The sequence below is a fragment of the Dicentrarchus labrax genome, unplaced genomic scaffold (genome assembly GCF_905237075.1).
Source record: "Dicentrarchus labrax unplaced genomic scaffold, dlabrax2021, whole genome shotgun sequence".
Lineage (NCBI taxonomy): Eukaryota > Metazoa > Chordata > Actinopteri > Moronidae > Dicentrarchus > Dicentrarchus labrax.
Genome location: NW_026136702.1, coordinates 6,258,230 through 6,747,081, shown reverse-complemented (window position 1 = coordinate 6,747,081; position 488,852 = coordinate 6,258,230). Strand labels below are relative to the sequence as shown.

Genomic DNA, 488,852 nt, shown 5'->3' with positions numbered 1-488,852 from the left:
ATCCAAGTGCTGTCTGTTCTGCTCAAAGCAAACAGAAGGAAGCGAAGAGTATTCGCTCATTATTCCTCTGGTCTTTAGCCCATCCTCGGAACCTTAACCCAGACAGGGACTATTTCCATGTAATTGGCGCGGATGTTGCCATTTAGTATTTTTGATATGGCCCAGCTTTCTGAATGGAAAGAACAGGGTGCAGAGTGTACCTCACTACAGGCGGCAAATTACTCCTCAGAACTCCACTAACACCCCTGTGCTGCGCAGAGCTGCCGTAAAGGCAAAACAATTTGTCCAACATGAATAGGCTCCCTGGAGACTGTCTTAAGTGTTAAATGACCTGGGTGAACCCAATACTAATCCGCGGATGGGAGTTATTCAGGCTTGGATGGCTAACACTTATACCCTCTGCGCAGCCATTTGAAGACTGTTTATGCAAATTCAAGGTGATCTGATTTTTCTCATGGCTTAGTTTACTGTCTCTCTCGGCTCCCAGGAGACTCCTGCAGTCACTCCAATCGCTCTAACTCCCCGCCTGCACAGACAGGTCCGTGTGAGTGGGCATTAATGTAATGTAATACATGTGTTTCACATGATTAAATGTCTTGAGTGACAGTTTAAAAAACTTTCAGGGGTTTATTGACATTTTAAAAACCCCAATGAAAATGTCAAACTAACAGAACCAACATCAGACTGTTCAGCGTGCAAGTCCAAAGACTATTTTAACTATGCATATACTGTGTATTTTGTGCCGACACACAGAAAAAGTTTTGTCACATTCGCGTGCAGAGCAATCAGACTTGAGCCCTAAGGCTATAAGAAAATATTAAAAAAATACTTTTTGCCCTAATGGCAGTATTAAAGATTCTTTGAGAAGGAACCTGTGTATTGCCTTGTGTGTAGAGAACTATTGTTTATACAGTAGGGGGCAGCAGTGAGCCATGGGTTGTATATCAGGTTTGATTTCCTACTTTTCCCTTCTCCCTCTCTCTTTTCTCATAAACAGGATTGTGGTCTGCCCTCCAGACATCTGCTTGGTTGTAAAGGGAATGAATAAATAAAAACAAAGGCCTATGAATGACGCTCCAAGAATTTATGTTCCATGCAAACATATATTCTGTTTCAATATTATAATCCTTATTGGTACATTTATTGTTTGTGTCAGCGTTTATGTTTAAGTGCATCCTGTGTTGTTGTGTTATGTCTTTGTGAAATGAAAAGGGGACGAACGAGAGGCCTCAGGAGAGTAAGGATGGAGTGAAGTTAGGAAAGAAAGTATAGCGTGTCAGCCAGTCACTGTACAATACAGGGAACAGATCATTAATTAATGGTGCCGAGAGTGTGAAGTGAATCGATTCGCCCCTGAGCACGCCACGCACTAACACTCCCATCAAACAGGCAAGGTGGGGGGTAGCTAAGAGTGGTGGGGGGGAATCCACACTCCCCTTGTCAGTTCACCTCCGTTTTAATCACTTCTAATTGTTTCCAATGGCACACAGTAAATATCCAACAGGAAGAATGCAGTACACTCATACCCCCTGGTTCTTCTCATCAGGTCCCTTTCTGTCTTTCACGCTGTGTTTTTTTTGGTGTTATTTGGTCGATTCATTCCCTCCCTTAGTGAGTGCTGGATGCCTTGATTAAAGTAGTTGTTTCATAAGTGGCTTTTTTGTTATGCTTCTGTTTTTGTGTGTTCACTGAGCCTGTGTTATCAGTACACATGGAGGAGTGTGTGTGTTCCTGTCAGGGGGTGACAGCTGGCTCTCTCTGCCCCCTGTCACAAAGAGACTGTGACTGCTGGAGTGTGACCAGCCTCTCCTCTCGCCCGCCTTACACCCCCAGCCCCCCTCTTCCACCCCTGCAGCCTGGCCTGCCCTGCTACTTTGCTTGTGGCCCTTTCTCTCTTTAGATCCGCACTGCATATGGGTCTGGTCAGCCATGGAAACCTGCTCAGCCCAATTAGAAGCAGCCGCCAGCTGGGCTTCCCCTCCATTCTTCCATCCCTCCTCTCTGGCCCTGCCACGTCCCCCTCTGTTCCTCTCCAGTGGCTTCACGCTCCAGCATCCCACAATCAGAGCCTCTCTCACGCCCATAATCATGCCAAGCTGATGGGCACACTGTCCCTGGCGCTCGGATGGAAGCAACGATTTGTGACTCGTCTCCACACCGCGGACACCATGCACGTACATCTATGCTATTGCATCTACACATACCAAGACAGACAGACGCACATGCACGCTGTGGCGAGGGGTCCACAGTCTCCCCTGCCAGATGCTGTGTTTTGTCTCTGGCCTCACCAGCTGGTTTGGACCAAATGGTTGGAGAAAATAAAGCAGTATGTTATTGAGTTCATATCTCAGTGGCTGGACTATAGTGAGCGCAGCTCTGCTTAACTCTCAGCCCCTCAAAGCACATTCTGGCTTTATAGACAAGGTGGCTGGAGGACCTAGGTATCATTCAAAAAATCTGGAGCAATCAGTAACTATGGAATGGAGTATTCACTTTTTCAAAATGGACTTTTTTTGTATTATTGAATGGTTCCGTATTCTGGCTTCATATTCGCTCACTTAGTATTCAATTTTGCCCATGGTGATATGATATGGAAAAATCTTCCAGTAAATAATACCAGCCTAAAGTCATTTCACAAGTTTTAGAGATTCTTTTCAGAAAAATAAGTGATTTGAGTTTTTTTTCTTTCTTTAATCCCTTTTAGTTGATTCCTGCCTTCTCACCTGCAGTTCAGGGACTAGGGGTTTTTATATAAAGCAAAACTGAGAATCACTCATGAGAATTTCCATATAATATGAAAAAGCACTCAAATAAAATGTCAAACCTTGCTCCAGGAGTTTGACTAAAGTCATTACCGCTCGGGCGAAACCAAATTATTATCAGAAAAAGAGAGAGACTACAGTTGTGACAGATAATCATTCTCAAGGTAAATGCGCTTTGGATAAATAATCAAACATAAGACTGGTTATGTCAGTAGGACAGGTCATACACAGACACACACAACAACCATATTAATTTCTCTTGGACCAGCACATTACTTTTAAACCTCTATATAGCAGTTTGTCTAACTCGTTTCAATCACAAAAAGTGTGGATCCACCACTGTACTATTAAGGATTCTAAATTGCACGGGCTTTGTAAAGGTTACTACTCAAAGTGGTTTCACTCTTCTGCCTTCTCTGCTGTCTTCCTCCATATTTCACTTTGTGGTCATCAATCACTGATGTAGGCCTGATTGCACATGAAGTGGCTGGATCCCATTTTGAGGTGTGACAGGGGCCTATTTTGTGATGGTGGCAGTGATGGCTGCGTGTCAGAGCTCGTGACAGGATGCTCTCCGCCCCGTCTCCTGAGGTTTGGGAGTTTGAGGGGCCACCGGCCCCTTTTGTCCTCCTTTTGTAGATGGTCTCCGACACAGCTTGTTTTAGGCAGAGGCAAAGGCAGTAATTGATTTCTCTCTCCTCTCTGATTCTGCCTCTGGCTCTCAGGCGCTGGCTGCATCTCTCCTCCGAGAAACAGATGAATAAAAAGACAGAGCGTGAAGTTTATGGCCAACAGTCACAGCGCTGACAGATGGTCAAACCTCAGGCACGTTATCAGGGCCTGATAGAAGTCCGGAATGTGGTGGTTAGCTTCTGAATTGGCTTCTGAAAGGATCGGTCATATATATTAGAGCAGAGAGTACTGAGCCGTGAAGAACTGGAGCGATGGGAGATATTGAGGCGCACAGACGCTGAAGGTGAGAAGGACCTAAGCTCAGATCTGACAGGCTACATTAATAGATTGGTGAACTGATAGATGCACAGTGGAATGGTGCCATGAATAAACTGATTGAGCCCCAGAAATTGAATTTTCATTCCTTTTGCTACAGCCAGTGAGAAAAGTTGTTGCAGTGACGTGTTTTGAGATTCATCTTGAGTTTATGTCACAGAAATTAATTTTTGAATTTACTGTGAACCAACAGTATTATCGCTGACCAATCTAATTATTATAAGCTCAACTAAAGAAAGTTGAGTCTTCATAATATCAAAAGAATCAACAGAGCATTCATCATAATTGTGACCTTGTGTCTTCCTGTCAGCAAGACTGACTTAATCAATTGCAGAAGTTGTCAGCTGTGACAAGAGACGTTTAGCCTGGAGACAAGAGGGGATGGGTGGCATGGACTGTCTGCAGACGCTCTAGCCTCTCTCCATTAATGTCAGTGTCTGTTCCAATTCAGGCAGCTTGCCTCAGACATGCTCCAAAACTTTGTTTGCCAAGTTTGTTTAATCTCTGTTCTTTTTTTTCTCACTGCACACAGGAATAAATGAGCCAATTAACAGTGAATGAGAAAATCTCCCTGTATGTTGCAGTATGAGGTGTTTTGTGAGTTGCATCTTGCCGGGAAGCTGTGGCGTTCTGTGACAGGAAAGCCTAAAAAGTGGTGTTTGGTGTCATTTTAATCATCTCCATCAGCTCGTTTGAATTGTTAACACCTCGCTGCCAGGCTTAGCCAAATTGACAATGATGCTAAATGAGTCATATTTATCAATGGAGTTCATACAGCTATGCATCATCTAAGTAAATCAACACAGATTTTATGCATTCTGAGCTGTCATAGTAAACAATGACTGAAAATCCTCTGTTTTAATGAATTGTGAGGAATATATTGTGAGCTATTCAGCTTAATGAGAATAAAGGGTAAAAAGAGGACAAAAGGACTGAGGATAGTGAAATGACAGGGACACTGACGAATCTCCTTCCATGTTGTCCTTTACCTTCCACTTGCCCTGCAGTAGTTCGCAGAGATGACAAGGGTGTCTATCTCTAACCATCCACACTTCTTCACCGAATGATTGGTTGCGAAATGGCACATTTAAATTGCATGCTGTGTTGAAGTGATTTTCCATCCTACCTTGATGCCTATTTTGTTATGGAAATTCATCATACATTAACATAACCAGCAGGAGTTCGGAACAGAAAATAATGAATCCTGGTGGGAAGGAGCCGCACTCTCCACCCTTATCTGTGAATTAATAAATACACATGCAGTATGACCATAAGGGACACACCATGTACACTTTAACAAATGCTTACCACCCTTTCTGACCATTTCTCATTATTAACCTAAGGCTTTCTCTAGTGAGAAATAAACGTAATGGCACCTGTGTAATATGGAAAGGTGGTTTGCAGGGTTTTGAAAGGAGCAGGTGCCCTTACAACCTGATGGTCTGATATCTCTGTACCTTTCCCAACAGGCAAATCAGCATAGTTAATACAATTGTTATAAGACCTTCGCCCAGCAGCTCCATTACCAGGATCAGTTGGATGATCATGACCACACTACCTCACCTGTGAAATGTGAAATATGTGTAGTCCTCCATTACAGCTCTGCTTGCTTTTTTTTTTTATCTTCCGCCGTAAAATATTTTATTATTGAATCAACTCATCATAACCTTTCATACATTTTCTCAGCAAATGGGCCGAGCTAAATTGGACACAGTGGTTGGGATGGCCCATTCACCTTTCTCTGTTCAGTGGCGAGACTCACCTCACCTGATTCTGGATGCACACAGGTCCTCGCTTACTCCCGCTTGTTGCTACAGCAACAGTTCTCAGAAGCACCAGAGGACCCCAAAGGCTCCGTCAGCGCTGACAGGCGAGATGCTGAAATGCAAAAGCAATCAAGCTTATCTGTTTTTCTCGTAAAGATGTGATCTCAAATTTGTTTGGGAAAATAATCAAGGAAATGTCATTCTTCACAGCATTGTCAACAATCAACAACAACCTACCAGTAGATTTCTTACGACACAACACGCAGGGATCTGGGTTGAATTTCAGCACGTTTGTCCCTGTAAGTTTTTTGGCAACTTTTTTTTGGCAACAGTTATTAGTGACAGTGGCCAAGAAGTTGCCTAGAGTGGTTAGGGTATTCACACAGGCAGAGGCTGCTGCCAGGATTAATTTGAATAGCTCTTAAGACAGTGAGTCATTTTGTTGATTAGTGCAGTGAGTTTGTCTATCTGCAACAAAATGCATAATATTAACACTGTGAACATGCATTCAGTCAAACTGCTCATCATATTTTCACTCTTTTGGACAAACTAATTCCACATAGCCGCTCTGCAGAGAATTGTGCATCACCAGGTTTTAATAAGAATCCTTACAACAGTTTAATGCAGTATATACGGTATGCTGATGATTCTGTAAAAACAAATTTAATTCAAAATGCTCCAGATTCACTTTCATGGAAAACAGGAAAATATGAGCCATTCCCAGGAGTTTCCTGGCAAATTCTAGAAATGTGGCAAATAGTTTTTTTCTTTTAAAACATGTGACAGCTGAGAAACAGTAAGGAGAATATGGTGTTCCCAATTGATTGGCATTACATTTCCATAATAAAGAAAACTGAAATCCTAGGCACAACAGCACATTCTGTATGTGCTGCAAGACTCAAATGACTAAACGACTAGAGATGTGTAAATGTTCGCTTTGTATTTAGCTTAGTTTTCTGGCAGCACACAGAAACATTCAATAGTAAATAATGTTGTTTGATTCAGGTCTGGAGTCTTGTTGTTAACTGATTCTGGGAGTTGCAAAGCAGGTATAGATTTGGTAGCCCAGTGTTGAACTGTCACTGTGAATTATGTAACTGCAGTATCAACAGTGAACAGTGGAAAAAGGCCTGTATTTATGATATGTTTATTCTTCAGGAAGGAAGGAAGGAAGGAAGGACGGAAGGTCAAACTCCCCAACAGATTAAGATGTTTAGATGTTTATTCAAGTCCTTGAAGTTCACAGAGACCCAGTAGCCAAGCAAAGCCTTTCATAGTGAATAAAATGATACTTGCATACCTTGAACTTTTGCTCTGTAGTCAAAGGTGAAGCCCTCACTGCACTCCGTTATGGACTGAGTGGATGAGGAGTGGTGTTGATAGTGTCTTTGATAGACATGAGCATGTTTAAGTGCATACAAATATGTAAGAGAGGCAGAGATGAGTGGTTAAGAGATTTTTTTACTAAAATTCAGGTGTTAGCCAGCTAGTGTGGTTTGCTTGTGCCGCACGTGGTTCGATTAGCCAGCACATCCTGGTATCCTGGTTGACAGTGTAAAACTACATATTTTCAGTTTGTGTAGAAAAAGGGTAGAGCTTGATGACAAAGTGCAAAAGGAGGCATTAAAAGAGTTCCTCTCTTTGATAGGTAATTAATAAACTTGCTAATGAACCTTTTCTCGAGTTGTAACTTACCCAACTGTTGGCATTTCTTTCAACAATATTTCATTGTTGTGAGGGGGTCAGAGAGCCACTAGTGGGGAAGTATACTGTTTAATTTTACTGATCTAATTAAAATAGTACTTAGCTCTATGTGTTACTATGTTGAAACCAATGATTTTACAAAAACATATTTCATATCTTTTCTTTAACTATTTGAATATATAAAAGACATCTGCCATTTATTAAAAAAGTCTCCTACTGATTTTTTTTATAAAAATTGAAAAGCATTTTTACATTGGACCCCAGCTCCCCTACTGCTCTGCTAGTTTTCTATCCTGTTCAGGATTTGCACATAAGTGCACTCACATCAGATTGCTGGGGTGAAAAGCAGCAGGGCTCCAGGAAAAAACCCTGCACTCCCCCCAGCTTGACTTCTAAGTTCTTGATCTTTGAATGCATTGCTGCTTCATTTTCAGAATCTCTGGAAACCAACATCCAGGTGACATTTTGCTTTAATGAGTTAGACAACATCAGCGTTAACCAAACAACTCAAAAAGTTACAGCTAAATAAGGCTAATGCATTTATTAATGTCCAATTTAATCACTGAGCATTTTAGAGCCGTTGCTTTTCATTTTCTTTCATTAGCCTTTCTGTGTGGGTTTTCTTCCTGTTGGAAAAACGGAAACAGAACATTTTTAATGACTTCTGAAGTAAATTCATTAACAAGGGGAGCAATACGTTGAATCCTCATTCTTTTCCCTCCTGCACTCAGTTTGTTAGCGTTCTATAAAGAGATGCAATCATTTAAATAACTTGTTTTAATTTATCTCTCCCAAAAAGGGGATTTTGCACACAAGCACACTGCATGCATTTATTTAGATGTAATCCAAATGGAGGCTTGTTCACCAGCATAAAAACTTTGACCTAGTGGATAATGGGGACAATTCAGAGCTAATGTTGCCAATTTAACTGAGGTTTATCAACACATATTGTTGATAGGTCTCCAATTAAATTAAATACAGGACCTTATATTGGTCCCGGCTGCTCTTTATCAGTCTTGGTGTTAAGCAGTTCAACCCATAAAGCAGCAAAATAAGTTTACTGCTACACAGCCACTGCACACACATTAGTTTCATAACCCATTGAAATTTCTTATTTTACACTGAAGCAAGCTGTGTTTTGTTCTGCACACAGCAGTGAAATGAATTCAGGTGTGGATGTTACTCTTGTGAATTATCACTAAGTTGTTATTCTGGGCAAGGTGATGGGGAAAAAGCAACAGAACTGCTGCCCTGAACCCTAATTTACTGCTCAGTGATTAAAAAATAGCAGAAAATGATTTAAAAAAAGCAGACTTTCACCTGGAATGGATAACTTCATACTGAATGTTAACACTAAACAGTTTCAGCCAGGCCTTATCTGTACTCTAGCTACAATAACAGCGAGAATCTTCCCTATTACCTGAATAAGCACATTATCAAGTTGATAATTAGAGCAACAACAGAGAGCGAGAGAGATAGAATTAGTTTATTAATCCTCGTTCTCTTCTGTTCTCTTGTCATGAGGGGCCATCAGCATGAGACAAACGTGCTTTTTTAGTCAGACAACAAATGTAATCTGCATAACCGTCTTGTGCTGGTGGAGTTTAATCGACGTATTCTCACTTGTTCAAAGCAAACTAGCAATGCTGCGAGTCAATTTCCTTTCAACATTTCAGTGGCTCTCGCTGCCTTTGAAGACAGGCATCCATAATGAATGGCGTCAATTTTCATCCCAATTAGAGTGTTTATCTCGGCTTAGTTCACCTATAGTGTTGCCTTTGCCTCTTGTGGGGGCGATGAATTTTCATGAAGGACAAACACTGTACTTCAGATAAAAACAGCTTATCTAGTGCTGGGATTTAAAGCTTTAGAGCTGGAATTATTTCCTTCCAATTTGTTTGTGCTGTGTTAACAGCCAGTGTGGCGCCGGGTCGCTGCAGTGTGGCGGGAGGGTGGAAGAAAATGGGAGGAGTTGGCATCAGGAGAGTAGTGGGAAAGCTGAATAAAGGAGAGAGAACATGGTAATGCGTGTTTGTATAAGAAGAGGTCCGCAGAGCTTTCATCTGGAAAATGGAATAAACGGAGCCCATCACATCATATCAGCCCACAGCCGTTTGATAAGACCTGTCAGATAGGAACTGACAAAAACATGGCAACTTCACAGGTCAATCAGCACTACTGTCACATGCATAAATACTCTATCATGCGTTCACGGTTTATTTGAATGTGTAGACACAGATACAGTGCTGGTGAGATGTTTTTTGCAGTGCTGTTAACGATGTCAGTGAACAATTTCAGCCTCACAACTCTGATGTAAGACAGAAATCCAACATTATTAGGTGTAAACTAGGACGGCAGGCTGTTTTAGTGGAATACGGGGTTTGTTATTTTAGCCCTGAAGTGTTTTGTATGCCAAGGAGCTGGTGTGTAGCATCAGGCCTGTGTGATGAAGCCGTTTCCCTTGACATTACCTACTGCTGAAGTTCAGGGAACCCTCCGCTATGACATGCAACATTTAAATGAAGTCATTAAAATTTAAACCGTCTCCGTTCCAGGGACAATCACTCCTGACATCCGCTTGCCGTGCGACAAGTTAATGGAACGTAAACATGGTAGCTGCTAAAGCAATGTGAAACTTGTTTTTCATTGGCTTTTCACAGTAACAGATGAGAAACCTGTTGTTGATGCTTTTTTGCCATTATGTTATCCAAAAATATATTTTTCTTTTTGAAACAATAATAAACAACTCTCTTGAATGTTTAAAACACCATGTTACCGTATTTGATTGACCCTTCTCTGAAGAAAAAGCAGGATACTTGTTGCTATTTTTCCTGCATTGTGATGAACAGGAAAATGTTCAGAATTGTTTTTCTTTCTTTTGTTTGTGTTGGACTGAATTTGTAGTGTTATGAAATAGCCTTATGGTTAAGACACAAAACATATAACCACAACTGGTCATAATATTAATTTTGACAGAAACCGCAACCCAATTTCAATATTCGAATCCGTATCAAATTGCACGCTACATCAAAAAAGTATGAAATAACACTTAAGTTTATGGCCCTAGAGCAGGCTCAGACAAAAGCTTGTGAGTAGAAATTGTAACTCTGGCATCTTAAAAGTGAAGGCAGGAACACACATTACGAGTACATAACAAATATAATTTGGGAGTGACTGTCGAGAAATAAAAGCATACAGTGAGTGGTACACTCTAATCGTGTTCCTCTAACAGGAATCAGGATTTTGATATCACACGTACAAGCACAAGAAATAATTCTATAAAAATAGCTGGCCGAAAATGTTAGCAAACGGTAAACTAGTGCAATGTGAGAGTAGCCGTTTGTGTTCGGTATAGGAACATGCTAGTTTGTGTCCTTATGGTTGTTCTGTAGTTGCAACGAGGCTGGAATCACAGCCTACATACATATTGTTGACTTAGCCAGATGCATAAAAGTCTGTGTTTATTTAGATGTAGAAATCTGTGTATGTATGTTCCCTGTTTTGTGTGTACACAGTCTTTTCCATCAGATTTGTGAAACCTCACCTATGTCTGTTCCCAGGTGTTTTTCCCCCTCATACATCTCAATCATCCTGAAATTGTGCGCACCTGCACAAGCCTTCTGACCATTCCCATGATTTACTATAAATGGCTTGAAACACACCCCCAATTGCCTGATTTGCAGATGAAGCATCAGCATTTAGATACGTTTTGAGGAGAAATGACGGAAGCATCAAAAAGCAAATGAAGAAGAAGAAGAAGCGCAATTTTACGGAATATGAACTGGAGGTAATGGTGGATCAAATTGACAAAAGAAAACGTTTGATATTTGGATCCTAAGCTCTGGCATGAACAATAGAATGAAGCAAGGTGGATGGCAGGAGGTAACGGAGGGCAGTGAATGCTGTTGGTTTCAGGCCTCGGACACTGAAGGAGATTGAAAAATACTTCTCTAAATACTTGTTCTCGCCTAAATTGCGCAATAGCAATATCTTCCAGCATCGTTCATTGTATAATTTGGCACACCGATTACACACAGCTACAGCTTTAATGGCTAATTGTTTAAATATGTACAGTAGTTTTGTAACATATGACAGTCCAACTCATGAAGGGTGAGCTTAAGAATTATAAACACCTAAAGCTTTGCCAGCTCTGATTTGAAAAGTTGCTAAAATAACATTTTGTTTATAGATAAGAGATGTAATTGATGGAGAAGTTCTGCTCTAGAGAACTGCTGAGTCTGATAACAAACTCCTCGTGAGGTCTCTGGCCATTAGTGAGTTTCTCAGAAGGAGGGAGGGCTCTGGGGTGAGAGGGTCAGCCAGATAACTCTCCTCATTTGAAACGGGAGAGAGCCTGAGGACCAGAGAGGCAGCGAGAAAGAGATCACAGGAATAGACTAATTGTTTCTGTCCCAGAGACACGACTGATCGCTCTGTTACAGTTGTTCAATTTTACACGTATGAACTGTGGGGAAACTGCACCGGCTGCATGTAGAATGAAATAAAATATAAGCTATATATTGTAACGAAACTGGACTTGACAGAATCATAAGATCACGTGAGAATAGATCTTGTGAGGCTTAAAAGGTAGAGGTCTGTAAGCCTGTTGGAACCAGACTGAATCTATCTGAACTGGGCTCGGGACATTTTTTTTTTTTTATTGACTGGGCTTAGGTCTCCTTTCATTGTGCCCATAGTATGCATCAGAGAGAGCTTAATTGGTGTTGGGCTCAGGTGGAAAATTTGCCAACTTCATCATGCCAGGGCCGGACCGGGGCTAGAGTTTTTTGGCCATGCAGGGTTCTACTTCAAGCCATGTGCTTTTGCCAGAACCACAGTGGTTTGGACCAACTAGCATCCTTTGAGGAACTTCTGGCAGTTATGGGCAGCGTTTAACACTGGGCGTGTGAGAAAAATGACTGTGAATAGACTGCTCAAAAACAACAATGGTGGTTGTTAAAGAGATTAGCATAGATGCTGCTACCATCAGTTATATCAGCACTAGCAAGTATTTATTGAAAGAATAGGAAAGATCTGCACTGAATGCTTCTCTCAATGGAAAATATGCTTTCGTTCTTCGATAAGAGTTTGACTTGACTTTGGTTGCAGTTCACTCTTAATAAACAGATGGTTCATCCAATCACCTGCCAAGTACTAAAGTTCCTTCCCTTTTCCAAACATCTTCCAGTGACTTCCCAGATGGTTCTGTGTCACAAACCATCGGGCACAGCCAGGGAAACTACTGTCAAGACAGAGGAAAAAACAAGACTCATGACAAGGTACATTAAAAGATGAGACATGGCTTCCACCTTAATCTTTATTAGTTGTTTCTGTTATAGTTTAGCAAAGCAAACATCAAAGTATGAAGGCATCATTTCATAGGACTGTAATTCATCTGATCCTTAGTATGGCACCACTGAAAGTAATTAATGAATCATACCAACATTTAAAAATAAACCAAAACCTTTTTTTTTTTTTTTTTTTTTTTTTAAATGAACTGAGGAGAAAACAAGAACGATTAACAACAGGTATTAGCCATTACATGATGTACTCAAAATTACAAATCATCTGCAAGCAATGCACAACCAAGAATTCATACTTTGACCACCTCCTTAGGTCTGTGATTGTGATTTTGTAGTTTGATATGAAATAAGGCAGATTCCTTCAATACAATTAGAGACAATCTGGTAAGGAGATGAAAGCGGAAGCGAAGAGGACTGTAATTCCTGTTGGTGAAATTCAAAGCAATTTTCTGGCATGCACTGGAAACAGCAAAGAAAAACGGGGGGAAAGAACTAATTGATTTGTTAAAAGACACTCACATCCTCTTTAGTGTGCATGGGCATTGATGATCAGTTTCCAGGTATTACGAGTTGAGCTGCAGTTACAGCAGTGGCGGAGATCAGACACAATCAGCGATGTTCATAGATAAAAGGCTGGGGAGTGACACACCGCCCTACTAACTGTGGTGTAAATCAAGGTATTTGCTGATTTGACTAAACAATGGCGCTCGAGCTGCAGAGGTGTGTGAGGAGGCATGGCAGGTGTCAGTGTGTTGCACTCCGAAGAGGCCTACAAATGCAGGGTGTTGTCAGGTAAGTCCACAGTTGAATGTCATCATGACTGTGGCGGCGGTATTTGAGTTGTTAGAACAGAAAGGATGGCAGATGTTAAGCATCACCCAGCCTGGAGTGTCAACATGTAGGAGTTGTGGCTGTTGTCCTCTGACAGCTTCACCACGCTCTCACAGTGGGTATAGATCAAATAAAGAGAGTTGAACCTGGTTTATCTCATCGCACCCAGCTGACTAAATGATGTATGACTCTAACACACAGTGAGGTATGGCTCATCTTTTCTGGTTGATATGTTCAAGTCCTATAGTAAGGTTTTGTACATACATACATTTACATACAGTACATACATACTTCAGGGATGAGTAGTTTCTTAACAAAGAGGGAAAAGGCTAAATAAAGTTGGGTATGTGAGCATCTTGTGAGTTACTGGTTGTCCTGGGCCAGTGTCAGAGCCCATACTGACATGGGCCAGTCTGACACCAGTGTGGTTGGCTTCGCACAGTTTGCTGGCTGTCAGATGAGGTTGATTGTCCGTCCCTCAGCTGGTCATTCTTTCTTCTCAACAGTGTCTGGATGGAAAACAAATTCACAGTCTGAATTGTTTGCATGGCTGAATTACTGCTTCTCACATTTGGTACTAAACACTGTGCCTTTTTAACATTACTGTTTACTGCTGGTTCTCATGCTGTATATTTATCTGAATTCAGCAGAGGAGACTGGAGAAATTATAACTGCACGCTATAAGATGAAAGAGCTGAAGGAAACAAAAACGATAAGTTCATCAGCAGAAACAATTAACCAATCATCAAAATAGTTGTGGATTCATTTTAAGTTTAAGTTTTCAAGCTAAACTGCAAAATATTCTCTAGTTCCAGCTTCTCAATCGTGAGGATTTGCTGCTTTTATTAGTCGTATGTATTGGTATACTGAATATCTTTGGGCATAAGGGCAAATGTTTTGACTCCACCCTCCACCTTGGGATTTTGGAAAGTTTGATGTCCATTTTGTCTGATATTTTACATAAATTGTTAGTTGTAGTCCTAGAAAACAATTAATGACCTTGCTATTCTCAGAGCATTGGTAAAATGTAGTTTATCCTAATGTTGGCTTTAGAGAAAACCCATTAAAATCAAAAGGGATTTGTTCTCATTGAGGACATGAATATGGTCAAGATACTTCATAGCAATCTGTAAATAGACTAGGAAATATGTAATGTTGTCCTTTTCTGCCTGCATTGGTTCTAGTGCAGAAGTGGAAATATTTGTGTGATGCTGGCAACAGCAACAACATTCAGGGGGGTCGCTAACGGTATCAGCATTCATCCCTCTGAAGACAATGAATATCTACTGCAGATTTCATGAAACTCCAGTGATTGGTTTTCAGGATACTTTGTTATTGACAGTTATTGATAGGGGTACCAAAGGTCAGGGGGGTCACCCAAGATCATTAGGAGACATTCTCTGGGGACAAGGGATATCTTTGATAAATTTCATGCCTATTAGTCTATTGAGTTGATAATTGGTCCAAAGCAAGATATCTTGCTCTGGCAGTCTGTAGTCACTGCCCAGTGTCACATGTTTTGATAATGTACTAATTTTAACTGCACACTATGTGCTACCCAGTTCCCTTATACACCAGCCGACCCTGATCCACACACTTGTTCGACAATGAGCTTTTTCTTCTCTGGCGCTTTGTCTGGCATTGTTTAAGCTCTATCCTTTCTACACCAACCCGTTTGTCTCTGCCAAGTTATTTCATATGCTGCTAGCCTGTCCTATTTATTCAACCCTGACAATCTGTTCACAACAGTTGCTTAATGAATTTTTTCTACCTGGAAAGTGCTCGATGCCCAAATCTGAATCCCATTCTTTGGCTCAACAACTCTATAGAGCCACACACAGAACAAATGCGGACACAGAAATTCACAGCACTCTTCGCAGATGTCTACATTCAAATTACATTTATTACCCTAAATCTCAATGGGGACCCGAGAATAACAACAGTGTGGTATCCTTATCAAATATGATTTATTGGCATGATTATTGCCCCTACAGTCTGTGTTGGCTGCATGTTAAAATAATATGCACTGCACACTTGATTTATTAAATGTCTGATAGTGGAGTTTGCAGGTAATTCATCATACTCAATCTCCAAAGACGTGCTGACACGTTTATACCTAAATATCAGGGTCATAGCTGCAAACCTGAAATGTGTAGAAAGGATTTGCAAATGCATTTGGCCCTGGAGGAGCACATACAAACTGCCTGCCCCTACAGAGAAGAGGAGATGGAGACAGACGGGAGGAGACAAGGAGGGTGAGGCTGGGTAACACTCGGCTGCACAGAGCTGAGGATTCTCCGAAAGAAGCGAATTTTAATTCAGCAGCTGTGGCCACTAATAAGAATCCGCTTATAAATAGAGACGTGTGCGAGATAAGGATGCGCCAGTAAGCCAGTGTGAGTGCTTCTCTCACGCTCTTACCTTTGGACTGAATGCTGTCGGTTAGAATTGAATCAGGTTCTTCGGAGCTCTTGACAAGATCTTTCATCTCTTCTAGACAAGAGTAGGGGAGAGAAATGAAAAGAATAGAGAGGCAAAGAGAGGAGAAGTATGAGGAGAGGCTATGATAACCAAGCAATCTGTTGCCCCTCATCCTGTGCAGAAAAGCATCCATTTCACCGTAACAATCTCTCTGCCCTGCCAAGCTTGTGAATCAAGCTGACTGAGTTCATACATACATTGTAGCTAAAACTTTTCCGACAGCAGGACTTAACTGGATGTGAAAATCCCCAGTTACATATCGTAGTGTTATTTAAACCTCAACAAAATTCTAAATTACAGCACCGACTTCTGATGCAGGCTGGAGCTCCTGCTGAACTTGAATTGCATACAAGATGTAATGGGAATGCTAATATTCACTGTGATATTTTATGAATGCAGGCAGGTATGTTGACAGAAATATCCACCCATGTGTAGCAGGGAAGCAAGAAATGGAGGAAGGGGTGTGGGCAGCAGACAGCAGGGAGGTTTCTGTTAAGTGGCAGGATGTCAGTGATGCGTCACAGTGTCCAGAGTGGGTAGTTCATGGGGAAAAACATGATCTTTACTCACCTCCATTGCTGGTGCCAGTGTTGTTGATCGCAGAGACATCTGTAATGTGAAGCACACGAAAGGTATATACATGTTACTCATCTTTAATGTCAATTCATGCATGCAGATGCAGTTAATAAGAGGGTTAGGCATTAGTAGAAGTAGTCATTTGGGCAAGATTATTCTGCTCAGAAAAAGTAGATCATCTGCAAACCAGTCCAGGAATATAAGAGCAACTTCACACTCGTGGCCTCACATTTACATTTGTCCTGATGTTTAAAAATCTCTCATGCCTGGAAATTCAGTGCCTTCCTAAAGAGTTATACTTGAAAAACTACTAAAACAAATGCGAGAAGGGAGAGAGATGCATGCAAAATTAATTACTGACTGCCATCCCTGTAAGGCAACCAGAGACCCTCCCCTCCTTACCCTCTCCCCCTCTATCCTCCCTGTTACATCTGTAGTCACAAAACTCCTTCTTCGTCACTCCCTTAGCAAACCTTGCCGCTTCCCCCTTTGCAACAACAATCATCCAAACAAAGCACACCATAAAAATAACCGCTCTCCCCAGGCAGACCGGCGGTGATGTAGACAAATACAAGTGCTGAGATAGAAGAGTGTGTAGAATCCAAAGTGGTTTCAGTGTTCTGTATGTTTACACTAACAAGTCTGCTGTCAAGGTCATTTAATCCCCAGTTTAACAGAAACACAGGTTCCTTAGTTGTAATTGCAGGTTTGGCTACACGGTGAAGCACGTAGACAGCTTGGGCACTACCTTTGCTTTGGATTTAGACCTGTAGGCTGCCATCTATTAAGAACATGCATTACACTGTTTCTCCAACATAAAAATGATTTAATCTGTTGCAACATTTTGGAATAAAATTCTCCTCTCTGATACACCACTGGGACTCGAGGACTGTTTGAAAGCAGGAAGGATGAAGCATTTTTTTTATTTTTTGATCTGAGGCGTGGAACTGTCCAGGGGGTGAAATAACATTATGTTCTTTCACACAAAACTCTTTAAACGATAATTCTGGTTATTTACAACTTCAATCTTATATCCGTAGTTGTAGCAGATTTACCACCGGATTCACACACTCTCTGTAATGGAATAAATTGAAACATGTACACACACATTGTAACATGTGCTCGTGAGCCGTATGTCGTCAGTAGTGATGAATAATAAATAAATTATGCATACACATGAAAGATATGCCACGCATTAACACTTTTCCATACGATCACTTTACGGATATTAAAGCTGATGGCAGGACATGTGGAACGTGCCTGATGTTGCGACTCGTGTTGGAACAGAGCCTCCATCATGTCTGCCTTTTTATACGAGCTAGTGTAGCATGCCTGTGTGCAGCAGCAGGAGCTCACTGAAGCACTGGCCTCATTCCAGATGCTCTTTTCTTCTCCTCTCTTAGGTAATGACAACACTGTCTGGGTTCTAGTCGGGTAGCATCATCTTCCTCTCATATACAAGACTGATCAAGACGAAGCAAAAAAGCTCAGAATTTCAATTGATTGCGGCAGCAGTCTCCCCTGCCTGCCTGCCTGCAGCTCGGAGGGAACACCAACGCCGGTCTGTCTTGCTCTCTAATTCGACTCCTGTGTGCTGACAGTAGAGGGGCTATCATTTAGTGAGTGTGTGTGGTAAACACATAAACAAGATGGGGGGAGAGAGAGAAAAACGGGCCTCTGTCAAGGTTCTGGTGAAGGAGAGGCACAGTCCACAGAGGGCTGATAAGGAAAAGAGAAAAACCGTAGACTGAATTGACTTCCTGGGCAGGAAACTAGACAGCTTACACCAGTGGTTCTTAAAGCTGGGATCGGGGACCCTGAGGGGTGTGTCCCATCCTACAATTTGGTATGTTAATTACCAGTATGCATGGTAGCAAAATTTGTATACTCTTGAGAAAGAAGGCATAAATTACTTTGGGGGTCTAAAACATAACGTTTCTGTATCTCCTGGCCTACGCAAAAACATGCATTATATTTCTCCATGAAGATAGGCAACCTCAACAAAGGTGCCTGGTGATGAGGCATAAAAAGGTAATGTAATCTGAATTTTCTCACATATTAGAGCTGTAATTGGTTCATCTTTTAGTTATTATGATGTAATAAATGTTTTATGACTATGATTAGTTTACAATTGAAGACAGGTCACGTAGGAGATCAAAAACATTTAAAACATTTGCCATACTTTAACTTTTCTTGTCACTTCAGCCTTTCAGAGGTTCAGAGAAAACCCCTCTGTAGCTCAAGAGGGAAGATGAGAATGTGCGTGTGCTCACATCTGCACACATAAGAAAAGGGAGAGGAAGGAAGAGAGTTGGGCATAAGTCACCCCCGTATGCAGACAAGCAGAAAATTACATCCCCCCACCTTGCATTCATTTATTAGACAAGAGGTAGTTAGCGTTTTGTTGGTCAGCATTAGTGTACTGCACCACAGTATTCAACCATGATAGGAATCGCGTTTGAACTGGACATCAAATGCAAGTTAGGGTTTTAAAGCATCATATAACTGAATGAAATAGATATTTGATTAGTTGTAGCCTTTGTATGATACATTTTCTCATTATTTCGCACCATCCTCAAAGAGTGTTTGTCACGATCAGCTACAGTTCTGCTTCCACACCACTTTTAATGTTCTTGTCATTCTAGCTCAGTCAGCCCACAGGGGAGGCAGTCCCAGTGGGTCACCTACACGGCAGCATGGGAACCATCTCTGCCTAATGTTCCAGACAGGAGCCTTGGGCAGAACAGGAGGTTCTGTTCGTCCCTCAGCCACAGGAAATCTCGCTGTCTTTTATTCAACGCTCTTTTCTTGAGCAGTGAAAGAATAAAAATCAATGGAGGTGTGGAAGTGTCTGTGCCCTACAGTGTTCAGTTCCCCAGGAGCATTTCTTCTATTCATTTGATCCCCAGACCGTGGCGTGGCAGGCTGGTCTGCTGTGTCTGAACAGGTCCTGGAGCTTTGATCCCCACCAGCTCACACAGGTGTCCAGCTGCTCCCACTCAAACAATGGACATGATGACCCATCACAATCTCAGTCTGAAAGCTACTGAAAACCATTGAGACCATTCTTTTACTTCCCGGTAGTCTCTTAGTATGCCCAAATTAAACACACCACAATTGAAAAACATTTACTGACTGAATCACTTTTACTGATTGCATAAAGTATTTCTATTTTGCTTGACTTGATCAAATATCTGGTAAAGGTCTTTGGTTTCTGCGGCTTATATGAAGCAGGCGAGCAGGCGGAGGGCTGATGCTTGCTCAATAGCATTTCATCTTGAGAGAGCAAGATAGGAAAATGTCAAGGTCAATACCAGTATCTATTCAGGAGCTCCCATTCCTTTCAGGAGATGAGAGCAGAATTAATTTCAGTATGTAAACTGGGTGGTCTATGAGGGGCTTGGGCCTCGTCTGCATTGGACCATGTATATTAAACAAGTATCAAAGAGCCCCTCATTGAACTTTGCATGGGCTAATAGCTTTGGGCCTGATATGTCTACTGCAAAGATAATTAAAGACATCTCTCTGCTCAAGCAAAACAAGAGTGGGTGGACCTCAACAAGTGCCTAACCAAAAGAACTAATGAGCTGGTAAATGTGGAAAGCAGCCCATTTTCATATGTTAATGTTAAGTTTGTAATGCAAGCTTGTAGAAATAGCTGCATGAGCTGCCACTCTCAAAACAGGGGGAAAAAAGGGATTTTGTTGGGGGGGGGGTCAGCGTTTGATAGCCGGAGTTTTCTTTGCTATGAGATGGAACACTGTCTGACAATCTGAGCCAATTAAAGAGTGCTGAGCTGTGACCTGCAGGCTAGGGAGACGAAAACAAGCCTGCTCAATAAACACTGTGACCGCCCCTCTCTACTGCTATCCTCCCGAAAAGCCAAGAGTCTTCATTAATATTCCGCCTTTCTTCTCCCTAAGAAAAGGCCGTGGGGTTGTGGACACTAAGTAGCATTGTGCTCCCCTGCGGGGGTTTGGGTAACCTTGCAGTAGTGGCCTTGGTGGGGAGGCTCCACGTTGGGTCAGGGTGCTCTCAACCGACTGAAAAGGCCCGAGCTCATTACACAGGCCTGGGCCATGCTTGACAAGATGAGAAAACACGGAGTGCTCTGAATGACTGAAAAGAGAACAGGACACCATCTGCTTTGGGGTTAAGCTACGACTCAGAGAAAGTGAAGATGATTAGAAGGCTGAGAGAGATGGCAAGAGAAAAGAGGAGGCACAGTTGACAACATATGTTGCAAAAACTGAAGGGAAAATGACCAGTGGCAAAACCTTTGATAAGACACAGCAAGGGTTGAAAGGAACAGGAAAGTCAGTAAAAATGTTGTCTCCACTGGCGATGTCTCTCACTCTTGATCTGTCTTTTTACTCTTTTTCTATTCCCCACTTTGTCCAAGGTAGTGTGAGACAGTCTCAGTGCTCTGTCAGAGGACAAAAGAACTGAGATATCCTGAGATGAAAGGAGTAAGTGAATAACTGATTAAGCGAAGAAGTGAGAGAGGGAGACAACACAAAAATAGACATGGAAGGGAAAAAATGCAAAAGAGGCCTCCCCCCTGTGTGACCTACATACCTGCTAAACCTGCTGTCAGTGGTGGCCTGCTCCTCTCTCATCACTCGCTGAATTACTTTACATAATCTTTAGACTCTCCCTGCGCTGCTAGCGGGCTGGCTGCAGGGAGCTGCTCACCCCTGTCTTCAATGCCTATTGTGGTTCTCTATATCAAGGCACAGACAGACAGTCTTGCAGGGGACAGGTAAATCTGACACGAGGTAACGTGGCTAACCCCTGCGATACATTAAAATGGGACATGCCAGGGAGGGCGCAGGAGCAGCATGTTTAGAGGAAGGCCTGGATGTTTGTGTGTCACGGCTCAGGCCAGCTGACTGATTTGCAGTTATGAAGACATGCCTCCTCTGGTCAGCTCAAGGTTTTCCAAAGGAGATCATGGATCTCACTCGTCAATATAATCAAAGCACTTGTCTAGACTGCAGTGAAAACCAGGAGCCCTGGTAGAGCAGCTGTCTATCACTGAAAGGTCAGCAAGAGAGCAGCTTGATTGGTAGACCTCAGCAGAAGTACCACGTAAATGTGTCAGCTGCGTAGTTGGGGTCTAATAGAGACATAATTATAGCAAATGAAGATGTTGCATCAGATATTACTGTTGTGACAATTTTCTACATGCTTTTACTTCACTGCCGGTTGCTGTTTTTTGATGACTTATTCAAATGTATCACTTCATAATGATAGCATAATCACAGCATGACATAATGTACTGAATTGTATCATACTTAGGACTGCAATTAACTGTTCTGCTCTTTCTCTCTCTCCCCTGCCTTTCCTGTCTAGGTGTACTGTCCTAACAGTTGCAGCTCTATTGATACGTTGTATTGTATATCATCATACCCTGTGTGTACTCTGAGTGAACCTGGAGAGATAAGAGAAACAGCTCAATATCTGAAAAATACTAGTGAATTAAGCGCACCGTGACATTTGCAATCCAAAGGGTTAAAGACTTAAAATCCCACCTGTCATGGTTGAGTCTCGAAGTCCATTGTTGTCAGTGTCTCACTTGGGGTTTTCTACTGTTTTCTAACTTAAGTAGCTCTGCCATCAAATCTTCCTCGCTGCCTCCAGGAGACAGGCAACCCATACAGAGATCACTCATCACTCAAACAGTGTCTTTACGTGCATGTGTGTGTTTTTAAAGGATGTGTGTTCCAGACTTTTCAACCACACATTTGTTGCATCTCCGCTGGATGACAAATTCTCTCTCTGCTCAGAGTTGATTCATTTGCCATTTTTGTGAAGCAAACAGAGGGGTGGAGACAGGATAAGAGAGCTGATCAAAAGAGGAGCTTCAAAGGAGGACAGAAAAAGTGTGTCCCTCGCAGCCTGTTAGATGAGGCCCCCTCTCTTTGAAGCTGGCTTCTGGGCCAGAGGTGACCAACATAATGGACATTGTGCACATTGTTGGTCTATTCTCCATCTCCAGCTAAATGACCAGAGTCCTGCATTCCTCATCAATAGGAATATACTATATAATGATGGAGGGTGGTGTGGTGCTGAGGAATGATGGCAAAGAACAGACACCACTCAGACTCCAAGGAATCAACAGAATGAGAGAAAAGTATTCAAAATTATTTTATAAAGTGAAACTTATTCAGATTGAAATCATTGGAAAACAAGCTCAATTTGATATCCAGTGACCTAAAATTAACGAAGCAAGTCAAAACAAGGAGTCAAATGGAGTTTAAGAATGAGGAGCAAAGCCAAATGGAATTCAACAATAAAAGCTGCATTAATAGGGATAAAGATAAAACTGTGGGTAGTCTCCTCACAGCACTCACACACAATGCCTCAGCAGGGCTGTGATTGGTGTAGCTGCTGTTCCTGGACTTTCACAGTCACTGTGAGAAGCTATAAAACACAAGCATAGCCTAATGTCTTCAGCCAGTGGCAGCTTACTCCCTGAGGAGCCACTCAGTGTTGCAGTATACAATGTTATGCCAAAAGTTAATTGTGTGCTGACAACTCTTAGCCACAGGAAAGACGGCACTGCTCTCCAGAATTAGATTTACATCACCAGTATCCCATTGTTCACAAAAGACCAAGACAAAAGGGCACAAAACAACCAATTAAGCAAAGCTTCAAATCCTTTTTGCTATTGCACTACGAAGAAACATAAATGCAAAGCGCACTTCAGCAACAACAAATTCTGAGAAGAATATAACAATGAATTCAGGAATAAATTATTCAAGCTGCTAAAAAGAGGAAGGAAAACTCTCTTTTGATTTGCAATGGATTACTCAGAAATTCCACCCTTTGTACTTGATTCTTTAAAATAAAAGAGCGACCACACAGGGTCACTATGTTGTGATTGTTTTGTGTGGACCTTCATATTGCCAATGGCAAGTCTGCTGGATTTCAGAGGAGCCATTTGTGTCAGCTTGTTGTTCTGTTACACTCAAGCTGCACCACTGGGGAGTAAAATACACAGAAATCAATAACATCCCTCAAATAACACTTGCAAACAAGAGAACAAAACCAATTCTCATGACAGTTTTTAGAAGGGTATTTGCTGCGCCTCCATTTTTATGCATTTTGTTATTGTTTGTGGATCTTACAAGTGAGAGAGGTGGGTACATGAAGTACATGTGGTTTTTTTGGGCACCATATGGCACTTGTGGATGCAGCTGGGCTTTCTGCTCGGAGCCTCATATACAGTGAGCTGCGAGCAATTGTGGCAGAGTCACAGCGCTAAATAAAGCAGTCACAGTCATCTATACTTAACACATCCTGGCCACCACAGGCAAAAAAAACATTTGGAGACAGAAAGTCATGAAATCAAGACAATAAAGTAACCATAAAGGAGTGAAAAGTTGTGGATAATGAGGATGAACTGAAGTTTACTTGAGTTGCTGTGATGTTTTTTTTAAAACAACACAACAGATCTAAGGAGAGAAAAGGAAACAAAGCAAAATCAAAGGAGAGATGAGCAGTGGGAATGTCAGCTCCAACAGCCTCTGGGCTGACGTAACGGTGCCTTGTCTCTCTGCTGTGCTGAAACTGAGATTGTTGCAATGGCCTGCTGGGTCTCTTTCTCTACATCTCTCCCACAGGATTCCTCCTGCCTGGCTTTAGTATGCCATTATAGTCCGTCTCCTACTCGCCCATCTTGTCTGCACCCTGCCACACTCAGGTAGAGACCACCCCTCTAAAGTATTCTGTGTATAGCTTCCATAGCCAAGGAGCTGCTTTCATCCCACAGTGAGCCTCGAGCAGAGGCCAGCGTTATCAAAGGCAGAAAAATATAAGGAACATTGATATATTCAGGTTCAGCCTTTTTCGATTGCGAGGTTGTCTGTGCTTTATATTCAGGCATATATTCAAGAGCAGAATTATACAGGAGCAGCACTGTCTTTTGGACACATTAAAAAAGGCTGTCGATAATAAGTACTTACTAAACTGACTGGCAGTTTAATAGGACTTTACTTTCCCCAAAATAGTCTTGCACAGAACCTTATTCAGGTTTGTGTTGGTGCATCTGCATTACATGCAAATGTTTTACGGGGTGAAATTTGCTCAAAGTTTGATTGGAAAAGAAGTATGAGCTTCTGTTTACTCAGTGCCATTGAATCTGTGCCGCCATTAAATCTTACCTTTGGAGCTAAGACAATAGCTATCGACTCCTGTAGGAGAATCACACTGCATGAAGGAAAAACAATTTCTGTTCACAACTCAGATTTATTTATTCCTAGCTTTAGGCAAAGACCGTCTTATTTTAATTTATGGGTGTTCTGTGAGCTTACTGAAGCGGGTGCCCACTCTCACAAGTCACCAGAACAAGGCTTACTGGATGGATATTTCAAACACAATAACAATATAGCCTCCATTTCCATTTTAAAGTATGTTATGAATATTCATAAATAAAGGCTGCCTGGATTCTGATTCAATTTGGGGGGGGTGCTTTATAACATCCCAAATATTAGACTGAGAATCTCATTGCCTGTGCAGGGAGATATCTAATACATATGATTCATATAGTGGAGAATACAGCCTGATTTAAAATACAAAATCTCTCCTCTGTCTACTTCCTTACATATTTGTACTCCATACAGACATTCTAGGGAGCTAAACAAAATCCCCAGAATACAATATGCGTTACATATTGTTTGGATCTTATAGCTCTTGTATGATTATAACATTGCATTAAACTGTCATTTGTAAAGCTAAGAACATCAACACAAAACGCTTAAACACAACTGCATATTAATATGAACAGCCCTGCAATGTAAACAACAGATGGCATGGTAATATGAACTGATAAGACATCAGCAAATGACCTATGAAGTATCCTACATCCTTATTGAATATAAGGGAATGTGTGTAGACTGAACGCATTATTACATTAACAAGTTATAATGATGACGGGAGTGAGAATGACTAAAACACAAAGCTGTTTTCTTTAGCTTTGTATTATTTAGTGTGACTGAGCTGGGACTGAGATGCTTAGCTGTGATACACACTTCCATATGTGCAATATTGAGCTATGTGAGAACAACAGGGTGTCAACAGACATTGCAGACAACTGTTAGCACGTGAATATAAATGTGCAGAGACAAAGAAAGGAATTTAACAATGCTGTAGCGACATTATCTGCAATGTGGGATCTAATATTTACAGTTTTACCTGTTCATTATGACGTTAATAAGACAAACCTCCTGCTATAGTAATATTCAGGGGACTAGAAAGTATCCCACTGGTCGTTTTGAAATCAAATGCATCCACAGCCATAGATGCAGTGTACCCAGTCAGATGTCAGCTACAGAGCTGTAGATACTGCTCAGAGGCCTATGAATCAGGGTACACGACGGAACAATTGACCTAACAACAAATTAGAAAGCATTACTCTAACAGCTTTCACTGTAGGATCAAAGAGGAAAGACTGCAAGAGGCAGCAGATTTCTTCTTTCTAAATTACTTTTCCTTGCTCTCGTGTTTAAGAGCATCAGATTTATCTCTAGTTTTGGCAACTGTTAGCAAGTTGGCAATGATGGCTCATTTCTAAAATGGTCATGTCTGGGTTGACTCTCTCACCTTGACAAAGCTTGGAAAATATTTCAGTTTATCAGAGATTAATTATTAAATAAGATAGGTGTATCCTCACGGAGAAATTGTAAATGTAAATAAGGCTGCTGGGATATTTGTCAATTTGATTAGTAATATTTTGCCCAAATGCATGAATTTGTTTCAGAAATGGCCACAGAGCTTAAAAATCTTCTATCTTGCCTACAATCAGAGTGAGCTCTGCTCCTGTTTCTGTCAAAACATCAGCCAACTGTGTTTGTGAGAAGGATGAATACAAAACATATATCACCATTTCTATTATTGTGCTCTCAAATTACTGCTTGATTGTGAATATAAGACACTGGCAAAAGCACACTGACATTCAAACTCCCAAGAAGGTGTATGTATGTGTGCGCGTAGCAACCTCATATTCAGCTGTCCTCAAATTGTTTGATTCATTACTCATTCCTCCCATCATTATGAGCCATTTATTACTCCTTTCAATGAAGCAGATTTAACCTCTATGGCCACGAGCGCGTAGCCTGATTACAGTTATTATTTTTAATAAAGGGTATTGGCTCGGGAATCATTTGGTCTTGTCCTGTGAATAGCTGGTTATGCATGGATAAGCTGGGCTGTGTCGGCCTGCGTGAGATTCAATATCCGAGACAGTTTGGGTCTGCACTCTGTCCAAGGCCCTGCTCCTCTGTACAAAATGCAATCTGCCTGCAATCAGGAATGACACCACTGTTTACTGCTTGACAGTGCCACCACACAGCCCATGGTAACCAAAGACAGTGACAGACACTGGCAGGGCTCAGGCAAGACACAATCAACAGGCTGGAGTGAAGCTTTCCAATGATGGAAAGCCTGTAGTGTTTGTAGGACGTATTCCAATGGCTTTTCAGGGAGGATGGAGAAGGCCATCTAAAATAGATCTATCTGGAATGTTCACTCTCACCCTAAATTAATTGAATGTCAGTCAAAGGGAAAGTGAAATGGAGGTGAGAGAGTGACTCAGACCTTTGTGTTAGTGCAGTGGTGGGAGAGAGGTGGCTGGGGTTCACAAATCTAACCCTCGACTTCTCCAGAGAATTCCCTTAATCAGTAACAATGTTAGCCTGCGTTAGTCAGTCAGTCAGTCAGTCAGTCAGAGAAAAATGGGGAATAAATAAAGATAGATTATCCCATGTGGTCAATGAAAAAACATACGCAGAAGGTAGAGGCGTGGCTGGCCTTATCAAGGAGCTCAACTGCAGTGGCTGCATGCAAATAAAGGCTAAATATATGGCAACCTGGCTAGAACAGAGAGAGATGAGAAAGTAAGTAAAGAGCTGTGCGGTGCAATTTAATTTAAAGTATAACACTTTAAAAGTGGGATTTATTTAAGTACAGCCTTTTCCTTGGTCTGAAATATTGCGAATTATTTCGATGTGTATGTCTGTCTCTCAATATTTTTAAACTTCTCTACCGTGTCTGTGGCACTCAGCATCGAGCCAATTTGTTCCTACTGAAAACCGTTATAAAAATCTTTAAAAACAGGTCACACAAATATAGAAGAAGAAAAGAAATTTCCCAAAACATCAGGGAACTTTAGCTCTTAACAAACATTACTCAAAACAGGAGTAAATAGTGTATTTGTTAGGAACCATTTTCAGATGCAGATTGACACACATTTGGTGCTCTAATGAGTATTTACAGCAGCAGAGTGTGTGTGTGGAATTGACTCTAAACAAACTACAGTGCCTGTTTTCATGTTTTCTAGCTGCTGTGCAAATAAGATGCATTAACTCACTATATTTTGATTGGAGGAAAATCATAGCTACACTGACCTATGGGTTAAAAGGTATAACTTCTTAAACAGCAGTACAGTTTTATGTGTGACACCCAGCTGTGATGTAGTGTAGTACTGTAGAGCCACACATACATCACTGCTACACACAGCGAGGGAAAAGCACGTTGTTACCATTAGCTGTCAGGGCAAGAGGTCTGGATTCAGTTACTCTTTAACAACCAAGACAATAATCGGTAGTTTAAGCTGACACTGGTCATCTATATGATGTTAAAATGACCAGCTTACAGTCGAAATCCACCCGTGAAAGAATAATGCCTATTCTATATAGCTTTTTAGTCAGTATTCATTTTTTAATCTGCTTTGATTGGCTGTTCTCAGCACCTCCATCATAGCTTTCAGGAATGTGTTATTCCACCTGAGGCTCTCTGCAATGCCTAGTACTTGCTGTACAAAGTGATGTTACATGAGTGATACAGCAGATTTCAGATAGGCTGAGATTGATTCTGGGGGAAAACTAGTTCGACAAACAGCAGACAACAAAAGCAACGCTGACCATACTAATTCAATACACAAGTACACAAATACACCATACTGGATGAGAACATCACATTGATAGAAAGTCAGTCAGTCAGGCTTTCAATCAGGTCAAATCAAATCATATCAAATCCAAGCAAATCGGATCTTACCTTCCATTTCCACAGAGGACTTTGCTGTGTCGTCATCTTCTGTCTTCGCCGCAGGCTTCTCTTCCTCTGCTTGAAAAAGGAAACAAAGTTATTATGGTTTGTTACAGTAGACATTAATACGACCTCAGCATCTTTGTAGACAGGTGATTGCACCCACGTGTCTGCAGAAAGAAGTTTGAGCTGTCATATCTTCAAACAGATCAGCTTTGTTTATGTGCGTACTGTATGTGTTAATAATATGGTGTCTTTAGAGAGTGGACGTGCTGCTGAGTCTCTGCTATAGAATATTCTATGTCTATACAGTATGTAATACTGCACACAATCTGAGCCCTAGCTCCTCTTCGCTTGGTTTTGCTTATTCTGTGCTGAGAGAAACATTTACATAGATTCAAACACCGTCAGGAAGAAATAAAAAAAAACACACTCGAGTGTGGAACACCCTTATTGTACATTTTCAGTGTTCCATCTCCCAACCATGTAATTTTAGACTGCTGCTAAACCAAAAATGTAAACATCTGTGTTTTCCATTTTGTTATGCTGTCATTATGTCAGCCATCAGGGTTTCATACATTGAACTGACTTATTCATATCTCTTTGCCTCAGTGCCCTGTGGACATTTTGCTGCGTACAGCTATAAAACAAAATTACTATAAGGAAATCAGACAATCACCTCAACCTTTTTCAGTTTGGTATAAGTATTTGTGACTGACAACTTGTGTACCTCAAAGTTTTTGATGTAAAAGAATAAAAACAAACGCTTGTACCCCTTAAGTACATACCTTTGTCTTCATCTTTATCTTTATCATTGTCTATGCCTTTGTCTTCATCTTTGTCGTTGCCCTTGTCGATGCCCATATCCTCATCTTTCTCTTGGTTTTCATCTTCATCCTTAACCTTTTCTTGATTCGGCTCCTCACTTCCTGGATTTTCATCTGGAATCACACAAACAATGAAATATAAAAAGAAGTATGTTTTGAAGGACTAATTCAGGCATAGGGAGTCAAAGCCTTCATGTTAAATCCTGGAACACACAGCAGAAAACAAGCTCATACGTCGTTATTGCTGACAGAAATCTCTCTGAAACATTTACACTTCAACAGGTTGCTCTTTCCAGTTAGAAAGACGCGGGCGGAGGTTGACAGGAAAGAAATAAAAACACATTTTTGAAGAAAAAGTGGTTGCTTTAGGCTACATAAGCTAGTTTAAATGTAGATTTGTAAAAGAGTTGATTTACAGTACTTGTGTTCAGGACATAAAGCTTCAGTCCCTAGATTGCTAGTGTCTGCTATGTCCAGTATCAGTAGGTAAAAAACTAAATGTGTGTGTTTAGTGTAAGAATAATACAAAGCTAAATGTGGTAAAGTACTTGTGGTAAATAAACATGCTAATAAAGGCCTGTGCACAAAGGTTATATTTTAGACCACATAATTGAACAACATATTGATCTGTGGTCTCTGAATACACACACACACACAAGCACATTTACAAGAGTGATGCAACCGCTGCATTTTTGGCTGAATTATCCAGGAGGTGTTGTTTTAAACTATATATCGTTACTCCTCCTAGCTCCTACCTCTCTGTTTGTGTCTCATGAGAAAGTAATTACATATCTCAGGTCCTGGATTGAGTCCCAGGGCTGAATTTGCTATAACTCTCTCATAGAATATCTACACAATTCATGTTCAGAGAGGCTCTATCTGTCAAATCTTTGTCAATGGGATGGGATTTGAATAAAACAAAAACAGAAGAGAGGCGAGGCGCTGCTCGCTGCCAGTATGCAAATGCACAATCTTAATTATATACCAGCAGCACAGAGGATATTTGGAGAAAGAGAAATGGTTCTAGCTCAAAGTTAATGGCTGCCCCTTTGTAACACACACACACACACACACACACACACACACACACACACACACACACACACACACACACACACACACACACCCTCAATTCACTTACGGCTCTTGCTGTCAGTACAACAAAACACATCAGAGTTTCGGGGTCTGTTCATTCTGCCTGTACAGATGCATTTAGAGCTTTGTATACTAGTTATTCCTCTGCTGCTAACAAGACTGATCAGGTTGGATCTTTAATCAAACAGAGCTGGAGTGAAAACCAGAGCAATGAGCTGCATGTTGGTCAGCTCGTACAATTCCCATCTCCTCCTAGATATAGGTGTCAGATAAGATGTACACTCCTTCTTGCACTCTGACAACAACATGTAATTACAACCCTGTACATGTTGGATCCTTGACTTGTAACTGTACTATACCTTGGTTTTGACTCGCCATCTCCACATCTTCAGTTCCCGCAGCACCTACAAACAGAAGACGGATTCAAAAGGGTGGAAAACATTTGAGTTCAGTGCTACAGCCTGGAGTTGAATTGACTTGGCTTTCGATATCACCTCAAACAGCCTTTTCATTCCATCTCTTTGCGTAGCTTTGTCTTTGTACTGCAGTATGAGAGCAATGGAACCACAAAGACATGCATAAATTAAGTGACAAAAAAGAAGGGAAAAAGAATGTCACTTCTAAAGCCATACATAATTGAGGGATTCCTTTGTTCCAAGCTTCTGTGATAAGAGAACTTTTTTTGTTCGAGTGGTGGCACACAGGATGGAAAGACTGAATTGGAGCGAATAGAAAATTCAGTTTTTGATGACAAATGACATCAAGAAGCACTGGTAGAGCCGAGGGGCTCAGAACATGTGTTAATGGTCCGTAGAGCTACATTACCATTGTCACCCTCTTCTTCATCACCTGTTTCCTCTTTACCTGAAAAGAGAGGGAAAGGAATCATCAGCCAAACACATGCATCAGTGGGAATAATGTCAGTCGTTCATTTCGAAAAACAAAGCTACCAGTCATGCTAATGATCACAAACTGTTCATCTCTGGACAAAGGATTCATCTTGTGAGAGCTGGCATCCCATTTTAAAATGGCAACTTCCTGTCTAGCTCCTGTTTTTACATAGAGGGTTGATATGGGGTTTTTTTTGTATTATGTTCTAGGTTATTGGTAAGGAAACTTACCAATAACAATTTTGAGCATTGGGTTCTCTTATTTGACTTTGCACTGCCTCTTGTCTTCCAAATCAATGCACATTGCTCTAAGCAATCAGTATTATGTACAGTTGTGAGGTTTATACTACCTGGTTTAAATGTATGTTTTTATGTTTGCAGCTTTATTACCCAGTTTAAAACATTAGTTTGAGGAGCAATCAAATGTAATAAGGTACATTACTTTGATTAAGTCATTAGACAGACATTTTTCTAACAGGGTAACTAGTAATCTGTAACCTATTACATTTAAAAAATAACCTTCTCATTACTGCACATTAGGTACTTATAGAACCAGACTAAGAGTCTACAGCATTGCTAGCTTCTCTGAGAGGTTGTAATTATGTAGAGTGATACATATATATATATACACATATATAGATACTATGAAACACGATACTAAACACGATACTAAGTGTGTTTAATTTCAGGTTTCATATTTCCAGAGAGATCCAGGAAAAAAAACCTATTGGAGGGGAGGCTTCTGCTTACATATATCACTGGAGAATGATCATCATGCACTCTACATCATGCTGTAAATATAGACCTCAAATTTAGTGTCATGAGAGCATCCACCCACCTACTCTACATAGCCATAGGCAAACTTTTATATGCACAATAGGTAGATTTTAGCAGTGTCACAAAATATCTTTAATCCCTGAATCATATCTGTCACCCCCACCCTCCTTACCCCTTTTCTCGCTCTCACACATTCTCATGCACACACAGACACACACATAAACCAATGACATTTGGGACAAATTGAGTAAATGAAAGCCATGACACCAATAAGAGAACATGCTCTACAATGGCTATTGTGCAGCTTCTATAATTGCTTTTTTAACAAGCTGTAGAGAGAAACCATTTTTTCATATCTATGCAATTTTGCCCTGCACTCAGAACAATAAAAATGCCAGCCTCTATTAAATGGGGAAAAGGCCAGTTCTACCAGTGCTGCATGTTTGTCTCAAGTGCCTCTGTCCATCACGCAGAATGCTGGTGACACACAGTAGATGGCAATACTTTCTATTAATCATGACTGGCATTTTGAGATGGAGCCACAGACAGAGGGCTGAAAAGAATACTTCACTGGGAAAAGCAGGTTAAGACGAATGCTTCGCTGGCCATGAGGTCACCCTAAACCTTTCTTCTGCATTTGAAGATTATGCATGGCAGCTGTATCTGTCTAAAGTGATCCCAAACAACAATATATCAGATACGACAAAAGGCTGAATGTAATTTCCTCCCTGTTATTTGATCATTCGTATTTGGCTTATTGAATGGAACAGTATTCAATTTGTGATAAAGGATGCTAAGGGACTGATTGTGGATGTGGATAAACACACACACACACACACACACACACACACACACACACACACACACACAAACTAGACAACAAAAGATTCTATGTAGGGCAGATGTGATTTATAATGGCTCCAAGTTCAGTTCAATTACAACACTGTCTCTCCACAAAGTAAAAACCCAACCAGCACCTCCATCAGACTGCTCACTCATGTGCTCTAAACAGCAGGTGGCAGCATTGTCACAGCTTTCCTGCCCAATACTCGCTGTGCTAAACTGTCTTCACTATGAATCAGGGTCTGACATACTTCACACAGAAAGGCTCTAGCCAAAGTCCACACCTTAAGACTTTTAGAGTCAATACTCTCATGAATTCCACTTTCAGAAATATAGTGACTTAGGGGCAATTTCAGGCACTCTCCTGCACTTGTGTTGAATGAGCAACAACGAAGTACTGTTGTTGTTTTTTTTACAATAAAATGTCACTCACACCCACACACACACACACAAATTATTTATTTATGTCAACATCAGATTCAGGGGTACAGTATCACAAGGACATGAACAATTCAGATGCTGATATGCAACCTTCCCTGTGTGTCCTAGTTGCATGACCGTTAACATCAACTACAGACTGTATTTTCTAGGAAGTAAAAGCAGCATCTCATATTCAGGAATAAACAGAAATGTGAAGAGTTAACGCTCGATCTCCTTCCCCATCCCTGTCTGTTATTGCTTCCATTAAAGCCAACTGGAGCAAAGGGCAAAAAAGACTTAAAGAAAAAAAAAAAAAAAAAGGGGAGGGTTTAAAAAATGTATGAGACATGTGTAAAGGCAAAGGGCTCCGAGATGACCAACAGTCATGCAAATCACAATCCTTCAAAGACCTTTTTGCATGTGTGTGTGTGTGTCTGCAAGCGATAGTTGACGGGGTGCCACGGTGTAAAAGATGGCATCCCATGGAGAGGCTTACAGTCCGTCCACACATCGTGTTATTAATCTGCGTGTCCATCCGTGCTCGGTGCCATCTCTCACCATCTCCCCCTCTCTACTTCGGGTCTTTCCCAGAATACTCAAGCATGCCAGGCAAACAGACCCAGCCAGGCATTGATTTCTCGCTCAATGTTCACATTTTACTCTGCCCTGTGACATCCACTAATCTCACTAATACCAATCTGATATCAAATAATAGACACTGTGGGGCTACTTGCCAAGTCAGGTGTGCTTTAGAGAGGCTATACTCTGCCCTGGACCTCTGTGCCAGCCTTCGCCTCAGTCTCTCATCCCACCCTTTTCCCACTCTGTCTCTTTTTTCTTTCTATAGCTCGCAGCATCTGCACGCTGTTTCATGTGGATTACATCACGACAAAGCTCATCTCAAACACACACACACACACACACACACACACACACACACACACACACACACACACACACACACACACACACACACACACACACACACACACACACACACACACACACACCAAGTTAATCTGTGACCCTTTTTTGCAAATACACTTCAGGGGTTATTTGTAGTCGACGAGGGATCGTGTGTTGGTTTTCTTTTGAAGAAGAGTTGAAATACTGCTTATCAAATCTGAATAGCTCCCCTGTTGTTTTGGTGTTAAAGTAAATATAATTAGTTATAATTATTTTTTTATTATGTATTATTTACATGGCACTTAATCATTCAAAAGTCTTATGAAAGTAGGACATTCAATAGAAATCTATGAGACATTAAGTGCTTGGAAATGATCACAAGAAACATGATAAGAGATAATAATTGTGAATTCCCATTCCCGAAAACCATCATGCACAGTAACATGCAATATAATGTGAGATGTGTTTTGATGTTGTCTGATGGTTAGTTGTACCACTGGTCATGTGCTACTTTTCACAGTTGGATGTTTGTGTTTATTGTTTGCTTTTCTTCCTTCACTCCACCGAGGCTAAAAAAGCATTTTTAGCGTGTGGTGACAAAACAACTGTAAATGTAGCATTTTTTGTGTGTGTGGGACAGAGCAGCCCTATAATTACCTCCAGTCCACTAACCAGTGTATTTATCATGGAAAAACAGTGGAGAAAGCCTTAATGTTTTCTCTTCATCAGTGCCGTGGCTAAAAGCCCCTCATGTCTGACCCATGGACTGGGGAGAGTATACCTCCCCGAGGAGTGTGATGGATGTGATGGATCACACTGAGAAATATTGACAGACACACTCTACCAACTGTGCTGCAGAGTGTAATTTATTCTAAAAAGTGTTCCACATATTGACTAAACCAAATAGGTGACCTGCTTTGCTGGTTCTATAGACAAGATGGTGAAATATAGTGTGTTACTGTTGAATGAAGATCTCACACAGGTGTACAGAGGTGGTATGAGACTCTCGAGCATCTTATAATGTCTGTCTCACACAGCTGACAGTCGGTTTTTGCAGCTCGCATTTCTTCTGCTTTTTGCTACCTTGACATCTGAGCGTTTCCTATGATTAATCCTTCCTATGTGCTACATCGGACCAGACCTAACCTTTACAGTGCAGGCAGTACAAAATCATTTCATTCCCTTCCTGTGAGAGAGGTTGTCTCAAGGACTGAGTGTTCCCATGCTAGAAAGCTGTGCCAAGGCCTTTTGTGAATGGATTAGTTACTATTAAGCTGCCGGGCCTGATAAATTAGGATTTATAAAGATTATTACAAAATACTTATGCCCTCCTAATGCTGGTGATTGAATTTGTGAATCGTATTGAATTACTGCTGTGGATTATGGAAAGGTATGTTAGGCGAGAAGAAATGACTTATTGTGTTTTGTTTAACACGGAACGTATTGACGCCCTTGAAGTGTCTGTGCTATCTAGTCCAGCCTCTCACAATCAGCGAGAGGAACCGTTTCCCCAAAGAAAACAACCATGTCTGCTATCTTCAAAATTTCCCTGCAACCTTAAGGCTTGAAGACAAATGGATGGTGTACGATTTTAATTGCCTACTAACACCCTCCAGTGTAAGAATCTAATTATCTTTGGTCCATCGTATCGGAGAAGCCTATAACTGTTTCAATATTACACATCCAAAGGGGCTGAAACTGCAGAATAGCCAGATAATGGCTTCTTAAACAAGTTTGCCTCTAAGAAAACATTCTTTTAAAACAGACCAAGCTTCATCTTGTATTCATTTCCCCAAAGAGGAACTTGGCACTACGAAGCAAGAGATTACTGACCAAGAACACACTCCATTACTTCATGCACACAAAACAAATTATTATATAAACACATATCAATACACAGTGTTTCCTCTACCAGTAATATTACTTGGCATGTCCAAAACATGCAGTCATCATTAAGAAAATTGGAATAAAAACACACTTGCATGCAAACACACAGACACACACACAGACACACACACACACACACACACACACACACACACACACACACACACAGCCAAAAATAGGCATACCTCTGTTGCTGTCTTCACTCTCTTCCTTGGTTGTGGATTTCATCGATGGTGGTGTTTTATCTGCAAATAAACAAGAATAAATAGTGATTTACAGATGTGGGAGTGACACATCATTATCCCCCTAACACCATCAGGATGCGAAGTGCGTGACGCCTTGTCAATTTGAACTGTAGATGAGAGACGGTGTGAGTAAAGATTGCTTTTGTCAAGCCAAACTCATCGTAGCAGTGATTATTCTAACTTGGCCATTCTGTCTTGGCTGACCACGCTACAAGAGCCTGTGAGAGAACTCAATGGCTCTTACACTCTTTTGTTTTATACCTGCCTGACAAAAAAATGACTCCTGTGGGAGAGCGGGGAAGAATGTGAGGCTTTGAGACCAACTCTGGTGCACAGTCTGGGACAAAAGCACCATTCCATGTGAGAATGGCAGTCATTCGAACCTTTGAATAGGCTCCAGCCTGCACTGATTCAAACTCTGGCTGATGGAGCAGAATAAAAGGCCAGTCCTTGGCACAGACACAGAGGCCCATCAAACAAGGCCAAACTGGACCGGGGCAGGGCTGGCATGATAATACAACAGAGCTAGGAATTATCAGGGGTTATTTCGGTTGGCTTGATATGGTCTGGTGCTATGTTATTATACAGTATGCAGCGTAAAATAGCTGGTGAGGAACATGACAGAAAACAACGTAGCCGCTCAGGCGCTAACAATAGGACAAACTCTCAAATGCAGTCCTCTCAGCCAAGTCTTTATGATTTAGCCATTGCGTGCACACTGTTTCACTCTGGAATATCACATTTTACAGTGCACTTATAAAACAGCCCTTTTATGTTCACCCAAAATGGAATCTCATTGAAAACACAGATGCGTGTAATTGGCAAATCATGGGGGTGACTTTGGGAGGAAAAACATTTTGATAGCACCCTGGGTTCTACATCTGAACACTTCCTTCAACAGACAGTAAAACTAACATTGTTCTTTGCTTAGTTGGTTGCATGTGTACTATGACGTCTTCGAGGGACAAGGCAGTCCAACCAGGCCAGCCCCTCATACTCGTAAAGAAAACTTGCCATCAGGTGTTTTCTAAGACCTACTGTTCGTTGGAGAAAACTGCTGGAGGCAGTACATTTCATCAAACGATTCATAAAAATGAATGTTTTTGTCATTCAACTGCTGCTAAACGCAACTGTATCTATTGTTCCTGCTATTCAAACAATATACACACTTCGTGAGGCTTTCTGTTCATGCCATTGCTTATTCAGGACATCAGTGCACAGACAAATGTCAATAGTTTATCCTGATAAGCAGTATCTGGGAGTTTCAGGCTGTGTGCCAAGATGGTGCTGTGATAAAAGCATTATGCACTGACAGTTGTGTTTGTGCTATTGCCTGGCGCACACTGCGGAGGGATGTTGCTTTGCTGTTCCTTTGTCACTCGCTTTAGGTGGTCTAAAGGCATTGTGCCCGTATAAGCCGGATGAAGAGAATGGTGTTGGGAATTAGCTGTGGTTATAAGCTCTTGTAATGTAATGTACCTGACATGAAGTATTTTTAACTGCAATGTGTCAGGCCCGGGATTCAACTTGTCACCAAATGAATAAACATTCAATTTCATCTGCTGCATAAAACCTAGCAAATCACTGTCACGAGTTGAAGCTACGCCACTCACTCAGCCTCTGTGTGCTTTAATGGAGGTGTTAAGGTGAAAAGGCAACCATGAAATATTCTGTCACTCACCTCCCTTCAGCTGCTCCTCTGTAACCTCCATGTCATTGTCTGGCAGAGGGGGAAAAAGGCAGCGTGTCAAACCATGTTATTTTATAATGTACGATACAGCGAGTCATCACAACTTGTCTCCTTGATTGTAATGTTAGTGCACAGTGTTTTGATGCCATACTGCTGTGTACTGTATCTGCTTACCATTACCAGTCAAGTATTTCTTCAGCATGAATTGAAATATGATATTTTGGTATGAAAAGAAAAACATCTCCCATTTATATGTCCAAAAGCTGGCTGTTGAAATCTTACCAACAACCCTACACGGCCTCCTTCAATTCCCCCACCAGACGGCCTTGGATCTAGTGAGTTATTACACCAAATGACTGGGTATGTGGGTGTGTGTTTGGGGGGACACATTCATGAGACATTCTTTTTCAATTAAATCTATACTGGTAGCCTCAGCATAAATGACACAAAACCTCCCATTTCCTCAAATTACAAGGACTGCAGGCTTGGGTGGACAAGTGCGCCTAAAAAAAAAAAAAAAAGCCTTTGATTTTCTCTTCTTTTCTCTGTACTTCTATTGTGTGAGGCAGACTGAGTGAACTAGGGGTGTTTCTGGGTGGATGAGTTGAGTTGCATGGTGGGAGATGAGAAGGAGGCTTTGGATGCTGCTTCAGGAGGGACTGCGGAGTGAGAGACGAGGGGAGAGGAACTGTGGATGCCTGCTCACGGCTCCCATCATACAAACACACACTCTCTCACACACACTCTCTCACACACACTCTCTCTCTCTCTCACACACACACACACACACACACACACACACACACACACACACACACACACACACACACACACACACACACACACACACACACACACACACACACACAGAGTGTGCCTCAAGATGCTTTGAGTCTATATATAGTTTGTATAGCTTGGCTTTAAATGTGAGCGGCTCTTATGAATGGATTACGCAGTATGTGTGAGGGCACACGTATGACTATATATATTCGTGTATGGCTGTGCATGAGTCTGAGCAATGATTGCGCGGTGGTTAACAAGCAAATGCAAGTGTTAGCTTTGATGAAAGGCTGTTGTCATCTGCTCTGTAGAAGTGTAACCATCAGAGCTCCCAGTGGATCTGGCGACAGACTTTTCTTTTGTATAACACTGAATCTAAGGGTACAGTGCATTAATCTAACCCTGCTTGGGGAAACAAAGGAAGGCCCACTGATACAGTATAACAATAGTGCAAGACTGGAAACAAGGGGTGTCTCAGCGACTGCCACATGCTATAACATTATTATCTCTGCTCAGCACTGCTGTCAACACAAGAAATGTATCTGACTTATACTAGAATAAGACTATATGACACTTTTATTGCTTTCTCTCTTTCTTTCCAGGGGTAAATGCAACACAATCGCACAGATAGAGCCACTCAAGTGATTCTTAGTAAATGGCTGGCTTGATCTTTGAATGAACAATTATGATATGAAACAGATGAGATAGTATCAACTGTTCAATAGTTTGACATTTGGGGAAATATGCTCATTTGCTTTCTTTCTGATGGTTATACGAAAGGATCAATGCCACTCTCATTTCTGTACACTAAATATGAAACTAGAGCCAGTAGCTAGTTAGTTTGGCTCTGTCCAAAGGTAAAAGGTATAAAAAAAAAATAAATAAATAAATCAACCTTCCAGTAGCTCAAAAGCTCACTAATTAGCATGGCATATGACCTTGCTTCTCAACTGGTTGTCTGGCAACCTCAGTGATGACAGAACTACAGGAAGTGACACCTCGTAAAAATACAACTTGTTTTTATACTTCGGTTTATGTAGCTTGGAGGACCGGGGCAGTGTTGGTATGTACACCGATAGCACAGGCTTGCTATATCTTGTGTTGTTGCACTTAATGGATGTTAATGTAGCTGTGTTAGCAAAGTTGTCGACTTGCTAGTCAACAATGTAATGCAATGTAATCATAAAAAATGCTCGTGTACATTTACAACATTTACAACAGTGGTGTATGTGAATTGCAATCCAGAACTGAAGGGGTGCCAAATCACATAAAAACCCCAACAATTCTTGCATGAATGTTGCTTTAAAGATTTTAACTGAATTCTATTTCAGCCAAGCAACTTCTAAACCTCTAAATGACACAGTAATAACCATGTCTAACCAATACTGTACATGCAGATAAGCAGGTAGTCAGGACATGCATTTTTACATTTTAGACATGTCTGTGATTTATGCACAAACATGAGAACATTTTAACATATGATGAGCTAAACTGAATCCTCATATCTGCCAAAGATGACTCGGAGACTCTGAGCCACTGCGCTCTCTGGAAATCACATCACTAACACACCATGGTCTCCTCATTTCCCTGCCCCAAGGGATAGCCTTGTGAAACCAACACAGACTTCATTTTCACCCATCACAGGGTTCCTGTAGCCCTTCATATCCTCTGTCCACAAATTACATGTGTGTGATAGAAGTTTGTGCATACCACAGCTTTACTTCTTCTAGAGCAATGGGGGGTTGAGGGGATGCTTATGGACATTTGGGTGGTAGGTGCGTGGGTTCTGTGGTTGGGAGTATGGAGTATATTAAGAGCCATGTAAATAAATGTCAATTGGAAAGTCAGTGAAACAGTTGGAGAGAGAATGCAGCCGCCCCTGCAGATCTGTGGGCTGTGTTAATATTGTCAGCACTGTGGCTGATTGAGGAGAAGAAGAGATGGAGCCCAGCTTGTGGGCAGCCACCCGGATCATATTAGTGGCGGAGTGTACCCAGAATCAATTTCAACATGCTTTTACTCTCTACAACCACAGCTGCCTGACTGCTTCCATGCTCGCAAATAGTACGTGCCAAAGCAAGCATGTGGTCAATCACAGTCTATGAACCAATCTGAATACTTAATAGAATCATGTCATATTATTAATTGCATTGATAATGCTCTGTATAATAATAAATTAATTGTTGTACTTTATATTTTTATAAAAATACAACCATGATCCTTTCTGGTTGCTGTTTCTAGAGGTGTGTGGATTTCTTCAAACAATGCAAACACTGATGATCCTGTTAACCAGATAGCGAGACACAGTACCTTTGAGATGTGTTGGCCTACGGTTTATGGCTTTTCAAAGTAATGAATAGGTCATTATATCACTGGTTATGAGTTCAGTTGGGGAGGTGTGTAATGGATGGTGAATGGTACTACAGAGGCAAAAGCTTTTACGTGTAGTTGCTGTGTGTATTATCTTGTTTGTCTATTTGCATATTTCAGTATTTGTGTGTTTGAGAGGACTCTTTTACAAAACACATGACTCTAAACAACTGAAGTGCTCCTTGAGCTGGTGGTACATAAAAAGACCTTTGTCTGTTTGTGAGAACTCATCAGTATTATTCATAAAACAGCAGCTCCTCTGGCGTGTCTGTTGAACACCAGGCACATACCACTACAAAGAAAAGTCATTTGTCCTAATGTTTCACTGTGATGTCAATATTCTAATACTCAATACTCGACTAAGTGCAACTTCCTGTTTCACATGTATGCGTTTGTGTGTCCTGGCCGATGGGCCTTTATGCATGTGCGCACGAGTATTCTTGTCAGCAAAGGCTATTTTTCAGTTTCCTCCTTCTGCAGAGATGTAACCATATTTTGGCTCTCCCACAGTGACAGCTTGTGGGAATGCACATTGTAATAAAGCAATTTCCTGTATGCAAATGTCCTGTTTACACGTTCCTGCTCCAGTCATTGTCACTAGACAGATTGCTTGAATATGAGGAAAGCAGCTATACGATGAAAAATGAGTATAGTAAGACTTCAATAAAAAAATCTATTGTGCCTAGTCTCAGCTCTAGATATGCTTGAAAGTGATGTCACTGAGTTTCACACGACCACACACACACACTTATATACAAATTACAGAAAGATCAAGGCCACCATACACAACAGCTTCATAACTGCCTCCTGATAGAGGAGGCGGTGGAGAAGCTCCTCCTTGATATAATGAGGAAGAATAATAGAAAGTGGAGGGATGACGTATTGGGCAAGTAGCATGGGAACAAGGAGAAGTGTAAGTGAGAATTAGTGAGGAAGATAGGGAGAAAGAACAGGGAGGGTCGATGTGACTGAGGGTTATTGAAAGCAAGAGGATGTTGCAGGAGACAGAACAGTCTCAGGCCTCTGCGTGATGCATTCAGTGTTGCTGCAAGATCTACCTGACTGTCTGTCTCTAGCAGTGAGGATGATGGGATGTTCTGAAAGCGCTCGAGCACACCTGCAGAGCTAATTCACAGCCTCTGATTCACGACTGCCATTCTGCGCAGGCTAAATGTAAGTCTTTTCACACTACGGGGTTATGCATTCCCTACATGGTGCAATCATACCAATCAGCATTTCTTTCTTTAAAGCACACTCATCAACTAGTGTTAAACACATCTACATGGTGAAGCCTGGCTGGGAAAAAACATTTAAATTCATTCCCTTCCACGAGTGTCTAGTCTACAGTCACAGCACCAGTAATTACGTTATCTTTGAATTCCTCCATGTGAAACATCTTAAAAGAGCTGTTGTTTTCATAGAGAGCATGGTAAAAGCTTTGAACAAACACCATGGGTTTAAAGATTGGAGCAGGTGTAGGCGAGCGTGGTGTAAAAAAATAAATAAAAAACTGTCTGCCTCACTCAAGACAATGACCCTGAGTGGGAATGTCACACTTATTTATCCACCTGGTCTATAATGGAATTAGTATCGTCTCTAGCCCACACATGCACAAAGAGCAGTGATAAAGGTGGCTCTGACCCCAGACGTCAAAGGGGATATGACAGGCAAGACACAGTGATGAGGAAAAGCACTTGGCCTGGCATCTTGGTGTGTGCTGTGGTAGTGTTTCATTGAACACAAGACTGACCTCTGCCTCCCTCATTAGCAACTCATTGCATGATGATAAATAATCGTTTTGAAAGAGTTATCTTCTAATAATGTAGCTCCCAAAACTTTTCTGATTACACTTTGTGACACGCTCAGAGCCTGTTGTTTAGTTTCCCCTCTGTTCCTAGTCATGGAGAGATACAGGGCATTTATCCACTGACAGCACTTGTAAATGGTGAGAGTGATAACTGGAGAACAACAGCACCAGATTCTCATCTCAGAGCACTAATATGATGAGACGGGTGCTGGGTGCATGGGGGCAGGCAATATAATTAAGGTCTCTCCCTAGAATGTAATCTTTCAGGGAAGAGCCTGGGCGGGGAGCAGGACAGATGACGGGAGCGCAGGGGGAACAAAACACTCTCCATCTGGGAGCAGCGAGATGAAGGCCTGAGAGCCGGTACTCCGTTGGGGAGGGAAAAGTGAGGTAAAAGGGAGGTAATGCTAGGCTGGTGAAGGCAGCCAGCCTCTTTCAGCTCCCTAGCTATTAAACTCAATCCTCCGTGGAGCCCCCATCAGAGCTGGTGACTGCTCCTGGCCCCCGAAAAAAGATGATGGCGTGAAAGGGGGGAGGGAATTGAAAGAGAGAGAAAGAGAAAAGAGAGTGGGAGCAGAAGATAATGGATGTTTGTTTATTTCACATACAGAATTGAGTAGCAGTAACCAAGGACGATCAGTGGTTGCTATGCATCCCTGAATTTTTTAGTTCTTGCGGGAGACATTCGCTGCCTAGGACCGTTATTACAGTCGATCAAATCTGACATTAAAGTCTCATCAGAATATCAACAATTATGTAAAACATCAGCTTGCTAGTTCACTGATAAGAAGTGTAACTATTCCAATCCTATTAAGGCAATCCATAGAGAACCTGACACTTATTTTACCAACTGTCAGCATAAATTTTCACTGTTAATCACCTAAATGGTCGCACGGGTGCACTGAATTTATTTAAATTTGAAGGTGTCACCCAAGCCTGACAGATCCCTACACTATTGCTTCCAGGAACAAGATATCTCTTGCTGCAGATGTGTCCTAGGATAAACAAGGTAGCAATACTGCTTAGGTCTATACAGATGCTCAGTTAGGTAGGTGATGACACATATTACACAAAATCTTCAAAAGGAGATCTTGAAAAAACACAGCATACTAATCATTCATTTATCCGTGACGTAGTTCAATTCACAACAGTAATGGGTAGCAGATGAAATGTAATGATATAGTATTAACGATATGCAGTCTAGCCAATTGGAAGTAAACACACATACCTTGGAAAATGACAGACATTTTCTTCTTGTAGATGGCAAAGTCGTTCTCAAGGAAGACACAGAAAATGACCCGTGTAATCTGCACAGAAAGAAAAAGAGACAGAAGAGCAATAAGTGTACAAGCTTATTGCAAAAAACAAAAGCTACTCTTGTGAGTTATATGACAGGAAAACTAACTGGACAATTATAGAGCTGATGATAGTGTGCATCAGCAGGAGACAATCACAGCCATTCAGAAATGTAATTAGTTACCCTCACAATCAAGACCACCCAAACTAGACCCTCTGTGACAGCTTTTAGAGAATATTACAGCACATTACATCAGAATAAGCATTATTGAATGGGCGCATTGGTTAGAGCAGAGGAATACGCCTCAGTATCACACAACGTGAAATGACACAAAATTGCAACATTAAAGCTGAGCAATGGAGAATACTTTCACCCAAAGTGAATATTACAAGAGAAAATGGCAAATAAATTATTTTGCTCTTCTACTAAGGATCATGAAGGCATAATTAAATATTGACAAGAAAAACAACTTGGAATAAGTGCATCTGATATTGAAACCTTGAACAAATGTCATGAAAAGACAATTTGTGAAATTGAAAACCTTTGAAAGAAAACAAGAAATTATTATTGTAATTATTAGATTGAGGTTTACAAAATGCGTAAAAGACAAAAAACACCATCAGCCAATTGTCTTTATTTTTCTTTCCCTGGATTTTTTTGTTATAGCTGTGCAGTAGTGTAACAGTAAGTTATGTCAATGACAACTTTAGAACGGTAAGTGGTTGACACTGAACAACAACTGCAATATGTTATATGCTGATCACAGACAGACTCAGGGGTGAGAGACGATTCACTTCTTTAAAGCGTTAAAAAAGAAATCTATGTGTTGCATACAATGGCTGCTAAGATAAGTCTAGTCTGTTTGTGAAAAAAGGTCTAACAAAGGTGAAATCAGTGATATTTCAGGAGCTCTTCGCACAACATAACCTTAATAGCTCAGTGGGTGTTGATGATCAATGCCGGTCGCTCCTCTGTTTCCTCACTGCCTATTGAGATTTTAAACTTTCTAATCAATCGATGACCTGACTTTCTGTATTTTCTCCTGATGCTCCCTTAGGCAGGATGGGGAGTTTTAGAATGACATATTATTACATATTAATTACCTTAGAGCATATTTGAGTTATTTTACTTTTATTTGTTGACTCAGTAGAATCAGTATAAGCATTTTGTTCTTCGCCCTCTGGGAAAATAAATCCTGAATTCTTGAATGATTTTGGCCCTAATGCAGAAGAGGATGATAAAGTTGACAAATTTAACAAATCACTCAGATAGCATTAATGAAACCATGATTTTCTTTAATTCTGTGTTTTTCACACTGTCAACAGCGGGCCTACTTTTGGTTTATAAACGGAGATAAACAGGCCATGTACACTTCCCATACTGAGATAATGTGCCTAAAAAAAGTCAAACATGGAGCTGTTGAAAGATATTGCAAAGAAAGAGGTCACTTCTTTCACTTTCACTCTTCTCCAGTGGAGCCTTAGATGTGCAAGCATCAGTCACAGTCACAGAGAGGCATTACACACCACGGCAGCAGATAATCGCGTGACTGAATAATGGCAATTTTACACAACAGCCATAATGGCGGCTATCCACCTCCTATCCTCCTCCATGCAGGATAGCAATGTTATGGGGGAATAAAGGCAGCTTGCCAGCTTTAGCCCCATTCCTGACCCTGCCCAACACAAGGATCCGATTCAAAGAGGCACCCTTCTGGTGCTCATACAGACATATATCTATTAATAGTTTATGATCTGTGCTTTGGAGTAAATGTTAGGAGCTGCATCCAGGATGGTAACATTTTATTTTGCTAGATGTCTTGGGGGGGCTTTGTTCATAAAATGTAGACTCACTCTCTCAACCCCTCAACCCCGACAGAAAATGAAAGAAAGCTTTAAGTCTCCTTTGAAGTCATGGTCTCGCTGACAAACAGATTGTGCAAAAAGTGATAATGCGCCAAGATAGTGCATACCACTGGGTGCTGGAAGGCCACAGGACAGCAGCTCCCCAGGAATTTCCATTACTCTTTTATGGAGCTCCATTCTAAAACTGACTGCCCACTGTGAAACAGGATGAATCATGAATTCATGCATTGAAACACACAGAAATGCCTGCGTGTGCACATGCGGACACACACTCCTACACACACACACCCCTACACACCTACACACCTACCCCACACACACACACACACACACACACACAGACACACAGACACCAGTGATGCTGATTACATTTCTCCTATGCTGTGTTTGATGTGATAAAAGAGAGTTAACTGACAGCTTGTGCTAAAACAAAACCAAACAAAACGGAAAATAAATCTTAGTATCCATGTCATGTAGACTCTTCTCTCTGGCTCCCTCTCCCTTTCTGTCAATCTCTTTGTGTAGTTTCTGTTACAGCATGTCCACATTCTGCAGAAAGCTTGGGCAAGTTCTTTTATACTTCAGATCAGAAACACATCATATGGTCTTTGACAGATATCAGCCAAACCAGGATGCCAAATAAAAAACAGAAATGGCAGTGTAGAACATTGACATTCTGTCTGTGTCCAAACAAACACTGTTTGGCCAAGGCTTCTTAAAAGTATAAAATAAATCAAACACAACAGAGAAGGTGATCTGTGACTTTTTCTTTGTAAAAGTAAATTCCACCAGTCTGTACTTTAAACTGCTTGTTCTTTCAAAGTCAACCCAGAGACGGCTTATCTCCTGCATGCACACATACACTACTGAATAGTCATAGAAGCCATGAATAGTTGGAGAGCATTTTCATGAATAGTAGCTTTAACCAAAACCACATGCGCCAGTTTCTAATCATATACACTTTAAATTACACAATTTGCTATCACATGGATTACGTGGACACATAAAATCACAATCTTTCACGCCTACTTTATATATTGATGTCTTTTTGCATGATACACAAAGTGGCATTACACTTCATGACTGTAACTATATGTAAAAGGTGGAACATAAAACATCATAAATTGGTACCACAGGAAAATAGCCCCCAAACAAAACATACTCATTTGGCTAATTGGGATGAAAAAGAGCCTAATTTAAATGACCACTGCGGAGCAGGAGATCTTACTAATTGTGAGGTCTGTAAATACTTGTCAAATACTATTGCAATATAATTGGTTAATGCATATATATGCAACACCAGTAAAAATTACACCACTTTCACAGCAATATAACAGACACATGTATTAAGTGTAACCCTGTATCATTGTATTTGGGAATGTAGTAAAATAATGGATTTTTGGAAAGAAGTAAAACAAGTGTTGGACAGAATCACTTCTGTAGAGGTCCCTCTTGATCCTAAGATTTACATTTTGAGCTTGTACCCTTCAAACTTCAAACAAAGGAAGAAGTAATATACACTCACAGATATGTGTATCCTGCAAACAGCTTCTTGGTGTTTATTGGAAGAAAACAAATAGGCCAAGTATCATAGAATGGGTTATGAAATGGCATCATGCATGGTATTAGAGAAGATAACTTACATATTGAGAACTAGACAAAATGTGTTCGAGGAAACCTGGGAACTCTTTATTTAATTCCTCAGAAGTGCAAGCGTTAGAGGTACCCTAACAAAAGGAAACCTTCTACATGAAAAAGCATAATCTCTGGTACAAGAATGGCAATGAGACTACTAGTGTGTACATATATATATATATATATTTTTTTTTATGTATGTATTTTATGTATATTTATTTTGGTACTGGTACTTTGTTTTGTTTGTTATACATTTTCGTCGGTTTTATGTCCTGAAAAAAATAAGTTACTAAATACTCCATTTTAGATTTTGGAGACGAGGCCCAATATTTTGGTCTGGGGCTGTGAGGTGTGTGTATGTATGTATGTATGTATGTATGTGTGTGTGTGTGTGTGTGTGTGTGTGTGTGTCTCTGTATGTGTGTGTCTGTGTGTGTGTGTGTGTGTGTGTTGGCATTCATCACGTCCTGGGGACAACAAACTGTTTACACAGTCACGTCATGGGGACCTCTAACAGTATGGGGACGAAAAATGAGGTCCCCTAAAGGGAAACTCTTTTAAATGAATGCAGGAGTCTATCTGAAGGTGCCTGTGTGGTTTTTAGCTTTGGCCCATTGGGCATGTTTTCCAGTTAGTGTGTGTGTGTGAACGGGGCATGCTTGCGCCCCCTTACTGTATGAGCTGGTAAGGCACTCACCGTTCCACACACACAGATCTTCCAAATATGGTATGTTACCGCCCACTTCCTGGTCCCCATTAAGAAGGATTTTAGGAGCAAACACAATTTTCGGTGTTTAAAGGGAGCATCGCAAAGGCTCTTCAATTAAAGATGTTTGTCACATAAAAAGAGGAACTACAACACCACAAGGTAAGCAATATTATCTTATTTACTTACTTGCTATAATCATTATTTGTATAGATGACCATTTTAAACCACTAATGAGGTTAATTAGTGTTAATTAGTTAGTAGGATAGCAAGTTAGCTTTAATTAGCAACAGAAGGCTAGTGTAACTAGCAAATTTACAATGTTTTACTAACAATGTTTTTAGCTTTCCCTGAAAGCTACTGTTAGTTGTTACATGATGGATGGATTCTGTGCATTTCTAGGAGTTTATACCAACTAAAAAAAGTGAAATATTTTTCAGTGTGTAACAGAGAAATTTAAAATACATTTCCAGGTAATGAATTTAGTAATATATAGAGGTGTAACTTAATCCTAGGTATATATAGGTGAGATATATTATAGAAAAATTGTAAAGAGATGTTTTGATGATTTAAAGCAAGCTGTCCATGTTAAGAGAAAGTGCATCTGGACAGGTATTTTTGGGACCTGAGCTTGACAAGGCTGCAATTTGATGTTTGTATCTTTAAAGTGACTAGTGAAGTGATTCCACATGCCTCCTCTACATAAATGGGTCCTGATTGATTTTACTACCAGAAAAAAGTAAACTTAGCTTACTTATAATTATTAATATTATTTTATTATTAAAAATGAATAATTTAGAATAGGGCATGGCAAGAAGGGAAGGCATCTGACACTGAGCCGACAGGAAAGGGCGAGTATGGGGAAAAAAGTTATAGATCTAAGCCTCTGAACACCCACACAGTTTTTTCAGTTTATCTTGCTGATTATTAGTCTTCTTGGGACTGTATGGGTGTGTATACTGTGATTGATTGACATCTTCCTGAGTCTTCTGTCAGCTTTGTTACACCTGTTAGGGCAGGACAAAATATACCTTCACCATTCGTATTGGAGATTTAGATTTGTGACCTCATGGAGTTTCATCAAAGCTTAAGCCCACCCTAAACCTGAGCAGAGGTCTAATCAGCCATAATAACTGAAAACACCTGTGTGGATGTTCACTTAGAGCCTCTAATTGTATTGTAATAGAACTAAAGCCAAAGCTGTCTCATTAAACATTTCTCTGCAGTTTTAAATGCCACCAAGGTCAGTCCTCTTAAGGATGCCCTTCAGCATGTTCACTTCATATACATATTGAAAATGATTTTGAGACATTTAATTGCAAAACTTCAGGATGCATTAGATAAGCTTAGGTCAATAAAGCTGCCATCAAATGCACTAATAATTGGCAATTGTGTTTTTAGGACATATTGCTACAGACTAATTAACATTCGTAATGTCCTGTTTTTTTTGAAAATGTATTACTTTGTCTTACAGGACGTGGTGTATTTGCCCTATCTTCATTCTTCAAAGGAGATTTTGTACTGGAATACAGAGGAGACATGATAGATGATGCAGAATCTCAATGGAGAAGGTGCATTTATCACTCATCATGTGTTGCATTCATGCTTCATTCAAGTGGAGAGGGAGAACATGGTGGTAAGATTTTACATTACACCTAAACTATACTCCTTATGCTAAACCATAATAATCTCCTTACACTTAGCTCATAGTTAAAATGAAGGCACTGATTGTGTTGTATACAGTTGAAACCAGAAGTTTACATACACTATAAAAAGACGCATACGCTTTTTTTTCTCACTGTCGGACATGAAATCAGACAATCACTTTTCCTGTTTTAGGTCTGTTAGGATTACCAAAATTATTTCTATCTGCTAAATGCCAGAATAATGAGAGAAGGATTTTTTTAGACAATTTTTTATTACTTTCTTCAAAGTCAGAAGTTTACATACACTAAGAATACTATGCCTTTAAACAATTTGGGAAAGCCCAGATGATGATGTCATGTCTTTGGAAGCTTCTGATAGGTTTATTGACAACATTTGAGTTAATTAGAGACACACCTGTGGATGTATTTTAAGGCACACCTGAAACACACTGCTTCTTTGTGTAATATCATGGGAAAGTCAAAAGAAATCAGCCAAGATATCAGGAAGAGAATTGTGGACTTGCACAAGTCTGGTTCATCCTTGGGTGTAATTTCCAGATGCCTGAAGGTGCCATGTTCATCTGTTCAAACAATTATACGCAAGTATAAACACCATGGGAATGTCCAGCCATCATACCGCTCAGGAGACGGGTTCTGTGTCCCAGAGTTGAACGTGCTTTGGTCCGAAATGTGTATATCAACCAACAGATGATGCTGCCATCCCTCTATTTCACAGTTGGGATGGTGTTCTCAGGCTTGCAAGCTTCTCCCTTTTTCCTCCAAACTTAACGATGGTCATTATGGCCAAACAGTTTGATTTTAGTTTCGTCAGACCACAGGACATGTCTCCAAAAACTAAGGTCTTTGTCCCTGTGTGCATTTGCAAACTGTAATCTGGCTTTCCTATGTGTCTTTTGGAGTAATGGCTTCTTCCTGACAGAGTGACCTTTCAGCCCATGTCGGTACAGTACTAGTTTCACTGTGGATAAAGACACACTCTTACCAGCTTCAGCCAGCATCTTCACAAGGTCTTTTGCTTTTGTTCTTGGGTTGATATGCACATTTCGGACCAAAGCACGTTCAACTCTGGGACACAGAACCCGTCTCCTTCCTGAGTGGTATGATGGCTAGACACTGCCATGGTGTTTATACTTGCGTATAATTATTTGAACAGATGAACGTGGCACCTTCAGGCATCTGGAAATTGCACCCAAGGATGAACCAGACTTGTGCAAGTCCACAATTCTCTTCCTGATATCTTGGCTGATTTCTTTAGACTTTCCCATGATGTTACACAAAGAAGCAGTGCGTTTCAGGTGTGCCTTACAATACATCCACAGGTGTGTGTCTCTAATTAACTCAAATGTTGTCATTGTTGAAGCTTCCAAAGACATGACATCATCATCTGGGCTTTCCCAAATTGTTTAAAGGCATAATAATCTTAGTGTATGTAAACTTCTGACTTTGAAGAAAGTAATAAAAAAATCCTTCTCTCATTATTCTGGCATTTAGCAAATAGAAATAATTTTGGTAATCCTAACGGACCTAAAACAGGAAAAGTGATTGTCTAATTTCATGTCAGACAGTGAGGGAAAAAAAGCATATGTGTCTTTTTATACAGTGTATGTAAACTTCTGGTTTCAACTGTACATATGTTATGATGGTAATCTATTGTGAATCAGAAGTCCCTTGCAGTTTTATGTAATGCATCTAGAAAGCTGATGGTAATGGGATATTCAGGACAGATTTTAATGGTTGATGGAGGAGGAGGAAATATTGAATTTGATGATTTTGTCGTTGAAGTTTCGTGCCTGTTGGCTTGAACTTAACTTTAGAAATTTGACATTAAGAACATACATTAGTGTAATTAAATATTATGCAGTGATAACATCGGACTTAAACTTGTTTTTCATATTTTGAAATGTTTGCAGATGACCATGAATGCAGCTGATGCTGTCATTCCTGTGGAAAGCTCCCACCATGCTGTCTTGTTAGAGACGCAGATGACTGAAACTTTGAGTCCATGAGACACTAATCAACAGGTACATTCATGTTTAGCACTTAAACTTTACTTCTAGAATATTTCTAACTCACCGTTTGTTGCTTTTTATGCCCTTTAAGCAGGTAAATAAGCTGTTTTTTTAAATGCATCTAGAAACATAATGGTAATAGGATATTCAGGACAGATTTTAATGTTCATAGGGATGTTACTTTTGATTAAATATCACTCTATTCTGGGACATTCACGACGTCCCCATAGCACATCTTACATCAGTGTATGAATAGAAGCTGTGTGTTAAGTATCTGACAACCTAGAGACTTGGTCTAGCATTGGTCCCCATAAGGAACCACGACATGGTGTGTGATATGTCCCCACTAAGCTTGTTTATTCAATATGTGTGAAAACAGGCAGAGGTTGATGGAGGAGGAGGGAATATTGAATTTGATGATTTTGTCGTTGAAGTTTCGTGCCTGTTGGCTTGAATTTAACTTTAGAAATTTGTCATTAAGAACATGCATTAGTGTAACTAAATATTATGCAGTGATAACATCAGACTTAAACTTGTTTTTCATATTTTGAAATGTTTGCAGATGACCATGAATGCAGCTGATGCTGTCATTCCTGTGGAAAGCTCCCACCATGCTGTCTTGTTAGAGACGCAGATGACTGAAACTTTGAGTCCATGAGACACTAATCAACAGGTACATTCATGTTTAGCACTTAAACTTTACTCCTAGAATATTTCTAACTCACCGTTTGTTGCTTTTTATGCCCTTTAAGCAGGTAAATAAGCTGTTTTTTTAAATGCATCTAGAAACATAATGGTAATAGGATATTCAGGACAGATTTTAATGTTCATAGGGATGTTACTTTTGATTAAATATCACTCTATTCTGGGACATTCACGACGTCCCCATAGCACATCTTACATCAGTGTATGAATAGAAACTGTGTGTTAAGTATCTGACAACCTAGAGACTTGGTCTAGCATTGGTCCCCATAAGGAACCACGACATGGTGTGTGATATGTCCCCACTAAGCTTGTTTATTCAATATGTGTGAAAACAGGCAGAGGTTGATGGAGGAGGAGGGAATATTGAATTTGATGATTTTGTCGTTGAAGTTTCGTGCCTGTTGGCTTGAATTTAACTTTAGAAATTTGTCATTAAGAACATGCATTAGTGTAACTAAATATTATGCAGTGATAACATCAGACTTAAACTTGTTTTTCATATTTTGAAATGTTTGCAGATGACCATGAATGCAGCTGATGCTGTCATTCCTGTGGAAAGCTCCCACCATGCTGTCTTGTTAGAGACGCAGATGACTGAAACTTTGAGTCCATGAGACACTAATCAACAGGTACATTCATGTTTAGCACTTAAACTTTACTCCTAGAATATTTCTAACTCACCGTTTGTTGCTTTTTATGCCCTTTAAGCAGGTAAATAAGCTGTTTTTTTAAATGCATCTAGAAACATAATGGTAATAGGATATTCAGGACAGATTTTAATGTTCATAGGGATGTTACTTTTGATTAAATATCACTCTATTCTGGGACATTCACGACGTCCCCATAGCACATCTTACATCAGTGTATGAATAGAAACTGTGTGTTAAGTATCTGACAACCTAGAGACTTGGTCTAGCATTGGTCCCCATAAGGAACCACGACATGGTGTGTGATATGTCCCCACTAAGCTTGTTTATTCAATATGTGTGAAAACAGGCAGAGGTTGATGGAGGAGGAGGGAATATTGAATTTGATGATTTTGTCGTTGAAGTTTCGTGCCTGTTGGCTTGAATTTAACTTTAGAAATTTGTCATTAAGAACATGCATTAGTGTAACTAAATATTATGCAGTGATAACATCAGACTTAAACTTGTTTTTCATATTTTGAAATGTTTGCAGATGACCATGAATGCAGCTGATGCTGTCATTCCTGTGGAAAGCTCCCAGCATGCTGTCTTGTTAGAGACGCAGATGACTGAAACTTTGAGTCCATGAGACACTAATCAACAGGTACATTCATGTTTAGCACTTAAACTTTACTCCTAGAATATTTCTAACTCACCGTTTGTTGCTTTTTATGCCCTTTAAGCAGGTAAATAAGCTGTTTTTTTAAATGCATCTAGAAACATAATGGTAATAGGATATTCAGGACAGATTTTAATGTTCATAGGGATGTTACTTTTGATAAAATATCACTCTATTCTGGGACATTCACGACGTCCCCATAGCACATCTTACATCATTGTATGAATAGAAACTGTGTGTTAAGTATCTGACAACCTAGAGACTTGGTCTAGCATTGGTCCCCATAAGGAACCATGACATGGTGTGTGATATGTCCCCACTAAGCTTGTTTATTCAATATGTGTGAAAACAGGCAGAGGTTGATGGAGGAGGAGGGAATATTGAATTTGATGATTTTGTCGTTGAAGTTTCGTGCCTGCTTGAATTTAACATTAGAAATTTGTCATTAAGAACATGCAGTAGTGTAAATAAATACTAAGCAGCGATTACATCAAATTGAACACTTGTTTTTCATATTTATGTTTACAATTACAATATTTTAGATGTAGTTATATTTTAAGGCTGTCTTTCAAACGTAAAAAAAAGTCAATGTTTTGCCTAAACTTACAAATCGCAAATGTTGTAAATTTGATTTGTCCTAATTATTCAGATTCATTTTCAAGGTATATTTTTGTGACAGCACAAACGGTGTGTTTGCAGACAAAGGAATATTATCTATGTTCAGAAGTATAAACATTCACCAAGTCAGACTTCAGTTTCAAAATATTTTCTTGTGTTTAGACTTTTGCTGTTTTTAGGACCATTTGTTAACATCACTACTCCAAATATTTAAGTGTGTGAGAAAAGTATGATATAACATTTGCAATTAAGTGGTTGATTAACACTGTAGGAATTTTAAACAATTTTAATTGTATTGTCATAATATAGTACACTGGGATTGTGTTCAGTTCCAAGGATATATGTCTAAGTAACTTCTTTTTTGTCCTTAGATGAAAGGCACAGATGTTGAAGATTCAAATGAAGTATCCGACTCTATACAAGTTTGTATTGTTGCTTTCAGTTTTGTCTTGAGAGAACGCAAATGAGCAGGACTCAATAAAAAGTTTAAATGTATAATTTAAATGAGAGTTTGACTTCTTGAACTAAGGAAATTATTTTTTACTATGAAGTAATGCAGCAAACAACACAGACAAACGTGAATACTAGTTTTAGGGTTGTTGAGTATTCTGTGACTGAGAAATACAATATTCCACAGTTTCTGGGTAGTTGACTGTGGTTAAAAATAAGAACCATGTGAGACGTAAACGAAGAAAAACCCTTACAGTGAAATTAAGGTTGAAAAGTTTGATGGGTGAGACAACAATTTAGTAATTCACTACTAAATTCTTGGTACTTAAGTGACCCCTGATATCAAGATTAAGTTAGAACAATGTCTCTAGTATAAATGATATGTAAATCATTTGATTCCCATTTTATTTGTATAACAAATTGTATGTTTACCCTGTTTTCGCTATAAATAAAAACTAAAAAAGTATATTGGTTCTGGAATAAATAATGTTATTGTGTTATGTACAGTACTTTTGTGCAGTTTGGTTTACAATGTGGAATTGTGATTCACAACAGTATCCAACCCTACTTAAGACTCCTCTTATATTACCACAAACCACGAGCACAGTAGTTCTTAAAGCTTAAAATACACATTTTCTTTAGTGAAAATATCCTAATGACACACTTTCTGCATTAATTTTGGTGCTGCTAAAGTAGATTATATCATTTGCATTATTGTGGTTTAATTCTAGTATTTGGTCTGATGCCTGTGGATAGCAGCTTGATAACTTTATGAAAAATCTATTATTAAAGACATAACCTGGTTGGTAGAGGACAGCTCCATTGCAGCTTCATAGCAGTTTACAGTACGAAGGAATCACAAAGTGGTTATATTATGCACTGCCATTGTTGTAGTGAACCTTGTGATCAAAAGAAGACAGGTAAAATGCAATAATCTGAGGATTATATCACTTAAGCTTGTTGTTTTACCATGGTCCCCATTAATCAATTGGAAATCTGTGTAAATTATGCAAATTATATTTAAATGAGGTCCCCCACAAACATGTTTACTGGATTTTACATAGGTCCCCAGTTAGCATGATGAAAACCTTACTTCATCAATTCAGATATTTGAAGTCGTGTATGAGCTAACCAACCAATGGTGAGTGTGCCTGATTTTTTTCATACCTCTAGAACCTCTAGAAAGGGTGGTCCCCGCAAGTGATGATCAGAAATTTGGTCCCCATTGCAAATGGTAACCAGTAGTGTGTGTGTGTGTGTGTGTGTGTGTGTGTGTGTGTGTGTGTGTGTGTGTGTGTGTGTGTGTGTGTGTGTGTGTGTGTGTGTGTGTGTGTGTGTTGAGCGTGCACCCTGCAGCCGCCAAGGTTGAAAAAGTTAATGGAAGACTAATTAGAAAGCTGGGATCACGGCATGCTAGCCTGCCTAGTCATTACTCATCCCTCGATTGGAGGGCCTTTGCCAAAAGGTGAGCACAATATGATTGGGTCCCCTGGTTGCATATGGGAGGGATGGTCGTCTTGACAGAAATGTATTCTGCACAGTTAAGTGTGAGGCTGTTTAGTTGGCTTGACCTGTCGCTCTTTGAGCTGTACTTAGTGAAGACCCAGGCAACACGGGAAAAAACTAAGAATTCAATGGACTCTTGTGACAATAACAGTGCATGTATAAACAGCTTTCTGCAAACAATCCTTTAATTAAGTACAAATCAAAGTGATATTTTGAAATATTTTCAATTCATTATTTTAACCGTGATGAAAATGTGAAAACTTAAAAAAGATGAGCCACTTAGCTGAGTTCCAACAGTTCAGCGAGGGCATGCTTTGTTTTCTATTACACCATAAATACATGAATTTATAGTGCAGACATTACTTGGCAATGCTAATGCTGTTCTGTAAAATACTGAAAGTTAAAGGTTAAAGATCTAATTTCAATTATTTCATTTAAACCCTCTGCAGAACACTTCATTCATCTAGCCTAATCAATTCAAAACCAATGCTAGTTGTAATTGAGTTCTGAATATATGATAAGATGAGACTAATTAAAATGATAATGCCATGGGTGCAACCTACGCGTTTGTAACTCATTTGCATGGCACATGAAATGCAGAGAAACAAGATTTTGAAGTGGCTAGCTCTGTCAGTTTGTGGCAGACGCATCTGCCTCAGTGTTAATGAGTAGCATGAAACAATATGACAGTGTCTCTGGTTTTATGAAATAGTGTATGTGATTTTTAAATTGTGTGTATCTGTGGATAATCATTCTGGTGCAGGGCTCGCCAGGTGCCCCAGACTCTTACTGGCTGGCTAACAGATGAGCTGTCATAGCTGGCCACCCATGCCCATAATTACATTGGGGGCACTGCCAGCAGAATCTGACGTGCAGGCACAACGCACGCACTTTTGCTACTTGCATTTCCTTCTTGATTCTGTCACAAACAATAATAGGGAAAGGTTGCCCTAGCATGTCTACTCCAGCTGGAGCCCGAACCCATGGGAGATCTGTGTCTATGTGTCCTGTGCTGCCTCGTTACCGAGGCACCGGCACATGCAGGATCCTGAACGGTTGCATCCAGATGGACAACAGCGACAGGAGACTGATATACAGTATTAACACTGGCTGAAATAATTCATTAATTTGCTTTATTTGCTTATGTTCAAGGTCGTAGTGAGTAAACACCAGCATGCACTGGAAGGGAATCCGGGCAGGTCACCAATCCATCATAGTGGCTGGGTACACAGAACTATATTTATATCATACACTCTCACATAAACAGTAGATACATATTGTGTTTGTTTTCTTTATGATTTATTCATCACTGACATGACATATGAGTGTTGTATGTGTGATCATACACTGATACTACATGCCATTGTTCGAGACAGATTGAATAATTCCAGTGAATTATTTCTGAGCCAGAAATATCTCTCCATAAAATACAGCCTTGTAGCTGCATCATCAAAGCCATAATCAGCGAGCGCTCGTCTCCTTTGTTGTCAGCAGCGCTGGATTGGATAGAGGGTTCACTTTGAGGCAGGTGGACCATATCCAGGCCTTATTACTGATGTAATTACATACACCTGCGTCCCCCTCACCACTAGCACACAGAGCTTGTAGCTTGAAAAAGCATAGAAAAACTCAGCCTCTGTCTGACAGGCATCTATAGACAGAGCTGTGTTAACATTCAAATACACATAAACACTCCTGGATCCTTCAAGATCACGACAGCATAACTACTCAGTCCACGTTGCTGCTTAAAATATGCTGATCTCTGAGACATCTCTGCTGTCCACTCCCTTTACCGAGCGGCAGGGATTATGTTGGTGGCAGGGCTGACAGCAGCAGCCAGGCACTGGCACTGGCTACTCGGGTGAAGCTGTGAGCAGCTCCTCCATTTGACTTTGATTGACCCTGTCTGCCGAGGGAGCTTCAGCTCCACCAGCAGCAGGCTTGTGAATTATCATTTCAAAAGAAGTGCCCAGAAAAGGTTATCCCTTTGAACAAAACGCCTCCATCCATACATCAAAGGAGAAGCCTGACATTGGGCTTTGAGAAGGCATGGTTACGACCAAAGCCTGGAAGAAAGTGCTGAGCTCAAACTCTTACTTTCCAAAGCCGGTCGACATTAGATCCCCACTATATCATGATAAGGCCAATAGGATAGTCAATGGAGTCAGCTTAATATTGCTAAACAGACGACAGATTTTGGTAAATGTTTTTGTACACAATTATGCATGAGTGCTCAGCACAGTGTGACTAAATAGAAGTGATAACATTCTGGTAAGCTGCCTGGTTATTTCATCAGTGTAAAACATCACCATGCTGCTTCTAAGGCCGTATGCAGTAGAGAATATAAAACATTTTGACAGGAAAATGCTGTCTTGCTAGATTTGGAAAAATCCATGAGATAATATATCAGCAATTTGTATGTTAATTCAACAAATGCTGTGTGTGCCTCACATTTTTTACACATTAGAGCTGAACAAATAGTTCCTACTGTATTATTCAGGCTTCATTGCTGCATGGCACTGTAGACAAAAATTGGAGTACAGCATGCTTGAGGCATCTAGCATTTTAGCTCACATTTTCAAAAATTGTTCTCTCAAAGTAAAAGAGACAGCATTTGACTTTCACAGGCTTTGAGCCGTTCCTGCCAGCTCCCGCTGCCAGCAGCAGAAGCACTGTGCTATCTGATTTAAAAAAAAATAAAAAAAATAGACAGACACGATTTCAGCAGGAAAAACTCACATTCATCCCTAGTATTTCTTTTTCTATTATTTTCATATTTAATCTTTCTGAAAGAGGAGGGCAGGCTTTATGGATTTTAAATTCTCCAGTAAATTTTGCCATTAAGAACACCAAACACAGCAGCTGAAAATATTCTAAGGTGGATGATTTACCTCTGCAAGCTTGTTCCACTGGAATAAAGGGAAATGTCAATAACCTCCCAGAGGAACAGTAACTGACATCACCTAACTGCAGCTAAATGTTTAATAGTACGTAACCAATGACAGTAATGAAAATCCTTGTAAGTACATTAGAAGAAGTAAAATATCAGTACCGCCAGTACCTCTAGAGATTTGAAGTCCAGAATACTACAGCATCTTTGTGGCATGTGACCAATGGTGCAATAGACTCCACTGACAAATTTGTCAATTAATATGGATGGTCGAATAATTATAATGATGGAATACTTGTGCTGAGCCTATAGGGAATAGTTTGAGTGTGAAGGATTGGGTGATTTTCTAATCATAAAGATGAGAGGTAGTGCAGCTGCAGACGAGGTCAGAGGGGAATGGTGAAGGAAGGACTAATATGAGGGCTGTATCTATGATCCATGGCTGCATTGGTAATGATCTGACCTCTGGACAGCCGATGGCCTACAACAACCTCCGCTGATGAGGCAGAGTAGGTGTGTGTATGTATGTGTAGGTGGAGGGAGGTTTCCTGTGATAACTTGTTAAAATCTATCAGGAATGTGTGAGGTCCAAACTTTGTTTTGGGCTTAAAAACAGAAATATAGTATTTTCCTTTCCTGCTCAGAGTCAGATAAACTAATTGATGCATTTCTTATGTTTTTATGAGTATTTTAAAGCCATGCTGAATGCTATGCTTAATTAACTCATCTTTCAACAGATCAGTTCATGGATGTCTGTAGAACAACAAGAAAATCCTCTAAAAAGTCCAGAATTAGAAGACCTCAGTTTGTTGGGTATGTACTGGTGTGTTTCCCTACCTTTAAACTTGCTTTATGAATAAATAGATTGTCAAGTACCTGAGCTATGCCTTTGTCAGCTTGTACTCATGGTTTGGATGTGTGTCCTTTTCCATATTGCTGAAATGAAAACTTGAAATTAAAGTAATATGGCAAGACATTGCTCCACAGTGCTGTTAGTAGTAAAAAACGTCAACAGGCACATACATACTACAAATAGGAAACAAAGCACAGTTTCTCAGGAACTGAAGTCTAGAAACTTAAATGTATTGTGTATCTCAAAAATAAATTCTAATCCTATGTGCCATTGCCCCATGACGTTTTCTGCTTGCTAGGATCTCGCAATCTTCCTCCGCACAAATTCATCCCTCCTGTTGAGCTCCTTTAAAGCATCTGCTGGCCTTTGACACCTTTGCTGTCCCCCTGATTCTCATATTGACCACCAATAGGCAGTATTACATGTCAAGTTGAAGGATTGGTGCTTTGTGCGGATGTGTCAGGCTCTGTTTCTGCTCATCTGCTCTCCAGGATCATGCCGGGGTTATCCTGCTTGGTTGTCAAATCCACTAATATTTTCATTTTTCCTGTTTCTATTTAGTCAATACCTGCTCTGTCTCTGGGAGGACGCCAATAAGAGCGAACTCAGCCCTCTCTGACAGAGGCTGGTGTGTGCAGCCAGGTATAGACATCCTCTAAACCTTTTACACCCAGCTAATGTTGATGAAGTCATTACACAGTGTGTTTCTTGTCTGATGAGAACAGTTTTCACACAAGGGCAAACCCTTTTGGGTCCAGCAGGAGAGATTGTATAGGGAAAACACTGTCAGATAAATGAAATCCACTGATGTGCACTAAGGAAAATAAAACAATACAAATGTCTCTTTTCTATTTCTTAGACAAATCATTTTTGATGTTTCCCTCTAGTGTATGCAGGATTTGGAGCAGTCAATGTGTGTCTCTGTGTACTTGTCTGGCACATCGGGCTTCTTCTTTTCAGCTGCATGTTTGCCCTGTCTGGGCCTGACTGGTTCTGAGGGGGTTTCCTGGGAGGAAATATGTGGTGTGATCCAGCCAGGTCCTCTCCAGTTTGAGTATTACACAAAAGCTGCCAGACGAATGGGAATCCAATCACAGCTCCCCATGGCAAAATTGCCTGAACTGCATACAAGCCGGATCTGGAGAGGCACAGGAGAGGCACCAGTGACCTGTAATTTATCTAACAAACATGTCTGGGTTTCTTCTTCAAAAACGCATGAGCTACAGTACAGCCGCAAGCACCCCTATGTGTTCATATTAATGATGCTCTCCAGCGTTGTAAAGCTGTCGGTACTTGAATATGATAATGCAAATGAGTGAGGGAGTGTGTGGGCAGTGCTATCCCCGCGCTATACGGAAATGCTAATAACTTTGCCGGTTCTCTGAGGTTTAACCCACATGTGGTGTTTTTTTCTTTTCCTGTGGAGGTTAATGCCATAAGGTCAGGAGGAACACTCATTAGAAAGTACTCTGCTTCTCATACACTTTCTTTTACCCTTTGTTACTTTTATAACAGAGCCCATACAAGATGCCAGCACAACGTTCGGGCAGATATATTCATAGTTTTTCCTTTTCTTTCTGCTCATCCACCATAAGAGCTGCCACTGAACCCTTGAAGTAAAGGTTCATTAACGTCTTTTTTGCTTTCAAATCCAAAAAGTGACACAATCAGCTGAGCAGTAGTACTCATTATCCCAAGTTTAGAGATGGACTTATTTTTACAATTTGCCACCCATATAGATACACACTCAAACTCTAAATCCTCTTATTATATTACTAAAACCATCCTGTGAGAACACAAATTGTTTTTGGAGGTTTTAAGTGTCTACAGGCATCTTACAATGAAATAATAATAAAAAGGATAAAGAAGTACCCGCAAAAAAAGTGTAAGTGAACATGTGTTACAATGAGAAGGTGATCCTTTTCACATTACCATACCACAATATCCACTGTGAGGTTATGGCAGATTTACACACTGCTGAATAGAACACAGGATGAGTGTAATGGCAGGAAATAAAAAACAGAAAAACTGATCCTGAGAGCGATACCATATGGTTGTGTGGGCGACATCAAACAGGGATGTAAGCCTCAAAGCAGAGGTGCTGTTTGACATAACTTACAAAGTGGAATGAAGATCCGATCTGGACTTTGTCAGATGTGTCTGGCAAATTTACAGCCTCTCGTTCAATGTGAATTGTAGAGAGTGTTCGGGCTATTTATTCACAGTGACAGCATGGCAGAAGGTAAAATGCTTTCTAAGGGGCTAGTGGATTAGGATTACCAAGAAAGTAGAGAAAACAGTTAAACATTACAAGACACATAAATCATTAATACAAAGAGACAGCATAGCAGAATATTTGCTGGAAACTATTCGTGTTACAGTATCACTACTCAGTTATAATGAAAAGCAGGAAAACAATATAAAAACAATGTCACAAGCCAAACTAGAGAGGCACAGATGTTGACTTTGTAACTGGGATGTAAATAAAATACAGTACCCAAATCAGAGCCTTCGAATGCCGTGATTAAGATAAAATTGTCTGGTTTTGATTTCCTCTGTGTTGCTGTCACTGGCAGCAGCAGACTGATAGGAGGTGCCTGAAGGTGTTTGCTCTGGAGATGGGAGGCTGATTAGATATTGTACATGTAAGTGGCTCACAAGGTTTATAGCAGGTTAATCAACTAAAGGAGAGTTAAACCACAGAGATTTGTGTAAATGAGTGTCACCCACTGTACCTGTACCTGACAAACAGCTGTGTAATAGTAGCTCTAGTCACTCAAAGGCGGAGTTAGAGGGTGTTATACAATCGGGACACAATGCTTACCTTTACAGCTGGCCTTAACACGCACATCTCACATCTGGATATCTAGACTCCATTTATAGTACATTTGAAATAAAAATTCTATTCCAGTATAAACACCAAAATCTATCTTTCCCTTAACAAAACATAGATATCTGAAGGCAGTTTTTCACTGGTAATATTCATTACTTATGTACTTTGCTTCTTCCCTATCTGCGTGTATCTCTTATGATGTCTGCACGACCTTCACTAAAAAATTCCTCCTGCTTGATTTACATGTGAAAACATAATTGTGTTTAGATATGTGCTATTAAATGTAATTTGGAGATTCTTGTTATTTTTAGCTAGGTGTTAATGTAACCAAATATGTCACTGGCAGCCTCTAGATCAACCTTCATCTCATTCACAATCGGATTTGCTGCGTCTTTGCTCTATCAAAAAATAATCTGATTACCCTTTTTGGTGTTGATGCCAGGTGTAATGAGGATCAAAAATCGTGTATGGGGAAGATCAGAAAATCAGGATTAAGATTTGTAGTGGGAGGAAGAAGACTTCTAATTAACTAAGCCCTGCTATGTGAGCCGTTTTGTTATATGCTGAGGGAAGACCAGATTGCTGTCAAGATGAATTCCTAACTAGTTATAAAAGAAGACTATTGAAATCAAAAAAACGTTTGGTTTGTTGGAACAAATGGGAACAAAACACCTGACTGAACTTCATGTAAAGAAAGTCTCTTAGAAATAATCTACCTACTAAATCTGTGTAAAGCCAATAAAGGCAAGATTTTGTCATCATATATATATATATATATAGTATAGTCTAGCAAAGTAACATCAGTGAATCGGAAGGGGGAGAATGCCAATTCTTTCTAGTCTCCCTGATTTGCATGATTTCTCTCAGAGAGACTGTAATATATCTATATTAGTGTCAGCGTTCTTATGCATATTTGCCGTGCTGCACCTTAAGTAGGGCCACATGCTACTAACCCACAGGCCACTCAAAAACAAGGAGGGATCCTGATGAAGGTGTTAGAGGCTTTTGACGCTAGAGACACTTTTTAGTCTGACTGATCGGAGAGCTCATAAAGAGTGGAGTGTTACTAAAATAGGCAGCACTGTGCTTTTCAAACGCTAAACCAAAAAAAAAACATTCAAAAGATCCCCTATGAGTAACAATAAAATTGGTAAAGTGGGTCTTATTAGCATGATTAGTGGAAGAAAGCTCTGTGCTCAACTCTTGAATATGAATCAAACCGTTTCACTTGTTGGCAGATCAAATAAAATCATCTGCATGAACCACAGTAAAGCAAGGTGCTTTTATCGGAAGGAAACCAGCTGTAGAGCAGAAGATGGTTTATTTCTATGCAGCAACCACATTAGCTCAGGGTGCTGAGGTAGTCTGTGTCACGCATGATGGACGGTCATACCACACAGCTCCACAGATTAATGTTTCCCAGCCTCCGAACTCTCCTCCAGCTTTCTCCAACTATCCCAAGGAAGTCTCCAATCAATAAAGTATCTGTTTCGGTCTAGCTGTCGCTTAGGAAATCAATGACCTCCCCATTTCTAGCCCTGTTTTCCACGCTCTCTCTTGTAAGCTTCCTTAAACCTGACTGGAACCAAAGCAAGACTTAGTTATCTCCCAGCCTCGTACCTCTGTGACTATGGGTGACACTTTGTTAATGCGACAACTGTGTAACAGGGGGCACCGAGTGCTGCTGTAATTAATAATGCTAATCCAACATCACTTTATATGTGCACTTAGAAAAAGACAAACAGGGATAAGTAGGGGAAGAAAACACACTGCAGAAAGGATATGATGAATGAGCAGGCTCACTAAGTGACTAATACCAGGGGATAAGAGACAGTATTTCCCCCCTGTTGTTAATACTTTAATAAACAAGGACATCCACTATTTTGAAAGTAATATATCCAGTCTAGGTACTAATTAATGTTCCTGATAAATACAGACCGTTAAAGATGTGTCAAGGGACTAATTAGATCAGTAGAAGAAGAGTCGCTAAGCATGCAGTGGTATCACATGGGACTGTGGAGTAAAGAGAGGGAGCACCCACTCTGTCACGAGGCAGAGACCCAGTCGTCTCAGTCTTAAGGAAATCCTTCCTGCTCCATCGAGAGGAAACCATGGGCTAATATAATACCTCAAGATCCATAAGTAACAACCAATGGCAACGTAATGAAATGTGATTTGTTTTTACATGGCAAACGGCCACTGAAAACAGCATCTGAGCTGCAAAGAAGAGCGGGGACGGGGTCTTTAAGGGAGTGAAGAAAAACATCAGGGTGGCGTGTTGAGACAGACCAGCCCCCAGTAAGCCTGTCTTAACCACACCTCTAACCAGGCCCAGGTGGACACTCTCCCTCTCTCCTCACGGCCAGATCCTTGAAGTGGGTCAACCCAGCATCAGAGAGGGAACTCTCAAGGTGATACAGAATTGAATGCAATCGAGAAAGATGCTATGTAACACACCACTGGCAAACTAAAGTGAATCTTTTAAGTCTTAACATACTCAATGAAGCCATCTCTCCAAGAGGAGAGGAGGAACATGGAGGAATAAAGCCCACAGTGACCTTGTAACCTCTGGAAGCGCACTCCTATATTGCTATTCTGCATGCCTGTGCTTTGACCTTTTCAAATCCCTCTTTAAAGGTTGCGTGTTCTTGTGTCTGTGGGCTGCGCAGGCTCTGCAGGAGCAGCCGGCTGAGTGAGCGCACCTTGCCTCTCCGCAGAGTGACCTACAAAGCTATTGTATTAAAAGAACCGTATTTATCACCCCTCTCCACAGCAGTCTGTTCTACCTGCTGCACGGAGAACATAACCCTTCCTCAAACTCAAGTGCTCTTCCACTCAGCACTTTGAAAAGCTTTTTAGGCACGATTGGTTAGAGGGATCTCTGCAAAGGAAGCCGAGCACTTGGCTCCTTTGAGAGGTGAAAATGGTATTCAGGAGCCACTGAAAGTTTAATCAGTCTGTGATATGTCTGTGCTGGGCCGTTTGAAACAGGGTGGAGCTAGTATGGGCCAAGACGGGTCACTGATTACAATGGGGCTGTGTCAATTTTTTTAACCGTCACTGTTAATTATATGTGCATTTGTAAGTATTTCTAACATTCATGAATGAATTTGAACTTAAATAATACCATTTCTAAAATCTACTTTTGACAGATTCCTGTTATTAAGACAAAATACATACAAAAATCGTGTAATCTGGTAAAAATGACAGCTTCTTACTATAGAGGTAATTATCTTAAATCCTACATTAAATAAATATTGACAGATGGCTAACAGTAAAGATGTTGCTTAAGCCAGAAGGAAGGCCTGAAAAGGGTCTACACTAGGAGCATGGCCTTTCACCTTAAGTTTTGCTGTGAACAAATATCATTTTCTGCCTATTTTGGATTCATTCACCTTCAGTGTCCATGTTCTACCCATCTCCCTTCAAAATGAGTAGCACTTTCATATAAGTAAATAGAACGGTTTATAAATAGAATGGAAAATAATTTGTGTTTCCAAGCTACAGTTGACCACAGAAGAGGCCAAATCATATCAGGCAGCTCTGATTTAGCAACAAAACAAACCAATTAGATGGAAACACTCTGTGACCAAGAGTAAAGAAGCCCAAGGCAAACAGAGCCACAAGTTCCTCATAATTCCACCAATAATCTAATTAAGATACTTACTGGAACCATGGCAAGCTAATGAGAGGGCTGTAACACATTTCTACTCTAAACACTGTAGCACTTTATCTTGCTGGGAAAATGGAATTATTTCCACAAATGCATCTCAAGTCTGATATCCTTTTTCTCCTGGAATGGTTTTGTTTTGCCTGCCCTATCTCATCTGCTCATCTCCACTCCAATCTTATTGTTAATTCTAAGACAGGGAAAGTGCAATTCCATTTTAATGATTAAAAATAGAGGTTTCTAGAAAACGTAAGTGGGTTAAATAAACAGTGGAACTCCGACGGGCATAAAATGACAGCAGCACAGTTCTTTATCAGATATTTATAGCTCAGAGTAACAGTGGTGTGCTGTGATATGTCTTTCTCCACAGGGATGTGGCTGTGGCTCTGTTCTGACATACAGTGTGTCAGTGTCCTACTGTCTTTGCGACCTAAACATACAGAAGCACATGTTGACAATAGTGCACACACAGCGGTAACATGCTGTCCTGTGTCCTGTGACTAAATCTTTAATTCATGTGTCTGAGGGTGTTGATATAGTGGTGTAAGATGGTTGGGTGGGGTTAGGAGCATTTACAAAATTGAGGCAGATGGCAGGATGTGAGAATTCAAAATAGAGATCTCCCTTCCTGCTTTGCGGTGCCCGCAGGTCGATGAGGTCAACAGCCAGCTTTGCTGTCGCAGCCCATGCTGCGCACACAGGAAGAGAGAGGGTCACTCTTTTATCACCAAGACATATTGAAAAAGCAGCTGAGAAAAGATCACAGCAGCACAGGGGGAACACAGACCCGAGAGGTATATCTCTTCTGCTTTCACTTACTCAGATAAGGCACTGAGCCTGACAGCACTTTCATTTCTGCCACTTGCTTATTTCATATGATTGAGCTTTAATGGGTTTTTGTGGATAACATCCTTTTGTTTTTCCACTGTATTTTTTCTAATTAAGATTCAGTATGACATGTTGAAGTCCTCTTGTTTTGTAGCACCAGTCTGAGGCAAAATGAAACTGAGCTTTTGTGAACAGGAGGGTAACCATCAGGAAGGAATTTAGTTTCTCGTTGATCTTTAAAACTACAAACACAAAGTCTCACTTCTCCTGTGCTGCTCAGCAGAGATTCAACAATCCTTGTTTTTCTTAGAATATTTGCTGTGAAGAATTAAAACACCTATAAAACCCACAAAGTTGACAAAGAAGTGGGTGAGGTGATACTTGTAAATCCAAAAGGAAAAGGATGAAAGTAACCCCTGCCATGTTATATACAGTCGGCACTGTGGGGGGCTGGTGTGTAATTATTAAGAGAGAAACAAACTTGACTGTCATTACTATGAAAATACATTACCACTGAAGCAGAATCAATTGTCACTACCTAGAATGATAACACAGATTTACATTTTTTTTCACTGAAATTCATCTTTCCTAGGTCGTATGCTATAATTGGCACAGTTTAGTAATCAGTGGCAACTGTATGAATATGAATGAATGAAGCTGCGTTGGATATACTATATTTCAAATCTCAGGCACATCTATCTTTCAGCACGCCCCAATTAAATTTGACATTCTGTATGAGGCAGCATTGAGCAGTCAGTGGTGTGTGTTTATGAATATGTATTCGTTTTACCGTGTCAATTAGGCATTGGATAAACGTCCATGATATGCTTTTCACAAGCTTAAGTGTAGTCAAACTAATTCTAATTAGCTGGTTTATATGAGAGGCTCATATTAAGAGTAAAGAGCTGTGGATGTCCCATCGGCACAAGGCTGCAAGCCCATATGTGAGACTGTGTGTGTTTTGTAGGAATAATAAATCGTCTCACATGTTTTACACTTCAGAGTCGTTCAGCTTGGGCGCTTAGTGGAATTGCTTGCCAACATTCGCAAGAAAAAAAATATCACACATCTGCAAGACATTTCCAAAGTCGATGGCTGATGTGCTTTGGAAAGTGTCATTAAAACATCCCAGGTTATGGCCTGTTATAAAAATGCCCAGCTATTCAGGTGTCAGGAGACGTTTACTGGACACCCAGAGGCTTTGGGAGGAAAAAGAGGATTTAGAAGTTTCATGAAAAGACAAGAAAACGTGCATGAAAACCTCTTCACCTAAAACTGCGGGAAAGCTTCCAGATTGAGTATTAAGGTTCAACTTCCATCTGTGTGATGGACAGACGAGTACTTAGCAGACAATTATAATCCGTTAAAAGCTAATAAAAGCACCATCTTGCTGTTTCAGCAGGAGAACCAGGCTCGGCTGATGCTGGCTCCTTCCTTTTGATTGGCTGTCTGCTGATGAGAGGTAGACATCCTATCTACAGCCCCAGTCATCACAACAAATTTAGGCTTAGGGGGTCAGAGGGCAGATCTGGAATAATATCAATCACACACCTACTGTGAACCCTACACAGGTTAATTTGGTAACTAATTTATCTGAGATGGGCTCGTATCTGCCTCCTATCCGTTTATATGCCTTTTTGGATTCAGCACAAGTCTTTATTGCTCTGTTGAAAAGAGAGCAACTCCCATGTGCCTGCTTCAACGACTCACTGCAGTAGGCATGAGATCAAAATGGGGCTACTTTTTGATGTATCTGAGAAAAAAATACTAATAAGCTGAACATCCCTCAATAAGCAGAGCCCATGAAAATAAAACTCTCTGTCAGTGCCAGTCTGAATTTGGGTATGTGCCACTGCAGGACAACCTGAGGTGTCACCGCTTTCATCTACTTGGACCCAAGTACATCAGGGAACTCATTAGTATGACAGTCTTTCAAACCAAATCCTCAGCATCCCAGTTATCCAGTAAGGGAAACATCTGCATGATACCCTTCCCTCCAGCATCACCCTTGCCCCACCCAACAACCCAGGTTATTAGGTTAATTGGTATCCATGACACTCTAATCACCTGTGCAAGTGATGTCTGATGTAATGAACTGATTTATTGACCTAAGTGGTGTGTTTTGTAATATCCTGCTCTTTGTATAATGTAAGTAAGCAGCTATAAATCAAATATATGTCGGTATATTTCAAAAGATGTCAAAAAGACAGTTTTCACTAAAAAATGATTTTTTCTTCGATCAAGGCATGTGGCTCTTAAGCTTTAAGCTTTTAGCACAGACACGTTGAGGATGCACTGGGAGCAAAGCTATAAAACACCATGAATAACGCTGAAAGGTAAATGGAAATGAGACATCTTATCGCTATTCTCCAGTGAGGGAGGTAGGGAGAGGGCTACAATGAGTCAAGGGTTCAAGATGCATTTAGAGCATGCCAAATGCAAGTTTATTTTATTATCAGTTTTCGTCTGAAGCTATATAAACCTGTCACAAATGTTGTGCCTTTATCTCTAACTGTTTGGATATACATGTGAGCCCAGAGGATGAAAATATTTATTCTCTTGCTAGCAAATGGATAATGGTTTGTACCCTTGAGCCAATGAGCTTTCAGGAGGAGTACAAAGACACAGATTGGAGATGAATCAATACTGATGATAACATGAGCTGGATACAGTGAATAAGGCTGGGCTTGGGCTTTGTGACCTGTCACATTCAGACATAAACCAGTGACTCCAAAGATTAAGGGGAAATTCTGGCTCTGCCTCTGTTCTAGGGCCTGTAACTGAAATGTTTTAGTTGTCTTATAGATCCCTCCTGTATGCCACGAATCACGAGCCAGTTCCTTGAGAGATGGCCGCGAGCAACGGTCCTTAGAAGTGGATTGTGGAGGAAACCTGATGTAAATATGTGCAGCTGGCAGCTCATGTGGTTTTGTTCATTCAGCTCAGCTCACGAGTCTTGCGCTGAGAGGTACAGTATGGATTTCTATGAAAATAACCTTGCGTTACAGTTTTTTAAAACTCAGTTTGAAAGTTAACCTCTTGCAAAGTGCAGTCACCAGCTGAAAAACATTTAAATAAGTGCTCTCTGTATGAACTCTCATAAGGGCTCCTCGACAAAATGAAGTGACTAAGAACGGTGCAGGGTGTCACCGCATAAGACTTGAATAATTACAACCTATGTTTGGTTTCTGAATGTAGCAGTTAATCCAGTGTGACGGGTCGCACTATATTTGACACTCTAGACTACTTGAAAACTTTGATTGAAATTCTCTACATCACTCTGAATCTTCCAACATTTATAAATACTGTACAGGGCGAGTACAAAATACCGCTGCTGCAATAGAAAAGAATAAACAGCTTTCTTCATGGAAGCTGAATCCATGGTCTCTCCAGGTTAAAGCAACTGTGCCAATTTAAAAATAACAAATACAGACACTGAGCCTACAGGGACCCAAAGCTTTTACTGTAACTCCAACAGCCATAGCAGGGATATCACACAGTTGATATATACTTCCAAATAAGATATGAGACATGGCTTCTCTTGTGTGTTACCTCATAACCTTTCAATTATATATCCTGATAACATTTCGACTTTTATTGTCAGATTTGATGTGATAAATGTCACATAAACTGCAATGAACATAATGCAGTCGCTCAGGCTCTGCTGCAACAACAGAACATCCTGACAAGATTGGATGGTGCCAGAACACAAGTTAACTGAAGCCCTGCTACATGCAGTTTTACAATCCACAGTTTAAATCCATATATTTTTAATGACCACATCACTGTTTCTCTGAACATAAATTATGCATAGGGCAAATGCTATCTAGTTCACACTACTTTGACTCTTTGAATGCCTGTTTTCCATCAGTTTCCAGTCTGGGATAGTCGAAGCAGAGATGAATTCTAATGAATAAGACACACTTACATCCAGGCTATTCCATCCACTTTATACTTTTGAAATTACATTAACCTTTTTAGACACAATTTTCAGAGGATTTTAAAGGCGGCTAAGTATTGCATCACTAATTGACTGCTTAGTAGAGTAAATGTGGTGGAAAATGACAAGATTATTAGATACACAGTGAGAATGTAATAGAGTGCCAAAGAAAGGGCTCGCTGATAACACCTTTCAGAAATGCCAACAAATAACATGAACGGTGCACTGGAAAAGCCTTCTGAAGGGAAAAAACAAACTTACCCTAACATATGCTCACACGCATTCAGACAGGGCCAAAGTCATAAATCCACACCCACACAAGGTAGGTCACATTTTGCATGAAAATGTGAACAAAGATGGCAATCTCGATGGTTCAGCTACAAGCACACTCACACAGACCGTTAATGTTGCCCCTACCATAAACATGTTAAATTCAATAAAGGCTTGATACTATTTTAATAACAGGAAAGGCTTGTGGCTTAAATAACTTTGTTTTTCTTCCACGGAGCTCCCCTATATCACATTTCTCAATTTCAGGCTTTTTCTAATATCCCCCATCCCCTGCAGGAACACTTGTATGTTTCAGTCAGTGTTCAGGAGGCTGCATGGGTTCACTCCTCTAACTCTTACCACATGTGCACTGACTGGGGCCGCACTGCACGCCAGATAAAGCCTCGGAAAACACAGCCACGCTTATCTCTCCATTCAATTCTCCCAATTATTACTAAATAAAAGATCAATCCAAAAAGTATTACTGACAAGCTGTATGACAGGCTTGACACAACACACTCTCACAACTTTAAAGCAAAATCTAAATCAATTTAGATCAAGTATTGATAAGAATTGGGCTAGGGAAAAAAAAGAGGTGACTGATATACAGAGGGCATAAGAAAGTATCACAGTAGATGATGAACAGGGGATGTTTTTCATCTTCTGACACAAAGAAATCTATGAAAGTATGCTGTGCCGCGTGACTGCCGTCAGACAGGAAGATCTAAACACTGCATATAAATTCTTTATAGAGAAATTAATTATTTTTCTCTATGGGATCTGGGTGTGCTAGATAACCACACATTCATTTCTATACTTAACTATTATCATTATTTACTATAAATTCTCATTTGTGAAATTTAGCGGCCATGTTCTGATTTACAGACTCTTTTGCAAATGTATACTTTATTCTCATTAAATCCAGCCACACTTCCTCTGATAGAATATTACTGAAGCTACCCAAATATTACACAATAAAACAACGAGGAATGAGTGTAATTACAACTGCTCACAGCTCCAGCCTTAATGTTTTACATGGTGCACTGCACAAAAACACAACGCTTATTACACAGTGCTAACACTGCTGCAAATGCAGATTGGCTTGAACATATAAAGATGCACTAATTCTGAAATGGGCCATGAAATACACAGGACTGTAGATTATTGCTGGTCACACAGAGAAGCTAATCAGCCTGCCAAATGAATGATGAGGAGAGCTGAAGAGAGGACTCTCTCTCGCTCTCCCCATTATCCGGAGGCGTGCAGAGAGGCTACCTGGTGTGAACACACAGACTTCATGCCTGTGCAGTGGGCAGTAGCTCACGCTGGGCGTCCCGCACACATCAGATAATTGCTAGAGCACCGCCATGTGAAGCATCAGGCCAAGGGGACGACATGCAGAGAAAAACACACAACTTCAGCAGATGGTTTGTCTGATGAACAACAGAGACGGAGAGGTAGAAAGAATCGAGAGCATCCTGAAAATATAAGGAAAGCGACAGAGTCAGAGAGAGGAAGAGCAAATGTGTGTATTTCTGTCTCCGCATCTGCACACATCCTGACTGACACACAATATGACAAAAGTGGAAAGATCTAACGCTGACTGACAGCAGATTCGTTCATTATCACACAACATTGGTTTCTATCAGTATTTCCTAACAATCCCAGGTGTCAGAAAATCAAAAGGCAGTTGAGCAGCCATGCAGAGAGAAGAAAATCAAATATGTCACAGTAATAACAAAACACCATATATTGGGCTTTTGACGACACAATAAACAAGCACACTGAGCAGACGAGTGTAGACACTGCAACAATAGCAAAAAAGGATATCATTATAGCCCTTCAGTCGCTTTATTCCACAGTATGGGTCAGAAGAAACAAGCTAACAGAGCTGAATCAATGTGACAGGGTTAATGACTGTTTCTCTCTTCTAAACTCCGGCTGTGGAGCAGCTGGGCCTCAGGGACCCCAGGTGACAGTTAGACTTTCTGTCATATCCGCCCAGTCACACTCCATTTCTTCACCTCACTTCACCACCATGATTCCATGACGCTTCCTCCCCTGACACCACCACTCAACCACAGCGCAGGGGCTCCTCACCTGTAGGCCTCGCAGGACCTCTGCTTGTTTAAATCAAAACAGGTTGATTATTTACACCCACATTACTTTGTTAATGGAGAGACAATCAGGCTCAGGTAAGATAGCACACACAATTTTTTGGTTTGTTTAATCCTAATTATGTACCAGATGGGCGACGACTGACACACAGCACGATCATAAAAAAAGCTCAGAGAAACTTTTGACTCATAATTCATGTGTGTATTTGAAAGATAATTGAGTATGCGTCTTTGTGATTCACACATTATCAGTCACATCCTGTGGTTAAGCTGGTCTCCCTACAGGTTCAGATAAATGATAAAAACACTGTATTATTTGACCCTAGTAAGAAAAGGGTAACCACAATATGTAGCACAAAAATGTACATTTTATTTTTCATTCATATTGAAAATATGCACACTGTAATGGTTATTGTACATTTGTGGTTTGTTCTTATATTTTACTCATATTCTAGTTATTATTGCATATTAGCCTTTTAGCACATCTTCTTTATCATGCCACCCCTGCATTTCACTGCATATCTTGAATTATGCCAAAGAAATTGCTGAGTCTCATAAGTTATCATAGTCTTTGAATATATCATGTGTCCGGATTACCAGCCTCGACAGCGTGTGGATGGTATCGTTTTCACCTTGTGAGGCTGTGTGTGCGTGTGTGTGCGCGTCATCATGACAAATTCTGGTCCTGGAGACACCTACTACAGTGGGAACTATCACAGAGACCATTTCCAGTACTTTGGCAGGTGTTTATATGTCTCTCTCTATCGTCTGGCTGGCTGGCTGTGGACGGCTTTTGTCAACACAATAGCGTCACAACCACGCAGGATGCAGTCACAAAACTGTAAAGCTGTGTAGTTGAGATCAAAATGAAAGCCAAGTTTGAAGATGGTGTGGTACTGAGCACTGACTACTGAGTACTCATGGTTCAGAACATTTACATGTTGATGGACATAGAAATGTAATGGACACCTATCAAGAATTATCTGTGTCCATAGCTGGAAAGAAATGTTCAAATTCATCCTACAATATTTAGGCCTCAAATACAAATGTTTAACTAAGAGCAAATGTGACTCGTAATGTCATTATTAATCCATAATTAGCAAATTTTCTGTCAGCATTTTTTAAATTCAAGTTATCTTGTTTTGAAATAAAAAAATTAATACTGTCCAATAAAAACTGTCACTGTGCTCGTGATTATACAACCATGATGAGGTTCAGAAAGCCAAAGACTATAATGCTGTGTCCATGAGTGTATGTGTGTCTGTGTGTGCGTCTATGTAGTTCAGGAGCTCTTGATGTATGTGTATGGTTGTGCGTGACATGGGGGAACAGAGTGTAAGTAGGTTAGTGTGTGAATCAACTTCATGTGTGTTTGACCACACTTTGGAAAAGTTGCTGATTTAGTGCAAAAGGCCATCTGTGCCATTTTCCCTGACCTTCATGGGGCTGTGACTGTGACAGCGAGCAATTCCCTCTCTGTAGAATGGCTGTTTTTATATATGTGTGTGTGTGTGTGTGTGTGTGTGTGTGTGTGTGTGTGTGTGTGTGTGTGTGTGTGTGTGTGTGTGTGTGTGTGTGTGTGTGATTGTGTGTATATATTTCTGAGTATGTGAAAGACACAGCATCAAAACACTTTTTTTTAAGGCTTTGAGTGTAGACACTTCACAATATGTTTCATTGTAGATTGTTTGATTTTCAATTTGTCTGTGAGCTTTAGTCCACATTGTACAAGAGGCCAAATTCAACAGCCACCACAAATAAAGTGACTATATCAAGAAAATTACTGTTGAATTGAACAAGGCTCATCTGAGTGTGTTTTCCCTCCACTAGGCAATTGTCTAGTGTCCCCTCACAGTGAGGGTGACCCCCTGATTTACTCCTTTTTGCCCTGGTCACAGCACTTTGTCAATACAGCGTCCACCATTCAGGAACACATCAACACCCAAGGACAGTCCACAGGCCTGGCTGGTGAGCCTGAACAAAATCCAAACAAATAACCTTCCCCGCTGCCACAGATTTACAACCCTCTGACAGGACTGCCCGCCAGAGGACGACAACAACACAGCACAACAGGGATGAATCATCCCTACCTTTTCCTTCTCACCTTTGAATCGTTGGAGTGGTGATGAGAGCATTGTGCTTTAACAGAGCTGGAGCTAGAAAAGATCAGCCTGATGTCGCTGGATTTTCCTCACAAATTGGTATTGAATACCTGTCATTTTATTCGATTTACTATCCTGATACTGAGCTGCAATCAGCACTGTAGGAGAGGATAAACATGAGACTATCCAGAGTGACTCTTGCAGATTTGACCAAGTTGCCCCACTTTCTACCACATGCTCCTCAGAGCTTACCCTGCCTGAGGAGCCTCTTTCTTTTCTCCCCTTCCCTTCTGAGGGTGAGGGGAGTGCCAACAACTAGTATGGGTTGTCCAGGGGGTTGCGGGCAGACTGGTTCCCAGCTGGGGTGCTACTGCTGCTGAAGGGGCTGTCATCACTGCCATGTCGCCCAGGGCACCGCAGCAGGACCGAGTTGCTGGTCCCTTGATCTCTGTGGTAAAAGCTCATCTGTAACTGTGCTGAGGCTGAACCACTAACATGGAGGCAGGCCAGAGAAGGGTTTATCTCTGACATTAGCCAGTAGAAATAATAAATAAATAATAAGAATAAGAATATTTAAGCACACCTGGCTCATGCCCTGTATTACTTTTTCCAGTATATTGCCTTAAACAAGTGCCTACAGCATTGCTTGTTTATTCCAAGTCAGCTTACAGTGTCAACTGGTATATAATGCTGTAAACGGTTAAGGAAGCAAAATGTTATGAAGATTTGCATTCTATTAGGATTGAAAAACAACTAAATAACCATTCAGACTAACTGACAACACTTAACAACACAGCCATGCTCTGTGCTCACTAGAATTATTAGGTTTGAACTAGAGACACTGTTTGCTTGTTAATGTCTTGTAGCTGTGGAGGTTGGAGAATTACTGCTCTGGGTCAGCTCTGATGATACTGAAATACTGTTACATAACAGACCCCAGTTAAAAGCTTACTCTCTTCATTGTTTGTAATATTTCTAGAACAAACTCCAAACAACAGTCATGCATTATGTTTTTGCAGTTAAACTAGGCCTGTTTTATACTGTGTTTGTACAGTATTTAGCAGTTGAGATTGAGATTACAAAGAATTAAATAGTCAAGAAACACGTACTTTAGAGATTTACTGTCTCTAGAGATCCCTTCCCTTTTTCTCTGTAAGTAAAGCTCTTCCTACTCTCCAGACTCAGGAATCAGAGACTAAAATTCCTCCAATGACATTTTCTGGTCAAGGTTGTTCAGCATACTTTACATTTTACCATGGCTATTTGAGCCAGGAAAAGCATCTCAATGCATTGGGTTTGCCTGTCACCAACAAACAAAGCATTTTGGTGGATATGTTGGCAGTTATGATTTCCTGTCTACCTAGATGGAAAAGGATAAATAACTGTATCCTGTCGGCTACAGCAGATGAGACTCATCTACTCTATATCAGTCTTGCTGTAGCTAAAAGGAGGGCAGTGAAAGATGTCATCTGTCACTCTATCTCTGATATTGCCGTGATTAAGCAGTTCTTGTGGCTCTGATACAGTTATCAGCAGTAATGCTGGAAGCTGACTGAACAGACTCTCCAGCTCAGGGAGGAATGTACTGGCTGATGGAGTGGCTCAGCTCCCAAGGCAGTTGAATTGACATTACATTAACACTCTGTGCCAAGGCAGAGAGCGGCAGAGAGGAAAACAACAACAGTGCGAAAATGTAACGCTTTGGTCAAGTCACACTGTGCAAAAGGCAAACTTTCGGAATAAAATGACATTCACGGGGAAAAAGCATTTACTGTGATGAAAGCGGGAGATGATATTTTAAATCACATTTGTCACTCTTGACATTCAACTCAATGCCTGCCTTTTATATGCATTCCATTTTGCCCAATTTAACCATTAAATGAAGTGAAGGTGGAATGAAAATATGGCTGGCTTTTTGTCAAAGCAGTTGTAAAATGACATCATTGTGAAGACATGCCTACAAGCATGTTCTGTTCACATTCAAAGAGAAGTGACTGGTAAACCAGTGCATAATATGGTGAGTAGCACAGAGATGCAGTAATGTAGTATATGCTGTATTCTAAACAAGATTTACCATACACCATGTTTGGCAGGAAAACAGGATTGCAAATCCAATTCATCAGTCAGTCAAATTATATAGTTCATTGTCACATTCACCTTAAAATTATTTTTTTTTTTCATCAGTGTTGTACAAATACTGCATTTACAACTACCATTGTGGCACAACTATACGCACTACCAAAACTGTTGCAACAAACACTATCACACATTTTGTTGCATATGTATGAAATTGTTATGAAATGGAAACTTATATTGCCAGCTTTTGTCTTTGTTGTAGACTCATATTTTTATGTGACCTTGTATTTCAAGTTGTGAATCCAATTGCTTGCGTTTTATTTCTCACTAAGCCTGTTTCTCATTAACTGCATCTTATTCTTTTTTGATTTTAGATGTAAACAAAAGATCCATGACAAAAGAAAAATCATTTTTTGGATACCAGGTCTATTATTTTCTTGGCATCCATTATGCTTAAGTAAACTGTGTATAGCATGCTAGTTCTTCATTTCTACATTCAATAACAATATGGTTGTGAGGCCGTTTTGGGTGAAGCACCAAGGCCAGATGAGATAAGAAGGGTGCACAGGGACTGGAGTGCTAGGAGAAAGCTTTTTACCAATCAGTTCATTTGTTGAGAGATTTGTGTAGTCTGTATAATCCCAGGTTGTTGTCCAGGTGTATTATATGTACTGTGTAAACTAACAGCATTCAGGTATAACATCACTCTGCACTCTGGACTGGAGACAGTACGAGTAACAGTAAAGGACAGGACAAGAGCAGGCCTGCAGGTCCTGCCGTCATGGTAGCCATCTTCTCTTTATCTCAGTCTCACCTGTGTCCTGGACAATTTAATCCATCCAGCTCCTTGTGGCTTTCCAGAGTGACATTCGATTAGTGGCCCAATTAGAAACAGCATTGCTTCAAGGCCTCTTTTTTTCACCCTTGTGTCAGGCTGAGAGACCAAGATGTAGTTTGAGGAGGTTCACAGCTAGTGAAAAGGTAACAAGTAACCATGATTCCAGTGCCTGGTTTATAAAGTAAATTCATTTTACATACATGAACAAAAACATGCTCCAGTGTTTTTTGGGGGTGAGGGAGATTTGCTTTTAAAAACATATTATCATATGCATTAGTCCATTACTAGATTCCTTGTGATGCTGACTATCGCGCACAAAAACCTCATGGGTAAGCTAACAAACGCATTGCAACAACATCGACTTCTGTATTGAGGAAGTGGAACAGATAGAGACAGACATAGGAATGACCTTGGTCAGCTCTTAATGTTCCATCTACATACACAACCATAGACATTATGGGATGTTTCACACCAAACACTAGTTCAAAAGAATCGCTGGTAAATGAGTCATTAGCAGCTGTTGTTAAGTCCTTGGAGAGTCTATCTATACACAGATGCTGCTGCTATAACACAAAGAAAAAGCTGATGCCACAATATTGATGAAAGACATGTTTGCCTTAACCCATTTCCTCTGATAGTTGTATAGATTTTCTTCAAAGAGGGGTTAATGCTTATGTTGGCTGGACCCCTACCTTTTAACAATGTAATTAGTGAGGCAAAGGTAGCAACAAATCACTTTCATTTGAGTTAATTGATTTCTAGTTGTTGTAATTATGACCATCAATTGTGAGTTACATCAAGGAGGGTACTCCACCCTGGCTCCAGTTTTAATATAGTCACGCTAAGTGGGTAAGCATTATGGTGGAAAAGGGACCAACCCAAGATGTCTCTCACATGTTCACCCCCGAGTGGTTCAGTTTCTCACCAAATTTGCAGGGATGTGATTTGGCATATGTTCCTGCTATGGCCAGGCATGTGAACAGGTGGAGCAGAGGATGGTGTGAATGGCTAGATACACAGCAAGGTAGAGTCAGCGCCTTCTGTCACAATCTTGGGACTAACTCAGGTCTGATCCACCCCAGGGCCACCACTGCCTTCTGGGTCATATTGATGAGAAGCTGGGATTGGTTAATCACACAGCTTTCACTGACAGCTTGAGCTCCATCGACTCTTTCTTCTGTCGCAGCTTTGTCTTTGAGGTGAAGAAAAGCTGAGCACTGAGGGCTGCTAATTTCATGCTAATGCAGTGATTCAATTGGAAAAGACAGACTGGTTGATGCCAACACAGTGCCTTTCCCATGACTTTTGGAAGAAAGATTTAATTGTAATGTGATGAAACAATTGCCCTCTGCGGTTAGCGTCACTTCTGATATTAAATAGACCCTAAATGAGCAGGTAGAAATCACTTCTTATGAAGAGGGAAAATAGAAATTAAAGCAGTGCTTTAGGGCAGGATTCACCCATGAGTATTCCTCTCCAGCCAGCATTTCAGTCACATGGTGTAGGACCTGTAAAATGCAGGGGAATTGATCTTTTCCTTTCATGGGCAACAGTATCTGTCTCTAATTGTCTACCAGAGCAGAAAAGGCCTTGGTGGAGGCTCTGCGTGGGGAGCCCCCCTGTGCACTGTGGGAGAGCACCTTGGGCCCTCATAGAGTGACAGGAGCTAACACACACTTATGCAGTATGCTCTGAATAATGCAAATCATGTCAGCCCTCACAGAACTCTACCTAACAAGACTCTGGTGGTTTCACACAGCATCATCTGTAACAGTGACAAATCCCAGCGTGATGCAAATTAAAACAGTGTATGAGATTATTTTCACTATAGTGTACCACCTCCATGGAATCATCAACCAATAATTTAGCTTAACAGAAACAGCTCCGAGCTCCTGTGCTGATAGATGCTTGGTGGGACGCCTGTTAATAGGATTTTTGGTCTAGTAGCAAACATTACTGCTCATTTTGATTCTGACACAAATAAGTTACATCCTGATTTGAATTTACAGACACACTCACACAAAAGCATTTCATACATTTTTAGGCCCAGTCCCAGAATCCCAGCGGCAGGACCAGAGCAACGTCTCTGGTCTTGGTCACTACTGAGGTCTGAGCCCCCAGGCCTCATTCATCACAGCTGCTTCTGTCTGGAGCTCTGGATCATAGCAGTGCTTTTTTCTGCAGACTCTGCATTTTAAGTTGCCCACGAGGAGGGGAGGCGATGATGGACGCACCAGTCAGGGCAACTGCGGCAAACACACTGCGAGTCATCCACTCAGGGTGAGTCTCCCTGACAGCACCACTCTGACACAGAAACTCTGACGAACACATAGTGCCCATCTGGCTGTAGTCAGCGTCACAGAGAGCAGTGCCAGAGGGGCCAGTCACACTGCTATCCCGAGACTGATATATGTGCACTACTGGTATTGTTCCTGCTAGAGAAAAGATTGGCTTGGCAAAAGACTGTCAAATAAATATCGAGGTGTAATTCCATCTCGTACAGCTACCTTTAAAAGAACTCCTTGCCATAAATTCTTTGCAGGGGCAGATATGTCCAAGAATATCCCATTATACTCCTGAATGTGAGGCTACCTTGTCCCTAAACCATACACACTGGTTGTGGGTGATAGGTAAACATAACAAGATGATGTATTGTGTTGGACAGTAATTCTAGTTCCTCGCTATCTCCCCTGGGGCAAATGGGAAGTCTCAGCCTCACTGCTGTGACTCACCCAAGGCCATTTTAACACCTCGACACCTTGGCCTGATGAGACAAACCATGCATGATAATTACGTGTGACTCAACAAGCTGCAGGGACACTGTTAAGTAAGCACGGCCCTTCTGCATGCATGTTGGTGCATCTATGTTGACGTGTCTGTCATCACTCAATTCCCATTTGGCTGGCCACTGACTTCTTTGACCCCTGAAATAGGCATAGCAATGACAAACTGGGTGGCACTGGTATTAATAAAGTATAAAAAAAGGCAGCGTTTGAATCAAATTATTAGTCTAATGCATTAGATGTGATCACACAGGCTCTTCAGTGATGAGGAAATCATCTCCCATAAGACTCCACACTGATAATTACAATAACATTAACCTTTGCCTTGTTAATTTAGGGCCTCATAGCAATTCATCTCAGGTCAGAGACCTCTTAGAACATTTCTTCACACTAGTTTTGCAGGGTGGTGAATAAACTGATGTAGTGTAGACAGAAATCAAGCTGTAACAAGCACACAGTGTTTCTTTAAAATGAATAAATGAAGAGCGTTGTATTTGCTGCCTGCTGGAGCGTATATTCTTGTTACCGTGTCAACTGCGGATGAGTGCACGTGCCTGTGTCATAACCCCGACTGTGGCCCAAAAATGGGACACGCAAAAGCAGACAAAAAAGTTATTTATTGTAGTAAAGAAAATAAAGTGAGTGGTTAATGTGGCTCTGTGTCTATAATGTAGTGTAAAGTATTGTGAAGTAAAAAATTTAACAAAAGCCAAGCAAAAGCAACAGGGGCTGCAAGCACTGGCAGGGAAGAGAAAGCGCTGTGGCTGTCCATTACAATCAGCTCCTCTAGCATCTTAAAGACAACATAGCTAAATACAGTAACTGACGCAGCTCTCTCTCTCTCTCTCTCTCTCTCTCTCTCTCTCTCTCTCTCTCTCTCTCTCTCTCTCTCTCTCCCCCCCTCTCTCTCTCTCTCTCTCTCTCTCTCTCCCCCCCCTCTCTCTCTCTCTCTCTCTCTCTCTCTCTCTCTCTCTCTCTCTCTCTCTCTCTCTCACACACACACCGAAGCAGACTAGGCAGGGGTCTTGACTGAGGACAGGTTTCAAACCAACACTATAATTAGAATACCACAATGGCAAGGAAAATTACTCATTAATCCATTCATGTCTCACACTTAATGACTGACTTTTCTGCACTCATGTTGTGCTGTTTGGATGCTTCTAATGATGTGTGCATTGTGAGCAGACAGAACTTGATATGAGGGCCACACACACACACACACACACACACACACACACACACACACACACACACACACACACACACACACACACACACACACACACACACCTACCTACACGCACAAACTGCCTCCTGCACCTTCTCTCCTGCCACATACTCAATCTCAAATGTGCTGCAATAACAGGTACCAAAAATTAATATGGATACAGCAGACAGTAAACACTTGATAAGGCAGACACACAAATAAAAATAGAAGAGATGCCCGCACACATTCACCCCCACACTAGGGAAGATACAGATCACACAATAAACTCTCATATTCAGGTAACACAGCGACTATATTGGACTGTGAACACTGGAGAGGTCTCAATGGTTCCAGGTTTCTGTTCCCTAGACTACATTATTAGACCAGGAGCAGGAAAATCAATTACTTTTCTCCAAATTACAAGATTAGTTTTTGCATAAAAATATGAAACTATCAAATTAAAGTTTTAAAATATCATAAGTATCCTCCTAACTTTTCTATGTGAATGCTGTACGGTCTGCATAGTTAAATACTGCTTTAAACGTCAATATATTGGTCGCTTCTTAAGGTGTAATGTAACTTAAAAGGCACATGCTCTCGTGAGAAAAATGCACTGAAATGGAGCTGGTGTTTCAAGGCTGGCACATAAAGCATGGTGCAAGTGTCTTAATATCCATTAGGCAAGCTGAAAATCCTCGGTGTGCAACGGTGGGAAAAAGATGCACTTGTCAAAATAATCAATCACATTTGGGATTGACATAACTGCATGATTTGGCACGGTGGGTTATTACTTGCCAATCACACTTGGCTGCTCGGTGGGTTCTGCTCATTCTTCAGTGCACAGCACAATCTTAAATCTCTGAACCAATGATATGAGCTCAGGCACATACACAGGCAAGTTCATTTTGTGTCTTCTAAGAAACCAAAATCATCTTCACGTCTGTTCATACATGCACCTGCTGTATTTGAGCCCTTACATATTAGTATTTAAAAGATGGCTGAAGCTGATATTGCAGCTCCTTTTGCTTTTTTTCCAGTGACAGTTTAAAAGCTTTAAGTATTTAAGTATTTATTTTAAAGTATTGTTTAGGTTGGTAATTGTGCATTTAAGTCTCTTCAATTTGTTATATGTTACAATTGACAAATTTAATCCACAACTTTTTGTCAATACAGTTCAACTTGGGTTGATGAGGTAAAATCACTGTCATTACCGGAAGAAGGAAAGGTACAAAAACACACTTAACACTAATAATATTTACCATTATGGTGATGTGGGATGATGAACAGGTAAATCCCTAGAAACACCTAGAAAATTACTGACAGAATGTTTAAATGAACACCACTTAGCATGGAAATGGTGAAGAAAAATAGAACATTAGCATAAAAAAGTGATCACATTAACATTTGCAATTTACATTAAGTCTTAATCAGCACTATGATTGTTTGATCTCTTGACAATAAGGTAAAATGGGCTTTGAGTGCACGTGTGTGTATGTAGGCATGTGTATGTTTTGTTACTTCGTATTTGCAACAAAAATTAAAAAATTATACATCCTTGGAAGGTAAGACTTGATATGCATATAGCACAATATGCCCTCTGACTTTCCCTGATTTGCATCTAGATAGCTTTAATTATGAATAAAAGTCAAGTTACCCGATTGGATGGGATAGTGGAGAATCGATTGGGAAGCGTGAATAATGACAAAAGGCACAGCACCACGTCTTATCACAGTTCGAAAACCATATCAATTTCAATATGTGACACAGCAAATAACCACTCTGTTGCAGCACATGCTGGAACACTGTATGCACCATTTTTTTTAAACATATGCAGCAATTTAATGCCCTTGTCGAATGCAGATGATCAGGGATAATTTCTAAATCTAAAAATAAATTCTCCGATGTAATGTGGTGGCAAGTCATTTTACTCAAGAGGAAAAGAGGTGTTCATGTGGAACAGTGACTATGAGTTGGCACTATACCTTAGAAAGTGAGAAGAAAAAAATCTGGGTTACTCCTTAGACCTATCCACTCACTTTTGAGTGACTTAAAATGTTTTTTAATGCATTTTTGCAAACAAGAACAAGTTTTGTTGCCCTGGAATGTAAATTTAGTAATTAAACATACATTTTTAAGTTCCTTGTTGCTGCAGAACATATTAAACTATCACTACAAAGTATTGTAGTTCACTGGGCGTGGCTTTATGACGTCACACCTGCGACATGGTTTGGCTCCGTCCTCCACGTGTCTTCAAATCCCACCGAGAGAGTTTCGGAAGCGGAGCGTATTCAGAACGTTGGCCTTTTTCCTTGATATTAGTGCTTCTATTATGGGTAAGTAGGATACGTAGTGAAAGGGTTTCTCTGTTTTTAACTGTGTTTATTGTTGTTATTTTATGCTTTTTTCATGTAGCATGAAATTCGATCCGGAGTCTGCACTGGGTAATTTATTTTGAAAATTGATCAGATTCTCTATGCTGTTTCTGTCTCTGACTTCCTGCCAGTGCAATCTGCTCTGTGCTGCTTGACGCAGGTGGGTTGCGGCTTCTGTCAAAAATAGACCAGCCGCGTATTCTCCGTAGAGCAGAGCAGAGAGACGCTTCTGGGACACACTGCGGTGCTTCTGGTGGAATCACAAGAATTGTCTAGAACGGGTGTGTTCAGTTCAGGGATGTGGTGCAGCCGGAGTGCGCCACGGCCGAAAAATAAACAGGAAGTGAATCACAATTTCTCTTGACAGCCATGGCCAGAATTTCTTAATTACAAGCATATTGATTGATTGATTGATCAGCTATTCATAGTTTAGTTTATTAACTTAAAATAAAATGGAACAAGGTACTTGTCCACTACTTAATTTTGGTCTAGTTCAGTTTACACTCATACCAAAAGTAAACACACACACACACACACACACACACACACACACACACACACACACACACAAACACAAAATTAAAGGCAGCTTTAGTAGAAGAGCAGCCATAAATGAATATGTTATAAGGGCTGCATAGTGTGCACACATGCATATACACACTTGGTTATTAAAATAGCTGCAGAAAGTTCATGAGGTGAGAGCACTTGCTTTGAGTCATCCCACAGACTGCTTTATCTTTTCCTGTGTGACCTGAATAAAACACAGCCTTTATTTTCATAAAACACTCCTTAATTACTGAGCCCTGAATCCAAAAAAGAGCGGCTGTGTGTCCTAGCTTGTGCTGGCAAGACAGTGTGCATCATCTCAAGCCTTTTGAAGTTTGCTGTACTTATCTATTAAAATCAGAGGAGGGAATCAAACATGTTGAATGCACATCCAAACCACAACATGCAACAAAGAAAATTCACACACACACACAGGCTGTCTGCGGAGACAGGAGTATGAATAAAACAAAGATTGTATTTAGCTTTTCACTGCAGGCAGTAAGGCTGAAGTGTGCTGACCGACCCTGCAGCACAGAGCTCAAGATCAGAACAGGAGATCAGACCGTGCACAGAGGTGGGGAAGCAGAAAATGACTAGTACAGTAAACAGACAGAGGGTGGAGTCTTTGATGTCATCACTAAACATAAAACCCAAAATTGAGCACTTTGTAACCATATAAACAAATTGCCTACATCATCAACATTTACAATACAGTACTCATTTGAGTTCATAAATCAAACACTTTCTCTTGACAAATAGCAACAGCAGCTACTCTTTTCCATTTCTGTCCATCAGACCTGTTATTTACCTCTGGTCTGTTCATGTTGGACACACTAAACTATGGTTATACAGTTAGAAGCAGGCTAGCACTTAAGACTAAGTTTAGATGGACTTCACAACAGTTATGTCTTATTCACTCATAGAAATGATTAACCAATCCCTCTCTGACAATCTTTCAGTAACAACATTATAATGACTGACGCCATGCCTACTCTCACAGTCAGAGAAACTCTTTAGAGTTTTCCTAGCAGAGTATTTATGTTTCTGTCCTGGCTGCAGGCTTTTTGACCTCCCAAAAACCACATTGGGCATTTTGTGAGCAATTTTTGTCCGTGTCTAACTGGGCTGTAGCATCATCACGAGGGCCTGATTGTACTTTGATTGTTTCCAGCCCACTTCATGAGCGTATGGAGTGCCTGCCAGTCCTGGTGGACTGAATCAGGACATAATGGGTTCATTAAAAATCGCCAAGACTGCTGGCATTGGGAGGAATGATTAGTGAGATAAGCAGGGGATATGAGCTTAATGGAACAAGAGGTGGCTCACCAAGATTAAAAGCCTTTTCCACATCGCTGCCATTTTCCCTCCAATTCAGCAAATCACTTAATTGAAATTCTTTTAATTTTCTTTTTAATTTTCTTCTCAAACCCCTCCTGGAATTGCAACCCCAAGATGAATGGTAGACTGAGGTATGACTGAGAGACGAATTCAGTGTGTCATCTTAGAGCCATTTTTGACACGGTTATTAGTGGACTTTGTTAAAAAAAAAAAAAAGAAAAAATGTTTTGCCTGAAATATTACACTTTGATACTTAAATCAGGCAATACTTAATGGATCTACAAAATAGAATCATACCTTGTGACTGTAAAATACTCTGATGCAGCAAATTAAAGACAAATGTCCCATGCTGATCCGGAGAACCAAATTAACTACTAAATTCAAGGGGCCCAGACTGAAACATTAGTCCCCACTTATTGCAGACTCAAAATAAGCCATAAAATCTCTATATTAAACATGTCAAGAACCTGCTAAGAGCCAGATTTCATGGTGACAGAAACACGGAAATTGGAGGTTGGCTGCTGCCAGTCAAATATGAGTGTGAGGGCTTTGTAGTGTGATACCCTGTCAAGTGCTGTGCAGTCTCTGTGGTTTGTAGCATGGGCCTTCAGAGAAGCTGCACAGAGGATGAGAGACATAAATAAGTCTACTCTGTCAGAAGAAACCACAAAGCTGTCAGATGATGCAATCCTCTTAGGCCTACAATACAAGGCCCAGCATGCACCCAGAAAAAAATGATTATTTGTATGACTCCAAATGACGCTACGCTAGCTTGAACCAATTTAGAATCGACTCCTATTGCAAATGGAGATAGATAAAAGACATATAATGTAATGCAGGGGTATTCTGCTATACATTACATAAACCATAAACAAGCAGAGGCGCACAAACAGGCAAATACACACGCATGCACTGTGCGTGCAGGCGCAGGTCATACTTAACATACTTAACCTCGAAAGATGTCTTTGTTAGCTACATTGAGAAATCATCTCCCTGCTAAAGCCAGACCTTGAGCTGCCACTGAGCACTCTGTCAGCAGCATGTTTAGACAATGGCACGTCTGAAGCCTCAGTGATGATGTGACAGGCTGAACTTGGTTATGGTCCAACCCCTGGCTGGTTGATGAAGGGAGAGAGGATGAATGGGGTCTTATCAGGTTGTGTTGAGAGAACTGAAATGGCAAAAAAGCTCAAAGCCTTCCAAAGATCTCTCCCAATCTGTCTGTCAGATGAGGATAAAAAGTGCCTATGTTGAAGCTACGCAGTGCTCATACTTTAATGTCATTCAGTTTGCCTTGACAGCGGCAGACAAAAAGTGGGTAATTATTTTGCATTGTACTTCTTTAAACAAGGGTTGTGTAAATTGTTTCTCTACAGTCTGGAGCCAGTGTTACGTAAACAGCTTGCAATGAAAACATCTGAGGATACTAGACGCAAAGAGGATGTGTCACAGACGGAGAGAAGAACTCTTAAAAACAGTGTTTGGAGAGTGAAGCTCAAGTGTACTCTGTGTATTCTGAAGGTCATGGCTCAGACAGTCTGTCTGTCATCATTACATCCCTTCTTGTTTTATGGTATACAGGACAGCATTTCAGACCAAGAGCTTGGCTGTGAGCGTGAGAGCCTAGCTGACAGCATATTTAATAATTGTTATGCTTTGAACTACAGCTCAGGCTGCATTCAGTCTCCCTGCCAGAAGCCAGACTAAACTAAAGCTCATGAAGTATTTCGCAAGTTTGCATTAAGAAGGCATTAGACCACGATGCTCACAATCAACAGCGCAGGTGTTGACAAGGATCTTCACTACATTGGGCATATGGCAGATTACACTTCTCTACATTGATATCACTCTATGATAACTCCTGGTATTACTGTATCAGCATAGCAGCTTGACAATAGGTTTTTACCTGCTGTCTATGGGTACAACAGCCACTAATGAATTAATCATTTCAATTCTCAGTATCAGTATGATTATCAGTATATCCAAGATAACTCATTATCCCATTTGGCAGTCCATTTATTTTAACCGCCTTTGTTCGTCATGATGAACCTGCTTTATCTAAAGCTTGTTATTCTCGTCCTGCAGTGCAGCACAATCAGTCCAACAATTTACAGCAAAACAATGATCACAGAGTATGTAATTTTCTACCTTACCCCTCTGACTACTCTTCAAAAATGGTGTAAAGAGGTATTATTTATAGTCATGATCATAATTAAACATAAAATCACAATGCACAGTAGATACAAAGTGTCTTCTGGAACTCTGATGGGATGTATCTAAATGAATACACATTCAAGCATCATTAAAAGCTTCCCCAATGCAATTAATAGAATATATTTTCTTCAAAGACTGCCATTTTCACAAAGGTTGTGATTTCTAATATTTAAAATGCCTTTTTATTCTCTTTAATGCAGCTGAGGGGAATTAATCTCATTTACATTTCATTTTTTGTGACACAGTTGGATAAAAAAATATGTGCCATCTTGCATTACTTGAATTTCCCTCGGGATAAATAAAGTATCTATCTATCTATCTATCTATCTATCTATCTATCTATCTATCTATCTATCTATCTATCTATCGCCCCTGACAATAAGGAAAATTCATTCGACATTCAACTAACAACATACATTTTCCGGGTTTTGCAAGTAAGGATAAACTCTGAAAACTCTAGCATGAAAGTGCTGAAAACTCCCATAGCTAGACAGACATGTGAGATAATCAATAGTTCCCATTGGAGAACGAATGTCTGCAATATAACCTCATTCTTTGAGAAAATCCTGTCTGCTCAGTTTGAGGTTTGCCCTCTTCAGATGAGAAAGCAGAATTACTGTGCATCAAAGGCAGAAAATCGTACCAGATTTGCCAGAATTCTTTGGCTCTGTATTCTTCAGATTAGATTTGATGTCCATCAAAGCTTTTATGAAAAACTCTATCTGTGGTGTTCACATTACACAGTGAGAGTGCTTTTTATCCCATAACTGTGAATAAATCTAATCTGATGACTTCATGAAGGGGTACATTTTCATTTCAGAACTCAGGAGAGACTGTTAACAGTGATTAAAAAATAAGCACAAATCCCATTGATTTGCTTCAGTTGAGAAAACAAGCTGGTAACGGACGTCAGCTTTAAAGATTGTCCAAGCTTAAAAAGGGATATTTTCTGTCTTCATTGTGTAGTTTCTGCAAGCCACAGCCTCTGATAAGTACACAGTTTTTATACACTTTACTCAAACCACACTCCACTCAGGCCAACCTTTTGCTTAGCCAAGACGAAGTCACAAAAGCAGAAGACAAGTAAAACTTGATAGCAACACTGCTTTAGCTATGCTGGTTGAGCAGGGACAGACTCTTGTGTACTGTCAAAGTTCAGCACATTAATAGTAATTCAGTGCTCCAGGCGAGGAGAACACAGGAGCATACTAGGGACCACTCTACTGGACGACGGCTTCTTAACAGCCTCTACTGAATAAAAAAATAGGAAACACAGAGAATACAGAGGGATAGGAGAGGCTGGGTGTGTCAAATGCTCTCTTTAATATGTCTGGGGTAAGGAGGAAGAAACCTTTGTCAGCCTATTAAATGAGAAAGAGTAATTTAGGCAGTTACAGATCGAAGAACCTTGAGGCCTGCACTGCAGTCTGCCTGTAATGAGAAAGCAGGTAAGTGTACAGGATTTATGTAGACTTGTTTATCGATTTGAAATTGAAATACGGTTTATTACCCCATTCAGATATTTCACACTGAAATATAGGCTTAAAAATAAATAGGTAACATAGGTAGGGCTCACGGTTCCTTAGAAAAAATGAAGGGAGCAGCTCCACACTCTTCAATACATTACTGACATAGTAATGCCCAAATTCGGTTAGGGTTCACACTGATTAAGGTCCAGAGAGGGAAACCCAGCAATATGGAATCCACCAGTGCAAACAACTGAAATAAACAGCATTACAGAGGAGCAGAGAGGCAATATCAGAGATTGCCCTGAGAGAGTGTAATGGAAAAGGACTTGTTCTGTCACAGCCTCTCATGGTGATAGAATGCCACATGCTCCCTTCTGACAGTGTGATATTGGCTTGGCACGAGCTTGATGAATGTATCAGCCATAAGTCAGACAAACCCCTGCCCTTCCTGGAACAGCACCTTCTAAGATGTTTATGCCGGGGTATAGAGACAGACATTGTGTAATAGGAATGGGACCATTGTCTGAAATAGGTTTATGGAAAGCGGGCGGGCCCAATTCCAATGCCAGCTATTATTTCAAATGGAATGTTATTACTCTTTGAGGTTAGATGCATTGCTGCTTGGAAAATAAGACGGGCATTTGGCTGGGGTGACTTTGCAGAACCCCTCGAGAGAATAGTTCATAACTTCCTGGTGCCTGGTCGTGGCAGAAGGTGAAGGGAAAGAGAGAAGGAGAGGATGGACAATGAGTGGATGAGAGGATGAGTGGTGACCTTTCCCCTGGGCAGGTGATGACCCATCCCAGACCACCTGGCTTCCTGCCAGGGTCAAGCAATTAATGCTGCCCTCCTTTGATTACTTCAGACAGCCTGGGGATACAGCAGGCCAGCAGATAGTGTCCGGTCCAGGAATGTTGCACAAGCCAAAGAGGAGACAGCTCTGACGAAGGTTCAAGCTTGGGTCACATTGTTAACATACACAGCCGCTATAAACATCAGAAAAAGTAAGCTGCTTTGCTTAATTATTTTTGCATTTGCATACTAATGCGGCGTAAACACACTCGGTTGTCTCTAGGCTTTGTCATTCCCGCCTACAGCTTCACCAACCTGAGCTCTGTACAGTTAATATTACAATTCACAAAGATGAAAAGGGTCGAAAAACTTTTCATCCAGCAGGTGATAGCATGAGTCAGGCTGTAAGGACGTGGCTTTCTTTTCTTCATTGACTAAGAAGACACAAGGTTAGACAAAGAGAATAGTGAGTAGAAGTGTTATACACTAAAGTGTCTGCTATCCAAATTCTAGCCTTACAGCCTTCACACAGCGAGTGCCTCCTGTTTTATCCATCACCCTCCTCTACCACGTAGTTGACCTCAGTGCCCATCCTTATCTCCCAAGCCCTGTTGAGTTACAACATGTACCAATCCTACTGCGGTAGCCTTGCTGGCTGTGTCCCACAGAGACAGACGCCCTTGTCAATCAGCACTGTGAAGATCATTCGTCAGTAAAGGTAACAGTCGAACAATGACATAATTTAAAGGCTTGCTAGACATAGGGGAGAAAAGGCGATGGCTGCAAAAAGAATCTTGCTTATATCTGGCCATAATCATACCTGGTAATGACACACACTGGCCCACCGCTTTAAACATCTCTTTTTCTACAGCTCAACAGAAAGCTCAATTCAAAAAGGCAAACTGCATGGGGGATTAGCTCTTCAGAACTCAGCATGACTTGAACTGAACCACCGCTTCAACCTTTAACACAACTTTGAAGAGCATTTACACCCTTTTATGGTTCACCGAATCAATTGAGCATCAGTTGAAATATGAGCATCTTCATTTCATCTTGAATAGCTTTCAGTATACTGCTGGTTTGTACAAAGACAATGTTTGATAGCTTATGAATAGAATTTCAAGGGAAAGGCAAGACGTCACTAAGAGCATACGTACGATTTTTGTGTGTTGGTAATTCTGGCTACTTTTTTAAATCCATGCAGAAATAAAAACTGACAGGGACATGTGCGACATGACATATGCAAACACTAGAGCCTCTTTCACCCATCTAACTGTGGCAACCCTTACTTCTGAATACAACCTTGGGCAAAAAAAATGCCCTGATCAAGTAATTTATGCTTCGAAATAAAACATTGACTTTCAAATGCACCACCGCCTGAAGCCAGGCTTTGAGGCTGATTTGATCCCCCTTTGAGATGGTGAGAGATACGGCCCATTCCCCCTAATCACATGCCAGAGACCGTGCAATCACACAGCAACAGCTAAAGTAATCACCGCGGTGGTCTCCACCCCTCCTCCCTGAACCGAGCCTCAACCCTTCAGCATCGGTAGCACTGGAAAGTCCTGCATATGTGCTCCACATACAGAAACAGACACACTCTAGCCTGTAGCCAAATATTCACACTGTAAGCAAGTTTGTTGATGGGGTGGCTGATAATGACCAACTGTGAATGGTGCAAGAAGCTGCCACTGCATGAGTACTGACCTCATGCAGCTACAAATATTTGAACAGGAAGGTCAAGCATTTTGTTGCTGCTTAGGTAATGATACAGTACATTGCTCTGTACAGTATGCTGCCCAAATGGTGGATGCAACCAATCTTGTGTTTTATTTTTTAAACATTTCCTCCTGTTACTTTTTGTCAAATTAAACTTCTAGATAATTAAAATGCTAGGACTTCTACCTCTCATTCCTTTTGCCCGTGCCAGACAGAACTTTTGTTTGTGGGAAGTAAAACACTGGCCAGGAGAAGACAAGAAGAAATAATGAGAATCTGATGACTGTAAAAAGTTACCTTGCAGCAAACTATTTAATTAACAAGCTTGACCATTTTTTTTTTTGTGGTCACTTAGCTGTACATTAAATGAACAGGTCATTTGGTAATTATGTTGTTCGCTTACGGAATGAATGCAAGGTAAACACTTGTGTCTTCCCATAATTTGCATATTAAGAACTTGCCCTGCTAAAGGCCATAGCCTTTTCAGGGCTTTACAGTTGCCCAATAAAATGTAACTACTCTATGTACCAACATTTGCAGTTTACTGTAACTTCTTAAATTTCAAGTTGTATAACTGTATACACTAACTCCACAAACCACTGTATACACTTTTCTTTAGCTGTACCTTTCAATACACAGTTCATTACACAGGCAACGCTAACCAAGGTTATTTGTGTGTCACTGACTTTATGGCTTAATATCAGCACAGTGAGAGGACATGAGTGGTCATAATGTTTCATCCACTATCTGTTTCTGCAGGACATAGATAGACAATATAATTAATGGCTGTAATGACCATTCTCGTGTCAATACAGCAGAGCTTTTGTGTGTGTGTGTTGTTTGAACTTGCGGCAGTCTTAAAGTTAGCTTACCGGGTCATGTACCATACTTACAAGAGCATACAGTAAACACACACATACATACACACATACACACACAACACCTCCACAGTAAAGGTCTCCATGCTTCAGCATGGGGTACTGCAGTGTAAAATTGTGTTCAAATGGAGTGAATGAGCTAGTTGGAGTTTGATGAGTCTCCTGTCCTCTTCTGAACCAATAGCTCGACCCACTCTTGCGTTATCACGGTGTGCCAGCCTACCGCTATCTGTGCTACACTAAATCAATTAGCATGTCATTAAGATAGCTTGTTCCAGCACAGTAAGCATGGAGGTGGGACTACAGTATCTGCAAGAACGGAGAGAGCTGAACTCAGAGGGCATCATATCTCAGTGTTCATGTGTTAGAGTGAAGTGGGCTGTATTTATTGGTGGACTGGAGTACAAGAACAAGATATCAGTCCCGAAGAACTAAACATAAGATCTTTCTCACCACAAAACAAAGCAGTTTTACTTTGTCTCAAACAAGAAACAATGATCTGTATTACCCATATAGAGAAATTATGCATACCTGATATTTTTTATAGTGCTTGTTACTTTTTAGTTGGCTCTCTAATCCTTAATAACAGCCATAGTGATTACAATGAAAGCTTTATTTCAGTACTCTAAACTTGTTATCACAAACAGCTTTTCAATTATTTACTTATTTCTGAGAGGGAGAGATAGATGTAAGTTTTATTTATTCCTTCACTAATTCTTGTCATTGTAAGTAGGGACAGAGCATTACCAGAATATTCAATTCAGACTAAAAGTCACCTTATATCAGAGAATAAGGTGATCACTCTGCAATTACCAGGAGTCAAGCAACACCTTGGTCTTTGGACAAGATAGAGAGATGATAGGCTTAATCCCCATTCGTGCAGAGAGGATTTCTCTCTGAAGGCAAGGGCTCAATCAAAGCATTCAGATAAACACTGAAAATACTGTAGCATTTGCTGCTCATGATAAACTTTTTTTTTTTATCTTTGACAGCACGAGCGCTTAATCAAAACTGCTTTTCCCTCTGCAGATAACAAAGTGTGAAAAGTAAAACATTTAAGGAATAACTTTCACTAGTGTCAATTCAGAAATTGGATCCATATCATCTTAAATCTATTTAAACACTAAAACTAGTAGTATTTAACGACACCAACCTGAGGTCAGGGGAATCAAAGAGCACACATCATATTATCCAGAGTGAGCCAGATAATAAAATCCTCAGATCATAAAAGCCATAAAATCCCCATTCTACTGCCTTGGGCCAAATGGCTGCCACTAATGTATTAGACTACATGGCATGCATTAACGCTGGTGCCAGAAAAGTAATTCTCTGACAGAGAAAACTAATAAGGCATTCACACACTCTCTCTAAAGGATTTCTATAGCCAAATCTCCAAGTGTTTGACAGAGAGACTGAAGAGAGAATACAGCTCTTTCAGGTCGAAATGTGCGTTTCCATCCACACGAGACAGTACAGTATGTGGATGCAGAGTCGAGTGTTTAGTCATGCTCTCAGCTCCTGATCAGGCCATATCTCCCTGATGCTCTCAGTCACAGCAAACGATTCAAAGAGGCTAGACACTGACTTCAAAAGCCCAGTGCTGGCTTTGAACACCATGCCAGTTGCACAAACCATCAGCGGCACATCAGCATCCTCGAGGCATGCGCTGAACAAATTTCTGCCTCTCTCGGCTGCAGATGCGACACTTGGCAAAGTCTTTTCACTGGATACTACACAATAAAAGCACCATGAAGGGGTAATGCAGCAACAGAGAGCTAAAGTACCGCCCCACTTAGTGTTAGCTTCTGTTCCAGTAGCTTTCAGTTCTCAAAGTGAAGGGCTTCTTTTTATCAACCAGGCTGAAGTTACTGAGGTTTTCAGTCCATACTCTAATCTAAATGGGTCTACTACTGTGTGTAACATTTACAAATTTTTTAGACAAAGATAAACCACTGACTTTTGTGAGATTTTTCTTTATTTTATTGAACCTTGACAAAACAGGAAGGGAAAAGGAAATATATAAATGTACATTAGAAAAACAGTAGCACTACTAATAATAAACTAATTTAAAAGGAAGGAAGAAGCTTCAATAGACTGAACAACAGGCAGAGTTACATGATTTATCTCTAAAACATATATGTTCACTGTTAGTCCCTCAAAGTGAAATAATAAGTTAATTAATCAACTATTCTGATAACAGATTAATCCCTTTTATTTTTTCTCGCTTCTCAAATGTGAATATCTTTCTGTTTTTCTTTGTCTTGTTTTTTGGGGGGACTTTTGCCTATATTGACGGACAGCTCAAGACAGACAAGGAAGGGGGGAGAGTTAGAGGATGACATGCAGCAAAGGGCAATAGGTAAAACTGCAGCTGCAGCAAGGACTCAGCCTTGTGCATGGGGTGCCAGTTTTGCCAAGAACATACACTAGATGAAATAGTTTCTACTGATCCTTTCACTATGCAACATCCCTCAGTCTGAAAATCAGTCTTTGGGCCTTCTCAGTGCCCATGTAGTCCAAGTTCTGGTCCCAGATTTTGTAAAAATAAGACAGCTCTGTCCTTGAGAGCTGGGGAAAATGCCTCAATTGAAAAAGTATGAATAGCTTGTTACATTTTGCAGCCATTGATTCAAGTAAAGTGTTTAAGTTGCAATACAATCGAAATATGCAGTAAATCAAATACATTTATAATAAAGTTGAATCAAGCACAAGTCTTAGGCCCCAGCTGATAGGAGGATTTATATATTATGTCTAAATATATAAAATAAGATAAATATATAAATGTTAGAACCTCAGACCTCAGATATGAAGACATGAGGGCTGTTTGCGTACATACTAACAAAATACCAAAATAACTTTTATTTTGGTTATAATCAGGAGGTGCTCAACTACTTAGACTAGAAGAAAACATTTTAACATGCATTATCATGTTACATCCTTTTAGAAATACTCTTGAAAGAAACCTTCTAAAGAAAATACACTGTCTGGATGAGGCTAATGGAACAGAAGCTAGCTTGAAAAAGGAATGAGACTGTTCTCTTTGTACTCTCTGAGGTAATTCATCATCATTTTAACCACCATGTATGGTGGATGACAAACAAGCGTGGGGAGCACAAACATATGTGGTTTGTCTGCTTTCCATGCCTGTTAAATAAAGCTGGCCATAATACTCAAAAATGTAATTCACATTTTCTAAAAGGTGAACAGCACAATATAGCCTATGATAACGGCAACCATCCATCTTATTCAGCTGAATGACAATGAATGCCACAGTATTGTCATGTTATAGCTCCATCTGCCAAAATCCAGACAGCCTCCTAAACTGATATCCATTCACACAGAAAAACACAATCATACAAAACATACACCATACTGTATTAATCCCTAATAGGCACTTGACATTTGTCACAAATCACTGTTAAGTCTCCAGCCCTGGCTTGAAATGGAATTTATTATCAGGTGTCTTAAATGACAAATGCTACTAAGGTAAACAGATCATTCACAGAAAAGGGGAAAGGGATGTAAACACTTGTTTTGGGAGCGTCATCGGCACAGTGCAGTGCTTCATACGAAAGCCCAAGCCGGAGTGATGTTGAAAGGTGAAATCTCTACACATCAATTTTGTCCTGAGCAGCACAGCGCAGCAGAGCTTATTACAGACTACCGATCTGTCTCAAGTGTTCAGACTGTGTCAGTAATGCTGGGCTGCTGGGCCCTTGAAAAGCTTCATTAAAAAGCTTGGCCATCCAGAGCACATCCGTGGCAGCCAAATAAAGTGTCAGACCACATTTTTCATCTGCAGATTAAACCTATGTAAGCCTGAATTAAACCAAATTAGATCTGAAAATGAGAAATAAACCAAAGCCAGATGAGTGGAGGGGTGTGTGTGCTGAGAGCAGGAGGAAACTGCTCCAATACCATATGGAGAACTGCTTGTGTTGGGTTGTCACTGCCTCTTCGTCTGCAACCCCTTATGCATTTTTGAAGAGATTAGAGCCTTCTGGTCTGTTGTTTACACATACCCACATATTCTATTTCATTTATTCGTGTGGATACAGGGAAGTAGAGGCTGACCTCCCTTATTCTTTCATCTATTGTGATCTAAAGGATCCTTCCTGCACTCAAGTCTCTCTAGATTAAAGGATCTGCTCTTCCTGACCACGGCAAGGCTGTTTATTCTCCCACAATGGAAGTCTAGGTGCTTTTAAGAGTGAATTTCACGCTGGCATTGGGGCCTTTTGTGCGCTGGTGAGTGCATCAGGGCTACAGTGTGCTGGCCTGGGAGATAAACTCACTGCTAATCAATCACAGAGTGTCTTTTTTTTTTATTCTGTCCACTCCCCCCCCGACACACACACACACACACACACACACACACACACAAACACACACACACACACACACACACACACACACACACACACACACACACACACACACACACACACACACACACACACACACAGGATGCACACAACTTCCTTTGCTATTTGATGTAGTGTCCTCAGACCCTCTAGTGTGCACATTTCAATCAGTGGACAATTACAGTCCAGTTGCTGTTGTGTGCCACCAAGATTCACATGTATCTCAACTGGATAACCAGTGGTGGAAGAAGTACTCGTTTCTTTTACTGAAATAAACGTAGCAATGCCACAGTGTATAAATACTCTGTCCTTCATTCCTACTACTGCTTAAGTAAAAGTTCAGACCATCAAATATATATTTAATTACCAACAGTAAAAGTACTCATTATGCAGAATGGCCTGTTTCAGAATAATGCATTATGGGCCTGGTGGGTTGCCTCAGCTGGTGAATTAGAACTGGTGCAACCAGAGGAAGCCAAGAGTTTAATTAAAACATATATGTACTGATGCATTCATGTATACATCACTTTAATGTGGCAGCTGGTAAAGGTAGGGCTCATTTTAATTACGTTATATACTGATGAGTAGCTAGTGAATTTTGCCCTGGGGATCAATAAAGTCTAACCTATATTAATGCATCATGGTTATTTGATTGCTTAATTGATTATGTATTGTTAATCTGAATGTGCAGAGTAAGGAGTTATCAAATAAATGTGGTGGAGTATAAAGCCTGTGTTTGCCTGAAATGTAGAAAGTAGCAGGAAATGAAAATACTCAAGTAAAGTACTGTATTGGTATTGGTAAATTAGTTAATTTCCACTACTACTGTGGGTAACACACATGCACACACATAAACAGTTAGACATACTATCAAGTCAGAGTGTGTCTGTCCGTGGAGGGGGTTGTGGTGATGGGCTGTGGCCTGTACTCAGCCACCCCAGTGTGTAAGATCCTCAGCCAGCCCATTGTACTGAAATTTAGGCACAATAGTGCAGTATCTTCCCCAAAGCAGAGCCCTTATCATGGCCCTGAAATGACTCGTCTCTGTGGACGCCCACAACACAGGATCCTCAGGGCCGTGTGCACAGAGCTGGAGGTGAGCGAGCCGAGCAATCTAGTCCTATTGTTCCACGCATGATAAACTGGGATTCAAACCCTTCATTCATGCTCCATCTCTGGAAAGCTGTGTGCAATCTTTGATATGAGCTACTGTAGCAATGCTGCACTTTCGTGAGCCTTTTGATGGTATAGCACGCAACATCTCATCATGTTGTGGCTGCCTTTGAGGAGAAATTGAGAAAATGAATAAAACAACAATGTGTACAACAACCTGCGTGATACTGCCAAGTACATTCAAGGCTTTTATTCACAATGTATTTCTTGACTGTGGGCTCTATATAAGACGTGCGGTAAACAACTGTCAGCTTATCATTTTCTTATGAGTTGACACAAAGCTTGAAACAGAATGATGTCAGTTATCAATCAGACTGACACTGGGTGTGTTAATCTAGTAAATGCTGTAGTGATAAATTTCATTTCTAAGTATATCAAACAAAGCAGGGGGCATTCATATTTAATGCGCAACAAACTGCTAACACAGCTAACAGGAATGACATCCTTCAGGCATTATGAAATTTCATTTATTCAGACATTTAATTAAATTCTGCTTATATTCTCTATAGTAAAAAATAAGCTTGCATAATTATTTGAAAAAAGGTTGTATATGTATTCTTTTTAAAAATCTGCTTTGGGAGGCAGCCAGACTAAACACCAAGTAATCATAAATGAATTGAAATGGGAGGGAAGACCTCCTGCCCCAGTGCATGTTGTTTCTGTGGTTTGATTGGAAGACTTTCCAATGTAAGGGAAAATCTGCTGTGCTTCTGGGTAAAATGTATCACTTTATTCTCTCTGATCTCGTTAAAAGCTTACTCACTCTTGGTCTAGTTAGAGTTGAGGAACCACGGCTTGTGCTCGTGGAGCTTTGCCAAACACTGTTTAGGGAAGCCTCCATAGACATCTACACCCTCTCTTCATGAATTGTAATATTTTCCACTTGATCTACCCACACCAGAGATAGATATCAGTCAATGCATCACAAAATTGTCCATGTTATGTGCAATAGTGAAGCCTCCATACGGCATGTAGCAACCTGGATGTGGGACAACACAACCACAAAAGTCAGCTTTGCACATTGGCTCGTTATTTACAGTCAGCAATAAGCTATATAAAACCTTATTTACGCCAGAGTGTTGATGGATTCCCCAAGTACATGTTACAGCAATCATCAGGCAGAGAAGAAGTGCCGCAAACATAGCACATTAACTGCAAAGTAATCTGGCAGCTCGGAATCATTTGGCTGCCTGTTCACAACATCCATAACACCAGCTGAGGGATGTTGTAGCACATCAAGCTGTGAGCTTTATAAAACACCTCAATCCACAGTGACAGATATAAACAGTACCACAGTAAACAGAGATGACCCCCGAAGGTTACATCACTCACTGACTCACAAACTGATAAATATTCTGTACAGCCTCCTGACAACTGGACACAATTCTATCATCATGTACTTTTAATGAAAACATATCAAGGTGATAAATATAATTTTTAATTCACATCACATAAAATAACATGCTGTGTGCAAGTAACTCATAAATGTGTGTATTTAAATTAAATGTATATAAAAATTTAATTTGGCCACTTAACAACATGGAGTTTGACCTGGTTATATATATATGGAGGTATTGGGTCAAGCACAAGAAATACATACTTTTAACAGCTTCAGAGTAAAACTCGATAATCAGTTCCAATCTGACGTCAAGGCCAAACAGAAATAAACTTGTAACCTAGCAAATCAGTATTCTTTTCCCTCGCTGTCTGGATAATAAGACATTAATGTGGCTTCTCTGTGGTGAAAATCTTTGCAGTAGCACACAGCTCAATCATCAGAAAAAGTGGCTTTGAAATTAAGATGTCTACATCCATTTTAGTTTCCCACAGGGAAGATGGATATATTATGTATCTTTGTGATGGTCAATTCAAATGATGACAATATTTGCTTCTCATCAATAACTAAAATTGAAGATGATCACCTGTTTGTCAAATTATACAATTCCTTGTGCTTTCAACATGACTGTGTTTATGTATGTTTTCTACTAAATAATTGTACTGGTATGATGGATCAGATCATGAATGACTGAGTATTTGAGTCTTCTGTCCATGAAAGGAATACTTATAAGATATATGATACAAAAATAAAAAATTCAGATGATTTCATCTGGTGTGTTTATGTTTTTCTGGGTTTAATAGCTCTCCCCAGCATAGACCAATTAAAAAGTCAACAGACCATTTAAGCCCTGATTAGTCTCAGACTGGCTTTTAATTTGATATGCATGTAGACCACAAACTAAAGGGCTGATCAAGCGAGGAAGGTGGATAAGATGTCTGTCTGATACAGAGACACATGACAATTAGTGATCTGTGTTTTTGCGTTGGTCTAATCATCTCAATTCACAGTAAATCAACAAAAGCATGAAATATAAAGTGCCGGCACACTTCAGATTGACAGCTATTTTTTAAATATGCATTACCCTGGCATGTCCTACCTTATCAGGATTCTCTTCGATCCAGTTCTTTACTGTATTCAGAGCAATTTCAGCTGCAGGCTCATTGGGAAAGCCTAAAGGAGAGAAAAAAAGCAGTGTCAATACCAGTTGTATCCAGCATGCAGTTGCATGAGGGATACAAAAACAGACAGGCGAACAGACAGACAAACCGATATCTCCACAGGTAACAGCATTTCTCCTAAATCAATGGAAAGCAGCACAAGCTGCTTGTCTCTGGTAGATGAGACCAGCTGTCTGATAAACTGCTGTAGACGTGTGTTACCAGATGCACAGTGATGGGAAAACACATACACTTACAGACATATTTCGGGGGTACAAAGTATAAGTAAAAACTACATATGCATCTGTAATCACACCACAATTGCCACCTCAAGTAGAGCTGATCAGTGTTTTGTCTTTATGCGTGACTTTACATTTAGATGTGTGATCATTAACACCACCCTATTTTATGTTTGCCAGAAAAAACATGTAGAAAAACCTTTGTGGCTAAGAAGCAATTCGGCTAATTACAATATTTATCACAACAGTTGTGCACGCTCAGGAATCCTAAAACTGTGTTAACACAGTGTATTAATTGCAAACACACAGATTGCAATTTTATTATTTTTTAAAAAGGCCAGCTAAGGAAAAACTCTGCCGGATGCTGATCTCAAGATCATTTGCTGCCATTGTAAAGAACTTCCCAAGACCCAACACACACAGAGTCAGCTATTGACTACAAAGGCCCTTGGGCTAGCCTTGCAACAGCTGAAGAGTATATATGCCATTACTAAATGCGCACAACTACTCAGTCACAGAGTAGTGTTCCTGTTGTCTTCATTTCAAAGTAATTATATTTGAGTTTGGTCTTCTGTGCCTTTCACAAAACTTGATTAAAACTTTTCAATCTAAAGCCTTTGTACAAATCCAAGAGCTGGTCTGAGGTTTCCTGTCACAGCCTTAACACTGTATGCCCAATGCAAAGTTAAGACCAAAAGCCAACAAACAAACCATTTTGTCACACAATTTAAAACTAGACACTCTTCCATATTATAACCCCTCACCTCCATAGGGGACCACAGGTTGCAGCAGACACTGTCTTCTTCTAACAACAGAGGTCAAGACCTCAATTTCAAACCACATCAACTGATACAAGGGCCATGCCACAGTTGTAACCTGTTGGTTATTGCATGGGTCACATTCTCAAATATTTTTCTTTTCCGGGGTCATTGTCACAACTATAACATTCTGTGACCTATGAAACAGGCTTACAAGTACTGCAGCAACCTCTACCCTTTAAGTCGGATGTAAAGAAAAATGAAAAGCCACAAAGATCCAGCCTTATATTTCCTGATTTCTCTCATCTTTCACTCGGACCACCTGGTGTCAAAGCCTCTCAATAACTACTCTGTAAATGCTGTAAATCAACTGCCTTGACAGCAGAGATATACTGTATGTAGTATCCCCACCACTCTCACCTTTCTGACTACTGTAGATGTCTCTCTTTCTTTCTGTTTTTCTTCTCCTCCCCCTTCTCAACCTGGCTGACGAGAGTGGCTGAGAGAAGAGGGGCTGAAGTGCTGCTGACCCTTAGTTGAGTCTGTGTTCAAGTCCTTGGTGGAGATGTGAGCTGCATACCGACCAACAGTGACAGCCAGGCTGCTACTATGGCTCTGTTAGGCACTGTCTGCAGACAGTGCATGGCCCCGTTCACAGCTCCTGCCCTTCCGAAGCTGCCCCCAGAGCTGTGTGCTCAGAACCTAATCCAGCATGCCAAATCAGTTTGCAGGTCACCCAACTGTCTCCCAAATACACTTAACCTTTTCACTGATATCACTTTGTCTGGTGATGCTTCCTTTTTGAAATCTGTTTCCACACATATGCAGGTGTACTGACACTCCAACTCACACATCAAGTAACATAGGCAAACAGATGTGAGGAAGACGAGAAAGCTGAGGAAAATAGATCCACGGAGATAGGACCAGCTGTTTAGGAAGAGCACACACAACGGGAGAGGTGTCAGAGAAGTAGGCATATATTAAAAAAATGAAATAAATCAGTAAATAACTATAAGAAGTATGGAGCCACTTTTTCGTTCTCACTATGTCACCTCAAGAGAGATGAAGATTTAATTTAAAGCTGAAAACAGGTCTTAATCATAATATTGGGACATTGTGGTCATTCGTGGTCACCATCAGTGGGTGGATGGCAAAGAGTACATTTAATCTATTCAGTGTGGAGTTTCTACAAATGCTCTATTGATTTGAGAGCTATATGTATTAATCATAGCAGAGCTGAAAAGGAAAGAAAGAGAGGTGAAAAGAGGTGAGCTATAGGACCAGTGAAAAAGATAACAGGAAAGCAGAATGATGTAAACAAACATTAGAAAAAAGATGACAGAAGGAGAGTGAAATGGAAGGCTGGAAAAAGGGGTCATCGCAGCTGGGGGCAGCCCGTCAGAAGAAGTCCACTCGGCAGCAACATCAACGGCCCAAGGTCAACAGCAGCAGTTCGAGTGTATCGGCAGCTCTCTCTCATCATCCGTCTCCTTCACAGTATTTACTACCTTTACCTCTCCTCACCTAAACTCTCTTTGCCTCTTTGTCCCTGTCAGCTTGGCCAAGTATGCTTATATGCTGAAAATCAGATGGCCTCAATCATCACTTTCGTCACCTCTCTTGGCCATGGGAGTCATTGTGGGTAGTACAGTTGACAAAATCCACTTACAGGTGTTAAAAATGGAGTTCAGAAAAGGATTGAGTGAGCCGACGCTTTTATATGCTCAAGTGCACACAAAATGAAAAAGTTCAGTGTTTTACTTTTACACCATCTCCACTCAACACCTCCTTCTCATTCTCTTTTGCTCCATTTGCTGTGTGGAGGGTTCAGTGAAAGCTAATCTGTCAGGAGGTGGAGAGCTGGCGTCAGGCGCAGTGATGGTGGGCCCTCCAGGGTCCCTGCGCTGCTTGGTTCGGCTCGTCTCTCTCCTATGCTGGGAATATGGCCGGCTCAGGGAGATTTGTCTTAGTGAGGCGCACTGATGGGATATGTGCAGCGCAGCGCCGCTGATGAGGACTCAGGTGGTGCAGTGTTATTTCTGCTGAAGGCTCCTCTACTTCATCACCAAGCAGAGCACAGCATCCAGCCAGACAGGGGGAGAGAGACTATGGCACGTGCCATGTGAACAAAGAGTTACGGTGGCACAGTGCACTTACATAACATTTGCATAATACATCCAGTGATGTTGACGGTTAATGGTAGTTATGGGTTCAGTGACCACAACAAATTTGGACCAGAGAGAATGAAGTTAGATAATCACTGAATCTGACCTGAGAAGACTGCAGGGCAGGTCTTTTAAGTTAGTGGTCTTCCAACCATTTCATCTCTTTGACTAATGTTAAGCAACAATTAAAAAGAATGATCAAACTATATGAGAAAGATGACTTGGTTAAATTTCCTTTTAAATGAAAGGTACATTTTCATCCATGTCTCCACGTCAGCCCAGTGTGCTACGCCGAAGGGGAAGATTCATCTTAAAACAGAATTCAAATATTTTATTCCTATGATCTTCAGCATGTAGGACCTTTGTTAACATGAAGAAAAAGAGAGCCCACTCTTATCTCTGATGCAACCAAAAGACAGAGTCTCTGGCCCCTCTCTTAGGCATATGTAAAACACCTTTATGAACACTTCTACAGGACCCTGGGTGACTTCTGAGAATTATGGTTTTATGTATTTTATACAAAAAAAACCCAGATGAAAGCCACTGCTTTGGATGTTAAAGCTCAAAAATACATTTAGTGATTCAGTTCATAATGAAACAGCTCTCAGTTTACATCACAGACAACTCAGTCTTGACTCTGAAAGTTGGAAAGAAAAGTTCATGTTCAAAAATATCCACTGAACTGGAACATAAGGGAAATAATATAAATGTGCACTCTGCCTTAGGGGGAATTTTTGCTTTAAGAACAAGCAAGCCATTGCTCTCTCTTTTGCCAGCATGGCAAGTCTTTCATATCCTAAATTTACAGAGTTAACTTTCACAAGAAACTTGTGTAGCTAAGGTGTTTTTCTCTGGTGAGAAGGAGTGAGAAGTAGCTGCATCACCTGGTAAAGCAGATAGAGGTGAATCAACAAGTTGAACACATGTCTGTGCTATGATACAATCCCATTATTTATTTGCAAATATATGGGTAGGCTGGAGGCACATACTGCAGACCACACCAGTTTTGTTTTTCCTGAGTGAGCTTATAATGTAACAAGGATACCACAACCCGCTGTTATTTTAGGGCTTTATAATTTCTAGTGTTGCTTTTTTCTGAGAACATACTGATTTTTTGTAAGGCTATGTGGCCTAGGTTTGATAAACACATGCTGACTGAATTCTTAAAAAATACAAAGTACAGCTTTTCTTCCCTTGAGGGAAGAATTGTATTGTTGGTCCCACTCTGCTTTACCTCAGTGGTAGCTGGTCAAGTTCACGTCTCAACACTCAACATTCATTTTGATGAGCTGTCTACCTTGAAGCATCATACAGCCTGAGGCTGAGGTACCTGGCACTCGGAAATTCACCACAGGTGTTGAAATGGTGGTAAACATAGGAAAGCTGGTACATAAAAAAACCCCAACAACAACAATAACACAAAATACCAATGTGTATCTGTTTGTGAAAAGTCTTTAAAAAGGTGCTATATGCAAGAATTGGCCACCTGTCGAACTCATAAACCAAACAAATAGAGGGCGGCCTTCAGCAGGGTGAATGCTAACTGCTGCTAACTGTAACAGCCAGTAGCTAGTTAGCTTAGTTAGCCACGGACAACCGGACTGGACTCAGCGGCTTAACAGTGAACATGGCCTGACCGGGACCAAACACAGCCTCTGAGACTGAAGGAGACCAGATTGAAGACAGGGGAAAACAGTGCCGAGGAGATTTACAGTGGCTCTGAGCAGGACTCTGACTGTGGGGATGACGAAGACACAGCGGGTTTCAGGAGGGGACCAGAGAGTGGTGAAGTGGGAAAAGAGCGAGAGGGAGGATTAAGTCAGCGCTGTCGCTTAAAAACATAGTTTTTAAATATTTCTATAAAGAAATGTTTAGCATTTTTCTATCTAAAAAATAAAATAGGGCACAGAGAATCTGACTTCTGCCTCTAAAGACCCCTGTTACAACAGCCAGGATGGGTGGAATCAGCACAAGATAATACAAAGTAGATTAGCTGATTGTGGTTTGGGAGCGGGAGGAAATCATTAAGTGCAGCACAGTTGAGGGCTGCTCTAGTTGAGGGCAGTAGTCCTGTGTGTTCATCTGGAAAGGGAGGGGAGGAAGAGGGTTGTCACCCCATCAGGGCCCAGAGGAGAGGTGAGGTGACCCGGGGTGGAGGACAGAGTACCGCCCCAGGACTCTAGACGCCAAAGCGTGGGTGTCAAATGGCCCGGAGCTCCTCTCTACACTAACACTGGGACACGGCAGGGCTGTGACCATGACCGACTTTGCAGCCCACAGAAGGAGACAGAGACAAAGAGGGATGGGAGGGTGCTGTGTGAGGAAGACAGGCAGAAAAAGAGGTAGGAAGAAAGAGAGCAGCCTCCGTGGCACAACAGATGATGACCTTCCTTGGATACATTCCATATAGGTGATGCCATGCTTTGTCCTACATGCTAAAATTAACAACTGACATTTCACTTTTTAAAAACATTCTGAAGAGTGTATGATATGTAAAAGTTTAATGCTCAACCAAGTTTCTCAAAGGCCTAAATCTATTGTCCTGTGGGTAGGAAGTATTTTTACATTCGGCTTATCATCCATGAAAACGGTAGAGCAAGGCTAGTGTTGAGTACAATGCACACTGTGTGACTCAGTTAAATGAACTACGAAGCTCCTGTTCCCTCTGAGCACACACTCTGCTACCCACTGATACAGCACGTTGCTCCTATGTACCTTGAAATTCCCAACCCAGCTGGGCTAAGCTCCCTGTAGTAAACCCTGGGTTTTAAGAGAAGGGGGAACTCACCCAGGCCATCTCTGGCAAGCTAGCAGCAAGCCATCACTGCCGAGAGATAAGGTGCCATGAATGTCTCCTACCTTCCTAATCCTAGGCAGGGATGAAGAGAGTCAGAGCATGATGCTGGCGAGAGGAAAAAATTCTTAGCTGCTTGACACCTTTGATCTGGACAGTACAGTAGAATGGCAGCATGGACATACCAGTAGAGCTTGGGTGGATTACATCCGCATATCTCCCACAGCCACCAGTCAGAGCTAAAACTCCTCTGTCAACAATCCTCAGATCAGTCACAGAGACAGATGAGCCGAAGGTGGAGGGTGAGTAGTAAACAGGAACATATTTGTGAATAGAAGTGGGTCTCTGTTTTGATAGGGTTATAAATGCATGTGTGCGATGGCATCTGTCAGGTTAGAAGTAGACTTAATGTTCATGTCCTTGCTTTCGCATTGTGCCAGTGAGCCCTCCGCTAAGATTGATCTTAGCAGACGCCTCCTAAACTGTACGGCTCATTACAAGGCTGTAAGAAAGTGCTCTTTCAGTGCCAGCTAAGATGCGATCTCTACAAGGCTAAATTGTCCACAATGCATCTTAAAATGGGATTTTTATGTATGTGCTTTGCTTGAGCAAGTACCCCTGCTTCTGCGCGAGCATGGATACGCGTGTCTATGTGTAAGAAAGAAAGGACTACAAGAGACACGAGAATGTATCAGAGGGAAGACAGGAGAGAAAGGGATACAAAAACAGAAATGACCTCTCTAAGTCTAGGTAGTTGGACTCTTGGCACTGATCTTGTGAGACATTGAGAGGTGTCTCCTCCTTGGAAGGAATAATCCATTTAAACCCGGGTCGCACGGCTGTGATTGATGCACAAACAGGAGCAGCACTTAATAACCTCTATCATGCTGGGTGACCTCGTGGCCCACGGTGGGCACCAGTTTGTTTATGGGTGGTACCTCCGACACACTATCCGTGCAGAAATTCTGTTGTGGCTAATGGGCCGGACTGAGGGATTGGACTGTCAGCGCAGTGTGAGCCCTCATTTTTCTTTCCAAGCGTCTAAGGTACCCCCTGCGCACCCCTGCTACACCCAACCTCCCTGTTCTGCCATCATCTGTCAATGGTGACTGAGTCTCCTGGAATATGGAGGCGTGAAAGAGAGTGTCAATTAGCATTAGCTTTCCTGACAAATCTGTTTTTCTCACCACAAAGGCCTTGGATAACTTGTTCCTGATTCCTCTCTGTCACAATGTTGGAGGCACGGGATTTGTTTTTCTACTACAATTCAAGCGTGAAAATGGGTCAAGCACATGTGCATGAGTTTAGTAACTGGGTGCATGACTGTGTACACATATATAAAACTATGGCTATATCTATGTTTATTCTACAGAGACAGAGAGATAGAAAAAGACACACACGGCAAGACAGACAGAGAGAAAGAGGGAGATTGGGAAGATGGGCCTTTCACACTAAAAAGCTTTTGTTTACATTGCTGAAATGGAAGTTGACCTTAAAGGTTATCTTAAATGTACAGAAAATGTCAAAACGCCTGACAAGAGAGCAGGGCCTCTTTCAGAACATGGCAGTTCTCAGGGGGCACAGGGAGGAGTCTTAAAGAATAACATCACAGCACTGTACTATACTATACTCTAGTTCCTTTAAAAGTCCCTCCTCTATTTGCCCTCTGCTGTGTGAAGATCTTCAGTCTTAATCAGCTGCATTGTTCTATGGAGATACAGTTATGGGAAGCACTAAGCTGTTTATTTATTGAATAGGTTGTTTAATTCCCCCCCTGCCCGGCATGTTTGGCTCTGCCCAGCCTACCCCTTTGATGTGAGCGGCTGCTGGCGGAGTGCTATGGTGGGCTCCTACTGGCAATGCAGCACTTGGAATCACAGTGAAGAGCAATAAGCAGTGCCCTCGACAGCAGTGTACAGTACAGTGACCCTCTCCCTCCAGCATGCATTTTGGCCTGACTTTGTGTCACTACAATAAAGCTGTTTTACTCCAAAATGCCACTTATCCATTTTGAATATAGACCTATATGTATCAATTTACTGACATTCTTTATTTGATTTATTTCATTCAACCTGTAAAAGTGTCCTCACTGTCACAAACTCAAATGTACTTTTATGCTTTAAAAGCAATAATTTTGTACTGTCCATCATTTCAATTAATTTACTGAGGATTAGCCACAGCTGTTAAGTCACTAACGAGTCAGACACTAATGAGTCAGACACTAACAGGTTTACGGAGGATTTGTAGCAATTATTAAGGCACAAACGACTAACATAAAGCACGTTCAGATTAATGCTGAATGTGCTGTAGTAATGTCCTATGCAAGACAGGAAAAAAGAAGAACAAGGAGAAGAGGGAATGATTTTACAGAAATCACTGCTGAACTTATCATCACTGGCTATAACATTTGCAGTACAATAACCAGCAAGAGAAAGAAAAAGTGTGGGGGTTTGGGGAAGGGAAAAGAAATTACAACTTTAGCCTTTTTTTTTAATCATTAACACTTCAGTAATAACCACTTTGAGATGCGTGCATAGACAGGTGGCAGAAAACAGACATTATTGCAGAGAGAGGTGGTGAGAAGAAATGATGAGGAGCTGTTGTGCAGTAAACTGCGAATCGCAGAATGATGGGTGGAAAATGTTCAATATCCCAAGAGGGAAGAGCTGTATGCAGCAAGATATAATTATGAACACCTAGTGATTTATAAGCACCAAGGCTCTCTTTACACATACTAACAAGTGTATGCTAGGCTGTATATCAGAAAGCTTGACCACTTAACTACAACTATCACGTACCCAACCACATGCATGAGAGTTTAACTGTGCAGACTGGGCATTTATGTATAGACCTGCAGCTGTATGGTTTTTAGTTGTTTTTTTTTTAAATCCAGTGGGTGATTATCAGCTTCATCTCTAATCGCAATGAAATCAGAACAGATCAGCACAGAGGCTTTTTTTGTTAGAAACTGGTGAGGAAAGAAAATAACTTGTTTAAGGGAAACTACTCCGTTACTGTAGCACAGTTTGTCAGGCCCTATAATCAGTATTTCAGTGTGCAACTTTGTGACAGCTGCCAGTTAGTCAGAATACAGGGTTGATAAGGAGGAGGAGTGATGGCTTCGGAGGGAAATTGCATGACTTTATTATGACATTTTAGAGGAAAAACAGATGTAAAGTAGTGAGTAATTGGCATGTGTGCAAAGAGGTGTTTTGTGGTGTTTTACTGTGGGTGATAAATTACTGTACTTCTTAAATTCTGTATACACAGTTACAAATGAGTAAAACTTACACCTATATACATAATAGGCATCTAATAGTGTGAATTTTCACACCAGACATGTGGCATATCTAATTTCATTAAGTTTTAAGTGCTTCTATGTTCTTAACTCAGTCACATTATAAGTGATATTAATCAATAACCACTTTTTTTATCTGAAAGGGGAAGAGCACTGCATTTTTTGTTTATTGGTTTCTTTAACCAATATATTATGCTTGGCAACAGAACAGTTGTTTTGCACCCTAAGGACGACACATCCTTCAGCAGGATATTTTCTGAATGCATGATATTTGTAAAAAAAAATCTCATAAAAATCACTGATGGCTGACGCTTCACTTGCATTTTTCAGTTCAAGTGCAAAAGTCTGCATATACAGTTAAACAGCACAGCGTTCTTAATTAGCAGCAGTGCATTCAAGTAACTCAACTGTGGCTGTGCTCATTTACACCATCCGTGTTTGAAAGTACCTTGCTAAATTGAAAACATGTGGTGATGCAAAAATTTTGCAGCCATGACAATTTGCAGGAGCTTTGGTAAATTAAATTGTAAGTATTATGTTTTTTAAAAAGGTTGTCAAATTTGTTTTGAACAAAACCTCAACACAATTACACAAATGTAGGATATCACAAAATATTATGTCTGATGGCATCTGAATATAATTAGGGCCTTGTTAATTGTTTGTCTTCAGAACAGCTTCAACCCTTCTTGGTTTTCTCTCCGGACATGTTTTTAGAGGTAGATCACACCATTCTTTCTCAAGGAAAGCTTCCAGCTCTTTTAGTGATACGGAGATGTACAGGTAACCCATTAAGGATTAATGTTGAGTTCTGGTGACTAGAGAGGCCATGGACAGTTTGCAAGTTCACTTTGGCGTTTAAACTCATTTGTTTTTACATTGGTCCCAGAAGCATTATCATCCTTGAGCATGTCTATGGGAACCTTTTTCTCAATCTCTCCCTTTCCTTGGCTGTTATTTGATCATAAAGAGTGATCACAGCACCAAACAAACCTCACAAGATGACTGCCCAAATAAGTACAGATTGCAGTTACTGGCTCATATTGGCCTTTAAACAATGGCAAAAGCACTAGCACAAAATAGGTCTTGGTAATTTGAAATGATTCAAGTTTACCAGAGTTGTGACTGCTTTTATAGAACCGCATTGCTGCGGACTTGTTGTTAGTGACAGCAAATGTAAATTAGCATGTTAATTAATCCTTACATATTTGGCACCCACTGGGATTATTAGAGCCTTTGTGCCAATTCAATGGCTGGCATACACAATATGTCAGAATAGTGAGAAAATTATTATTTCTTCTCAGCAGAAGGAATGTACTATTCTACAATATATAAACTCCAGTAGTTTCTCTACATCTTACATCTTTTGCCATCATAACTTCAAAGCCTGTTTACATCAAAAAGTTTGGCATGTTTCCAATGCAACTTTGTTTAAGTCTAATGAGCTCTTTGCCAGTGGTGCCTTGCTGCATATCAGGCCTGGTCCCATGAGGGAACACAGGCACTGCAAAGGGTCTACATTTTGCTCACCTTATGTGTCTTTGTGCAACATGGTGTAAGGTGAACTTGTTGGTATGTTTCGACATAGTGTATTCTTCTTCAAAGACAAAGCTTTATATAGTTATACAGTATTCATATAGTATTTGCATAATGAGAGTGTTCATGTGTGCAGACGGAGATGAGTACAGATAAAATATTTATGTAAAGCAAAAAATAAAAGTCAATTAAACAAAATAAGAGAGATTAAGCTTACCATAGATGCCTGTGGAGATACATGGGAAGGCCTGTACAGAAAAAGACAAGAGAAAGAGAAATAAAAGTCAAAACACGTTCACATAAATGGGGACAAAAGAACAGTTACTTTTATCAATCTCATTAAACACTAAATAAACTACAACTGAGGTAAAATCTTTTCCCACCCAAGATATTGAAATCATAGTAAAACAAACTGTATGTACTTTTTATTTTCTATTTAACAAGGTATGATAAAAACTACAGCAGCAGAATTAAATAGTAAATATTGCACGATTACATCATCCGCATTAAACTGTAGCCATTGTAAGACGCCTACTGTTTACCTTTGTGTTTGTTGTTTACCTCTACTGCTTCACTTGTTCATTCCCAAGAGGAGCAATTTACAGTAGCATTTGCCCAAATCTCCGCAATACTAATGCTAAACCACACTCCAGCTCCCATGCACAAACACACACACACACACACACTTATACAGTATACTTTTCTTTTCCAAAAAAACAAATCAAATTTATTGTATTCACATACACAGTTTATATTAAATGGATTATCACGATCACCCTGCTGTGCTATAAAGGCAATATTCTATGACGTACTGTTGCACCAATGATCGTGACAGCCTATTAGTACTCAATGGCCATACTTAATGTCCATAACAGATTTAGTTTGCATATGTTGCTTGAGGGAACAGTGAATCAGACTCATGTGAATTCATAGGTACACACACAGCTTGCTGCTTAATAATCTTCAGCACATGAATATCCAAATGAGGTCGATTGATCCTGACTGTCGCCTACAGCCAAAACTTACACATAGCCCCTCTTCCACAGATGTTTATGGCACTAAACTTTGAGCCTATTGATACATGTCTTTAATTTAATGCATTTAGAGAGCTGGATAGATTAGGCAGATTTAATTCTGTGTAAACTTGAAGAAAACATCACAGCAAGAGGCTTTTCAGTCCATTTGATCGAATTAATGAGAAAACTAAAAACAAAATCATAGTCATTGTTGTCACATTCTGATCAATAGGAGGAATCAATAATATCCCACCAACCACTTAAGTGTAGGGACAAAACAAAACAGACATGCAGAGAATCAGAATATGTATTATGAATATTTTCATAAGCTAAAGAGCAAAAACGTGCATATATTTATGGCTGTCTTTTCCAAAAAGATTATAAAAAGTAACCACCTTGTAATAGTTCTTGCTTTGTAGCACTTTGCAGCAGACATATTATTCAAGCATGGCTTTATAGCTGAAAATAGTTTCATTATTCTTTACTTCTGTGAGCAAATATATTATGATACATAGGCCTCGCTGTAAGCTTCCCTATTTCACATTCATCTTTTTAAGTATATTAATAAACAGTAAAGAGAAAGGATTTTTTCAAAGGTCCCATTTGTCCTCAAAAGCAGCTGAATACGTGCTTTAGTTCCTGCATTCATCAAAAGGCGTGGCCACAACATTAATATAATAAGATGACAAATAGAGAAAAAAAGGAAAACATTTCCACTAGCAGCTCACAACTGGATGAATTTAGAACAACAAAACTCTACAGAGATTCATCAAAGAAAAACACCCATGTGTCAAATTCTCCCAGTGCCAAAACCCAACAGTTTGTTTTGCCACACTGACCCTGTCAAGTTGTATTTAGAAACACGCTGTTGCTCTCAGCCGTGCCAAGATCACTTCATTTTAGAACTAAAAACTCAGTTAATAGATCTGAAAGATAGAAAATACACGTCTCCTTGTATGATGATTATACAAACAAGTAGTCAGGGTTTTAATCTTGTGAGTCTTCTCAACTAAAAGAAGACATACACATAATTCATATATTGATATAATTGATAAAAAATACTCAATGAAGCATCACAACGTGTGACTCCTGCTTTGAAATGCAATAGTCCGTTTGTCCTTGCTTTAAGCCAGGAGGAATGAGTCTCTGTTTGTATTCTTATTTACCAGTTTTCAGGTTCCGCCTGTCAAGGTGAATCTTTCTTCTGTGGGATGATTTAAATCTTTTACCGAATCGTTGACCTTTCCAGATGACTGTCTGGGTCTGACACAAACCACAGATGATGAAGCGTGGAAAAGCATGGCCATTTTTAGTCCTGTGCCAAACTCTGCCCACGGCACACACTGAGGCATATTGAGATTGAGAACACCCGAATGGTCAAATATCCAACGCGAGACGGAACCAAAGAGAAATAATAACTATGCACAAATTTGGTTGTCAGATTTAAACAAATCTGTATTTGAAAACCCCAAAAGATGTACAAACAACTGCACAACAAATGAAATGTGCTTCCTATAGGTGTACTTATAATCTGTATACTCATTGGCAACATCTTGGCATTTAGACCGGTGAAAATCTCAATACTTTTAGCCACTCTCTAAATGATGCCAGTTTTACATTTGGCACCAGTCAATATGAACAGGAATTGAGATTTACTTCAGGAGGAGGAATCTATTTGAAGCTGTGTAATAATAAGGAAGAAGTAAAATGAATTTAATCTTCAGACAAGACGAGCATTATTTCCTGTCAATGCTTCCAGCCAGTGTCTGCTGCCGAACTGATCCTGAGCCAGAAGCCTTGTTATCCTCTCTCAGCTGAAAGGCCGAGATGTCAGTCTCTTCAACTTGAACTTCTGCTCCGACTGCAACTAAACTTTAACACATCACAGGCTGTGGCAAAGACATACTATCAGCATAATCAATTAAAATCTTTTTTATTAGTTCCCTGGGTGATCCATTAAAGCGTATTGATCCTTGTGGCGTGAAAATGCATTGGGTAATCACTTAACGGGACGTTGTAAAGATCTGACACCGTTGTGGCACGTGCAGACGTCACTTACTTGTTTAAAGGACTGTTATAGAAAAAAGTGAAGAGAAGTATATATCCAATAAAACTGTAAAGCCTGGAGAGCATTTTGGCAGGTGCATCTCCTTTTCATCCATAAATCTGCCACACAACCAGCAATAAATTAGATTAAGGTGTCCGCAGATTATAAATATTACTGATAATCAATATCTGTAAATGCCAACATGCTCAATATGGTTCATAAGCTTCAAGTTTTGTTAAAACCATTAAAAGCTTTAGCTGTTAAATAAAACTTTTAATGGAAATGTAAGAAAGGGAAGAACATCAGTACCTGTTTACTGCAGAAGTTCCTGCTTTAGTAATGCAATTATCTACATTTAAGTGGATGAGTGGTGATGGTCAGTCCTAAAGGAACTGTTCATTATCAAATAGCTTTAGACAGAAAACAAATGGTTCCTAGTGTCTTACAATTTGTAAGAACAGCATGTAAGCCGAGAATACTACAGCTCAATGCAATAAACAGCGAGATTTCTAAAAGCAGCCACAGCGTGCAGCACCACAAGCGTATCAAAGCATAGCCTATTTTTCTTATTCTTTCCCATCAACACTGGGCCACCGTAGAAGCTATTTTGATAGTTGTTAGCTGTACATCTGCTTACACTGTATAAGGTCCAGTGTTAATTAGGACAGTCAGTGGTATATAAGCAGTCATGACCTATGATTCCTGGTTTAGGTTATTATTTCTATCTCTGGCTGCTCATTAGAAGTGAGTCAGCATGTTCGCCTGCACCCTGGCATGAGGCTGTGCCTGACATGTTGGCTTGTTGCTGATTTTCTTTGCTTAGGGAGTGTTCAGAAATTGGTCACCAGGGAAATTATTCTGTTGCTGGGGCTCCTCCCTAATCTATCACATCACTTTAAAGTGGAGCACCTTTCCTCTCAGCATCTCTGCACACTTATTCAGCTCACAGTGTATTAAGAACAGCACAAAGTGGCTACAGTGATTATTGTTGGAAGAACTATACTTGTGTTAAATGAATGTTAATTATTATTCACATGCCCTTACTGCAATATTTACAAAAGGCATTTAAGTTTTTTTAAACTGACGTAACCACAGCTTATTAAAACAATGATTCATTGACTTCAAAGTGTGACTAGAGTTTTGCAAAGACAGTACTCATAAAACTAAGTCACTGTTATTCCACTGAGAGCATGATTGCCTGCAGCTTTCAGTCATTTGTTAAGCAGCAGGAAATGACACAGTAAAGATGGCTCAACCTGTGGCAAAATGCGGCTACCCTGCTGTAGCTGTCACCTTCCCATGCTGCAGGCACTGCAGAGTAGCCATGAGCCGACAGGTAAAGGTAAGAATACCATGCACGGGCACTGTGTCTGCAGGATCCTGCCCGGGGAGCACCTCGTCTCGGCTGGCTGAGTAAATAGCATTGGACCCAGGGTGCTGCCCCCGTAGCTTGAAGCCTCCTAGCCTGTTTGCAGATGGAAGCTATGCTTATAAATCACAGCAGCAAGGGGAGACCTTGTGCAAATGCGACCACAAGTATGTTATTATTCACCACTGTTGCCACAGTGTGGGCTTACATCAGAGTATCAGAACATGAATCCAAGAGAATCCTCTTTGTTGACTGCTGTAATTCTTTAAGCATGTAGGTCATGCCTGGTCTGAATCAGCTACCTGCTGCTGCTGGGAAGAGCATGCCACGGTTACAGATCAGGATATTCAAATATGACACATTAACACCCTTTTATTCTGCATAATACCACACTCCATATTCTAATGTTAGCGCTGATTGTTTGAGTGTCATTATGCTAAATGGAGGATGGAGAAATGCAGAGGGTGAGAAACCTGGAACCTAATGGCCCGAGTCCCACCGCCCGTTTTTATATCTGCCGTGATCAAGTGTAACTATTATCACAATAATATCTGAGTGTCCATTAAGGACTCAGCATCACTGGCTATGTTTACACGCAGGGAGTAGTGTACTGGCCATGATACTCTGGAAAACAGCTTATTAAGGATAAGCTGTTTGCATGCACCGTTGCTATCTTGTGATGGAGAATCTGTGTTGTTGTTATGAATAAACCAGAACAGAACATTCCTGTTCTTCTCTAGGGTCCTGCCAGCAATAAAACATGAAAATATGCCACCACCACGTAAATCCTTTGCCTAAGCAGCAGTAGGTAAAGTCTGATAAAGAGGAAAGAAATGACAATCCAGACTACAGAAATCCTAAATAGTGCTTACCACAATGGTTTTGTTGACATCAACACGTATCTATCGTGCTGTGCAAGTCTGTGGCAGCAATAAAAACAAACAGTAAAAGATTTAATATTGAAATATGCCAGCTATCTTAACCTGGTCTTTTATAACAGTGTGAGGTTCATTGGGTTATTCGAATCCAAACATGAAGTTAAAAACAAGATTACTTAAGTTCTCCGTGCATGTTAACAAACCTTGCAATATATTGGTAATGTACACAGTTTGATAAATAATAAGCATTTGATGGATGTGTTAAGATAGTGTAGTGTATAGTGTTTTTTTACTGGTTCAGTGCTCCCTCTGTCCTTCCTATTTTCCACTTTGTGTTACAGTATAATTTTACAAACTACAACTTATTTGGTCAAACAATCTGTATGACTCAGACATGAGGACGTTGTGTATCAACAGCTCAAAAAGCTTACAAGAGCGCTCTTAAGCACTTACCGCGGCACAGTGGGACAACCACGAGTTCTCACTTACAGATCAGAAAAACAAAGCAGACATTGGGCTTGGACCAAAAAAAGATACAGTAGCTGAACTCTCTTTGGCTATAATGAAGCTCAGGGTGTTCTATGATTGCGTTCATCACACTCAGTTCCACAGCACTACATCCCATCTGCACATGCAATGGATGCAGCGTTGCAGGGGGAAGAAAGACAGGCTGCGGCATGTCCGTCGGCCAAATGTATGACATAGGTGAGATGAATTGGGAGAAAAGAGGTGTAAATGCTGCAGCCTGTGGATAGGGCAAAGCAGTGGAGCAAATACAAGCAGATACTGAACTTATGGTTGCTTGATTCACTGGTCCATGACCAGCTGTATGGTTGATCAAGCACAGTTTGCCCAAAGCTACAGTGCACAGGTACTCTAAGAAGGTTTTTTAAAAAGAAACAATATGGTCATTACATTGGGAACTAGAAAGCAACTTTAAACTTTAAAAAGGACGTGCAAAACTTTAACACATAACATATATCTAGCAAATATTCAATGTACAAATACCGTCCATTCCTTAGAAGAAACCGTTCTCTTTTATCATTCCTATCACTGTGATTTCCCACAGAGGTCCGCCTGTGACACTGATTCCCTCAGTGTTAAAGAGGGAGCATTTAGAGCAGAATAAAAATGATACTACTCTGAACTGAGGGCACATGCAACCAGACGAGTGCTCATATTTATGTATGAGGACTCCTGCTCAGTATCAGCTGAAATTATATCACTGACCACTGAGCAAAAGAGAGGCAAAGACAAAAAGGAATTCACATCGGCGAGACAAACTAACTGACCTCTGTATGACCCGCACGTGACTGACAGAATTCAAATGAGTAGGCGAGGAACATGTCAGGTAAACTCAATAGCAAAATGTATTTCTACTATTGCACTGTACTAGCACTTTGTACAGCTGCAGGCATACTTCTTGTCAGAAATGTTCTGTTTTTAAAAACCTAACTTACTGATTAGATTAGTATGCTTGTGGTGGTTGAAATCAAGACTTGTCTGCCGGCTGATCTGAAACATTGCGGAACGGAGAGAGCCTCAGACTGACAGTTGGGGTAATAAACCTGTGGCTTTGTTGTCTGAGGAGGAATCATCACTAAAATCTAAATAATGGCCTGGGCCTTTCTTTACCACAATTTGAAGGGAGAACCAAGATTTTATTGGAGGCTGGTTATTAGAGACAGACCTTTTTTGATCTGTCTCTTCCTTGCTGTGGTAATTTGTTGTGAAAAGTATGGTATGAATACACTGTCGCACTGGTGGAAGTAATGCTGCAAAATTGTATATTTTTTTCCGAATTTATCATGTGAGCAATTAGTGCAGGTAATTTCTTCTTTTTTCCTATTACTGGTAACCAGACTTTATTTGACCACAGCCTCAGCTTATATTTCTATCAGCTTTTATTTCACAATTTATGGTATCTAACATACGCTTCCTTTAAAACCTTGAACTTTACTTTAATTAAGATCCTCATCCTGACATGATTATAACGGTGTTATGAAATTTTTATTGTATTTATCACAAGAGCCATGACATTATAAACTGTAGGAGGCATTTTGATTGAATCCTCAGATTCAAGCAAAGAAAGCAGTAAATGAAGGAAAAATGTATCTGTGGTAATTCTGAGCAAAATGTTTGATTTAAATATTTGAACCTCAACACACTGTGTAGAAGACATCATTCAATATGCCTCAGGGCCTCTAAAGCCTGTGATTATTCCAATGAGTGCTTAAGAAATGTAGATCATGGTGTGCATGGTGTGTAGCATTAGAACTAATTTGCATTTTGGAGGCCTACATTACAGGTGGGCATATAGAAAATGATCAAAGCAGGGAATAGGAGGATACTGTTTGAATCTATCAAACTGCTGTTTCATAAGGTATCTCAAAGTGAGAAAGCCTCTGAAATGCTGGAGATAAAATGAAGCAAAAGAGACATGCCAAGCCATATATTCCTCTTTGGAGGGTAAAACCAGGGCAGACTCTCAAATATCCATAGCCCATGTCAAACTGTCTCAGTAGAGATTAGCAACATATGGAGCTGGGAATTTTGAATTATCAGTAATCCTAAAATATAGCTCATGATTTGTACCACAAGAGCGAATGATTCCCAAGTGGTTGATCTAAATGAATAGTAAAATAATAATTAGGGAGCATTTTTCAGACATTACTTTAATTTCCATTCATAAATCAACTTCAACGGCACATTTAATCAGAGAAGGGAAAAAAGGGGTTTCTGGTCTTGCAATGTGAAAGCCAGCCTATGGTACCCTTCCAATGTAAGGCTACTAATTAAACATTTCTTTCCTTTCAAGGCGTCCTTCAACATTTCAAAAGCACCATATCAAAGGGGCTTCAAAGTCAAAACCCCACTCTGAATTTTGAGGTGACAGAACAGCATACATATGAAGACCAGTGACTTGCTGTATGGCCCCTGTCTTTGTGGCAGGACCAATGTGTCTGCCGCATACTGCATTCTAATGACTGCCACAAAACCTGAAAAAAGTCCTGGCTATACCCTGGCTGTATTCAGTGATAAAGGCCCTGCAAGGAACTGACCAAAGTGGTTTGAACTGAGCTACTAATTGTTGCCCTGCATTATTTATGGAATTAAAAGTTTATTGATGAGCTACTGTGAGGTCAGGGGTGTGTTCATATTTTGGCACTACATGTAGTGGGCTCAGAGCTATTGTGCAGGGGTTATAGAGGAGTCAATGTGAATGGGTAAAACAGAGGAAGGGCAATAAAGTAGAATGTGATCAGCAGGGTGGCTAGAATTAATATGCTTGATGTGATAGATATTTTTAGCTACAGCCAAATGGTCACCTGGAATAAATGAGGGGCCGACATTGAAGGATATCCCTCACTGACATCAGGAGTTTGGATGTGAATGCACAAATCCCAATAGATTTTAACTCCCTACAGGCTCCACACCATTCAACATATACAGTTGAGACAGTATATAGCCTGTGAAGGTTGACTGATTGCACAGTGACAAAGTCATATTTTGTCCGCACAACAGCCATAAAAAAGACAGCAACATAGATTTCCTGCAGATAAAAAAGAACAATATTTATTTATATAAAAATTACCTTCAAGAATTACACATATGTAGTGTTAAGTTGCTAAACTAACATTACAGCTAATGAAGAGACTCCATGGACATTTTTATTTAGTGTCTTATTGTATAAAATGGAAAAACTAAGCTATATCTTACCCAAATGAATGTAGTTGGGAGATCTGCACAGAATCACAACAGATGATAAAATAGGCCATAACCACATTTCCCAAAGCACTACATACAAAATAAAAACTAACATTCATTAAGAGACCCAACCTCATTAACTGCAAATCGAATTGAGCTCTCTGTACTGGTGTAGCAGTGACCCTTTGGAAGCATGGAAAGTACATAATTATTATTGAATCATAGAAACACATTTTCCAATTAGAAGAGTGAATGTTTGTCTTTTTCCTGTATACTGTAAAACATACAGTATACCACTGGGTAAGTCTGTTTCTTCTGATTTCTTCATTGGCCTTGTGCTTTAGGAATAATTACTCCAAGACGTGAAGCTTGGGATGTTTTTGTCAACAGGGAATTTAATGGACTTAATGAACTCTTTGTTAACGGAAGCTCAGGGTGCTCTGTGATTGCCTTCATCGCACTCAGTTCCGCAACACTGATGATAGCGCATCCCATTTGCACAACTCCAGTGATACATAGCCTGTGTGAACTCCAGTGATGCAATGTTGTGAGGGAATAAAAGGCAGGCTGCAGCATGTTTATGAGCCAAGGTAGACTGGGGTGAGATGAATGGGCATGAGAAAAAAATAATGCAGCTACTGTGGGCAGACAGATAACCCTGGATAACTGGAAGGGTTTTGTTTTTTTCTGTTGGACACTAGCTATTTCCATCTGCTGCCAGTGTTTGTGCTAGGGTAGGCTAAACACGTGACTGATCTATCTCTGTACTGAATGTGCAGGGATGAAATTGATATTGATCTTGTTATGTAATGCTTCGTATATCAGAAAATAATCCCAAAATGTCTGAGTATCCATTTAAAGTTTGAATAAATCAGTATATAGCTTAGACTGTATTCAAATATATAGGGCCTCAGATAGCAAAGTACAGCACATTGCTCAGACAATAGCAATAAACTACCTTATTCGTAAAATCTATACTGTACTAAAACACACGATCACATAGTGATTAAATAGTTTCTTTGAGACCTACTTTCTTTTTACCGTAGCTAGATTTCAGTATCACACAGCATAAACATATGCAGTTAAGGAATCTACATGTGTACCAGAGCTTTGATTTAGAGTATGAAAGCCTGTTTAGCCATGTAGTCCGTGGGCAGACTAGGCCCCAGCAGCACACTTTCACTTTAAAGCTCCGCACGACATAAAGCCATAAATCTGAGCTTGCCCAGAGGTAAGAGCAACCAACACTAATTAACAGTAGCAGGATGAGAGGTCAAGGCCTGTGTCGTATTAGCGTGAGAAAACACTATTTTTCAATTTACAGTATATACTGGCCTGGTGTGCTTTAAGTAATAAGGTTTTAAGCTTGCAGTACCACGGGCATGAATACAAATATGTTTACTGTACACACAATAATGCATGTTACTGACCTCAGTTTATTCCAGCTGTATGAACATAAGGGCTTTCAAATGAGATGACTAAATTGTCTTTACTCGACTGACACTTTAGATACGATGACTGCCTCAGGGAATGTCCACAAAGCAAGATTGCTGATCCAAAGTAAAGCTCAATTTAGGCACACTGCACAGAACTGGTTTTCAATGAATATGTCTAGCCCTTAAAAGGACTTTGGTCCAAGGACATAGTAAGCTCTGAGGAGGTCAGCGCTCCCTCTGTGCAGACCTGTGGGCCATTCTCTCCCACTTTGATCTGAGCTCTGATGATGGCGTGGCAGGCACAGACTCAGGAGTGGAAGGATTAGGGACAGAAGGGACGTGGGGAGTGACAACTCCCTTTGTATTCGTCTTATCCTCATTTTGGGCATAGCGATAGTCAGCGTGCAAACCAATAGCTTCTTCAAGGTGTTTCTTTTTTTGACTATAAAATCCTCAACTCTTAAAAGAGAGATCAAAGGCGAAGCAGGCTCATTGATAACTGTATAATGGCTCACTTAAAGAGAACAGGCATTTCGCTGAGATGGGCGCGTGGTTCAAACTGCAAGCTATTAGTCATGCTGTCGGCTCATTTCCATATGTGTTTTATTGTCTCATGGGCAAAGGCTACTGCACCTCCTCACATTTATTGCACTCATGGTAGATGTAATGTTATTCACACCTACGGCAAAAACAAAGGGCCTTGTATCTCTTTGTCTCCATATGAAAAGGCTTTTTAAAAAGGTGACAATGTGAATGCACATTTCAGTTTTGTGCGCTTTTCTTTGATGATGCTTTAGCCTTGCTTGTCTGGAACCATAGGAAGCTACATAAAAGCACAGATGTCTCAGAAATCATAATGAATACTGACTGAATATGAATTCAAAAATACAGACATATTTTATGTCAGGTGACAAGAAATGTCCCCAGAGTAAAAACTTGGTTGTCTAAACAATACAGCTCCTCAGCAACTTTGAAGCCAATTATTAAACTAATCATTAAAATTATATGTGTTATTTTAGTTTGAAGTGGCTGGTTGGCCAGTGCTATAAAAAATATGTTACATATAGCACAGGTTTTCTAGCTATTAGCCATGTGGACTATGTCTTTATTCATGTCGACTTTAGCTTTAGCCCTTAGACATAGCTGTGATGAGAAATTGAACAGCTAATCCACAGTGAGTATTTTATGTTTATATTTAATTTGATAGTCTTTTAAGAATGATCAGAAACCTTGATAAGTTGTTTACATACAACAGTATCTGAGTTTATATTGGAGTAGGTTTTACAAAACTGGGTTTTTAATCAACCCATAAAGGAACACTTCATTCTTCAGTGAAAAATGAAAAATCAACAAAATTGGGTTAGCAAGATATGAAGCCAATATTATTCTACAATACTGGGACAATCCGATACTCCTGAAATCGCAAGTACTTTATGTATTTGTACATATGAATTAACTGCTATTATTTGACAGTAATTGACCAGAACTGAATTACGCATCAAGAGACATTTAGTTTCATTGGTTTTGTATGCACAAATTTCTGGAACTACAACATCACGAAAGGTAGCAGCAGAATTGCCCTGCTCTTAATCCACCCTGTTTAAGAATCAGGAGGACACAGACTCCCAGTGGTCACTGAATGTAAACACTGCATGAAAGTAATTAAGATGGGATGAACTGCGGCGAGGATGCCTTAAGAGACCTAATCTCATCCCATGTCCCCACATTTTCACTAATCCGAAGATATCCACACACCAAGGCCAGCAGCTGCCACCTGAACCTCATGATCTCTTCTTGCCCACCTCAAGGGGAGAGTATATAATACACCCGCCTTTTCACGTAGCAAACTTCCGTTATTCATGGCAGGTACAGGGATATGGGGGATCAACAGATGTGAAAGTGGAGGTAGGAGTGACCCCCGAGGCTTGTTGCCATCTTCAAGTAGTCCTGTCACTTTTACACCACAGTGCAGGATATGGATATAAAGTATGAGGCTGTAAAAGCAGTGTTTTGAAACATTGGGGCGTTAGTGGATTTATTGAGTTTAAAAGCCTTCTGAAGGATTGCCTGTTCAAAGTATCCACCTTTAAATCCCAAAAGAGATTTATTTCACCAGGTGTCCAGGCCTAATCAAAATCTGTCCTCAGACACTAGCAGGATACAAAGTTAGACTCCTTTGAACAATGATGGCGGTACAGACAAAATATATACTCATATACACTCACATAGCCATTTAAAATATACACAGAGATATGAAAGAGTAAGGGTCTACTGTGTGAGTGCATGAGGCGGTGGTCATCATTAAGGTGCTTAATAGACCATGTCGCCTGTAGGACCTGACAGGCAAGCTGGGCAGAGTGGAGGATCCAGAGAGAGGGTCACCTTCATGTAGAGACAGCTCTGTCACACTGGGGCCATGAAGGAAGCCACTCTGCCACCCTGCCCTGGCCCAGACAATACATGTCTATGGCCAACCAAGCAGAACAACAAATGCCCCACCTCCTCTAGACTTCAACAAAAAAAGAAAAAAGAAACACACTCACGCATGATCTAAATAGAAAGGGTACTTTCAAGCTGTTTCATGAGGTAACTGTATAATTGCTTATCTACCTGTAAAATAATCAGTATTATTATATGAAAGCTCATACCTATGTAAACACAATTGTGTTTTTTGATTTCTGCTTACAACCACCTACTGCAAAAGAAGAGAAACTGGGGAGATCACTAAAACAAGTGGGTGCTGTATTTTTAAAAACCTTTTCTCATATAAAGAGGCACTTTGAACAACCGTAGAAAATAGTAGATAAAACACTGTAAATATATGCAACAGAAGGCAGAAGTAACAAAAAGAGCATGCAGGGCCTGCCTGCTACAATCTGTGTATATGAGATTTTTGCTAAATGCCAAATCCCAGGGCTGCATTGCAAAGTGGTGCTATCTTGGTCTGAGCACAGGTGCATCACTAAATGAGAAGGAATGAGGAGGGACGCAAAGCCCACTGACATCCCAAACGAAAGAGAGGGGACATGCCACTCAAGGTCATGGTGAATTGCAGGAGGACTGGAACTGGAGATTGATTGGGAGTACAGGGAGCAGCTGGCTGAGAGGAAACTGGAAGGTGACTGAGGGAATCACCAGGTGGCTCCTGTGAATTATGACACCGTCCATCCAGCTTTTTCCATCTCCCATGCAGACCAAGTGCTGGTTTGAAGTGGCCCTGTCATGTGCTGCTTTCCTTTGGACTGATATCTGATTTACATGCAAGAAAATATGTAACTGTAGGGTACACCAATTGGTCAGAAACTAGAGTTGTTGCTGTGGTTTGATTTGAACTATATGGATAACTTTTTTCACAAATGGCCAGAGGATAATAAAGCTAATTACAGTTTTCTAAATGTGGAGTTCATCATGAATATTGATAAAGCATTAATTAGTTACTAAAACTGGAAAACCATTTTCTCTGCACCAAATACATCACATGTTTTTAGAGCAAAAATGTACTGCATCACTTTATGGGAATAAGGGTTCATATTATACTGCAATAAATAATGTAACAAATCAATTCTGTCAGTCAGGAAATGTCTTTTCTTTGGGAAAAAAAAACACTGGACCAGGCTATGGTATGGTATCAATAATGTAATACGAGGACAAAACAACCCAGAGAAGCCTGATTAGTATTTTGTGTCGATCATAATTATGCTTAGATAAGAGACCATCATGTAGGTCATCATCATTATGCCGGATGGAGCTCTATGCCAAACACAGGCAAATTTCCTTATGACTCAGCCTCCTTCCAGAAAAGCCAAGGACTTGCGAGGCAGGGCTCAGGTGGGGAGTCAATAATTCCTTGCATTAGGAATCTGGAGCCATGATGGCCTTGATTAAGCCAAAGTGATATTTATCTCAAATCACTTCTCTCCAATTTCATAATAGAGCCTCTTCACTACATCACTGAATGGGAAATACTGTAGTGGGCTTGCTCTTTTAGTTGCTCGAAAAGAAAATGTCCAATGTCAAAAGCGAAGAAGAAATGCTTTTGGAATTATTCTACATTCTACTAATAATTAATGTACACACACTTATTTTGTTCCATGTTCTCCATCTTAAGCTCTTTGCTCTCCTGTGAGGGGCCTAACACCTTAACGATAAAGAGCCCTAGATGTGATTCCATGCATATTGTCATTACCAGGGGTTTATGGATGTGACATTAGATATTAAGCTGAGTGGGATTTGGAGGTTATCTGGCATTCCAAGCTGCGTGCAAAAAGTCAAACCATGTAACAAGATTCACCCCTGTGTTCACTCCGGCAGGCACTTCATTCAGCATGTGGCATGGTGACTAAACCTTTGGGCTTTCTAGATTCATTTGTATGTGAAATGAAAAAGGTGGATATAGGTACAGTAATAGCTGATTTAAATTTAAATCTGTTCTATGGTCCTGACAGTTGTGACATCATATATAAAAGGCGAGTGTGACATTTACGATATCAAGGTCACTGGTTGACAATGAAAGAAATGTTTAATCTGCTAAATTACCCCATGAAATGATAACTTCAGTAGGCCTACTTCATAATGATTTAATGCTAACATGTCGTATAATTTTTAATTAACTTGGAACAGGAGAGTATGTAGAAGGTGCGGGTTTAATTTAAGGACTAGCTGCACATTCAAAATCAGGTGAACAATATTCAGCTGCCAAATGCTTTCTCTATCACATATTAAATCACAGAAATAATAATAAAAAACATGCCCACAGAGAAATGGTCTGTTTCTTGTGCAATTCAGATCATCCAGGAGAATGTTAAGCATAAGGGTCAACAACAAATGTTTTCAAATATTATTAAGTAAAATAATCTATAGCTCTCAGTCAGATGAACACAAATGTCACTGCCAGTAGACGGAATAAGGCATTTTCCAGGCCAGAAATAACTATCTTACACGTCTGTGGCAATCTCCAGCATCAAAGCAAGACAATCCTGCAGTGTTAGAGCTAATATATTTCTCTCATAAACCTGTGCAAGGTGCTGCATTGCCTCCTGAATTGCTGAGTAGGCCTAGATTGAGCCAGTTTAAAAGTGAGAGTCAATCAGCTCAGGCCAGGCACAGTGCGTCAGCCCTCGTTAGCTGTGACCTTGGGAGATAATAATGGCACTAAACTGGGTGTATGTGTGGGGTAATAGCGCCGTGATTAAAGAATTATGTAGGAGAGCATAAACATTGGCGTGTCTGCCAATGCACACAATCATTTACCTGAGCCTGCGGGAGGACTGCTGTGGTTTTGATAACAAAATGATGAGGCGGCAAGACTTGTAACTTGTGTACATTTGTGGATACAACTTAAGTCTTAAGAATTTTGTATTGAGTCTGACTCTACATTGAGCCTGTCCTGATGTTCTCATAAATATGCATAAATATGGGCTGGCCAATTGGTCAACACAATACGCACTGTTCCCAGTTTGCTGTCATCAAACCAAACAATGCTGATCATAAATGTGTGCCAAGCAGATGGGGACCATTATAAATATTCATTTCTGACTTTATACATATCCTGGCTGTAGACAAGCAGTTGTGCACTTCTGCACCACATAAAGAACTACAAACATTCCCAAGGCTCCTGATAGCTGTCAGCTCTCTGCCTTATGCATTCTCTTTGATAAAACACACGGGAACCAATGCATTAACAAAACACAGGAAATAGTTGTGCACAGTATGTTTTAAGGTTAGGAAAAGGCTTGCTATGAAAAAGCTGGAGACAACCTGCAGTGAATAACTGTAAATAATCTCAGAGCAGAGACATCAACTGGCTGCATAGCATTAGGGTTGAAGTCCCAGTTTGTGCTCAACAAGAAATAACTTATGAAAAATAACAAAATGTCAACTGAAGTTATTAACTTATTTAAGACAATATGATTGAAGTTTATGTTACCTTCTCGTTTTCTACAACAAAACTGCTCCCTTTTTTCAAATTAAATAATTTTTTCATCACTCAGCACTAACAAAATATCATTAATGAACTAAAGATTCCACAGTCTATATCACTCCCCATTTCTGTCTTCTATAGAGAATTCTTTAAATTCTACATAAGTGATAACTACCTTCAAATAAGGAGGTAGCATTTAAAATCAGTGCATATAATAAAGAGCTGATTTTGCAGTTGTTATTCCCTTGTATTATCTATTGCATAAACAAAACATTAAGAGAAAAGAGCAACTTAAGAAAGAGGGGAACAGTTAGCACGCCCTTTAACAGCCTGACAGGCTACTAATTTGTATGTCTAAAGGTGTTAATGTAATATACTCTGCTGTATCTTCATGTTTGGTGCCAAGCTCATAATTGCTACTTATTCAGTGTAAAAGCTACAAATAATTCCTAGTTGACATTCATCTTTATCTGAGATGCCATCTGATTTCTTCCCTTGAAAACAATTCATGTGTACAGTCAGAGCGAGAGAAAATGTCCCCTGTGTGTCAAACCACGATAGAGAGACCTTGTACTTCGACCAAACACATCTGTAAGACCGGGTACTATGATTGAAGGATAATTGGATGTGAGCTTGTTGAAATGGAACCCTGTGATAGACCAGGAAATTCCAGTTTCATGGACATGGCCCTGGCAAGGTCGACACAGGGTTCAACACCTGGCTTCATAAAAGCCTCAAATGAAAGACTGTGAGGAAGAGCTTTGAGGCCAAAAAACTATATTCGGCACTAGAGTGAAACCTGATTAGACATCACATGTTCACAATGACGACTTGCTTTATCATGTTGTTTCTTTCTTAATACATAACCGTCCAAGAAGCTTATTTTCTGATGCAGAGTCATGTTAAACGTCTCGCCTTGTAACTTTAATTAAGTGCATTAAGAGGAACGCAAAGATTCAGCGGTCTCATTACTATTCACTCAATAATAATTAAAATATCCATCTGCGAGTGTTAAATTGAAAATGTTGCCATGCGTATCACAATTGCAGGATAATGTGTCACCAAGATTTGTGGACCAGTTGGAAGCAGAAGATAACTAGATGATTTGTACATGACTAGATACACAAGGTTTCCCTGGTTATTCATTTATACATGCTGTTTGGATAGTCCCACCCACTGGCATAAACTGAAAGGGCCCATGACCAAACACACAACGGGGCAGCAAGAGGCGTTATCTTGGGGATAATGCTGCTTTAGTAATGAGATGACTGAGAGTGTGACAGCTCTGTCCGGCTTCACTGACACACACACACACACACACACACACACACACACACACACACACACACACACACACACACACACACACACACACACACACACACTACAAGCACTGTTGGCTGGACTGATTCTGCATGGTAATTAACCATAATGATGTAAACAAGAACTCATTCCACCAAGGTCCACCGCTGATGAACAGCAATCTGTTACAGTATCTGTGAGATTTCTGAGATTTACTCAGTTGAGGAGCAACTGTGAGGCTATGAAAGAGGCCTGCTTTGTAATGCATTTCCAGTTTCCAATGTAACTAAGTATATATACTCAGGTACTGTCATTTAAAAATTAAATATGTTACACAAAACCCATGAAACGTATGAAAAACATATTTATAAAATAAGTTTTTTTTATAAATAAAACCAACCAACCCAAAAGTTTATACTAGTACAGAAAATTGTGTCAATTATTATTCTGATAATTGTTTATGCCTTTTTTCATGAAAAACATTTCATGGTTCTTGACATCTTCACAAATGTGAAGATTTGGTGCTTTTCCTTTTAATAATTGTATGTTTTTTTAATTATTTTGAGGTTTGGACTGTTGGTTAGACAAAACAAGCCTTAGGGGTGTGTTGTTTTGGGCTCTGGGTAACCGTGAAAGCCTTTCTCACAGTTTTTCAGAAAAATCTAGTTATTAATGGAGAAAATACTCAGCAGATTAATCCTTAATGAAAATAATCATTTGTTGAAGTCAATTACAAAATAGTTCAAAATGAGCTCCACCTCAACCAACAAAAATCATAAAATCCAGCTTTAAGTAATAATGATACAACAATTTTCTGGGTACAAGTACTTTTACTTTTAATATTTTAAATACATTTTCCTAATACTTTTACTTAAGCAACATTTTCAATTCAGGACATTTACCACTGTGTATTTCACATACTTTCCTGCTCAGCTCCTTTGATCAAAGGAGAAGCATTTATCATGTGGTGGAGGAAATGTTTGATGACACTAGAGTTTCAGATGCAAGCAAAACTCTAAACAGATGGGAGCCCGCTAGAGAAACAAAACATGCTTTTAGGTGTACGGTAAGGACTAGGTTATTTTTGTAGAGATTTTGTATTGGTTTAGTTGAGGAGGCTTCAAAGAAAACAAGAGACCATTGTCCATGTACTGTCTTTTCACAAGTTTTTCCTCTTGTCAAAAACAATGTGATTCAAAAGTAGCCTTCCTCAGGCAAATGCCTTGAGACTCTCTTTGAAAATCAGCATTGTTGCAAATGACAACACTGTAGTTTATCTGAATGAGATGTTGCTAATCAGGGCTAACAATATCATTCTTTCCTTGGTTAGGTACCTAAGCTCTTCCCCGGTTTGTATTCTCTGAAAGTCACACCAGAGGTAAGAAAGGAGTCACTTTCTTATTCCTGTTGTGAAGCAGAGACAAAGATAGACAGTGATGCTTTTTGTTCTCCTGTATTGTCCACATTCTTCAGGTATGTTTAATTAATGCATGCTTATTGTGGTGTTCTTGTCTCATGGCGTATGGCAGGGACGACATCTGTTTAATCAACAACTTCCTCCGACAGTCCCTCAGTTGGGTGAGAGCTGTCGCTTCTATTCTCAGATGGTACCGCAGAGGGATATGAACCTCATAGAAATTCAGGAGACTGTCTCCATGAGCTCCTCACAGCCAGGTACAGAAGCAGAGAAAAACATGAAGTGAAACCAGGCTGAGGGCTGATTCTGAGTCTTATACTGCTTGACTGTGCTTTAGTACTTAAATTATTTGAAGAGCCTTTATTATTGTCAGAGCACATTAATCTAAAATAGCACCACTGCCATTTCCCTCACAGAACATCTAGGTGGAGCAACCTTTGTATGAGATAGGGTTTCGTCTTTCCCATGATTGCTATGGGCTTCCTGTGCTTGTAATCAAGACGCTAGCATGCTCATATCAGCTCACTCCACATAGACACTCTGGAGATTACCTCTTCAGTCCCCATCAACTGTGATTACCCCTCCCGAGATGTGTGGAAATGTCACATTTTACATATCCTAATATTTCACCTCACATAAAGTCATGCAGTCTTCCCTGAAGTGAAGGGAATGTCAAGGGAAGGTGATGTGACAGGGCTGTCCCCTTTACCTAGACTTGAAGCTCCTCCTGCCGTGGTTCCCTCCTTCTGAATTAGGGCGCAGGGGTAATTGGGGTTCCAATGGTCATTAACTTAGACTAGGTGGCAGACCACCACAACCACTATCAGTGTAATTGGATCTAATTGGCCCAGTGTTGCCAATGATTCGGATCAGACAAATAGCAATGGCTAATTTAAATGGCGGTGTGACCTTTTGAAAGCTTCAGTCTAATTAACCTTTAGAGATGCATGCAGGTACTGTATGTGGAAGTGGGCTACGAGCAACAACTGGCTGACTGGCTGCAGAGAGGGCTGGGTTATAATCACATATTGTAGCTAATCACTGATCGGGGGACACCTTGTGAAGTCTGCGGGACATACTGTACTGGATTTCTTTTTTTCCTCATTCGAGCTATGTGTCTGATTCTACTACTTAACCAAAACAAACAAATTGAGTACAGCACGATATCCAGGTATAACAGAATAAACGGCAACGGTAAATTTAAAACAACAAAACACTATATCTGTTGGCATAAGCAAAGGCATTAACAAAATGTGTTGCCAATATGCTTACTTTTACATGTGAGACAAAAAATGAGTTAAAAAAAGCCTTAGACATACATGAATAACAGATGTGGTCTGTGGGGAGCACCAGTCAGAACACCTTTTTTACTGCTACATAATTGCGACTGGCTGTGAAGGTCCACAGCTCATCTGCGAATTAAGTTCTCCAAATATCGTCATATGTCAAATTAGCTTGGATTCTGTTGCGTAAAGGGATTTAAAGTATAAACTAAATACAAACTAAATACTAGATACAGGCTCATATAGACACAAAGACCGACTGCGAGTGTGAGCGGATCAGTAGTAAACCTCTCATTTCATCCATCCCAATTAATGGCACAGTTTACTCTGGTATGATCAGAAGCCAAATATGTGGACAATCAAGCCTCTATACTTCTATACTTCTATCAGCCATTATATGATTAAATCCGGAGTCGCTTGCACTCGTGGACAATAATTTACAAGAAAGGGTAGAGAAGCAGATAGAGGAAAGGTTTGTGCGCGATCTGTTCAGTGCATAAATGCAAATTAATTAATCACTTGGGGAGTCGGCACACCAAAATGGAAAAGGCTGAAGAACAAAGTCATTAAGTTTGATATGGTAGTATTTGGAAACATAAATAATGACAAAGACCCTTCGGTGCACTTAAATACAGCAGTAAAAACCACATTTTCAAATATCACCGGTGACCTACATTAATAAAGGTGGAACAGTAAAAGTTATTTACAGCATAGTTCACATTATTCTCGAGAACAGAGGATATGCCTTTAAATCTGGTCGGACAAAAGAATTTAAGATGAGGTTAAAGTCAACTTGCCCTCCAAACCCCCAGTGTGTTGTCTGTCTTGAAGACACCTTGGGGGCATGGTCACTTATCCCATTGATACAGTGTTTGTTTGTTCTTCACTGCTGTCCCTGTCAAGTGAAACAGATTATCTAGTAGGGGCTATCAGCTGTCATCTTCAAGCAGGGTGTGCATGCTGATGTGTCACTATAAGATATTGTTTGCAGGAATGCATTTTGGGAACACTGTCGGGCAAAATGAATGGGAGCTAATGCTCCTAGCAGCCTTGGAATGAGCCCACAGAGAAGGGTGGCTAATCCTATCATTCTACACCATTCATCTCCAATCCACTTGGCTTTCAGCATTTTTCTCAACGGGCAATTTGTGGCTTCCCTACTGGATCTCCTCAAAGCCAGTGTGTTATGACTACAAAACACTTCCAGGGCCGCTTGGGAGTCAGAGAGGAGGCCACTAAATGTAGTCTGCGACCCTGTCACTGTCCACACTGACAGCTGCCAGCCCACTGCACGCTGCCAGAAATAGCTTAATGACAGATACTTTCAGAAAACATCAAATTGGGGCCTGTCAGCATCAAATTAGGAACAAAAAGGAGGCTCAGTTGCCCACATGATCATTAGTCAACAACACAATGCCTGCTGTATCTTTATGCCACATACCCTCGAGACTAAAATCCTACTTATTTTGTCTCAACAGAACACTCCCTGAAGACTCAAAAGGAGCTAAATTAAATGAAACAATAATGATGTTTTGGGTAAACATGGCTATTCTTTTATTCTAAAGGTCACAGTCTAAGGGGTGTTTAATATGTCTCTAAAACGAAACAGAGTCTAAGGCTGAATGGCTTCCAGATGGTGGCGTCCCCCTCCACACAGTCTGTCTGTTTCTGCCTGACAGATGCTACGCTTGCTTCCAGGGAAGAATCTGAGCAGCCTTCCATGACTAACCAAGACAGGGGACCTGCATTAACCGTCTCCTCAGTTCCATGTACTGTATGGCTTTCCAGCTCTTTGGAGAGGAGGTCCCCCAGGGTCTGACAGTACACAGCTATTACAGTACACACATACCCATGAGTGCATTGTTAAAATACACATACACACAGGTGAATATTTTTTTCTTTCACCAGATATAAAGTGCTAATCTTGATTGCAAGAAATTATGCTTTCAGGTACAAGATAATGTGATTGACAGGTCCCAGTCACAGGTTAAAAATCTACACCTTAACACACAAACTACCAAAAGGTTTTCTATCATTTGTCCTCCAAAAATTCTGTGAATGCAATAATGTGGTACTGCTGAGTAGCGAGTTTCCCCAACAATCTCAGCTGTTTCCAAATAGACCACAATAACAAGGCATGCTCCGTATATCAGAGCCACTATGATGAGACCTATTTAATATGTCCTGGCTCAAGCAAATATTGATAGCCTGCTGGAGCATCTTCACTCCTATCGGCCAGGAAGGCAGTGTTATTATCACAATTCATGTCTAGAATCAATCCACCAAAAATCCATATTTCTAGCTATATTTCCTCTTTGGTTCCTCACCTGAGCCTACTTTGGAAGCAAATAACATACTGTAGTGTAACAAGCACTGAGCAGAGGAGGGGGCTGTTTCACAATGTGCTGCTCATCATCCCAGTGCTGCAACTCTACTCGCAGGCTGCACAGCCCCTATGGCTCCCCTGTGTGATGTTGCAGAGCTCAGCCGGCAACGCTGGCATCCTGACTGTGGGCTGTGGTCAGTCAGAGCCCAGGGAGCTGTGACAGCCTGCTGCTCTTTCAGCCGCAGCGAAAAAGGAAAAAAAAAAAAAAAAAAAAAAAAAAACCAGAAGCATAACAGTCTTCTAGGCCGAGAACAAATTAGCAAAAAAAATGGTTGCAACAACATAGGCACATTCACATATGCCCAAGGAAGATGCAATACATATAAAACAGTGTTTGTATGCACGTGGGCAAAATACAAGCTATCGCTTTCCAGGATGTGCTGCAGCCAAATGATTTGACAAACACAACTCAATAGGCCATCCAGCCATTGGATATTTATCCAGAGAGTAAGACAGAGTGAGGAAGTGAAAGACTGCACTGTTCCAGATAGCTTTCAACTACAGAGTGGGGGTTAAACGGCAGGTTTCTTGGCTCAGGTTGATCGTCATTTTTCATCTGAAGGCCATCAGTAAGGCTTAGAAAGGCATCCTTTACTTAGTTTGTCCTTTGGTCAGGGGTAGTCATATACACAAAATGTTCATGCCTGCCTTTACATTTCAGCCAATATGGGCTTAATATGACAAAGCACGAGTTTTAAGCCGTTAGATAAAAATAAGCTAAATACAATTTTGAGTAGAGGTGGTTATTTAATCCGATGCAACACTTCACGCAGAACAATTTATCAAACAAAATAAATTAAAAATTCAGTTCTCTGGCCTGCTTGAGACATTTTTACATAACTTCACAAATTTACCCAATTATCCTTTAAAACTAAAATAAAGAAATCATAATTAATTCATATAATTTTAATGCCCCCATGATCCACTGTCTGAGCTGCCCCACAAGGAAGAATTTATGGACTTAAGGATATTCATTCAGATTGTTATTTCCAAATTAGTTTTATTTTATAGTAATAGTATGAATACATCTAGAAACTCAGAAACAACCCTTAAAGTCAGCCAGGAATTGCCTTAAGTTGCCTATTCCATATTCCCCAGTTCCGTCCCAGTAGAGCTGTAAATCAGTGCACACTGATCACTTAGGGATAGGAAAAGCTCTTCCATCTAATTTCTGCCTTCTGTGGGTACTACTGCAGCAAATGTTTAGTCATACACAGTGAACTGCCCTAAGGTAAAGGAAATGCATTTTCAGTCCTGAAATTCAGTGGTTATTCCCTGTAAACTCTTTGTCTTGACATGCTACAATCACAAAGATTTTGATGATACGACTGTGGTAGCCGTTCTGTTTCATAGCCTAAAGGGTGGCTTTGAGCTCTAAGAAACAGGGATTAACTACCGAGCTCTGCTTCTTTTTAATCTTTCATGCTCAAGTTTATTTTGTGTTAGGCTTTGTTTTGACTCCTATTCCTTTGTAATGCCCTGGAATCCCCATTAGGAAGCCAGTCGTCTAGGATTCCCAAATGTAGCCCCCCTCTTTTGCCCACTTTGTAGACCCACTTGGCGGGGTGCCCGTCTTCGGTGGGATCTCTTGTTTCTCTCACACAGCAAAGCTAATAGTGAGACCCTTTCAGATGAGTCAAAATGAGCTTAGAGCTGATCAGCTAACCAAAAACTTGGACTCATTGTGCTCTGCACCAGGCAAGACTGTCTGTTAACAAAGAATTAGGACCAGAAAACCCTTGGAGCCTTTCTTCAAGTAAGTCTTGCATATCAAGGCGGGCTAGAGTAAAACTAAATCAAGGCCACATCCTTGCTTGAAGAAACAGCTATTTCCCTTTCGCTTTTGGTAAAAAGGCTTTCTGTTGTCCTTGCAGCAAGGAGAGACGAAATGGACTGTGGCTAAGATAATGTAATGACTAGGCTCATCCAACAAGGCCAGTCAATCACAGAACACCACTGTTTTCACTGAAGGCTTGTTCAACACGGAGCAGCTGTATAAATACATTAGACAGGATCCAAGCAGCTCCCAGGAAAAACAGAAACTCTGTTTCTTATAAATATATGGATTCTTGGATAAATAAATCAAGAGATAGGCCTAAACTAAATAAATCTTTGGAATGTGCCAGAAACAAAGAAAGGATTGGAACATTTGTGGATGAAAACAGACAAGCTGGTGGTGGTTCCTGCAGTGAGGCCTAAGGGGCCACACTGCTGTAGAGCATGCCGTTCCTCTGCCCATAAAGCCTTGAGCACACCAGGGTAAATAATTTTATTGTGTAAATGACATTCTAATGTAATGCCATGCTTGTAGCTCATCATATTTTACTAAATGCAACTGTTATTAGGGAAGTTTAAAGATAAGCAGGTATGCTCCTGATTTTGATAGAACTTCAAAACACTTACCATACCAACTTCAGTCATTTGGCTTCACAAGCCATTTAATTGCTACCTAGAGGTGTCTGTCGCTCTCACAATAAGTCATCAACAGAGCAGGAATTTGTCACAATCATCTTTAATGAAACTGGCACTCATCTATGTCTCATCTCTCTGTTGGTAAGTACTTCTATTGATTGGCCTCTGATGAGGCTGCAGGGCAGTAGGTTGGTGCTGAAAATGTGATTCGTGGCTATTTGGTGTGATACTGATTTGTTTACCCTGTGTGGGCAGGGCAAATCTATACATCACACGAACCAGACTGTAACATACGGTCCAGAACAGGCTAGAAGCTGTGTGAATTATTGGCTGTTGCCAGCTGTGGATTGCATGGGGATTTTCTCATCTAAAGCCCTAATCATTAAGACACATTCAGGACAATAAACCTGGTGCTTTTCCAGGGTTTTAAGGAAGAAAATACTAATAATTTAAAAAAAGGTCATAGTTTTCTAACCTAAAAATGGTATCCCAAACAATGACTGAGGAAAAACTGCACAGTTATTATATGTGCAATATGGAGAGGTGGATACAAAGGCTTGCCTTTCATTTAATCATAAGCCAAAGTAGTCTACATGAAAAGCCTTCATTTGACAAACATGAAACATTACCATTTTGTTGTGTTCTCTGTTGCTTTTGTTTAAATAAAGAAGATTAAGGCTTTTCAGAACTGTATCTAAAATGAAAGATGCTAAATCCTTTTGTTCTTGTACCTTTTCCAAATTTCCAAAAATTTTCAAACACAGCTTTTCTCACTGAAGGCTTACTCACTGTCAAACAGAAACACAGAGGCATATAATTTCTTTCTTTCAAGCTGCACAGAACACAGGCACATTTCTCCTCAGATGAGTGTGAACGTGGTAGCGTACAGTACTCACCACAGTGCTCAAGCCATGCTCCTTCATCAGCCTGAGGGAGTTCTGGTAGCAGGAGGTGAGGTCATTGGTCTCGGTAGGGCCCACATGACCTCTGGCCACCGGACCCACGGTGTGGATCACATCTGTCAGAGGGGGACAACACACAAAGCTTATTTCTAGCAAGGTTACATGGTTGGCAGTTTTTCTAGCGGTGCCATGTAGTGCAAGGATAAGTACAAAACCTTTTAGCTGTCTGCCATGCAGCTGAGCAGTTTTTAGAATCTGCAAAATCACCATCAAATACAAAATACGATAAAGTTTGTCTTTACAATGAGACAATGGGGACAGCGTGAACAACCCACTGACTGAAATGAATGCATTTATTCAGTAAATGAAATGGCAGCTTAGATAGAAAATCAATTACAAGATTCTTTTATGCCATCTACTCAAATATTCATATCTCTCCCTGTACTCTCCTTCCCTTCGCATAGTAATGTCTTTACCTGTCAATCACCGGTCTCCTTGTCTGGCCTGGCCAGACTAGGGAATGCAGCTTCTTAATAGAATCATAGGAGTGATGACAAGAAAATAAGAGAATCTAAGCAGTGACTTGACAGAAACATAATCTTCCGCATTCTGCCTGCCTACCCTTGGCCTTCTCATTGTTGGACAGGACAGGTCAACATCAATATACAAGAGGTAACTCTGCATCACCCACAGAGCATTCCAGAGAGGTGCACCACAGGTGTTGTATTTATGCAGACAAACTGCAAGGACTTTTGTTACAAAGTAAAAAGTAATTAAATCATAAACATGACTTCTCTGTGTGTATAAAAAAATTGATACGCCTGATAATACCTCAAAAGGGTTATCAAGTTTTTAATCTACAAAACCACGATTGATTGAATGTTTTACTGTTTATTCAAAAGCAGACTGTTTCAATGTGCTATTCCATTCAGCAGTATTGGCTGGTAAATTTCAATTCATGGCCCATTAAATATGGATCAACTATGACTCATACATTTGCAATTTAACGCATCAAGTCCCCATTTCTGTGCGCTAAAATATTAAACCCTGTTAAAGTATGAATACTAAAAATTTAGACCCGGTTCAGGTGAGGACATGCAAACAAAACACAGCAGCAAAATGTGTGCAGTCACCTCATATGTTTTCTTACACCTAACCTCACCATTTACTTATAATCTAAAACATTTAGCCTCGCTTTCTCACTGAATAAATGTAAGCTATGTTACTACTCTACTTGACCATAAATCATTTATAGATTAAATTTAGTTCTCAGTTGTATGTCTGGTTGCTTAATAGGTCAGGATGATAAAATGCATGAGAAACCACTATAATCAAGTGGCTCTCACTGGTGTTGCTTAAGAGCTGAGATTTTGTGTTTGGGAGAGGTAAGAAACAAGGGGTTTGGATGATCTCTAGCTAAGCTGAGGTTGGGCTGTAATGAGAATGGAGCTTTCTGAAGTATTGTCTTTTTCCAGAATAGCAGGTCGAAAATTGCATTGCACAATGTGGTTATAATGGGACACGTGGTAACTTGTTTTTCGTGCATAATTCATGAAATTCTTTACTACAAGAAAGGCAACATGCCAATTAAAGTGTGGGCAAGCGCCAAAAACCAGACTACTGGTGAATTCATGAAAATTTAAATAGTTCTTATCTCACCAGTACCTATGTCTCCACTCGTATCCTCAACACTTCCACACATTAAATAAATATTTATACAGCTGTGTTTCTGTAAGGTGAAAGATACATTTCACTTTGTAAGTAAATATTACAGGAAGGACAGTTAGTTGCTGTAGCACTCTAAAACGCTCTGGCAGCTGCTTCAGTATCTCTGGAAACACAAATGACCTCTCTGCCCTTGGTCTTGGAGGAACTGAGATTATTTGTTATCATTAAAGGAAACGGCAGTCATTCTCTAAATACAACAAAATCCAATGATTACTTGCAATGGGGCATTATCGGGCATTAAACTGCTGTAAAATTATAGCAACTTTATTGAATCACAATTTTCTGAAGACATGTGAGCATTACTTAAAAAATCTTCTGCGTGTTTACACTGAAATAAAAATAATAATTATGATTAGTTAAGTTATATGATAAATACAGGCAGGTCAGTGTAGTGCATTAGCTATGGGCAATTTAACTGTGAAGATATGTGCCCAAAGGTTAGGACTCCCTCCAAGCACATAAAAATACTTCATTTGAAGACTCAGGAAATGGTTATTTATGACTGCAGTGTTTTTCAATACATAAATTACATAAAGATGCTCTTTGCAATAAGAATTTGAAAAGCTCTGGCACATAATCCATCCAACGTGGGTCTTTATCATCATTGTCTCCTGGTAGGACCCTCAGCTTTTATCATTATTTGCATCCATTAGCTGACAGACACATTTCAGTGTATCAGTGTTTCTGCCTTGCTCAGAAGCACATACTGACACATGTATACCATTATCTCCAGGCAACCTTCGTACAAGAGGAACATAAATCTCTATCTTAGCGGGGTTGAAAAGATTACTAGCGGCCCTCTTGCACTTGGGCATGATTGCGGGGGTTTGATAACAGATGCAGAAAACATCAAGAGAAATGTCCTGATGAAATACATTAAAGGGATGCTCTTGTTTGTTTCGCTGAAGGGAAATTAATCAGTCAATATCATAAAATTTCAAATCTTCACACAAAAAGCAAAAAGTCTGCAGCCCTGACCTGAAAAGACGAATTCACCATAGAAAAATAAGGAAATAAGCCAATGGCAAGGAAATAAAAAGCCAATCACTTCTAAATTTACCTGTAAAGAAACAGGATGGAACTACAGAGGCTAAATTACAGCCGAGCACAGTTTGCTCTGAGCATACAAAATAAGTCATTAAGGAATTTAACAGAACTCTTCTTATCAAAATCCCCACTGCACACACCTCCTTCAAGACCCATCGCCTTGCCAATTCCACAAGAAGTTAATGAGCTTCCATTCCAAGCTATGTTTTGTAGCAGTTTTTCCTCACAATATCTCGACTGGAATTGTTCATTGTGGTCTCTTGCTTGGGGCTATAAGGTCAGTAACACAATTGAACCAGCAAAGACTGATGATTGCCATTCAAACCGTGCTTTCTGTCCGCATGAGCTCCTAGGCTCTGCAAAAAAAAAAAAAAAAAAAAAAAAAGAAAAGAACAAATAATCTCACAGCTTTATTCTTTCTATAAGAGTAAAATTATGATTCGGTTAACCCTCAAATTAATTAGGACCAAATCAAATACCTTAATAAGACTGATATTGTCTTTTGTCCTGTTATTATACTCTATAAGGCTACACGCTGCATTGTATTCTACTTCCTACAACACAAACCAGTGAAACATGAACAATTTATTTTCCTCAGCATATGTTTGGATGTTTATCTTCTCTGTTACTAGGACCACTCAGCATGGGCAGGTGTCCTACTAGCAACAAACTACTCTAACAGGGATGCAGTGGAGTGTTTAAAATGGTTGACAATCTGGTCAGTCGTTTTTATCCTAAATGGAGGAAATGCGCCACAGTGCATGCATTATACCGGCCTGCTCGAGACTTCTAATGTGCCATGATTAGCACACTTTTCTCCTATCAATTCTGCTAGTCAATAAAAAAGCACTGAAATGGAGAAACACGTAACAAACTGCAGAATGAACAGGAAATTGTTGTTTTTATCTTTTTTGTTCAGGACTACTGTGCCAACAGATTATTTGGTCACATTTACTCAAATCCTATTCAAGCAAAAACCCAGCTTCATGCATATGCATCGAGGTCACTTATAGAGACCAGTGTTGGTGTTTCTACAGTTAAGAAATCACAGCAGAAATGCATTATTGGATACCATTATACAGAAGAGAATTTCAAATGCACATAATGTAGCCTTTGTCTGAATGCCCTCAGCACCAGTGTGTGTGACTTATCCTTTCCTTTAGTTTGTTGGGCAGAGTGTCATGTTTATTGGGGCAGGTACAAAGGCAATGTCAAATGTTTACCCATCAGGAACAGAGGGAAATAATAACAACTGAAGTGCAAGTACAAGACTAATTCTCTCACATTAGACTAAATTTAATCTTTATTTAACCAGAAAAACATTTATTCTGAACATAATAGTGTTGTTTTCCAAACCAATACAGTAAACTGCTCTGCCACTGTTATACATGAGAAACCAGCACTAACTGACAATAGTGACGGTAAGTTGTTAACATAACTGCACAATTTTAACACATCACTCATTACATTCGGTTCAGTCACCCAGCTTACATGTGTGTGTGAGTGTTACAGGATCAATAGTTGATCCAGTTCTAAGGCTTTAACCTTTGTAATGGGGCTTCCTAGAGCAAAATCTGCATTAATAAACTGTACCTCAAGGAGTAACTGTTGGTTTAAAACTGCACCTAAACTTAATTTTGTTTGTGCTCGAGATGCAGAGTGGACACCAAATTCCTGTCCAGACATTACAGAACACTATACCAAACTATACTACTATAGGGAACCCTTAAAAGAAAAATGTGATGTGGGATGTGTGGGATATATTTTCTTAATGTAGACCTATTCAGACGTCAAACATATCTTGACATATTCCTCTAAATTGCATGGGCCTTACTGTGCACTGTGCAACTGCATTATGTAAGGTAATATAAATATCAAATGGGGACTCAATTTCAGACCATTCTTAAAAGCGAAAAAATGAAAAATAAAACAAATCCCAACCGACATAATTCCTCATGGCAAGTGATTTTCAGTAAGCCTGGTCTTCTCGGGATGGGCTGGACACGAAATGACCCCTTAACACACCAACTGTGGAGCACGTGTGTGAACATCTTAAGATAAGCCTACTAAAATATTCCTCTGCTGAATAACTACCAAGGGGACATGCTCACTTCAAAGACGCCACTTTCTTAGCAACTAAAAAATCTTTTGAAATATCTAGACTTCATTTAGAAGAGAAATGCTGTGCTATATCAGAGGGACCAGCACTTCACAGCCTAATCAATCTTTCATTTTTACTTGCCTGTACTGACTTTGAGGCTGCTTTACCATTCCACATAATAACAATTCAGAAGGTTGAAAATACTTGAACACGGTAACTGTACCGCTCCTGAGCAGTCCCATTCTTGCGAAAAACTGTTACAACTGTTAGTACCAAAGATATGTGGATATGGGAGCCTCATTTAGATCTATTATAATTCAACAGAGCCAGCAGACAATAATCAAACCACTTTCATGCTGCCCATGGCAATTATCTCCCATGCTTAAGAATCAACATAGCACATAATGACTTACAGTCCATAAAGAAATTCGGCCAAAATTGAATCTAAATGCTGTCATTCTTTTTATGGGTTAAACTAGATTTTGTATGGAGAGTGGACTGTAGGCTTATACGTTTGTGAGGGTCTTGCTGGTAGAATTAAATGTCCCTATAAAGTTCTATGACTGATGCTGAAGATCAGTGACTGCATTTTAGGTACTGCACTGTTGATTTCACTGTTGTGACTGGGCTGTTTTCAGATTGTTTTAAAGTCAAGAGGTAGTTCAGGGACGAACTCTCATTATTAAGGGTGGATCAGCACAATGAAAATGCTGAAGTAATTTAAATGCATTGTTATACATAGTTTCCTAATAAAAAAAAAAGTTATTTGCATAATTATATCAGTAAAAGCACCATCACAAAGAGCGCTGGGTCTATTAGGAAAATTGTCCCTGAAGAAACTGATTGCAGCTGACTATAGCATGAAACCACGTGATTTCTTACATCTATGAGAAGATGCTTGGTGTTGTGCAACAACTGCTTGTCTGGTGTTGTAAGACTTGATTCAAAAAGACTTTAGTGTAATGCATCAGAGCAAATTGAAGAAAGAAGATCAATAAAGTAACACAGCACTCACTGAAATCTCTTGTCTGTGTGCCATGTATATTGAATGTCTTTTGTTGTCCCCCCCCAAAAAAAAATCATAAACAAAACAACAGGAGACCAGAAGAGGGAGTATCATTTAAAGGGTAATTCAACAATGAAGCACACATAAATCTATTGCTATATTTCTCTCTATGGGTTGAAGCTTTTCAAGAATGTTTCACACCCAAAAATGTTTTAATTAAACATTTGATAGACAACGTGGGCAGCAGTAGTTTTCTGTCAGCTTACCTAAAAAAATCACAAACTAAGAGTACATTTATTTTAACTGTAAACTAAATGAAGCATAAAGACAGTTTAAGGCACATCATTATTATTGTTGCTATTATTCTCATTTGCAGTAGTAGTAGTAGTAGCGGCAGTAGTAATAGCAGTAGTAAGACTAATATGGTATTAAGCAACTTTCATTAATGCCATATACTACAGTAAATTCAGTCCTCCATAATTTCATGTTTTAGTTAAACATTGTTTAGCATTGCCAACCAGTCAAAATAAAGCATCAATCCTTTAACTTTTGTAGGCATGCCAGTTTGAATTAATGACTGCTTCCACACATCTTAACATGACAGCAAATAAGTGCCAGTCATTGTGAACCGAGAGGACAAGTCTATCTTTTGTCAATCATGAAGCTGTGTCTTCAAAGCGTTCAATGGCCCATGAAAAAATAAAAAATAAAATGAAAGATGGCATCTCTCTTGAAAAGGATCGCAAGCATTTCCCCTTCCTTCATGTCTACATGTAACTCACTGTCAGTGTGTCAGAGTGGTACACGGCATGTTACAGTTTGGCAGGTGAGGATCCACCTATGTAAACACAAGGGCTCCAACAACTGTGGTGTAGATTTACAGTACAGAGCAATCCTGCACCCAGTTTAGATTTCTCTTCACCTACTGTGCAACTCTAAATACGAGACGAGTCTACAGTCAGAGAGAAAAAGGGGGTATGTGGTTGGGCAGGGTTAATGAGTAGTAACATTTTCTTTAGTAAATTAACTTAGCTTTTGACACAAGTGAGTCAGGTCAATCAATCAGTGTATTGTCACTCATTGTCATTGTTTATTTAATAAGCTGTTCAATTCAACTTTGATTGTATTTTTCAATCCCGATTATTTAATGATTGCTAATATTCTAGAGAAAGAGACCAACAGAGAATTTAACCAGCTATGAATGACAAGTGAGCATGCCAGGAGACAACAATTATGATGATGGGATTGTTTCATTTCAAATATTAAAAAGATATTTGGTTCACATGTGACCCTGCAAGGGTAAGTGGTTATAGATAATGGATGGGTAGATAAGTGAAAATCAAGCATTTTTCAAGGAGTATATTCAAATTAAAGAATATTGCTAACCTTGAAAACGTTAAAGTTAAGCATTTCCCAAACTGCCAAGACTTTGTACCAAAGCTCTAATATATTTGCGACTATGTATTTTGGTAGCGTTGTTTCCTCCTTTTGGATAAAAATAAGGAGACCCTGGTTTCAAGTCCATTTGCTCCTTCTGAAGACCTACATTTTTAAAAACAGGTTACAAATTTAAAGTTTCATTTTTAATTTCCTAAAATTAGTTACTAGTTTTTTCTTTAGCATACATTTCTAAAAGAGGAGTTAACAATGCATTGTAGCTTTTTAGTGAGTAGGCACTGAAACAACGTATGTAGAATTGAATCAAACATCATCAAAGTGTCCTTGTTGATAGTTAAAAAAGGAACATGTAACCTAGTGCACCGTGAGGATCATTAATTTGTCTTATTGGTTTCTTCAACAATGGAGCTCTGTGGCACAAAGGAATAAAAAACATCAGGATTTGGCTTCACAGGGAATAAGTGTTAATAGGATAAATTAATTGCTGTTTTTTTGTCTTTTCATGGGATTTGTGGATAATAAGAAAATTGTAAATTATCACCAGCCTAATACTTTTACTGCAAAATATTGTAAAAGGATTTCACTGGGTAGGAAAATGCTAGAACTTAACAAATGGCAGCTCCTGTTACCATTAACTGGGCTTGTGATGACCAAACTATAGATTATGTTTGCATAATTTCGAAGTAGTGTCCTAAGGGTGGTTATAGACTTTGCACTTTATTTAACAACAGGATACTTGCAAAAAACATTTCCTTGGTGACCTACCAGAAAGTGCAACATCCAGTAAGTAGTAAAACTAGAAGTAACATAGTTTTATGTCTTTTAAATGTGTTGTTTGACACACCAATATATGATTGGGCTGCTGGAATATGAGCAGTTATACGTCTCAGGTAAAACCTACTACCCTTCCGAGTCCACACCAATAGAAAATGCCAAATAAATTATGATAGACTCTGTCTTATGATGCTTAAAGATTACTTATCTCCTTTATGTTTTTTAGATTACACTGTTGATGGAACTATTCAGGCTTCAGCAGGAAAACCAGATCAGTCCTCAGGTGACAGATGAAGACATGATCGTCTTCCTTTTGGAGCAGAGCAAAATCTTGCTGATAAAACTGAGTTGCTAAGACGCATACAGACATACAAACACCTTGAACCCGGCTCATGTCACACTAATAATACTCTAATAAAGTAGAGAGTAACAGTAAAGATAACACTTCTGTTGTCTCTTCTGACACTGGTAAGACTACAATCTTGAAAAGACTAGTTTGCACTTTGTTACATTATTATCTAATTTCATGTTTCCGGTATGAGCAGTGAATGTCTGCAATAAAATGAGGGATGCTGAGTTTGAAGCCAAGATGCCCCTTCACTCAACCTCCTAAATTTCAGTCACATTGAGTCACATTAATCAACAGTTAAATTACAATTGGTTGAATATGTTTATGATAAGGGTTTTGACAATTATTTTAATTACATCCTAAAGTTCTCAGTTTGGCCCAAGACTACGCCAAGATCCTGAAAGAGAAGCACCAGGATATAACCAAACTAGTCTGTCCAGAAGGAGTAACAAAGGTTCTTCCCAGAGTCCTACAGGGCTTCTGGGTGCTTCCTCAACTCCCCTCTTAAATATGCCTTCCGAGCTACTCAGCAAAATGTCTGTTGGGGTTAAAGGCTTAGATCAAGTCTCCAGTGCTCCAGACATGGTCCTGTCTATCTTAACAAAGTTTAGACAGTCATACCCACATGATGTCCTAGTAAACAGGATCAAGAGTTTTGCACCAGTGCTATCCAGTAATATTGTTGATGTTGCAGTTGGACAGATTTGAGACAGTTTCAGCCTCAGAGCCCAAAAGTCCTGGCTCATCTGAAACCAGCTGTTGAGCCTCCTGCCACCATTCTAGTGGAGGAGGCTTTCAACCTGGCTGAGGAACAACCACCACCCAGTGCAGAGACAAGCTCTACTGCAGTTCCAGCTCCTTCAACAGCCCTAGGGTTCTGGCCAAGGAGCCCAGCCTTGAGGAGTACTCAGAACTTACCAGAGAATTAGATTCTGCTGCGGTTACCCCTCCCTTCGACACCCCCTATTGAACGTCCAACCATTAACATTCAGGTCAGGGAGGATGGCAATAGGAACCCTAGCCTTGAGGAGAACCCAGAACCCACCACAGAACTAGATTCTGCTGCTCCACTGGCACTCCCTGCTAAACCTCGATCTATTACAGTTCAGGCCAGGGAGGATGAGAATGAAAAGCCCAGTGCCAAGATGGACACAAAACCCACCACAGAAATAAGCTCTGCTGCAGTTCCAGCATTTCCAGCTCTACTGACCCCTCCACCTGTGGTTTTTACTGCAGTGCAGTGTGTCTTGACCAAGAACCTGGCTCTACCAGAATAGCCAACCTTCAGTCCAGTGACTCACATGGCTGGGTTGTCACCTCCTCTTACTCTTGCAACATGCCCTGAACTTCTTTGCATTACTGATGTCCAGGGCACAAAGCATAATAATGAAAGGTTCAGGTTGGAGGAACCAGCCTCTGCTGTGGCTCCAGCTCCTTCGGCTCCTCTAACCCCTCCTCTTGAACCTGTTGTCATTGTCATCATTACAGTGCACTTTGAAGATGTGCCAAGGAGCAAAGAGCTATGGACTTCTTCTGCTGGCTCTTTCAACCACTGTGCTGTTGCTTTGGAAATGTTGACACTAAGACTGACTGACTTTCTAGATGTACTAAATAAATACATTCAAATGTAAAATTATAATAATTCTGGTCATGTGTCAGATTGTTTAAATGCTTAGCCAGTATGAATACGGCATTAGGGATATTTTTGTATTCACAATTCAATGCTCAGGTGCAAATGTAATATTCTACATTATAGTAAGGTTATTTATTGTTAAGTGATTCTCTTTTTATTCACCATCTACTTGCAAATCCACAAATACTGGCACAGAAAATAATTTTAACTGCAAAACTAGTATTATTACTAGTATTATCCGCAATTAAGTATCATAGTTTAAAGTACTCATTACGCAGAATAGCCTCTTTCAAATTTTCCTTTAAGTTATGCCTCATTTTACAGGTCCGTAATGTTTTTAATATATATTGAATTGTTGGCTTGACTGTCAACAAACCAAATCCAGCTGATCTGATTTGACAAGAAGACTCTCTAGGTTACAGTAATTGGGATTAATTAAATTAAGGTGTACCAATTGAACATTGTGGCTTATTCTTCAAATAATTAGTGGAAATATTAGAAATTATTAGGAAATTATTTTGAAGTTATAGTCCTGTAAAACAATATTACACAACATTATTATAATACAGAATTTTTGATTAGTAGAAGTACAAATGAAAAGACTAAAACATGAGTGCTTCAAATATGTATCTAAGTAAAGTAGTGTCAAATGTCAGTAAACAAAAACAAACAAGAAAGCAGAGATTAAGTTGGGAAGTTGGGATAATCAAATAAAATTAAAAAGACTAAATATGGGAAAGATTTTAATTTAATTTTGATATTTTAATATGCTGACTGGAATCACTGCCATCTGCGCGCATCAGATGTAAAGAGGATATTGTGGTCTGATTGGTCTTGTGGGCTCTCGGATGGTTTGATAACAAAATGATACCTTAGTATGAGAAATGTTGTTCTACAAAATAAATTACAGCATAAAATTGGCTCAGGAAATCAGGAACTGTCTGATCAGTGAAGTACGCTCAATTATGAATCGGAGCAGACATTTGATTTTGGTTGATGTCAAAAATATTTTACAGCTAGCTCTAACAGCCTCATTGCATTGGTTTTAAATTGAAAAAGTTGACTAATTTTGTTTTTTGTTCCTTTGAGAAAATGTTGTACCTCCACTTGACCCAACAGACAGTGAGAAACAGTTAATACCGTCTCTGTCTCTTCAGCATCACTGCCTAAACTGTTTTGAGGGTGACAGAGTTGAAGTCTTGACACTTAAGGCAGATTAACATGGCTCCCTAATGGCCAATTGATGGCTTAGTGGTAACAGATTTTAACATTCATCAGGTGACTGTATTTGTATTTCTCATCTCAACATATCTCAGTGAACCTAGTGTTCCTTTTACGGACTGTGCAAGACAAAAACAAAAACAAAAACAGTATGATTGTGCCAATTCAGAAAAAGTACACTTTACTTCCCAATGAAACTCTATGTACTGTATACAGTAGATGCCAGCCACTGCAACTCAAATTTTAATTCCATAATACCCACAAGAGTCACCACATTTCCAGTAATTAAGTGTATTTTGGCGTGATTGCTAGCCCGGACCCTCTCAGCATGCACACAGCTGTTCCCATGTTGGTCGCTGAGGATTACTAAATGAAGTGTGTACACCCACTCGGACATGGAAATGGCGTTGTCATGGTGACAGAGAGTGCAGAGTGATCCCCTAACGCTCACTGAAGCTCCGGTCTGAAAGAGGGGGCTTTTTGCAGACCTGGAATCATCTTCCGCATGCCGAGCAGATACAGTTGTTAGTGCATTAATATTCCCTTCTTTAAAAATGGATTAAGGGCGTCTTAGTGATTATTCATACACTTGGCTTTCAAAGAGCTTTTCCATTGTGAGTGTCATTGAGATTCTGTCACACTTAAACAGACTAAGGGGTAAAGAGCAAGAAACAAACAGAAGGATGATGACAGAGCATCAGGCACACGCGCAAAATCACAGGAATGTTTTTGCTCATTGTGAACAGTAATTATTTAATGAGTTCATACAGAACAAGAATAACCAAAATTTCACTCATATGTATTATGCATGGATCTTGCTGTACATTTCACATAAATTAATAATTTGTGACGTACAGGATGCTGAGTACAATTTTTTCCGCTGACAGTAGGTGACCCCTTTGAGTGACGTATCACATTTTCATGAAGAGACTGATCGGTGCTTCTCCATACTGTTAATCATTACGCCGCCCAGTAAGTTACAATGACATTTTTCAATGTTCCAGAGCCACATTGGAAACATGCATATACAGCACACACACACACTCACATCTGCATGAAATACGGGACAATACAGTGCTTCTTTCAAATGTCAAGAAGCTCTTTTAGTGAAAGAAAAGACCACTTAATTGGAAAGCCATCTCTCAGCCTGCTGGCACACATTTTTACTGCTTTACTGTACTGAACAGAAGGTGAGGGGTGTGTGAGTGAGTATGCATTTGCCCCAAACTGAAGGACAAGAACATTGGGGGTGTGATGATTGTTTTGCTCTACACATGCAGTAAGAATGGCCCTGGTAGTGTCTACAGGGACGACAGGCCCAGAGTAAAGACAGAGGGAGAAAGTCAATGAGCAGCTCTGCCAGCTGTTTCCACTGCTCTGGGCTTTCTATAACATTCCTCTAAGCTTGAATGAGCTGCCAGGTGACACTGCTCTCAACAGCGCTCGCTAGTTCTGCTGCTTGCTCTTTTACCAGTTTTTCAAAGCACCTTCTGAATGTTTTGAATAAAATGGGAATATGAGAGTAGTTTTGTTATGCATGAGGCGACACTGAGGGTGTGCAAAACGACTTGTGCACCCACAATTTGTAGACTTAAAGACTACGCCAAGACAATACAATTTGACATGTACAGTAGCAGTCTATACATGTGTCAAGTGAATATATATTATACTGTATGAGTCGATAAGGTTAGAAATATGAGTGTGAAAGAACGTAGATGCATGCTGTGTTTTAATTTAGGAAAATCCACACAAAACACCTATGACCTATATATGTAAGATTATAAGAGAATGAAAGGATATTTTTTTTACTGACAAACAAACATAGCTTCTTTTCAGCAAATTTTTACTTGCAGTGAGCAAAGGGAAATGTAGTCCATTTTTAGCTTTCAACGACAACTATAGCGTCTCACTTACTCTGCATCCACAGGTCTCAATTTGTTTGTAGTGTCTCTGCAGGCACGACATGGCTATGTGGTGATGCAGCTCAGAACCAGCATGCACTGACACTGTGTGTGTAAGAGGAAGCAGCCCTGCTGGGTAACATCAACCACATTCATGTTGTGAGGAAAATACAATTTTGATTTTCCTGTACGACATGGACCCCCCCCCCTCAGGAACACCTTTGAGATGTGCTGTTGATGATTCTGATGGGACTGGCAAAACTACAGGCAGGTCGCCTGAATTTGAATTCAACAGGCAGATGTAATCTACACAATCATACAGTCGGGATCTACAATATTTATTGTTCAGTTGCCTTTTTTCCTGCAGCAAGGAAGAGCTTAAACAAGGAACCTGCTTTTAAAGCGCTGTTTGTTTTGCATTAAATATACAAAACAAGCCCAATACAGTTTCAATATATCCTTTCATCTCTGCCACCGAGCATTAGACTGTGATGTTGTTACCTGACTTCAACTACATCTCATCATTTCTCTGATTAGGGCACCAAACAGCCGGGGCAGTACATCATAATTCTACGGGGGTTTGTGCAAGCAGGTCCTTGAGCTGGTGAGTTGAGCTTCATGAATCTTTCAAATGTCAGTGAGGTTTATACACACATACACACAGTTGTATGCACACATACACACAGTTGTTGAGGCACAGCTGCAGGTATTCTGAAAGTGATGTGGCCTTCACAGATGCTATTACCCGTCATTTCAATTAAGACATATGCGCCCAACGTGGATTTGATGGAGGAAGACACTGCGGGTGGAAAGATTAAGCACGCTCTCATTCCAGCAACATGTGGCACACGCTCTCTAAATTATCTTAATGACATTAATTACAAAGCCACATTCAAGGCAGTGTTTGGTTAAGTAAGGGTTGGGAAATGGGAGTAAATATTGTTCGGCACTACTGTATTTCACACAGCAGACATGGGACCAACAATCAAGCTGTGAGTTTGGATAATTTGAGTTTCTCCGCAAATATTATGCAGTCACAGTTACTGTGGATATGGATCAATGTACAGTACAATACAGTATGTATAATTATAGAAAAAGGCACAAAACCTGTGTGATATTGTGAATCTGTCAATAATTATAATTTTAATAGCTTATTATTGTATGCACAATACCAAGGTATGTTTATACATGGCACTACATGCCCTACACATTATTGTACGCCCAGTTTAAAATGCAACACAATTTTATACAATATATAGGGGTCCCCTCCCTGTCGTTATATCAGTTAAGGGGTACCTGAAATAAAAAACCCTGATCTAGACAATAACAACTCAAAATGACAAATTAGTTTGTTCAACTAATACAATTATTCAAAAATAAACTGGAGCTGAAAATTATCAAATGATGCACTAGATTTAGTCTTTATTGTGCTTTCAACTTCAACTTCAACTGTCTGCCTCTTTGGTGCCATTTGCTTCTAAAGGACTTGCTTTATATTATAGCCTGAAGCAAAATAAATATTTTTGTTAATCAGATAATAACTTTTGGCCTTCTGCTCTTTCAAATGAACGATGAACTCTACAATCTTGGCAAGTGTGGCCCTGAAGCACTGAGAAGGAGGACTTTTTTTTCCTTCTCTTATTTTTGGAGTTCAAAGTAATATGATAATGCCACAAGGCCTTTGAAAATCTTGTTACTACATATCAAAAAAAATTGTCAGACAGTTGCTAACATGCTGACATTCACAAGGCTGCAATAAGAAAAAACTGCAGGGGGCTGCATCATCTCATGCTGAAAGAGCTGCTCTCTCCCTGGGGCTTGACTGAGGCCTGTATTCATGTGAATGTAAAATGGTTGTTTAATCTGGCCATGTTCTGGAAAGTACTTGTGCATCCTCTCAGTATAAATAACAATGCTTTTTATACTTCATACAAGTTTTGCGTAAATAACCAGAGTGTAAAGGAGCAAATCACACACATTTGCTTTCTTTTAAAAGATGTCTTATTAATTTATTGATTTGTTTAGTCATAGCTTTTGGAACCGTAAAAACATGTCCTTTCTACAATAAAATAACTTAAGTAGTGTGTATTAAAATAGAAGTAGTGGGCAGTGACCTTCAAGAGCTACTTTTGAGTCAAAACAAGACGGGTCAGCCCTTTTCCTGTTTCCTGCAGTCTATTCTGGCAGGAACGGGTAGCGTTGAGGTTCCTGTCAGCCCAAAGCTCTACCAAACAGACAGCCCACTTATCAACTCCTTTCACATCCAGGGTGCCACTCATTACTCATATTCATAGCCTGTGCAGTTTAATTACAAGACTAATCACAACAAACTATCTTCTTCACTACTGAACCAGCTGCCTGGGTAATGTGGGCCTGAGGGACTTAATGCAGCTAATCAGTTCGATGTTTGCTGTTTTCTCCAAGATTACCACTCCAGCTACATAGTATTATCTAATTTTGACCAACAATTTCATGACACATTAAGAGAAGCAAAACCATTCATGCATTTTTTAGAGAGAAAATCTGAATGTATTGTCAATTTCACTAGTTTAACAATAAACGCTAATTTTCACAGCACTGGTGCATTTATCAGTAAGTAGATGAAAAGGAAACTTATGCAAACAGAGGTATGACAACATTGCAAACTTCACACTGGGAGTCACGACTGGGCTCTTCTTGTCTGAAAGTGACACAGAGACCCGTCGAACCACCACTGCCAGCCCACCACAATAGCAGCATTCAGAAAAATCTTATATCTTTTTCTGCATCAGCTGTGGGCACTTTGCTAGTTCAGAGTATGACCTCCCTGAAATGACAGAAGAATGACTATGGCGGTCCTATTTTTCCTAGAGACTTCAGACGGTAGAACTGGGGTATGGCCCCATTACAGCTCCATCTGTGAGGGCCACCAGAGCAGGCTCTTATCTGTGTCTTTTTCAGGTACCTCCACTGAAAAAGCTGTGACAAGGACCCATCCAGCCAGTGCAGTCTCACAGGACCTGAGTCCTGTAAGATACACTCCTCCATGCACTCACACACATACAAAGATGGATTATCTACAACAGAGTCAAAACTTGCCCATCAGCGTGAGGCAGCACTGACAAGTTCTGTGAGAGGGCTCCATCGAAATAAATAGAGGTCATTCTCACACTCCTCTCTTCTCTCAACCCTCCTCACCCCTCGCTCCAAACACCCACAGAGACAGTTTCAGGGCCCCATGTGGATGAGGAAGAAATGTGACCAAACTCCTCCAGGGAGGAAGACTCGACAAAAAGAAGGCACCTACCTAGCAGTGGTACACCTGCCACATAATACTTCAAAGGACAGAGAACACACATACACAGTGTTCTGAATGTGTGCTTGTGCAACGCGACCGAAAGCTAAGAAACATGCTCCTATGGGAATACATTACTCAAAGTCTAACATATGGCTACATGGCGCAGCATAGATCAAACATGTTGGAATACAGCTGAAGTTACCACACAGTGAGTACTGTACACGTGCAATGGATTCTGATGCTTTGGATTGATGGTATAGTAAAATCTCATTAGGTGCTGTGTTGGAACCTAGCCCAGTGCCGTCTCTGTTTTTCAATTCTCCTTCCTTTTTTGTCTTTTTCTCTTTGCCTCCGTCAGTCTCGCTTTCTGTACACTGCTTCCTGTGTCTCTCTGTCTATCTGTCTCTCAGCAGTGCTGTAAATGAAATCTGTTGAACTGCTGAATTTAGCAATGGTTTATGTCTAGAAAACACAAGGTCATGCGTAGCATCAGTCGGCTCCCCACCTGCTTTACTGCAATTTGTTTGCCTTGTGTATTTATCACAGATGCAGCCATTCCTGCACTGAGGGCTGTGTCACGCTGTGCATACGCTCACTTTGTTACCCCCGACAGAAATGCCTCACCAGGGAGAAGCCTTTAGTAGAGCACATATAAACTCTTGCCTTTTAGTGGCATGGGAAATGCTGAAATATATACGTTTATGGGGTCTGTTTCTGAGCGCTATACTAAACTCAGAGTTTGACCTTGCCATCGCTTTGCACAGGCTTTTCAAAAATGCTGAAGTGACAGTTTTAAACAATGGATAATTAATGTTCTTTTCCCCATTCCTAGGAGTGGTTTAGATATCTGGCCGTGCCATCAGACAGGGTACATTAACAAATGCAAAAAAATGCAAAAAACATAATACAAAGAGGGAGTTTGGGTGGGAAGTTATCATGTAAAATGGAAACATTTGCTGGAGTGGTCTAGTCTTTGGTGAAGAGAAGCATAGCAGCAACTTGTTGGCCTCCCAGCTTCACCGGTCAGAGCCATCAGATAATGAAAGCAAACAGGAGATAACAGAGTGCCGCTAGATCTCTCAGCAGGCCTGCATTAATGCTACTAATGGCACAGTGCACTTTAGGGTTAGCTTTTGATGACACAGGCTGATGTTTCCACATGTTCAACAAACACAGGCCCTGTAAAGCTGGGTCAAACACAAGTACTGTGAGCAGCGTTGGCCTGGGTGCAGCAGCATGATGGACGGGAGGTTATCCCTGTTCCCTCCCCCAGCCCCCATAATTCACAGCAGTGCAGCCTTTTGCACAACAGTCTCTTGTTCTTCAGTATTTTGGCAATCAGAGCCACATGCTGCATGAACATTTATCTTACTTTCACAAAAATGTGGGCTTAATGAGATAATTTGGGGTACTATGCTAGACTGACATGGCAGAAGAGCTTCAATGTGTGGTCTCTACCCAAGCAGAGTACAGGTCAGGAGTAAGAGAACTTGTTAGTTGTGCACAATAAATGGCACAGGCTGGCTGTTTTAGCTGACGCATACACAAGAGAGCAAGAGAAATTACCATGGGACCTTAGTGCTGGATCGAAGACACAGTAGGCTAAGGAGAAATGTTATTTTACCTCCAAGTTGCACAAGGTGAGCTAAGCAATCAGCCATCAGTTTCACCCGAGCTAAGAGAAATCATTTAGCCTGAAGCCTGGAAGCACGCAGGCAGGTTTCCCTTTCTGCCAGATCCAGCAGATGCCTACTACTACCATAGTGACCTTTAAAATATGCCTCACCATCTGATTTCAGTTTTAAACTCAACACGAAGAGCCACCAATCGTGAAAAGAACAGAGAAATAAAAAGAGAGAATGAAAAAATGAGAGATATGCATAAAACTCACAAAATAATCCAGGTTTTACAGTTCTACATAGCATCATCCTGGGAGAATCAATTGAGATTCGTGTTATCAGAACCTTTTCCCTCCAAACAGTACCATAGAAGTTTTGAAAAACCGTTATTTTGTTTCAGGTATCAAAGAACAGTTGAACAAACACTGGTTTCAATTCAGGTACGTCTGGGCAGTCAGACCGTGTGGAACAGAAGGCTTGTAAAAGCCGAGAGGATTCTCTTTTAGCAGGGAGACAAAAAATAAAAACAACCTCTTAAATCCACCCCAAAGCAGCCAAAAACACACAGACACATCAGCCAGATAGCACTTCTTCAAAGCAAAACCGCTCAGGATATGAAATGAAATGATGAAGAGCAGGTGAAAAACATTGCACACATCAGTGCTGCCGCTCAGACAGAGCTGAAAATAGTTCTCCACACCTGACTGGAGAGACAGAGAGAATCTAAAGGATGGACAGCAATTCGAGGCTGCTGTCGGCCTGCCTGTACATTTCAAGATAAATGATGTAAACAGATGAGTTTTACACTCCAAAGCCCCAAAGCTGACAATTATATAACTCGGTAAGGGGAGGTAAAGATGATGCAAGTAGTAAGATATGGATACATTTATAACTTCATTAAACTCTAAGAGTAACTGGCAGTGTAAATTGTCTGTGGGATATCTGAAGCATACTCCGAAGCTGTCTGACCGTCGGAGCATCTGTCCTCCTAGAGGAATACTTTTGGTTTTCTGTAGTCGGCCATGTTTTACTCGCTATCTTTAGTTCATCATGTTCTATTGCGCTGTGTATGAAACAGCAGAAATTACTATGTTGCTGTCATGTGTGAGGTCAACGTCAATCGATGAAAAAAAGAAAGGCATATGATCATCTTAAAAGCAATTCACTTAAAATAAAACTCACAGGTAACCATTGTAGGAAAGCAAGGTCATTTCACTTAGTACACATTACATAAGTCATGTTTTGCCTCTTTAGACCAGAATAAAGTGTGCTGCAATAGTCAGGTCTTGAAGAGATAAAAGCATGGAAGAACTCCAATTCCACATGCTTCATTGAAATATTGCAGAAGTTGAGTTAAGGCATGTTTGTTGGTGACAGAATATGCATGACATGCCTTTAAAAATTGCAACACAAACAATGAAGATAAATCCACACGCAGCCTTCGTTGCCGAGTACAGAAGCAGCTGCAGAGCCAGTAGCTGTTTCCTGTTTGCTTTATTGCTTGTTTCAACCATCAAACCAATAACTCTGGATATGTACATTGAGAACAATAGTACGTAGTGTACCTGCTTAGCATTAATCCGCATCTATTTCACACTGATTACCATGTTGTCATAGAAACAGTGGCCATAGAAATCAGTCTGCCAACATACGGCTAAGAATGAGATTCATACCTTGTGGGTTGCTGCACAATACAACGTAATCATTCATTTAGAACTGCACGTAGATATTGCACATTAATACTGTATGAATTGAACAGAATGTTTGGTACGTAGGTTGAGCGAGTATAAATATAATTTTATTTTATTTTACTATGCAGAGTCTGATAAAGTATACAATAACAAATGAGGAATTACAGCCCTGTGTAGATCTAATCTTATTGGATGTTTACAAAGTACTGTTCCTCTGAGACACTTGATCAAAGACTACTTCTTCTTGCAATGGCAGTGACATCATGTGTAAACAGTGAGTGCTGCAGTGGGTTGTGTGTGGGTGTTTGTGTATGAGCGTGTGTGAGAAAAGACTGGAGGCAGGGGCCTTCTCCCATGTTGAGACTTGGATGAAAATTTTGTGCGAATACAGCAAAAAGCCCATGACAGCGTGCTTAATTATTTTTGGCTGTAGCAGGCCCTGCCACTGCCTGGTTTTGCCCAGCAGTGCCTGCCTCTCAGGGGGGCAGAGACATGCAGCCATCTGGGGGTGTGTCTACCCCGGCCTTGTTAGCATAAACCTAACTACAGATTCATGAAATTACCTCTGAGACGTCTTGAAAATACACACAGATTGGTGGCTATGGTAAATACCTTGCCCTTACTGCAGTTCTCATAAATAAACAGATAACATACCATTTTCACCTTGCAGTATCTGCAGTGGAGAAGAAAATGGAAAGGTAACCTCAGTGGACGTGAAAATGAAATATGAGAGTGTAAAATGGGGGTAAATGCGCTTGCTGGTGTTTTCTTTAAGCATCTGCTAAGGTGGGGTGTGACATTGCTGAGGTAGCCTAGTGGAAGGGCACAATGTCTCCCAGATGACTTAAGGAGGAAGTTTCTCTCACTTGCACATTGCTCTCAACACACTTGGAAAAGAGCAGTGGGAAACGATATATTTCCTAGAACCATCAATACCTCTCAAAATGTATCTCAAGACAAAAACTGTTTGTTTTTGTAAGTCTGCCCTCACTGGAGGTCTCAGCCCCAAATGAGAAAAGGGGGAAAACAAGAGGTTATTGCTTCAGGTTCTTACCACACATTAAGTGAACCCTTTCCTCCCCCTCTCTTCTGCTGGCCTCCCGCTGTGCCAAGGGAAGAGGCAGGTTGCCTGATGATGGCAGGCGCCCACCACTGACCTGGGAAATAAATCCTTTAACAGGTGGCTAGCATGGAGGGGAAGGGCTAAATCAGCAGCACACCTTCCTGCTGCCGGGGAGGCTGGCTGTTTTATGTGCCTTAATTACGCAGTCCTCCAAAACCTTCACCCACTGCCCTTGTTTCACCCTCGGACTCCAAGGAGTAACGCACATACACAAATGCAATCAAGCACATGTTGGCTTTCCACCATCTATGTAATCATTTCGATTCAGATGTCAGGTGTTGGGTTAATACACTGTAACATGGAAGTATGAGAGGGTTACTGGCATATCTACAACAGAGCATATCAAACGTTATTTTGTAATATCCACACTGAAATTTCACAGACAGCTGGAGAATGGTGTGTTGTGACTCTGGGATAGACATCAACCTGGCCGATCATCGGATCCCATATTCAACATTTTTCAGATCATCGGAATTGTTTTTTTTATCTAATTGCCAAAAAAATTAATGAAATTAAAAATCTCTGAAGCAGCCAACTCTCTGTCTAGTCACTATTCTGTAATCTCGCTCAATGTCCCGCCAAAGCTGATCTAATAGGCTATTACTTGTGAAGTGTAACCAATCAACAATGAAGGCTGCTCTGCCACAGATGGGGAAGTGGAAATACCCAAGTAAAGTAAGTGCCTCAAAATTGCACTTAAGCACAGTACTTAAGTAAATGTACTTAGTTTCACTCCACCACTTTATTCAGAATTTTGACACTAAGATTTAAAATTTGATCAGCTCCAAATATGATATCTGTATGCCCTGAAAAGAAAAAAATTGGTCGATCCCTTGTTGTGACATCCATTCCTGTGTGCTTCTATTCATTGATCCAGTTTCTGAATGATACTACTGGTTTTTGGCCCTTGACTCCATTGGGAGATCAGCCATGTGTAGTTTTGTCAGTCTCTGTAGCTAAGCAACTGAGCATTACAGTGAAAGAGACCAGCGCTTACGGCGGTTGCTAGGGAACTGCTAGAAAGTGTTACCACTTGTGAACGGCGCTCCGATAGATCAGCCTCTAATGGTTCAGGTCTGATGGAGCTTCGCCTAGAAGGAGATGAGGGATCGGCAAGCAGGCAGCATGCTCCATCTCACCAGCTATACCATATGTCACAGCCGACAAGTCTCTGGAGTCCCACGCATCAGCACACATAACAACCAGATGAAAATGATGGCAGGTTTTTCCTCAATAGGAAACCATTTGCATAGAAGTGGAGACTGAATAATTGAGAGGTGTGGGAGAGAGCAGGGTGGCTGAATTGGGATGAAGGGATGTATGCCTGCCAGCCAAATCCATTAGCCAGGCCTTGCTTGGCTGAGGCAGGCAGCTGATGGGGAGGCTCTGTTATCGGACACTAAAGGACACTAGGGCTGGCCATCACCACGCCTGCCCTCTCTGCTCTTTGCCGCAGGGGGAGAGAGAGAAAGACAGAGAGGGAAAGGACAGGAGGAAAATGACAGAGACAAAAAGAGAAAGGGAGGGAGAGAGAGGTTCAATAACAGAAAGACTGAGGAGGTGTTGCCCTGTTACAGCTTTATAATTGGCCTGCAAGGGCGGTCAAATGAGAGGCTACTTATCGCACATAGCAGTTCCACAAGAATACTTGTCCATCTCTATAGCCGGAGCCCATTTAAAGAGCATTAGGACAAATGAAGTGTTGAAAAAGAGGACACCATCTCTCTATTTAAGCCAGGATAGAAAAAATAAAAAAAAGTGTTAGACAATTGTATCCCATGCAAAAAAGTGGCTCTGTAGGGTTCTGTTGGGAGCCTAATTGCCCAGGAGAATATCTCTAGTGGACAAGCCCAGAGTAGCCTTCACAGAGGACATCTCAGCAAGAAAAAAAATCAGCTATAGTCACTGTAGCACACACAATCCAGAGTCTAAAGATAGGGTGTTGTGCAGACTGCAAAGTCCTTTATGGCAAATTTGTGATTTTGGCCTATATAAAATACATTTACTGGACAATAGTGGAAAAACAATCAGCAATCAAATTTTGCCTGAGGCAGTGTTGGTAAATAAAGCACAAAGTAGGACGCAGTAAATAAATTACATTTTAACTTTTGTTGTGACAGCATTGAAAGTTTACTTAAAAGTCAATTGAAGAATCTGTAAGATCTGTAAAACATTGATTTCTATATAAAGCTACAAAGAGTATTATTTTGGATTTTACTTTTGAATTAAATGACTCTAATGTGAAAGGGTAGTTTCTCAAGATGGTCCCAGACCATACAGCTTTGAAAAAGACCAACTAAAAGCTATTAAAATGTGTGGGTCTAGCTTCCCACCATGGAAAAAGCTGAGAAAGAACATCCAATATTTGACTACAATGAATGGAGCAACTGTTTTCAAAAAATCCCCAGTAATACTAGAATCTCTTTGCATCTCATTCCTCACATTTGCCATTTCAGTGTGTCTCTGTTAGCAGTTTACACTTAGTATCTCTGCGTGAAAGAAAAACACATTGCCGCAGTGATGCATTGCCAATCAGATTTATGCTGCACAGTCTGCTGATCCTGGAGAGGGAGACATCCAAACAAAGAGGAAGAGATAGAGGCGGGCGCTACCCTAAGACCGAGGCAGCTTGTACAGAATCCAGTACAGCATGACAAAGTCCTGGCGTTGAATAAACACAGAGAGACACAACTAAAAATAATGAGCATCACGCAATAACCATTGACTGGGCATTTCAATAAAAAAAAAAACATTGATTTGTGTGTCCTGGTTCATTCTTCTGCTCCCTCAGCACAATGAATTTAAGGAGAAACAATATATAAGGAAAACAGAAACCAAAACAGATACTGATCATGTTCTGCAACGACCACAATGATGGTGTATGAAAGATGTTACCCCCCAACCAAACAAAATACAGTAAATGGGAAACAGTGAGGGAAAAAGAGGGCAAAAAAGAATGGTAACTGTGGAACATAACTAATAACTGCTGTTTGAGCCCTGAGTTTCATTTCCCCCTATCATGACAGAAGTACATGATAGCTTACACACAGAGAAGAAGAGGGGACAGCCACAGGGCCCTGCTTTAAGAGGATACAGCTGTATGTGTTTACAAAGCTCGTGTCTCCTGAAGCTCTCTCTTGCGCTCCTTCTCTCTTTTTCTCAAACACACATAGAAAATCAAGCATGAACAGATATGCACAATTAAATTAGCTCCGAGCTCTGTTTAACCGCATCTGCCAAATAAAGGGCATTACAAAACATAACCCGTAAAATTTCAACTTTGCATCTTCCTGTCTCCATAAGATCACTGAATAGAACATTTTGCTCAAGGACATGTTGTTGTTTAATGTTGGGAATAGTACTTTTTTGGGTGATTATATTGGGTATTCACCTGTGGGAAAGCCTACACTGTGAATACTCACATAATCTCGTAAGCAATTCGGTGGATGGCCTCCTCCTCCTCCGCCTTATTACACTGTAAGTGCAAAAATACTTAACAGGCATGGACACAGCAGGAAACAAACTACTAAACCATAATGCTGATATGCTCTACCCATTCAGCTACAGTATACAGTGTACATGAGACACGTACTGTCACTCCCAGCACAGTAAACCTGCAATGAGAAATTCCAACAAAGATATTTCAAAAACTGCAATTTAAACCCTTTTGAGCTTTAACAGCATTTGGTTGCCTCAGAATAAGCAGGTCTGGAGATATCAGTACATATTAAAATAGGCATTCTGCAAGAATAAATAGCAGCTATCACATACTAGTGGCACTGCATCTCAATGAGCTTATTGCAGTGCGACAGGAAGTGCATCCCCACAAAGCACTGAATCCTCATTTGCATGTTTTCATACGTAATTCTGGACAGCAGAGACAGGTCTTGATGTGGCCTAATGTGACGCCTGACATTGCCTAAGCCCTGTAATTATTTTCCTGACCTGCCAAACAATCATCTTTCCTCCAGTTAATTGCTAACATAAACAAATCCTCAGGTGGTATAAGTTCATGACTGTTTTGCATGCATAACAGCTCATAGCAAAGACTACACACCAACAAATCCTCCCAAGACTCATCACAACTCATTCCATCGCTGCTTTGTGAAGTGCTAAATTACAGTTTCTCTGAAACAGCATGATTGAAAAACTGATTAATAATGATAAAAATGATAATTGTTGGAGATATGATGGCAAATGTACAATTCTTCCCATGGATAAACTGAGCAAGTAGTTTCAAAGAAAAAAAAATTAACCAGTAAGTTCAGAATGAATAATTTATATAATTCTGACTTGTATTATCAAGCTTGCTGAGCTATGGAAGCCATTGTTGCAGACTGTTCAATATTTGAAAAAGACATGGGAATGAGGTAAATGTCTTTTTACTTGGATATGGCTTTATGTTCTGTTCAGATATCTGCACAGTGGCACTTTTATTATGGTTCTTTTGTGTCTTGTCTGTGTGTGCTTAATGTTTGGTGTGTTGTCGCTGTGAGTGAATATTTAATGAAGCCATGGCAAGCTCTCCACTGCTGTTCATCTGGGCATCGAGTCAGCGGAAAAACTCTCTCTCTGGTTCTGCCATCTGTTGGAATCAATAAGGGGGGCTCGAAACCCCCAGCCACCATTCAGGGCTCCAGCATGTTGACGATTAAAGCTAACCCCACTCTCTGTTCCTGCAAGTCCTGCTCACCACCAGCAAGGTTAAATGGCAGGTGCTGAAAGAAGTATATTATACCCTGCACAGTAATGCTAATCCCTCAATTAAATTATGCCCCCTAAGCAGACAGTCCTTTCCTGGCGCTGCAGCTACGAAAGCAAAGCTCTGCGACATGTTTGCGCACTACAGTTTGCACTTCATGCTGGGGCTTTGGATGGATTTACGGAGGGAATGATACTCTGCAGAAAGACAACAGTACACAATGTGTTTGTGCAGTGTAACTAGACATTAAAAGCTTTGGGATGTGTTTGTTTAGCATGGCAGAAGCATTATGAATCCTTCAAACAACAGGAACACTCAAAAATCCTTTTTGTCCTGTTTGCCTTCGTCTGATGTTTACAGTATGCGGCTGTCACAAGTGCAGACTAATAATGTCTGTCTGCAGCAGATGGGAAAAGACAGAAGCAATGTCCTTCTTCAGCCCAGAGGGGTGCTCCTCCTCTAATGGGGAAAAATAAGGTTGTTTAATTGTAGTTTATTTCAGAGCCTGATTGCTTTTATTGAGCTCCATTATTCTTGTTAATGAGCCTGTAATGTGAATGCTGATAATGTGAGAGCAAGTCTTTTCCTCACAATGTGAGATCCTAGCATTTTCTGGTCACTAAATCCGTGGCTACTTTTCTTGACCAAGCATCTGTTTGCTGCTTCCTGCATTGCTGCCATTGACCTGGCAATCAATCAGGAGTGAAACTTTATGTCCCGTGGTTAACATTTCTTACTTTGGAACTGCCCCTGATGGAATGAAAAGCACTAATGTCGGTACTCTGACTCACAATGAGGAATGTATGAAGATAAATTATACTGGACACAAGATGTGTGAACGGTGTTTACTCATCTAGGAGAGTTTATCAAGGAATGTTTACGGATATTTACTCCAAGGTTTTTGGTGTTTTTCTTACAGATTGCACGCACACATACACATTAATGTTAGGAACAACTATCTTTTTTGCAAGAGAGCAACAACTTTTTGACTGCCATTGAATGTTTGGCAAGTAGACTGGCATTAAATTGGTTTATACAGTGACAAGTGTGCAAAAGTGTCATTGGCATTTGGAACAGGGAGAAAGCATTAGCATTACACAAAGAGTGCATTATGAGTGAATAATGCACTGTGCTACCAGTTTGGACATGCAGCAAAGTGAATGTCAAAACTCATTCGAACACACATTCTTCAGCCCTTGTAGCTGCATATCATGCTTAAACAAGGATACAAGGAATCCTATCTCCTGCTCATTCTCTCATTATGATAACCACAAAAACAGCACCAGAGGAGGGGGACGCCAATGCCAGAAATGCATGATATAAATGATAGCAGGCAGTCAGCATGTCAGCGACTCCCTCATCACGGGTCATGGGAGGACTGGAGCATACCTCAATATCTATGAGGTGAAAGGCAGGAAAACCCCCTGTCCATCACACAGACAAAAAAAATCATAGTGTACACTCAAGTCTGGATACTTTTCAGTCTTTAATTCACCTGACGCAGATGTCTTTGGACTATGTAAGAAAAAACCAAAACTCCACATCAAGGACTTTCATGCTACGATCGCCAACATGCACACAAACTCTGATAAACACCATAAAAGTTTTTCTGTTTACATGTGATGTCACTACTTCCAGTATGCATAGATACTCGGTGATGTAGTTACTCCAAAGGGAAACGTGCTTTGAGGATAAGTAACAACATCAAATCCTTATAACTTTAATTGCTCCTGACAATATTGGATATTTTCAACACTGGTCTGAGAAGCATGCAACACTCACACAGTTCAGTGATGTAATGTTTGCCACACTTTACTCAACACAGTGATGCACTTGGTGGAATACAGGGCAACATAGTGGATCATATCATTGGACAGTTGCTTAGGAAACCTGCCAACTGATAATGGCTTGGTAATGCAATTACAGTCCTATCAGGGCAGTTATTTCACAGACTTATGAGAACACATTTTGCTTCAAAAAAGGATCCTGTTCCATTCTCTGAATAAGCCATTAAATAGGCTTCAGACTGTCAAACCCATCAAGCTTAAATCCTGAAAATTATAATGATTAAGTTGTCCTTGCAAACTATCATAGAACATATAACACTAATACTACACTGATGCATCTAAAGTGAAGGAGGATAAATGAAAGACATAGAAAATTACTATTAACAAACTCAGTGAATTACTAAAGTATTTTAAATTATGTCACTTCCATATAAACCAAATCTTTTTATGTAGCTTTCCGATTTGCTATAACTACTGCTGTGAAGACTGGACAATAACGCTCTTACAGCCAGCAAAAAGGAGGCACTTTTCTTTGTGCAGAAGCTTCTATGACTTCTGAGAAAATGTAATAGCTGATATTATCTCACATCGCCTCTGTAGCAAGAAATAATAGGGTCCTCTCCATTAAAGACCATATCCACATGCTTCAGCATTTCTTGTTAATGTATGTTTTAGAAACACATGAGAGGGGAAAAGTAATCAGTGCCACCACATGAACACACTCTAAATCTGAGACTTTTCTTCTCTGATCTTGCCTCCACAACATTATCAGTTTTTTCCGTGAACTGGACTGCATTCGTTTTCACAGAGGGTTTATCAGTGATGACATGCTGTGTATTCGTGTTGACAGAACGGAGAATTGTTGCTCTGCACGAGTCCAGCAGACAACGGTCATGCCCAAGCTGGCTGCTTCTAAGCCCAGGAGAGAGAAAAAAACTTTTCTTTCCCCCTTTTCTTATCCCTTTCTTCACTTCACTCACGGTCTCTCAACTGCATGTTTAATGAGCTGGCATCTTTTCTTTTGGTTCTTATGCCCCCCACCCCTCCTCCGCTCTATCACTTTCCCTCTGTGCCCGCACACGCCTTTTCTTGTTTCTCTTTTTCTTCTTCATCCAATGTTCTTCCTGCTGGCATTCACAACGCTCCAGACGGGACTAAGGAAAAGTACCAGCCTTTGCTACCAAGAACTTCACATTCTTGGTGCTAGCATTGACTGTCCTGTATTTCATGCCAAGGGTATGAGATATGCAAGAAAAAAAAAATACAATGTAGCAGGAGTAACAATGGAGTGGATGAAAGAACTACACCTAGGTTGAGTAGGTAGGGGTTCAGAGACCTGTGCATATGTAAAAATTATAATCATGTAAAAAAGCATATCTTGCATTTCAATTTAAGTACAAGAATAGTTTTAATCAGGACCCATCATCATTTAAAATGAATTCTTTTTTGTTGGAGAATTGCAAGGCAGATGGAGAGAAAGGCATTAATAAAAAAGCCTATCTTTCCTGCACGATTGGGTTCTTCCATTTTGCTACTTCTTGTCAAAAGCATCACTCCATAAAATAGGACAAATGAGATTCCATGAATAGATGAATGGTTTCTTCATACATGTTCAATCTAAATCAATCATTAATGAGTTAATTTGTCGAGGGGATGGGATAAAGCTTTATCACGCAGACCACAACGACTCAATTTCTTTGACAGGGAGGGCAGACTTTGGGGGACAACAGGCTGACTGCTTCTTCGTGAGTGTAAGAGGGTTCTGCAGCTTCGACGTGTGAAAAGCGCACGTGCAGCACTTCAAGAGACATGCTGACACCATGACTGTGAACCTCGGTCAGTAATTAACTGAATCTTGCTGTCCTTGCTCAAGCCAAAGCAGAGGTGCAAGAGTCACTTCATTTTCTCATTTCTGACCTCATTGAGATGATGGTCTGTGTGGCACAGTCATGCTGATTATCTTCACACTTGTTTTAGCAAACCATGTACAAATGTTCAAATTTAGAAATGACTTGATTAAGGGTCAGAGGGCATTTTTTATCATTTTTTTTAGTTACCTCAAAATACCAGCCACGGCATTTGACTTTCCAAACACAACATTTAATGTTCTTACCTGCAAGCCAAGCAGAGTGCAAAGCAAAAACATAAAAATAAACTTTTTAAGTAGTAGACTTTAATCATGTATGGTGTGAAAATGAAAAGCTGCCAGTCAGAAGAGATGAGGAGAGGAGATAAATAGGAAGACAGGAAAAGGAATGAAAGTTGTTGAAAGAAGGATTTGATTATCTGCAGTGGTTCATATGTGATAGTGGTGGAGGCCAGAATGTTCCAACAGGCTGGGGCTGTCTTAGGAGGCCTTGGACAGTGATTTATGGGTCAGTGGTGGATGTGTTAATGGACTGGGCCTATGGAGCATATCCATCCCAGGTATGGGACTCCATACCTGGGATGGATATGCTTCATGGCAGCCTCTCAGAGCAGCACAACATATCATCACAATGACTGACAGCGTTTTGGATGTATATAAACACAGGGCTTAATGTCAGCTTCTGTAAAAGGATGAATAGGCCACTGGTGACGCACGTCAGACACAGACACATTAATAAAGCACAGCGGGAGAACGGGGATCAAGATAGGTGAGAAAGGTTAAGACCAGCATGTGTATTTTTATTCCCAAAACAGACCCAGCAACTCAGACAAAATGATTTATAGTGTAACATTACACAAAAAAAAGCTAGCAGATTTAGAAACAAATATTAATATAATTTTGATTTTTTAAATATCCTGAAATAGTAAAGTCCATCAGAATTGATCGATATAATCTGGACACTCAGGTGTCATTAACTTAAACAGACACTGACTGGGATGATATGGAAAGCTGGACAGAGAGGAAATAATTTATTTGCTCAATACAGGGATCATTTATCATGATTTACTGCACTTGTGCATTTTAAACTGACAGAAAATTGTTCTTCTCTCTCTAAATATTGAGTATCATAAACTTTTATGAATTAAACTGTTCAGTCTTTCTCATATCAATTCAGCAAAATGAAACTTATTTGGACTCTTATATTAATGCAGAAGAGCTTAACAAACAAGGCAAAATAGCAGGGACCCTCCTGCATGGTGTAAGCAAGCTAACCAGTACCTGAACCTATGAAAGTGTTATCTGTGCGTGCCTACTGCTTTGCTGACTGCTGCACAGTTTCTCTGCCTTGAGTAAACACAATGAATCAAGAAGAAATACAGCTACTTCTCTTTGGTCCCCCTATCTGCGTCTTCTTTAACTATTAACAAAGGTTTTATAATTATTGCTTATCAATAATCATAAATTGCTGTAATTTACAGAAAATATTTTTATGGTTCACTCAAAGGTTCCAGTAATAATTTTAGTAATCTACAGACAGCCCAAACCAAACTCTGCTTTTATCCAAGAGTTTGCAGAGCTTTTATCTCATTTTATGACAAGGTACGACAAAATTCTTATTCTAGGTGATTTTAACATTCATGTTTGTTGCCCTCCTCAGTCTTTCACAACAGATTTTATGGATATTCTGGAGTCTTTTAACCTCACCCAGGCAGTTCAAGAGCCTACTCATTCAAAGGGTCACATCCTGGACCTGGTTCTGTCCAGTGGCCTCAGCCCAGATAATCTAACTATTAAGGATATTTGTGTGTCAGATCATAAAGTTGTTTTATTTAATATCATTTTATCCCAAACACCTTTTAATCACAGCCCACCAGTCCGCGCCCGGGTTTTTAACACCAGCTCAGCTAGCAAGTTTTCAGAGCTTTTTAGTGCTTCTTTAACTGCTTTTAACCCCGATTTTAACACAGAGGAGCTGGTCTCCTTTTTCTAGGACTCCTGTCAGTCTGCCCTGGACATCATCGCCCCCTACAAAAACAAAAAAAAACAGCAGAGAACTGCAACCCTGGCTAAATAACCATACTCAATCAATGAAAAGAGACTGCAGGAGAAATGAAAGAAAATGGAAAAAGACAGGCTTACACGTGTTTTATCAGACCTGGAAAGATGCCATGATAAATGATCAAAAAGCAGTTAAAGAGGCAAGAACTTCATTCTTTTCTAAATTAATTTTAGCTAATCACTGCAACCCCAGAATTTTATTTAAAGTTATAGAGTCAGTAACCTCCCCCACCTCCCCCCCTTTTCATCGATGCCTCTCAAGAAAGGTGTGAGGACTTCTTAAATTATTTTAGAAATAGAGTCAATGATATCAGGCAAAACATTGCCCCCCCGGACCGAACTTTACAGACCAGCAGGGACATCCATAGTTATTTTAGCTGCTTTGAACCGGTTTCACTGCCCTTTTTAACGAAACTCATATCACAAATGAAGTCAGCTACTTGCAGCCTCGATTTTATCCCCACCAAGTTTCTTAAAGAGGTTATTGACACTGTTGGACCCAGTATTTTAGCGATTATTAACAGCTCACTAAAAAGTGGCATTTTCCCACACTCTTTTAAACATGCTGTTGTCCAACCTCTTTTAAAGAAACCAAACCTCGACCCTTCGGTTCTTAACAATTTCAGGCCAATTTCTAAGCTTCCGTTTTTATCCAAGGTCTTAGAGAAAGTAGTTTCTACGCAACTATTAGCTTTTACGTCTCACAAAAACATCTTTGAGAAGTTCCAGTCAGGTTTTAGAGCTTTACATAGTACAGAAACTGCCCTCCTCAAGGTAACCAACAACCTTCTTTTAGCAGCCGATAGGGGAGAGAGCGCAATTTTAATCCTCTTAGATTTAAGTGCAGCCTTCGACACTGTTGATCATGCAATTTTATTAGACCGCCTGAAAACCTGGATCGGCATCAAGGATAATGCTTTTAGCTGGTTTTATTCTTACCTTTTAGACAGAACCTTCTCAGTCACCACAGGTAATTATTCCTCAACTACAACTCCAATTACCTGTGGTGTACCGCAAGGTTCTATTTTAGGTCCGATTTTATTTTCTATTTATATGCTCCCACTTGGCCGGATTATTAAACACCATAATCGTTCCATTGCTATGCAGACGACACACAAATATACCTTCCGCTGAGGCCCGGTGACCCTGGAAGCCTAGCTGCTATTTTAGACTGTCTTAAAGATATTAACAGTTGGATGGCCCAAAATGTCTTACAGCTTAACAACAGCAAAACAGAAATCATATTGTTCACCCCCCCAAACAATATTAGTCATTATCAGCAAGCCCTTGGTCCCCTCTCCATCAACATAAAACCCATTGCAAGAAACCTAGGTGTACATTTTGACTCAGAACTGACATTCATCCCTCATGTCAATAAACTTGTCCAGTCCTGCTTTTATCAGCTACGCTCTGTTTCTAGAATAAAACACATGCTTACAGCCCCCTATCTTGGAAAAAGTCATTCACGCCTTCATCTTTTCCAGACTAGATTACTGCAACCCCCTTCTCTCCGGCATAAATAAAAAAATCACTCTCTTGGTTGGAGGCAACTGGTACAGAATTCAGCAGCTAGGCTTTTAACTGGTTTTAACAGACGTCAAAACATTACTCCAATATTAGCTTCCCTCCATTGGCTCCCTGTCTGTTTTAGAATTGATTTTAAGATTTTACTGATCACTTTTAAAGCACGCTCAGGTCTGGCTCCGAGCTATATTACAGATATTTTAATTCCCTATGACCCAGCTTGCAGCCTTAGATCCTCAGGCGGGGCCCTCCTAACAGTTCCAAAGTCGAGACTAAAAACTAAAGGTGATCGTGCCTTCGCCATAAGGGCCCCTCAACTTTGGAACGCCCTGCCTGAAGAGATAAGGCTTGCAGGATGGGTAAATTCTTTCAAATCACTTCTTAAAACCCATTTTTATAGACTTGCCTTTATGTGATGTGGTCCTTTTATGTTTATTTTTACTCCAATCGTCTTTGTGTTCTGTTCTACTTATTCTATTTATTTTATTTATTCCATTTCTCTTATTTTGCCTACTTTATTTTATTCCATCTCTATTATTTCACCTACTTTATTAATTTGTATCATTACCTCTGTTATTTCAACTATTTATTTTATCGTCCTTTGTAATTGTAAATTGTATTCTTGCTGTGTTCTTTGTAATTGTAAATTGTATTCTTGCTGTGTTCTGTCAAAGCACTTTGTAAACCATGTTTTTAAAAGTGCTATACAAATAAAGTTATCATTCCATGGACCGTGTTGAACCACCATGTTTCTAACATAGCCCAGTATGAACAAACAAATATTTGTTTTCTATAAACCCAAAGCTAAGTATGTTATACAAATGAAAAAACAAAAAAACAACTTAATTACAAATAATTACTCCCTTACAATACAACACACATGACACAGTTTGGAATTCCAAGGGGAGACTGAAACCTTTTTGCCATCAATTTAACAAGCAAATAACACGCCTCCACGGAACACAAATGAGTTTGCGGAAGAACATATTTTAATTCATCACACCCCCACCTTACCATACTACAGCCTCCTCACTGCTCCATCTTGGCTGCAAACTCTCTAAAACTGTGCAATATGTGAATAAGTGCTCTGTTTTATCAAGGCATAAAACAGGTTTGAAGAAAGTTGAGCGCCAGATTGCAAAGGCTCAGCAGCACCGGTCATGTGTCTCTGACAGAATGCTTGCATTAATCCAAACCTTGTAAACACCATTAAAACATCAAGGCCTATAAAACATTTTTATGAAGTAAAGAGGCAATTTTACAGGTTTTGTATTACAGGTCCTAAAATATATGCTGTTCCTATTTCTGCTGCCTGCATATGAGAACAACTGGAAGAGAAGACGTAGACAACCTTCTCACAGTTTAAATATAGTGTACACCACAGCAGAAGTCTGTTTGTAGAGGAGAATGGTTATGAAAATGAGTCTGGATATCCTAACACAAATGAATGATCACTTCTGTAATATTATAGATACATAGATTTGTGTGATAATGTGAAAATGTTCATCTGTGTGTAGTGTCCTTGCATGTGTACAAAAGAGCCTCTCTGCATTTAGTTAGCATTCTGTTCACTGAGAGCCAGAGCAGTTTAACACAGTGTCTCCACACTCTATATTTCCCATGTAATAACTCTGGAGGAGTTTGCCAGGTGGTGCAGAGGGTCACTGTTTACACTTTACCAGTGCTGTTAGAGGCACTCTGATGGAAGCCAATATCCATTTGTAAAAGACCTATCACATGGGGTGAGTGTCCTTCGCTGCAGCTTTCTCTCCTCTTCTCCTTTCCCTATATGGTAGCCTCCTAATCAGATTGGTCAAAAACGGCCCCAATTGCAGCGAATATATAAATAAATAAAGTGGAGGAAATCACTTATACTGTATTTTGGAGCCAACATTCATCATTGTCAGCAAGCATATACAGTTCATATGCCCCTAACACGTCCCATTTCCCCACCAGTAGCCATCCCGCCGTTTGATAGGACAGCATACTCGCTCATTTATAGAAGCGCCTGTCAGTTTTGTGCTATTTACTAATGTAAATGTCCCCTGGATGAAGCCATCGTCAGGCATACCCTTGCTGTGACAGGAAAACAGGCTAGGATAGCCATTTTAAGTCATATATTTGTGTCCATGCTGCACAGATTTGAATACCTACTGTGCAAAAGTAGTTGAAGGTCATGACGACCTCCAGACAATATTACAGTGCTTACCTTACCTCATGAGAAAAACTCTATCAGAAAGTTCAGGAGGAGCAGCACAAAGATAAGCTTAATGTCAAATAAGTTGACACAAGTCCAGAAGTACTGAAACCTCTTGACAGACTATGAAAACAGTCAGTGTACAGTCTGACATTTCATTCATGCCTAATCTAATAAGCCGAGTTAAGGGAAATATTCTTGTGCTGCCAAACAAGTTAAGTCCACAGACTGGAAATTGTACTGTATACACAAACTATAAAAGCATTAGCCTAACAACAACAGTCTAATGGTTTACTTACATAAAGTACCTATTCCAGTAGCATAAAGCATGCAGGAGAAGAACTGACTGTTGATCCAAGCAGCTGAGGTTACCACCCAAATTCCCACAGAGAGAGGACTTTCCTTTTGTTTACAATGAGAATTCTCTAAAAGCCATCATATCTGCTGCGCTCCTATTGAGTTACAGGACAAATGAATTACTGGGCATTTAGTGTGGCAAACACAAGCTCTCTTAAAGCCGGGGGGGATCTCAGGACTGAGCCGGAGAGAAATGCCACTGCTGAGATCCATTTCCAGCAACGTAGGAGGGGAACTAAACAGTCCTCTTCCCCTCTCTACTGCTCTTTCAATTTATTCTCTGTTTGAATGTTCGCTGTGGTCTGCCCACTTGTTTCTGAAGCTGATAATCGGCTCAGGAAAATTAGCTTATCTACATTTAGCATTCAGGAAGACAGAGGAGTCTCATAAACATAAAATAAATAAAATACAGCACTGTACAAGACTCTGTGTATGTGTTGGCAAGTGTTTGTGTGTCATAGAATAACAGAGATAGCGTGCGCTTGTGTGCTTGCGTTACAGCAAACAGGGGAGGGGGGCTCCAAAGCAATTTTTAATACTGGGGCTTTTGAAATTGCATGATTGACATTTATTCCTCTGCATGTGGAAACAGCCATGTCCCGAGGGCAGGAAAGCCCTGTATGGTTTCAAGTGTTCAGTGAGCTGTGCCTGTTTATCCTGGCTATACCTCCACATCAGTACATCTCCCCGTCAGTCAAAGTTCTGACGCCATGAATCCTCTCTTGGTTGGGCCCCTGCAGGTGAATTACAGAGAGGGCACGTTACCTGGCCCCCTGCACCCACTTATAAAAACCTTGTAATGGCAATTTTTAAGAACCTATACAACCCTTTGACCTGGTCATTGTAAAACCATACGAAACTTTTAAAGAGGCTATAATATGCATACAACCATTAACCCTGCTTCTAACTACACTCTATGTCCAAGTAAACAGCGGGATGTTGAGAGTTCACTAAGAAGCCAAGGACATGATCATCTCACCACACTATCTGTCTGTTTGCTGTCCCAGAACTCAGGAATGTGTAACTGTGTTAGAGTGACACTCCAACGGGGATAAAACCATACTGCTTCTGCCAATCTCGGCTCTTTCGGACTTTCACATACGAGAGTGTGTGACGGTTGCGTTGAGACCATTCATGGATGACTTGAATAAAACCTTACAGAAAGACAAGATCATACTTTGTATGCTTTATTAAACAAATTGCCACCACAACCTGTTATTAGTGACCCATGCAGTTGAAGCACCAACAACTATTCAGAAACACGGCTCCTTCAGTTATATTGGCAGGGTGCAAGAACACGCCACAGGCACATACAATGAAACGTATTTCAGTATTACAGTCTTCAACAGCATCTGACTACCTGTGGCAGAAAACCGTTTGAGCCACACTTGCATCATTCTGGATAATGTGTGGGACAAGCATCATGGATTTTTGGGGGGTTTACAGAGCTCATCCGTAAATTTTTCCACATGCCTTAATAATAGGTTACTCACTAGAAAGTGAGTGTCACATCATATTCAGGAATAGACGGACATTTAACAAAGAGGGCGGTGGTGCTACAATAAAGAAACACATGGGCAGTCAGCAGACACTGTAACCTCCCCGGGCCAAATCACCATCACATACATAGACAGACCCAAGCTGTCACAACTAATAGGATGCTTTCATGACAACAAACAGTGTCAGCCCGTCCCTGTCTGCAAAAAGACAACAAGACTGCTTAGATACAAAGAGAACAAGAGAGATAGGGGAACATGGATAAGTGAGGGATTTCCATGTTAACTGTTATCTGAACTCTTGCAGGCAGCTCTCTTATAAGACAGAGTAACCCTTTGGTTAAAATTATGTTGACCATACCTATCAAATATCAACTACATAAATCCCCCATGATGGCTAATGCACAAAATCCATTTAGGCAATTTCCACACCAGCCTGATGATTTCCACTGACATAATAACAGCCAATAATCCCTGATGAGCTCTTAAACAAACTGTTTTATTTTGCCAGGCAAATTGCCACCTCTGCAAAGGGATAACCGACATCACTGAGCTAAGTCAATGCACTAAGTGTATGAGTGAAATTAATTCTGCCTTAGTGGGGACAGTAGGAGTCATTAATGCACTTAACTTTTACTTTTTAGGTATGAGGTTACCTGCAATGTCCAACGAAAAAGGACAACCCCATTGAGGTCAAGACACTACAAAATAATGGCTCCAATGAAATAAACTTCATAGGTGTTTTATGAATCTTGTCGAGAAATGCTATTAAAGCCATGGGCTTGACAGCGGGAAGGTTTAAGAGGGGAGCCTTGAGGGGCTATTACCTCACCTGTGGGTGATATCTCAATAAGAAGCATGTCCTACACAATAGAGAAGGGTACATCAGTGTCTTGACCTATACAGATTCTTGACATGGATTAAGACCTGTGCTGTGAATCAAAAAAGAGACGAAGGAAAGGACATCTTGTACATTATCCCAAATGTCTCAGTTAGGGGAGGGGTAAAAGTAAAACAAAATCACCATTGTTTTTTCTTCAAGTGTGGAATAAGCCATGCTGTGGGTACGAAGGCTACTTATTTCTATGAATGCCTTAAATTATAATCATATGGTGGTAATGGTTAAATTCCTCCTTCAAAAAAATTACAAATTATATACGTGGGCTTTAAAAAGTTTGATGACCACAGTTTGCCACACCTGCAATATCTTCAGCTACAGCGGAGACTGTCAGCACTGGAGTATGGTAATGGTAAATATTGTTATCTACAGGAGTTGAGAAGCACTGATGGAGAGGCAGATGGAAAACAGATCCTGTCAGTTTACAGAGCTGATTGAAATTATATACTGCAAGCCATCCGATACCTCTAGATTAAACAAATACACAATCACACCCTCTGGACACAATTATATCTTCAGCTGATACTAAATCCCTTTACAGGTGATGGATATTTGTAAGAATCCTTCTGCTGTAAAATGGCTGAGACTTCCCTTCAGAATTTGATTCTAAAAGGTTTTTCCCAGAACATGAATAACTGAGTTTGCATCAGTGACTGTGTTTGACTGTTTTACTGTACATTTACTGTACAGATTTGGATATATTTTGCACATGCATTAATCAATTAAACTTGCTCAACAATGTGCCACAAAATCCAACCAATCGGAGAACTGGAAAAGGTCCATTCTGAAGAGGCACAAATATAACAGATATAATAGATTTTTCCTATATAAAAAAATTTAACAACTGTATTTTAAATGAGACCGTGTTGCTTTTTTAAAAAAAAATAAACTCTGCATAAGAGTTTTTGAGTACTATCTAGTCAGGCAATGGCCTCCGAATTACAGTGCATTCAGAAAACAGAAAATCAGAGATTGTATTATATGTTATTCCACTTAGCTGAGAATCAATAGACATCTAACAGTTCTACTTATATCTAATCATAATTCTATAATATTCAAATATATAGTCTATAAAATTAAACTTTGGAATCATAGAAATGTGTGTCTTTCCACTACATTGGTTTAAAATGAAGGATAGATAAGGGACAGGTCTATGAAGGAGGGGGAAGTTGAGCTGACAGGGTTTAAGGTGAGGTTGATCTGTGTTAAGACAGCCATGAGGTGCACAAGCTACACACTTGGCAGCTCTGATCCTTCACCTCTGACTGAAGCTTTACACCCCAGTCTGGTCAGATAGACTCTGACTCGGTTCAGTGTTTTTTCAGAGGCCAAATGCTTGCATAACCAGGCCTTTGACTGGGATTCAAGAATGATGACAATCCGAGCATCCCCGCACATTCAGCAGATGGCAGATTCATTCGCACAAGCCAAAACTACCACTGCATGTGAGTCAAAAAAGGTACTGCGAATGACAGACATTTACCACAGTTCAAGAAAAACTATTTAACATTAGCATAATCGTGTGGATCACATGAGCAGAAAGTGTGTATGAGCACTGTGAGAGAAACAGAAGACTCGTAAGACTTCTAATTCAACATTTAATGTATCCTAAGACATTTTGAACTGTCACTGGAGCAGCATCACATTTTTTATTCTTTGTGTTTGACAATGGACATGCCATTAAATTAATTTCCTGGAATAAAACATTTAAATTCTTTTAAGCACTTATAACGCAGATAACTTTTGTAAATGGACAAGTCTCCTACTGAATAGGTTTTCGTAGAACTCGCCCAACTACTTGCATAGCAAATTGGGAAATGGTAGTAAAACCGAAATCTTTAAGTCTATTCAAATAAACAGGCAGAGTGAGAGCAATTTATGCAATCTTTGGTGGTTTGACTGCACAACCCAATTATAGCAAGATGTGTGTTAGTCATGGAATAAAAACTCCTTACTGATATCAGAATAAATTGCACTTCAAAATAGACCCACTTAAACCAAGTAAAATGTTGATTTCCTTGTTTCAGAGAACACTTGGGTAGTTACCACAAAGCATCTTACAGTGAATTGTTACCTCGGCAGTTACCAAGCAGACAATAAAAACAACCACATGAGGTATTGGGTGGTGATGTGTCATAAAGACATACTGGTCCATTTTATCACCTTCTCACACATAAGGAGATCTGAAAACTGATGGTAAACCTTATAACAAGGGATAGCAATGCTTCAAATGCTGGAGACAACATGTGAAATAGATGCCTTATAGTATATGCAGCAAATACAGCTGGAGCACATTTTGGCCCCAAAAAAAACACACAAAAAAAAAGCCACATCAAAGTAATCCTCCAGTGTGCATGCCATACAAGAATAACAGTGGGAACCAGATGAGTCCCACAAGGGAAAAAAATTCTGTCCCTTGTTGGAAGTCCCAGAAACTCTCTCTAATCAGTGACAAGGCTGCTCCCAGAGAGCTGATGAGAAATATTTGCGTTTGAATTATTATTATTTTGGCATGAAAATGAAAACGAAGAAGAAGGATTAATATGGTTTGGAAATCAAGCAGGACAGAGCCACTTGGACAAGTTGAGAAAAATTTTTGAGGGAAACACTCAGGGTCTTCTCACTTTTTGTCATGTTTGTATTGCTTTTGGAATGAATCCTGGTTTCTCAGGCCAAACTCGTAGAACACCTACCAGTGAAGAGAATAAACAGATGCTAGTCCCATCTAAGCAATTCTTCACACCCTTCTCTACAAATCCAAAAGTTATGGGAAGAAAAAAACAAGATTATATTCTCTGCATCCCTTTAAAACCATTCTAAGGCTCTGTCGGATTGAATCTCATTAAACCTTTTTATTTCTTTTCATTTCTCTTTTCTTCTGTCGACAGCTAGTTGTCATAAACCGCCACCAAACCCCCACGAGGCCGCCTAGTGCAGTCAGACGAAGTACAAAGCAATCATATCTGCTGATTAAAGCTCTAATGCATTCAGCTGCGTGGGGCTGGGCCCTGCATCATTAATGAAGAGCAGATATTATATCCTGTTTACAGGGAGAAGGGAGGCAGCTCATATTAAGCATTAGCGCTCCCCTTGCACTACTTCCACCCACACGCTGAGAGGGCAGCATGCCCCTGGCTCAGCATCGACCTGCAGACTTTGGCTAACAGTAGGCTGTGGTAGGTGGAACGCGAATGATGCATAATAAGGAGGCTGTAACTCAGACATCATGACATCATCGAGTAAATGCTGCTGGGTAAAATCTGAAGCTTGTTTGACTGAATATGCATGTCTGCGTGTGCATATTTTTGCAGGTATGGACAGTTACAGAGGTCACCCACGAGGTTATATGCATATCTGAGACCTGGGGTTGCCTCTCATCCTGCTTCCCCATTATTTGCCTCTTTCTCCCTCTTTCGCTGTCTCTCCTGGCATCAGCCCAGTGGATATAGGGCCAAGTGGTCAGTCTCTGAGGAGGGACACCCGCTCGGCATGGTGTTCGGGACAAACACTGCAGCAGCGTTTCCTCTGCTCTACCCATCTGTTGGTTTTGGCCCACTTCTCTGGACCACAGCACAGATCTGGCCAGGCTTTAGCAAACACGCTTGTACAGCAGCCAGACCACTTTACACAGGACTTTTCTGTAAGTACTGTCGGCAGCAATTAAATGTGGGAATGGAACCGGAATTGGGGGCTTTGGACAGTGGGATGGTTAAAAACACTGAGATCATTCCCACGATATTCACATCCCATAAAATCTATTTATGACGGTCCCCTGGAGAATTGTGCTTCCAAAGTCCTTAAAAAAATAATACAACATGAGCATGGATGTACAAGTAAGGACATTTAGTTGAGTATACATTGAATCAGGGAAGTTGACTCATACTTCTCAAAATGATAATGCTCGTGCACAACCCCTCATCTCACAATGATATGAGTCCCACTGACAATCAGCCTAAGAACTGGAGTGCCACTGTGTCAGCAACTGATTAATATACAGTGAGTTAATCATTATTGGATACTCTAATTGGATTATCTTCCAAGAACACAAAAAGGACTAATTATTCATCAGGAGCACTCCTGTGTAAACACTGTTTATTTTTCTCTGATTTGCACTTCCCCTAAGCCTTTCTTACCTCCTGAGCCACAACACTGTCACATCAACATAGTCAAAGTCAAGTAAACAGTGACAATGAAATCATGAGACAAATCATTTGAGTCATCTGAATATAAAACAGTACCAAGCCCAAGAGCAGTCTGTGCTATGACAATCTAATTACGAAACTTCACTGGAGCAGAAAAGAGGAGAGGAGATGAGATGAGAGGAGAGAATAGAAGACAAGAGGACTCTTTCAGATTCCGAGCATCTCTTTTTCCCCTGCAATTGCATTAGTTTAAAAAGCCTGGCCTTTAATTTATCTGTATCTTCTAGCACAGGTAATTTCTGAGTGCAGAGCAGGGAATCATACAGACACTCAATCGATAAAAAGGAGCCACAAGGAGGCAACAGAAGTGATTGCTTGAACCTACTAAAGACAGCTAGAGGATATAGGCTATTCCTCAGATAATTTTCATGTGAAAGGAAAAACACAGTAACAGAAATAAACACTGCAGCTAGTGTATGACTTACCTGCATGGTGTTATACCAGACAGTTGATTGGGCCAAATGGTTGACAGCATGAAAAAAAAAAAGAAAAAGAGAAGGACAGACATTAGTGACACTGAAGAAGAATGCGGAGGAAGGTGTTTTTCTCCTGATAGTATGGTGCTTTGTTGTCTCTGTGTTTACTATAAAACAAGGAAAGGTGGGCTGTGAGTGGTTATTAGGAGAATGTGTAAACCATACTGAACATTACAGCAATGTTTTAAACAAACTCAGGAGGAAAATATTTCAGCATTTACTGTACAGGTTGTTTTTTTAGGACACCACTGGCCAGATAAGTGCACTGAATGATGATCCACATTCCAGCCACAATTTGGTCCAAACCCTTCTGAAAATTGGCACCAGATGCCCGAGGGAGGAAAAACAAATCCCAAAATGAGCCTATCTGATTGAGTACCATCTACCCCACAATGTCTGGCCTGCTCAGACACTGAGATCAACGTCCACTGTGATAAGCGTTAAATTCAACACAGATGGGGGAATAATCTGACTTTTTGCCCTTAATTTACGATAGTTTCCTGTCACCTGAAACCAGCCTTGATTTTAAATAGGGACTGGGCATTCCATGCACACTAATTTCTGTGTAAGAACATTCATTGGGAAAAGGCAATCGGTTAAAGTTTGATCAATGAGAATGTAACAAACAGTTCAGAAATAGAGGACCAATGGTAGTATGATAGTTGTAAAGCATATTGAGTAATAAATATTTACTTAAAATCCCCTCCAGTCAAAAATGTGTTATTCTTCTTGTTCTTACAGTTGGATGTTTGGGCTTCACTGTGCAGAATGATGTATGTGCAGAGTTTGATACATACTAGAAGGATGTTTTGCATTCATTGACTGAAAGCGGAGAGTTTCTCTGTGTTCATTGAAAATCAGATTTTAAAGGGGCTGGCCTACAAGCATGACATCACACATAGTTTGGAAGTCAATCCAGGTCCAGTATGAAGCTTATACAAGTGAGATGTAGAAACTTGAAGCCACCAGTGCATATACACTCAGAATGGACTTTAAAGTGAAGTAGGAGACACATTGTTCCAAGCAGACTATTTTTATTCTTAATAGCCTGATGGGGTCCTTAACCAAAATGTGTGCTGCATAATGCACTCAACATAGGTTGCTCTCTACTTTGGAGCAATGCTGATGTATTCAAGCAATTAAACTTAAAACTTCTGAGTGAACATGGACGGATTGCATTTCGTTAAAAATTATTAAAACTCCATTGTTAAGGTCATGAATCATGATGATATACACCCACACTAGTGGTCAGCCGTACCAGCTTTAACTGTTTTTTTCAGATTAATCTGAAAAGCTTTCTCATTTAAAATGTTTATCATTAATATCTGATTTTTTTTTTCATTCCCTGTTAAAGGTTATCAAAAATCAGAGGGGCAGAAAAAAAAAAATAATCCACTTTTCCACATTTCTGTGGTTGTCATAGGGATGAGAAATATGAATTTAATCTTGAATCCATTCTGCAGGCACACTTGAGGAGAAACAGCATGTGTTTTGTTTATTTAGTTCTCCCTTCTGGAAACATGCAAGAAAAGAGACAATACCAAGAAGACAGGTGTGAGCTACCCCTCAGCTGTGGCCAAGGGCAAGTTTTGTTTTCCGAGGATGTAGTGGTTACACTTTGGAATGGATTAGGACAACGTGATCCAAGACTACAGTAGTCCTCGGAGGTATCTTTTCTCAAGAGTGTGGTCTCACAGCCTGAAGAGAGCTAGATACTGTTGCCTGTGATAAAGTATGGTTGGTGCACACATTGTAACTGGATTAGGCCCTCTGGCCACACGGTATTCTCAGGAGGTCAGCATGCAGAGAATTCATTGCCATAGAAATACGAGTCAAAACTGTGAAACAGTGGCATGGCATTGCTACGAATTTTTTACACCTTTAAAGAAAACTTCTGAAGGTGGCGATTAGACAGTTTTGCACTAATTATTTAAAGTCAGATGCTCCTGTTCTTGGCACAACAGATGAGGCTTAGAAACAGATGCAAATGCCTCAACCACCAATTAACACACTCTATTTTAAAGTCTTGACTTTGTCAAACAATATGGTTGCTATTAACAGCTACCGGTTGATGACAAAACATGCTAAAAGAGATATATTTGCATATTTGTGTCCAAATTATTGTCATCGTTATATAGAAACTCGTAGACTTACAGAAATGTTTTTTTGATTTTTATATCTTTAAAAACTATAGCGTTGCTGTTTAGGACACATGGAAGAAATGCTGGTTCTTTTTGGTCAACCAACAGGAGATAAAAAGTAGCATTACCGCCTCTAACATGGAAGAACAACTGCTTAGGAGGACTTAAACTTAAGTCTGCTGGACAGTACAAAAGTCTGCTGCTGCTGTTTCCACTTATTGTACAGTGGATTGGCTGACTTCTTAACACAATTCTTCTGGTAAGCCCATACAACTGCTATCTTAATTGGATATCAAGCGCTTGATAGATCATCCATTTAATAAATGTGAGGGACGTTGATAAGAGATGGACTAATTGTCATGCCTGGTACTAAAATAGTGAAGTTGAGGATAATGTGGAGACATTCAAGTCAGAATGATTTCAAATAACCCGCAAGTGTATTAAAAAAAAAAAAATCTGAAATGTGGAAGAAAAGTTGCATAAAAGAGAAATAATCATTAGGGACGTATTTTTTCACTTTCACACAGCTGACACCAGAGGACTGACACTTGCCTTTTAATCCTGAGAGCCAACAGGAAAAGGAGCACATGTGCTACTAGTTGGTTGGGCTAAATCTATTCTTTCTAATGACCATTCAGGCAGCAGCTCAAGAGATGCAAGCCCTGTCCATTCCTGGGAGAGATAGTGAAACGCCAGAGGTAATTAACAGCAGCTAAGGGTGCTGAAGGTCTGCATGACATCCAGCACCAGATAGCATGTTCCTCTCCTCTGTCTTTTGTTAATTAGTAGCATTAAACTAATCCTAGCCTCATCCTTTCTTTTCCACCATCAAAGTCCACCAGGGTAATGCAATGGCACAGTGAAGCAGAGCAGACTAAAATGAGGAACTGTAACAATACCAATTTGCCACAGCTCTGAACACTGCAGCATTTCCTAAATATATGTGCTTGCGCTCGTCTCCTTTTTGGTGGCTGATGCTTTGATAGTGTCCTCTGTGTAAGCCTGAGTGCTGCGGGGTAGAGGTTTGGAGTGAAATGAAAGAGATCATAGGGAGCTGGGGCTTGCTACATAGGTGTATCTGTATCAACACTGGTGTTGTTATACCCCCGCCTGTGGCACGATGCTGTAGACTGCAATGTGATTTATTAGCCTGTACAGATAGTAGCAAGAGAGCATGAGAATAACAGATGCCACTAATGTAGACTATAGATGTCTAATAATAGCCTTCAAAACGCTTTCTGCAACACTCACAAACCAGCAGTGTGTTTATTTAATCTGTATATCTAAAGTAATTATCCGGATAATAGAGAATCAGAACTTTTGCAGGCTGCAGTATACAAAAGCTGAACATCATTTAGTTTGTACAGGTTTTTCGCTCCTGTGTGTGCTTCAAGATGAAAACTTAAATGTGAAGATGTGGAATTTACATCTTCCTTAAACCTTTTCAACATTATCAATCGGTTCAGTCATGAATTGGATAATGCAGAGATTCAGTTGGGACTATGAGAAAACAAGAACATGGAAATCAGTGTGTGAGGTGTGCCTGTGAAAAGTAATTCTAAGTCTAGGTGTCTCAGACAAGTTAAGTATGCAGCCTGCATGCAACCAAGAGAGTACCTTCAGAATCTTCCAGTATATGCAGGAGCCATGACCCTTTACTCCCAGACTAGTTAAATTATTTACAGGTGCTCTCCTCCTGACAAACCTCTTACTGTCCTCACCTTCTGACACAGAGGCACTCAGCCCCTCAGCTGAATATAAACCACTACCACGCGAGTGCTGGATGGTCAGACAGAATCCAAGCTGGGCAATGTAGCGCTCACATTTATATCACTTGATTTGGAAAAAGCAAGTGTGTGAAGTATGTAGAGTATTCAAACAAATGCAATTTTAGTGTTATTTCTAAGTTATGAAATCCTAAATCAAAACACCTACTATGCCGCTGGTACAAATCCATATTTTTTACACTGGCAGATGAGAGAGGCAAGAATGGCTTTGTGATGAAAAGTGAACGCTGACCACGACGAGAGTGAACTTGCACTCTCTCACAAAGAGAAAGGCTGGTTGAAAAAAATAGGGGGAAATCACTACCTTATCTTTTCCCAACCTCTGTGTTTTATGCTTTGAATCTGACTTCAAAGCAATGTGGGGCTGAAAGTCACCCTGTTGTGTGGGTGGGAAGCTTTTACTTTCTTTGTTGGTAATACTGCAGTACACTGCACACCTGTTAGAACAAGACAAAAATGCTAATCAGTCAGAGCAATTTGCTTCTTAGTGTGTAATTCAACAAACTGGCAGGGACACAAACATCTGTAAATACATATAAAAATTGTAGGCATGAATAGTAAGGAGGATATGACATGCCTTGGATGTTGACAGCAACATGTATGTAATTGTAAAGCTGTCATTGTTCTTGCGTGTTACGTGTTTTGTATATGCAGTGGAGTGTTTTTTTTTAAAAAGCAGTGTATTTCTTTTATTATATCTGAAATATAATCAATCCCTATTTGACATAAACGTCATTGGTGATCTGTGACTGATCCAGCCACTGTGATTGACCAAATAAGACTCATTCCTCCAAAAAAGCAAATAAAAAACAGCTACTTTATCAACCAAAGCTTTTCTGACAACTGGCACTTTTATGGACGTGCATGAGTTTGGGTGTTTCATGTCACTGTCAAACCACAATGTTTTCTTTATTGATTTTCCTGTCTGATCTCATCACTGCCAGAGAGGAAGGGAGGCAGGGTGGACACATTAGAAAGAAAACATCAGAAAAAGTGTAATGTAATACTGGAAGTGTTGAGGCTCAACGAAGCAATTCTGTTAGTGTCTGGAGTAGGATGATTGCTTTATAAAGCTCTCTTATCCTTGTCAGGTCTGTCAGTATGTTAATGAAGGTGCCGCAGCAGTAGGAGGCAGCGTTGGCTGGCATCTGCGCTAGGAAGAAGTCTCTCTTGGGGACTTGCATCCCTCTACCAGGACATGTGGTGGAGGGATGGGAGGAGAGCCTGTTTGTGAGCTCCAGTGGGTGCCAGAAAGATCACAGCGACCTGCTCCAGGAGCATGCGTCCCACTGACAAACTCCTGAAGCCAAAATAGACTCTTCAATCAGCGTCTGCAGCGGACTGCGGGCGATGTCATTACTATCACCAGTCTTGTATTTTTCTCAAAAGAAAACCACATCAAAAGTGCATCTTGTATGTGCCTCGCAGGAAGCACAGGAGTCCTCTGATGAAACATACCTCTATTAGGCAGACTCTGAATGCAGACAGCTACAGATACTGACCTTCAGAAGATATAAAGGTTTTCATCATGATCCTTCATGATTAAAGAAAAAACAAGGTGAACACTAAACAAAGGCATCTGTAGAGATGGAATGAGAAAGCTGCTTAGAAATCCAAATTCTTATTGAAAAAAGTATTTGTGCTTCTCTGCTTCAGTTGCATCTGTATATAGATACGTGCGTTTTAATGTGTGTGTGTATATATGTATGTGTGTCTGTGTGTGTGTGTTTATATATATATATATATATATATATTCTATATATAACCCTTCTGTAATTCTGCAGAATTCTTAGAACAGCTTGATTTGTATTGAAAACATATACTAGATAGATTATTTCACCCCAATAGTAAGAGATTTATCAGTGTTGAAGAAAATTACTTTTGGAAAACAAAAGTAGTATAACTGTAAATGACTTTCTTTTTTTGCAGCGTTCCAGGAGAACGTCCACACTGACTGCATCTCCTGGTATTCAGCACAGCGCAAATGTTACCATTTAGTCTGTCTGAGCAAGTGCTTTTTAAGCTTGCTTTGAAAAGTAATGCATTTCTATTCTCAGACTCTTTTCAAAGCACAACTTTAGCGTGAATGAACAATACAAGAAGCCTAAGGACAGTTTAGTGATTTGAATATTAGAATGGAACTCCATATCTGGACTACAGGGCTCAATTAGTTCACACAGGTCTTTGAGAAGACTTACAATAATTGAAAGCTTTTGATCCTAGTGCCTAAACTGCAAAAGGACGGGACTGAAGAACTATTAAATGACAGTATATATGCAACATTGGGGTTTTTTGGGAAAACATTCTAAATAAAGTAAGGTAGGAAAAGAAAGTAAAGTAAAGTTAAGAAAACTATAAAGGTTTTCTTCTCTACCATACAGTGTTCCCTGCAAGGTAGTTCCTTTTTCATGTGGATGTGAGCTCCTTTTCCACCTTACTGCAACTCTATCAAGAAATATGATTAATATGTTGGGCCAGAACCCAGGTCCATGGCACAGGCAGATAATTGAGTTCTAATCTTCACACTGTGGTGATATCATTAACTAACTCACCCCCAAAGCTCCATAAAGAGGGAGAAACCAATTGACAGTTTGGTGGGCATAGGTGCAAAAGCCACATTAAAATGAGACTTGGGAAAAGCAGGTTTTCATACGGCTATTGCCTGAATCGATAAAGGCTATTAGGTCCAAGTCCCTCAGGCACATCTGACAGAACTCAGGCCCAGGAAAGACTAAAGAGGCAGAGGAAACGTCCAGATAATTCATTCAGAGTCAACTCTGGATAAATAATAATAGACGCATATTAATTGTTGTGCTCTTGTTATAGTGCTACCAATTCCATAGCAACAGTGTCTGTTTCTCTTTGTTCTCTTTTGCTACTGAACAATCTGCTGAGCCAAACATGTAAATGTGTGCATGGTGTCATGAAATTTTAATAATTATTTTGCAATGAATTGGAACAATGAGAGACAAAATTATTTTATGTACATACACAATAGAATATTTTAGAAGGCTCATCTCCCCATTTATAACAAGACTTTACCATCACTTAATTCTAGACACACGATGGTGTGCTGTAGTGTACCACTACTCACTACACTATTAATAAATCCTGTCAAATAATGTATTCTGATCACAGGTGTTCCTATAATCCGCTTTCTCATCAGCACCTCACTCCTCTGCTGTCTCACCATCACAAGGTGATTTGTTTTGCAGTGTTTTGAGATTGACAACTTTCTAATGAGGACAGCTTACACCAACAGCATTGGCAGCCTTCGAAACAAGGCACTGAAATATCTTCAATGACAATCTCTAAGCATGTCTTTTCCACTCTTTCTTCTGTAGCAGTGAATATCAGGCTAATTTTACACAACTTGCAAGTTCATGACATGAGTTTAAATATCTTTTATTTATAATATCTAATCTGCAATCTCAGTCAGTCCTCAAGAAACTTATTGTGCCTTAGGCTACAGAAAACGTTCTTAGGATGAAACAACACACTGAAGCATAGTGTGAACACACACCCACATCCACACTGAAGTCAATATAAAAAAACCACACATTTTAAATTCAGCTGAAAGGCTTTACGTTGATTCAAGAAGATTAAGTTTGACACATGGTGCTCGTAAACATTCATCTGTTATGTCCACTTAAATGGGGCCAGGTGTTCACTTGTGCAAGTTGTCAAACTACCTTTTAAACAGAACAGGAACTTCAATTAAGTGTCCAACACCACCTAATGAAGTGCTGATTGTGAGAACAGAACAGTGTCCAGAAACATAATGAAGTCGTTAATGCTAATTTATACAAAGTCTAACATTTGAGCCCTTTGTTTATTTGTGAGAAGCCAGAAAACATCCTATGGGTTCATTATGATCTGGAGAGCTTCCGCTAGTTGCGTGTTGGACATGGGGGTCAGGACAGGCATGCAATCAGCCAAGTGTCTCGTCTACCGTATGCAGAGCCATTCCTGTTCTATGCTAATGTCATCTCTGTGGGCAGAAATGAGAAAGTAGTGATGCAAGATAATTACCAGGGCACACCAGAGACAGGTGGTGCCCTAACTGTGGTGATTTAGCATTTTGAATTCCTCATTCTCATTAGGCCTGTACTATTCCTCAGTCAGGAAGTAAACTTTGTGGCACTAGGCACTAAATCTTCACATGAAGCCTCTGAGGAATGGCAGATCCCAAATGCCTTCAGAACATGTTAATGGTTGTGGAGTCACAAACAAACCTGGTGTTTACCAGCAGTCAAGGTCAGCTTGCAGGTTATCAGTGGTTCTGGATGGCAGACTCATTTCTCAGGCCTATCCCTGTACACAGTTTCAAAAGGTCAGTCATTAACCATGCCATAAGAACAGAACACCGCTTAAGTGCCCCTTCTTCACTGTTGGGTAAAGACCTATTTATGTCACTTCTAGAGGTGAATCTCCCAAAAAGCTAAAGTACACTATGGAAGCACTGCTATTAAACTGGCTTCTTAAGGGGTTAATTTCGTACTACCCAGGTCGAACCACGTCGACATGATGGGACTTCATGATTCATGACCCCTGCTGATGCTTAGTCGAAGCACTAATTGTATGCTTATCACCTGAACTATGTGGAACAATGGGTGGCCGCTGCACCAAGGCAGAAACACTTGCTTTGGGTTCAGGTTGAAGTTTCTCTAATGACTCACTATTAGCCGCCTGACTTATACCGTTGAGTTATACCTGTTTAGCTCAATAGGAACTGTCTGGAGCTGCAGACAAAATGGTCTGTCACGGGGAAGAGAGCGCTTTGGTTCCTGCCTTGAAACAAATGGATTTCACACTCCACCTGCAGGGATGCTGGGGAAAGGTGTGAATGGGCACTGAGGAACAGCCACAGGACAGGACTCGACAAACTATGGAGCGAGCCAATTAGACGTGGATCTACAGGGAAGCTTACACTCTCTCCTCTGCACCAGAAAAGCAATATTGACACCACATGGCAATCCACTTTGTAGGATATATTCAAAATACTATTTCTGTACCATAAATGAATAGTATACACCTGCAGAGCTGAGGAAAGAAAGCAAGGGTCTGAGTTTTTAATGATGGACAGGGAAGTGTGAACCGGCTGAACCAAGCTGAGGTGCAAAGAGGGAGCAGAAGAATATTTTCTCACCATTACACATTACCAGCAGTGGCCATTTGTTTCTGATGCCAAGCAAGTCCTTTTGTGCAAACACAATACTAACAGCCAGAGCCTATATTAAGACTCTAGTCCACAGATAGGCAGGACAGCTTCTGTAAAGACTTTAATCATAATAATGCTTCCACGCCTGCCATCCTCCAAATCCCGCCTTGCCCCTTCCTGGTGACGGTAGAAACTTGAACTCTTTCCAGTTTGCAGTGGGAATTAGATGAAATGACACTAAAAACTGGAAGTGACTCAACATTTTCTGACATGCCTCATTTTGCCCATCAAATGCCATTAAAGATAATTGATTGTGGATAGAAAGGCACAAGCAGGCAAGGGAGGAGAAAAAAAGTGAAGAGTGAAGAGTGAAGGGGTAGGCAGGAGAAGATTCCTGTTGTCACATGGCAACAGAATGGATGAATTTAAGCTGTCAAGAAATCGAGGTATTGTCAGCTAAGATGGTTAAAAGCCAGGGACTCTCAAAATCCTGACACTAAGATGCTGTCAAGCTGCCTGGAGGAATAAGAGTGACAGTAATGTGAAACAAAGAATTCTCACATGTTCTTGCCTGTTAACTAGTACAAACCCACTGCAGAAGAAAAGTAGTGCTTAATTCAATCATGGGAATATTAGAATAATTGATGAACTATAGATATAAATGCGAATTTAGGTACAGTATTTACACAAGGTGGATCATTTACATTTTTGAACATAAAAGCACAGGCAAGGAAAGAAAAAACCTACACATCTAGCCCACATATGCCACATTGGTAATATCTAAATCCTGAGAGGGTTTGTGAAATGCATGATAAAATTTTATTATATTATTTATTATATACTATAAAATTTTATTATATACAGTATGAATATACCCTGCCTCTTGGCAACACAAGATTAACATAGGAATTACTTATGTTGCTATGTATGTTTTATTACTAAAGAATTCCAAAAGAAACCATCTCCTGCTTTACTATCACCTGACTAAATAAATCACCATTTTATAGACATATTGCTAAGCTAAATCTAAGGTAAGCCAAAGCAAAAGCATTAACAATGCACTATATTTCTGCAAGATAAACAAAAAATGCGTTTTATATTTCTTCCTTTAAATTTCCATATTGTGATTGACCTCATTTTGAGTTATTGTGCCGTAAATTATGTAAGATATATATGATTTTATGTTATTTTTCTAGCTAGTTTAATTTAGGCAACAAAGAAATACTGGTCATGCCAAGCATTAGAGGTATCATTTTAAAATACTTGTTAATACAATACATACATTGATGGTTTAAACAATAGCAATTCAGATATGTGCTCAAGACCATAAAATGTGCCATATTTCCATTCTATGGGGGCCACATAAATAAATATTTGTAGAGTATTAATGGTAGACTTGCAGCATGTCAGTACGCCAGTATACATACAGTAGAAACATTGCCTGAATACTTTATCACTATAAAGATTCTTCACTACCTTCATCAGACCGTCTGTCTGTCAAGGACAAGCAACCACTGTCATTACCACACGTATGACCAGAAGCTGCGTGTTATTTTGGCAGAATATTGGACACTGTTCATCCTGTGTGCGCTAGGATAGTTTTTAATGATTAAAATGCTGTTTTGTTGGTGCATGCAATGCAATGCATGATAGCATATACTGTTACTGATGGTTAGTAACAACGTATGTAGTAATGGTGAATATTTTTATGCAGCTCCTATCTTATATTCTAACCACCATCTTCTACAGTATTCTGTTTTGCTTGATGAAGAACATGCGTCAGGAGTAAGACTGCAGCCGCCATGTTGACCTGTATACAGTATCCATGGTTCTGTAGACAGACTTCAGAGACAACTGGGTTGACACTCCAGGGCCTACCCCACTGTCACCGCACTGCTACACAGAGATGCGTCAATGTGTGTGTTATGGAGAGGGGATAGGGTTGATACTGTTGGTCACAAATGCCCTCCTCTCATCATTAGGCTTTGCTGCCTGCTTCCCCTCCGGGCCCTAGGTTCCTGACTGGACTCCTTTGTGGCAAAACCAAATCGAAGGGACAGCCTGGGTATCGCTTCAGGCTACAGAAAACAGGGTCACTGGAAGAGGCAAACGACAACAGTTGTATACCTGACATATAGCTAGCTGAGCAGTGAAAACTACACAAACTTCTCTCAAACAAAAGTGTGATTTGAACTAAATTAAGCAGGACTCAGTCTGCATGCTGCACATACAGCATATTAAATCACCTCTCTAGCATACAGCTAGAGAAATCCCAGAGTGACAAGGACATACGGCAATGATTCAACCAGAAGGAAAGTCTTCTTTCAGGGCATATCAAGTCTGTTTGTTGTGCTGAATTAGGAAATTAAGTAATAACTGTGCTGTTCTGTGCATATGTAAAGATTCCTGTGTTGCTTCTTTATTCTGGTAATTGCACAGCTTGAGCCCTTTTGCCCTCCCCCTCTCCAGGATTATTACTGAATACACACTCAAACCCTTCTCTGCCCATGGATCTTGTTGCAAAGTGTTACGTCCAATTGCAAATGGAATTACCCAACTCTTTTATTGTGTGCACAGCTTTTTGTTTCTTCACATGTCTAAACCATATGCTGGTCCAACAGTGCGCTTTATAAAGGCCCTTTGGTCCAATGAAGTCCTTGGCCCAGGGGGCACTTAAGTATATTTACCTTTAATCATGCCTCTGTGGAGAGGTCCACATGTGAATTGCTGATGATTGAGCTGTTGACTCCACAACTATATTAGAGACATTAAAGAAACTGGTTTAGCTGCACTCATATCTACATTTTAAAACATGGTACATACTGTAATAATTTTTTTACCAGGTAAAAACTACTTATATTAGCTTTTTTCTTAGAATCCCTTTAGGAAAGATAGCAGAGATACTGCACTTTGCTCCTTTTTGCTCTCTGACTTGAAGGTAACATGAGGGAGTACGGATTCAGGTCCCAGCAGATGTTCAACCAACAGCGCAATGGTCAGACCAGAGCAAGAATCCAAGAGGAAAATTGCAAAGGGGACAAATTCAAACTATTTCTGTGTAAAACCAACTTTATACGCCTAGTGCATGACATTGTTGTTGATGAGATTTAGCTCAGCCATGTCCAAATATGCTCTATGGCTATGACTCTGGAAGGACCTCTAGCAATATATTCAAGGTCCACTGTGTTTTCATTAACATGTGACTGAGGCCTCAGTGTGTGATTTTCCTTATGGAATCCAATGGTCAATAAAACAAAATGAATGACTTTAAGCCAGCACCCCTCTACTCATTACAGAAGCCGCCAAGATGGATTTGACATTTTCAATACGCTGAGTGATTCCAGAAAAAGACCTCATTGATTGAGGCCAGGACACTGCACTGAGACAAAATATTAATTTTTTTAATAGCATTGTGTTTTTTCAAGAGCTGGAACAAGCATGTTCACACAAAGAGCCACATATATGAATACGCTTAACATTTCTGTTTCAAATTATTCATATGATGTATTGTGGGCATTTTTCTTTCTAGTTTAAAGATGATATAGTCGATAGAGACAAACATCTAAAATTAACACCTTATTCTTTGGAGACAGGCCTAATAATACATTTCATCAGATGTCAGCTCCTACAAATTATTTACAAAATGACAGTCCTCTCAAGCTGCAGTCCAAAAGCCCCTCTGGAGGCACTCTGAGAGTCAATATCTACTCATGATAAACAAGATTCGTGAGAGACCTCGTAAATCTGCACCTGCGAAAAGCAAGAAGGTTCTCATTCAAAGGTTAGACTCCATATAGCTATATTGCAGGCCCTCCCTTTGGTGTGCAACATATAAAAATGTCACAGACACATAAATGTAATCACAGTTAAAAAACAGCAATTTGTATGGTTACCCTGACTGTGAGATGAAAAAAAAATCAAGCTTTTCCATTAAAGCCGGATCCATAAATTGACAGCATTAGATCCTACTGCCAGCCTGTCCTCCTTTCTGTGGCAGCATTCAATCAACCCCCCGCCCCCGCCCCCATTCATCCCTTTCACTTAAGAGCATTTTCAGCTTGCCCCAAGGGCCTCTGCAACTGTCACATGGCTACAATGTTGCTTCAAAAGGTGCTCTGTTGTCCATGTTGATGTCTCTTTTGAGCAAAGGCAGTTGGTCTTCATCAGTCACACATATGTTGTTTGTAATGATGTCTTTGTAATGCTGGTTAGTGCTGAGTGCTGTGGTCAGCAGTGTCCCACAGGGTTAGCAATGGGAGGTCGATCATTTCCTGTTCCTGCTGTACTAAGCCAGAGGTAAGTGGGATGTACAAATTAGCGAATGAATAGGAAACACGACCACAGCAGAGCTGATCAGACAATGGGTTGTCCTTCATCTTCTTTGTTTAGAAGGGCTACCTTTTTAACAAGTGAAACTAATAACTGTGAACTCTTAATTTCCACCTGCTGTTCTTTCTTCCCGTTTTGCCATTTTGTCATGTGTCCTATTCAGCATGAAACCACATGTAAACTCACCATGTGGAGGAGTGATATGGCAGACCGCATACAGTATAATGTAGTACAGTTGGAGACACCATGGGAGGTAGTAAGGCTGTGTAGTATGACCAAATGGCCTGACTCCCAGGTGATTGATACAGGGAAGGAGAGAATGATAAGCCCCGGGAGAGAGCAGCTGAGGAAGACGTACTCTGTCATCAGTTACACTAGATTAGGAAGTTGCACGCCAATGTAGCAACAAAGAAAGATCTGTGAATCTCTACCCCATTGGTCCACTATACTGTACTGAAGGCCCATCTGTTCCAGCAGGCCCACTAATGCCATACATCACCACCTTCCTGGCCCATCACATCAGGATCCAGTGCCAGGGTTAAATAAGGAGCAAGAAAAGAATGTCTCTGGTCAACAAAATAGTTCGGCTACATTTTCAACACATTTCTGGTGGGAATCATTGTTATACAAAAGAAGTTAATATTCACTGACTGCAAAGAAAAGTATATATATATAAAAAGGAAATCAGAAATTAAGAATTGTAGTGTATTTGTATCCAAGCTTGTGCCATTTCTCTTTACACCATACATTGATACACCTGTGCTGTAACATCTACAATATACTGAACTATCAACGTACCTAGATGTATCTACAGTATACATTCATGATTATTTCTGCCACATATATTTATTCACAGATTCAATGGAAAGTACTACTCCTCAGTAATAGTCAAATCAAATCATTGTACAGAATAATTCAACAGTATGATGCTGTAAATGACTACACAATGATGTAAGTAAACAATTTACAGTTGTAAAAGAAAGTCAGCTAGATTTTTTACTAAAAATATTCCCAGTAACTTATTTATCAGAATGACAATTTTGTACCATCAGCTAAACATGTACAAAATAACACAAATACTGTCTGGCAGTCAACAAGTACAGTACAAAAACAAAGGAACCAAACACAATATAAATATGATTTGACAATACCAATGTTACTGAGATTCATTACATTTCATTTTTTGAAGATAATTTTCATGGCATTTTCCCTTGGCTAGCTTGCAGTGGTGAGGGACAGGAAACGTGGAGAAAGAGAGAATGGGATGACATATGCCAAAGGTTCATGGCCTGATTCAAACTCTCCACCTCACCTGACATGGAATGCATCTCAGACTGCGATGCAAGCAGTATGTCCCAGATTCATACCATTTGACAGATGGAGTAAACCATCCTCTGTGAAAAATACACATATTGCAACTGGCATCGCTCCATAATGAGGGTATTTCCAACCATGTATATCATGTGCATACTTGTGCAGAGTGTGAAATTATATCAGCCGAAGTCAAATAACACTGGAAAACAGCTCCATAGCTGTTCTTTTTCTTACAATTTCCCTATCAAATCCCAGCATGAAATATGTTACGAGTTGTGTTTTGTTACCTATAGTAAGTCAGCAACAATAAAACAAACATATAGTCAAATTATCTGCCGTGAGCTGTCAATATAAAATCATAGCTTATTAGTGTAATAAACTGCAGTGATTTGTCCCGAATACAATAATTCAGCAGATTCACAATGCAGTTCTAGATACTTTACTATGAAATTAAGCCTATTGACATGGAAAAATTTAACCAGCTTGCTCATTCATTCCATTCATTAATTTACGATTAGGATTTTAAAAATGGCAAACTTGTGCTGTTAGTGGCACGTACGTAACGACTGACAGAGAGGCTTAATTTATTGTACCTGTTGGTTATAGCTAGAAAGACAGAAACATATCTGTCTGAATGTTTATTGTGTTCGTGCAGAATGAAAAGAAGGTTAAAGGTGGAAGGTTAAAAAAATGTTTCATCTTAAGGATGATGTAATGAGGCTGTAATAGAGTTTGATTTAATGACAATATTCCTTCTGGTATTGTATGCATCATATAGGTGAGTCAGTGTGAACAGAATAATTGTACACAATCATAAGTTTTTGACAATTTTCAGAAAATGATATCCTCAAACCAATAACCTTGAACTTAGTTCTATAAGGCAGGGTTGTCAAAATATTGAGTGGTTAACCTTGGTAACATTTCAAATGTAATTTCAAAAAAAATAAAAAATAAAAAATAAAAAAAACACACACAGGATGTGGTTACTTAAGTAAAAGCCCCCATGGGTCTATGTTCATAACATAAGAGGAGACAACCCCATTAAAGCCTGCCAACACTAAATTAGCTGTCCACTACATTTCCATGTAGACATTTGTTAGCAGCAAAAGCTGAATAATGTTGAGGAGCTTATAACAAGCCAAGCACAACAAAGAAGAGATGTGGGGTCCAAAGCGTTCTTCCATTTATAACACATGAGGATAAATTATTAATTGATACCAACACTTTTAAAATTGTTAGTGCAAAATGCCCACCATAGCACTAGCTATGCCTGTGAATGAGAAACTTTTAATTGTAATTGGAAGAATTCTAAGAGCAATTTTTGCTTTTACCTGCATAATCATTTATATTTCATGAGCTACTAATTGACTCCTTCATATTAGCTGTGTCTTCCGGCATGCTAATCCTTAGGAGAGATCAGCACAGATGCATAGGGTGGGTATGCATGAATCACCACGGTCTGCTATTGATCTCTGCTTCTCATTGAAAAACAACTTAATGAACATTCGCCAAGGCATCACACAATGCATCAGCGTGTTCCAGCAGATAAGTGTTCTTGTGGATTGACAAGAGGAAAAATAAGAGGCTGGTGGACACCAGAGTCCAGTCAGGGCAGGATCCATAGATTTATTGATCCCATCTCTAGATAAGAAATGTGAGAATAATGATGCTCTGAACGCTTGAGCTAGGATGGCCCAAATCCTGGGAGATTGGACAGGGAAAGCATTGCAAAAGGGGGGGGGTTCCGGACTGGGCTAGAAGTTGAAAAGCCAATTTGTGGACTCCTCTCCTGATGCTAGGACGTCATTAGTATTGAACACTGTTGATATCCACTCAGAGCCTATACAGACTCTCAAGAAGGGTCTCTGCATCTTGACCAGAGATATGTCAGTGCAAGCATTCATTAACAAGTGAAAGATGAAACTTAAATTGATGACCTTTACAACCACACAAATGCAACCCCCCCAAGGAATATCTAAAAATAAAAAAAGAATGAAAAAATAAGCATCTTTACCAAACTATTTCAGAGCACTTGGCTCTCCCCAGCTCCAGCCCTAAAGGCCAGGAGAGTTATCCTCTGTTCCCTCTAAAGTACACTTTGTCCCAGTTTCTTCACCAGATGGGCACACTTTTTAACTACTGAGGCTTCTTTGCAATGATTATCATAGGCACAGCAAAAATGAGCGCAAAGGAAGTTTGCTGCATCCTCTCTCTCTCTTTATCTGTAAAACTGAAAAGGCAGGAAAATGGAGTATCTAACATGGGGGGTAAGACTCTCACCACTAATTGATGGTAGTAGTTAAAGGGTCAAGGTGGGAGACGGTGGCTACATCATATCAAACAGTATTTACTTGTTGGTAAGTTCAAAGGGACCTTGACATGACTGTAATGAGAGCTTTCAGATCCCACATATCTTGCTGTCGGCACAAGGCTATATTAATCATGATAAGCCAACTGACTTGTCAAACTGTTGGAATTGATCCCCTCATTTTGTAATCCTTGTGAAGGTCACATTCACTGGTGGTCAGTAATCTTCACACAAAAATGGACATGAGAACTATAACCACAACGCTGCAATAATCCATGCTATGGTCTGCACATTTGCAAAGAATCTATATCTCATTTGCAGTGACGTGCCCTTTGCCTTTGTGTGTGCCTGAGTTGTCCAAAGGTCACATGGTGCAAAGCAGAGGGAACAGAAGGAAATCATCAATGGAGATCGATACAGTACAACCCCTGTGACTCACTGGGTGAAATGGTTGTCATATTTAAATAGCAGTAGACTGTAAACAGCAGTCAAACTCAAAAAGCCAGGAATATTTCCCCTGAAGCCTCCACAATGGTCTTTCTGAACTCCTACTGTTCTTGTCAATGTGTCTCTGTATGCCCACTAAGGAGGATTCACAGGCATATCAAATGACTTTTACTCAAAACCATTAATTTACACTTACAGTTTCACAATTTGTCAATTACTTCACATCAAGAATATAAAGTTAAAGAAAAAAAACAAATAGATAGATATAAATAGATATTAATTTAAATCCATGTGTAAAATGAGGACTTGTGTGTAAGTGTCTCTGCTTTCAAAGTTCACTGACCGGCATCCTTGCAGAGCCCTCTGGTAAGGGCTCATCACTTTTCAATTACCAAGGAGTATTACTTTCCATTGAATCATTTTATTCTTGTGATGCGTCTGCCTGTGTTTAAAGCCTTCTCTTTAAAGAGAACAAGCTAGTCGACAGAATTTGAAGACATGCTTGAAAAGGGCTAACCACAGTACAGCAGCACACAGAGCCGCACAATGTGGAGTACGCAGGGGGGGCGATATCTAAGCTCAACAGTAAACACCGGCATCTCCCCGCTAAACCGTCAACATCTTCTCCGGTAGGGCAGATCAAAGACGCATGCACTCACAAACTCTTATCGACACACAAAAGCACTAGTGCTGCACTGTGGAGAACTAGGCTGTAAAGGGGATTGCTGCTTTTCAGAAGCAAGTGTTTCGAGAGAGGAAAAAAAAAATTCCGAATAATTTTCAATACAAACATGTGGCTGTTAGAGATATCACAAGACGAGAAAAGGCTTGCATTACTTTTGCCTTCCCTCTCCTCAGAAATTCACAAGGGTGAAAGGATACTTTACTTCCACCACCAAACTCCACGACTGAGCACTTCAAGTGTGTGAATGTCCACAGTTGGTGTTGGCAAACAACCTGCTGCAGACACACTTCTGTCTCTTTCTATAAAACTACTGTAAACATACCCTTGGAATCAAGCTTATTATTCCCTAACAGCTTTGATTCCTGTATGACCTAATATTAAAGTGCATGATCAATATCAGCCCTGATCTCTGTCAGCTTGAGCACAGGGTGCCATAATATAATACTGAGACTAATCAGTGCTTATCATGATATAAATACTAAGAGAAAATTACAGTATCATAAAACAAGTGTTACTTAACTAATCCTCTTGTGGTAAATTAGTCTAGGCACAGGCATTAATACAAAATTATGAGAACAAATATATAAATGTCCCCATATTTTAGCAGCTGATGAATTAAGCTCTTTTCTTTTAACAGTTTCAGAGAGTCCAAGTATCTATTTTGTTGTTAACTCTGGAGACTGCTGCTTTTGGCACACAGAGCCTTCATCTGGATAGTGTCGCTCCAAGGATCCCATTCCTATTTTAATTGACTGTCACTCATAGCATGCGGTCAACAATAGCACTAGGATTTTGCAGATTCCTTTATAATATTCTTGACAACAAATCAATAAACACAAGCCTGAGCAGTAGGAGAGATTTCCTGTCATTAACTGTAGCCGTCAATCTGCCTCTTCTTAGAATGATTCTTCCCATTGGCAAAAAGACACATTTCGTTGTAAAATCTTCAGTCTTTTGACTCACGGCTTAAACTTCTCAACATGCAACATGTTAATGATAATTATGAGGTCTAGGACTACTTAAGGTAGTCAAAAGTTAGTTTGCTGTTTGTTTCTCATATATTTTATTTAACTAAACATATTTTATTCTGCTGAACAGACTGTGTTTAATACAACCATCACAAAGCCAAATCAGGTTTTTGTTTTATGTTTTTTTTTTTTTCCTGAAAGACAGAACAAGACCTCCTAGAATAATCCTAACCAAAGCAGTGCTGATGTCTTGCCCCAGTACAGATGAAAATAAAATCTGCATTGAAAATAAACAACAGCCTCTGGGACACAAACAATCAGAAAACTGATGTTCAGGAATAATTACATGTAGAACCAGATGACTAATGTTCTTCTGTAATATGTTTCAAACTATTGTATATTATCTAAAATCTGATGGAAATTGTTTGCATTGTTAGCACTGCATCGGGTGAGCTGCCAAGAAGCACGCCAATACACAGACACATAGTACACAAGCATGCACAATTACACACTGCACTGTCACAGATTCAGCACATTGTCTTAATATCGGTTTTACTCCTCAATGTGATGGACAAGAACCACTCAGATGATCAAATAAATACCTTCAGGCTATTTTCCTCTAATGATAAGCTGTTACCAACGTTAACTGTGGTTCCTTCCTCTCTGTGCCAGGCTGCTGTGTGCAAAGCAGTAGCGGCATAAAGAACATGTCCACAGGCACCCTATGTCAGCCGGCTGACCTACTTTATTCTCTGTAAGGTCTCGCGGCTCCCCCAAGAACCCCTCCACAACAAAGACACCATTTTGTCTTCATTAGATCCAGAAAATGTCATCGCATGCAGTTTGCCTCCAAATGATATTAGCTTTGTTTACAATGTGTTTACCACCTTAATTCCAAATGAGCTACACAAATAAACAAATGAGGAGTGATGAAACGAGCTTCAGCTAATGAGTATTGCCGCCTTTGAATCAGAGGTAACACCATGTACAGGACTACCTGCACATGTAATTGGAATAGTCGGCTGGTAACAGAGAGGGTGAGCCCTGTGAGATGTCTCCACTGACACTTTGTATCCCTCTGTTGGTCCCCATCCACATTAACATTCACACCATGCAGCTGCAGCTTTTAATCATTAATACATTTCAAATTAAATACAATTACAAACCATGATCAATGATGGAGTTTTAATTACTGCTAATAACTGACCATCTGCCTGGCGGCCGAGGGGTGAGGGAGAGGCACCAAGATTCACCCTGAACAGTGTACCCTAAATGTTACGCAGAGCCATGAAATGCCTTTGTTAATTAAAAAGTCACATTAAACTGGCCCACCCATGCCAAGGGGCTAGAGGAGTGTTAGAATGGTAATTGTGACCCCCATAGACAGAAGAATATCACAAGCTGGCCTCAAGTGAGATGTTGCCGATCTGTTGCATATGCGTCATCTTTCCAACAGCTGTAAAATGGCATTTCCAAAAGACAATACCAGGTCAATGACTGTATTTCATATAGTACAGATGAAATCTATTAAAAAATGTATTTGATTTATTAGATCATATTTCATGGTTGCTTTGTAGTTAGAGAGTCCATAAATGGGAAATAACTTCTGACAATGACGCCAAAGCTCTTCTGGCCCCAAGGGCATTGCTCCTCGCTGCCTCCGCACTCTAACCTCTCTGAGGATTGTCATTTTTGCGTAACGTTAGCATTTTCTCTAGCCCCACTTCTGTCTGGGAAATTTAAAAGCATGTGTTTCTCTGAGGCTGAAAGCTATGTGGACAGACCGCGCTCTGTTTATATGTGTTGTCAGTGTATCTGCGGACTTGTGTTGATGATAAATCACAGATACTATAAAACTGGAGCAGAAGACGCAGAGAAGGAGAAATTGACTGGTGTCAGACCACATTGCTGAGGATAGCTTCACACTGAAATGTGTTAATTTGTGCCATCATGTTGCTCAGGCATTAAACTGGATTGTAAAGTAGAACATATGTGAATGCTGGCCGTCTCCTTCTATGTGTGCCTTCATCAAGGCTGCGCACTAGGTGGGAGACTGCTTGGCTAAGTTTGTAGCTGTGCGCCATAATTACCTTGTCTAAACACTACAGCAGCAACCATAACAACCATCTGCACAAACACTTTGGCCCAGTTCACAAGGCCAGAGCTGAAGGAGTCATAATGATGTTGTTTACTTCAACTCTTTCTCTCCGTCTCTGACTGTTGCCGTTTTATGTTTCTTTTCCACTCCTCCTTGCATACACAGTCGTTCCCTTTGCATTTTCCTCCCTTATTTTCAAACATTCAAGTGGAAGACAGCGGCTCTGGCTCCATCAAAATACCAGGGGGCTGAAGCAGCAGGGGACGTGCCAGAGGGTACGTTGCTGAAACATGTCTTTACGACTAAGGCCAGATTGGGCACAGGGGGGGAAAGGAGATGGTTGCTCTTTGAAAGCCTCCAATGTGTCTGGAGATGTGGTCCTCACGGCTGTGGAGCTTGTTATCCATGGAAAAAACACAACTCAGATGGGGCTACATGCTTCTTTCTAAACCCACGCACACTTCTGCTTGAATGGGCTCTGCTCATCCTCCCATGTCCCTTACACTGGAAACTTGGGAAGAAATTCACATTAACAATTTGGATGCCACTCATTAGTTCATCCTCATTTAAACGTACAATGTTCTCCAAAATGTTGTGTCATTTGAAGAACCTTTAAGGACCACAGTTTCAATTCATAAAGTAACTAATTAATTCTAACTAATGCTTAGAAAAAGAAGGCTTCTTTTAAATAATTGGAATGACTGACCAAACATACAATTCATTTTGTGTGAAAGCTGGAACTGTTTCGTTGATACATGTTATTAGCTATTCACTTGAACTCCTCCAGCTCAAACAGCTTTAATTCCTGAGGGGTTTGGATTAGAGCATTTCTATGTTAATGAATTACAGATGACACTGAGAAACATCATGAATTTTGGTCGACTTATGCGACTTTCTCTGCCAAGTTATTAGTACTTGTGACACAAGTGTATTCAAATATGCCAAGAAAATGGTTTTGTGATGATGATGCTGATGAGGATAATAAATTCTTGAGTGAATATGCAGCTCCTGACATTTAGCCGTGGTGCATACTTTTCCAAATTGATCTTGTGCTTACATATTTAGGGCACTATTTTTCAGCTACTGTTCCAAAGACTGATCGTGAATGACTGTGGCGATCGTATGATAACGCTGACCTGGCACGAATGATTCAGTCGATCAGCATCAGCGATTTTGATAATTCTTTCACTGATAATTGTCTTTGTGTCCATCAAACAAATGACTGCAGTGGAGTGGGAAATCTAGGGCACCTCCTGTGGAAACCTACAGCACAAATCCTCTTGCACACAACACACAGACATTTATCCCTCTGCCACCTTCACATTGAAATATGGCTTCAGAGACAAATGTACATACCTGGAGGTCCCATTGATATGACACAGAAAATCACACATTGCTGAGGTGATATTTTTAGACCCGTGCTCCTCTGCTGGGCCAAACACAGAGGGATTTCTGAGTGATTGCCCATCTAAATAATGCAAAGTGTGTTCTCCTGCGCACCCAAGAGGCCCCAGATGCAAAATGACTTGGATGACAGGGAACAGCTGATGAGATGTTTTGCCACAAAAGTCTTTCCGTGTTTCATTTTCCACACTGTGCTTTAGTGGTCTCTAAGTGAGGTGTTGAGGAGGTCCATGCTTTCCATAGAAACAGAGGAGAAAAGAGCTGCTTACTAAATGTATAGCTGTTACAATACAAAACATTTCATGAAATAAAATAAAACTGTAGGATGTGCAACTATCAGTCTGTTTTTCCTTATTTGCATCTTCTTTTAGCGCCCTAAAAAATCTCATCCCAAATAATGGAACAAGATTTTTTGAGTGTGTGTGAACATGGGCTTGGATCTAAACTGCATCCATTTCAAGTCAATTTTAATTAATTGCCAGATACAAAAAGGCAGATTCTGATCACGACACAACTATAAAAATAAAAGTTTCATTAATTACCCATGTGAGAGACAAAAGCAGAAGAAAAGGGAAGTTAAGGCTTTGAAAAAGAGGATCAAAAAGGTTTATTTACACAGAAGGTAAACAGGCTGGAGATTGGTAACACTGCCAGTAGAATCAAAAAAAAAAGGAAAAAAAAGGGAAAAAAACCCTCTCTGAATCCAAATCCTCATTTGTCTGAATAATGAGAAGTTCCTGACTGTAGCTGGTTGCATGAATCAAAAAGAAAGTTCTCATCTGTGATTAAAAACAGGGGCTTATGCATGCTTCAAATTTCAAAATATTTTTTGAAGGACATGAGATTATGGAGATGCAACAACAGAAGTGTTTTGTTTCTGAACGCAGTTCCTATCAAAGATATCCTCTTATCAGAATGCACAGGTATGTGCTTGCTCTAGTGCAGTTAGCAAGTAGATTTATACTATCACAAGGATGAATCCAGAAATGCACTGAATAATCATTGACATGGCATTTTGAATTGCATTGCATCTGTATGTACAGTGTTGATTGACTTGATGTACAGAATACATTTTGGTTGATTAGCGTTTCATTACATTGCAAAGTGGATGTGGTTCTCAGTACGATACTGTACAGTATATACTTCAATCCATGTTACAGATGAACAAAGGAGGATATGAATTCATTTCAGGATGAAGCTGTATTGAGAGACATCTGAGTGCCACTCTAAAATAAGCTGCAAGTTCACAGCAGTTAATGAATCTTTAATGTTTCTTCTTAAGTTGTCAGGGAAAGAGAAAATGGCTTCACTTATACTCCTCATGCTAAAGCAGTAATACAGACAGAGCTCTCCTATCTACAGGAACCTTTGCCACGGGTGCCAAAATGATGACCAAGGTAGCCATCTTGTTCTACTCACCGTGAGCCAAGCTACCAAGCAGATATTTGCCTAAAATTCCTGCAGGACACTGTGAGCACACGACCAGTTTGGCTTCTGGCTGAACTGGTGTCTTCCGTTGCTGAAGTCCTTATTAATCGTGACTTGATGACAGGGCTGTGCAGAAAATGAATGTTTGCTGGATAGAATTCCAGTTTAAATAGCACTAAATTTAATAAAACAAAAAACTAATTACTTCCATTGGGAAAACCTCTATTAGCATTTGCATAATTTCACAGGTCACATGCAAAATAAACAGGGAGGTAGAAACAAGTATAGTAACACAATCAGGACTTCAGATTGCCTCCTTTCAACAAACTGCAGCTCCATGGAAACATTCTCCTGATAGTTTTCCCATGGGAGGCAGCCTGAGCTTGCAGGAGGAACATTTAACCGGGGACTGAGGAAAGGATTGAGTTCGGCCATGAGTGGAAGTGCAGTGAGAGTGTGTCTCTGAGCTGCCACAAACAATGTACTCTGACATGACAGACCTGATACTATGCCCGCCAAACCCGAGTGCCCATTACATCCACCATCGGAGTTGTCAGGAAATTTAGTATCTAAAAACAAACCATCACATCATGACTGACCCACAAACTTATCAGATTTCTAAACTATGCATATGATTAGATAAATACTGTTTTCAAGGCTTTAACACAGCTGAAACCACACGTATCAAACAGAAACACAAAAATAAAACGTGTTTTACACTATACAATAGGCATTTTAAAGCAAAGCAAACGGCTCAAATGAAAAATGCCCCTCAATTACTTAATGTCGCTCTATATATTATACAGTAGAGTTATGCACTCAGTAAAGCTTAGCATCAGTTTTTCCCTGGGAGACAGCATTTACGTTAAAGATGTTATCTGTGCAACTGAGGACTGATTGATTGATTGATTCTCACTAAGAGTTATGGATGTGGCAGGCTAAAATGCTACAAAGATGTTGCAATGATGATGCTAGAAAACTGTAGAATAAAGTTTAACCAACTGACATTTACAAAGAATAAAAGCCAGGTGATTAACTGGAATCATAAATTGGTTTCTTATAGGACCGCTTTATAGAGGGATGTAGCTGGGATTGATGTGCTTCTAAAGTGTTGGTTCAATTATGTTTGTTTTTCACTCATTAGTAAAGTGTAAAGATTGATCACATCAGCACACAGGCAGCTGAAAAAAGAAAAAACATAAATTGGCTTGTTGTGATTACAGTTTGCTGCAATTATTGAAAACATGGAGCTGAATTCAACAAACTGTAAACTGCGTACCATCAGTTAAGTGAAGCAAATAAAATAAATATAAAATTAAAATCTCTTTTTCATATCTTTAAAAGTACTTAATGTCTTTCCATGGTTATAATGTATGTATATGTACTTAATGTACTTTTTTATGATAGTAAAATAAATATTGATGTGTGTGTTACAATTTTGCATGCCTTGTTTTCCCATTCCTATTCTTTCATGCTGACTTAATTTATCTTGTTTACATTTTACCAATACTAGCAATACTATTTTCACCTGCATTGCCACTGCCTACTGTAGCTTCTGTATTTGTGCCATAGAAATCTACCGTCATCCAAAAACAATTAAAAAGCACTACCACATGTACGAATACTACTGCACAATCCCATATCACTGAGCAACATCTTACTGATACAGGATCTCTCTGAAACAAGCTTTTTTTCAGGCTGAGTTTTGCCAGGGCAAAAAAAACACAACCAAAACAGCTGTCCTAGCCGGCATCTCAGAGAAAAATGGTGGCATCATTGCTGTTCTTGGGTCAGTTAAGGAAAAAGCAATCCTGATCACACGGTACCATTAGCTTGATTTATACTTGTTTTTGACTTGCTGGGGGGTATAACCTCTCAACACTGTGGTTGGCTCAAGTTTAATCACTTTTAAATTCATACATCGGCCATATAGTTACTAATCATCATGTGTAACCATAGCAACATCATAAAACACTTTCAGATAGATGAGAGGGTTCTTGACGTTTCCATATAACACATATCAGAAGTGCATTTGTCTATACACAATACTGACTGAGGGATATTGAGTGAGAATGTGACTTGTCATTTGCAAGATCTTTGTATATTTTATGTTTTATGTATTCATTTTCATTTGTTTCTTTCCTTCTCCTTCAGCTAAGGCTTATGGCCAACATTGTGATAATGTTGTGCATTTTGAGGCAAATGATAATGTAAGCCTGAAAAAAAAAAAAAAAAAACAGGAAGCAGAAATATAAACTTTGGAATCAGTAGCTCTTTTGACATTACCTTCTAATTTTAAACTGTTCAACAAAATTAAGGAAAGGTGCTTATTTTGTTACCAGGGTGTAAGCAGGATAATCCATCCTGAGACATGTATTAAAGGATTAAACAATGCACTCAAAGATGCAATACTGTATAAAACACTCAAAGAAACACACTCTGGTTTATACTGGGTGTTTCTGCCTCTTTGCATAGTGCATTCAATGTAAACCTTGTAGTGGATTATCCCTTTCTTACAACTATACAATATATATATACACACACACACACACACACAACAGCATATCTAAAGTTATAAATCAGATCCTGGCCAAAAAACAACAAAATTGAATAAATAAATAAAAATAGATGTGAAATCATACTGCTGCTCCAAATCTGTACTTCACATGCTGTGGTAGCTGCCTGTACATGCATGTCAGCTAGAAAGGAAATGGATAAAAACAGAAAATGTCAAAGAGCAAGCTGTGCGTGTCTATGGTACACCATGCATTGCTCTGTTAGCCAGGTGAACACAACAAACTAATGCCCTGATGAAAACACTTAGAGAGGGACGCATGTGTCGAAGAATGAAAAAGTCAATATCTGGGAGTCACATTGTAAAACAACACAACTGCACGTGACCATGGGCACGCGAACAATGGAGAGACATGAAAGCTGAGGCACAGAGTAATTAAAATTCTGTGGAAATATAAATATCAAAAGCTGAGCTGTCAGAACAGGCTCTGATGGCTGCCTGCTGAGGGAAAAAAAAGTAGGGCCATGTTGGCAATAGTTGACAACCCTGGTAGAGCTTCACATTTGGACGTGTGGAAAAAAAGAGGTGGTGGTGTGTATGTGTGTGTAGTTTTTTTTTCAGTGTGTGGAGTGGGGATGCTTTGTGCTGTCAAAGCTGTGGAAGCTTGGGATGAAAAAAGAATATAACCAGTGCCAGCAGATAATGTCACTCAGTCTTTGTATTTAGGAGCGGATGTTTCAGCACTGGCTAAAATATATGCATATTGTGCATAAAAGCACTGCAATATAGAGTGAAAGAATATGTTCACGAGTTGTCCATTATGTGTCCTTTCCATAATAAGCAGCAACAAAAAAACAGTCACTGCTGTGCACTGAAAAGACACTGTCCATTAGAAGCCTCTAGATGTTTTCTACCAGACAAAGCTTTGGATTCTATGATTATTCCTTTGATGTAAATCAAAAGATCTATAGATGAAGGACAGTACCCATCCGTGATGATCATCCCTACATTAGAGAGACATGAGGGACTGTGATGACAACATTATGGGAGGTAATAGTCAGGCCAGAGTCTTCTCTGACTGACCAAATTCCACTATAATTTACAATCTCAGATGCAATTTCACAACAAGACCTGGGTCAATCCAGTTTCTAAGCTTTGATTCAGTCTTTGTTATATGAAACAGAGGGCAATACAATACCAAACAAAGTGCCAAAGTCTAAATAAGACCAATAAAATATATGAAAGTGTATTTATAGTAGTTTACTTGCTGGTAACTGAAAAAAAAAACAGCCAGCACAAACTGTACTGTCTTCGACATTACAACCAGCTGAAACAATAGAAAAATGACATTAGAAGAAACAACTCTGTGCACAACCACACTAACACATAATATGATGTAGGTAACACAAGATGCAGAACTCACTAAGCATATGTCTACAAAGTTTGGGGATTTTCTAACGATGGCTATCAAAAACTATAATAAGTGGATAAAGATGTTAATAAAAGATGAGAAATATTGTTTTCACCGGTGATAGAGGTCAAGAACAAATCTTCCAATAACTGACACAATAGTTAATTCTTCTATTCATAATCAGCTATTGAGACCACAGGGATAGTTTAGAGCAAACAAGAGCAGCACCATTATTCAGCTGAAAATCTCTGCTACCATCTTAGTTGCTTTATAAAATGACAGAATAAGCAAAGAGGATAGAGAACTTAAGCTTTTAGAATAGTAGGACTGAATAATAAGTCATGCAGAAACTACACATGAATCCCATGTAGACAGAGTAAACCGAACAGGCAGCATATACTTATATTGAATCTCTCATATTTAAAAGACAAAATTAGTTGATACAATAAAAGCCACATAACTCGAGCAAAAAAGTTTTCTTTTGAAAGTGAAGTTGCCGTCAAACGTATCTGATGCTATAATCTATAATATAAACTCTTTATATAATGATAAAATGTTTATAATGTTTGTCTTAATTTATGTAATTGTCACCAAAACAATTCTCTGACATGACATTTAACTTAATAAGAAATCTGTTTCACATCATAAAAAGTTTGATTCTCTGAATACAGATGGGTGACAAATTAAAGGAAATGCCTGAATGAATGAGTGGAAAAACATGACAAATGCAGATGTTCATTGAATGATATGATGAGAGTGATGATTGTGGAGAATGTTCCAAAGACTAGGGGGTTTGTGTTGGTTTATCCTTTAAATTGTCACCCATCTGTATATGGTATATAATTCAAACAGCATAACTAAATGCAGCTGGAGGGCAATAGACTACTTTAAAGCACTAAATAGATTAGGAACTAATAATTCATTAGAAAAAAACAAATATTGTTTATTGTTTCCTAGAATTCACCAATTCATTTGTTTTTGGTTGTATTTATAAAAAAATAAAAAAAAGATTTATGAGAGTCGTGACTGGGTCATCTCCCCTGCCATGGTAACTACATGAACAGAAACATGACAGACAGCACATCTGCATGAGGCATCCTGCAGTGCTGTGCGCGCATGTGCCTTCCATTTATTAGATGTTCTTTATGTATGCCGGCGAACAAAACAGTACCATGTGACACTCTAGGGTGGCCAGATGAAAAAAGCCATTGCACAGGTGCTACCATAAATGCAGCTTTCCGTGTATTTAACCACAAGGGTCACTCACGGACAGGATTCCCATCACCTAAATAAAACAGAAAACGAGTGTTGAGAACGTAATTGAGCTGCCATGTACGCTTATCATCACTGTCAAAACACAACCAGGTGCCCCGAGTACCTAAGAGATGGCCATTTCTTCCCTTCTTTATGAAAATTAATCGTTTCACGGCCACAGTAAATGACATGCCACATTTGTTTATGGGCTTGGAGTGAATTGATAGTGAAGAAAACATGTAGGGGGAGGAGGGAATGTGGCTACTGACCCATGCTAGTCTCGCACTGCATTTGCATTCATTAGCTCAATCAGGGAGCCTTCCTAACTCTCTCCATCATAAATGATAGATGACTGAAGAGGCTGAATAGCCACTGAGATCACTGAGACCCACAGAATAGATATATTTTACTGATATAAATTATTCATGTGACTCTCATGCTGAAAAACAACATCTGATTGGTTCTTAAGGAGTAGCTGGGATAAAGATTATGCAAATGTTGATCACCCATAATTGAGCATAATTGCATTGCATATGTTTGTGAAGCTCTTAACAGCCATTGCCCCCCCTCAAAATTTGTTCTAGCACACAAGAGGGGTGACTCACTCACAGGCACCTGTTCGAGGTGAGGGAATAGCAGCATAAATGTAGTGGATGACATGTTTGTCCAGGCCTTTCTTGGAAGCAGCAGCCAGGTTAAACTTTTGGAATAAAAAATACAGTGGAGTGTTAATTGTGGAATGTTTTCTGGCTTTCCCAGAAAACAATTGGGATCATAAATGTTTCAGAAGAGCCTAATTGACGCTCTTTGATGTGCCGCTGTGGTTGTTCTGTGCTTTCTGTCAGCTGTTAACCCCCCCCCTGCCCAAGGCTCTTTGACAGAGGAGGACTCCAGTCAGGCCGTGAAGTTCAACACAGGCACAATAATGTGACAGCAACTCAATTACTATGATACCAGTCATAATCAACAGGGCTGCAGGGAATATCGGCATCTGTTCAGAACAGACGGACAAGGCATCGCTGTCAATGCACAATATTCCATACAGGTTACAGCAATTAGTTATTTGGCCCATTCATGGTGTTATTAGAGTGAAAGACTGCAGACAACTGTGTGACTTTACTGTATATTTGTATACAATATTGTCACACAAATGTCATTTATAGAAAACATGAGTACTATGGAGAATTGCTATTTGCTAACCTACTAGACTTATATAAGAAGTACACCTAACCAAAAACAATAATATCACTAGTCGGTCACTTGCTTTAGCCTCACTGCCTCAGTTAGAGTGTAATCAATAGTCTTAATATAGAACTGAATAATGATACTAAGCCAGGGCTGCTGATTCCCACAGCATAAAGGGAGAGACATGGCCCGAGGTGCAAAAACACTGAAAAAAAAACACAGCACCAATCAATCTCTGTGCTTCAAAATCAGACATGGCCGATTATCTCTGCTGCACTAATGCTTGTGCATGAGCAAAAGAATGAGATAAGAATTAACAAGGTCATATATTTTACACTCAACAAAGTCACATACTGCACGTCTCTGCCAGATTCACAAGCAAAACTTCATATGGTTAATTCTAACATACAAAAAAGAAAAAATTGAATCATCAAATTTTCCACACAATGGAACATTTCTCCCATTAAAAATGCTAATAAGCCATTCTTTGAAGCGCCCTTATTTGCATTACAAACATTGCTCCCAAACTCTCAGAAAAAAAAGAGTGAGGAAGCAAGAGAGAAACACAACCGTCTGTTCTCCATCCATCAGAGATGCTCAGCAGTCAGTACTGTGTTTGCCAAGAACTGCAATGCAAGATACCTGCTGCAAAAAGGCTGCATTACAGTCAGACTTCACCTTTCCATTCAGTGTCACGTTAAGATGCTGGTTCTGATCATGAAAAGACCGATCCCCGGTGAATTGGTTTCAGTGGTTCTACAAAAGATAAGAGTAATCCCAACAGAACAGCCATACATATTCAAAAAGTCCTTGTTCTGTTGGCTTTGTTGAGCAGTGCAGTATACCCAGAAGATCTCTCAACCTCACAGAATCACCAGGAGTTCACAAAATAATCACTGTTTTACAATATGTTTAACTCACCGTGAACAAGGTAGTCTTCAGCATAAGAGAGACAAGGAAAGGTAGGTTGAATAGGGATGGGTCCCAAGACAAAAATGAATTCAAACTGCTGCCTAACTAGGCTATCTACAAGCCCGAGGAGATTTATGATTTTATCATTAGGGTATGCTGGATACATTTGATATACATAGGCTGTCTGCTGTGATTTTGATGTTGCAGTGCTTTTGCAGTGAGAGGTATAAGAGATAAAATGCAGGCTTCATGCCACTGTGGATCGTTGTGGTGAAAAGCATCTTGTTAAAACCCAATACATGCTCATTCTTTGCTCCTTTGAATGCACAAGACTCCTGATAATCAAAAGAAATAGAACACTGCAAACAAACTGACAAGACTCGTATGTGCACTCTTGCTATACTAACTTTTGATCACAAGTTTAAATGTTTATCATAAAATCATTCCGAATAAAATGGAAAATATGTGGGCCAAAAATAAAGTATGATGTGACATTTACAGCCCACTGTCTACTCAGATAAATGATGGGCATGGAAAATTTGAGTAATAGTGTGACTATTTTTTTGTAACATTGTGAGGATTTTTGTAACAGTGTGTAATAATGTTGAGGGGGAGCAGCACATTCAAAATACAATGTCTCCCCTGTGCCAACATATTCTTGCCAAAATTAATACAAGAGGTTTGAGCGCAAGCCTGCATTTTGATCATTCTTTCTTTCAACATCAGTCCTTTGTACCAGAGACAACCTGTTAAGTATTTACAATGGTCCAGCTGCTTTTGTTGAATAGAGAGGAAAAAAAAAAAGATTTAGAGTTATCATGTCAATATGAAAGAGTGTTACTCACTGTCTAGAGTGTCAAGCCATAAACCTGAAAAATGATCCATCTGGAGGGGCTCACATTCTCTTTCAATCAGAGATGAAGACATAACATTTTTTAGGTAGTGCAAAGAGGTCAACTCTGACCACCTGTTGCACCCGAGCGAGCAGCTAATGAAAGTTGAAGCCAATTCACCTCATGTGTCTGCCAAAACATTCACATCAACACCAAAGAGAATGAGTTAAACTAAACAATGATTGTAGGAAACGGAGATTTGATGTACAAAAAAAAAAAAAAAAAAAACAATACCCAAGGACGAATACAATAAAGAGGCACTCCCAAGCAATGACACTGGAATAATATCTGTGTGCTGCAGGCTTCACGCTGACAGGAGCTGTCAGATCACTGTGACACAGAAGCACCCTTAAAGCTCATAGAAGTACACTCGTATTCTTGGAGACACATTCAGTAGAGTCGTACTTGTTTGGATGTTGAATGATTTTTTTAAAGGCTTTTTCTAAAGTGCTAGTACTGAGGACATTCTCATGCATTGATAATCCAGCGGCCCCTCAATGATTCAGCAAGCAGTGCGGGGAGAGACAGCCAAGCGCTGGAGCTCTTTGGGCCTTTTTAAAATTTCAGCAAACTAAAGCAGGATTGGGAGCAGCGGGGCCTTTGCAGACTCACAACCTTCACCTCCTCAACCTGATCTCCTGAAATGAGTCAATGTATCCAGAGTCATTCAAATTACTGATCAGGGAGCAAGACATGGATGTCGGGGGTGGAATATACAAGTTAACCAACTGCTGAGTATGTGTTAACAGCCGGGGATGGAGGCACTTTTTGGCAAAAATATGGTTACATAACAGTTTTCATGAGACAAAATTCAAAAGATAATTTAATAAATCATGATCCACAGAGTGTTCTGACAGCCAAATATATCCAATGTGGTTCATCTTTTGATCACTGTGAACTGTTTCAAAGCTGCTGTGTTTGACTGATATACTAAATAATTGCGGTGGACATTTCAGGGTTCAAATATTTTCTTCATTCCTTAATTTAGTAACAAGTGCTGCCTTTGGAATAAACAGGCTGGCACCGATTAAAGGACTCCTGATGAATGAGCTACAATCAGTTGACTGTTTTCTGAGATTGCCTGTTTTTCTAAATGGGGTAAGTTTCGTACAGTTTAATATGCCAAGGCTGCTCTTGTAATGTAATTAAGTGGCAATAGTTTGAGTGTATATTCTGTTCTTTGTGTGGACCGAGTGTGCTGGGACATATTCTCTAATTTCCAAGGCAGTACGGTAGATACGGTATACAACGAAAAATGAAAACTGATCAGAAATGTACCATTGCAGGACATTTTGTATTCCACTGCTAAAATAATGGAAGCAGAGGGCCAATTAATCAGGCACTTGTTTACCATTCTCAAGGCTCTCCGTGTTCATTAGTCTGCCGAAGCTGCGCTCTATGGGGCTGGAGACAACCACAGGAGAGGAGATCCATCTACACGCCGCGGGTGACATCCAGAGATTTACGAGGCAGTGCATGCCACACGCCACATTTCCCATCCCCATAAGACAATAAACGCTTCATTATCATTTTAAATTGCTCCTTTTGTTTCTGGTAACGAACAGCAGCAGCAGTAGCAGCATAACTGAAAAGTAATCGGTAGTTCCATAATGCCCTTAACACCACTGTCCAATCATCAGCTATGGGATCTGGCTCTAAATATGACAGAGAGGATGTATATTCATGTGGAATTTCTCAAAAAGCGCTGGAGGGAACAATCCAGGAGGGCAACAGAATGCATGATATTATAAGCCAGAGCAACTAAATAATTAGCATTTTTTATGATTGGCAGTATTTATTTATTATTATTTTTTTTGCCAAGATTCATGAAACTATTTATGAATTCTACATTTTTTTGAATAAAATCTGAAACATGTTATCTATTAAAGCCTGGAGAGCAAATAAAAAGAACATGTAAAAAGTGACCAAAAATGCAAAAACATCAAATCTTTAGAAATCTAAACAATTGTAGAGAGAAGTATATACTGAATAAAGAGCGCAATGAATCGCGCTGGGCTTGAATGGATGTTCCTTTTCTTGCAAGCAGAAGAGAAAATGCTCCTTTCTTGTCAGCAGGCCAGCTGCATTGATGATTATTTTCCACAGCCCATTTCCCCACTTAGTCATCTGAACAGCACAAAGGAGCAGCAGAAGGTGTGAATTATCAAAGAGAAGTAAAGAAGTGCAGTGAGACAGGGACAGCCAAAACTGCTACCTTACACTTAAGTAAGCCTTCCTGTTTGTCTTGCAGAACAGGACATTTTCCTCTGACTAAATAGAGTTCAGTGTGGGCTAAAGTCTGTGTGTGAATAATGAATAATTCAGGTTGGAGGTGAGTGGGATCAGTTCCTAGTATGCGGGGGGAGATTAGCCACTGGTGGCCCCTGACAGATGGAGGCCTTACAGCCCGATGCAACACGGACCCAAGAGAATATCAGGTGTCACCTCATTACACACTTCATAGACTTTTTCAACTTCCAATGTTACCTTCTCTGATTGGAATAACCAGGGCAACTCCAAAACAACCCTACAAATATTGCTATTTTAGAATACAAATTTCAGCAGAGAGCTTTTAATTTGACTTTTCTTCCAATACATTAGCAGTGAGTTGTGTTTGCTTTTATTGCTGCATTAACTTTAATTTAAGTAAGATTCTTTTTATGTGTTTGCGGTTTAGTTTCATTCCAAGGGAACAGTAAGCCTACCCCAAAAAATGAAATACAGTGTTTCATTTATTTATTTATTTTTGGATATCATCAACAGGGCTCCACTTAAATTTCACAGGGCTGCAGTGAATACAGAATGAGTTTGAAGGGCTTGGTTTTATCTGCAACTAAATGGGTTGCCTTTTCCATAAAAACACTTGTTGGAATTGTCTAGTTTAAAAGGGCAGTCATTTATTCAATATGAAATGTGAAGGGGATTTTATTCATCGAGAAAACCGAAAATCTTTCTTTTCATCAGGCTCAAGTGACATCTCATGGACAATTGCAGCCAATGAAGAAAGTACGCTATATATTTTCTTCTATGACACAGATCAGGCAATTCCTTCAAACCTCATTAATCTATTTTTTATATAGGCTGAAAGTTGGAATAAATTCCTCCATAAATATTTAGGGATGAGTTTGCAAACGCTCACTCTCTCCCTCATGCTATCTCTACCTGCCGATCATTATCTTTCTTGACATCCATATTTACTATAACCCGATAACCCAGAAAAGAAAAAAATCTAAATTTTGCCACTAAAACATTAAAGAGGTTGGTTACCTTATTCTTATGATAAAACGTATTTTTCCCAATCGCCACCTGATTTTCACAGATTTAGCTGTCATCGTGTGTTCTGCATTCAAGATTTTGTCACTGATTTCACTGTAGATCTTACTGGTGAAATGTACATTGGCACAGCGGGTGTGTGCAAGAGCAGCAGAAGCTCCAGCTCAGCTACAAAGATATGAAGCTTTATAGTCAGCGGACTGAATTTTGAACACTATTAGCACAACTACGAAAACTAGGACAATAAAGACTGAAACCACCAAGATTTATTCACAAATAACTACACGTCTGTATGACAGCTACTTGTACTCAAGCATTGTGATGTTTATCGTAAAATCTCTACTATTTTTGCCAATTCTTGAACTAAAAGGTTTTGTATATATTTTGCTTGAATCCCAGAAAAAGACAAATGTAGCTATCATTCGCAGTTTCACTATGTTTTGGAGACAGCACCAGTCAGTCTTGATTCTTGCTTGGTAAATGACGCTGACTGCCATAAATTGGTAACGGACCAATTAAGTGTCACTTTAACTTCCACATTAATTGTTTCAGTGGGATAAGAAGTCTTGAGTGATCAACAGCCTAGTGACGGGCTGCTTGCATTAAACCAAGAGACTCGATGTGCTACATGTGAGAATTACTTCGCCTCGGCAAAATAACATCTCCTGGTGAGACACCCTGGGGGGCTTCAGATAAAGTGAAAAAGGACATTCTGCTTCATGCTACCATCTTATCAATATAAATGGGACACATCTCAAGTGTGTATAAGATGTATTAAGAGGCTACAATGTCTGATCTGGGAGAAGATTAAGACTTATCCTTTAATTGTAGTGTAGTAAATATCCCCCAAACATCAAGTGGTCATTACGGGGCCAAGTTTTGCTATTGATGACCAGACCAGTGGAAGACAATGTACTTACCATGGTCACATGGTACGACTTAGACAAAACAGAAAGCAGTTCCCCATGTAGACAGACACAGAAGCACATACACAATATGTACACAAACACATACATATGTTGTATCTCACTGACCACACTGCCACTGCCCATAGAGGCTATTAAATCGTTTATTCTATGCATTGAAAACATTTCCATAGCATGCAATGTCATAAAGTTAACTTGCACTGGAGCAAATTCTGCATCTCTTCTCTTGCAATATTTGGGCTCAGCAACAAGACTAGTTCAAATTCTATTTCAGGTTTCCATCAAATTCTACCAGATCTATAGTCCACCTGTGACACGGAAAGACTTGTGCTAAACCAGGTCACGTGTGCAGCTTCACCTGTGTACATGAACAGCTGCAACACACATCAAGTAATACTAATACTCTGAATCCATGGCAGGGAACAATACGAGAACACACTCTGTAATACAAGGGGCCAGAGGAGACTTAAGATAATACGGTGGGTACTGCTAGGTATCGAAATGTGATATAAATTAAGCAGTATGTATGGTGTACTTTATACACCTGATACATAAACACGTGCATATACCTGTAGCAGAAAAAAGGAGAACAGAGACAGAGTGAGAAAGAAGATCCTTTGTAAGAGAACAGCAACTATGCCTCTCATGTTCATGAATGTTAATGTAGATTACACATGGCTAAAAGAGACCAGCCATTATATCAAAGTTCCTCTTAGCAAGAGCCTGTGAGGAAAAGTATACAATTATCTACTTAGTTGTTACAAACACAGTGATAGCTACTGGTCTTTTCCAATTCCAATGGAAATCAGCCACTTCAACAAGCTTATCAGCCCACCGCCAGCACTTAATTGCTCCAGGTTTGTTTCATCCGGGCCGTTCTTTGTGTTTTGCCTCTTCCGACTTTCCTGATAGAAACTGAAACATCCCGAATCAATTTACCATCTGGCATGGTTTCAAGCTAGTAGACAAAACAAAACAAAAAAATCCACTGCGTTTGATGTGTTGCTGGGTGGGTTAGGGTAAGAGACATTAAAGAAAAAAACTTGGTCTTAACAGGACTGATGTTAGGACTGAGCTCAGTTTAAATAATTAAGGGCACCACAAGGGCAGAGAATCTCAGCTGCACTATGAAATTCATTAAGCCTCCTGCTATCTAAACATGGTATTAATCAGAGCCATATTCTTAAACTAATAGAAATCCTTTCAAGAGTCTTATCTTTAGAAAGTTAATGAAAGATACGCATGAGAAAAGAGAAGGAAAAACTGCATCCATCACCAGGCATCTGCAATCCTCTCTGAACCTGCTAGTAAACTGTAAATGACCCCAGAATGATGACAGCGGGTAAGCCGAGAACAATATGGCTGCCGTGTTTACCTGCCTGTCTTTTTCTGCCATGTCAAGCCGTGAGCTGCTACCGGAGGCCTGACTGACAAAGGCCCTGCAGGGTGGATGGGGGGAGGGTGAGCGATGGATGCCCTATCCATCAAGGCGGCCCTTGGTGGTGGGCTAAGGAGCCGACATGTGGTGGTGAGGGAGAGGTGGTCAGTGAAGAGTCAGCACTCTTTGACTGCTCCAGATCCATCATCCAGACAAGAGCAGCACAGAATCTGTCTGTGTGGTGACAGCCGGCAGAATGGCTTCTTCAACTCTGGGCAAAGAGCAATGTGCTGACCAGGAGAAAAAGGTTTTGAAAGGGCCGGTCGGGATGATATCGTTTAGAGGATTTGGGGAATCAACACTATCAAAGAGATGGTTTTGGAGCAGGAACGCATGTTACCAGATAGTAAGAGTAAGCCAGCTTAGGGGATATGAGTCATGGGTTTATTTTTTATTTGGGGAGGAAAGAAGCATCTTGTAACAATGAACAATAAAACAGATTATTAAATTGTAGCTCAAAATGTGAAAAAAGCTCCAATGAAAGATTAAAAGTGTATACTTCAGTTAGATGATTGACAGGGTACTGACACTGCATTAGTGTTAATTCAGATTAAGCAGTTCTACCTATTCATGCATATATAGACAAGAAATTGATGGTTGGTAAGATCTTCATGATTCATCTGACCACATAATGCACCACATTTATAGACCAGTGTGATGGAGCAAGAGAAAGATGGTGCCACATACAGGTTAAGAGAAAAAGATCAATCGAGAGAGATGGATAGAGAGAGAGGAAAGAGGAGAAAGGAAGGCAGAGGACACATGCGACAGAAAGCTCACATGCATGGGAGAGTTCACAGTGGGTACCAACCTCCTGTAGATCTGAAGAATTAGAGTCATAGGGAAATATCAGCAGGGGCACAAATGCTGGTCTCGTTGTTTAATATATCAACACTTGGTAAAGATAGAAAGAGAATGTTTGTTCTTTCCAGTTCAGGTGGAGTGTGAGAACTCAAGTCATACTGTTATCGTGCTACATTTCAGTAAAGAAACTGTGCTTTACTCCACAAAACCACTGTGCAGGTGAACTCAAAAGCTCTGAAGGCACATAAAAAGAGTTGTCTTTCAGTCTTTATATCATTACTTGTCAGGAGTAATGCCTTGTCATCAGCATTTCAGAGTAATCTGCAAGCGTCTAATCTCTGCACACTGATGTAGTTGGTGACCCTGCAGCGCTCTGACAGAGCACTCTGTCTTTTTAACTGCACTGCCTTTTTGGCTTTGGAGGTGGATTTGTTCCCCCAACATGCAGGGAATGCTAAACACACCAAAACTCTAAAAGGTCATAGAGAAGACCCATTAGGACATGAGCTAGTTAAACTCTGACACTCTGCCCCCCAGCCCTGACCTCCACTGGCAGGATGCTTCGGATACAAAAAAAAAGTTTAGGAGAACTACACAGATTGTTAAGGAAGGGAGCAGAGAATGGAGGAAAAAAAGCTATATTGAGACCTTAGTGGATTCGGGTTTTATAGGAGCAGCTGCATAAAGCAAAAGTATCTCTGGTCTTGTTATCATCTGTTATCTATCAAACCCAAACCACACATTCACACACTGTTTAACTCTATATTTGTCCTAAAAGAGATGCAAATAATCTGTTACTGAGATGTCTGCTTTGCTGAAAACGTCACCTATCTAAGACCAACACTAGTGTCAGCTCATTAGACGGAGCGAGCGGCTTGCACAGACAGGTATTTTATAGGCAATCCTCTCCTGCAAAAGAACGAGACCACAGAGAATACAAACCTAATTGCATCACTCCAACATGACAAGAGGCAGATATAGAAGCCTGCAGTCATACAACTCATCGGAGAAGAAAGAGAGGAAAAATGGAGAATGAAATCATTTTTATGCACATGACGCAAGGGGATCTAGCATTCATGAACAGGGATTACCTTGTGCTCTGTCATTGTGGAGTGATAACAGGAGAGATGTGCTTTCATTTTTCAGTGCAGAGAGCAGGCAGGGATGAGACAACCACTGGGACGCTGCTTGTGTTTTGCAGACACAGATACAGGTCGCACACTGCACCCTTTGACAAAGTGAATCACCAAAAACACCCCCAAAAGCACCTGTATCCAATACAGAGAAACATGGCTGGATGCCAGGTTCACAAATCTAGTGTACATAATGCATGTTGTTTCACACAAACACAACACCTCCAAAGTGAACTGAGCTTCATTCCAAAAAAAAAAAACACACACACACACACACACACACACACAAAGAAGAAAAAGGAGGAGAACAGGCCATGAGAATGTCGAGATGAAAATGTCAGTCATACTGTACCGTTTAATTTTCACATGAATTACACTGGGTGGATCTGCGTGGATGTGCTCTTATGTGTTTGACTGCAAGTGTGTGTGTGTGTGTGTGTGTGTGTGTGTGTGTGTGTGTGTGTGTGTGTGTGTGTGTGTGTGTGTGTGTGTGTGTGTGTGTGTGTGTGTGTAATCTGAACAGATCCAATCATGTTGCAGGTATCATTTAGCAATAAGGGCACTGTGCCTTTGAGGTGCAATCTTCTGTTAATTGGAGCGCTATGAAAAGCAGGTGCCAAGTCGCTAACACAAGCTTTAAACCTACTACCAATACTGCCTCAACTGAAAAGGCACAGATACTAGACTGCCACGTGTTTTTCTCCATTTCTGGACGAAAGATTGGTTGCTTTGTACAACAGGGATGAGTCACATCGGCCTGTGACGATTATTAACTGACAATTAGTCATTTCTCACAGTACCATTGAGAATTAGAATCTTTTTTACTCCATGACATGAACTACAGTGACAGGTAGCTGTGTTTTATACTATATACTAATATTAACCATGTTTTATGAATGTATTTAGGCACCAGAAAAAGGAAACAGAAGTTAAAGCTGAAGTCCCAACATTTCTACTTAAACTGCCAGATTTTTGACTGAAGAGTTAATGAACACTGCCCCGTACTGTACCATACAACACTAACTTAGCTAGTACATCAGCAAATTGCTTAAATCCATCAACTGTTGGTGGAAAAATAATTATATTTTGGTAATGTTTCAATAAAATATGTGGGGGTTTTTTGGTACCGAGTTCGACAGCATTCAGCAATCATTGCATCATTTCCTGTTGATACAAATTGGCAGGTTATAGGTTAATATCTTGGATACTTACTGGCAAAATAAAGATTAGCACAAAGTATGGTGACGCTTTATAGTATTAGATTATACCATGGAGTTGGGACACACTCATTGTCTTTTTAAGCTAGAGTTGTAGCTTTTTGTTCTCTTTTTTAATAAGCGACTTAGTCGAAGAAAAGAACCTCAGGCTAAACCTGAAAATAAATGAGTTGGCTCCTACTAATTGAGCAGTAATCGCGATGTGCCGTTTGTTTCTGTTGAAGAAACATCATTTGCTGATAAACATTTTTCTAATCACAGCTGCTGCAGGCATTGCTTCCCTGTTTAGTGCCAAGGTGACCTGAACAAAACACGAAATAATGTGACATGAAATAGGGACGCTGCCAGGAGCAAAATGGCCTGTCACGCTTCTTCAATATGAGGAAATGATGAGCGCTATTTTGCAAATAAATCTGGCACCACTACTATTAAAAAGGTGGAAAACAATCAATAGCTTTCCCACAATGCATTTGTGTCATTGCTAACTAGCAACTGGTCTCTGAATAGATGAGTGAGCAGATGCAAACTGTTTCCCATTGTGGTGATTATGAGGTGAGCACATCCAATAAAACTTGTCTTGACAACCTAATTGATCACAGCAGGAGGCATAATAAATGCTTTACACAAACTGAGAAGTATATCAAGGGACCTCTGCATAGTAGCTTAATTTAATTACAAACCATAATCAAATTAGACCTGAAAAAGTAACCCATCTCTCACAATCTCTCTCCTCTTACTTTTGGTCATGCAACTTGGCTAATGAAGTTATACTTCTCAGTCAAAATGGGAGGGTCAAAATTAACTTACTTGACTCCTCAGAAAGCAAATCAACTTATAAAAAATAGACTGCTAGCACGACAAGGGCAACAAAATGTAAAGACAGCTTTATCTATTCCTACTTCATACAATCTGCTGTTCAGTTTTTCAGCACACAGACCCAGTCTCCACCCATCCACCTGCTGTGTCTACGATTTTGACTAATGGTTTTATTCAATGTGAGTGAAGGGGAGATTATTGGCCAGATTTCTGTCTATATAAGTGAGAGGAAAAGCTAGTGAGAACTCAGTCATCAGACACCTCATTTACGGAAGTGATCTGGGCCTCCAGATCCCCAGGCTCCGAGCAGTTGTGGCTTTGGTAGAAACCAAATGAGAAATATCATTAAGTGGGTCTCATCAAGTGATGCCATTCTCTCTGTCTTACACCCACACGAGCGTGGCACTTACACACGCACATTCGCAGACACCCATAGACTTTACTGCCCCTAACAGGATGCACTTCGACAGACAGTAATGAAAGTGTCTCATTCGCAATTCCAATCAAAAGCTCATCAATCACAACTTGCATCTAAAAAAGTCTCAAGCACTCCCTGCTCCTGGTGAAAAAGGTGAAAGGAGGGAGTCTTGGTGCAAACCTAGGCTAAATTGAATCATGTGCTATCAAAAATACAGGCTTCCAGGGTATAGACAGAGCTCCACAGAGCTCTACAGAACAACTACAGTTCATTTAACCTCATCATTGCAGTCTTTGGAATGAAGCTGTTTAGGTGAAGGCAGATCAAGGCAGACAATTGCATAAGGAGAAGATAAAGGGAATGAGCATATGAATCACACATTTCTTCATTTCTAGTCTATTTGCGATGATGAAGCGCTGAAGACAAAAGCTTGTGACAAAATAAACTTACCAATATTACAACTACAAGAACTGAACATACTAGTTCTAAACATAGAAACAATACAGAAGAAAATACAAAATGAAACAAACAAACATTTTTATTAAGATCCATAAAATAGTCCTATTTAAAGGTGAATATAAAATCAGTGTAGCAATATTGTTATATGTGTGTGCGTCTGTGTGTTGCTACTCACACTCAACTGAATGTACGAAAAGCACATATGCTGCCACATATAACTTTGTGCATATTGACAGCAGCTTTGTTTTGTTTACTTCTTCACACTTCACACCAGTGGGGGTGCGTTACGAAGGAGGCAACCGTACCCAACTATAAATGGCGTTGACTAAAGCAAACAACAATATTGGCTCTAATAAATAAGAAACATAAATAGATGAAGGCGATATTCAGGATTTAGAAGCCACTTTACACATTTTACGCAATATTTGAGTATGCAAATTAAAAGACACAGGTGAATGAAGTACAAGCCTGTGCAACGAGTCAGTAACACAGCCGCTTAGTAAGCCATTTGTCTGTCTGTCAGTCTGTCATAGAAGTTGAAGAATACATTTTAGAATTGAATTTTTTTTGGCCTTAATTTAATTTGCACATTCCCGATAAACGGAACATTATGAGCTCTGTAAAGCTAGATGGTATTGCAGAGTTACTGGATTAGACTGCATTAGATTGTACAGGTGTATCTAATAAAGGGGGCACTGCATATACAGCACATATGGATAGTGAATTAAGTAATTTTACAGAGGGATTCCATTTAATTTTTTGCATGTACGATTTCAGATTTCTATTTATGCAGACAAAGGCAGAATATTTAGTTGATGAGAAAGTAGTTCAGTACTACTGTTGCTCAAAGTGGCTATTATAACAATTACCATCTCTAAAGCTCCAATCTGAAGGAGATTGGAGGCAAGCCCAGGCAAAGGTCTGCAATAATGGTTTAGACAAGAGCTCTGTATGACTTTCTGCCCCTCTCATTCCCAGCATGTGAAAACACATATTGTGAGCAGCACTTTCTCTATTTTGACTTCTGTTGTTTTTCAATATAAGTCATAAAAAAAAAAAGTGGACAGTAAAAAAGGAATTACAAAGTCCACTCATAAAGAAAGGATCATGTATTTTGCTTAAAAACCTCGGGAGTTGGAAACATCATCCATAAATAGTCCCATTATTCCTCACTGTAAACTTTGCACCAATAAATCCCTTGTGAAGATATCTGGAATAATAACGACTTTCATAGTTAGGGCCAAAGACACTGGACATCAAGCCTTAAAGTTAATCAAACCATTAAACCAGGAGGCATGGCTTATCCCTTTCAGTGTATAAATGTACTTTTAGACTGCTTGTTTGATAGCAATGCCATCAGTGGCAAAATGCAATGATAAAGAACAACATATGTTATGTTCTTTATCATTGCAAAGGTGAGAAAAAAATAAAGTGCAGGTGCAAAAAAAACCTAGAAATGGTAGGATCATTGTATGCATTTCATTGTTAAAATAAAACATTTCAATACATTTAAAGCTGTATCAAAATTCTGAAAATTGTGAAAACACATGATGATGATGGTCCTATGATCTAAGATATATACTCATACAATATTCAGTTACCACACATGATATTGACTTATTTCACCACAACTTGCCTATTAAGACTAAAGCAGGCTTATCAGGACTGGAAGCTTAAAGGCATCAGTGTCTTACTGTAAAACCTTTTAACTTACTTTTTCAGCACAGGAATAAAGAAATTGCATTACAGAAGATGCAAGAGAGGAGAGGAGCGGGGGAGGAGGGAAATGGCAGCTGGTACTACATGTGTGAGGGATAAGGTCAGTGGCAGAAATACCCACACCGAGTCTCTAGGGGCAACCGCAGAAACATTCAAATCCTCAAATCTCAAATAAACACCTCTCTAGGGGAGCAGGTTTTTTTTTTTTTCCTTTTTTTCCATCTCAGTGCATTCAGTAGGCCTCCACCCATGGTTATTATTCACTGCTCATTATCACTGCTCTGATTAATAAGAGCAATTTCAGGGTCCCCTGGTATTAGAGTGGAAAAAAGGAGTGGTGTGTTTTCTGTTATAAACACAGTGAGTGTGCTACTTAGAATAGAAAGAAGGAGGGAAAGCAGCAGGTGATATTTGCCTAAGCTCCATATCCGAGTGCCAAGAGCTTAAGGGGGCAACGATTTCACAATCATTTCTCAATGGTTAAGAAAATATAACTCAGTGGTCAAAAACTGGTCATAACCAACCTGTACTTGATAATATATTCCACCTGGTTCCTTATATTTTACTCCAGCCATGTCTCCTAGAAATTACATAACAAATTTGCAACAGCAAATACATTTTAAGGGGAAATGTAATGCAGACTGAACTACGTTTTCTATTAACATAATAGGGAAATGTTGATACTGAACGTATCAGTAATATGTTCAAATGTTTCATTTGTTTTCTGCCAAAATAGGCAATCTTGCAACACTATCCACTCTTAGTGGCTCCAGCATTATTCAAAAATCAGCAGTGGCTTGAAATATAAGATTTCTTTTAACATGCAACCAAAATCGTGATCTTTCCTAACTTTAACCAAAGTGCTTTTGTTGCCTAAACCTAATCCAAACCTGGACTGTTGAGTGGCAGTCCTGCTCCATTGTACGCCCACCATCCATCCCCTTGCAACTCTGTGATGTTTCATAACTGTAGTGCTTCAAAAATGTTTCTGAACATAGTCCTGGCAGGTATTATGTCGTGGCCACAATACAGTTATGAAAACAATTTAGTACAAGCATAATTTCTAGGAGACAGGGTTGTTCACTCAGGTGTGAGAACCTTCACAGAATGGCAACATTTATTCACATGGCCCGACTTTAGACTATTTTTGGAGATGGTACACCAGTGAGACACTGAAATATGTCCCCATTTTAAATATCCCTTTAATTTCTCAAATATTAATTACCAGAAGGGAAAGAACCAATTTGTCTGTTTAGAGGAGAAATTGCGTGTGAGACCGCAGAGCTACAGTATCACAACAATCAGGTCTTAACAACATAACGGCACCTACTATACTGTGCAGACAGCCTTCTACCTATTACTAGTGACGCTCAGTGTGGTCAGTGCTCTCCAACACTCTCTCCCTCTCATAGTCCTGTGGTGACAATAAAATGAACTCTCGATTCTCTCACAAAAACAACTCCCCTGTGCCAAAGCAATCCCAAAATTCTGATGTGCGGGCCAGTTCAGGTCAGCAGTCAGCAGCAGATGATGCCATGAAAAAGGCAAAGACCAAATACTATTTTTCCCAACAGGAATGGCTCACACAGTTTATGTAGCTGTAGGCTATATACTGTTCTAACTGTGGTCAAACAGTCATGTGGGAAGTGAGGCTTTCTGCTTTGACCAAACATTCTATACAGAGACCACCCTTTAGCACAACAATCAATCATATAAAGCATACAATATACAGAAACATATACATGGATCATGACACAGCAACAGCCCTGGTCAGCGAGAGACAAGAACAATAAAATTAAGACTGCAAGTGGGTCTAATTTACTGCAGTGACTGCTGTAATATTATTGTAGTCCCTGATCAGGAACACAAGCTGGAAAGAAAACTGTAATATGTTGCTCTGTGTTAAATGCAACCTAGTGCTCTGCCTAGCTTTAAGCGCTGTCTTGTACTCGCCTCAAATAAAACTGATTCACAGATAACCTGATAAAAATTCCACAGCACAAGCACATTTTTTAAAATGTTGTATCTCTGGATCTCTTCCTGCACTTTATAGTCGAATGAGATTGGTAAAGATAGCATGAATTAGAAGGTGCACACAGCATATGTGAAGACAAAGATCAAGTGTAATGGTGATGAAAGCATCACAGAGATGCAGAACTTCGCTACATGCCCCTCACAGACCTATGAGTTTCAAAGACATCGACGCAATTCGTTTTCAGCTTCATTCTCATAGCTTGATGTAGCGACAAAAGCAGCAATGCTCAGACTGCCCTTGTTTAAGGCATCATTTGATTTTTCTTATAGGCATTTGAGAGGTGTAAAAAGAAAACTTGCTGTGAAGTCACCTTCAAAGAAATGCCCCGGTGCCAAGGAATTACAAAGCTAAAATAGTTTCTCTGGGAGGAGGCAGCGATTCTATTATTCTTTAAAATGCAGCGCAATGGCTTTTATGAGAGTGTGGAAAAGCCATCTGAGAAGCAGGTCAGAGGAGTGAGCGGCTTGGCCCTGAGCACATTGTGTCTTATCCCTCTCCATTTCCACCACCTTGTCCCTGAATAATGGGCAGACCTCGTCGCTGCCCCCGGAGGCTAATGGCTTCTCATGGAGGAGAAATCAACACAGAAATACCTCCACGGGTAATCCGCCTCTTTAACCAGCAACATGCCACGTGTCCAATCCTACTGTGTTCAAAATAGCATCAGAGAAATAAGCGATTCCATCCCTCTGGGATTCTGCCTTAATATGCTCCATGAGAGCTGCTGATGAAAAATATATAATCTTCATGGCAATCTACCGGAAATATGGCTAGCTGAATACCTTTTTCCTATTGGTGATGGTACCCTGAGCCTGACAATGATGAACTGTTATGTAACTTCAAAAGTGATGCGGATGAAAACTCCAGAATTGAGAATTTCAATAAATTGCGAGGGCCAGATATGAAAAAAGAAAAAAGAAAAATCAAGGTGGAAAAGAAAATGTACAGCAGTTGAGTGTCAGACTCAAACTCAGACAGACAGCTACCTTAAAACTCACTGACAAATACAAAGTTGGCCAAATGGACTGTTTTCATCTTACCTTACACTGCCATGAAAGGCAACAACATAAATGTTGTGAGTATTGTAATAAAGCTTGCTAACTGAGAGTAGCCACCAAATTAAACTGAGAAGGGAAATTTACAAAATGGAACTGACAGTACCCCCACAACTCAGACACTTTAGTTTATCCTTAAATCAGATGAAACCAAAATGAAACTGAATTGTAAAAATTACATTGGCCCTAGATCTGTATTGTGCAGTTAATATACCAGCAAGCGCGCACACACGCACACGCACACGCACGCGCACACGCACACGCACGCACGCACGCACACACGCACACACGCACACACACACACACACACACACACACACACACACAGGTATGACGAGACACACAAATAAATAAAGCGAAGATGAATACTCTTGCTTTGGGCATATTCCACACAAGTTATTGAATCACTGACTAGAAGTGTTGATGAAACATAGTTTTGTGTGTGTGTGTGTGTGTGTGTGTGTGTGTGTGTGTGTGTGTGTGTGTGTGTGTGTGTGTGTGCGCTTGTGTGTTTGTGTGTGTGTCTCCCCAATTCAATATACCCAACTTAATGCCACACCAAACACTTGAGGTAAAATGTTTAATTTTTGGGATTAATGAAAGGTCAAAACAATCTCATTAACAGTTGATAAATATCACATGCAATCAACACGGAAGAAAGAGATACACACCTCCAGTGCTCTACTGTGACTGAACACACTGACTTCACTGCACAAATTTCACATTAATCCACACGTGCCATCTGGAATGATACCACAATTTAAAGAGCTACAATTGTCATCTGAAAGAGAAAGAGCATGTACAATAGCAATGCACATCAACAACAATTATTAGTAACAACAGGGATCTTTAACTGCGCTGCATTGATCATTCTGACCAGCTTCAAAGGCCACTAAACCGGCGACCTTTTGCGTCCAGAGAAGTCGCAGATGAGACAGTATTCCTCTAATTCCACTTAGACAGTACTTCAAACGTATAATCAAGCCATCCACCATCTGTCAATCCAGATTGAGGCTCTCTGCTAATACATGAAAGAAATCCATTTGATGTCAGTTTTGTCTACGACAGATAAAGTAGTTCTACCTTGAGCCGGCGCAACAAAACGGTAGGAAAACGAAGGCAACCAGGCCAGGGTCAATAAGCAGCTGTTTCTTTTGCATGTCTGCTGAGGCATGAACAGCTATTTTGTACAAGGACAGTTTTGCTTCGACATGCTCTTTTTTAATGCGTCTATATGGGATTGGTTTTCTTTATGAATAAGCATTTACCGTGGGAGTGACTGAGCAAATTAATTATTATTCGCACTTCAAACTCTTCACTCTTGCTCTTTGTGATGCAATTTTAGCAGGTTACAACTGTCTCATTAATGGAGCTAATTGAAAAACAATGCATCAAAGATGAGCCTGTGAAAGAGGAGAGAAAATAAATACAATCCAAAAATAAAACACCTACAAAAAAAAAAGAAAAGCAAAAAGTCTAAAACAAATAAACCCTTCTAACAATAGCAAACCTAAAACAATGATCAGGTAAAGGTAAAGTGGATGTGTTGAGTCAGAGACTGAAACTAAACAGCTAATTTTGTTGTCAGCTGAAACACGCTCGCTGAAGTTGACCGATATGTGGGTGGGCACTCTGTCTCTCTGGGGGCAAATAATCCACACTGAGCTCCCAGGGGCTGAGGTCAATTTCACACTGCTCTAATGTCTACTAACACATACAAATATATATCAATGCATGTGTGTGCACAAAGAAAGCACACACCCACACCGCTCACGCACTGACTTGAGGCGAAACAGGTGGGTTTAATGCCAGAATCTCATCTTTCACAAAGACCGCACAAGGAGTGAGGGAGAGATATTGCTTTCATATAATTCCATCGATAACACGATAAAACTGAACGGAAAAGAAATAAAAGTTCTTGAGAAGTGCTTTGACCAGCAATGTTGATCTCCATCCACCTGGTTTACTAAAGGGAGTAATGTTGTCAGTGCTAAATGCATGACAAGCTGAGGGCCACCTGGAGTATTTCACCTTGGAGCGATTCCTCCACGGTGGCAGCTGGCCAGTTCAATGGCACAAAATATCCTTGTGGATGTCACAATTAACAAATGTATTTTGTAAAAAACTATACTGAGTATTACTTTGCTATTTTATTATCTTTCTTTATATTAAGACACTTGAAAACATTCCTCAAATTACTCTTGTTAGATGGAAAAATACTGACATATTCTCAACAGGCTCTCTCCTGGCACAGTACTGAGAACTTTAGACACTAAAATAACTGATATGCTTCATACAGTACACTAGGATCTTTTTTATTACCACATTTTTAGTTTTTACAAACTCCAACATGCAGAAGTAGCTTTTCCATTTCACTGTGTTCTTTGTGTCTTCAATTACTTTTCTTGTAAAACTAGGAACATCACAATGTATCACTAAGTCACCATAACAGTAGAACTACAACTCATTTATGACCTGATTTGTTAAATTATTCTCATCCTCAGGTGCCCGCAATGTAGCAATCCTGACTGTAAACACACACTAATACTAGAAGACTAATTGTGTGCAGTGTGCACATCTATTTTCTGGCTATGTTACTTCAGTCAAAAAGAAGGTACGATCCATCTGAATGAGGTAGTTACGGTGCCCTGGTGCATTTCACATCAGTAGATTCATTGAAATGACATAGCTAGTCAGAGACCAGACATCATCTAACATCAAAGTGTCTGGTTGCTAAGGGACCATCTGTTTCATAATGTACTCCACTGAATTGGAAGTCTGTTGCATATGCAACAGAATTATAAAGCTGCCCGAATCTGGGCGCTCAGCTTTAAATATTTCAAGTGTTAATCAAAAATAATGCACTGGGGTTTTGTCAAATGCAAAAATGAAACAAAAATAAGCAAATAGATTGTGAATGCGACGAACCTCCTTCCAACTAGGATGATTATTTTTCTTGTCTGGTACTTTTCCTACAGCAGATGCTTCACATGCAATGGTTTACATAGAGGAGCTTGTGTATTACTTCCTTCAAAACATAACAGAATTAGCTCAGCTGCTGTTTTTCTTCCATGTGATGCACATTATCTTAGTCCACATTTTGCAACTATACATACTATAAATAAGTGCTGTTGTATCACTACGTACTCAAATGCCCTTAACTTCTCCATTTCCTTAAGACTTCTTTGGTATACAGTGCAAACAAGTGTCCTACATGTTCAAGTGGAGACATGACTGGAGTGAGCGAAGTGCCTGAATATACTCTACTGTAACTTCTATGAGCACTGTGCATGGCAGACAGGCAGACGTAAATAAATAAACACAAGGAGCCCAGCTCTTATTAAGTTCTCCTTGATCAACAAAAACAAAGAGGCATTGCCCATCATAAATTCCCTTCACTGTCTCGCAATCAGTCCAAGCAGTCATGCACAATGAGAGAGCTCGGTTTACTTTGAAAGAAATCAATATAAATACTTCTAGGGACTTCTTCAAGAATGCATGTCCAACTATACCTTCAGATCTGTTCATTTAATCTCCTGCTCATCTCCCAGACCACAATCACAACCTCGGGCACTCGTCTCACCAGCTGCTGTCCAATGTGCATTTTATATAGTCCTTTCATATTAAAGAGTATTGACATGTCTTGACTTTATCTTTAACTCCACTTCTCTCTTGACTTGAACTCCCATGATGGAAAGGATAGAGGTGATGGAAACACATTATCTTTTTTAAAGGCTGTAAATATGTATGTATATGTAAATATAAAATGAGTAGAAACAGTTTGAGAATGAGATAACATTCACCTTGGACTTGAGACAACACAAGGCAGTCAGTAAAGAATAATAATGACAGGCAAAAATCATGATGTAGGACTACATGGAAACATTCAATGTTCATTTGTGCACAAAATCACAGTTGAGTTCATGAAACTATGCCTCGGCCATTTTTGTTCTTACTACACTGTGCAAGTTAGTCAATCCGAATCATTCTAAACTGACAGGCGCATGCCCACTATCTGCAATTGGCACACTACCACACCCCCATTTCTCCATTAAAAGTAAACACATTTGCCTAGAGGAGTATCACGGAGAAAATGGTGGAGTTGTTGTAAAAGAAGCATGGCCCCTAAAGCAAAAATGCAAAAGAATTTCACGAGGAATTGCAACAATAGTGTGAAGTGAAGTGGAAGCCAGAGAGGCTCATTTTCCTTGGTTTCCTTCCTTGTGTTTCCTCAGGAAAATTTAAAATAGCAACCATGGCCTGCATTAACTTCCAGCAGGGTTAGATCTGTCATCTTAACATCAGCTTGGACATAAATCAGGATATTTTATATACCCTGCATGCCTGTTAATACGCCAACAATTAACACTGGCTACATATGCAAATTTCATGGCAATATAATGAGTTGCTGAGGATGGAAGGAAGTCCATTTCACGGTTATGTAATACATTTGGCCAATGCATTAGTAAATTAACGGTTTTAAATATTATAGTCTATTTAAGCCTTTTTTAATGATTCACCGTTTGTGAATTAATTGTGTATTTCTTGCAGCACTTTCTCAGGACATTTTACACCTATATGGTTTTAAATTAGGTTCCACTTCATTTAAAAATGACATTTAAAAGAAATCTTCAATCATATTTGGACTCCTGTGGTATATAATATACGATATAATATAATGAGTTCGGTCTAGACCTGCTCTATTTGAAAAGTGTCCTGAGATAACTTCTGTTATGAATTGGCGCTATACAAATAAAATTGAATTGAATTGAATTGAATTGAATATGTATTCATTGAGCTTTATACAGCCAAGGATGTTGTAGGAATCCCAAAATGATGCTCAGTGCTTTGTGGGTTGTTTATAAATCCTGATGGGAACATTATAACTTGTATATTTAATGTACTTTAATCCTTTCCCGCTCTGTTGTATGGATATTATTGCTCAGTCATAACTAAGTTGATAGTTTACTTCATAAAATGTCTATGATACACATGACAGTTGTTTACAATTTATTCCCATCCCCCTTTTCACCTTTTTTTATTGTTGTTTATAATGTTTCCATCTACTTACCTGCCGTTTGCTAGACTTAATTACTTTTTGGAATCTCAGTTTTCTGCATTTGATCCCAGGTTGTATCCACTGCTCTGCTGAAAATGCTAATGGAGTCATTACTTGCAGTCTGACAGAAACAATGTTCCAGGGATGATGAATTCAACAAGGTTTTCTCTAGTAGCGGCACTTCGATGACCTCTGAAGCATTAGAAACACAGCCAGGGGTCAAATGTTCAAATGTACCTTTTTATTTCACAGAGCAGGGTGACAGAACAGCTTAAAAGTCCTGTGTCTCAATATGAATTAATCAGGGGACAGTTAGTGTAGCTTTGTAAAAGTCTCTGTGGTTGGTTTTAATTGCAGCTTTTGAAAGACAACCTGGTCATTATTGGCTTATAGTCATTTCCAAGAGAATTCTCACAGCTTTGTTTCAAAGGCTTACACTGAATTTTTATTTTTTTTTGTATTCAGTTGATCTTTGAATATCATTCATTTTAATTTTATCTCATTCCGTGATGGCATTTAATCATTATTCCGCTCTAAACGAACGTTATTATACATCAACCCACAAATTATCATATTCAAAGCATAGTTTATACTTTCTACGAAGGTTCAACTGGAGTCTGAAACCATCATACACATGGAGGCTGGAAATAAAATGAATCTCTGAAACAAATGATGTAGAATAAAATAACTTTAACCTCGATAAATGACATTGCTTATGTATGTGACACTATTTGGTCAAAGTCACAGGACGTTCAGATGATTTTGCAATGATTGCTCTTGTAAAACCAACTATTCTGTTTTCACAATTCTACAGTAAATAAATAAATAAATAAATAAATAAATAAATAAATATAACTAGGGCTGTCATTGTAAGATTGGCAGAAGTGGTAACTAGAGATGAAAAGGTGGCATCAAACCATCAGCACGACATCCTGCTATGATCAGCATGTTATTAAATCAAAATGAATATTTAAGTAGAAAAAGCTTTGCCAAATAACTGAAATCCCCGCACTGCTTGCATTTAACCCTTAAGTCCTTAACCCCGTTTACTATAAACTGTTTTATCTCTCCACTGCCTTGTCTCCATCACCCCCAACACGTAGAGTCATAGTCGTTATTTGGTGTGTGTGTGTGTGTGTGTGTGTGTGTGTGTGTGTGTGTGTGTATATGTGTATGTGTATGTGTATGTGTTTGAGGTATTTTTTTCTGTGGTGAGCTATGGGGGCTGAGAAGGAGTATCCGGTGACAGATAGGAGGATTTGTGACCCTGCTGCAGCTGTTCAACAACCGTCACCATCAGGTAAGCACAGCAACAGGACTCCAGACATCAAAGGCAACAACACACAGATCTTAAACAAACAAAAGACCTGTTCTATATATTTCATTGTACATCCAAAACAATAATCCCTGACCCTGCACAAAATTAAGCCATTTATATGATCACTGTTATTTCAGTATTCTATATTTCACTTGGAGAGAAGCTTCTCCAGAGTTTTAATAATAGATAATATTGATAATAGTGAGAAAATAAAAATAACAAGGCAGGGAGATGGTAGCACTAAGGTGGCAGTGTCTCAGGTCTTTGGATCATAGCTTGGAGAACCATTACCCATTCCTTGTTCATCCTCTGAGGCTCTGAGGGCTGACCAGGCACACCGGGGTGACAGAATCAGGAGGAAAATGAGAAAAATAATTGGAAGGTCAGATTTGATAATGGCCACTCCAGTGAAAAACAAGCTCTTAATTGGTATAAGGGCCGTTTGGTGAGTTTTCAAGGTAAAATGTGAAAGCACTCATTATCCTTTCCATCTCGCAGAAGCTGCCGCTGCCTCGCAGGCCATGGCAGAGATAAGCTTCCGCCTTCGTTCACAGTGTTGAGCCATGACACAAGGCTTCCTGGCTTTTTGTTGGACCCAGGCTCCACTCTAATGAGCCATTGAAAAATCATTACAGCATGTTGGAGGGAAATATTCTAGGTGAGAAGTAAAGTTGTATTTGAGAATAGCAGGTGTCAAAGTAATTGCATCCCTTTTTTCGCATTCTCTTTTCACTTTTCAAGTAACAAGTTGAAATGTCACCTTCTTGAGTTAACTTTTCTCTTCTTCTGTTAAACTCATCAGGTTGCAGCATGAGTACATGGCTGTACAGCTGGATTGAGAACACGAAGCTCTCTTTCTCTGACTGTGAATCCCACTAAAGCCCTAGTATCACCTGTGAGAGCTGGGAACTTGGCTTCGGGAGTCGTAGAGAGTGTTGCGTGGCAGTATGAGTGTCACCCTGCAGGACAAGTCCTTTCATCAAGCTTCCCTCTTACTCTGACCCTGCCATCTGGGAAAACAGATGATACTAATGAGGGATGGCTCCATGTCTCCTGGCACCAAATACACACACACACTGCTCCCATTGTGCTATACTGTCCCTGCTGCCCCCTGGGAGTCACAGACACCAATCATTACGCAAACATACACACAGTGATTGACAAAGACAGGTACGCAATGGCATGGGACGGTTTAACAGCATGATAGGAGTTTTTGATGCTTGAAACAAGAGGCACTGAAACTTTCAACAAGCCATAATGCAGCCAACAATGGCAGGGTAGACTTTTCTGTTGCTGTACCGTATTTAAAAAAAAAATCCTGACAGTGACGGTGGATGGGTGTTGGGGGGGGGTTACTTGGCTTTGGATTGCTTCTGCAGGAACTGGAAAGGAGCGACCTCTCTGAGATGCGAGGGTCAGACAGGGCTAATTAGTCTGCAGCAGCCCCTCAAATTTCTGCCCTGGGATATTAATGAAGTGATCCATAGGAAAGCAGCTGCTCTCCACGCAAACCCACCACACTCCCCTTCCCACCTCAACAACCCACTGCAACCTCCATCCCCCGAGCCCCCCTGCCGCTCTGCGACTCTACCCAGGAAGGGCAGCGCTGTGCCAGGGAAGAAGCCCACACAACCCCCTGAGAGCATGACAGCTCCCGATCGATGGCCCCGGAGCAGGAGGCAGATGAGCAGAGGGGTGGGGTGTGCAGCTGTGCGTGTGTCGCCATGCCAGGAGAGGGTGACAACAGCCTGGCTTTGTGTCCTACATCAACAGAAAAATAATGTTTCCACAGGAGTGAGCACAATGGTTTGAGGAATGGTTGTCTTGTCTCCATATTTTAGCTATTTCTGCCTTCCTGTGGTGTGTCTGAGCCTCACTGTCATGAGTAACTACTGAGGTAAAGCTTATTAGAGTCTTCACTGGTAGATCTACTGAGAAGCTTCCTTCACAGGCAGGATGTTTTCCTGTCATTTCTTCCATGTACACACAGTCCATGCAGTAAATGTCACATACCGACTGAAGTATGCATCTTTCACATATCTATGAAAATGCCGTCTGGAGACATCTAAATATCACAGAGGAATTTTCAGACACAGAGACAGATAAAAAAAACAATATGCCTTTCTTGTTACAATTCATACAACATGCTGTCTTAGATTCAAACAGGACAAAGCTTTTGAGACAGAGAATAAACAGACTGACAGTCAGTTTAATTTTGAAAAATTCACACCTATCAGCGCTTACCCACATCAAACCTTCAAACTTTTTGTTCAAAAGACAGAAGCTCTGATCTTAACATCCCACAGACCAATGTCAAAAGAGTAGACAGGGATTCTTCTGTTCGGGTTGACAGATGCAACAACTAAAAGTTATTTTTGAGGCTAGAGAAGATGAATAGAAATACCACACTTTTTATAATTTTTTTCATAATTAAAAGCAAGACATAAATCATTGTACACATGTCAAATGTCACCTGCACAGAGACCCAACTACAAAGATAAACTTTACTTCTGTGAGCTGTCCAAAAGCGTTAAAGCAAAGCAACAATGACAAATGCTGTCTTTCTAACCCATCCCCTTTTCATTGCACTGATGCAGTCTGTGTCCTGTCATGTATCAAACTAAAGTGTTTCTTGGACACTACACTACACATAACCCCTCTGCCCAGAGTTGAGCCTCTCAGGCTGCACTTCCTCTTAAGCTGTGTGCTGCCTCAACAAGCCAACAGCCTGGGAGTAAGAGCTGCCGGAGAGGTTTAATTCAGGGCAACAAGGTCCCTGACATGCATGTAGAATGGTAGCCACAAAGGCCCAGTGGACAAGATGGGCAGTTAGCCTGCTGCAAAACAGCAAAACAACTGATGAGATTAAAAACAATTTACACATTATCCATTTTAAATTAACACATTGAATTAATACAATTCATTATGCTATAATTGGTGTCAACAAGGCTCTGCTGTTACAGAAAATAAAATTGGCTATTTTTTAACGCAGCAATTATTGCATCTTTCATGACAGCAGGTAGCTTTTAATATACCGTTGGATGATATACATTAATATGCATTCTTCCTTTCCATTATCACTAATGTCTGTTGATGTCAGCGCACTAGAAAATTGAATTTTTCACTTAAACAAATGTCCTTGAATGAGGTACGGGGGGTTAATATTCCCAGTGTGAAGTTTTCCCCTAAAGGCAGAGGCATCATTTAGCTCTTTCTGGCTAAGGTCTTCAGAGATGCATTTAGCAGAGTGAAATCTCTGTCTTGTTACGGCTCTGACAGCTTATTCTGTGCACATGTGCAGGGAGACCAGAGACAGAGCTGAAGGCCAGTAGGCCAGTGTGAATGGGAGCACCTCTGCAATTGAAGGTGAGTTGTTGTGAGAGGTCATTGTATGAATACTGAATGAGTCACATGGGTCCACAAGTACTGAATCAATGAGTCTTTCATGATGGAAAAGAAAAATGGATATGCAAATACATCTCCAATGTAACTGGTAGAAAAAAACTAAAATAAAAACCCTAAAATTCTAAGCTGTTTAATTATATTTTAAAAGCAATACAAATGGTATTGACACTCGAGTGCTCATGCAGGCTGCATTAACATGAATTTTTCCTATATCTCATGTGTCATAACAAAATGTCTTGTCTGTGCTGGATAAGCCTGCTACTGTGAACAATATGAGGTTCTTTTGATCATCTGCTGAGCTCCAATCTGTGGATAAACAATTGCCTGTGGCATCTAGAAATGACACATTTTACAGATGCCATGTACTGCCTTCCCAGAAGCACCTCCATTACAAAGCGTGTCAAAAATGTGACCCCTTCTCTCTTTCATCTTCACACCTCTTAATGAACAGTCATACTCCCCGAACTTTTTCCTCTTGATTGACTTTTACCTTTTCTCTGCCTCTGTGCAGTGCTGTGATGGAAGCGGTGGTTTAGGTGCCGAAGTCGAATCCCTGATAAGAAAGTTAACCATTGGTTGGCTCCGATTTCCTAGTAAACAAAGTGCTGTGTCGTGGTTCATGAGTAATTGAACACTATTGATTTTAAGGTCTGGGGGTGACAATAATGAGGTCACATATCAGGCGACAGCAAATGCAAGCTGTGAAGACAGCTTACTTCTTGATGACACACAGACACAGACACACAGACACAGACACACAGACACACACACAGACACACACACAGACACACACACACACACACACACACACACACACAAATTCTTTCCACCTCTCGCTCCATGATAGCATCACTATCCACTGTCTTTGGCAGCACTTGCTTTTGCTCTCCTTATCAGCCTTGCTGTCAATACAGACAACCCTCTGCTCCACTGGGGGCATGAGGCAGTATTGACATTCAGCTCAAACCCACAGCTCTGAGTGGAGTCCAGGGTGTTGCACATGAATTATGCATGCCTTGACGCCAGGGTGCTGAGCAACACCAGTGCCATCATAATTGAAACAATTGAAAAGACAATACCAGATGGGTCAATAATTAGACAGCAGGAGGGGGGAACTTGATCCGGACGCTCCCCTGCTTGCCCTGCCAACCTAACCACTATGCACATGGAGGGGACCTTTACAGACACGTCCTGGTCCCCTACGGTGCACAGCCACGTGCTGCATAACATGCTGTACTGTGTGTGTATGTGTGCCTGTGTGCTGCAATTATTTGAAAAGGAGATTGCAAACTTATAGAGAGATAACTTCTCAGGCACTGCTGCAGTAGCAGTTGCCTTCCCAATTAAAAATTCAACATCTTATGGTTTGGACTTTTAAAAGTTCCTCGAAGTGCAGGATAAGTGAACTTTGTGGATCAGTAACAACTGCCGGAAACTGTCCCAGTGTATTGTTTGTCATAACAGTGTCGGCTTGGAATAGCTCTCTGACGTTATTCACTGGCGTCTCTGCTTTGTGGAAAACAGAGGCAGGTGACCGATCCTTCCCTCCAGCCATGCACTTTCATAAATCCATACTGAGGGCTCCCAGCAGATCCATTACACTCACTGGTCTCCTGGCCAGAGAAACGACTCAAGGTGATCACCATAAAACTACTTGCCACAGAGCAATTTCTCACCTTGCAATGCCTTTAAAACAACCTGGGAAACAGAGGCAGCATGATGGCAGGAACACCAGCACCTCGGGCCAACATATGTCATAAAAACTTATAAGCAAACATGTCCTGGTTTACTACAGTCAATAGTCAGTTTAAACCGATTGCAAAATAAAGCTTTGATATATGATGACATAGAAGAAAGAGTTATATGTTTAATTGCATAGAAGCTATTTCAAAAAATTACTGACAAAGACTGTTTTTAAATTGTGTTTAGACAGTCTACATATATTACCTTTCTGAACATCAGTTAATAATGCTGGACATCAAATACATTTTAAATACTTAAAAAAGTATAATATTACACATTTATATTGTACAGTCTTACAGTTAAATCTCATTCTGTCTCATTAGTTTCCCCTTGCTATTTTTTTGATACGGTCCAAATTATTGTGGAAGGGAATTGGTTAATTACTATGAAAACCAAACTGCTTCAAGACATTAAGCTTTAAAGATGTAAAATGTTTAATTCACTGTGCAGTGAACAATAATAGGGGTAAGAGAAAGAAAAATAAATTAATTAAAGGTTAGAAATTCAAACAGCCTCTGGCGATAAAATCTACACAGGTATACAAACTTTAATTTCCTGGGAACACATTGATTGAGACAGCACTTAGACCAAGGTACACACAACGCCCCCCCCCCCCCCAACACTATAATGTTATCAAAAAAAAGTTTTATTTGCCTTTTTATGGAGTCTCATTTCCGTATTTCTCAAAAGCAGTGCCCCTGAAAGCACACATGGGCTCCTGTGTATCGGTCTCATTCCCCATTAGGGTTTATAGAGAGCCATATGCACTTTTATGGGAAGGTTAATGGTTTTTAAGGACCGCAGTGCAGATCTAAATCCACAGCATTAAACCCAAGAATGGCAACCTGGGATTACGCGCGGGTCACATGACTATATTTAAGTACGAAGTAGCATATACTTTACTAACTTGTTACCAATGTCTCCATCCCCTCATGTCTTCAGCAGACAGATTCTGGGATGTGAAGTGAAAAAAAGAAGACAAAACCTGTCAACGTTTACAATCTTAAAAGCCTAATGAGCGGAAGTAACCATAGCAATTTAGTGAAAAGAACATCAAAGACTAGGGAGCAACTATTTAGGAAGGCTGTATTCATGCATAATTAGCTGTGAAAATGGCACTACAGGAGTCTGTTACTCCCTGTTCTTAATTAGTTTTTATCCTTAGTCTTGGATGAGAGGTAAACAAAGCCATCAGATTAAAACTTCGCTTTTCTTCCCGAGACACCACTGTCAACAGTGGAGACATGCTAGTGTTACCCATAAACTGTGCACTATTGTCCCTGGGGAGTGAGTGGCAGTGTTCTGTGTTGGTCTTAGTCACAGTATCAGGAAGCCTGAAGCCCTGCTTAATACCACAGTGCTGCTGTTGTAGTAAGACAGTCAATCTCTAAAATAGAGCATATAATTAAATTTGAATAAAGACAGCTAGATATTTAGGGGGATCAGTGTAAGAGAAAACTATTTCCTTTGTTCAGGCACTGTGCAGTCACACTCTGCATCCACCTATACTGAATATACTGTGCAACCACATTGGTCTGGATGTCGACTTCTGGTGTAACATCATGTCATGCTTCCTTACTCAGCAGCCGTTTGTGAAAGACTTCCCTATTGATCGATTTGAGGTCAAATTGCTCAGGAGGCTACAGTTAGCAGCAAAAATGTCAAATAAAATTGAAATATCTCTTTACGGTCAAAGTGCACACACTATTTTCTTTCGTCTTATTTGACATAATTAATACAGTATGGAATACATGGACGGCACACACTATAGTAAACTGACTGGTCAGTTCGGATGTCGAATGTTTTGAACACATCAAATAAAAAAATAAAACATTTCTATCATATGAAGTCATAAGGTTTTCAGAAAATTGTTGGTACCTACATCAAAATTATTTCTTAGAATAAATATGTTTTTTCAGGTCCAGTGTGTAACATTTAGGAGGATCTATTGGCAGAAATGCATTCTCGTTTTCATTAGCACATAATCATCATCATTACGTTTTTGTTACCCTAGAGTGAGCCATTTTATCTAACGATGCCATGGGTCGCCTTATGTGGAGGCTGCCATGTTAAAACGGCATGTTTTTACAGTAGCCCAGAATGGACAAACCAAAAGCAGGCTGTTAGTGTTTTTTGCACGTTTCGCAGCCACTGTAGTTTCTCCCTCAAGCTTACAATACGAGGGTGAAACGAATGAGTTGAGAATCTGCAAATAAACCGCTTTAACATTAACAATTCTTCAGCCTCATCTCTTACTAGACTGTCATAGACTGCCATGCCTATATGAGGCCTTGCAATTGCCAATACTCTGCATATGCTAGGAAGTTCTATTCAGAAGCCCTGATATCCCAAAAGATCCTTCACCTGGTGATGCAAGCAGGGGCAGGAGGAAGAAACACCCATTTCAGTCATTCTCTTTACAAAAATAAAACTGTGAGACTTTGAAACACGGAAGGAAAGGAAAGTTACCTCGAAGTCTAGTTTCAGTCTGAGATTCTATTGTTTTGTTATGTTTCTCTACTCTCCCTTTTGTTCTTTGTACCTGGATGGGCAAAATCTATTTTATATATAATATATATAAATACGATTTTATGATCCATAACCATGGTGTAACAAGAACGCGTCCTGTCACAATTCAACATTACGCAAATCCTAATTTAAAAAGTGTAAAAGACTTTGGCAGCCGCAACACTTCAGCAGTGATGTTTCTCTGTGTGTGTAAATGTGCCACCACTGGGTGATGAGGCTTTTATAGCAACAGCCTTCATTAGACCAGGCTTACTCATGGACAGATGGGAAGGCAGGACTGCATTAGAGCTGCTGCCACATTCCACTTCAAACCTGACCTTCCAGTGGTCCCACTTCATCTGCCACCCACAAGCCCCCTCCCTGATGCATCACTGTCACTGTAGGGCTCAGGCATGCCTTGCTGCCCCCCATCTCAGCCAAACAAGCAACGTACCACACAGGCTGTAGCTGCTCCTGCACCCCATTACTCCAAAGGCCTCTCACCTCTTATTTTCAGCCAGTTTTTGGGGGGAGACCACCACACTTTCTTTCTGCTAGTGTTTACCCGATCAGTCAAGATGCCCCCCTCCCACCTTCTAGTTTCCTGGTGATGAATGACCGTTGGCCGTCTCACTGACAGCTAGGCAGCTGATGCCACATAATTACAGTATCACCGTTTAGGCAAAATTACCAAATTACTCCCGTCCTCAAGAGGCCTGGAAGACTGACAGGCCAGCCAACAAAGGAAACACAAATATCTGAAAAGAGAGGACTACTTGGGCCTTTACAGACGAGCAGTAAAATTAGGTTTGTTCTGTTCCTTGAGAGTGCACCCATTACATCCAACGAGAAGCCAGAGAGTGAGTTGATTAGTCTGGAGAAGGAGGCACTTTTTTTTCTCATAAATAATGCTCAAAAACATCTGGCCTCTCCTTGATATCCGATCTTCCTATTCATACTCAATTTATTCAATCATTAATTCATCTTGAAATTTTGGAGATTATAATCACAAACAGCTTAAAATTTTATCCTAACAGCAAGGTCTGACCATCATCTTTTATGCATCAAAAGGTTTATTACCTTTCTTAAAAAAAAAAAAAAAAATAGAAATGTTGCTTTAATTTTATTCTTTGTAGTTTAAAGATGAAAGAATTTCATAAAAATATTACTTCTGTTACTATTACAACAAGAAACTTTTATATTTAGAACTATTACTACCTGATACCATAATAACCATCTGACTGAGGTACCAGACCAAAACACTAAAACATAAAACAATCAAAACTGTGGGAGAAAGCCCGAGGTAGACCCCGTCTGGTAAAAGGAGTGTGCATGAAGTGATGAAGTGACATTTACGATGTGAGTGCTAACAGTTAGCAGTAGAGAAGATGTTGACTTAGCACTGTGTCTGGTTGGGACTGTGATGGCCACCAGGGTTGAGTTAAGCCCCACTAATGCATTTACTGCAACAAAGGATTTCTTTCACCCTAGCCTTGAATACAAAACAAGAAAAAAAAACAAAAAAAACACCTTGAAACAGCCTCACTGCGTGTATTTGATCCATTATGGAGTACAGTCTGTTCAGCCGTCTATCATGTTAGTCATTTCATTTCTGAAAAGCAAGGCTAACAATGTTAACAACGCAGTGCTTTTGCATAAAATTATCTTGAAATGTGTTATTTTCATATTTCAGCTTTGGAGGATTGCAGCCCTTCTGTGGCCTGAGAAAATTCAATCAAGCTCTAGGCCCTTTGAAAACCCAGTGGATGAAGTAAAAGATGCATGGTGGTCAATCGAAAAACAACATAGTGAAGTGAGAAGTATGAGAATAAACAGTCACAGGACCTCCATCTATCTGGATGACTTTTAACTCTTTTATTTCATATCTGTTGGTAATACTGCGAGACACATCAAAATTCATTAGCCCAATGAAGGCCAAACTAGAAGCAAAACAGTGTAACATCTTGGTCAAAGCTGCTCCTCAACAAAACTAAATTTACCTTCCTTGTGAACAACAAGTTGTACCCAAATTAACAAATTATTGGCTGTCCAATGGCCCTCTGAACCTGTCAGGCCGGCTGTATGTGATGGGGCAGACATTGCTTCGATAAACAAGCTTGGGAGAATGATAATGTTCTAGGGGGTAATTTAATCAGAATGGGCTGTATGTCACTTACTAATAGTGGGTACTTTGCTGTGATTTATCTGTGTTTGCCGAGTGGAGAGAGAAGGAACAGACGGCCTGGTCTCCCAGATTAAATAGGGCATGGGAAAGATTCCTCACACTATCAGGGAGATAGAATTTATCACGGGTTGATGATTAGTATTATTAGCACAGGTGCAGTTACAGTAAACACCAGAGACTCCAATTTTGTACTGAAAGGGAGCAGTAGATAAAGAAGGAGGTGAACTGAACTGGGGTGCGTCTCCCAAAGGTGTTTTGTCTAACTATGGTACTATAAGTCCCACTGAAGCTTGCAACCAAAAATACTGTTTCTGAAAATCAAAGCCGCTACAACAAAGTTTGTGGCTACAACAGCTCTGGGTCTATGGCTGTTTGGTGAATGTGCATAGCTGCTCATGCTTTTATAATGAATACTACTCTGTTATTGATTATTAAACAGTTCAACTTTGTCTTCAGGCTGATTAGCCACTATCTATCATCGGGGCAATAATTCATAAACATGAAAATCAGGAATGGAAATTCATTTAGTTCTAGAGTTATTAGGTTTAAGATTTATTACGTGATGATGTCTCAAGAATCATAGTCTCGGATATGTTAAGCACCCTGCTGCTCAAGGAAATAATGAATATCAAGAATCTGATGACATAAAGCCTCATGATATTCAGTCCTTAATACATCACTGGCTACGAGTGGATTTGCATGACCTAATTGATCACAATGACAGAGCTTAGTAAGACCTGCAAATGCTGTAGTTACGAGCAGGTGACTGTTTCAGCAGCTTATTTAATGGCACATATACTGTCAATTCAAAATATACATAACATACACTTATATGTTGTAGTCTCCCCAAAGGAACTGTGTTGCTACAAACTAAACTGGTGCTGATTCTCAATGTCCTGTGCACAAGGTTGAGCAGACACTTCTGATGTCATTAAAGGAAACACACATCTAGTTGTAATAGTAGTTATAGACAGTGTAGTAGATTCACTGAATACAGCAGGCATTTGTGGCAGTAGCAAAGAAAAAAATGTAATAGCAGTTCTGTGTTGTTCTACCAAAGCTTGAGTGCACGTTGGAGAAGTACGGAGAAGTGTCCGGTCACTGCAGAGACAGAGCGCCGACTGAGTGTGCTCAAAACAGTTAGCATCCAGTTTTAGATTAGAGTGTAATCAAAGGTCTGCCAGCGCCTCGATGCTGCATGGATAAGGTTGTGTCTCTACACTATCAGAGCGTGCTGGGTGGAGGCAATACTCCAAAGGCTGAAATCTATAACCTTACAACTGATAAGTCAGAGTGAAAAGCAGTTCCATCTGAATCCCAATGAGCACGATTTCTCTGGAGGGACAAGTTAGCAAAATAGCAGACCAAACTGTTTATCTGCTCAATGAGATAAAACTAATTTTAGAGATAAAAAATGAATACAATATTCATTTTTACAGTTTATATACAGTTTTCGCTGTAGAACTTGTTGCTGATTATTCCTTGTAAGTGTATGGCTGAGGCTCAAGAAACAAATTTTCACATATAATTAAAGAAAGATTAAAATAGAAAGGAGGCCAATGTTATGACAGCAGCATGACAAAACAAAATGTTGGCCATTCTTTCATGTATCCAGATATGATTCATTATTTAAAGCATATACTTTAAAGCTAAGAGAATAATGGGTAGGGGGAGAGAAGAAAAACAATAAACAGTACAAACGTTTTGAACTGTCAATCTAAAGTAGCCCTAGGGAGGAAAACAAAACTGGGTAAAAGATTTCAGATGAAACTGGAGAGTGAAAACACTCTATGTCTATCTAAAAGTTCCTTTGGGACATTAACTTTCTCAAGCAGACCTCTGGTTTGAACTCTAAATACCTTCTAGGTCTACTGTGACAGCTAGGGCTGAAATGTGCAAGTGCAGATTAACCCACAAAGCCTTTGCTAAACGTTATTAGTGTGAAACTGTGGACCAGCATAATAACGATAAGATTCAGACAACTCTGTTGAAGAGTTCAGTCACTGCAGATCATCCTCAGATGTGTCACACATTTAAATTACAATAACACATTTTCTCACACTGCAAATAGGGTGTTTTACTATAAACAGTAAGCAAGCTCAACAAGCTTACAAATGCAGATCATTATGTTCAGTCACTTATAGGAGAAGAGATTAAGTTATTAATTTTCATAAATTTACTCTAATTAAGCTCCTGTCTAACTGCTTAAACCACCTTTGTTTGCAGCACATTTAAGCTGCAGCAAATCTTCATAAATGATGAGGTACTTAATGAAGCTTTGTGATTAAAAAGTCAAATAAAGACAAATATAATGTGTAAGACTATAGTTTTGTTCAATATCATGCAATAAATTCCAAAGTTTCAAATATAGTATCTACCGAATTAATTTTGATATTTGGGATGATTATGTGAGAAAAAAGAAAAACTCTTGTTCTTTTGATTCTACATTTTCTTTTCAGGAAATAGCTGGATGCAGCCATACCACACTACCGACATCATTTGTGCCTACTTTGTTTTGTTCCCAGTTTGTTAAATGTTCTTAAATGTTTGGCCAGGAAATAAAAAAAATAAATAAAACACAAATTAAAAAAAACATACAAAATGTTTTTGGTGCTCACAGGTAGAAGCACTTGAAAGGCACCACTGGACAGTTCTCAACTCATTCACTGCATTTCATCGGATTAGAGGCATAAAGATGCATTTCTGAACCACTGGACATCCTCTTATCAGACACAGGCCGGGAAATGCACTTTACACAACTACTGGTGGTAAAGAGACAAGCATATGTTTTGTAGATGGCCATAGATGGAAAATAAACTGTAATACATCTAGCTAAGTTCGGCTGTAACAATGGTGGCCATTTTGAATATCAAAATGAGTACAATCAAAGTTTCTATTACATTTAAGCCTTTTAAAGGATTTTATATCGGAAGCTGAAGTTGACTAGATTTGTCTATTACTTATCTTTGTTGCCTAATAGACAGCCTTCTTTACTATGTGGCATGATTTACACTGATTGTATATTATATTTGGTGGGCAAACCCCATCTTAACTTATTAATTTGGTCACTTTTTAAAGCATACTTAAACTTGAGACTTGTCAATAATGGAACACTCATGGAAAATGTTGCAACACATCCTCCGGTGGTAAATATGTGACTTAGCTTGTTGCACTCGACATCATATTTTCATTTGATAATTATTCTATGAACAGATGAGTAACTTAGAAAATAGACAATTTCCTTGTCATATTGATGTAACAGACAGGTTTTTTTGGAGTCTTTCCGCTATGGTAGGTGGATAATTACTGTCATTGATTAATAATCCTGGGCCTGCCCCATAATAATCAGTCCCACATGTGCTTGGCCCTCTTAAAGGAAAGGCTCATTTGCCACCGGGATTCACAGCCTAAACTGCTTAGTGGGATGTAATGGAGAGCAATTTTCTTGTCTTGAGAAAGAGAAAAAAAAAAAACTGAGATGAGGTGGGGGGTTAGCCTGGTCATTTTCCATTGCCTCAGCACATCAAATCTCCGAACAAGGACAACTCTGATTTCAGATCAACTGTCAGCTCCCTGTACGAATAAGTCGTTTTCCAGAACACAAGGAAGCATTTTATTGCTTTACCAGTTATTTTGACTATTATGTCTGAATTGCAATTTCTCCCATTCTTACAAGAATAACAAAGTTGGCTAGCGCAATCCTTTGTTGAATGAAATACAATATGCCATGGGTGATATCTTCAAATAACACTTAAGTCTCCAAAAATCCTATAAGATCAAGAGAAACGGCCAAATTCATAGTATGATGGATGGGTTATTTCCATGCATTGTTGGCAAAGTCATGCGATGACTGCTGGGGGTTCAGAATGAAGCCAAGCCTAAATCCAGAAAAAAATTAATTAAAACCAAAGTGATTTACAGTTTGTTCAGTATTATTCAGGGTTTAGATTTACTTATTTCCAATTATATTCAGTAAAATGGATTTTTAGTGAGGGGGTCCCCAAAGAAGAGTGCAATCCTCTGAGAGATTTATGTGTTTATAGAAAATTGTGAAAAGCAGCCTAATGTTCAGGCAAAACTGGGAAGAGAATGCCCAAGTTGGAAATATTGGGCTTTGCCAAGATGTAAACGGTAAATGGTCCATCTGTCTGTGTTCTTCTCACTCTTGGAAGAGTAGACGAGCCACCATCTGCAGATATGCGTCATCAGAAGCAATTTTGCATGCAATGAGAATGCCCGCATGTGTACAGTGCATAGACTACTGAAACCTTGCATTTGTAAATATATTTTTATATATATGAAATATGAAATATGAAATATGTGTGGGTGTGTGTGTGTTCATTTGTATAGCCAAATTGGTCCACATGGGTCATTTGTGTCACCAATTGAATCCTGACACTTGCCTGTCTGATAGTATCGTTTAACAATTTAAAAGCCCTTAGATTTGACGTCTGACAACTGACAGAAATCAATCTGCGAAAGTGCTAACAACATCACCAAATGCTTTATTTTCCAAACACCCACTATGACCATGCTGATATTTCAGTTGTCTAACTCTTTTGACAGACAAGACAATGACATGTGAAAACTAACTCAACAAACAACTCTAAATGTAGCTCTCAATTAGGTAAATTTTCTCTCAAAAACATTTTCAGTTTCTGGTTATGAGTGGAAAAGCTGGTACTTAGCTTTTTATTGTAAATATAACACTACTTTGGTGTAGTTTCCATAGCCACCTCTGTCAATTATCCTGATGATCTATCTACTCTGAATAATGACATGAGGCTGTTTGCTGAAGTTAATCATTTGATTATACAAATATTAAAATTAATTTTATGTCAATTTTAATCATTTAATCATTTTATGCATTTAGCTTTAGCCACAGTGGACCATTAACATAACATTAACTTTCAATTAATCTCATATACACTGCCATTTCACTGAGGGCTTTTACCCTTTCTTGCAACGCCTACGTGTTACATCCCAGAATTTATGAAAATTTAAAAATGCAAAAATTGTGTGCTGTCTTGTTTGTTTACTTTGTTCAGCGGTGAGGGGGTGGACAGACTATTATTTCAGATTTCATAAACCGAATAGACTGTTGTTTGCAGTCACGGCAGCTTTATAATGTGTGTGTAGGTGGAACAAATAAGTCAAAGGAAATTAATGGAAGAAGAACAAAATCCAAATAGTGGATAGACTTTGGGAAGGAGTGAGATCTCTTGTCAGAGCTGAGAGCTCACAAAGAAAAGTCAAGCGGCTGTCAGTTTCCAAGAGCAGACGAGAGACGTTGATGGTGACAGTGATCAGAGTTGGAAGATAAGAAGATGATACAGACTGGAAGTAAAGATAGCTCTAATATGAAATAACATCACGTTCAAAAAAGAACTGACTGTTCCCAGTAAAGAAATACACAATCTATTAAGAGTTATCAGCACAGAGAAGGTGTTATGCAGAGATAATTACAATAACAGTACCCAGTAGCAGTGTGATTGCTCCCAGGTGACATTGCAGGTTATTAAATTGTCATGGTGTACCCTGTTTTGGCTGTGCACACACTTGAACTGCCTGCCCACAAGACTGACTCACAGTTTATCTGCTCCATTTGTTTGACATCTTTACGACATACCGTATTAACACAACCTAATTTCATCTGGGCCTCAATGTCTTCTCTTGGCTGTCTCATGGAAATCCTTCAGGGTTAGGTTAGGACTGCTGGGACGTTTGTCTCGACCGAATTACACCAAGTGACATTTCTTCCATCCTATCGTGTTTTCCATTTCAAGTTTGCAAGGAAAGACGCCTGTGACAAACTTTAAATGTGACACGTTTGTTACTGACTAAAGAAATTAGCTTGGAAATGTGTTCTTCAATTCTGAGAGGAGGTGACACACATGCATGCGCACCACAAACTATCTGAGACTTAATTACAAAAAACTACATCAATGATAGAGATAAAAACAAAGAAAACAATGTAGTCCCTTCTTCTGATCACTTATGGCGTGACAGTAAGAGTTATGTGATCCGTTAACAGAATAAATCAGGGATGAAAAATCAATCAAATTAAGCAACTAATAGCTCCCTTAATGTCTTTGTTTGTGTGCAGATGACACTCCCATTCAGCCATACAACAAGCACCAATCATATTAATTATCCTCCAAATAACAACTCCCCATTTATTACAAATGAGTTTTCAAAACTAATAAATTATGATTAAAGTGTTTTTATTTTGGACATTAAAAGCATCCCACTCCGCTTTTGGATTGGGCACTAATGACCCCAGTCATTATATGCAGGTATGCACATATGAGTGGGAATATGTGTGTTTGTGTGTAGATTTAGAGTTTGCAATGTGATCATGTTTATCCAAACTTCACAGAAACTATGACCTCAATTCAAATTATGATGCATGTGCACACATGAATCACATACTCCTCTGTACAATCCAACAGCTTTGCAAAAAACACTATTTCCATTTTATGTATCAGTACAGTGCCAGTGCAATCCACCAGCTGGTCCAGGAGTCTTAAGTTCAAATACATTAGCTTATTTTATAAAAAAAAAAAAAAAAAAAAAAAAACAATATAGATTCATGCTGGAATGTGTAATGTTTCACTGCTCTAATGTTTACCACTAAATCTTAATGTTCACTAACAGTCAAGTGATTTAGTCAATGGCAGCAATTCTGATTAGAGAACATTCCTCCGAGGCACCAGTGCACACATTACAGAACAAACAAAAAATAACATAATCATAACTGATACTTACATCTTGCAGGGAGATCATAGCCGCAGGTGATCTTGGCTTTGCCGGTTTCACAGCCATTTAGTGAGTGGCACTCATCATACAGACAGGACCCTGCCGCTTTGTGTATGCAGCCATCGACTGAAACACAAACAGACATACAAAGAGAAGGTAAGGCCTACCTGAGTACAAACAATACAGGCAGAGGCACATAACCAGCCGGGCTAATTAGCAGTTTGCGTGCTTTATCATGTCAAAACAAACAAGCGTTTACAGGGCCAGGCCCAACAACAGGCTGGAAATTATGTTCATGAGTTTGATTCTGGTTACTGAATGTCTACATTCTCAAATTATCTCCCCAGCTCTGTATCTCCTCTCTGTAGGGAGACTGGGTGTGCCATACCGTGCTGCGCCTGTTGCTGGTAAATATTGACGAGCTTAGGAATGAAATTAGCTGGGCTAGGATCTAATAACGCCTCCACACACAGTGAAAATGAGACTGTTCTTCCCGTAATCCCTCTCCGCTGTCAACAGCGATATACAGTCAGATCATTAACTGTATTTTCTGCCCTGTGGTGGGAATCTTATATCTGTCCTGTTCTCTGTGGTGTGCCCGTTATGATGTGGATCTGTGTTCTGATTCTGTCGTGCTCCCTGTTGATGTGTGTGTCCTGGTTCTAAGGAGACCCCGGGCCCCCGCCCCCCTAAGGTTTTAATTTTACCGGGTTAAGGCCGTGATACACTTGATTGATGGCATGTCTTACACAAGAAGGCAGAGAGATAGAAATCCACATTATCCGTCTCTGAAAGCCTGACATCCCTCCAAGAGCATGTTATCAATCACACTGAAACATCATAAAATCCTCCTCAAGTTGTCCTGTAAAAATCCTCACAAGCCATTAGAGGATAACAGTAGCAGTAGCAGTTGGACACACGGACGTGTCTTTTCTTTGGCTTCTCTTTGTAAAGACTTGGAGAGAACAAGTCTTACAGAGTAGCTTTATCCATCAAACCTAAAACGATGGAGAGTTAAGATAGCCTGCAGGATAACCAATGTTTACATATTCTAAACTGGAGAACAAAGAACTGAGTGACAGATAAAACTGAAAGAAAAATCTGAATATATATTCCTGATAAAAGACATAATGTGACTCATATAATGTGTATCTTCATCTGTAATGTAATAATTATTCACGTACAGTGCCGGGGAAAAAAAGGGCTGAAGATTAGTTATACACTATCTTCAAAAATGTACTTTGCTTCACATCGTCAACACAGACAAAAGGTCTTTTGATGAGGGATGGTCCTTTTCTGAGCTCCTTTCAGTTTCTTAGGGATGAGTCAACGACAACAGCTGGGCGGATGATTTTCTAGCTCTATCAATCATCTTTAATGGACTGAGGGACAGGCAGCTGACAGAGACGAATCCTGATGGCTTTTCGAAAAAGTAACATGAGTCTGACAGTGATGTGGATATGAGGAGGTATCGCTCTGGTGACAATGAAAGCTACTTAACACACCGCAGAGCGGATGTAGTGCTGGCTGTAGGCTTGGCATTTTTATAATATCCACTGTGCAAACAAGATTGTCCATGATCATCAGCCACACTTATTTGCATCATAATTGCCTCTCGACATCTTGCAAACATGAATTGCTAAATGCACAGGCTGAACTGAAAGCTCTATAAGCGTGTTTCTCATTTGTGTACACATAAAGTCGCACCGCCCATAAAACAAAACATTGCCTCTCTATTGTGTTTTGTTACAGCACTGAATTAATAAGATTAAAACACCTAAATGTGTTCACCTGATGTTGGATCTGTAGCAGTGACAGGCCAGTCAATACTTTCTAATGTCTCCATTCCTACTGACAGTGTTCACTGTTAAGGTGAATTGATCAAGTTTTCCCCAGGCCTTAGTGTTATTAAAGTTTTATGACCCTTCATGTGAAGTTCTAATTTGGCCGAAATGTTATTAAAATCTTTAATACTTCATTAATACTTCCTTTTCTTGCTATCTTGTTTTATATATAGTACAGAACACATGCATGTAATATACTATATACATTTGTTATAACATAATCTATGCATTAAAGTCACTTTTTTGTGCCTCTAGATATATCATTCAAATGCAGTTTTCCCTTCCCAATGTGATATGGAACATAAAAGAGTCCAAAGGCACTAACACATAAGGGATATGATGAAGCCAGAGTGTGCATTGTGTCTTTCAGCAGTTTTTAAACATTTGCAGGCTACGGTATCTTGCAGCAGCTTCATTCTATAACTAATATTGCACATCCTGTATTTATTCTACGACCACTACACTGCAGATAAAAACTTTTCAAGTGCTAATTGCTGAGCACTCAGTGAATTTATTGGTTCTACTGGTTCTATCTACTTGTTAAACACCAACTGGATCCAGTCTTTCAACAAGGCTGGCAACCTGTAGTTCGGGTGAACTAATGTGTTACACAGTATTGGTCAAATTGGACAAATATTTCTGTTTGTATTTATTCATTATAATGTAAAGTAATTGGGCTGTTCCTTTGTAAAACATGTTGTTACAACCTGAAATCAGGCAGGAGAGACAGATTATAAGCAGAGAAATATTCTCAATGCTTCCCTAGAACAGGTGTAAAGTACACTATGATGTTTTCATGGTCATATAAAGCCAGGCAGGTTAAATGTAAAAATGCCCTCCTCCAGTTTGCAGTGTTCCCGTAGGAGTCCATCCTCCCCAGACACTTCCTTCTCATCACAACCAGGCATGGCTGATCTCTTACCTATGAGCACCCAGGGAACGCAGCGTATGGGGTTCTGTGTTGTATCTCAGTAGCCGAAGAATAAGATTGCAGATAATAGTTTCAGCTTCCATTTCGCTGCTCCTCCTGTTCATGGTTGCATAAGCTACAGCGAGTGTGAAACTCTTTTTTTCTGATGCTACAGAGTGTGTCACTGTGCATCTTGTGTCAGCAAGTCCCTACAAGCCTGGAAATGTGTTCACAGTGCCCGTAACTGGAGAAGGAGATGCTGAACTGATCTGGCTGATTGCCAGAGCCCTGGATGCTGCCGCTACAGATTTAATTTACCTGCTTTACTTAGAGCGCTTCACGGAATGGGTGGAGTACGACAGATGCATCTTGGGTAGTGTATGTATGTGTGTATTTCTGTGTGTTTGAGACAGATATAGAGAGAGGGGTAGGAAAGCATAGAGATAGAGAGAGACTTCAGAATGTACTGTGTAATTTCAAATTCAATTGCCGAGTGGGCAATCAAAACTTGATTGTAAATACATTTTTCCGTGTCCATTATTTAGGCAACTAAAAGCAGATCCGAGTTTCCGTAAGTGGAGGATATGACCCACATGCAATTTGGCCATTAATTTATTTTCTCATTTAAGTGGGATTTCAGCATTATTCCCTGTAGATTTCCACTTTATGGATGCCTGCAACATTACAAAGGCAGAGTCAGATTCTCATTAACTAAGAATGGCATTTACATTCACTTCAGAAAGGAGGCCATGTCATCTCACTCTCCTGTTGTTCACAATGAGACCCCAACAATCTTTGACAATGATGATTCTGTATTTTGCACATTTTGATTTTGACATTTTTCATAGTTATTTCTGATTATCTGCTAATTTAATTCAATTATCAGGTGAATATTATTCAACTGAAATGTTGCAGTTACACAGACAAACCTCACAGTAAGTGTATTATTTAGTAAGTAAATGTCATGTTTCTAATGAAGTAGTCGTAGGAGTAGTTTCAATAGCACTCTGCCATTATTTCTATGTCCCTTTTCCACTCTAATTAGATACAATAATCATATCAAAATGCTAAACAGTGTGCCCATCCTGATGATGCACCTGCATCACAGCACTAAAAAGGTGATCAAAGCGGCCTCTCTCTCTCTCTCTCTCTCTCTCTCTCTCTCTCTCTCTCTCTCTCTCTCTCTCTCTCTCTCTCTCTCTCTCTCTCTCTCTCTCTCTCTCTCTCTCTCTCTCTCTCTCTCTCTCTCTCTCTCTCTCTCTCTCTCTCTCTCTCAAGCTCATCTCCCACCTTTCTGTCTGAATCACATGTGAAGCAGAAGCCTAAAGATGAACATGTGCTCAGCTATGTGATGCACCATCAGTGGTGCCCAGTGCCATATTTCAGCTCCTGTTAAGACTTCTTTATGGAGGACATTTCATTTAACAGGCTTAATATTCAGGCGGCAGCATCTGCTTCTGTCCACCCCACTGCTGGGCTTCCTCAGCCCCCGTTGAAAAATATAACAGTTAATACCTCATCTATCTCTCCTTGCAGCCTGCCACTGCTTTAGGCTGGGCCTATGTGGGACAAAACATTTATTCATCTTCTCTGAGTGCCTTGCTTAGAGAAAGCTTCCCCGAGCAGCCACTCCAGAAAGTCCGCACAGCTAATGAAGATAACTTTGAGCGGTGGCTGGACGGCATCCCTCTGAACTCATAATGGGAACAAGGAGAGAGCAAGAGACAGAGGGGGAGCCATATTGAGAGAGACAAAGGAGACGAGGGTGTGTGCGTGCAAGTGTGTGTGTCAGTCTAGAGCAGTTTGAATTAGTTACTCAGCTGTAACCTTGGCTCCTGCCATTGTTGAAGACACCTCTGCCTCGTCCTCTCAAGGCTCCGTTCCCACATGCATTAAGGGACTCAGCAAAGCTCTGCTTACTCTCCCTGGGCTTCTCCCAGGCAGCCCGAAAACCAAGGGCTTTCAATCGCTCCCTCAGACACAATGAATACCTGCTCTGCTCTCATTACAATACCCTGCTTTTCAGAAATAGTGTCAGCTGCAATTTTCTCTCCTAATTATTTTCCGCTCCTCTGAGGGTTAGGTTCAGGACTGGAGCCAGAGGAGGCAGCACAGGGTGGGCAGGGGGGTTGAGCTGGATTCTACCTGGCAGGGAATGGGGAAGTCTGAATATCAGCCCATAATCTAACTGAGGGGAATAGATAGCCATTCACATCGAGGTAGGCCTAAACTTCAACCTCCGGCCTATGGGGGCATTACCTGCTGATCCACCGAGATCTCCAACGCCAACACTTGTGAGCAGGTCGGGCGATAGAAACTAAAAACTTCTATCAATACTCTCTCACACTGGGAGTCGCAGTTTCCACACCAAACCAAACATCTTCCTGAAACTATTAAGCCACATATTCCCTCTCACCTATTTTTTTGTAGTATCCATGGCAACAACATATTTCCTCTCTCCTCACAGCACTTTTCAGAGCTGCACACTGATCAAAGCCCTTCCCCAATTCCACCTCTGTGATTTACGACACCATTTTCTACTCAACTAATTTCACTGAAGGAGATAATGACATGGATTAGTTGCTAATCAAGTGCCAATCAGAGATCTGGCTGAACTAAATGTCAGGTGGAATATGTTCGAGCCATTGTGGTTACTCCCTTGTGATGCTGGATTATGTGTCCTAATCACGGCAATTTTGGATGCAACAGGAGCCAGAGATCCATCTCTACTGTAACCAAGTTCCCAGGAAAGGGATAATAATCTCCATTTTACCTATAATACCCAGGTAAACAAGGGATTTGGACTAATAGAATGGCGGGCAGATAGTCACAGATGTTACTCTCCAAAGTGACAAAGTACCGCAGGCTTACATGACTAACAATTCCCCTGACACTCCTATGTAAGCAGGAACCAGAATAAATGACACAACAATCACAGGTTCCATCACAACGCAGTGGAAACCCTGTTGTCATTATTGCGACAGTTCAGCCCAAGTTGACAAATATGTCAGTAAAGACTGGAAGCGTTTTCTCTGAAATGGCATCAGGAAACCCAGTAGGTAACAGTTTCAGTCTTAACTATTATACTGTATTATACATCAATAACGGAGCAGTCTGACGCTTATTTAGAAATCTGGACATGCAGCTCAAAGTTCGGCAGTTTGAAAACGCAGACAAACACTAAAAACTCCTAAGCAGCAAAGACAGCTGAAGAGGTGCCCCTAAGCAAGGCACTTAATCTTGAAGCATCAAAGTAGCTACTGCACACCTCCCCGCTGTGAATGTGTCTAAATGTATAATTGACAAGCAAGTCTCTACTCAAGAAAGAATGTGTGTGCTTAAAATTAATGATTAAGAGAAAAATACAGAGCTATTTAATGACCTAAAATTAACTCTCAAAAGGTGATTATAATTAGGTTGCATTTTTCTACTTGTAAAGTATCAAAAAAAAAAATTCTATGTTCACTGAACAGATCTAAACTGCAGAGAAACAGTTACCCTTTTCAGATAATGTACCAACATAACAATTAATGGTTTTGATTCCACGTCATAACCTGCTCTGTTCCTATTAATGTGTCCTCTTTAATATCGTTAATATAATAGACTAACACTGTGAGGATTTTTGCAGTTGGTTAAAAACAGAGCTTGTGGCAACATTCACAGCACCTTTCTCCCTCCTGCTGACACTGCAATTCTTGGAACGTGTGTTCAGTCAGAGTTTATTTCAGTGTAACAAAATACAGACAGTTCTGTTTAGTTTCCAGCGATTTAAAAGATAGTTTTGCTAATGTTACCATGGTACCCATTTAACCTTCCTACACTGCATTTTATGCCATATGTTGATCTGCTGATCATGCTGTGATTGAGCTCACTAACGTTCAGCTCACTGTAGACAGATTTAGTGAAGATTTTCTTTTCTCTCTCATTCATAAGAATAATGGACAGTGAAGCTAAAAATACTAGTATTCATGACTGTATTCATACAACTTAAATCTTCATTCAAAACTAAAGTTGTATTTGTTGCGCAGGGTTTGAAGCACACACTCTTCATGCTGTTGTTCCCAGGGTCGTAAAGGAATGCCAGGTTAGGTTACCACAGCTCATGTGACACCGTCGTTGGAAACCTGAAGTCCGACAGCTGCGGACGACTCGGTGCCGAACCCCAGCCGTGCTGAACGTCCTAGGACAATAGTGACGGCCCTAGCCCTTACATTTAAACATGTTGTTTTAACTGCTCTGTCGTGTTGTTGGAGCGTTCCCTGTCTGAGGTAGCGGAGTCTCTCCGTCCAAAACAAGCTGAAGTAAAATGTCTGCATTCTTCCCATGACAGGATTACTGCTTATTCTTCTTAACAGCAGCTCTAGGTTGGCAACACTTAAGTTGGATAGTCCACTGCTGTGCCTGTACTGTGGCTATCAAATAAATGCATAATATGCCTGTTTTTTTATTGTAACTAATAAACTTGACCCCTTTTTTAATCCTAAAATGAGCCCAGTCATCAACCATCTAGTTTTCCTTTAAACTCCATAGACATCTTAGTGACAAATTGTATGAGTTGATAGGACATGGAGTATCAACAAAGGATTATCCAAATTAGGTGCGACAGGCTGCCCAGTGTGGTTTCCAGGTCTCTTTTGTAGTTTGCCTTAGCTATAATGATTTGTATTTCCTCACAGCACTGGGAAACTGTACAGAAACAAATGGACATGCATGCATGATGTTTTCTGCTCTAAAACTATGCTGTATTATTGTTATAGTGAAATGACTGGCTCAGTTTTAGTGTACATGTGCACGTTGAGCATATCTTCAAGGTAACACTGTAAGCAACGTATTTTAAGACACTACTTCTGTCATTTGGAAACATGGTTGGCATTCGTCCCCACATCAGAGACTGTGACCACAGCTGCCTGGTATCCTGTCCGATGGAAGTCTTTTGTGTCTTCTACTACTCTATACTCTAACCTTCTTTCATTTCTGGGTGTGAGGTTCCCTAATAATCACAGATAAACACAAACCTCCTCTTACAGCTTCCTCTCCCTCCTTCAATATCACACTCATATTTCACCTTTGACTCCTCATCCAGTCTCTTATTATAAACAAGCACTCTGTCAATGTGGCTATTATCACCTCGTCTCCTAGGCTAGATTACCTTTGGCACCCCAGCTTTACTATTACAGCCAGCGGAAAGAGAGGGAGTGAAATAGAGTGTCAGTAGACAGTATGGTATGAGAGACTCTTAGATCTTTCTCTGCCAGCAAAACCAAGCTTAAGTGCACAGTGTCTGTGCGTGTGCACACCAGCGTATTTTATTTTTGCTTGCAGAGTTAGACTTTAAAGCTCCTGCAAATTTGGCTTTGCACTACAACGTAAATAAAAATTACCATTTCTCATGTCTTTCATGTAATAATTGTCTATGAGTTAAACTGTTTATAAAATTAAACATTAAACATTGGTTCTTTGGGTTCCTGGGAGGAATCAAAGCATTTCTGAACAACTTGAAGCATCATTAACAAGAACAACATGACATATAGTTAATTCCTCCCTGTAAGGGATTCTGACATCAAAGTGCTCTCATAGTGGGGGTTTACCAGCGCCGTACATCTCTGGTACAAAGGTAGTCAATATGTAACCCAACATTGGAAGCATCTCCTATCAATAAGCTTGCCACCTATCTCAGTGGGTGGGGAGCAAATCAGCTGCCAGAGAAGATAACATAAAATATGATTTTTCCTAATTTCAAAGTATAATCCCGCTGTGACCAGTAAGGCTCCCCTTGGACTAGATCAAGACTCAGAACCAGATGTGAATTATTGATTAAATATATCATGTTTTTACCAAACATTAGTGGAGACCTACCCCTTCTCTAACCACTGCCTTCATATCTTTAATGTGTTTTTAGCATTATATTAACGATAGGAAGCTGAATCAGTCAGACACATCTCTTTGTTCCTTAACAAAATACGGCTGGCTCGCCTCAGATGAGGGACTATTTGGAATCAATAGAACACACACACATTTCCATCTAGCCATAATTAAATGTCGCCTCCTGAAGAAATTGCCCTCTTTGAGAAGTTGGGCTAATAAGGGACGCACTAATGTTGAGAAAACATGGCCAGAAAACCCCCAGAGCGGATCCTGGACAATATCATCATAAATTACTTCCCCGCACAAAGTTCATCTTTGAGTCACCCAGGAGAGCCTGCTGCATGATGGTAAAGGATGGCTTTTCTAAGAACAAACTGGCCAGAGGTGAAAGTTGGAACAGAAGCACTTTGTTCGATGCATACACTGCTCTAAGAAGCAACAACAGTAGACAGGACTAGACAAATGCATGTAATTATTGAGCAATCTGAATAGCGAGCTTTAAGGCTGGTGAGGAGAGAAAGCAAGCATGGCCGCTGCTTCAGACTCTTGGATCTTCAGGCCAAACTCTCTGGCATGTCTGTAATTGCGGAAATGAAGAAAGATGGAGCCATTCAATGAAAGGCCACTGCTTTGGATTAAAATGCATGAACAGCTGTTACTATTATGCATGGTTCTTTGGGTTTGCTGGTGCAAGTCGCTTCTTCAGCAAAGCCTACAGCCTTGTACAATACATTAACATTTGCAAAGTAGCACACAAGGCATGTCAAACACACAGAGAGCTATAGAATTAGAAGGTCATCATAGTTGTGCATTTGTTGATCATTAACCCCATTTTACCTGTGAAAACTGAGGCTGTGGACGTTTGAATTCCTGTTTAAAGGGGAACTTGGCTGGTTTTCACTTTTGTCGTCGCATGTTTTCTCAACAAGCTCCCCCTACAGCTCTGGGAAGTATATTTCAAAACACTGTCGTGAAAAAAAACTCCCTTGCGTCACCCTCCTCCCCCTTTTTACCGTTGCTGATGTGCATTTGTTGCCTGGCAACTTTTTCGTGTGGAGCAATGTCTACCGAGGTGGGTAATACATTCATCGTCGCTTGTTCTTATAGCCGGCGTGGCTAACCGGTATTGAGGGGGGCGTGTGCGTTTATGTGGAACTGCCGTAAAGCAGTTTGTGTTTCTCACTTGTTCTCGCTTCTCACGATACTTCCTTTTTCCAACTTAACGAGACGGTAGTCCCAAAGTTGCAAGCTTGGTTTTCCGCCTGGGGACGCTAGGGGGAGCGGGGACAGTCACCATTAACACCAGAACAGGCCATTTAACCATCCAAATGATTTCTAAATGGGTTTATTAAGTTGAAATAGTTGCCAAATTCCCCTTTAAGTGAAGCAAATAAAGGACTATGATAGTACGCTACAGGGCTGAGAACATCATGGTTTATATCAGAAACTGGGATTCCACGCTTTTTAGTGAAATTTCTATTGCTGTTAAACTAGGAGCAATAAACATTTAGGCAACAGTAAAAGCAGGTAGCATTTTTATAACAATGCTATTTCTTGACCTGCTGGCACTGAAAGTATAGAGTGGCCTACAGCATTAATATACAAGCTTATACTCTCTTCACTAGCCTCACTCCTATCTACCAACAACTGGCTCCCTTATCATAAATGTGTGTATAACATACAGCGTCTAGCATAGTAAATCTGACCCACATATGCATTACAAAAACAGCAGGGGAAGACGAGCTAAAACTAACATTGGGAGACAGTGCAGACTGGTACCGCAGCTTTTACATTTCATATGTTATCAGTATAGATTACTTTATACTTTCAGACTCACCAAATGAAGCAACTATGTATGCTGATGTCACTAAGAGACTGAGGTTGTATTCATTGCTGAACTCTTGCTGAACTGTGCATGTTTGAAATGCTTGTGGTAGTAGCCAAAATGTGGTTATGAGTTACTGTTAATTACTGCTACAATGGATTTTTTTCAAAGCTGTGGAAATTAAGTGTTGTACACGCTATCCTTATTTGCTTTATTAATGTTTACATCCAGTTTTTCTTCAGTGCTTCCCATTACTTGCTGCTGCCTCAACTGACTTTCCAAAAATTGACTTGTGTTTTATTTCTGAATTGATGAGAAACCTGCAGCTCAAGAGTTTTTTGCCGATATACCTGTCTGTGATAAGAGCTAATACAAGAGTTATCTTAATTGGAGAGGAGTGCAATTTGGTTTCTGCAAAGTAAAAAAAGAACTCAGAAATATCAATGTTTTTTAAGATGTAAGACAGACGCATACATACATTATGATATAATACATAATAAAAGAAAAAGAAGCAGTTTCAGTCTCACTGTGCAGCAGACTATACATATTTTCATGTACTGAGAGCTACAAAAGTACTGTTACACTAAAAAGCATTACATTAAATAAGACATGCAGTGTGTTCACCAATGGCAATCTAACATTCGAAATTGCCAGATAGACTTCGAGCTGTGGACTAGTCTGTCCTCTGCATGCCTGTTCATATTTATTTAGTTGTTCCACATAGTTCAACCCTAAAATATATTTTGTCTGCATAGCCAGTGGGGGAAAAAAGCTGGATTTGAAGATGTGCAAAAGTTAGATTAATATGAGTGTTTGATCATAAACATCAGTGTGGTCGTCTGCCTGAAAAAGGGAAAAATCCTGAATTAAGGTTAAGCCTCGAAATCAAAACAATCATAGGTAAGTGTTTCTTTTCTTTCAGAAGAGATTACCAGAGTTCTCCAGATGATTATCCATTTTCCATTATTGTGAAACTGTAAACAAGATGATTAAAAGGAGCAAAATTGAATAAAATCAGTAAAAACTGCTGGTGGGTATAAAATGATTAGTTGTCTTTTATGATCCTCAAGTAAAGGTATTTTAGGAGTGAGTGGATTTTGTGATCTCCACAGATTTATTTGTTGACTTCAGAGGTATGAAAGTCTAAAATAACTGTATTAAAGTTTGAATTCAAAATGCATTAAGTTCTCAAGTGTTTCTCAACAATTATACTGATTGCTTTTGCATCAAAAACAAATACATAATTATGGAGATTCCCTTCACGGTAAGCCATAATTTAGGGTAATCAAAGCACTTGTCAAAAAAAGCCCTAGTGTGCCTCACTGCTATAAAATCATTACCCTTCTGTAACTCAAAGTAAGCAAACAAAGAGAAACAGGCCACTGGGGCCAGAGTTTGTGATAGCCAACATGGAATCCTCTCCAGTGATTTATCTGACGGGGGCCTGACAACTTTCTTGCAGAATCCCAAAGTGTGCTATCTACTAATTGAGCCTGTGTCAGCGCAGGAGAGATTAAGCGTCCGCAGCTGCCCACTGAAACGTCTTCCCCAGGCCCAGCTGTGAGACACAAATCAAAGGCCCCGGCACTGAGACAAACCGGCACAACACAGAGCCCACCTCCGTACAAACACAGAGCTCAGCACTAATGTCTTGCCAAGAATATTTTTTTTGGTACATATCTCTAGTATAATGCCTGATCACGACTGTTAACCAAAGAGGAGAAATTGTGACATTTCATTAATGATTCAGATCAACTTTTAATGTGCTGGGTGATATAAGAGAACATTTGCTTTGCTTTAAAGCCCTACAACAACCATAACTGCAGTGTAACAGCTATGTTCCCCTATGGGTCAAACAATGCATCAATGCTTGGCACACTATTCATAGACTTTACTCATAAACATGCCTATGATTTGCCTCTTGACTCCTTGTCCTTCATAAATGGTCTTGCTGTGCTTTTCTCCCCAGGCTCCAATGCAGTAAAAGCCTCTAGTAGACCTCTGGGCTCGCTCTCAGCTCCCCACATCAAGGCCCATCGTCCTCCCACTGCCTCTACTTGTAAAAACCCTGTGTGGTCTTGTGCTAAACTAGTGGCCATGGCCTGGCTCCACCATGTGAGGCTCCTTGCTGCAGAGCCAAGGATTAACAGAAATGGGTCTTTTATAATTATACCGTCATGATTCCAGGCCTTTCCTGCTGGTCCTTTTAATTAAGTAGATAATTTTTCTCTGGGGAAGACCAGCTTTAACATACTTACCGGCTATTTCAAAAGGGGGCTTTTCTCAGAACTATGGCAAAGATCTTCTCAATCAAAACTATTTATGTACTACTATAATATTTATTTATCTTGATATGAATTAATACATAAAATTAAATTTGTGGGCCTGACAGCACCGCATGTGATAGGAACAGCATTCATGGTGGGGGTAAGTTAATGTGATCGCTGGAGCGTGTTCCTCGTCTCCCCCCACCTCAGTCATGACTGTAAAAGCTGCCCTATCGCTGAAGGACGGAGGTGAATCTGGGAGGGTAATAGGGTCCTCTGTCACTCTCACTGGCGTGAGTGACAGTGACACGTCTAATAACGAGGGAAATGCCTGGTCACCCTTCCATTCAACCATTTCACTGACGGGACCTATCTCTGCTATAGGGTGGGCAGTCACGCACCCATGCAGCACCCACCTTTCTCTGGGGAGGTTTTATAATTCAAATGGAACACTATAATGGCCTCTACAGTGACAGCATTCAGATAGCTGCTTGTTCACAGCTTGGCTTACTGCCCATTCATTTTAAAATCCCCCACGAATGCAACCCAAAACGTTTTTATGACATACACCAGCAAGAACAGAAACAGCAGTGGATATGGTCATTTGGAGACAAAAGATATTCTCCCAGCCAAAAAAAAAAAAAAAAAAGAATAGCATGATGAGTCAACATGATTTTCCACTCAGTTTCAGTACAAATACTTAATATCAGTCTAGAGAAAAGCTCAAATAAAACACTACACTTCAGGGTCAAAACTTTATGGCTTTGGGATTACAGCTGCATTTAAAAATTCCAGACTTTACTGAAAAAATACCGTAATACACCACCTTCTGTATCACAATCTGGCAGAGCTAGATATCAGTTTTTGAGGCTATGATGGAAGCCATTGACCTTCCAGAGATGATATGTGGACTTACAATACAGTGCACTGTCACCTCTGAGAATATTAGTTATCAATCCTGACTTTAAATCTCTCAGGTCAGCATATATGTCATCTAAGCGGTGGAGCAGCAGTGATGGATGTTAAAAGAATGGCAGGCTAAATTCTTTGTTTTGGACCTAATCTGATGATTGCCTTACAGACTCTTAAGCAGGTTATGATCCGTTTTTCATGTCTTATGCTAAGACAGGATATATTAAATCCATTTATGGCATAATTGCTGATTCCATTGAAGAAGAGATTATGATATTATTAAAATCAGATTATTTTGCATATGAAGGCTGACTGTACCCCTCAAAAATAAGACACACAAAAGATAGAAAAAAGGGAAACTGAAAACACTGATGAGCTGCTTTACCTCAGTGTGGGTATAGAAGTGTTGCACTGCATTCATTTATTTTGCAGTGAACTCAATAATTCTTAAAGCCATATATTTGGTTTGGAAAATTGCCAGAGTGAAGCGGTTTTTGGTCACAAGCTCTCTGGTCAGTGTGGTGTAATCCAAGCAGAAGCCAGAATTCAAGACTGCCAATGTATTTACTCAATGTATGTCTGGGGGACAGAAAAGAAGGGTTTAGTGCCATTTAGATTTGGCACTGAAATACAATCTGTTTCCAAACGCAATGTTTGGCCAATGATCAACTTATGGTCATCTCTCTGCATTACCATCTGATATTAGGCATTTTCTGGTGTGGCAATGTGTTCTGATGCCCAAATTGGGCATGGTCCTTAACTTCGGCAAGTAAATGTTGAGGAAGAACAGGAGACAGATAAGGAACATATGATACAAGATTTTGTCTAGGCTGCACTTACTTTAAAAATATGGATTACTCATTACTTCCACTTTACATTGTAGGAAACATATGCAAAATAACAAAAAGAGATTGTAGGATGAAATAGAGCTGCATTTCATCTGTTCACAGTAGCTGAGTGGACAGCAAATTCAAATCCTCTGGAAGTGATCTAGAAGACTGAAGCATCAAATTTGAAACAATGGCAATGTATCTTGCTGTAATATGTAAACACCTAACACAGTTTACCTGCAGTGAAATCCATTTGTAGTACTCTGTAGCATAGTGCACTGCTCTTTTTGATGCAAAGGCAATGAGCTTTTCCAGTGTACAATCTTGGCATTTAGAATTACAACTGGGAATTTAGTCAATAGAGAAAGGGGCAAACACAAAGCTGGCCAGCAAAGAGACCTGGCACAACCTTGGTAAACACCAATCTGACTGGAAGTGCCAGTGCAGCTCACAGACAGATTTGGCTCCTTTCTTTCTCTCCAGGGATGCTACTTTGAGTGTGAGTTCTCTCACAAAACAGTCTAGTATTCAAGGATAAATTGAATACCTTTGGTTTATAAAACTGTTGTTCAGACATAATAAGCACTAAAAACTGGAAGGTCAGTTACTATTGACATTAGGCATCCTATTCTTACAATGGCATAGATGAAGGAAAATAAAACTAATTTAATTGGGCACATGTGATTTTTTTTCTCTGATCTGTATCCATTTAATACTTCATTGTGGCTCTCAATGACTGATGGTGGTGAGTGCATCTTAGGTGAGTTTTAATACAAATTAGGCAGCATGAAGGGGAGTTCCATGCTTTTGAAGGGAATGGCAGGATGTAATTTGATTGGTCATAGTTGATGCCAGGCACTACTACCAACAGATGTCTTATTCCTACTTATCCAACCTCTCCTTCAACAGAAACAGCTACACAAGGACCTCTGATCACAAAATCAAAGAAATCTGTTGGTCACGTCCAAATAAGCTTGCACTATGAGATTTGCTTTTGGACGGACAAAAAATGTGTCTTTTGAAGTCAAACACAATGAGGTGTTGGCCAGATTTACACCACCTCATCAAATTGCCATGTATCTTTAAAATACCTCACAATGGACCATATAAAGTACAACATTAAAAGAACCCTGAGCAGAGAACTGATAGTTCTCTAACAAATAATTCCTGGATGGGCACATATTTAGAAAAACCTTGATCTCCTGCAAGGACAGTAAAGGTGGAACTGCTTACACTTGTCCATACAGCATGACCTGTCTCAGTCTCACTCAATTCAACATGGCACAGACTCCAGAGATGTCCGCTGTAAAGTTAATTAGTCAGTGTGAACAAGAGCCCAACAATAGCACTTTGCGGTAGCACCAGAATGCTTCTCTGCTGTTATGTTAGGACTTGCCTTTTGGTAAGCACAACCCATTCAAGCCAATGTACACACCAAAGCAAGACACTTTTGCCAGCTGTATTCCATGAAATTAGACAGAAAATAAACCTAATTTTTACAGTTATGGCTCAAAATTGGTGCAGTTTTTGTTACTGGGAGCAATTTACAGTATTTACACAGTAACATTTCAAAATATGTTTCTGTAAAACAACACAAAAAAAGGAGCAGGAAATATTAAAAAATCTCTAAGAGAGAAGAGAAAGGTTTTTATCTCACCAGTAAAAACAGTAAGGGAACTCAGGCACTCATATGCACAAACAGACATCTCTGAAGTAAACCATTACAGCTGATTTCTCAGTACATTCATACACTGACAAACATTACAAACATAGGTAACCTATCACTGCCTAATATATGGGCATGTTTAGATTGCAAAAATGAATAGCACAATAAAAGCTTGGCACACAAAACAACGCCCACAAAGGATTACAACAGTCGACTGCATGTCCATACTGCTCGGGTACACAGTGCATTGGGTCACACAGTAAGAACAGCCAGGCCTGGACATCAGTTGAACACATGTAAAGTGAGTGGGTTGTCTTTTTGGCATTAAATCTGAAGGCAGCACCATATAGGGAGTATACAATGCTTTCTGTATGCTCAACAGCATCTGATTAACAGGACTGCCACATATGCATTTTAAAAAAAAGATGAATTATGACAGTGCCAAAGGTTTTGCGAAAAACAAGTATTTAACCACCCAGGCAAGTAATCTACAAGAATGTCACTAATATCTCACCACTCACGTAAGGCACTAAACTAATCGTTATATGAAAAGGCTTTTAATGATTGTTCATGATTGTTTTAAAAAACCTTTTTAAATTTTCCTATGATGAAAATAAATGAAATGAAATAATGAAAAATAACCCTTTCAACTGCACTACTAAAAGATGACAGCATGCTTTACATAGAGTGCTCAAAAATGTCTGTTATTGCTTTTGTATTTCCAACATTTTTTTTCTCTCTTTCTCTCTTTCTTTCTTTCTTTCTTCACAATGAAACAAATGACAGTACTTATTATTACAAATACATACTAATAAAATATATTTTGGAGCTGGATAAAAACAAATCTATATACCAACACATCCAAATTTTGTTTCAAGGTTAAAATTTGTTTCATTTAAAGCTTAACATTGACGTTTGTAGGCATATTTCACCGTTGTAAAACTAGGGCATATGTTGTTTCTTCCTGATATTCACAAATGACCTCTTCTAGAGAACAAAACTAAGCAGTATTTTCAGGTTCTCTTTTCAGATTTTTGAGCAGGTTCTCTTTAAGTATGCATGTCAAAAGCATCATATAAAGTGTGTAATTGCATTCCTTTGAATTTAGTGTAGGGGGAAACACTAACACAACAATACCTATTATTTAGTTCACTGCTCCATAGCAGTTCCATATCATAAGACAGATGATATAATGTGATGTTGCTCTGTTAATATAGAGTATAATGTGTATAAACACAGATGCCCAGTATCAGTAGTGAACTCCCAAACAAAATGACCACATCATTCTTGTTATTCTTTTACTGTACACCAGCTATAGATAGTGGAGATCCAATTGTGCATTCTCTTGGGATACATCGCTACCTGCCCTCTACACTCCTCCTCAGCTGGCCTCCTCCATCCCTGAGACCCATCCGAGTGCAATGAGTGCATCAACTTTCAGCTCTGTAACCTCTGGCTCTGGAGAGCCCACTCCACACAAACCCAACATAAGTCTGCCTAAAATACAACTATTCATCACAACCTACAAATAGTATTTTTGTTTTCCTTTCCTACACTCTGTTATCTGCAGTGTTTCGTTCTACAATGTTATGTCCTATGTTGTTATTGTGTTAATGTTTACGTTGTACTGCTTATTGAACTGTGTAGGCTGATATTGTGTCTTTAGAGAGGCTGACAAAATTGTGTAGGGTGAAGAATCATGTTATCATGATTTCAATTCATCATTTAAATTTGTATGATTCTTACTTAAATAGCAGTATTGACAGTACAAGTAGTAGCGAAACTAGTAGTAAATCAAAACAATTTTAAGAATGATGAGGTCATAGCCAATAATAATGCCACCATCCATTAAAATTACAAGGAAACAAGTTACAGCAAAATGGTTACTGTGGAGACAAAAAGCCAAACAGAAGAGAACAAATGTCACTGACTGGTCAGCAGTCCATTTACCAGTGTCATAACTGATGTACTGCTTCAAATGTTTGTCTGGGGGCCAGATGTACTGGCACTCCCATATTAATGAAAGGGTTAGCAACATACTGGGCCTCTAGCCAGGGATTATGCTGGGTTTAGGACAGCGACAGCCTGGAAAGCTAGCCAGGTCCTTTCCAAGTCTATGCAATCTGCAATGCAAATCAATCAACAGTGTGTGGCCAGTGCAGCAGCACTGCAGAACAGCCAGACTGTGAGCAGTCAGTGCTGAAATGATCTCTTTTTTCCTGAGTAGCTATCCCTCTCTGTCAGGTGCCATGGCCATCTCATCGCCATCGCTCTAATTAGACGGAGATCCCCAGAGCAGGCAGTGTGATGGAAGGCAGGAACACCAGTTCATCTCAATCAGAGAAAATAATGAAGTTGTAAACTATGATTTCCTTTTAGTAAGTTTTTCAACAGATGGGATAATCAATGCTGAATATGGTACAGACCGCACAGCCAATATCACAGAAGGTAGTGCCCTACCATACATTTAATGTTAACCTAAGAAGGTAAAAACATGTATATGGTATGTCTACTACATTCACATACGTCTGTAATGGAGTCACAATAACAATGATATAAGCAGTTAATCAGTTGTCTTGCTATTGTCAATATACATTATTTACATTAGGCTTCTAATGAGGCTTATTTGGTGAAGTTAGTGACTAACTTGTAAGCAATCAAAGTAGTCAATGCAAGACAATATTGTCTCAACATATGGCAACACTGGCTACGACACAAGTATTTACAATGTGTTTAATAATGATTTTAACAAATATTTACATGCTTGAATTAATTGTGCCTTGTTTAATACAGAGCAGACCAGTTTTATAGAAACTGTTCGTGGCGCAGCAGAGGAGTGGGGAGTCTTACCAACAAACACTTGAATCCCGCATTTGGTTCCACAGGACTGAACAATGTTGAATTTCAACTCTTCAGAAAGTGAACTTTATGTTCTTTGGAAAATCTAGCCTCTCATGAAAATCGCGTTCATTGCATCATGGGAGGCTATGTGTGTCTGCCACTCAAATGATGTGCACAGCATCACAACAGTGGCAGTTAAAACACCTGCCACTGTAGTATTTTTATCTTGAGAAATGATGTGCATATCCTTCTCCATCTCAGCAGAGCAAAAGTTGAGCCAAGCATCCTGGTTACAGGCAAAATGGTAATCATTCCTATTTCCATTCACACTGCATTTACTAAAACCAGGTATGAAGCAAGCGATTCATTTCTATTTTTCTCCTATCTGTCTCTCAGATCATTTCTGCTGAGGCTTTGCAAAGGGGAAATGGAGGAATAGAGCAAAGCAGATGATCAAAACCAAGGGTGATTCTTGTGTCGTTTCACTAAGTAGTAGATTTATCCTGGTCCTGTTGCTATGGTTGCAGTGCAGTGGAAAAAAATGGGAAGCAAAGTGTAAATCCCTTCATTGATCACTTGATTATACTTTCATCATATCTGGTGGTTAAGGTGAAATGTGTTATTGGACTAGTGGCCTTACAACAAGCTAGATTAAAAGGTTCAATAAAAAATGTGACATCAAGGGTGAGAGTCCCCATGTCCCATGTGCTTATAGGGCTGAAATATGTTATTTAGTGCAATAAAGCATAAGCAAGAGAAGACAACAAAAAAGAAGAAAAGGAAAAAAACATTTAGTAACCTATTTATTAAATAAATGTAATATTGGAGTATATTTGTGACAGGACTGGAGGGCAGGCGTAATGAATGGGTTCTCTGAAGTCATTTAGAACAGATAAAAACTAGTTTAGTTTAATTAGATTTTCAAATGGGTGGGGGTGTTGTCCCAGTTCTGAAACAGAACAGTCTTTGTGAAGTTGCATTTAAAAGCTTGGGTGCATAGGCTACTCTAAAATACATGATAATTGTGTATTTTAATAAGCTTGAGAAGTGTGAGGCAAAGCAAGCTGAGACCCATCTGCATGAACAATGAGATACACCAGTCATATCCTTCGTAATGTCATGCTGTAACCACTATGCCTTGCAAGTTATAGTATAGTAAAAATCAAGGTTATTTAATCAATTTGTTTTATAGTTAGCATGTAAAAGCTTTACCGTTCAGATTTCTAGGATCTAATCAGTCATCTTAGTTCACCTATTTGGCATACTACTCTTCATGACTCCACAATGGTATTCATTTCAGAACTGCCAAAACTGAAATCTGGGGGGTTGGTAGGGACATACTCAGCTTCTCAATTCAATGGCACAAAATATAATTAATAGAAATCCATAAATCAGCCAGAATTTTTCCATTGTTATCTTTCAACAATGATTTAGGTAAGTGCGAACAAAAAATACAGACTACACTTTTGATTTGTTTGTTTTTTAAATCTCAATATGTGCTCCAGTGAAGGGTACAATAACAGGTTGTACCTCCTCCACGCCCTGTAAATTGAGTGGATGATTGAAATCACTCCACAGTCATGCTAGACAGCCCCTCACCTACACTGAAGAAAGTATCACAGGCTGGATATGGAAGCTAATAGTAGGCTAAAGGCACACAGAATAGATGAGTGTGGCCTCATATTTTGCAGTCCACCGGATTGTTAGCGGACCTTTCTTAAAAGCCTTTACATCAGAGCTGACAACAGAATGACCGTTGGTCGAGATGAGAAAACAACCCAGTCATTGTGTGGCGCTCAGAGGACACCTAGTTGAACTACATGCCAATCAATGAGCACAATTAATGTTCCAATGAACAGCAGGCACTGATTTAGCTGCTGATGCTTTAATTGGATAGAAGTAAAGAAAGAGAGAGGATGACCCTTTCAGTGACCCCTATCAATGGAGCCGTGCCTGAAGCACAACCTTATGAATGACCCTGGTGTCAGAGGTGGATCAGGACAACCCTGCTTAACCCCTGGACACATCAGTCCATGAGGCCATTTAGCATCATTCGAAATCATGTGTCGAAAGACTGTTAGCATCTGGTGAGCATTTTTTCAATAAGATTAAAATTAGAAAAAAAATTGCCATGAAAAACAGATTGGCGGTTCTCTAACACACAGGGGTATTCTGTAAAACCCAAATCCTAGTAGCCTAATACTTGCACAATGATGAGGATGAAAAATAAAAAGTCCTGGCAAACAGGAATCTTCATTTGCATAAACTGAGCAGTCAAACTGTTTAATGAAGATAGTGCATGTAAAAATGTTCAAAATTAGTATCACACTACTCTACAGTGGTCACTTTTTGAATCAAATCCTCCAGCAACCATTTTCCATTTTAAAGCAATTCTGAATTTTATTTTCTGATTGTTTGAGCAATTAAACAATGGAGTTGAACTCTTACATACTATCTGTTATTATCTATTGAGGGTAAGCTACCTCACAAACTGGAAAACTGTTTTCAAATAATACATTAATTTCATGTATCTCTATAGCTAAAGCATGACAATAAAACACTTGGAACTTCTGATCCTGCATATCCTTTGTAGTCTAAATGTCTACTATCACAGCAATGCAATCTTATCATTTTTCAATTGATGGAGATGCTGAATTGACAGGTACAAATCCCCAAGGTCTGGAGAGAGGAATTTATTTCACTACAGCATTGCAAAGAAACAACAATGAGTAAGTCTACACAGCATCTCTTAGGTATCCTGTCCATAGTGGCACTATTCAAACAGATACAAAAAAAAAGCAGTAAAAGCAGTAGATAGCCTACCACAGAGAATATGTTATAGAATAAATCAAACACCAAATTAGGTTTTTACATATGGAGTGACCAGGAAAACAAAATCTGTAGTAGTGCCAGCCTTAAGTCTAATGCATTGTTTCATTTGAATGACTTTGCTAATGAATGAGAGAGAAAGTTAAGTCAGTAATCTTCTATGACCTAGCCAATTGCCTTAACGGGGAATAAGAGGTCTTTGGGTTTAAACAGCAAAAGAGAGAGTAATTACATGCACAAAGTCAAACTGGCCTCAAAAAGTTTCAGGTTGACTTAGCAGGTGCTAATGGGATGTTTGAGAGCTTAGGCTTTGTGGAGTGGAAGCAACCATCTCAGACAGTGAGCTGACTGGAGCACGAAAAGACACCCAGCCACTCACTGATGCTGCGACTGACACAATCTGACAGTCAGCTACAGACTGGCCACTCAGCCTGCTGAGCAAAACACTACATTACACTACAAGTAAAATGGAAAACACATGCGACTGGCCAGAAAGACAGCTAATTTTTTTAAACGACAGGGAGACAAGCCTTGTCTAGTATGGGACATCCTAGTCTGGCAGAGACAGAAGAAAGCTACTGTTCTTTTGTGCTACATTTGTAATTTCAGAGCTGTTAATTACTATCCAGAGAACTGAAATCCATGCCTGTACGCTCGTACCATCTGAAGATTTCTCTCAGTTCCAGGATATGTCGATGGCACAAGTAATCTAGTGCTATTGTAGGATTTTGACAAGATAAGATAAAAAAAAAAAAAAAAACTGTTGCAGATCACACTGTTCACAGTCCTACCAAAGGAAATGAATCATTTCTGACGTCCAGGACCTCTACCCTGTTTCTGGTCTGTTGATATGTCCAGATATGGCATTCTTTGTAGTGTTTTGATTATTCAACCAGCCATGAGCTGCTATGACTCATGATGAATCTGTGTGCTTGAAAACACATTTTTTAAGCCATCCTGTGGTCAATCAATATTGTTGACAGTAAAAAAGGATATTTCTAGACTTTATCCGCAACATCCGCTACACATACCGTTTGCAAAAGTGTCATATAAGAAAACTGGGGGAAAACAGGTTCTGTAGCTATTCTAACAAGCTGTTGTTGAGGCCATTATGCATTGAGCATACCATGTATTTTCTTTACCTGAGTGCTTGGATGAGGGAACAAATTGGCTGTATCAATATGCATAAAGCACAGTGAAAGGGAGAATGGCGATGTTAATTATTTAGTGAGGAAAATGTTGCCCTGTTGCTTTCACTGACAGGTCAGACTTCAAATGCTGAGACACTTAACGTATGCTGCTGAAAAAACCATTAGCGCCTCATCCCTGCTGTTCAATTAAAAACTTAGCAACATACTTAATAAAAAAACAAAAGACACCTTACTTTTGGAAAGGAGACATTTAAAACTGTTTTTGTAACACACATCATCACTAATCAGTTAGAGCCAGCTGTTGCTAATTGTCAGTAAAACATGTACTCATGGTCGCATTAATAGTGAGCTCATAAAAACTAGTGCTCTTACGGGTTTAAAAGCACTAAAAAGCACCTCAGAGGAGCAGCATCGTGACATTCTCCAACTAAGAGTAGCAGAAGAATGGTATTTTATTGGTTTGAAACATGTACCGGGTGGATGCTTGGTTACATTTCTGCATGTTCACCTGAATATTTATTTACAACTGCAATGGCACTCATTTATACAGGGCAGGTACAACAGACTGATTAGAATGTACAATGTAGCGTAGCTCAAGCACCCTATGCTTAAATCCTGCATTTAGTAATTGTCTGGGTTAGAGGGGGTTCTTAAAGGAGGCAGTCACATACCGAACAGCTACGGATGAATATATATATACCGTTACACTGCTAGCAATAATTTATTTTTATTTTTTTACTATTAGAAGGGAGTAAAAACAAGTTGTGAATACAACGTTGGTGTGATATCACCTTTAAATTGATATGGCAAAGTTGCTCTGTTTTTGGTTTTTAGAGATTTCTGTCTGAAAACAGTTGCCTGCTGCTGTTGAAATGGCATAATGAGAGCAGTCAGAGTGAACAAAACCGTAAAGTTGCAGTAAAGACAGCTTAGAATTAGCTGAAACTTGCTATAAAACTTGTTGCAGATTTAGGTTAAATAAAATATTCTCCGTGGGTTTATCAAGTGACCCACTAGTAAACATTAATTTATAAAAACTGTAGCTGGAGTTAAAGTTAAGAGGTAGATCAAGTTCACTGTTTTCACAAATAGAAAAACCTTTTTTTCTGTTACTTCTGTTCGGTGAAAAACAACTAAGCTGACATGTAGCTTGAAATTGTTACCTCCAGATTCACAGGCAATGTCTCTCACATCAAACTACCCTAGCCAGCCTCCCTCCAGTTGCAACTATCTGACTGGCTGCTGTTGAAATTTTTGTGAAGGATTTAGAAAGACATGGTGTAATGGTTTTTGTATTGCTTCCTGCCAATTGCCATGTGTTGAAGTTGAATTGCATAGTTTTTGTCTATTTCACAATAGCGTAACTCAGTGTGTGTGCCAAAACTTGTTCCAATAAATAGCCTCCTCCACCCTGCAGGAGTGGAGAAATCATTTATTTTATAGATTTCCTGCTTTACCATCAAGGATTACCCTCTTAACCTTAGCCTCTTGCTTCCTTATTGGCTTAGCTATTGATTGCCCTCCATCCACTCTTCTGCCTTCAAGGTGACCCATAACTAATAAACACTCCTGGAAAAGTGTGCCATACAGCAACCTAAAAATACATTTGTTTGCTGCCCATGTCTACGGCTGTTTGTGTTTAGGCGTATTTTATTGAACACGCATCGAGCTGTGGGGATACCTTTCATTTACTGTGCCAAACAAAGGTTGATTGATTTGTGCAAATGAGTTCAGCCGACAAGAGCAACGGGCACCCTTATGCCATCTTTAAGGTCCTCTGGTCCTTCAGAAAATGTAAACAGCTACATCAGATTAAGGTTTCTGCATGTAAATAACTAAATCTAGTGCAGAAAGATTGACAACACCCAGCTGGTTAAAGTGATCTTGCGCTCCTTTCCCTCCCTTTGCTTTTTAAGAGGGTCACACTGAGGAGTGTGATGAAGAGGGAACATCTGTGTCTAAAGTGTTCCTCCATTATCCACCTATTGTGAAGGATCGGCACCTGAGCAAACAAAGAGCTTCCATTATGCCATATTCACCAAAATCTCCACAGCACTTTTACACGCTGAGAGTGTGAGAGTGAGAGAAGGCAAGAGAGTGAAAGAAGAAAGGGAAATATTGTATGGGAGCTCTAAATGTTTCAGTCTAGTGTGCTCCTTAAACAAAACTAACAATGACCATTAGTCACAAGAAACCTTTGCTCACCGTCATTCCAGCTAAAATGTCTCCCTCCTAAATGGCTCTTAAAGCCGAGAGTAAGGAAGACATGGATGTTTGTGTTGTTTTGTACAACTCTACAGATTCTCTCTTTTAAAATGAGCACTTGACCTGCTTCCACACATTGGAGTGTCCTTTCCAGGGTAATGGTATTTTGCATAATGCCATTACTAAGCTGAAAGCATGAAATCACGCTGCTACAGTCCAGTTTTATAGAGGCAGGAAAAATGTGTGTGTGTGTGTGTGTGTGTGCGCGTGCGTGTGTGTGTGTGTGTGTGTGTGTGTGTGTGCGTGTGCGTGTGTGTGTGTCTAGGAGCACATGTGGGGGGATGGGTGTGGAGTGGGCATGTAAGATGGTCTAGCAAAAACATTCTCCAATTTCATCTCCTCTGACTACACAGATCGTTAATGAGAAGGTGTGGGGAACGTCACATTGTTTGGGAATTACCCAGCTTAAGCACAGTAAAAGAAAAATCTTATATTATTATTAATATATTATATTGTTTATTTGTAAGCCTAGGCAATTTGGCCTGTCAAAGACATCATCCGAATTGTTCATGTGCCAATGTCTCTAGCAAACAGTTGATAGCTAGAAGGATCTAAGAATACCAACCAGGCTAGTTGGCCTTATCAGGCCCTGGTTGAAGACTCCGGCTGTCAGTGAAAAGAGTGATTCCAGAGTGTCTATCTTTCCCTAAAGACACCACAGGGAGCCTGGGAGAAGACCCTGACCTCAACCCCCTGCTGGCCCTCTGTGCCCTGAACTGGGATCCCTCAGACCAGCTGCAACATTGATCTTCCGAGCTAAAATTTCAAGAACTGAAAAACAATCTCCCTGTTGGCAAATGGATGGCATAGCAGCCCTGCTCTGGGGTCATCAGTTCAGCAGGAGCCCGGAGGATGTGTGAACGGGGCAGCATTCCTGCCCTTCACCACCACCCGACACATCTCTATCTCCTCTGTCCGTTCACACACGGGCAGAGGAGATAGAGATGTGCCTAGTAGGCCTACCCTAGAGAGATCTGATCGCTCCGTCTCTTACCAGGTGAAGAGGTCATTGTCACTCTCACATCCTCACTTTGTACACTCTATATATAGCAACTTAATGACAAGTGGGATTGTCTTGAATTACTGTAGATATCAGTATGTTATGCTAAAGGCATACGAGTAGGTTCTGACAAATATTTTAGAATAAGGGCCCTAAATCTTTTTGCCTCTAGAGATGTATAACTGCTGACCAGAATGTGAGAAACAGGAAAAATAGACTGAACATAAAGCACGAAACATCACAACTCATAGCAAGCCACATCAGTGAATGCACTGAAATTCCCATTTTAGTTTTAGCTTTTCAACAACACTGCACATTAAATAATTATTTCAGTTGCATTCGTTATTTAGAGATTTCATCAAAGCTAAAAACCACAGGACTTCATTTCGCAACACCAAGTCTAAGATTCAGGGAGAAATAAAAATGGTGAAAAGCTGATTTCTTCCATTTGCTGACCATTCTGTCAACTTTGTACTGCTCTCTCTGGTTCTGCTCTATCGGAAAGTCCTGTCAAAATGATTACCCTGTCCTTAACTGAGTAGTCTGAATTTGTTACATAACTGACTGGTCGCCAACTTTTCACCAACCGGTACAAAGTTTTAATTTTGAAATCCACTATTCTTGGCCATTAGTTTTTTTCATCCAGTTTCATGTTATATAAGTGCTTTGCAGCATTTTAATATCCTTGCGGCCTACCTATAAATAGTCCTACTATAATATTCCTAGGATCACACTCAAAACTTTCTAAATAGAGACCTTAGTGAGAAATGCACTTATTGAATAGAAGTACAGCATGTCTTACAAGGGCTACTCCAGAGCTTTTCATGTTCCTGTGTTGGTGTAACATCCCAATGAAGAGGACCTTTCAAAATCTAGCAGATAATATGTCCAATACATAAGGAGATGCTGGTTTACGGCATATTTTGATATTTGCCATCTTGTTATTTCCACACACATTTACAATTAAGAATAATGAGCAAAACTCCTTGTTCTAAACAAATTATGGCGGACTATTTGACAGTGTATTATTGCTGTATTATTATTGTTTTGTTGTGATTGGGGATAAACCAGTGATGCTTAGTGAGGGACTGCACATTTCACACAATAGCCTTTTGCTCTATAAAACCATCTTCAATCAGAAAATGTTCATGACCCAAGACCACTGTAAATTATGTTTCTGGTTAAAAGGATAGTACGTCAACAAGGAGGTATAAGTTACTGACCATTAATCAAGAATCTTTATTGATAGAACACACAGTGTCATGTATTATATACTAAAATGAACTTGTCAAGCATAAATGAGCAACAGCACACAACAGCAACTAACAAAAACATTTTGAGCTACAACATGTTTTTACCATCAGCAAGAGAATTAAAGATGTCGGTCGTGTTTCCAATGCTTTATTTTCCTGTCAGAGCTCTCCATCAAGCTTATAAGTACCTGCAATATGTGGTAATGAACTGCAAAGCTAAAAAATAAAAGTTAAGAGACAGAGAGGTGCGAGAGGGGGATTGAGAATCAGGGATTAAAATGCTGTGTTTGTTGCCTCTGGCTTGGCTGTTCTGTTGAACAGAGTTGGCAGTATCTGTGTGTGGGAAGCCAGCGAGGGATCATGTCCTTGGCACTGCACTGTATCTCCTATGGTTGGTCAGGGCTCCTGCATGTGCAGAGTGTGGTTGGATCTTGAGAGGATGGTGTAAACTTCTGAATTCAATACGGCTTCCTGGTGAAGCTAAAGCAGTTGGCGGCTCCACAATTACCACAGGAAAACATGTGGAGGTCTACATACTGCACAGGCCAACAGTGGGAGATAGCAGTAACAAGGTCGGCAGTTCTCCATTTACAATTCTGTTGTGGCTTTTGTGGCTGGTATTTGTTACTGGTGCTGCTCCTCATTTCTGTCTGACAAGCCTGCAAGATCAACCACAGGACTACCAACATGAGTTTATGTTTATGCAACAATATGTCTACTACAACTTGCTTGAAATGTTATCTGCCCATTATAAATTGCCATTATCAGTGGTCACTGGGAGCATAGATTTGAGGTAGCATGGCCCTACTCTAATTGGTTCAGTACGCTGTTAGTAGGGGGGGTTATGATGGGAGCAACAGACAAACATGTTGTGTAAAGGGCCACAAAGTCTGCTTACAGAGGAGGTTGGGGTAGATGGGTTAAACAAACTCCAAGAGGATGCGGTTTGTGTGCTGTTTGAAACCAATAGTCAGCGTAGACTTATTTTAAGTTAAGTATGCACGTTAACTTATGTAACATACTTACGTCAGGTACATAGTGTAATTTCAAATCTTTTTCTAAACCTAACAAAACTGTAGCCTCAGCAAGCTTTATTCTTAAAGTGTAATCAGACATATTTATAATGCCAACTTGACCACAGAATGAGAATGTGTTGAAAACTTGATCATTTATCAATGATAATACTGATAATATTCACTTTCTGGCCTGTTGGTCGGTGCAGTTTGACCCGTCTGAAGCCTTACAATGGAAGTGATAACAACTGATACTTGTCGAAACTTGTGGCTATACCTTCAAAAATAAAGAATCTCAGTTAAGTGGTTATAGTGTCGTAAAAATAAAAATGTAGCACAGCATGCAGACGATATAAAAAACTGAGATCTTTCCCATTCTGATTCAAATATTATAAGAGTAGGCTAGACTAGTACTTGAAAGATTGAAGAGCACTAAAATCTAATTTGTGGTGTCTGTCAATACCACTGAAGTGCAGAGGACTGAAGCCCGGCCAGCTGCAGTAGTGGTGAGCTGTGGGTGAACCTTGGGATAACGCAAACATATAGTGGGCTTTGTGTGCGTTGAGATGTACTATAAAAAAAAAATCCATTATTCAACAATGAAGTGTTTTTTTAACTCTCACTTAGCTTACATTGTGTTGTGATTTTGCAAGCCTCTCACTGACCATGGCCGAGCACAAAGAAAAGACACAGACCATCAGGTCAGCATTCCAATTACAGTGTGGAGAATCAACAATGCAAAAATAGACCAAGAAGATTCATTATTTTGGGCTGCCGAGTGTATTTTAAATGCCCTTTTTCAGATAGTTCTTTCACATTTTTCATAGCTAACCTTCTCTCTCTCTCTCTCCATCTCCTTTCATTCCATTTCTCTTTGCTCTCCCTGAAAGACAGATCTATGGAGTGAGAGAGTTCTTGTCTGAGGCTGTCTTATCGCCTGTCTCAACCCTGCAGAGAGAAATTCCTTGCCATTTGTTGAATACAAGTGTGATGGTGTGCGTTAGTGGCTCATCTGTGGCTGTGCTTCCTCACCTGGCACTCGTGTGATTAGATTTCATATCCCAGCCTGCAGCAGATAAACTCTATCTCCATCGGACAGGCCCCTCAACATCAATCTGCCTTGCTGATGGCCTGTGTTGTGGCGGCAGTCCCATAAAACATTCCTACCACCCTGCTTATGCATAATAATAAAAACATTGATGTCCTATGCAGCATGCCATTTTAGATAAAAAAAGACAACACTTTATTGTAATAAGATGTGTGTCTGTTTCCCAAGGGAGACAATCAAGTGCTCTTAAAGGGTGAACACCCTGCTGTGTTATCCGAACGCTAGCACTTAGGGGTTCAGTGCCTGCCTAGAGCTGGAAGCCCGTCATGACGAGATGTTGGACTCCCTGCATGGAGAACAAACACCATGTGGCTGGACAGAGGTGTGATGGAGACGGGAGTGGGAGGAAGGAGTAGAGCGGGACAGAGCAGGCCTGTTTATTTATTGTTCTCCTCTGCTTTAACGGCTCGTGACCGGCTAGCTTTATTAAACTGGGCTTTGAGCGCACACATAGCAGCACTAAAACTTCCTGATGGCTGAGAGGGGATCAATTCGAGCTGCTGCCTGCAAGAATTACTGCAAAGTAATGGTACTATCACACAGGTAGGACTCGCCTGCGTTAGGGGTTAAATGGACCATTTAAATTCTTTAATCAACTTCCGTATTAGCTGCATGAGGGGAGTGCTTCTCCTAACAGATATATGCAGGTGCAGACGTTTCCATGAATATCAAATAAGGAGTTAACATAAGGCCCTCGCCAAAATGGTTACTGCGAAAAAGACAAAACAGACATGGTCAATATTAAACTTCTTTGCACCACAATAGTAAAACCTACATATATATGTTATATTTAGTCACTAATGAACAGATATTTTGAAAACTCCATGATGAAAGGAGTTTCATTACAGAATATCTAGACTGTTTTCAGAAACATTACGTACTCCAATATGAGTGAGATGGGTATACAATCTATACCAAAGATCTGCAATAAATATTACATTTGTGAAACTGTATGGAATTGTATTTTTCTGTAAGGTATTTTCAAGGTGTTTCTAAAGTTGTCCACCCTCCTTTGCATATGTGGAGGGAGATAATATTAGAAATGTTTAATAAAATGTATTTATTGTGTCAATAAAATGTAATGCTAAACACCAACACGTACTAAAACCTCAAAAATGATCACAGATGAATCCACATCTTTACAGTTTAAAAACAACTGGACACACAAAATTAACTGCAGGGCTGTTCTATTGGATTGCATGAGAGTGAACATACTTTTATGTTACTGTCCTCTGTAACAATTATGTTTTAGTCTCTTTATCAGCAACCACTTTTGCAAATGAGTGAATGCTAAATTATTATTGCCAGATTATTATAAGGGTATCTAAAACAAAGTTACTTTCCATATAACCTTCCTTATAACTGTAACTCCCTAACAACCTGAAAAATAGGGGGAAATGTTTGTCATTTACATACTTAAAAAAAAAAAAATCTGATTACCTTTGAAAGCAGTGAATCATCTGATTGCTACAGTCCATGTAAATGCTCTGTGCCTTGTGTACACTTAGAAACCCCTCCCCGTTTGCTTGTTGACATCCTGGTCCCTTCGACTCCCCGCCACCTCTGTAAATTGTGTTTCACGGCTTGAAGGTTACAGAGAAAGGGTTGTGTTTGCCGAGGAGGCCAGATTAGTGCTCATCAGTCGTGGCGTTTGAGATCCCTGCACTGACCCTTGGGGCAAAAAGCCAAGCCGCTTTCACACTGCAGTACACGGGGACCTGAATGAGCCTACAGTGGGCTATTGTCACCACTCACCCAAAAGAAAAGACAGCAAATTGCCATGTCAGGAACTTTGGCCCCCATGGCAATATAATACATAGCCTTTGTCCCTCATCTAGCCTGTTAATATAAAGGGAGTCACAAAGGGTATATGGTGCTATTCTCACTATAAAATAACAACAACAATATGATTTGATGTAGGAGTTTGTGTGGGTGTTTGCTTCAGAGCATTTCATTTGCAGCAGATTGAACTGCAGAAAAGATTTACATATGATGCAAATTAATGCATATTCAAACTGGAGCGGGTTAAAGGAGGGAGGTATGCATGCATCTCCCTTCAGAGGAGCAAGGATATAAACAGTGCTTACAAAACAGCCAATGCAAATGTTTTAAACAGCTTATTTTAGAAAAAGTGAAAAGTTGTCTGAAAAAGAGAATGCAACAATTTTGTTTTGCCATTACACTGATGATGAAAACAAAATCTTTATATGCGGAGATAAACAATTATCTTAAAGAAACCCACTGGAAATACTAAGTTTGATCCTATAAGCAGCAATATCCACAACCAAACCACAAACCCAAGGAAGTACACACAAATTGTTTCAACTTCTGTGTGAATTGTTTTTCATCATCTTCTATAAATTGTCCTAGTTGTACTCTCAACCTTTCCACTTCTATGCCTAGAAACCAAAACCATAATCGACTTGAGGAGATTTGATCATTTGTTTCTCGCCTTACTGAAGTAGCCAGCGGAGGTCAGCGATTTAAATGCCTACCAGATGACATATATCATTAGGGTGGATTTCCTATTCTACTCAGTAGCCAATCATGCAAAAGGTAATTAGGCATTTCTGTGTCCATGACGCTGACTGACACTAAGATTAACAAGCTTTTGGAGCACAGTTGACTGGAGGTGAGAAATCTGCCATTATTGCCTAGATGATGAACTAGGTCCTGTAGAGTTCGATGGCATTGAAACGATGACCCTCCTCAGAGCAGACCACACTACACTTCACACTGATTATATTACGTGTACGCCTTAAACACATTTCCACACATGCTGAAAAAAGTTAAAAACTCATACTAAAGTATATGGAGCACCTCCGGTAATCAATACAAATTCACGGGCTAATCCTGTCTAACACCTACCCCTGTGTGTGCTCTGAGACTTAAATAAACCCTGCAAAGGAGAAAGAGTGTTAAATTGGAATGAATGCAATGTTAGTATGCACATTGTTTTTCCATCAGGTCTATTGGCATACTCACAAAAAGCCTCTGCATGTTTCTAATCAGCATGGTAGCCATCCTAAATAGCAGCAATAAAAGCACGCAGATCTTGCAGGAATGTAAAAAGCTCCACTAAAATAAAACGCATGATTTAATGACCATCTGTTGGGTGCTGGTGCAGACCTTGCTGCGATATGCTTTGTGAATGATCAAAGGCAGCGTCCGCATCGAGAGCGATTCACCTCAGGAGGCACGCCGGGGAATTAACAAGCCACCCAGCACAGATCCATTTTCCATGCAGTTTGGCCCTTTTGATTCCTTAACTGGTCTGCCTCAGTCTCACATGGAGGAAGAGAGGGAGTAAAACAATGTAATATAAACAACAGCCCTACAAAATGTGAAGCTCCTAGCTAAATAGCAACACACTTAAAAGTTTGAAAATCCATTTGTAGAATAGCCCAGTGGAACGATTCAAAAGAGTTGTGTATTATTAGGATAGCATTTTTTTTCCCCTGTCAGACTAGCCCTGCCATCGGCTGCTTATGTTTATGGCCTTCCTGAGTTGCTCTAAGAGTCCATTTAGGTGTTGGGGGACGGATGCCAAATGACCAATCAGCACTTAAAAGAAGCATACACACACGAAGAGGCATGCTGATGTCCTCAGACAGACATTCCAAAACACTCGGCTCTTATCTCATCAAGGCTCAGTAAATAAAACATTTAACAGCTGCGCCAGACTCAGGATTGCAGAGACAACCCTGCCTGGTCCAGGAATAACACCAAGAGCCAAAGAAACAGAAACACCCAAAGATAAATCAGTCACACACTTATATTAATACTCATGAGTTAATATGAAGTTATAAACAGACCAAAACAGACATATTCTCAGGGGGATGATGAAACAGAACAACCATTCCGCTGGCTTAGCTCACGCTTCAAAAATTTACCATAAGGCATGACAAATCTCAGGTGGGCTCCAGACAAATAGCATACCCACACAAACGCCTTCAAACACTGCAGCAAAAGAACAATTAACATACACATCCTTGGGCTGACATCGCCATTACTGTTTTGTTTTGGTCTCTTTACCTTCTGTCTTTCTGCCTTGTCTTTTATCTCTCCTTAATTATTCTTCCTTTTTCACTGCCTGCCTGCCTGTCAGTAAGACTGTGTGCAGTATTTAACATGCTGAGGGGACACATGTCCACCCCAAACGCCACAGAACAAATTCGCTACTTTGTTTGCGTTCACAGCTCATTTGGCCCAATCCATGTTTTGGCATTCTGTTATTGTCACGCTTGGTGAGGTTTTCTCCGCTGCCCACCGAGGGGGAGAAACACGTTCCAGGGGCTGTCAGCTGAGGCTCACATTCACACTTGATGCTGCAGTATTTCCTTCAGGCTCACTTTTTTATTTTGTGCGCAGAACACTGTCTGAAAACAGCTACTGTGGAATAGCATGTGCCTAATCTTTAGGGCATTGCCAGAAAATTTGGAAAAATCTTATTTTCAAGAAGAAGCAGTGAAATTTCAAACAACTGACAAGGGAGGAAGTCAGCTTGGGAGGGGAAGGTAAAGTTGTTGGAGAAATGGCATCAAGGTCAACAGTTTCCTCTGCCTTAGTCCTGACCAATCCACATCTGGACTTGCACTACAGCTGTGTGTACCATGTCGTACCTCCACCACCAAGATAGTCACACGCCCCCCCCGGGAAAAGTGTCACTGTGGTGTTGATCACTCCGGCCATGGAGGTTGAGGGGAAGGGACACGGTCTTGTTTGCAATTTCACAAGTAGAGCTGGCTGGTGGTGGGAATGTCCCAGCTGGTCTCAAAGGTCTAATCTCCCCCAGCTAGCAGCAGTCTATCCACCCACCGACTGTAAACACAATGGCTCCCTATGGTACTGAGCTGATTGCTGTTTCATCAGGGCCAGGACTAGAGTCAGTGGAGAGGAGCTCTGTCTCTCACTGTTTGATGAACTTGTTTATTTTTCTTGTGCATGGGAGGCCTAGAACAAACTGATTGGCAAGCAGTGTGTTTATCAGAAGCTTAGAAATCATTCCCAATGATACTGGACAGTCAGTGCTATGCCAAAGCCACAGCAGAAAGCTTAATTAGAGCTTTCTGAAAATAATGTCTTGATACCACCCCCTATAATGCCCATTATTACTGCTAAGTATGCTCCTCCATCAATTATGGCATGTGCTAATGCGAGCCTCACAGTAGAGAGCCACCACGTTTCAGTGGGCTCAAATAGCTTTGCTGCACTCTCCCACTCTGAAATAAATCTTCTTCCCAGCAGACACCTCTGCATATGCCCAACACAGAAAGGAACACATATATACCAATATTAATCACTTTGTGTAAACGAAAAACTCAATTATACACGTAGATGGCATGTTTAGTATAAATAATTCTCTTAACTAACCTGACATTGACATTATTTTTGAACCTGCAAAACAAGCTCATTATTTAACGGTTAAGCTCGATCAACAGTGTATTATATTAAAATGTGTGTTTGATGAAGAGGGGACCTGTTTTCCCCTGATTCCTTTTCAGTTTAGCCTGCTACATGCTTCTGTAGTGAAAATACATGAATATGCAAAGGAAAATGAGAAGACTGTTTTCCTCTCACTACCACCCACTACGTCTGACATCTGTTCTCCACCTCCACCACACTTTTTACTCTGCGTATCCCTCTGTCATTCTTCATACCACCTTCCTCCTTCCTCCTTTTTCACTCAACTTTTTCAGTCTTTTCCAGTACTCCTTTCTCCCTCTCCACCTTTACATGAGATTCGGTGGCTATCCTCAGAGATCTGTCTGCACACACATACAGTGGCAGCACTGTGCGGGTGATAATGAAGTGTCTGGGAAAAGAGGATTAGGTGGAGTGGTGGGCATCATCCCTGCGGTATAAACGCTCATCTCTCCCCAAGGAAAGACACATGGAGCGTCTTTCACCTCAGTCCAGCTGGCTGTCTCGATGTCACTCTCAGCTAGCATACTGGGATGGCTGCTGTGGCCCTCAGGAGGCAACAGTGAGGGGGTTAACGCAACGACGGGCCCAGCTCCTAGGGGACGCTTGCCGTTTCATCCTGACACCCGCCTGTTTATTCTGCACAGCCAGGCTGAGAGGAGCATAACAGGCGCTGGGAAAGTGAAGATCTGCACCAGGGGAACAGGCTGACACAGAGAGAAAGATAGATAGAGGGTGAGGAAGAGAGACAGAGTAAGAGAGGGAGAGACAAACTCCTCCTCTTCCCTGTGGTCTGACAAAAAGATGACAGCTTTCCTCTGGAGCTTGCTCTGCCCTCCCTGGGCTGAAACCTCACTTGTAGGCAAGCGGCCTGTCAGACACAGCTAACTAGGCTGCCCCATGAGAGATGCAGAAAGCTTGACAGTTTGTTACTAGTTGGCAAAAGGCCACCGTAGCAGGTCAGTCTCTGCATAGAAAGTGTCAAAGAAGTGCCACTAATCACCACCAACCAGCTCTTTAGAGATGCTCACATGAATATTCTCCTTCCTCTATGCCCATAGCTGGGTTCAAAGACCCATTATTATAAGTGTATCCGTCACATACACAAAACTCAAATCTACACACCACCCCGTTGCTACTGTAAACACTAGGTACTTGAGAGCAATCAGCCCTCTGTGTTTGTTCGTTTATGCTTTTGTGAAATGTAGTGGTTAGTGGAATTATGGCATGCACTGCTTAGGCAGCACAAAATCCAAAACAGCCCTGCAGCGTGCACGTGCACCTCTGTAAGATCCCTGAGCCAGATATAGTTAGAATACCAGAAGGGTACATGGTACATTTACATCTCAAAACAGAGAGTCATTTAGTAACTGCTCTAATCAAACAAAATGTGTTACTACACCTATTTGTTAGTTTGTTAGCAGTGAGTGTAGCTTCCCTCCCAGCAATTGTGTGTGGTCTGATGTTCAAAAATGCAGCTGGACACCAAAGGAGAACAATCTGAACAAACTGTAGTGTGTGTGTGTGTGTGTGTGTGTGTGTGTGCGTGCGTGCGTGCGTGCGTGCGTGCGTGCGTGCGTGCGTGCGTGTGCGCGTGCGTTCGTGTGTGTGTTTGCACTGCATACAGTATTCTACAAATAAAAAGAGTAAAACTATTGGTTTGTCCAAACTAAATGGCTGTTAGGACAAGGTTATTCTGCCTGGCCTGGTGGCTGTTTATTGATTTAGTGGCTTTGCTTAATGGCAATGTCCTGCTAATTTCTTCCATTGATCTCCACTGGCTCCTCAATTACCTTCACCACTGTTAGATATAGAGAGTAGATTGCATGGAGGGAACCCCTGTGTTGAGGAATTAAATTCTATTAAACTTCAAAGCAAAGCAAACGGACCAGTAGTTTTGAAACTAAATGTCTCCTTCTCAGTGCTCAGTTCAGGTCCTATATCAGAAAACCTGATTTGTTAAAGCGTGTATTTCCTCCCATCATCCCACCCATCTGTTATTGGAAGTGTCCTGTCTTTCAAATATATACTTTGCAAGAATTTCTCCAGCGTGTATCTGACTAAACGTTTATAAAATAATAGGGTTTCATAAGATTGGTGTACTGGCATGTCATCCGTCTCTGAATCATTTTTCAGCATGTGGCTACGCTTTCTGAGCCTCCTGCATTGTCCTTCTAGTAGCCTTGCCGTGATTGGTGAGACTATGGGATGGGGAAGTGCCCTGCTAAGAACTGTCCCTGTCTGTCAGATCTCATCACTCCATCCTGCATTGCTGGGGGCAGCAGGACCAAAACTGACCACTGAGTCAACTGACAAGACAGCTCAGCATCCAGTTATCCCTGAATAAGAATCACACACATACATGCACACTCACACACACTAGCAAATTCAGACAGACACACTGGCATGCAAACACTCAGCCACATAGACATATACGTAGCACACATGCATGCAAAAAAAAATGGACAGACCGAGTGCAGGATCCACCCCCAAAACAGCCACAATAATGCCGTGCAGGACACAAATGTGCTCTGACATTGGGGTTGGTAACGCTTTGAGTTGTCTAAAACCTAAACAACTGACCCAGAAATGCTGGAGTACAAAGGGGGAGTTGGGGTGTGGGGGGAGGAGGTCGTGTGTGATGCAATGTGGAAGAGAACTAAATTGACACTTTCTTGCCCACTTCTCGAGCCCTGTGGTGGTTTTCTCACTTTATGCACAATGAGGGGAGACAGAATAAGGTACCATCCTTAAACTGGGGTGCAAGTCCTTTGTTACACAAAGGCATGTGAATTACTGGGTGGTTGAAATATACATAAGTGGTACAATATCACTCTCCCTGTCCCCTGATTGAAGTCAAAGGCCACCTTCGTTTCCTCTCAAAGAGAGCGAGAGAGAGAGAGAGAGAGAGAGAGAGAGAGAGAGAGAGAGAGAGAGAGAGAGAGAGAGAGAGAGAGAGAGAGAGAGGCTGCAGAGGTCGAACACAAAGGAAAACAAGCAGCTGCAATATGTTTACAGCAGCAAGCCTGAGGGAAGGAGAGGACCCGACTACAATATCACATATATTTATTTTCAACTAAATGATTCTGAGAAGTCAAGATGGCCTACTGTATGCTGCTGTTGTTTCCTTGCAGGCATACGCGACAACATGCAAAAGCAAAATGCAGACACAAACGTACACAACAGAACTTCCAAAACCTCGAAAACTGCTTACACAATAGTTTTATGATAATTTTAAACACTTTGTACTTTACCAAGACTGTAAGCCAAAGTGTAACAGCACTCAGAGTCTCCCTAGCCTCAGCTGCCTCCAGGCTTGGCTACTGCCCCGAGGTTTTGAGCTGCAGCTGGCAGAGCTAGCATTTCAAACTGATAAGGCTCCAGACTTTCTCAGTCCCCTGGTTCAATATACGATGGGAGAGATTCTAGAGGAGTGAAGTCCTCCACCCCAAATGACCCATCAGTGGCGGTGGCAGTGAGACTGAAAATGTCGGTCTGAAAATCATACTGAAAATAGGTGGTTAAAGTACTGTGAATCTCTGTGCAATTCTCCATCACAGGGATACAACCCAATTTTCCCCTCAGTCTCTCAGAGGACAGGCTGAAACAAACCTGCATGTTTAAATACTCTTTAAGGCTTAAGAAAAAGGAAAAAAATTACATTTATCCTGTCAACAAAAGCCTTATAGTCAACTAGTGTTTTCAAAAATCACAACCAATTTGCATTATGACCAGTTCATTCAAATTATAGTGTTGTGAGAAAAGCCAGCTGTCAAGGCACAACAATATACTAAAATACAATATAAAATAAATAAAAATTCTGAAAGTTCTGAATTACATATATACACTTTAGAGAAGTTTCCAGGAAACTGTCAATATGACAGCAAAGTGCAACTGTGAGTGTCAGAGGAGAAACGAGGGATTCTGTCTCTGTGTGGTCCTGGTTAGCGCCACAAAGCTTACTCCTCCACAGCCAGAAACAGAAAGCTCCATGCAGTTTGATATGCTGATATGTGTGCTGTTTAAAGTTAGGCCCTTTCCCTCACCCGCACTGCAGTGCCAGAGATCAAGTGATGCCGTCAACTAGCTAATGACATGACTGCCGCGGGCGACGGCCGGCAGCTTGATTTATACATGGGGACAGAGATGAATGATTCATAGGCTAAGAGAGGGATACCAGGACACGTGGCAGCTATATGCCCCTTTCGCTTGCTCTTATTCGCAGATACACACCTCTCCATAAATCCCTTGGAGCACTTTCTTATGTCTCATAAGCTTAGCATTACACAACTGACCAGTCCTGTTACCACCGCTCTCGTTGTATATCTGTATTTTTTTTTCTTTGGTCTTAACTCTTCTTAACGCTGTCCCTCTTTACCTCTAGTGTTCATTGACTCCCTGACCATTTCGTCTTCCCTTCCCATTATAATGCAATGCTAATCCTAAATATGGAACCCACTGTTGTAGGCTAAAATGAATGGCCCAATCTTTCTGCATCAATTAGTCCATCCATCATTGCTGATTGGTGGAGTAGGAGGAGGTGGGGGTGCTCATGCTGACTGTTCTCTGTGGTGGCAGGAGGGAGCCAGAGATGGCATTAGAGAGAGCTTTCACACTGAAATGCAATTTCCATCACTATTTTGGTACCGCAAACTGCAGTCCCACACGATGACCTTGTCCCGCTAATTTCAGTGGAATGACCTCTAAATTACGTCATCTCTGTAATAATTGGGTGAAATGATCTGACAGCATGGGGGTAGTTCTCACATGATAAATTTTCAATATAATGACTGATGTTTCCACTAAGATGTCACCGTGCTTGACATAATTGTATATATAGTAATGGTCACTTTTCACCACCTTCCATTAAAAATATTGGGAGGCAAGAGGCTACTACAAAAGATATTATAGATCATACTCTTCCTGTAAGACAGAACTTGATACAAGCAATAAATAGATCTGCTTGTCAATGGGGCTAAGTGGAGTGCTGTGGTTTCCTTACACCTTATGCAGACAGAATACTGGTTTACACATTTAATAAAGGCAAGGTAACACTTGGGTGGTACATACAGTACAGTGTTAATGCATCAAGTGTCTTGAGATGTGTAGTGTAAAGTTGTTTTATAATTTTACTAAGTAAGTGCAATTTACAAAATTACTTCTCTTCTTATGCAACAAGGCCAATTCAAATAAGGATTTTTTTAAATTTTTAATTATTTAAATGAATATCACTCAATTCTATGCAAGAGGGCACTCCCATATTTGGATGGTGCTAAGAAAAGCAAGCATGAAGAGTATGAATGCAAAGCCCTGTGCAGAACACAACCTACTGAAATGAGAGGTATATATACACACTTTACACAAATTAAATCATATAAACAAACAAAGAGAATAAAAATGTATTTATGCTGTGAGTTTACCTTGTGAATAGTTCCTAACAGCAGGACTAATCCCAGAGAGGAAGACAGTCACATTTATATCAGTGCCATCTCAGACACAAGCACAGGGAACAACACAACAGCACAAATACAAGGTGGACCTAGATCAGAGTGTAACTAACTGCCCACTAAATATGAGGAGATAAGTAAATCCCGAGGGTACCGCTCTGACTGAGGAATCTTTGCATTCAATTTATCATTTTACATTATTTAGGCTACTCCACAGGGAAATACACTATCTCTGTCATAAGTTATGCTAATGGCTGTTACTACCATCTGTGAACTGAGGACCATCCGTCAAGCATAGTGTGCAATTTATGAGTTATGCGAATAATATGTCATCTTTGAGTGATTAATCATATAGGGGAGTTCTGGGGCTTCCAGGGAGCTTAGAAGGTCTGCGACAATCTGCGACACGGACATTAGGCCATCTAGCCCAAACCGTCACACAACACCATAGAATATCTCGACCTAAACCCCTCCCCCTGCACAGAGCACCATGCCCCCGTCCCCTCCAATCTACTCAATAAACAAGCCTCGGGCAGGACCCAGACAGAGGATAATGGTTCACCTGGGGGTGACAGGAAAAGAAAACAGAGCTCTTTGCATAACGAATGGAGATAGAGATAAGCACGGTGAAGCACTTAGGAATCTTGATAAAGGATTATCCAAACATGTCCAAAACTGGATACATTTTCTTTTCTTAAGCATGCCGGATGACTCTGTCGTAAGAGCCAGTCCTGCAGACACTGCACAGTTCTGCTGAAATTGCAACGCTGATGTTTGTTCTTCTGTGGTCGGATAAATTTATTATAAGTTCTCACACTTCACCCACAGGTCAAAGCGAGGACATTATGCCCCTTGTGTTAATTAGATTTGTAATTCACAGGCCTTTGTATGCACACCATTCTCTCAGCACAGCCACTAAGCATTGCCTTGTCATGTCATTGTGAGTCTACATCTGATGACATCTTTAGTAGCAGAGGAGGGCAAAGAGCCACATGAGCACCACCACAGCCAGGCATAATCACAGCAAACATAATTAATCCCATATATTACAATGTGTTGGTACTTGCAATGACTCACACCACTGTTTAGGAAACTTACGAGTGGGGAGAGCTGGGGGCACACAGCACTGGAGCCTATGTTATGTAAGCAATGACAAAGGCTGGTGAGTTCAGTGAGCGTTAGCAGCCCGTGGCCAAATTAGCCCAAGTCAGGACGTACAAAACAACCATGCATGTGCCCCGCTCCTCGACTGGAGCAGTGAAAGGAGGCCCAACCTGAGAAGAACGATTTGTTTGGGTGGTCTAGTTAAAGCCTAGTGCTAAGTGGGCAACGGTTCTGGTTAGAATGCTAATGAGCCAATTCCCCCTCCTGGATGGAGACATCAAAGGCAAGAGGAGCTCCCACTCTTTGGCTACACAGAGCTTCATGGTATCATTACATGGCTCAGTGTTCACTTGCATCTACTTGTTTGTGTGTGCGTGTGTGTGCGTGTGTGTGTGTGTGTGTGTGTGTGTGTGTGTGTGTGTGTGTGTGTGTGTGTGTGTGTGTGTGTGTGCGCGCCTGTGTCAGTGGGTGTGTGAGAAAGAGACAAATGGGGGGTAAAGGAGAGATAGACAACATGATGTTTACATTAGGTCTGTTCTTTTGGGACTGTGCCAGCATCCAGCCATGCTGTGACACACATCACACGAGCAACCTGGTACCATTCATAATTACCCTCTATTCACAGAGGCCTCATTTAGCGTGCCATTATCAGAGATCATTGTTATTTCCCTCTATGTACGTATGGAATCCCAGTGAGACCAACATGTCTACCGTAGATAACAGTGCTATTTTGGTTAACCCCATTGTGTACATAATACTGAAGACATACAACCCAGAGAGAATTCCCATCAGTGATTTCTAAGGATTTAATAGAGCATCAGGGCATAAGAATCTTCTCTGGATATTTTTTTTGTCTCCATAACTAATGCTGGGAATATAATAATGTGTTTTTTGGGTACAGGACAAATCTCAACCAGGACATTTTTAAACTTATTTCCACCCCATTCACACTGTTCTGGCTGCAAGCCAACAAAACAATCACCACCAAAAGGCTTTGCTGTGACCACATATCGCACTTGAATTAATGATAAGATATACAGAGAGGTGAAGTGTGAGAAGTGAAACTTTTCTCTCAACAGATACCTACACATATAGGGGGATACCAGAAATTCCTCAAAACCATGTAAAGCCAGAAGAACTTCTAAAAGTGTCTAGGTGGTAAACTAACTTTTAATACATAAAAGTACAGATTTTGTCCAGTTTTCACATACTGGTGGGAGGCTCACCTCCATAGCTGTGAGAACTAAACATGGCTCAGGTGCGTGAGGCCAGCATGATGGATCATCCTGTTGTGAAGCTGCCCCTCTGCAGAGCCCCGAGAAGACAGCTGGGAGATAAGGCTGGCCCTATATGAGAGCACATCTCCTTTTCACATCGATCCTTGCCGCCACCAAGGCAGGAGGTCTTCACATGCCAAATGATAGAGGTAGAGGGAGGGCCAGGGTGAGAACAGAGAGAACAGTTTTGCAGGTTTAGCAGCCACCTTCTAGTGATAAAGACACTGGAAGATAAAACCCCTCTTGGCCTCGTGCAGATAAAAGACAAACGGTGTAGAGCTTTGTTTTGGGAGAAAAATAACATTTTCAGCTCTCTGGTAGATAATGGTAATCTCTCCTTGGTTATAATCATCTCCTTATTTTTTTTAGCACGGCCAAAATAGCAAAAACAAGCGAGAAGCAAGCAAGAGTGCACGCATGAGAAATAATAAAATTTGTTGTCGTGGTCATTATTAACACGAGAAAATGTGATTTATAGCATTTTACAGTTAATTGACCTTGTATCTTGTGCCAGTAACTTGGCAGGAATAGCTTCGCTGGAAGTCAATTAAGAATGAAAGGAGGCTTTGCTCTCAAAAAATGGCACTAGCTACAATTAGAATTCCTCTGGAGTTAATAAGCACAGCTGCAGGTCACAATCAACTGAAATGTTTTCTTGTAAAGTATGACATTAATTGACACACAAGATCTCACGTTTCAGTGTTGACAGCCACACATTCGACTTCATTTTTGTTGCTGCTGCGTTGAAACAGAGCAATCTGTAATACACTAATGCCTATTATTAGTTGAAGAACCTGGATCAATCAACAAGGCTGCGTGTTCTCAGATTCGGAGAACTGTGAAAAGGTGATTTGCCGCAAAATAACAATAATGAAAACATAATAGCAAAGAAAATTGCTTCTATTGTTTCTCTGTACGTGACAAATGAGTACGGAGAGTCAACTGCAGCAGAGACGGACACCAATCAGGAGCACAGTATAACCTGCTTTACAGGGCTTGCCTTGGTTATGGAGAAGCATGCTTGTGACCTCTGATCTCAATCACAGAAGTTCTTTAGATGGTTGTGTGCTGAGGGCCTCTCCATGTCATCGATACAGATAGGGATGCTGCACTGCTATGCAACAATGGCTGGAAAGTTTGCAGTCTTAACCATGAATCAGACAAGATGAGGGCCACTCCAGGCTGTATGATTAGATGTGAATAAGATTTCAACAGCTCTGCGTACACTCAAATGGTCACGATGTGCACTGAGAATTTAACTGTGCTGTGTCTTTGATGTTGCTTTATGCACATCCTCTGCTTCTGATTACTCAAATTTATATTCCAGGTGTTCACATCTTAATAAATAAACACAGAAACAAGTGCAAAGTTCATAATTCTGTCCTTATGTGCTGTTTTTGTTTAATCAATTTCTAATTTCTTTAGAGAAGGACTATATAATCTGGCAGGTAAAAATATATACAATACAACATTTTAAACACCCACATAATTATCTATTTTTTAGTTCTATGATTACAAAAAACACAACTACAGCTAAATTAATATGGAATGCATACACATCTACTGTGATTCAGTAGGGAATATATGGCATATCAATGTCAGTCAAGGTTTTGTTTATTAATTACATTAAAGATAGCTAAAACATGTGTGACAGAGACCTACAACACATACCATATAAGCACATTTTTATTGATATATTAGAGGAGATATATTGGGTCGATAAGACACAAATGTCCAATGTCCTGGTTAGGATCACCCTGTACAACTGAAGGCTGTCAGACGATGGTGACACATTCAAAGTGACAACCAACACAGATGGATAAACAGATATGGCTGAAGCAGTGACCTTATTTCATTGTCATACCATTCCAACAGATCATCAAAAATTCCCCTTGGGACTAAAAATTAACATTCCACAATGGAGTGGGTGCATTTTACCCCAACCTCTTCTTACTGTGGCCAAGAATGATTATTTCAATCATGTCAAAGTAAAAGTCAAATTTCAGAAAAGAACAGTGGGATTGGGCAGTAGCATTCTACTGGAGTTCCCAACCCATTATTCCCACCACACCACGCTCAGCTGCCTCGGATTTCCTCCATTGCTTTGATGATAATGTTCTTCGGCAGACCACTAAAATAATGACCATCTCTCAGTGTGGCACAGTGCAAGGTTTCACTGCACTACGCTCTAATGTTTTGGCCTTACATTCAGTCACATTTAACACAGACACTTGGAGCGAAATAGACACTAAAGTCTGCCATGAACCAGAACAATACCACAGAAGAATATAGATGTGCCAATATGATGAGTGCTGACGAGTGGAACTGTAATTGCTTTAATAGCATATGAACAAACAATGAGATTATATAATGAAAAACAAAAGGTGTTCACTCACCTCCTCCTCCTCCCAGAAGACTGGAGTTTGCTGAAAAGAGAGGAAAAAAAAGAGTCAGTAAACTTCAAAGAGAAAGCAAATAAAGATAATCCAACAGAATCAGCAAATTTTGGACATTAAAGTTTGGATTTGTTAACTGCATAAGTGTGATTTTTCATGAATACACCTATTTGACCATCTAAACTTCACCACCTAATCAATCACCTAACAATTTCCCTGAGATTGACAACAGAACAAAATTATTCATTCAGTTTATTTTCACAGCCCTCAAAAGAGAACCAGTTGGTATAAAGTGCAGAGAAGAGTCTGGAACTGTCTTGAATGATTATGCAGTCATGTAACATGTTTTTTTGTATTACCTTCTCAGTAAAAGCTGTAATTACACATTTGAATAGCTCTACCTGGCAATACAAGACGCACGTCTTGTATTTTTATGGTAGCTAACAACACCAAATAATCATCCAAAGGCAACAAGTAACAAGAATGTCATCCAATAGTTTGTTCTCTAAAAAGCAAAGTGATCATTGTGTGTGGCAGCGCTTTCTTTTGAACATCAAATTAGCAAGTTGGCAACAAACATGTGATTCAGGCAGCAGCTAATTTCAATATACACTCCTTGGCAGATTTCTTCTTTGGCAACATGACAGAGGTTATGCTCAATAAAACACGGGTTCATTAAAAGCAATTAACAGTGGCCTGGAGTTTGAGGCAATTGTATCTACTACTGTACAACAGGGAAATACAGATTTTAACCATGGCTATGTGGGGTTGCTGGTTGTTTCTTTATGGAAACATGTCACAAATTGTTGGACTTGAGCAGAGAGGAGCTCTTTAAGATGTGTGATCTGAAAGAGTGAGGTTTCGTTCTCATGTGTGACACAAGTACGTAGAGCGCCCTCAGAGGAAAGCCTTGCTCGCTGTCATTCTGTTGTCAGTTTTAAGACAGTTTTATATTATGACCGAGCCCTGTGTCATTCATGTCAATGTCCCACATGAACCGTCATTTACCAGTTCAACGGAAGGTAACATCAGAGTTCTATCTAAGTGTATCATTAAAAATGAACGTATTTTCATTTTGCTCTGTCAGTTACAGACATCCATTGCACATGAGACAAGAAAGATTAGAGGGGATTTAAAGTACATCTGTTAATTTTGGTGCTACTGAAAGTAGGTAGCCTATGTGTTTGAAGTGTAGTTCATACAGCGGGCATTGGAAGAATCATACACTGCAACATTCCTTTAATGATCTTCAGTTGCAGCTACAGCATTGGCTATCATTAGCTGTGAACACTACCCCATTAGAAGCTTATTATTTCTCAAAAACGTTTTGGTGCACAGGCAACAGATAATGAACATGTGGTATCAGGGAGAGCTCTCCAATCACAGCACAGTACTGTGGCTGTTATTATTTTTTGCCTGATTACGTGTAGAAGGGGACTTCTGGAGTTCACGCAGTTTCCACACCTTTCTGTGGCACAACTATGGCTTTGCATTGTTCTCATTTGAGCACCACAAGAGTGGGCACAGAGACAAAGAAAGCTCTCCCACTGCAGAATTTGTTTCATCAAAGGGCTTTTGTTTGTGTGTGTGTGTGTGTGTGTGTGTGTGTGTGTGTGTGTGTGTGTGTGTGTGTGTGTGTGTGTGTGTGTGTGTGTGTGTGTGTGTGTGTGTACACACGCATACAGTATGAGCATAACATAAACACACAAGAAACAGCAGCTCAAACAGGGATGTACTGACAATCCACTGTCATGTTTACAATAGCACCTCTCCAGGTTTTTCTGTGATGAGAAAGATGCTTGTGCTCTCCCAGCCTTTGTTTAGCTCTGGAATCTGTCAGCTATCAACAGCAAGCACAGAACTCAAATGTGCATATTCAGGAAAGGAAATGTCCTGGTCCTATTTCAAAACCATGCATAAATGTAGTTAAAGTTTAAAGGCTTTATTTGCCAGAAACACATTTGATATGTAACTTTTCTTATATGTAAATATGTTAAGCTTTTTGCAGTTTAGCCATCATCTGTACAATGAAAGTGATAGTTTCAGTGCCAGTTAAAAGCAAGCTAATAGTATGCTAGTTTTCAGCAAAGTCTATCATCATTGTCTAGTCTCCTGGGGAGTCTTCCTATTCCTGAGCTATTAAAACACTGGGGTTTAATTACCTGACATTATGGAAATGCATACCTGAGGGGGGTGCTTCATTTACTCCACACCTAATCAGAGATTGGAGATGTGGTTGCTAATCAGTTTGACACAACTGTGTGTGTGTGTGTGTGTGTGTGTGTGCGTGTGTGTGCGTGTGCGTGTGTGTGTGAGGTGGGGCAGTAGTAGTTGTGAACGGGGTAGTCTGGGGGCTGAGATGTTAGATGCTTTCTAACCACATGTGACTTTGTGTGATCACGGCAATAGCCCACTGGGAGATGAAGAGCGTTCGACAGTCATCTCATCTCTGCAGTGGGTTTGATGAATATGGAAGTGGGGAGGGGTAAAAACACTGCTTTATGCCTTTTCATTTTCCCCTCTCCCGGCATCCTCTCCTTTAATGATCAGAATGTCAGGAAACATGTTTTGGCAGTTTATCTTAAAGCAGACTGTGCTGCTTGTGCACACAAAATATCTGTAACCTACAGAGTCAGTGAGCTCAGCCCACAGCCATACATATCAAGGGAGACATTAAAATCCCCAAATGGATGGGGACTTACTTTAACAATCTGTCTTCAAGCATGAGACAAATAAGAAACAGCTGGTCGAGAAGCTAACCTACAGCATCACACAGAGCAGTCCTACACCGCTGGCACCAAAGGCTGTGAGCTTGTCCCTTATTCAGTATGACTTGCCTGAGAAGTGCTTCAATTATCCTGAGTGAAAATCAAAGCAGAAATCCATATTTGCCCACATCCACCCCATAATGCATATTTTATAGTGTGTGTATTAATTATAAACTAGCTCTCCTTGCTGTTTGTGCCTGCCCTGGGCCCAGTCTGGCTATCTTGTGGTGGATCAACACATTTCTGCCTTTAGGGAAGCAGTGGGAGAGCCAACAATTAGTATTATCAGAAGACCATTATCTGTTTCTTCTACAGTGGCTGAGCCCGTACATGTGGAGTTGTCTCTTTAAATGTATGTTTAATGGGTTTTTGACTTTGCCTTACTTTTTAGTGTGCTGATGCACGTCCCCTAGAGAATTTCATGAATCAATTTTTTTTTTTTTTTTTTTCCAAGGACAGAACTGACCACACCTCCATCTGTGAAACAACTACAAGGATCCCATCACGTAGGACAAAATACCGCAGTGATCTTTGAGCTTTAATATTTCAGGGAACCTGAATATTTCTTATAGCAGTAAAGATAAGCCTTGAAGGTTTGCAATGACCCAGTTAATGAGAAGAAAGAGTGAAGCCAAAGGAGCAGGCGATGACTTGGAGTTTGTCAGAGGTGCCGCTGAGAGTCGTCCCAGTAGTAACCACAACATGGGTCATAAATCTCAGTGGAAGGGCTCCCCAGACTGCCTGGAGATGGCAGGTCATTACGAACTGCTGGTCCACGGCATTAGGCTGGCCCATCAAACACATGCCTGAACTGTCACTGTGGGAGGACCCACTTCCTGTCTGCCCTTTGAACTCCTAACCCCCATAGCAACCTCATTTATCCCTCAGCCAATGACAATGCAGCGGGGCTGCTGCTGTGTATTTTCTCAGCAAGAAAATATTGATAACAGAAACCTGGCTAGAGTGTGACAGGCACAGTTTATGGATTGTGGCACTGCGTCAAGAAGCAGCCACAGACACAAACACCGTGGAAAGGAATGGTGAAAGGTCTCAGTGTGTCCATATATTTGCAGAGCATTCATAAAAATGGCTTGTGTGCACTTCAGTGTGTGAGTTCTGTGTGCAAAGGGCAGTGAGGCGTGGATCTGGGTTGCGTGTGCGGTGTGTCGTCAGCAGAGCCCTAGATCATGCAGTTAAATGGGAAGTGCTAGTGCATAACCACAAAACCTCAAGGCAGTAAACAGATCCACTGTCTACATTGTGGTCTCTGCCACCTTAACTGAACCCTTTGAATACGCTCCATCGCATACACATTCACCTTATCCATAGCAGCCTTTTGCACGCTTTTCAATAAGCTCAGAGGTTAATAGTGTACTGTGCTGTGACTCTGGGATAAAAGGTGGGGTACAGAAACTAATAAAAAAGTTTTATGGTTCAGGTTACCTGCTCTGTTGCAAACAGATGGGTTGCTGAGTCAAAAAAAATCTTGGTGCAATTTTTCAACCAGGCAATATAGTGCTACCGGTCTATCTGTCTGCAAATCTTATAGACCCTTTAGTAGGATTTTCAGTAAATACATTTGAGTCAAATTGATTGTGATAGAGACGATCTTTGCAATGTTCTATAGTAAATGTATGCTGCTTCATATCAGCAGATTTCAATATCACTCGCTGCTGCTTTTGAAGCGTGTCTTACCTGTCCACAGGAGAGGAATTCTGATTTTTTAATAAATGTGAATCCAAACACACAAACTGTCCCAGATAAAAGCACAAACTAGGTCAATAGAGCTGCACTTTGTAACCGGGAGTCACATCATTTTTTTCTCCATTCTTCTGCTTTAATTAGAAATCATATTCACAGCTAATTTGACAGGCGTAAATTAGCATCTACTACACAATGAAGTGCAAATGGATGGCCTACAATAATGCAGAAAACAGTTCAGAGAAACAAAAAGGCGACCATTTGTAGTCCTGGTTGACACTTAGATGGTCATTAGATGTTCTTCCGCTTAGTGTTCTGATGTCTAACATGTCAGCTCTGAATATCGATGTTTAAAGAGTCAGTGGAGTGAAGGACGCTGGCAAACTCTTTTTGAGAAGAATTATGTGCTGCGCCATACACTGACACGTTTCCACTCCACCAGCCTTTCTAACAGGCACTGCTACTGGGCCTGTACCCACACACACAGGCAATCGCATGCACAAGTACACACATGCGAGTGTGTGCACTTTTAGACTAACACAACTCAACTGGAAATATTCAAACCAGGATTTAATATCTAGAGCAACCCGTGCCATGTGTGTGAAACTCTGCGTTGAATTGTGGCAATCCGAACCTTTAATGATAGGGGCTCTTTTTTCTTTTAGTAGCTGCCGAAATTCGCACAAATAGAAATAAAACTTAAACGAGCCACCAGTTGTGGGAGGAGAAAGGAGAGGCAACAGTGGTATTTCTTATTTGTGGCACATTAAAAATGCATGCTACACCACACATGCTGCCTCGCCTGATAATACTGGTTGGCATTTTTGTTCTTTATAGCTTCTAGTGGTCCCTGAGGAGCCTGACTGAGCCAGACAAACTTGTGGTAGAGGTGGCACGATCCCAGCAGCACATTCACACACACACACACACACACACACACACACACACACACACACACACACACACACACACACACACACACACACACACACACACACACACACACACACACACACACACACACACACACACACACACAAAAAGCCTAAAGCCTGGCTCATGCTTCATGTTGAATAAAATGCAGAGGGACTCAAAATGATGCAACTGTGGCTGAAACAAGTAAGCAAAGTTCTACTCTACACAAGAGTGTGCAATATGGACATGTACAATACTGACATGTCAAAGCATTAAATTAAATATTAACCACATGTCCCTGACATGACTGAAGCTTCAGGTTTCAGTGATGAGGGGAATACTAAAAACAAAATACACAAGAAAAACATTGATAGGAAACTAAAGTCTACTTCAATGAAAGAGAATTTGGCACTTGGCATTTAAGCACAGGTAAAAGGGTAAGTCTGCAGCCGAAACAAAGTGCTGCATTTAGCCTTTGCATTTAGCATTTAGTATCTGCAGTGTGTGCAGGTTGGGTAAGAAATTCCAATTCTGACTTGTGTTTGGGATTGCATGTATTTGTTTTAATTGCATATAATTATGCTGGTTTTAATCTATGCTAACTCTTTGTTATGAAAGACTGTGCCTCTGCTGTGACACACAAACTTTTTCATAAAAATAAAAAAAACCCACACAAAATTAAATTTCAAGAGTGCATAGCCAGCCTTCCACCCCAGCTTAGAGTAAGTTACAGGGGATTTGTGCTTTGTAAAAACTTAGGACCTTTTTGCAGACCTTGTTTGCCATTTATTGGGTAGTTATATTAAATTGATTTGGTGCAGGTAACAGAGTAGTTGTCATTTCTCATGTGTATTGATACACTGTCAGCATTCGACACAAACAAAATTTCCATTAAGTAGAACCTTTGGCTGCACTGTAGTATTTCAGTTCAAGCTGTTAAAAGCTCATATGGCTCAAAAGTCTATGGGTGTGGGTTTCCTTGGTTACCTTCACTGCTGCATACAATAGTGCACGTGTTACCATACAAACCCCAGCCATGTGGATTTGTTGTTGTGTGAAGCAGCATTTGACTGATGAGAGTGCCACAAGCACTGGAAGAGACTTGTTTGTGTCTAAAAAACCAAGGCTTATCTTTTCAAAATCATTGCAATAATGATGTGAATTCTATTTTAGGTTGGATTTTACTGAAATACTCATTACAATATCAAACGACTGTAGGTAGCTTCTTAAATCTATTCATTCAGTACTTGTCATATACTGTTGATGGCTGAAATTATGTTTTTTTTTTGTGCAGATTCTTTTTAGAACTACAACAGTAGTGTTATGATGTCTGAATGTATCAATGTGACAACATGGTGGTGTCACAGTGATTAATCCCTTTCCTCCGCAGGCTTGTCACCTTCATAACAAAGCAACAATACCAGATGCCAAAGCCAGCCCACACGTCTATTGTTATAATTACCTGACCTTCAAATCCACATTAATGAGCCCAGGATGATCCCATTCTCTTTCATCATTTGGCTTCCGAGCCCTCCTTTTATCTAACAAGGTCACCTTTCACAACACTGCTTCTCCCTGAAATACACATCCCCCTCATAAATATACATCTACCTGCATCTGCTCAACCCCCAATCCTGAGAAGGGAGCTTGGAGAAATTACAAGAAAATAAAGCTGTAGGTGGGCTCTGCAAAGCACAACTTTGTATTTCCTCTGAAGTTGACACCAAGGGAAAGTCAATGCCACAAAAGTTAGACACAGAAAACAACTTTCTAACGATTGAAGTGTTACTTAATAATTGTTTTGAACACTAAAGATGCAGCCTATTAACATGAACGAGAAAGACTCACTGGAAGGGCTCTGAAGGTACGATGCAGGGGGGCAGTGGAGAGACCAGGGTTCATTAGATGAAGTTGTTTCGATCCCTTCCCACTATTTTAATCACAAATGCACCGTGGTTGTCACAACAACAGAAAAGTGTCTGTGGTTTGAGAGAAACCACAGGCATTATCTGAGAAATACAACACATTCAATTATTCATTTGTTCTATTATATTTCAGCCACGTTTTCCAGTAGGACTATAGCTGAATTCAGAACATTTGGAAAAGGTGAAACTGAGTTCCGGGGCTGTTGAAAGCACAGCAAGGAAACTTAAAATATCATATTAAATCATGTATAGTGGAGATTTACACTCAAATATCTACATAACTTCTCAATAAAATATAATTTAAGTATACAAATTAGTTACCAGTTAATGACACATAGAAATGTTTACAGTGGCATATTCTCATATATTTTAATGTATGTCTTGACATCTCAGCGCACTCCATTGCTCGCAGGCCTCAGGCAGTCCTACAAAACACTGACAATACATGAGACATGTACTGTAATATGTAAGTGCAGATGACTAATGTATGCTAAAAAAAAAAAAACCCATAAAGAAGCCAATACAAGTGTTCAAAATTACAGTTGGTTCACTAGACAAAATGTTGTTTTAATATGCAAAATGTTGTATGAGCCTGCGAGATATTTCAGATGATATTCACCAACCCTGTGCTTGTGTGCCAACTTTGAAGAGGCACCATCATTTTCTACTTGAGATGAAATAGGTTATCTGCAAACTTCACAGGGCCCAGTGTCACTGCAGAGCTCTAGCAGGATTTGGGCCAGCAGCTTCATATCACGGATTTATCCAGTCACATTTCTGGATTTATCAGCCTCACGTTAATGCAGCCTCTTCCTTTCAGGTGATCAGGCCTGCTGGTATGGTAAAGACCCACATAGCTCCTCAGGGCCTTCACAGTCCGCTACCCCCAGCTAGGTACCCACCAGGCAGCCAGACAGTTCCCCTCACTATATCCAAAATAACATGGCTGGGATTTCTCCAGACGGAAGAGCCAGGACAGCATTAAATTGGAGAATCTCAGCTACTGAAGTGTGGTTTCTGAATCGACTTCCTTACATATCACTGCTTTCTCTTTGCAGAAAATAGAAGTCTGGAAATGAGGGCCTTGCCCTTGATAGCCAGGCCAAGGTATATACACTCACAGATAGACTCTATATAGCTTAAGTGTAGAACATTGCATTAAGGAAGAGTGCATTGTCTTTTTTAAAACACTAAATGTATTTTAACTTCTCTTACTTCCTTAGTAAAATGCACTTAACCAGCACTTAAGAGAATCCATTCCCACAAGCGTCTATTTGATCACAGCGGAGTAAGTGTTGAGGTGATGTGTGAAGTGAGCCCTGGCTCCAGAAGTACTCCGTTTATGTCACAGAGACTCATCTCCCTGGAGCACCAACAGCAATCAGACTGGGCTAACTCAATCATAAGTCCAGAAGAGATATACCATATTATTCATGTTGCCATTTTTTTTTTTTTTTTTTTTTTTTTTTTTAAATGGCAGTGACAATTGTTATACTTTGTAATTGTTATTTCTTTGTGTAGAACACAGCATTGTTAATGGACGCAATTACACGAGACCCAGTGATGACAAACAATAATAACTCTACATTATGTAACAGAAGACATACTAAATGATGAACTGATAAAGTGCTGAATATACTAATGTTTAACATCATAAAGCAGCTGCAAAAATACCATCACATTCCTTTTGCCTAAATATACAGCACTTGTAGAAACTGATGCACTTAAATCAAGTGTAACAGAGTCTAAATGAAGACACGTCAGCTCAGTCTACTGAAGTACATGATGAAAGCTCTTACAAAGATAAGCCAATCCTTCTTGGATGAGAGATGATCTCATAAATAATCATACCTGTATTAACATTAATAGCGACAGTTGTAATAGTTTGATCGCAATAGGTATTTACTTTGAGACTGTTATTTATTTCCCATACTTTGTAATGAAAATAAAATCGGTTTTGCACCTCAAAGACAATGTCTGCCACTGTGCCAGCTCAACTCACAGTCGAACAAATAACAGGCCACATTTTTAGGCAAGAAGCTTGCAACAGAAACAGTGCCGTTCGACAACCATGCTTTTGAATGGAAGTTGGAGCTGTTAGGGTTATTACTTTCCTGCCCTACAGTCATTATATCTCAAAAAAGAAAAGATCGGAATGACAGCTGCATTGATATCGCACTCTCTTATCTCCCTGTTAGACATTGTAAATACTATAACAGCAAAAGAGGGTATCTATAGACATGAATACCTCACAGTTCCTGTTGTTTTAACACTGGAATTAGCTTAGATTCAGAAATGTCATGGTCTGCAACAAAAATAGCTTCATATTGTTTTGAGTTTCTTTCTGTTGTAGCACCTATGGATCGCACAATGTTCACTTCAGTGCATCTTCAAACAAGCATCTGTTTTTTTTTTCACACACAAACACGTTCACACAGAATCCCAACGGATAATTTCCTGCTCACTGGTATCTGCAGCCTTTTGTTACAACAAAACAAAAAGACAACCTGTTTCAATTGCTTATTCAAGGAGTTTAAAAAAAAAAAAAAAACACACACCCTATGAAATAAAAACAGCATTATTGTCAGCAAATAAATACGAGCTTCAATAAACAGTGAATTGGTTGTTGTGTCCACCATCATTCCCAGTCTTGAGCACTGTGGTTCTTGATGCTCGGCTTTGGTAATCATTTGTTATGTCAGGTGAATTGATACAATCCATCAGTCTGCTCAAATCAAGTTTATAATGCCACACCTCTTACTGGTCTGAAAACATGCTGCCTGGCTGACACTCATCCTGTTTTAGAATCTCTCTTTGCTTCAACATCCAGTCTTAAGTCATCCTCTGACTACCCTTTAATGGTATTTAAACAGAGGACACAGCTCAGCTTAATAGAACCTCTCTAACTCATCAGAGGATATTAGCCGCAGAATAATGCAAAGTCTTTCTTTATCCACATTTGCCTGAACAACTGACTGAAATCATCGATTCTAAGTACCCATCTGATTCTAAACTAAGAAACTTGGCGTGACACGGAAATGACTAATTACATTTAATAGATAAAGTAGGTAAGCCACCAGGACTCTTTACACACATATTGCCAATCACTTCAGAACATAATGCCTGTAACCGTTTTTGTAGCACAAAGGGTTCCTTTTACCTACACAGGAGATTGGGACACATAATCAACCACATCAAACTAAATAACTGACAGACGTGATGCAAGCTGAGAGAGTGGAATAGTTATCATGGGGATACTTAACTAGTAGAATAGATTGACAATGGTTATATCTCTCTAAATGATATTGCCGTCCTCCTGCTGAACTTTGCAGTGCTGCTTAATTGCAGCCGTTAATTGGCTTGCCTCCAAGCTCTTTATTTCATTGCTGAACCCCAACACACAAGCTCTGTAGCCATCTTAATGTTGGGTTATGTGCTAAAGCCAAGATTTACACAAGATTTTCTCCCACTGATATACTGATGAAAAGGATGTACTTTTACCATTGTGAGGAAAATAAATGAACTAGCATTAGTGTGACTTTAGTGTTTCCTGCTGGTTTTACAAACCCCCTGTGAGAGCTACTGACTTTCCCACCAGAAAGGTTTAAGTGAGGGTGCCAGCATTGACAGATGACAGGAGTTTTCTCAGGAAAGTTTGGAAGTGTCCTTCTAAAATGGCACTAACTCAACAGTTCACATCTAATATTAGAGGTAGGCAGCCAAAGAATGTAGATAATAACGAGAAGCAAACACTGTGGTACTTCTTCTAGCCGAACCAGGCCAGTTTAACATGAGACTGTCAGCTTTAGTGTTCCTGTGTTAGAGCCTCTACAATAGGAGGTGTGGCAGTGAACAGAGAGCTGCTTCACTTTGGCAGCTCCAAAACACCAATCAAACACTAACTCATGCTAGCACACTAGTTACATTGTGAGGGGCCTGTCACTTCTGGAAAGCCAATTTATGTGGCTTTTACACATGCTGAAAAAAATGAAGGTTTTTAGGCACACACACTGAGAGTAACTGTGAGGCTGACTATAGAGCTGCATGTTAAAGGAGAAGGTAACACAGGGAAGGCACCCCTCAAAGATTTATTTAACTCACTACTCTTAATAATTCTATTTCCTTGCACTTAGTGTAAAAGATGGAAAAGTGGCACAGTATGCGATGTAAAATCGGCATGACTAACACAACATTAACCCAGCTCAATTTCAGTGGCCTTTACTGGACATTTCCTGAAGACACAGATCCCAGTGTAAAATAATATAAATCCACCCTCACCATCACACTAGACAAACAAGCATCTCAAGCAGGTGGGAGCATGAATGATGAACAAATGAAGGAAAACCTGAATATGGCCAGAAAAAGCAGCGGGTTCGGGGAAAGGATGAAATGAAAGCTGCAGACAGCCTGTGGAGGAATTCTACATAAAATCAAACAAGAAGTGACAAAATAAAAGCTGAGCTAGATGCATTGGATTTGTTTGTAATTCAGATGAGGAGGCCAAAAATGGAAGGAGAGAAACTGACAGAGGCAGAGGATTAATTCTCGTGTTTGCTCAGAAGAACTCCGTAAGAATAAAATACACTGTGCCAAGTCTTCTTCTCTCTAACAACTTACAAAGGTAAAAAAAAAAAAACAAAAAAAGTGTAAGACACCTAATTTTGTTATCCAATGTAACACACACAAACTTATTTTAACACTGGATCTAAAATGCCAGTGACATTTCACAGGCAAGTAAAACCAGCTTTAAAGACCGCTAGTGTGAAATGAAAAAGGAGGTATAAAGGATATGGTTATGTAATCTGGAAACTAACTTTGCTGTGAAACACATCAGGGAATTCAGGTAATATTGCCACAATTGCAATATCCAAGATCAATCATGCTAGTAGTTACTGCATCACACGATTTCCCTGTATCCAACATAGCCGATGAAGAAGCAGTTCGATTTCTCAGTGATTAACCAGCTGTCCCTAACACTACTGGTTTGAATGCTGTTATAGGGAACTCGAAAGCTGTTGCAATGGCAGTCTTAAGTCACTACAAAGAAATTATCTTTGGAAAATTCTTCCCAACAATAATGTCAGAGGGCAGACTGTGTAACCATACACTCCACACAAGTCAACAAGACCTTTCTGTTGTCAGGCCCATTCAATACCTATAGTTACACAGGCTGTTTGTAGCTAGAGGAGAAGGACTCAGCAGTAACCTTGCATCCCAAGGACACATCATTTGAAATGCATTGGGTGCCACAGCACTGTGATATATCCTTTTTCCAGAATTAACCTCAGCTAGTCTTTCCTGTCACCAACCAATCAGGGAGTATGAGTAGGGACAGGTCCCAAGTCCCGACACACAACTGCACACCACTGCACACCACTTCTTGCTCCACCTTTTGTATGTCTACCTGCTCATAGTGTTAGAGGCAAACATGACAAATTGCTTGAAAGATCTCATAGGTCAGCCAGCCACATGTTTGGCAAACACAATCTAATTGTGAAACATTTGTTTGAAAATTCTTTTTTGGAAACATGAAGGATGGAAATGTCTCTGTGACCTCTGTTAGAGGCAGAGATCTATCTGTATTCCAAGGGTATCTCAACCACAAAGCGGTCCAGTCAGTGAGCAAAAGGGTTCCCGTCCATGTGTCTCCAAATAGTAAATGTGAGTGCATTTTAGAGAGGAGAGAAAACTGAAGCCACAGATGGCTAAAAGCACACACGATTAAAATGCAATTCAGTTAGGAGGGTGAGATAGATGAATGACCTAAATAGAATCGGCAGCTGCACAGGTAGACTGACTGACTAAACTAGTGTCCATCAGTGGGTTTCGATTGGTCTCACAGTGTCTAGTTGCCACCCGTTAAAAATCGTAGACAAAGTTAAGATAAGACCAAGGATGCAATTACTGCACATGGATGTGGAAGAATTTGGTCACAAATGGAAACCACAAAATATTTACGAACTCTGATAAGATTATTGAAACCATTTTTAATTAAATGCCAAGACGGAGGCATCTCTTTACAGCATGATAACCGTCACACTGCTAAATTCAGATATGGCATCAGATTAGCGTCTTTGAGCTTTCTCCCTGAATACACTGAAAGAATGTGACACTGTCTGGATTAAGGAACCACTTCAAAGAGGAGGGACTTTGTGATCATTAATGGAAGTTCTAATTACTGAGGAGCCACCAGTAAAGTACCAGTGCTAGCTCTCGCAGTGTTCATCATTTATGATGCTGGACTGCAGTTTCAAACCTCCAAAACGTTTAATTGGCTTGTCTCTCCTTCTGTTACACAGAAACACTAAAGAAACACAATTTCAGAGGAAAACTATCTGACAAAGTTGCACAAGTCATCTGCCATAAAGCAAAATCACATTTTTATTGACTCTTAGTTAGGATGAATATTTTCATCTTAATTAATGTTTTAGAGATGTGGTGTAAGGTATATGTACAATGCATTCTTCATACAATTCCCACCACAAGCTTATATCCCACTATGATTCATAAAATGTCTCTCTACAAAATCTATTAAATTCCTGGGCTGCTGCAGTAAAGTCCTGATAATGGTGTCCAGAGCATCTGTCAGCTTGAAATAACCCCTTCATTGGTGTGGCAAACAAGCATTATTTTTGCCACTGCAGGAACTGCTTGTTCAATCTTATTTATGAGTCATACACGGGAAGTGGATGCCTCCTGCCCAGTGCCGCAGCGTGCAAAAGAGGATGTGGTTTAATCTTCACTTCCATCTTTAATGAGATCTGATGCAGGATGAAGCAGGATGATCTCTAAAACACAATGCAGGCCCGGCAAGCTGCACATACTAAAGCAATAGATGCTGTGTGATAAAGTGATATACACAAACCATTAGGACTGTAACAAATTATTTTTTGTGGTTAGCTGTGTCAGTCTGTCAGACAAAGCCTCACAAGAGAAAAACAGAGAGAGAGACAGAGAGAGAGAGACAGAGAGAGAGACAGAGAGAGAAAGGTGGAATCTCAAGAGCAATGCAAGTAGTGCAGGATTAAACTCTACAAGCATCCTGTGCTTAAATATACTGCCAACATTACGAGCATGTCTGTTAGGTGGGGCCAGCGTGTGTAGGCAGGAGCCATGTAAAAGTAGACTGAGAAAGACGTTCACTTGATTGATATGACTGGATATCCTGACGTGTTTTTTTCTTTTTTCTTTTCTATCTAACAGAGAGTAAAAACATTTGCTCTACAACCTCAGTGGATATACTGTATGCTCTAGTTACAAAGTCTGACCCATTTCCCTGAAGCCTTTGAGGTATAAAAACATAGTCTTCAAGCTCTGTGGTCTACTCAAAGAGCACTGATACCCTGTCAATACCTCTTTTTTGCCTTTCCTCCCCCTCGTTGCTCAAAGAGAGGGAGCATTCATTCTTCAATTTGGCCTAATCAAGTTTGAATCGAGTTAACAGCCGTACGTCAATCTTTTCTAGCACTCCGGTTGCAGATATGTAATCTCCAGTGGTGTCTCCTGGGCATATTTAACTCATACATAAATACAGGGATTGTCTCCTGCAAATATATAGTATGTCACTGCTGGCCAGACATCAGGTATTGGTTACAGCCACCCAGTCTAGACAGACGGTATACTTTGCATGGGTGACATTTTACAGCAAGAAATACGGAAAGATTAGGAATTGATTCCGTTTTTAAAACACACACACATATATTTTGCTCTTGCCAACATAGATACACAAAGAGCAAACAGACAGGCTTCTGTGCAAAACCTTCTCATACAGCACGCTAATAGTTAGGTTGGTCTGTGAGGACCAAAGCTCCGTATGGGAGAATGATTAAGCAGGAGGCTACATTCAAGCTAGCAGCCCAGAGGATAAGAAAACAGGGAGGGGTCCCATTGTGGGAGCCCATTGGCCCGCAGTGTCTCCTGCTCGACTAATGTAATCTATGATCTCTCCCATCCCAATTAAAAAACGAAATGGCCTCAGAACAGCTGTAAAGGGAAACCTCACAGGAGCGCACTAACCGCTGTTAATGTCAGAAGTCTCATTTAAAGAGCAGCATCTGTTTAGGCAGGCCTCGTGCCTCTGAGCCCGCTAACAGCAGATACAACCCTGCCCATCTGGAGCATTGTAGCAACACTCTGACACACAACCGACTGACGCTCGTATTGTTTCGTTCCAGTCAGGAGACACCTTTGACTTTAAGTGTTTATTAACTTTGTTCGAGGTCAACGGGAGTGTTTAGAAGGTTATATTTTATTGATTTCACCGTTAAGAGTTCCTAATTCAAATGTATGTGATATATTAAGTATCACATTGAAATTGGATATGCTTAACTCTAAAACCACAGGAGGTGCAAAAGGCTCAGTAAACATCAATATCTGAAAGAAAGAAACAGCCGCTGTTCTTAAAACATTCAAAGTGCTGTTTTTTAGCAGCAATAATCGTCATGTCTGGCTTGAAACATTTCATTGTCCAAATCACAGCAATGGCTGATTATACACACACACATATATATATATATATATAGTGATTATAATGAATTGATTTATACATGTAAATAATATGAGGCTGTAAAAAGGCTAAAGGGTATACACTTTTAATGTAAACCAATGAAATGTGCAGGAATGACCAAATAGAGAGCTCAGGTCAGTTGTGTGTATGAGTGTGTGTGATTCCCAAACCTATTAAAATGAACTCAGCTATGATTTGATTTTACTTGTTTAACTTCTCAGAACCAGTGGCCTGTAGCTTCCTTCTGATCTCTCTACTGTCGGTCCAACAGAAACACTCTTCGTTCTGATTCAAGGAACAGGAAACAGCAGTGCGTGCAGCCAGGAAATGGGCTGCCAAGTGAAAGAACAGGAGGTCCAGTAAAAAAACCAAATGACAGTTATTTGTTTAGGAAGACAGCGGAAGGATGTTCACTTCAGCAAATCTGATCAGATAATTCCATAGTTCAGTGGCTTTCAACGGGAAGTATGCCCATGCATGTTCATCACTCCTGTCAAAAACAAGCTGTAAACACTGATTACGTCGAGTCTCGAAGAGGTCATTTGCTAATTCAGTATCCAGAAATGTTGCCTTTGAGTGTAGAACAGTTTTTGCAGATGTTAACATATTAGATTAATGCAATTAAAAGAGACTTCATGTAGGACATGTATTCATATGTATGAGGGCAATACAATTATGTTTCTGATGCTCATTATATATGATAATATATTAAAGGGCTTGATAGAGTTGCTGATCAATACCAATGACAAATGATTACTTTACCAGCTGCAGAGACTGTTGGCTTCTTAAAACTCACTCTCAGCCCTACTCTGTATTGGCACAAACACTGCCTACAAATTGTATTTTTAAGACACTCCCAATTCCCCATCTACCTCCCAAAAATTCCGTCCCATAAACACTTCCAACTACTCTTTGATGGAGTGTGGTGCTACGAGCTAGCGTCTGGCATCCACACACACACCCACACCCACACACACACACACACACACACACACACCCACACACACACACAACTGAGAAAACAATATGTTCTCAAGCCAAAAACAAGCAAATGACACAGCAATATTATTATTGCAATATTTTGGATTGTGATTCATTACCTGTTCACTAGACTCTCCTAGGACCTGGCCCTTAATTAGCTAAAATACTAGTCTCTCTAAAATGGGCTCGAATTGGCACAAAGAAAGTCAAAAGTAAATGGTGGATTTGTAATGGAAGAAAGCACTATTATGGACTTTTCATCGCCATGATATGCACAGGCATGCACTAAAAGCTTGAATATATGCCCTAATGGATGCGTAGCCAGACAGCTGCGAACATGCATTCTTTCCATTTAACTGTTTTTATGTTATGTTATTTCCACCTTGATGGACCAGCTGTGAAACTAAGATAAATCAATTTCAGTTGACTTGAAAAGAAATCCATCCTCTTCCAGCTCCTTGAACGCACAGTGATCTACCAACTCTATATGTTTTGTCACATTGTACAGCTTCAGTGATCTAAAAAGTATCTAGAACAGTATAACAGTAATTTTAGGTTGCTATACATGCTAAATTAACTGCAAATAATTGTCTTCATAGGTGCACTGGTGTACTTCAAGTAAGTGGGTAAAGATGATTATCAAATGGGCCTGATTTATCATTGCTCTACACATACACCGACTCATCAAGAAACAATAGCAGAAAGCAGCTGGTCAGTATGCATACTCAGCAGCTTTCAGGTAGCCCAGATTAGCAAAGAAGTATTGGTAATCAAGTTTATCATGTACACAAAAAAATGTCCATATGTTTGAGCATGATTTGTGGCCTACATATCAAACCCATCAGTGTTGTTGCCACTTGTCCTTGTCACATATACAGTATATCTGTAGTGGAAAATAAGGCAAGGTGCTGTAGCTTAACTTTCATGTTATTAATATGAGCCAATTTTGGGTTTATTTTTTTTTGGAGAGGAGGGAATTAACTTGTAGCTTCTAGGAACTGGTGCAGCTGACACCAAGTCAATAATTATACTGTTTAGAAACCCAAAAATCATGAATATCGGCAGATCATTATCTCTCTGCTAAACATTTTTCTCGGATTGGTAAAAATTAGCTAATTAACAGCAGTAATAATTAAATAACTATTTACATGGAAACAAGGCCCCTGTTGAGTTGGTATGATCACAGATGTACTCTGAATAGCAATTTCCAGATTGTTTATAGTTCACAGGCTTACAATGTGACTGCAGTACATTTGGCAGAGAACCAAGGGTCAGATCTATGTGGTTAACATATAAGATCACATCTCTGCACTCCATTTTATAGTTTCCAACAATCTCCATCCCCTCATACATCCCCTCTGCTCATGCCCTTAGCAGGGCTCAGGTTAACAGTATGCATTAGTTTCCCAACCAATGCATAGAAAAACAGCCCTGAACCAACCATGTGATGCAGAGTTGTTACATTTTTGTAAAGGATAAAGACAACTGACATTAAAAGAGTAATTTAACACTAAATCCATTTTTGATTTAGTAAATTGTGTGCATAGCCACTTTATTACCCTATTGATTCGCCATTCTATACGTTCATTTTCTTTTGTCATGAGAAAAAAACCTATATTTTTGTCATCACGTTCCCTGATACACCACTGAACTACAACACCGGTATGAATGGAAGTTGAAATGGTTACTAGCTGCTACTACTAATTGCTAAGCTAAGCCAGGAGTGCAGTAAAGGTGAGGACTCTGGGAACAGAAGGCACTCCATAGTTTTTAATGTCAGCTGGCAAAAAAGGATGCTTCAAGTGAAAAGTGAGCTGTTGCCAGAGAGTTCAGACATTAAAACAAGACTTACATATGTACGGTCACTACGGTTCAATGAATTCTGGATGACCGCCAGATGTAATATCTAGGCATTAAAGAAAATGGCTGAAATGCAGAAGCGTTTCTAGGCTAAAAGAAAGTATGTTGCTGTTTAACTAGCTTTGTCATTTGTTTGTTGTTTTGTACTGGTTAGTAACCATAAGTATTTAAATAAATCAGTGAGATGCCTTCTGCTTTTGAAAAATATCCCTGCCTTACCTAATTATTGACTGTAGAAGCCATCAGCTTCCATGTTTACCCTACTCTGTGGAACATCATTTCCAGCAAGCTGCGTCATCTTTCAAGTCCTACTTGAGTATTTTTGGCAAAACAAGCTCATTTATTTCTTCTGAGATTCATTGCCTCTTAAAATCATGATGGAAGTTTGACAAAGTGGGGCAACATTGCAGGTATTTTTACTCTCCTTTTGTCATTTCCCTTGTCTTTCTGCATTGGATTGAAATACAAACCAGCTCAAGGTCTATTCGGGGATGGAGCAGGGTTTGTGCTTGAAAGTGTCAGTGTAAAATCCCACAAATAAATTGTTTTCCATCACAAGCACGGAAGTAAGATGGGCAGCAGAGGTGCCTGCCTTTACTCTACTCAGTGAGCGAAACTTAACTACTGAATCATATTATTGGCCCTCTATGGGATTCTGTTCTATTAATTTTGGAAATTGGGCCTTACCAGATCCTCAGTGTTAAGCAGGAAGAAAATTGAGTGTAGCGTGGTTGTTTATTTTATGTCAAGTCTTTATTATAGAAAGACAGAAGGGTGGTTACTCTGGCAGTAGGAAACCGCTACACAATTTTAAATAAACAGTCCACAGCAGCTTTCTCTATGCATAAAGGCATATTTGTTATAGCAAATTGTGGTAATGTACAATCTACCAACTTTGTTGTATCACCAACAGTCTTGTTAGCAGTATTTCTATATGCAGATGTTTCCTTTTAGATGGAAGTGATACCATGGAGCCAACATTTCCCTTGCAGTGATAAACATATCAGCCCTTGGATAAACAGTTGCAGTCGCACTGTGTTTCCTACTCCGTCCAGAATGGGACTTAAGATGGTTATAGGTGTGATGTGACACAACCCATGATTTAGCAACAGTACAACTGATACAAAACAAGGTACGTGTGTTAATTGTAGATATACATGAATTTAACTCAAATCTAACATAAATGTAATTTCACAAACGGTATACATTACGACAACATTACTACATCACTAGATGCCTCTCAAGATAAAAAAGGAATTGAATATAAAAATGTATTCTTCATCAATCAATATTTGGCTGCATGCTGCCCAGTTTCCTGTGTACTGATAATGCAAGAAAAAATTATTTGGCAATGTTACAAATATGCCATTGACTGTGCAAATTGACCAGCTAATAACCAAATAGCCTCTACCATATTCTTTTGATTATTTGAGTGGCCTACTGCTTTGTAGTGACCCACCCACATGCTCCATGTCCTTGTTTCTCAAATGATTACATTACATAAATAAGGCTTTAGGCCAGATTGTGAATTAGTACAACAGGACGTTTGTTCCACCTCCAATATGAGCAGGCTATTTACAGCTCAGCATCACCTTCACTGTTTAAGCCCTTAACAGATGTGACCAATGTGTAGTGACACTCACCACTTCATGAAAACTACTGGTGCCATTAACCACTGTATTAAAATAAGAGCTCTTGGCACCAGTAAAAACTGTGGCAATAAATGTATAAGAATCGACAGACATTACTGAAAAAAGCATTGAACAATCCAGAATAAAGAAGAACAAACCAATGGAGATAACAGTAACCATTAACAAATGAATGGCTGCTTTGTTACATCAAATAAAAATGTCTCATGAACCCTCTCAGTTGAACTTTTAAGAGTATCACTTTGCAAAGTGCCTAAATCTGATAACTGAATTGAAGAGAAGCAGCTCTAAACTCTGAGGAGCTATTGTGTGTTCTACTGCACTTTTCATTTCCACTTTCATTTGTATAGCAACATGCTCCTTTATGACCCCGCCCCTTAGTAAAGGAAGAAGAGGTATTCCAAAAACACTCTGGTGGAGGGAGCGAACGTGAATGTGCAGGTTCTGAGTGGCTTAATCGCACACTAAACAGGCAAGTGTGGAAGGACACCATGCCTGGCTGCAGCCCTAATCGTCCTGAAAGAACATCTATGTGTTGCTGTTAAATCCAATTTCTATTCAGCAATAATGCCCTCTGAGAGCTCTTGCCTTTCCGCGGTAAAGAACATTATAGCCACATAGACAAATCCAGACCAAGAGTGTGTGAGTTTCTTTTTTCTATCCAAACATTACATTTGAATGTTAACATCAGTCTAAATTTTGTGGTTATGATTAGTATCACGCATCCTAATACAATGTCCATGTTAGGGATTATTAGTATTTTTCCCCAAAAACATTTAAAAACAAATACTCTGCATAAATGGAGATATATAGAAATAATTATTTCCTCAAAAAGATACAAACACTGTGCAAGACTTAAGTTAACTCTCCTCCACATACTCATATTATAACTCGATCTTGGTTCAACAATACAAAGAATGTACAATAATAAGACTGTCTTACTACCTTTTATTTAAAAAACAGCAGTGTTGCATCCTCCCTCATCTATTAATTCTGAATAGACCTAACTTTTAACAGTATCCGACTTAAAGAAACAGGCTGGCCAATGGAATTCTTATTTTAAAACATGTAAAAGATATAAATATAACAGTTTTCATTCCTTCTTAATAATGGTGCTGCTACAGTAGTAGATTTAAGCAACTGTGTGGGACACATGCATGGGCTGTCTCATCACCATGTTTTATGGGTCTTTGCTCAAGAGGATTAAAAACTCCTTAAGATGCTGGTATTAGAGTTTTACAGTCCAACAGCCAAAGACTTAATGCTATTGGAAATGGTGACCGTTCCTAAAAAGAGCAACAGGGACTTCATAGGGGGCTAAAGACGGGGTAGGACTGAGCCTCAGCTAATGATGCTATGCAAGTGCGAGTGTCCCCAGGAAAAAAGAGAAGGCCTGATGGCTGAGTGAGCGAGAGCTGGACTGGGAAAAGGGGGATTAGACCCTTGATTCAAGGAAATTCAACTTTGTGAGCTGAGGTGAAAGGAGTTAGAATAGTCACCCATGCCTGCTCCAACCCTGCTTTGTCCTTAGAGACAATAGGCTTAGCTACCCTGATCCACAGCTCTCTGGTTATGATCACAACCCATTACTAATGCACTACCATTGCACTTAAGATGGCAATTTACTGATTGCCATCAATTTCAGATGTTGAGGCAGCACCTTGAGTCGTCCATTTTGCAGAGATTTGTTATGATATGATTGTGCTTGCAAGGGGAGACCCCCACACCAGACCGCTTCTGATTCACACAGATGAAAAACGCATACGGTACGTTGAAGTAAGGAGGGAAATAAATTATGGTGGCTAAGGCCATTTCGTGTAGGGAATGAAGAGATATTGCACCGCATTCCAACTGCTCCAGCTGCGGCTTTAAATGAAATGCTCGGCTTAAACGCTCTTTCTGGCATGGAAGTTCATGCAAATCTGCAAGCTGCCCTCTGACCTGCAGACAATTGTGGGGCAGTATTTAGAGAGTGCTCCCAGAGATTCTCCCCTGGACTCCAATTAAGAGGGCTTCACATTACTATACACAACAGGCTAAATATGGGCCAAAGCATCTTAAGCTTCTCTGTATGTGCTGCATTGCCTGCTGGTGCCATGGCAAATACGGTGGGAAAGGTGATTAAGCATCGCAAAATTAGCCTTCTGAAAGAGGGGTTATTTGAAACACTCACTGTTTCCACTACCAGGGAAAGCACAGATAAAAGGAATATTAATGGTCAAAGAAGACAGGGAGAGCATTGTTTATTAGACGTGTGGTTGTTTGAGTACATACACTACAGCAAATTACACTTCAAAGATTAAAGCCAGGGTGCCAATAAGTAAACGTGTATTGTTGTTGTTTTTTCTCCAGAGGAAGTGTTATCTTAACTGACCACTGTTCCATAAGAGGTGTAAAATTTGGCAGGCGCTCTGCATTCTAATAAAAAAGGATGCAGCAGTTACGATAAAACGCAGCCTGTTCTACACATAATCCTGAGGCAGCGTGTGAAACATACTGTATAGTGTATGCACAGGCAGTAAACCTGTACCACTACAATGATAAAGGACTGCATTTACCCCTTATAGTAGATACAAGCCAGGGCACCTACAAATTAAGGGTTGTTGGTTCTGAGGAGTAATGTGTGAACTGAGGGTAGAGAAAAGGCTTGGTAGTTGATACATGAGGACAAGTCCCATAAAGGTTTCTAATTATTAAATTATTAGCTGGATAGTAGCAACAGCACATTGCCGCTTATATTCACCTTTGGCACCAACACCACAACTTTGAATCCAACTGTACTTTACTTTTTCCGTATCATTTTACAACTGCATGCCACGGGCTTTGATTGAAAATACATTATCTTTGCCTGAAAAGGATAAATTAAAGTCCATTTCAACAAGAAATTACCATATGAGGCCAGTAGGGTCAGAACTGATGAAGTACCAGAAGTAGTGGAGTAGCTTATTTCATTTCTCTATACACCACCTTGTGAAGTAGACAGTTGTGAAGTAGTCACTTGAATAAACAGAACACTTCATTTGAAAGGTCACAGGTGCTTATCTGACTGGGAGGGCTGCTTGCTCTGTGGAGAAAATGCTCTGAGAGGCACTGCAAATGAGAGGGACCACATGAAAGATGGGCAGTGACAGCACGGCTACATACAGCAAGAAATGCATAAAGATTTCACTTAAAGCTTGCCAAAGCACTTATCACCTGTCACTTTGACCGAGCATCTGCTTGCCAATCCATTTGAGTGCTCAGGTAGGTTGTCTTTTTTCCCCATCTCATCAGAGATGCATTGAAATTCAATCGTTTGCATGGAATCAATGGGTTCGAGAAGAATTACCTGAGCAGATTAGAGCTGGAGGCAGCTGGAGAGAGCGATCGTCTGATCCTTCCAGCTTTTCCTGCTCTGTTTGTTTTCTCCGCACTTTAGCTAAATTACTAATTACAGTCACACAGCCAATCTCACCATGGCCACTGTGAAGCCAAAGACACACCTGCAGAAGAGCTACAAACAAACAGTTAGTTTAGTAGTGCACAAACTCAGACGAGCTAACGAGAAAAAAAAAAACGCCTCTTTTGCAATTTCCATGTGAAACCTGGTGGAATTAAAGCGGACAACTAACACAATCAAATGTGTAAAACTGGAAAGATTGTGGAACGCTAAATGGTTCAGCATAGTTAGGTTGTATGTCTCACAACACATGATGCAAAATCAGTTTCTTTTGGCAAAACACAGAATATTGTCAAAGGATTCAATGCAGTTGACAGCAACAGAGTAAGCATAGGCTTGGGGTTCAATAGCATCTTCTCAAATCTGAATCCACTATTGAATCTACTTATTAAATCTAAATCTTTTCAAATGCCGTATTTTATTGATTTAGATTTTTTTTTAGGTTTGTCTTTAAACATAACTAAATAACAAAGTTATGAATAACTTAATGTTAAAGTACAGAGAACTCTTCAGCTGAGCTCTTTAATCTACTTTTTGTTGGCTGAGGAGGAAGAACATTTAAATCCTGAGCAGTGTAAAATATAGAATTTTTACTAATGTATATTGACATTTGGCATCTATCTACTATGCGAAAGGGAGCTCTTAAACCCTTTTTCTGATCTCATCGTGATGACAACACTGATAGAGAGCAGCAATAAGTTGGAAAAATAGGCTCGCCCATCCTCACACTATAAGCAACTATGTAGATCCTACAATACATTTTTACATCAGTTTCTTAGTTATGTCTTTTATAATTCTGCTGCCTATTTTACAAAGTTCTACAGTGCTCAAGCGTAGTTTATGGCTCTGGGCACAAGTGTTGTGCTTGAGTTTTATCCTAAAAGCAGCTGGCACGAACAAACATTTGAAATTCAGGGGGGCTAATGGTTAATGTGAGAGGTCTTTTTCTCTTTTGCCCTGCACCACAAAGGGGAAATCAAAACACATTTTTTCACCTGATGGTTCTCCTCTACAACTTAAATTTATAGTATTTCATGGTTTATTACACTGATTTTATTAGAACAAATGAGAACTGTATCACAGTGCAATGGCAAGAAGGAAAAAAATATGTTCTGGCACGAGCTCTGCTGAAGTGGAAAGGTCCTTGCAAGTCAGACTGCTGCCATGACTTTCACAAAAACTGACCCGAGGTCTTTTTCAAACATGATGCAGACATGTACTATAAAATTGCCAGCACATTTATGGAGCAGAGTGTATGTCTCAAAGGGGCATGAAGCTAAAATTATACTTTCCATGTTTGCATAGTTGCAAAGGGTATGTGTGAGATACATTTTGTCACATGCCCATTTCTGCAAGGGTCTGCAGCTCAAAATGTATGATTGTACAAACTGTACTTGCCAACTGAAGATGTGCACTTCCTCCTAAGCAGAGTCCCATAGCAGTAAACAGGAAGTATGCAACTGCTGTCCGTGTTCATGTCCGTTTTAGGGTATATCGGGGCCTTTTCAGCAACAGTGTGCTCCCCTGACACGTCCTCAGTCTCAGCTAAGACCTCTTTTGGCAGTGGGATCTCCAGTTGAGGAGAAACCCAGACTGCTGTGTGTTTCAATATGACTGAAACAGCCCATTGGCACTGGGTAAATAGATGAGCCAGAGGGCCTCTAAATTCATAGTGTGACCCGTTTCATATTCCACGAGGCGCCATTTAAATGACCAAAGAATATCCTGGCTTAGAAAGAAGTAGCCACATTTCTAAGCAAACAGCTTGGCAATTGCTCACTGGGTGAACCATAAACACAACGGGCTTTTGCTATTCTTTCTCTCACAACAGAGCTGACCATGATATTGGTCTCCAGGCAGCAATCAAAAGCACAAGGATATCTCAAAGAGTGTTTGGTACTGCTTGACTGTGCTATAAGGCTTTGATGTGCTTCATCCTCTGTGCAATATTACCATTCCATCTCCCAAGAATATTGTGAAACCATGGACTTTTGCTAGGCCAGCTAGGCCTTCTGAGGCCACATGTCCATGCTGTTTGGGGTGACTCAGCCCGGTCACCATGGGAACATGGTTGAATGAACAAAGGCAGAGAGTTTGTTAAACATGAAGGGAGCAAGGTCAGCTGGCCACGTGATGTGGGTGGTAGTGGCAGCAACCAGAGGTAGAGGGTGGAGGGGCAGACTGCTTGCATGAAAAGTAATAAAATAACTTCTTTGACTTTATAACCTTATGTTGCTTCTGCTGAATTTGAGCTTGGGAGCGATAGCAAGAAAACTTTTCTTTTGTTGTACTTAACTGACATCATGAGCAGTGCACCTAGCAGACCAATGCTTGACACTTGTATCCCCACAGTCATACACAAGTCACACACTGACAAAAACAGACATAAAGAGTGGCTCAGGTAAACTGACGGCTGGATATGTGAGAAGCCTCAAATGCCTGTCAGACTATGAGAAAAATCACACACTGAGTCTCTGTGGAGGAGTCCATGTCACTGCATTCAGAAGAAGCAGACAGGGGTTCAGCAGCCTTAGCCCCAATTATAACCCAGAAGATGACTGCACATCATACAGCGCACTGTTACACTACAGTAAGGGGAAAAATGAATACTCTTCTTTTACTTCTGACACATTCAGCTTCAGATCTGTCGAATGATGTGACTGATCCCCGCCAACCCGCTGACAGATCTGGTGACAGAAAAGAACTGTTTCTATCTGCACTTGCGCTGGTGGAGGAATAAGAATCTCCTGCTGGCACAGCAAACAACAGTGAAAGCACTTTGACTGTGCAACTGTAAGTCACTTATGCCAGGCATTAATTACTAACTCAATATAGTCTGAGATTACACTGGCATTTTAACAAGTACATTAAGATCAAGAGGAAACATGCAGACACATTCACACAGAATCAATTTGAACAATAGATCAGGAGATCAGAAATGAGCTGTTGAGTCTGTACAGCTAACTCAGACGCTCTTGTGGATAAACAGAGAGGAGTAAAAAGAGGCTTTCTCCAGGGAATGATAATTCCCAATTGAGCCCATCGGCTCCCACCCACACGCACATGCACACACACAAACACAGAAGACACCAGAGTGAGAATATTCATTAGGAGGATACTGAACTCTAATTAAGCAAGGTGGAAGGAACACATGCAGGTGTGGGTTGCACCTGGTTTCGGAAACCCTCGCTTCTCCTCCTCGCAGCCACATTGGGATGAAAACACTCTCCCTTTCTGCGGCTGTGACGTCACTCTCAGCCTACACCCCTACGGCTACCGACCCGACACCCTGGGTTCCTCTGCTCCTCCTACTGCACCTCTGAGGCACCGGTACAGGCGTGAAATTTGGCGGGCTGGGAAGCAATCCACACAAGTGAACAGACGCCAATCCACACAAGTGAACAGACGCCAATCCACACAAGGAGACATTCTTCTTGCTTGACTGGCAGATAAATTCCTGTTGGTTGGCTCCAGCTCTTCAGCTCAGACACAAGAAAATGTATAAGGCAGAGTAATGGGGCCATATGTAAAAACACAGCTGTTTTTTTCCCTCCATGAGAATGAAAGACATAACCAGTCAGCTGATATTTTACTCTAGTACTCTCCAGAATTAACTTAACAAGCAGAAACATCTCGCTACTGTATTCTGGCATCAGGGGGAACTGCTGGAGATAGATATCATTCCCCATTATGAACAGCTGTTAATGCACTCAAACTTTAAAGTCATTGTCATTTTTTACAAGAACTTCCCTGGAAAGATACAATACAGCTTCTATAGCTACGGCTCCATTTTAGGGCATCACCTGTTGCTATGTAGTCAAATCGAGGTCTGTCTGTGTGTCACTATGTGTGTCTGTGTGTGCGCTTCACTGTGAGTTAGTGAGAGCATGTGTTTTATCAGTTGCTGCCGCTTGTTTGAACGGAGCCATGATGAAAGCCTAGACAAACACAAGGGAATGTCAACCGAGAACTAAAGTCAACAGACAGAGAGCCTGACTCTGCCGGGGACCCCTGTGAGAGAGGCCACGCCCTCCGACACAGCTCTGGACTGTCTCTCCACGCCGCTCCTCTCCACCAAGCTCCACCAGCACGACCGAAAGATACTCTCTGATACAGTATTAAGACGTGTGAGGAGAATGCAAATTATAAGACAGAGAGAAGGAGGAAGACAGAGAGAGAAGACACAAAACAATCTCATAAAGAAACACTGCCAGGCTGTTTTCCAAGCAGAGGCGAGTCAGCTCAGCATACAAGATTAAAGAAGGCAGGGGATAAACACTGTCCAAACACAGCACTGAACAGTACAACTAGAATATGTCTATTTCCGTAATCTGCTGCTATGAAAAATAACACACAATTAGGAATCTTCCTTCCGTTTTAAGCAGACTAACCCATGCAGACAAAATATTCAAGGCAAGCTCCAGGTACTCACTTTGAATATATTGTTGAGATTACAGCCTCGTATTTTTGGTCTGGTAATGTACTGTGAAGGCAGCGGAAGGGCAAATGGTAAAGCAGGCTGGGCAAACATCTAGCCCTATTCAAGTCAGAGCTGAAGCTTCACTTTCTTTTTTTGGTCCGTTTTTGTGTGGGAAGCCAGTGAAGTGGACCTGAGTCCCTATTGACTCAATGTGCTGAGACATTTTCCCTTTTACCAATGCTAAAGTAGGCATGAGCACTAATCCTTAGGGGTTAAATGGAGCCTCCTATGGGGTTTCCCTATCCTGAGAGAGCTGGGGGCGGCTGCTGCTGCTGCGCAGACTGTTAAAGTTGAGTAAAAATTCTGCCAAATACATTAAAGTTCAAACTATGCCATGGAATTCCCACTGAAAACTCAGTAATACAAAAACTGAAACAGTGTTAAAGCAATTCACGTGGGGTTCTTATGTGCTTAAATTTGCGGCTGGCAGATATTCAGGTGATAGGCATGAATAAGAGAAATTCTGCTGCTGATGATGATGATGATAATGATAATGAAATTTTAATGATCACAGTGGGGAAATTGGGTCACTGGAGCAGCAGAGAGAGAAGTTATAGATAAAAACAGAAAAAGTACAGAGAATTAAATGCAAAACAATTCACAAGTACAATAGGAGAACAGAGTACCGCAGGAGATAAAAATAATAATTCAGCATCTGTGTTGCTGGTTGGAAGTTGCAAAGAATACAGCAAACACCTATGTTTGCAGCTTTTCATATTATTAGTTACAGTATATTACAGAATATAACAGATTTTGTGCAGAACCCTAACCCATAAAAAAATGCATTATAAAGCAGCACACATGGTCATAAAAAAGATGTGGAAATGTCTATTGTAAACTGCTGAAATGGGTATAGAAAGAGTAGCTTTTGCAAATGATACAGTCACAGTGATGAATGTTTTCAAATAGGAAATGCTGGCATTTTCCGCATTAACAGTGACCTTTACAAAGAGGAGAATGCTTTTTTGAGAGCCTGTTGCAGTGTTATGCAGAATCTTGATGCAAGCAGCTACGATTCATTCAACAGAGGAGCTGTTCACCAATAACAGCCACCAGAAAAAGGGACCATTTCCATTTCAAATCACAGCCATTTTCACACCAACACTGAGACAGCATCAGCGACTGCCAAAGTCTGGCAGCTCCTGCCCCCAGTGTTGTTCCCTATCGCTGCGTATAAACTCAGATCTCTGTTATTGCAGGTTTGATTGATGTTGCTTATAATGGCACTACTTCTATTTACCCAACACATCTACCCATCTCCTCTATCTGCGATTTGCTGGTTGACTTCCTCTACCTTTTACTGGTTGTCTTTGATGGGTCAGCTTAAAGGAGTTCTTACTGGCCTGTGAAATGTCACAGCTTTGTCTTTACTGTTCATTTGTGAAATTGGAGCATGAAAAGGTATATTCTAAGGCTATGATTTGTAAGAAGAAAGGTATTGCTCCTGGGCCCAGAGCCCTTACCTTAAAATACACCAAAAATCTGTTTCTACGTCAGTCTCACCAGTAGCACAGACATACTTCAAAGACTGAAGAATTTCAACATGATCCCGTATTCACATAATAAAAACTCTTAAACATGATTATCGCTAAATTATACATGTAAGCACAAAACCACTATACCCAAGTCAATACAAGCACACTTTTTGTCATGTTTAATTTATATCAATGATCTTCTTCTTGTCATGCTGTGCAACAGGCACCTATCAGTCCTGAAGCGAGGTAAGCCCTCCTGTGATCCTTTCCCAAGGTTTTCCTCCATTTCTTCCCTTGAAATGGGTTTTGGAGAGTTTTACTTAATCCATTTTCGAAGGGTCTGGGGAGGTGTTCTTGTTACTTTTGCCTTAAGGTGTTTACGTAAACTCTTTAACAAAACTGAAACTTCATTACATGTATTATATTTTGAATTAACTCATTTGCATGGCAGTAACTAGGACAAACCGTGGGAGTTTTTTTGCTTTGTATTAAGTTTCGCAGATTTTGTGCACATGTAGATGAAGAGCATGTCAATGTCCACAACAACCATAAACACTCCCAGTCCACCACACTGAAATACTCTCACCCCTCATCCCCACCAATGTAACACACACCGTTCACACACACACACACACCACGCACACACGCACACACACCGTTCACACGCACGCACACACCTCTTCCTGCAGATGGTTAACCTCAGAAACACCCATCAACAGAGTGGGATAAAGAGGGTCTACTCCAGTTACTCCCAGTTTTACCTTAAACGTGTCATTCACAACTCCACCACAAGCACCTTACACTCTTGCGTTAAAAGGTGGGTGGGCAGTCTACGAGTGCTTCTTTCAGAAAAGTCATAAACGTCCCCTCGACTCAACCGGTCCTTTTATGCCCCCATCATCACTTTCTATAGGCTTCCTTTGAATGTGGCTCCTGGCTGCAGAGGAATAAGACATTCGATATACGAGTCACTGAGGATCAGTGCCGAAAGGAACTGGTGTTAGACGCTGAGGCGTAGACACCTCCCTGTTGTTGGGATGGTTGGAGGTGTTACCTGAAACACCTTCGGTTAGAGTTCAATGCCAATTAAATGGCTCCAGTTCCTCCGGATTTCACAATACCTTAAACTGAAGACGCTTCTTGCACCATGCCAACAAAATGTCAATATAACTCTACTCAGCATCAACAGATAACAACCAAATGATACAAACTGAATTTTATCACTTTAGACAACCATATACAAGTTTGAGACTGAATAATGAAGAAGTATTTTAAGCAAGTGATTGAAGTATCAGTTCAGGGTGGAGAGCACTGATGTTTGCTCTAAAGAACACACCAGGAACATACAAAAAATATCTTCCTGCTTTCCTACCAGTTACTCATTGTGTTCAGTAGTGGAAAAACAAAGAGTTGAGAAATCATTAAAAAAATTGTATTTTTTTAGATATGACTCAAGAGAGTAAACAAAGTCATTCAGATCATAGAGAAAACAAAGTCTGAGTTCATGTTTAGCACAGATAAGTGAACACTTTGATCACAATGATGGCAGCTCTGTGTGACGAGACGTCCCGTCTTTTAGTACTCCCCCTTCTCTTTACCCAGAATACTGTTGAACTAAGAACCGTACTTCCTGTATGTGTTCTAATCAACAGGGCCATTACAGACCTTGAGGTTTTATACAATCTATCTTATCTTATCTAAAGCAGCAAAGACTTGGTTTGTTTCTCTAGATAACAGTAGCCCTGACTTCCTCTCCTTACAGCTCTAAACCCTGACTGACCCTTTCATAAGACACTCAAACTCCTCATCTCAAAAGGTCCAAAGCACTAAATACACTCATATACTGAGGGAATGTGCTGCTGAGTTTAGGAATCAGAAAGCTGCCTGTTTGTCTTTAAGGTTCTGTTGGCGCTTACACAAGCGTATAGAGCCCATTGTAGAGATAAATGCTGCCATTTATCTAAGGCTGGAGAAAAGATGCTAAGTTGGCTAATTACAGATTTAGTGCAGGAATAGTAAACCAGTTACAAAGCAAGAGAGAAGGGCTTCAATTAGCTACATTAGAGATGTATGCTGGACTGTGAAAACACTGTATGGTAATTCTATCTTTTATCCCCTTTATTGTGCTGATTAGTGCAGTGGGGTGAGGGGGTGCTCTATCTAATCTGATCACAGAGCATTGTGTTCGGGGTCATTAACCTATGGGAGGTCCTAAGGGTTGACAAGTCAGCTCCGACCCCCCCTCTACCTTTTTTACGGAACTCGCTCATCCCTGAGTTCCTCTGTCTCTACAGACAACACAACAGCAACCACAAACAACCAAAGAAAACAAAAGACGAGGGGAAAAACAGCCGACGGAGCTATTTGCATGGCTTGTCATTCTTCCACAAACACATGGCCGTAATGACTACTGACCGAGGCCCCTGGACTTGCCTAAGCAGCAGGATGTCGACCCCTTTAGTCTCTGTTGTTGTTGGCTCTTCTTTCTCTGGCCTGCATCCTAGTCCCAAGAGATGAATGGATCAACCTATCCCTCAACATCTGGGATCTGCATCAGAAAAGACTAGTACCTTACCGCATGGCCTTATAGCCATCAGGCTCGTAAGGCCCTGTTTCATGTAACTGCCATCTGCATTCTCATGCATAAAGATCCAAAAAGCTACATCAGTCAAATCTTTCTCTTGCCAACTATTGTGAGCAATACCACGATGCCTACATTTACATCTATACAAAGCCACACTAATGAGATCCCACATCTGTCTACATATTTACCCATTCATTGATTTATATATTTTTTCCATAAACCCTCTTTCTATCCCTGTCACACACATTACACCCTCTGCAAATCAAAAATGTGAATAACCAACAGCACCTCTCATCCGCAAATCCTAGTTAAACTGTTGTGATACGGAAAAGCTGCCTGTCAGGATGGCAGAGCGGAGATGAAAGGCCCACAGCAAAGATCGCTGCTGATTGCCTGTAGAGGATGAATATGCAAATAAAGCAGAAGGTAAATGAAAAACAAAGCGGGGGGTTTTGGCAGCAGCCTTTTACATGTTCCCCTTTATTTGGCATTGGTTAAGAACACTGAAAGTCTATCAATAATGAATTCCAGTCAGAGCAAGGAAGGAGACATGAGGGGAAATCAGTCTCCATTTTCCCCCTGTGAGCCCCTGAGCAGTTTTGGGGCCTATTGTATTTCACACAAGCTTTTCAGTGAACATACACTAAGCTTAAGCGACAGATAAACGGAAAATTGAGGGAGATAAAATAATATCCATAACACCTAGCTTACATAGCACAAATCAGCCTGGGTCTCTGTGCTTTGGCATATAGTCCAGAATGTAGGGCACCACAGCGTGCCAACTGCGAGCCCTATCTATTGACCACCAAGTAAATTAATTATCTGGTCCACTGTCTGTTATGACGGTCAAAAACTGGGCTCAGGATAGTTTGATATAAAACAAGACCAAGACAAGTGCACATTAACAGTTGTTTTAGTGCCACCAGAGCCAAAAGGCACTTTAGCCAGCACTTAGCAAAATCAAGTGGCCTAATATATTTAGCTATCTTTGAAAACACACACAACAGAGTAGGAAACAACCTGTCTGTTGTCTAAACAGTGAAATTGGCCAGACAGACTGGAGTGCATCCCTGGGAAAGGAGGGCACCCATCCACTTGAACAAAAGATGAACAGGGCAACAGATTTTCGTCGGTCTTGAGATAACAGAAACCCAACACCCTCGTCCTCCAGTGGGGCCCTTTGTACGTCTGAGAGAGGGTCAATCAACAGCCGCTGACAGACGTGTCTGCAGTAGATTTAGGAGAGGAAGCCACAGTGAGGTCAGGCACAGGTTTCTCTGCTCTGTCCCCTGGAGGGAAGACATGGATCAAGTCAGGATGTCCAAGACTGACCCTTTCTCACCTCTCACCTGGACTAATATGATAAGATAGTTAAGCTCATTAACAAAGCAACAAAACATTAAGCCTCTGTGGAAACTTCATGACACAATACAACTTTTATTTCATATGGTTTTGCCTCCAAAAAGGAACAGCGTGCAGCCAGACAATTTATATTTGTCTAGAAATCCCATTGTGTTTCAAACAAAAGTGAGAGCCACTTTAGCTGAAAAGCAAACAAATGTGAAAAACTCCACTAGAGGTCTAAGTAGTTTTGGCAGATGCTCCAGGCTTAAGTGTCTGTTCAATTAGGCACTCCAGTTAAGATGGCAATCATGGTTTAACCGTGTGTCGATGTGTTAAGGCCGGAGTTGGCACACGTTCTGTCCTGGCAAAATAACTGGGCATGAGATGTCAGCTGTGGTCAGACACTTAGTCATTCTTGTGCAGTGCGCACCATCCTAATGAGGCAATAACAGTTACTAGGAGTAGAGGTTCATATCAGCTCATGAGCAGACAATGGGAGAGAGTACAGAAACAGAAATTGGAGTGTTGGAATGGGGATATTAAATGAGTTGCGCTGTTGTATGTGTGTCAGGTTACATGTATGGACGGCATTTTCTTTAAGCATGTTAAATTATATCGCAGTCTGGCTTTTTGATTAACTAAATCCTATAATAGCATTGTGTCTCTAATGCTACTTTACTGACAAAATGTGCTTTTCTAGCGGTCAATCAATACAGAGCAGCTTCTCTCTCAAACAGAAAACATGATACATTTCAGCTACATATTTTAGTATCCCCAGAGCGGGTGAATAACACCTCTCTAACAAACCTCTTAGTTTACTGAAAATGAATGCAGACCCTCCAGGCGTTCACAACCGAACAGCATAATAGGCTTGAGGTAATTAACATAAAATAGTATTTAGTGAATGACATGCAAGAGAGGAGTTACACAGACAGCTGCATAGGTCCCACAGATCTAATCATTGACCCACTGGCAACGACAGGGAGCCGATATTCAACAACAGATGAGCAGAGCTGCTCCATTGCAGTTCAGTGCGTGGGGTTGTGGTGTCTGCCTCGTCAGGTAGCCGGAGGGGGAGACACTAGAGATGACGCAGGGCAGGAGAGAGTGTCGGCTGGGTCAGCTCTGCTGTACAACCCTTTGACTAACAGGGTGACTCACAGCTGCTTAGGGCCTGGACGAGAGCAAACTCACTGTTTGGCTTCGTTTAAACATGAAACCGAAGAGGGGCAAACCAAAAGCAGGAGGGGCAAAGGTTAGAATGGTTCAGGTATGTCAGAGCGACTCACATGTCGTCCTGTATCAACGCACATGCAGGCGTATGTACACATACGAGCACGAAGCTTCACACACAGGAACATACACTAGGAATTGACACAACTCTAAATTCTTGCTATGAATTATTGTGGTTCACTGTTACAACATCATTAAATATTCATTACCCGTCAGTGTTTGAAAAAAGCCTGCCATGTATGTGCTCCACACATAGTAAAAGGTTTTTTAGTGGCACTTTAGATTATGATTTTACTTTACTTGCTTGGATAAAATACTTTGGGTTTACAATTGTGAAAACATTTCTCTGTCTTTGAGAAAGGAAACAAGGACATTTATACGGTCTAGATAAAAATGAACACCTGAAACAGACATGACAGTGACAAACACAACATCAGTAATGAAGCCCCTTACGCCACAAAAACCTAAATCGTGAATTATCCCGACACACCTAAACAAATATGCAAATTCAAATTTAAATAGAGCCAACAGCTGCCCTATAAACAAACCGCTACCAGTACAACGCTCTGTGTATCTCTCGTCGTCACCAACATGCTCACACATACAGTACATTTCCACAGTTTTCCCCTCTTCCTCTCTTTTTTCTGCCACTGAGCATTGCTTTCCAACCAGTGACTACTCACTCCTCTTAAGTGCACACATCTGACAAGGATGTGAGTGCATTTCTCCTTTCCTCCACTCCCCCTAGTGTATCCATCCAACACTGCATCTTTCCTATGCATCTCCCAAACAGTCAGAGAGAGAGAGAGAGAGAGAGAGAGAGAGAGAGAGAGAGAGAGAGAGAGAGAGAGAGAGAGAGAGAGAGAGAGAGAGAGAGGCCCCTCCTCCAGATGACATCAGTGCTCTACTGAAGCTAGAGGCAAACACAACTCCACATTGAGATCTACCCGTGCACCCATTTCTTTGCACAGCGTACAGATGTGTATGTGTGTGTGGGGACACCAGTAAACATAGCAGTGCTGCTACAGATAAACTCCAAATAGCTCTAGCCTTGTGAGTGAGAGGAGGTTTTTGGATCTGAATTTAAATCCTCATAGCCTGGATTGGATTATTTTTTCCCCCCGTTGTGAACCCCAATTTAAGAGGATACCTGTTACTTTCCATTTTTTGGTTGATTATAGAGGTAAGTGCGTTTTCTGCTGGTACTGTCCTGTTGGGAATGCATCCTTTTCATCTTTTTGGATCTTCTTTCTGGCAAAAAGGAATTCAGAGTCATGCGGAATCCCCAGGAGTTGCTTGTATCTAATTAGTTTTTTTTTTCTAACTTTATTTTTTAATACTCGGCCCTGGTGAAAAAATATTGGGTTTCTCTCTGAAGTGGTTTTCTCATAGGCGCTTTAAGCGATAGCAATAAAAGAAAATCGTGAGTGCACTTTTCCTTCAAGCAACCAAATTACGCTCTTCCTAGTTTACGCACAGCAAGTCAATTTGCTCAGCTTGGCAGATAAAAAGCCATAAACAGATCATCTATCTCTTCATCTCAAGCCCCCTCTCATGCCTGCAACTTGCTGCTCCGATCTTGTGCTGCGACCCCCCCCCTTTTATTCTGCATGTATCTAGCAGAGACTACAAACACCAAATCTCTAGGGGTTTTTTTATCTCGTTTTCTCACTTTGTCTGTAGAGATCAATTTCTCGTTGCGACACGCTGAATTTCTCGATCACATTCATACTCCGCCTCGGTGCATTGGTTCAGAACATGTGAAAAAGCACTTGAGAGAGCAACAGGGACGTCTAAAATCTTTCCGACCCGTATATCAGCTCTTGGTGTTCCTAAACCAGTGGGAAAATGATCACTGGTGAATACGCAAACTTGATAGGATTAGAGGGCTGTGTGGTTTAGTCTCGGTGTCGCAGCCCGAGAAGACACCCCGGCGTGCAGCTGAAATTGCAGCGCAGATCCCGCGGAGTTGGACATGAAGGGGGCAGCTGGAGAAACTCCGCTAAATGCGTCTCCGGCGTCACTGTCTGGGGGCGACTCGGACCAGCTCCTATACATATCATACTCCATTGAAATTTACTGCAACTGTAAGCTTGTCTGCAGATAATACGGACGCCCCCCACCTCCCCACCTCCCCTCCTCTCCCCTTTCCACCTCCCCTAAAGAAAACATCATAGGTTGTGAGAGCTTTAGGGCGCAGTCATGGAGGAACATGAACATGCACAAATATAAAAAAAAAAAATCCACTGAAGTTTCATACGCACCAGTTCGCACATAAGCAGCGGCATTTAACGCATGTGGCATACTGTAAGGTTACATTAACAGTGCCTCAGAATAAATAGCTGACATTTATGTGATGTTGCAGCTCTTGATGTGACTGTCGTATTAATGAGCCTCCAGAAATAAACGCGGTTTACAGTAAGATAATACTGTCAGCTCATATGGCCGACTGACAGCAGCACATTCTCTATTCTAATGCCAATCTATGGTGCTAATGAATCAAAGTCCGCTGCTAGTTTCTCTCTTTATACATACAAACCTCATCTATCACATCAGACCAATGCAATAAAGTGGGGCGCCTTCAATTCCCATGCACTGTATTTAAGATGAATGTCTTATTGGTAACACCAGGGCACGGCCAGTTGTTAATCCAATTTAACATAGCCTTTTATCTTCATGAGACGATAAGGTCATCCTGGCTTAAAACAATAGCTGATATAGATTTATATATAAGCTACAGTCAGATTTAAGTAAACCACTAATAGTGGCCGCAAACTTGACTTCAATTGTCAAGCAATGTAAATAGTAGCTCTTTGTTGTCCAATGTGTTTGGCAGACAAAGAAATAAATAGCCTGTTAAACGTGGTAGACATGAGGACAGACCCAATTGTCTTCAGTGATGATGGCCTGAGGCTAAAGTCCCCAGTCAATTGCTTTCAGAGGGAATTCACATTGCAGATTAACAACTAACCAGGTCACTACAGACAGAATCTTCTATTCCCAGAAAGTTACAGCATCAAATATGAATGGCTGCGTTAGGAAAAGACTTTCATAACTACCAAGACATATTTTAGATTCAACACTGTACTCTGAGGAGGCCTAATTCTGTTCTTTTCATTATTTATTTAGCCACTAAGCAGTATCTTTTTTTAAACCATCTATTCCAAGCTTTAGGAGACAAATCATTTCACATTAGTTACTAAAAGTGAAGGTGTAAACATGGCTGCAAAGCCTAAATATTGCAGGAGAAACATTTGCAAACGATATGACTACTGTAGATGGCCCATCAGGGAGGTTAACAAATCTCTGTATTGTAGGTGTCTGGCCTGTGCTTAGATGGGCTCCTGTGTGCAACTTCACATGAGTATTTGGTGTTTGCTTGTCACATACAGACAGACAGACACACACACACACATACACACACGCATTTCATTTTGTAGTGCCTACCACCCCCATGTGGGGAAAAACCACTGCAGCTGCTACAGATCTCTCTTTTCAGGCTGTTACAAAAGAGAGACCCCCGTCTGTCCGAGGCCTCTCTGTGCTCTTAATGGGCCAGCAAAAGTATCATCTGTTCAGCCCATCTAAAGACAGCGCCAGGAGGCCACATACCAAATCTGTGAAACTATCAGAGATTTTTTGCCCATTTTCTCTTCAACTGAGACGTGTTCTGTGTCCCTGTGAATTCAGATGTGGCCATGAATGTTCCATTGTGTCTCTGCACCGCAGTAGGCCGCAGCCCGGTGTCTTTACGTAAAAAACTTACCACTATGTAAATCAATTGCAGACACAAGGTTTCACGGCACACAGACACTGACAAAACCTCACCTCAATTAAAAGCAGAAAACCAGGAAACAAAAAAATTAAATACAAGAATATTCAGATGGACACTACATTTTGTTTTCATATCAGGTTAGTTTGTCCTTCGCCAAAATAAGTACTTTAATGCATGATCATACAACCATAAACAATTCATGTTTTCCCTTTTTTATTTGAGGTTTGCTTAAAACTTGCCAAGCAACAGTGCACACAAAACACATTTTTATAGACCACAATATCCTAAAAAAAAATATATATATAACCCACAATAATGATATTGTGTGCAATCAATCATAATTCAAAACTATATTATGAATTAGAATGAATAATCAACAGCAGATACAAACAACATTGATTTCCCAATGGAGAGCTCTACTGTGGTTCTAAATTAATTTCAGGGCTCATGAATAATTTAACAGTCAGCCATTACTACTTCTACAGCTCTTTCTCCCCTAAATGCAGCCTATGTAATACTATTCTGTATTTTACGGAACTAGAAGTCATTATAATCTGCAATACTTTTGACAGGCATGAAATTGTTTCTATTTGAGTTTTTCCAAAGCCTTTCTTGTGCAGTGTATGACTAGGGGGCACAAAGTCTTAGGCTCTGTTATTGCAGACTAATGTGCATTTATGCGTGTTGAGCTCACAATGGCTATCAGTGTCCAGCTTTGTGTGAGCCTCCCACGCTCTCCACTGAAAGGTAACTAGCTGTATACACACACAATTTTACTAGGATGCTCAATTTAACTTTGCCAGTTCAGATTAAATGAAGCAGAAGCCACTTTGACTGCTAGAGAAATCTCCTGTCGGCCGGCAGAGCTTATTAGAACGATGGAGAAAGACATCCATCACTAAAAATCTTCAACTCAGCCTCCATTGCTCTCAAAATATTTTTGCGCACATGAACATAGTGTGTGTGGGTGCGTTTTACGTGGGTATACGTTATTAGTAAATGCAAAAGAAAAGACTTGGAAAATGGACTGTGTAAATTAAATAAAATTGCCCGAAGAAAATGTTTTTAATACGTAACCCCCTCTGTTGAGGCTACAAGGTCCACATGCTTGCCTTGTAGCGAACAATGGAGAGGGGCCACTCTCCTGAAATCCGATGAGCGTGGAAAAAGAAAAGGAGAAAAAATACAGCCAAGCATCTAGGCCCGACTATGCTCCTCGTAAAGTAAGCAAGATGTGCACGGTTCAAAGCAGACGTCCGATAAATCACCCACAATATAATATCACACTGGGGTCTAGGATACATTATGCTACAGTATGTTTTTCTTCTGTCTGACTATATTTACACCAGTTTTCATAAATTAATGACCATGTCCTTTCCCCTTCTACTGGACACTGAATTAGATTCTGTTATCTCAGCAGGTAACAGAGTCGTAGTGGCCAAAGAAAGGGAAACTTACTTTACCACATCATACATGGGGCTATTTATGACGAGAATCGTCCTGTCTCACAACCAAAAAAGCCTATTATTCCAAGTGCAGATAGGTCTTCCTGGGTTCCCTTGATAAGACAGAAATTCAGAGACTATTACTTTATTTTATGTAATGCTAAGAATTCAAGGATTAAAATCAAGACTACATACTTGACAATATTCAGAGGATGGAGAACTTTACAAAATGAGGTGAAAAGGCCCATTTAAAATTGAAATAGCTTGACTAAGTGCTGCATTAAAAGTTCATTCCAACAGACAGACAGCACATATCCCTCTATCATCCCGCCATTTTCTAAAACCCCATTACTGAATTTCATCTTTTTCCCCCCTTGTCAGACTCCTTTATTCCAGAAGTTAGTAGAGGTCACATCTGCTGCTTTTTCCCCAGACTCTAATCTACTACTAATGTAATACTGGACGGAGGGGCCGTGTTTAGATGAACAGAAGGAAGGGGGGCGTTATTATTAGACAGCATCTCAGGAGTTGTAATCGAGTTACAAGCCTCTCAATTCCCTAATCTTCTCCTTGTCATGGGCTACAACTGTTAAATGGCTGGGCCCCTTGTTCCTAATTTACCTTTACATGTTTTACAGCAAACAGGGGCTGCCAGTAGGTCACATGGATGGTTACATATATAAGGACACAAAGCTATTGTGCTGCAAGAGGAAACAAAACATTTTCTTTGGAAAAGGAAATTCTATTTTTACAAACAGAAACAGCATTCATAGAATGTGAAGAGAGGATGGGGTGGGGGTAAGAGGTCACAGAGAGGAGCTGAGAGTGACAGGGATGGATGCAGCAGCCACCCTCTTCCCCATACGAAATTCAAATTGGCCTCATTTGTCATGAGTGCTTTTTTAACAATGCGAGTAATTCAGCACTTACTGGATCAGTTTTTCCTCTCATGTGTGGAATCTGGACTAGCCTTGTTTTAAAACTAGCACTAACAAGACTGCATTTTATTTTTTTTAATTTAATTTTTTAAATTGCAGGACTAGGTATCTTGTAAAACACCAAAAGCTGAACTAAGCAGTGAACTGGACTGAGAAGGGCATAGGGACTCCACCCTCAGCCATTGTGTTTGGGTCTTGATCAGTGTTGTCTTGCGTATGCATAGACATTCTTTCTTGTATCACCATAGAAAAGAAATGTGGTCCGTTAGAGTAACAGGCTGTAAAAGGTCATCAGGCTAAATCAAGCTATAAGAAAGGGCATTGCTAAATAAGAATTCACAATGTAAGGGAGGTCAGAGTGTATTATCAAGCACATTCCTAAACATAATTAGTCTTTTGATGTCTTTTCACTATCTTGAAAGATTATTTTCTCATTGCCATAAAACATTATTTTGTAATGACTTAATGTGGGCACTAAATATGTTTGTCTCTGGTTATTTTTCAGAACACCATCCCAGGTGTGAGGACGGCACAGTATGAGTCAAGCTGCAGATGCGTGAGGGAGACTGTGCCCTGAAGGATAAGCACCTTGCCCTGTTTTGCTCCTTAGAAGAAAGGAGAACATTGGTTATCGGTTTCAGGAAAAAGGACTAGAGCCCTGGATTAATGTGTATACAGGCTCAACAAGGGAGCAGAGGATTCTGGGTTACCTGAAGACCTGGAGTACACAAGTGAATAGGCCTGGATTGAGCCTGTGGCACAGGGGATTGGCATGGCTCAGACCAGCTTTGTGTCAACTCATCATGCCTGTCGGGCCTGACTGCAGAAACGAGCCTTTGCTACAGCTCACCCCATCCTTCACACGGATCACTATACAACACCCAAAAAATCTAATTTGCAGTTATGGCTGTTGAGCTCGGCAATTTCAACACCCATTAGGATTTTTAATATTACCTGAGAGCACATGCTTTGTCAGTAAGAGGGGATGCTTTTTCTACAGGCTTATCTGCCATGGTAAAGGCATTGAAAGCATGAGCCTCTGACAACACAGAGGAGGTCATCGTCCAAACAAGGATCAGCTCAGCAAACACTGACCAGGTCAGGATATCACCAGAAACCCCTCGGACAAACTTTTCCTTTCAGAAAGGATAAGAGCAAATTCAAGAGGAAATCTTGATTGGATTTTTGGTTGCTGGAAAGGATTTACCACGTCGTATTAATCAGGTATGACAAATACGGATGGCTTTGCTTCTTTCCACTTCACTGACCAGACCACAATTTGTAATGAGACGTGCAGGAAGAGAGGTCATGGCAGGAATGCATAATTAAAGCAATAAATCAGTATTAGCCTAATTAAAAGGTAACTACACATTGATAGTGAAAAAAGAGACAGACAACCAGTTGGCACCTACTGTTTTACACCACGGTTTTGTTAATTTTAAGGTAATCTGCAGTACGTTTATTTTTTTTTTTAATTAAGATGTACATTTTCAAAAATGCTAACATACCACTGTTACAGCAAAGATAATTAATATGGTGCTGTGCAAGGATAAGTGAAGCTCACAATTTAATTTGCAACCTCTGAAAACTGTCTCAAAAACATGTCCTGATCTTAATGTGCTTGAGATATTTATCAAATGTCTTTTCTGTGAGGAGAGATATTTCTTCACTACCTTGTTAGAGGACAGTTAAACCCTAGAATTTGAATAGTGAAAGGCATGGGTAATGATCTAACGAGACTTAAGAGTATGCCGGTTCCACAACAGTTCATCAACAAAGCCTGACTTTGTTCACCCTCGTGGTCTGTCGCGATGAAAGGCAGCCTTGAGATACAGAAACGTGTAAAACAACTAGGGAACGCTATTACATTTCACAAGTCAAGGCCAAAAAGGCAAAGCACAGAGTTTCAATTCACAGAGCTCACAAGTTGGAACATTTCTTAACAAAAAGCCATTCTATTTCTACTGCAGGTTACTTTTTAAACTTTTAATCCTAAGAAGTCTAAAGATGAAGGAAAGCAAGCTCTGTGTATTGTACAAAAAAAAAGTTTCACTTTATTTTCACTGTCTGGCAATTCTAATGATCAATTCATATCAATTTAATAGCAGGAATTCAAACTGATTCTTTCAGCAGTTGTTTAATCTAGAAAGTGCTGCAGGCAGCATTTCAAACACCCAGCAATTATGAGAACAGGAATTTGGCTCTCCTTTAAAGGCCTTGTGCATTAAATGTACCCTTGTGTCTTCTCCCCAGGGGCTCTTGAGTGATTAGACTGCCAGGCAACACAGCTCCAAGATGGTGCGTCAATGCAAGGCCTTTATCCTCTTCCTCATCAGGGTCGGGCTGCTGCTGGGTCTTGCTAACCCCCTGGTGACCTCCGCCTCATGTCCCTCAGCCTGCCGCTGTGATGGGACCTTCATCTACTGTAATGACCGTGGCCTGACTTCCATCCCTACTGGTCTACCCCAGGATGCTACAGTGCTCTTTCTGCAAAACAATCGCATCAAGAGTTCGGGCATTCCTGCAGAGCTGAGCCGGCTCATAAACGTGGAGAAGATCTACCTTTACTGCAACAATCTGGATGAGTTCCCCACTAACCTTCCTCTTGGGCTAAAAGAGCTCCACCTTCAGGAGAACAACATTCGGATGATTACCCATGCCTCATTAGCCCAAATTCCCTACATTGAAGAACTGCATCTGGATGATAACTCTGTATCAGCAGTCAGCATAGAGGAGGGGGCCTTCAGGGACAGTAATCACCTCAGATTGCTTTTTCTCTCCAGAAACCACCTAAGTACCATCCCTTCAGGCCTACCCATGAGCATTGAAGAGCTGCGCTTTGATGACAACCGAATCTCCTCCATCTCAGAGCAGTCGCTGCAAGATCTCATCAACCTGAAGCGACTAATCCTGGATGGTAACCTGCTCAACAACCGTGGGATTGGGGAGATGGCTTTCATAAACCTGATCAACCTGACTGAGCTCTCGCTAGTGAGAAACTCCTTGACATCGCCGCCAGCCAACTTGCCAGGCACCAGTTTGGAGAAGCTGCAGCTACAAGATAATCACATTAATCGGGTCCCACCTGGGGCTTTTGCCTTCCTTAGACAGCTGTATCGCCTGGACCTGTCTGGCAACAACCTGAGCAGCCTCCCCCAGGGTGTGTTTGAAGATCTGGACAATCTCACACAGCTCCTGCTACGCAACAACCCGTGGCAATGCACTTGCAGGATGAAATGGGTGCGTGATTGGCTGCGGTCATTGCCGTCTAAGGTGAATGTACGTGGGTTCATGTGCCAGGGTCCTGATAAGGTCAAAGGCATGGCAATTAAAGACCTAACGACAGACATGTTCGACTGCACAGATTCAGAACTCATTCCGACATATGAGACAAGCACGGTCTCCAACACTCTACGCCCCTCACAACCCCAGTGGCCCTTGTTTGTGACTAAAAGGCCTGTAGTTAAAGGGCCTGACATCGGTAAGAATTACCATAGTACTACCACCTCTTCAGGCAGAAAGATCATCACCATCAGTGTGAAGTCAAGTAGTGCAGATACAATACACATATCATGGAGGGTGTCACAGCCCATGACTGCCCTACGGCTCAGCTGGCTAAAGCTGGGACACAGCCCTGCCTTTGGCTCCATAACTGAGACCATTGTGCAGGGAGAGAGGAAGGAGTACCTGCTCACTGCGCTGGAGCCAGAGTCGTCCTATAGGATATGCATGGTTCCCATGGAGACCAGCAACATTTACCTGTCAGACGAGACCCCTGTTTGCATAGAGACAGAGACTGGTTCTCACAAATCATACAACCCAACCACAACTTTAAACAGAGAGCAGGAAAAAGAGCCTTACAAAAATTCCAGTCTGCCTTTGGCTGCTATCATTGGAGGGGCTGTGGCTCTTTTGGCAATAATCATGTTGGCACTGGTGTGTTGGTATGTCCACAGGAATGGTTCACTTTTTTCAAGAAACTGCACCTACAACAAAGGCCGTCGGAGAAAGGATGACTATGCTGAGGCTGGCACTAAGAAAGACAACTCCATCCTAGAAATACGAGAGACATCATTTCAAATGATACCTATAAATCACCTGCCTGTGTCCAAGGAGGAATTTGTGATACACACGATTTTCCCACCTAATGGCCTGAGTTTATACAAAAGCCCACACAGCGAGAACAGTATTAACAACAGGAGCTACAGAGACAGTGGAATACCAGATTTAGACCATTCCCATTCATGATATTGCGCATGGCCATTCATGATGAGTGCGCGACTTAAACAGAGTGGCAAGACTTTTACAAAACACTGGATCTATAAGACTAAGGAAGCAATGTTCTGTACATTTGCCATATAATTTATATTTAAGGACATTTTATGAAGACGGAGAACGTTCCAGTTGCAGGCCGTCACTGAACCATCAGTGGGTATTGTAACTAACTGCAATTCTATATTTTAGGGATTTGTAGTAATTTGTACTGTATTTCCTTTGCTTAAGGTTATCGACCAACTAAAAGAAACTCTGTGTTCTACTGAGATATGATGACTTGTCAACTGTGAAAGTGGGTTTTCATTGCTGTGTTGAACAATCAGACCTTAGAAAACCTTGTAGTATAAGCACAGGTCATTCTTTTAACTTTGTGGCTGTCTGAAAAACAAAAAGGCAAAAAAATGACATGAAGTAAACTAAGGCACAGCTGATCAACTAATTCGCAAAGCAGGCATGTTGCCCTCTACAAGAATGAGCAGTCGGTAGCTGTCTCTACATACTACGGACCAAGAGTCTTGCTCTAGTATTCACCTGGTATGGAGTACAAATAACTAAAGATGAGGTGCCATGCTTTATTTCTCTGCTTTGTTCAGTGTGTTATTTTTTTTCTGTTTGCAAGAAGAAACGCAGCAGAGCAACCCAAGCAGGGTTCCAGTGTTTCTGATAGGATTGTAGGCCACAGCACAGGGCAGATAAAGCACACCGACCTTAAGGAGCTCTCTGCTCCTCAAAACAAGTAGACTGGACAGGCTGACACAGAGGACCCCCCACTATCTCTATTTGTACAAGCCAACAATGGCCGAACGACAATGGCGGCATTCTTTAGTACCATGTACCATACGTCATTCTAGTCACCAGGCCAAAAAGACAAAACATGTTGACTTTCATTAGAATTACCACAGTGGCAGCAACTCCTTGTTATGAGTATTATTTTGTATTATTTTCCAAATGAACACACTTTTATGTTTCCACAATTTGAAGTTAACTGTTCTTAACAATTGAAAACCAAAGTGCATTGTATGCCCTTTGGCCAGTCTTGTATGTGCCTTGATCCAATGCTTATTGTATTTAGCTTTTTAAGAAACCAGTGACTTTTTTTCATACACACTTGAATATGAAAAATATTGGTCATATTACAGAATAAAAGTGGACAAAAATAACTTTGCTCTTCCTTACCTTGGAGTATAACAAACCCCACTCATAATACTTTTTTATGGTTCTGTTCAATTACAATTATCCCACGCTATGCTATGCTTTTCTGTGCTCAATTACTTTTTTTCTAATCAATAGAATTTTATCTTTATACAAATGTGAACTGCGCTGGAGTAAAAAAGAAGTCTACTGGGGGACCCGTTTTATTCATTCATATCTCAAATTACTGTCTAGCTACACAATCTAAAAATGGTTGGAGATGAAAACCATAACCTACTGCATTTTTATCCTTTTGTCTGAACCCATAGCCTTAAAACCACATCTCCCCTTCCAAGACATAGTGAACTCTTTAACAATAACTCAGATACTGTTCTTGAAACCCAGTTTTCCACTCCATGGGCAGTCTGCAGAGCAACATCTGCTTGAGGCTGCTGCTGTTCTTTCGTGCGGTGAAGCCATGTGTGACTTATCCGATTGGCCAGAGAGAGAAATGTCACAGTAGAGTAGAAATAGGGCTGTGGAGAGATTGGACTCTTGGGTTTGATGAACCTCCCAGGCACTAGGGCAACAGAAAACTAATGACAAGCCACCATATGGAGGGGTGGTACAAGCAGACCCTGATGGGGATGCCCGTCCCTGCAGAGGACAGAGTATATATACACTGCTCCAGGCTCCAGGCAGCACACTTAATGACATGGTTGCAGCTCACCCGGGCAAGGGCCCATGAAAAAGGTGCACATGCAAAAACAGTAAAATAGCCTATTATCCCATTTCACAAATGCATCTAACAGACTATCTTGTGAAAGCTAACGTAAAGTTAATGCATTTCAGGTTATGCTTACTAGACTCAAGCATTGACCATACTCTTACACAAACTCACAAGTTTTCAGTATGAATCACAAAAAATATCGTTTACCCACAATCACACACCCACAAGCTCTTAACACAGTGAAAGCTTTAATTACAGTAAGGGGAGCCGCTAAAAGCTGCACAAGCTATCCAAACCTTAAGTATACACTAACCCTGCCCTTTACACTAAATATATATCACATTAACTTGGAATTAAAGTAAACAGACGATCTACTTTTAGAATGCTGAATAGTAATAGTTTCCATATGAATGCTGTTCTTTGACGGTCAGCCTTAGTCATATCTTATTTAAATAAAGACAAAAAGAAAACTACATGATAAAACCTCAGAATGTTGCTAATTTTTCTTTATTATGCTGAAGTGAATAAAGCATCCTCATCAGAGATAACATTTATCACACTTTTTTATGGTGGCCTTTTACAGAAACACAAAAGAAACACTATAATGTGCTATGATCTGTTTTTAGGTAAATTAAACAAAAAGCTGTTCAGTTCTCTCATTGCTATTATCGGCCTTGCTAAAAAATGTGTAAGCAGAGATCTCAGCTGGCTTCACAGCATCAGCTTCTTGTTGATGAATGAGGTGGTTCTAAAAATGTTGAGAAATGTAAAAGCGCTCTATTGCTTGAGCAGAGCATCCCTATTTCTAGTCATTTCAAGAACCTCTTGAAATGTTTCAAGTGTTATTTTTGTACCAGAAAGACTCCAAACGTAGTGTACTGATGAGATCACTGCAATTTCTTTGGCTAGAACAGCAGTCTTGTGTTATTGATTAGCTTTTGGGATTAAATAAATTACTCACATAGGTTTGTAGTGACTGAAGTATGCTGACCACTTGAAGAATGAGCGAGCCACTCTCTAACATTTGTACTCACCTGTGTGATAAATTACAGTTTACCCAAATGGTGAAAGGAGCACGCTATTGTTGCATCTTTCACTGAAAATAATACATTAACTAGAGCAGCTTTGTGCATTTTGGCTGTCCCAAGTATGAGGCAAAATTGATGAACCAGACCGCTGACGACCCAGTGTGACCTCACTTATCACTTGTGACCCTTGACCCATCTGTCCCTTTAAACTATTCCTTAATCACTCTCATGTTTTCACTGAGGTCAGACAAGTCTTTAAACAACACAAGATGCAACATGCATTTGTCTCCTGTGTGACACACACAGAACCTAATTATGTTTGTCTTTTATGTAACCCAGAGAATAAAACTAATGGGGGCAGCTGCACTGTCTGCCCCTGGCTGCTGTTATTCCTATTGTAATCTACTGGTGAGGCAGCCAGTCACATTTGCATTCCTATAGATGCTCGTATCAAAGTGCTCTGGATGACCTCACCGTTGCCAATTGCTAGACATGGTTCTTCTCCGTCAGCACCATTAGTAGGATCAAAAAAACACAGGCCATGTGACCCTATGACTGATTAGAGGTCAGTGAGGTAAGGTCAGACTCAGTTCAAGGATCTCACGAGATGAAAAATGGGATGCATATCAGTGCCCGCAAAACATAGCCAGTCATCAGGGACTCTGATAGGCAACCTGTCCACTATAAGGATGCTCTGCTCAGGAGATTCTGGTATTCACTACAGGGTATTCCTAGCAGGAACACTACAAATTATGGGGGGAAACACTATGAAGAAAAGGTCAGATGTTTAGCTAATAGCTTAATTGCACTACAAACCATACAAAGGCTCACAGGATAAGGTTAAGCCAAGTTTATACAGAGGACCAATTTGAGGGCTTTTTTATTTGTGGTTTTCAAGAGAGATGGTTTATCAACACGATTAGGCACGCTAAGCTAGGGCGCCCTAATAAACCGTACCAGTCGAGAGAAACTGCTTGGATTTGACACAAGGGTAACAAAAATCAAGAGCCATGTCTCAGTGCTGAACGGAATTATTAAAGTTAAATAGTTTGGTCACATACTAATGGTCATAATGTACGGTCTAAGGGGATATATATTGAACTTTATGTTCTAAAAATATTTTAACACCGGATAAAAAGCCCCTTGTTTTGAAACTCTTGTAAAAAATTGTGCTTCATCAACACATAGGCTAGCATGCCAAAAACAACCCCATATTCAAAACAAAAATAAAAAAAAGGAGCGCTTGCTGTTCCCTTTCCATCACATCCTGTTGCCCACAGCTTGCACATCAAACAGACCCATGATTTAATGGCCTCTAAATGCTAAGCGGAGTGGTGATGAGGGTAGAAGCCAAACCAAGGCTCAGGGCCTCCCACAAAGTCTGCACTTTTGCCAATCTGTAAAACTTGTATACCCTGTGTGTGTGTGTGTGTGTGTGTGTGTGTGTGTGTGTGTGTGTGTGTGTGTGTGTGTGTGTGTGTGTGTGTGTGTGTGTGTGTGTGTGTATTTATGTTTATGGAGGTATGAAAAAGAAACTGTGAGAGTTGATGATCTGATGTGAAATACTTGCTAGCTTTACATGTGTCCTCTGCCTCTGTGTGTAGTGTTCATTCACATACATCTTAATCTCTTTGGCTCTTTACGTTTACCATTACATTTTTCATCATTTGTGTTATTCATGCAAACATGTGTCTGTGATGTAAATTGCAAATTGAGGACTGATCCTCAAAGACATCTCAGCAAACATGAGTTCGTCATCTGTTTGACTGTTTCTTAACTATACTTGTACATTTTAAAGTGAACAAAAGGAGGTCAAAACTGATGGCCTTAGTCTTAAACAAAAGGGACAGGATGTTTTTGGATTTTCTAGCCATCTTCATTACCCACTCATGATTGCATCTGATAATAGAGGCTCATGCTAACCCATGTGAATGTCTGCATGAGTGAGTGTGCTTTGCCTATTTATTTGTGATTATTAAGGGTTACAGCAGTTATGATTACTAATGTTTTAATATGAACCAATGCACATTGTTCACACATCTAACGAACACAAACATCAAAAACAAATATCATACTGATTGATATGCATGCAAGCAGAAAAACCTAAAGCCATCACCTCCCTTCCTCACAGTTGTCCCAAGACTGTCACGTGACTTTGTCGCCCTCAGTCACAAGCACAGTCTGTTCTCGCTGTAAAAGAGTGGAGGGACAAAAACAGTGTGTCCGGTGAGAGACATGTCAGTGTGAGTGATGTGCTCCTGTGTGGGGGTGTTGTCCCCTCCACTCTGTCTCTGACCAGCTCCCCCCATCCTCCAGGCCAAGACCCTCTCCATCTCTTCACATTACTCAGTGACCTGAAACCACGGGGCCAAAAAACCTAACCAGCTCCTCCGTCTTCTTAATGAATCCAATTTTTTGCCTGAGAGCACAAGGCGTGCACATACATCCATCGCAACTCTAAATTATCTGACATTAATACAAATTAACAAGAGCCACCGCCATCAAGACTCTGCCACCCCACAATGGCAGACAATGACAACGTATCTATATCACTGTATGAAGACAGCAACTTATTCTATAGCCCAAAATACAGAGTCAATAATCTCATTTAAAACAGGCTATAACCAAAACAAAAGCAGAGGGGCTGATTGGTGTCGGTGCCATTACACTATGAATTATACACAATATGTTATGAAAATATCCATATAATTGACTCTGCTCTATAGCAGCCATTAATTCCTGTCCTCCATTAAGTGGTTTAAATGATCTTGTAAGAGGCCATACATCTCCTGATGCCCTTTATGAGATCAACACCACGTCCCCTTTAGAACTTAATCGACCCTCAGTCCCATTTGTCCACAAAGTCTGATGCAGGGGAATAATTATTTCATTCCTAAAGGTTCAGAGGGGTCCAACTTGTCCATTACCCCCAGTAGATCTGCAACTCTGCAGTGGGAGGCCAAAGCTCCGCTTCGATCCATTCTCCTCTCTCATTTATGTTAAGCCAGCTTTAAATGTCAGTACAGTATTTGCATGCCAATGTGGCTCTGTCTGCAGCTCATTATTTTCAGATGTTGACAGCCTAATCGCATGCAAGTTTAGCCCACTTTGCTAACCTAATGCTTGCTACAGCCAAGTCATACTGAATAGCAAGCCAAGGTTTGTATCTGCAGTGTTCGTCTGCAGCTGCCTTATTCACTTTGGCTTTCAGGGGGAAAACACTAAAAACGCAGCGACCTCGCAAAATCAGCTCATCGGGAATGACAGGAAACATTCAATGCTAACCATTAAACAGCACAGACCTCACCAGGGCTACTAAATAACACTGATGTAACTAAAAATGGTTAATAGAAATTATGTCAATGACGTGCTTAGGCCTCCCCTGCCTATATACCTTACTTTGTTCTCACAAGATGTTTTGAGGAGCAGGGCAGAACTCTACCTCAGCAGGTCTGATATTACCCTTTTGACAGTCTGACCTTCGGGCGAGAGCTCAGTCCATCTCTCCAGAGAAGTCTCTCATGCCCCTCATTCACTCAGACAGCAGCTCCTCCACACCTCAGCTGGGGCTAACACATTTGCTCAAGGGTAGCAATGTTTTGGTACTTCTCCAAGAGGTGCAGAATTCAGCAGTGTCAGCACCTTTTAGGATTGTAAATACAACCTGTCACCATTCATCAGGGCACTAGAAGGAGAACGCAGACACTTCAAGGCCTCATTATTTCGCCGTCCTCAAGCACCTCGACATAAGATCACTGCAGTGCAGCAATGGGGTAACATCCCTGACCCAGTATAGGCCAACCACCACAGAGGGTTATTAACATTTCATGTGGACTTGGTGTACTCACATAGTTTCAGTCACAGTTACCAAACTCTTGGAGACAGAGTTGGTGGAGCTGACATTGGAGGGTTGAAACACATGAACGCAGTTAGTGGGCTGTCTCCCGCTTTCAGAAGTGTGGAAGTGACAGCAGTGTCATCCTGTAACTATACAAGTTATGCACACAGCGCTGTAGCGCTGTAGCACAATCCAAGCACACACAGTCAAACACACAGAAAAAAGTTAAGAGAAAAAAGTTTGGGGGAGAAGCCACCAATGGGCAGGGCAGGGTGGTGGGATGTGGGATTAATTAAAAGCTGCTGTCACTGTGGTGTGCTGGTGACACGCCGCCGCACGATTACTGAGATCTCTGTGTGAGAGGAATCTGCTCCCACAACTCATTTCCTCCCCATTGAGGGGGGAGCAAAATGGAGCCGTCTGTTGTACAAAATACCAAGAAAGAGAGAATCATTTTTCATTTAAAGGAATTTGAGAATCCAAAAGGAAGGAAAGGGCAGGGGGTGGGAGAAGAAGGATGAGGAGAAATTCTTTTGTTTTTGAATAAAAGTCTGCTGAATCCATTTCAAATCGAGTGATACACTGGGTTGGAGGGAGGGAGAGGTCAAAGGATCTAAGCCACTGTAATCCTAAGCTCGCTGCTGCTTAAAACCTGCTCAAGTTAACAGGGTGATGTGTGTGTGTCTGTAGACACTGACACTCACGCAGCTTAAACTAACATCTGGCAATGCTACAATATCTAACTTTCCACTTATTTCTTGGGATGCTTACCATTCCCTTTGTTGCGACCAATATACTGAAACAATTATTAAATCACAAAATGCAATAATACAACACTTGAATACAATTATACATGGCATTATAAAGACATTGCATCTGTGAAGATGTGCTGCTTTTCTCTCTTTTTAAAACAAAACAAGCAATTTGAAGACATCACTGTGGTTGCTGTGAGGTTTTCAAACACTTATTTATTAAAAGAAATATATATATATATATATATATCATGGAAATAATTGTTAGTCAAAGCCCTATATTTATCCACAATATATGTTATGTTGTATACAAGTCTATACACTATAAAGCCATACAACAATGGCAATTACATATTTAATTATATTGTGTTTTTCAGCTGCTATCAAGCTAGCTGTCAAAAATAAAAACATCCCACCTGTTCTTAGTGTTGAGAGTGAGATATACAGCAAGCAGGTTTGGGTGCTAAAGGTTACACCCAGCCACGGATGTCATTAACAACGACTCTTATTAAAGGTGATAGCTATGGTGAAAACAGGATACTGTAGACGAGGAAGACAGCAATGGGGCTTATTAATTCACACTTCATTCTTCCTGTAGAAGGAAGATAGATCTGAATACACCGTGGAAGTTTGGAAAATAGACAGCATGTGCATGTATGCAATCTCAGTTGGCAGCAGTTTCATCTGGCAAAAATAATCACACTCAATAAATGATATACACTTTTTTTCCCCACATGTAAGACTGTTCCCCAGTAAACCAAAGATTGTCCGCACCTCACGAATTTAAGCTCTTCAGGATTCAGATGAAAATTTAATATAATCAGAAGCTTTAAGGCTACTAATTATTCATCTCCTTTAATATGCAGACATTTCATTTAAACAAAAACTTAGGCAGAAGAGGAAAGTTTCCAGTTTCAGAAAACACTGCTGGGAATGCTGGCAGGCCCATTCTTCATTTTCTAATTACGGTGGATTATTATTAGCTAGAGACACAACTGACATAGAAGACATACATTGATAGAAGAAGTGTGCTAATGAAATCAGGAGATGCCAGGAAATGCACGCTGAGCAGATGATGTTAATATAAAAAAGGATTCTACTGTATATCGCGCAGAGGCCAACCCAAAAGCTTAAAACGTTGGATTATTTTTTTTTTCATGAAGCACAATGCTTGAGACAGACATGCTCTGTATACATACATCTATCTACCACATATTCCCTTTGTTTCAGACCAGCAGCATACGGCCAAATGTTCCCAGACTGGTGCTAATGTGACAAGGGTGATGGCTTTTGTGTAGAGTCACCAGAAGTTGTCAATGGCACCACGAGCTCGGTCATTAATCACCCAGTCGCCTGGTTGTGTGCATACATGACACGAGGGCAGGGTCGCAATGGAAGGGGGTGGAGCCCTGTAACATGGACTCTTGCCCCAGGAGCCCCAATGGACTTGAATGAAGAGGTCCCACACATTCATAGTCACCAGGTCACTAACCAAATTATGTTGATAGCCAGGGATAGCACACAGGACAACAGAATTCATTTAGTATCCCTTACCTCTATTGTATCTCTGCCAAGGCATCACTGGGGTCTGGGATAAATAAGTAACCCCCTTTTCTTCTAAATTTATTTGAATCCCTTCAAATGAATAGCGTGCCTTGTGAGAGAGGCATGAATTAAACAACAATGAGGATAGGTAATTTGGAACTTCTGATGACATAGTTGTCACTGCAAGAAAAAAAAAAGTATGCAAATGAAAATGCAAATCATCAGCATGAGCCAGATGGTCATAGTTTGGGGCAAATTCACTTAGTCAGGCATAAGTAATGTCTCACATTACAAATATGGCCAATGCATTATTGGACAACACATTTTAAAAAAAAAGGGACGCTGAGGTGAGATCTGTCCATTCATCACTCGAGGTGATCATTTGGTTATGTGTCCCCTGAGGTGACTAAACACAACAACCTGGCACCATGTCAGACAGGACTGTGTGTGAGGGGGGGCATTTACACGTGTGTATGTCATTCATGCATATACCACAGCCCCAAAGGGATCCAGTGCCTTTGCTGTGTAGCATTTTAATTAATCCTGTGATGACAGAGTGGATCTGGCAGGTTATGTATGTCTTAGGGCTGGGGTGAAAGGGTAGTGAGGAGGAGGAACATGACAGTGGGGTTAATGCCAAACCCACCAAAAGGCATAACATAGCGAGCAGCAGGTCCACTCTTGGACAGGTGCTCCTTGCGGGGTCACCCGCCAACTCCCTAACCACACAAAGCCACCGTCTGTCACCACAAATCCAACCCGCATGGGCAGAAACGGAGAAACACATGGCCTCAGTTGACTCTGGTAAATGTTATGAATTTTTAATGAATACAATAAAACCAAACATTTACTTATGTTTGAGCCTCTTCTATTACAGGGTAAAAAACGTACCGGTTGGCGGTTTGCTTAGATTGCCTGCTCATTTCTCTGACTCCTGGTCTTGTCCTGAGGTGCAGTTAATTTGAGCAGCCTTAATGTGTATTTGACAGAGCGTAGAAGATGTATTATCACCATTGGTTTCTTTGCTTTGTGAAATTTGTCATTTCAATGACCATTTGAGCTCACATTTCACACTAAGTGTGATTTGAATATAAAGTTGGTCATACATTTACACCATCTAAAGAAATCCTTGAGAAATGCAAATCTTCTTTGAGGGTGATTAATTGAAACCTTTAATGTGGCAGCCATTGTTTCATGCCCTGGAGTGGGCCATGGTGGGTGACTGCACACGTTGATGGTGAAATGTGGGTCGACTTGTCCATGCTTAATCATGTCCAGCCAGAATGCTAAACACTGTGAAGGTGAACAGTGTGACCATGTCCTGATGGAAAAACTGTATTTCAGAGTCAAAATGAGAATTGCTTTAATCGATAAGTGTGATAAATGCAGAAGAATTTGTCTTGGTGACATATTTATCGGTGTGAAGAAATGAGAAACCTTTCACTGTACATACAGACACTCATAGTGTAACATCATCAGGACCTCACCTGCTGTGCCAACAGGCACATATTTAAGGGCCTATAGGCAATAATATTGCTCTAAAGTGTATTTATACCTTCCGTATGCCTTCTCTACCCATCAGTAGCATTATTACAATTGAGTCCAAGAATGTCATTGCTAATTTTTCCCTGAAGCACAGTGAGTACTCAAATGTATAACATCTGCCCCACCAGCCCCCACGGCTACAGTCCTTCTGTCTTTCAGTCTTAGACTGAAATATACACAGGTCATGTGCAACAAGGCCAGTGATTATAACAGAAAAACGCATCAATATTACAGGGCAAAAGGCACCCTTGCTAGACTGCCAATCACCAGAACAAATGGCTGAAGTATTGACTGAATACTCAACCAAGACAATGGGCCTCATTTGATGCCTGTCATTTAAGAGACAGCAATTAGCAGGTTTTATAGCAGATCGCAGAGGCTGCTGAAAAGGAGCAAGGTTACTCACTTAGCTGTTGTGAAATGAGAGCGACACGGAGGAATGTCTGTGGTAAAGGCATCTTTTGTTCGGAGGCTCAAGTGCTTGAGTTTACAATACAGTCAGAGTGCCTCTTTCATACTACCGGCACACGATCATGGCGGTATTATAAGCTACAGAAGAATAGAGAAAGAGAGAGACGAAGAAAAAGATCTACAGAGAGGAGATTACAAAAGAAAAGAAATAATTGTCAGAAAGGGAAACAGAGACAGAAAGAGTGACAGGCAATCAACCAAACAAAAAGACAGTGTAAAACCAAAGAGGTTATGCCAACTTGTGCATAAGTGGCGAAGCTGTAGGGCTACGGGCCATTACCGACTAAACCAACAACCACTGCAGACAAACTGCTCCAGTCAGTCTGAAATATCACTGAAGTTCACGGAGCAACTACGACAAACTATAATGCGCTACTTGTTGGTTTCTTTTGTGTACCCAGTTTCAACATCTGTGTCTTGCAGTCCACACTGAAAAATAGTGATACCAAGAAGCTTCCTTTGGTCTGTGTCCATTTGTTTGAGCGAGAGAGACAGAGAGAGACAGAGAGACAAAAAGAGACAGCTGTAGTTGAGTTACATAGCCAGTGAATGACAGACAGAGTGCCAGTAGAGAGAAAGAAATAAAACGTTATTTTCTGAAAGTTTCACAGCAGTTACTTGCTAAAGCACAAATAATGACACACACACACACCCACCCACTCCTGTCCCACACACACACCCAGAGGCTAATTGCCGCAACGCCTGATTTGGTCTGAATCGGCCCTAAAAGACTTGAGGAAAACATCTAATTGCAGTTTGTCCGATACTGTGATTCCAAATTAAACTGTGATTCTTGCCTATAAATTAAACATAGGCCTATATTGGTGGTTCACATAGAATTTATCATTACATATACACAATATATACATATTACTGGTAGACTTGATATTTCTCTTTCTTCATTTTGTCATGTCTGCTTTATTGGACAGGACAGTTCAGAGAGACAGGAAAGGCAGGGGAGAGAGAAGGGGTATGACATGCAGCAAATGGCCCAGGGCCGGACTCCAACCCAGACTGCTGCAGTAAGGACTCAGCCTTGACACATGGTACGCGCTCTACCTGGAGAGCTACCGGGTCGTCCCAGTTTACTTGATATCTCTAACAGCTACACAGTTGTCCACTTGTAACAATGACAACCTGCTGGTAAGGCACAGCTACCTAGCAAGCTGCTAACTACCCATCTGATAATGATATGATGCAATCAGCTCAGTCATAAAGACTCACCACCTTGTTAGCCATGATGAACATCATTAAGACACAGCCCTCGGTCTATCTTTTCAAACAAAATGCTACAGAGTGGCGCTTTGTTCTATTTGGCTCTAAGTATTAGTGACATGGGCATACAAACAGCACACTAAAGAAAGAAAGAAAAAGAACAACAATCAAGAGAAGATTTGAGTATTAAAATAGAGACAATTTTACTCTTACAACCCTTGCACAGCCTCCCCTCCTGACTCTGCCTGTCAAGGAAAGGGACTATGCATGACATACCAAGGGATGTTTGTGTATGTGCATTTTGTGTGGGTGTGTTTGTGTGAAAAAATCCAAGTGAGCACACACTCAGCTCGGGTGAGAAGATGACAAAAGATGTTAACAGACTAGAACAGACATGGAAGCCACCACACAGAGGACGGAAAGGAACTATGTTATTGTTTATATATTGTGAAATACATAGGCCCCAGAAACAAAGGCTGCATTACAGCATTAATATAAACCTGTGAAAGCACACAAGGTGATGTAACCAAGCAGCAAAGTGTGATACATCAAATTACGAAATACCAGAAACAAGACCACACGTCCCTAGTGATGGTCATTCTAGTTTCACCCTCCGGCATGCACACTTCAAAATGTTAAGCTGGCAAGACATTAAACTCCAGAGGTTTATCTTACCACTAGGAGTTCTTCTAAATGGCAAATTCCTAGTTTCCTCTTTTATCCCTCTATAATTCCTCTATGTTCTGACCTATTCAAGAAGCTGCTGAGATCAACTTTTACTAGAGAATGAATAGAACTCTAAGCTAAGAGAAACGGTTGACCTTGTTTCTATGGCCGACATTGTGCTTCATGAATGAAATTACTCATTATACCCTCAGTGACTGATTCATAATTCATCATAATAATCCAAGTATAATGAAACATATAATTACTGCTGCTGTATTCACTATTAGGTGATACTGTGGCTTTTGAACATGTGCTATATCTATATCAACGACCCTATTCAGGATTTTAAAAAATGACTTCTTAAAATCGGAGAAAGAATCAAAAGAAAAACATTCAACCCATAAAAACTACACATTCAAAATATTGGAAACAGAAGTTCCCAGAAACCTACGGTGTTTGTGGACATTTTTGGTGTTGAGAAGCTGAAGAACTGGACCTGGACTAAGTCACAACTGTTAGAAAATGTCTTGCTGCATAAGCACACACACGCTGGTATTTACTGTGAATGAACAGCACAGTACCCATTATTTTTGAAGTGTGTCTTTTTGATTAAACTGTGCGTGGGTAAATATTAGCGCATTATAGAAATATTCATAGTAGTATTTCAAGGCTGCATTGTTAACATGAATTTTTTTAAAAAGATGCCAATTTATCATGCAAATTGGTGCCAAGGAGTAATTTCTAAATTATTTAACACAAGCAGTACATCTAATTCTCTAAATGACTTATTTGTCAGGCCCTCCCACCATAAAGCATGTTCACTGGTGGCAGTAATTCTATAACTAAGTTAAAAGTAATCATATTCCATGTTATTCTACATGTGCATTATGCTTCTTACAAAATTATTACTGGCTTCAGTAAGTGTTGCATTAATAGTGTGTTACTTTTAATATGCGATTTTAAAACAGCTAGGGGTGTTGTAATACAGCATTAGCCAAATTTAAATTATTATGGCTAATTATTACTTTTTTAAAAATATATAAAATAATAAAAAATGAAATCCTTATTCTGACTCCATTTCAGAAACTGTAACACTAGTCATCAGTGAACCAACATTATTGATATGAAGGTCAGACTTTTGTGTTCTGCAGCATCCAGCCACCAAGAAATATGACATGAGCATCAAGACTTTTAGGACACTAAGCAGACAGAAAAATAATGAAGGCGTAACAAGTACCTGTATGAAAATCAAAGTAATTTATGACTTGAGGCAATCAGTACTGAGCCCACATTATATTTTTGGATTCATACAAATTTCATTAGCCGTTATTTATATTCTCATTATTAATTATGTGTTCTGTGATTTGATAGCATTCAAAAAATGAAATTGAGTCCAAATGAAGGTGTTAATGCTTTGATTGTGTTAAGATAATGTACCTGATGAGGCCATTTCACAGTCTGGCTTCATTTTAGCCGACAAGCTTCATTAGTCTCAGCCTCCAAAATGGCACTCAGACTGCATGGCCAAATGGTTATCAAGTGCTTAGAGGCATGCCGGGACCTGTACCACGCACCATAAACTTCTGATATTAATTAACATCAGTTGTTCACAGATTTTATTGGGTGATGCCTTTTTAATTGACACTTGGTACGGCCGACGAATTCAGAAGGTACACTTCACCGTAGGAGGGCAAAAAAGACAAATTAAAGTCAATTAGTTTGAGGCTGATTGAAGGAGGAGATGGCCTGCAGATGAGAGAGGAACAGCCAGGCCACAGGAGCTCAGGCTCAGACGGAAATCCAGACTATGGGGAGACCCAGTGTCTGCCAATGCAAGATAAGGGCAGCACAGACACTATGGCGCACTGCCCTGTACTGTTGCTTTAGAAAATGGAGAGGAGAGAGATGGCCGGGGTCAGGCCTGTAGCAGGATCGGTTTTAAGAAAGCTCTATTCCCAAAGAGGCCCTCTGATATGTGTAGAACAGGCAACTTTTGTTCTTTATTTACATTCTTGCTGGATTGGCTGGGATGAATTATGGAGTCTATTTTGGTTTATAACGGGGTTGATGAGGAGGTGGGCCAAGATGCAAGTGAAACCCCAGAAGCCTTGAGCCCGAGAAGCCATAGTTTGTGAATGTGTTCTCCTGAAAGAGGCAAGAAGTCCCTGCCAACATGGAAAGCCAGGGTGAGAGTGTGCCTGGCCTCAGCAAGAGCATCAAGGCCAGCTGGAGAGAGGAGGAAAAAAGGATCCAGAGCAAAGCTTTACAGGTGTTCTGTCTAACACTGTGGCTTCTTTAATGCATAACATTTAAGTGTGTGGCAAAAGAATGCGTGCCATTTTAACAGGTATGGTTAATACCCTACACTGCAAAAGCTGTTCTATCAAATACAAAGAATAGATTGTGCCAATCTCTCTAGATGGAATCTCTGGCATGAAAACCTTATCCTTAAAGGGCTTTTTGATGGACTCAAAAACCCTTGAATCATCTCTTCAGCTAAAGAGTGTATTACTCGTCTGAAAGTATTACTATCACATCAGTGTAGGATACAATATCCACACTGATAACGGCAAAGTCTACAGTCAGTGGCTATGCACATCATACTAACCGACAAAGAAACTAAGCTCAGGGCTATAAGTTGCCAAAATGAAGATTTCAAAAATTCTTTACATGGATAGAATCCAAAAGAGGCATTGGTAGTAAGATGTGAAACAAGACAAAAATTTGTAAAGTACCAGTAAAGGACTAATCTATAATCAGGGGATTATGAGAATGAGCAAGAATGTCTTGTACTGACATCTGTTAAATTGAAATATTTGAAACTGCTTGCAAAAGCACAGTAAAAAAAAAAAACAGTGGTCCTGCTTCTATCAGGGGTATATTATAGAAATGTCCTATTTTATGTCATAAGTTATCATCTCGCATGTCTAGGATTCTTTTCAACATTTCTGACTTTTTTCCTCCCTCCATTGCCTCTCTTGCATTTGGTTTTTAGTTCTAAACCAGGTCCTAATCATTACTGGACAGATAAAGGTAGGATTTAAGTCTCTGAGCACAAAATTGACCATCTTTATTATGATATGTGTGGATAAAATGTAAAGTTTTTTATTGCAAACAGTCTTCCTGGAAATTATCCAAGATTTAAAATTTTCAACGAGTTTTAATTATAAGTACAACAGGTGGAAATTGTATAGTCATTCTGAACTTGATAATTCTGTAAATTGGATGTGTGAAGTTATAATGTACATTACGGTAATTTCATTACACACTGAGGGATGAACTCAGGTTTTTAATGTGTTGTCATAACATTATGATAATATTTTATTTACTAAACAATTGGGTGTCAAGACAAGTTGAACTAAAATCCTCCATTATGCCTGTGACACCTGGCTTTCATCAATCACCACTCTAATGAAAATGACAACCCAGTGGCTCTATATCGTTTGAAATGAAGGATGAAAATCCAATACTTTGTCTGTGTTCAGCTTCATCTCCAAGTCAGGGACAATTAAAATCAATCGCATGACTTCAGATAGTGTGGTGGATACAAATGAGCAAAGTTTTGACAGTGAACATTCATTAAAAACAGTGACTATAACAGCTTAGTAAGTAACGTGGAATTACTGCAGTGGAAGGCGACTAGGTTGACGTATGAACCACGATAGAGTTTTTTATATACATGGTAATTGCATGACCTAGCTTGCCATCAGACAAAAAAAAAAAAAAAACACTCTTATCACTAATGGTCCCTTGTTTTCCTTTCTTAGTCACTGAATTAGTCTCTGCAGGTGACACAAAAAAAAAAACATAATTTACAAGGCCACCATTCATATGCAGCTTCAAAACTAACCGTCCCCAGGGTCTTAACAATAGTTTTAATGATTTGGTTTTGTTTTCCTCTAAAAGCCTTTTACCCTTTACAATCTCATATTAGAAGTGCGAGTATTACGAGGACACAACAATTGGGGAGCAGTGGTGTTACAGCAGTTTTTCTCATACACTGTTTTATTGTGACATATCTACAAGGACCATTAGGTGATTCATTTATGCTGCTTTTATTATATATAACAACCCCTTTTTATATTTCTGAATCCAGTTATACCTCGTAACAATTTGTTATATGCTATAATGTACATAATGATCTTGCGTCATGAGGTGAATGTAAGTATGTAAAGCACGACTGATGTAGTGATGTGTACAGGAGCATGTTGAAAGCGGGCAGCAGCTGTTTGGTTTTATAGTCACAGATAAATGTTTCTGTCACATTTCACATTTTATCAGAAATTTATATACAAAAGAAGAAAAAGAGTCTACAGCCATGTTAGCGGCTCTGTGAGGTTGTACAGCAGTGCTTTAAGCTACATGCTAACACGGGCACAATTATGCTGGTGTTTAGCAGGTATAATGTTTACCATGTCCATCATCTCACTTAGCATGTTATCATGCAAATATTTGCTAATTAGTACTAAACACATAGTACGGTTGAGCCTGATGGGAATGTCATTAGTTTTGCAGGTATTTGGTCTACAACCAAAGTAATGAACAAATTAAGGTTTTGACTTGATGAGGCCGCCAGACAAAAAGTGAGGGGAGACAAGGGCATGATTGTCTGAGACAAATTCCATGGAGATCCATCCAATTAGTTGAGACATTTCACTAAAAAGCAAAAATGCCAACCTGCTGGTGGTTCGAGGTGAAAAGTCACTGGATGAACAAAGTTATTCAGATTCATCCTCTGGGCACCAGTGATATCTTGTACCAAATTTCATTTCATTGCAATCCGCCCAATAGTTCTTAAGACATTTCACTAAGAAACAAAAATGTTAACAATACTGGTGGAGGTCAGGTCAGGGGATCACCAAGTCAGTCATAAGGCCTCATCTTCTGGGGCCATGAATGTTTGTACAAATTGTCCTGGCAGTACATCAAATAGTTGTTGAGATATTTCAGCCGGGCCCAAAGTGGTGGACCGACTGACAAACTGACCGACAGACACCGGCATCCCTAGAGCCACGCAGCTAGCATGGCTAACAACTTAGGGCAGCCCTCTCAGCATATCCAACACCTACGGGCATGCCCTCTATGTAAAAAACTAGCAATGCAATGATGCCAAAAAATATCTGAGCATTATTTGACTTTCTGCTGCTGAAATGCATCTAAAAACTGAAAGCTCAACAAACATAATTTAATAATGAAGCCATATCATTAATTTTAAAATGATAGTAATTGCACGTGGGGTGTTGTGAAACTATGGTGTTTTATGCAGAACAAAAAGGTCCAACAAGCAGGAAGACCCTGAGGATCAGGACCCAGAGCACAGTAAGAGGAAAGACACTCCTGGTCTGCTCCATACAGTCATTAACCTTTCTCCAGCAGGGTAGGCCGCCTGCTTTCTTCTTTCATTCTATTCACACACTTCATTAACAAGCTCCCTTTCATAGACTAATTCCCGTTTCAAATTCGCTCTTTGTTAATTAGAAGCAGGTTTAACCTCACAAAGAGCTTCTTTTGTGTTTACTTTTTAATAATATTGCCCCATGTAAATGAATTAGCACAAAAATACACTGTCCGAGGCAGGCACTTCAAAAATGTATTGGCAAGTAATTGAGTGTGGATGCAAACACATTTGTGCTTTTTCTGTCTAAAATAAAAACTGGTGTCTTGCCTTGGATTTCTCTTCCGTTGGTGTTCCTAATTAACTCCTGTTTTCAGGGGGGATTTAAAATAGGCCAATGAAGAGACACGCTAAAGGGAGGGTTATAACGGCCTCCTCATCCAGTAAATTAACCTTGGCTGCCTTTTGCACCTAAAATGTAACAGGTTTCTAATCAATTTCTGGCTGTAGAACACTATTCTCCAGCTTAGGAAAGACATTCAACATGTATTGTGCCTTTAAACAAAGTAGTCGAACACTTATCTCGAAAACCGCAAGACACTTCTTTTAGACTCTGTCAGGATACACATCCCCTGGTTCTACCCCTGGAGTCAAATGACCCGATGGTCAACTCACAGCTGGCGTGCAGCCTGTAACAGGGGCACTGGACACAGATGTAACAAAGAACAGCAATAATGCACAGTGTATCCTGTCTGAAGGGATGCCCACGGTAAGTGAATCCCACTCAATGAAGAAAGCCCATTTATCTACAGGAATTCATTATCAATCGTGGATCCTTCACAACAGCTGCACCCCCCTCCCTCGTCGACCCCCTTTCTTCTCTCTTTGCAGTGTCCATTTCAACCATCAGCACAGATATTGAACACACAGTCATGCAGACAAAACAAACTTATATGCTACATGTCACACTTGCATGCTTCTCAGAGGTGCTGACTACAGCCTTGTCTGTCAATTAAGTACAGATTTTGGAGGACAGTATCCTTGAAAATACGGGCTTTGACTTTGAGGGAGCATACATTATACAGATTCAGCAACAGGGATTTCACTTCCTCCCTCCTCTAATCACTAAGGTGTAATTAAACAAGACAATTAATCTCCAATCCAGAGAATCTCCTGTCTTGTAATAATCAAGGGTCAAAGAAGCATGTACCAGCCACGGTTGTGAACTTGTTTATCTCTCAATGTCATTATACTTCATAGGGTGTTGGTATAAATGCACATTATGAAGTATAGATGTTTGATTTCGTCTTCAAGATGAAAGAGAAGCTCTTCATAGCCACCACTCCCCCGACATATAACCATGAAATGACACTCCACTGAGATCAAATCAAAACACTGGGAATATCTGCACTACCCTGTCAAAGAGTGGCAGAAATTACCATATTAAACAGTATCTTTCCATTCAACAGTCTAAATGAGTCAGGCTCATTTTGATGAGAGGGGAAGGGAATATGAGCCATTTCTACCACTGCTTAATTGGCAGTGTTTGACTAGCACCGCTGACACCAGGGGAGAACAGTGCTAAGACACATGAGTAGGACTGTCAAGGGGACCTGGCAAGTCTGTCGTGGACATGAGTCACACTTCTCTTTGTCTTGCACAAGTGTTAATAAAAAAATTTTGGACAAGAAATACACTCAATCAAGAACACTGCCTACTCCAATTCACTCAACTCGACATTTGATCATCTCAGCTTATCTGATATGAAGATTTTATGCTCTTTCTTGTCCTACATTATAATAAACTGAATATCTTCAGGTTTCTGACTGGCGGATATATATATGTATATGTAATTATCCTCTGTCACGATATCGGCTTATCGTTGTCATCAACATTTTAGCCAACAAGATGCCAAAATAAACAGCAGGTAGCAAGTTTCCCCTACCATTTATGAAGTGCATTTTTGCCTGAGAGTTATTTTTATTTATCGTTTTGGTTGGTTTATTTATGTTGAATTTACCAAGGATAGTTTCATTTGTTTTTAATATTCCAATTCAAATTGTAATTGCTCTTTAAAAAGGGTGCACTTGCATTGTTATGCTTATTATATCAGTGGAATAGTCTTCAATGAAATAATTTATCACAATTATTTATGGGACAATATATCGTCCAACAAAAGTAGTTATTGTGACAGGCCTATTGGTCAGATAAAACAAGACATTTGAAGACACCGTTTTTAACTCTGGGAAACTGGAATGAACATTTTTCACATTTTTCTGATGTGTTTTTAAGTCATCAGTGAATCGAGAACAATAATCAGCAGATGAATTCATGAAAATGATGGGTAGTTGCAGCTCCAGCTACAATATTAATGAGGTGGTGTGAATGAAAATGTGGATGTTAAATATGAGAAGATGACACATTTGTTTAATTCTTGGGCCTGATTTGGATGATTCATCAGTGGGCCAACCTGTATAACCATTGAACACAAGAGGAATTATACACAGGGCATGCCTGTTTGTCAGGTGACTGGATACAACTGGCATGACTCCATGTGTATCGTAGGAGGAACCCAGCTGTTCAGTGGGAGTTAGCAGTGACAAGCAGGGGATATTAGCCATTGGTAACAGAGTTGGAGTTGTGTGGAAAAATGTAGAAAAACGCGTTCAAAAAGTATGTTTATTCCTTAGAAACAAAAGTAATATTGTCAGCCGTGAACAAATAATCTATTGACCCCTTCTCAACATCAGTCTATTGCTGACTTTTGAATATTACTGGCACACATGAAATACATTTTTTGTTAACACTGCACTTGCTATACAGCCCCAATTTAAGAAGCTTGACAAGACAAGCTTAGTTTGTAAAATAAGATATCTTGATACTAGGGAATCTATTTTAAGAGAACCATAAATAATCTGGCCACTGAGCATAAAAACTAAACCTATCAACAGCAACAGAGTTGAAAAAGGAAGCATTTTGTTTACGTAGCAATATTTTTTAAAAGTGTCTTCTTGAAAATGTTATTAGAGTAAATTAATACAACAGCGTGTGTGTGGGTGTGTGTGTGTGTCTGTCTGTCTGTGTAAAAGCAACATTGAGAGCGAGATTGAAGACAGATAAGAGTACAGTAAGTTGAGAAGCATGCAGCCAGACAAACATTTCCCAATTACCTTCCATGCAGGGTTTTCATTAAGTACTTCCACATAAGAGTCTGACTGGCTGCTCTTTGTCTCCACAGCCGTCTGGAGCTAATCAAATTCACAGGCCGTCTCAGAAGCCATCTCAGCCTCCCATTATCATTAATCTGGATGGCCATCTCATCGGCACCGTGGTTAACGAACAATGTTAGGGCTAGAAATTCAATTTTCTACAGTTAGCAATTGAATTGGTGATCAATTGTAGCATCTCAGAGATGAAGGATTGTCAAAGCGGGGTCCTCCATTGTTCCATTATCGGAACGCTCAGATGAGCTCCTGAATCCCATTAATAAAGCGGCAGTACAGCAGCTGTGTATCACGGACCAGCCAACACTGAAGCTGTTCCTCTGTTATTTCCAGTGTGGGAGAAAGGATGGGAATGACAAACCAAAACTACTTTTACGAGATGAAATGAAGCATATGGTGCTGTCTACAGCATGTAGTCCCCAAGGGAGGAGGCCTACACCACAAACATTAATTAAATTATGTGGGAAATAAGTTATTTAAAAATGTGAAATCTCATGCTCCTTCATGGGATTCCCTCCCAAAGAGACAAAGTTATACCATTCTACAAGTCTACTGTGGCGATGACAGTTATTAGCGGAGTAGGGGAGTAACATGACACAAAGTAGAAAGTATAATTGCATTACTTTCCTGGAGTGGAATAATGAAAGGCATTACTGTTAACACAATCACATTACAGTTACAGACCAACTAACATCAAGTCTCCATTACTTGTTTCATCGATTAAAATTTTACACATTACGTGTATTATCATGCTATCAATATTGACATTGAAAAAAATAGTTTCATACAGCCTGTTTTTACCTGCACCAACAATAGAGAACAGAGAGGATATGTACACAACATCAGAGACAATGAGATGAAAAGGACAAGAAATGGCAGAGGCAGGAGTGATAACAATTGAAGGGTGCAGGTATGACATTATTTTGAATTTTCTACAAGCAGGAACAATTCAAAAAAGTAAAGAAACAAGCACTTTTCCCAAGGAGCAATGGTTAATGTAATTCAATTTATTATAGTTAAAGAGAAGCAATACATTATACATGTAATGTTTCACTTTAATGACCGTGGCAGTGTAGTTTATCATGAAATTATACAAAAGTATGAAAAAGTACCACATTTAAAAACTGCAATGCTCTGAGTTGTGAGTCTGACAACATCCAGTAAGTGGGTCTGGTCTTGTGAGCAGGGGGAATAGAATAGATGTTGTGTGTTAGGGGAGCACCAACCCTTTTCTCAATGCTGCATAAGCTACACTGTCTGACTGCAGTGGGGTCTATTGAGACAGAGTGCCTGCCAGAAGAGCATAAGACTAATAGCACGGTGCCATTTCTGCTTATATTGTTACACCTGTCCCAAAGGATAGCTATACTGCTATGAAATTACACGAGATGTGCCGTATGCAGCACAAAATGACATAAGCAACAAGTAGTGCACACGTGTGTCCTTAAAGCCACTGAGTAACATTTGAAAATTAACTGGGACGGTTTCATTTTTCCATTGACAAAAACCAACCATGAGAATAATTTATTTATAAGATACTTGTATCAAAACATCTACTCGAAGTAACTGAAATGCATGATTTGGGATTAGAATAAAAATCCAAACCAAACTATAACATTAATAAAGGCATTACTGTTGCTACATGGACTGGAGTCATAAGAACAACCACAAAATGCCACACACTGTGAGAGTTGTCACCCTCACAACGAAACAACACATTTGAGCATGAAGATGTTAACTCCACGAGCTTTGAAAAATGGCGATTAACACTGAATAATAGTGGCAACTGAATGCTGACAAAGATATAAAACAGATAAACAAGATTTCACAGACAACTTGATTTCATCATGACAGACATGCAACCAAAGACAGAAGATGAACGCAGAGCCATGAAATCCAACAACACAATGTTCCTAACACTGGTTCCCCTATGCTACCCAGTGACCCCCCACACCCTCAACCCTGCTTTCCATTCAGCTCCTCAACTGTCCCAAAGAGGAGGGGGAGGGTAGATATGAAAGCACTTATTTGTTGGCCTTTGTGCGGCGAACTGCTCTGTCTGTGCGCGTGCTGGAGTTGCTCACCAGCTCACCCGCATACTTGCGGTTGTTGTTAGCACCCGTATCTTAGTAACAGCACAAGGCAAGCAACATTTGCGGAGGGTCTTACTGTAGATATAATTGAGGACAACAGATTCAAAGAACAGAGCCTGCTGCCTATCTCCGAAAAAACTAAATTGTAAATAGAACGTAGCACTAGTTGTTGAGACATTGTCAAGACTATGAGTATGTTTGGGTGTGTTTAAGGTGTGGGTTGGAACAAATAACAATGGTGCTATTCAAAAAGGTGTACTTTCCTGCTTTATTTCTAGATGTGCGTGCTACATGAAGGGAGAATAGTTGCACCACCTGGGCATCCGTTTGCGTCAGCGTTCCTTTTATTGTACATGCTCAGTGACTGTCTGGTTTAGTTCCACCCATTTCCCAGTCTTTTGTTAGGGTAGAGTTTGTTCCAGAATATATATATAAGAGGTATGGATAAATATGAAAAGCAGATGTGGCTGCCAACCAAATGGCATCCTTTACTCCTCCTACTCCAGACAACTCAGTGCAACACAAAGGTTCCAGAGGAAAATAACAAATCATAATCAAGGAGAGGACAGGATGTCTAATTCTAAACTTCTAAAATGCCATTGTCCTCAATACATGACATGGATTTCACATTTTCTAAATAAAGGGAACACATCATGCAGTTTAAAAAGGTTTGATATTTTAATTCAGGTGACATAAAAATATGACAAATCCAGCTTTAATCTATTTTAAAACACACAATTGTATTGGATTCATTGAAAGACAGGCCTACTATTAATTATAAAGCCAACCAGATCTGGTTTCATACAGAATATGAATAGGTGTCATAGTTGAGGAGTTGGACAAAGTGAAGAAGAGGGAAGCAGATGTCATTAGGGTATAAGGGGGTTGTGAGCAGAGCCAGCAACTACACAGGACAGTGGCGTCCCTTCTCCTACTCTGTTGGACATAGACTAAGACCCCCTTCGAGGACACTGTGAACTGATCCTGATTATCCCAGTGGGCCTAATCCTCAGAGGCCGGCACTGCCTGGCCGTTTCCCCCCCAAAAAGACTCACTTCAGTGGACAGAGAATCCCAGACACTGTGCCCCTAAACTGTGAAAACTCTCCTCACAATGGGGACTGAGGAGAGAAAGAGACCCCAAATCCTCCCTCTTCCCTCATCCCCCACACTCCCCATCGTCACACTTGGGAAAGCAAAGGAGCGCAGCCTCATCCTAGGAATCCTGCTCAATATCCTGGGATTAGCTGCGGCCCCTCTCAGCGCCCCATCTCTCCCTCCTGCTAAGGCTAATTCAGACTGAACTCGTCCGGCCAGACCCATTGTAAAAGCCTCACCACACAAGAGAAACAATCAAATATACTAAACTTTAATCTCTTATGAGCTCATATCTCAGTCTCCCCTGCCTGCACTCAAATCCCATTGAGGGAGAGAGCCTGGGAGTTAAATACAACAGGCCACATCCAGGTATACACCCACACTCAGATATCAGGAAACACAGAGCCTGATGCAGCATAATTATTCAGGGGAATCAATGAGCAAGTCCAAGCTCAAATGTGTCCTTCCGAGTTGCATTGCCAAGCAATTTGAAATGTAACAAAATAAAATAGCCTATAGCCAGTTCTATATCAATCAAGCATTTGTTTCGCATATGAGACTTGTGCACACTTCAATTCAGTCAATAGACAGGATATTTTTGTATGGTCATGATCTATATTCAGCAATTAAAAGTGAAAATAATACAGCTGCAGTATGTAGGGTGGCATGGGCAAAAGATGTCCCTTTAGTAAAACATGTAATTTTTTCCTCAACTGAGGCTTTGAAGCGTCTGTGGAAGCCATGGGATGTGGGTCCAGCTGTAAAAATACGAGTGCGCCTGGGACTGCCACCCATGCAGTAAGCATTGTGTGTTTGTGTGTCTGTGGGTTAGTCAAAGACTGATCCCGTTGCTACCATCCCATCTCCATATCCTGTCACTACCCCCCTCCTCTTTACTTCTGCATACAGATATATACATTCACTCTGTGAGGTCTGAGGACTGCAAACATCACTCATGTGCTCATCTGGATACTCAGCGCTTCCCACAGACACTCTGATCTGTCACAAACACAATGTGTGCATTTTTATTTGGAGATCTCTGCTTCCCCATTGAAAAGGTGCTCAGAGCTACCAGGACTCAAAAGAGATGTATAAAATTGATAGCTCCTTAGCGGAAATCACATTACCCTTTATGCTCTATCAAATTTTATTTTGCCTCAAAGGATGCCTCTTTGCCTCTCGGAAAGGCATCCTCCTTTTGAAATTATATTAGACTCATGCAGTAGAGGTGAGAGGATCAAAACAACAATCAAGTACAAATGCCTTTACAAGGCATTAGAAACAGAAAAGCTGTCAGTCTAATGTTGGTCATCTCCTGCCCATTAAAATCATATTAAAACAGACGTTACTGTAATCATCCACTGAGATTTAGTTGATTTGTTTAGGTTTGGCTGTCAGATCAGCTCCACAATGTGTGTGCGTAGCTCAGATTTACAAACACTGAAATGAGCGTATGTCTATGCGGTTAATTTTGATAGTGACCTGGCCTTCTTTTGTTCCGTAAAAGGCCTGTCGACTTTAGTCACTTTGAGACAAACACAAAGCAGCTGTTAATTGGTGTTTTCCCAGGCAAGTGGCCAGCAGACATTCTTAGTATAATGCGGCACCTGAAAAACTGTATACTCATATTGGCTTACATCCTGTTTTGCTGTTTGCCTGCCTGTCTCCTTCCTGTTATGGTGGCTATGTCAACGCAGCCATGGATTAGCTACAGATACAAGAACGTATAAATGCAAGTTCACACAGCATCTGCTACCCATAAGATACATCCTTAGACGTGGGAAATGAAGGAGTAAAGGAAAAAGACTGCTTAGTGAAATGAAAGATGCAGAGGCACAGGCCTCTCTCTCTGAAACTTCGAGAGAGTGGATTTTTGTACAGTGGCACGTATGCAAATCTGGCCATTGGGAATACGCTCTAGCTCTACTGCGCCCTATTCTGATGATGCAGTTCGAGGCAGTGGAGGAGGAAATTGAGTTTAGTCAGATAGAGAAGCTGAGTTAACATGTGGCCTGAAGGAAAAGAAGAAGGAGTCACCTGGGTCCCGTGGGGAGAGGAAAAGTCCTCAAGAACCCCGGCTAAGGCATATAGCCCCTAGGAGACAGGGATGTGGAGCTCAGTGGATCGGACCATAATGACATTCAAATGTATAGTCCACTGGGTTGGAGGTGGTAGGAGAAATGTGGGATTTAAAGCTTGAAGTATTGAAACTCTGGGGGTCAAAGCATTTAAACTGAACAATCTATATTCCTCATCGCCAACACCACCTTTCTAATGAGTCTAAACCTGACTTTTCCCACTTTTACCTTCCCTGATGGATGGCTATCCTTGGAGGCCTTTATCTGCTGAACTTTACTTTAATAGCTGCCAAAGGCAGACTGTCAGCTCCCTTTGACCTGAATCTGTGGACTTTGTGAGACCAAGCAACCAGAGAAGAGAAGAGGTGGAGTGGTTGAAAATGCAGAAGAAAGAGAGCCAGGGAGGGGGAGGGAGGGAAGTTGAGAAGAGAGGGCGAGAACTTCACTTTACTGCAAGTGTCTGAAATCTTCCCTTGGGCATGGAGATTTAACTGAAGACTGGCACATAGTAATGTGCCATATTCAGCTCCACACTCTATTCATTTTCCCTGCTTGATGCATTACTACGTCACCTTGACATACAGAGTAGGTAAGAGCTTCTCTGCCACTGAAACGATTTGAAAACAAGGCCCGATAGTTTGGCAGAAAGGGCAGGCTCAGTAATGATGAGCAGGATATGACAGGTTTATGGGACAGGTACAGAAAACTCTGACAGCCTTCCCTCCGCTAAATAAGTTAATACGTTGCCATGGGCAGTAACTGCCAGAGTAAAGCCTTCAAACTGATTGCTTCACCCACTTTACTCAGTTCCTTTTTCATTTCAGTAATTGTAACAGAATTAAATTTGGCCATGTTTGAATAACAGTAGCACTTTGCACTGAATAATCGATTAAACATTATGATATTTCCATTAAGTGTGGTTAAGAAATTAAACTGTCACTGGATTAATAGCAAATATATTAGTCTGACCCTGACGTAAACATTACCCCCCCTAAAAAAACAACATGTAGCTGACAGCTTGTGGACCTAATCAGTAATGAGGAGGCTGCCTTTGTTCTGATTGGAGTACGCCCCTTCTGAGCTGAGTAATCTTGCTTCAGTTGGTATCGTTCACTTGTGTCGCTCTCCCTCTGATGAATGAGTGGACACCAACTGTCGCTGTCTGAACGTAAATTATTTGCCAACCAATTAGTCACACAATTCTAGTTCAGTTCCGTACATCATAGCAGATAAAAATCCTACTTGTCCACCAACACCTTCCAGCTGGTTTTAAGATGTGTCTTGCTCGTTAGGTGAACAGTAACAGGCACAAACACAGACGGCGAAGAGTCAACCGCTTCAGACGAATAACACCTTGTGGGAAATAATGATATACACAAGGTGGAAAAAACAATTAAAAGTTGCCCTTTCCCTAGATCTATGAATAACATTTTCATCAAGATTGTTTGACTTTCTTGATTGTTAGCTCTATCAAGATGCACAAAATGAGACTTTAGATTTATCTCATGATAATCAAAAGCACCACAGTGAGGGAGTAGGAACTCTTAACTGTGTACTTAATATACTGCGAAGCCAAATTGTCCAATTTGTATTTGTCATCTAATACTGTATACGTGGTAGAAGATATGAAGAGTAGTAGAGGCAATTGAATGTATTTAATTGCTTGCATTAGGGTGACTTTATATGTTATCGTCACTTATTCTTCTATGTAAACCATTGACAGTATAAGATGTAAACCCACACATCACTAACAGGTAAGGCACATATTGGTGCAGCTGATCATGCAACACCACAAAGAAACAAACCACTGTCATACTTTCCAGTGTATCAAAAAAACACGACTCTTTTCACACTTGCTACCATACCTTTACTTCTTGTCTTGTCTTGTCTTGTCTTGTCTTGTCAGGAGAAGCATCTCTCATAGACCTCTACAACCCACAATCCAAGCATTATGAAGATATTATGAACAAAAACATTACCTGACGAGTTATAAGTGGAGAGTACAGCTGCAATGATTAGACAATCTATAAGAATAATGCCAACTAGTTTTATCATTGATCAGTCGTATTCAAGCAAAAGTTGCTTGGTGTTTTCAGACTGTTGAATATAGAGATTTTGTGTTTTTTTTCAGTTTGATATAATATTAAATGGACGATCTTTGGGTTTTTGACTGACAAAAGACATTAGAAGAGATCACCTTGGACTCTGATAATCTGGGATATTTTCTGACATTTTAAAGACCAAATAATGAACCAATCTAGAAAATAATCGGCTGATTAATCGATGAGGAAAATTTGTATTGGGCACCCCAGTCGAGAGGTTAGCTCTTCAGATGAGAAGAAAATAAATTTAGGAGAGCAGTCTAAAGTCACTTTACGCTTCTAACAGATGCTTAATGTAAGGGCTGTGCGATGCTTTAGAGTCAAATTCAGAAGTAGAAAGGCGTGAGTGGAATCCATATTTCTCAGCCTATCAGAAACCTTTCCGATTATGATATGGTGGTTGATATCTTCCAACACCACAGCCACCCCTGCTACAAAGATTAAGAGAAGATCTGCTAGTCTTTCGTGTCATGTTACATAAAGACTACATTGGTGCTGGCTGCCTGCCTCAGCTCGACCCAGACACTTCACACCAAGACTGTGGTTCCGCTTTATGGTTTGTGTGAAGGCAGAGAACCAAAACAACTCTGCCCATTCTTGCAATGAAAAAGGCCAGAAAACGTGAAAAGCAAAAGATCTCCTTGCCGGAAAGCGTGTGATTTATTCATGGCCTTTAGATTCACCCTTTCAGATGCTGGATCATGTGAAGCAGAGCATTAACATCACATGTGCAGGTGCTTTTATGGGCCCTCATCCATTACTCCTGATTTACATTCCTCAGCTAACACAGTGTTGTAACCAGAGCTGTGCGGATGCCTGTTCTTCACAAGCAGACAATAATATATGTGTGGTAAGGTGTGGAGGGTGGGGGGTTAATCAACATACAGCAGACAGGACCTACATGTTTGTGCCAGGTCATTTACCACTGCTGTCAAACTTCTCTACACCCCTTTCTTGAATGTATAAAAATCCTTTGATAATACAACATAAGTAATTTTGCAGCTGGGCACCAAAACGAGTAAAGCAAAAACGCTGCAACTAAATAAAATATGATTAACAGAGGAGAAAAAAAAAAGAATTCATATTTCAGCATCCAGTCTGTGCTGAATTCTTACAGGGCATCCATTTTAAACTTGTCTTGCACTTGTATGAGGTCCATTTATGCATGTTTACTTATAAGAAACACTGGGGAGTAGGTGTTTTTGTGAGCAGAGTGTGGGTGGGGAAGCATCAAAAAGGCCAAATGAAGCACTTCCAGTACCACTGAGAGATTAGATGGCAGACTCTAGCTTCAAGATATCACTATTGATTTCCCTTTCTTTCTCCCATTTCTCACTCTGTGGAAAAATAACTTCATTACTGTTCTAACTGACTCATCGCTGCACAGAGAGAAAGAAGCCATATATTTCCAAGACAACCCATCTGAGAAATGCATTTTCACATGACATACAGCACATTGTCTAGCTAATGACCACAACGAAGCTATTTGTTTTGTGGCTGACTAGGCCTATGCATGCGTACACAGAAAGCAGTTCATGCTTAAAAATAGATGTGTTCAAATGTAATATCATTCGTCAAATAATCTAGTTCATCACATTGTTAATATCACTTTTGAACCATTTAATAGGATACAAAGAAAAAAGCCCTTTCAACAGTTGTATTAAATTTTGCCCTTGGGGAGAAATTTAGTTTTTATTTTTACTTCATTCATTCTTCATGCTAACCTTGAACTTAAACTTCTTATCAGGCCAAGTCAAATTTAATTAAAGCGCACTCTTACAAACCTGAAATTCATGGCTGATTACTTGGCCTCCCTCTTGGTCCATTTGTCTCGAACCATCTCGGACGAGTGTGCCTAGTTAGCACCAGATAACAAAGGAGAGGGCCCAGGGAAGGCCGGGTAGTTCTGCTCCAACACTCTCAACTACATTCAGATTTAATATTTCATAGAAGGGAGTTCATGATTAATGGAGGGATTTGGAGGAGTCATGAGGAGGGACATTTAAATTGTTTCCTATCCCACAGCAGAGTCACCTACTCAGAAAAGTCTCTTCCATCCCTCTATTATATAAGCTTTACGTAACGTGAGCAAAAGAGTGTTTTGAGATTTTTTTTTTTTTTCTTGAATATTCTGACAAATCAAACGTGGCAGCTTGGGGAAAAAATGAGGAAAAACTGTCATCTAACTCAGTTATTCAGACTTCTCTAACTTTCCTATCTAACACATCTGAAGTAGACAAAGAGGCACAGACTTGGGAAATAGGATCACCAAAGCTGCCATCTCTAATTACAAAGAGCTAAATAATCAGTTTGTATGAGGCTATGCATCCGCCCACCCTGATTATTATTAGATATTTTCTTATATTAAGCTAAACCAAGCAGTTTCACAAGTTGGCTGTTTTAAATTCCATTGAGAGAGTGTTTGAAAGATTGTCTCTTTATTATCAAGAAATCGAGTATACTTAAGTTATCAGTCACTTGCTTTTGTATTCAAGCATGTCAGATGTTTTTACACAGCTCATTTTCATGTATTGGTTTGAGTTTTGCCATCATTAAAACGTGCACTAGGCAAATATTATCAATTGGGTCAAATTTGTGGGTTAGGGAAAAGCATTCTGAGATTAGCAGGTGCCAAATATGCACACAGAAGAAATTAATGATGCCAGATGGTATAAAAGTTCTAGCTGCAGAGGAAATCAGACCTTTCAGACAAAGGAGCAGCAAAATGAGGGAAGTATGTGGTAGTGCTCTACCTGCTGATTGAAGCTGATGTTAGCATGGAGTCAGGTAATAGGATCAGACTGCTCAGGCGTCAGAGAGTGCCTGCAATTTTCCTCCAGGGATTGTCAACAAAAGGCCTCCTACAATTACGGTGCTGAGAGGCAGAAGAGACAAGACACATTTCTGTCTCATTAACACCTGCTGTCTCCTTTCGCCTTTATTACCAAATGTGCCTTAAAACACGGTCTCCTTTCGTACTAGTTCTTCCTGAGAAAAACTCAGTGACTGCATTTTCTAATCTTTTCATACTGTGCTGAAGGTTGCATCCCATAACAGTGCAAGTGCTACTGTAACTTGTGTAAAAAAAAAAGTACTTTTTGGTGTCTATAATCTTCCTAGCAGCTCGCTTGAGATTATATTTTTAGATCCATTATGTGCAGCATCTATCACTTCTTTTCTATCGTGCATTTTGTATACAACTGCATGATGTTTAATTTCTTTTAATGGGGAATAAAAGTATGTTAGGGAATAAAATTGAAGCAGCAGAACTTAACTCATCCCTCAGTAAGACTTGCGAACGGGCTATTTATCGGTGTATCAAAGCAAATGGAATGAGTAAGACCTGCGGTGACTGAAAAGAAACAAGTCCCACAAATTTGATGTTTGAATGTTCATTACACAAAGCATTTAAACTAACAATTTGTGTTTGAGATTTAAAAATTAACGTGTCAAGTGTACAAAGCTGAAGCCTGATGTAAATATTCATAGATCAAGCCATATCACAAGGAGCCTGAGAAAAGACCACTGGAAAAACATGTTTCTAGGTACTTATTTAAGCTTGTTTAGTAGCGGAAATCATTCATTTCAATTAAAGTAGATAAGGGTATTTTTATTTAAGATGGTCTTACGACTTTGCCTGCTCATACTACATAGATTCCTTATTTGCAGTTTATCCCATTTGACTGCTTCACTGCTAAAAAAGATTACACATTAGTGTCAGTCTTGGTGTAATGCACTAGACGAAAAAAGTAATGACAAAAATAAATAAAATTGAAATCACATGGTATCTTATCAACCTTACGAGCAGTACAGCAGATATTATTGAACTGTGCATTTGGTTGTAATCCCCCCCTCTGCCTCCGCCTCCGCTCTATTTGGCAGTCTCTCACACGCACACTTGCACTCCGCATGGACTACACTATTATCCTCTCTCACATCTGTGAGGTTTCTATACTATAAGCCCCAGAAGTTATTTTACTTTCATCTTTGGCATCTAATTGAACTGAAGAAACAGTCTACAGCCCTGCAAAGGAACATACTTTTTAGTTTTAAAATGTTAAATCGAGAGCCAGAGGCTATAGATATATTTTAGCAACTTCAAAAACATTTGAGAGTGAATATACAGTATATGTAATCTGAGTATTTTAAATTGACCACCAAATACTAGAAATAATGCAAACAAAATGACAGATGGAATAATGAGTCAGCACTAAACTGACAAATAATATGTAATGTTTTGGAGTAAAATGTGTTATAATAATCAATTACTTATGCAGTTAGATGATATTTACTTAAGGACTTCATTTTCTAAAGGTAATCAAGTACTGATGTTCTCACAAGTCCCATGTTTAAGTGATAACAAAAATCCCAAAACCAACACGTGGTGTTGTCCAAAGCTGTTGACTTTCTACCACAAGATAAACATTAGTAAGCAGTAACAATATTGAAAGAGTAAATTAGTTTTCTATACTTTACTATTTTGGCCATCACACTTTTTGTAACAGCTGGGCATTGAACGCCACTGGCCCTGACAGCAATGCTGTCCTCTGCACCAACTCCTGAGCGAGCCAATTTGACAGTGGAATCGTTTGAAAATCAGCATGTGAGTGCAGGTTGCTCGGGACACCCGGGATGCCTTTAACTAAATCATGTTGTAATGTATCACATCATATTTCATCACATTTCTCTGAGCAGTTGCTGAATTGAAACTTATTGAGTCCTTACAAGTTTGTCTTTCCGGGTATCAATTTGAGAATATGAATTGAGACACAAACTGAGTCAATCTAATAATGTGTAATGTGCAACAGAATTTAGGCGGTGAAAAGACCAATAAAGATTACTACTTCTCTAACTTCCTGTGCTGCTACAATATTATACACTTGTAGACTGGCATTAGAGTATAGTCAGGTCATCAGCAGACACAGGAGTTACAGGTTCTGTCAACACTCGGCTATTGAATTAACCCGTGGTTCAATAAAGCAATGTTATTTCCACTCAAATAGTTATTACAAGGATGTCTCTCAAATGGAGATAGGGTCCCAGCTAATATAAAAGACCTTTTAGTAAGCTGGAAGGTCTGTAATGAAAACCATGTAGAGCTGCATCAGTCAGGCAGGTCAATAAGGCCTGTCTCAAGCCATTACCCAATAAGAGTAAGATGTGTCAGGGTTCAATGTGGCTCGGCTCAGACTTATCCCTTGTCTCTCGGCCAGAGGAAAAGACATGGAGATTAAATCGAGTACGAAATCCAACCTACAGTATGAGCTCAGATGAAGCAATTTTAGTTTCAATTTTGCGTCACTATAAAGCTGAATTAATGTTCTGTTTTATCTGATGAATGGACTGAGCAAAGGGCGGAAGGTCAATTTATTGATAACATGCACATGAATGTTTCTGAGGCATTATGACCACTAGGGACATAAAAATGTTGTACCTCTGACACAACACTTCAGGAAATGCTTCCTCATGAAACCAATTTCCCCCCTTGCGTTAAATTATTTTTGCTCTGTGATTCAGAGTTATTGTAGTTTTTATTTTTCCATTAGTTTTTATCTTGTGTTAAATGTTTGTTTCCAATTCAGTTGGTTTCCAGAGTGGGATGGCTTGTTTGTTTAGTTTGATTGTTTTAGTGTTTTTATTCATCATTATTATTATTAAAGTTATTCATTTTAGTTTAGTTCTTATTAGTTTCAGTATTATTTTATAATAACATGAGGGCTATTTGTCAGGGGTAAAATTTAAAAGAAAATGTATTACAATACAAACAACACTTTGTGGAGGCAAAGACTCAAAGTCATGTAGACATCCAAGTCTCAGTAAACACATACACTAATGCCTCCTCATTCTTAAATTTTAAAAACACTATATAAAACACAACAAGATGTTAGGAGTACAACGTTCACAAGTTACACTAAACGTAGAAAAGCAGAAACTCAGCCCTCTTTACCGGGTTCTTTAGCAATCTTATGTGTATATAAGTAGTGTATATATCAAACCCGATCAAATATTTCCAATCTAGCAGAATTTAGCAACGTATGTTATATTGTCCTGCTGATGCCAGAACAGAGGAACTTCTTTAAAGATTAAACAAAAGAAACACTGCAAAGCACAACAATAACTACTGTGTGCTAAGTGTTTTCTGGAACCTGACTGTGTGTTCATACTGCACACTGTCAGTGTAGCTTCCAACGGCAGTAGTCAATGCCAATATGTAATGTTTTATCTGCCCCCAAACTCAAAAAGTATAACTTCTTCTGTTGTGTATTGTAGCAGTATATGAAATAAAATGAAAAAAAATGTTCCTTTAACTAAAATTGAGTCAGAACATTTACATGTTTACAAGTGTAGACCAAAAAGCATGTTAAAATAAAAGTAAGAGATTAAAGATCAGAATTTCTTTGTGCATGTAAATATATCTATTAATGATTTAAAAAAGCATCTGGGGGAGATCCGGGGAGACTCAAGGAAGCAGAAAATGAGCACTCTCATCTGCACCTGCTGCAGATCTTATAATCAAGGAGCAATCAGTATGAACCCTGCGTCGACCTCCCACTCCCTGCTGTCACCACTGTCATGACCATCCATCTGACTACTAGGGAACCCAAAAATGGAGCATCTGCAGCACCAAACGATCTACTGTCTTTACACATGTGGTGATGTGACTTCTCATCAATTTATCATTTAAATGTATTGATTTAGTTTAGCTATTGTGTCCATTCAGGTTTTGACTGCCCAATCCTAAGAGAGTGAAAGCTGAGCTTCAAAACAGCATCTCTACAGCTTGTAGAGATTTGGTGACTTACAAAGCAAAACTAATGCTTGCTGAAATGAACCCAGGTCTCCCTACTCACTACCCAACCGTTCTAAGTTAATTAAGTATTTTTACAAAAATTATGAATTATCTAATTAGCTCTCACCATTAAGAAAGTAAATTAATGGCTAAACCAAGTTTCCAAGAATAGAGCCTCAGAATTAAAAGGGGTCTATAGACAGGCAATGTTTCAAACTAAATTGGGTCACAGAGCTTGAATTCCTCAGTAAAGGTGAGATGGAGGAGGCCATTGGTATGAGCACAAAGCGTAAAGTTCAGTAGCATCTGTTTCTTTTTCATTTAATGAGTGTCCAGTCTGTCTGGTACTTGTAACCCAAGGAATAGGACCATCATTGTTTAAAAAGATCCAAGCAGATAATAAGCATTTGCAATTATCAACTGAAACCAATTACAGTTCATTTCTTATACGAGCTCAATCTGATATTACAAAATACAATAAATAAAGCAATTAAAAATACTGAGACAGAATAGAATACAATTTGCACACTAGAATACATACACTTCTTCCATGACCAAACCAGGATTTTACCTTGACTGAAGGAGAAAACCATATTTTAAAAAAACAGCCAAATAAAAGACAGAGTAGAGAGATTTCATTTTCTCAACACATTAAAAGATCTGAGATTAAGAGAAGAAAATTACATGCAAGAAAGACTATTTTGTTCCAATATAGAGGCACAGTGGAGAAAGAAGCACAAGAGACACAGACACTGTAAATGCACTTCTAAGAGAAGGAGGCAAATTAACGTGTTTCAAAATGAATGCAAATATATGCAGATTCCTTCTATCAGCCTGTACTCTGTTTTTTTCTTAAACCTTTGGTCCTTTAAAACTGCAGGCGGACAAACAGCAAGCTGTTTAAAATTCATGAAACATTTATTTAATTCAGCGGGCAGGGACCTTTCCTGACAACCTTTTACTTTTCCCACTCGAGCTCTGCTAGTCTGACATTCGTCAGGACCACATTGGACATGATGTATGTTCCATGACAGATTACTCTCCTGCATCATTCACATCGCTCTCCTGGGTCTGCTTTGATCAGGGGGAAAGGCATTAGCATCACCCACATCACACACACCTCACACTGAACACTACGGACATAAGTGATGGACAAATTGTGACAGCAGAGTATGGCACAATCGCAAATGATAGAAACCAACAAACATATACATGTATACACATGCACAAACAAACCAGAGGGACATTTATGATGATGACAACGTTTACAGCTCTGTGCAGCATGCAGACAGGTTAACATACTTCACGAAATTCAGTGGCGGCCTACATGTTGGAGAAGCAGGCTTATGCCCAATGGTAAATGTTTGATCCCAGACTAGAGAGATAAATCAAACATACACACTGGTGGAAATGTACATTGCTGTTATCCTTGTGACGGTACTTATGCCAGAAAGGGAGTTTGAGGAGGTCACAGCCCTGTCATTCCTCACACTTGAGGGGTCCACTCAGTAATCATTGTTATTGACAAACTAAAGGTTCAATTGGGCTTAATGGCCACTCTGACAAATCCTCTGATTCTTCTACTCATCTTCTTTTCTTCCCTGTGCTACAGCATGACTCGGACTCAGCCCATCGCTTTCACAGCCCATCTCATTCCCAGCTACTGGTTGAGCCAAAGCCCAGCTGTCCATCGAGTTGCTCTGCTGTGTGAATGACAAGGAGATGCAGTGAGAGGCACTGAACCGCTCAATGTGGAGGAGCTTCTTTGAAATCCTCCAGGTTCTTTTCTTTAAGCCCAGGCTGTGTAAAAGTCCATCTACGCCCTCCATGACTTCCCTTTTCCCTTGTGCAATAACCCCCTCAACTAGTTCCCATTCTGGCTCTCTGAGCTGCTCACCCTCCCATGCCCCCCGCCCCCTCTGTAAAGAAGAAATGCATTCCCACAATTCCCTGAAGATGTGGTCAGTGCTTTTGTCTTACACAAGACTATGGGTGGTATTTATTCAAGGTACGAGGCATCCTCACGCTTATTTTTGTGGATTTAGTTTGGATGCTTCTCCCAGGCCATATGGCTCCGGGAACAAGGAAAGCCAAGATTAACTCAAAGCGGCAAAGTATTTACCAACGCCCACTCATCTACAGTTTGACCCTAATGTCACTAGCTTTCTGTAAAACACAAATACCACTTAGGGTACCTGAAAAAATAAAGAGGGTATTTAACCCAGAGAGTTGAGCAGATTTTAGCCATCTGTTTTGAAGAGCTTAACCTCAGACAGTCCTCCACTGTCTGGATGTGTTTGGTGACAAGAAGAAAACCAAACAAGAGTTCTCACTCAGGGAACAATGAGGCATGTCCAGCTCTTGCTTCAATCTTTGCTTAGTGCATTTTCTAGAGATGAGCCATATGTCTCAAAGTTCCTGTTTCACTTTGTACTGAATAGGGGTGGACAGGCCATCTGGGGTAGTGGGGGTTTTCCTGGTGAGCTACTCAACCTGAGGGGCTTCGAGTGAGTCTAGCAAAATGCAAAAATACTCTTGAAGATTATAGTTTTTGAATGAAACATTAGGCTGGCTGATCTAGTCAATACACGTGTGTGCTTCAGCTTTATTTTAGTACATTCTGCCTTTACACTGAACTGAACTGAAAACTGCAGGCTGAAATTGCTGGTTATGATGAGCCCATTTGGGTCATAGTTACAGAGCTGTTTTTGTATTATTCTTGTCACTGACAATGGAAAGGTGACTACAAGAAAGTAATTTGAGTGTGTCTTTATACTCTCACACCTTCCATTAATAACTGTCCTCAAACTAAAAAGGCTTTGTTGTTATAAAATATATCAGAATGATATTAGTCATTACTGCTTTCTGTCTTTTATGCCATCTTATACCATACAAACAACAGAAAAAAAACACATCCATCTTTAAAGCTGCACAACGGTGCTGTATTTGGGGCCTGCTGACGGGTGTCAAAGGGATTGTGTGCCATGAATGGCAAATGTCATGGGGAAGTGAGGGATTACACTGTATTACTTTCTGAATAATTTTACAGACCCAATAGCAGTCTAGTGAAGAAGTGGTAATCTGCTGTGGCCAGACCCCATCTGGACTGACAGCAGCTTAGTTCCACAGAGTTCAGTCCCTGTACTGCCCAAAAGGAAAACTTGGCCTACAATGTCACAGTCCATCAGAGACCTGAAATTTGGCTATTCCCCCTGCTAATGAAACCAGCTCCCTATCCATGCCACACCACCTCTGGCCCGCAACCAAAGAAGACAGCCGTGTTCATTATGAGGGAGTGGAAGCACCCCAATGTCAAGCCCTGCCATGCGAAAAGACAGCTGAGGCTAGCTGTAAGAGATGGGGAGCCTGCTACTTTTCCTCAATTTCAGAACTGTCTACAGTCTATGGACATAATAGCCATGTGTTTGATGTCCTTTGCCACTTTTCTCTCCACCAGTACAGATAAAAGAAAAGAATAACATCACTTTTCTGTCTTGCTCTTATTTATTCTGCTTGTACTATACATGAATATTGCAACCCCAATATATTTGTTAGATCTGTTTTTTGTGGGCTGTGACTTTGACCATTACTCTCTCATAGCACTGCACAGCCCATAATGTTGTCAAACAAGGCATTTGAGCTTATGCTGTTTTCATCATTGTATGTCACTCTAGATAAGTGTGGCAGCTAAATGGCAACCATGTGAATGCTCATTCTGCAACTAATCCACAATGCATTACACTGAGGTGTAAAAGGGGTCTGTCAATTTTTACACACTGCCCATTAACCAAGCTCTCCAGAGAGCTAATTGGTCATATACTGACATCTATTTAGCAGAAATACCTAGATTAAAGAAAACTGATCATATAATTAGGCTTGATAGTATAAGAGGATGTTCTATTGACCTATGTGTCAAATCAGGCTGAAAAATGGAAACCTAAATTGGCAGCTTTGGAAGGTGGAATATTGACTCTGGTCAAATGACTCATTGATTATTTGATTATAGCACTCTGTTGTGATTAGTTGATAAGCAGAGTGGATATTGAGCACACAATCTGTGAGCTTGGCTGATTGACTAGAAGACAGTGGATTCATCACATTAGGTCAGTGGTCGTGAACAGCTGAAAAGAAGAGCTCCTTTAGATCTTACGATGAGTTGAAAATCTCATTGATTTATTGTGATTTATTTTGGTACAATATATATATATATATATATATAAACAACAACAACATGGATTTCATACTGTGACTGAGAATGACTGAAAAAAAAAACAATATCTCCATGAAAGGAGCTCTCAGTGGTTTGTAATGAGGTTGCCTGGGTCTCAGACATCTCCTCTGTCCAGGCTTTCGATGCTTGTTGACAGCCACAATATGAGTTGTAATAGCCAAGCATTCAGGGATCAAATTAATTCACTCCTCATGAAAACTTTATGAATACACTCTGAGGGACTGAATATAAATGTGCATATTCTGTAGAGCTAATGCACAGTAGAGGCAGACAGATGCACAAGAGTACAAATATTGTTATAATATTTGCCTAATTTCTGCTTATTATCCTACTACTAACATGATGACATCATCTGCATTACTAAAGGAGCAAAATGCAGTTTTAATTGGTGCAAGAAGATGAAAGTGTGTTGTTAAAACAAAGACAGTAAAATGTGGCTGTCCATGGCAGGTAACTCGCATATTTTACCTTTACTAAAGTGAATGGTAGATTGCATTTCGCAAAACAAAGTGAGATTACTAAGAAAAGCAAAGGATTGTCTCCACTAAAATGGACTGTAGCAGTCCATTTTTCTACCAGGATAGCAGCCATACTCATCATTATCACAAGTCTTCTATATATCCACAGATATTTTTTGTGTCATGTACAACAATAATCCAACTGCAATAATTTCATCTGAGTGGCACCACAGGGGAAAAAATCCTTGTGAATATGCAATTTAATTGAAGCCTTGGTGGATACATTTACATGCACGACAGAGTTTCTATAATATTTAGGATGCTCACGTATGCCAACTATCATGTCCTGTTTATAATAACCCAGTTAAGATCCTATCCCAGTTGCTATAAGCCTGAACATAAGAGCTGGGTTATTATCTGGTATACTGAGGCGTGTAAACACTTTAGCCCAATTACAGTTGGGTTTTATGATCAGCGCAATTTGATTTCCATGGTAATATTCAGACAATTTTGTTTACTCATGTATAGGAATACAATAACATTGTACGTTTTTAAATGGATCATTTCTAGCTATCCCTATTACAGTGAGCAAAACATAACAGCAACCAGTAAAGGACATATGCACTGCAAATTTTAAAAACAACTTCACTTTGGCAAACTCCATGTGAAACACATATCCATCATTCTTTTTGCTTTAAAACGAGAGTGGGAAAGCTAAGAATTTTATTAAAAATGCAAAACAGTTTCAATGAGAAACATAATGGATTTAGCAGGAGGGCAGCTTGTAATTTCTACATGCTGGTGACTTACTGGGGGGAGAAAAGAGGAAAATGAGTTATGAAGCATTAACCTCTTCATTCACAATTATCTCTCTGCCTCTCTCTCTCTCTCTCTCTGTCTTCCCTACCCATGTCTCTCTCTCTCTCTCTCTCTCTCTCTCTCTCTCTCTCTCTCTCTCTCTCTCTCTCTCTCTCTCTCTCTCTCTCTCTCTCTCTCTCTCTCTCTCTCTCTCTCTCTCTCTCTCTCTCTCTCTCTCTCTCTCTCTCTCTCAGTCTTGTATTACACATTGCTTAATGGCACCAAACTGACCAACACTCCCTAGAGGTTCCCTCCGTCAGCCAAGTGCCTGATTGTATTTTTTTCACAACACCTCTCTCAATCCTAAGAGAGGGGTAAAGAAGCACCTTGATGATATCACTGATATTAGGTTTCAGAGAAGTCATTGCTCACCGTGTGAGGGGCAGGGGATGGTGGTGGGTGAGAAGAGGGTGACCGGGCTGATAAGAATCTCTTTGTCTCAGAGTGATGACCTGCACTGCCGGGTCAACATCCCGGGGAGCTAACTGGTGTGAGGCATTTCTCAACCTTGGAAAGATGTTGAGACATTGAAGGGTGGTGCAGAGAAAGCTATTGAGTTACTGCGATGGGGAGGGCTGGGGTGCATGTTTGGTTGATGGCCTGAGGCATTTGTAAGGCAATAAGAGGGCCAGCAGCTCTCGTCTTTCTCCCACCGGTGCCTGGTCTGTATCACAGGCGTGTGACACCTGCCCTTTCACAACTGACTCTAAGACAACGGTTAAGGACTGATGTTGATATAAATCTCAGTCTTCACACGCAACACTACCACTGGCAATGAGAGACAGATGCTTGGTTGTACTCCCTGAAAGGATGGTAATTAATTATAATACTGATCTCTTAAAAAATGTTAGAAAATAGAATGAAAGCATGAAATGGAAACGTAGGGCATAAGACATGAGCAAAAGACTCCACTTTTTCTTGCATGCAGTACCTGTATATTGTCTGCTGCTTGTAATTACGAATACCATCAAACTCATTACGTTTTTATTGCACCAGTATCCGATAATATAGGAATTCTTAAGGCTCCACTTTCTTGGCTATCCAAGTCACTGTAATAAAACCTCTTTGCCAAAGTCGTTTCAGTCACTGTGTCCTAGCAGCCAACTAATTGGGAAAACTGATGAGCCCCGTTAGCTTCCAAGTAAGCCCTTTTGTTCTACCTCCTTGCTAATTCCTTGCAAGTCTCTATCTTTGTCCACTCAAAGCTAATTCAGCACTTCTCAGGCACATGAGCTCCTGATGACCTCCCAGTGGTAAGGAGAAAAATGAAGTGAAACCTTGTGATTTGGCTGGAAACCCATTTCTCCTGTAACCTTTGGACTGCTTTGTTTCTAAGTCAGAGAGGGTCAGTATGTGAGGTTAAATTAAAAACATTAAATGATTAGAGTCTTATTTTTCATATCAAGTTCCATAACACTATCCTGTAAATCTTAAGAAACTTAGATTTATTCATTGGCATATAATATTTTTGTAAAAAGATAATTTTTTTAAAACGCCCCATCTTAAAAATGAGCAGCTAACCATAAAATAATTTCATTAGTTTGGATTGACAGAGCTCTTTAGAATTGTATGTCAAGGTTTAATGCAGTTTCTGGTTTTCTACCCTAACAAGAAAATAGCTCAGGGACAAAATCTGCATATTTGACATGTAAATAGTCAAATTAAAAAGATTTGAATTACTGACCCAAAACTCTGGCCATCTCTGAATTTGGTTTTCTAAAAACAATTTCATCACCCATTAAAAACCAATGCTGCTTACACACTAATATTGCTGCTCAGCCAGAGTAAGTGCAAGATAAAGGCAAGAGAGGAGCGACAGGGTTGATAAATACAATATAAACAGAAAGGCACCAAGTCTCCCCATCACAAACACGTAAACAGCACATGAAACGAGCATAACATTAAAAGTCCTATGGGGAATGGAGCAGTTAGACACCAGCAGGTATTTACTTGATCTTTTTACAGTAGTGCTCTTGCTTTAATTGCTGTCTGAATAATAAAGCACCGGAACATTCCTTGTACTCTCTGATCAATCTGACATATTGGCTAATGAAATAAAAGCTTCAGCGTTCTCTCAAGCTTTGTTGCCATCTCCTTTTGGGCTGTAAAAGAAAGTTGGTGAAATGTGCAATGATAAACACCAATAAAGCCCTCTCTCATTCTACTGAGAGGCCATTATGGTACCATCCTGAGAGGTGCTTTCATTCTCTGACAGTTAGTCAGATTCTTCTCATCTATAAAACATACAGGTTACGTTGAGAGGTAGCTGTAAACTGCCAGTTTGCTCATTTAGTAATGTCTGGGGAGTGTAGCTATCAGGTATTCATCTTCCGCCTCCTGGCCTGTTGCTGTGGCCCTGACTGGGAGGACGCTGCCTCACAGTCATAAATGTGCAAATGCATGAGTAAAATGTCCTGTCACACCACCAATACTACAACAAATGGTTTTATTAGCACTGCCACCGCTGAAAATGTTTCATATTGAATGCTTTTTGCTTCCCATGCTCTGGAAGATTAAATAATTATGTCACATTTTTCAAAAACAGATTCGCCACCACGCTGTAGTCTCTTGAAGGACAAGCCTGTATATTAAATTATCCGGGCCTGAAGGTGGGTTATATAGCGAGTTGGGGAATTTGATACTAAAAAGACTGGGAGAAACCACAAAATCCTCCATTTGTACCATCCAATCTTCATTTGTAACATCCAATGTGCTCTTAGTTAGGTTAATTGTTAATGAATTCAAACCTAACATTTTCTCCATTCAGGTTGTCTGCGTCACGTACCGTGCCCGTGGGACACATAGTCACAGACCCAGAAAACTTTGCTAATTGAAAAAGTACACAGCATCAAATATACAGCCATCTATCTTGCCTTTGTGCAATAACAATGCAATCAAAGGGTAAGTGCATGGAAGAATATGTTTACCGCTAATTGCAATTGAGTGCATTTCCCTAATGAAGCCCAGACCTGACCCTAATGTTTGCCTTTGCACAAAACATTGTGTGGGCATGTGTGAATGTGTGCTTCTTGGCCTCTGTGACTGTCGGTATGAGATGCCAACATATTCCTTTGTTTTGATTTTTATCATAACTTTTAGCCCACAAAGCTGTTTATACAAATGTTTTGCCGGGGGAGAGGAAAAGTAGTGAATGAAACACGCAGCCAAAAGAATTGAGGCAGGTGTGGTGCATTCTCCCATGCACCATTTGGCAGTATAAAGCACAGGCCTGTTGTCTTTTATGATGATTAATCACAAAGCACACAGGTTTTCAAGAACTCTCCATCAACTCTCTGGTTGCAGGAACCTGGGAATGGGCCTGAAAAACAATGTGTACACATGTTTCTTCACCCTCCACACACCTAACACCCTACTATAAGAGAACATGTCTCAGACAAGGACAAGGCTCTTTACCACATTCTTCACAGAGGAGAGGAGCAAACACAGATTTGACAGGAGGGGTAAAAGTGAAAGCTGTATTCCATCTAGGCTAGTCATATGACTGATACACTGACATCCCTATATCCTTTAAGAAATAACACAAGAGAAATAAACAAAACCAGTAGCCAAACTAAAATAAAGTTTGTGAAAGCTTTTATGAGAAAGTAAAGTAAAATTCTCAAAAATTATTATTATTATTATTATTATTATTATTATTATTATCACTAAAGGTAGCAATTACAAGTTCATTCTGTAGGATTTCCCCCCACCACCATGGAAGCCTTCAAGAAAAGCAGAATATAAGATAAGAGAAGAGGAGCTTTAAATCCAACAACAGCTTTACTGTACTCAGCAGAATCAACAACATCAGATGACTTATTTCACCACTGCTCATTTCATGACTGCCTGCAGCTCCACGGCTCTGGGTCAAACCAAAAAGAACAGGCTAATGTTCGATAGTGTTGTGGCATGCACAGCACAAACAGAGGTCTGTCTGACCTTAACTGACTGAAAAGTCATGAATAAATGAGGGATATCAAGTGAAATTGGATTATGCTATGCATTGCTCTCCATGACACACAAGCTAATTGCCTTCACAATGCACGAGTAATTGAGCAGATTCAGGCATTAACAACATCAGTAATATTGTCAATATAGTCAACGGTGCTGTATGAAGGTTTGAGGAAATTCAATAGTAACTCATCGGACAAAGTTGTACAGAAATAAACAATTACTCATCCTTGTCCATGTTCTGCTGACATTGACTACATCTCCTAACATATTCATGTAAAGCTAATAAACTAACCATACCACAATATACAAAAGTATGATCTCTCAAAATGCTAATTAAAAATACCTGTAAAGCTAATTACATTTCATACTCCATATGAGACCTTTCTTGTCTTAGCCACAAAACAGGAAAGAAACTGTCATAGTCAAGTGTTAACGTCTAAATATGTTGACATACCACAGCAGACGGTTGTGATTGAGATGCCAGCTGGTGTTTAGAGTAAAAGCCTAAACCTAGTTTACCATAATGAAGCTCTCAGAGGGAGGCGATGCATTCCTCATGCCACGATGCTTTACTTGGCTTCTTAACACTTCCGAACCTGAAACATACACACATGGATTTTTGGGACAAACACAAGATCTCCCTGGTCGCTACTACAAAGTGGCACTGGGTGTGTTTGCACAGCTTGAGAGAACTCCGCTAAACAAACGATTGACGATTTGATGCCAACTTGCATGAGTCTAATGAGACAACGACGTAAAAACTTCGTTTTGGAGTGCCAAAATGTCTGAGGATGGGTAAACATCATTTTGCCCTCTCTCTGTTGGACATAGTTTATTTGTTTGTTTATAGCTTGCTTCTTCAGGAGAGAAAGTCTGTTCCAAGACATTTAGAATAAAAAAACGGAATTAAAATGGGCTTATTATGGCCAGCAGCAAGTATTACAATATCTGTTCCTAAGTGATGGCGCCAGCGTCCCACAACTCTAACTTTCTTTCCCATTCTGAATCTAGTCTGTACTGATTTGCAACACAAAAGGGACAGTGGACTTAACTCATTGTTTTGAATCACATCAATTGTCTCCCAGCTGACAGCCTCAACTTGCCTCATAACTCCGACTGTTGTCTTTTGGCCACTTCAGGTTTACTTCATCATAGACAGAGTTTAAGGTATCTAAAGCCTAGCCTCTCATTTGGGGGATAGCCCCCCTGTCAGTCAAACTTAACTTCTTACAGCAAGGGTTTTTTTTTTTTATTAAGAATTTACAAGATCAGCAAAATGCCAAAAAGTTGTTCTGTCCCAAGACACAAAATCCAATTCTCAGCTTTTTCATACTTGCAAATCCCAAAACAAAATCTGACACAAGAGTTGTCTTTAAGTGAGCAGCTGCCTCGGGCAAACTGAAATCCAGCTTCTTCAGACACCAAGCATACGGTAAAGTTACAATTTATTAATGGTAAAAGACATGGTGTTTGTTTATAAGTTATGTTATTTTCCCCATCTTTCCTTTATGCCTTACCAAGCTCTAAATGAAAGTTAAGTATTCTATAGTCTACTCGCTCTTACAGCGCATCACATTTATGCCTTGACGGTCGACTGATACATTTAATGGAAATAGAAGCACTTTTGCTCCGAATGCACCCCAAAAAGCAGGTGCTATTGATAGATTGTGGCAGATTTTATTGTAGAGCTTAACTACACACTAAGCAATAATTATTTCTGTGTATCGCAGACATTTTGACCCCACTCTGTCTTTTTCAAGTCAAATATTGCTCAATTTTATATACCCCCTTCAACACATCCCGCTTACAAACAGTCAATGGGTGAAGCCTCGCAGGGGGCCAGAATCATCAATGAAAATACCGCCTGACCTTCTACTTCTCCTTCCATTCTGCTGGCCTGTGCTGACATGCCTCTTCACTAATTTTAGCAGCACAGGCAGCATTAATTGGCCGAAAGTTAATTGAGTTGTCTTCTAAATGGAAATCACTGTGTAGCTGTTATCAGGACTTTACTCCGTGAGCATACTAGTGTTACCGTGAAATGTAAAACACACCTACAAAAATAATTATCACACATTACTTCTTCCACTTTACCTTGACAATTCTGCAGTGAAATGAAATATTGTGTGATTTATGTGTTCAGACATTCTAGACAATGTTACCCAGAGGCGATGAAGCTGAGTAAAGAATGTGGTATATAAGCGGAGTTACTACAGTACTTAAACAGGTAAATCTTAAACAGTGTAATGCAATCCGATAAAATAGCCAAGCAGTAAAACCGTGATGGTCAGTTTATGCTGACAGTATGTCAGATTGATTCAAGTCTATGGTTGGTTTTCCATGCATATAGTTAGCAGTGCTGTTATACTGCAGTGCATTATATTGAGAAGTGTTTGTCCACATCCATTTACATACATTAGTGGTCATGATATTAGAAGTTCCTCTGGATATTATTCAATCAAATACAACAATAAGAGTGAGATATTAGCACTTTTGCAGTGATATTCTGTTGGATATATTAAGACTATAAATGGGAAACTGACTCCATGACTTAAGTAACCTATATATGATGATTCATGCACTATGCTTTTCTCACTATCTCACACACACCTATATTGCCTTTTGTGTTGGAGAGACTTTCAATATGCGATGAGTAGTTCTCTTTGTGTAAGAGGGACCACCGCAAGAAGAATAAAGCAAGAGAAGGAGGGAAGATGTCAGAGTTAGTATTTTGCAATATTCATGCTACAAGGGCAGTCAAGTTTGATATACCCTCTTAAATGTTTACCTGCTCTGTAACTATGTGCAATGCCTTGCATCAGATGGTAAGCTCTGAAAAATGTGTTTGCTTCCACAAGACAGGTAGCATGTTCTGCCCTGTGATTTGTTTTATTTCAGCAGTTATATTAAATTTGCAATTCACAAGAAATTCACAAAGTAGAGTGAGATGACAGTGAGATTAACAGGGACTACAGTTATTAGTTAAATATAATATATTTTAAAGAGGGGAAGGGGGAGAGGGGAAGCAATTTCTTTTCTGCTATGAATACATGAAATTGTGCTCCAAGGGTTATGATACACTCCCAGACAACTGTGATAAGTTCTTTTGTAGTCTCAGTGAAAATATACTGTTGCAGTGTGAATTGTGGATGCACTGATGACTAACTATGTGACTAGCTAAATGTTCATGCTCAACAGCTATAAATGTGGACTGCCAGCAATAACTGTATCTTATTGTACCTATCCAAAATTAGAATTGGTTGCACTCGCTCTGAAGTCTTCCATTCAAAAGATGATCAATGAACAATTAGACACTGAATGCAATTTTTATAATTCATTCCATCCTTTTATACAGGAGCCCATTTGTCACCCTCTCAACCCTGCAAATCCCTTGAGCTACAGTTGTCTATAATAGAAATAAACAATAGAGTCACACTTAAAAAAAAAAAAAAAAAAAAAACAGCAGAGAAAAGCAAGGAAGCTCATTGAGCAGAGATTCAATAAAATGTTTAGTGAAGAGGCAACAGCCTATATCATGACGTTAAATGCTAAAATAATAATACTGCTTTGTCATTTTCTTTTTAGGTTTGACAACAAGGCTTTTTAGCTACGACTGATGCCAGTAGATCACTTATGCCCTCCACTGTTGTGCTATAAAAGAAAAAGGAAAAAGGGTCTTAAAATGTCAGTGAATTTTTGTTATTGGCTAGACAGTAAGCTTTACGAGCTAGATATATTGGCAGCAGATGTAATGATCACTGGGGCTACTTCTGTTGATCACAAATCATACTAACTTGCAGATACACTTATGTGTAATTTGAATACATAAACACATACAACCAATACTTTTGCACAATGGGGGCAGTAAAAGCCACATTTTTTCCCCCCCTTTAATTAGAAAGCAAAATGTACGTATTAGCCAGCAATATCTGTGCTCTCGCTTTGTGTCCATTTGGATTCATATTCTGAACAGATATCCTGTGATTAAAAGGGCTAATTAAAAGGGGTAATTGTGTCTACAGGCCAAAAGTTTTTTCAAGCCTTCAGTCAAACACTAGTGAGCTAATTTGTTCAGTCGTTTTCGCTACTCGTCAAAAGACACCCACTACAACATGAAAAACGGACCTATATCAACTGTAATGTGATGTGTTTCATCAACAACACGGCACAGCCCCTGGGGGACTGTGGTGGCTGGAGGATGGCCATGTGGTGGCTGATTATCCGGGGGAACATGGGAAATTAAATCTGCTGAGAGTACACAACATCTTCCGAGTCTCATGCCTGTCATAACTTCCTCCTATCTCTCTTCCTTCCGATTCTTCCCCTTCACCTGGCAGCCTTTCAAAGTATACCTATTAAAATACAGTGTCTCTGCACCTTGTCTTCATGTTTGTCTACAACCCATGACAAAATAAAAAGTCAGATGAGAAACACAAGATATTCTCCTTTACTCTACTTTTCCCCTCTTGAACATTCATCTACAGCAAATTATGTTCTTAGAAATCAATCAACACCTGCTAATGGCAGGAGACGCAAGAAAAAGAGGATGACAGATTGCTTCCTTAGTGCTCATATCAAAGACAGGACTGTGTGGAAGCTGCTTAGGAGCCGACTATTTACAACAGCCTGAGTTTCAGCCACTCGAGATATAATTAGCTTCACCATCATGCTGAAGCACAACACAATAATGCGGTAACCTAGATATAGCTTTTAGTACAGGGAGATTTCACCGTGCATTTTGCTGTTCTATCGGTCTATCCATCTTTCATGCTACCCACATATCTATCTATCATTCTCTCCATACATCATGCGCAATTGTTGTCCTGGTAGGGTTGATTTAAATAAACTGAATGAAGCAAGATAAGTACAACTGAACAGAACTAGAGCTTTGGTTCAGTGTTTCTCGACTGTGTCTACACACGGCAGACAAAAACCTCAATGCCACCCACAGTATTGGGAATTCTGTTCCATCACAAAGACTGTGTAGTCTTCACCTTATTGAGAACCTTAATCTGCTTTGTTTGTGCATTGGGGGTGGGGGAATGGGGGCGGGGGGGGATTCTAAGATTCTATTAAAGAGATTAAATTGTTTCTATAGCCAACTCAAGCATCAAAGGCCAATCAAATTGCAGCCCCTTACTTGAGTGGGTTTCGCTAAAGTCACTTATTTGTCCATTTCATCATGCTAATGGCAGAAGCCATCATCCCATTATAGCTCCACAGCTGAGCGGGGTTAAACAAATGCAGTTTGTTCGAGGTCACACTACCTCCAAGTCAGGTCTCACTGCTCTCCCCCTGAACATCACAACAAATCATCAGCTTGTCTATAACTACTCTATATAAGCAACCTTCTGAACCCCGCTGCATTAACCACCTCTTCACTCACTGGCACTCAAGACATAAGCGTTCTCTTTTCAGTATCCCCTTGTCCTCCTCCTATCTTAAATTCTTTCCCATACAGCATAACCTTGTTATGGAAATAAAATCTGATATAACTTCTTGGGTCAACCTAAAATCACTTTGTTCTTCTGGGGAGTTTGTTACACAGTATGAAATGTCAAGCGTCTGACTGAAAATTCTCAATACACAATGGCTCGATGCCTTAATAACCATCTTAAATTACCAACTGAAGAAATAAAATCCTTCAGTATACAGTATCTTCTTACAAAGTCTGCAATATACAGTGTTGAGATCATTTTGTCATAAATGAGCCCAAATGGGTTCTGCTTTTGGAAAACTGATGGAGTTCATTAGTACTCATTGTTTGCAGGGTAGTTACATCAAACACTGGCTTGTAAGCTGTAAGACCTTTCAAAATAATAACTCCATCATGCCTAATAGACTCATATCTCCCAGACATTTCACATAAAGCTTAACGTTCATCATAGCCAACAGAACCTAGCCTCGTTTCTATTACCATTCCGCTGAACGAAGGTCTTTGTCTATAATGAGTCCACATTCCCTAAGCCCTACAGTAACCACACAATCACTTGTGTCAACAGAAGGGAAATCCATTTCATCAGGACGTCCAGTCAGTGCTTCATTACCATACACAAGGGCAACAACTGTGCAGCCACGTAGCCCCTGAGAGTTCCGTGCATTTGTCGAGACAGTCTTTTCATTGTGACTGTAAAATAGATAGAGGGTGTTCTATTAAGACATCATCACAGGTTAGGTCATCACAATGACACGTTGTATCACACCACTTATCCGACACCATAACATGTAACTGTGTGTGTCCGAGTTATGTAAAGACAATACAAAGTGCTGTGACACAGAAAGTAACACCGCTTTTCTATTTGTGCAACTCATCTGAATCTCTGCCAGAAATGTGGAACTTCACAAGACATGATAAGATCAAGGAACGTTTAGTTCCCGTATGCATGTACGTATAAAAAAAAAAAAAAAACCACTCACTGTCAGCATTTTCCTTGGGACAGTCTAATTTCTATTAGTGAGCATTCAGCAGAGTTCTTTAAGGTCAGGGCCATTACAGTTAGGAGCCTTTTGTCACTGTCAACTAGCTGATTGTTTTCCAAAAAGCATTCTAACAATTTTTATTCTCACATTTATTGTGTTTTTGCAAGGTTTGAAAAGTTATGCTGTTTTGAATTTATACCTTATTTGTTTTAATCTAGGAGAGGCTGCTGTTGCTGTGAACCAGGTTCATTATAGAAGATGGAAAAGGTCTCTTTGATAGTACCTTAGGGTGATTTTCTCGGATAATGTGTGTGATTTCTGGTTCGGTACTGCTAGTGCTGCCATAAAACACAATTTGGGTATAAACAGTCTAAAAATAGTAGACTTCTCCAGCACAATGGCCTTCACATTTTAAGAGATTGCTGATGGCTGTCTGACAACATATGCATCAAGCAGCAGACACCTACACTATGTTCAGTTTAATGTTTATTCCAAAAGGTCCTCTTAAAAATAGTCTAAACTTTTAGGAGGCAGCCACTAGTACAAGCAAAGCAGAACTGTGATGAGGATAAACTAAATAAGCAACACAAATATAAAGCTTAAAATAATAACTGTTTGTGGTTCTTAATATTATGTTTTATTATATATATATATATATATATATATATATATATATATATATATATATATATATTTATTATGATATAAATGATATACATCCAAGTGCTTTATATAATTAATATATATTTTCTGAAGGAAAGGTCTAACCTGTTACCTCTTACCCTGTAAGATTAGGTAAGCAAAGTACTGAAATATAAAAAAAGAAAAATTCCAAAAAGACAAACAACAAATGCTAATAGATATGTTAGTACTAGTAGGTGGCAGTACAAATAATAGTGCTAGTGGGTTATATAAAGATTTAATTTTACCCTTTTCCTAATTGTGTATGTGAGGTTTTAGTTCATCCATGCAGATTTTTAAGGTAACCATTCACATTGTGTGCATATCTGCCTTCAACAAGCATAAAATAGGAACTGATATGAGTCAGCCTGCAGGTGGCATGCAGCTGATAACCTATTCTCCATCTCTGTGCATTCATAATCACCGTGTGACTAACTATGCCTTAAGTTTAATCAACAAAATTACATGTAAAAAAAAAGATAATACTTTGAATGGAAACTGAGCTGTTAAAACTCTTTAATTAAATTTTTAAAAAATGACGGAAAGAAATATTGTTACCAACTGAACATTTTGCTTAATTTAGATGTAGGAGACTGATTAATCTTGGATTTGAGAAAATAAATACTAACATTGGCATGATTCTCTCCAGTTAACCACATCAACTGAAGGCTTCTCCGTATCATGACTGTTACATTGCTGAAATGTTAGGTACAAACTTGCTTCCAGCTAACATCTCTTAAACATTCTTTGAGAGAAATATTTTGTAGTTTAGGAGTGCAGTGTCATCTCCTATTACATTATGTTAGCTTGAAGCAAACCTTCTCCTTAGAAGGACTTGATAGAAAGATGGGAAATGTAACAGCGCCACATTCCTTTGAGAATTACTCTTAAGAAAAACTTTTAAAACTAGGAGAGGAACATCAGTTATTTTAAAATGCATTCAAAACGGCCAGTTGAGAGCTACTTTTATGAACATGGCCCCTGGTTCCTCAGCTTTGAGAGAAACTTGTACATGCTCACAAATATTGAATGAATTGCCCTGGGTTATAGGAATTGTATTCGCATTTAAAGCTACTCAGCAAACATCACAGTCTTTCATTTCAGTTGCTTGGAGGCCCTTTTATATGGAGTGATTTTTCTGTTTAGCAAACAGAGGAATAGTGGGGAGGACACAATTTCATATCTCCATTAAGCGCTGACGTTCTTGGTGGAATTTTGACAGAGACTTAGTCACAGTAACACTGCATTGGATTATTTTTATTTCTACACGACTACATATTCTGGATAGCATGAATTTATTTTAACCACTGCATCCCCTCTGAAGAAATGAGGACTGTGAAGCTAAAGCCTTAAATTATCAAATGGAGTGTCTGGTGAAAGAAATGTATACATCCCTCAAAGAAAATACCCTCGCGCAAAGGTGTGCTTTCTATTCCTTTACTTACTTGTAACATTATGTTGCTCATTACCTATGCCATTACCATTACCTAGCCATTATACATAGGAAGTCATTACAGAAAACCTTGCCACTGCAGGCCTGTAACCAAGTAGCTCATCAGTATTTCTGCTAAGGTCCACACTTTCCTGGGCTCTCTGTGTACATGAATTGCATTTGTTTGTTTTCGCAAAGGTTTACAGTATTCGCAGGGCTTGAGATGAACAGAAAGTAAAATGAGTGGACTGAGGAAAACATTTGGGGAGCAAAAGCACAGAAAAATTAAGTGGTGTTCAAAGAGTGGCATTGTGAAGACCAGTGAATCGCCTGCTGACAACCATGCAGGGCACAACGCCTGGGTATTGTGCAGAGAAACGGTCATCAGTCAGAGGTTGATTTCTCCAACCGTCTCCTTTCACCTGTGCTTCAGTCTGTCAGTAAAGACCTAGTCTTACACAGCACCTCCCCGCATTCTCTCACAGATAAAAACAACTCACTCCCTCTTTTGTGCATTCAACTACACAAACGCACATCTCCAGCACAGCTAAAAAAGAAGTGTGCAGCCACAGTCTCACTTCTTCTATGCTTATATTGTGTAACATTTGAAACTCCAAATTTTGCTCCAAAATTGTGCAAAATCAGAACAATATTTGACATTTTTCTAGGCTATTTGAGAAGCAGATGTTGAAAATCTGTAAGATACATGGAATATCCAGTTGCCACCTCAAACAGCTCTAAAGAAACATCTGTGAAGGGGAAGCAGAAAAAAGAGATTTATCCATCTAAAATGAAGAACCAGCCCAGTCATCCCACTTCTCAAACTCACTCTGCTATCAAAGATGTCAGCAATACTTAGGTGGAGCCACAGTGCCCCCTACAGGTCTACAGATACATAAGCTTTATGAGCACCTGATCCATTCATCTGTTGGTCTGCCTGCTACGTTACCCGTTAAATGAAAGCGTTACCCGCTTTATACTGCAACAAAACATATAATTCATCTGTTTTAGAGAGTTGTACACTGTCCACACACATACACACAAACACATGCAAAAGCAGACCTCCAGAGATGGCAGTCATTTTGCAACCACCATCAAGTATCCTCTCTACTGAGAAACCATGATTTGATATCTAAAAAAAAAATTAAAAAAAAAAAAGATTTTTTGCTATACCACTAAAACCACTAAACTTTTCTTCACTAAACAGAAATAATGCAGATTTGTTTTTCACTATTTAGTTTCATTACCATTAACAAAGATCCTCACCTCACTTGTGTGGGACAAAGGGAAAGAGAAAGAAGGTGGTGAGAGACTCTTTCCCCATCTGAATACCCCCTCAATTACTAACAAGCCTGATGGATGAGATCTGGTGTGCAGCATAAGGCAGGGTCTTCTGAAATGTTTGTTTCAGGAAAGGGAGGGGTGTAGTGGAACAGAGGCGAGAGGAGAAGAAAAACAGGGATACAAACAGCGACTTTCCGACCTTGACAGCAACGACTTAAGTTTTCTGTCCACAGGGGGACAAGTGAGGACCTGACCTGAATGACGGGCATCTTTGTGAGCAGTAGCTCCGTAGACAGAGTCAGTTTCATGGCCTTAACATCACTTTGTGTCAGCATGTGTGTGTGGTTTGTGTTTTCAAGTGTGAGTATTTGTGTTAGAGATGGAGAAGAAGGTGTGGGCTCGGTCACAGAATGTGTGACTGGGGAGGAAGGCGAGGCTTACTCTACCAAACACTCAATACGGTCATAGACCATTAGCAGTCCAAGCAATGGGAGACATTTCTCTAAGTGCCAGCCGGATACACACTGACAGCACAGATTCCCATGATTACTTTCTATTAGCCACACCTCGTGAAAAATTATTTCTATCTGGCCATGTTGGCACCTTGTAGGCCACAGAGATTAGGTAAACAACGTAACTTGACGTTGACCAAACACTGAGGCAGGCTGCAAGGCTGTTCACAATCTGGACACTGGGTTGGGAGAAAACGAGCTGAAATCGGAAGAAGGGGAACTCACCAGCTGGTTTGTCACCTCAGTTCACATTTACACCCTGATGACAGGGAAAACCCTGTCCTTGTGCTGTATCTCTCTCAGAGCTGATACGATTAACTGGACCTTTTAGTGCAAGGACCCAATGCAACCCACTCACCAGAGTCATTTCACTGTTCAACAGAGCAGCAAGTTCTCTCAGCCAGGGGCATTGATTTTCATTCTTGGTGTGACAGTGCAACAATCACAAGTTTGCTCAAGAAGTTACCAGTCCTCTGCCATGGTTTCTAATGTACTGTGCGTCTGTGTGTAAATGTCATTATGTACTTGCATGTATATGCAACTGACAGAAGAGTAAAAGAGAGAACAGATAAAGTGATAGACCCTGAAGTGCAGTCATATTGCTGGGAGCATGGCCGCTCAGGGAGGTTATGGCACAGGGTGTGAATCTGCAGAGAGACAGATAAATCCGTCGAGCAAGACTCTCCAGGGGCTGAGTGTGTTGTGCAGCACATCCGTGGCCTGACAGAAAATCTAATGAAGAGTCTACATTGACAAGATCCCCAAACAGTAGGAAGCAGAACCGAAAGCCATAGGCTTTTATCAATCACTAGGGGGAATAGAAAAGTAAAAAGTAAATTTGACACCCTTCTTCAGCATGTCATCCCAAAGTCTGGTGTTGGTCTTTGTGAGCGTACTGTTGAGACAACCTATACAGTAACAGCTACAAAAAATGTCCCCCACAGTAATGTAATGTCCCAACAACATTTTAGACAGATGCAGTAAAATACGGATTTGGACAGCAAATACATTTCACAAGAGATTATTTATCTTTCACAAAGCAGAAAAGGAGAATATGTTGTCATATACTACAACTAGACCTTTAAAAAGACCCTAAAGTTGGGAAGCATGACAATGAAAAGTCTGTTTAGAGTCTGTCTATAGACCAAGAGCTCAGTGAGAGAATAAAAATGCCTCTACTTTTCATTCTGGAAAGCCTTCTGCTTTTCAGGGTAAAATATTACCAGAGCACTCAGAGAGTCATTCCCTAATAAATAAGGCAGTGCTCTCCATTAAGGCTTGTGACTCAGAGAAGCATATAATATTCTCTGGACATTACACACCATTATCCTGCACTGTTGCTCTGCTGCCACAACTATTGAGGTTTTCAATGAGCAGAAAAGGATGAACCCCAACCACTATATACTTCCCTCACCCTTTAAAGAAAGTAACGATCAGAGACACAGAAATAGTTTTCATCCTTCAATTCAAATCTACCAGCTTGCAAATAATATGTAGCTCAGTTTTTTGTTTGTTTTTGTTTTTTTTTTTTTTGCTTTCCTTGTAGCTGTTTGAATAATAATGATTCAAACTGTGCACAACTATTTTTCATTTGTTCTTCCTACTCAAATTTGACCTCAGAGCAATTTATATATTGTCCAATAAGTTACTGTAGCAGTGTTGCAGCAGAAATAAATATAATCCAATTTTATTTTCTGCAGTTGCTGCTAGAATAACACATGGGAAAGTCCATCAATTGTTTGACATTACCCACAAAACATTTGCACCTCTACACTACTTTTCCCTGACCACAGAATAATATTGTATTCTATTCAGTATAGACCAGGGCATGTAGCCTTCTGTGCAGTACATAATGCATGAATGACCATTAAGATAAACAATGTGTGCCAAGCATCCCCAAAGGCAAACAATGGCTGAATCAACTGCATATAAAAATAAATAAAAAAAACGTAGAAAAGTAAATCTCCCCAGGATCATAGTATTCTGCCCTTTGAGGGTCACAGCTCTCATCAAACCTGTGATGACTGCAGTACGAGCAGCTCTATACAACTGAATACCAATTGCCTTTCACACATCATCCCAACCCCTTCAGGTTCTTTATAGCGTTCATAACCAGATTCCCTGTGCACACTAAATTGGCTCCTGTAAGAAATGATCTAATACAGAAAGATGGGAAAGGTTTACAGCGGGTAATGGATTAGGAGTCAACCCCTGTGCATAATTACCACAGTCATCATGATACGAGAAGTCCTCTCCACTTTGCAACGCTATCTTTACGACCTCATTCTGGTCTGAGAGGGATGGTGACACTCATATGAACTCCATGCACAAAGACAAGGAGAAAAATGGAAGACATTATCTTGTGTTTGCCACGTAAAAGCAACAGTAATGACATGCATTAAATTTAAAACACAGTTTGAGTGTCCTTTCAACTTTTAGTGAACCTGGCAATTTTCTATGAAACACTTGATTAACTGTGATAGTCTCCTTTTGCAATCTATCATTGTCCGACGCCAATCCAAAGATAGATGCCAAAGATCTGAGCTACTAGAGGGAATCAGGGAAATTGTTGGGTTCGTAACACTGAATTGTCATTTGCATACTGAACATTTTACTACTATTATAAATTCAACCCATTCAAGAATATGGGCAGAAAGTCTTCCATACTCAGGCAATCACTACCTGGGACAGTGTTTACACCTAAAAGTCAATCTAGACAGTGTGCCGAGTAAGAAAATTAGATTCACCATTGAGGGGCGTGTCAGTCATATTCCTCCCTGTCACTTTCATCCCTTAAAAACAGTTGAAAGAGGGTTACGGTGAGCATGAGTATGCATCTAATGATATTTTATGCAGAGGGGTGGCAAACCAATGCAGGCTCATTCTAAAAGAGCAGCCTCACTTGGGCCATCTGCTGGGTCTGGATGCTAAAGCCCAACCTACCTTGTCATGATAGGGCCATCCTGCCATCCACACCTGCAGTTTGCTAATTGTCACCATAGCCCCTCCTGTCCCGCTCTCCCCAGGCTCTCACCCAGGTGACAGTTTGAGCACCTCCTGTCCAACCTCCAGCCAAACAGAATTAAGGAAGAATTAAAAACTCAATGAGCCTAATAATTAAACTTTAATGGAGGACATAAAGCAACTTGACACCCTCTAAAAGCTATAGGCAGCCACCATAATAGCTGTACCAAGCTGGCCTATGTTCCCTGAAATTACACACATTTCTCCTTTGCAACCCACATATTGCTGCTGTCATGGCAAAACCTTGTTGCACAAATTTTCAATGTGCCTAAATAAAAACATGTCAGCTGCAAACAGGCTAGAAACACTGCCGCTTTACTCACCTCATTTTGAAATGAGCTACATTTAATGCAGTGTAGCTCATGGGCTCATGCACCATAATGCTAATGTAGTCTTAAATAGAAGTAATCAACAGTTAAGCTGTGTCATAAAATATAATGACTAAAATTTCAATATTCCTTTCTGACATTACGGTATCAATTTTATATCAATATACTGAATTGTCTATAGTTCAACTGCAGGCCCTAGCAGTCTGCAAGCAGGTACTGCAGGCCAGCACAGGCTTATGCAGACAACCTGCTCATGTGGTTGTTCCTCAGTTCATGTCTACTGAACACACAAAAGGGTTCAATAAGTAGCCTAACTATGTAAAGAGCAAAAAATGAATTCCTTCCTTCATATTTCCATACATTTTACACACCAAACTTCACATTTAACTACAATCTGCATAATTAGCATCCCTGCACTTGTGAGAAAAAGACATTGGGACAGTTTATTAACCTTCAGACTAATTCTTTCACAGTGCTCAAAGTCCCACACTTTAAAGACAGCAGTGTACTGGTGCCAAGCCTAAATGAAAAACAGCATGAGAAAATGGAAGTACTGCAGGGTAGAGATTGGAAGCAGTGAATAGATGAAAGGCAAGAAGTTGAACAAACTATCCAAAGATCTTATCAAGGTACATTGCTCAACATCCGTAATAGTTGTTCACATGCTTAGAACGGTGTTACTCACTGAAATTTGGACAACAGCCACTACAGCCAGAGCATGTCCTGTCCTGTATTCAACTAATACATAGTTTGTAATCATTATTTAAAGAACACAATGTCATAGCCAAGTCTTTTGTTAACAATTACAAAAAAAAAAAAAGAAAAAAAACATCCCTGGAACCTTGAAATTTACATTCACAGCATACTACTGTTGCAGAGCAGAGCAACACACCACTATATGTTCTTATCAGTCCAACCACAACTGGTCCTGCAGTATGAATAGAGTAGCACTGGGACAACTGCTGAGACCTTGTGAAAATTATGAGGAAAAAAAAAAAGGTTTCAGCAATTCCTTCAACCTTTCAGACCCCCTGACAGCCTGCTAAACAGAATGAATTGCCTCCTGGCCAACATGTAGCTCAGTCAGAGCCTAGACGTCTGGCAGCATTAACTGCTGAAGTAAACTGCCTGCCTTTGCTACAATGGTATTCAACAGTTGAAAAAAACAAAACATGCAATGTTCCCTCCAGAAGTTAATTTCCATTCTCATACCCCCCCATTTCTCTAGTCACTTAATAGAAACACTGCTCACCTTATCCACCGCCTTAACCTTGATTGTTTTAAGACTGACTGTAAACGACATTGACTGGCATCAAAAAGAGGGTTTTATGTGTGTCAAGATATAACAGGAATAAATACTATAACACCAGTATGTGGTCTCACTGACTCTAACCATAAAAACTTAACTTAATCTTTATCTGTAATAAGCTTAAATATATGTAAATAACATGCAATAATGCAATTCAGACATGTAGCAGTTATCACAAAACTCAGGACAAACAACAAACTACTTGAATTGTATAATAACCACAACAAGTGCTGCATTTGTAAAAGGTCAAAATGTTGATAAAGGAAGACAATTGCCATGACATTTAGATGTGTTTCAGGTGTCTGTTAAGTGTACTAAACCGCAACTTTGTCTTTTACATGATGCTGACGGTGATTCAGAATGTCATGTCACCTTACCCTCATCAGGACGGGTATTTACATAATAGATTAAATTCATTAGCCTTATCCAACAGAGCAGTGTGTTTTTCACATCTATTAATCTTGCATAAATTACAGAGTATTAATTTCACACAAGATGCACACTGCTTAGAAGAGTGTGTGTGTGTGTGTGTGTGTGTGTGTGTGTGTGTGTGTGCAAATACTGCATGAGGAAGGAAAAGTTATGAAACACAACGGCAGAAAGCCAAAGTAGACCATATATATATATATATATATATATATATATATATATATATATATATATATATATATGTGTGTGTGTACACAGTATGCTGCTGTACTGCTATGGTGTGCTATAGCTGCCAAACGGTCCAGAGCATCAGCAGCAGAAGTAACAGGTAAAGCAATCTTTTAGCACCTCTGACTACGTGTGTAGGTTGCGACTGCAGAAAATTACATAACAGCAGCGCAAATCTCTGAAAGGGGCATTTCGGCTCACCCTCCCTTTTCCTCACTGTAACAAATCTTTACCACGTTCTCCCCCCGCAACAGCAGCATTTTTGATATGTGACCACTGATTATTACAGCACACACATGATTATTATACCTGTCAACCAAATCAACATGTATTCCATCATTAACTTTGTGCTTTACTGGCACAGGGTAGGAGAAAGAGAAGAATTTAATCTTAAAAGTGACATAAGAAAAGGTCAGAACATAGTCTAAAAAGTCACTATTTCAGCCTGGAAGGTCAGATCAATGAAATGAAATGACCAGTTTAACATTTGTCTCAATCACACCCATCTCTTGTGCAATACCCTAAGAACCAGCACTTTCTTAATTTTAACAGTAGAGGGCAGCCAAGGACAATTTAACAGCTGAGCTGCCTTTGAGCAGCAGACACCATCCAACAGCTCCCAGAGGTCAAAGGGCAGATCCTTACCAGCATTGACGATGGCATCCACCTCCAAGACAGTAATATCTCCCTTGTAGAGAGATACTTTATCATTCAGCCCACCTCCGCCTGTCAGCTCCTTCCCTTCGTCTTTGTCATCGGCTGAAATAAAAAAAAACAACTTAATAAATACACACTTGATTGTTAAATGTACTTGAAAAGACAAATCTTCAGTTAAATGTGATGACTATGATGGACATAAAGACTTCAAGAATCAATTGATCCATTATTCCAGTTTCCTAAACAGCAATACTTCATAGAAATTAATTCAAAACACAATAAAGGTAGACAATACTGTACTATCAAGATCATCACTATATAGATCATTTTTACATTACATTGTGAATTTGAATTCTAAATTTGCAAACTCAGCATTTGTATATCTTCCTTCTCTCCTATAGTAAAAAAAAGTGTGATATAATGTGTGGTAGGGCTGCGGCGTTCTGTTTCACTATGACACTCGTGTTATGTGTTTAGAAAGGAAGCCTTTGGTCAACAAGTGGAAACGGTTTGGAAACATTTTGGTTTCAAGTTTTTCTGTAAGTTCAATGATGTTTGAACTTGGTGTTTATGTTTTTACTTTAATCAAGCAGCCCTAGTAACATTTCTTATGAAGTATGACCTCTGGATTACAAGCCAGACAAGTTTTGCCACGGTCATTTGTAGAGTATACTTCCTGTAAGAACTTCCTCTTTTGAGCCAAGAAATAATAAGCAAGGAGCCGTGAATCAGCAGTTCTGTTTCAATTTGGTTCTTAAGGAAAATACATCAACTAAGGGCCCCTGAAGTGCTATAAAAAGTTATTATACCTTGTTTAATTGAATGTAGAGAGAAACACCACAGCATATGTGCGCACATCACCAAGCACTCCTGAACAAGTTTTCATTCCACCTCACCTCACTGAACATCAGTTGTTATCTCTGCGTTAGTTTGAGTACTCACATTGCATGTTAAGCCAACTATACTAACAATCTTACATCTGTTTTTCAATTATTGCTCTTATTAGTAATTTTAATCTTTATCTTTTTTATATCATATCAAAATAGCTTTATTCTTATTGAAGCATGTTATTTAAAAAGGCAGATGTAAAACATTGTGCAGAATTTTAAGTCAAAAACATACTGCTACTTGATAATATGCAATCCAGTATTTAGAATCTAAATGAGGTTCGATTATTGTTTTCAAGAACAGACCTGTATCAACAATAAACGCTCTGTGCTGATACATGTATGGTTGTGGTTAAGGTCTTTTTTTCTTCCTAAAAAATCATGTTCAAACGTGCTTACTGTCAAACAAAGTTCACCATCCAAATTTTTGGTTTGAAATAAAAAGATGAGAAAAATATAAAATACAGTATAACCTAGCTGCAACTTTAGGAGAACATTACCAATATCATGCCATACCCAACTTAAAAGACATTCAGCATCCCAAACAATAATCCGTCTCTTACATTTGATATTTTCCTCTCTCCAGGTTGGAATCTTGTCCAGGCATATGAAGTCTTGGCGACGATACTCCTTGCGTCTCTCCTCCCGATCTAGACGGAGCAGTCTATCTGTGGAAGAAAGTAGCCATGAATACCTTTGAAGAATAAAAAGGGATAAGAAAGAGGGACATAAACTGACACAGACAGGTGATAACAAGCATAACATTAATTCCCAGTGAAAGCAACAACCTTTTCACATTAACCTCCAATAACTGAATGATCTGTTTTTCGAAATCTCACCCCAAACGGTTTCTCTACCTTTACTTCAGCTGACCACGACCCATAGTGCTCTGCAGCAGTCGCAAGTATTTCTTCGATTGACATTTGATCTATCACTAAACTCCTCCTCCACCACTCCTCCATCATCATCATCATCATCATCATCAGTCCTGTCCTGCTTCTCACTGCTGCTGCCCCTTCCCTGTGTGTGATGTGATCTTTAATTATGTGATCCTGCTTCATGTATTAAAATCCCCTTTTAGCTTGCAGGGTCAAAGTGCAGGATCAGCAATGAAATAGCACCCCTGGAGCCGGTAGGGAGTCTTGCTCGAGCACTTCAGTGGGGCAACTGCTCGCCATCCAAGACGTTGGAAGACGAGACTGAATGCCGGTCTACCACACTTACTACACCAGTGGCTCTCAGCCACGTGCCATGAAGACCCAAAACAATGCAGGTTTTCATTCCAATCAGACACCTCACCACCAGTTGATTTCACTCATTAGTCCATTTTGGTTGTGTGTGTGTTAATTAGTGAAACTGGCTGTTCGGTGAGGACTGGTTGGAATGAAAATGTGCATACTCCTGTGTCTCTGTGGCTCTCAGCTGAGAATCCCTGCACTGTGTCACCCTGTTGCCTAAGCTTCATTGCACTCTGAACTGTTTGTCCTGTTTGCTCCAGCTCCGTACCGCTCTGCCTGTGCACTAGTTCTTATGTGACTTTATTATTAAATGGTGTGCTAAAGGACTTAAATGAGCTGTTTGAAATCATACAGTGAGCAACCGTTTGGCCTCTTCTTTGATGTGATAAACTACTGTACATGAATAAACTCACTTTGTCTTACTAGTTACCCAGGCTGTGTGTCTAGAGTACTTTTTATTTATTTGTTTGCTTGGTTTTACAACAGATTCCATCAATAATTGGCTGACATTAGTACATCACACAGCTGCTGCTTAACCTTTATTCTACTGAATCACTCTTGGGTCTTCACAGCTTGCGTCCTCATGTTCATCTCCACTGACTGCAAAAGAGCCTCAACTTGCTACTGTTTCTCCAGACAGTGCTGGGCTGTTCTGCAAAACAAGCTTCATCCTAATTACGTGTTTCACTGTGAAATCTTCGCCACATAAATACCTCGTTGTACACAGTGTGGACTCTGGTCAATTAAAAAACATCCCCACTGTAAAACAGTTTACAGTTTCTGGAGGTGATGATAACAGTTTACCATATTAGGCTCTTTTTACAATGAAATGTTGAGGTACAGGCTTTAACACTTAGCGTGTAACAATACCCTAGAGCACAGGAACTCTGTACTACATCCTGAAAGGAACTATGAGTTATGAGACTTGCCTCTTACACAAATTAAAGCCAAAAATATTGAGGCAGTGAGGGTGGACTATATTCTGCTAAGAAATACAAGGTTCCATAAGTCAACTTTTGGCAGAACCACACAGTAGGTCAGGCTTACATTTAAAAAAAAAAAAAAAGGTATTTCTGCAGTGGGGGGATATCCGTTCCATCCCTTATGTATTTTCTCTCCCTCTTGCCCACTCCTGTCATTCCCAAGGCTGCTCTTATTCTACATGGATGAATAAAAAGGCTGTAGTGAGGTTGAACACAGCAAAGCTCTCTGGACTACACTAAAGCGCTTCGTCACTCTGCTGAACTTTCAGTCATTGTGGAATCGTAAAAAGCTTAGACGCCAAGAGATCAGGATGGGCTCAAAAAATGCTCTTTATTAAATATGAGTGCCTAGAAGATTGTGTTACTGGAGCCGCAGCATCAATGATGCTAAGTCCCATATGAGTTTTCTGTAGTTGATGAGTTCTGGATGGGAAGGCCAGTCACTGTAATACTGGAGACATCCCTGAACCAAATTCTAGTGATAAAGCGAAAGGAGATGTGACTGCCTGTCACATAACATCCCATTTTATGTAGTCTTTTAATACTATTTATATTCCTGTTTCATGTTTCCTTTCTTCCATTTTGTTTAAGAAAGCTCACCAACTTCCGAAATAGTCTGCATCCTATACTGCAAGTTTTTGACAATTATAATTTAAGACTGATTTCCCAAAGAACAAACCAATGCTAATATGACTTACAACTATTTTTCTCTGTTGGTAGCACATGTTACAGTTTCACCCAGCCTACAGACTAGCCCTACCTCAAAATACTATTTTAAAAAATTATATTAAATACCTTAAATTTCACAATTTCTTTTCACATTCTGACTTGCCTTGATCTCCTCTTACAGCAATTTGAGGAAGAAGGGTATATGCTCAGAATATGAAATCTGATTTACTTTGATGTTCATTCTGTGCCGCTACCTGCTCAAATGGAGAAAGCGGCACTAAGATTAATTATTACCTTTGCTCAGAGAATCTTAATAACCATTATAAGAAACTTCCCATACACCCCCCCAATAAAAAATTACTTGCAAGTCAGTGGGCTTGCCTCACGACACTGACTGAACCAGCATGGCATTCAAATGAACAACCCACCTACAATATCAACAATGATTTCAAACAAATAACTTGTTTCAGTTATTAAATGAGGCCACATCCTTGCTGAACAAAAGGTCAGGGCTGGAACCAGTATAGTCCACTTCAGCCAGCGTGATATCAGTATTGTACACCCCCCTTTTATTTGCCACACAGCCCATTTTAACATGTCATAGCAGGGCGAGCACAGGTGGAATCAACCCCATTAATGATGGCGGCTAATTAATGTGATGAACTACACCTGTGCTGAAGCTGCTAAGACAAGTGGAAAAGCTGTGCAGTGTCAGAAAGCCATGAATAACTCCTGAATGACATAATAACCACACTATAGAATACAGATGGAGCTGACGAGCCCTTTATTTGCCTGTTCCTACACAACAAGTGTATCCGGGAAACAGAAACTGAAAGCACTTGGGAGTCAGATAGATAAGTTTCTTGCATTGTGTGACTGCCACAGAGACACGGCCATTTATGTCCTTAGAAATAAACCACATCTTAAACAATGAGCATGTTTTACAGCCGTGTGACTGCTGTTTGGTTACAGGGGGGGAAGGTTAGTTAGTTAGTTAGTTAGTTGGTTAGTTAGTTGGTTGCAGGGGGAAGATTCAACTCAGTGAGCTCACTGTTGGTGTATCACACTGGTGGAAGGTGGGATCTGCTAGTTAGGAGTACTCCAACAGGTTAGTGAGGGAAATCAATGAGCACCTTTTAAATGTGGGCTAAGAGGCAGATATGAACAGTGTTGGAAATGTCAAAACATGCGTTACGGCCAGCCAAACAGAGGCGCAACATCCTTTTTAACATCTGTACGGCCACCGTACGGCTTTAACCGAGCAGGCTAGGTGAAGCAGTATCACAGCAACACGGAGAAGACAACAGAGTGGCTGTCAATCTCCCTGCATGGTTACAATACATGCTGTCTGCCATGAAGATGATGATAGCCTCATCTCCATCTCTCTCTCTCTCTCTCTCTCTTTCCACCACCACCACCACCTCCTCCTCCTCCAAAACAAGCCTTACCTTTTTCAGTCTTCCAGTCCTTTTTCTTTTTGCTCATGCTGCCGGTATGGTTTGACTTCGAATGGTTGTTTTTTGACTGTGGCAACCCCAGGCTCACAGTGAATAGTGTTCCGGGAGAAAACTGAAATGTAAAGTGAAGCAGCCTCTGGACGGGTGTCTCACCTGTGAAGCTGTCAAAATTTCTATGGACCTCTGCCGGCTCAACCTACCGTGAATGCGCCGTAAATTATGTGTACGACTCCTGGCCCCGTGATTGGTGGTCGAAAAGGGGGAAGTGGGTGTGCGATTAGTCGGGCCGCCACGTCAATCAAATAAGCTCCACGCACTAAGGGAGGCAGAGTAGGTTGTTTCCGGCGGGTCAGCCTCCTGGCGTGTGAGGTGTGCTGGTAACGCCGGAGAGTGGAGTCTGTTCAGAGTCACTGCATGGAAACTTAACGATGAGACAGTCCTGAAAATATTAGAATTATTTATTTTTTAATGGGTTTATTTTTATTTTTATTTTTGGCAAGGCACACGGTGTGTTTTGGAATATTAGGAGTTTTATTTTGGTGCAATTTCAGTGGTACAATATTTAAGTTTTTTCTACTGTAGGCCAACATTTTAATAGCTTTAGTTAACCTGCTTAAATCTCATACCTCTCTGGACTAATCTCGTTAAAATGTGTTTTCTGATCCAAGAAATAATGTGGTCATGAATTTAAAGTTGCCTGTTATTAAAGAGTTATTGGGGTTTTAGTAGCAACATTTTGAGTGATAATACCAACATCATTGTTTACAGAAACTCTCATATCTCAGATATCTATCTATATAATTGCTCCTAATATGCTTGCTGCCTTGCTTGTACCCTGCATGGCCTGTAATTGTTGTGTAATTGTTTAGATATAAGCAAGAGGACAGCTCTGATGATCATTTTGACCATACTATTTAAGATAATTATTATTATGCAACTAAAATAATTGTCACCAAACACACAAATGGACACAGAATCATGATAACCTGCCCTTGTCCATGGCAGAGGACAGTATCTCACAGGATAGACCAGATCAGACCAGTAAGTCAGGCTGTCATATGTGAGAGGCTGGTTCCAGAGACCACCGTCTGTCATCTGTTGTGTTAGCTCCGACCCATCTGCTCCTGAAACCGCTGACATTATCTGAGAGTGGAAAATATATTTCATCCAAGCTCTACTCTGAGCCAGATCCATATTTTTCAAAATTTTGGTTAATTTTAGTGAAATAAATCCAGTTTACGTGTGAACAGATCAGCCGTTACTTAGCATAGTAAAAAATGTTGCCATAAATACATTGAAAACATTAACAGCAAACTGACAGTAGAGGTGGAAGCTAGTTCCTTTTCCATTTGGGCTAATTATATCTAAAACTCATATTACAAAGTGCAAAGGATTTACATTTCCCAGGACCAACATGGCAAAACAGTGTTCAGCAGATGTCTCAAATTAGAGTCAAATTAAAGATCTTTATCTCATTGAGCTGCTGCCCCTTTTAGGAAATTAAGACAAAGTAATCAGCTCTCACATCTAGCACAGAAATTCATAATTTGTCCTTGCAATATCTTAATTAGTTTCCACTCTAACTCCCTAATATGGATTTACAAAATATTAGAATATTGTGTCAGTGCCTGGGACATCTACAGAACTTCCCTAGCCAGAGCCAGTGATACTGGGAATAGCAAGCTAAAATAAATCCCTTTATCAATACTTAAACAAAGATAAGATTTGAATGAAGTTTTTCCTCTGTACTATTCAAACCAAACCACTAGATGTCAATCTTGCAACATTATAAGCAGCAGTGCCCTCAGAGTGATTCTGTTTGACTCAGTAATGCCTTGAAAGGGGCTTGAGAATTCTCAATACATGTATTAAGACATACACTATAGTGTCCCTGGAACAATAATATGTCTCTGATATGTTTTTTCTTCAAAAAAATAAAAAAATAAAATAAATATAATTTGAGGAATTTAGAATTTTTTTGTGGAAAAAACATCTTAAAATATTTAAAAATGTCTCTACTCCTTCCATCACATTAATTATTCCAGAATCTATAAATATGCAAATTATGTTAATTTCTGCTCACTGTAAAGTCCATTCTCACTGGTGGCTTCAAGTTTTTACTTCACACTTAAGTAAGTTGCAACCGGGACCAGGATTGACTTCCAAATGATTTGTAATGTCACAAATCATGCTCATAGAATCAGATTCTCAATGGGTACAGAGGAACTTTTCACTTTCAGCAGATGACCGTGAAAACATCCTTCTAGTCTAATACACCATTCTACACAATGAAGCTCAAACATCCAACTGTAGGAACAAGAAGAACACATTTTTTTTGAGTGAATGGGGACTTCAAATTAAAAACTTAAATCATATCTGTTTACAGTAATTTTCTATTATACTGTGATACTATACTGAAATACAGTCAACCGTACGGTAGTTTTGGTCATGAAATCAAGCCCCTGCACACCCATGATAGTCCACATGGTCTTTCTTGGACCATGTTTGCGTGTATATTCTAGGCTTCACTGACTCTCCTGTTTGTATTGTTGCACCTTTTAGGGCGAGACACCTGACAAAAAGTTTAATCGGCCAGAGCAACTGGAGACACCTGTGTTGGCTTGGAGGGCTATAAAGTTATTTAATGGTGTACTGTGGATTCCTGGGTTCAATCACTGTCGTAATAAATGGCCTTTTTTTTGTTATTTTGTAATCAACCATGAATGATACAACAACAGTGTTGTCTGGACTGCACTGGCTTTTTTGTTGTTGTCATAAAGTAATTACAGTCCAGTATTTGCCAGATACTGTACGTCATTAATAATAATCAGTCATTATTCAGCAAGTGTAATGCAGACAACATGATAAGCAGCGAAAAGATAAAACTTGGCTGGCTGTTCCCAGTGAATAGTTGATTCTGCAGGGCAATCTGTATACTCCAAACAGAGGAGGATCTATTTGTGTAGGACTGCGTAGGCAATTGTTATTGTCATGGTTACAGCACAAGGAGATTAAGCCGGTAGCTGTACCTACAAGTCACTAGCAAGAACATTGCATCGTCTAATCTGTTGTTGGTCTTATATATATGTTTTTCATATCCCACTTATGATCGTAGCAACGTAATTACAGCAAGCAATGCAATTATCTACAGAGAAATGCACAAAATTACCCCCAATTTAAAGTGAGCCCAGGGGCTATAGGGATTATAATTACAGCAATTGTTGTTTATGTTCTTATGTCAATATCTTTAAGCCCTTTGATGGGTTTTTAGTGACTATTTGTTTTTTGGTAGAGTTCTGTGAAGGGATTATATCATCATGTCTTTTCCCAGTCAATGATAAAACACATGATTTGTTTAGTACAGTAATTGATGCTTTCACAGTCTTAGCTCAAGCCTATAGATGTAGCCTAAATACTTCTACTCCCTGGGGATCTCCAGTGAAATACTGGGCTTAAGCCATGTATGTTCAACTGGCCCTTGAGGCCTTCAGCAGAGGCCTTAAATGATTTAATGTTTAGATCATTTTCTGTATCTTGCCAATGACAATAAAAAAGTCGGAGGAAACGTCTTTTACTGAAAGCCTCAGATAAAGTTTGATAGTGTATGCATATTACACAGAAATATAACTTATATAATATGTGTATATGTAATATATATATATATCAAAATAGTTCTAATCTACAGTAATTAGAGGTGGAAATTGTTTTGCAGTGCACTGTCAGTAAATCTGTGCTGTGATCTCTGATTGCCGTCTTTGCACTACCCTGAACATGAAAACACTATAGTTTTGTGGTTTGTGTGGGTTCCTTTCAACCTTCTCAATCAAACATTTGTCTGCCCATATCATGCACTGTGTTCTGTCATGTATTATGCTCATCTGTGGAACAGATGTGAGCAGCGGCTCACTATTCTGATGGAAAGAGCTAAATAACCTCTAAGAAGTACCTCAGTTGAGACTGGCTCATTCATTATTCTTGTTTATGTGTTCACAATCTACTTTGCAGTATACAAGAAATACTGATACTAATAGTTATTTAAGTTAAAACAACAATGTATATGGCCTAAATAAAGGCTGTGTTGTCTAAGGAAAGTCGCCAGTGACACCGACAAAAGCTTCATTAACTTGCTAAATTAGCTTGTAAAAGACATCTTATGAGCACTATGTTTGATCAGGTGGGTAAACAAAACTAGAAAGGTGTTTTTAAGAAAAGTACAGTAATTTGTTGCACCATATTGAATGTTTTAGTATGGTAATCTTTCATTTCACATTATACTATATTAATGCAAGTATGATAAAAAAAAAAGTAAAGGTTAGGAAACAGTGAAAATGTTGACAAAGTTTTCATTGTTAGTCATGGCTGCTCCTTTCATATGTGAAGAACCTTTATTTCTAAAACTCCTCCAGTCAAGCAGCTTTAGGCCATACAGGACTACCCTGTAACTCAGAATTTGAGATTTTAGTCTTATATTTCTAATTTCCTACAGTATTTTATATTTCTGGCTCTGCCGCTTGTTTTATTCATGATTACAAGCCTGTTTTTTATTGTAGAACACAGTTGCCTCTGGTCTGTAATTCAGCTGTAAGAGCAATTTGTCATGGGATGCATTGTGATGTCCTGATGTGAATATCGTGGTTTACTGAGTGGTACTTTGTTTAGTCTACATCCTTAGAATTGGTTTGAGGTTGGATTAAAAAAGCATCACACTGAGAGTATTCTTTTCCGAAAGGATTCCTGTGGGTTGTAGCTTTGGCAAAATGTGTTGCAGCGGCTCCCTCTGTTTGTTTTACTCTATTTAATAAAGCCCCCATCCAGCATGTCTCTTCACACCAGAGCGTGCCTGCTTTCTGCCTGCTCAAAGCAGCAGGAATTCCTTCCTGATCGCTGGCTGAACTCAAACTGAATAGATTTAGTGTGGATAGATGTTTAGCATGTTCAGATGTTCAAAGCATATGCACAAAAGTGGTCCAAACTGTTATGGCTTCCATGTATCAACACTTTTCTTAACAGGATAAGTCTACAATGTTGGTCTGTTGCTCTACATTTCCTTTTTTACAAGCACAATAATTCCTTTGTAACTCTACAGTGTTTAAAACTTAGATTCCTCCCTTTTAAAAATAAATAATAAAAAGGATAAACAGAAATGTAAAACAGTTTTTTATGAATAATTCATAATCATTATTTTGTATTGTTTTGCTGCATTCGAAGACTAAATTTCACACATTCCTTCTGACCATGTAAATACTCAGTACACTGATGATGCATCTTCCATCTCTGCCAGATGCCAGAGCAGAATATTTCAGGAGAGATGAATTCCTCAGGAGAAATGCTATCACAGAAACTATACTGCTCACTCTCAACACTGCAGAAGTCTTAGGGTTTTGATTTATTTTTGAAGAAAACACTCTAGGTGTAGCTCTTCAAGGTATTTGATTTTAAAGGTCACAATGAGGCAGTTCTATATAGCTACACTATAGCTCGCTTTGGCTGAAAAAATAGCCTGTGCAAGTGTGAATTTGTCTCAAGATGAAGAACCGGAGAAGGCCTCAAATGAATCGTGTCTGCAGTCTGTGTGGTCGTAACAGATCACACATCTCCTAAAAGTGGACTGGCAATGTTCCACTGCACACCGTCAACAACAGCAAGAAGAAGTTTACACAGAGATTTTGATGGCATGCGATATTAAAGCCCCCCTAAAGTCTAGCTGGCCCCTCTTCAGCACTCTGCACCCTGGCTTCAGCTCTCTCTCTCTCTCGCTCTCCATTAATTACTCAATAGCACTCTTTCATCTGCGTTGACTTAATCCAAAGAAAACAACATTACGCTGCACATTATGATTAAATAATGCTTGTTTTGGTCCACCCATGCAACTTCTGCTTGGAGAGTAAAGCACCTGTTTCAGATCAGGGGTTGATCAGGGGTTATGAGCTGAATAAAGACTTTTTTGTTGAAATAGTAACTCAAAATTTTAATTAACCTTTTTTATTACAGTGTCTGAGATAAGAAATGTGACAATCTGTGTCTAAAGTATAGGATGTCAGTGAACGATCTTCAGTTTAGTATTTTTATGTCTTAGAAGGACCTCATGAGGGAGTAATAGTCTTTGCATATATCCAACAATACAGAGAACTTTCACGTATCATACGTTTTGCCGTTCACTTCTTTTTAACAGGCTGTAATGATAAAACATCTTTCATGTGAGGAACGCTGAAAGAGGAAAATGGCTGTAGAGTTCTAACTGCATGGCAATGGCTGGCTTATAAACTTCTCTAAAGTTTAAGAGCTAATCGTAGTCACGAAGGCTGTGTATTTTTCTGTGTCTAAAGCAATACTGAGTCATTCTTCACACTGAGGCAAGAACTGAATGTTTTTCTTCAGGGTTTAATTATCAGCTGCCCGACAGGCTCAGCACAAAATTGTCAGAATGGCCATATCTTGGGAAAAGCACATATTGTTCTGGAGAAGGCAAAGTGATTATTGTGGACTTGATTTGCAGCTGTGGGAACTAAACTTGCACTAATTTATCTCTTGAGCAAAAGATGGCCTCTGATTAAAAGTTCTTAGTTGTCTGACCTGACACACAATGTGCAGTTTATCCAAGAATGTGCAGCGAAACATAACCAAAGAAGGACACTGTCATAATGTCAAAGCAGCAATAAATTGGTGCAAATGAGATTTAGTGATAAAACAACAAAATGTCTAAAGTGTGGAAAGACATACCCTGGACACTTTAACACAGTGACTTAAGGATGCTGGTGTCTTTCTAGGGTCATTTTCCTTCTTTTATAGTGAATTTACCCTCTTTTAATAGAGAGTTACACCAGAGTTCGGTGGGAGACCACTTCTCCACCTTTTATATTACGGTTTGTCAGTGTTGAGGGACAGGACAGATGGAGAGAGAGAAAGAGAGAAAAGGATGCCATGAGATAAAGGTCCATGGCCAGACTTGAACCAGAGACGTCACAGTTATATGTTAGGTCTAAGAGTGTCTTATAGCAAGTCACTTACTGTAGATATTTTTCACATGTGGAATCATATGTCATATTTTGTCAAACATTTAATGTCCACGTTTCTTTATTTGAAGGACAATGCACAAAGAACTTAAATAAATGAATAAAACATGGAGAGATGTAATGTATCTTCGATTTTTGATTCCAGTCCCTGCATGGGGAGGTAATAAAATATTGAGTGAATTATACAGAATTTATAATAATGTATATATATTTATAATATAACAGAAATTGTGACATTAAAAGAGTACAAAATACTAAGGCAGACAATAAAAGGAACTTTTTAATGCTTTGAGCAAACATACTGTATCAGGGAGGAAGTTCAGACAAACCTGCGCAAATAAAACCACAATTATGACTTCATACCAGGAGAGGTTGTAGAGAAAATATTATAATATTAATTTGTAATTTAGGAGACTGACCTTTTAATATTAGTGCAGTTAATATTAAACAAATTCGACATTGATTTTCTAATATGAGTGGGAGAATCAATTGATAACCACATGACAATGCAGATTAAAATGATAGTTTACAAATTAGCTGGGATGGGACATAACGTAAGATCTTGACAATTGCATGAAATAATAAATAAGTTAATGTAAAATCATATTTTAAAAAAAGTGCTATTTTTTATATTGTGTAGACTTTCAGAGAGAAAGGTGGATTTCTGCTTCATGTTTTAGATTCATAACCACGTTTTGCCTCCATCAAACGCGTGTAACAGCATTTCCGTTCGCACACAATGAATAAACAAACAAAATATTTAACCTTTTATTTTGTGCAGCTTCGCCCACGTGTACCAATGTTTGCACCGAGCGCACTTCCTTAGCAACGTGTATCTGAACCAGGAAGCACTCTTGCACGCTACAGCTAACTAGCTGCGGTTAGCACAGAGGAGTGAAAGTGTGTGTCAGCAAAGTTTGCCTCAGTTACACCGACGACTCCAGCTGATGTCCGGGTGTATTAAACCCCACGCCAGGTAACGCCGTGGTTCGCAGGCAGCTGTGTCGCCGGTAGGAGAGCACTGGGACATTGTAAGTGGAGATTGTTTTGGTTCCTGTGCTAGCGAGCTGTGAGCTAACAAGCTAACGCAAACACAAGACTGTTAGCCTTCCTTGAAGCAACTTATTCGTCTTGAATGCGTCGTCCTTCCTCTGCTCATGAACCAGGCACGTAACATGAACTAAAGGGACGCTTGTGTGATAATGCAAACTGCATGCTGACATGCTTTACGATGCATCAACAACAGGAATTGTTTTTGAAAGTTGATAACGTTAACTTCGGTTTAGAAGATGGGTGATATCTTTGTGTTATGTGCAAGCTTTGATTTGTAGTGTGTATGTGTAATGTAATGTGTTATAAAGGCTGCTAATGTGCAGATTCATCACTTCAAGCACACAATGGATGGTCAGTGAAATCAGCTGCAGCTACAGTGTTTATCTTGTATTATTCATGAATGGTTATCATCGTTTTTACTCTTCTGTCACAGGTCTGCAGAGAAAATGATTTCCTTGCCACTGTCGGATAAGCCATGATAGGCTTGTCGAGTTATGCAGGGGTTATGGAAAGTCTAATGAATTGTGATGAAGAGCAGCAACCTTCCTCTCCCTTGACCAACTCGTGGTCCAAAAACCAGGATTCAGGCAAGAATCAAAAGCCAAAACTTGTTGGTGGATTTGTTTTAGTGCATGCAGGTAAGTGTGCACACACTCATTAACAAGCAGAATTAAAGGCCTATTGGAAAACAGTACTTTATAATAAGTGATTTAATTTGCCATTGACTTGCACTGATTATTGTCATTGTTGTTATTCTTCTTCTTATTTACTTTTACATACTTTTAATTAATTTTTCTCACTTGAAATATTGGTATTGGATTTATATGATGCTCATGTTGTGGTATATGGATGAAATGGTTTTTTCTTTTAGTAAACAAAGAAATAGTAAGCAGGGACTAATAAGTAAACATGATTTATATTAGTATTTATCACTATTTATTAATCACCTACAGGCTTTAGTGCATCTATCTACTGATGGTCATCTTTTATCCTATTATTTGCCTCCAGGAGCAGGATACCATTCTGAATCTAAAGCCAAGGAGTACAAACATGTGTGCAAAAGAGCCTGCCAGCGAGTAAGTTTACTTCATGAGTATTGCAATAATAAACTGTATGTGTATGTGTGCAAGCAAGCAACATAACATTGGCAAAAATTAACTTAGTTTTTAATTTCTTGAATCATTTCTGAAAACAGAGCACAGATTGACATTAATCAGCAATTAAAGTAGCAGGTCAGGGCTTTCCTTAAAGCATGGAATAATGGTGCTATATCATTATATTTAAAAGTAATTTTCATTGAAAATGTTAATAACATCTGCTGCTGAGGGCCCTGTTTCTCCCAGAAAGATATCTTTTTTTTCTTTATGTGATAAACACAGAATAAGTATACTTTCATCCACACAATGATCTAATAGTTTACAATTAACTTGCTCTGACTCTCTAAAATTTGGTAGAGTGAGACAGAAACACTATAAAAGTGTGTGTAAATTTCCCTCTCCTGTATTTTTGTACACAAATGTGTCTTCTATCAATGGATCTAATCTCAGAAAGTATACGGAGTAACGTCATCTTTCTATCGGACCACCTGATCTCGTACTTAAGGTTTAGCAAACTTTTATCTTATAATTAGAATCAGCTTGATCAACGAATCAGCATGATATTTTGATTTTCTCCTACACTTAGAGGTTTGCTCAAGTTGGATGAGGAGCATCTGTGAACATCTGTCATTCCATATATTTTCAGTGGGATTCCAGTTCTGTGTTTTGGCAGTACCACTCAAACACTTTAATGTGCTTGTTTTGAAGTCATTCCAGTTTTCATTTGGCTGTATTATGATTATTTTGCTGGTGGAACAGAGGTCTTTGTTCTTTTGCTCTCTAAAGCAGATTCTTCTCGTGAATATTGTATTTAGTTTCATTCATTGTTCCTTACATCCTTACAATTTCCTTACACCCTCGGGACCTAAAGACAACCTCAGCCTTGCTTTACAATAGGAATGGTGTTAGATGGGTGAGGAGCTGTGCCCAGTTTCCGCTGGGTGTAGTATTTTACTTTTAAGGCCAAGTAGTTCAATTTTAAAAGGGTTCTTTTGCTTTCATGCCAGCAGTCATTCATATACCTTGTTACAACTTCTTAACATGCTGACTGTGGTTGTTTTCACACATGCACAGACCAGGAAAAACTCGTTATTGCATGTTATACCCCTGTCTTTAGCCTAGCTTTATCTCCCACAATGAGCTTTTGATGAAGATTAAATCCTAATTATATCCGCCAAAGAGTTTATTTTTTTGTTTGTCACTCTGACACAGGCTATATATAGCTACTTTGATGAATGTTATGAAAGTGCTGTACAAAGTTGAAATGAACAATGGGTAAATTTGGTGTTTTTTGACAAGGTGTCTCTGTCCGTCTTTTCCAGGCTGTGGACCAGCTCAAAGCTGGGGCTCTTGCAGTGGAAGCAGTGGCTGCAGCACTGGTTGAACTTGAGGTTGGTTGATTATGATCCAAGTTTGATTGTATAAAATCAACCTTTATTAACTCCGTTTTTAATAACACCCCTAATACATAATGTAGAAGAAAATGATGGCCTCGATTAGATTTAAAAAAAAAAACAACCAAAAACCTTTCAGTGAGGATTAGAAACTTAATTTGACATGTGTATGTGTTTATCCAAAACAGCTTTATTCTGCTCCAGCCTCTGATGCATGTACGTACATCCTGTTGGATGATGTAAGGGGTGATTTTCCTCAGGGCAGGGTTTAAATAAAGAACAAGGTTTCTGATGAACTCTCCGCAGCTGCAGAATGTACCAAGAGGTGCAGTTCAGCAAGCACCTGTGTTTTTTTAGAATATCCATATGTTGTATACGTAAACACAAGTCACAGTAAGTTCTTCTCACTATTAACCCTTTTCTACAGTTATATACATGGATTGAATGTAGAAAGTAATCATTTGTTTATTAATAAAAAAAAAAACCTGCTCAAGCATAAGGCATAGCACAAGATATTCAACATACAAAGAAACAAACTCCCACATATTAAGTAGGAAATTAGCTAAAGCCAGCAACTATCAAAAACTAATAATTCTCAAAGACTTTTGTCTTGATTCTTAAGTCTGTGTTAAATATTTCTTACTTGTTGCTGACTTATTTGTCAGTAATTCATACTGGCTGTGACACATAAAAGGATGGGCATACCATTTGTACTTGTAAGTTTAAATATGACCAAATTATTTTGAATATTCATCCGAATCTGCCTCCAGCCCACAACTATATGGAGAAAGTCCCTAAAGAAGAAGGTGATTTAACACAAAAACCCAGAATGAAAACACTTAATAAGGCTTAAGAACCAAAAATGAAGCATCCTAAGATGGTATCAAAGAACAGACGAGCATTAGTTGAACATGTGTTTCAGGGTCTGATTATATGGTGTTGGTAGTTCACTAGCTGCACTTTTTGTTGTTATGTTGTAAAGATGTTTTATTGTTGTGCTTTAAACCTCATACTGATTTTCAATTGGTGATAATAGTGTTTTTTCTTTGATAAAGCTGTTTTAAAGTATTTAACAAGTTCATCAAGTACATCCAGCATGGCCATTATATATGTTGCTAATTTAGAAATATAGAACTACGATACATATTGACTCTTGTCTTGTAATATTGCCATTACAGTAGGAAAGACCTTTTTGTCTTGGTTAAGCTATATAAAAAATTTTTTTAGCATTGACAATTTAGTTAATTGCAAATATAATTTTATTCTAGACTCTGCATGTTTTTAATTGTTCTCAGGACTCTCCTTTTACAAACGCGGGCATGGGCTCCAACCTTAATTTGTCAGGGGAAATTGAATGTGATGCGAGTATCATGGATGGGAAGTCGCTGCATTATGGCGCCGTAGGGGCTATTAGTGGTGAGTTACTACACATTTATATAATATTACTGTGTTGTTTAGTCACCTGGTAGTAATGACATTGAGTCCTGCCTCTATCTGTCATACATTTTACTGACGTACTCTCTATCATCTTAGAGTTTTTTGTACTGGAGGGAATTGGCATAATAAATCCTTACAATGGGGGACCACCCACCTTTTACCTGGAGAACAACCAAAAAAATGCTGTTAATATGTACACATCAGCATACTTGCACAGAGTTTTCCTAAAAGGCTCTGGAGAAAAGCATTTTTTTTTTTCTTTTAAGAACTCATGAATTATTCCAAACAACAACCCAGGGATGAAAGCTGGCACTTTTAGTCCAAAAGACAACATATTGTTGTTATTACGCCTGCATCGTGTAACAGTTAGCCATATAATTTGTACATGATGAATGAAACTTTGTTGGCTTCGATATAAAATGTGTACCTGCCAACATGTGTTTTTCATGAGGTCTCAGAATTCAGTAAGGTGTTTCAATAGGCTTAAAAAAAACAGCATTCCTAGGTGTGCTTGTGTAACAATGGGAAAACAAAGAAAATGTGAAATACTACACAGAAAATGCAATGAATACATGAAAATGAAACATAATGAATATTAACAATACACAGAAAGTCAACACAGATATTTTAAAAACCAAACCATATTCACCTGTACTACAAAATTTGACATGCAGAGAAAAGATGACTTTGATGACTCTTCTATTTCTCTTATTCAGAATCCATTATCCTGGCCATATTGATCTGACTAAAGGATTACCGTGTGTGTGTTTGCAAAAATGTAATATCTTGATTTGTTTTCACTTTAATACAGTCACATGAAATGAACTGCTAGCTCTGTGATGTTTCTGACTTTTCATTCAGGTATTAAGAACCCAGTCTTAGTTGCAAATCGTCTACTGAGTGAAGCACAGAAAGGGAAACTATCAGCTGGCAGAATACCCCCTGGTGATTATAATGGTTATTAATTAACGGTGTATTAATGTGACCATATTCACTTTTATGAATATCAATTTCTTTTTTTGTCAGCTTTTTAGTGGGGCGAGGAGCACATGATTGGGCAGTCAGCCATGGAATACCCCCATGCCCTTCAGAGAAAATGGCCACCAGTGAGTTTTGGTTGCACTGATTCAGAAATAAAAAAGAAAGTTGCATCAGTTCATGTGGATGCATTAGACTGAGATTATTTTTTCACACATAGAGTTCAGTTTATCTGCGTACAAGAGGAACAAGCGAAAGATGGAGCTGGCAGAAAAAATTGACACAGGACATAATCAGGCAAAGAAAAGACGACAATCAAGTGAAAATGTGAGTATCATATTTAATTTTGTTAATTCAAATGTGATAAATTCATCAAGTGACTCTTTCTAAGCTGCATTACTTGAGTCAGAATGGACCCAACCCTTCCTGATAGTTTTGTAGTAGTATTCCTCACAACTAAACTAAATGTTCTGCACTAGTGGTCAGCAAATAACAGCCTATGGGGCCAAATCTAGCCTTCCACCAGATCTTTAGCTATTCAATTGAAGTCTGAAGCTTTCCCCAATTGTGCTACACCAAAACATTAGAAATGTTTCAGGAATTTATTGTTAATAAAACAATAAAAACAAGCCGACAAGTACTCAACTGTGCAGCCTAATAATCAATACCATATGTTGTGGAGAGCCAAGATACTGTGCCTGCATGTGGTACTAAAATAAGGTCTAATAAACTTAAAAAAGAAATCTACTTTAGAGATTTATCAACAAATAGTAATTTTAGTCTCTCAAACACAAATTATAAGATTTTATTTTTTTTTAATTTTTCTCAGATATTAGATTATTTGAAACCTCTTTCAAATAATCTAATATCTGAGAAAAATGAAAAAAAAAACACATGCAGCAGTATAAAGGGACAGAACAAACAGAGTGCAGTGAAGATGATATAGTGAGGATAGTGTCCTCAGACTCAGACTTACATAAGACCTACAAAGGTAAGAGGGGACAACAGTAGTAACATGAATGTGGCTACATCACTTGATCTATTGAGGATACTATTAGTGATTAAATTAGTGCGGTCTTGTTGTCACTTTCAGAATTTTAAACAAGAAGCATCAAGTAGAATGTGGAATACAAGAAAGGAAACTCTCCGCAGCTAAGACATCAGGATATATTCTGCCAGTTATGATCTCACATTGCCATCAAAGTAAATGGCATTACCAGGTTCTGCAGCAGGTTCCAAGAAATGATTAAAGTGTTGACATTGAGTTGGTGCAAAGTTTCAGGGCCGTGAGCAAGCACAACTGGAGAGTGCCTGATGATGAGCTGAGTTGAAAGCAGTTGAGAGCACACTCTGCTCTAAAGTCACTAGCAGCAGCACAGAAGAGGTTGGAGGCTTTATCTTGGTTCAGATGTGAATTGTGTTAAACGGAGTAAAACATGTAAGTGGCCTCAGCCGTTATCCTTCATTGGACTTGATTTTGAATAGTATTACTGTTTATTTAGTTCAGTGACATCAATCCTCAATATTAATGAAAAGGAACACTAACAAATAAGATGAACGTTTGTTGACTTAGGCAAGTCATATATGATTAAGTGATTGATTTTTGTGTCCTAATGAGAGTTAAAGGTTTGAGGTGCTCTCTACTCTCATCTGTCTTTTACATGTTTGCACAACACTTTGACCTATTAAAGATTAATATGTGACCTTTTGGTGCAGTTGAGCTACCACTGTATTTTACAGGAATTTTACTTGGCATCAACTTTAAATTTTTACTCATCGCCATTGAAATATAAAGTCCATTAACAGGAACAGGAAAAACCTCTTTTGTATTAAGAATGTCTATTAGAGACTTGTGGGTTCAGCGAAAGGCAAATCTGGTTTTAATTTGCATACACACGTTCTTTTTATGCCTCTGTCTTTTTGCCAAGCAATAAAATCTTTCCATTCTGTTTTTTCACTGCAATATAGGCACCTGTCTCGTGATGGTGTTGCAGTGTTGTTTTGGAAAATTGAAAGCATATCAGTATAATTCCAAAGATGCCCATACGTTTTACAGTCATTATTTACTGTGGCTCTTTTCATTTAAGGACACTGACAAGGAACGACAGTATGGTCTTTGTAGCATTTCGAAATAGCTGGCTCTGGTTGTTTTTGGCCTCAAAAGCCTGGAGACGGGGCTGATTTAGGAGAGCATAAGATAGATGAGAAATGTTGTTGCCTTTTTGACTCTGGCTTTTTAGTCTAAGGTTCAATGAAGATCTTAAGTTTCTGGTGAGAGTGGAGCTCTGATCATGTATCATAATGCCATTTTGCACATTTGCCCTGTACAACTCTATTTATCATGCAGTCTGAGTCATGATGGTTCACAAACAAGTCACTTCCAAAGCAAACTGCAATCAGGGAAGAAAAAGAGCTGATTGAAATCACAACAGCCCATTTTAATGAAATATGAAGAGCAAGGAGGAGTGATTCATAAATTCATGCAGTACACTCTTAATTTTAGAAATGATGATGTCTCTGCTTCAGAATGTGGACATTTTTGGATGTCTCCTCCTTTATATTGCCTGAAATCCTCACTTGAGAACAATTTTCATTTGAAAATGTCCATTTGTATATACCGTATTTGTTTTTTTTCTTCATGTGACTCCTTACCTTCCTGTGCTGTAGGAAAATGGTTCAGGGTGCCTCGACACAGTGGGAGCCGTTGTGGTAGACCTGGAAGGGAATGTAGCTGCAGCGGTGTCCAGTGGAGGTCTGGCCATGAAACATCCTGGCAGGGTTGGCCAGGTAATCAGGCCCTCTTCTCCTTCATTCTCTGCCAATGTCTGTATGCACATAACAGCTTCTATACATTTTTTTTTTTTTTTTTGTAACTCAAGTAAATATTGAACCAGGCCTTTATTTGAGACTGCTTTAATTACAGACATTTCATTGTTGTCATTTTCAGTGAAATATTTTAGTACTCTAATGTCTAATTTCTAATTTATTATATAGACATATAGCCACGATTATTAGTGTATACTACTAAATTATAGAAGTATTCTTCCTGCTGAAATGATCTAAAAATAAAATAAAAAGTCATTTTCAGGTATCAGCACTTACCAAACCCATAGCATCCCGCCTGCCCAGCACCAAACAGCAGACAGACAAAGTTGGGGACAAACAAGTGAAACAGCTTAAGACTCCATTGGTAAAATCCATTGTATATTGGACTTACTGAGAATCCACATCAAAAGCAAGATGTGAGCAGCATGTTAGCGCTACAACGACATTCAGTCTGCATTGACTCTGACCTCTGTACGACTGTCTCCATCCTCAGAACCAGCTGTCTGTCTTTCAGTTGAGAGGACAGCAGCCGGCCAAGCTGTCTGCACCAGGCAGCAGAAATTTGACAGACAAAGATTGTTTTTATGTAGGCTCATTTATTGACTTCACTTCCTTTGTAGCACATGCAGGAATCTTCCTAGATTGAAATCCTGCTAGCTCATTGCAACATTTGGAGCCTTCATCAACCATTACAGTAATAAACTGTGATAAAAAAGAACAAGTGCCCTAGGGTGACGCACGTCTCTCAGAGTCAGTGTGGGATACATTTGATTAAATATACAGATACACTTCTTGTCTGTTCCTGTCTTTCTGTCAAAAATGCTTCAAAAACCTTTTTTCTATGTGGCTCACTCTTTAGACTCCTCAAGTGGCTACAAACGCAATGCCAATGGAAAGATGATGTTTTTATTTCTTGCATATAAAACATATAATAAACCACTAACAACTTAACACGGCCATAATGTGCCAAGGCTGTGTGTTTTGAGAGTTTTTATGCCCTCTAGTGGCCCAAAATTGACTTATCAGTGTAGCTTTAGAGAGACTGAAAGCAGCAGATGAGATTTGTTAGCCAGCAGCTGTTACCAAAGAAGCCCCTAAGCTTCGTGATCCTTTCTCTCTGTTTCTTCCTTTGCTGTGTTAATCTGGCATTGCTGCTGTCTGACTTCTTAATCCAGATATTGTAAATGAATGTGGTGACCTACCACAGAATTCACTCTAATCATCCTCATGCCCAGTTGTTTAATGTTAATGCAAACTCCACAATTTCCAGTCACATTTGTGTTAAGGAAGTCTTTTACTTTGAAGCAGCTGCAGGAAGTTATGAGTTTGCACCAACAGCAGCTTAATGGGAAAACAAAACAACTTAACAATGGGGGCTGAACAGAATGAATGAATCAGTAGGATTTAGTGCCTTGACCTCATTAACACTATTACGGGTAAAAAAAAAAAAACCTGGAGCTCAGAGCAACAGAGTCGTGAGTATGACGTGCTGTTCTCGTGTAGCTAACGATGTGTAAATGTAAATTAGGCTGAGATGACCTCACCAGCTTGCAGTGTGAGTTTTAAATTATTTTATTCAGCCGCGAGGATGCCTTACTCAAAGCTATTATTCGAGAATTAATGACGTTTTTTTTTTTTACTTTACTTCCTAAAACTCAAATGCAAAACTCTTATGCATCTAAAATATCCACTTTTTCTGTCTTTTCCCAGGCTGCTCATTATGGATGTGGCTGTTGGGCTGAAAATGCCTGTAATATGAACCCTTACTCTACAGCAGTGAGTACCTCAGGTATACCACAGCACACTCTCTAAAACTTTCTTTGCAGTTATGTATGTGTGCGTGTGTAACTTTTCCCCTCACCAGTCATGTTTACCACTAACCTGCCTTTTGTTTTGGAGAAGATATGAATCAGAAACAGATATTTAATGTGAGCCTCTTATTTAGCCTCAGTGAGTCAAGCTTCAAAAAGCCTGATAATACTTTCCGATGACCTCCAACCATTCCTGCTGAGCGATTCTCATCAGTCACTTCCTCAGCTGATTGAGTCATCATTCCTCTGCTCTTTGTTAGTCAGCTGCATGCCAGGTTCATGGCAAAGCTCTTTGGATTTGCAATGACATTTGACATTGGACACCTGCTGTAGATATTATGGAGGGAGGGAGTGCAGCGGAAAGGATGGTTAACTTGCAAACTAAAAGCGCAATTATCCAGATTCAGATCATAACTTTGCTGGTATAAATAAGTTTTCACCTTACAATACGTATTAAGTGTTCATGCTTAAAAATGAAGAATTATACACATATGCTCTTAGGAAAATCAGCTGCCCATCAACAGTTTTTGTTAAATATGTTTATGTTTTATGGTATTTTAAAATAATTACGCTCATTGTACAGCATCACACGCAAAAGTGATTTCACTTGGCATGTCAGTCATTAATTATACTAACGCTTTAAAACTGAAAACATAGTTTTTAAAACTAGATGTATTTGTTTAATCTCCAGGCAGATGGCACCTGTTATTCAACTTAAATGTTCATTATATAGTAAATGACTTAATACCGCTCTCACTAACAAAGTATCTTCATGTATATTAAGTACAATACATGTATAGTGAGCACATAATTCAGATCTTCTGCACTGTCTCTTGTTATTTGTAAACAGTCTCTGACACTCACCTCACTACCCCCCAAGCTCTTCCAACCCCACCACCAGACACTTTGTGCCATGGTCATGATTTATGGTCGTCACCTGTCAAATACTGCTTGTCCTTCTCCCTTTCTTTCTGCGGTGTCTGCAGTATCAGCTTCGGGGGGTGGAGTTGGAGGAAGTAGGCTGTAGCTTTCTCTTCATGCAGACGTGGAAGGCTGAGCTACTCCAACTGGCAGTCTTGTTGGGTTTGACAATCTGTTAAACCTTGGCAATCATTTATCTTAGGAAGTTGGAGCTATTTAGACAGCTCTGGCTACCTTGGATGCTACCATATCACATTTAAAATATACACCGATCAGCTATAACATCATGACAACTGACTGGTGAAGTGAATAGCACTGATTATCTTGTTATCATGGCACCTGTCAGTTAGTGGGATATATCAGGCAGCAAGTGAACATTTTGTCCTCTGGTTGATGTGTTAGAAGCAGGAAAAATGGGCAGCGTGAGGATTTGAGCGACTTTGACAAGAGCCAGATTATGATGGCTAGAAGACTGGGTCAGACCATCTCCAAAACTGCAGCTCTTATGGGGTGTTCCCAGTCTGCAGTGGTCTGCACCTATCAAAAGTGGTCCAAGGAAGGAAAAGAGGTGAACTGGCGACAGGGTCATGGTCGGCCAAGGGTCATTGATGTGGTCACGCTCATGTGCGGAGCGAAGGCTGGCTGGTTCTGATGTTTTCTGATAGAAAGGTGTCAGAACACAAAGTGTATCACAGTTTGTTGGTATGGGGCTGCATAACATGACCACCAGGGTGGCCTGGCTGATTGGTGTATGTTCAATGATAGATAGATAGGCAAATACTACATTAGAGAATAGAGTCCCTGCAAGACAACAATTTTAAATGACGATTATTGTGCAGAACAACTTAAATGGAAACGTAATTCCGAGTAACGTTAGAATGTTGTCAGATGATTCTCATCTTTCCCTCAGTCTCAGGTGGCTGGAATGACAAGTGTAAGGATGATTAAGGGGAGGATGGAGAGAAGGACAAGGATACACACCGCAGAGAAAAAAGTGTTTTTTTGACTAAACCCTGGCCTTCATTGCACCAACCTGTCTAGTGAAAGTTAACTTTTCTTTCCACTGCTGGCAACAAGAACCTTGTGAATGTTTTGGTTAAATTGTTTGAGCCTTTACAAATTTGCATGTAAAGAAATGGCCACCTTCCTGCCCCTGCTCATCTTCTGCTGTCAGCACACACAGGAGCAGGGAGGGTGTCTCCTGAACCACTTAACTAATACAGAGAGTCTACGGAATAAAGACATCCTTCACTTTCAGGACCAATCTGACATTTTGAAAACAAGTTGCATTCTTCTTGAACATATTTATACAACGTATACAACCATGCCTCAGTGTTTCCAAACCTGAGAGTGCATGCCTCTTTTAGCTGGAAGCAACATTTCTGGTTGTGGGCTGCATGGTTTTGAATATTACCCCACTGCTTCAAGATGTGTAGACGTCTGCGACATAGCTTCTGGGGAACATTAAAACCTTTCGATGTGGATCTGCGGCCTAATGCATCTCAGTGCAGACGAGCTGATTGGATCAGACAGGCTGAAGCTAGAGTCAGATGTAGTTGGACCACTGAGATAGCTAGCATTTTGCACCGCTAAAGCTTGTCTGAATATATGATCCCCAGCAATCAGTGAGAAATGTAGGGTAGTATAACAACAAAAACAATTATATCTATTATTTTATGTAAACAGTTCTTGGGACTTTGTACTGTAATCATAACAGTTCTGCAAGGCCCTATATAGCTATCTGTAAGGCCCAGAAAAATAACAGAGAAATTCTCTGGCACATTTTATTGAAACAAAAAATTTAAACACATCCCTTTTATAGATAACACTTACGTACCCATGCTTTGTAGTATGTACTGTGTTCTGTACAGTTATATGTAACACACAAGATGCTAGTTGGGTATCAAAGGTCTGTCACTTACTTGTAGTCTGCAGCTTAAAGGCGATAAGTAGTCTGGCCCATTTCCACTGATGTATTGTGTATTTATTACATTAAGCAAGCAGTATAAGACCCCGCTATGTTGGTAACAGTCTACTGTTCATCAATCATCCCAGTAGATGAAGTGTAGATATTTGCGCTCTATGTATTTTCACCTCATCCTGATTTCCTGTATTGTGGCTTTGCCTTTGAAGTCCTTATGGGTATGGAGCGCATAATGTGTGTTCCAGTACAACACCTGTTTTTAATTTCCTAACATGAAAGGCATTCCGATCAAAAGAAACAGAAAAACAGTCATTTTCGTTCTGACACGAGGAGTATGATCCTCAGCCTATATGTCATTCTTTCTTCCCTTCACCTGACCACCACTCTGCCCGTCGACCCTCCCTCCCGCCCCCTCCATTCTAGTTTGTTTTGTAATGTGCGGCTCTTGTGGCTCTTTGTTTTTTATATGCGTCGACTGCTTCGCCTGGCCTTTGCTTTACTGTGGCCTGTGAGAGAACGGCTCACGAACTCCACTGTTTACTCACGCTGTTGTTGGCTGTCACAGTCTGTCTCCGTTTCCTGGCTTCTTTTCTTTTTACTTTTCTCTTTTGTTAAGTCGAAGCCTTAGTCTGGGATTCTTGCTGCACTTCAACCGTGTTTGCGCTGCCATATTATCCAGGTCCCCTGGGACTGAGCGGTTTATGGTAAACATGTTACAAAAGGCACAGTACCTGGCCAATCTGACGTTCTTCTCTTCTTAAAAAAGAACTTCAAATTGCTCCAGGCATCTGGTCTCCACAGTTACCGACCTGCATCCAGTTTTGTTGTAGTTACCTGATATTTTATGGGGCCTTCATTTGTGTTTACAGAAACAACAAGGCTGTATTCTTAAGTTTTTATGAGTTTTCACAGGAGCTTTTGCAGATGTGTTTTGTTTTCACTTTTAGATTTCTTGGCTTTTTCCTGAGTACAGGCAGACTTTATATTTGAGAAAGATCATATTGTAAGCATGCAGCATGCATTCAATATCTGTCTTTTCCTTAGCAACAACAAGGTATTGGTTTTACTGTTAGTCATTTAAGCAGTAAGTAGCATATTATCTAAGATATAAAAAAGCACACCTGCTATGTTTTGACTTGGAAATAGTAGAGGGGAAGGTGATACATTTATACAGGCTGCCCATGCTTTTTATGATTCCTGATTTGCTTGAATGCTTAACAAAATGCTTGGTTTCTGTCCCTGGATTTTTCTATATACCGCATGCTGCAATTAATTGAAGCCAACTGGAGCACACCCTGCTGGCATTTCTGATTTTATTTGAATAAATTCAGAGGATTAGGTTTTAGCATGAATAAAATGTGCACACTCAACTTCTGCATACCTCTAGTGTTTTGTTTCTGCTACTGTAGACTGTAAAAGTGTGTCACGGCCTTCACCGATATAATTTTTAGTTTTACATTTGCCATGCAGTCACTTATGTGTACCTATAACTGTTTCTTACTTCAACACTGTTAGTCAGTGGTCTAATAAAAAAATCCAATAAAATTTATTTTAGGCCATGTAAGCCTATCTGGGAAAATCATGTTTCTAAAAATGCATCATGGTAACATACATTTAAAACCTATTAACATTAAATTGATTCAGAAATGTGTAATGGTGATACATGTTGCAAGCATGTATGCACATACTGCAGTGAGCCAACTAGTTTACAGAAGTGGAATTACTACTGGGTGGTTGCTGTTTCAAATTCCCAGACCAGCTGGGAATCTGGGCAGGGGAAACTGAAAGAGAAACACAAACCCTCCTTCAGCCATTACTGTCAGTGTGCCCTTGAGCAAGGCAGCTGAACTTTACCTGAAATAACAAAGCTTAAAGTTGCCAAAGTGACTGCAGTAGCACTAAATCTTTTGTAAGAGCTAACAAAAGCGAATCCTTTAATTTTGCAATATTTTCCATTACGTACCACATATATTGGAAAAATGTGATTTTTTTAACAGGGTTTGAATATCAAAGCATATTATTACAAACAGTAATCAAGAAATACTCTTGATCTCTTTCATACTGATCTCTTTAAAATTCACTTAAACATCAAGATGTGAAATATCAAGATGTGATTAAAACCATACACATCTAATGTTTTAAAAGTCAGATTTTTTAAGTCTGCCTTGGATTCCTGTGTGTAAGTGGTTTGTTCTACATGTGCTACAACTCTCTCAAAGTTAACTCACTGGATAACTTGTGTGATTCTGATTGAAGGCATGCATGCTTCCAACAGAGAACTGAGTTAATACAAGTTAATGTTACAGGTTCAGCTGTGTCTGTGTCTTTTGCCAGGCTGTGGAGAGCATCTGATTCGCACCATGCTGGCACGGGAATGCTCTGCTGCCATGCAGTCTGAAGATGCCCACCAAGCACTGCTGGAGGCTATGCAAAACAAGTTCATCAGTGAGTCACTCACATGCAACCTGATTCCCCCTACTTTCCATACACACAGATTTGTACAATAATGCCCAAAGAGCATTAAACTAACAAACAGATGTTGCATAACAAAAGGAATGAGCTAACAACTGGAAACGTTGGAAATAATAGAATCAGAACAGACAGCTTTTTTGATTTATGGATCGTTTTCACTGTTTAAACAGGACCTTCAAATGTTCCGCACATCATAGCCGACAGCCACAGACAATTTTGGAAGACATAATTGTTCAAAGTTCATGTGAAGATGTAATTTTTTTGCCATATTCTCAGAAGTGGTCAGTTTTAGAAAGTCTTGTTAACTGTGTTTGCTTCGCCTGTGAATGACCACTGGGATAGCTCAGAGAAGACAGAGCACAGGAAGAAAGGACATGTGGAAACATGTGGTGGTTTCTGCCTTGTTTTGGCCTTCTTTAGAAGTCCGTCCCAGTTTGGCTTTGTCATGGACATCTGTAACACCGAGCCGTTTGGACGGGCTGGATGAAGTCAATTTGAAGTTAATTCTTCTGTTGTTTCCTTTCAAGATGCACATTAAGTTAAACAAAGCTCCATAAATCCTGCCTTGGAAAGAGCGATGATGAGCGTCTCTGTGATGTGGAGGCCTCTCACTCAACTACCATGATACATTTGTCAGGTTCTCTAAATAGATCTTTAATGACAACACCATTACCATTAGTATTTTTAGATGTTTTTGTGAAATACAGTAACTCTCATTATTTAAATAGCCACACACACACACACACACACACACACACACACACACACACACACACACACAAATATCCATACTCCAGTGTAGCTTAATCCCATCAATTTATTCTTCTTTTATTATGGGTAAATTAATAGTGAACATTAAGGCAACATGCAAAGATGTCAGAGCTATTATGGAATGTTTAACAAAAGAAATTAAAGAGCTTTTTTTAAAATGTAGAACAAATACCGGGATTTTATGTGAATGTTGTTCAAGCTACACTAAAAAAAAGTGTTTTATAGAGTGAAGGAAACATTACAACATGGAACCAAAATTAGTGTGAAATGCAACAAAGAAACAATGGCATGCAGACAAAACAATATTTTCATCAAGTGCACCAATTTGGTCCTGTTTCTTTCTTTTACTTGAGACATTTCAAGACATGCTGTAGCTGTTTATGGTTAGTTCTTTCTCATTTATTGCCCCAGACAAATCAGCCAATCCAAGTTTTTTTTGTATACACCACACCTCATTCAAGTTTGCCTCTTTTGAAGTTTAGACAGAGAGCAAAGAGATTCTCATACCACACATTAGATTTTCCTGTTTGTTTGTTTTCTGACAGTGAGCTCAGAGGTCTTTGAGCGTTAGGTAGCTGGATGTTTTTCTTCCAATAAAATATTGTTTTACAGGAGTGCATGCAGTGTGGGATGAAAATGACACTACCTGTCATTTGCCTATTATGTGCTACAAACCCGTCCATTCAAAAGGAGTTAAATATTTTTTACTGAACAGTCTGCTAAATAAAATAAATAAATCAGGACAGAATAATTGCTTTCAGTTGTTTAACTTGGCCAGAAAGGCAAACAACTTGAATGGAATGGATTTCTTTCTCATAGATCACCGTAATTTGATTAAAAGCGTTGTGTTTTGTCTGGTCTTTTCATGTGTTATCCTTGGTCCGATGTTTCAGGGCGGTGAACTGAAAGAACACAAGAAGCTTTGTTTATTGAGGAGAAACTTGTCATCTTTACTATGTTTATGCCTCGTTTAGTCATCTGAAGTGTGGTGTTTTCTTTCTCTGTCCAGGCTCACCCTTTCTGGCCAGCGAAGATCGTGTTCTGGGTGGAGTAATCGTCTTGCGCTGCTGCAGATGTGTGGAAGCTCCACCGTCGCAAAATATTCAGGGTATACTGGGTAAGACGTTAATCATTTCAAGCCTGATCACACTCAAACATCCACACCACAACTTACGGTAGACAAATGATTTGGCTGTTAATATTTAAAAATCCATCATCAGATAGAGGGGGGAGGAGGAACTGTGGCTTTCCTAGCGGGTGGTCTGTCTTTTAACTTGCACAATCAGGCTCTGGTTTCACACCCTTCATCTCAGATTCAAACTCAGACCTCCCACTATGGAATCAACTGCTAATCTTCAGACAAGTGGAGGCCCTCTAAATACTGCCCAGTTTGGCTGATTGTATTGGTGCATCTGGTTTTTCTACCTGAAAACGATCCTTCCTTTGGCAAAGCTACACAATTTGACTCAATCTGTCCAAAGTTGAGGCCACATGACTTTCTACTCGATTTAATTTGGACCTTTGCCCTTTGTGTTAATTTTAACACAAAGTATAGTTGGTTCCAATTGATGAGTTTCAAATTCACTGATGAAGAAGAGCACATGTTTCTCCATTATAGGAAAGGGTTACATTTTGAATTCAAAATAACCATGATGGCAAATGACTAGTGAAGTGCTATTTATATTAAACATTATGTCATCTTGAATAATATGATGATCCAAAGTATCACTTACTCAGTGATGTACAGGCCCTGATTGATGCTGTTTATGGACCATAGCCCTTGTGCAGATTGTGAACTACCTCAGATTACTGTGGACTGCAGAAGGCTCTGTGTTGATTTACAAGAATAAACAGTATGTCAACCACATCCTTTGGTTTCTGTAATTGAGTTTCTACTCAAACTCAGAAGTTCTACCTTCCCCTGCAGTTATGACAACTGCAGGGTCATATATTTTCATGATAATGGGCATGCTCAGAGTTTACCGCAGTTTACCATGATCACCTGCCAAACTTTTTCCTCTAGCAGATGGAAATACTGTAGGTTTCTGGTCATTTTGTGAAATTACTTTAGTAGCTCTCGCCCACACCTTCACTCTGTCCCCATGCTTTTTTAAAAGTATACTATTATATTTATGTAACTGTGTATTTATGTTAATTGATTTTCTCCTGTTCAATCTGTATTGAACCTTTTTTATCTGTGTATTTTTCACAGTGGAGTTCCTATGGAGTCACACCACAGAGAGCATGTGTGTTGGCTACATGTCTGCCCAAGATAGCAAAGCAAAGGTGAGCTTCCCTGTTAGCTTGACAAGCAAAATGTCTTGCAATGAGTTTCAAATACACTGGTTATATAGGACTATGACAATCCCTATGTAACAAAACCTTTAGACATAACAGGCATGGGTTTAGGCTGTAGTTCATAAAATGTACTGTATAATACTTATTTATCACTGACCAGTTCCAGTGCCTTGAAATTGAATCTGATCTTTACATAATTTATGGGCTCTTGTTTGTCTCCCTTTTTGATTTGCAGTTCATAGCCATAGATTTGACCTTTATGAAGATAGTTTTACATCACCAGGGTAAATAGTGTTAAAAAGAAAAAAAAAACATAATTTAAACAAACTCTGTTTAAGTAATGTAGCAGATTTGTAAACTTGTAACTCACCGGTCTTGGGCAATAAATGTAATTTTTATCTAGACCAGTATCAAAACTAAGAATGATACTCTATCCATTTCTATATTAGTTGTCATTTTTGTACTTTCACATTAACGGTGAACTGGGAAGAAATTTGGGGATTTGAGGAGACTGCTGAGCACAATATCAATAATAAAAGGAGTTTACTTTAATGAGCTGCACTTAGTGAATCTCAGAGGCAGGAAAACAGATCACACAAAACAGGACTGTTTATTTGTTTTACTCCTGTATACTTCTTACATGTACCTAACATGTAGCATGAAAGGGGTCAAGTAGCAAAAATATCCCCCAAAAGATATATGCAACCATAGTTTATTTATTTAAAAGCCAGGTTTGTTGTAATTGTTGAATTCTACTTATTCTACTTATAAACTTGATTCATAGCACAAATCAGATTTCATGTTGATCTATGTGTTGCACCTGGGGTGAATTTGGGTTACAACTTTTATTACGATTCTTTATGTACCGAAGAGATTTAGATATCTGTCTATGTCCTTTTTCTTCTCATTCAGCGGTGTTAGTTGCTCTTTGGTATGTAGTCTGCTGGTGACCTTGACCTTCGGATTATGGGACTAAACATCTTTGCAGAACTCTTTTAAGGAGACATGACATTTACAGTTTTGTGAAAAATGGATGCATACATCATGAATGCTTGAGGTCAGCTCTGTGGAGGCTCAGGAGCAAAATTCCTAAGTACACAAATTGTGTCACTTGAATCAGTCAGTGTGACTTCTTAAGCAACATATCTTAATGCGCTGGTATCCTGGCTCTAAATGGAGTCTCAGCTCAGACTGATTTGTTTGGCTAATGTATCTCTGTCACTCTGTATAAAGAGAGGGCACTGTTGTTCAAGCCTGGCTTAGATTTCAAAGTGTTTGCCTTCTGTCCCGCCTCCCCCCATCCTTTCCCCTGTCTCTTGGTCTATCTCTCTCGTCACTCCCCCTCTCTGGCTCTACCTGGTCCTAAAGTATCATAAAGTTTACTGAAAGTCATGCACCACTGGGGATATCAGTATCAATCTGCATATTTGTCAGATGTGCTCTGTGTATTGGGCTTTGTGGTGGAATGTGAGCATGCAAGCTTCCCTTTCACCCCTGTGCCAATGTAAAGAGGTGAGCAGAACACAGTGAACTGTGTGCTGTTCAGGGACGCTTTAAATAACCAAACATTGCTTTTTTTTTTCTTTTTACATTTGCTCAAGCTTGTGAGTTGTGTTGACATTGTTACGTAATATATTTATAGTAGCAGGCATTAGCAGAGAGTGGTATTACTGTTGGCATATAGCAGGCACAAGCTTATGAAAACAATTTCTCCAAAATGTCCCTACTGTCATTGTGTCATCATTGTTTCACTGTCACTGACAATGAGTCAGAAACTCAACAGTCGTCTTCTGCTGTTTCACATGTTCTCTTTGCCACTGGCTCAAGCTGCACTGTCCACAGATTTTGAAGCAGTGCAAAGTATTAAGGAACAGCAGTCTTTAGCACTTGCAGGCTGTACCTTGAAATTTAAACTGCAGAAACATCCTCGGTCTGGGCACCACAGAAACATTCAAGTGAGCACATTTGTGGTCAGAGTTGTGGTCAACCAGTCGCTCAGCTTCACTTCATTAATTTCTTCTTGCAAGATGTCCTTTATGACATTAATGTGTTCAGTGGGTGCTGATCCAGGAATATCATCTGTCGGTAGTGGTTTCTGGATCTCCTGGGAAATGGTATCCACTTCCTCTCGACGGGCCGTTGGTGACACAGTGATATTGGAGAGTGCTGCCAAGAACACAGCTGCTCCACCAAACCTCACACTGCTACTGTTACTGCTACTGCTACACACCACTGAGAGTGAGCAGCTAGTTGTGGGACCGAGGTTACGGAGCTCCCATGTGCCTCTGTGGCTCTCACCATCTGCATCACAGAGAAAGGCACACGAGAAAGGAGCTGTTCTGTCCTTCATCCAAAACAAGGTTTCACCCATTGCTTTCCAGCTGGGCCCGAGTTACCCACCCACTCACTGCTAACATATTGTCTATTGAGGGGGATGCCATAGGAGAGCCTCTGTTTTCTCTCCAATCTGGTGAAGTTCAAAAAGTCTGTTGCCTGTAAACCCAGTCTGTGTGCCATGGAGGCCCAGGAGGTGGCACCTGGATGTCCATGGCCTTGATGGCGGACACCAAAACTGTGGTGAAGTTCTGCTTCATTGACGGAGTAGAACATAATGGCAGAAGTGTGCAATACAGATACTGTGGAGATAAATCATATTTTAGTCCTACTGTCCTTGCACTGTAGCACTGGAAACAGTGCTTATGAGGGATGCTGGAGCAGGACAGACACTGCATAACAATGAAGACTCCCTCGACTGTGTCATCATAAATGCATGCTGAAGAAAACTTGATAAGAATTAGTGTTCCCATTGCACCTAAATTGGTTGTCTGAATAATTCGCCCCAATTTAACTGAGTTGCAGAGATTGTGTATAGAGCCAGAGCTGTCCACAACCTCAGCTGCTATTCTACAGACATTCCTCCCATTCCTATTAGCATCCCACTGGGCATTTCTAACCAGCCAGTCAGAGTCCATCTTCCACTGCTTTTCTGTGATAAGAACATGAAAGGGCTGGTACACAGTAGCTGGAGTATTTAGGACATAGGTCAGACTGGATTTATATTGTCGAAAGTCTAGTTCTCTTACACAGTGTTTTACTTCTCAGATTTGTGCAGTATGTGCTGTATATATTTTGTCTGACAAATGACAGTTGCTGCAGCTCAGTCCAAAATGTGTTGGATGACAGGCCAGTTTTTCAGATGCTCTGCTGACAGGTCCTCTAGGTTTTTTTTCTTACTTTTCAGATGTTATTTCTGGGGAAAGCTGAGTCTGTATCCTAATCCCTTTGACATTAAACTGTAAAATAGCCATAAAGCAGCAGTGCTGCAGAGCATCTGGTTTTATTCAGACGCTCACCTGTGTTTGCACTGGATAAGACATCAGAACATCAAGCCATGTTTTACAGAGCTACACAAAGCTGCACTGACAGGCCGGTGGCGGTGCTTCTGAAACAGTTAGGCTATTGTTTTATTGTTTCTCATTATTGGACAGATGAAAGAGAAGTGTAGGATCCACAGCACCACCACCATGGCTCACTTCCCTCCTCCTGGACATTATTACCACTATAAAGCCTTTGCTGCCCGAAATTGTGTAAGGCCAGAGAAAATCAAATGGCATGCATTTCAGGCCTCCTGGTTATTGTCTGCTTTGTATATTACACAACGAATGTCTTTTATTATGGTGCATTTTGTTTTTATTATCCATCTCACATGGTGAATAAATAGCATATGATTGTTTTTTGCTTTTCTTTATTTTGAAGGAAAAGAATGTGTAAACCACAACACAAAAACAGCGGCATAGTCAGCTACATTTATCCTTTGGCTTACACTGTGGTGTTAATGTGTGGCTTCTCTAGCTCCTAAACACATTCATATCACCAAAGAATGTTGTTTTTCCCCGACAGATACAATGGAACTGTGTCTTTCACGTTATGTTTTGACTCAGCCGTAGTCCTGTCTTGTGGTCACTTCAGTCACTGGGTATCAAGCTTGACAACAGGCTCACTGTAGGTTTGCGTGTCTTCATATTTTTTTGGCTGTCTGTCTAAACCAGCTATCACATAATTCCGCATTTGTTTGCTCCTCTTTCAACCCCGCTGCCTTTATAAGTAGTTTGTGCTGCTTCTGTAAACATGGATTCCACCGCTAGAATTCATTAAGCAAGTAAACTGGAACACAAGTTATGATAGGGTACATTGTGAAGGAGATGACACATGGTAATGGTAACTCTTTGGCTACCCTTATTTTGAAATTGCCAAAAAGTTGCCTGATAGTAATGTCATTTCTTTTGATTAAGAGAAAGTATTTAAAAAAAAAAAAATCAATTTATTTCCCCATTTGCAGCATGGTGTGACTCATTGGTTGTGTGTACTGGGAATGGGAATGCTACAGAACTTGGTGGAGAGTCCTCCTGTTTTTAAGATTTCTTCAGTATCAAAGTAATTCAGGTACATCAAATGGTTTGCAACAAAAAATGAACTATTAATAGCGAATTTAATTTTCCAAAATATATCCGAATATATAATGGGGCTCACGTTGCTTACTTATCCATGGCAGAACATTATACTATCTATATATATATGTATCTGTTCACACAAGTGAAGACTTTTGACACCAAAATCTATTTCGGTCCACAGCCTTCCATTTTCTATATTTGACTTGAATATCAAATTAAAGTACGAGTATTAGTATTTGTTTTTTGTGTTGCATTCACCAATGAATAAAAAAAAAAGATTTTGGATTCTATATTGAATATGAAAAGAAAGAATGATAGATGGATAACTGCCCTCTATTAGCACAACAACAAGGTTTCAGTCTAACTACTTTACTTTGGTACTATATTAAAGGCCTATTGCTAATGCAATTGAGCTGAATCACCACTACTTCTTGTGAGTTAGTAATTTAGTGTTTGCACATGAGGCTACAGCGTTGTTTGTCTGATGCTAACCACGCTTGATGTCACAGAAGTGTTAGGACGTCTGCTGTGTGACTTCTTCGCAACTGTGTTCCTGTAACCTGGACTTATGAACTAGCGCTGAAGCTTGTGAAAGGCATGCAGCGCTCCTAACACTGTGGTGGTGTAATTACTCACTTGTTTGCTTTAGTAAGCTTTTTACTCTTCCTGCATACTCACTCATGTTGTCCATTCTGTCAGATTGAAACAAAAATTAAGGGCTTAACATATGGTGCAAGGTTGCATGTAGAGGTGAGGGTCAGGCCACACTGGTGTTAATTTCAGACACAATTTTCTTGCAAAATATATGAAGTCATACAGCTAGCCGCTAATTGTGCCCAGTAGTGTATTTTCAGCTGCGTATTCAATGTGGTCGGAATTTAAAAGAACATTGCAAAGCTCTTTCCCTCTGACAGGCAAACATCAAAAGGAAAACATTTATCATGTCACCATTAGTTCATTATATGACTCAGCTACGGACCTTCACTCAAAACAGTTTAAACAAAGGCTTTCTTTAACCTCATCTTTAAAAGATGAAGGGCAGAAGATGAACCCAGAAAGGGGTCCTGGAGGCATAATAGCCCCTGAGAGTGTTGCCATGTGTGCGTGGCCTTGTCTGGCTGTTGTCCCATTGTAGTGACAGTTGCCCTCGGGGTGCCAGGGGCCATAGTCCAAGCCTACACAAAAAAGAAGTCCAGTAGAGATGAAGGCTCCTGCGACTGGAGGAGTAATGTCAGGCCAATTCAGTGGCCTGGTCAATAAGTGGATGGACTCTTCCCCCAAGGCTGGAGCCAGTGTTACCCTCCGTGGAGAGAGAGAGAGGAAGGAAGGAGGATGACAGCCGTTATTGGCACAGGGAGAGTTGGTCACCTTTGATCCCTCGGTTGAAGTATCACTCCCGTCTTCACAGCTGTGTTTGCTCCTTCTCTCCTCCTCTGTTCAAATACAAAACACTAGCGGTCTGTTCCCTTCATCCACCTACTCTGTCTCTCTGTACTCAATTGGCATATTCGGACTTCAGGGGTACATGCCCATGATTCAACTGTAGTAGTGTGTGCTTGGACACTGAAATTGCTGATTGCATTGTATCTATCACCCTCATCTATGATATTATTATTATTATTATTATTATTATTGCCTTTATTAGATAGTAGCAGCTGAAGAGTGACAAGAAAGTGGCGGTAGAGAGAGAGAGAGAGAGAGAGAGAGAGGAGATGACATGCTGCAAAGGGCCGTAGGTTGGATTCAAAAACCAGGTCGCTGCGTAAGAATTCATCCTTGGTACATGCAGTACACGCTCTACCAAGTGAGATACCAGGGCGCCCTTTCTTAGTTGAATTATTATTATTATTATTATTATTATTATTATTATTATCATTCTAATGCTAAACCCACGCTTACCAAGCAAGCAAAAACGTCATGGTGTTGTCAGCTGTGAGTTGTACAATTGGTCTTGTACTGTCTCCCAGTTAGTCCTAGTCCTGATCCTGGAGCCTCTGAGTGAGGTCCTGGAGAGTATACTTCTTCTGGGGGATCCTAACTGTTGAGATAGAAACCTGAAGGAGGTTTATTGGGAGAAACAGCCTGCCTGATCAGAACCTAAACAATTGTTGTGCTTTCAGTCCTGGACTGTGCATTACACCATGTTTGAACATAAGGTTGTTCAGGATTGTACCTGGTTCCAGATCACCTTGGATGAAAAATGAGCTAAAAGAACTTCAAATTTAGAACTGCAAAATTTAAACAGGCGACTGACCTCAGCAGAGACTCGACACTACAGACCTCCCTCTTTACTGTAGCTTACTAGTGGTCTTACAGAGGCAGGTGCATCATGGGTGCAGGAAAGGAATCCTGGTCCATGGTTATGCATTTAACCCTCAGCTATGCACTAACTATTTGAAATATGATTGTTATATAGCCTTTCCATTAATACAGCAACCTACACCACTGTGAGGGGGCCCAATGAACAGACCTGTTGCTAAAAAAGCACAGGGTCTATTAAAAATGCTAAACCTGGCTCAACATTGGCCACAAAGTAATACAGCGTCATTAAGCCACACACTGTGTCGGCGTCCATCCCTGGTACATGTATAATATGTATTGTTTACAGTATAAATCATACCGTCATTGTTTAATGTTTTCTCTACTTACGGTGTGAAAACCAGGGGCCAGATTTGTATGCACCGAAACCATGTGTAGGCCCTTCCCCACACATAAAATGGTATGGTAAGAATGTGCGCACCTCCCGCATACTTCAGACCAGGCACACAGAGGTAAATGTGGGTGAAATGATGAGATGGACAAGAGATATAAGTTGAGAGATGCTTGTTATTTTGCAGTTTAAACAGCAGGACACGGAGATGAAGCCTTGTGTCTGCGTGCTCGTTTCCACAACGATTGATTTTTTAAATTTTTTTAACAGAATCAGCCGGATGTGCAGCTTTGTAAATCTGACGAAAAAAATGTGTTTGCATATTTCTGCCTTTGTACATACAGACAGTTTTAGTCATGAATCTACACAGAGTTTTATGCATCTGGCCCCAGATGTTCTACAGCAATCCAAGAGATCAACACCCTGTTAGCATTTCCTTTTCCCCATGTAGCCATGCCTTGGTGTATATATCTTTCCCTGGATGGTTTTCTCATTGTGTGTGTGTGTTTGTCCTCTTTTGTTGCCTGCAGACACACATATCCAGATTACCACCTGGGACTGTTCCTGGACAGTGTTTGGCCATTGAGGGCGGTGTGTGCCGACTGATGAGCAGAGGGGAGTGAGCCGCATTCGACCTCCTTCTGGGCTTCTTCAGCAATACTCCAATACAAACCCTTCCACCCACAAAAACACAAACATGCATGCATACACACACACACATACACACACACATGCATGCATACACACACACACATACATACACCCTCACCTACACCACCTTTTTGATGCCAGAAGTAATAAGCTTTAGCTGTTTTAACAGGTGCCCAGGAAGGAGGGAAGGGTGTTAGCTTCTACTTAGTGCACTTACAGGACTTCCCTTTGCCACTGTCTGCCTCCAGCATGTACTCTATGCCAATTTACCCCCACAAGCTCTCCAGTGTCACCTGGATTAGACTTGATGCACCATTGCCTTGATGCACCATTTTTTCTTTGTTACTCTTTTCCAACTAAAAGTGGCGTCCTTCCTTTTGTATATAAGCTATGATTTAGGTAAACAGGGTGGATGTTCATGTTGTTTTGTATTGCTGAACAGATGTGACTATTTTCAAACGTTGAGGAATTTCAAATGCAAGACCTTATTTTGTTCTTGAAATACTTTTCAAGTTTAAAAAAAAGATGTCAGATTGCACCTTGTGGACTGCCTGCTACTCAAGATATTTGTTACGAATGAAGCATTTATAGCTGTGAGAGTTGAACAGTAATGATAAAAATATATTTACAGTGTTAACACGTACAGATCAACTTCCATGTACTCATACACACATATTGTTATTAATCCTCCATCATACTGTATAATGTAGCATAACGTGCATCTTAGATCATGTTGAATTTTATAACCATTTCAGCCATAGAATGCTTTGCTTTGATTGTTTTGAAATGTGAATACATAGCTATTGCATGTACAAAATCTACAGTAAGCCACTACACAGGCGTAGAGCTGATCAAGAAGCAGGAAGCTATGCACTTCCAGAGTGATGCTGATTCATTTATATATAGTGCTCAGGTAGCAGCATTTGACCCCACCGCCAAACATGACTGTTAGCCCTCATTTAAAAATCCCGATTTATATTTCTAGTCACATTGAAAGAGACATGTATTTTCTTGCTAAAAGGACCGCTAAGAACTCATTTGTATGCATAGAGCCCATGAAATGGTGCTGTTGAGAATTGTACTTGAAAGGAGTAAGGGTCTAAATTGATACTTTGGTTTAGATAATCAGATTCTCTGGTTTTGCTGTTTCACTCAGTTACTACTAGGAATTAAAGTCTCAACAAAATGGTAATAGAGCTTGTTTATTCTTTACTTGAAAATGCATCTAATATAAAATGGTATAAGCTATTGAAATGGTAATATGTGCACAGCTCTCCACAGTGCTCGAAAAGTAAATAAAATCTATGTTACTACATTTCTGCGTCTAACTTTAGTCTTTTCAACATCCATGCGATGAAACACATTTTTTTTTTTGCATAAAAGATATACATTGCAGTTTGTGTAAGCCCGAAGAGACAGCATAAATATCATAAATGTATAGTCTGGGAATAAATTACATGCTGGAAAGTAACTGGAGTGGAAAAAGGACTTGTTAGCATACTGAAGTCTGTGTTTGGAACCTTGATGACTGTTAAAAATGTGTGCCGTGTGTCCCTCCCACACCCATCCACACACACATACAAACACAAGATGTTTCTGTTTTGTTTTTTTGACATTTAAAAAGGTTTGAAAAGATTACATAACATACATTTCTCCAGCATTTCTCAAAATTCTTTTTTTCTACTCAGTTGTGTTGATTTGATTCCTCATAAATACACTTTTAAGGGCTCTTATTAAAGGGGGCATTTATTTATATCGGTTGTATCAGTCTCCAGGGCAAGTCCAGCTGCTGGCTCTGGACCTTGGCCACTGTAGTGTCTGAGAGGAATGTGCAATAGAGATGTTCAAGAGGATAAATATATTCACCGTTTGAAGAGAGAGAGATGCCTCCCTGTCAGTGCATCATGACCACGTATTGATGATATCCAGCCGGTTTGCCTCTCAGGTGTAAGATGTCACAGTCTTTTGACGTCGCTGACGTGCAAAGTGTATTTGACAGGTCAGGAGGTGCAGCAGAAGGTTGGATGGGAGGTGCTGTGTATGTTTGTCTTTGTCCCGCAGCCTCCTGACCCCGGTTTGATCTTGAGGGTCCATCTAAAAGGAGATGTATGTTACCTTGCCCCTCACCCACACTCACACCATTCTCCATTAGCTTGATCGTGTGTTATTATGGAGCACACTCTTTTCATCAGAGCTAATCTGTGTTGCTGGGAGACCCTCGGCCCTATTCAGCTCAGAACCTGCCCCTTCAAACATCATCCCTCTCTGTCCTGGATCCCCTTTGCTTTGAAAAAGGATCCTGGGTCTTTAAAAAGTGGACGGGGTCCTGAGCCATTCAAGGTGTATCCAATGCCTCGCGCTCAGCAAGGCTCTTAAATGCAAAACAGACGGTGGAGCAAATAAAGATCAAAGGCAGCAGCCTTGCCCGCCTGGCCTGCTGTCCTCACATGCCAGGCGGTGCTGTCACAGTGAATCACGGCCATGCAGCTTCCGTGCTCACGCTGACCCCCCTCCTTCAGCACCTAAGGGCCACCAACCCCCTCGACACCGCTACAGCCCCCTCTGTGCCAGTGTCTCACATCAACACTCGCACACACAGGGTTAAAATCAGACAGCGTTCGGGGCTGCCTTTGTCAGACCAGCCCGGAGTTGACCCCTGGCGCTTCAGAGGAGCCAGGCATCTCCCACCTTTATGCACATCAGGATCCTCAGTTCAGTGGTATCATAGTGATTTATTTACCCCAGCCTCTCAGGACACGGTGCAGAATTTCACTGTGCCTTTGTTTGCTTTATTTCCCCATAATCAAGGATCTCAGAATTTGTGTGTGGTGACTCAAAATATTTTTCGTCTAGTCAATGATGTGTTGGATTTTAAATAAAGTCTGCCTCTTTAAAAGCCAATTTGCATTACCTCTACTAGTATGTGATGCTAGCAGAGCATATAAAACATGTGGTTGTACATTAGTCATAAGTTTAGCTCAATGAAAAGCATGACTGAATATAATAACTCTTTTATAAGGGCAAAGCAGGTTTTTTTTTTCTTATGTTGTCCTCATTTGTCCGACAGCTTTGTGTGTGTGTGTGTGTGTGTGTGTGTGTGTGTGTGTGTGTGTGTGTGTGTGTGTGTGTGTGTGTGTGTGTGTGTGTGTGTGTGTGTGTGTGTGTGTGTGTGTGTGTGTGTGTGTGTGTGTGTGTGTGTGTGTGTGTGTGAATTTATGAGCGGGTGCATGTTATTTTAGCTTTCGTTTGAACTAGACATGAGCCAGGGGCAGGTGCCACTCAGGCCATTTAACAAGATGATGTTAATTGCATGGTGATACTATATGTTCAAGTAAATCCGTCACGTGCTTTGCTTTGCTTTGCTTTGCGTGCTTTGCTAATGTTCTGCCATAGATGGTGTGGCCGCAGAGCATCTCGGCGATGTCCCGGCAGCAGGGGTTAAGTAGGCACCCTGCCCTCTCAGATGCTCTGCAGCTACTTGACCTGTTTGTTCAGCTGTACACCCAGGCACATATTTGCCCCCAGCCCCCACCACCCATTCCTCCTCTGACTTGTTGTGCCAAAGATGCAAGCCTATGGCAGGGAGAGCGCCAGCAGCCCACCCCTGTTTTGCCTGTAGGACATTGGAGGTGAAGGTTGACAGAGAGGGATAGAGCGGCCAGATAAGCAACCTGCTCGTCCAGGTCAGCTATTCCAGATTAGAAGACCAAAGAAAAACCTTTTAATTAGGTTTGCTGTGCCGTTAGGGCCCTGTGGTATTGTGGCCCAGACACTTCCTGCATTGTGCTACACCACCCATAAAGTAGCAGAGCGAGGGAGTGAGTGAAAGAAAGTGAGAGAGAGAGAGAGGGAGAGAGGCTAAAAATGGCTCTGCCACATCTGCACCACACCACAAAACAAAGAGATGTCTGATTGCCACCATGCACTGTGGTTATTTACCTACCAGAAGCCCCGCAGTGAGCTCCGGCACGGACAACAAACCACCTGGACTTGTTTTAGCTTGAAATATATATATTTTTTTAAGTGTTGGAGAGCAGCTGAGCTTTTTCTTCATTTATTACAACATTAATCCATCCAAGTTTCCATTGCTTTCTTCTTCTTTTTAACTTCTCTTGTTTTCCTATTCCCACAGTTAGGCCTTGTGTGGAGATCTACTGAGAAATCCCAGAACCAGCCCTGTCAAACTTAGTCTAAAACAGTGTAAGTACGTTGCACATAATTTCCTTCTCATAACAAAAATAGAGGCAAAATACCAACAATCATATCTTGGTGATGCTTAATGAGCCCTTTCGGATCCTTGACAATATACCACTAATATGGTGCTTTGCATCCTTTGAAACATACCAGAGTCCTGGAAATAGTAACACAAAAGCGAGGCCTCACTGACGCCCCACAGCCAATGCAACAGCTATTCTCTGCACTTTCTGTACTCGCTGGTCCACAGTATGTCTGCCCTCTCATCCACTTTCACACCAGTTTCGCTCAGCCTCTAAATCTTTGTTTCTGTATTCCTACCTGGCACAGGAATCAAGTTTTGCTCGCGTTTGGGGGGGGTAAGAAACGAGAGATGAAAAGTGAGCAGGGTGTACGAGTAATTGCCTGCTCACAAGACACGTGGAGCCTGTCTGGAGAAGAGATACTGGGGACGGAGGGGGGGGAGTTGGAGGTATGTCATCAATTTGAGCTTGGCCTAATGTCTCAAAATAAAGACGAACACCTCACTTTGATCTTCTTGGCCTGTTCAGCAGACGGTCTGCCGAGATAACGATCCATGCCGGTTACTGTAATCTTAGCCTCAAACCAGGCTTTTACTGAAGAGAGGGACAGAAGACTTAAAAAAAAGAGAGCTTTACACACTCTGGGTCTGATAGTACAGAGGGTACATCTACAGTTTAAAAGAATGTATCTGTGTGTTTTTGTCAGCATTTGAGGGTGGGTTGTTGATAAAAGGCTGTTTGGCATAAATGGGTCGAAGGACGTGTGTGGAGGAATTTTGTATGAGTAGTGAAGCAACTAGGCGGTTGAAGGCAGTGCCTCAGGGGTGTGGAACGTGCTGGGGCCTGCTGCATTATAAAGACATGCCCTGCACCCGGCCAGCTGTGCCGTACACAAGACTGCAGGAATGAGAGCGCCATGAATGGCTTTCTCTGTGTGACAATGACTGCAGCACTCAGTGGAGGGGGAATGGTCAGAGGTCCTTGCTATGGACAGGCAGCATTGAGTGCGTGTGTGTATGTGTGTGTGAGAGAGAGCGTGTGTACACTGAGAAATTACTCAGGAATGTGAGGATACATGCCAAAGACAAAGAATTTGAGTCACATTCAAGGGAACCTTACCCTCCTTGCCTCCTCTGAAGAAATATCACAATCCCATCAAAAGGCCTGGCCTGAGAGCCACACTGGATGGAACTAATGGAAGTCTTGTGCACTGGCTTAAGCCTGTTGGAGGAGTTTGATTGATGAGATTTCTCCCTGCAGATGAATTTCCTCTGACAGCGGGAGGGAAATCTAATAGCATCTGATGAAACCTTGATTGAAACTTTGTGAATTTACAAAGAGATGTTGGCCATGAAGATCAGACACGTAAAGATTTTTTTTCTAGCAACATTCATTGGCTTTTTAAAAATTTATTCATAGATTTATATCTCAAAAATCTTTCCGTACAGTTGAATTCACACATTCTTTACGCTCTATTATGGTTTAATCCTAACTTGAGAAATGGATAAGCACATTGATGGCAACGTTTGAGCTAGAGACGGATCTCAAGTTAGCATTCAGCCATATGTGAATCAGAAACCACAGTCAACCAACTCAGACACAGCTACAACTTAATAAATACTTTACAAAAATAATGCAGGCTTTTTACAATGAAGATCTGCCTCAGAGACACAAGGGACACGGTTGTAAATTAATGGTGAGGAAAAAAACAATGTGCATGCTAAATAAACTCACAAGCTTACATGAGAACCTGGATATTGTGAAATGGGAGAAAATTGGATAAACCTGTTCTCTTCTCCCCCCCAACACATTCCTGATGGATCTCATTATTCTATTACCACAGGCCTCTCAGATTCACCAAACATAAACAATCTATGGAGACGAACATGGACACAATCTAAACGAAGGTTCCTAGAATAATAATTTTCCCTTTTTAAGAATATAAACTCAGTTCTCCCTTTAGTGACCAAATCTGAGTTACAAATGGTGACACAATTACTGGCAAAATTTTCATTCATTATTTCAGAGGCATCTTTTATTAAAAAAAAAAAAAGAAATATTAAAAAAACAAAGCAACGTTTCGTGCTTGGTTTTGGTGAAGTCAAGAAAAAGTTCCTTGTGCGTTCAGACTCTGTTGGATTTTTATTCCTCTTGATTCAAAAGAGCAGTAAGTCTTGTTCCTCAGAGCCTAAAAGTTCATGTGTTATTTGACCTAAAACAGAAAAAAAAAAAAATGGTTTCAGCACCATTTTTGAGGTTTAGCTGAATATTTAAGCAGTGTGTGTTTTTCCTTTCACTCTACTGCGGGCTAGAATTCCCTTGCTTCTTCAAACTGTTTGTAGTAGTCCTCATCCTGAGGGTTGTCGGGACACTTCTGCCCGTTGTTTGGTGGCCTGGCCTGGTTGTAGCGGCTCCAGTCTCCTTTGCAGATGATCCAGGGCAGGATGTCCACCTTGTAGTGCAGGTCGGCGGAGAACTCTGTGCTGATGAGGTTGGGCGTGCCGGCCCCTTTGCCGCGAGTGATGAGCTTCATGTTGTCGTCGTAGCAGCAGTGCTGAGCTGCCAGCGTGGTGGACTCCAGCGTCAGCATGGAGCGGATGCAGTAACGGGCTGTGGGCTTGTAGATCTCCAGCTTCTCCTTTGGCCCGCTGGCATCTTTCCAACGGAAATCTCGGCGCGTGGGAGCGTCGTGTACGTCTGCCGTGCTGTACGCCACCTCAGTTGGGTAAGAGCAAGGGCAGCTGGGAAGGTCGTTTGCCACCTTGATCATGTACTTCTTCAAGAAGTCGCTCTTGCAGTTCATCCATCGTTCGCAGCTGTCGGTGTCTGGAAGAAATGAAGACACGGTTAAATGCCACATCTCCGTCCCAACACTCCCCAACATCAGGAGATAAAACCAGAAGAAGTGAGAAGGTGCGATATTTAACATGAAGGTGTGTCTTCGCTGGGTTGATTAAGAACAGACGGACAAAAAGAGAGTGGGCAGCGGCATACTGTGCTCTTCCTGCCCTGCTGCACATTTTCATCTTTGCACAGTAAAGGAGCGCAGCCCGAGCATGAGGAATTCTAAGTGTGCGAAGGAACGCTGCTGCCAGATGGATGAACTGTCTGATAAGTGTAAGAACGTTTGAATGAGGGGTAGTCTGGAGTAAGACAAGGGTAGGCAGAATCTTACCAACACCAAAGAGCTCTGTGGCATTGAACTCATCTGTTCCAGCTAACAGGCTCACTTCAGTAGCTGCTGTCTTGAAGGCATCTTCAATACCTTTAAAGAGATGAATGCACAGTGAAAGCTGGATCAAAAGATGAAAGACACACACTTGCAATCTATTCATTGACCCCCATCTTTATGGGTGTGGAATCTTTTTGTTCTGTGATCCAAAATCAAGACTTTACCTGGGCAGTTGGGCATATCGCAAGTTCTGGACTCGGTCGCTGTACAGGCATAACCACATGACCTGGTTCTCTTCTGGTTGCCATTTCCACAGGTGACACTGCACGCCGTCCAGTTGCTCCAGTCCCCCTCTCCGTCCATATAGTCTGGATCAAGAGAGAAAGAGAGAGAGAGAGAGATCCTCAGCTCTGATGCAGGCCACATGCTGAACTTACTCAGGCCTGTTAGCATGCCTCACTAATAATAAGTGGGGGGAGGACATGAAAGGGGAAGTGGGGGAGCTCTAAGTTCTCTTTGACTTTGCCCCTCAAAGCAGCACCATGCACGCCTGTCTACACACACACACACACACACACACACACACACACACATACATGCGCGCACACACACATGCATTCACTATGTTGTACATGCTACAGCAGAGTTGTAGAACCAAACAGTCCAAGGCGAAGGGTGTGTTCAGTTAGTGAAGTAACAGGGAAGCACTTTCCAAATTCCAACAAAGCTACAGGCGATCCAGCAGGGAAATTACAAATAGAAATTTTCCCCGACACAGTGGCACTGGACACCGTTCAGTTGCTCTATCTGTGATTCATTGGTTTCAAAATGGGAAGTGAAATGGCAAGAAATCCTCTTTAACTCCAATTATCATTGAGCAGATCACTGTAATGGATATACATGGAAACAGTTACACAAGGCTCCATGACTACCTCACCCCACCACCACCACCATCTCTACCGCACACAAACACACACAAACACACACATCTTGAAAGCAGTACTCCATCAATGAGGAGAATTAATGTGGGCATGTTGGGATGGAAGTATTTCTGGCCAAGGTCCAACCCTTCCTATACACCCCCTGCTGCCATCTGCCCCTCATTATGAGCATTTTGTATGAATACAGGCCAGATAGGCATCTAGCGCTGCTCCCCTCCTTATTCCATAGCTTACTACGGCCAAAGAGCTAGTGGCAGCTCAGACAGGACTTGGAATTTTGAAAACTTGATAATAACCTGCTCTCAACCCACAGATGAGACAACTGAGTGTGCTCAGTGGCCTGTGATGGATGACCCTCACTGCCTGTCCACAATTATGATTATTATGTTTAAACCCAGGACAGTAATGATGATAAAATATTTCCTTGTCCATTAGTGCGGTAAGAATGAGAGTGGACCGCAGCGATAAGCCAGAAACATTAAACATGGGCTATGGTTTGACGAAAAAACGATTATAAAATACCCTCCCTACAACTGTAGTGCAAGTGGATAAAATGACATTTACCACAGCACACGCATTCCTGTTCGACCATGTTGGTTTGGGCATGCTACAACACGGGCCGGACGCATACTGTATGACAGTGAGTGTAAATTCTTCCACGGCAGATTTATCTGTGGGGTTACTTTTGGAGAGTGTTGTGAGAATGGTGTGGCAGCTAAACAGTGCTTCTGGCCTCGTTCCTGCTGCTGAACTTTGATGTAGCGAAGCGTTTAAACTGTGTCACGTAGCTTGCTCCGCACCACAGAGGAATCTATCTCATAAAAGAGTGTTAAAGGCTTCAATCAGGGGCTCCCAAAGGCTCGCCTGGGATGACTGCACTTATTATGGTGACAGCTTAAATCAGCAAATCTGCAAATTACAGATTCCACATCAGTCTATGGCCATCTGTGGAAAACGCTGGAGACCAGTGCTCAAATAAGAGCTTGTGGATCCAGTTAAATATTCTGCGACGTGCACTGTGCACTCATTTCATCACAAACACGCCCTCCTGTCGTACTCACCATATTCAGTTTGAGCTTTGCTTCCTCCCCCGGTGCCTCCTCTCCTGTCCCAGTCTGCCGGCGGCCTGAGGAAGTTGCTGTCTTCGCTGTTGCTTCCGTAGGAGCGATCATGCTCCTCCGTTTGGTGAGTGGTGGAAGAGGAAGAAGATGAAGAAGAGTGAGGCCACCAGTTTCTCCAGTTGGGAGAAGCCCAGTTGGGTTTGGTTTCCTTACGGAGGCCTTTTTCTGGCTCATGACCCTCCAGTCCATCCACCACTTCAATGGTCACCTGGATTAAAGCTTAAAGTTAATATTTGAGTCATCAAAAAAGATACTTCTATAGCATCTGTGACCAGAATGGGTCAATCGGTTGCCATGAGGTGACACTTTCTGATACCCCTACTCACGATATTACCCCCTCCCCCTTCCTGTCCTAACACATGTGCCTCCCAGATGAGGGGGGACCATCACCCCTGCCCCACAGTCACCCTCCCACCTCTTGGGCTCTCTCCACCTAAACACAAAGTTCAAAGGGCTACTCAGCCTCCTCCAGACCATGAAAGCCAGATGAATCCCAGGATCAAAGACACCCCCCTCCTCCTCCTCCCCTTCTCCCACAGCCTCACGCCCTTGCTCAATTGCTTGCTGCGCTCTCTTCCCACATCTTGAGATGTTAATACACTTTGTTCGTGCTCGGATTTAGCAGTGATGCTCTCAGAAATGGAAAGACCCCCTCGCTGGATTAGAAGGGAGAATGATTTAAACATGGCAGCGGTTACTCGGCCATCTGCACCACTGAGGGACTTATGGGCAAGGGCTCGCCACACATTAACATAAGCTGCCGTCTGTCTTCCTGCACATAAGTTAGTAGTGAGGCATTGCTGGTTAGTGTCTGCCTTTCAGCTGTCATTATGATGGACGTGAGACTACAAGCCAGGAAGTGTGAAAGGGGACAGGGCGAGAAGGAAGGGGGGAGAAAAAGGGGGTAGTGATGTGCACCAAACTATTCTCCTTCTTCCTGTTTGCTCTTCCTGTCCTATGTGCTTGAGTAGCCATGTCTTACAAGTGAGTGAAAGCATCAAAGCACACTGGCAGGTGCACAGACACACATGATCACCTGTATGTTGGGATTCTGTCCATTGATATCAGCTTTGGAGAGGTCGGGGAAATTGTGCAGATCTAGAAGGAAAGCTCCGGGGCCGTCCCTGTGTACGTTGCTGCCTTGTGCCCACGGGAGGGTGGCAGGCCGGTGGGTCAACCTGTGTTCTGGACCAGACCTCCGGTCTTCTGGAGCCAGCTGGGCAGAGGAGCTGCTTTTTGCATTTATATTGTTCTGCTGAGGAGAGGAAGGAACACAGTATGAATTTGTGATTGGTTTGTGCATTCACAGAATAAGATAATTGAACAAATATTTTACTCCCTTGTGTGTGAATGTTAACACTAAGGGCCCTGTATGCTACTTGGCATCTACAGAGTCTGCACACTCAGCAACATTAGATTGATTTCTCATGTTGACAGAGGTTTATGTGGCCACGACCTCTGTCATAAATCCTGTGGACAGTGGACTCTTAACTCCTTGGAGCCCAGAAAGAAGGAGCCAATGAAAGAGTGGGACAAACATCGCACTGAGTTCTGTGCGTCTGTCTGCTTCCACCAAAATATAATCCGTCTAGAGCCGGCATTCAGAGCCAGTGTCAGTGTATATTTTTCCATTTTTAACTGAGCATGAGTATGCTGTTGCTTTATCATAGTAATGTGATGTGGACATTTATAGCATGTTCTGGTGCTGGCTGGGAGAAAAGAGCGATGTAAGACTGATGGTTTTCCTGCACTGGGGCTATACAGAGAAACCTAAGCAAACATTGCAAAATAATTACATCTGCCTTCTTGAAGACAGAAAAACATTTGGCTTTCTGACAGCGCTGTTGTAAATTCGTCCCAAAAGGACAGTTGAGGCATATGTCCCCTGTCAGGTATGCGTAGAAGGAACAATTACTCCTCACTTGGACAGACAGCTATAAGTAGTCTGCAATCATCCATTCTAGGGTGGCAGAAAATAAGATCAAAGAAAGCCATCAATCATGTTCCTTGTTTTCTTTTTTCATGTCCCATTTCTTCCTCCCTAGTGTTTTTGTGGCCACGCTGAGGCCTGAGAATATGGCAGCAGTGCTGTACGGTTGCGGTGGCCAGTCACAGACAAAGTGTCAGCTTAGCCACATTGTGGTGGGCATAAAAGCCCCCAGTGGAGCTGTTTGTGTCCAGCCAAGGTGCACTCTGGGATAATATAGGCGCTGTAAATGGAGCTGCACAGCAAGGGAGGAAGGATTATAAATGTACATGTAACTTAAATTCAACCGCAGTGGGGACAGCGGCTGCACAGAGAGACTCCCATATCCATTTGAGCATCATTCTTCTTAATTCACTACCAGATGGAGTTTTTATGATAATATGATGCATTTCAAAGAATTCAAAAAACGTTCACATATCTTAATGTGAACTACTGCCATAATTACAATAATTATACAATTGCCCATAATTTTGAGGAGGAAGGGTAGGTGGTTCTGCATTTTGCCTGTAGCCACCAAATAAAAAGAGGGAGAGGTTTTTACTGTAGATAAGATGACACGTTTTTTTTAATGAGAATTTATGTTCTAAATCATAAAATTTGAGGAAAGGAAATATTCTGAAAAAGAAGATTCCAATTAAAACCACAAATGTCTTTTCCATAACCAAACAATTATGGCTGATGGCTGAGTACAGAAAAAAAAACATGACAGGACCCTCTTTGGTTCTATCACAAGCACTTGGGCTTTGCGATGCCCACGTGATAACCCCGTCTTTCAAGTTCCCAGCCTTCAGAAGTCACTCAGTGGCTGTAATTGAGCTCCACTGAGGGAGCCAGCCCAACACAACACTCACAGGTTCAATCACAATGTAAATACATACGTACAATTGTAAATACAATAAGGAGGTGTTCGTAATTTTTGTGGGTTATAGACGGCAGACCACACAAGCTGTTCGTAATTTTTGTGGGTTATAGACGGCAGACCACACAAGCTGCTCTTCGGTCCAAACATTACTGTTTTCTGATACTGATGCTACAAACTGTCATTTGAATCTGTTGCCAGAAAGCACTAATCTACCACACATTTCACTGCCACTGGGGACAGACAATTGCTTTTGGTTTTCCCATCATATGACTGAGGTGATTTTATTCACAACACCTGTCATTTATGGAAATTCATCTAGAGATAGAACACAAAAATAACTGTTATTGAGTTATGACCTACTACTTTCTCCCCGGGTTGGTCTACGGTATTAAAAGGCAGAAGACGCCACCACAAATGTTTCAGAATACGCAAACTATCAGCTCATGAAACCCACTCACAGTGTTTGCAGGCAGACTAATCCTCCATTATCCAGCCTAAGCCCATCTGAATCTTCTGTTGTGTCATATTATGATGTATTACACATGGCAGGCAGATTATCTAATCCTGACACAAATTTGGTTTATTTAAAGTCAAACTTAAAAGCATTCTGATCCCAGGGCAACCCTTGTGATGATGTTTCACTCAGTAGAGGAGGCCATTGAGCTGAAGCCTGCTTGTAAACACAGACAGTTTGTCAGTTTATGAGCAAATACTGGTAGCTTAGTACTAATGCGATTTGATTTATGTTTAGGCCATAGATTATTTTGCAGATAGTTGGGTAAGAATGCACCAAATGGGAGAATTGCTGTGCTGAATATTGCAGGGGTGCTGCAAGTTTGAATAAAACTAGTGGTTTTATTTCCCATCAGACTGCTAAGGATCCAAAAAAACACACAAGAAAGCAACCTTGATCAAACTGATTCCAAGATCTACCATGACTAAACCACTTGCGTAGCTTTTCAGTTTAAAATCACATGTCGCTGAACTCCAGTAGGGAAGGATATTTCCTGATGTGCTCTGTTGACAGCAGACTGATTCATTGATACAAATCTGTTTTATCACCATGGACAGATTTGTGAAAGTCACTATAAACTGACAGTTTGCTAAAAGGAAATGTGTTACCTGTCAGCTGTAAAAAGCTACACAATTTACAAACTGAGCCTTGAAGTTACATTGAGGTGAGTTAGAAAGTCATTTAATAACCTAACCTAGGATTTCACCACCAATATTGAACTCCTACAACACCGGAGTTACAAACCATTTTCTCTAATCTAAACTGATCCACCAAGGACCTAAGAAAGAACAATCTCATGTGACCAATTTCCTTGTAGAGAATTTGCGTCTTCAACCTCTCTAAAAGTCAATATTTGATGTTAAATAAACATTTTCACTTTCAGCCTTTGAACAGTCAAACCTTACACAATAGATACCACTGCGATGTGTACACAGTGTTGACATTCAGATTATTGTCTCACTTTCTTTGGGGCCAACAGGACAGATGCTGATTTTCTTACTGTAAACATATCGAAATCTTGCCACAACATGGAGAAATATCAGCCATAAATATAATGCTGTTGATTAAAGGCTTAAACTGAATTGTAAATAGGATAACTGTGAGATAGCACTGCTGAAAACAGTCCATCACTTGGACAGAAACAGGGAAATCTAAGCTGCTTTTCCCCATAAGCACTGAGATTTCACTAAATCTATATTTCCATCTGGGAGCTCAGCAATGTGAAGGACAAACCATGAAATTTTATACATCCAAATAGCAGATTTTATTCAATCTGTCTCAATCAGTATTTCAGCAGAACGATTTAGGAGCAGTAGAGTTGAAAATGATGGAAAGAATTCACAACATGGGAATGAGTCATCAGAAAGGAATGGCAGTTGTGTATCAGTCTGTCAATTCTTGATAATGTCGACATAAACACCTCTCTCTGTCTTTTCCAAATGACTCTCAGTGGAGCTTTTTTAACACGGCTTAATGAGAAAAACATGCTGTTTTCTAATACAGCTCAGGCGGTAACCGTGCACAGGAGTAACTCATTTAAATTTTAAAAAATCAGCAGTGTTCCCCTTTTGATGGCGAGGCTGTTTTACTGTCGCTATCACTCATCTGAGATCCTCCCTGACGAGGAACACGCTTTAATTTGGAGATCAAAAGTGACACACCATTCCTCAGTTCATCTGGGGCCTCCCAGGATGTCACCCCCCACTCTCAAAAGCCATGAATGAACACTTGCACACACAAGCCACACCACCCCCCCTCACAGTATCTCCTCTTCTTTTCCCGCTTCCCCCTTTTTCACTTTGTGAGGGCTGCTTAAAGGGGCATGACTCCATTTTCAATTGGGAGCAACTCAGGGGTCCTTCCCCCAGGGAGGCTGGCAGGAAATGAAGGCAGTGCACATTGTGCCAGATGCTTTTCAGCGATACACTTATGTAGGTGGAAGAGAAAACTATCATTCCCCTGTCACATGCCTCATACTGGGTGTGTGTTTATTTCCAGGATCAATCTGAGAAGGTGCATGCTGTAATTGGTTGTTATGAGCTCAAACGTGAAGGACTTCTTGATAATAAAAGTAGCAAAGAAGGTACAAAAGTTCTTCGCAGACAAATACTGTTTTTAATATCACACTACACTGCCACAGTGGATGAATGTGGCTTCCTGGGTCAGTGATGATAATGTGCCTTGGACCAAAGAGTTTTCTCTCCCCACTACAGGTGCATGGAGCCGCATCCTGTCGTTTGTGTTTCTGTGAATGGCATTTTAAATATGACACCTTGGCATGACAATACACCCCCTGGGCCGTGACAAGATGACATCACCATCTTCAGTTGCGGACCAGTCAAGCATGTCCGCACATAGTCGGAGCATTCATGAGCAAAAAAAAAAAAAAAAAAACATTCAGCGCTTTTCTCAACATGGGGCATCAGTGGCCATGTTGGGCTCTTTCATCACGAGCCAGAATCTCTATGTAAATTTGGACTATAGTGACAAAAGGGATGTTGAGGCTGGAATGGGTGGCATGTGTTTAGTATTTTTTACTGTAGTTCTTCAGGAGAATCTCCCTCCTGGTCCTCATCCCAGCTCATCCAATCCAACCTTTGGCTGTGTGACAAATATTCAATAAATTCCTGAAATATTTTCTCAGCTTTGCATGCCCTAATATCCAACCGAACACAGGCTTGCTGTTGCATATACGCAGGTCAGACTACAGTGATGGTGGAGATAAGATAAATTACCCTCACCATCCTCTGTTGAAGTAAAGTTATATTTCCATTCATCTCCCCCAAGCCCTGATAAAGAATTTATGAAGGGACACCATAAATACCCATTTATCACTGGGACGTGAAGAAGGTATTTCAGTAGCATGCTAAATATACATCAAAAAGCAGCTGAAGGATGCTTAACACTCTCTAAAAAAGCCTGTTGATCCCAGACCCGTCTTAACCCTCGAGTCAGGATTTGAGGCTCTGCTGGAGTCTGTGTGCTTTATGCTGATGTTAAAATGGGCAGTTAAAGTATTAAAGCTGTCTTAAGAGGTGTCATGTTGACAAATGTCTTCCCTTGTTAAATTTTGTTGAGGCATGTTCTAAATTGGACCACAACCCAAAAAAGGTGTCATTAAAACCTGTATTTTGACCAGACTACATCAATGGCAAAGAATTTCAAGAACTTATATTATTTTTTATTAATTTATGTTATAATTTGTCTTTTCCTTAACACTGAACGTTAAAGTCCCATCTTTTCATGAGGCCATGTCCACACGTGAATATAATGCAGGATCAAATAAAACAAGCTGGGCTTCAGGCCTGGAATAGAAATCAATTTGAATCAATCCCTAAATTCAACTCTGGGGCAGGAGAGGGAGAGAGGTGGGAGGGGGGCACCTCCAGGGGCTCAGCTCTGACCCTCTGTCTCATCAACTGAGAGCTTTGGATGACAGTGATGAGCCCATGATGACAGAGAAGTGCCTGCAGCTAGCATTTAACCCCCAACAACAGGGAGGTGCCTCTGGTGTAGGGGGCTGATCTCTGACCCTGCCTCATCCTCCATCCCTCTGCTGGCTCCCTGCCATTCCCGGGGGGGACACCCTGGGGAGACCACATCCGTGTGTATGTCAACAATCCCCAAAAGACTCACAGGGTTCCCGGGGGGAATGGAGGTTTTATTTTACCTGGGCCACTGGCTCATGTGAGCATTTTATCAGCCCCATCTGTGACCTAATGAGACCCCCTTTAGACATCACCTTTTTGCACCAAGTTGTCCCCCCCCCAAGAAATCTCCCTCTCCCTCACCACTAACGGATTTCCGAACTCACCTCTGTAAGTGCTGTGTCCTGATCCAGGCTCAGAGTTACATTTCCCTGGGGCAGCGGACTGCTCCGCAGCACTGTGATGTGCAAGGTAAGGAGAAGAAGTCCCAGGAGCAGCAGCAGTTCCGCCGCCAGTCGCACCATCCTTTTGACACGGCCGCTCTTGGGAGCCTGCGGTGTGGCCGGAGCTCCGACTCCGCCTCCTCCCGGTGCAGAGACTCCAATCTCCGGATCCGCCGGGGACGAGGAGCCGCAACACCACTTCGGAGCCACTTCGGGAATCAGAATTGCAAATGATGAAGGGAAAAGGATCGGAGAGGGTGCAGTCGAATAATTTGGGGGGGTAAAAAAGTGCTTTAGGTTAATTTGGATCCAGTTTTTTGTTTTCTTTTCTTTGTCAACTGTGTGATTGTCCTTAATTAAGATTTGTCCTCTTTTGCTGACTGTCCATATAGTTTGATGTGAGGGAAATATGATATGAGTGAATGCGCTGATCTGCAGGTCCGCTCCAGCGCGCAGCGTTAACACTTTCCGCTCTTGTTGCGCCCTCGTCAAATCTCCAAGCTCAGGAAACTTGCAGCCCAGTTGCCCCGTGCTGTCCCCGCCACATTCTCAGCCTCACACTTCAGTCTTTCTCACTTCCACTTCAGCCGCTTTACGCAGTTCTTGATCTGTCCACATTCTGCGCTATCCGACGCGTTATTCGACGAGACTACCTTTGGAAGAAAAAAAAAGTACAGGTAGTTAAAAAAAAAAAACCCAAAAAAACCTTCCCAGTGAAGACTTCACGGCGGAGTTCTGACTGCTTCAAAAACAGTATTCATCCATTATTCTGCGGACTGTGAGTCCACCTAAATGAAGACACGAGTGCTTGCGCGCGTCTCTAACGAGTCCAGTTGGAGGAAACAAGTCAAACCATATCAAACTACGGCTTACTAAGACACGCTATTCTTGTTGTGCGCTCTTGAGGTGGTTTTATACTATACGCCCCTGTGCAGGCGCCCTCCCCCTGGTTAACTCTTTCGTCCCTCTCAGCCAGTCCTCCCCATAGTGGGGTCCGGTCGGGGTTAACACCAAATATTCTTGTGGGAGTTCAGGTGTGAAACAACCCCAAAAGTATATTATTATGCTCATTTTGCCCCATTGCAGATGAGATACATTTCAGTCCTTTCCAGTCACAGGATCAAAGTTACACAGAGATTATCTTTAAAAACTACAAAAGACTACAAGAGAACATTATGACAGATTTCATAAGATTTCCCTATCAAATCACTGATATGTACGCTGGTTAAGTCATATTTTATTAACATACTATACAGGGCCAATAAGGACTCCCTGGAACAACCTCAAGTAACCTTGGTGGTCCCCGGAGGCGCACTGGGCGCACAGACGCGTCGCAGCGCAGAGGAAGACACCCGGAGGCGCTTTACAGGAGGTCCGCGTCTCCTGTGGACATGTGTATAGCAGCGGCCTTGTCTCAGTCAATTGTGATTAAAACGCCGCTACGGAAGGTGCTGCAACACTTCACTTAAGCGAGACAAATGGCGCGTAATGTGATTAGCCCTCGTGAGACTTTTTATTGTCCTGCTTCAAAGGACAGGTCGCTGTGTCAAATTACGCACCGAGCAGGGATGCTGCTGCTTCAGCCTGGGCGACAGTTCACTGAACCCCGGAGGCATGGACCAGACCGTGCCTCTCACATCATTTGGCACCTTTGAAGTGAATACATTCAGTTTGGGCACAAGTGGAACAATAATATCTCTGAGGGGTAAAAAGGTTTCATTACCCGGTAGGTGTCGTGGATTATTTGTCAGCGTCATGAGAGTTCGCATGAAATCATTTTTCAAAGATTAGATGAGGACAAATCCCAGTCTTCAGTTTAATATCGGGTATTTGGTTGTGCGCATGAACGATCCTTGATGTGGCCAAATGGCGCATAACGCACAGCTCAGGTTAAGGCCATGACAACAGAACAGCAGCAGAGCCCAAGCATCACCCAAATTAGATCACTAAAGCCTATTTACATTTAAAAATTAAAAAATTAAAAATTAAAATAATCGGATGAGAGGGTATTTTTTCTTAGTGTATTGTTCCTGCATCACATACAGTATATGATCTAACCAGTGTGTTGAATACAAGCAAAATAAAAAAACAAAACAAATCCTCATCATTAATTTTATTTTATAGTCCCATGTGTCATAAACGACTTAGTTTTTCACTTGAACTGAGTTTCCAGCGTGACTGTTAGGAGTAATCCTGGGGAGAAACTCGGTCCCTGAACTCCAGTGTGCTCATCTGATGCCCATGTGTGCAAGAAAGCAGTAGAGTAAATGTGGTCTGAGTGGTAGCTTACTTTTTATTTTCAAGACATACAGTGAGCAGCAGATAGTGATGATCAGGGTGGAGTAATTCAGCACCTTTGAGGAATGCTGTTACCCAATTTCATATGTCATTATATCCCGAATAAAGCTGCTCAAATACTTGATGAGTCTGAATTTGGATCAAATAAATGCTCCTATAATTTTCTGTAATAATAAAATACACCACACTGGCCACCTTCATTATGCTCTTTGTTAACAAGTAGGTCCCAGTATACAGCTTTACTGCAGTCGTCAGTTACATTCTTGCTTACTCCAGGCAGAGCATAGCTGTCTAAACCATGTAAATCTGTTCTTTGTCTGCTTCACTTCAAAAATCCCTTTCCAGAATAGAAAAATCTCAGTCTAAATGGAAAACAGAGAGCAGAGAGAATGGCTTGCCTGCTTTGGACACAGTGGTGGACATCAAAGGCGTAGCAGAGGATCCCCCTTCAGAATAGCAGCTACATGCCATTCCAATAAGTGCAGTGTATTTGGATCTGCAGTTCAAAAGAGACTGGTGCAGGCAGGCAGGCAGGTCTCTGGGGGCTTGCCACCAGTAGTCTGGTTGCACAGATGTTTTGAATGCCAGCGCAGACCATTTGCCACTTCTGCTGAAACTGAGGGCAGTTACAAGTGACTGGAGGGAAGTTTGGCAAGACACTTCCCTCCCACCTTGACTGACAGTTATTGTGTATTACCACACTTCATTGGCCAGTTTGAAAGCGACACTCCTGGATTAGATAGTGTATACAATATACAAACATTAGCCTTAATATCCAATCAGAAAATATGAATGAGAGGCAAATATAAAATGTTTATCAAACTTTATTAAAAGTTTGATGACGTGGGTTAACTGTCAGCATGACTGTTATAATAGATTATAATAGATTTGACCAAATTTGTCAGTTTTGTGCCTGTTGACAGCCATTTTGTGCTTTCCTTTCTATAAAAATAGCAGTTATACACACAGGTTTCTGGTTATATAAGTTTCCATCAGTTGAATCACATACATTTGTCCTCCAGAAGTCATTGTGATTCATACTTTTACTTACATGTTACGTCTGAAAACAGACTAAAGCAAAAAGCTGTTAAAAACACCAATATGATATCTTCTTCAAACTTAATTTCCTTCTCAAATATGAGATTCCTAGAACAAACATCGTTCCCGCTGTGAAACTGTACAAAAATGTTGCCTGCAAATCTCAGCAAGTTAAGAGTTTGCCTTTCTGCATAATCACAGAGCAGCTTAGTATTTGAGCACTTGGTGTCTGTGACGCACTGAGTTATGTCTGAGAGTGAATTCAAGCTTTTGAGTTTCTCTGCACACAGACATCTGTCTCCTGCTGTGAACCCACAATGAACATAACGATGTTCCCGTTTAGATGAAAGTAAAAGGTGAAAGTAAACACAGATTAATAACAGATCTCAAGGACGTCAGTGCAGCATTGCAACATTTGTGGCCACCTTTTCTCCTCCAGATCTTTATGGAACAATACAGTGGTATGACATCAGAGATTTGAGGATTAACAAAACTGTTTTCTATTGTTTCTGGCTATAGGAGCCAGATGTGAATATTCACTTACAGAACAAAGTGATCTAGTATACAGTACAGCGTAAATGTCAATGGTTTTCTCCTTTAGGGGAAAAGGAGTTTTCTCTCTCTAACTTTTCTTAACCCTTTTCCCTCTGCGTCTATGTTTGCAGTTCATCCTGCATGTTTTTCCCAAGGATTGTATTTTTAATTCCATCTTGTTAAATGTTATCACTATGTTGTTTATGGGGAGGAAAAAACACAAACATGGTAGCGTCCTGAGGGCAAACAAGTGTCGACTAGACCCAATCTGACACATTGTGAAAACACATTTATCATCCATCTATAATCCTTCCTGTGTTAATCAAATGATTACCCCATACCACGAGAATTTAGAGTTCAGCGCTAATTGCTAGGTTAGGTTTCTGTTGGCTCAGGTGCTGCATACTCTGCATGCTTACCTTCGCAACTCTTACGCAGTCTGTGTGTGGAAGAGAACAGCAGGTCTTTAAAACATCAACAATTAAGCTGTTAAGACTTGGTGCATATGAGCAGTCTCGCCACAAAACAAGCCATAACACCTTTTTTATTCTGCGTGGGGGTTGTTGAGATTTAACTGCATGTCAAAGGAGTAATTGCTGCATGATCTATTATTTACAGGAAGGTTATCATTTACTGTGGAGATGAAAGTGGTGGTACGCTGAGGACATTTTTAATTTTTTTTTTTATAAAAACAGTTCACTTTGGAACGCATAAAGGCATCATTGTCATCTTTTGCTCGATCAGTTCAGCCATGAGCAGTGTAAATAATCATGTGTCAGGAAGTTAACACAGTTCCAAAGGGAAGGTTCAGGACTTTCAGCAGCCTGTCAAGTGGATTAATTAATCAACCTTCCTTTTCCCAAACACATTCAGGAAGTTTTCATGTGCGGTATTTGTGTTTTATTGGAAAACAGTAAAAATCAGAAGCCTCAAAATTGGTGCAATGCAGCAGTAAACCAGAGGGAAAATTTCAAACTATAAATTCCATTTCTTTACTTACAACTACTCCATCATGTTAAGGAAGTAACATTACATTTTTAGAGACTGTGCTCTTTAATAACTACAACCAGCATTTTAATAAATGATAGTTGATATTTACAAGAAGAAAAAAATGCTTCCATAAAGAGTTCTCAGTATTTGAATTTAAACATGAGTAATTACAACAAGGCTCTTTGGGGCAAGTTTTTTTGAACTGACTTCAAATGGGAGTGCAGAGAAACTGATGTTCTTCGAACCTGAGTGTGATTTGTCTCAATATGAACAGCTCAATAACTACATATATTTTACACAGTCCTTCAGTTTGAGTCCAGCAGTGCGTGTGCGATCATTTCATGTATATATTTACAAATACAAATATTCAGAAACATTTCAGTTTCTCTTGTTAAGACGCACAAATAAGTGTGCTGTTAAATCACAATGTTTTACAAACATATAAAAAGCAGCTGCCCAACATTTGGCCCCTCTTCTGCTGTGAGACATGGGTGTTACTCTATGTTTTGCGTTTATGGGTCTGCTGCAGCACGGACACTTAGACTTCGTTTTGACACTGTGAAATGAAGGTGTCAAGGGTCATATCAGCTGCCCAGCTCAAAGTCTGTCTCATCAGAGAGGTCGGACCAAGAGGAATATTTCTTCCGTGAGAACTTCAGACAGAGAGCGTCTCCCACCTCATTTAGATGGTGCAGCACCTGAGGACAAAGGAAATATGCTTATATGTTTGACTCAGGTGAAAAAAAAAAGCCTCAGAGAGGAATTTCATGTTGGTAAATGTTTGTGTGTGTGTACCTGGTCCAGCATGGCTCTGGTGTGCGCTGCAGACAGACAGAAGCGAGCTCGGGCCTCTGTAATCGGCGTGGCTGGGAAGCCGACTACCACTACGCCAATTCTTCTCTCCAGCATTTCTCGAGCGAAAGCCCTGGGCAGCAAACAAAAAACAGAAACAACTATCGTTTTTTTGTGTCAGTTTGAGTGAGAAAATTGCTCTAAAATGCTTGTGTGGATCACTGCACCAGATTTTGTATAAAGTGTAATTCACATACTTTTAAAGGTAATTTTAAGCTTTCCAAAATGCTCAGGGATCCCACATACCACCTCAAAATGACCAAGCATTTGCCGCTTTGCCTCATTACATTAAAACTCATGAGAAATGTCGCTCCCAGACCCTCCAAGTCCCTAATTAGGTGATCATTTCTGCAAAGGACAATAAATTAAAAGCGCACATAACTAACAATTTTGAAGGGCTAGAAGTCACTGACATATCACTGATGACTTTTACTTTAATGGTTCCCAGCAGTGAACAACTCTTCATTTTGTGGCTAAGTGGACAGATTGGAGAATTCTTACAAAGTGTCCTTGCACACACAGAAACAACTTTAACACACACACACAACTAATGAATGAATGAATGTGCTCGGAAAATGATTAGCTGAATCGAATTCAGCAGGCTTTTAGTATATTCTTGATGATTATGGATGTGTTTGCAGTGCTCCATATAAATGCTAGTGCAAAACCTCAATGTAAGATCTAATATATGTCATTAGAACAATGTTAATCCACAAAGGGTAACAAGTAAACATCTAGAAGCAGATGTAATAGTAAAGTAGCTACAGATACATTACTTTCATACAATTTTGATAACAAATTCACTTTTCAGTTCCATAGATCTCGAAAACTCATGAAAATACAAAGAAACAACAACATTGTAATTGTTTTAGAAATGTCTGTTTTTAAAATGTACGTTCAGGATGAGAAAATTCTACTTTTTATCCAGTCCCTATTAATGCCCATGAAAAGGAGCCATGTAAACTCAGGAGCTACTACTGTGGCAATATATGATAGTAGTTTCTGATTATGAGGCCGGATTGACCTTTTCATGGATATTAATGGTGTCTAGCATTGAAAGATACTTAATACTCAATTGATTATACCTGAGTGGCTCAAACAATCCTGGGTTATACAGAATCAATACCTTATGTTGCCTCTTAAGTGGTTACAGAAACCCGGTCTACACAGGCAGTCTACACTACTGATTCATGGAAACTTTGGAGCGTGTAAAATGGCAGCCATCCAAGTCACTTAGAGATGATACATGTTGAGCTGCCCTGAAATTGCTTGTGACAACAAGGGATAGTGAAGTTAATATTTACTGTTTCAATTTTAGCCTCTTCACAATGGATATCCTGATAATCTAACTCTTCTCTAAAAGAGGCAAGCGTTTTTAGTGAGAGTTTAAGTGCACTTACACCACTTTGCCTGGCATGTAGAGCAGGATTGGAACCACAGGTGAGTCATCATTGCCATAGATGATGAAGCCCATCTCCTTCAGTCTGGCCCTGAAGTATCTGGTGTTCTCTGCCAGTTGGCGGACCCGTCTAATGCCTTCAATTAAAACAAGGACACCACCAGATGTACATGAGTAAAGCACCAACTTGCTGCTTTTCCCCCCCCATATTTCCACTGTCCCCTGCAGGGATGGACATCACCTGTCAGTAGTAACTAATGTAGTGTGAGTTTTTTGCAATGCCATCTCATCCCGAGTCCTGCACCTCCATCTGGGCCATTCCAGCCTCCACTATGAACTTGCTCATGATTACAACTCAGCTGCCGCAGCAGATGGTTCAGTTTTGGTACACACATTGCCAAAATGAGGGTTTGCAAATTGGATACGATGGATTTCGCGCAAAATAAGTGACTGTGGACTGCCACTGGAGCGTAGCCATGACTGAAACGGAATACAAACAATGCTTAAGTATCACATGTATTTCAAATACATGTATTAGAAAACCAATCAAAAGCTGCAGAGGCGTCCTGCCGTGCTAACCCCCTTTGTTTTCAAATGATGTGAATCACTGGGGAGCCTGGTGCTCCGTGGCTGCAGCAGAGTTTGGCATGGCCCAACCTTGGAACACAGCTCTGTTTCCCTCTGATTACCTGGGAACAGATTGGCAGTTCTTTCATGGGGATGTAAGAGAGCACTTTAAATCCCCTTATCTCAGCAGAGAGCGAAAGAGAGGAAAAAAAACCCCACAACATTCAGACATCTGCCAAAAAGCCCAGGCTCCATTTTGTAAATTGTTCCTCTCTGTTAAGATAGAGGGCATGGAGGTCAAAAACCTGCTGCCAGACCCAGAAACTATATGAGTAGGTGAGAATGTGTGGATGTTGCAGTCTGTCAGGGTTTTTCCCTATTCCAGAGTTGTTTCCACCGGTTTGCTTTTAAGTGCGAAATTCAACATCAACGAGAAAGATGAGTGGGGACAGACGAAGGCCGAGAGAAACGAGGAATAAAAACTCATCATCCGTATAAGGGTGTGCAATGTTTTAGTTTCTTGTCACAAATGCGTTTTTATAGTGTTGTGAAGGACATTAGAGCTGATGTTTTGAAAGACTACACTGTTTGCCGTGTTCCCTCCCCTCTATAAGACAGGTCAAGACTGATTTTTTCCACAACAGCTATTTCACTGGGCTACGTCAGATGCAAAGCATGTCTGGTTCAGAGCCAGATGAGAAAGTTACTCATCCCTGCATGGAAGTACAATATATCAACCATAAGACACCAGACTTCCTAGTCCTTGGAGTGATTAACCCATTACAGCAATCTATGACAGACGTGTATTCTTGTGTGTCACACAGTTTACATGGTTATTTTAGCATTATGGGGCACACTTTAAGTTGGGTAAAGTGTATTACTATCTGTCATTTACTTACCACTACTACATCATCCACTCTACTGTACTAACTCTACTCCAAACTACAACAACTACCAGTACTACAACTACAATAACTCAGGACGAATTGCTCTGGCAGTACTGCGACTGGTCTGGAAATGACTACTTCCCTGCCCTTGTGTCTGATGCCATTAAAGCAGAAACTTTTCAGAGGTACAGCACTCCTCACAAAACACACATGAAAATGATTTCCTTCACGTTAGGGTCACGTGTGCTGTGACTGCACGTCCCCCCTCTTTCAACCACTGCAGACCCCTGTAATTGCTACCACATTTTCTGACCAAGCAGCTGTTTGTCTTTCCCTGCAGGTCTGGACTTACTCCTAATGTTAACATTGGTACTGTCCTCTGGATTTGGTTTGCTATTGTTTCCATAAAAAATTATATTAAGGTGTAAAAATTTTTATAAGCCAGACATAATATTTGTCTGCGTAAAGAACATCAGGTTTGACGAGTGTGCAGATAACAAGATTGAGATCGAGGATGACATTCACTGGAAGGGGGGAAGTGAGCTCAGACACTCACCCTCTGTGCTCCCGTCTTTTCCCATGATGCACTTCATGGCACGAATGATTTGCTCAGTGACAGGAGGGGACATGGCCGAGGCGTATACTGCACTGTGAGAATGACTACGCAGGTAGTCCACCAGCTTCTGCAATATAGGAAACAGTGTCACACAAATAATGTTAAAAAAACAAATTGAAGAAAAATCAGATTGTGTATGTATTTACAGAAATAAAATGTTCTTTAGATCTTCTATGAAACAGAAGTGTGGCGCTGCACTTTTATTTTAGCACCACTAGAGCGAGCTCACGTATAGCCAACACCTGAGAATCAATTAAAATACCTCAAGTCATTTCTCTGTCACTATGACCATCTTGGCAAGGACTGTAAAATAGCTCTGGATCCGTTCCTGTTCTCCACTGAGAGAGCCAGAGCACTAATTTGAGAAAGAACCAATGCTGAAATGAGCCAAAATGAGGACTGTCATGCTCATTATTCCTAAATGTCAACAGGAGATTAATTCTGGTAGTGGTTGTCAGGAGAAGAGCGGGATTTCAGAAAACTGATTCGGTCATGGGTCCCTCGAGCACGTGTGTGTAAGTGGTCTGAGGTTGGGAGTAGGCCTGGAGCTGTGATGGGCTGCTGCTCGGTGGCTGCGTGGTGGCCAGCGGGTGCGGGGTGATGACACGTAGCCGGAGATGCTGTCTGGCCACCATTTCCACTCACCCGCCATCTGTCCCCACTGGGCGGCGGCTGCGGCTTCCTCGCACAGATGAGGGGAAGGGATTTTAGGGGAAATGCTCAAACGTAGGATAAGAACCTTGAAACAACCTGACATCTGTTTTTGTTTAAGGCAGGGGATTTTCACCGCTTTAGGGGCCCCGCAGGATTTTGGTGCGACCAAGATAAACCAGTTAAGAGAACATGTCCGAAATCCATCTCACGTCTGCGGCATGGAGTGACAGCTCAGAGTGTTTCCCCAGCCGCATGGTGGCCACAGCACTGATGTGGTGATACAAGTCCACGATGCCACAGACTAGGAACGGTGCCAGAACAGCACGCGCACTTGTACACGCTCGATTCTTCAACGGATGTATTAAATAAACGAATTTCAGTGCAATCCAGGTTTTGAGTAAAGAGTTAACGAATAAAGCCTCTTTCATGCTAGATTTAAGTGAATTAGAAGGAGCTTGGAGTGTATTTATTGGGGTATTTATTTTTGGTACTCTCATAAAATAGCTATAACATGACTGTTTTCCAGAACACATCTGCAGAGTCTTTTGTCGGTCAACCCGAATCCACTTAATGTAGCATTTGGGGGATTTCACCACAACAACAAATACGTCAAATCTAAAGGCTTTCTCTCTCTTTTTCTGCCTGTTTCTTTCAGGGGTTTACTACAGCCAGCTGTCAAACAAGGCAGAGTGTTCATACTTCAAACATTATCATGCTTGTTAAAAGTCATCCTGTTAAATCTGGAGCGCAGTTCCGATGCCTGCCACAAGAAGGGGCTGGCCCTCTGCCAGCTTTACCTTCTTATTATGGCAGAGAAGGGCTGAGCCGACATAAGGCAATGGCAGGAAGGGTCCCTCTCTGAATACCTAATTCAAGCAACATGGCCGTTTCCTCTGTTGCTTTCTAATCAACTCCTACAAAAGCGGTGTGGTTATGTACTAAAGTGTACTTTTTAATGGAGTAAAAAGGAATTACAAAGGCCCGGAGTCACAGCCTGGGGAACATTTGTTGGACACATGAGAGCTACGAGGGAGGTGGGGTGTGATGGAGTGCGTACAGTATGACTAAGTCCCATATGTCTTTAGAAACAGACTTGGGTAAAATAGTATTGGAAAATACTTTGTATAATGTTTTCTAACCTGCTTTGGAGCCACATGGGTTACTTTTGTTATACAGACAGTGCTTGCCAGGTTATTTAAACAAGGTCGGGAGAGTATCACAAAGTCAGCTCGTTTTTATTTTCTAAGCATGGCAACTTACCCAAGGTTGTTGGATTAGTTTCAGTGTGATTAATCCCACCTACATATATCTTGAAATTTATTTTAACACTGTTTGGGTCCAGGAGGATTATTTTTGCATAGCAACGAGACTAGTTTCTGCCTGACTGGAATCAACAGGTCTACTGCACTGTTTCCGAGTTCAGTCTTCCACAGATGTTCAATGAATTGAAAACAGTGAGGATGGATGGTATTATAATTTAAGAAAGGCAAAGTTGTTAACAAGTGTAAAAACACAGTTCCGGTTTAAAAACGAGAGTAAAAAAAAAAGAATACTTTGTCTTTTCTATTAGCTCTCATGCTATGACAGGACAGGTTGCCGTTTCATATCAGTGTCCAGCCTGGGGTGTCCTGGTAAGCCAGCGTCCTTCATCCTGCAACTCCCCCAGCAGTGTTCTTTTTTGTATGTCATCCTCCATCTCTACAGTCAGTCCCTCTAAGTGAAGGCTAAAACGTTTTCGTTGCCTATGCCTTTTAAAATTTGGGACTATTACATTTTAAACCATGTTTACATGTATTTTAGGATTGCCTTATTTTACAATGTAAAGCACTTTGAATTGGCTTGTTGAAATGTGCTATACACATAACGTTGCCTTGCTTCTTTCACCCAATGCTTTTACTGCATGTTTTCATTCACACTCTACTGCCAACTATCTAATAAAACCAGCAAACTTAAGTGTTTTGAGTAGGCCTGCCTTTAGAATAAGTGTGTGAAAGTAAATTAAGTGTAGAATGAAATTCTGTGAACCAAAATCCTCAGGTATCAAGTGATTAAATATATAAATATATAGGATAAAACATAAGGAAATCTAAGATATTTGGCTACATTCATAGTAAAAAAACTGTGATATAAGTATATGAACATTCATTGCAAATGAAAAATGAAAGCAGAGAAAGGTGAAGCAGAAAATCCAAAGATCCGCAGAAACCTTTTTCCCTGCGATATAGCCTCCAGCAGCCCCAAAGCTCTTGGTGAAGGTGCCCATCATCACGTCCACATCAGCTGGATTCACATCAAACAGTTCTGTCACACCCCTCCCTGACGCTCCCACTGCTCCGATACTGTGGGCCTCGTCAAGGTACAGATATGCTTTATACTTCTTCTTCAGAGCGATGATTTCAGGAAGTCGCACCACAGAGCCTTCCATGCTAATGTGAGAAAATCACACAAACAAAGAATATACAGTTAAACAAGGAACAAGAGCGCACACGCTTCATCAATTCTAAACCAAACTCTTAAAGTGATTAAGTTTAAAAGGAAAAAAATCTGACCCTGACCTCACTTTATGCACTGAAAAGCATATGGACATCTGTAAATGCATATTATATAATTTGGCATGCCCCGATCTTCCAAGATTCCTTCTGCTGGCTTCTTTCACTTTACTCCCACCTCTCTCCCATCTCTTCCTCCCCTCTGATGCGAGCCTTTTAAGGCTACAAATAGACAGCATGAGTGAGTATATGGCTGGGGAATAGAGCAATCCCAGACCTGCTCTCCTTGCTATAGCTGACAACGTCTGCAGCCCAAATGACATAAGACAGGGTTTCACCAGGACCGATGTGGACATCAAAGGCCAGCCCAGGATATAGCTAAAGCTTGCTTACTCTTTATCCAAGCCTTTTGATGTTACACAGGGGCTATAGAGGCGGCATTTCTTTAATGTCTGAGCCTGACATTAGACATTATTGCCTGATAAAGGCAGGCTGATGATGTGCAATTAAGTTGTCTCTAAAATTACCAGCATTGTTGTGGAACTAATAGTTAATTAATTCCAACTGATGGCCATGTTAAAGGTTTTCCTCTTCATTTGTTAGGAGGATTGCCATAAAACAACTGACTGCCTGGGAATAAATGTCGTGTGGGAAAAATAATAATTTGACTAAAAGCTCACAGTATACGACATGTTTTAGTTCAGAAAGGCTGAAATCTAGGGTGAGGTTGAGGGCAGAAAGAGGGAAGAAAGGAGAAAGGAAAATGGCCGTGATAAACAGTTGGAGCTGGGGGTGTAGCCAAGTCAATCTCTGTGGCTCCATTTGGCCTTGATTTGGAGCTAATGAGCAGATGGAGAGGGTCACTAAGACTCGGGATAGCTCACTGCCGGGAGAGACACACAATACCTTTCTCGCCTCTCCAGTAATCAAATGGTACCCAACCACGCACACGCACACACACACACACGCACGCACGCACGCACGCACGAACGAATGCACACTCACTCATTCACTATCTATTATTCAAGGGTAGAGAGGGAAGCAATTGGAAAAGAGACCATTACAGAAACTGCTAAACACAGGCTGGAAGCTCTCCTCAGGTTACAAATGAAGAATTCTACCTAGTTTTTAACCCACCTGGTTGCCAATACTTACAAAGATTGATACACAGCTCAACCGACCCAATATATGTGTCTGTGAGAGAGCAACTACACTATGTGTGTGTGTGTGTGTATGTTGTATAATGATGGCTGACCTATAGATGCCTTCCACCATGATGAGGATCTTCTTCCAGGGCCTGTGGGTCCGGGGCTGACCTGAGCAAACTGCCTCACTAAGCATCTTCTCCAGACTGTGCATGTCTGACGGATGAACACACACACACACACACACACACACACACACACACACACACACAGAGAGAGAGAGTGAGAGAGGGAAAAGAAAGGGAAAAACCAGGCACGAACTCAATAATCTAATATAAATTCAAACCTTATTAATGGAAAAAACAAAGAACACAAACATTTTTACAATAGTAGTTTAGGCTTATGCTATGAAATCACATACAACTAAGCATTTAGGGTATATAGACTTAAGCAATGCCCAAATCATAGCTCGCAAGGAACACCAACTAAAAGTAAACAAGATCAAGAAGAGTAATAATTTCTACAGGGCAGGGCAGTTCACAGAGTACACAAGGCTACTTTATCTGCCAGAAACACCTTCCACAAACTGCACACAGGAAATACCTCTGCAGTCTGATGCTAATGAACACCTGCGATGTTTGTATCAGAGAGGATTACTAACTGAGCTAAATATGGGTTTGGCCAAAGGTCTCTTCAGTGCAGTCTGCATGGTTGCTTAAAACTGTGATTGAAATTTTGGCTTCAGCAAAATAATTTCCCAGTGGCATTTAGAGTTCATAACAGGTAATGGTGACACTATCGATGATCCTCTGCTGCACACCAGCAGATGGCAGTATTGAATTGTTGTAGTTAATAAAGAGCATTATTCAAAGTATGACTGAAATCCGACCATTCCCAGCTGAGCAGGGAGTAAACCTGTCGTAACTAATAATCTGTCATAAATGATTGATATCGCTGCCTCAGCACAAAAACAGGTTTACTTAAGAGGCAGCAGATGCTCTTCTGATAAAATCACATGCTGAAGCTCAACAGAGCAGAGCGGACCTAATATTACCAATATCAACACTGAAGAACCCAGACAGTGAAAGAGCATTCCACAGTGACTTGCTGTGTGCAGGCAAGAATGAGGAAATTATTATTTCCCAGTTAAGTACTGATTTAAGATAAGCCCCGGCTAGGGCTGGGCGATAAATCGATTTTATCGATTAATTCGAATTCGTAGTTAAACACGCTTTATTTTTAGTTAAAACCGGTTTTCTCTTGAACTTCCACAACACCGGCGCTCCCTTTGGGCTCCCGTAGGTCAGAGTGCGCTGACCCGTCCCCCCGCCTCTCCACAGATAAACACAATACGGCAGCAAGCCAGGATGAGCTCGTCCCAAAAAAAGGCACAGTGTCGTCGGTTGTTTGGAACTGGTTTGGTTTTGTGGCGTCCGACAGCGAACAAACCACGACCCACTGCAAAGTTTGTTTGAAAGCTGTTGCAACCAAAGGTAGCAGTACGACAAATTTATTCCAGCACCTCAAGCAGAGGCATGCAGCCGGGTGGGAGAAATGTTGCTCTCTGCGAGATATACAGGACCGCAGCCCACAAACACCCGCTAAAAAACAGTCTACAAAAAAATCGATTAAAATCGTAAATCGGGTTTGGTGTGAAAAAATCTGAGATTTTATTTTTAAGCCATATTGCCCAGCCCTAGCCCCGGCCTGACATGAGATACTGTGTGATCCTGAGGAAGAGGATGGTAGTCTTTCTTACTACACAGGACACGTGCATACACCTGTGAATATCAATAACATATTATTATTTTTGCACTGACCCTCAGCGTGCACAAATGCTACTAGATTAACCTTCCAATAAACGCATGTAATTATTTGTAAGAATAATAATGGTAACCTTCAAAGCAGTGTCCTTTGTATGTGACTATGTGAAGTATTTCAAACATACAAGCCTGAAAATGCTAGACAGGACAAACCGGTTCATCTACTTTCTGGTATGAAACTCTGTCTGCAAAAAAGATACACCAGGCAAACATTTCAAATACCATAAACAAGGGATCTCAGACATTTAGGACAGCCATTGCGCCAATATTTTATTACTTATCTGATGTTGATTAAATAACCCTCTTAGTAAATAGTAGCCTTGTACTAATAAAAGAGTGTATGAGTGGCTGGTGCTGGCGGTAAAGAAGCAGGGAGGGGTCAGCTACTCAGATGCCTGAGGGCTCTTTGCCTTTAGACAGGCCTCTGGGATCTGCTCGGAGGACCCATAACTGACTCTGCTTGTACCTGTCAGGACACATTTGCTGCCAGAGGACTGGCTCATTTGTCCCGTGTCCTGAAAGTGCAGTGGATGTTCCCAATGCAAGCACGATGAATGTTGCTTCATTCATGCATAATAATTCTCCCATATCATCTATTGACAAAATGTAATTTGGCAGTATAATAGAGAACAGACAGTTTAAGTAAGATGATTTAAGTAAGATTTCATATAAATAAAGATCTGTTTTGCTGCTCTGCTGCTGATGGATAAAACACAATCGTGACTGTAAACTGAACCCATTTCATTAAAGCTTTTACATTTGCTGCTGTAAACACAGAATGTTAAGTAAGTCTTTCCAAAGGCAAATCCTGTACTGCAAAGAGAGTAATGCGATTCTCACAGCAGCAACAGTTTGGAAAGAGGAAAACAAGAAAAACTGGACAATGCAGGCAGCAGTGACTGAACAAACAGGAATTCAAACTTTATCAACAGATAATCTATGGCATGTGTAGCATACAAAGTCATAGTGGCATCAACAATGTTTGATTGGCAAGAGCAATGCATGTTAAACACAGAAAAACAAGATGTTGGCAAATTGACACAACACAGATCTTGTTGCTTATAACTTGCTGTGTATTGTGTTGTGAGGCTGAAGAACTATGATTTATGTTCAAACAAGAGTTACTGGACTTACTGTTGTGTTTGAACACCCGTATAGTCGCCCCTGACAGTCTGGCCCCTAGGATGAGAGATGTGTGATTGAGCTCATCGCTCAGTATCAAACAACCCTGGAAAGACAAGAGACTTTATTTAAATTTCCCGAAGAAAGCTTTTCAGTTCCGGTGTTATTAGCTGAACCACAAGTTTCTGCTTTCTTGAAAGCAAAACATTTCTCACAAACTCCATAATATTCCTGTTTATACATTCCAATGACTATTTGTCACAAATTTGATTATTGAGACATTTGCATAGATACTGTATAATGGTGTTTTGTATTAGTGGTCTATATTAGTGAGAGGGCCAATTCAATTTCCCCTTGCATACAGTAACAGTAAATAATATTAGAATTTAGTAAAACCATACATGGATAAAAATCATAGCAGTGTGTGCTACCCAGCAAAAGGATTTTGCCTGTTTTCTGAGAGATGCTTGTTTTTTAAATTAATTTCACCATGTTTTGTTGCTTTGTGCTGCGTCCTTGGACAGTGCACTTTATAACAGTTGTTTCTCTAAAAGGATCCACTTCGCCAATTACACGTCAGCCCACTCCTCTTGCCCCACCTACATCCATGCCTCAATCATAATCACCTCTATCTAGGTATTCTGTGCATGTTTAAAGTGTGTATGACAGTATGTACTGTACATACTGTCATTTTTCAGTCTTTCATGTTTGTTGAAGTTTCGACCAAGAGATAAATCCCAATTTTCATAATGGAGAATATGGTACTTCATGCTTTAAACAAATCAGCATGCAAATTAATTCAGCCGTTCCACAAAATTCTCTCCAGTAAATTAGCATATTTAACACTGAAGCTCTAAGCATTTGACTGCATTAGTTTGAATGAACTCCTGTAGAGGGTATGTTGACACCATCTCTGTGACAGATACCCTCAGTTTGGCCTGGGGTCCAGCTGGCCTGGTCCCTGGTCTACCAGCAGCTGTCACTCTAATGTAGCTCTGCCTGCACAGCAAGGCCTGTCCTGGCACAGCCTGTCCCTGTAGGATAGAGTTGGCAGAGTGGTTCGACCCCCAGCCCCACAGGGTTACTGTGGGGGGCTGCAGCCTAAGGGGCTGCTACACCTCTTGGTCTGTATAAACGACCTCGTCCTCATCACTTAAACAGTCAACCTCCCCTTCTTTCTGTCCAGTCCAATCACAGATATTCATGCTGTGTGTTGCCCCTGGTAACCCATGGCTGCCCGTGTGAGCCAGGCTGGTGTGCCGACAGGCCAGAGTATGGGTAATCATACCCTGGAGTGGTGCTCTTAACAAAACCTGCTCCTTCTTGTCTGAAAGCAGCTATGCCTAGAGCCTCGTCCTCCTGGCTACTGTAATGTTTAATTATGATTTTAATTAATGGGGGTGGGTCGGGAGTTGTTCGCAGCTGAGTTTGGTTGACTGTTATTCATTAATTTAGGCCATATGCAAGAAAGGAACAAAAGCTAGGGCTAATTAGATTAATTTCTCCTTCACTGTGAAATCTACACTCATATACAGTAGGATTTCCTATATACAGTGTGTGGCATTTAATGTGTGAAATCACAAACCTTGCCAACAATTGCTGGAATATTCATGGAATTAGTGGCAAAACCCATCCCAAATGTCATGGAGGACTCCACTCCAAGGAACTTGGCCACCAGTTGCTCCAGCTCTTCATGGATGCCAAGGTTGCCTATGAGACAAACATCACAAAGATAACTCACCCTGACAAGATCAGTGCACCTGCTGGTTTATCTGGTAATTCTTCAGTCACTGGGTTTTCTCGTCTTTGTCATCCAATCACAAGTTTTGACAGAGATAATAAAAAGCATGAGGCCAAAGTGCAAAACCTGCGGTAGCAGCACATACAGTATCAGCGCCTCTCGCTCTCTCGGGCTTTGAAGGGATTTTAAAAAGATTCAAGATGTGGTCAATTCGTAATTTAGTTCAACTACCCTTTTTCATCCCAGGTAATGTCAGGGCAAGTCCGGCAAGGTCTGAAATGGTTCTGCAGCACATTTTGGGACTGAGGCAGTTGGTTTTAACCCAATGTGACAGGTGGGGACCAGAATTCATTTAGACAATTGATCAGATTGTATTCTGTCACCTGACATGGTGTTTTTTCATTTTGTGCAATGAAAGTGGGATTTTCAGGTATCACTGGGGTGCTTTCTGTACTACCCTGGTGGTCAGCTGATATAAAAAGAATTACCTCTAATTCTGAGCTACAAGGAGAGAGGCAGGCTGAGAAAGGGTCATATACACTGTATTTTATTGCAATGTTATATATATGGTAGAAATATACTACAATATTAGTTTTCAACAAATATATCACACTCTGAATTATTTTACGGTATAAATACTCCCATCTCATTAGTGCAGTAACTAATAACTGCTAATGAGTATTTTAATATCACAGTTTAACACCCCATTAATTCTCAATAACTTTGAGAGTGTTACTGTAAAGATAAACTTGGCAATATCACAACAGGAATACAGTAAAACTCAGTAAAAATATGTCTATTAAAGCATATCTATATATAGTTATTTGAAAAACTACAAGATGGAAACATACATTAATTTAGTCACCATCAGCAATGTACATAAAAATGGATAAAGGCAATCTTCATAAGAAAATTGTGCCTTAATTGCATATACATGGGATATTAATCATTGTAGTCCTAATCAATAACAATCAGTAATCACAGAGAGCAAGCATTAAAAAGTTCAAACAGGCTGAATGTTTCAGGAAGGACTGCAAAATGAGTATCGACTGATGTGTATAAAACCATAATACAGTGAAGCAGCTCTGTCTTTATGATGATTCCCATGCAGTGTTTTCCATCAGGCCTTGCGCCAAGTCAAATCGATTCATACATTTCCTCAACCACTCAGGCTCGAAGCCCTGCTGGCATGTTCAGCTTTTTTGATCAGACTGCATCGGCATTTGCTCTCTATATTGAACATTTTACTTAGCCGTGGCTTCATAGAGATGCCCTGCCTCCTTATTGATGCTAACCTCATACCTCTGCTCTAGGTCTGGATACTCTTCAGGTAGGAGAGAGTGGAGTCCTTATTAGATCTCACCCACTTTGCATACTTTAAACTATACCTACACTGTCATTTGCATCTCATTAAACATGGTCACTCTGTCCTCTAAATTACCAAGGTTAGGTTTGTAGTGGCTTATTATACTTTTAAGAGAAGAGAGTATAAAAACATTTTGTTATCACGCATTTACTGAAGGCTTTCATTACTATACAGCGGTAAAGTATTGAACACGTCACCATTATTCTCAGTAAACATATTTCTAAAGATGCTATTGACATGACATTTTCACCAGATGTAGGTAACAACCCATGCAATCCACATGCAAATAAATCAAACCATAGATGTCCATAAATTAAGTTATGTGTAATAATGTGAAATGACACAGGGTAAAAGTAACACATGACGAAAAGGGAGGTGCAAAAAGGCATGGAAAGCCAAGACACCAGCTGAAATCTATCAGTAATTAGAGAACAATCCTGCCACTTGTCAGTGCAAATTAATATCAGCTGGTTCAGTCCCAACTGACCTATAAAAAAGTGTCTCATCACCAAGGTGTCACACAAGAAACATCTCATGATGGGTAAAACCAAAGAGCTCTCTCAAGACCTTCACAACCTTATTGTTGCAAAACATACTGACGGCATTGGTTACAGAAGGATTTCTAAACTTGTTCCAGTGAGCACTGTTAGGGCCATAATCCGGAAGAGGAAAGAACATCATTTAACCATAAACCGGCCACAACTAGGTGCTCCTCACAAGATTTCTGACAGAGGAGTGAAAAGAATTATCAGAAGATTGTTTCAAAGAAAATAAGTAATGCACTCAACCGTCATGGCCTGAATGCACGCTCACCGCGCAAGACTCCAGTGCTGAAGAAAAAGCATGTTGAAGCGCATTTCAAGTTTGCTGCACAACATTTAGACAAGCCTGTGAAATACTGGGAGAATATAGTCTGGTCAGATGAGACCAAAATTCAACTCTTTGGATGCCATAATACACAGCATGTTTGGAGGTCAAATGGCACTGCACATCACCCCAAAACACCATACCAACAGTGAAGTTTGGAGGTGGGAACATCATGGTGTGGGGCTGTTTTTCAGCATACGGCACTGGCAAACTTCATGTAATTGAAGGAAGGATGAATGGAAAAATGTACCGCTACATTCTTGATAGAAATCTGCTGCCATCTACCAGGATGATGAAGATGAAACAAGGGTGGACATTTCAGCAAGACAATGATTCCAAACACACAGCCAAGGAAACTCTCAACTGGTTTCAGAGAAAGAAAATAAATAAAGCTGTTAGAATGGCCCAGCCAATCACCTGACTTGAATCCAATAGAAAATCTATGGAAAGAACTAAAGATCAGAGTTCATAGAAGAGGCCCACGGAAACTTCAAGATTTGAAGACTGTTTGCGCGGAAGAATTGGCCAAAATCCCACCTGAGCAATGCATGCGACTAGTTTCTCCATACAGGAGGCTTCTTGAAGCTGTCATTACCAACAAAGGCTTTTGTACGAAGTATTAAATACATTTCAGTAAGCGTGTTCAATACTTTTTCCGTGTCTTTCCATTTTATTACACATAACTTTAATTTCTGAAATTATTTATTTTGGTTTCTTTGCATGTGTGGATTGCATGGGTTGTTACCGACGTCTGGTGAAAGTTTCATGACACTAGCACCTTTAGAAATATATTTACTGAGAAAAATGGTGACGTGTTCAAAACTTATTTCACTCGCTGTAGCATTTTCTTGGCCCCAGAAAATGATACAATATGTGAAGGGACTGTTGCAGAATATAAACAATTTTTATTGTGCAAACTGCAACGTAGTAAAAATAGGACTAAAATTAAAAAATATATGCCAACAACTTTAACAATGCTTCCTTTTCAAAACAAAATAGCTGTATAAACTCAAACTGATGTAAAATAGTATTTAAAGAGATATTTCTCAAATGTTCTATTACACAAGTAAGAAACAAATTGTTGTGTGCCATGGTGTTTTCCCCTGTTAAAGAGAGTTAGTTGTGGGTTATTAATTGTTGTGTTATAAAGTTATAGCCATTAGTAAGAAGGGTGTGTATGTTACGCAGCTTTTCCCGACCTTAGCGCTCTTCATGGCAAAAACAATACTGTTGCCTATTAAAGAGTTACGGCAGTTGTTTCAGCCATACACCGGTATGGAGGTATATGAAAGATTCATATTACACAGGAAATTAAAAGCGGTACACCCGGTTCACCCGGTATATCACCCAGTACTAATATAACTATTGCCAGGGCTGGAAAGCATTATTGTCATGGGACAATAAAGATTGCGCTTGAAAACCTCCAAGCTAAATCTGTCTCTCTCATTGTGAACCTGTGACTGAGGTTTCTCTTCAAAGCCTTTACAACGAGACAAGAAAGACCCTTGGAGAGTTAATCATTTCTATCGCCAACCTTTTTTGGAGTCTCAACAGACAACTGCAACATTTACCCCTCAGTTTTAACATGTAAACATGCAAAACAGCCCTATTACATTAGTATATTAGTGTATACATTATAGTGAAATACTACCATGTGCTTCTGCACTTGGTATTTATTGGTCATTTGTCATTCATTTGAATGGCATCATTATCTAATTGGCTGTATGTTAATGATTGCAGGAAAAGTGGGAACAGTGAGCTATCCATTAAGACAAATCCATGAATGTTTGACATGACTGTTTACTCACAGGGTGTGCTTTCAGTGCACTTTGTATCTACATTCATTGTGCTCCGTGTATACTTACAGTACAAGATAATAATATTTGTAGTCGAAAGATTTATAATTTTTGGTCACTTTTAAACTCAAATTGACTGAACTGAATTTGACATTGTGTACAAATAATAGAGCAAAGTATCAAAGAAGTATAAATACGTTTTTTTAAATCAGATTTTTGTTTTAAATAGAGTGCTGGTAAATTCAATGAAAACACATCCAGGAAAATTTGATTGTGAAGATTTTTCTGTGCATCACCAATACAAACCACTGCATGTGAACTGAAACACTGGTTATGGTGGCGTCACTGCTACTACAGAGAGACTGGGCTCTTTAATAATTGATGCTTAATAAGGTCCCAAGGGAGAAATGCTTGCTATTCCTTAACTCTCTCAGTGAGCCAGCTGAAACACAGAACACAAACCCAGGGAAAAACAGTCCCATTTTGAAAGAGAAATAAACATATAAATAAATCACATAAATTAATAATGGATGGTGTGAAGGAGTGTGTATGTGTGTGTGGGAGGGGCTCGTACTTGCGCTCTGACATACGTATAACTAATGATCACATGCCTCTGATTTTCTCTGTTCTTGTCAAACTGCTGAAATCATGCAACACTACGCAGCGACTCAACTCGCACTGAGCTTCTATGTCAGCTCACTTTCTGCTAGCCTGCCCTCAGTATCTACACAGCATGGTGGTGTCAGAAGTGCCATAAACTGAACATTATTGACAGAGAGAAAGGGAACTACTTTTCTCAAGTAAACATTGCTGAGTCTGGCTTGTTCAATGAGCGCCATAATGTTTATGGTTTTGATCAATAAACAGACTGCTGATGCCCAATCATCAGATTTCACTGCCACAATATTGCTATGCCAGAACATGAGATTCTGGCGCACACAGTCAGTTAAACACCATCAGAAGCCGGGTTGAAGTTCAGAGGATAAAACGCCCTTTAAAATTCATCTGAAGCCACAGATCCCACTTTCTGATCCTGCCTGTTCTATCACTTCCATCACATGTATTCCTTTTGCATCCTGCCTAACGTCCAGGGTATTTCATAATGTTACGTTCCACTATGATATAATTTCCCCAGTGCAGACCAGTATGTAATGATCTCAGCTTATCCCCGAACTGTACATAATTCAACAAAGGGTGAATAATTCATATAACACTGCAGCCACTGAAACATAATTAAACACGCGGGCAGTATAATTCACGAGAAAGATAATAAATGATGGCATGTGATGAGGAAGATGGGGTTTTATTTCCAGTTTGATAATAAACCTATTCTGTATCATCAGGATCTGCCAGAGACTTTTAATATAGCTGCATGTAAGAAATGTGCAGCACTGTAAGATAAAGTAAAAGACATGCCCTTGCTGCAACTAGCATAAGACGAAAGTGGCACAGTTTCTTTTTTTTTTTTATCTGCACATTGACCACAACTCACCAATTTCCTGCCTTGTGCTGCAAACTCCAACACCATATTGGCGTGTTTTGTCTGCCACAGTTTTCAGGAAATCAGCGTTGTTCTCAGCAAAACCGAGGTAGTTGTAAGAGCCCACGTTGATCACGTTGTGTAACGTCCTCCCAGTTAACCTGCAAGTATGTAAACATTAGAAATCATTTAGTTTTGTTTCTTACACATACACACTCTCAGAGAATTCATTACATATTATAAAAAGTAATCAACATTCAATTAAATATAATTGCTAATCACAAACTTGCTTCTTCATCAATGGAGTTCTGTTCATGAGAAGCAATTATAACAATGTTTATTTAAGGTAAACAGTGTGTAAGCAGTATGTTATTCCTGTTTCCTTAGACAAGTATATAATCAAATATTCCTTACTCATTTTAGCCAGAATCATGAGATTATGCTGCCCTATAATATGTAAGTGCACATGTAACTCCATAGAGAATAAACTGGGAAAAGTTTGGGAAGTGTGATCTCATAATTTCTTGCAATACGCCAAGTTGAGGTAAACATCTCACAAGCTCACATGGTCAGTCAAGAGTGTAAAGCCTCAGATCAGGAAGAGTATTTTAAGAGAACCGCTCCATCTCATCAACTGACCTACTTCTTCTCACTGCTCATGCAAACCTGCACACCACATCTGCATGTTTACCCATTCACCACAAGCCGACTGCCCCATTTATACTTTTTGTCACATTAAACCTCTTTAAACATGTAATCCACGCCTACCCCTCTTTCCCCGATTCATCATGCCATATCCCCTCCCCATGGCTCTGTTCATATTCATAACATATTCCCTGAATACATGTCCATGTGCAGCACACAGGCATCTCAACTGTATTCAAAAAATCAGGACTGACATATCTTTGCTCACGACACATACCCATGTGCTTTAGTTCCTATCTTTCTTTCTATTTTTTTCCCATTAGCTTATAGAGAAGAAGCTTGATCTAGCAACTTTAATCTTGTTGTATAGTTTCTAGCCACAGAAGAGAGATGATTGCGTTCAAAAAAACTTGCTGGCCTATGTAAAGCTAGAAAAACATTCTTCAGTTGAGCAATATATATGATTATGAGGTATGTCTCATCTGCAGTTTGTCATACGTGACTGGATTACAGTACCTAAATGTCCAGTTGTAGTCATCAGACACCCTCTCCATCAGGTCAAAAACAGGCCCCGGCAGGCTGCATATGGGACGATTCCAGTTGTCTCGCACCCTCATATACAGGTTTCGAGTGTAAAAGTTCTCAAAATCTTGATAAAGTGGCACAAAGTCCTGAGAGCAAACAGAGACATTTTCAAAAATCTCACAGTAAGCCAGCAGCAGGATGTCGGAGAGCGGTCAAACAATAAGAGAGCAGGAAAAGTTATCCAACCACTAAAACAACCATATAACCAAAGGATTCTGCACATGCTTTATAGTAACAGGTTTCGCTCAGTGGCTTCAGAATTAACAAGAAAAACAAATCTTTTCCATTTGAAATTTTAGATTAAAGTAGATATACATTGTGTGTTTTCAATCTGTGACCGGATACATTTCCTTGTTCACCTTTTCAAAGGAGTTTGCCGGGTAAGAAGGGGCTCTTCCATATAGTACGTGATTTGTGTTTGATGCTCTTACCCTCTAAGACCATACAGGTATTCATTATATTGTGTCCACCTGTATCCCCTAACAACTCTGTTTACCAAGATTATTTGTGCTTTTTCCTTCATTACCCCTCTCTGTGTGTCTGATCCAGTGAAACCACCATCATTGGAGCAACATACAGGAATACTGTAAATAATAAACACGGAGCAAACTGCCTGCTTATTCCTCCTAGAGACTGCTTTATTGTCTCTGCCTACAGACACACCGCCTTACCAAGATAATGACAAAACATGGTCACGCATTTGTTTTTATATAATTGTAGCTTTTTTTTAAATATGATGCACAGAAAACAAACTACTACCAGCTTATCTCAACTGCAATTTTCAGATTCAAGAAATCAAATCTATGTAAAAACAATGGCTCTTATGTGGCAGTCCTCAAGCCTTGTCTGGAATCTAAAGCACAGTAACAAAGAAAGAAGTTGAATCCCCTGAGATTTAATTAAGTCTTCAGCAGATATTCTCTGTGGTGTCCTGTCTCACCCATGGCAACATTACAATGCAGAGGAACATGAAGTGAGAGAGAGAGAGCTTAAGAGCAAAAATTGAAATAATAAGGGGGGAAACAAAATGTGTTGACACCCAAGGCATGCATGCTCCTGTGCTCCTATTCCCACTGTCTGGGTACATGTGCGCGTCTACAGTATGTGTGTACGCCGCCCCTAAAATGTGCCCATGTTTGTGCTGATTGCATGTTTTACCTACCTTCTGTTCATCTCTTTCCCGGGCAAGGTGGCACTTCTCTAAGCCCACAGCTCTGAGGAAATCTCTGAAGTAGCCAAACAGGGTGACAATGCCAAAGCCCAGGTATGTCATGACAGCCACGTAGATGGGCGCCTGTTCAAAGGACTCGTGCCTGTGCTGCCTGGAGGCGACACCAGTCCCTGGGCCATTTTTCTATACAACAAGAGGCCCACATAAGCTGTTTTACATTGCAGGCAAGACAAGAGAGAACAATACCATTCGAATTAACCCAAATAAAAAGGAGACAGCGGCCTATTGGTGCACTTACAGAAGTGACTATTATTCAAAACTGACACAAGAAAAACTGGAATTAGATCCATAGTAATGTTACGCCTAATAAAAGCTGCAGAAATATTATCATTTTGCATTGTTAACATTCAAATAATTTGGAAACAATTTACATTTGGGGTTCATTTTGTGGACACGCTGATATTTGCATGCATAAAACCAGCATAACTGATACCTCTGTGGCTGATGAAGAGCCAATATAAGCTAAAAGAGGGTATAGTAATGTGAGGCGTAAATTACCATATAAATCAGCATAAGCAGGATGTTAAAATGTAAAAACTATCACTGTTAAATTGCAGAGATACAGACTGGCATTGCAACATTATTGTGCAGGACTTAATTGTGTAAACTAGCCAACATTCCTGGCTGCAATTACAACTTAAGCCAACTGTTGAAATTATGCAACTTGCACACGAAATTACAAACATCTCCTATACTATTCAACAAGCTGATTTCTAATGACTGCAGTCAGACCATTGTTTTTACCTCTTATTGTTTTTACATGAGACACAGAGCTTTCTCATAAAGATAAATTGTCGCCTGATTTAATAACTTACTGTTGTTATGAAGCTGTTCCCACTGGTTACAATGTCATTTCTGTCCATCTTAAGCAAAAAAAAAAAGTATTCCTACGACTGCACAACTAATATTTTAATCCATTTCTGGAGTATGTTTCTTCAAACAAAGATGCCAGACACCACGAAGAAGATAGGCCACTTCCGGTTGCCATCTTTGTTTGATGTGTCAGTTACAGCTTGTCTGTTGAATTAAAATTGCGGGGTTTTTTTTTTGCAGCAGACAAAATATATTTTTTATATTTGTACAGAAAAGCCGTTTAAGGCTTGTGTAAATGTTATATTATTTCTTGTTGAACGTGAATGCTGTTTTGACTTAGTTATCTTAATGCTTTGACGCTAACGGTTATCCCCATAATCAATCAAATATTTAAAAAATAAAATAAAAAATAAAAACAGTTACGCCCGTTAGGTTCAAGATGGACGACAACGAACGTTAAAAGTGGTTATAGTTGGGATTCAAACGCATCGCAGTAAAATGTCATTGCTTTAAGTAAATTAATCAATCGACTGATTAAAGTTTAAAGTAACTGAAGCGGGTTACAGGTGCTCTAGCTAGTTAATTATATCTAATAATAATCTCCCAGTGGAAACTAGGAAAAGACATAAACATTTAAACAAACAAAAGCACACAGTAACTAACTGCTCCTTCCCCAACCCAACAGTTACCATACCGGAAAGGCAAAGGAAAACCGGCTTTTATTAAAAGAAAGAATTTCAGGGCGGGGTCGTTGTTGAATCACTTTTTTCTTGTTTACAATGGTGTTGTTTAAGAGGAACTAAACAACACCTTATAAACGACAGTAGGGAAGGCACAGCCGCCCTACGAGCTGCAAGAGGAGCATTTAAATAAAAAATAAAAAACAGTGATACATTGTGTTTTTACGTGCAACTTGCAGCGTAAGTATTGTAGTGTTGTGATTTCTCTGCCCCCTCCCGCAGCTTATATTCAGCCTTAGGAAGTTTCTGTACGTCACTGAGGTGATTTCAGGTAGCATTCCTCATTAAAAACAACATTAACGCAGATTCAAAGAAAGTGGTTCAACATAAACAAACAAACAAACAAACAAAAAAAACACCTGACTCACGGAAAAAGCAGGTGCGCAAAGTATAATTGTATTTGTTAATAAAAAAAACAACAACAACCTACTGACAGACATACCTCTCTCTTGTTGTGATAGCCATTCCTCTTTAAATCGTCGCCTCTCAGTCCGTTCTGGTTCAAATGTGGTTTTAATTTGCCATTAGCTACAGTTCCTGCCATATTCGTGCAGGCACAGCGGCGACCGTCTCCTCTGGGTTTGACTGTCAGGTAACCCGGTGTGCGCTTCACTCAACTCAACGAAGGTGACTTCCTCCTCCTGCTGCTCCGGTTCAGCCTCTTAGGAATTGGTGGTGTGTTTGCACATCGCTTTGTGTTTTAAGGTTTGACCCATTAAAAAAAAAAAAAAGAAAAGTGAAGCCACACTTCAGTTAACGCTCTGTGTCGATACTGGATGAATGTGCCACTCTCGCTTCCCGTTTATCTAAAAGTGAAAGCGCATTGGGATCAAGCTGCACTTCACATATAGCCTATCATAACACATCTACCTTGAGTCATAAGATATTGTTTTTATATGGTTAATATAACTACTATAGGCTACTTGAGTATTCCCATATACCTTATACTTCTACTACACTATATCTTAAAGCAGATTCTACATTTATTACTTTAGAGATTTAAATATTTTTAACATAATATATATATATATATGTATTTATATATTTTTTTTACATACAAAACATGATAAGCTTATATTATATAATGCACTTTGTGTGTAGTTCAATTTAATCTCTAATTAATAAATTAATGCATCAATATTAACAATATATATAATATTATAGTGCTCACAAGGGCCATTTTCCAG

At 40.2% G+C, this 488,852-nt stretch overlaps 5 protein-coding genes and 1 long non-coding RNA gene across 13 annotated transcripts; 3 read left to right on the top strand and 3 right to left on the bottom strand.

Annotated features, from left to right (window-relative positions):
- Positions 1-12,524: 12,524 nt before the first annotated feature.
- macrod2 (mono-ADP ribosylhydrolase 2) lies at positions 12,525-409,767 on the bottom strand. Of its 5 annotated transcripts, none has more exons than XM_051427541.1 (18): positions 409,547-409,767; positions 405,772-405,876; positions 404,310-404,423; positions 297,583-297,612; positions 252,365-252,481; positions 139,405-139,526; positions 113,552-113,582; positions 102,487-102,560; positions 44,245-44,323; positions 38,051-38,089; positions 36,310-36,369; positions 31,227-31,265; positions 30,761-30,805; positions 29,268-29,420; positions 28,489-28,554; positions 16,426-16,464; positions 15,796-15,864; positions 12,525-13,883 (listed from the first exon to the last, which is right to left on the bottom strand). In XM_051427541.1, exons 1-18 carry the CDS (start codon positions 409,581-409,583, stop codon positions 13,861-13,863), a joined length of 1,242 nt encoding a protein of 413 aa, XP_051283501.1. In that variant the 5' UTR covers positions 409,584-409,767; the 3' UTR covers positions 12,525-13,860. The 5 variants fall into 5 exon arrangements, with proteins under 5 accessions (XP_051283501.1, XP_051283471.1, XP_051283492.1 ...); XM_051427511.1 differs by having other exon boundaries at positions 15,796-15,867; positions 28,489-28,557; positions 409,547-409,766; XM_051427532.1 differs by having other exon boundaries at positions 28,489-28,557; positions 409,547-409,766.
- LOC127378621 (uncharacterized) lies at positions 48,243-330,234 on the top strand. Of its 3 annotated transcripts, XR_007888116.1 has the most exons (7): positions 48,243-48,681; positions 49,994-50,155; positions 52,097-52,207; positions 52,758-52,868; positions 53,419-53,529; positions 54,080-54,190; positions 55,195-55,739. It is a non-coding gene; the product is annotated as an uncharacterized LOC127378621 (long non-coding RNA). The 3 variants fall into 3 exon arrangements; XR_007888117.1 differs by lacking the exon at positions 55,195-55,739 and adding an exon at positions 330,224-330,234 and having other exon boundaries at positions 48,243-50,155; XR_007888112.1 differs by having other exon boundaries at positions 48,243-50,155.
- Positions 333,365-344,035, top strand: flrt3 (fibronectin leucine rich transmembrane 3). The gene is made up of 3 exons (XM_051427432.1): positions 333,365-333,625; positions 339,106-339,824; positions 340,854-344,035. The coding sequence occupies exon 3, from the start codon at positions 340,896-340,898 to the stop codon at positions 342,846-342,848; it is 1,953 nt and encodes a 650-aa protein (XP_051283392.1). The 5' UTR covers positions 333,365-333,625; positions 339,106-339,824; positions 340,854-340,895; the 3' UTR covers positions 342,849-344,035.
- Positions 409,768-417,396: 7,629 nt separating the features above from the next.
- On the top strand, positions 417,397-444,617 carry tasp1 (taspase, threonine aspartase, 1). Its single transcript, XM_051427663.1, is given in 14 exon segments — positions 417,397-417,599; positions 418,055-418,259; positions 418,630-418,697; positions 420,041-420,109; positions 421,408-421,528; positions 422,411-422,522; positions 422,576-422,655; positions 422,748-422,854; positions 425,195-425,314; positions 427,064-427,142; positions 432,344-432,454; positions 434,262-434,369; positions 435,465-435,538; positions 443,182-444,617. Coding segments are annotated over 13 exon segments (1,305 nt in total). The 5' UTR covers positions 417,397-417,599; positions 418,055-418,096; the 3' UTR covers positions 443,275-444,617.
- Positions 444,618-448,912: 4,295 nt separating this feature from the next.
- Positions 448,913-460,890, bottom strand: ism1 (isthmin 1). Of its 2 annotated transcripts, none has more exons than XM_051427485.1 (6): positions 459,931-460,890; positions 453,790-454,008; positions 452,694-452,961; positions 450,916-451,059; positions 450,695-450,784; positions 448,913-450,345 (listed from the first exon to the last, which is right to left on the bottom strand). In XM_051427485.1, exons 1-6 carry the CDS (start codon positions 460,066-460,068, stop codon positions 449,828-449,830), a joined length of 1,377 nt encoding a protein of 458 aa, XP_051283445.1. In that variant the 5' UTR covers positions 460,069-460,890; the 3' UTR covers positions 448,913-449,827. The 2 variants fall into 2 exon arrangements, with proteins under 2 accessions (XP_051283445.1, XP_051283456.1); XM_051427496.1 differs by having other exon boundaries at positions 453,790-454,005.
- Positions 460,891-464,734: 3,844 nt separating this feature from the next.
- Positions 464,735-488,462, bottom strand: sptlc3 (serine palmitoyltransferase, long chain base subunit 3). Its single transcript, XM_051427440.1, has 12 exons — positions 488,108-488,462; positions 486,044-486,235; positions 484,813-484,967; positions 483,664-483,812; positions 477,987-478,111; positions 476,414-476,507; positions 473,567-473,672; positions 472,029-472,248; positions 469,109-469,235; positions 467,100-467,235; positions 465,643-465,772; positions 464,735-465,545 (listed from the first exon to the last, which is right to left on the bottom strand). Exons 1-12 carry the CDS (start codon positions 488,207-488,209, stop codon positions 465,432-465,434), a joined length of 1,650 nt encoding a protein of 549 aa, XP_051283400.1. The 5' UTR covers positions 488,210-488,462; the 3' UTR covers positions 464,735-465,431.
- Positions 488,463-488,852: the final 390 nt, after the last annotated feature.

Coding starts and splice junctions, on each gene's coding strand:
- flrt3 (XM_051427432.1), top strand. CDS start 340,896: ATGGTGCGTCAATGCAAGGCCTTTATCCTCTTCCTCATCAGGGTCGGG.
- macrod2 (XM_051427511.1), bottom strand. CDS start 409,583: ATGAGCAAAAAGAAAAAGGACTGGAAGACTGAAAAAG. Junction 113,583..139,404: donor AGCATGGCTTGAGCACTGTG/GTGAGTACTGTA, acceptor TTTTCTGTACAG/GCCTTCCCATGTATCTCCAC. Junction 16,465..28,488: donor GTCCTCTGTGGAAATGGAAG/GTAAGATCCGAT, acceptor TTCACATTACAG/ATGTCTCTGCGATCAACAAC.
- ism1 (XM_051427485.1), bottom strand. CDS start 460,068: ATGGTGCGACTGGCGGCGGAACTGCTGCTGCTCCTGGGACTTCTTCTC. Junction 450,785..450,915: donor CGATATGCCCAACTGCCCAG/GTAAAGTCTTGA, acceptor ATCTCTTTAAAG/GTATTGAAGATGCCTTCAAG. Junction 450,346..450,694: donor CACAGAGCTCTTTGGTGTTG/GTAAGATTCTGC, acceptor CATTTCTTCCAG/ACACCGACAGCTGCGAACGA.
- sptlc3 (XM_051427440.1), bottom strand. CDS start 488,209: ATGGCAGGAACTGTAGCTAATGGCAAATTAAAACCACATTTGAACCAG. Junction 486,236..488,107: donor GCTATCACAACAAGAGAGAG/GTATGTCTGTCA, acceptor CTTGTTGTATAG/AAAAATGGCCCAGGGACTGG. Junction 484,968..486,043: donor GGGAAAGAGATGAACAGAAG/GTAGGTAAAACA, acceptor GTTTGCTCTCAG/GACTTTGTGCCACTTTATCA.